Source organism: Oryctolagus cuniculus, chromosome 15 (assembly GCF_051225735.1).
Source record: "Oryctolagus cuniculus isolate XC-2025 breed Fujian yellow rabbit chromosome 15, ASM5122573v1, whole genome shotgun sequence".
Classification (NCBI taxonomy): Eukaryota; Metazoa; Chordata; class Mammalia; order Lagomorpha; family Leporidae; genus Oryctolagus; species Oryctolagus cuniculus.
In genome coordinates this window covers 15,359,676-15,807,581 of record NC_142881.1, presented here as the reverse complement: position 1 = coordinate 15,807,581, position 447,906 = coordinate 15,359,676, and the positions used below count along the sequence as shown (strand labels likewise).

The 447,906-nt window shown below is 47.4% G+C and overlaps 2 protein-coding genes and 2 long non-coding RNA genes across 54 annotated transcripts; 2 read left to right on the top strand and 2 right to left on the bottom strand.

Moving 5' to 3' along the window:
• Positions 1–20,682: 20,682 nt before the first annotated feature.
• ABLIM1 (actin binding LIM protein 1) lies at positions 20,683–345,955 on the bottom strand. Of its 50 annotated transcripts, XM_089314308.1 has the most exons (24): positions 176,703–176,837; positions 148,281–148,464; positions 143,935–144,044; positions 122,676–122,802; positions 120,761–120,854; positions 72,784–72,871; positions 67,744–67,802; positions 65,283–65,366; positions 58,142–58,219; positions 57,313–57,468; positions 53,386–53,421; positions 51,403–51,532; positions 49,251–49,370; positions 40,772–40,876; positions 39,086–39,133; positions 36,138–36,278; positions 33,538–33,629; positions 31,685–31,781; positions 30,488–30,552; positions 29,515–29,575; positions 28,913–28,920; positions 28,094–28,168; positions 27,149–27,229; positions 20,683–25,686 (listed from the first exon to the last, which is right to left on the bottom strand). In XM_089314308.1, exons 2-24 carry the CDS (start codon positions 148,385–148,387, stop codon positions 25,573–25,575), a joined length of 2,076 nt encoding a protein of 691 aa, XP_089170434.1. In that variant the 5' UTR covers positions 148,388–148,464; positions 176,703–176,837; the 3' UTR covers positions 20,683–25,572. The 50 variants fall into 50 exon arrangements, with proteins under 50 accessions (XP_089170434.1, XP_069913281.2, XP_089170436.1 ...); XM_070057180.2 differs by lacking the exon at positions 49,251–49,370 and having other exon boundaries at positions 36,138–36,284; XM_089314310.1 differs by lacking the exons at positions 36,138–36,278; positions 49,251–49,370.
• On the top strand, positions 153,793–156,417 carry LOC149121913 (uncharacterized). The gene is made up of 2 exons (XR_016221939.1): positions 153,793–155,924; positions 156,184–156,417. It is a non-coding gene; the product is annotated as an uncharacterized LOC149121913 (long non-coding RNA).
• Positions 345,956–392,445: 46,490 nt separating the features above from the next.
• FHIP2A (FHF complex subunit HOOK interacting protein 2A) lies at positions 392,446–433,051 on the top strand. Of its 2 annotated transcripts, none has more exons than XR_011382209.2 (17): positions 392,446–392,636; positions 399,913–399,991; positions 406,150–406,319; positions 407,998–408,102; positions 408,618–408,740; positions 415,643–415,930; positions 416,116–416,312; positions 417,338–417,452; positions 417,916–417,992; positions 418,079–418,271; positions 418,419–418,588; positions 419,275–419,418; positions 420,160–420,250; positions 424,661–424,804; positions 428,748–429,026; positions 429,591–429,694; positions 429,789–433,051. XR_011382209.2 is itself a non-coding variant. In XM_051823682.3 (17 exons), the coding sequence occupies exons 1-17, from the start codon at positions 392,592–392,594 to the stop codon at positions 429,892–429,894; spliced, it is 2,292 nt and encodes a 763-aa protein (XP_051679642.2). In that variant the 5' UTR covers positions 392,446–392,591; the 3' UTR covers positions 429,895–433,051. The 2 variants fall into 2 exon arrangements, 1 of the variants encoding a protein (XP_051679642.2); XM_051823682.3 differs by having other exon boundaries at positions 428,886–429,026.
• A 553-nt stretch (positions 433,052–433,604) lies between these two features.
• On the bottom strand, positions 433,605–442,755 carry LOC149121912 (uncharacterized). Its single transcript, XR_016221938.1, has 3 exons — positions 442,622–442,755; positions 434,590–434,769; positions 433,605–434,165 (listed from the first exon to the last, which is right to left on the bottom strand). It is a non-coding gene; the product is annotated as an uncharacterized LOC149121912 (long non-coding RNA).
• Between the last annotated feature and the right edge of the window lie 5,151 nt (positions 442,756–447,906).

The window sequence follows — 447,906 nt, the reverse complement described above, 5'->3', positions numbered from 1 at the left end:
ACCAGGGGCTGGCTCCTTCCAAATGTTTATCCCCAACTTTCTCGGCGCCCACTGCAGGGCCAGGCTGCCTGTTGCCCTCCCAGGCAGCACACAGACAAGTGGACAGTGATGACACAACCAGGTAGGTGATCCGAGAAGACAGGGCAGCAGGGACGCGGGAAACCCAGAGGGGCACAGGACGCGCCTGGAGAGGAAGCCTGGTAAAGTTCAGGAGAGGGCAATGACCGAGCTGGGAGTTAGCGAGGACCCCGCAGAGGTGAGGTGAGTGCAGCCTTCCGGGCAGAAATCAGGGAGGGAGGTGAGCCATTTCAAGGTCACACAGTTCTGTTGCTGAAGCCAGAAGGGAGAAGGAGGGGGGTGCAGTCGGTGAGGCTGCAGAGGTGGGCACAGAACCACCTGCTATGGCTCCAGATGCTAAACTGAGAACCCGCCCAACAGGGCAGCACCTGGAGTGTGGGTGTCTCGGGGACCCCTCTGAGGCTGCGTGGAGAGTGTCCTTGGGTGAGAGAAATGGCAGCAGGTCTGGGTGCTGCAGGGAGAAGGCCCAGGGCCCTGGAACCCCGTCGGGACAGAGGGGCCTCAAGCCCCGCCATGGTCTCTTTCTCTCCCTCTTCCTCCGCTTTCCTTGCAAATTGCCCATCATGGATGGCGCCGCCTGCCCTCCCTTCTGCGATCTTTGCAGTGGGCTCCAGGCTGCTTGCAGATTCCCAGGGAGAATCAGAAAGTGCAGCTCATCATTTTGAAACAAGCCTTCAGTGTCCAGGCCCAGATTCCAGCTCTGGCACTCAGCAGAGGTCACAGGTCCAGTCCATCTTTGGCAGGGGCCCTGTGGGAGCTGACAATCCCAGAAGGGAGTGAGAGCGGTGCCTGTCTGGGGTCTGCACAGAGGAGAGGTCTCTCCATTCTACCAGGGAGGAAAGAGCAGTTGGGGTATTGCTGAGAGCCTCAAAGCTAAATCATGTCTCTTTCAGAACTAGGGCTCAACAACCAGGTTCGCTGACCCCAAATCCTCTGTTTTATCACACCCTCCCGCGGCTCTCACTGGTTGGGGCTTCCGGCATCTGCAGGCTCTCCCTGCAGACTCTGGACAGCCTTGCCTGCTCCCTCTCCCCTGCCCCCCACTGGCTGCAGCCTCAATAATAACCTCTTCCCCAAATCCTCTCTGGACAAGCAAAATCAATCAGAAATGGATGCAGAGTGAATTTGAAATGGAAACTCACCACCCTTCCTAAGAACAAAAGCGAAATAACACGACTGGAAATCATCTATAGGAATCTCAGGCCTCTGGGAGCTCAGCACTGCCTCCCTCCTCTCCAAAACTGGAGGATTTTAAACTCCGCCACCGCCACCAGCACCCCAACCCCAGCTTTAGTGGCTTTGCAATGTCCACAAAGGGCCTACTCACATTCAAATTCAAATTCACTGAGTTTCTGGCCTCCACGGGGATCTCAGGACCTACTTTACAGCTCTGCTCAATCCTCTGGTGCTACCACTGACCCCACCCCAGGCCCCCACCATCAGAAAGCGGCTTTCTGGTGCAGGAAAGTCCTGCAACCAAGTTAAGTGACCACACTCTGGAGTCTAGGTATGGAACACTTGCACCCAGCACAGCTGGAGCTAGGCGTGCTTCAGGAGAAGTGAACATCACAAGACCTACTCTGGTGCGGGAGAACTTCCTTATCCACAGGGGTACAAGACCCCCCAGAGGATGAAACCACAGATAGTACCAAACCCTGTATCCGGGCACTGCAATGCAAACCAGCTACTAAGGGACTAACGGGCGGGTAGCGTATACAGGGCAGGATGGAGCCGGGCAGCACACGATTTCACCACACAACTCAGAGGGGTGTGCAGTTATGAACTTACGAATTGCCTATTTCTGGAAACTCCCATTTAATTTTTCATACCATGGTGAACCACGGGTAACAAACAGTAGGGGCAGGGGCTCCTGTAGTTCCTAAACTAGCTCTCAGCACCAAAGAAGCTGATTCAGACATGCGGTGACTTCCGCAGCTCAGGCCGTGAGAAGGGGAGCCCGGGAGAAGGCAGTGGCTTTACCAGCTTCATTCTGGTTCACTCTCACCACAATGCAGGCAACAGGCCTGATTTCGCATCTCTTCACAGGTGAAGACATTTATTTATTTATTTATTTATTTATTTATTTATTTATTTATTTTTAAGATTTATTTATTTGAAAGACAGAGTCACAGAGAGAGGTAGAGACAGAGAGAGAGGTCTTCCATCCACTGGTTCACTCCCCAGATGGCCGCAATAGCCGGAGCTGCGCCAATCCGAAGCCAGGAGCCAGGAGCTTCCTCCAGGTCTCCCACATGGGTGCAGGGGCTCAAGGACTTGGGCCATCTTCTACTACTTTCTCAGGCCATAGCAGAGAGCTGAATCAGAAAAGGAGCAGCCAGGACTAGAACCGGCACCCATATGGGATGCCGGCGCTTCAGGCCAGGGCTTTAATCCACTGTGCCACAGTGCCAGCGCTGTGAAGACCTTTATTAACTTGCTTACATCACAGTGGGCACATCTGCCAATGGACACTTGGGCTGTTTCTACCTTTTTGCTGTGATAAATAATGCTATGAACACTGGTGTACAAGTATCTGTTTGAGTCTGCTTTGGGGTACATACCTAGGAGTAGAATTGCTGAGTCACGGGTACTTCTCTGTTTAAGTCTCTGAGGAACCACCAGAGTGTTCTACACAGCGATGTACGAGTGATGTAGGAGCACTGTGTTTGTTCCACATTCTTGCCAGCTCTTGCCATTTTCCATTTTTAAGATTCCAGCCTAGTGGGTTTCATTCCTTTCTCAAAACTCTGAAGGTAACATTTCTTCAATCTGAGTGGTTGATACACGAGGGTTTTTGATGTCGCACAGTGAGGACCACTAGCTGGGGTCCAGTCCTTTCATGGTTTCACATTTGGGGAAGCAGAGGCCTGAGACCTCAGAGTTGGAAGGAACCACTAAACAGCCAGGTGGCTGAGCCTCTCCAGCAGGAGTTTTTTTTTTTTACAGGCAGAGTGGACAGAGAGACAGAGAGAGAGAAAGGTCTTCCTTTGCCCTTGGTTCACCCTCCAATGGCCGCCACGGCCAGCGTGCTGCGGCCAGTGCACCGCACTGATCCAATGGCAGGAGCCAGGTGCTACTCCTGGTCTCCCATGGGGTGCAGGGCCCAAGCACTTGGGCCATCCTCCACTGCACTCCCTAGCCACAGCAGAGAGCTGGCCTGGAAGAGGGGCAACCGGGACAGAATCCAGCACCCCGACCGGGACTAGAACCCAGTGTGCCGGCACCGCAAGGCGGAGGATTAACCTAGTGAGCCGCGGCGCCGGCCTCCAGCAGGATTTTTAAAACAACGAATACGTGGACCGAAGCAAAAGTCAGCAAGCAGAGGCTGCGGGGAGAGGGGCAGGCGGCGGGGAGAAGGGAAGCTGCGGGAGTGTGTGCCCAGCTGCCCATGAGCAGGGTGACCGTGGGAAAATGAAAGTCATGTTAGCACCCTCCCCAAGACCTCCCGCTGGCTTCGCCTCTGGTCTTCCTGGCCATCATGGACACGAGGTGGAGGCAGGGGTCACAGGCCTGCAACCTGGGGTGAGTAGGGTCACTTTGCCTGCACTGCTAGTAAATTTCCAGAAAAATGCTGCTCGTCTCTTCTGGCCAGTTTTCCATAAGGATGTAGTTCACGTTGATGGGCTCCCTATTTTTTATAAATTCCCCTATAATATTCCTACAAAGCAGAGAAAGGTGACTCTCTAGAAAGCTATACCACTGAAGATTAAAGAAGGGCAGTTTGGGAGAGAGCAGACATAGGGCATTTCTCCGTCAATTATGCCCACGCCGTATTTCCTGCAGAAGTCAATGATTCTGTGAATGGGTATGACCAGGTCCGGGTGTGTGCACTCTGGTGTGGCCCTACTGCCCTGGGCCCCGTTGGTCCCTGGGAGGAAGTGCAAATCTCTGCTTGTGCCAGCTGGGCCCGCCCTTTGCTCGCCCACCCTGGAAGGCACCTCATAAAGTACTCCCAGCCCTGTGGCTTCTCCCCAGCCTCCAGAAGGGAGGAGGACTGACCTTCTCTCCCCTCCTTTCTCCCTTTCCTCCTGAAATCACACACCCAGCCTTGGCTACCCCCGACCAGTTAGCAGGAGGGGTCTCAGGCTCCAGTAACAGCCTACGCAGGTGGAAGGTTAGGGACCTGGTGAGTGGGCTTGTTCTGTCTCTCACTCCCTGTTTCCCTCTGTCTTTGCCTGACACTCACCCCTGCCCACCCCTGGGCCCTTTGCCTCCTCCCAGCCCCTGCTGTGATTACCCTCTCTCCCACCCCCGTGGGGCTAGATCATCCCAGACCTGTTTGGAAACTTGGAATCAGTGGTGAATTCAACCTTGCAGCCTGACATTAAGGATGCAGGGACCCAGGGAAGCCAGCAGCCGCCCAGGTGTTCCAGCAGCTGGTGGGTGGCAGCGCCACACCCAGAGCCCAGCCCAGGCTCGGTATCTAGGAGGGCTCGCCTTCCACCCTCTCCTCGGCAGGCCTCAGGTGCCCTTTCTCCCTGTGGAGTCATCCTGAGTAAGCCACGCAGCCCCGCTGAGATGTGCCCGCGTTCCACTTCCTGGGCACTTGCCAGGGTCTTGATCTGGGATTCACTTCCTTGATCCCTCCCTCCCCCCAACTTCCTGTGATTTCTAAGCTCATCACTGCTCAGAGGCAGCTCTGGCAGAAATGCAGCCAGACTGGAACTGGCAGCTCCACAGGTTCCTTGGAATGCCCGCCCGGACCTGGAAGCATTCCTTCATGCCTGGAGCAGGGCACTTCCTGCCCAGAAGGGCTGTGTCCTCCCCTGCTGGGGTGCCCTTCCCCAGCCTGCAGAGGGTCCTGGGGTCCTTCCAGACCCAGTCCAGAGACCCTCATCCATTAACACATCCCAGAATTAGTTTTTTCTTCCTTTCTCCTCTTTCATCCGTTCATTCTTTCTTCTTTTAGTTTCTCTCTCTCCTCCCTTCCCCCTCCCTTCCTTCCTCTCTTTCCTGTTTATTTGAAAGGCTGGTTCACTCCCCAGATGCCTCCAGTAGCCAGGGCTGGGCCAGATAAAAGTTGAGAGCCAGGTCTCTCCCATGTGGCTGGCAGGGACCCAAGCACTTGAGCCATCACCTGCTGCCTCCCAGGGTGCACATTAGCTGGAAGCTGGACTAGAGGCAGAGCTAGCACTCAAACCCAGGCACTGCCACACGGCCTGTGGTTGACCCAAGTGGTGAAGTGCCAGCTCAGCCACGGTGCTGGACGCCTGCCCCCAGAATTTCTTAGAAGGATTGAAAGGGGCTGGTGCCGCGGCTCACTAGGCTAATCCTCTGCCTTGCGGCGCCGGCACACCAGGTTCTAGTCCCGGTCGGGGTGCCGGATTCTGTCCCGGTTGCCCCTCTTCCAGGCCAGCTCTCTGCTGTGGCTAGGGAGTGCAGTGGAGGATGGCCCAAGTGCTTGGGCCCTGCACCCCATGGGAGACCAGGAGAAGTACCTGGCTCCTGCCATCGGATCAGTGCAGTGCACCGGCCGCGGCGGCCATTGGAGGGTGAACCAATGGCAAAGGAAGACCTTTCTCTCTCTCTCTCTCTCTCTCTCTCTCTCACTGTCCACTCTGCCTGTCAAAAAAAATAAAAAAGTGAAAAAGAAGGATTGAAAGGATTTTTGAAATCCTTTAATACTTTAAACTTCTCATACCTTATTCAATAACAGATTATAAAGACCATCATTTTGGCTTCATCTCCCTGGAGATACTATAAGATCATGAGTGCAGAACTCAACATGCGCCTTTTGGTAGCCAGTGGGGTTGGCAAACCTCTGTGGCTGGGCTAATCAGTTTGTTGCTGGCCCACAGGCCACCACAGCCCACACAAGGAATCACTCACTTGTTTGTAGCAGGGGTTTCTCCAGTGCTGGGCCTGGCTCTCCAAGGCTTCTCAGGGCCACTGGGGGCCAGGCCAGGCCAGCCCAGCCTCTTGGTCCTCCTTAACCCAGCACCATGGAGCTTCTTGCTGTTCCTGCTGTGCAGAGTTTCAGAACCCCACTCTCTCAGTGCAGAGTTCTGCTTCCTGCTTCTTCCAGCTCTTGGATGGATTCTCTGGAGAAGGCTGGATGAGGTGGAATTTAAGTCACCTCCTCCCTAAAATCATAGATTGGTCAGAGGTAGAAATGAGAGAAGACACTATTTCACAACTGGGCCAATTTTGCAGAATCAAGATTTTATTCGATCCCACGAAAAAGAGGGCAGAGCATGTGGGGGCTCTGCTAGGTGGCCCTGTGTCTGCAGGCAGTGGACCAGGGGCTGCCTAGAAGGCCTGGGGCAGGCATCTTGTAACTGTGCCCCAAGATGCAGCGGGCTCTGTGCTGTTCAGCTCACAGCAGGGTGTGTTGGTGTCTACAAAGTGCTTCTTTAGTTCCCACCCCTTGTTTTCCAGGTTCAGAACAGGTGTCGAGGCCGGCACCGTGGCTTACTAGGCTAATCCTCCGCCTTGCGGCGCCGGCACACCGGGTTCTAGTCCCAGTCGGGGCGCCGGATTCTGTCCCGGTTGCTCCTCTTCCAGGCCAGCTCTCTGCTGTGGCCAGGGAGTGCAGTGAGGATGCCCCAAGTGCTTGGGCCCTGCACCCCATGGGAGACCAGGAGAAGCACGTGACTCCTGCCATTGGATCAGCGCGGTGCGCCGGCTGCATTGCACCGGCCGCGGCAGCCATTGGAGGGTGAACCAACGGCTAAGGAAGACCTCTCTCTCTGTCTCTCTCTCTCACTTCACTGTCCACTCGACCTGTCAAAACAAACAAACAAACAACAACAACAACAAAAAAAACCAGGTGTCGGGAGATGGACCGACTCGCCAGAGTCACCTGAGCAGGGCACAGCGGAGCCGGAGCTGGACTGCAGGTCCCTCGGTTCCCCAGCTCTGTGCTCAGGGCAAACCCAGAATCCTAACTGTTTTCTCCATGGCAGGAAATGTTGCGAAGGCCTCTGGCTCCCTTCCTCTGCTCAGAGATGGCTCTCCTAGAACCTCCAGCCCCAGACCACTCATGATGCGCACAGCCCGCCCGGTGCAGGGGAGATGCCCGGCACTCACGCACAGAATGAGCGAACGAGTGACCAAATCACTCTCGAGTGAGGAAGCTGCCAGCGGGACAAAAACTGGATCTTGAAGCAGGGTGAAAAAGTGTCTTCCACAGACTGTGTGTGCTTATAGACACAAACATACACAGAGTGTAGGATATGAACAGATCCACTGTGTAACTGTCGCATTGCAATTCCACGAGCGAACAACTAGGACAACCTGTCTAAAAAGACTCCTCACAATAGGCTCAAAAGGTCCAGAAACACTGGAATCCGGGCTGTAGGGTTCATCTCAGAATCTCCCTCTCCCTGTCTCTAGCTGGGTGACCTTGGACCGCTCCCCTGACCTGTGTGTTCCTCAGCTTTCCACTTAGTCATCCGAGGAGACTCACCACGTAGGATGGTGTGAGGGTGACACAGGATAATGCAGGTAAAGAACTCAGCTCAGGGTCTGCGACAAAAGCTCACAATAGATGATAGGCATGGCAACTGTCGTGACTGTTGGAAGAGAGGGGTCCTGCCGCTGATGGGATGACATGGTGACACTCACTGGGGCACCCAGAGCAGAGCTAACACCAAGGTACGTGTTGTTTCAGTAGCAGTCCCCCTAGGGCAGAAGAGTTCTTCTTGGCGCTAGTATTGGAGTTGGTGCTAGGATTTCAGTCACTCAGCCAGTGTCCCTCCCAGCCATCCTCGGGTATCTACCTTCCACCGCCCTAAGCATAGTGCCAGGTGCTTAGTTGGATAATTGCCCGAAGCTCTAACAGGATTTACAGCTTTGCAGGAGAAACAGGAAACCAGAGGGCTTCCCTACAGAGCCAGCACTTCCCAGATGCTAGACTGCGTAGGAATCACCTGGAGTCACTGATGCGCAGATTCGCGGTCGGGAGGTCTGTGGCTGGCCCAGAGATGTGCATTTCCAACCAGCTCCCAAGGACGTCGATGCCACCGGTGCAGAGCCACGAATTCAGGAGAGGATTCCAGAAGCTGCCCCTCCCCAGAGCCGGCCAGACTAAGGAGATGGTGTTTTCCTCTCTCTGCTGATGGCTGCACGTTATTACTCTGACATCTTCTGGGGCCTGCAATGAAGAGTCTAGAAACTCCCACACTGGCAAATTCTGGAGCAAAATCTTCAAGGAGAGTTTGTCCTGCAGCCTGGGGTCACAGCGACTCTCTGAGTATTTTGAGCGCTGTGTTATCCGGAGCTCGCCCCAGCTGTCTTTCCGGCTGGATCACACGGTGACATTTGTTTTTCTTTCATGATCAAAATACTTAGAGGGAAGGAAGAGGAAAGAGAAGGAGAGAAAAGAGGGAGAGGAGACAGTGGGGAATCATCGTAGTGCAACTTCCTGACTTTCCTATCGAAAGCAGCCCCAGGTAGCCGCCTGTTCTGGCCTGGGTCCTTCCCAAGGAAGTCCCAGCCGGCCACATAGCTGTACCGTGTCTGAGCATCCCATTCTGTCACTCCGTTAGAATTTTTAGTAGAATTCAAGTAGTGGTTGTGGAGGTTACAACAGCCAGCTCTTGGCTAGGCCAAAATCAGGAGCCAGGAACTCCTTCTGGGTCTCCCACATGGGTGGCAGGGGCCCAAGTACGTGCACCGTCTTCTGCTGCTTTCTCAGGCACATCAGTAGGAAACTGATATGGGACGCTGGAGTCATCCTTAACCTGCTGTACCACAATGCTGGCCCCAGAAACAACATGTTTTTAGTAATGCATTTGAGGAACAGTTATCGCAACCAACAGGGGGGTGTTCATCCGGTACACTTTTAGGAAGCAGTGAGAAAGGTGTTCCTAAGTGGGAATCATGGCTGGACTGGATGTGTCCTTTAGGCTGTAGAGGCAGATTATAGTCCCAGCTCTATCGTTTATGACCTGCGTGACACTGGGCACACATTTCTTCATCAAATAAAACAAATGGGAATTCTACTGTATTACGGTGCCTGCTTCACAAACATGTCATAAGAACTCCCTAAGATAAAGCACAAGAAGACCTGGTGTAGTATCTGGCAGGCACTGTGGGCGCACCAAGTGGTCTGAATGCGTTTGGGAAATGTTCAAGTGGCAGGTTTGGGGGGAAGGGACAAGCTAGAGAAAAGACTGAGGACTTGGCTGTGTTCCCACAGGTGCCGTTCTTCATGTGCACAGAACCAAGTTCACCTTTGACCATGACCCCACCTGCCCAGGAAAGAGGCCAGTCGGGCCACTTCTGAGCCTGTCCTGTTGGAGCTCTGGACACACATAGCTCATGGCCCAAGACCTTGGCTCTTGATCTTCCCATTTGCCAACCTCTGCGGGTCCTGCTTTTCTCAAAACAATTTCGTCTTCGGCCACTATATGATGTTTCACAATAAAAACAACTTCACATCTTTCCAAGTTAATTGCTCTTCCTTGTCACTGTGTGTTCTTTTACTTGTTGTGTTAAACTCCATTTTATTGAGAGTTCATACTTTTTTATAACCATTCTCTCACTGAGGGGCACTGGGTTCATCAAGTATATCTTTCATTATTCTAAATAGGACATCTAACAACTTCTCTATATAAATTTTCTACTTTTTTAAAGCCAGTTTTATTGAGCTTAATTGAAATACCACACAATTCTTCCACTTAAAATATGCAATTTAATGATTTTTAATGTAACAGTTTTACAACCATCACCACAACTAATTTTAGTACATCACTCAAAAAAGAAACCTCAGACCCATTAATAGTTACTCACTCTCCCCATCTTTCACCCACACAGCCATAGGCAACCAATAATTTCTTTTCTTTCTCTTTTTAAAAATTTATTTGAAAGGCAGAGAGAGAGAGAGAGAGAGAAACAGAGGCAGAGAGACAAGAGAAACAGACAGAGAAAGAGAGACCTCTCCTTCACTGTTTTACTCCCCCAATTCCCACAGCAGCCAAGGCTGGGCCAGGCTGAAGCTAGAATCCAGGAGCTCAATGTGGGTCTCCCACATAGGTGGCAGGGATTCAAGCACTTCAGCCACGATCTGCTGCCTCCCAGGGCGTTCATTAGCAGGCCGTTGGATTGGAAGCAGAGCCAGAATTAGAACCCAGGCATCTAGCGTGGGATGCTGTGCCAAATGCACCCCCCACCCCAGTTTATTTTCTGACCCTGTAGGTCTCCATAGTTTGGAAATGTCATGTAAGCAAATCCATACCGAATTTCCCTAAAATGTTCCATTCCACAGTCTTATGTGACTGGCTCCTTTCACTTGGTGTACGTTTGGAGGTTCATCGTGGCGTGCCACGTTTCAGTGTTTCATATTCTATATTGTCAATAATATCCCCTTGCATGGGTAGGGCACATTTCACTCACCCATTCATTCGCTGATGGACATCTGGGTCGTCTCCACCTGTGTTGTGAATGATGCTGCTGAGGGCGTCCACGTTCAAGGTTTCGTGTGGATGCACGTTTTCACTCCTCTGGGTCTGCTGCATAGCTCTGCCCTTCATCAAATGCCGCTCTCTCTGTGGCTTAACTCTGGTCCCTGTTATGCTGAACTCACAACCTCCCCTTCCACCCCGGAGCTGCTCCTCCTCCAGTTTACACCACAGGCTCTGCCACCTCGCCTGCTGCATGAACCAGAAACTTGGAGTCCTCCTGGGCACTTCCGTCAGCTCTTCAGCCCCCTGCCCTACCGCAGCCCAGGTCCAGTCCTACTGCAACCCAAACAGAAGTGTTCCCCAGGGAAGCCTTTGGGGACATTCTAGACCCAATCAGGCCGTCAGTCCTTTACAGGCTGGGACACCCCTCTTCATATTTGTAGGATTATTTGATTAACATCTGCTTGCTCAGTATTTTATCTCAAGCGCTCAGCGTGGTGTCTAGTTTACAGGCAGGCTTGTGAGGCCCTCAGGATGGATATAATCACACGTCCTTCTTAATGACTGCACAGAGCACTACTCTGGTACTGGCAATAGAAGTGCGTTGGCCTCATCTGATGTTCTTTTTCTCACAATTTGTTTTATTATGGAATAATTAACCTAGGGTAAAATTCACCCTTTTTAGTGTACAGTTCTGTGACAAATATATACAGTCATGTGTACAGTTCTGACAGATGTATACTGTCATATAATCACCAGCACAATTAAGATGTGAAAGTGTTCATCACCCCCAAAGTTTACCTGTGACCCTCTGGGGTCAACCTCTCTCCTTGGTCCTGTTTGTGGATTTGCTGTCCCTGTAGTAGTCTTGCCTTTTCCAGAATGTCACAAAAGTATAACCACAGAGTACAGAGCTTTGGATTCTGACTTTTCTCTCACTTAGACTTACCCATGTTACTGCGATAATGCATTCCTTTTTATTGCTGAGTCATATTCCATTGAATGGATGAACTATATCCATTTCCCAGTGGAAGAACATTGGGTGTTTCCAGTTTTGGGTGATGAGTAGAGTCAGTATAAACATTCCTACAGGTTTCTGTGTTTTGGTTATACCTGCAAGAATAGCAGAGTGGGATTGCTGGGTCACAGGATAAGCGTCTTCTAAGGTGGTTGCATCCCTTGGCATCCCGAAGCAACGAGTGAGTTCCAGTTGCTCTGATCCTCACTGCTCTGGGTTTTGTGAATTTTTCAGAAACTCTTGATCCAAGTTCCTGATCATACATCTTATTTCCAAATTTTTTTTTCCAATCGAGTCTTGTGTTATTCTCTTTATAATGCTCTTCTTCAAAGAGCAAAAGTTCTTGCTTTTGGTGAAGAGCACTTGCCCTTTATTCTTTCATGGCTCATGCTTTTGGTATCATTTCCAAGAACTCTTTGCCCACCCGTAATCATGAAAAATTTCTTGTGTATTTTCTGCTAGGAATTTTACAAGGTTAGGTTCTATGTCTAGGGCATCTGTCCATTACTATTTCTTTTTTAATTTGTCCACAGTTTCACCTGCTTTAAGTCTCCAAGCTGCTCTACTCTTTACTTGTCTGTTACCTCCGGACTTGACACTCTTTGGGAGCGAGGATGGTGTGTTATCACAATTTACCAAACGCTCAGAATCAGCATCACATGACCCTAAAGAGTGAGCGGCTACTTACACTGCTCCCGGCTATATTTCCCACAACGTCAAAGCATCACGTTTCTTTAACTCCCGAATGCTGGAGAGTTGGTGCTGAAATTAAAATAAGATCTTAGAATGGCTTTCGGGCTGCTCTGTGCACTGAGAATTCAGGAAAACCAGCACAACTAGGAAAAATCACCTACTTCAAGGTCGAAGGTTCAAGGTTTCAAGGGAAACTGACTCCATCTGGAGGCTGACCTCCTGACCTTCTCAAAAGTGCCCTACAGGAGGTGCTGCTGTGCCCACAGCAGAGAATGAGGCACCCTGGGTCGACCAACAGCTGACCCAGAAGCTTCTGTCCCTGTTTAGAGAAGGGAGCAGGGTGTGCTGGGCGTACGCCGGTGAACGCTTCCTCAAGCCCTTGCCGATGTGTTTGGGCAAAGGAGAAACAAACTCATTTCCTACCTCTGGAGAAGTCTCAGGAACAACAGAGCTTTACCAGAACGCTTTGTCCCAGAATGGAAAGAATCCATTCAAATACTGTGTGGGTTTTTTTTTTAATGATTAAGCTTGAGAAATAGTGAGCATAAAGGTTAGATTTAAACTCAGGCATCTTCAGGGAGCAGGAAAAGACTCGCTAGGATAAACTTTATGATCTTGGCCTTTTGTATTGTTTAAAAACAACCAATTACAGAAAATGAAAATAAGATGTCAGAATTGCAATTTTAAAGCAAACATAGTACCTTTCCAGTGATTAATTATTAAAATACGCTTACTTCATCATTCTAAAAAACAGCCAGCTTGGGGCAGTTTTTAATTAGTGTTTTACGTCGACAACACAACTTAATGAGTACCACATGATGTTGTGAATATGTATACATTGTGGAATGGCTAAATAGACATACTTTTTTAAAAATTTATTTATTTATTTGCAAAGCAGAGTTACAGAGAGAGATAGAGGGTGAGATCTTACGTCTGCTTGTTCTCTCCTCACATGGCTGCAACAGCTGGAGCTGAGCCAGGCTGAACACAAGACCCAGGAATCCCATCCGAGTCTCTCACGTGTGTGGCAGGGACCCAAGCACTTGGGCCACCTTCCAGCGCTTTCCCAGGCACATTAGCAGGAAGCTGGATTGGAAGTGGAGCGACCGGGTCTGGAACCGGTGCTCATGTGGGATGCCAGCGCTGCAGGCAGATTAAACTACTGCACCACAGAGTCAGCCCTAAGCAGAGATAATTAGCATATGTATTATCTCACATGCTCATCATTTTTTGTGGTGAAAACACTTCAAATCTAGCCTGTTAGGCATTTTCTTGTATACAATACTTTGTTATTAAGTATAGTAACCGCTGTAAACAGATATCTAGAATGTCTTCCTCCTAATGGGATTGTGAATCTTTTCACTAATAAGCCCCTAACCTCTTCCTCCTCCCTACAGCCCCTGATAACTGCCACTCTACTCTGTTCTATAACATGTTTCAACTTTTTAATTTGTACAGTACCAGAGGGGTCTGTTAAAACCCCCTATCTCCGTCTCTCTCTCTATCTCTCTCTCTCTCTCTCACACACACACACACACACACGCACACACACACACACACACTTTCAGAAATTACTGGAGGGCTGGCACTGTGGTGTAGCAGTTTAAGCCGCTGCCTGCAGTGCCAGCATCCCATATGGGCGCCGGTTCAAGTCCTGGCTGCTCCACTTCCAATCCAGCTCTCTGCTATGGCCTGGGAAAGCAGTAGAAGATGGCCCAAGTCCTTGGGCCCCTGCACCCGCCTGGGTGACCTGGAAGAAGCTCCTGGCTCCTGGCTTCGGATCAGCACAGCTCTGTTAGTTGCAGCCATGTGAGGAGTGAACCAGCGGATGGAAGATCTCTCTCTCTCTCTCTCTCTCTCTGCCTCTGCTTTTCCCTCTCTGTAACTCTGCCTTTCAAGTAAAATAGATAAATCTTTAAAAAAGAGAAATTATTGGGTCCCCATCAGACCTACTGAGTCAAACTCTGATGGAGCCTGGGAGTCTGCATTTTTACCAAACGACCTGGACGTGGATGTGTCCGTCCCAGTTTGAGTCACACATGTCCAGGCTCTTTTCCCCTCAGGGTGCTAAGAATCCAAAGCAGAGACTCCAACAGTCGTCATGACAACATTTAGCTGCCTTCACCGAGTGTTCCTACGCATCCAGCGTTGTCAACACGGCACGGGCCTGAAGTCATGGAATCTTCCAGATCAAGTTTCTGGGATAAGCTTCGTGGCCCTCATGCCGTGGAGACGAGGAAGCTGAGACACAAGTCCCTCTGCAGGGCGTGCTTAGTGGCTCCATTCTGAAAGGAGCCAGCACACAGGGCTTCGGGAGCTTCAGGAAGCAGCAGAAACAGTGGGTGTTACATGACACGGGGCCTAGGGCCAGGCTCCACCCCCAAAACCTGAGGGTGCCGTGATGATGGCTATCTGCCACCCACCGGCTGGCCACCAGCTTCTGTCCATAGGGGCTCCGCTCCCACGCCGGGCTGCTCCTGCCTCAGGCCTCACCAGCTAAAAAGGCACAAGCAGTGGGCACCTGAAGGCCTGCGAGGCACGCCCATCGGCAACGGCCAGTGTGGGTCTTTTCTAGGAAGGAAGGAACCGATGCTGGCCTGCCGCGCTCACGGTGGAGAAGTCAGACTTGCTCCTCCAAACCTGGGCGGCAACGCCCACGAGACGGCTCCATCCGGCTCCCTCCTGCTCCACTTCGTGGATGAGTTAGGAATCATTTCTCGTGGTAAGGACGCAGTCACAGTGTTCTAGGGTTATAGTAACAAACTGCCCCCAAACTGGACGGCTTTGAAAAACAGGAATTTAAGGACCTCACTGTGGGATATAGGGCCCACCAGAATGCAAGATGACCTTCTCTCCATCTTTACCCTAACCACACCTGCAAAGACCTGATTCCAAATCAGGTCACGTTCTGAGGTTCCAGATAGCGGTAGCTTGGGTATCTCTGGGGAGTCATCATTGCAACCCCATTGCAAATGCTTTGGTGGGTGCAAGCAAAAATAAAAATAATGCTTTTATGTAGAAGAAGAGGTCATGACCACAGCTCTTGGGGGGTGATTTGTTCTCATTCTCTCTCCAGCCAGGACCTGAGGACAGATGCTTTGCTTCCCTGTAATGATTGTGTCCAGAGAAAACAGAAGTCTGGGCTTTCTATGCCCACTCTCTTGGCAAACAGCAGAATGAAGAGAAAGGGAGCACACTGCAAAAGAATTAGCTTGGGACAATCACAGAATTTCAAGGCCTTTATTTCACCATTCAGAAGTTTCTCAAGGGAAAATAGATACTATTGTGTTGTTCCTGTAAGCCGCTGTGGGCCTAACCTGGTCGCTCAGATCATCCTTGCATGTTTTGAGAGGAGACCATCTCCTTGCAAATGAAGTGACATCGGAGCCAGTTCCCAAGGACTCCGCCTGTGTTCAGTGTTGGGGGTGCTGGAGCCTGGCTGTGCTGAAGGAAGATGTGGGCGATTTCTTACAGGGGCCTCTGGAGCTGTGGCCCTCAGCCAGGGCAGACTCCCTGGGCCTTGTCTGAACTTCTGGTCCCATGAATTAGGGCGACAGTGAGTGACTAAACTTGGCAATGGGTCCTGGGTTAGTCACAGACCAGCTCCACTCCTGCCTTGGGACCAAGTGGTGTGGCTGGCCATCAGAATCATCTGGAAGCTTCTCAGTGGTGTAAGACACAGCTTCTCAGCTCCTCCGCCCCCCCCCGTTCCCCAGACCCACAAACCAAACCTCTTGGCAGACTGTCTCCTGAGCTTGGTGGTGAAACCTGGAACCGCGTCTCAGCTCTTTCCCCAGCTCTGCAAATGGGCTTCCACCAGCCAGGCAGCCTCTCATCCGGGTGAGAGCAACAACATGCTGCAAGTGGGGATCACAGGTCACGTGTGTGCAAGCGGGCCATCCAGTGGAAGCCATTTGACCGAAACGATCATTAAAGAATTCTAGCGGGCCGGCGCCGCGGCTCACTAGGCTAATCCTCCGCCTTGCGGTGCTGGCACACCAGGTTCTAGTCCCGGTCGGGGCACCAGATTCTGTCCTGGTTGCCCCTCTTCCAGGCCAGCTCTCTGCTGTGGCCCGGGAAGGCAGTGGAGGATGGCCCAAGTGCTTGGGCCCTGCACCCCATGGGAGACCAGGATAAGCACCTGGCTCCTGCCTTCGGATCAGTGCGGTGCGCTGGTCGCGGCGGCCATTGGAGGGTGAACCAACGGCAAAGGAAGACCTTTCTCTCTGCCTCTCTCTCTCTCACTGTCCACTCTGCCTGTCAAAAAAAAAAAAAAAAAAAAAAGAATCCTAGCAACGGTTTCTCAGTAGCGTGCAGCACCTTTTGGGGGTGAGGGGCAGTAATGATTGTTTTTGTGTGCTTAAACCGGAGAGCCAGCTGACTCTTGCTCCTATCTGATGGGAATGGAACTGCCGTCGACATGTTCGGCCTTTTCATTAAGAAGCGCATGCTTGCGGACAATAGCAGGAACGAGAGAACCTATTCTTTCTGTGCCAACATCCGTCCAGTTTAGAACAAAATGTTGTTATTCATGGCCAGGCTCCACCTTGCTGGGAAAGGCTGGCATTTGTCTCTGCAGACACACATTTGTCTCAACAAGTGCTTACAAAACTACCCGCGAACACATGAAGCCCCCACGTGGCTGGGACCCCCTTTGGAGGCACGTGCCATCTGGACCTGACGGGAGGGAGCTAGAATGCCAAGGACTCCGCAGTCCTGGGTTTGCCATCTCAGATGAACTGAAGTAACCTACGCTGAGGACTTAGCCCAGCACCAGCACTCTGGAAGCCCTCAAAAGGATGCTAGCTGCTATCGCCATCTCATTCTGTTGTCTGGACTCCATTCCCTGAGCCTGGATCCCAAAGCTGTTGCAGGCCCTGCCCTGTCTGTAGCTCCCTGGGGGTGCTCCAGGAGGGCCCCCTGCTAAGCCATGCCAGGCACACAGCAGAAACAGGCTCTGTTCTGGGGGGAGGCTTTCCCAAGCCAACTGTTCTTTGTATTTGATGGGAAGGGCTGAGTTAAGAGGGAGCAGCAGGGGGACAGCACAAACAAACACAGAAAAGCCTCTCCAGGGGCTGCCATTGTGCTTAGGACAATGGCAGGCCCTGCAGAGCATTTGTGTCCAGTGGATATTGGGAAGTAAAATAAATACAGTCATGTTGCCCCCTCCTCCCTGACCCTGGCTGGCTACCCTGGGGCTCAGTCGCAGTAGAGGGACCTCTGGTGTTGTGCAGGGGAGAAGGGAATTTAGAGAAGCAGTCTTCAGGATTGGGGTCAGGATTCCCTGAAGTTTTAGGCTTTTTCAGAAACTGCCAGCCCAGAATCTTACCCTGCCTGGTGCCTCCAGGCCCACAATGGCCACACCCTGTGAGGCTGTTGTGCCACCTTTCAGTGACAGGCAGGAGGAGCTGTGCAGGACTGGTGGCTCCCTCAAGCCACGCAAGTGTCTCCAGACACTCAGGACCACCGGCACGGTCGCTGTAGCCTTTGGTGGCTTTGAAGTGAGTTGCACATCTGCAAAGACTTTTCTGGAACCATCGGCCTTGTTCATGGGAATGAGTCTCAGCTCTTCTGCAGGGGTGGCTCTGGGCATCCCTTGGGAGGGTAGGGAAGGCTTCCTCACCCAGGAACTGGCCCCTGTGGAGCCTTGCTGTGTGTGCAGTCTGCCCCCCTGGCTGGCCACAGGGCTGCAGGGCATCTGTGCCCTTCTCTCATGACACTCGCCCAGGGGTGGAGTCTGGGACGGTAGAGAGCAGGGGTTGTATCCCGGATCCTCCACCTGGAGGCAGATCTTATAAAAGAAACTCAGTCTTTCTGGGTCTGTTGCCTTAACTCAGTTAAAACAGAAGTGACAGAAGAACCCAGAGGGAGAAGCCAAGGTAATAACACTTAGCTCAGGGCTGGGGAAAACAGTGAGCCCGTCTCACATGGCAGCAACTCTATTAATAAAAGCTAACATTCGAGCGCTCACATTGTGCCCTGCTGGGTCTTGTTCTCCAGGGATTCTCATAATCGTCCTGTGAGGCAGGTATCATTATTAGTCCTCTTTTATAGAAGTGGAAATTGAAGCTCAGAGTGGGCAAGCAAATCATTCATTCTACAGGTGGTTGTTGGTAGAGCTGGTACCCCGCCCAGGCAGTGGATGGCGTGCTCTGTGATCCACTCTAGGCTATTATTACGGTTAACTGGCACATCTTCTGGGGACCACATTCTTAAGACAATTACCGCACGAAGAGAGTGCTGTTATGGAAGTATATATGAGATTGTGGGCTTGTTTTAACGCTAGAGTAATTCCCATAAAGACTGGAGGAAGGGAAACCCAGACCAAAAACTGAAATCCTCAGATGATTCTACAAAATAGCTCTAGATTTCATTCAAGCTCCAGGAATCCTCATTAGTCAGCCATCTGCTTATGTAACGCCTTCCTGGGTCTGAGAACACCAGCCTCCTAAGACAGACAGAGCAGGTAGTAAATAGGGGGTTCCTCAGTTCTAAGTGATTGAAAAACTTATTTATTTGGAAAGTGGAACAACAGAGAGAGAGACAGACAGACAGATCTTCCACCCACTGGTTCACTCCCCAAATGGCCACAACAGCTAGATCTGGGCCAGGGTGTAGCCAGGAGCCAGGAGCTGCATCCTGGTTTCCCCCAGGGGTGGCTGGGGTCCATGTACTTGGGTCATCTGCTGCTGCTTCTCAAGCACATTGGTTAGAAGCTGGATTGGGAATAATCAGCAACGCCTGTATGGGATGCCAACATTGCAAGAAGTGGCTTCACCTGCTGTGCCACAAAGTCAGGCCCCACAGTGACTCTGTCATTTGAGTTGTCACGACAGATATGGTTAATACAAAGAGATCTCACTGCAGTTCATCCGAACAGTACACACTCAGAGCTAACAGTGTTAGGCCACACTTGCAAAATACTGAACACAAGGTTCAACCCTAAGCATGCGAAGAATTTCTTGGGGCAGGTTGGGCTAGGCCCATCAAGACAGTTTCACAGAAAGGGTGTGAACTTGGGCTGGTCTTTCGTTTAAGGCAAATGGAGCCCGTGGGAAATTCACATGGGTAACTCCAAAGAGCTGATGGGAACTGGTTTTAAAGACAGTTAACATTGCCCATGACCTCCTCTCCCTGGGGCCACATCGTTACGGCTGGCCACCTCCTCAAAGAGTTGGGCATGGTACAGAAGAAATGTCATTGGTGGAGTTGCACCCACAGGAGAGGGCCCGGCATGTTTGGGGAATTGGCAGAGGTTTGTAGAGGCGGGGCTGAGGCTGGAAGGCTGGACACAGCAGTAGCACAAACCAAGCAGTGGGCGAGGCGGGTGGCCATGAAGCTCCTTGGAGGGCAGCAGAGGTGAGGCGCAGTCTTAGGGAGGGAGTGTGAGTAGCACTGAAATGAGGGAGGAGTTACCGCTAATAAAAAGGAGGCCACGTGTTATAGTGTAGCAGGTTAAGCTGCTGCCTGCAATGCCGGCATCCTCTATTGGAGTGCTGGTGTGTTGGCTGTTCTGCTTCCAGGCCAGATTCCTGCCAATGCACCCGGGAAAACAGCGGAAGACGGCCCAGATACTTGGGCCCCATGTGGGAGACCCAGATGCAGTTCTGGACTCCCGGCGTTGGCCTGACCCAGCCCTAGCTGTTGCAGCCATGTGGGGAGTGAACCAGCAGATGAAAGGTCCCTGTCTCTCCCTCTCTTTGTCTCTTTGCCTTCCAGATAAATAAAGAAATCTTAACAAAAGAGGAGTCCACCAGAGCCAAACACCACAGGGCTCTTAGGACAAGAACTGCAGGTGACGCCTGGCCTGGGAAATCATGGACTGAACCAGGGATGCAGGTGCAGGTGGCTACAGAAGGGAGTGGAGCACAGACACTGACCTTTGTCTACACTCGCGACCAAGGCATGCCCACTGCCTGCAGAACAACCTGGTAATTAATGCCAGCACTGGCAGACCCCTGGACAGGTTCGAGGTACACACTAGAGTGAAGGCCACTGTCAGGGCAGGCCGACTTGGGTATCGAGCCTTCTATTTTCTGGCAAGCCTAAAAGACGACACGCAAATTGCAATCTGGATTTTCTTCCCAGAGATTTCAGTTACGCAGGGGAGGTCAAAGATGTGAATGAGGATTTTTTTCCTGTTATAACCAAGCTTCTTGCGGAAGCGGCCCACACTCACGGTGATCAGAGCGCTTGTCCGCACACCTCCTCACACCCCAGCTTTGTCTCCAAGGGGAGGCCATTTCTGTTGTGTCACAAGCAAAGCCCAACAGCGGCCAGGCTGGTGCAGGGTAACTCTCTGTTGGAAACCTTTCTCTGTTTAGCTGGCCCAACACGGTTTGGACCACCAGGGCCAACTCTCCTGCAATAGCCAACCATTTGTCGCATTTCCCACTTCAACCTCCAAGATGCAAATGCCCTCGGGAGGCTTTGGTTTCATGGTGACTTGGCTGTGAGCACTGGAAATGGGGCTGGTTCTTCTTAAAATTGGGACAGAGCTTCATGAGAAGCGCTGGCTTAAGAAATGAGCCACACGTGGGAGGCACAGACGAATAAAGCACACACTTTATTCACGGAGTTGTGAGATACAACGGTGATACACGCGGAGTATAATGGCAAAGGAGCGTGGAGCAGGTCAGGACAGCACAGCACAGCAGCGTGGAGACCGGCAGGCCACCACCTCCTCTGCACACGAGCACGCGGTACTCGGGGTGCAGACGCACGCCCACTCAATCTCACGGGGAACACAACACAGCTTTCCAAAGGGAGTTCTTCTAAATATTTGCTTTTTCTGAAAGGGGAGGGAGGTCAAGAAGAACTGTATGCCTTTCAACACTTGGGAAACATTCCATCAACCCAACTTAGAAATGAAAGACCCCCAGGAGTTTCGACGCAGTCATCAGCAAGTCACAGAAGCCACACACGTTTGTTACTGGATAGGTCTGTACACACAAGCCCCACAGAACATCACTTTTGTGGACAAGTGTCTCCTCTTCCATGTGGCCTTGGAGGAGCTGTGCACACACAAGTGGCTCACCCCCCTTTTCAAGGTCAATGCCTTCGATCTGGCCTCCTTCCACTTTCGGTCAACGAGTTCTGGAAGAGCCTCATGGGAACCTCACTTCTGGGAGAGACACTTTGGGGAAGAATTTTAAGTTCATGATAATAACCGCCACTCAATTATGCTAAGCTTCAGAAAAATGTTGGGCTTGTTTAATTTTACTGTGGACACATACATGGTTTAGACAGTTTCTTTTCCAGCTTTAACTGACCACCTCCCCCCCCAACCCGGTTTTTAAGTTTGCCATAAATTAAACTTGTCCAAATAGAAACAGAACAATCCTAGGCAAAGTGTACCAGTCACCATCTCTGATTGCTTCCTGGGTAGCAAATGGGAAGACAGTGAATTTTTTTTTTAAGTGCCAAAGTAAAAGTTTCTCTTTCTCTCATTACAGCATACTCCACATTGTCGCTGCAAGATGGCATCATGCAAATCTCAAGCCCTAAATAATCTCTTCTGCTGGGCAGAAAATTGTTCAAAAGGGAGCAGCAAAGAACAAGTTTCAGGGCATACCAACACACACTTGGTTTGTCAAAAGAAAATCATTTTAAAAATCAAAAATCAAGGCTGGCCTAGGAAGCACAGGTCAGAAACACAGAAGAGGCGATTTATGAAAACTGGGCTGGCTTTAGAGGATGCACAAGGGTCGGCGGGACCAAGTTCATGGCCCTTCTACCCTTTCACGAGTGACAGACAGAAACAGGGCTCTGTGGGCACACAGCCCGGAGTGACGCCTGCCCCTCCACACAACACAGAACGCAACACCATGTCTGCTTGAAATGCTTTGCTTTTGGAAAGACTTAGTCAAAAGTGGTTCATTTGAATTTCTTAACCTTGCAAAAGTGTACATATTTCAGATAATCATCTGGGAAGCAATTCTTAGAAAAAGATGTTCCCCTCAGAATATAAAGAATTGAGGTGGAAACCGTAGAAACATCACCCAGTGGGAGTTCTCCGCACACCAGGCTGGGAGGGAGAACTGAGCAAGGGCAGAATCAGGGGCGGGGGTTCCTGGAGGACGTAAGACAGAAAACTCGCCCCGTTTTGTTTTTCTCTTTGTTACCCATTGACCCAACTTATTCTCTCCGAGGTTTCTGAGGACAGGCGGTTTTGTGCAGTTCTTCAAGAAGTCGTATTAAGGACATTTCATAAAACCCCAAGCCCAAGATGTGCATGCATAGCTGCAGTGCGAGTCTCCAAATGCTTCTCACAGCTCAGGAATAGCCTACTCAGGAAGACTGGGTGATAGAGTGGATTTTCTTGAAGAAATTTTAAAGGAAGCACTGACTTTCATTATATCATAGAGGCCCCTTTTACTTCATGCAATCAGTATGCACTTGGAGTCCCAAGTAAGTCAAATGCTAGAAAATGTAGCCCTTTATATAGGCACCAGGGAAGCCAGCCATGTTTGTCACTCCTTTGCTAGTGTGAACGAGCTTTGACAGTGCAAACAACCGGAATTCTCATCAACAGTGCAGGGCAGGGGGGCAAGCGGAGGACACCCATCCTCTGTGCTGTGGCCTGGGGAATTTCGTGGGCAAGCATGGCGAACCCAGGGTAACCAAATGGATGGGGCATGACGCCCTTACGTGAGGCTTGGCAGGAGACCAAGTGGGCCCGTGACCCGTCCTTCCCCTGGAGCCTTCTGCCGGGCAGTGGAGCAGAGGAGCCTCCCAGGGGCCCCTGTGTGGTTCCCACTCCTCTGGGCTTGCAGTTTGGAGGCCACTGAGCTCTGAACGCTTTTTGTGCGTGACGCCATTTCAATGAACTAGTGTGTTGGATACGGAAAAGGCTCTTTACCCCAGGATGGATGCAGAACTGTGTTCGAAGAGATGAGAAACGCAGGGTTTCATCAGTGGGAGAATTTAGGGTTCAGTTCTCCAATTGTTGCAGCAACCTTGGGCAGGCCCCTAACTCTGGGTCTCTGTCATGTAAAGAGGGGGGTTGTGCCTTTGTCCCTTTTTCTCAGTCTTATGTCCTCATCTATGATAGAACCGTGTCCTCTCTATGCAGACCAAGAGATGGGAATTTTAGCAAAGCCATCTGATTGCACCCATGCTTCCAAATATCCCAATATTTCCTACACTGCTTTTAATCTGCCTAAGTGTAGGTAAGAACTCATTAATCAATGGAAAACAGAGGACGGGTGTCCTTATTATTGCTGTTATGAAAAAAATTCTCTCTTGGCCAGCACTGTTACAGATTGTGGAGGGAACACTGGGAAGGTGTCATAACAGCTCCCTCCCTCCATGGTCTGCCAGGGAAGGCAAGGACTGGGATGCACCGGCCTCGTGCTGGGACTGCCAGTGCCAGACAGGACAGTGATGTGAAATGCAGCAAGGCGCAACAGAGGAGACACGAAGGTGCCGGACTGCAAACTGCGGGCCGGCTGTGGTTTGGACCAAGCAGTAGCTGGTCTGAGGCCCACCCTGTCAGAGCCACTTGCTGAACACGTTAGTAGGTCCTGCACACGCACATGCGTGCGCGCACGCACACACACACACACACTCACAGGAGACCAGCTCTCAAACATTCATGCATTGACAAGGCAGGCAAATTCAGGCTCCTTCGGTAACAGCTCAGGAGAAGACTAGAAAGCGACTGCAGTGTTCGGTACAGGACCCAGGAGATGGAAACGGATTGCCTGGGTCTGCAACCCGGGTTCCGAAACGGCTGCACTTGGCCTTTGCCACTGGTGTCAGTCAGACGGACAGCTGGTAATGCTCAAGCTGGCTGCAGTGGGAAGAGGTTCTGGCCTGTGTCTACGGTGGCAGGAGCAGGTGAAGCCCCATGCCTCCTCCTTGGGTTGTAAGACAGAGCTTACATCCCTCGGCAGAACTGTCGAGTGGGGGAATCAAGGTGGTGTAACTTCCTGCGCGTGGAGTTGGGGAGCCCCTTCCTCATCGCTCTCCTCGTGATGTGGTCTGACCCTTCCACGTGCTGCTGAAATCCTGAGCTCGGATCTGAATTGAGTGTTGCAGAGGTTGGGCTGTTCTGGCAAGCCCCGCCCCCCATGCCCTGCCCGGCTCTGGCTCTGCCATCTCCGGTCTGATTCTGCCATGAGTGACGCCAGCTGGAGGGCTCCAGCTTCTAAGCACCTGATTTTGGGGGCACCATCTGCCTCCCTTCTTGACTGCTGAGCCATGTGCATTTGCGAAAATGACACTCAGAAGCTGCAAGGCAGCGGGCTAAACATTCAAACGGAAATTCAAGAGCACATGCAGACTCCCACGACTGCCATGGGTGAATTTCTCACTCCCCCACACCCCACGAAGTCAGCAGCGCTAACAAGAAGAAAAGCTGGAAAGGCCAAACAAAATCCGTTTGAGGCAATCTACTCTGGAATCGCCGAGATTTTCAAGGGGAAAACATGCCTGTCCTTAGCCTATTACTGACAAGACCTTAAGAAGTAAAACCAGCGTGGGCTGCGGCTGATTCCCAGGGCGTCAGATGGGGAGCAGACGCTGGAAGGGAGAACGTGCGTTGGCGGTGGGACGTGGAGCTGGTTTCTGTGTGGCTGAGAATCAGACGGCCCCAGGGACAAAAATCACCAGGGAGCATGCAAGTGGGCCAACCTGGAGGCGATTTTTGTCTCATTTCTCCGCAAAGGTGGAGCCCAAGACTGCTCCTGTCTGGTGGGGAGGAAGAAGTAAGCAAGCCAGCGGCAGCAGACCAAGAGTCTGGGGGAGGGTTTCCTGCATTCCTTTTCCTTTGCTTTCAATTTTCTTTTGAGTAACGACTAAGCAGTTGGCCAGCCAGGTCCCAGGGAGCAGAAAACAAGGGGCTCGTTAAAAATCATCTTGGCTGATCTGAATCCCTCTTAGGACTGCTCAGTTCCCTGACGGAACCCCACCCCTGCCAGGGCACAGGTGGAGCCACGCGAGGCTGCAGGGAGAGCTGTGTGCAGAGTGGCTGCTGCCACGTGGCCACGTTCCTTCTTAGCTACAGGGCTACACGATAAGCAGATTCCTACTTTGGAACCATCACAACCGTTCCCCTCCGTGCGGCATCCTAAGGGCACTTGCTGGCTCTTATCTGTACGGTCAGCACTACTGTTGGACAACAGTTAAAGGAAAATGAAAGAAGAAAGAAAAGGAGCTCCTGTCGTGCACAGAAGGCTGTGTAAAAAGGTCACCTGTGGACACTACTGTTGAGTGTGGTGGGAACATAGAAATTTCTACCCCATTGCTTCTTGGCAAGTGTCACTGAGGGTGGGTCCAATATTTGGCTCGTGGGTGTGTCTGAACCAGATTTTCCCTGTACGTTGTTGCTGCGGGATAGCAGTTTGCACGTCCTCAAGTTTGGGCCTTCCTAGGACATCTTTTGCATCACCGGCCATGCCAGTCCTTTTTTCTAGTTGCCGTTCACGTGTGGACTCAGAAGAGTTTTGCCTTTTTCTTCATGTCGTTGCGTCTCCAGAGAGGTAACCTGTCAAACTCCTGTATGGACATTCCAAAGATTTCCCGAAACACTTCAGGGGCTAAGTGGCGCTGGGGAAGAGAGAGAAGAGTAGGGGTCAGTGGAGCAGCCACACGGATGGCCCTCTGCCTCACTCTTCACTTGACGGATGGAGTTGGCCAGAGGCGTCCATGGGTTTCCCGTGTGCAGGTCCCATTGACCACAGATCAACTACATTTTTAAAAAAATTCTATTTGTACAGAAGCCATGAGGACTTCCTTTTCTGGACATCGCTCCCCAAACAACAGGTACAGCAACTGCTGACATGGCGTTTATATTGTATCAGGTATTATAGGCAATCAAGAGATGATTTAAAGCATACGGGAGGACCGTGTAGGCTCTACACAAATGCTGTGGCACTTTATAGAAGGATTTTGGTGTCTGCAGAGGATCCTAGGACAAGTGTCTCATGAATACCATGGGATGACTGTCATTTGGAAGAGCAAGGCTGAACAACAGGAGATGAGTTCTCCTCCAATGCTGGTTACCAGCCCACGACATGCAGCCTTCCTTACCTGGTTGGGCCAGGTGAGGCACCTTCCGCATTGAACAAAAAAGTTGGTGGAGTATTAAAAGGGTACTGTTATGATCCAGGGTTGGAACAACACTGACTACTGGTGGGCCATCAGAACATGATTTGTTAAGCTGGAGGTGGCCCCAGGTCAGGTCCTTGGGCTGCAGAGGACATGCAGGGAAGACAGACCAAGGCAAAAGCAAGCCAAAGGCTGAGACTCCCAGAGGGGTCCTAGGGGAGCCCTGGGGCTACTTCCTGGCTCAGCAACAGGAGGTGCCGGGAGGGAGGGTGGGGCAGGTGGACGCCTGGCTTCCTGTCTGTCATCACTCTCTCCCAGAAGAGCTCTCCTGGGATACTGGAGCCTTTATTCTCTGCGGCAGCCTGACCTCTTCCACAAAGGTACTGCCTTGTGGTCCGGGAAAGGTAATGATTCTCTCTGAGCCTGGCAACCAGAGATTTCTTAATTAAAATCACTCAGATAGAAAACACAAAGATCAGTCTTCCGTGTCGAAGGAGGCCTTGTGTGTATGTGTGTGCCTGGATAACCCTTCAATGTGGAATGCGGAAAGAGCTGGAAAGAAAATGTCCAGTTTCAACCTCCTTCTTCTAAGCTCTGTCCTCCCACTCCAAATGAACTCAACCAAGGCTCAGAGAAAGATAAGGAGCCGGGGGTACGGGAGGAGGGATGGCAACTCCCGTCTGCATCACCAGTCCCATCACAACAACATCAGATTTCCACAGAAAATGGCTAAACCCACGCTGTGCCTTTGGGGATCTTTCTTCTGGGTATGGCTAGGCACTTTTAATGGTGATCTAAGTATAAATTTGGATTTTCCTCCAAAGGCATCTCTTAGTGCCACCTACCACACGAGGCTGATCTTTATATGATTTCTTGCTTTCACCAAAGAAATACAACCTGTCTTAGGGGAAAGTCTGGGGGATGCAGAGGGTTCTGCAGTTGGGACTGGATTTTGGTTTACCTCCAGCCTGGTTCTGTCCACGTCTCTGAGGATTTTGTTGCGCCCTCTGTTGGTCACCATGAGCATCTCATATGGAAATATCTGAGAAGACAAGACAACAGCTCTTCCAGGACACCGCTGACCACTGTATTAGCAAGCAGAATCCCCCTAGCCCTGGTCCTCCCAATATGCAGCCTCCGAGTGATGGATGTTCCTTCCTCCAGCGTCCAGAGGACAGGGGCGTGTCCTTGTATGTCCCCAACTCTCCAGTGGTGTCTCACCTAGCACCATGTCTCAGGAGGGCTTTGTGGTACATACGAATACCAACTTCTTAAGCATCTGAGTCAAGGTAAAAATTAGAACTGAAATCACAGGTGCGCGTGGTATCTTTCACATGCTACTGCTGTATCGCAGGTCCCTCTGTGCAGCATTCAACAACCTTGGTCTGTGACTGGCTCATGAATGCATGGAGCCAGGCAGGCCCAGAAGCAGTGTTCTGGCCACTGACTTATTGAAAGAAGTCATGCATGGTCCCTGTGAGCGCAAGCTATTGGGTGTTCTGGAGCTAGGGGGACTGGCCATCCCCGGTTTGCTTGGGGCAGAGGAGGTTCCTGGGACTTTCAACTGGGACATGTGGGTCATGCCATCCAGGGCAGTCTACCGCTGCTCCACTCAGCACTGGACGTGCCATCAATGCACGTGGCATGGGCCAGGGTGATACCTGGGCCATGGGGAGGGAGGTGCTAGTACTTCACTGTGCTCCCAGACCACCACACCCAGGAAGGGTTCATGGTCACTGGCTTGATGTGACAAAAATGGATCTGGGACTGGAGTGGGGTGGGGTTTAAGCTACGGCTTTCTGAATGCCATACAACGAAGTGGGGCTCAAGACTCTGAGAGTGGTGGCAAGAGAGAAAATCAACTCTTTCAAGGGCTGTGGCGTCCCCCAGGGAAGGCTGCACCTGCCTTTGGCTCCAACATGTTGGGCATGGACACTCCTCGGTCCATTCGCATTGCGGGCATGTGGCCATCTGGAAGCGTCTGCAACAGAGAGGCACAAACTAGCGCCGGGAAGTGGGGGCGGCGCGCTGGGCTCCCGAGCTTCCCTCCGTGGTCCCCATTCCTCCCCACCACTGTGCAGAGATGCCATGTTCGCCTCCATGCTTTCTCCACAAATGAGATCCTTGCTGAATCAGGGCAGGGATATTGTTCTTTTGTAATCAAGTTGGGGGAAGAGCCCAACAGCCATGGACTAATTCCTGAATTTCGGCTCCACATATGAAAGTGGAAAATCGCCAACTCGATCATTGCCTTTTCTACTTTCGTCTTAGCTCTTCTTTTCTTTTTTTTTTCCCCCCTACTTTTTCTCTTTGCTCATTCTCCATCATAATTTTTCAAGATTCAGGTTCAAGTGAAAACAGGGTGGTACATCGGCAAAATGCTCTGTCTTGCTGGTGAAGACACGAGTTGCTTTTCATTTGGGAACAGGTGGGAAAAGGGAGAACGAAAGACTGGGGTTGTGACTAACAGAGAAACAACCGCACATGGGCAGACCCTCGATGCTGGTCCCCTTCCAGGCCAGACAGGGCTCTGCAAGGCCTGCAGGGACAGCTGGACCCAGGCACCGGCCCTGCCTGACCATCACAGCTCTGGCGCCACAGTGAGATGCAGCAAGCCCAGGGAGCATCTTCCCAACAGAAACCGTCTCCCGGCAGCACGCAGTCTGGGTGGGGACACGGCTGTTCCGCTGCTGTGGTCCATCAAGGGAGGCAGAGGGATCCCTACCTGATAGTCTGCAAAGGAAAGGAAACAGAAACACAGTGAGGGAAAGACCCCGGGGAAACACGGAACCGCCACCTGAGAGACAACGTTCTGTTCTAATTCCCGGATGTGCCATGTTCTCGCCCTGCGCCCATCTCTGCACACACTGTTCCCTGCGCCTCCCTGGAGCCAGGAAATGCCTGCTCCAGGTTTAGCTGTGGGTTAGAACATCCTTTTCCCTGGAAGCTTTGCCAGACAACCTACTGTGCTGCTTCCCGCTCTCGGCAAGTCCAGCCATGGCATTCATCACGGAGCTTCTCTGGCCCCCAGCTTTCTCCCTCCCCTGCCCCCCACCACCCTGTGCATTCTGAGGCTAGGGGCTGTGCCTGGCTCACTGTTGTACCTCCAGGTGTCTGACAGAGAAGGGGCCTCTTGTGCTTTCTTTCATTCGAGGTCCTTTGAGATTTTAATAGTTGCTCTATTAGCTCCAAGAAGCAGCTGGGACCCTCTTAGGATGCCACAGAGCATGGACCCGGCCAACATATTGTGATGCCATAGCCTCCTGAGGGTGGACCTCGGCCATAAGGGAAGGCATGGCCACAGCTGGCCTGACTTTGGGGCCTCACCTCGTATTCCCCCGCTGACGTCCCCGTAGCTGTTATACTGAGCAAAGTCCGTGGAAACAGGCTGAAACAAGAAAGACATGTTGTTAGAAAACCTCCTCATGGCTGGCGCCGCGGCTTACTTGGCTAATCCTCTGCCTGCGGCGCCGGCATCTTGGGTTCTAATCCGGGTTGAGCGCCAGATTCTGTCCCGGTTGCTCCTCTTCCAGTCCAGCTCTCTGCTGTGGCCCGGAAAGGCAGTGGAGGATGGACCAAGTGCTTGGGCCCCTGCACCCGCATGGGAGACCAGGAGGAAGCACCTGGCTCCTGGCTTCAGATTGGCGCAGTGCGCCAGCCATAGCAGCCATTTGGGGGGTGAACCAATGGAAGGAAGACTTTTCTCTCTGTCTCTCTCTCTCTCTCTCACTGTCTAACTCTGCCTGTTAAAAACAAAACAAAACAAAACCTCCTCGGTGATGGCTTGGGATTCAGGCAGAAAGCAAGGAAGGACCTAGAAAATCTAAATAATTCACCCTAAGCTAAAATCCTGGACCCTCGTTATTTTTCCTTCCTGTTTATTCTTCTACCACTATGCCAATCTCTTTGTCTGCTGCAGTACCTCTCTAAGGCTACTTCCCAGGAGGTTCTTGGTGAGCAAGTATCTCTCAGTGACCAATAAAGTTACATTTTCCTAGACAGGTACATAATTACTTTTTGCTTCAATGAAAAACTATTTGCAAAACCACTTAAACTAGCATGCCCTTAAGTTTATACACGTCATTATTTTATCTAAAGCCAGTTTCTTCTTCTCTCAATGGAAATACGTCACTTTGCCTGTAGTTCAAAGTGCTTTACTGGGCTCCCAGGGAGACCGCAGTTTATGACATTCCAACCCTGAGGTCTAGAGTCCGACGGGTTCAGACGGCACATCAGCACTTCGACCAGGACTGCGGAGCCAGCAAACCCGGAAACAGTCAACTCCACAGGAGAAACTTACCCGGTGAAGTCCGTTTTTCCCATAGCCAGGGAGAGACGAAGTTTTAGATGATGGAGCGTGAGAAACTGAAAGAGAAGGAGGCAGAAAAGCAATGGTTAGGGACCTGGAAGACCATCTCTTTAATGGAACTGACAGCGTCTCTTCTACCTTGCAGAACGAAGATTTAAGATAAAGATTACAAATTGTACTGGGCTCAAGAGTTCACAAAATCCCACCTACTTGGCCCTCACAGTGACCTTACTGAGGAGGGAGCCACACAGTTGCACTGGGGGCGAAGGTGGCCACTCTCGCTGCAGCACGTGTCTGAGAGCCTGATCCCTTTGAATCCTTGGTACAACTCGGCACCACTTTTGTCATTTCCATTTTATGGACGGGAGAATCAGGAACCAAGAGGAGCTATGCATCCTGCCAAAGGTCACTCAGCTCATCAACAGCTGGGCAAGGATTTGGACCTGGGGGAAGCACAATGATGACACCAGTGACGATAACAACAGCACCTACTCCATTAACGTGCTGCAGAGAGTAAATAAAATAATGTTCGGGAAAGGTGCCTACAAGTAGTAAACACTAAACACATTGTTAACAGGACGCTTAGGAGAAAAATCGTCCTTTTCAGTTCAGAACATGGGAGAAGTCATCTTGCACATTCAGAAACAACTGGCTTATGACTTGCTGACAAATGTACTGATCTATATATTGGCTTATATTCCAGTGTAAGTGGGGGAAATATGCTGATAGATGATTTCAGCCAAGTATCTGAGTAATCTTCCAAAGTGTCACAAACAGCAGCATTTTGAAGACATTGTGTTGAACATAATAACTTTAAACCACAATGCTTTGGAAGTGTCTTGGCCTTGTTCTCCAGATTCGGCAATGCTCTCTGCAGGATTTCTATTTGTTCCTTGCCTTTGAGATGAGGCTTCTGGAAGGCAGACCTAGCAAGCGCCCCCCCACGGCACCGCAGATCCTCCAAGAACTCCCCCATTTCCAGAAGGAAGGAAGCGCGTATTTTAAGGACTGTCATAAGTCGCTTATAACCTAGGTGGACCAGAAGTGGATTTCAGCACTCCCCTTCCTGGAGGACACTCTACAGATCCCACCACAGGTGGTGCTGTCTCTTGTGCAGTGGTTGAGGTGGGCTCCATGGGGGCAGGTGGGCGGTTCTTGGCTCCGGGAAGGTGGGGACTTGCTGCTCACCTGAGTGGATGGGAGAGTCGTGGCGACTGGCTGACCTTTCCCGGCTCTCTCTCTCCATCTCTTCTTTCAATATCAACTGCCCCAGGCCTGAGTTAAGCTGTGCACAGGAAAGAGAGAAATGGAAACAAAGCCTGCCGTTACTTTCTCGGGACTGTGGCATCTTTTCCGAAGATCCTGCAGGAACTCCTGGTTCTGGATGGCCGGGATGTACGTGCTCCCAGAGCCTAGGGGCTCCCCCAGAGGAAGGTCCTGGATCCTGCATCCCTTAGAGCTTTTACAGTGTGGAAGTCCCACTTCCCTAAGCTGGGCTTAGGGAATGTTCTCCTTCCTCTGCCCTCCCCCAAAATACCAGCATTGACCCCAGGAAGCATGCATGTGTGTGTTTAAAGATTTTATTTATTTATTTATTTGAGAGGCAGAGTCACAGACAGAGAGAGGAGAGACAGAGAGAAAGGTCTTCCCTCTGCTGGTTCACTCCCCAAATGGCTGCAACTGCCAGAGCTGTGCCAATCTGAAGGTGGGAGTCAGCAGCTTCCTCTAGGTCTCCTACACGGGTGCAGGGGCCCAAGCACTTGGGGCATCTTCTACTGCTTTCCCGGGCCATAGCAGAGAGCTGGATCAGAAGAGTAGCTGGGACTCGAACCAGCACCCATACGGGATGCTAGTGCTGCAGGCAGAGGCTTAGACCACTATGCCACAGCACCGGCCCCAGTGTGTGTTTTTGATTTGCAAGTGAGAAATTGATGGTAATAGCTCTAAAAAATAAACTGTATTGGTTTGTTTATAAGCAAGAAAAAATGAGAGGGCTGGCTGGCATTCTTGCGTAGCGTGTTAAGCCACCACCTGCAGTGCCGGCATCCTGTAAGAGTGCTGGTTCAAGTCCCAGCTGCTCCACTTCTGATCCAGCTCCCTGCTAATGGCCTGGGAAAAGCAGCGGAAGATGGCCCAAGTGCTTAGGCCCCAGCTACCTATGTAGGAGACCTGGAAGAAGCTCCTGGCTCTGGCTTGGCCCAGTCCTGGCCATTACGGTCATCTGGGGAGTGAACCAGCAGATGGAAGATGTCTGTGTCTCCCTCTCAATCTGTAACTCTGACTTTCAAATAAATAATTTTTTAGAAAGAGGAAGAAAAGAAAAAAAGGGAGATCCAGGCTCATTGAACAGGTTTTGGAAAATCCAAAAGGAAAGAAGAGTAATCCACAACCCACCACTCCTGGAGAACACCAGTTACATTTTGATTCATTTCCACCCAATACCTTCCTATACATACACAAAACTAGGATGTACCATAAATGCTACTCTGTATCCTTGCCTCCCATATAATTAATGTCATGGGCATTTCCTTTATCTCCAGAAAACATCATTTCAAAAGATTCTCCAGCCTGTTATCCACGAGAGAGTTTAGCACAGGCTGTCCTGGATGCTGTGGGCTGTCATTGGAGATGGGCAGGTAGGCCATCTCTTCCACCCTCCTCCTCCCGGCCCACATCTTCGATACAGTCCTATGAGTTCTGGGGAAATCCCTGCAAAAATGCTCCATGTGGAGGGAAGCCCTTCAGCAGAGGGTGCACAGGGGGATTGATTGTCACACAACTGGGCACACTCTGCCTTCCTCCACCTGCCTTTCAGTGTCCAAGCAAACACACACAGTCCCTGTCCTTGCAAAGGCCCAAAAGTTCCACTCCAACCTCAAGGTCACCTCCTCAAAAGCCCAGGGGATACTCTGCTTATTCTAGCAACTAGGTGCCCGTCTTGTCTGTCCTTGAGGCTCAGGACCACCTCCTGCCTCCCTTGGCGGCGTGCACATAGCAGTCATTCAAAAACAGCAGCAGCAAGGCCAAGTGTAAGGACAAACCTTCATCAGCTGCTCTTCCTGAAGCTGTCGGCGTCTCAGCAGCTCCTCATCGTCTTCCTCTCTGCCTCCAGATCTGCGTCTCGCGTCAGTTCCTAACGCCACAGCAAAGACAACTTCAACTTCGCACCCTCACGAGTGGGAAGTTCCAATGGACTAGTCCATCTGTGTTGCGTTCGTTAGGCAGGTGGGGTCTACGGCGGTCTTTCTCACGGGTGTGTGAACACCACCAATGGGAAAGCACCTGTACCCACTGAGCACCACTGGCTGGGCTTTCACAGGACACGGGGCCCCTCTGACACGCGGGCTCAGGGTAGGATGCATGAGCCCTGTGAGCTGGGACCTTCCAGGAACTAGTCCGTTCCGTCAGAACTGGGTTTGCCACTGCAATCGCGTCTAAGCCATTCCATTAACCACTGGCCGGAGCGAACTGTGCTAGGAGGGCAGGGCATCACCAGTTACTATCCTGACATCCCTGGGGGCCAGTTTCAAATAGGGATTCACATTTACCTACACGCCAACGAAGAGGTAAGACAGTCACACTCTTGTGACAAGTTTTTACACCTTGTTTTTCTCTTTTTCCTAATAGTTCTAGAATTTTCATAATGCAATCACTCTGTCTTCTATGACCCTAGCACACACATGACGAAGCAGGCTTGTTAGATTTCTTTCAAGGGATGGGTCTCTAATGTTTGTTTTTTCTCATCCTTTGAGAAATGGTCACACAGGGTTTTATACTGAGAGATCTATTGAAAAAGTGTTCATACAGCTAAAAACTTACTCTGCAGCAATATGGCAAATTGAATACAAGTTTTAAGCTTCCTGGAAAGGGGGAGACGAATAGAAAGGAGAACTCTACTGGAGTGGTTGGAAGAGGAAGATAATTGCTGTTTTTCCTAAATTACTTGGATTAATCTGGCTATGGGAGGAAACAGGAAAGTTTGCTAATCTAATGAAAATAAACTTTAACAGACTTAGTTTTCATCATTCTGATGAATAGGCCAGACATTTAAAGGAACTTTAGACCATTTAGTGGCAATAGTTTCAAGAATAAAATTTAATTCTCCCCCAAGTACGGCTCTGTTCGTGCCCTCAGTAAGCCACCAAACTGAAGTGGGAGCCTGCAGGGCCCCGAGGAGTTCCCAGAGGGCACGAACAGATCAGCAAGAAAAGATGATGGATTCTTCGTTCTTAAAAAATTATAAATGTTCATGTGAGTTTTCTTTCTTTAGTTTGTACTAGTAAAACTTAAGAGACACAAGTCTTCAGAAATTAGACAAATCTCAACATAATGGATAGAATACTTGTGAATAATGGGCTGAGGAGGTAGACTTTCTTCTAACTATTAGTTGTGTTAAAATCCACTTGTATTTTATATGAAAGTTATAGAAAATGTAGCATGATGAAAAAGATTAACTTGGATGTTTTGGAAAAGCGAAGGCATTTTATGTTGTCAGGCGGCAAGAGGGCTGTACCTTTTGCACAGTTGACTGTGATAAGACAGTCGTATCTTTGCAAGGCTGCTCCCCACATTTTCAGTATGAGCTTTGGGGTTTGCCAATACCTCTTTTTAGGCTGAGTGATTTCACTAGTGACAACACAGTAAAGACACGGACACACTTTGAAAGAATAAAGCAAAGAATGAAACAGCTCTGATGTGACACTTTAGCACAGACGCCATGGAGATGACAGATGTGAAATCGCGTTAACTTCACACAAGTCCTATTTCAGGACACCCGCTGCCCTGCCGGAGCCCTTCTTAGTCATGGAGTGCGTGATCGTGGAAGGAGACTGAAAGTGCTTCCCTGTTAGGATTTGTTGTTAAGAGAATTGTTAACTGCAACCCAGATTTGGTCTAAAACAGATATTTTTTTTTTTTTGACAGGCAGAGTGGACAGTGAGAGAGAGAGACAGAGAGAAGGGTCTTCCTTTGACGTTGGTTCACCCTCCAATGGACGCCACGGCTGGCGCACTGCGGCCGGCGCACCGAGCTGATCCGATGGCAGGAGCCAGGTGCTTTTCCTGGTCTCCCATGGGGTGCAGGGCCCAAGCACTTGGGCCATCCTCCACTGCACTCCCTGGCCACAGCAGAGAGCTGGCCTGGAAGAGGGGCAACCGGGACAGAATCCGGGGCCTGACCGGGACTAGAACTCGGTGTGCCGGCACCGCTAGGCGGAGGATTAGCCTAGTGAGCCTCGGCGCCAGCTCTAAAACAGATTTAGAGACAGAAGTCACACTGCACCGGACATTCAGTAGATCTGCCCACTGGACTACAACAATGTTCTTACCGTGAGGCTTGGACTCTACTGGGTTCGAAAGGAGACTGATTTTGCAGTCCCAACTGCATATAAACATCCATCTTAGACCAATTCTGGATCTCAGTGGGTTTGGTTAAAGCAAGGCTCTGGTCGATGCATTCTGTGACTTTCAAGCATCTTGCACACAAATTAACACCATGTTCACTTTTTTCACTGTCCTACTCCTCGCTCACAATTTTCTTCAGCATCTTTATGAAAGAACACACTTTCTTGCACGTTTTAAATATTTCATTCTGCACTCTCTTAGCCATTTGTCCCCTTGACGTAGCTATAGCAGTTGCATACCTATGGCGGCAAGTGAGGGGGGACCAGGCCAGTGGTCCGTCTCAATCTTTGGGATCTCGCTGGGGTCTGGAGCCTGGGCTGCTGGGAACTTGGAAAACTTGATGATGTCTTCTGAAGACTTGCTCTGGGCTGCCAAGGCAGCTGCATCTAGATGGGAATCAGGTTGCTTAGCTCTCAGTCTGTAAGGCCAGGGGTACAACCCCACTGACAAAGTTTTCTTGTTCTCTGTCAAAAGTTCCAATCCCAGAAAGTTCTGGTTATCACCGTTATCAATCGCCTGCCACTCAGCGGTGCCTGTTCACAACTCAACTCTTTCCCCTTGTTTGGTGACAGAAGCATCTGATGTACATCGAAACCCTGTGTTCTGGAACTGCACTGTCCACCGCCACCTGCTATACACGGATATTGACATTTAAATAAATAAAATCAAACAGAAATTAATAAGATGAAAATTCGGTTCCACAGTTGTGGCAGCCGTAGTTGAGTGTTCCAGAGTCACGTGTCATCAGTGGCCACTGGGTTGGACAGTGCAGATACAGAACATCTCCAACTTTGTAGAAAGAACCATCGACAAAACTCTCCTACAGTAAACAGAACTTTGAGTCAGCAATTTGAAATTAACGGGCTAAGTTAAAATCATGATGCTGTCCTTTGACAATAGCTGTTCATCTGTAGAGGGTAGGTTGGTTTGTATGCTTGGGCAAGAAGCCACAAACACATTAGTCCAGTCTATTTGATTCTTTACACGCTAAATATGCATCCTTGAGTCCTAGGAGAAATGAAGAAAACCTACTCTCAATTTGCACGTATTTCACTGTTTGATTCAAAGGTCTGCACGCAGAAGTGAGTCATCGAATTTTAAAACAACAGACGCCAAATTAACAGCAATGCTAATTCACAAACTTCTTACTGGCTCTGTTTAGAGGAGCTGTCACCAGCTTGAGGACAAACAAACCAGTTTTATGGCCGGTCTGTGACTCTGGCTCGTTGCACAAACTGGCCTGGGATGTCACTAACCATTGCAAAATATATTTATAAAGTCTTAACTTTTCAAAAGATGTACTATTTCTCCTGGGCTCACATATGAGGGTATTCTGAAAAGTTCATGGAAAATGAAATTAAAAGATAAGCTTATTTTGGTGCAAAAAAAAAAAAAAAAAAAAGAAAGAAACTCATGCCTAGGTTTTTCACAATAAGCATTTTCCATGGACTTTTTGAAGACCGTTAGTATTTTAAACTTTGGAATCTTCAGCTCCAACCCCTCTATTCTAACAATCCTCTGTGCCTCAGTTTGCTTAAATGTGACCAAAGCCACTCAACAATCAGGGGTAAAGTCTTAGCCAGGCTTCGAACAGTGTTTTTCTGAATCTCTAATCTCATGAGAAAGAAATTTCTGCTTAGAAAATACCATATGGCTAATCCCCTTGTTAAAAGTGGACAAAACATGTCAATGGATGAAAGACTGAGAAGTCCTGCATTGTACATATATTTAAAAAAAAAAAGTGTTACTTCATTTGAATCCAGCATTTTCCAAATGCATGCAGACATCAAGTATAGGCATAACACCTACTGCTTTGGTGTGGACAGGGTGTTTCAGGGCTCAGTCTTTAGAAAGAAATTCCCTGGCTGTGCTATTCCCACTTGATCACAAAAGACTAAAAGGAAAGACTTCAAAGAAAATATAATGAAAAGAACCCAACTGATTTTGTCCAAATAATCTACATTATTTGATCTTCTTAAATCTTAATTGTTTGCTTTGTTTGCTTATTTTTGTTCAAGGAGGCAGGGTCTGGAGATTTTTTAATATTTAAAAACCTTCTAGTAAGTCAAATTTTGGAAATCTCACTCAAACTGAACAAAAGAAGCATGACTTCAAACAGTACTTACGCATTAGATTGGTGAAGTCAGTAGTTAAACATTCACATGTTAATGAGTGTGTGGGAAGACATTAAACCATAAAAAAACAAAAACAAAAGCAATGTTAACAAACTTAAAAAGCAAGCACATGGTGTAAAACCTTAAATAAAAAAAAAGACAAGAGAGAAAAAAAAAAAACATACTCCATAGATCTAGAACCATTACAGTACACCTTGGGATTTAGGCCTAAAATTTTTCCTTACGCAGTTTAAATTTTATTTGCTTTTCATGTCATCCTAATTTTAAGGACTCATTAATGTCAAAGGCAGCCTTCAAATTTCCGGGCACAGTTTGTGCCCAAGTGTCTGAAATCACCTGAGGACCACTTGTAGATTTCTCTTTACAAAGATTTCTCTCTCTGGTGGGAGAAAATGTGCTTGACATAAAGTAACGTGGTTTCCTGGGCTTAAAAAATAAAATGTGCATTCTCAGAAAACACAACTATGAATCCACTTTAGCGATTCTTAGCTTATGGGAGTTTCAGAGACAAACTGGCCTAACTCACTGATGTTTACCCAGGAGAAACTGAGGCACAGTGGGACTATATCCAGGGCGTCACAGTCTTTCAGGCAGCAAGTGGGACCAGGGCCGTCCCAGCTCCTGTCCCATCCACCTGCAGGCCCCTTCAGACACTTATTCTTAGTCAAAACAATTTGTGCAGGTGGCTGGAAACTCACCAACATTCTTGTAGAGGTTGGTTAAATTATTTGATGGCCCTCCCCCCCCCAAAAAAAAAAGTCTTGTTAGGATGTTTATGAGTTGTTGTGTGGCTAATACTTACTTCCCTTCTCTACGAATGGTTTGATGGTGTCAGAAATGGGCTGGAACCTTCCTAATCAAGCCACGTGTTCCCCAACCAGGAAGACAAATCTCACAATATTTGCACCTTAGTAGACCATACAGGCATAATACCCTGGGCACCCCAGTTTGAGTCTCAAAAGCAGCAGCAGATAAGCCTTTCAGAAGACAGCAAAAGCAAAGAGATCAGCTGACTGCCACTTAAAGGCTACGGGGAGGAATGTGGGCTTTACCATGCTGTTTGTAGATGGGTGGTTTTCGGTAAATGTTGATCCCTTGATCTGTGGAAATGAAAAGCAAAGATGTGTGATTATGCGAACCACTTCAGCGATGGGGAAAACAGACCAACCAAAGGGCAAATCAACGGAAGACTCTCGAACAGAAATAACCCAGAAGGTTCACTCTTACGTTACAAAGTGGACTTTATTGGCAGAAAGTGTCACAGAAATGAGTGGATTTCTATAGACACAGGTGGTATGGAAGCCTTTGTCATACATCTGAGGATTTACAGAGATGTAACCGATTCATGAGCCATTTATTTCTTATGCACACTCCACTGAAGGTGGGATTCAAACAGGGAGAAATGCAAGCAGTGGAGGCACCCTAACAATGAGGCAGACGTAACAGGTTTGGGGGAAGTCCCCAAATTGCTACCGTCTAGAAATTGAGCTCCCAGTAGACACCAGTGGCTCAATTTACTTTTCAACTAATGAGTGGAACAGTGGAAAGCAATGCAGGAAAATTAAGAATACTTTTCAAAAAACATAGGAACACTTTTCATGGCAAGGCTGTGTGCTGACAGGGTGGTCGACAAAATCCTAATTTGTATAGGCCAAATAAAAAAAAAAGAAAGAAACAATAATTACTACTCAAATATTTATACAGGACCCCAGTGGATTATGCCACCATTTCACTTTAAGTGCAAATATGCAGGAAGTTTCAAATCTTGGTAGGGGTATTCTTCAGGTGAACAACCCCCAAATATGAAACATTGTGTTTCAAGATTCAATGAATCTTTTTAAGTCCTCGATTCATTGCACAAATCTCATTATACTTCCCTTTGCTTTATTAGGAAAGTTTAGGAAGCAAAAGGAAAAAAAAACTCTTGGATATTACAAATATGCATACTGAAAACTTAACAAAACAAGTAATTTATTAAACCACTTTAGTAGTGAAAAGAAGCAAAATGATGTACTTCTGCTGGGAAAACAGTGGGACCTGTGATGCCAGCCCTGCCCTTAGATACTGAGCTGACTCTGACACTAAGATCCTGATGGGCTCTGATGTGTTCAGCTGAGAGCAAATTACGATTTGTACCATGACAGCAAACGCTTGTGATTTCGAGAGCAAAGCTTGCAGCATCAGGCCTAAATTGCAAGATATCTTTGTGGGCTATGGAGGTGGCCAGTCTGTGAGTTAACACACTGCAGAAAGTCGCTGGTCCCATTGTATACCTCTCTCAAAAGTAAAGTCCATGGAAAAAAAAAAATCTCCCCATTGGAGACAAATGGGAAACATCAGGGTATTCTCAGGTGACATTGTGATTCCCTCTTTAGGATGAGATGATAACTGGATTGCCATTGCAATACTTAGTCAATGACATCACATCACAAGACGATATCATGGGGGCACTCCTACAGAGGTAAAATGAAAAATCTGATAAAAACAAGACACTAGAATTCCTCTGTTTCCCATTCTCTTAAAAAAAAAATCAGAGAAAATGTAAATCTTCTGTATAATCTGGCATTTCTCATAAAACAATCTTCCCAAAGGCCCTGGGCGTCAGATCCTGCAATTTAGGGTTTGTCAACTGTGTGCATCCCAATTAAAAGAGCGTGAGAGATGGAGACGAGACGAGGTTACAAGGCTACACTCTACACTGCGACAGGACACCGAGACAGAGACGTGTCAGCTCCTACCTGGAACATGGAAATGTTTAGGGGCCTGAGCGTAAGTTGGAGTTAGAGGGCGGCTGTCTGGCCGGTAGGGGAGAGGGGAGTTCCGGCCGCTGGACGGCTCATTGCCTCCAATGAGAAGAATGGAAAAAACAAAATGAGAGAAGGGACAGCAATCAAGGGAACAAAGCAAGCGTAATAAAAAAAATCCAAAACAACTAACTGGAAGGAGGTACATCAGAAAGGAGAAACCAAAGGAACAAACTCAGTTTATCAACTTGGCTTGCAAAGGTGATACCAGGTTTAGCTTCCCACAGGAGAGAATTGAGTTCAGGGGATCTGGGTTCCAAGCAGCCAGCAGTCAGATGCATCATTCCAATGGCATGCGGTTGGAGGCTGTGAGCTTGCAGCAAATGCATTAATGGCCAATACATTTGGAGGGATGGAAGGTCACTTGCTGCTGATTCGTGATCAGCCATCAGAGGGTTAAACCCCAAGCATGTAGAGGGGTGGGCTCTGCAAACCCAGATACAAATGCTTCCAGGCATGATGGCAGAGGCTGGCAATCCCAACGTATTGCTCTGAACTGAGGGCTAAGCCCGGGAGCCTGGGTGCTCACCAGTGCATCCTTCCCCTTCGGAATATGAGGTGCCTTCATTGCAGCAGGTGTTTCTGTTTCCCTCACTTTGAAACACGTAAGACAGAGCCAGGCCCTTTCTGGCAGGTGTGATGGGAACATTTCCACCTCTGTCTACCTTTCTCTCAAGCACAGGCTCCGCCCACCCAGGTTCATGCTTCAGTCACTGACAAGTGCTCTGAACGCTCGCTCTGGCTGGGCCCTGAGCTACTACTGAGGACAGAGGAATGAGATACTGTTTGTGTCCTCCAGGGGCTCAGGGTCTAGCTAAGGAGGAAGACTGACGATAAATACAAGGGACTCCGAAACCCCTTTGAATCTACGCATAGTATTTTTTCTCAGAATATGCATTTTCCATAATTTTTGAAGACCCCTTGTGTGTATGAATAGCATGTAACTGCTTATTCACAGATGTAAGAAAAATGGCATGAAACTCACATGCAGGTGCACTGAGCCTTCAGGAAAGTTAGAGAGAGATGTTGGCCGTGGGCTGGACCTCAAAGTGGAAGCACCCTGCCTTCCAGGTGGATGAGTGGGCACAGGAGGAAGGCCCCTATTCCAGAGAGGGTGGGGCCGCCATGGAGTGTGGGAGCGCCAGGACTGACCACTGTGGCTGGGCAGCCCCGTGTGCTTACGGGAGAGCCTGGGGGTGAGGTTGGAATGGAGAACTGTAGAAGTCTTAGGTACCACCATCACCGCTTCTGACCAAGGGGGCTTCAGGGATGGACAGTAGCATGTGTGAAATTGGGACGAGTTTAGCACCTGCTCTAAACTGTCCTCCTTCTCTCCCTCTGGGCAGACATCTTGGTCCCGGAATACACCAGAAGACACAAGGCCCTCAACATTTAATGAACTAGTCATGCTAATGACTTAAAATTGAGTTGTAAGAGTTGTTTATGTGTTCTGTATACAAGTCCCTTAATAGATTCAGATATATTAATAGATACGTGATTTGCAAAATACTTTTAGGCTGTGTTTTCTTTTTTTTTTTTTTTTTGACAGGCAGAGTGGACAGTGAGAGAGAGAGACAGACAGACAGACAGAAAGGTCTTCCTTTGCCGTTGGTTCACTCTCCAATGGCCGCCATGGCCGGCGCACTGCGGCTGGCGTACCGCGCTGATCCGATGGCAGGAGCTTCTCCTGGTCTCCCATAGGGTGCAGGGCCCAAGCACTTGGGCCATCCTCCACTGCACTCCCTGGCCACAGCAGAGAGCTGGCCTGGAAGAGAGGCAACCAGGACAGAATCCGATGCCCCGACCGGGACTAGAACCTGGTGTGCTGCCGCCGCAAGGCGGAGGATTAGCCTAGTGAGCCGCGGCGCCGGCCTTGTGTTTTCATTTCTTTAATAGTGTCTTCTGAAGAACAAAAGTTTTAAATTATGATAAATTTCAATTTATTGACTAATGCTAATAATTTTAAATAAATCAGGGATCATTCAGAAATAGAGCTCTGCCCATTTTTTTTTTTTTTTAAGTCAAACTGATCTAAATCTGGTCAGCAGAATATGAATGAAGTTAATTGAAGAGGATTAAAATATGCTGAATAGCTTTCATTTCTCAGTATGTTATTTTTACCCAGTGTCCAGGTCTGCACCAACCGAAGATGGTCCAAATATGGAAGCTGCCTTTATTCCAGGCTCAGATTTAGATGCCAGGCTTTTGGTAATGAGTGATCTAAAACTTGTCTCCTCTTGCTAAGGGTCAGTTCAGTTTCTACCTTCCCATATTTTACACAGTTGGCTTTGTTATTTGAGCCAGATAGTAGCTTCTAAAAATGATGAAGTTTCACCCTAAATGACTCATCTATAAAAAGGACTAATTAAGAAAAAAAATGTGATTTAATTTATTATCACTCTCCTAAGGTAAAATGAGTAGCTCAGGTCTGAAAAAATGAGGATAAAAAACTCAAGTCGAGGAGACCTGGGGAAGGAAGACTACGGCTGGCACGCTGAAGGAAGCCCAGTGCAGCCCACGGCCGAGTTGGAGCTCGGTCTCATTCATCAGCCCAGTGCTCAGTTTGTTGCCTGGCCGGGAGTGAGTGCTTCCTTAATGCCTATGAGTGCACGGCTGAAGCAGGCCCACTAATTAGCTCCACAGCTGCTTACTGGATTAGTTCAGCAAGCACCTTTCTCTGGCCTTTAAATTTACAAAGCCAGACACTTGTTTACAGCAAAGGGATCACAACAGCCTCTGATTTACAACCTTCCCATCATGGAGGGCCCCCGAGAGCTCGGATATAATTGTTTCACTTCAGAAAAATTCCTCAATCTGCCAACACTAGAAAATTATGAATGAGGCAGGCGTTTGGCCGCCCGGGACATCTGCACCGCATGTGGCAGGGCCTGAGTTGGAGTCCTGGTTCTGCTCCTGGTTCCAGCTTCCTGCTGATGTGCACCCTGGAAGGCAGCAGGTGATGGTGGCACAAGTAGTTGGGTCCCTGCCACTCATGTGTGAGGCCTGGACTGCGCTCCCAGCTCCAGGCTTTTGCCTGCCCGGTCCTGGCTACTGTGACATTTGGGGAGCGAACCAGCTTCTTAGTCTGGCTCCGGCTCTGGCTCTCTGCCTTTCATATAAACAAAATAAATCAATAACTTTAATTTTTAAAGTAGATTATTTATTTGAAAGTCAGGGTTACAGAGAGATAGAGGGAGAAACACAGAGAGAGAGAGACCTTCTATCCAGTGACTCAGTCCCCAGCCAGGCTGAAGCCAAGAGTCAGGACCTTCATCTGGGCCTCCCATGTGGGTGGCAGGGGCCCACACACTTGGGCCATCTTCTGCTGCTTTCCCTAGGCCATTAGCGGGGAGCAGAATCTGAAGTGGTGTAGCTGGGACACAAACCAGTGCCCGTATGTGATGTCAGCATTACAGAGCACAGCTTTACCTGCTAAGCCACTATGCTGGCCCCAATAAATTTTTAAAAAGAAAATTAATAACAAGAGTAGCCCATAATTGGAAAACAGAATACTTTTCTCAAAAGGTCCACCGGGTGCTCTCTCCTTGGCTTTATTTTAGTTTCCTGGGTGTCCTGAGTCCTGGCTGCTATGGCTTTGGAACCACACTGCTCCCTACTCTTGATCCCTCACCTCTAACCCTGTTGTCCTCATGAAACACTGGATGTGTCGGGGACACACCCTCACAGGCTCTGGTTCTAACACCCAACCAAATGGTGCTCCATCAAATCTGCTTTATTAGCCAGGGTCAGGCACACACACGTGTGTGCATGGGCAGGACACCAAGGTGGGCGGCAGTGAGAATTAGACATACGTCCAGGTATGATGACCTTCCTGTTCCTAAGCCCCTCTGCTGGCAGGCAGCAGTGGAAGCCATCATCTGGAACGCCCCCTGGGTCTCCCACCTGGGTATTTGAGCCATCACCGGTCACCTCCAGGAGGCACATTCGCAGGAAGCAGGTTCAGAGGCAGAGGTAGGACTTGAACCCAGGCACTTCACTTAGGGACGCAGCTGTCCCAAGTAGCAGTTTAACTGCTGTGCCGCAAGGCTCACCTATAATTATTTAAAAATTCCCACAAAACATTTTACAACAGCAAGTGAAGGGGCTCTGCACCACACGACCTGCACACATTGCAAAGGCTCATTGTGGAAGAAGGTCTGAGTGGAGAATAATGTTAGGTACTCAGTTCTTAGCCCTTGAAGTCCCAAAGGTATGAAAATCTTCTGGCATATTTAAAAGAAAAAGAAAACCCCTCAAGTCGAGGCCTCCTTTTCACATACACCACCCTGTCATTTTTTTTTTTTTTTTTTTTGACAGGCAGAGTGGACAGTGAGAGAGAGAGAGAGAGAGAGAGAAAGGTCTTCCTTTGCCGTTGGTTCACTGTGCTGCAGCCAGCGCACCGCGCTGATCCGATGGCAGGAGCCAGGTACTTCTCCTGGTCTCCCATGGGGTGCAGGGCCCAGGCACTTGGGCCATCCTCCACTGCACTCCCTGGCCACAGCAGAGAGCTGGCCTGGAAGAGGAGCAACCGGGACAGAATCCGGCGCCCCGACCGGGACTAGAACCTGGTGTGCCGGCGCTGCAAGGCGGAGCATTAGCCTAGTGAGCTGCGGCGCTGGCCAGACTAATTGATCTTTCATCTACTGGTTCATTCCTGAAATGCCTGCAACAGCTAAGGCTGGGCGTCACCACGCAGGCACAGCTCTCATTCATCTAGATTGGTGCACGAGGCAGACACTTGGGAGGATAAGTAAACAGCCCGAGGTCATCCAACTAGCAAGTGCCAGACTCCAGCGTGCAGGGGTGCTCCATCTCCCCTTGTGGCTGCTCCCAGCAGGGAGGCACTGGGGGTCACTGATGCTCTGTGATGTGCTATTTGCACCCACTCTGTCTAACCTCACAGGTCCTATGCCATTTCAATGCTTCAAAAATGTATTTCTCTCTTGAATATTAAAAATCACCAAAATCTTAATTTGGCCAAGGACTACCATTGTAAAGTCTCTTTAAAATATGTAACTGGGGGCCGGCGCCGTGGCGTGGCAGGTAAAGCCACCGCCTGCAGTGCCGGCATCCCATATGGGTGCCAGTTTGAGTCCAGGCTGCTCCGCTTCTGATTCAGCTCTCTGCTATGGCCTCGGAAAGCAGTACAGGATGGCCCAAGTCCTTGAGCCCTTGTACCCACGTGGGAGACCTGGAAGAAGTTCCTGGCTCCTGGCTTCAGATCAGCACAGCTCTGGCCATTGTAGCCAATTGGGGAGTGAACCATTGGATGAAAGACCTCTTTCTCTCTCTAACTTGGACTTTCAAATAAATAAATAAATCTTTAAAAAAATGCATAACTGACTTTTCAATGATTTTTTTTAAAACATTTACTTTATTTGTTTGAAAGGCAGAGTTACAGAGAGAGAAGGAGAGAGAGAGACAGTGAGATAGAGAGAGCACTTTCATCTTCTGGTTCCTTCCACAAAGGCCACAACTGCCAGAGTTGGGCCAGACAGAAGCCAGAAGCCAGGAGCCAGGAGCCAGGAGCTTCTTCCAGGTCTCCTATGTGAGTGTAGGGGCCCTGTGCTTGAACCATCTTCTGTTGCTTTCTCAGGCACATTAGCAGGGAACTGGATTGGAAATGGAGCTGCTGGGACTCAAACCAGTCCCCACATGGAATGCCAGCATCACAGGTGGCAGCTTTACCTGCTACGCCTCAGTGTCAGCCCCTCTTAATGTTTTATAAACATTTTCTAAAGTATTATCTTGGCTTTTAGATAATAAAACTTCCCCCCAAATAATAATTAGCAATAATAATTTTAAATAATATGCTAAGAATTAGGAAGTCTGCCTACTGAAGACTTTGTTAGTGACAAATGGTGTGTGTCTTCAAGTGGTCTGTCTGCAATATTCTTTTATTTTTTTGACAGGCAGAGTGGATAGTGAAAGAGAGAGACAGAGAAAAAGGTCTTCCTTTGCCGTTGGTTCACCCTCCAATGGCCGCCGCGGCTGGCGCGCTGCGGCCCGCGCACCGCGCTGATCCAATGGCAGGAGCCAGGTACTTATCCTGGTCTCCCATGGGGTACATGGCCCAAGTACTTGGGCCATCATCCACTGCACTCCCGGGCCACAGCAGAGAGCTGGCCTGGAAGAGGGGCAACCGGGACAGAATCCGGCACCCCGATCGGGACTAGAACCCGGTGTGCCGGCGCCGCAAGGCGGAGGATTAGCCTAGTGAGCCGCGGCGCCAGCTCCTGCAATATTATTTTCAAAGCACAATGCTGAAAGAGCAAATTCATGGAATCATGGCATATGGATAAGTGCAATATATCTACATTTTAGGACCCAGCTACATAAAAATCCAAGTAAGCAAAAGAAAAAAAGCCTGGGCAGGCTGACAATGAAAATTCAGTAAATTATGGCAACATTTAGGCGACTCAATAAATGTAAAAGTCATATGAAAACACAGAACACATGGCTAGAATCCTTTAGAACTGGTTTCTAAATTATCATTTTGGGGTCAACATTGTGGTATAGTGGATAAAACTGCCACCTGTGATGCCAGCATCAGAAATGGGCACCGGTTCATGTCCTGGCTGTTCCACTTCAGTTCCAGCTTCCTGCTAATGTGTCTGGGGAAGCAGCAGATGACGGCCCAAATGTTTGGGCCTCTGAACTCATGTGGGAGACCCTGAAGAAGCTTCTGGCTCCTGGCTTTGGCCTGGCCCAGCTTTGGCCATCTGGGGAGTGAACCAGTAGATGGAAGACCTTTTTCTCTGCTTCTCCTTCTCTTTCTTTGTAACTCCCTTCCAAACAAATAAAGAAGTAAAAATTAAAAAAAAGAAATTATCATTTTCTAATTGTATGTATCCATGGGATACAGTGTAAGCATGTACTGCTTGTATGGGGCTGGTCTATGTGCGGTGGGTTAAGCTGCCACCTGCAATGCTGGTATCCCATGTTGGAGTGCCAGTTCAAGTCAGGTTGTTCTGCTTCCTAACAACCTCTCAGCTAATGCACCTGGGAAAGCAGCAAAGACTGTCCACATACTTTGGACCCCTGCCATCCACATGGGATACCCAGCTGGAGTTCCTGGCTCCTGGCTATGGCTTGGCCCAGCCCTGACCATCATGGCCATTTGGGGAGTGAACCAGCGGATGGAAAATCTCTTTTTCTCTCCCTCTCTCTCTCTGTCACTCTTCCTTTCAAATCAATGAAATAAATCTTAAAAAAAAAAACACACACATACACAATGTATAATGATCTAATCAGTGTGATTAGCATTTCCACCTTTTTAAGCATTTATCATTTCTCTGTGTTGGGAATCTTCGACATCCACTCTTCTAATTCGTTATAAAACATGCCACACCTTGCTGTCAACTCTAGCCACCCTAGCAGGATGTTGAGCACTAGAACTTCTTCCTCCTGTCTCTGTATTTTGGTGCCCATCATCCAAGCTGCCTTTCTCCCTTTTCACATTCGCATCCCGGCCTTTGGTGGCCTCTATTCTACTCTCTATGTCTGACACCAGCTTTTCTAGCTTGCACACTTGAGTGAGGGCATGTGCTATTTGTCTTTCCAGGGCCTTAGGGCTATTTCACACCCATGATAACATCTGTCCCTGTCCCTGACGCCTTCCTTCAGCTCTTTCTGTTGGCTAACTTTGGTTCAAATCAAGACTGCGGGGTGGGGGTGGGGAGCATCCCCCTGGGAGCTCACATTTAAACAATGGCTCCTCATAGCTTCTTAGAGGCCCTTGACTCCCCCCACACATGGAGAGCCCAGGCTGGGCACTGCTACAGAAGCACAGGCAACAATGAAGAAAACAATGGGGATGCCATCGAGGGAGCAGGCAGAAATGTGAGGCAGGAACAGAACACAGAAGGCAAAGCCTCCCCTCTCCATCATGTGGAAATCAGGGCAGACCCAAAGGACACTACGTTGAGTGCTGGCTCCGAAGAGAGAAATTTAGATTAGGCTGCTGTCCAAATGTGTTAATCTGGTTAAACGGCTTATTGCCAATAAGACAACTTTTGGATGGTTATTGTTAAGTACTTTTGTGTTTTGCTGAGACACAAAGAATATTAAACTTGGGAAAATACCCCAATTATATATCATATTTTGCTTTTGATGCATAGAAAAACAAAATAATAATATATATTTTTCTAAGTGGTGGGTAGTAAGTGTTACGTCTTAAATACGCTTCCTGTTTCTTTATCTGGAGCCCTTAGAAATGACACGGCCCTCCGAGGCAGAGGTGCAATGCCAGTTCTAAGACCACCGTGGGGTACAGTTGTGGCACACACACAGGCAAGCTGAGGAGTCAGAAGCTTGGCAGCGCTAACTCTTGGAGATACAGCTTATTAGCTCTGCCAGGGCGCTAATAATCTCCACTATGCAGAGTGCTGCCTGCAGAGACCTGCCTCCTTACCTTTCACATGGGGAAGGAAGTGGTGTCGGAAGGGGGGGTTGGGGCGGGAGTCACTGTGGGCGGAGCTGAAGCTGCTGGTGCGCAGACAGGACAACCTGTGCACACCAGGAGACAAAAGCTCTGTGCGGCAAGGAGTCAGGGGCAGGGCCAGGGGAAACAGAAAAGAAGAACAGAAATTAACACAGGAGCAGGGAAAGCATCATCGTTGCAAGGGGACAAAATCCGAGTGTTAACCGGGAGTCAGGAAGAAGGAAACAGGCTCAGGAATGCACCTGCAGACGTGAGGCCACGTGGGGAGGACCTGCAGGTGGGCGCAGTCGCACTCAGAACAAATGGCATTGGTGAGAAGGAACGGTCACCCGGGCCTTGTCTGGGAGGCTGACGCCTGCCAGACTCGGGACACCGACTCAGAAATAGCTGTTTTTAAAAAGCACCTGACAAAATAGAACCCTCAGAAATGGGTGTGAAAAAAAAGACAATCTTGTCAAGAGACTCGGAAAGAAGTACTTATAGGTAAGGGGGCTGTAAACTCAACCCACCGCAGCTTAGTTTTCTTTCGCCTACCCAGAAGGGAATCCTGGTTGCACTCCCTGGGTGGCAAAGGGTTAATTGATCCTGACAAATGTGTGGCCATAGGACTGGATGCTCAGAATGAGCCATTAAAACCAAACCTGGACCTCGGGGACCAAGTTCTCAGCTGGGGCCCAGGATGCTTTGGGTCACAAGTACATTATCAGCTTCACTGCTGATGGGCCGGGCGGAACTCAAAGCACAGTCACAGAGGCTAACCTAAGTGGCCTGGGGCACATCCGTTACATGTTACAGACGAGAAAGGAGGGAGGGAGCAGGTCCTAGAGGCAATTGCCCTGATCCATCATTGGAAGGTTCGGGAAGATTTCCTGGTACCCAACAGGATGTGAGATTTTGGGGGAACAGAGCTGCTGACTCGCCACTCCCTCACTCTTCAGGGATCTGCGGCACAACCATTTCCCCTTAACTCCACACCACTCCGGCAAGGCCACCCTGGGGTCCTGGTGGCCTCAGCTTGTGTCCCCAGGCAGGGTGACACGTCACCCCAATATCTTAACACTGGGAAAGGGAAGGGCTTAAGTTGAGACCCAGGCTTGGGCCATGACTAAAATGAATATAAAAAGGAGAGGAATGCATTTTGTGAAAACATTCATTTAACACAATTCATAGACAGTAAGCAGAATGCTAGGTAGATATTTACAAGCCTAGAGAAAACTATGAATTACTGAAGGATCAAATTGCCTCCTTGCTCCCTAAGCATTGAATCCAAGGCTTGAGGGGAAAGAGCGCAGCCTTTTATATTCTTAATCACCTCTGGTTTTACTGCTTGAACATTTTGTAAGTTAGCATGTGAATAGGCTAACTCTCATCCAGCTACCCAGAAGCCCAATGCAACCTTGCTTGGGGACTACACTCCTCCCCAGGGAACCTCGGATCGAGGCTGGCAGCTCCATTCTTCCCCAGCACTCACACGGGACGCCCCCTGACAGCACAGGGAGTCGGCTCTGCACACAGAGGCCAACCTCACCTGCCACTGTGTGACATTCTCTGTGGCAGCACATCCCTGAGGTCTGCACGGTCTCCAAGTCTGACGTAAGATGCTGGGGTTGGAGGAGAACTTAACAGTTGTCTAGTGCAAGCCTGAGACCTCTTTCTAAAAGGTGCTTAGCCAGGCATGCTTAGTTACGCCCTGTGCCTGGATACAGGAGACACAATAAACCTGTCAACAAATGGCTGATGGAAGATTCTAGATGATGCTGAGATGCCTAAAAAAATAAATAAATAAATCAAAATGTCTTCTTTTGGAGATATTCATTTTAAGTTTCCAAGTGATGAGGATTTTTTTGTTTTTCATCTAAAAAAAAAAAAAAAAAAAAACTCCTTTGCTTCCAGTAGTTCAAAGGCAAAATGCAATTACTCCATGAATCATTAATGAATATAGCCACAAAGTGACTGATGTTTCAAGAAAAATTGTAACATAAAATGCAGCTGCCATGTTGTTCTAGACAGGGGTAGAGTGTTTCATAGCCAGATGTTTTTAATATGCTATCAGTGATGGGGGCAGACTCCCAGAGAGATGCAGTGTGCCCCACGGAGTGGATCCCACCCCAGGCGCCCTTACCAGGTCTGTGGAAGTGCTGGGGTGAGCGCGACGTGGTAGGAGTGTAGCTGTGGCGGCTGTACACGGGGGAGTTGATGGAGCCCTGGCTGGTGGACCGGTGGATCATCCGGTCCCGAATGTCCTGGCAGCCCTGCAAAGAAAACCCGCAGAAGCGTGGGCCCAAAGCACCCTCAGACCAGTGCCACCTGTGCGAGCAATCACACAGCAGGTGCACTGGCGAGGAACCATCACATCTAGCCGTCTGTATTTTCTAGGGTCGTGTTTTGTAAAAACTGTGTGTAACTAAGGCATTGTGTTCCAAAGCCGAAGAACTTCCATTCATGAAAAAGATGTAAAATGATCACTCCCAATAACGATGGAGATCTGGGAAAAAAGGTAGTGATTCCCACGGCTGTGTTTACATGGTGCTTTTCAGTTGGACGAGGCGTGTCTATTGTCATCATTTCGTCACGTCTGCAGAACAATGAGGAGAGTGGACCACGTGGGAGCACCTCCTGCCTCATGAATGTAGAAACCAAGTGCCCAGCAGGTCAGGGCCCTGGGTGTGGGCGGGCAGGCAGTGGGGGCCCAGCCCCATTCAGAACCCAACTCCCAGCTCAGATGTCTCCTGGACAACGGTGGCCATGGAGAAAGATGATGGTTGGTGGTCGCCTTCAAGCTAGCAATTCTGCTTTGCGCTTGAGAAACATAATGCAAAGAAGTAGTTTACAATGATCTGAAAAGGGATAATTTATTGGAAGAGTTTTATAATCCCACCATTTATGTAAGCAAACATGGTATATACAAAACAAATTGGGGATTATTAAGAAATGACGACCTATCACTTCAACAGAGTATAACAGCACCACTATGACGTCATCTGTGTCCAAACCTAAAAAAGATATTAAGTATGCAAACCACACCCACACCATAAAGCTGTCAAAAAAAAGTTGCAACAGCTTGAGGAGTATCTAACAACTGAGGAATGAGCTGTCCCACAAAGTGTCTACCAGCACAATAAAAACAAAAAGTTTGAAAGGGTACATGACGGGTCACTAAGTTAAAACCTGGTGATCACAGCTGTGTGAAACTTGAGAGCAAACATCCAGGAAACATTGGCTGGATCCTGGCTGGCTCTCCGAGTAAAGGAAGTGGAAACAAAACCAGGACTAAACGTCCCCAAATGAGGTGTCACTGATGTGTGACAGCTTCCGCTGTAAATGATCGGAATACTAGCAAAAATGAATTATTCATAGCACCCAGTCTCGAGCCACAAAAACACTGTGGGCTTTTCACCATCTCAGATTCCAGAGATTCCCTGAGATCCACCGGCTTAATAAAGTATTTCTAGAAACTTCTGGGGCTTTAACTGTCAGTCTGAGACCCGAAGGAGTGACTCCTATGAAAGGTGCTGTGTCTACAGAACACACCAAGCCCACGGCTGGCCATTTCAGATGAGCCAGGGTACGGGCGGCGCACCCCTCATTTGAAAATCTGAAATCCAAGATATTCTGAAATCTAGAGCTTTTTTTTTTTTTTAGCATCATCAGCACCCCGAAATTTTGAATTCTGGAGCATTTTGCATTTCAGGTTTCCGGATGAGGGATGCTCAACCTCTATACTGGATTATCTGAGGTCTATAAAATACTATAAAACCCAAAACAGCAAAATCCGAAATATTTCTGGCTCCAAGCATCTCGGATAAGGGATACTCGATCTGGATGAGGATGCAGAACAATTCACTCCCGAGGAAGGCAAGCGTCTCCCCTGCCTCACAGGTGCGAGCCCAGCTCGGGGTGGGAGGGGCATTTCCCTCCTTCCTCTCTGCTTCCAAAGAAATCCATGGCTGTGTCTTCTGACGCTGTCTCACTTGTGAGCAGTGCCTGCACCCATCTTCTTCTCACATCGCTTCCCTGTGCTTTTGTGTGTTCTGTCTCTCAAAAATCCTCGTGTCTGAGCCTCTCACAAAGCCCATCCATCAAAATGATCACAAACGGTACTTACTTCCGCAGACGGAGTGGGGGACAAGGTCCTTGGAGACTAGAAGAACAAAAGAGAATTGGAAGTCACAATGTGTGTTAGCTCTGCCTAGTTTCAGTCCAGGCTGCTCATCACATCAGCTGGAAACAGTATCCAAAACACAGTGGCCAGCAGCGACTGCCCATCCCCTGCCTTGTGACCCAGTGACTCTACAGTGGGGCACAGGCAAGACTGCTAGGAGACGGGGTGCGTGTGTCTGACAACCATGCTGCAACACACAGGACACGACGCTTTAGGGAGACCCACTGCAATTATTTGCCCTACAGAGTCAAGCCATTATTTCACCATGAGTTACAGCATGTAACTCACTTCACCATTAGTGACAGAAGATTGCTGACTAAGCCCAAACCACAGCCATTTCTGTCAGAGTTTGCTAACAGCTTGATAGGACTGTGGTGACAGGCAGCTGGCCTTTGCCCTGGCTACCCCGCCGATGTCACCACCATTCACCCTCCAGCTTTCGTCCATCCTCCCAGCGCACAGCCCTGGGGTCATCAGCAGACCACACCCCGTCTTGCCCCAGGGCCTTTGCACACACCATCTCCTCTGCAGCCAGTGTTTCTGACTTAGACACCTGCGGGACTCACACCCCATCTTTGGTGAGGTCTCTGCTCAACCCCATTGTCACAGCCCTGCCGTGCTCCTGTCTAAAGCAGCAGCCCAGCCCCCAGCGTGTTTTCTCCTTCCTTGGCTGCCTTTTCCTTCGCGGCATTTCCACCCTGGAAAAGGACATCAGGCCTCTGTTTGCCTCCCGTCTCCCACGCGATGCTGCACGCTCCGTGCGGACAAGGGCCCTGTTCATTTCCCACTTTCTGTTCCGCGGATAAGAGCAGCCCCTGGTACGTATCAGGTACTCGACACATACTTTCTGAGCAAACAAATGAATTGTTTACGATTAAAATGCAAGGAGCTTTCTAACAGAAATGAGATTTCCATTTGAGATGGAGCATTCTGGAGAACACCCCAAATGTGGGGTTGTGTCTTAGGAGGTATTGGGGTCGGCGCTGTGGCGTAGCAGGTAAAGCTGCTGTCTTTAAAAAGCCGGCATCCATATGGGTGCCAGTTTGTATCCCAGCTTCTCCACTTCCAATCTAGCTTTCTGCTATTGCCTGGGAAAGCAGTGGAGGATGGGCCAGGTCCTTGGGCCCCTGCACCTGCATGGGAAGACCCGGAGGAAGCTCCTGGCTCCTGGCTTTAGATTGGCACAGCCCCGGCCATTGCAGTCATCTGGGGAGGGAACCAGTGGAAGGAAGACCTCTCTCTCTCTGCCTCTGCCTCTCTCTCTGTAACTCAGCCTTTCAAATAAATAAATTTAAAAAAAAAAAAAAAAAAAAAGGAAGGTATTTTGCCACGTCATTGGCTATGAGTCGCAGGCTCCTCTGGCCTCCAAGCTTCCTCAAGGTCCCCCGGCCCCCAGCTTGCCTACAGCTAATGTGTCTCAGGGTGCCTTGGCCCCTGCTGGGATGACAGCTGGGCCCTGGACTCACACAAACCACGCCTTCTGAAGGCACAAAGGTCTACACAGAGCCTGACACACCTTCCCTGTTTCTGAAATGGCAGGATGTGGATCCCGTAAGAGAAGTGTTAATGACTCATGGCGTAAGTGCACCTGTTGTGGCCCACAGCTCACTTCACCCCTCCAGAAAGCTTTGGAAGTGGGCGTTACTGTTATCAACCTTGATGACGATACAGGATACACACTAAAGTGTGTAATCTGCTTGAAGCCCCGAGGTTGGTAAATACCAACCTGATTTTAAATGCAGAAGATTTCATGCCACAGCCCAAACTCTCGAGAGCTCGATGCTTTGCTGCCCAAAATGGAGCTGCTGGGAAACATGCGTGCACGCGCGTGTGCGCACACACACACACACACACACACACCTCACGCATGCTCATGCAAACCCTCCAAATCCCCAACACCACAGACAAACTCAGCTCCTCCTTGCTTGTGTGACTCGGCCATTAATCAACTCTCACCCACTTGCTCCGAGACCAGCCATAATGTACTTTATTCCAGGACCTCCCTCCCCTTGCCTGTGAAACTGGCAGATGTGGCTACAGCAATGTCACCACTAGGTGGCACTACAAGATTAATGAATCTCACTTCCTGACCCAAGCTATTTTTAGGGACTAAAACTCAGATTAGAAAAATAAATGTAAAGAGCAGTATATAATTAAAAATAAATGTTATAAAACAATAAATAGAGCCATCACATTTCCATGCCTTTTCTTCATCTCATCTGAGCCCTCGCAGCTGCAGATTGGTTATGTTTTGTTTTAACCTTGGTTGAGCAGCTGATTTGAGTAACATGTCTCTGAAAGGGCTTAAATCAGTCTATGGAGGATTCCAGTTGAGAAAAGGCGAAAAATTTAGAGGGAGCTGAATGAGCCAGGGGAACCAGACCTGTGACCTGTGACCTGTGGCCATGAGACCTGGGCAGGAGACAGCAGGGAACCCCCAACCCTGGGAGGGGACAAGGAGGGAAGGACCTCAAGGTGGGCCGAGGTGAGATGCTGGGGAAGCATCATCTTTTAAAAGATCCACTTATTTATTTGAAAGGCATAGGGACAGAGACATAGAGAAATCTTCCATCTGCTGGTTTACTCCTCAAATAGCAGCGACAGCCAGGGCTGAGCCAGGCCAAAGTGAGGAGCCAGGAACCCCATCCGGGTCTCCCACACACGAGGCAGGGGCCCAAGCACTTAAGCCATCTTCCTCTGCCTTCCTGGGTGTATCGGCAGGGAGCTAGATGGAAAGTGGAGTATTTGGGACCCGAATGCGTACTCTGATTTGGGATGCTGGCATCGCAAGCTGCTTAACCATGCCGGCCCCGGGAACGTGTTAATGAGCCCCAGGGAGCGTGGGGAAGAAGCGCCCAAGCAGTGCCATGTGTTTGAGCATTCCCACAAGCCTGGCCGCGCTAATTGCTTTCCATGGATGGGTTTGTTTAATCCTCACTCCCGTTCTGTGCCATTGAGCCTCGGGCCCATCTGGATTCCAGATCCAGGCAGGGCCACGCCAGTCACAGCTCAGCACCGTGCTGCCCTGCGGCTCCGCCCTTCTGCCTTTTCTCTCCTTGCACATTGTAAGAATTTTTTTTTCCCCTTGACAGAGTGAGAGAGACAGAGAAAGGTCTTCCTTCCGCTGGTTCACCCCCAAAATGGCCGCTACGACCAGCGTGCTGCGCTGATCCGAAGCCAGGAGCCAGGTGCTTCCTCCAGGTCTCCCATGCGGGTGCAGGTCCCAAGCACTTGGTCCATCCTCCACTGCCTTCCTGGGCCATAGCAGAGAGCTGGACTGGAAGAGGGGCAACCAGGACAGAATCCGGCACCCAGCCCGGAACTAGAACCCGGGGTGCCGGCGCCACAGGCGGAGGATTAGCCTAGTGAACTGCGGCGCCGGCCACGTTGTAAGACACTGAAAACTCCAACCGAACTCAGCATCTTCCCCTTCACGCTCTCACAAATGTACTAAAAGGCTATGAGGGGTCTTCCAAAAGTTCCCAGAGAGCACGTGTTGCGCCTGGATTTAGAAAAGGTTTTGCACCAAGGTAAATTTATCTTCTTGTTCTGTTTTCCCATGAACTCTCTCAGGACCAAGACCCCCCAGGATCCCTCCGGGAGCCCAGGACCCCACTGGGCTCGTAGGATCTCCCCCTGACAATTCCAGTTTCCATGGCAACACTGTCCCACCACCTGCTGCTTCCCTCTTCCCTGGGGGCAGGGCCCTTGTGAGTTTTTGAGCACCTGGCAAGGTGCCCCCCTCCCCGCCCCCGGCAGAGTGGGTCATCAAACCTCTGTGTGGTTTCCTCACTGCCAGCAGTGGCTCTCAGGCACGAGATGTGAGAGAAAATAGCTGCTGTACACCTTGCAGCCCCGGGCAATCCTTACCTCTCCAAGACTCTGCCTCTCCTGCTTGTCATCATAGCCGGAGGAGTAGAAAGGCTCGTAGGTAATAAGATCTGGGCGTTCAATATCATAGATCGCCTTGACCTTGGGGATGGCAGCTAAGTCCTTGTAATCCAGGATTTCATTGTCTACTTTTGCCTGACAAACAGAAAGAAAAATTACACTGCAGGCTCTTTTTTGGGGAGGCGGGGGAGGTCTTGTTTCAAAATAAACAAAAACCAAAACACCTTGCTTGGTGCACTCAGACCCTTTAGGAAGTTGCCCATTTATGTCACATATTAGTCATGCTGGTTTTTAGGAAAAAAAAATCTCTGAAATCTTGGTAGAATTCATTAAATAAAGAAACGTGGCAATCTTCAGGAAGGTTAATTTCCTAAATTTATTATATGGAGAGGGAAAAAGCTTGAACAGATGGTCAAAAAACCCTCCCAGATGGCTAGAAACAAGAACTGCATATTTAGGAAGCTAAATATTTAAATGTCTTTGTGGCAGAATTTAAGAACACTCCGTGTCAGCATTAGAGAATGCATAATTCATCCCTAAATATCTCTACACAAGTTAGGTGCAGCCATTCCTAAAGTCCTGCCTCGTGTTACCGCATGTTGCAGATTTTACGCTCATCACTGCACGGATGGGCAGTTATCAACTTAACTGCATGAAGGAAAACAGGATTGAGAAGACCGAGCTCCAACAGTGAAGATCTGACCTCGTCAACGCAACAGAAACCAGTCTGCGTTGCCTTCTGCCCTGGGCTCTCCATTCCCGCTCACTCACCTGGGCCAGGACTGTCCCTTCCCAGGGGGATACTTACATAGATAGTGTGGCCTGGCGAGCCAGGGATGCTGGAGCCTGGTCTAGAATAAATACTTTCCGAGGAGGTCCTGGTAGGCTGCAAGATAAACAGGGAGCGGTCAGATCGCAGCCCACGGCTTCAGAATCAAGACTAACTGGGACCCTCTCCCCTCAGCCCCGCAAGTATTACGGAAACTAAGCCAGCTGCAGGAGGCAGACTGGTGACCTGTGAATAAGGGACAACGCAGCCCACAAGAAAGGTCCATGGAGATGGATTGATGGCGTGGAACATACATCCAGGGGCCTCAATGGCGTCCTCGCGCTTGTGTCCCCAGCAGGAACTTCTGGGTGTCGCAGGGCACCCACTTCTGTCCCCGCCCAGGGCCACAACCCCAGACTACAGCAATGGCCCCACCCCGGGCTTCCTGCTTTCATCCTGGCCTTTGTCAACTCCATTTGGCTCCCAGGGGATCATTCCAGACAGTGAGTTGGGTCATATCGTCCTGCTGTCCGCGTTAGCATTCCTTTGGAATAAAACCCAAAACTCCCAGGCCGCAGGGTCCTGGCCCTGCCTTCCTCCCCACCCACCGTCACTGGGTGGCCAGGGCGCCTGTCCCCGCCCAGGGTCCCTCCAAGCTGCCCCTCTGCCTCACACACTCAGTGGATTCTTTCTTCTTTAATCTTGGCTTAACTATCGCCTCCTCACAGGGGCCTTCGCTCATCCTCATTCCAGAGCGGGTTCTTTTTGTTGTTTTCATGTGGAGTGTCATTTCTATTTTTTTTTTCTTTTCTGGGTAAAATGTGTCCTTTTGTCTTTATTGGTTCCCTCGCTCATTTAGCTGGGATCCCCACCCTCCCAGACGTGGTTTCTTTCACCATCGCGCACGGCCAGAGCCGTTTGGGTAAGGAGCTCGCTTGTTATTGGTGAAGGTAGACAGGGTTTGCAGACACCTGAATCACACTGATGACGTGATTCGAGCCTGACCACACAAGAGACACTGAGGTAAGGCTGTGGTCGGCCTTCGAGACGCTGAAAGAAACGGCTTCATCATACACAAGGGGATTTCAAAAAGTTCGTGGAAAGACAGAATGAAAACACGTTTATTTTGGTATAAACATTTTTTGCAATCAATGCATAGTTCCGGCTTTCAGCGGCTTTTTGAAGCCCCCTCACATGTTATTGGAGAACGTCGAGAGTGAGTGGGAGGGAATTGTACAAACAAGGCTCTGATCGTTGGCACATTCTGGAAAGTTCCACAAAGCAAACTAAGGCCCAGGCTGGGGAGACTTCCTCGCCTCTATGCACTCTTTCTTAGGGAAATTTAGAATTCTGTGATGGGAATGGGCCCTTCCTCTTCTCAGCACTGGATGTCTGACATCTTATTTTTATTTGACAGGTAGAATTACAGACAGTGAGAGGGAGAGAGACAGAGAGAAAGGTCTTCCTTCCGTTGGTTCACCCCCCCAAGTGTACGCTACGGCCGGCGCGCTGTGCCGATCTGAAGCCAGGAGCCAGGTGCTTCCTCCAGGTCTCCCACACGGGTTCAGGACCCAAGCACTTAGGCCATCCTCCACTGCCTTCCTGGGCCATAGCGGAGAGCTGGACTGGAAGAGGAGCAGCCGGACTAGAAGCCGGCGCCCACATGGGATGCCAGTGCCGCAGGTGGAGGATTAACCAAGTGAGCCACGGTGACATCTTAAATATGATTGTAACCGAGCCACAGGAACTCCTGAATCCAGAGCTGTTGCATCCCTGTGGAATGCACGCCGGCCCATTCGAGGCGAGCAGTGATTGGATTTGCTCTAAGAGCAGCACTCACTGCAGGACTGGGACCAATCAATCATTCTGGGCCGGGGCCCTGGTATGCCTGAGATACCAGGGTGGACGTGGCGTGGCTGGGTTCAAATCACACCACGCCCAGGGGGAGCTGTGCCTGACTCATCATTTCTGGGCTTCCTCCCAGGCCCTGTCCTGTACAAGAGCTCACCTTCTAGAGTTACAATTTCCCCAGCACAGGCCTATCTCAGCAGGAAATTCCACATCTGAGTGTTTCAGAAAGAAAGGGTTCACTTCCCACTGCCTAAAAACTGTCCCATTTCTAGATCCATTCCCCAAAGTGCAGCTCTTCCTGCAAAAGAGTTGCTACCCCTCAAAAAGATTCAACCAATGTCCATCTCTGTGGGATAATTATTGGCTCCAGGCAGTCCTTCAACTTCAAGAGGTGAGGACCTAATCTTTGTCAAATTCAATGTCAAAATGAAACGTGTTGGCCGGCGCCGCGGCTCACTAGGCTAATCCTCTGCCTTGCGGCGCCTGCACACCGGGTTCTAGTCCCGGTCGGGGCGCCGGATTCTGTCCCGGTTGCCCCTCTTCCGGGCCATCTCTCTGCTGTGGCCCGGAAAGGCAGTGGAGGATGGCCCAAGTGCTTGGGCCCTGCACCCCATGGGAGACCAGGAGAAGTACCTGGCTCCTGCCATCAGATCAGCGCGGTGTGCCGGCCACAGCGCGCCGGCCGCGGCGGCCATTGGAGGGTGAACCAACGGCAAAGGAAGACCTTTCTCTCTGTCTCTCTCTCTCACTGTCCTCTCTGCCTGCCAAAAAACAAACAAACAAACAAACAAACAAAAAAACGTGTTAAGTAGCCACCCCAGACTATGGGTAGCACTATTGGTTACTGACCACACACCATGTAGCGCCCTATGCTGAGTGCACCCCAAGGCTGCTCTGAATTCATCTTCTCAATAGCTCTATTTTATAGATGAGGAGGTGAGTGCTGCACAGGTAGGAGAGGGACAGGCAGGACTTGAACCCAAACACCTGGGGGCCCGAGTCCAAGCACTTAATCCCTGCACTAAATTTTCGTCTACACTGTAAGTTAACTATGATCATTTACTTTCCATCAATATAACTACGTGACAAAAAAGGTGAAAGCAGAAGAAACATCCCGAGATGGGATGAAGGAGCGGGACACAATGCCTGCTAACTGGAAGTATTTTGATTGCATTAGCTGTATCACACACTGCAAGAACTCACTGTGTTGGAATGGGGGTAGATCAGGTGTCTCCAGGCACCGGGCTGCTATGGCAAAGGCCAGTTTTCCTCGACAGGCATCTGGGACATTGAGTGAAGATGCCAGGGGCACAGTGGAGCCTGTAATCTCTGATATGAACTAAATTCAATAACCCAACAGGTCAGCAGCTATGTTTCTAGAACTCTCTATGAGAGTTATGATGAAAACTATCACTCTCTTGTCTTTGTTCTAAATAAGGTGACTTAAAATATTCGCCTCCAAAGGCAGGCCCACTTCTGTTCTACAGGGAAAGGGAAACAGCCAGGACCTAGGATGAAGCTGTTACAGTAGACGCCAGTTATTGACATGACTTTATGCACCTTTACCTTGCACAGAAAAAACACTTGAAAGGACAGTTGGAAAAATGTGAGTCTTTCTTTTGATGCCATCTTTGGCAAAAAATAGAGTAAGGAGGGGAGGTACCTAAGGGCCTCACTCAGCTCTCATAATAGAGGCTCCACTTGCCCTACATTTCTCCAGCACACCTTCACTTTTGATTTCAACAAGAATTCCTCTCTCTCTCTCTCTCTCTCTTTCACACACACACACACTTAACAAAGAGGCCTCACCAGAAGCCTGGGAGTTCATTTCAACTGGAGACAAACAGAACCGCTTTACGCGCTGTCAGAGCCCACTTTCTGGTTTTCGCCATGGCTTCCTTTTAAAAGCTCTCCAACTACCTGTGACTGACTTCTTCCCCTTTGCCTCGACTTTGTCCACACGCCGCTGCCATTCAGAAGGCACAGCCACAGAGCAAGCATTGACCGAGGAGATCTGCTGATGATTCCACTCCCGCTCTCACCTTCTTCAAATACTGACCATTCAGACACTTACCAGAGCTCTGCCTACCGCAGAAGTGAAGAAATGGCATTTTCCACTTACGTGCAATTATGGGCCACCACACACATGGGACCTTCATTAGGCGAACCCTGGAAACCTCCCTGCCGCCCCAGCCCTCCCCCCATTCAGCAGCAGCGGGGTTGCAATAACTACATTTGTCTAATTTGCACTCATTCAAAGCCATGCTCTAGGAAGGACTAGAAACTACAGGCAACTGGCGACCAGATCGGGCCGATCTGGTGGACAACTATGGGGCCACTACGGCTAAAAGGTGCCTGACACCTATGCTAACCCCTGTGGGTGCCGACAGTACCTGCCTTGGGTTTTTGTTGAGGTTCACTAGACAAGGTGGTGCTAACAGCTGCAGAGGAAGGAACACTTTTAACATTTGCACACTTTGATTGTCCACTACGAAGTAAAAGAAAGGGTGGAGTCAATGCCTTTGGAAAAAAAGAATTTGTGAGTGGAGAGGAGACAGGACAGGGTTCAGGGCATGGATTCCTGCCCTGGAGATGGTGGCCCAAATGCTATTAGCCTCCCCATGACCAAGAGGCCTCAGCGCCTTTCCAGGATAAACCTTAACACCTTTACATGTGTGAATTATTAAAACACCCCAAAGAGAATAGCATGGCCACATGACGTGAAAGCCGTGAATGAAACAGTGTGCATGACAGTGACATTAATATAGTAGTAACCCACAAAATTACTTCTTTGTTCCAGGCATATGGAAAGCCTCTAATTAGTTCCTTTTTAGAAAAAGCTGCACGTGGCCTATTTGTTTGGTATATTACCGGTCTGTGAGTGCCTACACTACAATGGGTGGCTTCGAGTTTCAAAAGAAAATACATGCTGTCTATTATATAGGGCAGGCAGTGCGTGCTTTAGTCTGCAGACGTACAGCAGAGAAACCCCCTTTTGGAATTAAAGCAAGCCACCCACTCCGGATCATTACAAACTTGGTCCTGGGAATACCACGCGCCTCATCTGGAAGAAGTCATATACGCCCAGCACTGAAGTTTGCCTCTAGGCAAAGTCCTGGCGACCCACGTACAAGCGTGTTTTTCTTAGGTAACTGTGTTTGCATTATTTCTTTCAGCCGTGATTCAGGGAGGCGGACGCGGAGGCGTGACTGATTGCTGAGCCTACTTAACCAGACGACCTCCCTCCTGCAAGTCTGACTTTCTCTGCAACAAAAGCGGGACTGGTTTCTGGGGCGCCAGGCACAGTGACTGCCGGGAATACTGTCGGTTTATCTAATCGCGTAGGCTTCTTAATTTTACGTGGTGCAAAAAGAGCTGCCAGAATACCCAGGCGCTCAAAACATCTGGGATCCGAGAGCGGCACCGCTTTGGAGATTCCTGGCTCCTTCAACTGAGCCCTTCCTCGGTTGCCCACGGGCGGGCGGCGCCCTTGCCAAAGGCCTGCTTTCTCTGCCGGGTCCCAGGCTGTTTACAGCTTTCTGTGATGGAGCTGAAGCTGACTTCATTGATATTTACGGCTCCATAATGGGAATCAGATGTGCCTTTTGAACAACAGGGTAGGAAGAGAGAAGTTATGAAAAACAGATCTCTCTCTCTCCCCAGATGCTCCCAATCTCTCAAACTTAAGGGTCTGGAGCAAATTTAAAAAAAAAAAAAAAAGGTTGCCTTGATGATAGTATTTTTCACATTATGAGAATGCATCACTTGGTTTTAGGCTTAGGCTCACAAAATACAATATTATTTGAGTTAAGAGTATTCTACCGGGGGGGGGGGACCCCTCACACATGATGGGAAAAGGCAACTTCTTGCCAAGAGAGGCACTAATTCTGGACCACACTCCTTTGCAGTGGGATGAGCTTTGGCTGGGCCTCTGAATTTGTGAGGCTTTAATGTCATTGTATTTAGCAGCTCTGCCACTGGAGTTCAGCTTTACCGCAGAACGAAGATTCAACCGCAGATCTGAGTTAGGGTGAAACCCAGCACCCTGCGCAACGCGAGGCCTGCACGCCTGGGATCAGAGCCCGCGAGTCTCGTGGTCTGGCGGTGACGCCTCGGGCCGGCTGCTCAGTCCGTCTGACTTCATCCTCTGCTTGGGGGGCTGACCTCTGCATGCTTTCTTTCCACTCTGAAATTCCAGGCATCTGTCTTCCAAATCATTCAAAGGAGATGCGGTTTTAATAAAAAGAGATAGAAACCTCAACTGTCTCCTCTCCAGCGCCGTTCTGGCTGGCACAGCAAGAAGGTGCAGGTGCAAAGCTGAGACCGAAGAGCTGTGTTGCCATCTTGTGCTGCAGTGGGCTCTCCCCTGGGCCGAGGTGGGGCAGGGGAAAGTGGCCTGCGGTTTCACAAGCCAAGGCCACCACCGCTCCTCTGAGAGGGAGCATGACCTCTTTCCTGGCTGCTTATCAGGGCAGCCTGTCCATTCCTTTCTCTGCTCCCAGCCCCGAGGCGGGTCCTGCACTTGCTCCCTGAGCGGCCCCTGATAATGACCTCAGCCTCAGATTTCTGTCTCACTGCCCCCTTGTGGTAGAGTGGGAAGACTAGGAGTTACAGGTGCACAGAAGGCTGGGCTCAGGCCGTTCACTACGACGAGGTTCAGTTCCACTCAGTCTCCCCAACCTCTACAGCGTGGCTGCCTGCTTTAGCTGCCTCCTTCCTGCTCACTGCTCCTCTCCGAGCCAAACCACTTCCTTCCCAAGCACTGCTTTGCCCCAGCTCCAAGCTGCCATCCTCTTCATCAGCCCTGCTCCCTCTCCTTCACCTCCTAGTGCTCAGATCTCATCCAGCCTCCAAAGTCAGCTCAAAGACAGCTTCTCCCAGGAAGTGCCCCGTGAGAGCGTTCTGTCACTTGACATTGCAAGGAATCTGCCCCACGCGAGCCACGTCCTGGAACATCTTTCTGCACCACTGTCTTGGTATTTATCTATCTTTTTGCCCCTGCAAGGCCAGGTCTCCAGCATCCAGCCCAGCACTAAGCCGGGTAGTTGACAAACATTTGTTCTGTAAACAAATGCGGGGACCCAGGACCCAAAGGCTTCACACGTGCTCGCTTGGATCAAGGCAACACGTTAGGCACGGCTCTGCAGGAAAACATCGACCAGAGGAGAAAACAGCCAGCACCAGTGTGAGATGCACTCATGGGGTGAGAGAAGCAGCTGCCTCCCGCAGGCGCCAGACAAGTTATGTGAGGAAAGCAGCCCGGGAGAAAGCAGCAGCGGCCTGGGCCCAGGGCAGGGGCTCCAAGCCTTGGCCCACACTCAGCGCCCACCTGCAGGGCTGGGGACCGTCCTGTGCGTCGGATCAGGCTTTTGGGATAAAAGAAATCGGATGAAGGACGATGGATGTGTGGAGGCTGCCGTGAAACATGAAAAAGGAAAGAGTGAACAAAGCAATCTCCTCACGCGGGGTCACCATGCAAACAAACCCGTGGGGAAAACGAATCTGACAGTAAACATCAGGCAGCACTGCCTAGCTGATGTGCGTGTGTAGGTTCTGTTCAGTCTGGGGGCCCAGGTTTAAGGCAGATTAGCAGGTCCTTGAGTTATAGTGTATTTATCTAAGTTCCAGCCCCCCCCACCCCTGTCCCGTTAGTTTGGCTCCGATGAACTTATAGTACACGGAGCGCAGGAAGCCGATGAAGCCAGCTGGTGTCATCCTTAGGGGTCCGCTATTACAAACACCCCATGAGTTCTTAAGCATCAGGAATGTGGATTACTCAGTGGGGCTGCTGAACGAGCCTTAAAACATTTTTATTTTGCTATGGAAACCGTACTAATGTGACATGTAGGGAAGGGCCTGGAAATCTTGGCTCTAGATTTGCAATGTGCAGACACGCCCTTAGGAGAGTGCACGACTCCTTTCTCCAGCTCAAAACCGATTTGCCCCTGAACCCCAGAGTCAGCATGAACTCCGACTGGGGGCGACATGAAGACCTCGTCCCCTCTGAGGTGCACCCCCACCTCACCCCTGAGCTTCCCAAAGACAATGAGCCGGAGCCTGACCTGGCCTCCCAACCAGTGAGCCTTGTGTTTGGGAGAAGGGCTTTGGAATTCCCTGGAAGCCTGCTAAAGGAAGAAAACAATAGCTCCTCTGGGCCAGGATGAGTAGAAGTATTGCATTAGTTGTTTACACAGCATATCCAGAGAGTTCCATCAAGATGTGAGTTAAATAAAAAAAAAAATCAGCAAACCTAAGAAATTCAACAAACCCAAGATACACATTCCATTCATTCTGGCCTCAGTGGCATTGCTCTCTTCCTCCCCTCAAAAGACTTCATTAGGGAGGAAGCAAAATGATTATTCAAAAAAACTAAGAGCAGTACTGCAGAGACAGTGCAAAGCCCTGGCTGCTCCAAGGCTCCTGGGCAGTATTCCCCCACCATGCTGGGAATCTTAGGGTGCAAGTGACAGTAAGTACAGTCTTTAATGTTCTCGTATTTCATAAAGATAACCTATTCCAAAAGCACCTGTGGTTCCTCCAAGTCCCCAGAGCCTGGCATCCAGAGCTGGGTGATTGTCCCTGTGGGTGCCTGTCCAGGTGATGGCCTTCAGGAACCAGGACAGGCACTTGCGTGGGAGTCACGTCAGCAACAGAGAGCAAAACCATTGTGACGTCAGTGGACAAATTCCTCACCCACTTTCTTACCTTTACTTAATTATTCTGAGAAGGGGTATTTTTCCCTCTACTTAAAATAGGCTCAAAATCACAGGCAAGGAAGGGGTTTAAAAATATCCAAATGGCACAGCATCTCCAGCGGATGGATTGATGTTAGCTGAGGAGAGGGAGGAAAAAAAGCCAAGAGAAAAAGCACCTGTGCCCGCAGGTGTTTCGAGGAAGAGAACAAAGAAAAAGATCCAAGAAAACAAGAGCTGCTCCCCCGCGGTGACAGCTGAAGTGCTGCAAACTCACAGGTTGTACACCAGGGACCAGGTCCCATGGGTGCAGCAGCTATGCAGCCCTGGGGACAATGGACAGCTCCGACTGGCAGCTTTGGAAGAAAGCATTCTCCACTCTCCAGTCTGGCTTCCAGAATAAATCTAGGCCATGAGACAGCAGGTGGAGCAAAAGCCAACTCCAGCTCTTCCCTAGGTACCTCTAAGTTAGCTAAACTGAGGGACTGGGGGCTGGAGTTCAGCCTGAGGATCATTCTGGAAGACACACCATAGCCCAGGTGAGAAACGGGAGGCGTATGAACGGGATGCTGGTCCTGAGCTTGACCTTACTCCTCCTGCTCCCAAAACGGATACAATTCTGGCATCTGGAGGTATTCAGAGAGTTGACTGACATTCCTGGCTCACTATTATTTCCCACAGGTTTTAGCTGACGAAGCGTCACACTCTGGTGGATTTGGATTTGCGAGCTCAGTACGATGTACTGAGAGCTGAGCGCTGGGTGCAGAGCTGGGGTTGGAGTGGCGCCTTCTGCATGAAGTACAGAGGAGTCTGGCAGGACGGTCAGCGGAGGTGGGGGTGCTCAATGACTCAGTTTACCCCTCCGCATGGTCTGACTCGCCCTCCAATGCTTTACTGAGAAGCTGGCTAGCGGTGCAGGGCTTCGTTTGCCCAACATAAACATCTGGAACAAAACCCACAACCCCCTCCGGTGGCCAACTGGCCTTTGAACTTGGTTTGCCATTGGGAGGGAAAAGTCGGTAAAGAGTCCTCTCACCCAAACCCTAGCCCTGTGAAGCACCTGGCCCACAGTGTACTTGGTTCCGGTTGTTTCCTTACCCGCAGCTTCTCCTCTGTCTTGGTAGACTGCTTACAGTCGGGATGCCAAACCGTGGAACCTGGAAAGACACAACGCACTGCTAAGAGCTGGGAATGGAAAGGGGCCAGCAGCCCACAGGGCAGAACTTCTGGGACGGCTCAGTCCCCTCTTCTGCCACACAGGACAGCATCAGTGCCCCACACTCAGGTGAATCACGACACTGAATTAAAGAGCTCCGGACTCAAGGTGAGTTTAACTACCCGAGCTTATTAAAGGGCACAATTCCAGAATACACACACCACTGACTGGGCACAGAGTATTTTATTTTTTTAAAAGAATATTTATTTATTCATTTGAAAGTCAGAGTTACACAGAGTGAGAGAGAGAGAGGTCCTCCATCAGCTGGTTCACTCCCCAGCTGGCTGCAACGGCCAGAGCTGTGCTGATCCAAAGCCAGGAGCCAGGAGCTTCCTCCGGGTCTCCCACACAGGTGCAGGGGCCCAAGCACTTAGACCATCTCCCACTGCTTTCCCAGGCCATAGCAGAGAGCTGGATGGGAAGCGGAGCAGCCGGGACTCGAATCGGCGCTCATATGGGATGCCGGTGCTGCAGGCTGGGAATTTAGTCGCTGTGCCACAGCGCTAGCCCTGCACAGGAGTATTTTGACACAAGAGATATTTATTTTGTGACATTGTCTTTTTTAAAAACCATGTTGTCATCTTTTAAAAGTAATGTCTGTGAGCCCACTACGAGCTGTATTTAATTTCAGAAGTGTGGGGGAGGTGGTATAGTGGCACAGCAGGGTTAGCTGCTGCCTCCACACCGGCATCCCATGTCAGCACCAGTTTGAACACAGCTGCTTCACTCCCAATCCAGCTCCCTGCTAATGCACCTGGGAAAGAGGCAGAGGATGCCCCAAGTATCTGGGCCCTGCCACCCATGTAGGAGACCCAGGTGGAGTTCTAATTTCCTGGCTTTGGCTTGACCTAGCCCTGGCCATTGCTGTCATACAGGGAATGAACCAGAGGATTTAAGATCTCTCTCTCTCTCTCTCTCTCTCTCTCTCTCTCTCTTCCTCTCACCCTCCCTCCCTACTTCTTCCTCTCTCTAATTCTGCCTTTCCAATGAAATAAGTCTTTTAAGAAAATTTCAGAACTATAGACCACGTTTATATAATAACAAAAACAACCAAGGAATTTAGTTAAGAGAAATAAATGCAAATTAGATAGCATCTATTCAAAAGAAAAACTTACTGAATATATAGAATGTACATAATTTTAAAAACATATTTATTTCTTTGCATTTGAAAGGCAAAGTCACAGAGAGAGGGAGAGACGGCAAGAGATCCTCCATTTGCTGGTTCATTCCTCAAATGCCCGGGGACAGCTGAGGCTGGGCCAGGCAGAAGCTGGGAGGGAGCCAGGAACTCAATCCAGGTCTCCCACATGAGCGACAGGAACTCAACTACTGGAGTCATTACTGCTGCCTCCCGGGGTGCATTGGCAGGAAGCTGGAATTGAGAGCAGTGCTGGGACTTGAGCCCAGCACTCCAATATGGATGCGGGCGTCTTAACTGTTCGACCGAACTCCTGCCCCAGGCTTTGTTCTTAAACTAGTGAAGTAACTATTGACATGTTATTTTCTATTCTTGGGTCAACAGTCTCACTTTCTCAGATTATTCAGTATTTTCCTGGATGGTCTTAGCTTCACAGAATTAAGCAAAAACACTTATCCCCGAAAGAAGGTTTTTAACCTCGTAAGAACCCAATGCCTTCCCACAAGATTCTGTGTGACCAGGGATGCAATAATTGTCACTGATGGTTATGGGCAAGGCAAATGCATGTCCTATGTCCACAAAAGGGTAGGTTCAAATGTGGGGATGGACGTAGGGACGTGAATGAGCACTTGAAGAGACTTAAGCACATGAAGTCACTTTTTTGAAAGCAGTGAGTAAATTATATAAATACAGTTAGACTCGCGCTGTGAATATCAATCCTCATTTCATGGCTTAAATCTTTCTCTCTTCAAGCAGCAAGTCGTGCAGACTTGTTAAGGTCAACAAAGTAAAGTGACTCATGCATTACTTTATACCAATAAGCAAAAAAAATTACACAAATGCAAGGAAAAAATTTTATCAGAATAATACTTTAGTACCTATTTAATAATCATGCCCATCCTGCTTCACTCAAGGTCACCACCCCCCAAAAATTCCACAGGAAGCAACAACAAAAATCATCACCCAGAAAAGAAAAATCTAGCAAACAAAACCCAGGCAGACATAGAGGTCCCTTCAGCACTAACACTGGCTCAGAGAGTGAACACAAAGCACAGGAAACCCTCTTCACGTGCAGAGCCGAAGGGGGCGGCCCAGGCCTAGGAGAGGAATTTTCCAGAAAGTTCTGCCGAGCAGGAGGCATTGTCCAGAACACCGGGTCTGCATATAATGTCGCGTAGTTCGCCAGGGGTCAGACACGTGGGGACCGGGAGTGGCGAGAACGTGAGATGCTGAGGAAGATGAAATTCATCATTCTGCAAGGCCGGGCTGAGAGCGGAGGCAGAGGCTACTGGGGCACAGCTCCGAGACCTGGACAACCCCTGCGGATCGGGAGGTAGCCCATCTTCCCAGCAGGCTGTCTCTGCACAGCAACTTGAAGCCATCCTGTGCAGTCGGCTTCCAGGAGCACTTGGAACACGCAGAGTTGCGCTCCGGGCCTCCGAGCCTCAGTTCATAGCAGATACAGGGCTGACCTGCATTCTTGCACCTGCTGTTTGAGTGCTGTAATTGACACCCTAAAATCTGACACAAAGCCTGGAGACCATACCAAGAATAAATCGGCCTTGTGGTCCCAAATGCAAAGTGACACCTGGCTGCTGCCACTGCAGATGCACGGCCTGTCGTCGGTGGGAAGATGTGGCCTGCAGAGCCCTCCTGAGACCCCAGGAGCGGCTGCCTGTCACTTGCCTTCATGGGCCCTTTCAAATTTCCTGAGCTGAAGGGACATGTGGGCTCATCTAGCTCGCATTTTTAAAGGAGAGAGTAGTGAAGTCTTTGTATTAACGCTCTAGGATCATTTCTGCAGATTTTTCTCAGTTGCATGAAAATAAAATTGAGAGAGCAAAGCAAACCATTCATTAAAAACACACAGTGTTATGTGCAAAGGGAAATGAAGAAATGACTCGCAAAGGCAAGTGAGACCCAGTAATTAACAAAACTGAACTCTACGGTTCATGCTAATTTTACTGATAAGCCCTTGTCTGTTTAATGACCCTTTTTCCAGCTAAAAATAGTAAAATGCTTGCACAGATGGTGCGGTTCGACTAGAAGAGCCTACACCCTCTCTGAGAAGCATCAGGATTTTAGAGAAAAATTGATCATAGTTTTACACTGGGAAAACTGCTCTAGATTATTTCCCATTAAAAAAAAAAATCTGGGAGTAGATGTTGAGTAGTGCAGACGTGGGTTAAGATGCCCGCGTACTACACCGGAGTGCCTGTTTGATTCTTGGCTGCAGCTTCTGACTCCAACTCCCTGCCAGTGCAGACCCTGTTGGAGGGGTGGGGGCAGCAGTGATGGCTCAGTCACTGCTGTGAGAGAACTGGATTGAGCTCCTGGCTCCTGGCTTCAGCAGGCCCAGCCCTGGTCATTGCAGGTATCTGAGGAGTGAACCAGAGGGTGGGAATGCTCTGTCTGCCTGGCTCTGTCTCTTGGTCAAAAACAAAAACAGAAACACACACACACACACACACAAACTAATGGTTTCCTGTTAATGAATATCTCGTCAGAAACTTCTGGCTTTCCCTTCCAGGGACTCAGGGTGCTGGTAGTGTTTTCTCTCTCTGCTTTCTATAACAATTATGTCCTCTTCATAGGGTGAACTTTATGTATGCAAAGCAATTCATCAATGACATTTTCTTCTTGAAAGCCCAGATAAGAACAGGCTAAGGGGGCCGGCGCTGTGCCTTAATAGGCGAAGCCTCCCTCTGTGGCACTGGCCTCCCATATGGACATCGGTTCGAGTCCCGGCTGCTCCACTTCCAATCCAGCTCTCTGCTATGGCTCGGGAAAGCAGTAGATGGCCCAAGTGCTTGGGCCCGTGCACCCGCATGGGAGACCCGGAAGAGGCTCCTGGCTTCAGATTGGCTCAGCTCTGGCTGTTACGACCTTTTAGGGAGTGAACCAGTGGATGGAAGACCTCTCTCTCTCTCTCTCTCTGCCTCTCTTAACTCTGCTTCTCAAATAAATAAATAAAATCTTTTAAGAAAAATACATAGACCGGCGCCGCGGCTCACTAGGCTAATCCTCCGCCTTGCGGCGCTGGCACACCGGGTTCTAGTCCCGATCGGGGTGCCGGATTCTGTCCCGGTTGCCCCTCTTCCAGGCCAGCTCTCTGCTGTGGCCCGGGAGTGCAGTGAAGGATGGCCCAAGTACTTGGGCCTTGCACCCCATGGGAGACCAGGAGAAGTACCTGGCTCCTGCCATCGGATCAGCGCGGTGTGCCGGCCGCAGCGCGCCGACCGTGGCGGCCATTGGAGGGTGAACCAACGGCAAAGGAAGACCTTTCTCTCTGTCTCTCTCTCTCTCACTGTCCACTCTGCCTGTCAAAAAAAAAAAAAAAATACACACACACACACAGAGAAAAAGAGAACAGTCTGAGAAGTCTCAGAAAATACTTCTCCCAGGACAGTGAGAAGGCAAAGAAGCCATCCAATATGCAGTCTAGTAGCTTCTAGAAACACTCTCCCTCTCTAAACCTTTCATCCCCCAAGCACCTTCCTAAGGAGGAAGCTGCGCTAATTTCCACGCTTCTCTTGCATGCGTCAAATGCACATTCCTGTGAATCTCCTGCCAGGCAGTAAGGAGGGCCTCCAGGGCTCCCTGCCAGGGAGTCCACTGCTTGGCTAACTCGAACCGATGAGGTATCTCTTGGCCACGTCCATGTTGGATTTGGTGGGCTTCACAGCTAATCACATGCCTCCTTCTCTAAAAACAACCCAGCGAGCATAGCGAGATTTTCCTCCTCCTGTGGGGCAGGCGCGCCGCGCTCCCAAGCCCGTCTTACCTTGAAGATACATTTCCTCTCCTTCTGTGAACATCTGGTTGCATCTGCTGCATCGTGCACAGCTGGGGTGATAATGTTTGTCACCTGCCTGCAGGAGAAAAGGCAGGCAACTTTTAGTCTACGTCCATCCAGACGCTTCCAGTCTTGAGGATTAGGAAGAAAAAAATTAAGGAAAATAAACGGTCCAATCGACCACACTTTCTACGCCAATAGCCCTAAAAGCCAAAGCGAGCCTCCCAGGGACTGGGAGGGGTTTGGAAATCGGCTACTTATGCCTGCCATGGTGGAGCTTTCTGGCTTCCATCCTGACCTAGGCTTTCCTGAACAGTTTCCAGCTACACACCACAGGCCTGAAATGAGTTCATTCCATCTCCGAAAACCCCACTTCAGAAACTTGAATATGCAAATTTATGTTGGAGGCTCAGTGCATACGAAATAAAACAAACGATCCTTCTGTTTAGCACGTGCTTGCTTCTGGACTAAACAGTCTGAAAAGAATAAAACCCACCCAGCTTGCTCAAGGTGAGAAAAGCCACAGTGAGAGATACCGTCCAGTGCTTTATGCAGAAGGAGCCACAATTCCCGTCCATACAGCTTGCAACACTGTTTTGGCAGTGTTTTCTGAAGGCGGTGTATTACTTAGATAGCACTGTACCTACCAGCCGTGGCATTGCATTTTCCTGAATACGACAGATGCCACCCTGGCAGGTGTCAGCTTCCCTGAGGCCAAGCGTCTCCGGACTCAGAGACAATTCTCCAAGCAGGTGCCAAGTCAGATTAGGGCCGTGCTCCAAATCAAAGCAAAACCCAAATCCTTTCATTCATAGCTTAGCAAAACGCCCTCACCATCTAAAAGTTAACAACTGTACTCTGAGATTAGATCATTTTTATCAATCAACTGTGAAAACCTGTCTTTTGCCCTAGCCATGTCCAAGGCGTGCTGAGCTGGAGTAAGATGTGGGTGCATCCTGTAGCTGAACCTGCATGAAGTCACAACAGGAAATCCGAGGTTAGGGGTTGTTCCTTTCTCACACCCTCCTGTAGAAACTACAAAGCCACTTAGCAACTAGAATGAGATGGCAGCCAGCTACTCAAGACAGTCAAGTGGGAAAAAAAGGTCTTTAATTTAGAAGCTCGGCATAACATCTTTCCAGTGGTGCCTGCCAGAACATCCCAGAGGTGGTGCCCCTGCTCTCGCCCACAACCTACTTCATGTGTTTGTTTGTTTGTTTGTTTGTTTTTTGAGGGTGAGGGCAGAGATGAGGGTGAAAGTTGTGTGAGAGGCATAGGCAGTATCAGTGGGAAATAGCACCTGTCCTTAGGATATCTGGGGTCAAATATGAGTGAAAGGAAGAAGGGAAAAAAAAAGATACTGGTTAGTTGTGTTTTTTTTTTTTTTATTTTTAAATGTTTATTTTTCATCTACTTGAAAGGTAGAGTAACAGACAGAAAGGAAAGGAGGGAGGAAGGAGGGGAAGGAGGGAGGGAAAGAGAGAGAGAATGAGAATGAGAGAGAGACAAAGCGAGTGGTATCTTCCATCTGTTGGTTTACTCTCTGAATGCCTGCAAAAGAAATGGCTGGGTCAGGCTGAAGCCAGGAGCCAGGAACTCAATCCAGGCCTCCTACATGGGTGGCAGGGGCCTTAGCACTTGAGCCATCATCCACTGTCTCCCAGGATGCATTAGTGGTAAGCTGGATTGGAAAGAGAGCAACCGGGACTTGGCATTCTTATTTTTTTTAAGATTTATTTATTTAAAGTTGGTGTTACATAGAGGGAGGGAAGGAGAGAGAGAGAGTTAGAGAGACAGCAGATCTTTCATCTACTGGTTCATTCCCCAGATGGTTGCACCAACCAGGACTGGACCAGGTCAGAGCCAGGAGCTTCATCCAGATCTCCTACATGGGTGGCAGGGGGCCAAAAACTTGGGCCATCTTCTTATGCTTTTCCAAGGCCATCAGGAGGGAGCTGGATCAGAAGTGGAGCAGCTGGGACACGAACTGGTGCCCGTAAGGGATGCTGGTGTCACAGGAGGCAGCTTTACCCACCATGCCACAACACCAGCCCCAGAACGCTGTTTTAAATACTCAGTTCTGGAAGATCCAAGTTAGTCTGGACAATCTCTGAATTCTCAAGGAAGATGTAAGAGAAAGAACAAAGGCCTTTGACAGGAATCTGGTATAACCCGCCATGAGAAGCACACCCCTCAACAAGTGAGGAGCAGAAAGGAATTTCTGGGGCCATCCCTGTGACACAGCTGAGTGAGCCACCGCTTGCAATGCTGACATCCCATACGGCTGACGGTTGAGCCCTGGCAGCTCTGCCCCTGTTCCCGCTCCCTGCAAAGGGCCTGGGGAAGCAGTGGAAGATGGCCCAAGTGCTTTGGCTCCTGCACCCACACTGGGGACCGGGATGAAGCTGCTGGTTTCTGGCTTTGGTCTGGCCCAAATCCATCTGGGCAGTCAGTGTACCATTGGATGGAATATCTCTGTCTCTACTTCTATCTCTGAGGAACTCTACGCTTCAAATAAGTAAATTTAAGAAATCTTTAGAAGAAAGAAAAGAAATTTCTGCAGGCTGATCAAGCATATTTCCCACACTTAGCTGACAAAGAAGCATCGGAAAGATTCTCATTACAGAGAGGAACAAGACAAAGATGCTCACTTGTGCCTTCATCATTCCACAGTGTTTCAGTCCCAGCTAACGTGGTAAGTCAAGGAAAAGAAATACACAGATCACTAACAGAAGAGTTCAGTCAAATGGCTAGATACAAAAATTCACATATACAAACCATTATTTCCCATTCACTAGCATAAAATTAAGTAAGTGTAATAGAAAACAAACCCTGCAATGCTAGGTCTACAGAAAGAAAATGATAGGACTTCACTGATATCATAAAAGAACCTAAATAGAAACATATCATATTTCTGGGCAGGGCAAACTAAATATTTAAAGATGCTGATTCATCTAAAATGAGCCTAATAATATGACACATTCCCAAATACAAAACACACACAGGAGTCTCCTTTGCAGACCCTGTCTGGCTGCTTTTGAGAGTTCACATGGGAGGAAAAGTGCACAGGAACAGCCAGTTTTTCAGAAAGAGGGAGCTGCACAGCCACACATAAAAGGGAATTCAGCTTATGATGAAGGTGGTTTCAAGTGAGCTGAAATGAGCTGATTATTTGATGAGATAATTGATTCGCTATATTGAGAAGGATAAATCTAGATTCCTATGTAAAAATAAAACCCAGAGGGTCTGCAAAGCTAAAAGGAGAAACAAAACTTGAGAAGTTTTAGAAGACTATATGAGATTATGAGATGACTTTTTTTTTTTTTTTTTTTTTTGGACAGGCAGAGTAGTGAGACAGAGAGAAAGGTCTTCCTTCAGTTGGTTCACTCCCCAGATGGCCGCCACGGCTGGCACACTGCGCTGATCTGAAGCCAGGAGCCAGGTGCTTCTGCTGGTCTCCCATGCAGGTCTCCACTGCCCTCCCAGGCGACAGCAGAGAGCTGGACTGGAAGAGGGGCAACTGGGACAGAATCCGGCGCCCCGAGACTAGAACCCGGGGGCCGGCATCGCAAGCGGAGGATTAGCCAAGTGAGCTGTGGCGCCGGCCTATATGAGATAACTTTTAATAAACCTGAGGTATTTTAATAAATTCAGGGCTTTCCTGAACAAGGCAAAATATAGGAAAAATAAAGAGAAATATGAGTTGATTTCTACACAGAAATTAAAAATCTAGACACACAGCAAAGTTAAGAAAAGGGACAAACAGGACAAAACAATTTGCTAGATATTTCTGACATGGGTTTATTATTCAGAATATGTAAAGAATGTCTAAGTTTAAAATAAATGAGCAAAAGGCAATTTTCAGAGAAACAGAGGATGATCCAAAAAATAATTAGCTTGGCCCTACTGATAGGCAAATACAATTTAATTTTTTAAAAAAAAATCAAATTGGCAAAAATACAAAGAAGACTGCTGTGAGAAAACAGTCATTCTCACACATTGGTGGTGAGCAGAATCCTTTTCGGGGGCAGCATCAGTTAAATCTAATTTGCACCCCACTCCCCACACCGACCCCAGAACTCCCTTCCTGGAAACTATTCTATGAAACTTCGCACACGCGTTCTCCACCACAGCAAAGAACAAAGAAACGGAAGCAACCCACACGAGTCATGTGTCTCCCTTAAATGAAACAACTTGTATGTACTTACGTGGAAAGTGTCTGTGCTGGTATTACTGAATTCAAACATATCAACCAGAGAAAAAAAATCAAGCAGAAAAATAATGCCTATTACATAGCCACATACATAAGTAGTCAAAAATGTGGAGACGTGGGAGTAAGTCTGGCTGAGTTCAACGCCAGTTTCAGTACTGTGTGATCCCGTGAAGGGGCCAGGCTCTCTGATCCTTAGCACCCACATTTATAAAGAGAGGACTGTTAGGAACCTAATGTCTGGCCAGGAACCATGAGAAGAACTTCAAAAGCATTACTTAATGCCCCTCATTCTCCAGTCAATTCTATAGCAGGTGCTATTCCTATTATTTATGTCAGGGAGAACATACATGTCTACGTATGTGCACCCGTGTGGAGAGAGGACAGGAAGTGTGCACGTGGATTAGTTTGCTGTGGGCATCTCTGGGAGAGGTGCATGGGTAGGGGAAGGAGCCCTCACATTTTCCTTTGCAGCGTTCTGTGTGTGACTGACACTTCACCTTGAGTTTTTATCTCCTGCTGTATAGAAACATGATTGTGGGCAAATCACAAGCTCTTGGAAGCTCAATTACAAAGTAAAAATGATGGTGATGAAGATGATGAGGATGACAGGATAGTAATGGTGACTACTCCCTACTTGTTGCTGTTTTACATACCTAAACATTTAGTCAACTTACATCACAGAACCTAAGGCTGCAAGAACTCTGATTACCCCACTTTAGAGATGGGAAGCTGAGGCCTGGAGACATTTAGTGACTTATTCACAGTCACACAGTGAGAAGTGCAGGGATCTGGATGGAAACCAGGCGGTCTGGCCCTGGAGTGCTTGTTCTTAACTAGCACCATAGCTAACAAGCATCCAGTACTCCACTGCGCTAACCGCCTCCCAGTGAGGTGGTGGTGAATGACCAACCGAGACTTTGAAAATGGCCCGATACACTGCACACAATGACAGGAATCACAGCACCCAAACTGTCTTCCCAGAGACAGTCCCAGGTTCATTCACAAAAAGAAGGCTTGTTGGTGTGGTTTAGGATGCAAGTGAAAGGCCCTTTTGCTGCCTACCCTTTCCCCAGCACAGGAATAGGAGAGTGTGTGTCATATCAACTATCACAGGAGAGGTACAGACGTTACATGCAGGCCCCACGTAGCGGGGTTTGCTTTGGAAATTTCCAGCAAAAGTGGCGCCAAGAGACAAAGCCACCACAGTGCTCAGGACCTCAGTTTTGACCCATGCACTTGCTCCATCCCAAGATGCGCAACATGTCAACAAAGTCGTGCCATGTTAGGAAATTCAGAGTCAGTCATTTGAGAGCCTTTGTGTTTCTGTAGCAATGCAGGCCTGAGGGATTACAGGGTCAGGGGCTGGGCTCAAGGACAAGGGTGCCTGTTTATCTGCATGAGTGAGCCACCCCTCTGTTTCATTTCTCCTTACACAGGCACCTAAGATGGTTCACAGACAAGCTTTGTGCACAAGGGCAGGAAGAAGTATCAGAGCTGAACACAGACATGGGGGTGTATGCAAATTAATCAAAGAGTTGGACGTGGCTGAAGAAAAATCATTTAAAGTAGAGCCATTTTTAGAAGAAGGAAATATATTTCCGATGAGAGATGAAGTACCTGTCCCTGCCCCAGGCACACAGCCTGCAAGGCGAGTTCTGTCCCACTGAGGGGCTAGATTTGCCCCAGCGCTGAAGTGCTCTCCTCACCACCCCCCATTCATCTGTGACCTTGCTACTCAGACGAATGGCAACCTAATTTCTGCACTTTCGCATATGTGAAATGCACATCCTGAAACACTACATTCTGGCTAAACCTTGAGCACTAAACTCTATGAACACGAGACAGTCTGCTTATTTATCTGAGTGCTGAAAATTATTTTCCAGTACTAGCACTGATTATGACACTGCTGCTTGTCATTACTACTGGGTTAATCTCGACACTGGAGTGTGGACTTCGGCATACAACCTAGAATCCTGGGAAAATACCAACTATGCTAAGGTGAAATTTAGTGAATTTAGTGTGAAGCACCAAATTTTTGATAAAACCCATTGTCCAGGGTACATGTGTACGAATGGCCTTCCAAAAATTCTCTGAAAATGTATATTATAAGAAAAGTATACATGGATTTTGATTTTTTAAACTTTTTGAAGTACTCTTGTGGAAAGGAGTCTGACTTCCTTGTGGATATGGGGGTGCAGAGAAAGGGCTACAAGACCTGGTTTGGGTACCATTCCTTGATTTGTTAGCCACAGGGCCTCAATTATGTCACCACCTGCCTTCTCCAAGCGCCAGGATCCCCACCTGAAACACTCGCTGGACTAGACAATTTCAACTCCTATTCAGCTATAAAAGTCTACATTTCCATGTGAGGTGCCCTCCTTCTGCAAGGTCACAGAGCGGTGTTAACAGAAAAGTAATTTGGGTGGAGAAAGGACATTCTTGCTGGAAGGGGATGAAGTGTCTGATCTGCAGGAAGAATTCTGACCCCTGACCAAGCTCCATTCCAGCAGGGATGGTCTCTGGGAACAAAAAATAAAGACTTGCAACTATAGAACCCGTCCTTGGACAGACAATCTGCTTAGCTCCTGGACTGTATCTCCTCTCTCTGATAGGAGCCTGGGAGACTGGAAGTTGGCCCTTGAAGTCAACCTTCATCGATTCCTAACAATGCGTGCCCTGCCTTGCAGATGCTTATCAGGGAAGCAATGATTTACAAACAACTGAGCAAAAATCTTACAGATCAAACGATCCCAAACTCAGGCAAATATGTCTGTTGGGATCCGAGCTTCTTAGTAGATGGGGCCAAAGGGAGAACAATGGTCCATAAAAACCTCACTGCTTGAAAAAAAATGGTACTTGTCACTCAAGAGGCAAGGTTTCTGCACCCTAAATTAGTGACGGTTGCTGCAGACTGAAATTTCTAAAGGTCTTCCTCTGTGCCAGGCACTGGACCCAGGACTTCACGTGACTCTTCTCACAACAGCCCTACCAGGTAGGTGCTGCTGCTTATCCTGGTCTACAGGCAAGGAAACTGCATTGTTTTACTCAAAGCCCCCAGAAGGCGGCGCTCACCTTTGACCCCAGGTAACATGATCCTAGACTCCCATGTTTAAACACTCCATGAAGCCAAGGGTGTAGCACAGAAAGATCATTCAATGAAGTCATTTCCACAGGGGAAGCTGAGTTGGGTTTGTAGTTGTTTTTTGTTCTGCTTTGTTTTTTGTGGTTTTTTTTTTTTTTTTTGACAGGCAGAGTGGACAGCTGATCCGAAGGCAGGAGCCAGGTGCTTCTCCTGGTCTCCCATGGGGTGCAGGGCCCAAGCACTTGGGCCATCCTCCACTGCACTCCCGGGCCATAGCAGAGAGCTGGCCTGGAAGAGGGGCAACCGGGACAGAATCTGGTACTGGACCGGGACTAGAACCCGGTGTGCTGGCGCCGCTAGGTGGAGGATTAGCCTAGTGAGCCGCGGCGCCGGCAGCTTTGTTTGTTTTTAAGTCTAACCTGACTCAGAGATGGTGTTTAGAGTCCCCAGCACTCTCCCACACACAGCTCTGGCTGACTAGGGACATGCAAAGACTTGGAGGTTAAGTGTGTCGGCCCAGATCAGGAGTTCTCTAACTTTACTGTATAGAAGCAAACAGCCAAAGAGTCTGCAAAAAAAGTAGTCCATAACCCTAAGGTAAAGCCCAGACACCAGCCTTTTATTAGCATTATTTTACTTTTTTGTTTTATCAGCACTAAAATGAGTCTATGCAGATCACTATGAGCTGGGAAAACACTGGTCTGGGTGGGACCCAAACCCCAAACTTGATGGTAGATCAGGAAGCCAGAGGGAGGAACAAGGATGCCTGGCTTAGGTGGCAAGTGCATGGGAGGGCCGGGAGAGGCAAATACACCCGTTCCCTGTTACCTCCTGCAGAAGGCAGCACATGGGCTGATTCAGCCTTTTTGCATCCACTGCCTGCTTTCCCCTGAAGTGGGAGAGGTTTCCAGTGCAACTGGAGCAGCTTGATCGCCAAGCTGAACACTCACCCATTCCAGGAGGTGTTTTCCCTGATGTAGCATCTGATCAGGCAGAATAATGAGGGCATGCCTCGGCCCGAAGCTTCTATCCTGGGCTAAGGTGAATAAATCAGTCTGCCCAGGCAGCTTTCACAAAGCCCCAAGGATACTACACAAGTCTGGGCAGAGGCAACCTGCACAGATGAGGACATCTGGTAGCCGTGCCACCTTACCCACTGCAACTCCTCCGAGCTCACAGACTGCTCCGAACACGCAAGCTGTGTCAGGCGAGTGTCAGCCACATGAGGATGTGCTAAATGCTTCAGAGAGATACAGACCAGTAACCGCTAATTCCAGGGTTCCCTTTGAGCACCTGCTCAAAACATAAAAGGCAGCAACTTCCTTTAAATGAGGGCAAAGAATTAAAGAAAGGTGCAACATTCCAGGGTAAATGTATGCTGGCATTGCACAGATGGTTACTGCTGTCTCATCTCCTTTCCAGGAACGAGTTAAGTACAAAGACTTTAAAGCAGTCTTTGGAGTTCAATACTGCTATAGAAATGCTATCTGTAAACACGTGCATCCTTAAGAGATGCAATCAGTCTCTTTAAATCCATCTGTAGACTTCCTGTAATACCTAGAAAACCCCAGCAGGATTGGATACTGAAATCGACTCGTCCTAAAATTTATATAGCCTAGAAGACTAAAACCTTTTTCAAAGAGGAGGAAAGGATAATGTTGGAGAACTTAAACTTCATGATTTCAAAACTCACTATAATGCTAAAAGTAATTAAGACAGCATAGTTTTGGCATTGGATTAAAAAGATAGATCAATGGGACAGAATTGTTTTTCAATAAAGAGCCAAGGAACTTTGATAAAGAAGAGATAGTCTTTCCAAAAAAATGACATTGGGCAACTGGATTATCACATACAAGTAACTCCTACCTTACATCATATAGAAAAATTAATTCAAAGTGTAATTATAGACCTAAATTTGAAGGTTAAAATTTCTAGGCAAATACACAAGAAAATTTTTGTGACACTGGTTTAAACAAAGATCTACTAAATATTACAGCAAAAGCATGAGCCATAAAAGAAAAAGTCTTGATAAAACGAATCTCATCAAAATTAAAAGTCTTTGAAGGACATCAATAAGAAAACAGTGAGACCAGGGCCAGTGTTGTGGCATAGCAGGTGAAGCCGCCGCCTGTGACCCAGGCATCCCATATGGGTGTTGGTTTGTGTCCTGGTTGCTCTGCTTCCAATCAAGCTCCCTGCTAATGGCCTGGGAAAAGTAGCAGAAGATGGCCTAAGTACATAAGCCCCTGCACCCACCTGGGATACCTGGATGAAGCTCCTGGCTCCTAGCTTTGGCCTGGCCCAGAGCTGGCTGTTGTGACCATCTGGGGAATGAACCAGCAGATGGAAGTTCTCTCTCTCTCTCTCTCTCTCTCTTAATAGAAAAGAAAAAATGGGCCAGCGCCACAGCTCAATAGGCTAATCCTCCGCCTGCGGTACCGGCACCCCAGGGTTCTAATCCCGGTCGGGGTGCCGGATTCTGTCCCGGTTGCCCCTCTTCCAGGCCAGCTCTCTGCTGTGGCCAGGGAGTGCAGTGGAGGATGGCCCAAGTGCTTGGGCCCTGCACCCGCATGGGAGACCAGGAGAAGCACCTGGCTGCTGGCTTCAGATCAGTGCAGTGCGCCGGCTGCAGCATGCCAATGGGGGGTGAACCAACGGATAAAGGAAGACCTTTCTCTCTGTCTCTCTCTCTCTCTCTCACTGCCTGTCTTTAAAAAAAAAAAGCTTATTTATTTGAAAGGCAGAGTGACAGAGAGAGGGAGGGAGTGAGAGACAGAGAGAAGGAGAGAGGTCTTCCATCTGCTGATTCATTTCCCAGATGGCCAGAATAGCTAGAGCTGGGCTGATTCAAAGTCAGGAGCCAGAAGCATCTCCTGGGTCTCCCAAGTGGGTACGGGGGCCCAAGCACCTGGGCCATCCTCCACTGATTTCCCAGGTGCACCAGCAGAGAGCTGGATCTGAAGCCAGGCACCAAGAGCTTCTTCCAGGTCTCCCAGGACTTGGGATGTCTTCTACTGCTTTCCCAGGCCATAGCAGAGAACTGGATCCAAAGTGGACCAGCCGGATTCAAACTGGTGCCCATATGGGATGCTGGCATTGTAGGTAGAGGTTTTACACACTATGCCACAGTGCCAGCCCTGAAAACATTTTAGACATAATTAATCATAAAGTTAAGACTATAGGGAAAAACCACTAAATAGCTACTGCAATGGTATAATTTAAAAGACTAACTATATCAAGTATTGAAGGGGATGTTGCAAAAATAGAGCTTCCATATACCACTGGTGGGAATGTAAAATGGCACGGCTACTTTGGAAATCTCTTTGGCAATTTTTAATTATTGTTAAAAACTTACATGTATAAAAGATTTGTGTATGTATGTGTGTATGTATATATACATATATATGTATATATTTGAAAATCAGAGTTACAGTGAGAAAGGGACAAAGAGGTCTCCCGTCAGCTGGTTTACTCCCCAGATGGCTGCAACAGTCAGGGTTGGGCCAGGCTTAACCAAGAGCTACTTTTGGGTCTCCAAAGTGGGTGCAGGGGCCTAAACACTTGGGCCATCTTCCACTGCTTTCCCAGGCTCTTAGCAGGGAGCTGGAAGTATAATAGCCAGCACAGGAATTGGTGCCCATATGGGGTGCCGGCGTCACAAGGGCAGCTTTACTGTCTATACCACAGTACTGGCTCCTTAATATATACATATTTTTAATATGATAGAGAGAGACAGAGACAGAGTTCCCACCCACTGGTTCATTCCTCAGTTGGCCACAGATGTGAAGAAGCCAGGAGCCAGGAATTCAACCTAAGTCTCCCGTGTGGGTAGCAGGAACCCAATGACCTGAGCCATCAAGGGTCTCCTAGGAAGCTGGAGTCAGAAGCTAGAGGCGGGCATGCTCATATGGAGAGTGGGCATCTGAACTGTAAGCCAAATGCACACCCTCTGACAGTTTTTCGAAAGGCTGAATGTGGGGGCTGGCATTGTGGTACAGAGGGCTAAGTCGCAACTTGCAATGCTGGTAAATCGTTATCAAAGGACAAGTTCAAGTTCATGCTGCACTGCTTCCTATCCAGCTCCCTGCTAATGTGACTGGGGAGGCAGCGGAAGATGGCCCTGCCACCCACATGGGACACCCAAGTGAAGCTCCTGGCTTCAGCCTGGTCCAGCCATTATGGCCCTTAGGGGAGTGAAACAGAGGATGGAAGATCTCTCTCTCTCTCTCTCTCTCTCTCTCTCTCTCTCTCTCTCTCTCTTCCCCTTTGTCACTGTACCTTTCAAACAAACAAACAAATAAATCTTTTAAAAAAAAAACCTCTCCACCCCTGCAAATTGACTGCTCATCTGTAGTCAGTACAACTCCCATCTCCAGTCTCCCAAATCACTGATCTACTTTATACCCTTTTAGTGCAAAACTTAACTGCAGAGAGATTAGGCAACTCACCTGGGACTGTATGAGAAGTTGAAAAGAATACCAGGATCACTGCATGAACCTTAGCCTAGCTACTGAAAATCCCTCCGGGGGCTTCTTCTGCTATGTGCCTTAACATACAATATTTAATTTGATTCTTCCCTGCCCTTTGAAATAGATGATAACATCCTCCCTGTTTTATGGTGGTCAAACAAGCCTCAGAGGCCAAATGACTTGCTGTGCCAATGTCAAGGTCACACAGTCGAGCGTCTGAACTAGGAATCATTCCTGGATCTCAGTACACAAATTTCCCTTGCTTGCACCCACATGAGCACAGCACATTGTTTCTCTTGTGTCAGAGATCTCAGGCCCTTAGATAATTATTCCTGTAGGATGCAAAAAGGTGGCTCCATGATCCAGGAGAGAACATTTTATTAACATGCATCTTGCACACTTTGCCAAATTTCAAGGCAGAGCAAACAACCACATAAAGAGCAGAACACAAATCTGAAATTAATGAGGATCAGGCTCTGCACTTGAAATTAACCTCTTCTCCCTTGGGCTCATATACCTGTCTAATTTTGCTGTCTGTTACTATGGCTGGACTGTCTATCCTCTGTCCTATTACAGCATGCATCCTAGCAGAAAAAGATGGGCCTTGGGACCACGAGAATTCAGGGTCTAAATTCTGACCTTGCAAATGGTGGGATCTTAGATTTTTTTTTCTGGGATTATTTATCCATTCCTAAAAATAGGCATAAAAGGGGCTGGTGCTGTGTCTAGCTTGCATTCAGGTTGGCACTAGGTGGTGTGCATTCTAAGGGTCTGGACAATTTATCACCTCGACAGCATCACTCAGAAGAGTTTCCTGGCCTGAAAAATCCTCTGTGTTCTGCCTGTTTATCCCTCGATGACAGAGGTGACCTTAACGGTACTGGACACTGATCCTCAGTCCTCATAAAGCATCCCTGGCAGCTCCCAGATGCCCGTCGCTTCCAAAACCCACAGCAACGTCAGGTCTCTCAGGTGCCAAATACATGTTCTCGAGACACAGCATGAATGTCCCCCTCTCATGAGTCTACTGGGGTCAGTTACTAAAGAATACAGCAGAGTTCGGAAGGTGGGAGGGGCTGCGGGGGCGTGGTGCTGAACTTCCTGCAGGGCCAGCTTCACTGCTGTCCCCTGACCAGGGGTTCTGCTTGCAGTAGCTGGAGCCTCTCCTGCAGCTCGACTTTTTCCCTTTTCTTCCACATGACACACAATACTAGACTGTTCTCCCTTACAAGGTAGGCAGAGTTAGAGAGAGACAGAGAGAAAGGTCTTCCTTCCATTGGTTCACCCCCCAAATAAATGGCCAGGTGCTTCCTCCTGGTCTCCCATGTGGGTGCAGGGCCCAAGTACTTGGGCCATCCTCCACTGTCTTCCCGGGCCACAGCAGAGAGCTGGACTAGAAGAGGAGCAACCGGGACAGAATCCGGCACCCCAACCCGGACTAGAACCTGGAGTGCCAGTGCCACAGGCAGAGGATTAGCCTAGTGAGCCACAGCGCTGGCCAGCTCAACGAATTTTTATAAATACAACATACCATGTGACTAGCACCCGAATCAAGAAAGGGAGTGTTCACATGGGAAACCAGGAGAAGCACCTGGCTCCTGGCTTCGGATCAGTGCAGCGCGCTGGCTGCAGCGGCCATTGGTGGGGTGAACCAACAGAAAAGGAAGACCTTTCTCTCTGTCTCCCTCTCTCACTGTCCACTTTGCCTGTTTAAAAAAAAGGGGGGGGGGCATTATCTGCACTCAGAAACTCCCTTGTGCCCTCTTCCAATGCCTGTGTCTTCTTGTTGCTATGTTGATGTCCTCTCCCTCCCTCCTCCCAATGCTACTAGTGCCTGCTTTTGAAGTTTATATAAAAATGGAAGCAAGTATGTGTGGCTTCCAGCACTCCACCTCGCAAATCACCCATGAGGCTGTGTGTCATCACACTTTACTAAATTTTACAATCCCACAGCATTCCTTTGTGCAAACATACTACATTTCACTTATCCACTATACTCTTGATAGACATTTGGGCAGCTTAAAAAGCATTGGCTACTTTAAACAGAATTGCTGTGAAAATGCCTGCCCATGTATTTTTTTTCCCCAAAGAAACCTTTTATTTAAGGAATAAAAATTTCGTAAGTATAACTTTAGGAACATAGTGATTCTTCCCATCATACCTGCCCTCCCACCTCTCTTCCTCCTCCCTCTCTCATTCCCAGTCCATTCTCCATTAAGATTCATTTTCAATTAACCTTATACACAGAAGACCAACTCTATACTAAGTAAAGATTTCAACAATTTGCATACACACACACAAATATACACAAATTGTTTAAGAACAAGTTTTGGAGTTAACTCTCATAATACAACTCACCGAGGACAGAGGTCTGCATGGGAAGTTAGTGCACAGTGACTCCTGTTGCTAATTTAACAATTAACATTCTTATGTATACATCAGTAATCACGCGAGGCTCTTGCCATGAGCTGCCTAGGCTACGGAAGCCTTTTGAATCCACAAACTCTGTCAGTATTTAGACAAGGCATAAACAAAGTAGAGGTTCTCTCCTCCCTTCTTTGATGGCCACTTCTTTCCACTGGTTCTTTCATGTAGAACATTTTTTGCCACAGTGTCTTGGCTTTCCATGCCTGAAATGCTCTCATGGGCTTTTCAGTCAGACCAGGATGCTTTAAGGGTTGATTCTGAGGTTAGAGTGCTACTTAAAGTGATTGTCATTCTATGAGTGTGCTGTGTGGACTGCTTCCCATGTTGGAACATTCTCTCCTTTATAATTCTATCTGTTATTATTACCAGACACTTGATCCTATTTATACAATCACTTTAACACTTAATCCTATCTCTATGTTCACTTTTTTTTTTTTTCCTTTTCGACAGGCAGAATTAGACAGTGAGAGAGAGAGACAGAAAGGTCTTCCTTCCGTTGGTTCACACCCAAATGGCTGCCATGGACAGTGCATTGCGCTGATCCAAAGCCAGGAGCCAGGCGCTTCCTCCTGGTCTCCTGTGAGGGTGTAGGGCCTAAGCACTTGGGCCATCCTCCACTGCCTTCCTGGGCCATAGCAGAGAGCTGGACTGGAAGAGGAGCAACTGGGACAGAACCCGGTGCCCCAGCTGGGACTATAACCCGGGGTGCTGGCACCACAGGTAGAGGATTAGCCAAGTGAGCCACGGCACCAGCCTCTATGTTCACTTTAAAAACACTTAATATGATCACTTAAACACTTAAGAAGGCATTTTTGCCACCCTGCTTAATGGAATTTGAGGTCCCATCTGTCCATGTATTTTAGCATTCACATTTCAGTTGTAGACACGAGGATACTTCAAAAAAGGTGGTAGAAAAATGAAATTAGAAGTTTAGGTTAGTGAGAAAAAAAATTTTGAACTACCCACACCATTTTTTTTCATAATCTGCATTTTCCGTGAACTTGTTAAGACCCCGCCTTGGATGTCAGAGAAGGTATGTGGCAAGGTCGTAGGGAATGTTTATGTTTAGCTTCAGTAGCTACTGCCAAACAGTTGTCCAAAGTGGGCTTTGTCCTTGTATCACAATTTTAATCCAAGCAGAATCTGAAGGAATTAAGTGAGAAGAATCATATTAAGAGTACCTTGCCAAATGGATTCATGGAGTGTTTTGCTAACCCCTGTGAAGTGTATGAGCTTTTATAAAACAGTCTCTAAGTGAAAGCTGGACAGTTTAATCCCATCAGGTATCCTTTATGCTCCGGCCTCCACAGCATCCAGAGAAATCTTCAATCCCCCTTTCATCCTGCTCCCTCTGTTGTTAGCGTCCCTTGGATTGATGGAGAGATGTGGGTGCAATGCCGATCACCCCATCTTCCCACAGACTTACAATCAGCCAGCAGTGGGCAGCCTTGGCTGGGTCACTCTGCATGAATGCTTGCCCTGCAGCCTCTGAGGCGGCTTCTAGCCAGGCCCAGGGCCCATGGGAGATAGTGACAAAGAACCAGGTTTAGAAGTGTGAGCACTCCAGCGACCATTAAAAAATTTAATTTTTCCTCTCACCATTGAAATGAGACAGTTCCTTTGTTATCAGTTATTTTTATTGTTAATAACACCCTTCGCATTTGTTCTGTAGTTGAAATGTTAAGAAAATGTGTTTACATATAATTCACCCAACACTTCCTGGGGTACCCTGTTATTCTCATGCCTACATATGGGCTATGAACAAAAGCCTCCAAAATTACAAAATCTGAGGTTTTTTTTTTTTTTTTTTTGGACAGGCAGAGTGGACAGTGAGAGAGAGAGACAGAGAGAAAGGTCTTCCTTTTCCGTTGGTTCACCCCCTAATGGCCGCTGCGGCTGGCCAGCGTGCCAGCGCACTGCGCTGATCTGAAGCAAGGAGTCAGGTGCCTCCTCCTGGTCTTCCATGAGGGTGCAGGGCCCAAGGACCTGGGCCATCCTCTACTACCTTCTCAGGCCACAGCAGAGAGCTGGCCTGGAAGAGGAGTGACCAGGACAGAATCCAGCGCCCCAAAATCTGAGGTTTTGCTCAAACTTGTTCTGCATAGCCCCCACCCATCCACATCTTGCTACATTTTAGGGCTTATAAGGACTAGAATTTACTTGGTAGCCTGGACAGCTCTTTTTCCCTTCCATAAATTATTACGAGGGAGCACAGAAGCCGATCACCCAGGCAAGACACAAAGGATCTTCATAGGGGTATCCCTTGGCAAAGGAGAACTCACCTAGAGGGATGAGATTTGGAATCTCAAAAAGGGATCAATTGGTTGTTGTACACCTGTTTCCAAGGCCACCCCAGGGTCTGTATCTGCATTGTCACTATTGATAAAAAGGTGGAGATTTTTTCTTTCCTTTAACATTTGTATTTATTTATGTGAAAGGGAGAAGGAGAGGGAAGGAGAGATCTCTCATTCTCTGGCTTGCTCCCCAATGACTACAACAGCTGGGGCTAGGTGAGGCAGAAGTTATGAGCTGAGAACTTAATCCAGGTCCCCCAACATCTGTAGTAGGGACTTGTCGCTCCCCCTCTTCACGGAGGAATGACACTAAACCCTGCCTAGGTTTCCTATCCGAGTCACAGCACCATTATCCCTCCTAAGCTTCCTATCTGAGTCACGGCACCATTATGTCGCTCCCCCTCTTCGCGGAGGAACGACACAGGACCCTGAGCTATTCTTTTATCTGCTCGGCCCTTCCCGGGTTTGCTGCTGGTTCTTCCCGGGTTGGCTACCGTCCCTTCCACCTCCGTGGAAGGGCGGTTCCCCCTGCCACTTTCCCCACTTCCGCGGGGGAGCGGCACACCGCCGGCCGGCTCTCTCGGGGGCTGCACAGGTGTTCCTTCGGATGTTCCCCTTAGATGTTCCTGCCTCTCCATCTCTCTTTTTCAAATAAAATAATAAATCTTAAAAAAAAAAAAAAGAGTGGTCCTGCCTAGCTTGCAAGCTTTCTGTGTAGATAAAAAAAAAAAAACAAAACATTAATTATTTATCAGTGTATTTGGAATAGTGTGACACAGGGAGAGAATGAACTAGGTTGCAAAACACCAGACAACTCTTGGCCATTTTCTTTCCAAATGTTTATAAACCGAGAGGCACTGGTACAGGGTATTTTCAGGATGTTGGATCCAAGAGGGAGCAAGTCCAATGGAAAGTCCCGGTGAATGTCACCGGCGGCTCCTCGGTGAGTGGCAGAGAAGGAACAGCAAGAAATCTATCAGGCTCAGCATGCATCCCAGACCCAGGCCCTTCCACCCAAGGTCAAAGGTTGCACATTTTTTCCTTTCTCAACACGACAAGATAAATATTTGCCTTCAAGTCCCACACTCTAGAAATCTAACCCCGACTGGATAATTCTCGTCTCTTGTGCAAGGGCAAGAACTTGAGGGTGTTTTTTTTTTAATTACTCATGACCTCATCCCCAGTCTCCTTTCCAACACAACAGTATGCTAGAGTCGGGAATGCACCACAGCAATCCAAGTAGCTCCTCCACGCCAGCTGCTCTCTGAGAGTCACTCATCAATACACAAGCCCCCGGGGCCAAGGGTGCGATTCACCGCATTTAGTGGGAGGAGAGGGTGGCGGCATCACAGCAGTACTGGAGAACAGGACCCATTCCTTTTATTTAAAATGGTAGGTTTTTAAAAATTAAGGCTATTGAAACTTGGTATGGAGTGTGCAGTGAGTGGGTTACCCCAGTTCGCCCTGATAGTTGGATTAGACTCCAGCTTGTCAACTGCTTTTTTTTTTTTTCTCATGGAGTTGCTGGCTAAAGTGCATTCCAGTTCTGTGATATCTCTGCTTCCCCTTCCCCCAGGAATCATAAATGCTTTCCCATCCCACCCTACTCTTTTTCCCTTTCTCAGTATTTCTATTCTAAAGTAAATATTTTTTTAAAAAGTTTTTATTTATTTAAAGAGGCAAAGGGCCAGGGAGGGAGAGAGATGGGGGTGGGGAGGGCAATGCACTCTCCTCCCCTGGTTCATGCCCCCAAATGCCCACAGTGGCAGAAGGGCTGCCGCCGGGAGCCGGGAACTCAATCCTTATGGTTGGCAGGAACCCTATCATTTGGGCCAACCCTGTTGCCTCCCAGGAAGGCATTAGCAGGAAGCTGGAATCAGACACAGGAGCCAAGGTTTGAACCTGGGTACTCCAACATGGGATGCAGGCACCCTCAGCACCACCTTAGCCACCGGGATAAATGCCCATCCCTAAGGCAAATCTTGCAAGACTGCATGGCAGGTGGGCAGGACACAGAGCTCTGCACACAGCTAGGGACTGGCTGAGGGGTCTTGGGTGACCCCTTACAAGTTATATCCACTGAAACCACCTCTGAATTATCGAGAAGGCTTTGTGGCTGGCTCGGCTCTGGGCTGCCTACAGTACGCTATCAGACTAAAAATATTTTTTCTTCCCCAGGGTTAGAGGAGCCTTCAGGGTGGGAACCAGAACTGCAGCAGTCACAAAAACACAGCTTGCTTTGGAAAACATCCTCGTCTGATTTCCTCTCCCATTGTGGCTGGACCTCATCCCCTTCGACAAACAACTACGCCTCCCAGCCAGGAATCCATGGATTCCACAGTTTCCTTGGGAGCGATGGGGAGGGGGTGCCTAGCAGACCTGGAGCACTGGCTCCAATGGTCCAAGGAAGAAAAAACAGTGTAAAAAAGATTCTAAAGTGAAGGGGAGATAGATGAAAGAATTCGAGACCCCTGGGGTTCACGATGCCCCGAATGAGAGTATACCTAAGGCAGAGTTCCTATCTTTGGATGACAACCAGAGCATTTCTGTATCCTGCAAAGAGAGGCACAGCGCATTCGCATTCCAGACGGCTACGTGCTAGGCGGGAGCGCACCCATCCCCGGGTCCTGTGGATTCCTCTGGAAGGGCAGGACTGAAGCCAAGATAAGCAGGGATGCTGGGGAGGTGGGTGTCCCGCTGGCTGCACCTGCCACACCAGGCACCGCTCACAATCAGGGGTCATGGAGGGACCTGACACAGGGTAACCAATGACCTTGCCACGGCTGGACACTGGGACGCTGATGACAGCTCTTGGATCAGTGATTTCATGAATTCTGGGTTTCATCTTGGACAGCCTCCCAGCAACCTGCAAAGTGCTAGGTTGTTAACGAGGGCCAATGTGAGGTCTGCTTCATGTCTTAGGGCAGCAGGTGCACCTGCGCTTGGAGGCAAAGGTGTCCGGGTCCTATTAGCCAAGTCCGCTGAGCTTAGAGCCTGCCAGTTCCTCTGCTCATGGAAAGCTGCCCACCTATTTGGACGGAGAAGCCGCTTGGCAGAGACATGCAGGGGGTGGCTCTTGGGCCACCCATCCTGTCCCACTGCTCAGCACCCTGCACTCAGATACCCTTTATCATGCTGCAAGGACATTTCAACACCGAGCTTTGCTGTGCTGTGTGCTGTGGTGAAATGTCCTCTGTCCTGGAGTGGGACAAACCAATCACACAGTTCATCTATGAACGAAAAGCCTGCCCAGTTCCAGAGCCCAAGGCTGGAGTCTAAAATTATTTGCTCCTATAAAATAATAAAAATATGATAGAAGTCATGAACTGATACCTAACCATTATTAAAACAAATGAGAATAAAATGGGAACACTTTTACTGGCACAGTAAACTGAATAAACTTCGTAAAGGAGACACTGAGTCACAGTAACAGTCACCACACTGCGATTCAACATCGTCCCTGAGCCACAAACTCTTATTTGATTGAAAATTCCAAAACAGGGTCCGGCGCGTGGCTCACTTGGCTAATCCTCTGCCTGTGGCACTGGCATCCCATGTGGGTGCTGGGTTCTGGTCCCGGTTGCTCCTATTCCAGTCCAGCTCTCTGCTGTGGCCCGGAAGGGCAGTGGAGGATGGCCCAAGTGCTTGGGCCCTGCACCCGCATAGGAGACCAGGAAGAAGCACCTGGCTCCTGGCTTCGGACTGGTGTAGCTCCAGCTGTGGCAGCCATTTTGGGGGTGAACCAACAGAAGGAAGACCTTTCTCTCTGTCTCTCTCTCTCACTGTCTAACTCTATCTGTTAAAAAAAAATTTTTTTTTAATTAAAAAAAAGAAAATTCCAACACAGATGACAATAGTGACAGTCAGTGTTGGTGCCATGCTTTCAGTACATAAAATCCTTTCCCACAGTCTCTCCTATGTGTAGACTAGTACCAGTTCAAAGGGATCAGAACGCCAAGTCCCTTTACTATGCCCATTGTACAGATGAGTAAAGCAAGGCTCATAGAATTGTCTTCAATGATGTAACAAGAATAAATCCCTATGGGGCGTGCTCAGAGCACCTCAAGGGAACAAGAGGAAAAGGTAGCTAGAAGCCCACATCACGCAGATGTAACAGCCATGGTCAGCAAGGAGGGCAGACTGTTCGCTACATTGTAAAGCTTTGGTGAGAAGCAGTACAGCAAGGGCAACTCTGAGAAGGACTCAGAATAGAAGCAAGGGCGGGGCAGGTGTTTGGCCTATCGGTTGAGGCCCATGCATTCCAGAGCAGAGCGCCTGGGTTCCATACACGGCTCCCTCCTGATTCCAGCCTCTTGCTAATGCAGACCCTGGGAGGCAGGAGTGAAGGCTCCAGAGAATTGGGGGAGACCTGGATTGAGGTCTAGGCTCCTGGTTTTGACCCCAGCCCATCCCAGCTCCTCCAGTTACTTGGGGAATGAGCCAGTAAATGAGAACTCTGTCCATATATCTCGCTCAAATCATTTAAGAAAAGAAAAAAAAAAAAAAGAACGGAGCAAGGGTGACACGCTCACAGACACCACGGTTCTGGACACTGCTCTCTGTGGCTACTCATCCTGAGCAGTGAGGGTTCAGCCTGCACCTGCTGAAGTGACGGAGCAGCTCTGTGCTCTGGCCCCCCCTGTCAGTCTCCAACTACCGCCTCCTCTGCAGCGCTCTGCTCCATTGTCTCCACTCTGGTCCCAGGCTCGCACCGGCCAGAGCCAGCCGCAGATGCACACACTTGCACCACAAGTGATGACCTCTGTCTCCCGCCCACCTCCCAAAGACACACCACCTGAACGGCAGGTCGCTTTTGACCACAGAGCGTGCACATCACAATACTCTGTAAATAAAATGACTTTCACGTCTTCCCACTGCCTGCTGAAAAGTCAAGCTTCCTAATCCTGGCATCCGACGTCCTCCGCAATCTGCTCTCCATCTGCCTGTCCGCTTCATTGCCTGCGAGGTACAATGCCGCCCATGTGCAGGACAGGTGGGCCCTGCCCTGGCCTCCTGCCTTCAGTGTGCTTGAGTTCTGCTGTGCCCTGAACCTGCGGAGAGAGGGGACTCTCACACTCCGGGTTGCATCAGAATCGACAAGGCAGCTGTCTCCACGTCAGAGAGACAGGAGTCAGAGGAGGTCCAAGGAAGGGCTGGGGCAGCAGCGTTTGTAAGAAGCTCCCCAAGTGGCTGATTCCAAGGTGCAGCCCAGGTTGGAAGCTTCTAGACTGGAATAAGCCTTCTCCACTCCCCCAGATTTAGTTATTCCTTTTGATTTGCATTCATTTCTTGACCTGAGTGTATACTTTTAATACATTTATACCAAATGCATGCCATTTATATAATGCAATAAATTACGTTGCAATTGCTGGTTACTTACTTGATGACTCCCATTAACTTTTAAGTTCTATTAAGGCAGGGGCGGTGTCTTTTAAAATTGTGTAACTATAATTATGCAATCAGCTAGCACAGCATAAATGTGAATCATTAAATTCTTATTAAAAGAATGAGCTACATATATAAAACTAATAAACCAAAAATATTTACATATATAGCTGAGAAACATTCAAATGCCTCAAGAGGAAGTGGCAGAGTAATTTTTAAAGAGCAAACTACATTGTTGAATCCATGTTGGGCTATTATTCTATTCTAAGCTACATTTTCCTGTTGAAAATTCTTTTCATATCCCTCTCACCTGTCTAGAATACTCCCATTTCCTGTAATTTTGCTTCCAGTGCATTTCTTGGCAAAAAGTCATTCAAATTCTTCTGTACGTGGCAAACAGGTCCCCTGTAGAGAATACTCCCCACCGTGGGCAGAAAGACCAGCAGCCCTCCATAGTCCCCGGTGTTCTCCAGCAGCTGCTTGGAGCATCATAGAGTTTAAAAAAAGCTCCCTGTCCTGTTGGACCCAGCAGGTGGCCCTCTGCCAGTCTCTCAAACCTGAATGCAGTGGCGCCTCTCTCTTATCAACAACCAACCTCAGGTGGACAGATGCTCTCTCAGCATCTTCCTGGAGCAGACAGGACTGGTCAGTCCCCAAGTGCAACGAGTCAACTTCCTTCTGTCCAATTAGGACAGGCCAGCTGCTACTACTTCCTTGCTGCAGGCCAGCCGGGCTGAGTACAAGATGAGTCAGGTGAACCTTCCCCAGGGGGAAGCTACTTATTCCAAAAGTAATGAGTCTATTAGAGGCAGGAGCCTGAACAACACGATCCTCTAGTGCATAAAGAAGCCAGAACGAGCGATCTGGGGAAAAGAATGCACATGACAATTCAACGCGCCGGATGCACATTGAGCGCCTAGTGTATACCTGTGACACCCTGCATTCTCCCAGGACTAGAGGCCTGCCCACGTGGAAGCCGGAAGTCCTCAGCAGAAGCCTTAGTCATCCTAGTAGTGCTGATATTAGGGGTGCTATGAGCATTTGCTGAATGAAAGGCTGCGTCCTCAGACGGGGAGGAGGGCCTGTGGCCGGCCGTGACCAAGGGGTCGTGGGCGACTTCACGGAACACGGCAGTTGTGAGCTGAGATTCGAAAGATGGCAGATTTAGCTGTTACTACTAAATACAACAAGACTTCAGAACGTTTTCTGTCATTCACACTAAAGGCAAAAAGACATCTACCCGAGTTGCTCCAGCCACTCTCCTCTTCCCGGCAAACAAAACCAACCCCAGAAAACCTAAACCTTGGAGGAATGGCCCACACACTTCCTCACCTACAGTGGCTTCTCCCTGACAGTTCCAGGTACAGGACCAGCTGAAAGCTCACTCTATGCACCGTCTACTTAACCGCTTCTTCTCCACTGCAGAAATGAAGCTGTCTTAGGAGAAAAATGTGTTGCCAACGTCCCCAACACGGGTTATAATGGCTCAGAACAGGAGGAAATTAGCCTCATTTCACCAACAGCCAGGATTCTACCACCTCTTAAATCAAGCAAAAATTATTATCAGAGAAAACAGAAAAAGACCCACTGGCAGGCGACATTCGGCAGCGATGATTTCACACGCGATTTATCTTGAGCTGGTTTGTTGCACATCACAGCAAGTTCATTAAGGCCTCGTGCTTTGGCTCCCCTTTATCATCTACAGCAAAAGGCCAACTACGAAAGCCCAGCTCAGTCTGCACACTGGCGCGCACAGGCTGACCTAAGTGCAGAACCCCTCCCCGATTCCGGTGACTGGTAAGAGCAAAGAGCATCCCTCATCAAACAAGAAGGAAAGAAATCACGAGATGAGGTCTTAGTACTTCCTGTCTAGCCCAGGGCTAGAAGAGATAAACAATCGATTTTTCCATTAAAGGTGATGAGCCCAATACTACCAAGAAACAGATTCTTTGTCAGAGAGAGAGCAAAGATTTGGGCCCTGGTAGATTCTAGGTAGCTACTGAGATTGTGCCAAGTCGGGGTCATGTTTGCACATTTCCCATCAGAGAACTCCTGCAAATGCCGTCACAAGGCTGAAAGTTCTGGCACGAAGCCACCACTCCGTGACTGCACCCAAGGAACAACTCTCTGGTCTTCAGGCTCCGTCAACACCTCTTTCCTGGGTCCTTCCTTGTCTCGCGTAGACTCACAGTAAAGTTATTCTCAGATATCAGCTCAAAGCAAACTTAATCGAGAAGTGAGCATTGTGAATTCCGGGCTGCTTGGGTCATTTCTGTTGCCATTCCCCTGACTTATTGTTGATAGTTGAAACAAGAACGGGGCCCTTTCTCACAATGAGTCTGTGAAGACACACACACACACACAGAGGCATTCAAAGTACAGGAAACGGGCTACCCACAGGCTGGTTAGCAGAGCTTAAGGCTGATTCTACCTAGCAGGATCCTGGCTGGAAGTCTAAAAGTTTCAGTTTGAAAACTAAAATAAGAGACAAAAAATGCCCGGCTCTGAGATCAGCCCACCCTCAGGGGTCAAATATTAAATGACTGGTCCTCCTGTGTTTCTGCTCGAATGCAAATGTGCTTTCTTCCAGGGAAATGCACATCTTCCAGCACCTGACGTGAACCCAGCTTAACGTAGCAGAGGATGGGGAACAAGGCACCCACGCACACCGTTGCATTAAAGGCAAGTGAAGCCCGAGCTCCTTTAAAAGCAACACGTGACTGCAAGGCAGAATGGATCAGTTCCAGCAAGCTCACAATTCCCCAGGGGCCGCGTCAAGGCTGCTGTACTTTATGAAGGAGCCCCATCTCCCCCCAGCTCAGATGGGAAGCTGTCACTCTCTCCTATGTCCCTCCCCCTAGCCACAGTGAATGGTCCAGGGCTGAGCAGGTGATGTTTGGGTGGAATCTTCCCCAGGACTTCTGCTGTGAGCTTGGAAGTGGAAGAGCCCGCTCCACGGCCAGGGAGAAGCCCTGAGCCACTGCAGTCTTGCCTCTTTGATGCTCAGAGAGTGAGTCTGTGAGTGTGAGTGACACACAGAGATAAGTGGGCAGAGCTGAGAGCGTGCTGATGGCATCTGAGGCCCTGTCCCTTCCGGCAGCGTTGCTATGGGTTGCTTTGTCCCCCAAGAAGATAAGCTGCAGTCCTAACCCCAGCTCCTCAGCCCATGACTTTTTGGCAATGCGATGGTGGCAGGTGTGATGAGACAGGATGAGCTCACCCTGGAGCAGGTTGGGGCATTCGTCCAACGTGTCTGGCGTCCTTGTAAGAATTCAAGAGGGAGGGAGACGGATGAGAAGAGAAGGCCCAGAGAAAACAGAGCAGAGGCCGGGCTATGTTTCACAAGCCGAGCAACACCCGGGGCTACCCAGGGTTGGCGGAGACGAGGAGGGATCCTCCTCTCCAAGGCCCTGCTGACAACCAGACAGACCATGGGAAAAGACATCTCTCTTGTTGTAAGCCACTCAGTGAGGTGCTTTATTTCACCAGCCCCAAGAAACTCATACAGCTGGCTTGGGGAGTTTCTGCCACTTGTGACCAAAGACATTGCCTAAGAGTCTGAAGTCAGCAGTCAGCATTCCTCAATTTTGAAAATTAAAAAACTCTTGCATCTTGGCCGGCGCCGTGGCTCAATAGGCTAATCCTCCGCCTTGCGGCGCTGGCACACCGGGTTCTAGTCCCGGTTGGGGCGGCGCCGGATTCTGTCCCGGTTGCCCCTCTTCCAGGCCAGCTCTCTGCTGTGGCCAGGGAGTGCAGTGGGGGATGGCCCAAGTCCTTAGGCCCTGCACCCCGTGGGAGACCAGGAGAAGCACCTGGCTCCTGCCATCGGATCAGCGGCCGGCGCGCTGCGGCCATTGGAGGGTGAACCAACGGCAAAAGAAAGACCTTTCTCTCTGTCTCTCTCTCTCACTGTCCACTCTGCCTGTTTAAAACAAAAAACAAACAAAAAAAAAAACTCTTGCATCTAAGTACCTTATAAAACACAAGTAACAGCTGTTTCTTCAAAGTACTTATTTTTATTTTTGGAAGGCAGAGACAGAAGAGGGAGAGGGAGAAGCAATGTTCCATCCGTTGGTTCTCTCCTCAACACCTACAATTGCTGGGGCTAGGCCAGGCAGAAGCCAGGGACAGCCAACTCAACCTGGGTCTCCCCCGTGCGTGGCAGGGACCTAACTACTGGGCCAGCACCTGCCCCCTCCCGGGCTGCACATGAGCAGGAAGCAGAAGATGCGGCCAACCTAAGTGGCATCTTGAGCAACTGTGCCAACACCCTCTCCCTCCCAAGCAAACTTAACAACAAGTCACATACAGCTGCGATCCTTTATTAGCACACAAATAAGCTTTCTCCTGAGAAATTAGACAAATGGATGGTGTTGGTTATTTGAGCCCCACACTGGATTCAGCCAAACTTGGACATTCTTTGAACCTCCATCACTCATGCTGGTTAATTCTTGGGGGATGCCACCATTCAGCTGGCAAGAACTGAACTAGAAACTCCCAGGATTACCAGAGAGTTTTTCTTCCTTCTGCTTCCCTAACATGAAAGTGTCAGATATGCAAACACCCTCCTCATTAGTCTCTTAGTTTGCAGAAAATTCCTAGAAGCCTTGAAGTTCTGGCTGATCTCAGACTTGCAAATGACAAGCAGCAGGTGCCATTCCCAGGGCTTCCTTTTGCCTCAAAGAGCTGCTTTTTAGGACAAGAATCAGGCTTCTGCCCCTTTCCATATCCTAAGCAGAACAGGAACACCTGACAGGAAAGGGCGTGTCCTGGTCCCCAAAGACACGCCTACCCTTCTTTGCAAGGATCTTGACAAGCAGTTGTTCTGGATTGGGGGGGGGGGGGCTGAACCCAGAGGCAAAGCCTTAGAAGAGGAAACAGACCCAGAGTTCCAGAGGGGAGGATGCACCACCACAGGATGGAGGCAGAGACTGGAGCGGAGCGATTCCAAACCATGGAATGACAGGTGGTGGCAATGGCCAGGAGCTGCGGGGGGCACAGACAGCTTCTCCTGCTGAGCCTCTGGGGAAGCTCACCCTGACCACACCCTGACCTCCAAATTCCAGCTCCAGGACTGCTAAAAGTTCACGGTAGCTTCTTACAACTGTCCTGGAACAGCCACTGACGTCATCACTGACTGCAGAGACTGTCAAGGGTGGGCCAGGCCTGAAGTCAGGAGGCAGGAACTCCACCCCGGTCTCCCACCTGAATGGAGGGGCTTAAGCACTTTGACCATCATCTGCTCTTCTCCTAGGTGCATTAGCAGGAAGCTGAGTTGGAAGGGGAGCAACTGGAATCTGAACTGGCAATCTGATACAGGATGTCTGTGTCCCAAGAGGCAGTTAACCCACTGAGTCACAATGCTGGCTCCCCTAAACTTCATATTTGTAAACACTTCTCTAAATAACAGGAAACTCAACAATAGCCACCCACGGGGAATGACACTTTATAGTCTATGGAGAGGGGCCAGTGCTGTGGCATAGCGGGTAAGGCTGCCGCCTGCAGTGCTGGCATCCCATATGGGTACCAGCTGAAGACCCAGCTGCTCCACTTCTGATCCAGCTTTCTGCTATGGCCTGAGAAAGCAAAAGAAGATAGCCCAAGACCTTGGGCCCCTGCACCCATGTGGGAGACCTGGAGGAGGTTCCTGGCTCCTGGCTTCGGATCGGCACAGCTCTGGCCATTGCGACTAACTGGGGAGTGAACCAGCGGATGGAAGACCTCTCTTTCTGCAACTCTGACTTTCAAATAAATAAATAAATCTTAAAAATATTGCAAATCACAAGGCATATTTTTTAGCACATATATCTAAGGCCATCACAGCACTGGAAAAGTTGTGCCTCGCTCCAAGGGTAGTTAAAGGGTTAAGTGGTTCACATCCTTTATGATGGACAGAGGAGTCAACTGACGCAGCAGGGTTCACCCACAGATTTCTCATACGTGCCAGACAGAAGAGTGCTTTGCACAGGTCCTGCCCCTAGTGCTCGAGGGCCTTGTGGTTTTTGACATCCATGTGGACCCCACCCTCCCGCTTCTCACACCTCCCACCCAGCGAAAAGAGAACCAGTTGGGTTAGTCCCAAAACTGGCTGAAGCTGGGTTACAGGCCAAGATGGCTTTGAGAGATCAGCCCCACAAAGCATCAGCCTCGGCCCCGGCAGTCATGGACATCAGGACTGCCGGGTGCTGGAAGATCCAAGCTGTGGGACAGTGAGGGCCCTGTGCTCTCCAGGCCAGCACACGGCGCTGAGCTCCTGCCTGAAGAGCCACACCTCGGAGGCACCCCTGAGACGCAGAGGCCTCCGGGCAGGTGCCCAGCAAACAGTTCCCATCTCGACTCTCTAGAAAGAGGGGACTTGTAACCACCTTAGAATGGGCCCTGTGGGGTCAGAGCTCCAGGTCAACTTAGAGAGCTACCTCTGTGTGTTGTGATGACTTCGGATCCTGGCTGACTCCCCCAGCAAAGGCACATCCGGGGCCAACCAAATCCCAAAGACTGGTGTCTGGGGTGGGGTGTGGGGGGTGGGCTGATGTGCACACCAGTGACCACAACAGGATAAGATGGTTGGCGTAGTATCCATAGTAAGCTGAGTATGGGGGAGGAAACTGTGCAAAGACTACACGTTGATATCTACAGCTGCTGTTTTGTTCTTACTGCCTTAGTACTTTTTAGACCTATTGCATTAAAGTCCTTTTAGCAACTCCATGGGCCCAGATCATTCTCAACATTCTCATCTTGGGGATACAGGGAGATTTCACAGAAGAGAAGTCCTAAATTGAACTTAAAGGAGAGTAGGACTTTACTACACAGTCAGCAATTCTCTCCCATCTATCTAAAAACACATCTGTCCATCCACCATCTATCTACCCATCCAATTTATCTATCCATTCATCTCTGTACACATCTACCTATCCACCCATCTATCTATCCATCTATCCACCTGTGTGCCCATCTCACCATCCACCCATCTATTCATCTACTCATCTATCCATCCACTCATCCATACACCCATCTATCCACCCACAAACTCACCTGTCCATCCACTCACTTATCCATACACCTGTCTATCCATCCACCCATCAATCCATCTGCTTACTTACTTATCCATGTATCTACCCATCTATCTATCTACTCACTTATTCATCCACCTGTCTATCCCATCCATCCATCCATCCATCCATCCATCCATCTGTATGTTTTAGCTGTTGAGGATATGGTAGCACCGGCCACAAGCTTACTTTCCTGATGGACAGCAGACATATATGCAGATCCATAAGAATTTCAGAGAGCGGGAAAAAGGTGCCATGAAGAAAACAGAATGGGAGTTGGGAAAGAGAAGGTGGCCTGAAAGTTGGGTAGACGGGAGCAACTTCAGCTAAGTGACCAAGGGAGGCCTTCCCAAGGAGCACCGGGAAGGATGTTTCAGGGAGGGGGAACAGGAAGGCAAAGACCTGAGTCGGAGAGAGGAGCAGCTGAAGCGACAGAAGGAAGGGCGGCCAGGCTGGTATAAATGAGGAAGAGGGAGAGAGAGAGAGAGGGAGCGGGAGCGGGAGCGGGAGCGGGAGCGGGAGAGGGATTTCAGCGCGGGAACTCCATCCCAGGGCTGTGTAAGCCGAGATAAGACATTTCAATAGGTTTTTATGGTTCCAGGGTTGAAAGGCAAAACAAAACCCCAGTCAAGCACACTTTTTTTCATCCGCTTTAAAACTCTTTACAAAACACAAAGGAAACCTGGAAATCTACACCCCTGCCTGCCTTATGCCCTAAACTTTGTTATGTAAGAACCAACATCTTTTAATCTGTTGCCAGGCCAGATACACTTGGCATCCTAAACAAGCTGCCAAAACAAAGCCAAGAGCTGGGCTTAACCTCTGCTGGAGGATGTTCTAAACTCTGCAAAACACATTTCTCTATCTTTTCAAGTGTGTTTATTTGGACAAGGCTCACGGATATAAGCACGGATGCAGGGAGCCGGCTGCATAGATCCCAGACAATCTAACAAAATTATTATTTAGCAGTAGGGAAAGATAAAAGCAGTCTTAAGTGTCAGCAAGTATTTCTGCTTCATCTACTGTTTATAAGCATAAGACAGCCTCTGTGTGAGCCGGCAATGCTGAGGAAGACACAAGCACATATTTGTAAAAAAACAAAACAAAAAACCCCTCTGGGCTTGGCGAACAACGGGTGGGGGGGCTGGATCCTCTTTTATTAGAGGCCTCCTTCCCAAAGCCACAGTTGAAATCTCCACAGTTTAAGGTACGGTAGGACTGACATGATGGCGAGCAGGGCTCTGCTTAGAGAAGTGGAGCTGGGCTCAGTTTGTGAACTGCAGAGGGAAACCGAGATGACCTTCAAGTCCTTGATCTCCCCCTGCAGCACCTTTACAACCTGCACAGCCCAGGAAAGTTCCGGGTCAAGTCCAGCGTTCCGATGTCAAGTCATCTGCTACCTTTGCACACCCCATGTCCTAATACCTGTTCAGAAAATGTGGCCCTTTATATGCACCTGTTTTATCATTTTCTTTCTTTCTTTCTTTCTTTCTTTTTTTTTTTTTTTTTTGCAGGCAGAGTGGACAGTGAGAGAGAGTTAGAGACAGAGAGAAAGGTCTTCCTTTGCCGCTGGTTCACCCTCCAATGGCCGCTGTGGCCGGTGCCAGGTACTTCTCCTGGTCTCCCAAGCGGGCGCAGGGCCCAGGCACTTGGGCCATCCTCCACTGCCTTTCCGGGCCACAGCAGAGAGATGGCCCGGAAGAGGGGCAACTGGGACAGAATCCGGCGCCCCGACTGGGACTAGAACCCGGTGTGCCGGTGCCGCAGGCGGAGGATTAGCCTAGTGAGCCCCGGCACCAGCCATTACCTTTATTTCTGAGGCACACACTACAGAGAGAGAAAGAGAACAGAGACAGATCACTTCTATCTACTGGTTCATTCCCCAGATGGCCACAATGACTGGGGCTGGGCTAGGCGCAAGTGGTTGGTACCAGTGTCTCTCACATGGAATCAGGGAACCCAAGCACGTGAGCCCTCGCCCGCTGCCCCCCAGGGTGTGCGTTTCCTGGAAGCTAGAGCCAGCAGTGGAGCTGGGACTCAAACCCAGGCGCACTAAGGGACGCAGGCCTCTTAACCTCCAGGCCATTCACCTACCCCCAGGTCTAATCCTCCGGCTAATACAGTACTCTCTGTTTTACTGAGTCCAGGAGGCGGCACTAACATGCTAGCAGCAATTGAACTTCTAGACCTCATGATGAAAGATTCATAATGCTTCCTCCTCCTTGCTTCCCAAGTCCACAACCCACAGGGCTGCATCCTTAGAAGATTCCTCTGGCAGCCTCCCGAACATTAAAACCAGCTCACAGGAGGACTCGACAATACACAGGACAGGCTGTGGGCTGCAGCTGGGGGGCCCAGAACACGGTATCCCAGCGTGTGGCTCTGTGGCCGGTGACGCAGACCCAAAGGAGATGGGAACGCCTCGGAGCAAAGGCTCTCCGATCTTCACCTGCTCTCCTCTCTCTTCCCAAGTGAATTACAGGAACCAGAACTCCTCCTCCCCTAAGCAAGCCATTCGACCTAAAATTCTACTCTCATCTCCCCTCTGCCTTTCTGCGTGGGAAGCCGACATGAAGGAATCCTCTAACCCGCCCTGCATGACCGGAGGTCCCAGACCCGTGTTCCAGAGCGGCCCTGCCCCAAACTCCGAAGGGAGGAGGCCAAGAAGAGTCTGGACAAACAGGCCTTGCTGTGTGTGCCCCCTCCCGGCCCTGCCCAGTCTACTCCTGTTAGAGTACATCCTTTGTCCAATCACATTTCTCCACGGTTGTCCATTCTCCATCAAACCTAAGTATAAAAAGTTTTCTCTGGCTCTTCTCTTCTGAGGGCTCTTGTTGAACTGAATGGTATGTTTTTCTTGTGTTAATCTCTATCTTTTGCTCTTAGGTGTGTCCGCCCTGACCCTGTGGGTGAGGACAGATAGCACACCTTTCTACACCCACACAGACGTGTGGGCTCCTAGCAGCCCAAGCTCCTGGGTGGTCTCTCCAAGGGGAAATCACTGACATTGGTGTTGTTCATTGTCTACTGAGCAAGCAGGATGTGCAGGCACTGTGCTACCTCCTGGGGGCAGAGGGACCTAAAATACCAAGGTCCCTGTACTCATGGGTCTTCAGTCTAGTCAATGAGGGGGTGAATGTCAAGAACGAGGAAATACAACTGTTGCATGATGCACAGTACCTCTGGGTAGAGATAAATGGAAGATTTGCTTTGCAATCAAAAGCAGAAACCACAACTTTGATAACACCATGGGCCAGCCCAATCCTATCACCAAGACTGGACTCCAATGAGTCAAGGCGTTGCTCCATATGTTGAGCCAATGCCAAATGCAGCCCCCTGCCACAGCTGGGTTGGAAGCAGGAATTTACAGATGGGTGTGTCTCATCCTGATTGAGTGACAGCTCCTGGAAGCCTGGGTCTCAGTGCAATCTACGGACCACGTTCTTGAGAAACACCACAAAAGAGACTTATACAACTTTTTGTTTGGAGAGATAACCATTTTATGAGACTATGAATGTAAACATATGAATTTCCCATCTATTACTCAAACATGGATCCACCAAATAAAGTGAAGTGGAATTAGGCAAGACTGCTGTTTCAGATGTTTTATATCAGTATTTGTTTGCTATGTTTCACTTTCTAATCTGTCTTTGAGAGCAAACAAGCAGTCGCATATGCTAAATTCCAGTCATTGATTTAATTGTTACCTATAAATTAGGAAAAATACTGTGAGGACTCTAGCTCACTGACAAACATCAAGGCCCAAATCCTAGAACACGAGAGCAGTTTGAGACCCACTGGACAGAGGGGGAAAGGAAAAATGAGATAGAGAGGCATTTGCAGATTCCAGAAGAAAAACACCAAACAGGCGTGCCCAGATTTACTTAAAGCCCACATAGCAAAAAGCAAAAGAAAACAAAACTATATTTGCAGAATAGATAAATTGTGAGTAATTATTTGCTTTATGAAGTGGGTCATCAAATGAGTTTCTGTTACCTATCTAGTATATTTCCAAGGTACACTAAAGGTGGGATTCAATTTAGAGAAGTTTGACTTCTATACAGTCATAGCACTGCATAAAACAAGACTCATAAGGGCCCAAGAGTTGCAGGAGTCTATTCAGAAACAGTCCTTGCACCTGCATCTACCCCCACGATGTGACTCCAAACAAATCTCAAAAGTGGTTCCTCTGTGGCAGTGGTTCCCAACCAAGGGTGATTCTGCTTCCTTGTGGGAACACTGGCCATGTCTGCAGACATTTTGGGGAGGGGGTAGGTTGTCATCTAGCAGGGTGGAGGCCAAGGATGCAGCTAAAAATCCTAGGTGACCCCCCCCCCCCGCCACCCAATAATTACTCCACCCCAAAACTCAGCTGAGGCACAGAAACCCTCATCCACAGGAGACAAAGTCGTGGCCGCCCCCCCTGTAGAAAGCACTGAGTGGTCTGGCTTCCCAGATGAGCCACTGTTTAGGGAGAAGTCTGCAGGCCTCCGTTGTCCTCCTAGAACATTCTCTGAGCCTGTGTGCGAGGGTTAAGCTCACTGACACATGAACACGCCTAAGCAACCCACTTGAAAGCATTTGGTTCGAACTTTTCATTCAAAGCGCTGAACGGGAGGCTTGGCGAGGCCTCGCTGGGTCTTAGAAAGCCTGCTCAAAAGTAATTCACACCAATGAGCAGCGGCACATTCTCCTACTCAGTAAGTACATCGTGACTCGACAAGCCTCTTTGATCCACCACAGAATGGCAACAATTATATTTTAATTGGTGATTTTTTTACGGACTTGTCAGAACCTGTTGGGATAATCTAAATAACTTCACATCCTCTTAACATTCCTCATGGACTCTCCTAGGAGGAAATGGGCTCAATTTTCTCTGAAATCTCCAATCCCAGGGAAGTGCGGGTAGCTGCTCCACTGACCACATTCTGGCTGGGTTTTGGCCAAACCCACTTCTTATTTTTCTCCATCCCCAAATCTGTTTCTTCCACAATTCATTTTCTTGCCTCATTTATTATCACTGCTAGCACAGGGTACTCTCAAACACAGCACAGTGCAAGGAATAATGAGGTTTTCAGGACAACTAGTTTCATTACAAAGGCCAGACTACATTTCTTTCACTGCATGCCCAGAAGTGGGGAGAGAGGCCACAACCAAGTTCTTTGAACTTTGGAGCTGCAACAAATTTGAATAAAACTTAAACATCTTGCTTCCTCATTTTCATTCATACGGAACTCCTTAAGGAAAAAAAAAAAAAAAACATGAAGCAAAATTCCTACATTTACTGTGCCAGAAACTTGACTCAATCCCCAGTGCCCCTTCCACTATCATGTAAATTCCAAAGAACTCTGCAAACCACAGTCAAAACAAAACAAACCTAAGGCCTGGAAACTGCACTCTCAGCCTTAGGGGGACACAGCCTTTGTTGAAAAGGTCCACGCATCGTGCCCCTCAGTGAAATAACAGCTATGCTGCTCGCAAGTGTATTAACGAAAAAACAAAAACAAACCGCAGAACTCCATCGTTCACTGTCTATCATCAGAAAGAAACAGAAGGTTTCAGTAAAAGGCATTTCTGGGCAATGCAAGTGGCCCCTGCCGCCAGTGTCCAGCCCACCACATCTGCAGGACCCAAGTGACCCAGAAATGTCCCATCTGCCTGGCCAGGCAGAGGGCTCCCTGTGCAATGCCCGCTTTACCTTCGGCCAGGGCTCCTTTGCTTCTAGCTCTGTTCCTTGGCTTGGGCGGAGCAGAGAACTCCTCTGCGCTTCAAACTCAGAAGACGCTCGCTCGCTTTGCAAGCGCCAGACCCCAGCCCGGCAGACGGCGGCTCCTTCCCGCCTCGGTTACATCCCAGGCTTCTTTCTGAAGCCAGGCGAAGGCAGCCTGCAGGTCTCCCGAGAGCGCCCCCGGAAACAGGAGCTGTGCGCTCTGCAACTCTGCTCGCTTCACTTACTAGTTAAACACCCCAGCAGCCACGACGGGCCAGTCCATGTTGCCCAAACAAGAGGGGGGTAGGGTTTGCTTTCTCTTTTTGTAATGCAGGTAGGGAAAGTACCATTGCTTCACAGGCACTCACCATTGTCTGCAGCGTAAATGTTTCAGTAGTACTTGTCCTCTAGGCGTGGGCTGGCAAGAAACCAGGTTCTCAGGCTGTTGAAGTTTCTTTCCTGGATTAGAGATGACGGCAAGGTGTACGCTGTCTCGCCAGCAGCCAGCAGGCTTCTCTCCCAGGCCGCTGCTTCTGAGCCATATATTATGGGATGTTTACTTAGGCAAAAGTCTACAAAAACTGAGTCCACCTTGTTTTGATTTTCACTCACTACTTTAGAATCTTCAAATTACTCTGTGGTACTGTTTGGGGGGAATGTGGTTTAAAAATGACTGTGCATGGCAGGTGTCTGGTTTAGCAGCTAAGTCACATGAGATGCCCACATCCCTTACTGAGTGCCCAGGTTCGAGTCCATGCCCCACTCCAGAATCCAGTTTCCTGCTGATGCACACCTGGGAGGTGGCAGATGATGGCTCAACTACATGAGTCTTCACTACCCACAAAGGAGACCGAGATGGAGTTCCTGGCTTCTGGCTTTGGCCTGGCCCAGCCCCAGCTGTTGGGGGCATTTGGGGAGTGAACCAGCAGATGGAAAATCTCTGTTGCTGTCTCTCTGCCTTTCAAACAATAAAGTTTTTAAAAAGGAGGACTATATTGGAAATTAAAATAAAAAGGATTTTGCTTATCGAACTTCTTTGGCTCATATTTTGGGGACATTTTGTATTGCTTTTTTATTGCAAAAAGAGTTTTGGATACCTACTATGTTCCATGCACTGCACTACACACACGGCCTCATTTTCAGCTCAACCACCCTACAGAAATCTCAGACGTGCTGCTGACAGCAGGCAAAGCCACCGCTCTTCATGTGACAGGAGAGAAAAGAGCCGGAGGCCCTGCAAGTGCCTCCAGTGTGCCCTTCTTAGTCACTTGGTCATTTTTAGCAAGACCGGGATGGTTTAGGGAAGTTTTCAGGGGGATTATTTGTCATGAAGATCAGCCAATAAGAAGACCTCGTCACATCTGTGTGGAATCTGAAGCAAACCCAAACATGACGGAAGCAATGTGAGGTTGTGAACAACCAAGTTGTGCTTCTACAAGAAAGCCACAGCCACTGGGTTGCACATTACAGTAATTGCAGGGATACTAACTGGTTTGCTGTGCGTTCTTCCACTGAGGCGTCAGAAACCTGCATTAATGTGCCATCCCCACACCCAGAGCAGGGGGATGGGGGCAACACAAAGGTCCCCAGATCTCAGCCAGGGCCCTGGATCAGAATCTCTGGGGCAACACCTAGGAATCCATACTCATTTTTTATGTGTGTGTTTAAAAAAAAAAAAAACCTGAATAACTATTAATTTTCACTGTGGTAAGAACACTTGTCATGAGCTCTACCCTCTTAAATTTTTAAGTCCACAATCCAGTATTATTAACATTTAGGCACCATGTTGCAAAGGGAATCCATAGTTTAAACAATACGCTCAGGTGATTTTTAAAACTTTTTTTTTATTTATTTGGCTTTTTATTTGAAAGGCAGAGAGAGACAGAGAGATAGAGAGCGATTTTGCATCCGCTGGTCCACTCTCCAAATACCTGAAACTGCCAGGGCTGGGCCAGGCCGAAGCAAGGAGCCTGGAACTCCATCCAGGTCTCTCACGTTGGTGGCAGGGACTTAAGTACTTTAGCCAAAATCTGCTGCTGCCCAGGGAGTGCCTTAGCAGGAAGCTGGATTGGAAGTGGAGTAGCTGGGACCTGAACAAGGCACTCTGATATGGGATAACCTAAATGAGGTCTCAACAGCTGGGCATAAATGCACAGGAATGTCTAAGTCCCTGGACAAAGTTTCAGGCCAAAGCGTCGACACGAGCACTAACTTGCACATCTGAAATAAGGACGTCTGTGCGTGAGCGAACCTGTGCATTATGACATCAGATGGTAAATACACAGCAGTGAGTCCAGCTCCTTCATTCAAACAGGAAGTGATACCCTCATTCACTTTATCGAGCTTTTATAAAATTTGTTTGCCCGTTTATACACGAAAGAAATGGGAAAAAAATATTTCTTGCAGCCCAGTAAGTGAGACACCGTCTCAGATGACTCACTTCTTATCTGATGTAAGCCTGGAAGAGGTAGGGATTATTTCCCTCATTTTACAACTAAGGTGGTGAGGCTGAGTCCGAGTGACGGGCTGAGAATTACTCAGCGCCAGGTGTGGCGACTGGAATCACATGCTGATCAGGCTGTAGCAGTTCTCCAAGTAACGCCCCTTCACTCCTTACCACCTACAGGAAGCCGCCCCAGATGCAGAATTCCAGACCCTATCTCTTTCCAAGATGCCCACATCCACAACCTTGCTTTTTTTTTTTTCTACAGAAAAATTTCCTTTGCAAGGCCATTCTGAAGTGTCCTCCTTGGCAAAGAATTATGGTCCCAGTTCATTTCCACTGGGCTGATGGACCCCAGCCCCTCCCCCGGCTCCTCCTGACTTGCTGGCAAACAACAGGCAAGTCCATGTGCTGGGGCTGGCACTGTGTACTCCACAAGGTGGGAAGCCGTGAGGTCCAGGAAGCGAGCACACTCAGGTGTGAAACAGAGCCTGGAGAGCAAGCCTGTTCCTACACCGAGAGGCACCAGGGCGGCGGCACTGCCAGCGGCCCCGGGGACCAGATGCTCCCATTTCCACCTGGAGCGCTCATTAGCAGCCCTGCCCCTGGGAAAGCTGTGCCCAGAATAGAAATTGTCCTGGTGACCTCTGGAGGGTGCCACTTTCCAACATGTTCCCACAATTAAACACGCATGGAGAGAGGCAAAGGGGACAGAGACACGAGGACTGAACAGAGCCGAGGTCGCTTGAGACATTCTTGTGTATGAGTGATCACACAACCACCCAGAAACTACAGAGGGCTGGCTGCTGGGGTCCTGAAGGGTGGCCTCCAAGCCCAACAGGGACAGAAGCCAGACCCCAGGGACAGGTGGGTCCTGGGTGTACACAGCCATTGATCTGTCTTTCCAGGCACCACCAGCTAGGGAGGCAGATCCAAGGGCATTATTAGGGACTAGCTTTCAAATGGGCAGTCACGGATCTAGGTGAAGCCACAAAATGCGGCGGACCTCAAAAATCATGTCTTTCTGCCATGGAAGGAGTTTTTTCAAACAATTAAGAAATGTACAAGGTGGCTTGATTTGAAGTAGAAAATAACACGTTCTTATAAACTTGCAATTAAATCAAACAGTAAACTCAAATCATGTTTAAAAATCAAAGGAACAACCAAGGCAGGGAAAAAAGTTCAATTGATCCAACTTTTTGAAGTTCAATAACAGAGAAAAACAAAACTTTTTTTTTTTAAACTCAAGATAAATACAAATTCTTTTCAAACTGTCATTTCCGGCCAAGGAAGCCCTTCCATTTGTGCCGACAGGAAATAGGGTGATTTTTCCATAAATATCAAATCTTTACTGCTTGTGAACATAGCCTTCTGTTACCCTGGCAACACATTTCCTCTGTTAATGTAAGAGAAAGTGGGGGACGTTTGGGTGAATCAGATACAATCCCTTCAAATTGCTTATTGCTTCAACGTGCTTCTGTGTGACTGGGCCGATTCCCGATAGAGGAGACAAAATATTACCAGGTTATTTCTTCACAAATGAGATGTCACAACCAACATATCACAAGCTATACTCAGAATTTAAACTTGAGGCCACTTTCCGGCATTGGGAGAAGTTCCATTAATCAAGTCACACTCTGATTAAAGGCGCCATTCTGTGTGCCAGCAGCCGGTGGCCATGCAAGGGAACACAAGTTTCAATGCCCACAAAGGGAAAAAATCCAGCATAGAATCTTTTATTTTTTTTAAGGGAAAGAGTTTATTGGGGTAAACCCGACAGATTGGAGGGAAGGGGTGAAGAAGGAGAAAGAGAGAGTAAGAGAGAGACAGAGGTCAGGAGACGGAGAGGAAGAGAGAGAGCGCCACGTGTTCAGGAGCAGGTCCTTTTAAAACTTCAGCATAGAATCTTGCAAAAGGTATTTACTGACTTGAGGGGCAGGTGGTTGGCACAGCAGTTAAGATGCCGCTTGGGACACCTGCATCCTCCATGAGTGTCTGGGTTTGAGTTCTGGCTCTGTTCCTGATTCCTGCTTCTGCTAATGCACACCCTAGGAGGTGGTGATGATATGCAAGTATCTGGGTTCCTGACATTTAAGTAGGAGACCAGGATGGAGCTCTAGGCCCCTGGCGGACCTAGCCCTGGGCTGCTGAGGACATCTAGGGAGAGAACCAGTGTGTGGGAGACCTCTCTGCCTTTCAAATAAATAAATAAAGAAAGTTTGAAAAAGACAATTATTGACTTGAATCCCCATTTTTGTATGATATCTACAGTTCTGACACCAACAAGTCAAACTATTAAAGACTAAAGAGAGGAGGAGAGAGAGGAAAAGGTGCTCACTTTGACTGCTAATGATGCCAGGGATTTGGGGCTAGTACTGTAGTGTAGTGGATAAAGCTGCTGCCTACAGTGCCAGTTTGAGTCCCGACTGCTCCACTTCCGATCCAGCTCTCTGCTATGGCCTGGGAAAGCAGTGGAAGATGGCCCAAGTCCTTGGGCCCCTGCACCCACATAGGAGACCCAGAGGAAGCTCCTGGCTCCTGACTTTGGATTGGTGCAGCTCCAGCCATTTCGGCCAGTTGGGGAGTGAACCAGAGGATGGAAGCCCTCTCTCCCTCTCTCTCTCTGTGTGTAAGTCTGACTTTCAAATAAATAAATAAATCTTTTAAAAAAATGATGCCAGGGATTTGCATGCCTTCTTTTTCTTTTCTCAGACCCCACAGCAAAGCTGTGATCTGTATAAGCATTTTACAGAGAAGGGGATTGAGAGGGGCAGGATCCCAACTCTATCACACTTCACATTCTGGCATAGATACACAGCTATACAAAGGTCCTTCCAAAAACTCATGAAATTTGAACTCAAAGCTCATTTTGGTGCAAAAAAAATTTTGAAGTCCATGCATATTTTTCTCATTATATGCATTTTCCCCATAAGCTTTTGGAAGACTCCTCAGATACTGTGCATGTGTGTGTGTGTGTGTGTGTGTGAGAGAGAGAGAGAAATTGAGATAAATTCCATACCATAAAATTTACCATTTTAAAGTATATAATTCCATGGATTTTAAAATATTGACAGCTGCACAATGATGGCCACTATTTCTAGAATGCTTCCATCATCATCTCAAGAAGAAACCCCATACACATCATCATTTCTCTTCCCCAACATCCGCCCCACCCCCTCAAGGCCCTTGCAACCATTAACCTATTTTCTGTCTTAATCTGCCCCTTCTGGACACTTCATGCGACAGAATTGTAGACTCTGTGGTCTCTTGTGATGGGCTTCTTTCACTCACCCTAATGTTTCCAAGGTTCATCCACGCTGTAGCAAGAATCAGTACTTGATTCCTTTGCATGGCTGAATAGTAGTTCACTGGATAGATATACCACCTTTTTGCTAAAGATATTTAAGATGAAACCATTTGCCTAGTTCATTGCTGGGTGATAGTTTGAGATTAGGAGAGGTGACCAGTGTCTCTATCTTGGTCCTGCCACACAAAACCTCCTGCTTGTCCATGGAGCTCAGTGGAGAAAAAAACGTGATCCGAACCCAGGCCAGCCTCATCCATCAGCTACTGCAAAGAAAACCAACGGATCCTGCAAGCAAGGTCACAGGTTTTTGGTGACCTTGAACACGGGTAAAAAGTAAGGGAAGTGAGAAGCAAATGCTTCGTGCTGAAAATAGGCATAGCAGGGCCACTAACAAGAGGCCTTTTCCCCTAGGTGTTTGGGTGTTTCAGCAGGTCACCCTGGGAGTCAAATCATTTGCTCTCTGCAATGATTCCTGCCAGGTAGGTAATAAAGCTCTTTCTCTGTGCCTGTGTCCCGACCAGCTGAAAATCTAGAGACCTATTTTCTAATTCTGGCGCCGTCACTAAGGAGCTGCACAGTCTCTGGTACCCAGTAGCCTCCGCTGTAAATGCAGGTCAGTGGTAACTGCCTTACCCACTTCCCAGGCCTGCCGTGAGAATTACATCGCTGTGAGAACACTTGCAAGTGGTGAAAATGTTAAAGCGAGTTCCCTGTCCACCAGGACTTTCGCCATCTTGACCGATACAACTACCATGATTTCATTCTTTTCCCCTTGCTGATTTCCAAGTGTCTTTGGGTTCACCCTTTAGTGGGAGAGAGCCTGAATTCCTCCGAGCACAGTGAGAATGAGAGGAAAGCAATAAATCTGCGTGGCTGTGGGTTACTGTTCTTGCTTGGCGCGTGCATACACAGAGCACAAAAGGAGGGTGTTGGCGCTTCAGCCTGACTTCAGCAAATTGCATCTTCAGTGGTGACAAAGAGAGTACAAGTCGCACAGGTGCCAGGAGTTAACCTATATTTTTCTCTCTCTACTCAATAGGCTGCTCCCTGCCCAGGGCCAGACACTGAACACACCTATACCGAAAGGCAGGACAGGGCCCATTTGTAAGGTAGATTCATTTCCCAGGAAGGTCACACACATTTGTCTGCGGGCTTCGGGAGAGAGCAGTTTTTAATCAGTCAAAAAGCCAAACAAAACAAAGCCAGCCGTTTTTTTAATCCCTTAGAGAATCCAGGAGAAGGATTTGGCTGAATCTCATTGTGATTCCATTTCCTGCACCCCAGAGTTCAGCAGGAGGGGTCCAAGTGCTGTCAGGGTTAACAGATAAAGGCAGCCCAGGACTGCCCAGTAGGTGGGAGTGGAAAGGCAGCCAGGGGGCTCAGGACTTATGCTTGGCTTCCTTGCTGCAGGCGGGGTACTGAGGCTGCTGGAGACCCCAGCACTGGTCCCTCCCCAGAGACCACAAGCAGCACCACACATTGCATGCCACCCAAGGTCAGGCTGCACCAGCTCTTCCGGAAAGACCAGACGCACCCAGGGGTGTGGTGCTATGAGGAAGCCGGGAAAGGGAAAGCCTATGACATCAAGAAAAGCAGAGGCCACTTCCTCCCTATGGAAGGAACACCAGCCCTCTCCTGGGCCCTGGAGGGAAGAGCAGAGACTGCTCCAGTGTGCAGGTGCTCCGGGGCCTGCTCAGAGAGGGTGCTGCTCTGCAGAGGGGCCTTTGTCCTGACCGAGCCAGTGGAGTTGGGCACACAGGAGCATGTGCGGGGGTGGGGGAACTGTGCAGGACACAGCTGAGAGCCTAGGCCACCCTTAGACTGATGAGGGTCAGTGACATGGGGCAAACTCTTTCCCTTTACCCCAAAAGCTTCATTCTTCAGGCTGACATCTGCCTTTTTTTCAGAAAATGTATTTTGAGAGGCAGAGAGAGATCTCTCATCAATGGACTCACTAGCAAATGCCCGGGAGCTCCGCGACTGAAGCCCCCACCTGCTGGCTCCCAGGGTGTGCATTCTCAGGAAGCACTTGAACTAGGCACCCCCCATGGGCTGCGGGCATCCTGAGTAAGGGCGTCTTAACCTCTGTACCGAATGCCTGACCTGATGTTTGCTTTTTCCTTTGTATTTTTGCGTCCTGAATTGCCTTCCTTCCGAACTTTTTTTTTTAATTGCTAATAGTGATTACTTTGTAGCTGTTTCTTTTTTCCATGAAGCTGACAGGCACAACCTGTACCCAGGAAAGCAAGTTTGCTGGAATAAGGGAGGGGAGGAAGGGAAGAAAATTCCCACCACAGGCATGTTCCCGGGTCTACCGGTGTCTACACCCAACTCTCCAGTCTCTTCTAGCTTCCGGTTACCATGAGGCTTTGCAAGCAGAATGGGGGTGGGCAGGGGAGGCAGAAGCAGGAGGAGGGAGGTCCGCTTAGAGAAGTGTTCAGAGAAGGGGTGGGAGGATCTCACGCTAATTTGCTCCTGGATTTTTTAATCAGGAGGCAGACTGTAAGCATCTTGTGACCTCTCTGGAATTCAGAGGTCAATTAGCAGAGCCTTCTAACGATGCACTGTGTATAGCAAGATCTCCCTAAAAAGAGAGTCTTGCTGCCGAAAACAAAACTGAAAGCAAGTGATGATCAATCAAACGACAGTTTCAGTGCAGGCTCCACGCTGGGAGTCATGTGCTAGTTTACAGAAAATAGCTCACAGAAAAACAATCACTGGCTCGGACCCCTTAGATCTGAGACAAGAGAACTCCAGAACTCAGGTGCTCACGGCCAAAGCAACTTAGGAGTCAGGCAACCTAACACTTGGGTTTGTGTGCACATGTGTGCACATGCACACACACACACACGATTGATTGATTTATTCGAAAGAGCTACAGAGAAGGAGAGGCAGAGAGATTGAGAGAGAGAGAGAAGAAGAGACAGAGAGAAAGAGAAAGAGATCTTTTATGTGCTGGTTTACTCCCCAGATGATTACAATGGCCTGGGACGGGCAAAGCTGAAGCCAGGAGCCACGAGCTTAGGTCTCCCACAGGGGTGCAGGGCCCCAGGTACTTGGGTCATCTTTGGCTGCTTTCCCAGGTGCATTGGCAGGGAGCTGGACTGGAAGCGAAACAGCTGGGTTTCAAACCAGCACCCATATGGGATGCCGGCACTGTAGGTTTACCGGCTATGCCACAGCACCAGCTCCTTGCAGACATCTTTTTAATGCTTCTACTTAAAGAAAGGAAAACAGAGGCTCAACGTACAAGCCCAAAGTCACCCAGTTGGTAAGACCCAGAGCCAAGGGCAAATCCTTGGTTCCCATCGCTGAAGCCCTTCCATTCAGCCTCATGGTGCCTGGGCTGCACCCTGATGCACACCATGCCTGCAAGCCGATGTGATGTGTAGGGTCTACAAGTATTGCAGGATAAGAGACAGAACACTTCAGAGCAGGACACAGTCACAGGCAGCCTCTTGCCCTGTGGAAGAAGACGGTTTTAAGAGGCCACAGCACTGGCCGAGAGTGGGCAGGAGTGAGGGACGCACAGGTTGGGCTTCTCTCTCAACACTGCCAACACTTTCCCTTCTCCAGCTCTCTCGGCTACGGGGACAGCCTGGATGAGATGACACCAGGAGAAGCCCTGGGGACCCCTGAGCCTCAGTGAGTGTTAAGTTAAAGCCACACCAGAGCTGCAGGCCTCCCCAGGATGACAAATGGTGCATTTCCCAGGCTTACAGAAGTAAGCGGAGTGGTGACACCCTCCTCCTCTAGAACTGATCCATTTCCAAGCTCCAGCACCTGGGAACCTGAACTTATTTGGGAAGAGGGTCTGGCAGGTGCGATTAAGCCAAGGATCATGAGATAAGAAGATCATTCTGGATTATCGGCGTGGGCCTTGAATCCAATGACAAGTGTCCTTGTGAGACAAAGGCACAGGGAGGCTTGGCAGAGAGGAGACAGGACTCAGCGAAGGTGTCCATGTGAAGACGGAGGCAAAGAATGGAGTGCGGTGGCCGCGGAGCCACGACGCTGGAAGGGACCCTCCCGGCCCCTCCTCCAGAGCTGTGAGACGGCACCGCCCTGCCGAGACCCTGGGTTTCAGCATCTGGAATCCAGAGCCCAGAGGAGGAACTTCCTGTTGTTTTAAGCCACTACCATGATAGCGGACATGCAAAACCGTACATTTATAATCTCTGTGGCTAGAACAACGATGACGACCAGGCTCTCAGCTGCTGCGGCTTACCCAGGGTTTGAGGGTAGCCCTGAGAGTTCATGGCCCTTGGCCCACAGTGAGGCCATGTTGAGGAGGTGGTAGAATGTTTGAAGAGGCGAGGCCAGGGGCTGGCACTGTGGCTTAGGAGGCTAAGCCTCTGCTTGTGGCGTCAGTATCCCTTATGGGTGCCGGTTCAAGTCCCAGCAGCTCCACTTCCAATCCAGCTCTCTGCTATGGCCTGGGAAGGCAGTGGAAGATGGCTCAAGTCCTTGGGCCCCTGCACCTAAGTGGGAGACCTGGAAGAAGCTCCTGGCTCCTGGCTTTGGATTGGCTCAGCTCTGGCTGTTGCAGCCATTGAGGGAGTGAACCAGCAGATGGAAGACCTCTCTCTCTCTCTCTCTGTCTATGGCTCTATCTCTCAAATAAATTAATTAAAAAAAAAAAAAAAAGAAGAGCGAGAGAGACGAGGCAAACCAGGAAGTGATGGGGTCACCTGGCACTGCCCTCAGAAGGAATTGATAGAGTCCTTGTGGGTTCCTGTTGAGTCCTCCCAGGAGGGTTGCTGTAAGACCAGCCCAGCCTGTCCCGTGTGAACTCTCCCTCTTACAGGTGCTCCCGCCACGTGATGCCATCTGCCACAACGGGGTGCTCACCAGCCTCCGAGGCTGGGAGCTAAGGACACCTCTCATCTCTACACATCAGCCAGCCCCGGGGATCTTGCTGGAGCAACGGAAAGGGAATTAATATAAGGATGGTTCCGACGGGTCCACAGTCATAATGTTTCACTCACAATGAGGTCAGAGAGGCAGGGGGTGGGGAGCTTTCTGTCGGCAGCCAAGCCTAGTGACTCACAGGCTGTCCGTGCCAGGGCAGCAACCCTGCAGGACGCCTCTGTAGCTCACACACCCCTCCGAGGAGGACAGCTCGCCGGCGGGGCGGACCCCGGGTGGAGGCTCCGCGGTGCAGGCTGCTGTCGTAAGTCCCAGCTCTGAAGCACCGCGTGGAAAGCCTCCCAGCCTTAATGTTGCAAGGCGGCCTTCACTGAGACATGAACCCACCAGGGACGAGGCTTTGGCGGCCGCGGCGATGCCCAGACCTCCCGGGAGAAACCAGAACAAACAGATGTTTCTTCCCAACTGCTTGTTCTTGGATCTAGCTGTGCTTTACGTACTCCATCCCACAGCTGCGGAACCAGACCCGAGGGCGAGCAGCGCGTGCGCACTCTGCCCTCCGTCACCGCATGCTGTTTGGGGACCTCGCTTCCCCATGGGGGCGGAGCAGGCAGCTGCTGGGCTGCGAGCCTCCTGCAAGTTCACTGGTCTCACGTTCAGGGACCGTGCCCGGCGTCTTTCCCGTCCCCTCCTGGGGCTGGACACTTGGACACCAGCTCTGGTGTTTGTCTCACTATTGCTGCTTTCACTCCTGCATGGGAGGGCAAACTCGGGAACCCCACGGCCCACTCAGGGCTGTGCTTCTCCCCCGGGCCAAGCCGCTAGCCTCGAGGAGACTGCGGCCGACAGCTAAAGCATTAGCAGACAGACCACGGAACGCCTCTCTGGACACGGTGCACGCATGGTTGTGCGCATGCGCGATGGAGGAGGGGCCACTCCCTCTGGTTTCACGCCAGCCAGTGCTCCCTGTTCTGTGCTGTTTGCAGCAGCCGTCTCAGCAGCCCCCTGCATGCACCCTCACCCTCTCGCCAGCCACTTAAAGAAAAAAAAAAAAAAAAAAACACACACACACACACACAAATGGGTGGGCAATTGGCCTCCCATAAAAGCAGCCATTTTAAAGTGAACAACCTGGTGGTGTTCTCAGTACGTCCAGTACATTCTCAACGTTGTGGAACCCCCTCCTCTACTTCCAGAACGTTTTCATCACCCTAACAGGAAGCCTTGCACTCATTCAGCCAACTTCCCATCTTCTCTTCCTCCCAGGCTGTGACAACCACCAACCTGCATTCTGCCCTTACAGATTTACCAGCTCCGGATATTTGATAGAAATGGAACCACCCAACCCGGGCCTCTTCCATTGAGCACAGCGGCACCAAGGTCTGTCCACGCAGCAGGTGCACCTCAGCCTCACTCAGGCTGTGGGGATGGACGCCATCAGCTGGCTGGGCTATGAACGCAGGCGCACACACATTGCCTGCACCTTCTCATTCATTCTTCGCACAATAACCAGATCCAGTCCACGGCTCCCCAGCTACAGCCCCTTCCAGCTGCCCAGCTTCTTAGGATAAACCCAGACCCCTGAAGGAGACCTTGGAGGACACCGGAGTCCCAGTTCTGCGTCATCTCACTCCAGGGCTCCTGCCCAATCCGGTTTCTTGTGTGTGCTGTACCTGTCCTCCCCTCTGAACCTCTGTGGGTGCACCTCTCTCTCTCCAGCACCTTATTCCTCTGGCTCAGAGGCAACTGCACACTTCCTTATCTCCCAAATGCAACCAAAAGCGCCAGGCCCTAGCCCTTTGTTTTCTGGGAAAAGCAAGCTGTAGGATTCACAAGGCTTTGCTGGACCTTTCCTATGATATCTTCCAATGGAAGAGAAACGGTGGCCCCCAAACACCTCTGGCAGGGAGAGCTTGGTGGCCCTGGGTCTCTGACGTGCACCCTGCTGGAGGGCCACACTGGGATAACGTGGAGATAGCGTCCTGGCGCCTGACGGAGTGATCTGACAAGGCGCACGGCCGGCCAGTCATCTCCTGGGCCCAGCCCTGCTCGGCACACACTCTCCACCCTGGAATGCGGGAGGTGTGGGGCGCAATCTGTGCTTGTTTCTTCAGGCTTGGTCGACACCCTGCTGGCCTCTGAGAAGCAGGGCGGGGCTCTCTGAACTGGGCACCCGGATTCCACGTGACAGCCTCTCACCCAGGAGCCCAGCTCAGCCCATACGGCAGCTGCTGACAAAGCAGGAACCAAGCTCCTGCTTCAGGGCGGCTGCACCTGAACTTGACAGCTCAGCCCTGGCCACGGGGTGCCCTGGGTCATGCAGGATGTGGTTTCTGAAGGGTGGGGATGTTTATACCTTCCACCTACCCTTCCTTTCTGAGCCTCTGTTCCCTGGTTCCACACCATTCTATACACTCATCTGCACAGGTGTGCACACATGTGCAGACACGGGCTCACACGAGCGCTGACACAGCACACACACACGGCCCTCTTCATTTCTTTTCAAACTTCTACAGGTAAAAATGACTAACTAGAACGCCCCTTCTGCCCAACTCCTGATGGAGGATTAGGCACTTTCCCTCCAAATTCCCTGGCGCCCCAGCTTGCACGCGAACACTTGGAGAAAGCACAGCACACTCTGTGAGATGTCAGTCATGTGCAGCTACGTCCCAGGCTCTCTGGGCGCCTGGGCTTTGCATGCAGCCCGTGTCACTTACCTCCAGGACCTTCCCTGTGATGAACTGGTGACACGCCTCGCATTTCACCCCGAAGAGCCCCTGGTAGTCCTTCTCGCAGTACGGCGCGCCATCCCTGCAAGACAGAAGCACATTCAGCCCCTGAGAGGTGGTGGCCAGGGCCATGTTCTCTGAGCCGTTTCCTGGGGATGGGAGTTGAGTGTATCTCCCGGCATGCACTTGCCTGGCGACTGGGCCAGACATGATCAAGACCGCAAACCAAAGTTGTACACAGATTGCTGGGGTTCTCCAGGCCACACAGTGACAACAGCAAGGCAACACACAGTCACCGCTGCAATTCCTTGGCTGTCTTCAGAACTAACGCGAAGAAAACCCAGCATCGCTCTCTCTCTGCCCCAGAAGGGGCCCAACAGCACCTTCTCTCCTACACCATCTCCCTGAGATCCCAGGCCTCGCACAGCCCCCCGCAGGCTCAAACACGGTCTCCAGGGTTCTCAGGAGGCCTCAGGTCCCAAGGCCCACTCCTCCAGCCTGGCCAACTCCGCCATTTATCTCAGAACACAGCACCCAGGTCATTTGCTGTGTGCTATTGCATGGAAAACTCAAAAGCTCCACTCTAGGCAACCTCCTACTGCACAATCTTCAAAGTCTGTTTAAAAGCTGGGTGGGGTGGGTGTTTGTCTTATCAGTTAAGATGCCTGTGTCCCACATCAGAGTGTTGGGTTGGAGTTCCAGCTCCTGTTCCTGACTCTACCTTCCTGCTGATGTGGAACCTGGGAGTGAACCAGCAGATAGCATCTGCCCCCTCTACTACCTACCCTCCCCCCAATTAAAAAACAAAGGTGGAAGAAACCTGAGCACTTCTCTGTTTTACTGGGGCCATTCATTACCACCAACCATGGAGTCTTCTCCTTCTTCTTTTTAGATATTTATTTTATTTATTTGAAAGAGTGATGGAGGGAGGGAGAGGCAGAGAAAGATATCTTCCACCTGCTGCTTCACTCTTCAAATGGCTGCAATGGCCAGGGCTGGGCCAGGCCAAAGCCAGAAGCCTGAATTTTATCCAGGTCTCCCACATGGGTGACAGAGGCCCAAGCACTTGGGCCATCTCCACCTCTTTTCCCAGAATGCATTAGCAGGGAGCTGGTTCAGAAGTGGAGCATCTGGGACTGGAATGGGTGCCCACGTGGGATGCCAGCAGCATTGTAGGAGGCAGCTGGCGGCTTAAACTGTGAAGCCACAACACTGGCCCCTACAGCCTCCTAACGCAGGTGTTTGGCTACAACCCTAGGCCTGTGGAATATCAGGCTGGGGCCTCAGTTACCTTTTGCTGTTTTAGTTTCACTATATTTTTAATTAAAATGAATTGGGGGGGCCTAGGTGATTTTATATAGCTGGGAAAGTTTTTGAAAGCCTAAAAAGGTTTACAGTGGGAAATTCTGCCTTTGCTTGCACTCTGCTGGTGACTTAACTCTGGCTGGTTCCACAGCCGCTCTCTGAGACCATGAGCCCACACACGAACCCAGGCAAGGCTGCTTTCCACACTGGCCATTACCGGCTCAGTGCTCAGCTTCGTGGGGTTTGGGATGGAGGGAGGTCTACAAATATGCTCCAGACCTGCAAGGAAGAGAAAAGGTGACCAGTTCTACAGGGAAGGGGGGATGGGTGGGAAATAGCAAAAGGGAAGTGACTAATGCTTCACTGGTGACCACGTGATATAATAACAGCAGTTGTTCAACCGGACAACGGTTAACATTCCACTGAGCAGCCAAAGGACGGACGAGGAGACACATACGATTATTAAGTTTTACAGCAAAAAGTGCATGTGGAGAGTGGGGTATGAGTGCAGTTCGGCACCTGGGTGGGTGTGGGGCCAGGCCTCCTGAGAGCAGAGCCCACCCCGCTGAGAGCACCGCGCCCCCCTGCCCAGTCTTACTTGCTGATGTACTCCCCGGTGAGGACCTTCCCGCAAGACTTGCATTTAAAGCACCCCAAGTGCCACTGCTGGTCCAGCGCCAGCAGCGCCTGCCCGTTCTTGATGTCTCTTCCGCAGCCGGCACAGTCTGCAAGAGAGAGCAGGCAGTGGTCACTCTGTGTTGGCTCCGGGAAGTGCAAGCATGCGTGCCCCTGCACCCACGGTGCGCCCCTCACGCGCTCTGCCACTAGGCGTGCAGTACCACCTCACTCCACGGTCCAGCCCTGCACAGAATCTTCACCAGCCAAGTGTCACAGGCCCAGTCCTCACCCAGCATGGGATGGCAGGGGATGCAAGGGGTTGGATTCCTCCGCCCTCCCTGGGGGCTTTGCCCGTGTCCTCTGACCTCCAGCTGGGTATTTAGTTTGAACTTCTTGGCTGTGATTTTAGAGAGTCCTCCTAGGCTTCTGTCAATCAAGGGCACATGTGAGTAGCTGTGCCCCTCGTGACGGATGCTGTAGAAGTGAGTCCTGGAATGCCGCCACAAATCTCATTTGTAAATGGAATCCGACTTCTCCATCAACCTAAATCAGCCTTTTGGAATTTGTGATGATTAAATGACTCTTAATTCCTTAGCTTAAAATTGCCCGTGGCAGGCGCCTGAGAACCAGAGGGAAGAGATGGTATTTCTTGCTGGTGTGGGCACAGAAAGTGGATAGCAGGGTCTGAACCTCACTCAGCTCCTTGTGGGTTAGCCACCAGACCAGGCCTGTTCCTCCCTCTCCCTAAGCCTCGTAAGTAGGCAAATCACTAGCATCTCTCCCAAGGCCCTGGTGAGGGCCCGGTGGAAGAGAGGATTTAGCACACTGGTTGGCACATAGGAAGTGGCTCTATAAATATTTGCCACTAGGTTCACTGCCATTATTATTTTGATGATTAAATACTTCACTGAGTTGGGGAAGCTGAGTATTTCAGTGAACCCAGAACAATGTAAATTAGGGCAACCTTTCAGGAAATACCTACATACGCTCAAAATCAGCTGAATATGGAAGCAAGCCTTGCTGAGCAGATTGGCTGTGATTTCCGCAGCTGATCATGAAATTGTCACAGAACCGAGTGGTGTCCAGGCAAGCCACTCGATGGCCATGTTTGGAAGAAGACAGAGTCGAGGCCCCTTGGCACACACAGGGTCACCGCCTCCCCCACCCAACCACCACATCTGTGACTGCTGCTGCTTCCCTAACGGCCCTTCTGGCTCAACTTTCATTCTCCTCCTCTTCTCGAGAAAATGGAAGGTACCCAAATGCAAAACTGCTCCTGCTCCCTACAATCTTCCCCAAAATTACCCAGCACAAGCCCAGATCTTAGATAGGCCCCTCCAAACTCCCCCCAGAGATGTCCCCCATCCACCCCGGGCCCAGTGCCTCTGGCTCTCAGCCTTGCCACAGCCAGTTCAGCAAACCTACAGATGTGTTCCTGGTGATCCCCGTCAGCAGGTGTTAACGTACCTTTATACCGGAAATGGTACGTCTAGGGCCTCATTCTACAAATATGTCATCAAAAGAGTGTGTGTGCGTGTGTGTTCCCTGTAGCACTCCTCCAACAGCAGTAGCTGAAACGAGCCGGGTGAGCATTAGTGAGGGAGCGAGCTACACTAGCGTGGAGTCAGCACTGGAGTGCTATGTGCAGTTAAAGAGGTAGATTTGCAGGCACACAGGGAAACGCAGCCAAAATAGATCAGGAAAAAAAACAAAGCCAGCAGAAGAGCGTGTGGAACATAAGCTCATTCCCAGGGAATCAGTAAGGAAAAGGACATGTGTGTGCTCTCTCGCCACGACAGAACGTTTCTGGATAAAAACATAAGAAAGTCCCTAGAGGCTTCCTCGGTGGACTCGATCCTGTGCCTCACATCTTCTGCTCTGCTTACGGTGTTTTAGCCATGAGACTGTCCAGGGGACTCGGGTTGATGTTCATCCCTGTATCTTACCAACTATCTTCTGCAGGAATCTCACAACTGGCAGTTTACTATAGAGATAAAAACGGAAGGGCACGATGTTTGTTTAAAGGGTAGAGGAACTCTAAGGACTTCTAACAATGGAGGGCTTCTAAAAAAATAGACGTTTTATGGGCAGTTTTTGGTTCATAGCAACACTGAGCAGAAGGTATGGAAATTTCCCATATATTCCCTCCCCCGACGTGCACTGTCTCCACCACTGTCGACACCCCCCATCAGAGTGGCACATCTGGTACAGCTGCTGAGCCTACACTGTCACAGCCTAATCACTCTGTCCATGGCTCACATCGGGTGCAGTCTTGGATCTGGGCATCCTAAGAGTTTGGATGAATTCACAATGACATCCACCCATAATACAGTATTGCACAGACTCTTTCACTGCCCGATACCCCTGTCCTCCGCCTTCCCTCTAACCTCTTGCAACCCATTTTACTGACTCCATAATTTGACCTTTTCCAGAATGGAATGAGCAACTTGTAATGTGAATTGCAAAATGCCTTCATTCCCACTAGGTGGCAGCAAAGATTTAAATAATAAGGAAGAACCTGGGTAATGGATTTTTTTTTTTTTTTAAAGCAGAAAATATAAAGGAGGCTTTTCAATTCTACACATGAAGACTGTTGGTCTCAGGGAGGCTGACAGAGTTGCCCATGGTCTCCCCCTGCACCAGCAGGGAGGGTCAGCGAGGTGGATGGTGAGGAATGTGAGAGTGTGGGCTTTGGTGTTAGGAAGACCTGGGCAAGGTACTCACTCTGCAACCTTGTTTCTTCATTGGTGAAATGCGTTATACGGAAAAAAGAGGCGGTGTACTGTAAGGTGCTCGGCGTAACACGAGGCTTGGCACATGTGAGTCACTCCATCTGGCTCCCTGTTTCCTTGGTTAGGGGCAGAACTGTGACCAGAGGGCAGGCCTCTCTCTCTCTCTCAAAGATTTATTTATTTATTTGAAAGAGTTAGAGAGAGAGAGAGGTCTTCCACCCACTGGTTCACTCCCCAAATGGCTGCAGTGGCCAGGGCTGGGTCAGGCTGAAGCCGATAGCCAGGCGCTTCATCCAGGTCTTCCACATGGGTGACAAAGGCTCAAGAACTTGGGCCATCTTCCATCACTTTTCCCAGACCACTAGCAGGGAGCAGCTGGGACTCAAACTGGCACCAAATGGGATGCTGATGTCACAGGTGGTGGCTTTACCCACGATGCCACAATACCGGTCCCCAAGAGCAGGTCTCCTAACTCAAGCTCTTGCTCTCTATAAGACCTTCATGCCCAGACATCCCAGAGCTAAAAGAAAACCAAGACACAGTTGATGACCACAGGACCATTGTGAACACTCTGCACTTAGTGTGCTTGCTCCAGGAATCAGGCACCACACAAGGGCCCTGGGAAACATGGTACCATTTAGCCTTCACAATAGTTCTTGTCAAAGTGCCCGTGGCCTCTGGGAGGGCAGGTGTTCTGTAACCAAGTTTGATTATGTTTTCTGGAGAGACATTTATTGAAAGATGAGTGTTAAATGCCAGCCATCTGGTAAAGTTGGGCTAGAAGTTGAAGCTAAAGTTAAACCTCTTTCAACTCAAACCGTAAGACACCAATCAAGCAGATCAACAAAGAGTGCCTGCAAGAACAGAGACTATCTAACCACATCAGCTGACCCAGCAGGTGCAGGTATAGTCTCCAGGGGCCACGCATGCTCTCTGGAGAAAGCTCCTGTCCCCAGAGCCTGATGTCATGCTGGGAAAAGTGGGAAAGACTTGTGCTGGATCAGGATCAGTCTCTCCTACCCTGCTCAATCCAGCTGAGCTCTTTCAGGGGAACAAACTGTCCTACTCGCTCTTCGTGTTTTTCAGCTGTTGAGAAAATTGTTTCCACATCACTGAAGCAGCTGCTGATAAATATAGAAAGCTGGTGATTGGCATGGGAATTATTGTCAAAGTCAGAAATAGGTGAATACGGAGCAGCATCAAGGAAATAAAGCCCACTAGCAATTTGCCAGCACTCTTCCGAGGGAAAATAATGACCAAATGGGATAAAAGAAGAAGAAAAAAACACCTAGCCTGAAACACTTTGTCCAGTCCCTTGACTCTTGGCATCAGAGCCAGAGAAGAGCAGGGATTCAGCTAGGTGGGTCCCTGTTAAATCAACATACACACCTGAACCCATAAGATGTATTATTTCGTCCAAAGGAAATAACTATTTTTTTTGACAGGCAGAGTGGACAGTGAGAGAGAGAGACAGAGAGAAAGGTCTTCCTTTTGCCATTGGTTCACCCTCCAATGGCTGCTGCAGCCGGCGCGCTGCAGCCGGCGCACCGCGCTGATCCGATGGCAGGAGCCAGGTACTTATCCTGGTCTCCCATGGGGCGCAGAGCCCAAGTACTTGGGCCATCCTCCACTGCACTCCCTGGCCACAGCAGAGAGCTGGCCTGGAAGAGGGGCAACCAGGACAGAATCCGGCGCCCCGACCAGGACTAGAACCCAGTATACCGGTGCCGCAAGGCGAAGGATTAGCCTAGTGAGCCGCGGCGCTGGCCGGAAATAACTATTCTTAATAATAAGGATCCTGCCTGCCTCCCTAACACACCTATTTGTATTTGGCATAGAGCCACAGACACCTGGGCTTTAAAGGCATTTAAATTGAAGATGAGGTCTTCCTAAGACCTTGGCGTTCCTAAGCTAGTGCAGGTGTCATTACTCTGGCAGCCCTCAAGTGCCCGCCAGTCAGCAGCCTGCCTTCTCCTTAAGAACTATTTCTGCCCTCCTAGAATTTACCTTTGGGCAAAGTTAATGCCAAAAAGATATCTTAGTCTGTGAAGATGCCTCTCTGGTTAAGATGACTGAGAACAGGGAGCCACAGAAAGGAGAATTTGGGGCAGGCAAATGGCACAGTGGTTAAGATGCTGTCTGGGATATCCACATCCCACATAGAGCACCAAGGTTCAAGTCCCAGCCCTGCTCCTGATTCTAGATTCTTCCTAATGCAAAGTCTGGGATGGCTCAAGTAGTTGGGTCCCTACCACCCATGTGGGATACCCAGACTGAGTTCCTGGCTCCTGGCTCCCAGCTTTGGCTTGGCCCCAGCCCTGGCTACTGCAGGCATTTGGAGAATGAACTGGCAAATGGGAACTCTTTCTCTCTCTTTCTCTTTTTCTGCTGTTAAACAAATAAAATAAGTAAGTAAAAATTAAGCAAAATTTTAAATGATCTCCTTTCAAAAGAAAAAATGACATATACATAGTAGCTGAGTTTCCATTCATCCTAACCTTCCTAGGCTTGCATGTTTTGGGCATGCCCAGAACAGTCCAGGATGGTAACCATCATTGATAGCAGCTGCCCATCCAGGCTCAAAGCTTCCAGAACATACAATGGGACTTTCCTAGTGTCGGGATTTTTTTGGCTAAGGAGAGATGAGGACAGTAGTGATAGGATTTCGATCTTCCAGAGATGGGTGCTAGAAATATTCTTGCAGAACTTAGCAAAAGACAGAAGACTCTGCCAACCCCTACTGCCTACCTACCTACCTCTGAAATCAGAAATTCAAAACTGAACAGAGCAGTTAGCAGGGAGCTACCACACAGCATAGTGCGATGTTTCCCTCTCCTCCCTTGTGAGAAGGATCAGAGGATCCCTTGGCGAGGGCGGAACAGTCCTATACCTAGACGCTCACTGAGTGGGGAAGCCCAGGCCTTGACACTGCTGTGGGACAAGAGCAGCTTTTGACGTTAGAGCTCTTGGAACAAGTGGACTGGGCAGTCCTGGAGCTTGGAAGTACTCATGAACCAGAAGTCTGCAGCCTGCTGAGTTAGGAAGGCCAGAGGTTGGCTGGAGCCACGCTGGATGGCCAGTGAAGACGGCAGAAGTGGAGTGGTGTGAGTGCTCACTGTGGCCTGCAGGGGGTGCACGCGTGTCCTCTGGATGGGCTCACTCCCAAGCGTCTTGAGTGATGCCTCCTGAGAAGGGTCTGCTAAGGGCGGGGGACTTCCTAAGTGGGAGGCGGTGATGAGGAGCAGGACGGGGGGCCAGGGAAGGTTGGATTGCAGGAGGTCAGCCTAACATCGCACACTTTGGCCAACGAACTCAGATGCATCCCCTCCGCCCATGCCTCCAGCCAGAGTTACTGGAAAGGGAAGCCTGACAAAGCAGAGCTGTAACACCTTGGTCCCTCTCACCCCCTGCCCCTGCCCAGGCCCCAAAGCATCCCCAAAGGACGGGAAGGAGACAGAGAAGCAGTAAGGGGAGGGGCTGTGCCTTCCCGCTCTCCCATGGCGGGCCTTCCATTTAGGAGGGGTCTGAGCTGGGAAAGGCTGTTGCTCTACAAACGACTGAGAGTAGAGTTTTCGGCTGGCTTGGACTCTGAGGACCTGAAAGTGACCAGAGCTCCATGGGGTGCGTCCAAGATATTAACAGGGTTGGGGAGGAGGCTCTGACAGAGGATGCTACGAGGAACAGCAGGGAAAAGGAGCTTCACTGTCTGTTCCCCTGTGTGCTCTGACCCCTGTGTGCACAAATCACAGGCATGAAGGACTCTGGAGACAAGTTCCAGCTCTGACACTGAGCTGACGAGGCCGGGGGAGGCTGGGCAACTGCTGGGCTCCCGCTGAACCTGTAGAGCGGGCGGATGAACAGTCCCTGCCACCCCGGTTGCTGTGAGGATTAAAGAGGACACGCCTGTTTCGGGCACGTGGTAAAGGCCAGGTGTCTCCACTCTCCTGGCACCTGCGATAGTCTAGCACAGCTTCCAGTTCATCTTCTCCTTACAAATCTATTTTAGAAGGCCCAGCGTCAGCCCCTGGGAAGGCATTTGTTTCGGAATCATCCCCACAGTTTTAAGATCTCACGTTCTGCAGTTTGGAACTTTTAAGAGGTTTTGCACATCTGCTATTTCAGTGCACCCTGGTGTGCCCGCAAGGGGAAGATGAGGGGTGATGTGTACTTTAGAGACCACAGAACTTCTGAGAGTCAGGGACCACGTAGACCACAGGATAGAAATGCTTTATTTTACACTTGGGAAACGAAGGCCCCGTGTCCCAGAGCGGAACAAGGCCCAGTAGAGAGCAGGGCCGCAGACGCCATTGTCCAGCGACCATGAACCCACGCCCCCCGTTGCCAGCTCTGCTCTGAGTTTAAACCCCCATGCCTGGGAGGTTCCCCTGACTCCTGGCTCTTCGGCTGTGAATGGGCGAACACAGCCACTGTGGAACCAGAGTGGCTCACTGAGATGTAGAGTGTCTAAATTCAGAATGACTGGGAAAAATTACATAGATCGGGAAAAGAGACTGGAAACTTTGCTCCACTAATCAATGCTTGTTGAGACACCGAGATGACCTAAGATGTCCATAGGAATTTGAGACAGTTCAGAACATGCCCTTTCTTTACGGTAAGAATTTTAAATTAAGAATTATAAAATCCATTTTTGCCACTGAAACTCTTGCCCAGGTATATTTCAGAATATTCAAGCTTTATTTGAATTCAAGCTGTGGCACAGTGGGTTAATGTCCTGGCCTGAAGCACCGGCATCCCATATGGGCACCAGTTCGAGACCCGGCTGCTCCACTTCTGATCCAGCTTTCTGCTATGGCCTGGGAAAGCAGTAGAAGATGGTCCAAGTCCTTGGGCCCCTGCACCTACGTGGGAGACCTGGAAGAAGCTCCTGGCTTTGAATCGGCTGTTGCAGCCATCTGGGGAGTGAACCATCAGATGGAAGGAGTCTCTCTCTCTCTCTCTGACTTTCAAATAAATAAATAAATCTTAAAAAAAAAAAAGCTTTACCTGGAATCCTTTTTTATAATTAAGAATTGAAAAAAGCAGTATTTGTCATACACAAAATTACCACATAAGTTCATGGCTATCCACGTGGATGAAAAACAAATGGCATCATTTCAGATTAGGCCGCTATTAATAGAAAGTGGAATGAGACTTTAGAGACTCAATAAGATATCCTTTTAGAAGAGTGTTAACTAGGATACTTCATCCCTGGCCAGGACTCAAGCTAAGGAGATTTGAGAAACACACACACACACACACACACATTTAATTTCCAGGATTTGGCTAACTTGAGATCCTGAATTTAATGACATCTTATCTTGTCATCCAATTGTTCTTACAAGATGTGGGTTTCCCAACCTTGTGTGAAGCCACATATAAAAGGACAATTGTTCTAGCTAAAGTAGGGAAAAGGGAGGGACACAGGAGAAAGTGACCTGAACAGGGATCAGATTCTATCATGTCAACCAGCCGCCTCCCACACCTGTCAGGCTAACTTCTGCCACGGGGATTCCACTGTGGGAATCGCTGCTCGGAGGGACAGGGAGCGCTCGCTCTATGCAGGACCGATAGTTCCACTTCGCTAGGCCTCCATGTAGCCACAGGGCCCCAGTGGCAGGTGCCACTTTTTCTCACACATGGGCTAACCTCAAGCATCTCTGTCATTGGCCATGGGTCCTTGAGTTTGCATCACATGGATTGAAAACCCCCAGGTTTTCCTTACACTATTGTTTATAAGAGTGGGACCACAGTTTTATTATCTTTAAGATGTAAATGATTTAGGTATTTGAAAGCCTTTCCCTATTCAGAAGGGGCTCATCATTAGCAGGGGTAAAAACATTAGTCCAGCAAGTGGATGCTGTTGAAGGTTAACTTTCATCTTCACCCAGGCCGCTCAGGGCGGCCAGGTCCCAAATTAGGGGTTGACAGATATTGACTGGTCACAGTCCATGCTTTTTATTTAAACCAAGTCACCCAAATGCATGCACGTTTTTGTTTTGTAGCACGCCATGGCAAGTGCCTCAGGCCTGGTGGGATCAGCATCAGACAGGATAAAGGCAAAGCAATGGTGTGAAACTGAGCACTTGTTAGGCCCAGCACTGTTCAAGACTTAGTTTTCAGAGGCGCGTTTTAACTTCTGAAATCCAGTGCCGCCATCACCCAGAAGGGCAACACACTGTGTCTGAGCAGCTGGAATTCCATGCAGGTGCCATCCACTCCCGCTCGCTGGAGAACGGGCTTCAGCGCTAGAAATAGTTTATTCCCCAGACTTGTCACATCGTTTTGAAAGGCTTATGCGGTCCCTGAGTATGGAGCCGTGCACTGAGACCCCCCGTGGTCACCCACGACTCTGCTGAGGTCAGCTGCTCCCCTTGCTGTCTTCACGGCCAGGGTACCCGCTGAGCTGCTATATTTAAGTGAGGTCTCTTGTTGTCTTTGGAAAACACCACAGCACAGCAAGCAAGTTCTCATGGCCCTATCAGCAGCAGACGGCAGCTTCAGTTCATCAGGAAAGCTGCAGGCAGGCCGTGCCGTACCCATTCCTGAATCCTGTGTGATCTGACAAGGGGCAGTTCTTGCCCATCGAATCCTTCCTCCATAGCATGCACCTTGCAGAGTTTCAGTCCCTTTGGTCAAAGGTTTCATCAATGTACATCATTTACAGCTTTCCAGCTTCCAATTCTAGCCTCTAAACCAGTGCCCACAGACTTCTGTTAGGAGGGCTCGGGGAGACCACAAAGCCCCTGCTCTGGAGTACAGGGCGCTTTTTCCCCCTGTCTTCAGGATCAGGAATCCCTGAATAAACAGGAATCCCATGGCCAACATTGCTAGGCGTGATGGTGAACAACGAAGACGCACAAGCGAGTCTGCCATGGACTTAACACCACCCAGATTTGTCAGCCCACATCATGCGAGTTGAGAGCCTGAAATTTTCCGCTACTTACATTTGGAGGCTCACACATAGGCCGCTGCCATCAGGACTGGATTCTGTCCTGATTCTGAGGGGCCCGGGAAAGGCTGAATTTCTTGTGGCCTGTTTGGAACAGCGTGAATGACACGCATGCCCGAGACATAAAGTCCATCAGATAGCTGAAGGTACACACTGATCAAGCGGAACGTGAACTTTAGAAAGGATGTGGAAAACTGGTTAGGAGCTGAGAAATTTAATAGTTCCTTAAGGACAGTGTGTCCACAGCCTTGCATAAAAACTTACTTTTTTAAAAAAAAGATTAATTTATTTGAAAGGTAGAATGATAGAAAAGGAGACAAAGGGAGAGAGGAAGGGAGGTGGCAGCAGAGAGAGGGAGAAAAGGAGAGACAGAGGGAGGAGAGGGGGAGGAGAAATTTTCCATTCACTCATAACAGCCAGGTCTGGGCCAGGTCGGAGCCAGGATCCAGGAATTCCATCCTGGTCTTGCACATGGGTGGCAGGGACCCAAGTACCTGGGCTGTCTTTGGCTGCCGCCCCAAGTGCATTAGCAGGACGCTGGATCAGAAGCAGAGCAGCCAGAACCTGAAGTGGCACTCTGATATGGGATGTTGGTGTGGCTGAACCCACTGGGCCACACTGCTGGCTCCCTGCGTAAGAATTCCTTAAGCAGCCTCTCTTCCATTTCCCTGAAGAGTACCATGCCTGTATTTCTGGGGAATGGAGTAGAGATTCTTTGATAGAAGATAAAAAAATATTGGCATAAAACATGACTACTCTTTTGCTACCCACTCCGATTTTTAGGCTTAAGGTCCTGTTCAGAGAACAATGAGTGTGTACATTCACTAACTACAACGAGGGGCTACATGTAGGGAATACAGCAATGTCCTAAGAAGCACACGCACACCTTCACAATTCCCAAAGGCCAGCTGGTGGCCCACAGGCCCTGAGGACCATTGCTTCCTGGTCCTTTCTCCTCTGGTCTTGTGTGCCCATTCAGCAATGTGTCTCATGGCGCGAACATCACAGAGACAGACTTGAGATGAAAAGTAGGATTCTCTTTAAGAGATGGATGGAGGCCATGCAAACAAAGCCGAGTTCCACCCAAGCATGAGATGCTCTCAGAAAAGGCCAATGGTCCCACGGCAACGCCAAGGGCACTGATTGCCTACTTGCACCTAACTAGGAAGCTCAGGCCATGACGTCAGTGGACAAGACAAATTCTCCGCGTGATCTCTCTCAGGACGGGCAAGCGACCGCTCATCTAGGACATGGCTCCACCCGTCAGCTCCTCTGCAGGTGTGGGGCAGGCCTCCTGTCTGCTCATAACACCTAATTCAGATGTGCATGCAGATAGTAGGAGCCCCAAGGCACCCCTAAGCAGAGCAGGACAGGGAGCAAACCAGAGAGAAAGAAAGGCAAGCAGAGAAAGACGGACTCCGGTATCTGTGGCATCAACGGCACCCAGGCCGATGTCTGTCAGAAGGTGAACACTGTAGGCGCCAGCCCAGTAATTTCTGGGGGAGTCTAGAGGATTGGCTGACACGGATATAGACACAGGGATAGTCCCTGGCAAACAACTTTTATAGTAGCACCCAAGATCCAAAAGAATTGAAAACGGCTATTCAAGTACTAGTGGAGCTGTGTCCATCACAGCCGGGTTCACAGTAGCCAAAGGTGGAAAGAGCTTAAATGCCCATTAACCAGTGAATGGATGAATGAAATGTGGGACAGTCGTGCAGTGGAATATCATTCACCACAAAAAGAAATTAAGGGTGGGCATTTGACCCAGTGGTTAATGTGGCTTGGGACAGTCACATTCCATACTGAGGTCCTACATTCAAGTCCCAGCTCTCTCCCAATTCTAGCTTCCCGCTCATGTGCACCCTGGTAGGAAACACGTGATGGCTCAAGTACTTAAGTCCCTGACCCACCTGGGATACCTGGATTGTGTTCCCAGCTCCTGGCTTTGACCTGGCCCAGCTCTGGTTGCTGCGGGTATTTGGGGAGTAAACTAACCAATGGGAGATCTCTGTCTTTGCCTTTCAAATCGGTAAAATTAAAAGAGGAATGAAATGCCAATACATGAAGCCGGGTGACCCCTGGAATCCCTGTGCTCTGTGGAAGCAGCCAGACACAAAAGGAAACAGCGTGTATGATTCCATCAGAATGAAATGCGCAGAACTGGCAGATTCAGACCCAGAGAGCAGAGTGGTGATTTCCAGGGACTGGGAGAACGGGAGAATCATGAAAATGGCTACGAACGGGCACGGGGAACACAATGGTTTGGAACTGGATGGAGGTGGTGGCTGCACAGCATTGTGAAAGCACTAACAGCCACGGAAACCTTCATTTCAGAATGCTTAACTTTATGTTATGTGAGTTTCAGCTCAATAATAATTAATGACAATAATCATAATAAAAAAATACCCAGAAGGTTTGTTCTTGGGCTGACTTCCCTAAATCAGTTGTGAACGTTAACTGGTTGAGGAGTTTTATGATGAATCTTTAACTGGCCATGGTCGTTCAGCATGCATGGGCTCTTGCCAGAGAGGAAATCACATCTGCATTGCACGCCAGCTTCTCAGGTTCGCTGTGCGTGCGCAAACACCAGCTCACTTACCCTACTGCGAAGACAGGAAAAAGCAAAGCAGGGCTAGGATGTCAGTTTCAGTACTCCGCTCACGTGACCAGCCACCTGATACACGCAGGGCTGAGGGTCACAGCAAGGGCACACGGCAGTCAGACTGTGGTCTGGGACCAGCCTTGCATTTCATTTTGTAAAACTAACATTATTTTAATTTGACACACTTTGGTTTTGGATAGGTAAAGACATTCGATGAAAAAAATTTTTCTCATACAATAAAAATCCTTTTCCTCCCCTCACTGTCTCCCACCTACCACGTTCCCTCCTTCTGTCTCTCTACTAAGAGCAGTTTCCCAGAGAGCCTTGCAGGTTCCATCGAGGGAATGTACAACCTCAGGGGTACCCTGCAGTACTGCTGGGCTCGTTAGAAAGTAAGATTGAAGCAGGCAACGACCTCTGTTCCTAGCACCTAAATTCTAGTCTGGTAAGTTATTAGAAGGTGTGTACTTCATTATGTAATACATTTATCTATGGAAAAGAAAACAACAAATAACACAATGCCATTAAGTGTCCACCCACTGAAAGAACTTTGTCATCCATCCCTTAGTTGTATCCATTCCCTATACAGCAGGAACTTTTCTTTCCTTCTTGCAATTGAGATAACCCAGGCTCGGGCTAAATGAAAAGGTGTTTCACCCTGGGCTCTTTGCGTCTGACTCATATTGTTAGAGATGTTAGCCAGAAAAATCTGAATATTAATATTCCTCTTTGCAATGTATCTTGTCTCCTTGCAATGAACCTCTGGCTGCTCACCAGGCAAATCCCAAATGTTTTCAGCACCCCACCCAACACCCTGTAGAGCAACATGGAAACTGTCATGCCAGGATGCAGACCTGCCCCCCAGGTCAAAGGCCAGCACCCTAATCGCCCAGAGGGGTGTGGACGACAGCTGCAGTCTTCCATCACTCTCAGAGTCAGAAGGCACATTCCTGGACACTGCTACCTTTTCTTAAAAACCTGGGATTCATCTCATGTGATAAAGAACGATTCTCCTCTTTAATAAGAAAGGGAAATGCTTTGTGATATGATAAAATAAAAGTGGGTTAAAATATGCCCACATACCTTGCTTCCCGTGCTCCTAAACTGTACCTGTGTACCACAAAGGTGTCTGCCTTCAAGGAGCGGTGAGACCTCACCATCTGGACCTGGGAGCTGAGGGTTCCTCTCCAAAGCCTCTCCTGGGATGGTATCAATTCTCTCCCTGAACATTTGTGCACTTACTTCACGCACAGTGCTATTCATAAGGACCAAACAAATACCAGCCTTGTCATTGAGCAGTTCTGAGTCTGTTGGGAGAGGGAAATATACCAGGGACTATCAAGCTACCTGGTAATAACTACCATTACAGAAATGCAAAACTCAGCTTTGGCCAGGACACAATGCCCACTGTTGCCAAGGGCCCAAGCAAATCCAAGGCTTTCAGCTGTTTGTGTGACATGCAGAAGAATAAATGGTTTTTGAAAAGAAGACCCTTGAACAAAACACTAGGAGATGAATTCATGGAAAACTGTACACATGTCTATAGCACGTAGAGAACTATCCAGAAGCACAGTCACTAAAATGTTGAGAGAGGCGATCTCTTGTTGATGAGATTTCAGGTGGTTTGGTTGCTGTCTCCCCTTTTATTTTTCCCCCACCTTTTTGTAATATTTTTAGCATTTTACAATAAACACTTAAAACCAACCATTGAGAAGACAAGATTGCAATTAGCCCTGTTTAGAGAAGAGAAGGCTTTGATTCAATTCCAGTCTGCTCATCTAGGTCTTCATGTGCTCGGCCGTAGATAAGAGAGAGAGACAGCAGGGTCCTCAGACTGGACTCACCAAGTTCATTATCTTGGTTGTGGTGAGTACACATACAAATACTTAAAGTGCAACAGACTATGAACCAATCTAGACATTTCTGACAAATATATCATAGGAACATGACAAGTTAACCGTGTAATGAAGAATTCAGCTGGCGCCTAGCATAGTGCTAAGAATTCAGTAGGTGCTCCAAGAGACAGCTGTTGATGGGATGACTGGCATCCTGTATCTTTATTTCACACGGTCCTCACCCACCTTCCTCATCTTTTCTTACCACCATTACCTGGAGCCATAATCAACGGTCTCCCCAAACCTGCTCCCTGATCCAAAGTCATTCATTCTGTATAGCTCCCCTAACCTTCTCAGAGCTCTGTTTGTACCTGGTCATCCCCAGAGCTCCACATTGCCAAGCTCCCCTAGACCTTCCGATGCCTGGCTTCCCTCCTCTGTGTGTCCAACATCACTCTCGGGACAGAGACCAACAAGCCTTTGCTCTGGGCAGGGTGGCGGTGGGGGTGGGGCTCCCTCTGCACTGCTGCTCCAAGCGTCGTCTCCACACTCAGGCTCCTTCCATGAGGTACCACATTCAATCCTCCTAACAACCCTGAGTAGCTGCCTCCCAATATATAGATGAGGGCAGCGAGGCTCTGCAACATCAGACAACCCACCTCGGCTACCTGGCGAGGAAGAGGCGGCATGAGGATTCAAAGCTAGGCATTTGGGAGGCAGAGCCCACGTTCTTAGTCATTATGCTGGAAGCTTTCCTCAGTCATCGCGCTCTCTCTTTCTCTCTCTCTCTCTCTCTCTTTCTCTCTCTCTTTTCTTTTCTTTTCTTTTCTTTTCTTTTCTTTTCTTTTCTTTCCTTCCTTCCTTCCTCCCTCCCTCCCTCCCTCCCTCTCCCCCCCACTCTTTCTCTCTCCTTCCTCCCTCTCTCTCTCTCTCTCCCTCTCTTTCTCTCTCTCTCTTTCTTTCTCTCTCTCTCTCTCTCTCTCTCTCTCCCTCCCTCCCTCCCTCCCTCCCTCTCTTTCTCTCTCCCTCCCTCCCTCCCTTCCTTCCTTCCTTCCTCTCTCTCTCTCTCTCTCTCTTTCTCTCTTTCTCTCTTTCTTTCTTCTGAATAGTTCAGGACCCAGTTCCAGTCCCACAACATCCTTAAAGAAGAATGACTGGGGCTGGCGCTGTGGCATAGTTGGTAAAGCTCCCACCTGAAGTGCCAGCATCCCATATGGGCACCAGTTTGAGCTCCAGCTGCTCCACTTCCAGTCCAGCTCTCTGCTATGGCCTGAGAAGGCAGTGGAGGATGGCCCAAGTCCTTGGGCCCCTGTACCAACGTGGGAAGACCCTGGCTTCGGATGGCCTAGCTCTGGCCATTGCAGCCATTTGGGGAGTAAACCAGCAGAGTGGAAGACCTCTCTTTTTCTCTGCCTCTTCTTCTCTCTCTGTGTAGCTTTGACTTTCAAATAAATAAATAAATAAATAATTTTTTTAAAAAATGAAGAAGAATGGCCAACATGTGCATGTGCTTTTACCCCATGGCATGAACCTTCTCGTACTTTACTTATATTAAGTATATATTATATTTACTTATCTCTGCAAGAACACAGAGAAAAAGAACTATTACTGTTTCCCAATCTATAGGCAAAGAAATAGAGGCAGAGAGAGATGCAGTTCTCAAGGTCACCATCTGTAAGTGGTAGAGCTGGGGTTAGAACCAGCCGGCAACCTGTCCAGAACCCCCACTTTTCATCAGGGCCCTGCCACGCCTCTGCTGCCACGAATGCCACAGGGAGAAAGTATCTACAGAAGAAGGAATGGACCTGCTTCCGGGCCATAGAGCGCATTGCTAGGAGCCAAACTCCAGCAATTCATGGGCGACATGGGTGGGTGTGCTCCGGGTGTTGCTTCCTTTTACACTGGTGGAAAACATCAAAAGAGCAGAAAAAGGGAGCTGTCCTGACAGAAAGGGAGAAAAATGAGTCACAAAAGTGGGGACTGTCCCCCATAAAAGTTCAGAAACCGATGCCTGAAGAGCAAGTTATTCTTTTCTGAGCGCTCAGCACTATAAAATATGAGGGGTCTTCAAATCATTCTCAGAAAATGTGTCTCAGAAAAAAAAAAAAAAAAAAAACTACGCATGGCTTCAAACATTTTTTTGTACCAAAATAAACATTTGAATTCTATTTTTCCACAAGCCATTTGAAGTACCCTCATATTTATTTACTCCTCCAAGGTAGGTACCTTTTATTCTCCCATTTCACAGGTGGAGAAAATAAGAGTGGAGTAAAAGAAGGGGATTGACTAGAAGAGCCAGGATCTGACCCCAGCAGTGAGAAGCCAGTAAGGACTTCACCCCTGCACCTGCTGGCAGGTGCCTCAGTGCACAGTCCCTACCCCTCTGCAAATGATCTTTTGAGAGAGAACAGAAATAGAAAAGAAAACGATCTTGCACCTCTGAAAAGAAATTGCGCCAAACAGAAAAGTAAAATACTGGAACCTGCCTTCCTCCCCTCTTAAATCCTGCATGTGGATTAAATTCAGCCAGTGGGGGCACTTGCCCTGACACTTGCAGGAGTGACAACCGCAGTGGGAACAGTGACACATGCTCCACACATGGGAGGGAAAGAGAGGAAGATGGGCTTGGATGTATGTGTGTGGGGGCGTTTGTCGTGTCAATCCGCCAAGCCCACACACGATCAGACACTAGTCAGACAATGCAAAGGGTGATGCAGACAGCGGCCCACTCGTGCTCAGGGGCCCGGAAGAGACAAGCAGTGACAATGCAAAGCCAGTTCCAAGGCTCTGGGTTACCATACACAGGCTTGCCCTCACACTGTTCCTTAACCCTGGGGAATCCAGCAGTTCAGCTCCTGGTAAAATGCACCAGGAAGGAATGGAATTGAACTTTGGCGCCTTGTACTGAGCCTTCTGGTAGAGCACAATGTCTTTTGCACACAGTTTTAAAATGCATGAATCATCTGGGTAAACAGTTTATTAATGTTCATCGCAACTCTATGAGGTAGCTTTTACTACTTCCGTTTGATATCAGGTTTACAGCTTATTTGACTGAAATTCTATCAGACTGGATGCAGCAACAGCTTTAACTGATTTGGAGCTATGACCTTTTATTGAAGGAGTCTGCTTCCCTGAATAACTTCCTGATGGTTTCCATTCACCAAACCTTGATGCTACCAGTGAGGCAGCTGGGGCATGTGGAAAGTGCACAGCCCTTGGAGTCAAGAATACTTGGAAAATCTGCAGACAACTCAGGTCATTGCTATAAGGCTCAGCTCTTCTGTCTTTGAAAATCAGAGTGATACTTACATCATACAATAAATATCAGGGAACAAAACATGGCCTCTGGAGCCACAAGACTGGGTTGGGATCCCAACTCTGCTACTTACTGTCTGGGTGACCCTGGGCACATTACTTCACCTTTATGGCCTTGGTTTCTTCTCTGAGAAGGGGACAGTATTAGTACCAACCCATAGGGTTGCTATGAGGATTAAGTGAGTTGGTATTTCCAAACCAGCTACACAGTGCCTGACACACAGGAAGTACTGTGTGAGTGCTTAGGTAAAGAAAATAAAATAGAGGTCAAGGTTCAAAGGATTATAATAAGGTGGGAGCAAACACCAGGCAGCAGATGCCAAGGGGAGCTCTTCCTAAATCAGGCAACACAGACAGAGCGGCCACTGGGCAGCTGAAACCAAAATACAGAATCTTTGCTGGGGAAACTCATTTGAGACCAGTCGAAATTTTCAGTGCCCCCCTCCCTTCTCCGGGATACTTTTCTCCCTCTCGCCGTCTTCACCTCCTATTCAGTCTTAAGGGAAAGCAGCCAAAGAATGTGAACTAAAACTGTGTCAGAAAAGCAACTTCCTCCTAGAACCTCAACTCTCTGAGATATTTTGCTGACTTTGAACAGCACCAAGCAAGAGTTTTGCAGTAAAATAGGGTCATGTTTTACTTCTATTTAGGAAGATTTCCAAGTTTGAAATGTCATTTATTTTTTTAAAATAGGAATTTAAGTAACATCAGAAGAGTTTCAAAGTTTAGAGCATTTCTTGCAGAGTTACAAATAGCAACCAAGTGTTTTCCAATTATGCGCCAATACATTTCAGAAACTTCCTAGAAATTCCTACTGCTCTAGTTTTGTGTGCCTGCCTAGTTTGGGTATTTTGCACTTACGTATCTAATATAGAAAAGCTGCCTCTCTCCTCCTGCCATTTTTACAGATACTCGCATGCCTCATAAATGCCACTTGAGTACTTATCTCAACAGACAAGTACTTGTTAAAAATAAAAGTGTTCTGACTGAAGCAGTTGCATAAAATGGGATCTCATCCACTGGAAGCTAAGGAGAAAATATGGCTTGGCCCAACAATCTGGCCGTAGCAATAACAGTATTTAAAATGCTACAGATTGGGGCTGGTGTTGTGGGTAAAGCCACTGCCTGCAGTGTCGGCATCCCATATTGGCGTTGGTTCAAGACCTGGCTGCTCTACTTCTGATCCAGCTCTCTGCTATGGACTGGGAAAGCAGTGGACGATGGCCCAGGTCCTTGGACTCCTGCACCCATGTGGGAGACCTGGAGGAAGTTTCGGATCAGTGCATCTCCAGCCATTGTGGCCAATTGGGGAGTGAACCAGCGGATGGAAGACCTCTTTCTCTCTGCTTCTCCTTCTCTCTCTGTGTAACTCTTTCAAATAAATAAATAAATATTTTTTAAAAAGCTACAGATTTGCATTTGATTACATTATACACTTAGAACTTTCCTTTCTTTTTTAAACATGCAAATATGTATGTCATTTACAAATCGAAAAATATAGATAAAGCAAAAATTTATTAAAATCATAAAAATGATTTCAATAGTATGATGACTGGGAAACATGTTCCCAAATATTAGGCCTCAGAGGACCAGAAGTCTTTAAAAGTATCCCACTTCCGGAGTAGGCATTTAGCCTGGCAGGTAAGGTGCCTGCACTCCTCACCAGGGTGCCTGGGTTCAGTTCCTGGCTCCAGCTTCTGGCTAATGCACAGTCCGGGAGGCAGCCGTGATGGCTCTGGGAATCGGGTTCCTGTGACCCATGCGGGAGACCTGAACTGAGTGCTTGGCTCCCAGACTCAGCCCAATTGCAGGCATCTGGAGAATGGACCAGTAGATGGGATCTCTCTATCTCTGTGCCTCCTGAATAAATTAACAAATAACATATTAATCACAGTTTAAACAAAATTCTATTCTGCCCCTCTTAAACCAAATGAAAAGAATGAAACAAACAAAAAGAGAGCAAAAAACTGGGAGTCAAAAGACCTGTATCTGACCCTACCCTACCATTGGAGAGCTTGTATGACCTTGAATGTGCTCATGGGCCCCAGTGTCCCCACCTATCAGGACAGACAGGTGGATAAAGGACGATTACGAGACTCTTACGGCCTCATGGGCGTGACCCTCTGCTACATCCTGTGGTAGGCCTCACCCCTTCCTCTCTTTCGTAACTAGAGTGAAAAGTCCTCCCAAGCATATGGTACTGGACTTTCAAAGCAAGCCCTCCAAATGGTGGGTGACTCCTCCCGCTGCAGGCCACCTACCTAACAGCCTGGGGCTAACTGCATCTGCCGTGCTTAGGACAGGGCCATAAGGATGACGAAGGACTTAAACCCCAACCTTAGGGGTCCAGGATGGTGTCCGCTTTTTCCCTGCTGTCGTACCCAGGCTGCTGCTACTTCTCGGGAGGTCTCACGGATTCCCATGCTAAAGGTCCCATCAAGTGTGTTGACAAGTGGTGCTAACACGTGTATTTTATTCTTCCCTCCCAGTGGTCAAAATCCAATTTCTATGCAAATGCTTTGGCCAAAACATTTCCTTATTTATTTATTTTAACAAGTGTTAGGCTTCCACTTTCATGGGAAGACTTGGAGTCACTGTTGTAAATTACACAGGGTTCCCCTGGAGCAGAAGTGGCTTATCTCATGCTCGTCTATTAAGACTCATGGAGCTTAAGGGGAATTTATTTCCGGTCTCCCAAGGATTGGCAAAATTCACAGAAACCAAGGCAAACGCCTAGCCCGCATCTTAACGCCCCCGGCAGGAGATAAAAGAAGAGCTCCCTTCCTGGTGACCACAGTTCGGAACATGTTGGCTTCAAAGATTGTCAACTGACCTACCTCACGTTATTTGTTAGAAGAAACAGTGTGATTGGGCACTGTTTTTATTCTGGAGGAAGTTATACTGGTCTGTCTGTGTCTGTGTCTCTGCCTCTCAAATAAATTAAAAACATATTGATCATTTTTTTTAAATCCCACTTCTGTTTCTTAAACCAAAACAACGAGGAGTACTAAATGAACAAAAAGAGAGCAGAAGCCAGGACTGGATTCAGATGAGAACTCATCCTGAGTAATAACAAATCCCCCGAGTAAGAATTAGTAAGAGTGGGGCTCGCTCCCCAGACTTTCGTCAAATAAGCTGTCACCTATAGACAGAGGTCTTCTCTGACCGTCCCATATAAACAAGGCCCCTTACTCTGTTTGATTTTCTTCCTACTTTAACCTTTGCATTTATCATCCACCTGCTCCCACCAGAAAGCAAGCTTCCTGGGGCGGGGAGGGGGGGGGGTGTTCCCAGGTGTACCTCCAGTATGAAGAACAGTGCACACTGCGGGGCTTCGTAAAACATCTATCAAATGACTACATATCAGGAACATTCTGGGTGAAGAAAAAGTGACTTAAGAGTAAGTAGAAATCACTGCATCTGTACCCTGGGTGCAGTGGGCAGAGCCATGTTAATGCAGAAAGGTATCAATCACATCAGCACCAAGCGTTCTTCCATCCCAGCCTCCATGAGCAGAATGGACATTTCTAATGCGAGGTCGTATAATTCTGTTTTCCTTCACTCACTGTCAAAACGGAAGGTTTGGTGGCCAACTCTGTCATGTCTTTTTGAAATAATGGAGCTGATGGCGCTGCCTGGGTTTTAGAGACGGCTTCACCGAACACCACACTTTACAACTGAAAATACCCCAACAGGACGCCTCCTGGCCCCAGCTAGCAGGGGTTCTCAAAAAGGCAGGCACCTGCCTGAGCTACTTTTGAACTACAAAGATATTCATGTCAACGGGTCTCTGGGGCACTTACTGCTGGAGCAGGTGGTTTCTTTCGGACTGGATGACATCGGCTGTGCACAGAGTTGACAAAGGCAGTCTCTTCCATTGAACGTGACTCGGTCTCCGGGCGGGAACGGACGCCTGGAGACAGAAAGACATGGTCCTCAGGGTTATTCCAATGATTTCATTCCTTTTCCTTCTTCCTTCTGCTTGCTGCCCTCTGAAGCAAATTTATTTCTTGGAGGAAGAACAGCCAACATGCCTGAAATGCAGACATAACTGAGCCAGCCAGCTGGACAGAGTCCAGACAAATAAATGTGTCTCATTTTCTGAAGAAAAGAGAACGCACTGGCTTTATGGGCATCCAGACAGTAAAATGGGATGATTTGCTTCCAGTCTTTAGTGGCGAATGTTCCAAGAAATCATCTAGCAGGGTGCACAGGGTGTACATTTCCAAATGGAAAATCTTCATGAAGACATATCGTAAGTGCCATGAGTTCCAACTGAACCTTAGGGCTCCTCCCCAATAGCACTGGTTACAGGCTAAGCGTGAACTCTTCCCCACATCCTGGGACCGTGCCTGGAGCTCTGTGATCACCTTGCTTAATTATACTTTGTCCCAGACATACGAATGCCTCCCTGTGCTGCAAGTATAGTCCCTTACAAGCCATGAGAAACAGGACAGACTGTAACTATGTGTTTGAGAATTAGTAACAGTTTCTTTCCAGAAGACAATTCCCCTGCCTATTACACACTTATCTATAACAGCATGTTTTGCAGAGCTATTGCCTTCTGCACGTATGGTACTGGTTGGTTTCTCCTCCCAGGTCACCAGGGAGACAGCCTGTAAAAATCAGTCATTAATTAGTAGACATATGACAAACCATTTCCATGCCTGCTTATTTGCAACTGGTCCACTTGCCAGGAACTTTCACCAGCACAAGTTTTCCTAGGCGTGGGGCTGTCAATTCGAAAATGTAAAACACACGGGCCCAACTTCACACATCGGACTCAGAAGCAATTTCTTAAGATCAAGTTCAAGCTTCCTAGTAGATGTCATGTCCACAGTTTCTTTCTCCCTGTAAGCCACCCTGCAGTTAGCCTAACACACAAAGCAAACACAGGTATATTCAGACTTAGGCCAACTCCACAAATGTGCTTGGTGGCAATCCTCAAGGAGACTGCATTCTTACATTTCCAAATTTTAGGAGTCCTGTGGAGAGGTGGGGGTCTTCCCACTTGTCTGTTACTTTCTGTGGTACAGATAGGGCTCAGAGAGGCCAAGTGCCTTGGCTGGATTTGCCAGCAAGGGACACCAAGCACTGGCAGGTGGAAATAGTACCTATCAGCTCAGACTTGCTCTGTCTTTAATACTCAGAACCACACTGTGGGAGATGCCAGAGAGCCTACTGTTTCACATTTAACAATGAAACCTGAACAAACCTCAAATCTGTTCAGTAAGCAGGCCAGGAGGGAGTTAAATGCAACAAGTACAGGGCCTTTTGCCTCTGATCGGGGCCAGGACTGGAGTAGGCCAGCAAGGCCCAAGCTGCTCACTTCTACTCTGACTGGGCACTTGTGTGACCCTGACCATTAGTGTTCCTTTCCACTGTGCACCTTGGGTGCCTCACTGACCTCTCCTGGTTACAGGCCTCACTTCCCTCAATCCCACGTGATTCATTATGGGGCAAACCAGAGTCCAGTCCTGGAGCTGGACTTCTGAACTTTGAGTTATTCGGGAGGCAGGCCTTCTGAACTTTGAATTATTTTGTAAATGCCCCTTTTCAGTCCCTCCCACTTCCTTCTGTGACCTGCATGGAGAAAAACCTTGTCATGGAGAGAAACCTGGAGTTACGGCCAGAAAAACCAAGTTCAAATGTGACCTTCCCAGGGTAACCTGGCAAAGTCTCTTAAACTCTGAGACTCAGAGCCACACATAAATAGGGATGTCGACCCTGGCTGACTTCATGGCATGCTAGGAGGGTTAAACGCGACTCTATATGAATGTTACTTGCAAACTGTAAAAGCAGCCCCTAGCCCAGGTCAGGTTATGTAACTCAGAAGCAGCAGCAGCACTAACTACAGGCTTGCATCCCTAATTTGAAAATCCAAAATGCTCCAAAATTTTAAACTTTTTGAGCATTGACATGACACTACAAAGTTGAAAATTCTAGACCTGATCTCATGTGATGGGTTGCAGTCAAAACACAGGTATACTAAGCCGGCGCCGTGGCTCAATAGGCTAATCCTCCACCTTGCGGCGCCGGCACACCGGGTTCTAGTCCCGGTTGGGGCGCCGGATTCTGTCCCGGTTGCCCCTCTTCCAGGCCAGCTCTCTGCTATGGCCAGGGAGTGCAGTGGAGGATGGCCCAGGTGCTTGGGCCCTGCACCCCATGGGAGACCAGGAAAAGCACCTGGCTCCTGGCTCCTGCCAGGATCAGCGCGGTGCGCCGGCTGCAGCGGCGGCCATTGGAGGGTGAACCAGCGGCAAAGGAAGACCTTTCTCTCTCTGTCTCTCTCTCTCACTGTCCACTCTGCCTGTCAAAAAAAAAAAAAAAACAAAAAAAAAAACACAGGTATACTAAAAATACTGCATAAAACTATCTTAAGGGTATGTGTATAAGGTGTACAGGAAACATAAATTCTGTGTTTAGATTTGGTCTCATTCCTAAGATATATCATTACACATATGCAAATATTCCAAAATCCAAAATAGTTTTGGTCCTAAGCATTTTGGATGAGGGTACCCACTTGTGGCAAGAGCAAGCACCTCTTTGCTGGCTCAAATGTTCAGGGACAGGGCTACGGTGGGTAAATGTGTGTCCATCACTATGTTAACTTTAGGGCAGTGCTGCTCAGGGTCAGGAGAGAAGGGCTCATAGAGTTTACCTGGACCAGGGCCTTCCAACCTTGCCAACATCATACTTGGGAACCTTCTAGAAGCTATTATCAGCATGTGGATTTGGAGGGAAAATAGGCGAAAGATGAATATCTTAAGAGATCTCATCCCCACTCCACCCAGGAGAGTCCAGTGACAGCCAGGTTTGGGAAATCACTGATGTGGTACAAAGCCTCTCACTTTACAGCTGAGATCACTGCCTTGGGAAAGCTCACTCACAGCCATCTCAACTCAGCCTGGGAAGCAGGACTGGGATGCCGGTCTCCTTAGGGGCAGCCCACAGACTCCCAACTAGGCTGAGCGCCATAGCCCGAAAAGGGAGACGTCAGCATGGAACTTTGCCTTTCATTAAATAAGAAAAATGGTCAGCTTATTAATATAAAATTTTAATTATGATTTTTAAAACAGTAAGAAATGAGCTAATAGCTGTTAAAAGTTATTTAAACCATTTTAATATATTTCACATTTATTGTGATTTATTTATCAGTATTATTAATTACACAAAATTAAGTTGAACCTTCTGGAGTTTATATCTCTCTGGCTTTGAAACCTGAAACACTGAAAAACAAAACAAAACACCTCTTCTGGACTATCGCTTATGGACAAGCACGGTAAAGCAGAGCACTTCTCAAGAAGGCATGGGGTTGCCAAATGAGAACTGACCACGAGGAGACCCAGGCTTACTGGTGAGTCTCCTTGTTGGAAGAAACCCACCTTCCATTTTATAAGGTGTAGCTCTAAACACACAATATCAATGGAGACCGCAGATCCTCCCACTCACACCTTACAGTTTCCTTCTCTCTGACTCATCACATTAATCAAGTTAGTTTGCGCAGTCAAGATTTAATCTTGGCAGATGATAGGCAGCTTGAGAGCAGGAGTTGGCAAACCTTTCCCCAAAAAGATCAGATGGTAAACATTTTTTTAGGCTTTGTGTGAACCATATATGTGGCCCCAGACACAGCTACTCAACTATGCGGTGTAGCTCCAAGACAGCCACGGACAGTTTGCAAACAAAGAGTGTGCCTGTGTCCCAGTAAACTTTCATTTCCAAAACCAGGAATTGGGCCTACAGTGGCCCGGGGGCCACACACAGTTGGCCAAGCCCTGCTATTGAGTACACAGAATTAAATTTTAAACACATACAGAAGCACAGGAATTGATATTTCCAAATAAGCTTTTTCCTTCTAAGCCGCCGTGCCACTTCTCTCCAGTGTCTTTGTTGGTCAGGATATTTCAAGAGTCAGCTACATTCAGAGGTGGTTTCCAGCACTTAAAACCATCCATGTTACTCTGCACAGGACATCATGTCTAACCTCTCCCAATGTAATTACTGTAAGTCAGGAGAAAAATAAATCTAAGAACACATCAGACTAAGTGCTACTCAAGATGAGAGGGGACGACCCCAAGCCTGAGCAGCTGAAATCAGCATTTCTCTGTTGGAAGAAGCCGTGGGGTTAGGAGAGACTGTCACTTACTTGCAGATCGTGCAGGCAAAGCAGTTGGGATGGTAGGTCTTGCCTAGGGCAGTCACCACCTCGCCCTCCACGAACTCCCCGCAGCCATGGCAACGTGTCCCGTACATCCGCTGGTAGTCCAGGGTGCAGAGGTACTCCCCGTTTTTTATGAAGAAGCCCCCTTGAGCCAGGTCACAGCCACACACTGTAGAGAGACAAGTGCACATCTGGTGATCCTCTGCCAAGCGCCCGGGCAGCGGCGGCCTGGTCGCTTACTCTGCGCTCTCAGTGGTCTGGGGAGAGGGGAGGAGGCTGGTACAAAGAGCTATTTATTGTGGGGCTCTGCTCCTTCCCTGCCTCCTCCCCTCAGGAGCTATGCAATATCTCATACGAGTAAAATCCACTTGCTGGGTCTCAGTGGCCTCTGTGGCATGTCTAAGACTCAAACAGTCTTGATGGAAAGACAGCTTTGCTTCAGGCTGCCTCAGTTATAAGGAAGGGTGTCCTGGGCAGGGCTAGTTAGGAAAGGTGCCCACTGCTTGCCCACACAGCTCCGTGGTCTGGGCCAAGATTGTTACTGAGTTGAGTAATAAATTCCTTCTCTAGCAAATGCAGTAGCTAAAATTTCCAATAGCTTTTTTCCCCCCCTTTTTTGCACACCGGAAATATTTTCCCATAGCTATGAAGAATTAAGACATTCAATTTTCAATTTTCTCTTTGTACAGAAAATAGTACAAGCCAGTTTCTAAAATATTCTAGAAAGAAATAAAAAGTAGACAGGCCAAAGAGGAAAGAAATGGGGACATGTCTGAGATAAAACATTCATGACGGCTGTGCATGCAAATGAGGATGCATTGTTCTGTCCCGGTTTCTGGTGTCTCTTTCAAAACTGTGCAGCTGTGGTTTATGGAGATGGTGCAGACAAGCAGGTCTGGGGGTGCCAGGGGCTAGGGCCTGGTCTCCATGTTCAGACGAACCCAGGCAGGTTACAACGACTTGCCCACAAATGCAGTCCAGGCTACGTCCCTGAGAAGAAAGCCTTTTCACTGCCAAATGACTGAGAAGCAGCAGCCAAAGCTGCCAACCTGGAACCTTCTCTGTTCCAAGGTTGGGGGACGCCTACTCATTAAGGGCCCGAGGCAATGAACCCAGGAGTCTTTCTGGTTATTTCTGCAACTGGATAGCGCAGACACTCAGTTGAGGAAGAGGGGGTGGGGAGGTGAGTTCAATCACGAAATTGCTTTCCTACCTGCTAGAACGTTCCACATGATTAGCTCCCATGACTCACTAATGCATCTAATGAACTAGTGCTGAGCACAGTAAGACTCTGATGGAAGTAACCACTCCCCCACCCCGGCTAGCACCCTTTACTAATCACCAGCTGCTAAAGATATTCAAGGTGACACAGAACCTGCTCCAGCTTTCCAATGCGGATTCGGCAGTCTTTGTTTAGATCAACATTCCACGGCTATGACTTCTTCGCAGTTTGCAATGAAGTAACCCAAGGTGATGGCCTGGCTCCATCCTGCCTGAAACTGACCACCCTATAAATACTACCGTGATCCTGTAATCTGGAAAACAGTCGTTCGTTCGCCACCTGCTGCCTCCGGGAACCTGCCAGTAGCTCCTCCTGCCCCCACAGGTCTCACACCTGCTTCTTCCTCACCAACTGGGTCCTGTGGGTTGAGGGAACCGGAGGATGGGCCAGCCTTGTGCTGACTGCAAATTTCTTTGGCAACGAGAAACAATCCTGGGGAAGGGGAAGCAGGGCCTCACAGAACACCTGAGAGTTCTCCTCGGTGTTTTCAAGGTCCCTTTCTTCCTTTCCTGCAGGATGACAAAGGTACATAAGTAAGAGCCCTCATCTTTACTTCTTTGGATTCTCTCTCTGGAACTGAATGGTACCTAGTAGGATACAGAGAACACAGATTTTGAGTTTAATAAAATCTTGTCTCAAATTTGGTAGTTTCATGCCGATTCTCCTTGCCTTGTGATGACTCCGTAACTCTTCCAAACTTAGGTATTTCTCCAAGCCAGGAGAAATTTGCATTTGTCCAAACTTGCATTTGGACTACTGTTAATTTCCTTAGGTCTTTCCTACAAATACCTAGGCTGGGTTTAAAATCCACAGACCCTTTACAAAAAGACTCACGGCCACAGGAGATACTTTCCATGCTAATACAGATTGTTTAGACAGTTTCAAAGCTAATTCTAAATGTTCTCAAAACTTTTTGTATTTCCTCCTTCCTTTGGGGACCTCTGGGTGACCTTTGCTAGCGCACATAATTTTGTGAAACTGATACATTCTCTCCTCATTAAGTAAGTCCTAGTTTGCAGGAATTAGCATAGTCTTACAAATTATTTTGAGGGTAGACATAATGGCACAGTAGTTAAGATGCCACCTGGAATGCCTGCATCCCATCTTGGAGTGCCTGGTTCAAGTCCTGCCTCTGCTCTCCATTTCAGCTTCCTGTTAATGGGCACCCTTGACCCTTGAAGGCAGCAGTGATGTCTCAAGTAGTTGGGTCTCTGTCATCCACATGAGAGACTGGATTGACTTCTGGGCTCCTGGTGTCAACCTGGCTCAGCCTCTGCAGGTGTCTGAGGAGCGAGCCAGTGGATGCAAGATTTCTTCTCTTTCAAATACATAAAAAATAAATTTAAAAAATAATTTCATAACACTGTTGGTACCAAATGACAATTAAACTGTGCCCTACTGTGATCTAATTAGGCTTTATCCTTAAATTCAAAGCAGTGCTCAAGCCAGCCTACCAAACTGCCGTTACTGGTTTATGTGAGAGCATTTCAGAAAGTTGATGGAAATGGCGTATCACGAGAAACTATGCATGGGTCTAACCATTTTTTTTGCGCTAAGATAAAATTTACTTCCATTTTCCATGAATATTTTACAAGTGTCTTCAAACAACAAGGAAAGACGTGTTTGAACAGGGACCCACAGAGACAGGAGTCCTTAATGGCACACACACAGCAGTGAGACGAGGAACCTAAAATCCCAAAGGATGCTTCCACTGCATTCCTAAGGATGAAGCAGTTGTGTTGTAATTCTAGACTCTTCCCCTCCACTGCCATTCACCCCATCCCAGGCCTGCCTCTGCTGTTTCTCCCCTCCTGACGGCTCCCATGCAGTCTCCTTGGCCAAATCCCTGCATTCCACACACCCACCTCCTCCCTCCATCATGGGGACTCCCCTCCCGGAACAGATCCCATTCATTCCTGCAGTGTCAACTGGGACTCTGTGCAAAGGATCTGAAATTAGTGATCTCTCTGGCAACCTCTGCGAGCTTCAGACTTTGATTTGTGGCTGCTGGGTGTGCCCATCTCAAGTCTGGCATGTTCCAAGCAGACCGTATGCTCTCAGCTTCTCTGCCAGACCCTAAAGCCTTCTGCTTGTCCTAGATTCCTCTCAATAAAACAGCAGCGGCACCTGTGCCACCCTTCTCACTCCAGCATTTTCAACTGGCCGCTGATCCAATTCATTCCCCCAGCAAAATGCTTCGATGATCTCTCTCCTCCTCTGCCTTCCTGCTGCCACTACTCAGACCCCAGACTTCAGTAGTCTCTCCTCTGCAGTAAAATAATGTTTATAATGATTAAAATTACTTAAAATTAAAATTATAAAAATAATTTTATAAATTTGTTTTGGCAAAACAATTTTATTCTAATAATGTGTATACTGGAAAAAAAAATCAAAACAACTTGAATTTCTATAGGTAGAGCAAAGATAGACTCAATCATGGATATCTAGCCTAAGGAACTGGGTTCAAAATTATGGGTTAGATCCCTGCAGGCCACACAGTGTCTGTGATACAGCACTACATGGAAAGAACGAATGTCACAGAGGAAGCAATGTTAACAATTCTATTTCTAAGAAAAGTCTACTCATGATTTTATGGACATGAAAATGTGAGGCCGGCCATATGTTGGTCTCTTAGGAGGATTAAGAATTAACTTATTATTTTCTTCTACAAACATATTTTTTTATTCACTTGAAAGGCAGAATGAAAGAGAGGGCAGGAGAGACAGATCTTCCAGCCATCTGCTAGTTCATTCTCCAAATGGCTACAATGGCTGGGGCTGGGCCAGGCCAAAGCCAGGAGCTTCATTCAGGTCTGTAATGTAGCAGAGGGACCCAAGTACTATGGCCATCCTCTGCTGCCTTCCCAGGCACATTAGCAGGAAGCTGGATTGGAAGTGGAGCAGCTGCACTCAAATCGTGGCTCCAGTGTGAGATGCTGGCATAACCCACTGCACCACAATGCCTGTACCTGGAGCACTGTTTCACAGCCCACACAAGGATTAGTTCATTATCCAGTGCTGGACCTGTGTTTGACAAGCTCTCTGCTATTGATTAAGTCAAGGCCCAGATTTTGGAAGTTAGGATTGACTTCTATGTTCTCACCCAACAGAGACGCAGATGACTTCTTATCATCTTGTTGAACCACTAACCAGTTTTTTTTTTTTTTTTTTTTTTGACAGGCAGAGTGGACAGTGACAGAGAGACACAGAGAGAAAGGTCTTCCTTTGCCGTTGGTTCACCCTCCAATGGCCACTGCGGCCGGCACGCTGCGGCCGCTGCACCGCGCTGATCCGATGGCAGGAGCCAGGTACTTATCCTGATCTCCCATGGGGTGCAGGGCCCAAGCACTTGGGCCATCCTCCACTGCACTCCCTGTGCCACAGCAGAGAGCTGGCCTGGAAGAGGGGCAACTGGGACAGAATCCGGCGCCCCAACCGGGACTAGAACCCGGTGTGCCAGCGCCGCAAGGCGGAGGATTAGCCTAGTGAGCCGCGGCGCCGGCCTACTAATCAGTTTTACATTGAACCCAGCCATTATAATCAATGTTCTGTTCTGTTCTCTTTTCTTTTCTTTTCTTTCTCTCTCTCTCACTCTCCCCTTCCTTCCTTCCTTCCTTCCTTCCTTCCTTCCTCCCTCCCTCCCTCCCTCCCTCCCTCCCTTTATTTAGTTGAAAGGCAGAGTTAGAAAGAGAGAGAGACCTTCCATCTGCTGGTTTACTCCCTGGATGGCTGCAATGGCTGAGGCTGGGCCAGGTCAAAGCCAGGAGCCAGGAGCCAGGAGCTTCCTCCAAGTCTCCCAGGAGGGTGGCAGAGGTCCAAGCACTTGAGCCATCTCCCACTGCTTTTCTCAGGCCGTTAACAAGGAGCTGGATAGGAATTAGAGCAGCTGAGACACGAACCGGTGCCCACCGAAGGCCAGCCCTGCAGGTGGCTTTACCCACTGTATCATGACGTCCCCCACCCCCTGCCATGTTCTTTCTTGAGTGCCTTAGTGATCCATTCCCCAGTTTTCTTCTGAACCAGCTTGGTCATCCTGCTGGTTCCTTCATTAACGACTTGAATGAATCTTTGATACCTGCTCATTCTACATTTGTATGAGAGTTCGTATACTTAACATTTTGAAAATTACACTTCAACAAAAGAACGATTCTTTGTAACTGAAAATATCTAAAGAGAACATTAATGATCTTTAAAAAAAAAAAAAGCTTTGGTCTGTTTTATATTCACAGCTTGGCAAATACTTTAATGGATGGCCCACAGCAAAACGTTCACATCTAAATGATCACAAAATCTCAATTAGTGAGGTCAAACTTCAGTAGCCTATATTTAGATTTTTAACTTTAGGCACTCCATTTGTCTTTGCTTTAGTTGAAAATTAACATATGCCCAGGGAAAAGCATAGATTCCTTTTACTAAAAAAAAAGGGGGGGGCTCCAGAGAAAGGCATTATTAACTGTTTTCTTCTTTCAAAAGATATTTATTTATTTGAGAGGCAGACAGATGGGGTGGTGAGGGAGGGAGGGAGGGAGGGAGGGAGGGAGGGATGGAAGGAGGCTGGGAGCGTTCCCATCTGCTGGTTCACTCCTCCAATGCCTGAAAAGGTTGGGGCTGATCAGGGCCAAAGCCAGGTGCTAGGAAACAAATCCAGCTCTTGTACAGGAGTTATCACAGACCCAACCACTATGGCCATCTCCTGCAGCTCCAGGGTCCGTGTTAACAGGAAGCTGGAATGAGGAGTGGAGCTGGGCATCAAATCCAGGCACTGCGACACGGGTGCCATTCGTACCAACCAGCACCTTTAACAGCTGGGTCAGGCGCCAGTCCGGCTTGCTTTCTGGTGACCAGTTACTAACACATTCCCCCCCACCCCCCGCCCAAGGCCCCACTGAATCCTGCCCTGCTCACCGTCACTAAAACCTGCCATGAACCGCACTGTGCCTTGTTACCCTGCTGCTCTTAAACTCAATCTTTACAAATTCCGCAACACAGTTAACTGCTGCAGAAGTAGGGATATGCACATCCAAGACATTAAGATAAGACTTGCAGAATTAGAAACAGGCATTTAAGAAAAACTCCAGCAAACAGGAGTGGCTCAAGTTGTAAAAATACCACAGAACAGGAGGGAACGAAGTTGGAGGTGTCAGACAAGGGTTAAAACAGAACAGTGTTTTAGTGGCACCGATGGAGCTGCAGTAGCAACTATTTCTTCAACCCTCTAAAAACAGCAGTTACATTTTACATTCTGACAAATACATTTCAGTGACATTCCATCTGCCCGTCAAATGGAAGCACTTAGGAGCACGGGTAATCCTTACCACCATGGCCAAAGGTGGGTTTACCAAAGGTGGGTTTAGGGGGAAAACCAAAAGAGGATATCTTCATCCATTTGAGTGAGCTGAGCATCTCTGCTGTGCCACTGCCCTTGGCTGGGGTTTTAATCCGCTCAACCCAGAAACAGAGCACAGGGATGGGAAACAAACACGATCAGCATTTTCAAAGTTAGTCCCCAGTGACGCAAGGATTTTAACTGTGGGGCCAGCAACCTCCAGTGGGTCCTTGCTTCTCTGTTCTAGGGCAGGTGCTTCCAGCACCTGGTCAGTCCGCTCCGGCAGCTGGTCAGTCCAGCACAAGGTGCAAGCAGCCCTTCTCAACTCACCCCATGAAGTGGAGGTTTGGGACCCGGGTCACCCTTCTTGTCTAGGGCCAGGCTACTTCACCCCTGGGCAGGTCCAGACCTGCCTCTGCCTCTGCCCTACCTGCAGCAGCAGCGGCCCTGCCTCCTCCGAGGCTGCCAAGTCCTAGCCAAGTCCTAGCGCTGGGGGTGGAGAGACCCGGGCTGCGCTACTCCCAAGCACTTCTCCCCGGGTTTGCACTGAGAATACCCAACACTTCCCTCCTCATCCTCTCTCCTCTACTCCAACTAATGGGAGTGGAGCTTCGTTTCATCCGAGATTTTATTCCGTTTATCCCTCAAACTCTTCTCAGAGAACACAGAAGTAGACTACAACACAGTGTCTTCCCAAGCCACCAAAAACCCCATTAGAGTAGGGAGTCTGAGTTAATCCATTTTAGCTCTGAATCCCAGAGCAGTGTGTCTCAAGATACCACGCACTATAAAAGTTGTATCCACTGTAGCTCAGAGCCCAAAATAGCTGCACAGAGAGGCATCAACAACAAAGTGAGGGGCGGTGTTTCACCAGAAATAACTTTTGGTAATGCTCTATCCTGGAAGCGAATACTAAAGCCTCAAAAAACACATGTGAGTAGTTTTTCACATTAACTTCTAGATGCACATCAAAAATCAGCAATCAGTTCTGGGAAAGGAATAGTTACAGACTCAACCAGATGGTAAGGTGGGCCCCCAAAACAAGTTATTTGAGGGTTTGCGTTTAACTTGGAGTTTGAATTTAAAATAATCAAAGCCTTGCTTGGTTGGAAGGAAAACATTTCAGAATCCCTATTAAGAAAATCTTTGACAATGCCATAAGTTTGTTTTTAACACTTGTGCAAACAATATTAATTATAAACAGCTCAAGAAACAATGTTATCACCAGAATAATATCTCTTACTCACTGGACTTCTGTTTTGCTTTGTTTTGCCTTCTAAGATTTGGTCCAGCTCTCTGCTATGGCATAGGAAAAAGCAGCAGAAGACCCAAGTGCTTGGGCCCTGCACCCACATGGGAGACTGGAAGGAAGCTCCTGGCTTCGGATCAGCTCAGTTCCTGCAGCCATCTGGGGAGTGAACCAGCAGATGGAAGACCTTTCTCTCTGTCTCTTCCTCTCTCTGGCTGTAACTCTGCTTCTTAAATAAAAAAATCTTAAAAAAAAAAAAAAAAAAAGACTTGGTCCGTAACAGAAAAACCAGTATTAAAGTACTAAATCCCATAGCATGGATTATTTTACTATCAGGCATGGGGGTTGAGCATATGTACAAGAAAGGAAATGGATGGCTGATGCTGCTTCACAGGACTGACCTTGCTTTCCCCTAGGGAGCTACATCTCAAACCAGGCCACATATTTGAGTTTGGGGCCCTTAGGAAAGTTTTACTAAAGCCTACTTCCTCTCCTAGCCCCTTCCCCTTTTCAGTCTCCAGGAGGAGCTGGGTCATGTGTCTTCACTCTGCTGAGCACGCTGACCCTGCCTTAAGGCCCTCCCATCTTCCAAACATTCCTCAGCCTCTTCCGGAACACCAGTGCTGTCCCCAGGCTGATCCTCCCAAGTGCCCCGCCCACCCTCCTGCTGGGCCAGGCCACTCAGGCTGCCTTCCTGGCGAAGCAGCAGCCTCCCCCAGGCTCTGACCCCTTGGGGCTCGGAACAGTCACTGCTCTCTGGCACTTGCTATGCCTCCTGGTCCTGCTCCACTGCCTTTGGAACTGTCCACTGGTCTAGACTACCAGCCCACTTCTTATGCTAGTGTATCTTCCAGAGTAGAGAGATGGAAAACCACTGTTCCCCCCTCCCCCCCAATTTCAGGCTACTTTAAAGCAGGCTGGTGTCTGGGGTGTGTGATGAGAGCCAAGTTCCTTTGGCACAGCACAAGGTAAAGGCATTTTGGCATTGACCTTGTGCCAGTAACCCTGTCTTTGTTCCTGATGACCTTCAAGAATGTGGTGCCCAGGTAGTCATGTCACTCACCTCCCAATATCTGTAGTCTCTTAAGACTCTTGAACTTCCTGAGAGACTGAAATGGATGGAGATGCAACAACTTTTTTTTTTTTTTTAAGATTCAATTATTTACTTGAAAGGCAGAGTTACAGAGGCGCAGAGAGAGAGAGAGAGAGAGGGAGAGAGAAAGAGAGAGAGACAGTCTTCCACCCACTGGTTCATTCCCCAAATGGCTGCAACGGCCGGAGCTGTGCCGATCTGAAGCCAGGAGCTAGGAGCTTCTTCCAGGTCTCCCAAACAGGTGCAGGGGCCCAAGGACTTGTGCCATCTTTTACTGCTTTCCCAGGCCATAGCAGAGAGCTGGACTGGAAGTGGAGTAGCTGGGACTGGAACTGGTACCCATATGGGATGCCGGCACTGCAGGCGGCAGCCTTACCTGCTACGGCACAGCGCCCACCCCGAGTCAACAACTTAAGAAAATGTTTGAATTCACATGTCCTCCCTACAGGATCAGACAAAGCTTTATGTTGTGTTTAGCAATAACAAGAAGGCCTCCCAACTGAGAATAAGACTGAGTTAATCCCTCCACCGTTTAAGGAGAAGAAACTTGAACAGGAACATGAAGTAGCTACAGGAATAATTAAAGGACTGGGACAAAACACTTTAAAAAGCAGTGGGTGGAATTGGAATTAGATTGAAGAAGAGGAGGTCAGGTCTTAATGGTCTTTAAAGTATGGTGAGCTATTTTAAGGAAATCAGTGATCAACTCTTTTCTTGCTAAGGAGGACAAGAGAGGGAGTAGTTTGTTTTACATGTTCCAAGAGATCTATGTTAGATAAGTTTTTGGCTAGAACCACAAGGTGATTATCAATGAGAGCAGGCTCCTGAAGGAGGCAGCTCCACGTCTTTGGTTAAGAAATATTGACAACGACGGGGCCAGCACTGTGGCATGGCAGGTAAAGCCACTGCCTGTAGTGCCAGCATCCCATATGGGCTCCGGTTCAAGTCCCGACTGCTCCACTTCCGATCCAGCTTTCTGCTATGCCCTGGGAAAGCAGTAGAAGATGGCCCAAGTCTTTGAGACCCTGCACCCACATGGGGGACCTGAAAGAAACTCCTGGCTCTGGCTTGGGACTGGCACAGCTCTGGCCATTGCAGCCATTTGGGGAGTAAACCAGCAGATGGAAGACCTCTTTCTCTCTGCCTTTCAAATAAATAAATAAATACATATTTTTTAAAAAGCCTTATTCTTGAAAAATATACAAATATTTTAACTCATTGACATTAGAAGTTGTATCTGAATTTTTCTAATAATTTTAGGAAAACACTTTGAAAATAATTTTGATGTTTATGGGCTCTTTCAAAGATCGAACATTATAGATAAGAGGAGCAAGGGATTTGTGAAAGCTATCAAAAATGTCCTTTCTCATGCCATCTAACAGACTTCAGACTCAGACTTCTAAGCGGCAACACACAGATTCTCTGCATGAGAATTCCTGCCAGCGCTGCCCCCCAAGTGAAGAGCTCACGGGATCTGGCATCTTATTTTCCACAGACACCCAATGTTCAGACGCCTCTCTGGAATGATGTGCCTATAAATAACATACAAACCTAGTTCCACTTTTGAAAAGGAATGAAGTTACGATAATTGTTTTTTTTTAAATTTTTAAAATTTTTTTTTGACAGGCAGAGTGGACAGTGAGAGAGAGAGACAGAGAGAAAGGTCTTCCTTTGCCATTGGTTCACCCTCCAATGGCCGCTGCGGCCGGCGCACTGCGCTGATCCGAAGGCAGGAGCCAGGTACTTCTCCTGGTCTCCCATGGGGTGCAGGGCCCTAGCACCTGGGCCATCCTCCACTGCACTCCCTGGCCACAGCAGAGAGCTGGCCTGGAAGAGGGGCAACCGGGACAGAATCCGGCGCCCCGACCGGGACTAGAACCCAGTGTGCCAGCGCTGCAAGGCGGAGGATTAGCCCAGTGAGCCGCGGCGCCGGCCACGATAATGGATGTTTAAAGTGCTGTCTTCTCAGCAACGACAGGTCCATCACCGTTCCATTCATTGCTAGTTGTCTGCTGCCCATGTGTCAACTGTAGCCACCACACACAGCCTCTGTCCTGTCCTCACCACACACAGCCTTGAACACTGCTGGCCCCTTCCCTGACCACGCCTGGCACACACCCTCTGTCTAGTACCAGGAAGGTTATTAAGTCTTCTGGAACATCCATGCTTTAGTTCATATCTTGTGCCCTCCTTGGCAACATCATCTGACCACAGCTCCAGGTGGCCTCTTGCTTACTGCGTCTGTCCTGTCACGGACCTTGGTTGCACCCCAAGGAGCTTATGCTCTGCAGGAGTAGGGACCATACCATAAATACCTTTGAATGCTCCTTAGCCCAGTGAATGGAGAGAGGACAGAGGTTGCACAATGACTTAATGTGACAAAAGGCCACCAAGCACCAATATTCCTAACTTGATTTATGCAAAAATTAAGTGATTCTTGGAAAGGAAGTAAGAATGTAAATAATGAAGTCCATTTAGTTGACTTGTTACAAGGAGGGACTGGGTGGTTGTATCTTTATCCTTGTGTGTCAAACTCCTCTTCTGGGAGAGGTAGGGTAGGGGTGGGGTGGGTTCCTGGCCACCTGCCCCTCCTTCTCACACAAACACCACCAAGATCCTGCTGCGGCCAGCTCCCATCACCCATTTACCTCCAGTTATTGGCCCTAAAGGATATGGTGTCACCCATCTCAGCTGGTAAGTCATACTTGTATGACCACTGGAATGTCTGATGAATACCCCTATTAAAGCAGAGATCATATCTCACAAGTGTATAACATGATCACGCATAGCTTCTTTTTCAATGCCTGAGGCTTCCAAAAATATCTGTTGAATAAACAGATGTTACCATGCAAGCTAAGAATTTCTACTGTGTCCTTGGGTGAGCTAGGGTTCTCATTGTTGATTTTGATTTTGGCTTTCAACCTTGACCTGCTATCGCAGATAAACTGTATAATAGGGAATTCCCCACCTTGTTTCTTTTGTCCCTGTTCAGAACTCAGAGAGCACATCTGGATACACATCTTCCCCCATCTCCACAGTACTTGTCAAGTACAGTTAGGGCACGCACTCTGACATCTGCTCGCTAGCTGAGCATCTCAGACCTAAATGATTAATCGGGCTGTTGTAAAGCAAAGCCCAATTGCAGGAATTCTCTAGGTCACACGGCCATGATCAGAGAATCCTCACTGAGAAGGTGCGGATCAGGGGCTGGAATACCTTTTCTTCCATTCTCCTCATCAGCTTCCACTTTCCCCCTGTCCATCACCCACCACCAACGTAAGCCAGAGGCTTCCTGCAGCATGGCCAGCAAGAGTGGGTCTCAAATTTGGTGCATCAAATACTTACTCAGGGAGCTGGCTGGGACTGCCAGACCCCGACCTTAGAGACGCTCCTTAGTGAGATGAGGAAGACCGGGAACCAGCGTCTGAGCTACTGAGGGTAACTTCCTCTAGGACCACTTTCTGTGAACTCTGCCCTAAGGGGTTCATAGGTTTAACCTCTCTTCCAGTAGCTTTCAAGCTGTTTCCATGGAATTACCTGATACATCATATACTAAACAGCTTCTCATTAATACAACAAAATACCTGAGGGAACTAACTTTAACCATTTTTATTTACTTATTTTCATTTTCTCTGAAAGGCAGAGAGAGAGAGAGAGCGCGCTCTCATCTACTAGTTTGGTCCTCAAATGTCGCTCCCCCACTCGCGGAGGAACGACACTGGACCGGACGCTGTTTTCTTTCCTCGGTCCTCCGCGGAGGAGCGGCACCCCCACCGCTCCCCGGCTTTCGCGGAGGAGCGCTCCAGCGAGCTCCCCAACCGACTCTCTCGGGGGGGGGCGCGGCCGCGCATGTTGTCTCTCTCCCTCTTATAAGGGGTTGGGTCAGGAATCAGCTAATTGACGAGGCAGCTGTGTGAGATTTGTTTACTCTCTCTCAGCGCCATATGATGGGAGATCAGATGCATGGAGTTAGTCTTAATAGTCTCAGTGGTCTAGTCTAGTCTCGGTACTTATTTCGCCATGTTGCAGGAGACAGGCCCTGCTCCCCACACTCAAATGCCTGCAGTGGCTGGGGCTGAGCTGGACCCAAAGCAGGAGACTGGAACTCAATCCAGATCTCCTATGTGAGTGACAGGGACCCAAGTACTTGAGCCATCACCTGCTGTCTCCCAGGGATCATTACAGGAAGCTGGATGAGAAGTGGCACGGGGACTCAAACCCACGTGCCTGACATGGGACACGGGCATCCCTGCTATGCCAAATGCCCACCCAGGGGACTACCTTCATAAAAGAAAAGATGATTGAGTTTGTAGTTTTGAAGGAAAGTCCCAAATACGGAGCCCCACTGATTTGGCCTCTGATGAGGGTGGCTGATGGCAATGGTGCAATGTGGAGGGAGGGTCACATGGGGAGCCAAGAAGCAGAGGGAGAGGCTGGGTCCCAGTCAGGCTTTCTTTTTTTCTTTTTTCTTTTCTTTTTTTCTTTCTTTATTTTTTTTTTGACAGGCAGAGTGGACAGTGAGAGAGAGAGAGTGAGAGAGAGAAAGGTCTTCCTTCCGAGAAAATCTGTTCTTCCTTCATAAAGCTGGGTGGACTTCAGCATACGTTTCTCAAGAAATGCACTTTCATGCACATGTCCCTAGAGTTATCGACAACCTGGAATTTTTTTTTTTTTTTTTTTTTTTTTTGACAGGCAGAATGGACAGTGAGAGAGACAGAGAGAAAGGTCTTCCTTTACCATTGGTTCACCCTCCAATGGCCGGCGCGGCCGGCGCGCTGTGCCCGGCGCACCGCGCTGATCCGATGGCAGGAGCCAGGTACTTCTCCTGGTCTCCCATGGGGTGCAGGGCCCAAGCACTTGGGCCATCCTCCACTGCACTCCCTGGCCACAGCAGAGAGCTGGCCTGGAAGAGGGGCAACCGGGACAGAATCCGGCACCCCGACCGGGACTAGAACCCGGTGTGCCGGTGCCGCAAGGCGGAAGATTAGCCTATAGAGCCACGGCGCCAGCCCCCAGTCAGGCTTTCTAACAACCCTCTCATGAGAATCGTTTTGCACTGGACCCTGCCATAACTGGATTAAGTGTCTAACCTCTTGGTGCCACTAACTTACGACTTTGGGGTTTCAATGTCTGTAGAAGTTCGGGAGCCAAATCATACCCAAACCACAGCACAACCCAGCATCGGAACGGCTCCGCATTTGTACCTGAAGGTTGTGCTCCTTGTGATGTGAATGAGAAACTCAGAGTTTCAGAAGCTTCTAGGTATAACAGAAAGTCTATCTCCAGTCCTTGGGTTCGTTGTAAATATTCTCTCCCGCTGTCAGGGCCAATGGGAGGGCACTGGGGGCCCTGCACCAGGAAGGCTGAGAGAAGTTCATTTGTACCGCGGAAGGAGGCGTGCAGGTGCCACCCCCTCCCACCCCGGTGCTGCGGCCCCCATGGGAGAGCTCCTGCAAGTCCTTCTGTTGGGTTTATTGTGGACAAAACCTTTTAAGGTGCTCATCTCATTTGGTCTGGGTTGATCTTAGTAAGCAATCCTACTCCCGCCCTCCACGTCTCAGTCTATAACGCAGACGCTATCAAGGCCTCTCCTGAGATTAAATTTTTAAAAACGGCCAAACCAGTCGACTCTTAGAAGACACTTCTGAATAATTCAATCTAATGAGCACAGACCAATCTGATCATAACAGGTAAAAGTCAGTTTTTCCGCCACTCAGGTATGTCATGGTAAGGCTGACTGCCGAGACCGTGGGAAAAAGCTGGGCTTGTGGTGTGGCACTCCCTTAGGAGCACTGGTTGGCCTGGGAAATGGGAGACCTGGAAGAAGCTCCAGCCTTTGGCTTGGCTCAGCCCTGGCCATTGCTGCCATCTGGGGGAACGAACCAGCAGATGGAAGACATCTTTCTCTGTCTCTTCCCTTCTCTCTCTGTAACTCTCTTAAATAAATAAATAAATAAATTGCTTTAAAAAAACAAACACAATCAAGACCATACAAAAAGAAGCTCATTATTTCGGATGTGGATCCATGCACACCATTCGGATCTATGTTTCCCAAACATACTTACGTTCACTGGTGTACAACTCTTATCCTGGCTTTCCATAGTTTTGATCCACCTAGTCCATTTCCTTAAGAAACCTCAGGTCATGTTTTTTTTTTTTTTTTTTTTTTTTTTTTTTTTTTTTTTTTTGACAGGCAGAGTGGACAGTGAGTGAGAGAGAGAGAGAGAGAGAAAGGTCTTCCTTTAGCCGTTGGTTCACCCTCCAATGGCTGCCGCGGCCGGCGCGCTGCGCTGATCCGATGGCAGGAGCCAGGAGCCAGGTGCTTTTCCTGGTCTCCCATGGGGTGCAGGGCCCAAGCACCTGGGCCATCCTCCACTGCACTCCCTGGCCACAGCAGAGGGCTGGCCTGGAAGAGGGGCAACCGGGACAGAATCCGGCGCCCCGACCGGGACTAGAACCCGGTGTGCCGGCGCCGCTAGGCGGAGGATTAGCCTAGTGAGCCACGGCGCCGGCCCTCAGGTCATGTTTATTAAATACAATTATTTAAAAGAGCAGAAGCATACCATTACCATCAATCGAAACCCAGCGTTACTTCTTGTGTAAGATAAAGTGCCCATAGGAGTAAATATTCAACGGTGTAATCTAGTTTGCCCGTGAACACCGCCTCCTGGGGCCTGAAAGCTGCTCTCTCTTTGTTAGAAAGGCCTTGTGCTTTACGACATCAGAAGGACTGAAAAAAGGATTCAAGAGCTCACATTTTCTCACTGTGGGAGAAGGCTATGTATGGGAATCACAAAAAAAAAAAAAAATTTCTTCACTCTCACATTTACAAAAACATAACTGAAATGAAGTCTTCAGTGACCTGGAAATAATGATCTATACTTACTAGACCACTTAATGATAAACTTCACTCACTCATTCAATAAATATGAGACTACTTCAAAAGGTTTGTGTGAAAATTGAGGTAAAAGGTAAGTTATTTTGGTGCGAAAAATTTTTGAAATCCATGCAAGGTTTTTCATAATACTCACTTTTCACTAACATTTTGAAGGTACACATATACACGGATTTTAGACACGTCTGCAGCAAAATGAATTTCTCTTTTAATTGCATTTTCCATAAACTTGAAATACCTTTGTTTTTTTTTTCTCTTACGATATATTTTATTTATTTGAAAGGTGGAGAGACAGAGAGAAAAAGATCTTCCATCTGCTGGTTCACTCCCCAAATAACAGCAATGGCTGCGACTGGTCCAGGCCAGACCCAGGAGCCTGGAATGCCATCCAGGTCTCCCATGTGGGTGGCAGGGACTTAAGCACTTGTGCCATCATCCACTGCTTTCCCAGGTGCATCAGCAGGGAGCTGGATTGGAAGCAGAGCAGCCATGGGATGTGGGCATCATGGTGGGGGTGGGGGGAAGTTAACCTGCTGACCACAACACTGGGCCCCAGTAGCCTTGTTCTTATTGAAGGGCTATTGTAAAGTGGCCTATTTAAGGATTGTTACTTTAAGCCTCTTGACCTACTGTTGCTAAAATTATAATGGGCAGAGACAGGCAATAAATAAATCATATATAAATACATTTATATAAACACATATATAAATACATGGATACACATACATAAATACATACCAGGTGGTACCAGGGGTGATTTAATTGACAAGTAGCATTTTTAAAAAGACACCCAAAGGAGGTGAGGGAGGGCACATACTTGGATGAGGAGCTTGCCAGGCAAAGGGGACAGAAGTGCAAAGATTCTGTGGCTGCTCAGTGCTTGGTTTGATTAAGAATGATCAAGAAAGAGTTGGGGCCAGTGCTGTGGTGCAGCAGGTTAAAGCCCTGGCCTGAGGTGCCAGTATCCATATGGGCGCTGGTTCTAGTCCTGGCTGCTCCTCTTCCAATCCATCTCTCTGCTATGGCCTGAGATGAAGACAGAAGATGGCCCACATCCTTGGGCCCCTGCACCCACGTGGGAGACTTGGAGGAAGCTCCTGGCTCCTGGCTTCAGATCAGCACAGCTCCGGCTGTTGCGGCCATATGGGGAATGAACCAGCAGATGGAAGACCTCTCTCTCTGTCTCTACCTCTCTCTGTACCTTTGTCTTTCAAATACATAAAATAAATCTTTAAAAAAAATCTTTAAATAAATCTTAAAAAAAAAAAAAGAGTTGATGGGGTAGGTGCTGTGGCTTAGTGGGTAAAGCAACTGCCTGCAGTACCAGCATCCCATATGGGCACCAGTTCACATCCTGGCTGCTCCACTTCCGATCCAGCTCTCTGCTATGGCCTGGGAAAACAGTAGAAGATGGCCCAAGTGCTTGGGGCCCTGCACCTGCATGGAAGACCCGGAAGAAGCTCCTGGCTCCTGGCTTTGGATCGGTGTAGCTCCAGCCCTTGCGGCTATCCGGAGAATGAACCAGTGGATGGAAGACACCTCTCTCTCTCTGCTTCTCTATAATTATGCCTTTAAATAAATAAATAAATCTTAAAAAAAAAAAAGAAAAGAAAAGAAAAGAAAAGAAAAGAAAGGGTTGATATCCCACAGCAGGAGGGCTGTTCCACTTCCAATCCCATTTCATGTTAATGCATCTGGGAAGGCAGTGGAAGATGGTCCAGGGCTTTCGCCCTGATGTCCATGCGGGAGACCAGGATAGAATTCCTGGCTCCTGCCTTCAGCCTGGCCCAGAAAACATTCAAATAAGCAAATAAATAAATCTTCTAAAAGAACGATGAAGCAGACCAGTGTAGCTCAGCAGCCTGAGCTAGAGAAAAAACAGCAGGCGATGAGGTCAGAGAGAAACGGTGGGGAGGGCGCCCTAGAGGCCACACTGAGGTCTTTGGGTTCCATTCTGAAAGTGGAGGGAATTCTTGGGAAAGGTGACAGCAGTCGGGTTGTTTTAAAGATCATCTTGGATGCCGCCCTGAAAACATGCCACATGCCAGGCAGGGGCAGTGCAGAGACCTGTGCGGGTTAGTAATCCAAGCAGATGCGTTTGTCTTTGGGATGGTGACAAGTGGTCATACCTCGTATTTCCATGGACACAGGGTCACAGGGACCTGCTGATGGAGGGTGTGGTGTTTGAGGGGAGAGGAGGAATCGAGAATGACTCCGAGGATTTCAGCCTGAGTGACCGAGAGGGAAACTTGGACAGCCGCTGCCCTGAGCCGGCCAGCAAAGCCCTGGGGTGGGGACGGCGCGAGGCGCTGGGGTTCCAGTCCAGATGCTGACTGGAGATGCTAGAAGGCCACTGAGGACTCAGTCCAGGTTACGGGGAAGAGGTGCAGCCCGGGGAGTTGCCGGGATGCGGGTGGCATTTGAGCCACGAGACTGGCAGAGGTCATGGATGTGGCTGTGGAGAGAGGAGGTCTGAGCAAGGGGCACGCCATGGCTCAGGGGATGAAAGGGACCAGGAATGTGATTCACACTTGCTTGAACAACGCTGGAGGACAACCTGAGCCTGCCTCCTTCCTCTATAAACAGTCCCATAGCCTCAGCTACACAGATCGCATTCCCAGAAAATCTGTTCTTCCTTCATAAAGCTGGGTGGACTTCAGCATACGTTTCTCAAGAAATACACTTTCATGCACATGTCCCTAGAGTTATCGACAACCTGGATTTTTTTTTTTTTTTTTGACAGGCAGAGTGGACAGTGAGAGAGAGAGAGACAGAGAGAAAGGTCTTCCTTTGCCGTTGGTTCACCCTCCAATGGCCGCTGCAGCCGGCGTACCGTGCTGATCCGATGGCAGGAGCCAGGTGCTTCTCCTGGTTTCCCATGGGGTGCAGGGCCCCAGCACTTGGGCCATCCTCCACTGCACTCCTGGGCCAAGCAGAGAGCTGGCCTGGAAGAGGGACAACCAGAACAGAATCCGGCACCCCAACCGGGACTAGAACCTGGTGTGCCGGCGCCGCAAGCAGAGGATTAGCCTATTGAGCTGCAGCGCTGGCCAACAACCTGCAATTTTAACCTACTTGCAATAACTAACAAGTTCACCTGCCCTTGTTCCCTCCTCCCCCCGTTTTTGTTTGCTTGTTTGTTTGAAAGGCAGAGTGACAGAGATCTTCAATCTCTAGTTCCTTCTCCAAATGGCAGCAATATCTGGGGGCGGACCAAGCCAAAGCCAGGAGCCCAGAACTCCATTCAGGTCTCCCACATGGGTGGCAGGGGCCAAGTACTTGGGCCATCATTGGTTTCTTTCCCAGGGACATTATTAGGGGCCTGGGTCAGCAGTAGAGTAACTGGGGCTCAAACCAGTGCTGGCATCACAAGTGGTGGTTTATCCCATGTCCCACAATGTTGGCCCTACTTGCCTGCGTTTCATGGTTGCATGCAACAGACTGTCATAGCATAGCAGGGGCACAAGCTTCCTATTTGTTACTGCTTTCCACACTCTCCCAGGTTCCCCATGGGCACTGGAGGGAAGCCTTGCTGGATGCTGCACCTGCTGTGGGGGTTTGTGCCACAGCTGAGGAATCCTGAGGTTGTGAATCCCAGATCTTTTATAATGAGCTGCAAGCAGACCTGTCCAACCTCGGCTTCAAGGCACACGTTATTGCTACAATGTTAGACAGCAAGTCAAGCTGCCTCCCACTCTGGAGGGAAGTAGCCCCAGACCTCAGAAAGTCCACCGGAAAATGGAACTAAGAAACAAGTTTATTTTTGTGCAAAAAATATTGAAATCCATGCATAGTTTTTTTTCATAGTATGCATTCTCCATGAACTCTAAACAATTTTTAATTAGTTAATTACTCGTTTGAAGGGCAGGGAGACAGACACACAGACCATGAGAGCTACTGTCTGCTGCTTCACCCCCCAAATGCCTCCAACGGTTGGGGCTGGGCAGACTAAAGCCAGGAGCCCAGAATTCAATCTGGGCCTCCCAGGAAGGTGCAAGGACCCAACCACCTGAGCCATCCCCTGTTACATCCCAGGGTGCAGAGTAGCAGGAAGCTGAACCCAGAGTGGGGCTGGGACTTGAATCCAGGACTCCCATGTGAGCCACAGGTGTCTTAAGCACTAGGCCAAAAGCCTGCCCCTCTATGAAGTTTCTGAAGACGCCTTCACACTACCTCTGTTTCCCAAGGCTGTTTCTATACACACACCCTTGACAGGCAAAACAAAAAGCTGTCAGTCCCTCTGGTGATAACAGACTCAAGAATAAACAAATCATTGAGCAGTGTGAGCTGGAGAAATGATGGGCCCTTATCCTGCTCTGGTTTGGAATTCAACACCATAAATATTTAAAACTTTTGAATTACATTTATTTGACAAGGAAACAACATGGCATAAAATTCAAAGATAAAGTACTTAGGCTTATCATTTTATAAACAAATGGCAGTATAAAAGCAGTTTCTCATTTGCAATAAGAAGGGAGTTAATACCATACTTTTTTTTTTTTTTGAATCCTGGTTAATTCTGCTTTTTATTCTTTTTCTGAATGATAAGATTCATGTAGTTATTAAAAGCCAGAGTTCAGCTCTTCGGGAATATAGGAACTGGCTCTCACGTTTCTGGGGTTTTTATCAGTAACCCAATCTGCCCACGTGAGCCCAGACGAGAAGGCTCAGGGTCAAAACCAGAGTAAAACAAAGCAGCTGCCAGAGCTCAATGAAGAATGGCCTTGGAGTAGCCTTCGGGAGAGTCTTATCTGCTCTGCCTGCCTGGCAGACACGCACGGGGCTCTGGAATTGGTGATAGACCCCTTTACACTTCCTGTTTCTGTTGAGAAGATACTGTTCCTGTCTGGACCACTGGAGGACACACATCACAGCGAACACCTGATGCGTCCTGGACATTTACTTCTGCTCACGTTCAAAAGGAATATGTACACATAGCCAGCTGCTGCTCACCTCACTGAGCACCTACCGTGTTGTTCTAGGCCCTGGCTACACAACAATGAACAAAAACAGCCAAAACCCTCTGCCCAGGAAGCATGGCGTAGCAGGGATGATGCCCAAGGCCCACGGCGCAGTGCCTGGGTTTGAGGGGCCGGCGTTGTGGCGCGGGGAGGTAAGGCGCTGCCTGTGATGCCGGCATCCCTCTGAGCACCAGTTCAAATCCCAGATGCCCTACTTCCGATCCAGCTCCTTTCTAATGCACCTGGGAACGCAGCAGCAGATGGCCCAGGTACTTGGGCACCAGCCATTGTGCCATTTGGGGAGTGAGCCAGCAGACGGAAGATCATTCTCTCTTTCTCTCTGCAACTCCACATAAATCTTAAAAACCAAACCAAAACAAAAACCAGGGTTTGACTTCCAGCTCCAGTTTCTTGCTATGCAGACCCAGAGAGGCAGTAGTCACAGCTCAAGTATGTGAGTCCCTGCCACCCATGTGGGAGACCTGGATTTCATCCCCAGCTCCTGGATTTGCCCCAGCTCTTGCAATCTGGGGAGTGAACCAGTGGATGGAGGCTCTCTGTGTCTCTGTGTCTCTCAACTAAATAAATAAATAAGACTTGAATCTCTGAGCTCACTGAAGTTACTAATAGAGACTAAAGATAAATGAATAAAATATGTTACACAAGGATGGGTGTGAAGGAAGGAAGATGTAGCAGATCTGCGCTCTAGGGAGCAGCTGTAATTTTCTGCAGGTAACACTCACTGAAAACACAGACCTTTGGCCGGGCAGTCTTTCTGATCCTTTGAGCAATCTCCCTGCTGCCTGATCTTTTCTAAATGCTCTAGAATCTTCTGGCAGATAAAATGGATCTGGGGTATCACCCCGGGAAACGCTCAAGATAAACAACTATTATAATGAATAATACATCAAAACAATAAAAAGTGCCATGCATAATTAAAATGAATCATAATTCAATTTAAAGCGACACTCAGAAGTGCCAGCCATTGATCATTTGTCCCTTGCAGGAAGCATCTCCTGCAGGATCTGCACAGCAACACGCACAACCCAGACCAAAGTGAATGCTTCTCATTTGTTTTCAGGTTTCTTACTCTCTCATATGACCTGTCACACAGCCACAGTGCACACAAGGTGGTACATTTAAAAAACCGTCCTGGGGGCCAGCGCTGTGGCACAGTGGGTTAACGCCCTGGCCTGAAGCGCCAGCATCTCACATGGGTGCAGGTTTGAGACCCGGCTGCTCCACTTCCAATCCAGCTCTCTGCTGTGGCCTGGGAAAGCAGTAGAAGACGGCTCACGTGTGGGAGACCTGGAAGAAGCTCCTGGCTCCTGGCTTCGGATCGGTGCAGCTCTGACCTTTGAGGCCAATTGGGGAATGAACCAGCGGATGGAAGACCTCTCTCTCTCTCTCTGCCTCTCCTCTGTGTAACTCTGACTTTCAAATAAATAAATAAATATTTAAAAAAAAAAGCCCCATCACTGGAACACTGTCCCAGCATAGGTGGACGGCACTCCAGCAACGCCTTGAAGTTAGTGGTATGGCTGCTGAGGGCAAAGAAGGAAGGGAGAGTGACCACAGGCTGACACAGAATAAATAGCTCCACCCACGGCCCTGCAGCCACATTCTCCTCCCTCCTGTTTATTAGAAGTGCTAACAGAAGGGTTTGGATCTCCTTCTCATTTAATTATAGAATCCATCCACGAATTAAACCACTCTCTTCATCTCCTTAACACTTTCCAGGGAGACCACTGGGAATTCGTTCTATGAGCTTCCTCCGGTGTGCAGTTCCCCCCACTTGCTCTTTCCCAGGGAAGTTCCGCACACAACTGTGAAAATCCTGCATGGAGTGGGTGTCCAACTTAGTAAATGGATGATCAGCTCCTGGACCACCAGATCCCAAGACGCCAGGCATTTCAGGAAGAGAGACAGATTCACTGATGAAACTCCTGCTCACCAACCCTGATCCTGTTACAGCTAACTGTGCAATGCCATGGCTTAAAGCTTGGGTTGCAGCCTCCAATTCTTCCACCACAACCCGTTCCCACGTTCTTACTTGTTTAGCTCTCATGTCAGATGGTCAGTGTCTTCTCTCTCCCTGCTTTTAAGTCCTATTTTTAGAAGAAAAACGGTCACCCTTCCATTTTATTGCTATAGGTATTTGCATTTTAGGCCTTTTATGCAAACTGTGGAAAGCCATCACTGCCCCATCCACGCAACGGGAGGCTTTGTCACCGTGGCAGATGTGTGAGGGAAGCAGGGATGAGAGTGGGAGGGAGGCGTGGGCATTTCCAGGGAGGAAGTCCTGCTGCCCCCGAGACCGCGGAACCTGGACGCCCCCCCGGGCAGTCGGCAGTTCTGGACCAGCAGCTGCACTTGTTGTACCCTGTGCTCCCCGCCAAGTCCTGTGGCCCAGGGCGGGAGCGCTCTGAACATCACAACTCCACTTTCAGTGTAACAGGAGGAATCAAACCATGAGGTTAGGACCCACTACAGCTGGGCCACTTGAGCCTGGAGGAAGACAGAATTCCTCAGAACTCAGGTTGCTGTTACTTGTGGGAAACCATTCTACTGGGTCTGTAAAAAGTAGAGACCCTAAGGCAATGCAAGGCTCTGCTCTTACGGGGATGCAGGGGAGAAGAGCCTTCGCAGAGAGAGGAAGTCCTGCCAAGATGGCACCCGCGCTGAACGCAGGACAGACGGCCCTGGCCCGCCTGTACCTTCTGCTCATTTTTTCCATAAACCTAAAATTGATCTAAAAATTAAAGTCTGCTAATGGAAGGAGGGAGGGAAGGAGGATGGAGAAGGAGTGAGATGAAGGAAGGAAAGGCAGGCCCGGGTCAGTGAAGAATGCGCTGTGCTGGAGACAGCCTGAGAACGCAGAGGCGCGTGCCGCCCATCTGTGCTAAAACCTCTCTCCGCGCTCCCAGGTCCACAGCCAAGTCACCTGGAAACGGCTCCCCTGTGGCGGCAGTACTCTGCGAAGTGCAGGAAGAGCAATGAAGTCCACCAGGGAATGAGGCAAATGAAAAAGGCCTAGCACTCACCAGGGGAGAGCATTGGCAAGAATTCTGGGTTAGAGAAGACCACGAGAATGCAGACCTCACGGAATCTTTAGAACTGTGCCGCCCAATATGGTAGCCACTAAGCACACGTGGCTACTGAGCGCTAGAAATGTGGCCAGTCCAAAGGGAGATGTATTGCTAAGGTAGTATAAAAAACAGAACAATTTCTTGGCCGGCGCCGCGGCTCAATAGGCTAGTCCTCCACCTTGCGGTGCCAGCACACCGGGTTCTAGTCCCGGTCGGGGTGCCGGATTCTGTCCTGGTTGCCCCTCTTCCAGGCCAGCTCTCTGCTGTGGCCCGGGAGTGCAGTGGAGGATGGCCCAAGTGCTTGGGCCCTGCACCCCATGGGAGACCAGGAGAAGCACCTGGCTCCTGCCTTTGGATCGGCGTGGTGCGCCGGCCACGGCAGCCATTGGAGGGTGAACCAACGGCAAAGGAAGACCTAGACCTTTCTCTCTGTCTCTCTCTCTCACTGTCCACTCTGCCTGTCAAATAAATAAATAAATAAAAAGAACAATTTCTTGATCATTTTTATAACAATCACATGGTTAAAGAACATATATTATTAAAAGTAATAGCACCTGTCCCTTTATATTCCTTTAATATCACTGAGAAAATTTAGAATTACACATGTGGCTCTCATTATAATTCTTTTTTTTAAAGATTTATTTTATTTATTTTAAAGAGTTACAGAGAGAGGCAGAGGCAAAGACAGAGAGAAAGAGGTCTTCCATCCACTGGTTTACTCTCCAATTGGCTGCAATGGCTGGAGCTGTGCCGATCCAAATCCAGGAGCCAGGTGGATGGAAGACCTCTCTCTCTCTCTGCCTCTCCTCTCTCTGTGTAACTCTGACTTTCAAATAAATAAATGAATCTTTCTGAATAAATAAATAAATCAAATCTTTAAAAGAAGAAAAGAAAAATAATGGGGCCAGCGCTGTGGTGTGCCGGGTAAAGCCGCTGCCTGCAGTGCCTGCATCCCATATGGGCACCAGTTCCAATCCCTGCTGCGTAACTTCCAATTCAGCTCTCTGCTATGTCCTCAGAAAGCAGTGGAAGATGGTCCAAGTCCTTGGGCCCTGCACCTATGTGGGAGACCCAGGGGAGGCTCCTGGCATCTGGCTTCAGATTGGTGCAGCTCTAGCTATTGGGGAGTGAACCAGCAAATGGAAGACCTCTCTCTTTACCTTTCCTTCTCTCTCTGTGTAACTTTTTTTTTTTTTTTTTTTTTTTTTTGGACAGGCAGAGTTAGACAGTGAGAGAGAAAGAGACAGAGAGAAAGGTCTTCCTTTTGCCATTGCTTCACCCCCCAAGTGGCCGCTACGGCTGGCGCGTTGCTGCTGGCGCACTGCACCGATCCAAAGCCAGGAGCCAGGTGCTTCCTCCTGGTCTCCCATGTGGGTGCAGGGCCCAAGCACTTGGGCCATCCTCCACTGCACTACTGGGCCAAGCAGAGAGCTGGCCTGGAAGAGGAGCAACCAGGACAGAATCCGGCATCCCAACCAGGACTAGAACCCGGGGTGCCGGCGCCGCAGGCAGAGGATTAGCCTAGTGAGCCGCGGCGCCGGCCTCTGTGTAACTCTTTCAATAAATAAATCTTAAAAAAGAAAGAATGCCCATGAGTAGCAAGTGCTCTTAACGTAGGATTCAATTTACACAAATATTTAACTTTGGGGGACATATTTATAGCATGAAACCAAGAACACCGTGCAGCTTTCCAACATAACTAACTTACATTTGGTCATTAGATTAAAACTAGAGGAGAAAAGAAAGGAAAGAGGATTCTACCCTCAGGGGATAAATGAACATGTGGTCTAATTACTTGATGCAGTTCTATTCTGAAACTAATAGTGTATGAAAAATGTAATATAAAGGAATGAAACTGACATTTTGAGCCTCAATGATTATTTACAGCTCTTGTCTCTACTGTTGAGGAACAGTGTTTTTTTCTTCACACTAATTGTTGAACTCTTTATTTAATGTATGGTTAATCTTATGAGTATAAAGTAAAATAAGGCCAGCGCCGCAGCTCAATAGCCTAATCCTCCGCTGGCACACCGGGTTCTAGTCCCGGTCAGGGCGCCGGATTCTGTCCCGGTTGCTCCTCTTCCAGTCCAGTTCTCTGCTGTGGCCTGGGAAGGCAGTGGAGGATGGCCCAAGTGCTTGGGCCCTGCACCCCATGGGAGACCAGGAGAAGCACCTGGCTCCTGGCTTCGGATCAGTGCGGTGCGCTGGCCGCAGCGCGCTGGCCATAGTGGCCATTTGTGGGGGTGAACCAACAGAAGGAAGACTTTTCTCTCTCTCTCTGTCTAACTCTGCCTGTCAAAAAATATATAAAATAAAAAAAAAGTAAACTAAAAGTAGATCATTGTAAAAATTAAGAGAAGGAATAGGAGGGGAAGGAGGAGGGAGGGTGAGAGTGTGGATGGGAGAGGGGGTAGGGTGCAAGTATCACTCTGTTTCTAAATCTATTATGAAGCACATGAAATTCATATACCTTAAAAAATTTTAAGGTATCCAATACTCGATGTGTTGGGTAGGGACAGCCAGATCTGAGGCTAACAGTGCATGCTTGCACTAGGAGTGTAAAATGCACACAGGGCTGCGGTCATTAATGTGCTGTGTTTATTTCACACCAAATCTAGCCCCCTTAAGCCATGTCTCAAGAAATGTATGGAAAAACAAAACCAAATAGAATGCTGATTCCAAGTTAGCCAAACCGGGTGGAACCAGAAAACATTTTTTTTTCCTCCAACATGCTCTAGTTGTTATTCAGTTATTCACATATAGTACATATAGGCAGGTGTACATAGAATCTACAAACTTCACATCTGGGTGAGTAGATGTCAGAGCTGCTGAATGACAAGGGCAGGGCTCGGCCATACAGGGGACAGCACAGTCAGCACCCACCCTGGGTGTGAACCTCATTATTTCCTGATGACCAGCTTGGGTTGTCTGAAAACCTCAGGTTTGTCCAACTGACTCATAGGGGTTTTCAGAAGGATTAAATCATTTCTCTATATAAGATGTCTACAGCATTTGTTATTTTTTTTAATAAATTTCATTGTGAATATTTAAGGTATACAACTTGATGTTATAAGATATGTATGTGGTAGAATTGTCACTACAGGGGACAAATGGACCTATCCATTATCTTACATAGTTACCCATTTCCCTCTCCACTCCCATGGGAAAAGCAGCTATCACCTATTCATTTAGCAAAAATCCTGAATGCACAACACTATTATTAATTCTAGCCGTGCACTAAGCACACCCAGCTCACGTATGCTAGTGCTCTTTCTCCTGAGAATCTTATGCCCAGTCAAAAAAAAAAAAAAAACAAAAAAACAAAAAAAACAAAACTGTGGACTCCAGAAAAGCTAGGTGCCTACCTGAGCATGGCCCTGACTGTGGATGGATGGGGTAGGATGGTAATGCTGAATGTCTGGCCCCACAGATCCCCAAAATGAAACCTCGTTCACAGGAGTGCACCTGCCCCTCAGCTACCGAGCCATGCTCTCAGCTCGAGTGCAATTTCTCCAATAAACACACAAACAATAAACACACACTACTACTACTGCTTCCCCAGTCAGCCATGCCTGGGACCTGGAATAACACAGCGTATTTTATTCTACCATGCCAATCTTTAGAAGCTCCTAACAGGGGCCCCTGTGGTGATACAGAAAGTTAACCTGTTGCCTGCAATGCCAGCATCCCATATGAGCACCAGTTCAAGTTCTGGCAGCTCCACTTCCAATCTAGCTCTCTGCAAATGCACCTTGGAAAGCAGCTCGAAATGGTCCAAGTACTTGAGCCCCTGTCACCGATGTGGGAGACCCAGATGGAGTTCTGGACTTTTGGTTACAGCCTGGCCCAGGCCTGGCAGCTGTGGTCACTTGGGAAGTGAACCAGCAGGTAGAAGACATCTCTAACTCTGCCTTTCAAACAAATGAATACTTTTTTTTTTTTTTTTTATAAAACCCCAAAACATGGGACTGGCATAGTGGTTAAAACTCAGACTTTCAAAATAAATAATTAAATCTTCAGGAAAAAAAAAAAAGCTCCAACAGGAGGTATGTCATTGCAAATCAACTGCAAATTGGTGGTTCTTGAATGGGAGGCATTTTTTTCTGCTTGGAAACAAACCCTCCCAATCGTTCTTGCTCAATCTCACATCTCACCACACTCACACCTCCACACACACAGGTGCCAGGGACATGGCACCCCAACCTTTCAGGTTTCTAGTCCTCCTATTAGGAACAGACATGGGACACAATTACTTTGCAGGAAGGCGCCCTTCCTTTGAAAGGCAAACAAAGGACAAAGCACAAAACTGCATTTTTCGCTGCTCCTGCACAGGGTTACTCCCTCCTCCCACATCAGGGATCTCAGGGAGACCTCACTGAGGGCCCATGGAGCTCCTTTCTGCAGGGACTTGGTCTCTGCCTGGAGTCCAGTCCAACCCCGGGGCTCCTGAGGGCATCCCCCTGTGCCCCGGGGACCTGGTGTGGCGCGGAGCTGGGCAGCGGGGGCTCGGTACCTTTGCAGGTGAAACACTTGATGTGGAAATGCTTGGTCTGGACGCGGAGCACCTCGCCCTTGCATGGCTCCCCGCATTTATGGCAGTGGATGACAGGCTTCTCCGACGGGTGGTGAGGGTCCTGAGGGTGGGCCACTGGAAGAGACAACAGCAGGTGCAGGTGAGGACAGAGCATCCTACAGAGGAGTCCAACAGGGAGGCAGTAACAGACCCATCATTTTTTCCCTATCAAATAAGCCACATATTTATCAATAGCTTTAATGTATTTGATTTATTTGAAAGGCAGAGACACAGACCATCTCCCATCGGCTGGTTCACTCCCCAGATCCCACCAGGCCAGGGCTGAGAGCTGTGAATGCAATCTGGGTCTCCCACAAGAGTGGCCGAGAGCCAACTGCTTGTGCTTTTACCTGCTGCTTCCCAGGGTGCACATTAGCAGGAGGCTGGAATTGGAAGCAGAGGCAGGACTTGAACACAAGCAACTCCAGTATGAGATGCAGGCATCCCATAAGATGTCTTAAACACTGACCACAACCAGTGAGTCACCTGGTGATCCAACAAGCACGAACTGAGCCTTCTCCCAGGCAATAATCATGGGACCACACATACATGGACCCTGTGTCCTCTTGCCTCCTCCTCCCAGACTGCACCACTGGGCCATTAAATACATGATCATATTCAATATCCCATAGTGTCCATCTGTAACATATCTCTATCTTGATTTAGAAAGCACCTTGGAGGGGCCAGCAGTGGTGAGGCCACCAGCTGCTCCACTTCTAAACCAGCTCCCTGCTAACAGCTTGGGAAAGCAGTAGAAGATGGCCCAAGGGCTTGGGACCCTATCACGCATGTGGGAGACCCAGGTGAAGCTCCTGGCTTCAGCCTGGCTCAATCCTGGCCATTGGGGCCATCTGGGCTGTGAACCAGTGGATGGAAGATGTTTCACTGCCCCCTCCTTGCCTTTCCCCCCCAAAAAAAACCTTGGGGAAAAAAACCCCACATCTTCCAGCAGGACTTCTCTGTAGCCTGGATGTTCTCTGAAGAGGGAATGAAACCCAAGTTCACTCTTTTTCCCCATTTGTACTTTTTCCTTCCTCCCTCCCGCAGGTCCCCAGGATATAGCAAAATGCTCATGCACCAAAGGAGCTCAATCAATACTTATTTAGCCATTAATTAGTGTACGCTGGCCGGCTTCTGGGCTGTTCTACCTGAGAGTGCCTCCTGATCTTAATATGGGAACTCACTTAACCTGTTGGAGGTCTATTACAAGGCTCCTTGGGCGCACACAGTTTCTGATGCACACACTGCAGGCAGTCGTTTTAAAAAGATAATCTGCGAACTGAGTAGGTCCCTTTGAGTCCAGTTTCCCTTTTCCATAAAACAAAAGGGGTTGGGCCAGAGGATTCCTGGGGTCTTTTCAGACCCTAAGATCACATGGCAGGGCTGAGGGGATTGCCTGTCAGTCTCTGAGTGCAGCCTTCAGAGCACAGGACTTACAGGGAAGCCTTGCCCTGGGCCTAGCAAGTCCAGCCCCCGTCCACGGAGATACCTGCAGGTCCAGCTCACCAGTCTTTTCTGCTGTCGAAATCCTTTTCTGATTTGGGTACTCAGAATCAATGAGACAGACAAAAATCGAATTTCAAAGGTACTTAAACAAGTGTGATATGGGCTAAGAAGAGCGGACCTCAAATTTATCAACCAACAGAAAGAACAAAGATGAATTTTTTTTTTCCAAATGATAAATATGCGGTTGGCAGGAGGAAGACGGGGGCGGATCGTGCTGAAACTCAGTGTAGAAAGCACCTTCCAGCAAAGGGCTCACTCACACCACGCGCACAGCGGCCCATTGTTTCTCTGAGGCCTCGGTCATGCCCTCCCTCTGCCTGAAAAGAGTTTGAGCAAGACAGTCCAAATAACCCATCACTGGCTCAATGCTGAGAAGCAAGCTGCTTCTCGTGAGGTGTGCGCCGAGAGCAGGTGCGTTCCGGGCAGAACACACGATCCGCATTCTCCCCACGGCACCGCCAGTGCAGCTCACCGCCTTTCCTTACCGCCCTGCTGGGATCTCTCTGGAAAACCTGTATTTACGACAGAATTCAGAATTTTCCAAGGGATTTAGCTAGGGGTATGCTATCAAGATCCCTAAATGAGCACTGACTTTTAAGGTGACATGTGCAAGGGCAAAAACCTAGTCACCTGGGCAGTAAGAACCACTCTCCTTAACAAGTCTGCGCAAGTGTTAGTGGACAGTATGTTTCTTTCTTTGTTTAATTCTTCCTATAAGAATGAAGGAGAGTAACAGCCTCTTTATCCACTCATCTACTAAATTCCAGGCATGGTGCTAGGTGCACACACATAAGTCACTTCATTTCACTCTCATCTTTCCTCTCTCCTCTCTTGTAGTGTCGCAGGTACCACGAACATACTTCAAGATGTTCATGAGAAAAAATGGAATTAAAGATAAGTTTATTTTATTTCAAAAGCATTTTGAAATCCATGGATTTTTCATAATATGCATCTCCCATGAAATCTCTGAAGATCCCTCATTTGCATGGATTTCCAAGTTTTTTGCACCAAAAATAAACTTATTTTTTAATTGCATCTTTTCACAACCTTGGAATGTTCTTGTTTTGTCACCATTTGGTGGATGAGGAAATGGAACTTCAGAGCCGTGAGCAACCTACTCATCTACCGTGTCCAGGCCCCTCTCACGCCTGCGCTCCTGTTCCTCCCATGTTAATTTTACAAATCAGGAAATCGTTATGAGTCAGGCAAGAATTTAGCCAAGTTCAAGTGCAGATCTAACATCCAGTTAGGGCTTGACTTACAAAGAGCACACTCACAGTGCAACACCAGCCGGGCACATCATCCAGAGTCATCCTGAAGGTAACTCTGCTGGTCCCCCAAATCAAGGCTCCCTGTGCCATGCATTAAAATGCAGATTCCTGGGCCAGGTGCTTGGCCTACCAGTTAAGATGCCAGTTGGGATGTTCCATCCTTTAGCAAAGTACCTGGGTTTGAGTCCCGACTTTGCTTCCTATTCCAGCTTCCTACTAAGGCGAACTTTCAGGGGCAGCAGGTGATGACGACTCAAGTACTTGAGTCCCTACCACCCATGCAGAAGACCCAGGCTGGGTACCTGGCTCCAGGTTTTGGCCTGGCCAAGCCCTAGCTGCTGCAGGCATTTGAGGAGTGAACCATTGAATGGGGGCTCTCTTTCAGTCTCTCTCTCCCTCCCCCATCTCTGCCTTCTGAATAAATTAAAAAATAAATGCAATTAAACTTAAAATAATGAAAATGCAGATTTCTTGGTCTCTCACCTGGGGGTGGGTGCCAGGGATCTACTTTTGAGTAAGCTCCTGGGTGACCCTCACACGTACTCCAGCTTAAGAGCTTTCAAATTCTTGCAATATGAGTAGGCCAGCGACAGAGAAGGACTGGCATTTTAAAAAAAAGTATTTTTCTAAATTCTCAAGTTCATCCAGTCCAAAACAATATTAGAACACAGTAGATTTCTTAGCGATAAGGGAGAAGGCATTTTTGGATGGGAAATGCTGTGGTTTCTCTTGACACTTGAATTTCTCCTAGCTAAGCAAGCAAGCCAGGCTATGCTGAGTAATGATGAGAGAGGGAAATATCATTTCACCTCTTGGCTTTTCTGCAGGTCTGGATGAAGAAGCCAGCGCAAATGCTGGCACCAGCCACAAAGGGCAGGATTGGGATCGGCACCTGCATTTTGCAAGCATTTCCCTTTGGAAATATATATGACACCACCAAGTCCTCTAGGCCCAGAGATGACTTTGACATTCATGCACAGAAGAGCAGAGACTGTATCATGTTTATCTGTCTTTCCTTCACCCACCAGACACTTCTAAGAACAACTATTTGTGAACAAATGGACTTTCCTAATTAGAGAATGACAGAATCCAAAGAGATTCAGTTTGTGTTCCTTTCAAATATTTTTTTAACTTTTAACTGACATATAAAAATCAGACATATTTGTGGGTTTCCACGTGGTGTTTCTATACATGTATACACTGCATAATGTCCCATCAGGACAAACATCTCCATCTCCTCCAAATCTACCATTTTATGATGAAAACATCCAAAATCCTGAACTCCAGGGTTTTTTCCCCAAGAGAAACATACCATATATTGTCATTACATGTAGTCACCCCCCATGCAACACAACACCAGAACTGTAACTTAGCAATGCTTAGTCAACCTCTCCCCATGCTCTGTTCCCAGCCTCTGGTAACCACCACTATTCTCTTAACAGGAGTGAGAAGGGTGGTATTTTCCTCTCTGTGCCTGGCTTATTTCACTTGACAAAACAACTTCCAGTTCCATTCACGTTGCTGCAAATGACAAGATTTCATCCCTTTTCATGACTGAACAGTACTCCATGTGTACTGTATCACATTTCCTTTATCCACTCATCTAAGGAGGGACAGTTAGATGGCTTCTATTTCCCGGCTAGTGTGAGAGCCGCTGCAGTAAACACAGGTGTCTCCTCAACATAGCAATCGTGTTCCCCTTGGACTTGGACCCAGCAGTGGGCTTCCTGGACCACAGGGTCATTCTATTTTTAATTTTAGAGACACTTTCACAGTTTTCCACCATGGCTGTGCCAATTTACATTCCCACCAAGGGGGGGCAAGAGTTTCCTTTTCTCTACACCCTTACCAGCACTTGTAAGTTTTTGTGCTTTTAATAGTAGCTAATATCGCTGGAGTCAGGTGATATTTCATTGTGGGTTTGATTTGCATTCCCTGATCATTGGTGATGACCATTTTTTCAGGTACCTGTTAGCAATTCATATGTCTTCCTTTGAGAAATGTCTTCAGTGTGTATTTCATCCCAACTCCAATCAATGTAGATAAAACAAAAATCAAACCAAAAAAAAATCCTCTCTCTTTTTTAAAGGTGAATAAAGAAATTCCATTTTGAATAACTGTCTTTAGATACATGGCTATTACCAAATGTATGTTCATTGCCTCACTTCTTTTTTTTTTTTAATTAATTTATTTGAAAGGCAGAGGCAGAGAAAGAGAGAGAGAGGTCTTCTATCCACTGGTTCACTCCCCAAATGGCTACAATGGCTGAAGCTGCACTGATCCAAAGCCAGGAGCCAGGAGATTCCTCCAGGTCTCCCATGTGGATGCAGGGGCCCAAGCACTTGGGCTGTCTTCCACTGCTTTCCCAGGCCATAGCAGAAAGCTGGATCAGAAGTGGAGTGGTCGGGACTCAAACAGGCGCCCATATGGGATGCTGGCACGGCAGGCAGCGGCTTTACTTGCTATGCCACAGTGCTGGTCCCATTCTCCTGTTTTGAAATATGCTGAATTTGTTGCCATACAGACAGGAAGCTAGTTCTGCACACCTCTAATTTACCAGTAGCTCTGTTGATGATTTTGACTTATGGTTCCACCGTTCAGAGTCTTGCTAGGCTCTCCTTAGTGTACTGACAGAGAACCTGATGAGCCATGAGCTGGCATTTCTGCCTAATGTCACCAGCAAGTTATTAGTGGAGGTCCACTTAGCACTCTGGCTTCCCACCTCAGTCCTCTGTACCCAGTGGTCAATGATTTACCCCAGAACTTGGGCAGAGGCGGTTAAAGTCTTCCATGGCTCATCAATTTTGTTGGCAAAATAGACAAGTAAAATGAAAAACAAAAAGCATGTTTGCACACTTTCCGAACAATGAGGAAATACTTGCAAGTATCAAGAGCCAAGGGTTCACTTGCCTGAAAAGGTAAAGCAATCCGTGCACCGCATGCTGTCCAGTCTGGAGGGGCTCCTGGCTACTTGATGAAAGAGCTTCCTCATGGGGAACCAAGCTGCTCTAACCCAGCAGGTTCTTGCTCCCTCTGGGTGCCTCTGCCGGCCCTTCCTAGTACATGCGGCTTTGTGGAAGTGACATACACACTCCTTTATTAAGCCTTTGTTGTTATGAACCTAGCACAGCCCTTAACAAGCGGTTTGGTGGATGGGCATTTTGTGCAGGTTACGACACTGCCTGGGACACCAGCATTTCATATCAGAGTACCTGGATATCAGAGTGCAGTCAATATCAGAGTACCTGGACTCAGGTCCTGACTGCACTTTTTTTTTTTTTTTTTTTTTGACAGATAGAGTGGATAGTGAGAGAGACTGAGAGAAAGGTCTTCTTTTGCCATCGGTTCACCCTCCAATGGCCACCGCGGCCGCAGCGCTGTGGCCGGTGCACCACGCTGATCCAATGGCAGGAGCCAGGTACTTATCCTGGTCTCCCATGGGGTGCAGGGCCCAAGCACTTGAGCCATCCTCCACTGCCTTCCGGGGCCACAGCAGAGAGCTGGCCTGGAAGAGGGGCAACCGGGACAGAATCCGGCACCCCGACTGGGACTAGAACCCGGTGTGCCGGCACCGCAAGGCGGAGGATTAGCCTAGTGAGCCGCGGCGCCACTGCACTCTTGATTCCACCTTCCTGCTAATGAGCACCCTGGGAAGCAGCAGCTGATGGCTCAAGTACTTGGGTCCCTGTCACCTACTTGGGAGACCCAGCTTGAGTTCCCAGCTCACGGTTTCCACACCGTGCATCCCAGCTGTTGTAGCCTTTTTGGGGAGTGAAACAGTGGATGGGAGATATCTCGTGTTCTTGGTCTCTCTTCTTTTCAAATAAATAAATTAAAAATGTCTTTAAAGTGACTTTATAACACTATGAGCAATGCCAAACTATAATCAAACTATGAGAGCACTTCTAAAAGTTCACGAGGAAATGGAATTAAAGATAAGCTTATTTTGGTGCAAATAATTTTGACATCTACCTAGAGTGTTTTTCAGAATACATATTTTCCGTGAAATTTATGAAGTACGTATTGTCTTTCACCGTCAAGCAAACCAGATCAGCCACGTCCCTGAAACTCCAATGCAGAAGCGAAACCAGCGTTCCACTGTGGGTGTGCTGTTATTAAAATGTCTACAGACCTGAGGCCATTCAGCAGTCTCAGGGACCTTCTGCGCTCAAGCAGAGGCCTTGATGCCACAGAATTTAGGTAGGGCTCTCCCTTCAAATCCTGAACCAGCTTTGCCTTGCCCATGCTACCTCCCTCCCAGGGACAGAAGATAGAATGAGACCATTTGAATCAGAAATCCGAGAACGCATACTTGAAATAAGAATCTCCTTAGCAGGCAGGCACCATAAGCTCTATCAGTTACGACTTGGCAAATACTCAGAATCTCCCAGGTAACTAGTGAATTCCCTCTCCCAAATCCCCTTTTCTCTCAATAGCACCCCATGTCCCTTCACCAGCCCTGGAAACAAAAGTGTCTGATGGCTGTGAAAGTCCTTACAAATCTGCTCTGTCTGCTTCTCTCTCACAAGAGCTCCAGAGGCAGGATGAACAGGTGCTGTCAAAGCCATGTTAGAAAGGCACATGCTAGGGGCCAGAGTAGTGGGTGGCAGGTAAAGCTACCACCTGTGATACAGGCAGCCCATATAGGCGCTGGTTCAAGTCCTGGCTGCTCCACTTCCAATCCAGCTCCCTGCTAACAGCCTGGGAAAGCAGCAGAAGATGGCCCAAGTGCTTGGGCCTCTGCTACCCATGTGGGAGACCTGGAAGAAGCTCCTGGCTCCTGGCTTTGGCCTGGCCTACCCCTGGCTATAACTGTCATCTGGGGAGTGAACTAGTGGATGGAAGATTGATCTCTCTCTCCCTTCCTCTCCCTCTGTAGTTCTTTTTCAAATAAATAAATAAATTTTTTAAAAAAATGTACAAATTTGGACGAAGGAATCAAGTGACTTTCCCAAGGTGATACAACCAAGAAACAAGCAGTACACAAATGCAGTGAGTCCTAATCCAGCGCTCTTTAGACGAGACAATTCCCTGATCACCGACACTGAAAACCTTGCCCTCTTCCTTGGTACCTTCCTCTATCGGCCACTAAATTGCGTCTGCTCTCAAATAGCTCACTCATCCCCTCTCAGTCACACTCGCCCAAGGCCCCCAAGCCTTTGTTTGTTCCGTAGATTGCTGAGTTTCCTACTCCCTGCATCTTTCTTCCCTAATGCAATTTGCAAAGAGTAGTCTACTTGGGAAGTGGGGTGGAAGTGGATGACATCTAGTAACTTCTTTCCATAGTATACGATGTGGAGAGAGAGGAGAAAAAAAAAAAAAAAGAGGGACTTTTCAGAGGAGAAATCTGAAAGCCACTACCTCAGCCAGGTGACCAGGGTCAACGTCACCACTGATAGAGCCATGGTGACAGAATGCACCTTGCATATAACATGATAAAAATTGGCATTATGCCTCCATGGTCTTCATCCCCCCTCCTCCTCCAAAAAAAAAAAAAAATCCCCAAATCCTACTCTAATCATTAGAAAAACCCCAGATGGAAGAACAGTCTACAAAATGACTGCAGAAATCCTTCAATTCTGTCACAAAGTTCAAGTGCAAAGTAAGTCTGAGAAACCATTGAGCCGAGGGAGCCTGAGGCTGGAGGACTGAATCCAGCACAGCATTCCAGATGGAGCATCCTTGGCAGAACAGGGCCGCAGCCAAGAACGAGGGAAGTCCGAACACAGCCCGGACAGCAGCAAAAAGGTATCAATCCCAGCTCATTAACTGTAGCAAATGAGCCAACTGATGTAAAATGTTACTAATGGGCAAGGTCGCGAGTCCTTAATACAGGGAGACCAGGAGAAGCACCTGGCTCCAGGCTTCAGATCAGCGCGGTGCACCGGCCGCAGTGGCCATTGCGGGGTGAACCAACGGAAAAAGGAACACCTTTCTCTCTGTCTCTCTCTCTCACCGCCCACTCTGCCTGTCAAAAAAAAAAAAAACAAAAAACAAAAAAAAAACAGGAACTCTGCTCACCGCCTTCTCAGTTTTCCTATTCATCAAAATCTGCTTTCTCAAAACGAAGTTTATTTTAAAAAGAACAAAAGAAAAAGGTATCCCAGTAGATCTGCAAATCCATCAAGACCAAGTTCTCTGCCTGCCTGCAGAAATCATCGATCACAGGCCCACGCTGGCTGGTTAGACAGCAGAGATGGAACTAATCTGCTGAGTCTGTCAGTGTACCTGTGGTTTTGGACTCCAGCAGTCTGATTTCAAAGACTCAGCACTAAAATACTCAATTATTTATGAATTTTTGTTAATACTCAAATCTCCCTGAACTGGTCCTGGCTACTTCCTAATCCAGCATCTCTATTTTCCCCGACACTTGCGTTCATGTTCTGTACCTAAACTGCTCAAATCAAACCCAATCCAGGAGGCCCAGCCCAGGTCGTTTCTCCTCCGAGGCTTTCACTAAGACTTAGGCTGAGCAAATATTTCTTCTCCTCCCCATCCTTCAGCACTGAATATCTGTACCACATTTACTTTTCCCTTGTTTTGTGTTTATTTTGCTTTCTTTCACAGTATATTAATCCTGCCCTAAAAACCTGCAAGTTCAAGGCAGGTGGTTGGCCTAGCAGTTAAGACACTGGTTGAGTTGCCCACATCCCACATCAGCCTGCCTGGGTTTAATACCTACCTCTGCCCCTGAGTTGCTTCCTGTTAATGCAGACCCCAGGAGGCAGCAGAAATGGCTCAAGTAATTGGCCTCTGGCCACTGACATGGGAGAGCTAGACTGAGTTCTGGGCTCCCAGCTTCAGCCTCAACTGGGGCCTGTTGTGGAGTGAACCAGCTGATGGGAGCTCTTTGCCTCTCAAATAAATAAATATTAATTTAAAGACAAACAAACAAAAAACCAACCCACAAACTCAATGGCCAGTTACTCTAAATTTCTAGAATAGTTCTGATTTCAGATGCAAGATAATCTGTTTTCCCCTCTGCATTTTTTCGGTTCAATTTTTGGATTCAGGTTGCTACTCAATATCATTATTGTAGCATCTCGTACATGAAACTACAGGGTCTTAAATTTTTTCTCTAAAGACTTATTTATTTGAGAGGCAGAGTTATAGACAGAGAGAGGGAGAGACAGAGAGAAAGTCTTCCATCCAGTGGTTCACTCCCCCAATGGCTGCAACAGCCAGAGCTGGGCCAATCTGAAGCCAGGAACCAGGAGCCAGGAGCTTCTTCTAAGTCTCCCATGTGGGTACAGGTACTCAGGTCATCTTCTACTGTCTTCCCAGACCATTAGGAGAGAGCTGAATCAGAAGTGGAGCAGCCAGGAAACAAACTGGTGCCCATATGGGATGCTGGCACCATAGGCAGAGGCTTAACCTACTATGCCACAGCGCCAGCCCCAGGGTCTTCAGTTTCTGACATCACATTACATAACTTGAGCACACTATTATTTTATTGCATATATATTTTATTACATAAATATAAATATATTAATTGTATTTTATATATTATATATTATTGTATGAGACAAAATTTATCAAACACTTACTATATGCCAAGCGCTGTGAGAACAACTAATGAATAGCCATAATCCTCACAATTGCCTTATGGGGGTACTGCTGTCTTATTCCTGTTTTGCAGAAGAAGAAACCAAAGCTAAGAGGAGTTAAATAAATACCACGCTCAAGATAACACACCTAAGAAGCAGTGTGACGGCAATGTCCATGCTCAAAAGCTGCCCACAGCTTTCCTCAGGAAAACCTCATCCCGCACAGAAGCAATCAAGCTGGTGCCGCGTACTCACTAGGTCTCTATCCCACTGCTCAGAAGAGGGGAGCTTGGCTGCAGCATCACCCCAGAGCTAGTACCTGCTCCTAAGCAAGCAGACGGGGAATCACACTTTGCATGGAAGGGGGTGTTCTTCCAGGATGTGGTACACAATGGGCAAAGAGGACGTGGAGAGGAGGAGTGAGATGGCAAAGAAACGCAACCTGCTACCAGCAGCACCCTCCCTGGAGCTCCCTCCTGAGCAGAGGCCTGGACCAGACATCTGTCTCTGCTTGGGACTGGCCTGAATTTGCTATCACAAGATGGGTCTCTGTATGGTAAATATGATTTCTGCTTCAAGACAGGTCACCCGTTCTCTTGGGAGTCTATGTTTCCAAGAGACTGCTTCATTATCGAGAATATTTTCTTGGCTTCTGCCCTGTTACTTTCCTCCTGAATGTGAGGCCACATGTAGGGAACTGCTCTCCCTCACTTCCTACTCCCTTTCTTTGTGCCAGAATGGTCTAGACAACAAGAAACTCAAGAGCTTAAATAAATTCATTGAGTGCTTAATTTGCAGTTTACCTAAAAGTTCATTGCCTGCTGCGGCAAGCGGTAGTTACTGGAAGCCACATGCACTGCTACCCTGTCATTAGTTGTCCAAAAAGGATCCTTCTCTTGAATCGGCTTCCATGACCTAATTTCCTTACGCCACGCGAGTTTAGTAATCAGGATTATGACTTGGCACAAACAGTCCCAGCGGGCAGTGGTCTGATAATTCCACCCTGGTCCACCTGACACTTGTAGCTCTCTGCTCACAACACGTCCCTATACTGGAGTCACCTTTTCCATGGCCACGAAACAAATCTCTGTTATTCCTCCATAAGTAAACAATACTGTCACCAACCCATCAGCTGGGCTCCTCGTTATAGAAACAGCCTGGGCTCAACTCCAGTTAAGCTGGTCCCCAACCCCCAACTCCCAAGGCCAGGAGGTACTGCAATGATCATAATTCAGCCAGGAAGCTTCCTCCTTGTAGTCAGCGGACACACATGCTCTGACGTGCTGCACCTGCCTTCTGTATGGGATGGGGGATCTTGGAGAGGGATTTGAAGTCAGCACGGAGCCCTGTCCTCCACCTCCTGAAAGAGTGACTCCTGAGACACACCTTTCCATTGGGATGACTCACTGGGGCAACACCCTCCTTGTCCAGCCTCCCCTAGCCTCTCTCTGGCCGCACTCAGTAATTCCACCTTGGAATACAGTCATGTGATACGAGTCACACCTCGTCTCCCAGCAGTCATTAGAAAGGACCTTGAACCTGAAGCTGGGAGACCTGACTCCCAGTCCTGCCTTTCCTGCTACATGCCTCAACTTCTGGGGACTGAATAGCAGGGCTAAGAACACTGCTTTCCAGGGTGGTGGTTGAAACAACATGAGGTCACCCCCTCCTGGGAGTCCCTGTGGCACCAGGCTGGCACCCAGATGCCTGTGTCAGCTGAATGTCAGGCAAGATGGCCACCAGCCTGCATGAGCAGGGAGTTCGGAAGCGTTACACAAATCCCCTCTAAAATTTGATAGGACCTCTAAAGGTCCCCTGGGGATCTCAAATTGCCCCCACACCAGCAATTCCACCTAGAAGTGGATCAAGTGGAATGATGGGGCAGTGTCTTGGGGCTGAATCCTGCTGGCAGCACACCATGTCTTTAGGGACTGCAGGAGAGAGAGCCACACCCATCCTGATTCGGAAGTTGAGAGGGCCTGGGGTCCCGTGTGAGTCCCTCCCGGGATGACAAGGGGGCAGAGGTAGTAGCAGCTGGGCCCAGACACAGCACTATCATCACTTTGTACTCTCGCATTCCAAACTCAGACACCTTAGAGGGGGGTGAAGACATCAAAACACAAAGCGCTCATTTGCTGATTGAAGTGAACCTGCACGGTACAAATGCACCTGCTAACAGCACAGGAAGCCATCCAGCTGCCTTCACCACTTCCTTTTGGCTGCTTCTACTTACTTCCCAGGATGCACTTCAAATCATTAGCCAGCCAAAAATAGCATCTTAGACCAAGCAATGAATATGGCTAATACGTGTGTGGCACCTCCCGATGTAGAAAAGGTTTGAAAGATATTAACTCCCTAGATCCCATTAGACCCAAGTTATCCTCATCCTACAGAGGGGCAAACTGAGCTTCACAGAGACTAAGGCGCTTGTGCCAGCTGGGGAAAGCCCTGCGAGGGGAAACGTGGGCTGTCGGTGACCTCACCTGGGGGTCTGGAACCCGGCTCTGCTGAGGCCTGGACACCAGGGGGATCAGCCTGCTTCTCGTCTCAGGGCCTCCCACTGCCCACCCTCCGGAGAGCAGGCTGGCCCTCCGCTGTGCCCAAGGTGGCACTGCCAGGAAGCAGTGAGGCGAGGTTTTCATTCAGGTACTTGTCCATGGCAGAAAAAAGAAACAGAATCTTTCCTGAAAAGGCGCCCTGCCTCCCGCTCTGCCAACAAGCACACCAACTCACCTTCCCCGGGTCTCGCCAGTGTCTAATGCACCCACCAGGAGCCTGAAGCACATGACTGAGGGTGGCACCCAACTGCAGAGTCGGACGTGACGCGACAAGCTCCAGAGCCACTGCCTAGAGACGAAGGCACCTGCAGCTTTCTGTATGACGTGACCTGGTCAGGTGTAAGCTTTGCAAGAAAAGACAAACACAGAGCAGGTATTCTGCTGCTGGTTCTGGGCCCAGAGAGCATACCCCAGGTGTTTCTGTCACTCTCATTTAATTTCATCTGCTTGAGTGGAAGAGAATAGATTATCTCCTGAAGTTTAGCAAGGCCCTAGTGAAGGTTACTTCTTGGAGAAAAAAAAAAAAGAAAAAGAAAAAGGAAAACATATATACTTAAATCCAACATGGGAATAGGGGAAGATAAGGGAGGGAAACATTAAAAAATTACTTTCTGGGGCCGGCGCTGTGGCGTGGCAGGTGGAACCGCTGCCTTCAGTGCTAGCATCCCATATGGGCGCTGGTTCCAGTCCTGGCTACTCCACTTCTGATCCAGCTCTCTGCTGTGGCCTGGGAAAGCAGTAGAAGATGGCCTGGGTCCTTGAACCCCTGCACCTGCATGGGGGACCCAGAGGAAGCTCCTGGATCCTCGCTTCGGATCAGCTCAGCTCTGGCTGTTGAAGCCAAATAGGGAGTGAACCAGCAGATGGAAGACCTCTTTCTCTATCTCTCTGCCTCTCCTTCTCTCTTTTTAACTTTGACTTTCAAGTAAATAAATAAATCTTAAAAAAAAAACAACAACAACTTTCTGAGGCCAGCATTGTAGGGCAGTGGGTTAAGCAGCCTCCTGCGACAATGGCATCCCTGTGACCATGGGTTCCAGTCCCTGCTGCTCTGCTTCCCATCTGGCTCCCTGCTAATGCTCCCTGAGAAAGCAGTGGAAGACTGCCCAAGCGCTTGGGCTCCTGCCAGGATGCAGCTCCTGGCTTCAGCCTAGCCCAGCCTTGACCATTGCTGATAACTGGGGAGTGAGCAAACTGATGGAAAATTAATCTCTCTCTCTCTTTTTCTCTCTCTCTCCTCCCTCCGTATCTCTGCCTTTCAAATACACAAGCAGATCTTTAAAAAAAAAAAATGCCTCCATGAAAACTCCTAGTGCAACTTTCCACCACTTGGGAAATAACTTCTTATCGACAGAGTCAACAAACATGGACTTGGCACATGTCTGCTGGGTGCGCTGTGCTGTGCCAGGATTGGTGGGGAACTCAGGCCCCAGAGGAGCCCTGCCACCCCCACCTCTGAAGGCACAGACCCCAGGGATCAGCATCCAGGAAGCCCCCACACAGACGGAATTCCCATTTGGGAGCTGGCCCCTGGGGTAGGGGTCGGGGGTGGGGACGAGGGTCATGGCAATATGCCAGGGCTTCCAAGAAGGAGACCTGCAGGAGGCAGGGCCAGAGTTGGGGGGAGTGGCATGGGGAGGGAGTGGAATTTGACATTGGGGGCTGGGGACAAGGTGACTGAGTGACAGGGGAGAATGTTCAGAGGTGGGGACAGCATGAGCAGGGGCTTGCAGGTGAGAGCACTGGTCCTGTCCAGGCGCCGGAAGCCGGGCAGCCTCTGAACAAAGGCCTCCCGAACCAGAGAACTTAGGAGAAACTGGGAGCGGTCCCCTCAGACTTCTGAAAAGCCCAGATCCTGCGCTCGGAGAGCTTACGGATTAGCAGGGAAGATGGCGGGGTTGGGGCGTGAACATGAACTCAGGGAGGGAGGAAACCCCGTGGCGGATGAGGAGGAGAAAGAAACCAGAAAAGCGCTCCTAGGAGGAAGACTGTCTCCCGTGGGCCTCTGAGGATGGGTAGGGTTTAAATGGGGGTGGAGGGGGAGGGGAAGCCAGGCCAGAGGGTGGGAAGGAGGGAGGGGGTGTTTGTGGCTTGGCTGTGGCCAGGAGTGAGTATGGGACCGGGATGGAACTTCAGGGAGGGAAGGAGCTGGGCCCTGTGTATCCTTGAAGGAAAGCTTAGGCACTCAGATGTCAAAGGCTGCTCATGCGGCCCTGGATTGAGGTCTTGAGGTGAGCGACATCACCAGAGCATGGCCGGCTGCTGCTAGGACCTTCGTCAGCCCGGTGGGCGCACTGAGATCCCTGTGCCATGTCACAGTGGCTGAGCTGCCAGGCACGAGATGGCCACAGCACGGACTCTGATCAGACGGGCTCCAGTGCCACTCCTGGCTCTGCCCCTCTTAGTTCCTGTTCTTCTCTAAGCCTCAATTTCCTCTTCTGTAACAAGGGGGTGAATCCTACTTAGACACCTAGGAGGATAGCTGAGTTCCTGTGTAGGAAGCACTCAGATTACAGTGTTCAATAAAAGCACCCGCGTTTCTGGAGTGTCTTACTGCAGGAGGACGGGGCTCACGGTTTAAAGTCCCTGATCATGAACGGCCATGCAGTCCACTTCAGACTCAGAAAGGCTCTCTTCCTTGACTTTTGGCAACAGACACCAGCTATGCAGTACCCACTGCAAATCCAGCTCACGGCTTTCAATGTCACCTTTTCAACAGTACCCAGTGTGCTGAGCAGCAGGTTTGGTTTTAACGGGATATAACTCAGACACCAGACAACTTGCTATTTAAAGTGTACCAGTCTATCATTTTTAATATATTTGCAGTGTTGTGCAACCAACACCACACTGTAAGTGTAGAACCTTCGTATTACCCCAAGAAACCCCACTGCCATTAGCCCTCTTCATTCCTTGCCCTGCTCAGTCCTAGGCAACCACTCATCTACTTGCTGTCTACACAGATCTTCAGCAGCAGGTTTGATTTGTATCTGTCAGCCTCAGATTCTCAAGAGCTGCATAGCAACAGGAACAACTGTACACACACAGATAGGAATCACCAGCACCCAGCACCCTCGACACATCTCACCCCTCATTCATGCATGCAAGCCTCCCCACGAAGGGATGACAGATTTTTTTTTTTTTTACCAACACATCTCCACCCCAACAAATGGCCTCATTTATCATTTCATCTCTGTTGCCCCCTTGGGAAGGAGCCCATTAAAAGACAGATAAAAGAACTTTGAATGAGACACCTTCAGACCCAGTTCACGTCTCCTGCAGGAGTTTCTACAAACACAGCTCACCTCCAGGGCTGGCAGCACCAGAGATTTGCTGGAACTTAGAAACAATCAGATAGGCCTCTAAGTAATGGATCGCTCACCAGAATTAGGCGTTAGGAAGGGTACAAAGGCACAGTCATTGAGAACACAAGGGGTTTGTATCTTGCAGAGAGTAGACTTTCAACACAAGTGCTCAATCCCTTTGCCACACAGCGACCAGAATGTTCTTGTCAGAACGGAGTCTGAGCAGACTGCTCTACAATGAAGCCCTCCAAGTGACTTCCAATCCCTGCACTATCCAAGACGCCGGCTGCCCCTCCCCCCGCCTCCTTCTCAAGCCTTCTGCACAGGCACCCGGCTCCCTGGCTCCAGTTCTCACTGCTTCTGGACTCTCCAGCTGCCTGCTTTTCCCTTCCCAGAAGACTCTCTCTCCCAGCTGTCTGCAAGGCTGGTTCCTTCTCTGGTCTCATCCCAAAGCACCTTTCACGTCTCCTTCTCAGAGCGTTCTTGTTGGCCCCCTAAGGCCAGGCAGTCTGTCTGCCGCCCCCTCTGCTGCCCGTCTGTCTACTCACCACCGTCAAAACACTCCATCCCCTTCCTGCTTTCTTTTGTTTTCTCCACTAGAAGGTGACGGCCATGGCATTTGCGGAGTCTAGCACAGCTGCTGGCACGACGTCTGTGCTCTATAAATGCATGTTCCGTATGTTCATGCCTTTGACACCAGCCTGGTTGCCTCTCTCTTTGCCATAGCAACAGGCTTAGGGTGAAACTGAAAGTTGATTAAATGCTTTGGGTTCACCAGCAGCATCTACCAATTAGGCAATTTTGATGATGTCAACGCAACTCAACTGATGACAAAACATAAAAGACCTGTTTAAGTCTCTGACTCACAGAAAAACAAGAGCTGAAGGAATGAGCTTACTGTTGGACCAGTCTCAAACCAACTCCGACTAAGCTCTCTGAATGAGAACCACACAGCGAAGCACAATTTCCAGCTGAACTGACCTGCGGATAGAAGTTAGGGCGGCACCAGAGCCTCAGAAAGACTGAATGACCTGACCCCAGAGTGGGACATGCTCAGGTGGAACAGCCAGCAGGGTCTGCTACAGGGTGGACAGCTTCCTCCAGGAAGACTCCCGAGCTCACACTTTAAAGCAACTGTTCTTGGACAGCCAATGCGTCCCTGCCTCAAATCATCATTAGGCGTCTCGCCTCATTCTCCTGTGCGAAGATGAACCAGCGCCACCAGCTTGCTTGCCCAAGGCATGTGAGCTTCAAGAGGCTGGCAGGTGAACTTCCTGAAGGAGCTCTGCCACAGGTCAGCAGGAATTACGGGTCACAGGACGGCCCTCCTCTGGTCCTGGGACACCCCGCTTATAAACAAGGCTTATTTTTCAGGCAAGTCCATGAAATCCTAAAGGCTTACAGGACGATTCTGCTAAACCACCAAGGCAAATGGGCAACAACTGTACCTCGTAGGGTGCATGAGAGAGAGAAGGATCTGGACAGGCACAGGGAAGGGCTTCACAGGTTCAAGTGTGGAACACCCTAGCTGAATGCTAGGTGACAAAAGTGATTCTTCTCACCACTTACAGCTTGGTCTCCTTCCTTCTGCCAGGGGCTCTGAGTCCCTCCCTTTGGCTCTGGGCTGTGCCCTTTGCCAGCAACATGCCGGTGTTGGGGGTGGTGGCTCTTCCCCGCTCCACCACAGCGCCCGCCCAATCTCCTTTCCTGCACTTCTTTTTGCTCTTAAAATCTTTTCCTTTGCTCTCACTTGCTGAGCTCGTGTTTTCTCTCATTTTTTGCTGTGATCTGCCGGTAGTTCTTTGCCATGCTCAACCTTTCCTGACAACTTGTTGGACCTCCCTACTGGGAGACAAAAGCAGACATTCTTGGTCCTGCTTTCACTGAAGGAAAACAGTGGACTGCCGGACGGGTTAAGAGCACGGCTCTGTGTCCTCCAGAGGTGGAAGCATTGTGGTCCATCCCGTGGCAGCCGCAGCCCCAGCTCCCTGGCTGCACCCCACCTTTAGGGAATGAAGGTGTGCAGGCTGGAGCTGCCGGCTCTGGAGGAGTCTGCCCCCACACTCAGATTTTTACAAGTAAAATCTCCAGATGTTGACGTGTTGGCAAGTCACTCAACTTTCCCCTTACAAAAGCGTTGCGTGTGCCAAACCCATACATGTCTGTGGGCAGGACTCAGCCAAAAGACCTCCAGTTCGCGGTCTGGGGCTTCCCCAGTGCTTGCCAAGCCTGCCCACAGGAAGAAATAGATTCCCCCAATAAGACCCAGAGCACATCCCCATTCCCAGCTGCTCTTGAAGACCAGAATGTCTGGCAACTTGGCCTATGTCCCTCCACGGGACTTAGAACGCAGCATCCCTCCTTTAGAAAGAGCCACTTCATCCCAGTCCCTAGTCATTTAGGTCACATGCCTGACTCCTGGAGGCATCTGGACGTACGACCCCCAACTCAGTGTGACCCCCAAGTCCCTCACTTCTCTTTCCTGTGATCCTCACTGGGTAATGTGGCCAGGGGTAGCCCCTGCCAAACCGAACTGTGGCACTGCAGCCACAGGAGCTGCATCTCACTGCTTCTCTTCCACCGACTTAAACACCTTTCTCTCAAACCCCTTTAGCCACCAATGCACTCCTCCTCCTTCGAAGCCGAGTCTGCCATTAGCACCTGGAAGAGTCTAACACACTCTGCCCCGCAGTACCATATTGCTTTAATAGTTGTTCTTCATTTAGTATATTTCATAATTGTGTCCTAATTACTTATGTGCCCATGGTGCTTGCTGAAATGTAAGTGTATCCAGGCCCAGAGCTGCATTTTATTAATTTCTGTATCTAGATGGATTATCTCATGTTAGGTTCCTAAATAAGGAGAACCATCTCCCCCATCCATTCACATCATTCATTCACTCACTAGGTCATTGAACATTCAGCGAGAACTTACCGTGGAGCAGACATTGAGTTGTGGACACAAATTGAATCAAACAGCATCCCCGACTTCGAGAAACGTACAGAACCCTCAAGACCAACGTCAAAGGCCCCTTTTCCCTAAAGCCGTTTCTGAATCCTCGATTCCGTAACTGTTCCTTCCTTTGAACCCCCAATACCTGCCCCCCACAACAGCATAAATACTCCCCTTCTACCACCTGTGTTCCCTCTATTTGCATTCTCAACCAGCCCCTCTTCCAACACTCTCCTGAAGGTAGGGCCTTTTGGATCAGATTATTCCCAAAATTCCTGGAAGAAAATAAGCCTTAATACAACTGATGTGACGCAGGCTGCTGCTGGACACTTGCTCTGGCTCCCTGCTATCTTCTAAGTTTCAGGCTGAGACCCTGATACACGGCAGAAGTGTTTTCTGGGTGAGCAGAAACAGGAACATATGTTCTTCCCTTGGTTCCCAGCACAACTGGGATCCAGCCCAGCAGATGGCATTCCCAGTGTCAATCCTAAAACTCTGCCCCTCAATGGCTTCCCAGAAGGGCCCACAGGTGGCATTTGGACAACAGTGCAGTGGACGCCCATCTAGCCCCTGTGTCACTTACAGGACCCTCCCAGGACCTGGGTGCCCACAGCCCCTGCCATTTTTCTGGGGTGTCCTCAGCCCTCTCTCCCACTCCCCATCAGACACCCTAGTGAGGAATAACCCGGCTGCCTTTTTCTCCTATTCATTGTTCTTCTTGATTTTGCTTAAACTACTCCTTTCTCACAATACTTCAAATAGCAAACAAGAGAAAGAAACAAAAGAAAGCATACAGATTACTAGAACACAGAGAATATGGCGATGGTGAATGAAACACTGTGTGCTTTAACATTATATTTTAACTCCTCAAAGGCTAAAGAGCGAGTGGTAAACTTGGAGAGCTCAGATAGCGAATGAACTGCCTTTTCAGAGAGCTCTCTGAAACCCAGAAAACAAGCTCACCCAAGGTTTCGGGAAGTAGGAATGCCACCCAGAGAATGCCACACCTGTGCTGACTCTGAGTCGGTGCCACCTGCCCCAAGCCAAACCCAGCCTCACCCATTCCCTTGAAAAGGAGCCTTGTAACTTCCTCGCACCCTTTGCATACCCGGTCTCATATTCTGACAGCAGCTTCTTGGCCTCTGGAATCTTACAGAAGAACTACTTGGTTACAAAACACAGCCTCATTTTAGAACACGGAGGAGCCAACGGGGGCCAACATAGTGATAGTGGCACAGTAGGATAAAGCTTCTGCCTGGGGCGCTGGCATCCCATATGGGTGCCTATTCCAGTCCCAGCTGCTCCTCTTCTGATCCAGCTCTCTGTTATGGCCTAGGAAAGCAGTGGAAGCTGGTCCAAGTCCTTGGGCCCCTGCACTCACATGGGAGACCCAGAAGAAGCTCCTAGCTCCTGACTTTGGATCGGCCCAGCTCCAGTCATTATGGCTATTTGGGGAATGAACAATTGGATGGAAGACCTCTCTCTCTCTCTCTCTCTCTCTCTCTCTCTCTCTCTCCCTGTCTCTGTCTGTGACTCTGCCTCTCAAATAAATAAGATCTTTTAAAAATAAAAAGAGCCAGTGTAAGAATGATGCCCCTTGCCTTTGTCATCTGTTTATCACGAGCAAGAAAAAACTTGCAGGAGGGAATGGAGAAGCTTCTTATATAAAAATTCTAACTTATTCACCTGTAGGGCTGATGATTTTACAGAAATCATGGATTACCTACACAGCGGCAAACTGTGGTCCCCAGACCAGGGCCACTGACATCATCCGGGAATCGTTAGATAAGCCAAATGTGAGTCCCCACCCACACCTGCTGAATCAGACACTCTGGGAGCAGGGCACATAGATCTTCATGCTAACAAGGCCTCCATGAGGTTCCGTGCTGCTGAGGTTTGAGAACCACTGCCCTTGACAGTCATTTCCTTGTATTAAGAAAGTATTAAGAAAGCCGGTATCTTTAGGGTGAAGTCCAAGTATTCAAACCAGTCTGTGGGACTGCAGTGAGACACGGAAACCCACCCCCGGTGCTCCCCAGGGCATGTTGGACCATAATAGCATTAATCAAGTCAGTCTGGGCACAAATACAATGTTTCAGAGAAAAGAGGTCATGCAGAACAAATATTCGCTCTCCCCACTGTTCACAGCATTTGCCCTTGAACACACAGCTCCTGCCAGTTTGGGATAAACATACCTCTCTGCATGAGTCACTCTCAGCCCAACACACAATGAAATAGGAAGCTGGGCTGGTTTCAACTGTGGTGTGTCCGGATCAGGCTCAACCACAATGGGAAGAAATCCTGCACCACTCACTCATCACGAACCTTCTGAAAAGTCCTCTGGCTCTCTAACGCTGGCTCAGGAAAACACTCAGCATTTTGACTTTGGCATATGAGAAGCAAACAATAATAGGATCCTACTTCTTGCCCCACTCGGAGCTGTGAATATCTAGGATGACACACAGGGGCCACCTCCTCAAAGTGAATCAGATGTCAAAATTGTCCTCATGGCAGGGCGAGTCTCCCAGAGTATGCCTTTTCTGCAGGGATCTGGAAAAATCAACTTCTTCTTGTTTAAAGAAGGTGTAGGTGATGCAATACAGGTTGTTCTTTTCTGGCCACTTGACCAGGTTATGGGAAAGGCAAGAGGCAGTGCTACCTCCCAAAGTCTAGGAGTAGCCAACGGCAGAACAGGTCCAACCTCCAGCTAGATGGTCATTGTCTACATATTCTTGACTTTAACCCTGTCATCAAAAATTACTCTCAAAAGCTTTTGATGAATTCTAGCCAATGTTGTCCTCTCAAACTTACTCATATATTTGCCTTAAGTCTAACTGTGGTAATGACATCTTTTTTTTTTCTTTGTAGGTTAACAGTTTTAGAAATCAGTGAGTAGGTGGCACAGGGTATGGGGATTTGTTATGGTTCTTTTAAAATGTAAAATTCTTTCCCTTAGCCTTGGAAATATCAGACAGTCCTTGTAGAGTAAAGATATGCTGAGGAGAGCCATCATTCCAGGGGAGGGTAGCACTTCTATTCCTAAGATACTAAGGGCCTTTCCCTCTCACGTGGAACATGATGACAGAAGTGGAGCTACCCTCTTCCTGAAGATGCAGAGTTCACAACTGTGCTATGTAAATAAGTCGGTAATCAGGGCAACTGATTCTGAAACTTGTGAAGTTGTAGTGTCTCTTTGAATCTCTAACTTCCTTTATACCTTACTTAGGAAATGTTCTTGTCCCTGATGTCCCCTTAAAAAGCTGGGGAGTGGAGTGGGGAGGTGGGTGTTTAGCCTAGTGGATAAGACAATGGTTAAGATGCCCACATCTGGGTCTGGTGCTGTTGCATATTGGGTAAAGCCATGGCCTGAGACATCAGCATCCCTTATGGGCTCCAGTTCCAGGCCCAGCTGCTCTACTTCCAATCCAGCTCCTTGCTAATGTTCCTGGGAAAGCAGTGGAGGATGGCTCCCAGTACCCATGTTGGGGACCTGGATGAAGCTCCTGGCTCCTGGTTACAGCCATTTGAGGAGTGAACCAGCAAATAGAAGATCTCTCTCTCTCTCTCTCTCTGCCTCTCTGTAACTCTGCCTTTCAAGTAAAAAAACAAATGTTAAAAAAAAAAAAAAAAAGATGCCCACATCAGAGTACCTGGGTTTAATTCCTGGTTCCAGCTCTTAACTCCAATTTCCTGCTGATGTAGACCCTGGGAGATGATGGTGGTGGTGGTACACATAATTGTGTTCCTGTCACCTATGCACAAGACTTGGATTAACATCCTCATATTGAGCTTCAGCTCCAATCAAGTCCTGGCCATTATGGGCATCTGGGGAGCAAGCCAGCAGATGGTAGTTCTCTGCTTCTTTCTGTTGGTTGGTCTCCCCCTCCCCACCCTGTCAGTCTCTCAAATAAATAACAATTTTTAAAGGATCTCGGGGAGCTTTTGAAGTTAAGGAAAAGAAGAACTCTATCGAGTCCAGGAGCACACCAGGGCCGGGCATTGAACACCCAGCCTGAATCCAGCACTGTCTATGGTGTGTGAAAGCAGGGACCTGGAAGACGACTCCACAGTCATCCAGCACACGAGGTCTTACTGCACGGCAGTGAAAGACCTGCTGTTCTCCAACTTCCACAAGTGGGTTTTGATTACGTGGGCAATGTGTGCACCTGAGTTGGTGGTGGGTGTTTCGGGATGAGTGGGATCCAAGGGGATGAGCGGACAGCATTAGAGGCAGCAACCCTGCACCACTGGAAATGCTGTTCTACAAGACCCTAGGGAAGCTGACCAACACCTGGGCTTCCGGAGAAAGAGCAGTCTCTGAAGTTGCACAGACGACGGCCGTTTCATTTCTCTGCTGTTAACTTAGGTACACAGAGTCATTCTAGAAGAATGCAAACAGGGATGGGCCTTGGAGGAGATTTGCGGAAGCAGAGCCTGAGTTAGGTCTTTGATAAATGTAGGAAAGGAAGATACAAGTATTTCTCACAAGGGCAGGAAGGGTTAGAAAGGAAAACATTCCTTATACGCTCCCCTGATTCATCAAATTGGAAAAGGAGGGGGCAGGGGTTTAAGTATAGAAAGCACAAGTTTGAGCACCAGACAGGTAGAAAATTAAAACTCAGCTCTTCCACATTCTAGCTAAACAATCCCTGGCAAGTTTCTTCACTCCCATGAGCCTCTTTTCTCTCACCAATTAGAGGGAAGAATACTACTGACCTTGCAGAGTGAAAAGATTACAGACAGGGTATGCTAAGCTCTCAACACAGAGCCTGCCATGTAGTGTGTGTTCATTCACTGGCCGACTTAATAACAGCATTAAAAATTAACATAAACCAGGACTGGCTTGAAAGAGTATTTATTTAGATGGGTGTGGGGAGAAGATATTTTAAGGACTTGGGGAGAACTGCATGACAAGCAGGAAGCCTTGAACTTTACCTTGTCATTTATTTGGTTTTTTGAGTTGGGCAATGATATGATGATTCAGTGTCCTAGGAGGATTACTTCGGTGCCAGCCTGCAGGTCACAGCTGAGGTGCAGGACACCACTGTTCTCAGGAGCTGGCAAACAAGATTGCAATGGCTCTCAGATGTGGCAGGAAGGGGCTACTTCCAAACCCTAAAGGACACTGGACACAGCAGTTCATAGGTAGCAGAAGGGTGTGGTGCCAGCTTCCCTGATGAAGCCAACATCTGAAGAACCTCCCATTATTCCTGAAGAAAGCAGGTCCTTTTCTACCATTATCCTCTATATGGTACAGAGTATGCTTATACAAACTGGCCAAGAAACCTCAGATTCCTGCCCAAGAGGTAGGACCTGGACTGCTCACTTCTAATCACTCCCTAGTCCTTTATTTCCAGTACTGGCCAAAGTGTATAAACCTGAACTCACTTCCTCCCTCCCACCCACCCCCTACTCTCTCTCTCTGCTCCTGTTCCCTTTCCCTTTTTTTTTTTTTAAGTGGACAGTGTGAGAGAGAGAGAGAGAGAGAGACAGAGAGCTCTCCCATTTGTCTCTCTCTCTCTCTTTTTTTTTTTAGTGGGCCTGTTCCCTTTCCCAAATCCTTCCCAAGCCTTGGCCACATCTAACACCCTGCAATGGGTTGAACTGCACCTCCCTCTCCCCACAAATCCTTATGTTGAAGTCCTGGCCTCTACTAAGTCAGATCATGGCCTCACTTGGAGATGGGGTCTTTAGAAAGGTAACAGACTTACAATGAGGCCATGAGGGTGAGTGTCCTCATATGCTACAGGGACTATGGAGACAGATGAGCACCCGGGGAGAAGGTCATGTGCACGGGAGGGCAGAGACGGAGTGATGCGTCTACAAGCCAAGGAACATCCGAAACCAGGGCAGAGGCACAGAACAGACTCTCTCTTCCAGCCGTCTACCGGCACCCTGATCTGAGTGCTGGCCTCCCGAGCTGCGCGGCAGTAAGTTTCTGCTCCTCATGCTGCTGAGTTTCTGGTGCTTCGTGACGGCAGCTCCAGCACACTAGAGATCCTTTGATTGCTGTTTACTTCTCAGTCCACACCTCGAAGCCGCTCTCCGGCCCTCAAGCCTCATGTTATGGGTCCACTTTCTTTTCAATCCAATTTATCACAGGTCCAAATACTTTCAATCTTTAAGGGCCCAATTTAAGAGACATCTGCCCCAGACTGCGTTTCCTGATCAGCATACTTGAAAGCTCAGTCTCCCACTTTTGACCTGTCAGAGCACTGTATCTGTGCCTTTGTTTCTTTTTGGCTTCATTTGTTCTTTATGCACTTATTTGGGGGTGGGGGAAGAAAGAGAGATTCCCCATCCATGGGTTCACACCTCAGATGCCTGCAACAGCAAGGGCTGTGCTGGCTAAAGCTAGGAACAAGGAACTCAATCCAAGTCTCTCACGAGCGTGACAAGAACCCAGTTACTTGAACCATCACTGCTGCCTCCTGGGGTCTGCACTGGCAGGAAGCTGGAGTCCGGAGCTGGAGCAGGACTTGAACTCAGATAGTCTGTTCTGGGACACAGGTGTCTTAACCTGCATCTTAACCACGAGGCTAAACACACACCCCTATCTTTGCTGCTTTCCAACATCCACTTCACATTAGCTGTTTGTGAGCCTATTTTACCTCCACAGTAGATGGCAATGAAAGCAAGAGTAGCCACTGTGTTTTTCCAAGTCTGTGCAGCCCATCTGGGCCCCAGGCCTTTCTGTGACCCCGGAAGAGCCTGCAGGACTTGGTGACCCAACAGGAAGTCTCCTGGTCAGAAGGGAAAACCTTCAAGGAAAATAAAGGAAGAACTGCGCTGGGACATCTCTATGCATAAATCCGCTTTGATGAACACAATTTTTCCATTTTCAGCAATGAAATGAGCTGGGAACAAGACCCATGACGAAGGAGGGGGCCACACGAACGCCTCTGCAGGGCTCTCACGCGAACGCCTCTTTGCCAAACTGAGGCGGCCAGGAGGAGAGTGCCAGCTGTGTCGGCTTGCTTTAAGGATTTCCCATCTCTCTCATCCTCTGTGCTCATAGGGCTCCATTTCAATAAACCTAAACCCCAAAGAGCACGGAGCCCAAGGGGTCTCAGAGTCCGACTGTCCTCCACAGCCACTGCTCTTAGCCGGGACGGTTTCCCCCACCCCGGGCCAGGGGCACACAGTGAAGTCCAGAGATATTTCCACCATCTCAAGTGGTGTGAGAGAGGCGAGGAACACTGCGAAGCATCCTTCAGCACCCAGGACAAACTTACGAAGGATTATCTGTCATTATAACCATGGTGCAGAGGTTAAGAAACTTTCCTCTAGAGAAATGAGCTGCCGTGTGTGTGCATATCCCCACACACCCGACGCCAAGTGGACAGTGAACCTCCACCCACAGAGGGATAGAAGGATTTTTCTAGATTATACTCTATTTCTTGCTGGTAAACCCTCTTTCTTTCACATGGTCTCCAAATCATACGCATTTTTTATCATCTAAGTTAGATGACTAGTTATATAACTTAACCTTCAGTATTTGCTTCCTCTTGTATTCTTGAACAAAGAGAAATAATAGGGGCCAGTGGTACAGTATAGTGAGTTAAGTCCCTACTTAGGTTGCTGGCATCCCAGCTGCTCTGCCTCAAATCCAGGTCCCCACTAATGTGCCTGGAAAAGCAGCAGATGTTGATCTGAATGCTTGGGGCCCTGCCACCCACATGGGAGACCCAGATGGAGTTCTGGGCTCCTGACTTCAGCCTGGCCCAGCCCCGGCCATTGAGGCCATATGGGGAATGAACAAGGACATGGAAGATCTCTCTCTCTCTCTCTCGCTGTCTTCCCTTATTTCTCTCCTTACCTTGCCTTACCTTGCCTTGACTTGCTTTCAAATAAATAATTTTTTAAGTAGTAAGTGAATGTTTAATTAAGAAACAAAAAGAAACAATAAATCCCTTTTGTATTTAAGAACCTTGTACTGGAACAGCTCAGCTCCACAATGAGAGCTTTCAAATGAGGAGAGTGGGCTTCTGGAACTTGGGTTGATGAGCCTGTATCCAGGCAGACAGGTATTGACTGATAAACCCACAAAAACCTCTCATGCCTCTGTTACGGGACATAGCAAGGGTAAGGTGCCCTTGCACACATCCGAGAAACAACTAAGATTCCGGGATCAATTAGTGTCTACAACTGGAAGGGAACGGGTGCCTGGCCGGGAGAGGAACAGCTAATGCAGGTCGGAGCGTGTCAGCAAATGTCACTCCACACTAGCAGGGGGGAGACAGGCCAGCCTGCTTTCTCTCCAGGCCCTGTCCATCTGAGAGCGGAGATCTTACCAGTGACTTTTAAGACAATGAGTGCTAAGTGGTGGGGACCATGGGGGAGTCTGCTAGGGAACTGCAAAGCTCCAGGAAGCAGGAATTAAAACATGTGTATTTTGGTGCCAAAAAATTTCTGAAATCCATGCATAGGTCTTCAAACAGTTCATGAAAAAATGGATATTATCCTATAACTCATAAGTTCATATGATATTGCTGATTAAAAATATTTCATTTTAGTGTACACCATGGAAAAGGTAGGCATGGATTTCAAAGCTGTTTTGCACCAAGATAAACTTGGCTTTGAATTCGACTTTCCCACGAACCTTCTGAAGGGCCCTGTGTGGTGACTCTTCCCTCAGACGTCCCCCCACAGGCCTTGTCATGGACACCCTTCTGGTTGTAGGAGGAACAAAGGAGCCAGGCCTTTCTGATACCAAGAAGAGATGGAGAGGCCTGGAAAAGTTCAGAGTCAAGAAGACACAGGCTCTCCTGTCCCAACCTGACAACAGGGCACGCGGCTTTGACCACCGGAGAATCTGCAGTGGGGCAGGCCCAGGCCAGAACTGAAGTTAGAGATGGAGATACAGTCCCTCCCCGAGAGGCTCCCAGTCTAGGGAGAGAGACGGCTGATGTCGACATGCTGTGGCAACTGCAGGCACCAATCCACCAACACGGAGCAAAGGAACCCGGATGATAAGAACTTGGTGCCGTCATCTGCTGTGTGACCTGGAGTACTTTCCTCACTCTTTCTGAGCTCTAAGTTTCCTCACCCCTAGGATGCATGTCTGGATCCTTGTGCCTTTCTCATTTTAGAGGCTAAGAAGAAGTTCCCTTCTTTCCAAGGAAGCTCTTGTGCAGCTGCCAAAACAAACAAAACAAAACAAAACAAAACAAAACCCCCAAAAAAAGTCCCCGCCCCCCTCTGTTGTCGGCTGTTTGGGAGGCAGCAGCATGGACTGACTCAGACCTCAAAATACAAAGGGAACAGCCTTTAATCAGCAGCTAAGGGTTAAGATAATGCTAGCTATGACCTCTCGGTGGCTGCCCCAAGCATTCCAGTTAGAGGGCGGCCACTGACACACAGCAAAGGTGAACTCAGGCAATCGAAGCTTTGCAAGTGTCGGTGACTTAGAAAAGGAGTTGCTATTTGGGGATCACCGATCTCTAATGCATACCACATATGGCACATCTGGGGCTTCCGCGGGTCCCGTGGGAAAAGAATCAAGAAGTGGCTTTTGTAATCCCTTTCCCCTCGAATTTCCCAATCCCATTAGCAACAGGGATCAAGGCCATCTTATTCTAGTTGTGGGGGGAGGGGGAGGCTGCAAAGGAAGAGTCACGTCCACATCCATCTGCGGTTCTTGGGGTTTCTGCCATCACCCTCAAAACAGAGGACACATTATCACAGCACTGTCATTCACGCCAAATCACTCCACTCAAGGCAAGACCGGAGCCACAGCGTGCGATCAGGAAAGGTGCACGGGAAGAGAATGAACAAAGCAGAACCGTGTTTCTCTTTGTCCTGAGGCACAGCCTGGACACTGTTAAGCTGTCATGGTCCTATTCCCCCACCCATCCATGAGCATCACAAAACCAAACTCAGCTTCCAGGGTCCAGGATCATCTTGGGTTCCGTGACTTCAACTCACATTTATTCCCTGCAGTCGCTTTAAGAGAAAGTACATACGGACAAGTCATTGAGAGAGTTCTGGACATCCCGAAGGAGCGGCATCTGTGTCCATGCCCTGGACCAGGGTGGTGGTTTGCATCATAAAATCATTCAGGGAGGGTACCCCTGACATACCAAGGCGGGAAATCAAGTCAGAAAAAATGATCCTAAAATAACCCCATTTTTGCACTGCTCTTATGTGTATGACTGCCGATGGATCTAGTTCCAGTCTAGAAAGGTCGGGAAAGATACACATGAGCCATGAACAACACTGACCTCCAGAAAAGAGAGGGGGATTGAGGCTGACAGTGCAGGGGCAAGGGGCTGTCGCTCCCCCTCCCCATTCTCCTCTCACCACTCATTTTCTAATACCCGATGCGTTTACAAATCACCCAGATCATTAAAAACAAGCATTGTTATGGTCTTTGACATTTCCCAGATAAACGAGGAATCTCCAGTACAATGCAGTTCTGAGAGATTTATCTTAGTTTCTGGGCCACAGCTAGTGCATAAATAAGGCTCACCTGTGTGGGGCTTGCAAACCCCCCCCCACTCCCCCCCCCCCACTTTTCACCCAGCATCATTTAAGGGGTTTGGAGGCGTAGTGGGGATAAGACTGCAGTGACAGGTCATAAAGGCTGAGCACATCCGGAACGTTTACAACAGCCCATCTCCTCCCATCAGCCAGCGCCAGCTGGACCTGGTAGGAAAGACAATTCCATTGCAAATCTTAATCAACTTACTGGGCGGTGAAAGTAAGGGAATGTAGGCTAAGCTAAGATGGGGCGGGAAGGCAGGTCTCACACACAACCGAAAATTTTTAAATGCATTAACAATCAAAGCAGACGCACCCAGCTCCCCACCCCTCGTCCCTCAGAGCTCAGCTGTGCAAACTCCAGAAATACGAGGAGCTCGGGACGCCACCTTGGCTAAATGAAAGGTTCGTAATGACGTCTGGGTGCAGTGGAGCCCCGGGTTTCGCCACACCGAGAACATGTCTGCCGGCTCCCCATTGATCACTGCTCCCGCGAGGTGGCCGAGCCCTGCGGAGCCGTGCCATCCCGGCTTCTGCAGCCCTGAGCCGGGTCGATAGTTATAATTACCTTGCTCCTTCACCATGGCAACCGGATCCTTCGCCGCGGGGACTGGCGGCGGCTGCAGGAACACGCCCAGGAGTAGGGCGCGCCGCGCACCCGGCTGGAGGGGCTGCGAGCACGAGCCCCCGGCATCCGTCTGCCTGGTCAGTCCGAGGCGGATTCTAAAATCCCGCCCCCGCCCGGGGCGGGCCGCTCCCACCCGCGCCGCTCCGGCTTGGCGAGTGGCGGCCGCGCCCTGCGCCGCTCGGGGACTCTCTCACCGTCCGGCTGAAGCCACTCACCACAGCTGCTCCGCAACAAATGCAACATTCCACCGCGCTAATCTCTGGCCAATGACACCACCTAGCATTCCTCCCGCCCAGGCCCCGGGAAAGCGGGCAACGAGAGGCTCTGAGCTCCGGACCCCTCCCAGAAGCTGATAAATGATTGCCAGAGAGGGGGCCAGGCCCAGCCAGGGCTGGTTTCAGTAAAGCGAGTCGATTAGGAGTTTCCTGTGACAACGGCTTCCAATTCTTGTTACAGCTTCTTTAAGGCAAACCGAATGCATAAAATCGGCCTTGGTAAAATGGACAAATAATGCGAGGGGCGACGTCAAGTTCATTGTCTTGTGTACCCTGAGTAATGGCATTTGGTCTGCCCTACAGCCCCCTCTCCGTATTTTACCTGAATGGGGATGGGGTGGTGGTGGGAGGGGCTGGGACAGTGACTGAGAAGATGATCTTTCAGGATACAATTACTTATCCAGGATCAAAGTCAAAAACAAAAATCTGACTTATCCAGTTGGGTAGGAATCAGACTGTGTTCAATAGAGCTTTCCAGACAAGCCCTTTGGACACGTGTGAGGAGGAGGAACCTTTGTCACCGTGGGGCAAACGGTTTGGGCTGGAACCTTCAGCCTGAGACCTTGGTGAGCCTGATCCCACAGCAGCAGCTCCTAAAGGGACCTTGGATTTCTGATCTGCAGGGCACTGGGCTGTCTTCCGGGAGCAGAACACAAGGCCACACCCACCCCATTCCAGCACCTGCCGGCCAGATCCCAACCGGCAGGTCCCCTTCCCACGTCACCATGTGGAAGAAATGCGGTGAGCAAGAGACAAAAAGACAGCCGTCGCGCGGCTGGCGCAGAGTAGCAGATGGCCATGCTCTTTCAGAACCAGAATGCACTGCCAGCGTTAGACGGTATTTACTGCAAATATTGTAACGTGTTGGGGCTGAGGCAGCCAGGGGAACGGAGGAATGAAGTCGCTCGACCTGCCTCCTCCTTGACGTCACGCGGTGACGGCTGGAATGCCCAGAGCTTCGTGGGGCTGGGGAGAACAGGGGACATGCCCAAGTCTTCCCATTCCTCTTGGGCAGTCCCTACTGCTGGTTTTCTGATGTGTAACAGTAGCAGAGCTCAAGCAGCTGTGACATTCCTGCATCTGTGACTCAGGGCTCTAACTATTAATAGCTTGGGTGTCTCAGTCTTTACGTAAGGGCTAAGCCCCCAAGCCCCTGGGTCATCTTTTCTCCGCTGTGCTTCACCCACACTACTCCCCACCCCCCCCACAAGGAGCCCCATGGGGTCATATTCTTCCTAAGTCAGCGGCCATTGGGAGCTTGAGCACTGAAGAGCCTTTACACAGCCTCTCTAACCTCCATTCATAAATACGAGCCAACAATGAGTGCGCAGGACCTGAATTCCCCAGGGAGGGGGTGATGCAATGCACAGAGGAAACAAGCCCTTCACATTGCCTGATTTTCAAGGCTAAAACTGCCCTCCGCTACTTTGCCCACCCCTAATCTCTCCCAGAGCCTTTGAGGAGAAGCTGATGAGCACAGAGGCAGGAATCAGTGTGTGCTGCGAGCCCAGCAGGTGAATTTATTTTATTATATTTTTGCTGCATAAATAGATCAGCACCTCACTTCGGCACACCTCTCCAAGTTCTCATGTTATTCAGCTAAGGGAATAGTGCTCGCTGTCCCTCCACGCCCACTGGACTATGACAATAAACACCATTGGTCTCCAGTCTGAACCCAGTCAATATAAGCCTTCCGGGTTCCATAAATGCTGTTTGTCCAGGATGACAGGTCTTAATTCTGAGATTTAAGTTTCCTAACCAAATGGTCCGACCCTAGCGGGATATCTTCGTGGATTGCGCAGAACCAGAGCTCAGCATGCTGGCAGACTTTGGAGACCCAGCTAGCAGAATAACAGCTGGTGCCTATTCATTTTCAGAGACGCCTTTTCTAAAGGAAAATACTACAGAGTGGTTCAGAGAGGTTTCCCCTCCTCCTGTGTTTTCCATGGAAAGAAATTTCCTGCACCACAGTCTACGCGAATGAGTCACCAGCATTTAGTTGCTAAATAACAGTCAAATGGCCAAAGTCCCCCCCTGCTTGCAGATGAAGGCATCCACTCCGCACTTCTAAGATAACCAGAGGGTATTACGAAAGTTATTTTTGGAATGAGGGAGAGTAAAATCAAGTTGTTTTTGTCTTCTTGCTTTAGGGCAGTTAAGAGCTTGGAATACAGAAGCAAAGAGTAGATTTTTTTACTTTACAGTTAACGCTGCAAGATGTGCAGAGAAATAAATCAAGGGGAAACCATGAAATTTGCAGTTTATGAAAAAGAAGATTTTTATTCTTATTTCTAGAAATGATTTCCAAGTGATTTATCTGAATCTCATTCCAGACTTCCTAATTCAGACCTCAATCATGGTTCTATCTGTTGCCCCCCGCCCCCCACAATGACTCATTGCTGCCTTTTCATTCACTCACAAGTGACCGAAGGACAGAAACCATTTTGTGGGAGAGCCACACTTGGCAAAAACTCAAGTGCATGTCATTTCAGCAGAAATGCCAACTGAGAAGGAAATGTTAGGACTGGAAATCAAGCAACCTGGGAGAGTCCACTTCCTCATTGCTGAACTAACTACAGGTCACCCAAGACAAGTGCACCTGTAGCCCAGGAATTTCAGAGCCCCTTCCCAGCTCCAGGTGTCCAGGCACCGCCCCTCAATACTTCTGGAGTTGTGGGCAAACGAGCACTCAAAATCCTCTGGAAAAATGCAGCTGAAAGAAACCTCGAGAATGAGTTCCTTGTTGATTTTCTATTTAATGTTTATATCCATCAAATTCGCTTCAGACATTTATGGAACATCTGTTGTGTGCTAGGGACCGGCAAGAGAGACCTCTTTCAAAAGGGGCTTGCATGTTGCAGCAGACATGCCTGCACCTGGATCTTCTCCAGGAAGTTAGGCTGATGTTCAGACAGAGGCGGCACAGGGTGCAGGCAGTGCTGGGCTCAACCTGGAGTCAGGAGAGATTCAGGGGGAAGGAGGTGAGTGAGCGTTGGCCGAACAAAGCAAGAGGAAAATGTCACTGCAAGAGGTGATGAGGTGGGAAAGTAGCAAGGAGTTCACTGGACGTGGGCAGCACCGGAGAGACTCAAGATTAGGCTGATGATAGGGATTCTCGAGGGAGCAGCTTCCTCGGGGACCAAGGACTGCTGGCACAACAGACAGGCTTGCGAGACAGAGGGGTGGACTCAGCGGCTTACCAACCACTGTATACCCTGCCGTCACACCTACGAAACGACCCTGAACCAACAGTCAGCCTGCCCGTCACACCTGCGAAACGACCCTGAACCAACAGTCAGCCTGCCGTTTGTTCGGTGGGCACTTGTCAGGAACAGCGATTCCACAGTTTTCTACATTCCAAGGCAAATTCCTGAGTACCTGAGCCCTCTGGACCCAACTTTCACATCCTCCATGGACAATTCTTTGAATTTTTTCCACATGACTCTCAGAATCGATGCCCAGCCAAGTTGACAGCAGAGTGATTTTACAGTTGCATCCAGAACGTTCCCTGTGGCCTTTCTCAGAAGCCAATTCTGAGTGCAGACCCAAGCAGTAAGCTGCAGTTCTAGAAAATGACAAGGATTACCAGTGTAGATCTGAGGTCACGATAAACAGCCACTAAGGTTATAAATGACAGAGGAAACATCAAATCAGTCATTTTTTTAAATTTGACAGGTAGAGTTATAGACACAGAGAGAGAGAGACAGAGAAAAAGGTCTTCCTTCTGTTGGTTCACCCCCCAAATGGCCTCTACAGCTGGCACTGTGCCAATCCAAAGCCAGGAGCCAGGTGCTTCCTCCTGGTCTCCCATGGGGTGCAGGGCCCAAGGACCTGGGCCATCCTCCACGGCACTCCCTGGCCACAGCAGAGAGCTGGCCTGGAAGAGGAGCAACTGGGGCTAGAACCCGGTGCCCATATGGGATGCTGGCGCTGCAGGCAGAGGATTAACCAAGTGAGCCATGGCGCAGACTCAAATCAGTCATTTTTTTACAAGTGTAACAGGGCCTCTCACTGGACTCAGAGGATCTGTTGAAAGTAAAGAAAATTTCACAGATTTCAGCCTAATTTCAGGTACATGAGAAGTTCACAAGTACAGAAACAACCGAATTAATTGGGAAAAGGCCATTTTGTTTTTTCAATTAGTTTGCCACCAACTTTCTCTTTTTTCTTGGTATTTTCAGGGTAGAAGTCCATTTCTTAGGATATAAAATCAGTTACTTTCTGTCAGGTGGAATTTTGGTGCCTTCCCTGGCAATGCTTTCTTCTGTCTGCTGCTCTGAGCTGACCATTTTGCCAGGAAGGATTTACATGGATATTTTTGCAAAAGAGTGTGGGCTCTCCAAGGAACGAGGTCACATGTTACTGTTTTCTGTATTCCTAGTGACAGGAACAAAGTAGGAAGGCAACGCTTGATGAATACTAAAGTAGGGATAAACATCAGTAGCATACCTTAGAGTAAAAGCATAACGCTAAATTTGTATTCATTTTTATAATTAAATAGTCTGATCTTAGACTCTAACTCAAATAAATTAAAAGCCAGTTCATTCTCTTAGATAAAAATTAAGCTTTCAAGTATTTGCCAAGCCGCAAACCAGTAATTACCTTGCAGAGAAAGCACGCTGGGAAGGAACTTAATCAGGGAGGTCATTTTACAAAATTCTCAGATAACCAACCTGCATTACCATTTTCATGATCATGTGCAGGGCATCTACGCTATGGCAGCCACCCGTCCAGGCTCGGTACAGTTATCATCTCATTCGGAGCTCAGAGCACCTGGCGGGGTATAGGTCCTCACACTTTCCGGGTAAGGAAAAGGCCAGGTTTGTCTGAGTCCGAAGACACAAGCTCTCCCTTTAGGGTCCCAAGCCTTCCCTTCTGCAGAGGTTGTTAAAGAGCTGCTCCTTCCAGTCTCTAGACAATACACGCACACACACGCTCATGTGCACACACCCCTACACACACACACACACACACACACACACACACGGTTGTTTGAGGCAGGACACACTGGATGCACACAGACTCCTCCGGAAATGGGTTTGCCTTTTGCTGCCCTCTCGTGACACCTTACCCTTTGTTAGCTCTTGGACGTCATCTGATAGGAGAGGTGAACCCCATCCTGACCTCATCCTGTTGGTCGCATCCTTGGCTGGACAGAGGAACGTGATGCACCTGCGACCTCCCTGCCACATCTTTTAAAACGCGATTCGATCACCCACAATGAGCATTCTCCACAATGGCATTTCTGGGCTTTATGTAGACAGACAGTTAAGGTATTTGGGGGAGGTTACAGAATGTTTGACAGTTTTTCAAAGCCTATGTTCCCCTCTCCCTGGTCCCTCTTAGGTGTCCTTACAACCCTCTTAACTGTGCCACTCTAACTCCCAGAGTAACCTTTCCCCTATTCTCCTGGAACATCTCAGTGCTCCTCTGAGGAACAAGCCAGATAAAACTCGCCACGAACACAGTCTGCACTGCATTCGCCACCACAGGGTCATGGCTCAGCAAGCTCTTGTGCATGGAGGGAAGGCCCAGGGCCACCAACACTTGGCCTTGTGGAAATCTATAACTTGCATGGATAAACACTCACCAGGATGAGAAACAAAGTCCCAAAACAGCCTTGTTCAAGGTTACACGATTACTTAGAAAGGAGCCAAACCCCCTCACGTTTGACCTCCCATGCAGCACCTCTTCTATTATACCATGGCAGCCACCCAGGCCTGCTGATCACACATACAGACTGGGTTTGGATTCCAGCTCCCCCATGTGCTGAGTGGCCTGGGCACACAGCTTTCTCTGGGTTCCAAGGAACTCGTCTGCGAACGGGTATAACATACCCCGCCAGTGAGGCGGTGGGGAGGACAGACAGGGCTGGCTCCAGGGTCCGGTACTGAGAAGAACGCCCCACTTGGGTCAATTTGTTGCTGCTGCCATATTGAAATGTGTGGTAATCTAGTCATTAGATTACTGCTGGGTAAGCCAGGTCTCAGGGGACCAAGGGGCATGCGTGTGTGCAGACAAGGGCAGCGCGTGTATCTGCTGTTCCAGATGCTCCAACTCTCACAGAGCCTTTGCAGGGCCCCAGCCACCCAGAATTCCTGTGGACCACGATGCACGGCAGTGTCGAGGCACTCAAAGTGAGGACAGTGTGTTGCATGGATGACTCAGTCACCGGGGGCACTCGGAGGTCATTTCCCGTTCCACCCGGAAGGCTTGCTTCCAACGCAGAAAGAAGGCAGTGGAGTTCTTGGAAACACAGCCATGGAATCTCCCCATTCCTTTCCCACGGGTGCTGCTCCCCTGTGCTCACCACCACTTACTCTGGGCCACAGAGAGGAAGGAAGACAGGACAAGCACCGCCCCTTCCTCCCTTCTGATTCATTAGGAAGCCAAAGACACAGCAACGGCAGAGAGAACACGGATCCAGATGTGGACTAAAACCACAGCTGTGCTCGTTCCGTGCAGCACTGCCACTCTTCAGGGGAAACAATGCAACATACGTGTCTATGGTCTAAGAAGTACAGGTTGTGTAATTTCGGTGATTTCATATATGGTGTAAAGGCTCTTACATTCACGTTTCAAACTGACATTGTGCAATAGAAACATAAAAAGTAAAATTCAGATTAATAATTCAAATTACAACTATGTTCTAATTTTACATTAGGAGCACATTATATAGCAACAAAAACCACTATAACAAGTTGAAAGAGTCCATGAGATAGAGAAAGCTTTCTATTTTAGCACCTTTCATGGCACCCTGCCCCTGTCTGCATTTAGATCAGTGAGCCACTCTCCCCACCCCCACCCCCATTTTCTTTTTGAACTGGACCCTGCAAATTATGTACCCAGCCTTGAGGATGAAAGATACCCTCTGGGGCTGGCACTGTAGCATAGTGGGTAAAGCTGCTGCCTGCAGTGCTAGCATCCCACATGGGCACCAGTTTGAGTCCTGGCCACTCCACTTCTGGTCCAGCTCCCTGACAATGAGCCTGGGAAAGCAGCGGAAGATGGCCTAGATGCCTGGGTCCCTGCACCCACATGGGAGACCCCAGTGAAGCTCCTGGGTCCTTGGTCCTGGCTGTTGCAGCCATCCAGTAAATGAACCAGCAGAGGAAAGATTGATATCTTTCTCCTCCCTCTCTCTCTCTCTCTCTGCCTCTGCCTCTGCCTCTCCCTCTCTGTAGCTCTGCCTTTCAAATAAATAAATCTTAAAAACGACAAAAATGCTCTATGAAATTAAAGGGCCAGTGCAGAGAAGGAACACAATGAAGGCTAATGACAACTGTTACTTTTGGTTTGTCATAGCTTCATCAATTTACAACAAAATAGAATAAGCATAAACACTGTAACATTCATTTTTTTAAAACCATTTTAGGTTACATACTTTTGGTAATACTGAAGCTGGGGATTTAACCTGTAGCACCTTCAACGATTTAACCCCATTCTTTTTTTTTTTTTTTCTACTTATTTGACAGGCAGAGTTAGACAGTGAGAGAGAGAGACAGAGAAAAAGGTCTTCCTTTTCCGTTGGTTCACCCCCCAAATGGCAACCAAGGCTGTGCTGCATCAATCTGAAGCCAGGAGCCAGGTGCTTCTCCTGGTCTCCCATGGGGTGCAGGGCCCAAGGACCTAGGCCATCCTCCACGGCACTCCCGGGCCACAGCAGAGAGCCGGACTGGAAGAGGAGCAGCCAGGACTAGAACCCGGTGCCCATATGGGATGCCGGCGCTGCAGGCAGAGGATTAACCAAGTGAGCCACGGTGCCGACCCCATTAACTCCATCTTGATACCTTGTTATATGACCTTTGTTGCCAAAATGAGAGAAAGTAGTGTGTTGCCAGCTAGCAGAGGAAAAGAGGACTTGGTGGGAGGAATGTTCGCAGGAAGACAGAGTGACTGTCTGCAGCCCATTCATTCACTCAACAAGTATCTATTGAGCGTTGACCAACTACTGTAGGTGCTGGGATATAGCAATGAACATAACAGACAAAATCCTTTCCATGAAGGAGCTTGCATTCTATTTGGGGTGTGTGTGTGTGTGTGTGTCTGTGACGTAATAAAATGTAAATGTAAGTTCACACACATCAAGAGCTTCAAAAATATGCATTATCTACTAATACCCCTTTTATAGACAAACCAAGGATGGAGGACAGAGAGTGAGGGGAGAAGGAGCTGTGATCTTAAGTAGAGCAGTTAGTGGAGGAAGACCTCTTTGTGAAGCCGCCGTTTGAGTCAGTACCTGAAGCAGGCCTGAAAATAAGCCCTGCGAACATCTGAGAGATCACCCCAGTGAGATGGGACCACAGAGGCAGCTGTCCTGAGGCAGAGGTTTACCTGATGTGCACAAAGCAGTGGGGAGGCTGTGAGGGCAAGAGGAAGGAGCTCAGAGAGGGCCAAGGAGCCAGGGCCCATGGATCCCTGCAAGGAACCGGGTTTCCCCAGGAACCCCACGGGAAAGTGCGGTAGGTTCCAAGCAGAGACAAACCCTGACTGCCATCTTCACAGAACCCCTGGGCTGCCCCGTGATGACTGCAGTGAGCGGTGTAGGCACAGATGCAGGAGGCTGAGTCTGTGCATAAAATAACAAAAACAGAGCTCAAGGAGGCAGAGATGGCGCAACAGAATGGGGTGAAAGGAAACAGTTACAGAAACCAAGAAATGCAAACCAAGGAGCAACAAAGTAAGAAAGGAGCCATCAGGGAACGGAACAGACACTGGGAATCCATCTAATTCCCAGTGCAGAGACCAGTGTGAGACGACTTCAATGGCTGCAGAAGAGAGAGCCCAAAACAATGAGTGCAAACCTACAGAAGGGCAAGATGAAGGAAGATTTAAATTCATGTCCTGAGAGTACAGAATCTAAGAAGCAGGAAATGCATCCCAAGATTCAATACATGCAAATACCCCTGAGGTCGAGACAGACCTGAACTTGCAGATTTAAAGTGTCTAGATATAAGCTTTTGGCAAAATCTGATACATAATGCAAACCCCAAGTCCTAGAATATGCTTTTGAACTTCAAAGGATACCATTCTCTATATATCCAGGCAAGGGAAAAAAGAAAAAAGCTGACCACCTCCAAAAACAGTAACTCAGGCTAACCTCAGACTCCTCACAGCAACACTGGTGCTTGGAAGACCCCAGGACAAGCCCTGGAAGTGTTGAGGGAGAGAAATGGTGCGTCCCAGGAACCTGACACCTTACAGCCCAAGTTGTTCAGACTCCAAGGCAATGAGCGAAGCACCACAAACACAAGGGTGCTCAGGCAGCACCACACCCGGAACTCTTCTTGGGAAAACCACCTGACACCCACACCCAGCCCACGAAGAGCTGATTCGAAAGATAAACCCAGGAATGCAAACGCTGCCGCAAAAGTTCTAGTCGTGAGCAGTGACACTGACTAACTGTGACTCTGCTACCACAGCTGGACTTTGGTTATAGAAGAGAATGCAAATGTTCTAGGCAAATATATATATTCATAGCTGGGAGGTAAAGACTTGCACCAGAATGACCAGATTCTTAATCCAGGCATCTCATAAAAGCCATCTTGGGTCGCATCACCCTATCACTTCATTCTCCTTCAGATTTTCACAAAATCTCATCCCAGTTCTCATCTCTTGAACTTGGCAAGTTAGACCCATAATTGTTTCCAATTTATTCACATACAATTAGGGTTTGTTTTCTCTTGTTATTTAACCTGTATATTCGTGAAAATGCTGTGGAATCCCACGACCAGCCTTACTTATTCCCATCCAGCCGATTGCTCAGGTGTAAATGATATGCTTTAGGGGACCAGGGACATCCACTCCTCTGCTGTTGCATCCTTCTTCTGAGTGAGCCCCGTGGCCATGACGGCTGGACTTGTAGCAGACCCTGGATCTGAGAAAGACCCACACGTTGGCTGGCCAAGGACTTACAATTTATATTTTGTCTGGCAAGAGATGTGTGGGGCCAATGAGGTTTCCACTGCTGAAAATCCTAAGTAAGAGAGGCATAGAAAAGTCCCACCCAGTGGTACCTGCATTAAAAGAAAAGGCCAGGCAAGGCGCACCATCCTAGGGCCACGTGCACAGCACCACCATGCCAAGGGTGGAGGGAAGAGAGTAGCGCACCCCCCAGCCTGAACTGCTGCTCCTGGAGCAACCTGGAGTTCCATGCCTCCTGAGGCCCCTCTGTTTGGATATTTCCTGGGTTCCCACAAGCCCTCTCCATGCTCGGATAGCCCTTGCCTTCCTCATTTGATTGAGTTGTTGGGTGGGATAAACAGGTTTCTCTTCCTCATAACCAAAAGATCCTGCACTAGAACGCAGGGGAAATTTTCACCAAAATAATACCTCCCGGTGATGGGTTGTGTGCCAGTGCCATCAAATGTGGTTATGAGAAGCTTCAAAAGACCCCAAGTTAACGTACCTGGCGGCAGCTCTCAACCAGTGATGCAGGGGAGGTGGCAGAGAATGCCATAGTGCCCCAGCCCCTTTGCTGGGGTACCCTTGATGTATACTCCGCAGTCTCCCAGAGTTCCCTGTAGAACTGGCTGCCCACATGGTAACTAACCTGGAAGTGCACCTGCTATTACTTTTGCTCCCCTACCAGTGTTGCTTGGGATCACATCCCAAATAAACAACTTTCCCTCAAACTCTTCTCGCAGGGAAGAGTTCAACACAAATGAGGGTCTAAATTATCCACACGTCTATGCTAACAAGGAAGGAAACCTATGTCTCGTTGCTCTGATCCCTTTCCCTAGGCCTCCAGTTCCGATGACAGAGGCAGGTTCCAAGACAATATCCCAAAGAAACCAAATGTGTTCATTGAGCCGAATATGCTTTTTCCTCAAGAGAATCAATGCTTAATTGGATCATTTTATTGTACAAAAATAATGCAATTTGTATGCACACACACTGTGTGAAAGCACTTCTTCCTTCAAAAATATGTAAATGAACCTGCTTGGCTTAGCTCTGGAATGCAGCTGAAAAATAACTCCCTCATGGAGAAATATGCCCCCAAGTGTCTTTCAGCCAGTGGTTGGGTTTTAGGGAGGATCTGTGATCTGTGACATTTGTCGAGCTGTGCAGAAACAAGTCAAATGATATTCTACTGTATTTACATATATAGATGGGCTCTATTTTTAAAATTTTGGTTTTTATATTTATTAAGTGGAAGATAGAAAAGCCTTTTTTCCCTTTTCTTTAGAGATTTGTTTTATTTATTTAAAAGGCAGAGTGACAGAGAGAGAAGGAAAGACAGACAGACAGGGAGAAATCTTCTATCTGCTGCTTCAGTCCCCAAATAGCTGCAACAGCCAGGGCTGGGCCAGGCTGAAGCCAGGAGCCTGGAACTCCACCGAGGTCTCTAATGTGGGTGGCAGGGGCAGAAGCACTTGGACCACCATCTGCACGAGCAGGGAGCTGGATGAGAAGTGAACAGCCAGGACTTCAACAGGTGCTCACATGTGATGTGGGGGTGTCGCAGGTGACAGCTTAACCCTCTGCGTCACAACCCCGCCCTCCCCCTGCCCCAGCTCTTTTATCTAAACAACTGCATATTGCTACCATTCAACGTGTGACTGTGGTAGTACTATGTGCCATATCAAGTTGGCTGTGACTTTGAGGGAGGTATAGAAGGTAGTGTTTCTCCCTTCCTCCCGCTCACCATCCTAACAAGATGTAAAACACTCTCCATATGTATCGGATTTGCAGGGAATGGGGGAGATGGGAGCGAGGACAGAAAGGGAAATATTTAAACTTAAGTTCTTTTTGGTTTTGGATCTGAATTACACAAAGCTTTTTTCTTTCCTGAATAAAATGTTTTAAGAACACTGAGCACTTACCGATATGCCCCACTGGCTGTTAAACACACACAGAAAAAAATCAACTAAGTCACAGACAACATAAAACCACGGCATCCACATTATGAGCCACGTGGGCAAAAATCAGAGAAGAGTGAAGAGAAATAACTGCTGACTCGTTAATGTGCCAGGCGTCAACCTCCAAGGGGCCGAAGGTGGTATGCAGACCAAGGGTGCCCAAATCAATGAGCTTACATTCTAAGAGGGGAAATGGTACCCGAATAACTTTAAATGGTGGCAGAAAGACATTTGAATCAGAGACTGAGGAAATGCTTTGAAGTTCAAAGGAAAGATCGCTTGCCACTCAGCAGAAGAGATGGTGGAAAGCTTCAAGTAGACCGTGGGCCTCTCTAACTTATTTTTAATAGAAAGTTGGTTGGGCTCAACATCTTTCACCAGCTGCTGCTGCATATGGAAGACGAACTGGACCACTCCCGGTATTTAGATCAAGAAGCTAACCAAGAATGTGTTGGAAGTACACCTGCTTGCCTCCCCTTTCAACTCTCAAAATAGACCAGTTGACCAAGTTTAGTTGAGGTATACTAAACAAATATTTCCATCAAGGATAATATTGGACCGACCGATGACCTCAATGCTTAGGCACTTATCTGTTAAGTAGCCACTATCCCTTAGTGCTGCTGGCTGCCGAGTGATGAGAGAATTAGACTGGATCCTTTCAGGGCAAGCCTGGCCTGAGTAGATAACAGAGGAACACATCAGCTACACTAGGATCACATGGCAGCACTTCAAGGAAAAGACTGATAGGGACCAGAACTGGGAACTGTCCCACAAGGACAGCAAATATTGAACACTCCAGAGAATTCTTGTAATGTTAAAAATGACCTTACAAAATGATCTGGGCTGCAACAGACAGAAAAGGAGAGGGCTGGGTGCTGGCAGTGGCCCCAGTGGTTTGCTTTTCCCCCCAGAGCCCATCTTTACCCCCACTGGGGTCCCACTTTAAGTCGTGAGAATGCCCTCCCTTTGTGAGTTGGATTTTCTGGGCCCTGTGGGTCAGCATATTCATCTGTGATGAATTTCAGTTGCTATCTATGGCTACAGAACTTGGATGAGGAAAGACTTCTCAACAGCAAACAAATAAAACTTGGGAGCTACATTAAGGCATGAACAGAGAAGCCGGCTAAACAATGTCTCAGAGTAGACCCTATTCTTTTGCTAATATGTTGGCATACCTCTAAGTTGTAGGGATATAAGTGGTTTTGAAGATTTAGATATAGAATTTAAATAGACATGGATGCACTTAGGGAATTAAAAAAAATTTAGTGAAAACTGATGATTGCATTTCTAGGGAAGAGCTTTGATTTCACTTTATATGGCATTAAGGGGTGGGAATGAAAAATAGCCACTGTGGAAAACAGCTTAGCGATTCCTCAGAAAGTTAATCATAGACCCAGCATTTCCACGCCTAGGTATGTACTCGAGAGAACTGAAAACATGGCCACCCAAAGTCTTGCACACAAGTGTACATAGCAGTGCTGTTAGTTGTCAGCATTGTTCCCACTTTTTGGCTGTTACAATCAGCTGACAAGCAGATCATCAAAATGTGCCATATACAGACAATGGCATAGTAGTCGGCCATAAAAAGGAATAAAGAACTGATACATCCTGCAACTCGGAGGAAACTTGAAAACATTATACTAAGTGAAATCAGACACAAAACGTCATATTTTGTATAATTCCATGAAAAATGTCCAGTATAAACAAGTCCATTGACACAGAACGTAGATCGGGACTGGTATGAAGGGATGGTTCCCTGCGGGTACAGAGTTTATTATGGGTGTGACAAAAATGGTCAAGAATTTGATGGGGATGATGGTCACACAACTTGGTAGATACACCAAAAACTACATAATTGTTCATGCTAAAATGATCCATTTTAAGGTGTGTAAACATATCTCAATTTAAAAATAGGGGTGGGCCTTGGCTTAGCAGGTAAGATGCTGGCTGGGACACCCACATCCCACACCCGAGTGCCTCAGTATGTGTGCCAGCTCTTCTCCCAATTCCAGCTTCCTATTATTGAGCACCTCAGGACGCAGCAGGTGATGGCTCAAGTAGTTGGGTCCCTGCCACCCACGTGGGAGGCCTTGATTAAATTACCAGCTCAACAGCCTTGGCCCTCTGGCCTTTAAGGGCATCTGGGGACTGAAGCAGTGGATGGGAGATCTTTTCCTATCTCTCTGCCCCTCAAATAAGGTTTTTTTTTTTTTGACAGGCAGAGTGGACAGTGAGAGAGAGAGAGACAGGGAGAAAGGTCTTCCTTTGCCGTTGGTTCACCCTCCAATGGCCGCTGCAGCCGGCGCACCACGCTGATCCGATGGCAGGAGCCAGATGCTTCTCCTGGTCTCCCATGGGGTGCAGGGCCCAAGCACCTGGGCCATCCTCCACTGCCTTCCCGGGCCACAGCAGAGAGCTGGCCTGAAAGAGGGGCAACCGGGACAGAATCCGGTGCCCCGACCGGGACTAGAACCCCGTGTGCCGGCGCCACAAGGCGGAGGATTAGCCTAGTGAGCCGCGGCGCCAGCCTCAAATAAGTTTTTAAAAGTTTTTTTTTGTAATTAAATTTATGGAGTACCTTTAGTTACCAAGCACTGGAGGAGAAAAGATCATTAAAACAATTGCCCTACCACAAAGGGGATACACAGTTAAGCACAAAGGTGCATGGATGGGCATTTGTGTGGTATCAGAGGGGCCCCAAGAGAGGGGAGCCTGGAGAGGTTCAAGTTCCACCTGGACTCAGTCTCAAACGAAGGGGAAAAAATGTTTGTGAATCTTCGGTCTTCTGGCATGTTCCACAGGGAGAAGGACGCTGACGACCTTGATCTGATACCACGGCTAGTGACGTGACAGACCTTGGCACGGTCAACTTCTCTGGGCCTCAGACTCCCGCGCTATCCAGGAATGGTGCTGACAATGTTTCTCCTGTTTAAGAAAAACCCAGAACTGTACTGCACATCCTAGTCATCCAGAGTCCTCTGAATCTGATTCTGCAAAGGATTTCCCAAACGTGTTCTGAGTGTGGTGCCTTCTGAGGGTTGTGAAAAGGAACCATCACTCTCCTGGCTACCACTGCACCCTAACACGTAACACACAGACCACACCACCTCCCTGCTGGCAGCCTTTGTCTTGTATCCCAAGGACAGAACCTCCTCGCTGCTGGCTCCCTGGCCATCCCCATGAATAACACACAATCTGGATCACCTTTCTGTTGGCAGCCTTGTCTTGTAAGGCCAGGGCCATCACAAGCCAATGGCTGATTAGCCAAGTTAACAGGAGTCCATAGTTACAAGCGCTGGATCATGACCCAGGATCATTAGGGTCAAATGATGCTAAGTCAGGTAGGCCACTCTTAGAGTCAAAAAAAGATGCTTAAGCCAGGATACAAATAATGCCAAACAATAGACTTAAACAGACCGCCTTACCCTCTGATGTTAGATAAGATTAGTTTCTAAGTACATATAATTAAGACAAATGAGGTATTTCAGCATATTTAGTTACTCTAGGAAGTAATTTAGATGGCAACATTTCATGTGAAAATAGTCACTTGCCTACATTGCTGGACCTAAAAATAAAAGAAAGAAAGAAAACAAAAAAACAACAATTAATAACAAGGAAACAAATAATCAAGGCTCGACCAAGCAGACTGAATCAGTGGAACTAAGCGAAAAATGTCCTACCTCCATTTTTCTCTTTCCACCCTGAGATCATTGGCATGTTTTCTTTTTAGTCATATTTTGGATAAATCTTAACCTATTTTCCAGCTCAAATTTCAAATCCTACTTTTCTTCCCTGCTCCTTCAGTGACCTTTCTTTTGAAAACAAATCATATTTGTTACCTGGACAATTATTAAGCCACTCACAACTGGGTGGAGAGAAGAAAAGGGGGAAATATTTACTGATCGCCTACCAAACACTAGAATTTTTTGTATTTGTATTGTCTTTTAGGGCTTATAATATGACTGCAATGTAGGTAATATCACCCACATTTTACATGAGATAAGACTGGGACTCAGAAATACTAGGGAATTTGCCCAGTCATACAACTAGAAGCAGTGCTGGACTTTGAACTTGGCATAACAGTCTGAGCCCATAGGCATCATGTCATGTTGCTTCTCCCAGCCTCATGTTGCTTCTCCCAGCCTTGAAGACAAGCAAACAATTTTATGCCTCGTTGGATTCAAATGTCATGATTTGATTCCACAAACATTTATTTACTCATTCATTTATTCACACACACTTACAGCACTTTTTCCCTACCAGATACTACAACGAAATAAACATGCAAATGTGGCTCCTTCCACGCCATCCAAGAGGAATTCGTAGTGTGCTAAAGCGAGAGGCTTGTGCACAGGTAACTGTAACAGAGGTGTGCACGGACGCTATGAGAGCACAGAGGTGGACGAGGCCAGAGGGACGAGCAAGCTTCCCCAGGGCAGGAAAAGCTTAAACAGCTGACTAATGGGCATCAGAGCAACAGAGGGGCATGCCAGGCAGCAGAGCCACAGGTCTAAGACAGAGGCCCAGTGTGCACAGCTCCTTCCAACACCCATGACAGAGAAGTCCACTGCAGGTGTTTGGGGGTTAATGGCAAGATGTGATAGAGACCAGGCTTGACCGTCAACGGCTGGAGACACAATTCCGGGAAACAGAATCAAACGAGTGGAATGGGAGCCTTGGCAAGTTAACAAGGTTATTGGTGCCTATAAATCAAAGGGGAAAAAATGCAAACTAATGCTTTACCACCCAGCTGAAATCTCAGGTCTCTGCCCACGCCCTCCCTAGACATAATGTCACCCTCAACAGAGTAAGTTAAACTAAGACTGCGTTTTCAGGGCAGCATGTCCCCTGGATGTGGCCCCTGAGACCAGAACAGTGGAGGAACAGGAGGCCACAGTCAGTGCACCTGCTCACCGGCAGCAGCTACTTGGCGTTTCAGAACAGCCCCCAGACAAAGCCATCGGTCAGGAGAGCAGAGCCAAGGGGAGGAGCCACACGTTCCCCTGGCCCATATCTCCCCGGGCACACCTTTTCATTGCCAGCCAGACACGTCTCTCAAATTTAAGGGAGGCTCTTCACATGTGAGTCCAAGGTCTGCTAGAGATTCTACCCTTTTCCCCAGCGCAGCCTCCCAACACCATCAAGAAGATGCTAGGGCAAAGTTCCTCTGGGACTTGAAGAATCTGCTCTTCAAACAAAGCCCCCACAAAACCCAAGACTTTCCCTGGCCCTTTTCTAAAAAACTTACTTTATTTGAAAAGCAGAGAGACAGAGATAGAGATCATCCAAACCCTGGTTCACTCCCCAGACGTCTGCAACCATTCAGGCTGCGTCAGGCCGAAGCCAGGAGCCCAGGACTCAATCCAGTCTCCCATTTGGATGGCAGTGACCCAAGTGGTTGGGCCATTATCTGCTGCTATCCCAGGGAGTAGAAGCTGGAAGTGGAAGAAGAGCTGGGAATCAAACCCAGACACTGCAATACGGGATGTGGGTGTCCTCCAGTGGCACCTTACCCACTGCACCCAATGTTCACCACTCCCTGGTCATTTGACATCAATTTTGGGGGTTATTAATGTGGGACAGTGCATGGAATTAGCAGGGGACCTGAAAAGAAAAGCTCAAGAATCATGTTTAAGAAACAAAATAAGGTTCTCCCAGTTAGGTGGTTAAATCTAGATAGCAGGGTCTTGGGAGACCTTCCCAAGCGAAGATAATTGCTAGGAGTGTGCTGAACACAACAAGGAGGCCTCAGTAGGCGGCCGAATCCCAGAATCACCTGTCTGTCTTCAGGATGGGAACTGCTGTTCCAGGGAGGGACTGCCAAGTCTGCCTTGGTCATCCCTGGTCTCGGGTCCAGAACATTCTGCTTTGGAATTCAGACCCAGCTGACATCATAATTACTGGACCCTCTCCAGACAGCCTTGGGGCTTTCCATAACAGTGCCAGTCTCTTCCTGCTTGTTTGTCAAAAGACGTAACTGCCCTAAATACACACTTTCATCTGTGCTAGACCCGAACCTCAGGACAGGAAGAAGAGGCTCAAAGACACACTCTGGTTTCCTGCAATAGAGTGAAGATTGTCCCCGCAGAGAGAGCTGCTCTATATGAATGGAGGGGAGGAAACATTCACGAATTTTCCTGAACAAGGCAGTTTATTTTATGAGGTCTTCAAATTTGAGTTGCCGAAGTACTTAATTAGCGATATTATTTACAAATGTTAGGAGTGCCAGTGTTCGGCAGGCCTCATGAAGGAGGCCTCAAGCTTGGTCAGACCAGCATCGTGACGAGGACCATGAATTTGGGTGTCGGGCACTTGATCCAGATCTAGCTTTTCAACACTCACTGTATGTGACCCTGGGCAGGTCTTTGAACAACAGATGGCTCTTCTTCTATACAATGAGGATGAAAGTACCTGCTCTATTGAGTTACTGGGATTAAAAAATGAACAACTGGGGCTGTTGCTGTGGCACAGAAAGTTAAGCCTCCACCTGCAGTGCCGGCATCCCATGTGGGCACCGGTTCGAGTCCCGGCCGCTTCACTTCTTATCCAGCTCCCTGCAAATGCACCTGGGAAAGCAGAAGATGGCCCAAGTCCTTGGGCCCCTAGACTCACATAGGAGACCTAGAAGAAGCTCCTGGCTCCTGGCTTTGGCCTGGCCCAGCCCTGGCCATTGTGGCCATTTGGAGAATGAAACAGTGGATGGAATATCTCTTGCACTCTCTCTCTCTCTCTGCTTCTGCCTCTTTGTAATTGTGCCTTTCAAATAAATAAATAAATCTTACCAAAACAGGGGAAAAATGTAATATTTTTTTTTTGACAGGCAGAGTGGATAGTGAGAGACAGAGAGAAAGGTCTTCCTTTTGCTGTTGGTTCACCCTCCAATGGCCGCCACGGTTGGCGCACTGTGGCCAGCGCACTGCGCTGATCCAAAGGCAGGAGCCCTGGTCTCCCATGGGGTGCAGGGCCCAAGCACTTGGGCCATCCTCCACTGCCTTCCCGGGCCACAGCAGAGAGCTGGCCTGGAAGAGGGGCAACCGGGAAAGAATCTGGCGCCCCGATCGGGACTAGAACCCGGTGTGCCGGCACCACTAGGTGGAGGATTAGCCTGTTGAGCTGCGGCACCAGCCAAAATGTAATATTCTTGGTACAATGTCTGAGACATTGTGGTACCCCCAGGTAACAGTCATTCTAGAACCATATGGGGTCTACATCAGACAGAGTTATATCCACTTGCAGAAACTTTTGTATGTTCACTGATTATTTGTTTGTCCACATGTCCCAGCTCCAGCTAATTCCTTTCCTGTTTTCAAATGGGGAAAACAGTTCCTCCCCTCCTGACTTCCGGGGGTTGTTTTGAGCACGACAAAAGGGCAGAAACACATGGGGACATGTTGGAAAGTGTGCAGCCCTGTGCAGCTCAAAGCAGGGGTTGAACAGCAGTCAACAAGAACAGGAAGCTGCAGCACCTTGAGGTCTTTCTGGCAGCTGCAGAAGGCCTTTGCCAGATAGCCCCAAGTCCCCTGACAAGAGCTGCAACTGAGCATGCTGGGGCTTCCCGAGCACAGGGCACACCTGATGGCAAGAGCACGCACTTCCTCCTCCAAGCACCCATCCTAAACAGGATACTTGGAGCACACAGCGAGCTTCCTGGGAATCCCACTTCCTGTGCTGTGTTTACAGTCCTGGGCCTCGGCTGCACAGAACCGGCCTCTCTTGCCTCATAGCAGTGGAAGGCAAATAATAGCATCATTATCTTGTAAAATAAGATGAGCTATTATTATGATTAAAGCTCAGCTATAGTGATACTTCTGTGTGCCACTAGGCCCAACACTTTGATGTGCATGTTCTCATTTAATTCTTAAACCTAGGCAAGCAGCGCCCCTGCCCTAGTCCCATGCCTTCCTCCAAAATGTCAAAGTCCCTTTCTGGTATCTGGGAACAGCTGGAGCCAGCAGTGCTGCCTGAGTGGGACATGATTTTCTGCATCCCTCTCATAGTCTACAGATGGTTGACCAGATGCCTTGAGGACCCCTAAGCGTTATATATGCCACTGGAGTTCCTTGGAGAAGTCTTGCTGATGAACAGATGCCAGGAGAGAAACCTGACAAGCAATCACCCCTCCCAGCTGGCAGGGTATTTCTTTCCCATGATTGAACATGGCTGGGCCAGTGACACACTGATTTGGGGTGACTCAAATTGTACATATAGACAGGGGCCCCATAGAAAATGTTTGCCCGGGCCTCCGTATACTCTATTCAGAGCAATTGTGTAAGGTGTGCATGACCACATACCTTATGGGTGGGGAAGCTGCTGGGAGACACCAACGTTCCCAAAGAACTCATCTGGCAGGGAAAAGAGCTGGGGCTCGAATTCTGGACTATCCAGCCTCGAAGCCACGACGCTCGCCTCATCTCCGCGATTCACACATCTGCCTCCAATAAGACGGAGACAGCCCAGCAGGATCACGGATTCCTTTCCAGAGCTCCCTCTGAGGCTGCGCCTGCTCACGCTCCCTTGTGACTGGAGCTGCAGGCAAGCCATTGTGCGGCACACACTCATTCAGCTACATGTTACCTGGTTTCCTCTTGACTTCCCGTCTTCCCCCAACAACAGGTATATCTCTTTCAAGAGCAACAACAGCTCATTCCAAACACATCAGATATAAATCTCCTTCAGTAGAAGCACTGGAGTCATTCACAAAAAAGCAGTAGCTCCGATAGAAATCTGTGTGTTTTAACTCTTTTTTGTGAAATGAAACTTTCCTTCTTCAACAAAGGGATTTTAACGGTGGGTGGTGCCCGGTGGGCTAGGCCGCTGATTAGGAGGCTTGTAGCCTGTGAAGGTTTGACCCCTGGGATTCTTATTCCAATCCAGCTTCCTGTTAATGTATCCTAGGGGGCAGCAGATGATGGCTTGGGTACCTGGGCCCCTGCCATCCATGTGGGAGACCTGGGTGGAGTTCTGGCTCCTGGCTTCAGCCTGGCACAATTCTTGCTATTGCAGGCGTTTGGGGAGTGAACCAGCAGATGGAAGATTCTCTCTCTCTCTCTCTCCCCCCTCTTCCTCTTCCTCTCCCCTTCCCACCTCCCTCTACCTCTCCTACTGTCTCTCCCTTTCTGTTCCTACATCTTTCAAGCAGATGAAAATAAACATTTTTGAAAATAAATAAAAATCAAGGGATTTTCAGTGTCTGCCAGCATGTGGATGTGATGTTGGAGGCTGCTGGTTCACTCCCCAAATGCCTGCAATAGCAAGAACTGTGCCAGGCTCAAACCAGGAGCCAGAACTCCATGCAGGTCTCCCACACGGTTCCCTACACTGCAGTAAGTGTGGCCAGCTGGTTCTGAACACTTTTTCTATAGTAGCTTCTAAGAGGGCTGGGAGCAGAAGTCACAGATTCTCCATCTCACTCCCTGCTCCCATAAAACAGGTGAGCCTGGATTCACAAAGCAGAGGCTGCTGGAGGGTGACAAAGGAAACCATCACCATCAGCATGGGTCCGATTCAGCATCCTTCCCTGCCTCAGTACTGATCTGCTTGCCAGTTCCTCCCTGTCCAAGTCAAAGCTCAGTGTAGGCTCAGTAAGATACCATTTCACCCACTAGAATGGCTAGAAAAAGTCAGATAATAGCAAGTGTTAATGGGATATGGAAAAACTGGGATGCTCTCATGCTGCTGGTGGGAATATAAAATGGGGCAGCCGCTTTGCAAATGAGTCTGGGACTTTTTCAGAAGGTTAAACATAGAGCTACTGCACGGCTCAGAAGTTCCACCCTGGGTGTGAGAAGCAAAGAGCACGAGTCCATACAAAACCTTGTGCGTGAAAGTTCACAGAGGCAATAGTCAAACTGTCTGAAAGGTGGAAACAATGCACATGTCCATGAACTGATGAAGGAATAAACCAAATGTGGTGCACCCATACACTGGCATCCCACTCAGCCCCAACGAGGAATAAAGTACAGACACACGAGACCACATGGATGACCCTTAAAAACATTATATTAGGTGAAAGAAGCCAGACACAAAAGACCATATGCTATAATCTCATTCACATGAAATGTCCTTAGTGGGGAGGTCTATGCACACTGAGAGTAGATGGCTGCTTTCTTAAGCCTTGGGGACGGGGATGGAGGAACTGGGGTGCAGAGCTAATGGCTAAAAGGCACTGGTTTCTTTTTGAAGTGAGGAAAATATTCAAAAATTCACTGTGTCTGGTTGCATTTATCAGTGAATATCCTCAAAATTGTGGACAAATCATATAGTAAATGAATTATAGCTTAACAAAGCTGTTAGAAATTTGTTGCAATAAAACAACACAACTTTGGCATAGATTAACTCCCTTACCTCACTTAATGCTAATCCCACTCTGCCCTCCTCTCTGGCCTTCCTGGAAGTATCGGGTGCACAGTATGCTTTCTGGCTCATCTTTTTCATTTGTAGGGATCCTGTCTAATCCCTTCTGCCTCCTGCACTAACTGCTGATTTTGAAAGGCCTGGGAAGTTACATCGGTTATATCTTCTTTAGGAAAGGCACCGTTACAACTCAATGTCTGAAAACTCCCCAGTGCAGTGCCTCCACCCTCAGACTGGGATTTCGTCTCCTCTTCCCTAGGCGTATAGATAAGTGTCCACGTTTTAATAACCTTGTCTGAAACAAAGCCCCAACAAATTCACTCAATATTAGAAACACTTCTGTTTCCTTCTCTTTAAAAAGTATTTCACAAGACAATCCCTCCCTCCCTCGACAGCCACACAGTCTGGTCCTCACCTTGACCTAGATCACCCTTGAAAAGTGCCAGGCTGCTGCCTTGAACAGTCCTGTTCCATCCCTCCTGTGTCTTGCGGAAGAACAGCCCCTCTCAGGAGCCACCTTTCTTTGTCTGTCACACTTCCTAGTACTGACAATTATTCATGCCAGGTTTGGGAAAAGACACATTTATTACTGAGATAATAAAATCACGGATGAAAATGCCCTCCTAACTGAGCTACCCAGCTATGCTTATATCACAGTCTCCATTTCTCCCACCCTCACCTCCATTAATTATATATTAAGGCTAGTGTTTCCTTTGGAGGATGCATTACAGAAGAGTGGTCAAGGTAGTCCTTCATTACTTACGTCAATCACAAAACCCAAAACCACGGCCAGCGTGGGCTCCCTTACTTACCAGAAGGCTCACAGTTGCTAACCACCTGCTCACACAGACCGCAGTTCTTGGGGTACACATACAACAAATGGGTGATGGTGGCTCGCCTCTGAGCAGGGCAGGCCGGTCCAGGGACACTCAGGTCCTCAACAAGCAGTGTCCTTGTGTACGAGGCCCTGGCCCTGCACCTCTCAGACGAAGTGACTTTGCTTTTCTCTGACCGGCACAATCTCCCCAGGCATCTTAAACCAAGGAAGGAAGGCATGTTGACCCGAATCATGAAGACACGAGGAACAGACCCCAGGACCCACGCGGCTATGCTTCCTCACAATTCATTCTCTCTCTCTCTCTCTCTCTCTCTCTCTCTCTCTCTCTCAGTTCTGCTGCCTCTCTTACTGTCTTTGCACTGCCCAGCAAAGAAGATTAAGGAAGACAGGCTTAAGGGATTACCCTGCAGAGCTCAGGGCACCATAGTCGCACTCATATGAGCAGGTATAAAATAGCCACTTTAGGAACTTGGAATGATGTCGCTCTCACACTTGGAGGCATATTTAAAACTCAGATTAATCCTGGATGCGGTGCAAGAGAAAAGACATGGCTGCAACATCTCTCTCCTGCAAATATTCACTAATGTCTCGTGAGAGCCTGACAGTAAGTTGGGGCAAATGCACACATCTGTATATGATCGGAAACCTCCTATGAGAATGTGCTCAGGAAAACATTCCCCTACCCCCCATCCCCCACCAGCTCTCCAGGGTTCAGATCTCACAGAGAGGGCCTCAATTAAAGTTCCCCAGTGGCTACAGGTGCAACTCTAGCTACTGGCCACAGCCAACAATCATTTCCTTTCCATTCTCTAGAGTGGTCTTCAAAACGTGGGTGAAAAATATGTGAATTATGAAAAACTATGCAAGGGTTTCAAAAACACTTCTGGACCTAAATGGACTTCTAATTCGATTTCCATGAACCTTTTGAAGTACCCTCAGATGCTGTAAGATATTCTTCTAATGTTTCCCAAACCTTAGTTCCTGAACCAGTTTATTTTGAAGGCAGGTCCCTGAGGCCTGCCTCAGCCTCCTGGGTTCCTCCAGAGTGTTTTTCTAATACACGCTGCAGGATCACAACCTCTGCCCTTCTCCGCTCATGCTTTCTAGCTGTGATTAATTTCCTACAGCTCTGTTCTCTGCACACTGAGAAACAAACCTGAACAGGCTGATTATCTGCTTCAAATCCAACATCTTCCTGACCAAGAAGAAATGGAGCAATTCCATGACAAAGCTCTCCTGCCTTCTTGGTCCCTACCCGTGTCCAGTGGTTACCCACTAAAACCAATTCCACAGCTTCTTCTCCACCTCCACACTGAGCTATGGTCTCAGTGGGACCTACTCAGGCCACACCCCTGCATTTGTGGACAAGTCTGCAGATCCAAATATCAAGTTCAAGGAACAATTATCTTCCTACAGCCCTTTAGAGGAAAAAATTCAATTCTTCAGGTAACAGGATTACTTGGAAGAAGCTTGAGGCATTGTGTGAATTTTAGGTCAGGATGGAAACTAAATTAAGTGTGAATCATAAAGGTGGCTGATGAGAACCACAGATGTCCACTTGCCTTTGAAGACAATCTAAGCGCACAGAAACCCGAGGCCACGTCCTTTCTCAGGCAGTGGAAAGAGGTAAGGGTTCAGAGGCAGGCTGCTTGGGAGAGTAGGAACCTGCACAACCAGGCATCTGTGAACCAGGGGCCACCTTCCAGGTGTCCAGAGCTGTTGTGTGCTTTTTAAGCTCATTAATTTGAGAAGCTGAGAGACAGAGAGTTCCTATCCATTGCTTCACTCCGTAAATGCCTGGTTGGGCCAGGCCAAAGCCAGGAGTGGGAACTCAATCCAGGTCTCTCATGTAGGTGGCAGGGACCCAAGTACTCGGGCCATCACCTGCTGCTTCCCAGGGTACATATTGGGAGGAAGCTGGAATTGGGAGCTGGGAGTTGCACCCAGGCCCACTGATATAAGATGCCAACATCTGAACAGGTGTCTTAACTGCTGAGCCAAACACCTGCCCCCAGAGTAGACCTTTAACTTCAGCTTCCCGGACACAGTACTGGAGCCATGCCTCCAATCCTAACAGCCTGGCTTCCTCTGTCCCCAGGACAGCTCAGGTTGCAGAAAGCACCCTACAGAAGCACGGAGGGGACCCAGTCCTCCCACCGCCACATCAACATCAGCCTCCTCACCCCAGCCCACAGAGAATGACAGCCACAGTGATTACAAAGGAGTACAGGGGTAATGTGACAGTTTATGTGGTTACAAGACGAGACATCACAATGTACTACATTACAAAGCTAATGAAAATCACAAATGTTTGACTTTTGCCCAGGATTTTGCTGGCTTGCATATCTTAACAGAAAGGAAATTCCTAATCCTTCAGAAATAGTTCCAGTGCACATAAACAAGCTCTTCTTCTAAGATACATTATGAAAAGAAACCTTCAGTAGGAAAATTCACCAAGGGGCTCTGTCTGCACAGACAGCCCCTGAGCATTCTGCCTGTGCACACCCCGTAGGCACTGCATAATTGTCTGATGAGATAGGCTCCAAGCCCAGGAGGAGGCATCTGGAGGCTACACAGTGTGCAGGAGGCATGGATGCTTCCTCACTGCTTTTCCCCTGCCAGTCTCAGCTCATGCAGCAACTCTCCACAAATCTCTCTGGCTTTCATTTTATTCTATGTAATCAGGCCTTTTTTTTTTTTTTCAGGCAAGCATCCCATTTTCCCTTAAATCATCTGCTAAGATCTACCTGCCTCCCACCAAGAAAAAAAAATCCTTTTATTCCCCCGGAATGCAAATCACCACTTTAAAATTGTGCATCTTCCTGGAACTTGGTTTTCTAAGGAAATGGTCTGAGGTAAGCCTATGGCTTCATCAACAATAATAATAGCGTTACTTGCTTTGTGATTTTGGGGGGCTTTTCATTCCAATCAATCAGAACGCGCAAACCAAAGAGCTCAGCGAGCCTGCCTTCCTTCCAGCTGCAGTAGCCAGGGTCAGGATCTCTGCTGCTAAGCAGAACAGACAAAGCAGAGCAAGAACGACTTCTTAAGTGAGAAGACTCCGAGGAAGGGGCGCAAGTGGACTTCCAGACAAGGACACGCGACTTGGCCCGCAGACACTTGTCCTACTGGAGAAGCTACACCTGTTCCCGGGCCCCGGCAAGTCCTGAACTTCAGTCCTTCTGCCCATGGGCACCATCAACCCTGGCATCTCCACTGCAAAGCCCGATGTTTAAGGGGTCTTACCCATCCCTGCAAAGCAGGCTGTGAATTTCTGAGCATACTGGCACAGGCCCCCCTCTGGGCAGGACTCCCCTGGAAGACCTGCTTCGTCCATCACTCTGCACGCAGCCGCTTCTCTGCCTGGATCGCCACTCACCCGCGACCTGCTCAAAACGGAACAAGCAGCCAAGCCCCCTCTCCCGTATCGTCTCCATCAATAATTCAAATACTACATCGAATCTGCTGAGCAGTCAGGTTCGAGAGCACCAAGGCATCCTGAAGACTGAGGCGTAATGAGTTTCACAGACATCAAGGGTCTCAAATTACTCTCTGATGATACGGTCCAAAGGCAAGATTTCCAAACAGCAGTAAGAGGCAGGCTTGGAAAGCCTTCAAGGAAGCAGCCATAAACAAGATCAACTCAGGGAGGGCTCGAAGGCATCCCCTGAGCTCAAACCCTGTATGTTAGATGAGGGTCTCCAGCGAAAGGTCTGTTGGGTCAGGGGACTAAGTTGCTGCCCACGTGTCACCATCCACTGGTCTCCATCAGTTGGCACGCTGTCTCTGTGCCCCAAACACATCTCATACCCGCTGATGCTTAATCCTCTCAATGCTTTGTTCTCTTTCCTGAAATTCCTCCACCTCTTTTCCATTTAGACCTTCTGAAAACCCACCTGTGCTTAAAAATGCAGCCCAGACAGGACCTCCTGCCTCAGGTCTTCCAGAATCACTCTGGCTGGAACCTGCTTCTTCTTTTGTCGCCAGTAGCGGTTCCACCTAGGCACTCATCATACCCTGCCTCGCAAGATGGCTGCCAGCGGAACATCTTATTTCCCCCGCCAGCTGCTAAGCCTCTGTGTCACCCCATTCCTTCCCAAGAGCTCTGCACATACTACGTACTCTTGACTCTACGCCTTGTAACTGCTTAGAATGTGTCAGTCCTCCTTCAGAAACCATCGTGAGTACCCAGTACTTGGAACGAAGGCAGGTATCAGAGACAGCGCCCCATTGGCCATTATGAACTGTGCTATGAAAAGAGGAAAACGTCCACACTCCGCACCACTTCAAGAATCTTACCGCGCCATCCACAGCTGCAGGATGCGCTGTTTGTCCCCGTGGTCAGAGCTTATCTAAGTACCAGTGAACTGGAAGGCACTAAGTGGTAGGCACACACCCAAGAGGCCCCAGCCAGCTGTGGTCACAGGATGCTGCCCCAGTGGCTGGTAATTAGGAGACAGGTCGTCCCTGCGGGTGGGATAAGGAGCTGAGTGGAGAGCCAGAAACCCCAGTGTCAGCGCTTCTCTGCCTGTCTGCTGGCAGAGGTGCTGACCCTTGAGCAGGTGCATGGTGCCTGCCTGCTCCAGCTTCCCCTCCCAGGAGGAAAAATGCAGAGGGAAGCGTTTCCAATGGCACAGTTTGAAATATTTATAATTCATGTCTTTCAACACTGAAAAGCCCCAACTCACTCCTGTAAACCTCATGTTCACTGTCAACTTCAGATAATCTATTTCGAGACCGTGCTGTCACCAGGGCCTCTTGCTCACTGGCTTCTTGAGATTGTTCACCTTTGGACTGAAATGTTGACTTCACAGAATTCCTTGTAGTTTAAGGTCACAAGAGGTAAGCACTAGAACAGAAGTCCCAGTTAAAATCAATGCCAGTCCTTTTGCATCTTTGTGTCTGGGAGCTAAATTCATTCTACAAACATGGTTGGGCAGTGACAGCATGACATACCAGGTGTTAGCAGCTTTAACATGAACAAGAAGGGGCCAGTGCTGTGGCATAGTAGGTTAAGCCTCCACTTGTGGTGCTAGCATCCTATATAGGCATCAGTTTGAGTCCTAGCTGCGCCACTTCTGATCCAGCTCCTTGATAATGCACCCAGGAAAGCAGCAGAAGTTGGCCCAAGTGCTTAGCCCCCTGTACCCATATGGGAGGCCTGGAAGAAGCTCCTGGCTCATGGAATCAGATCATCCCAGCTCCACCCGCTGAGGCCATTTAGTGAGTGAACCAGCAGATGAAAGACCTCTCTCTCTCCCTCTCTCAGTCTGTAACTCTGCCTCTCAATTAAATAAATGAATCTTTTTTAAAAATATGAAGAAGAGAGGCTGGCATGGTGGTGTAGCAGGTAAAGCTGCCGCCTGCAGTGCCAGCATCTCATATGGGCGCTGGTTCTAATCCTGGCTGCTCCACTTCCTATCCAGCTCTCTGCTATGGCCTGGGAAAGCAGTAAAAGATGGCCCAATTCCCTGGGCCCCTACACCCACAAGTGAGACAAGGAAGAAGCTCCTGGCTCCTGGCTTCAGATTGGCTCAGCTCCAGCCATTGCGGCCATTGGAAAGTGAATCAGAGGATGGAAAAACCTCTCCTCTCCTCTCTCTCTCTCTCTCTCTGCCTCTCCTTCTCTTTCTGTGTAACTGATTTCAAATAAATAAGTCTTAAAATTTTTTTAAAAAGTAAAAAATATGAAGAAGAAAGGGGCCCCGCACAGCACACACACACAGCAGGAAACCAGGTCTGGGCACACCAGGTACAGTTCAACTTGGTAAATAAATGGCTGGGGGCTTCGTTTGCAGTTTGGGGAAGTTCATTTCTGTTTGGATGAAAGAAAATGTTTCAGAACAGAGAAGTGGCTCATGTTTCACATTTTACACCAACAACTTTATGTATCTGTTCCATCCCCAGCAATCACTCACACTCACACACACACACACACACGCACGCATGCACGCACACTCACACAAGTTTTTCCCTCTGAGGAGTCAGCAGGGGCTGCGCCAAACGTGTTCCCTTGCATTCCCCCCATCCACGCTCTGATCTCATGGAAGTGCGTGAGAAAGATCAAGTCAGCCTGGGGCTTGAAGGATTATGGAGAATGTGATGCTCCCCTCTGGACCTCCAAAACAAGTTTACCAAGAAAAGAGGGTCACTGGAGGGCAGGAAAGAACATTCCAGAAGGTGCAAGTTCGTTCAGGTCACACAAGATGCTGGGAAGGGAGGACTTGCTCGAAGGAAGAAGCCCTCCATCCACAGGCAGGTGACTCTGCAGAGAGAACACGCTGCCTCGGTGGGAGCACAAGCACACCTGCCAAAAGTGTGCTCGCCACCAACCTGCCTTTAGAGAGGGCTGGAGTTCCAGGAAGCCTGCGGGCACATGGCCACAAAGACATTCCACATCGATCCCTGGCTCACAGCCTGTCTCAGCACTCGCTTTTGTGCAAGTGCTTTAAAACCACAAATTTGTTAATCATGTCAGCAGTCCTGGGAGATAAGAGACCCCCCCACCCCCCCACCCCCACATACACAAAGTCCCCACATCTCAGTTCTCAGAGATGCTACTTCCTCCTGAACCAAACCCACTGTCAGAACCTAAACCCCCACCCCCACTCGGCCCCCACCAAAGGCAAACCCAAGGCCTTAATATGAATAAAAGATGCCTTTGGTTGTTTTGAAGTTCACAGCTGTAGAAGGTTTTAGAACACAGTGTTTTAAATGTGACTACAGATGGACAATACTTCTTCTAACAATGGAGAACGTTCCATGATCTTTCTATAGCCTGAGCTGATACGGTGACCTTTCTGCTGCACCCTTTATCTGGAAGGGACAATTTATTGGATACAAAATTGGCAGTCTCTGATATGAAAATGCTTTCAGGCAGAGTCATTGTCCAGGCATCATTTAATCCACTGACTGCCAAAATAGAGTGTACAATATCTACAAGATAATCTGCTGTGGTATGGAGAGAAAATTCTAGAATATACATACACACACGTCATCTTATTCTTTAAAACTTTAAAGCACATGTATATTTTAGAATGCACATAATATTAATACAGTACAGGAGTATTATTTATCAGTCAATAATATGTATATGTAATTTTTTTTCTTTTTTATTGCCGGGGTGCTAAATCAAGAGAACAGAGACCAGAGATTACTGTAGCAAAATAAATCACAAGAAAACAAGAACTCAATTAACCAGAGGTAAATACTAAACTTGAACTAAACAATGGATGAAACCAAAGTAGCGAGTAAAGCTGAGACTTGTGATGCCAGGATCCCATATGGGCACCGGTTCAAGTCCCAGCTGCTCCACTTCCAACCCAGCTCCCTACTAACTGCCTGGGAAAGCAGCAGAAGATGGCCCAAGAGCTTGTGGCCCCGCCACCCATGTGGGAAACCCTAATGAAGCTCCTGGCTTCGATCTGGTCCAGTCCCCCAGTCATTGAGGCCATCTTGGGAGTGAATCAGCAGATGGAAGACCTCTCTTTCTGTCTCTCCCTCTCTCTCTTGTAACTCTTTCAAATAAATAAATAAATGTTTTTTAAAAATAAATAACAAAAGAACAACAATGCCGTCAGCAAATTCCCATGCTCCAGAATCAAAATTTCTACTTCAAATCCTGGCTTTGTTTCTTTCTACTGAGCAAAGTCAAGAGAACTCTTTAGTTATTGAACCTCAGTTATCCTGTCTGTAAAATGGGCGTTGACAACAGCATCTCCCTTATGTATCTACTAAAGCTCGTGTTGGTTCCTGGTACGTGGGAGGGGCTCCCTAAATGTGAACTCAGACGATGTAAATGAAAAACCACAGGACTGACGGCAGACATTTAAGAACTGGAGGCAGTAGATTGATTCTTTACAATTGTGATTGGTCAGATCTGGGAAATTTACATCTTACTCAGACCCAAACAATTATTGCTGTTTTTGAATGACAGCCATGTATTGCCAGATGTTGAATATTTTATGTGAAATTTCCAAAGTTTCAAACATTAGCAACTAATTAAAAAAAAAAAAAAAACTAAACAAAGCAAAGCACACGAGCAGGCCTGCCATGGCCTTGAGGCCATCCTTATGGGATCTGTGCGTCAGTTATCATCAAACCAGTGCTATAAAAGCTTCCACCTACCAACTTAAACCAAGAAACTGTGGTTTACATTAGGTACTGGAAGGAGTTGAGTGCAAGATTTTCAGAAGCACTGCAAGTTTCCATATAAAACATTCATAACTTCTCATTCTCTGCAGTATGATTTTAATCTGCTCTATATCACAGCAAAAGTGGCCATGTATTTATTCTCAAACCACTGAGTTTACGGCACTGGCGGCACTTTCAAATTTCACCATCATTTCCTGGCCACAAACACAGGAGCCTGTCCTCCTCCTTTTGCATTTGATTGTTTTGTTTTCACAGAGATGCATCATTTTTCCTCTGTAACTATTTATGGGATACTATCACACTTGTTTAACTCTGCAGCTTGCCTTCTTGAACTGATTTCTCATTTTTTTTTATAATTTTTAACATTTATCTGACAGATAGTGTTAGTGAGAGAGACAGACAGAGAGAAAGGTCTTCCCTCCGTTGGTTCACCCCCAAATGGCCACCACGGCCGGCACACTGTGCCGATCTGAAGCCAGGAGCCAGGTGCTTCCTCCTGGTCTCCCATGCAGGTGCAGGCACCCAAGCACTTGGGCCATCCTCCACTGCCTTCCTGGGCCACAGCAGAGAGCTGGACTGGAAGAGGAGCAACCAGGACTAGAACCTGGCGCCCATATGGGATGCTGGTGTCGCAGGCAGAGGATTAATCAAGTTTATAGGCAGTGAAAAGCATAGATCTTAACTGTACAATTAGATGAGGTTTAACAAATTCATTCACCCATGAACCCACATCTCTGGCAAGACACAGAACACCTGCAGCAGCCCCAGAGAGTAACCTCGTGTTCTTCCCAGCCGGTCCCCACCCCTACCACTGACAACCACTGTTCTGATTTCTCTTTCTGCACATTCCAGAACTTTCTATATATAGAACCATCCAATATGTACTTTCCTGTCCCTAGGTTCGTTCACTCAGCAGGTTTTTGAGATTCATCCATATTTCCCCATTAACTTTTTTTTGAAGATTTATTTATTTATTTGAAAGGCAGCATTACAGAGAGGCAGAGGCAGAGAGAAAGGTCTTCCATTTACTAATTCAATTCTCAAATGGCCTCAGTGGCAGGAGCTAGGCCAATCCAAAGCCAAGAGCCAGGAGCTTCCTCTGGGTCTCCCACATGGGTGCAGAGGCCCAAGGACTTGGGCCATCCTCTGCTGCTTTCTCAGGCCATAGCAGAGAGCTGGATTGGTAGCTGGACAGCCAGGAGGTGAACTGGTGCCCATATGGGATGCCAGCATGGCAGGGAAGGACTTTAACCCACTGTGCCACAGTATATCACCCTCCCCCCCCCCCATTAACTTTTACCTCTAACATTTACCCAATGCAAAATAAAATCACAGCTTCATTCTAACATGTTAAATCTTTTTTTTTTTTTTTTTTTTTTTTTTTTTTTTTTTTTGACAGGCAGAGTGGACAGTGAGAGAGAGAGACAGAGAGAGAAAGGTCTTCCTTTGCCGTTGGTTCACCCTCCAATGGCCGCCGCTGCAGCCGGCGCACCGCGCTGATCCTGGCAGGAGCCAGGAGCCAGGTGCTTTTCCTGGTCTCCCATGGGGTGCAGGGCCCAAGCACCTGGGCCATCCTCCACTGCACTCCCTGGCCATAGCAGAGAGCTGGCCTGGAAGAGGGGCAACCGGGACAGAATCCGGCGCCCCAACCGGGACTAGAACCCGGTGTGCCGGCGCCGCAAGGTGGAGGATTAGCCTATTGAGCCACGGCGCCGGCTTCATTCTAACATGTTATAAATCATTATCTGGTCACTGTTACGCCATGGTAACCACACATTCCGTGAACTTTTGGGAATGAGAGAACGAATTTTTTGCCTACTTCTAGAGTCCTCTAGTATGTCAGTGCTGATAACATGTCATTGGCCAAGATTTGGGGTGCTTACAGGTGGGCAGTTATTGGAGATGGGCAGGCTTCAGACTGTGCTGAGTTAGAAGAGACAGTGCCTACGAGAGGGAATCCACTGGAAAAGCTGTCTAAGAGAAATCTGGATCAAAAAGGGACCTGGGAGTGGGGAAGCGGTCAGGTATGCATGGGCATTTGGGAGGAGGGGGAAGGCAGAGCACCTGGCCTAGGGGGACAGATAAACCTGACGGCCACCAGGCAAGTGGAAGGAGGCCAGGTCACAGAAGAGACAGAAAAGATCTCACAAACAAGCAGCAGCCCGTGGGCCATTCCGCTCTGACACGGACTCACAATCTCCTTTATAGGAGAAAACTCCAGTGGAAAATGGCCAGGATGAAAACGATACAGATACTTACATGGGAAAGAAATGCATCAAAAAGAACCTCAAAATTAGAGTCGGAGTGGCTACCAAAAAGTGGAGCCACTGGGATGAGAAACAGGGGGCAGAGAATGAGTTTTGGGGGAAAGAGATGATAATAAGCTGCTTGCAAAGATAATGAATTTAAGATGTTATCAGTTGGCCGGCGCCGCGGCTCAATAGGCTAATCCTGCCCCTGCGGCGCCGTCACACCGGGTTCTAGCCCTGGTCGGGGCGCCGGATTCTGTCCCGGTTGCCCCTCTTCCAGGCCAGCTCTCTGCTGTGGCCCGGGAGTGCAGTGGAGGATGGCCCAGGTGCTTGGGCCCTGCACCCCATGGGAGACCAGGAAAAGCACCTGGCTCCTGCCATCGGATCAGCGCGGTGCGCTGGCCACAGCGGCCATTGGAGGGTGAACCAACGGTAAAGGAAGACCTTTCTCTCTGTCTCTCTCTCTCTCTCTCACTGTCCACTCTGCCCGTCAAAAAAAAAAAGAAAAAAGAAAAAAGAAAAAAGAAAAAAGAAAAAAGAAAAAAGAAAGAAAGAAAGAAAGAAAGAAAGAAAGAAAGAAAGAAAGAAAGAAAGAAAGAAAGAAAGAAAGAAAGAAAGAAATCACTGGACCAGCAACTTCTGGAGAGCACTGGCAGCACCCTGCGTCTGAGTCTGCTCTGGGAAGGTGTTTCGGGAATATTTATGAACTTTGTCCCATGGGCTACCTCGGCAAACATACTAAGACTGCCCATCTAAGCTCAAATATCCTCAAACTGACCTTCTGTCTATAAATGCCTGAGCCTCTCAAGTCCCTGCAGTGAGTAAACGGTCCTACTCAGCAGTATTTCCTAGCATTCTAATTAAAGACGTGTGCATTTTACTGATTACAATTTCCAGTAACACAGCATAATGTAATTATTTAGCCTGCCAAGAAAGAGAGAAAAGTAGTGGAAGGAAGGAAGGAAGGAAGGAAGGAAGGAAGGAAGGAAGGAAGGAAGGAAGGAGGGAGGGAGGGAAGGAAGGAAGGAAGGAAGGAAGGAAGGAAGGAAGGAAGGAAGGAGGGAAGGAAGGAAGGAAGGAAGGAAGGAAGGAAGGAAGGAAGGAAGGAAGGAGAGAGAAGAAAAGATGACGCTCCCAGAAAGCATCGACTCATTCTTGGATATTATAAAAAATCTGAAAATTTAGTCATTAAATTCACCTACAAGGATAAAGAGTTGCAGAAAACAGATCTTGAAAATATTGGGTTCTAAAGACTGTAATCCTTTTCATAGTCCACTTCAAAATTGTAAATGTGCACCCACCAGTAAAAATGTGCATAGGAAAAACCCCATGTGGCAGAGCCCATGACCTGCACAAGGCAATGCAATCAGCATTTATTAAGCATTTCTTTGTGCATAGCCCTGCAATAGGTATGAAACGAGAACAAAGTGCCTTGCTGTTCAGTTTCTGATAGAAACCAAAGGCTGTCTTTAGAGGCTTCCAATACAGGAGTTCTCAAGACAAAGCAAACAAAAATAGCCTGCTCCAGGATGAAGTGGGTGGTGGATATCTTCAGCAGAACAGATGGATAATTTGGAGCTGTGCGTGCGTGTGTGTGTGTGTGTGTGTGTGTGTGTGTTTCCAGGTCCTTTTATTTATTTATATTCAAGAGAAGAGCATGGCGTGGCACAATTAATTTTTAAACTCACACTGCCATATGGAGCAGCAGAGAAGAAAATACAGCCTCAGAATAAAGAACACAGCAAATGGTAGTGCCTAAAAATGGAAAATGCAAGGACAAGAGCTTTTTAAATGGAAAAAAAAAAAACGGGCTGGTGTTGTGATGGAATGGACTAAGCTGTTGCCTGCAATGCTGCAGCACTGGTTCAAGTCCCAGCTGCCTCACTTCTGATCCAGTTTCCTCCTAATGAGCCTGGGAGAAGCATAGGAGGATGGTCCAAGTGCTTGGACCTTTGCCACCCACATGGGAGAACTGGATAAAGCTTGTGGCTCCTCACTTTGGCCCGGCCCAACCCTGGCAATTGTGACCATTTGGGGAGTGAACCAGTGGATGAAAAGATCACTCTCTCACTGTCTCTTTCTCTCTCTCTCTCTCTCTCAGTAGCTCTGCCTTATAAATAAGTAAATAAATTAATAAAGAATTCTTAAAAATAATAAAAATTATAAATGACTTAAGCCCTAAACACTGGCCAGGATCCTATTGAAGTTTGTCCCTGTATGATGTCATCTTTTACTCCACAATGCTATGAACTCATCTGCCTCTGAATTGCCACTTCACCCCTAAAATTTCAAACTCAATGTAAAAGTCCCTCAAGTTATGTCGGATACCACTTCAGGTGTTGTTTCTCCCATTTCAATCTTTCTGACAAAGAAATACTTTGCATTCATTACAGAAAAACTGGAAAACTCTGAAAACCAGAGAAATGGAAATACAATTCTCCCACCCAGAAACCATTACTAATTATTCAGTAAATTTTTTTCTGTTTTTTGCTACAACTTTTTTTTTTTAAGATTTATTTATTTATTTGAAAGGCAGAATTACAGAAATGCAGAGGAAGAGAGAGTGCGAGAGGTCTTCCATCCAATGGTTCACTCTCCAGATGGCTACAATGTCCGGAACTGCACTGATCTGAAGCCAGGAGCCAGGAGCTTCTTCCAGTTCTCCTACGTGGGTGCAGGGGCCCAAGCGCTTGGGCCATCTTCTACTGCCACCCCAGGCCATAGCAGAGTGCTAGATCAGAAGAGGAGCAGCCAGGACTCGAACTGGTACCATACAGGATGCTGGCACTGCAGGCGGCAGCTTTACCCACTATACCACAGCGCCGGCCCCTGCTATGAATTTTTAACTTAGATCATGTGACATATGTAATTTTTTTAAAGATTTATTTTATTTATTTGAAATGCAGAGTTACAGAGAGAGGTTGAGATAGAGAGGTCTTCCATCCGCTGGTTCACTCCCCAGATGGCCGCAACGGCCAGAGCTGCACTGATCCAAAGTCAGGAGCCAGGAGCTTCCTCCAGGTCTCCTATGCAGGTACAGGGGCCCAAGGACTTGGGCCCTGTTCTACTGCTGTCCCAGGCCATAGCAGAGAGCTGGATCAGAAGAGGAGCAGCCAGGACTAGAACCAGCACCCATATGGGATGCCGGCGCTTCAGGCCAGGGCCTTAACCCACTATGCCACAACACCGGCTCCTGACATATGTAATTTTTTAACTTTGGTTTTATAAACACTTTCCCTCATATTATTTAAGCCTATCGTAATAATTTTAGTACTTTTTTAGAAACTGAAATATACCTAACACACAGTGCAGTTCACACATCTCAGAACTCAGTGTATGTTTATACACCTGTCAAGATCCAGAACGCATGAAACTCCTCAGAAGGTTTCCTAGTCAGTGCTGCATCCCAACCCTCCAGGGCAATACTATTCTTTTTTTTTTTTTTTTTTTTTTTTTTTTTTTTTTTTTTTTTTGACAGGCAGAGTGGACAGTGGAGAGAGACAGAGGGAAGGGAAAGGTCTTCCTTTTGCCGTTGGTTCACCCTCCAATGGCCGCCGCATCCGGCGCACCGCGCTGATCCGATGGCAGGAGCCAGGTGCTTCTCCTGGTCTCCCATGGGGTGCAGGGCCCAAGCACTTGGGCCATCCTCCACTGCACTCCCTGGCCACAGCAGAGAGCTGGCCTGGAAGAGGGGCAACCGGGACAGAATCCGGCGCCCCGACCGGGACTAGAACCCGGTGTGCCAGCGCCGCAAGGCGGAGGATTAGCCTAATGAGCCGCGGCGCCGGCCCGGCAATACTATTCTGACTTACCTACTTAGCATGATAGATGAGTTTTGCTAGTTTTGATTAATTAATTATATAATCAACTTGTTTAGAAAGACAGAGAGGGGTGGGGCAGTGGTGAGAACTGGTTCAGGTCAAAGCTGGAATCCAGGAGCTCAGTCCAGGTCTCCCACATGAGTGGCAGGGACCCAACTACTTGAGCCATCACCACTGCTTCCCAGCGTGCAGGAAGCTGGGATCCAGAGCCAAAGCGAGCACTCAAATCCAGGTACTCTGACACTGGATGTCGGTGTCCCACAGAGTCCTAACTGCTGGCCGAATGCCCATGGCTCTCTCATCTCCTGCAGCCTCCTTGGCCACCGTGCTCCAGTCATAGTGGTCACCTTCCAGCTGTCCCAGAGCAGACCTCACTCACACACACACTGTCCCTTCCACCAGCATCTCTGGGGCTCCCATCAGCAACACACCCACTTCTCTTCACTAATCAGCTCTTGCCTTCAATGCACCCCCTCAGAGTGCCCTTGTCTAAATTAGATTCCCTTATTACCCCATGTATTCTATCACAGTACCACAACTGAAAATTATACAATTACCTACACGTCATCTGCCTTCCCAAAAGTCTGTAGGGAGCATCGTGAGGGCAGGGACCATGTCTGCCACAACCCCAATTGTCCAGCTGTGATGCCTGGCTATGGTAGGTATCCAGTGATTGGTTATTTGAATCTTTTTCTTTTTGGTGTTTTCATGAAGATGAAATCTCTGCAAATTGCTCTTTTAAAAAGACATCATTGAAAAGGGCATTAGAGGAAAAATTCAGGTCAACATGTTCAGAGGACAACAATGAAATGAGGAAGCAGGTTAGCTGATGAGCAAACCAGGCCTTTCCAAGGCCTTCTACAGCATCTTTGGAATCCGTTCTTAGGATCACCTTAAACAGTTCTCATATAGTCTCTCATATAAAAGTTCATTTTATCTGAAGGAGAGAGAGAGAGAGAGAGAGAGAGGGAGAGAGAGAGACTCTTCCATTGACTGGCTTGCTCCCCAGAGGCTCACAACAGTCAGGGCTGGGCCAGGTCAAAGCCAGGAGGCAAGAACTCAGTCCAGGTCTCCTGTGTGTGGCAGACCAAGCACTGGAGCCAGCACCTCCTGCCTCCTAAGATGTGCGTCAGCAGGAAGCTGCGACGCCACCCCCGGCTCTCCAATGTGGGAAACAGGTGTCCCACAGTGACTTAGCCATGGAACCAAACTCCTATCCCCTATTTTAAATGAACATCATAACTATAAAAATCTTGTCCTAGTCTTAGCCACTTCACACTCAGAGAGCCCAGAGATAGTGAGAGCAGGAACTTTGCAATTAGAGCTTGGTTCAAGGTCAGGCATGATACTTTTCTAAGTGATAGTTGCCTCATCTATAAAGTGGGACTCCTAAGACTGTCTCCTCCCCAACGTTGCGGATATGATTAAATGAGATAATACAATATGTAAGGACTTGGCACAGCACCCGTCAGAGAGTAAGTGCTCAAAATATTGTAGCTTCTCAATCATTGCATTTCTCAACGTTATGGTGGAGGTGAAAGCAGGAACAAGGCAACCAACTGCTGCACCTTCAAGGTCAGAAGTTGATAAGACTGCTCCGAGCAGCCACAAAGAAACTAAAAATTTTCTTCACAAAGAAACATAAAATCTGCAAGTTACCTGGGAGGCTGAATCTCCATTAGTGTCTGCCCAGAATTCCCTACCCAGGGCCTCTCGGCTCTCTGAACAGGGCTCCTCCTGTAGCCCTCCCACAGTGGGACACAGTCCTCGATAGCTGCTTGGGATTGGTAGACCCCTTTGTCCCAAGGGTCCTGAGGGTCCAGTCATTGAAGAATCGTCACCCCAGGGCAGATGATCCCATGCTGGCGAGTCCTGGGTTGAAATCTACGTGACCAGAAAATAACAGTATGTGCCAGCCACTCTTCTGCCCAGGTATCTGCCTTTACTAACTGCCAGCACACTTATGCAACCTTTCACACTAGGTGGCGGCTGCTGTAACGAATTACTGCACACCGAGTAGTAGTACTACAACACTATAAACTCACTGGTGTACAGTCTGGAGGCTGAAGTCCAAAATCAGAGCATCCACAGGGGTAGTGGCTTTTGAAGGCTGAGAGGGGCACTCTGCCATTCCTCACACCTCCCCGTGGCCACGGCCAGCATCCCTGGGCGTGTCTTCACACCATTTTCCAGCCATGTCTACCTCTGCACTCTAATCTCCCCTCACTATAAGGACGCCTGTCGTATTGGACTAAGGCCCACCTTAAGGGCCTCATCTTGACTTGATTTTTGGTTAAGGTGATCCAGGTACTGCAGGTTAGGGCTTCAACTTTCTCCTGCTCAAGGAAAGGAGCAAACACAACTTGTATAACAAATGAAGAGTAAACGGAACAGAAATAATCAGTAACGATGACAGCAGATTTGTAGCCCTATGTTCTCTGGGAAAATGGGTTTTCCCACCAAACTCAGGGGATTCCAAATTGTTGCATCCTCAAAACTTCCCAAGAATTCCTTCTACTTTTATTGCTCACCCCAGGCTGAATGACTAGGAGTGGAGAATCCTAAGTCCCTTCGTGGCACAGTTTTATTTTAGTCGTGTGGATTTAAAATCAGAGTGGCCTTTACTTGCTCCAGGAAAAACAATCCTTCCACTTCCCGGGGGACCGGCTCCCTCCCTGGGGATGCCCACGCCCTCTGCGTCTCTACAGCCACACAGGCACAGCTATCTTGGTCAGCTCTGCATTGCTGGGTCCTGGTGGAGTGGCTGGCACACAGTAGGAAAAGGTGAAATGAATGGATAACAATAAAAATGAATAAACATACCCTGTAGACCCCATCTCGTGTGTATTTTGACACTGCCACCAAGCACGAAAAGCCAAGGAACACCGGAGAAAAACACAAAGTTTGACAAAACCTTTAAGTTCTTAACCAACAGCTTTCTTCACCTCTCCCAAAATTGCCCCCCAAACTCAGAATCTGGGTTTAATCAGCAGAAATCCGTCAAACGAAGGGCTACTGATAGAAGCTGGCTGTGACTGAGCAAACAGGCAGTGAAGATCTCTAGCCAAGAAAACCCGTCTTCTAACAGTAGCTCAGGCCTTACTCTATCGGCAAATATGGGCAAGAAACGTGCGTCGCTACGTGAAATGCAGCTGAGGTAGAAAAAGACCCACTCGAACTGTGCATTGCTGTTTCCTAATGGTTAAAAATAACTCATTCTCCTTAATCCCTTAAGTTCCTTTATACAAATCTAGGTCAAGTATACAAATCTGGTCAGTAAAACTTTCAAAGTAGCATCAAATCAAAGCACTTTAATTATGTATTTCTTTCGTTTTATTTCTAATCCTTTTTTCTCATTATCCAGCTCAGGAAAAACATTAGCTTTCTGGGTAAATGTGTTTCCAAAGAGGCTTTCAGTGTGGAAATAATTTCTAGCAAATAATAATTTTGAAGAATGATGGGTTTTCAATACTGTTTTCATTCTGACTAAACTACATGAATCTGTTGAAATTTCTACCTATGGAATGGCTCTATAATTTTTTTTTTCTGACTTTATTTTTAAGACATATCTTGCTAACCTAACCTTTACTGCCTTGGAAATCACTGTCCCTTCTGTGAAAATCTGCCATGGCTGATCTCTTACTTCCGTCAATGGTCTAAGCCACTGGCCGTGTCTGTTTTTGTAAATAAAGTTTTATTGAAACTCTGCTGCTTTTGTGTTACCATCCCAGAGTTGAATAGCTGTGACACAGACCATGTGGCTCACAAAAGCGAAAACACTTACTATCTTGCCCTTTACACAAGAAGTTGGCTTTAAGCTAGTCATACAAAGTGTTCAAATCTTGTGTGTCTAGAAACATCTACTCCTTGGTTTCATCTGTGTATCATTTTCACAGATTTGGTTAGGAAGACCCCTGAGGGCTAGAATTACCTTTTTGTTTTCTTTTTAAAAATAGGTCTGCTCTGATTTCATCATCATTTTAAAAAAAATCATCTATTATTTTTCACTTTATGTTTCTGTGTGGGAGCAAACTGTTGAAATCCATACTTGATGTATACTAAGCTGATCTTCTGTATATGAAGATAATCAAAAATGAATCTTGATGTGAATGGAAGGGGAGAGGGAGTGGGAAAGGGGAGGGTTGTGGGTGGGAGGGACGGTATGGGGGGGAAGCCATTGTAATCCATAAGTCGTACTTTCGAAATTTATATGCATTAAATAAAAGTTAAAAAAAAAATCAAGAATAAGTCTTTCAAGTGAACTAAGCATAAGAAGACATTCAACAATCTCGATCAGTCTACCCACACCAATGTGACTGCTACGACACGGGGTGCGGCAGCTCCACCAGGGACCGGGATGTATCTCCTTGTACCCATGCCCTGTGCCACGTAACCTTGCAGCGTCCTCTCATTTTGAGAGCAGACTCCGCCACGTGGTTACTCTGGCAAGTGACAGTGCACCAGTTCTGAGCTCAGGACTCAAGAGGTCACGTGTGTTCCTGCACACTCTCTTGCCTTCAGCTTCACTGTGATGAGGACACGGCTGAGCCAGCCTGCTGGTCGGAAGGGAGGGTAAGTGATGCATAGGGCAGAGCCAACCCCAGACATGGGAGTCAGCTTGCAGACTGCCCACCACCTCAGCCTTCTGCAGCCACACCTGCAGACTTGTGATTTCTGTTGTAAGCTTCCAAAGCTTACTATATTGGAACTATTTTGGAATAGTTTATTAAACCGCAATAACCAATATATAGACAGCATCTTGTGTGAAAATATTTGCCTGGGAGAGCCAGATGAAGCTCCAGGCTCCTGGCTTTGGCCTGACTCCACCCTGGCTGTTACAACCAACTAGGGAGTGAACCAACAGATGGAAGACCTTGCTGTCTCTGTCTCTCCCTCTCTCTGTAACTCTGGCTTTCAAATAAATAAAATCTTTAAAAAAAAATCATAGTCTCAGGGCTGGCCCCGTGGCATAGCGGCTGAGGTCGCCACCTGCAGTGCTGATGTCTCATATGGACACCGGTTCAAGTCTCGGCTGCTCCACTTCTGAACCACCTCCATGCTGATGTGCCTGGGAAAGCAGCAGACGATGGTCAGGGTCTTTGGGCCCCTGCAGCCATGTGGGAGACCTGGGGGAAGCTCTTGGCTCATGGCTTCAGATTGGCCCAGCTCTGGCTGTTGTGGTCATTTGGGGAGTGAACCAGTGAATGCAGAATTCTTTCTCTCTCTCTCTGCCTCTGCCTCTCTGTAGCTCTGCCTTTCAAATACATAAATAAATATTTTTAAAAATCAAAGTCTAGGGGCCGGTGCTGTGGCACAGTAGGTTAATCCTCCACCTTCAGCAACAGCATCTCATATGGACGCTGGTTCTAGTCCTGGCTGCTCCTCTTCCAATCCAGCTTTCTGCTATGGCCTGAGAAAGCAGTAGAAGATGGCCTAAGTCCTTGGGCCCTGCACCCGTGTGGGAAACCCAGAAGAAGCTCCTGGCTCCTGGCTCCTGGCTTCAGATCGGCACAGCTCTGGCCATTGCGGCCATTTGGAGAGTGAACCAGCAGACCTTTCTCTCTTCTGTAACTTTACCTCTCAAATGAATAAATAAAATACTTTAAAAAATCATAGTCTAATATCAATGAACTCACAACTCTACTGGAAATGAAATCAAACATGAGATGGATAGCATATAAGACAGTTATTGGGAAGTATAATTGATAGAAACTGTGAACTTATAGGCCAAGATGATGTTTTGAGCATGTGTTTGTCTCTGTGCCTCTCCAAGGAGAACACAGGAGAAACTACAGCAGACAAGAGATACAATGAAATTCTAGAAGCTAGAAAGTGAATGGGAGCTGTAACCAAGACTTAGCCTGGAGGGGCAGGTGTCAGCTCAGGACAGGACAGGCAGAACCCACGAACTGGAGGCATCAGTGCGGCTGGAAGCAGGAATGAAGAACAGCAGTGCAGACAAGCTGGGCTGGCAGTCTTTAGGGGCAGGAGGTTACCCTACTTCCTTCTCCTTCGTCCTGTTCCCAGGAGACGAACCCTGGCCGACACCAGCAGAAGGTGCCGAGAGATGCTATGCTAGGCTGGACCTCTGGTCCCTTTCCCTGCATGTGCAGATGACGTAAGAGACAGGACGCAGCCTTTTCTACCTCTTAGCTGCTTATCCTGGTGCGTTATTCCATCTTCCTAGATAAAATGCACATGTTGACATCTCTTGCTTTTTTTAAATCACTGTGGACACTATGCATTGATTTACTTCAAAGGAAGGTTAGGATTTTGACTGTTACACTCTCCAAAGAGATAACTAAGTGAGAAGTCTAGAACTAACTAGTACTCTAAAACTTGAAAACCAGCACGTGTCCCGTATCCGCGGACGCCACTGAAACAATGGAGGGAGATGAATGAGGCAAGGAACCGCTGATTTGTCAAATAAGCCTGACAATCTATCCGCTTTTCTTCATTCATTGCTGGCTGCTGAATGCGATGCACCAGGTGTTCCAGGACAGACGTCGCTGTGTGTACAGTAGTGAACAGGCTGGCCAGAGCCTCTTCCTCCATGGAGCCTTCAGTCCAGTGAGTGATTAGACAAGTAAGAAGGCCACATTGGTGATCTCACGCACCATTCTTTTTTTTTTTTTTTTTTTTTTTTGACAGACAGACAGAGTGGACAATGAGAGAGACAGAGAAAAAGGTCTTCCTTTGCCGTTGGTTCACCCTCCAATGGCCGCCGCGGCCGGCGCACCGTGCTGATCCGATGGCAGGAGCCAGGTGCTTCTCCTGGTCTCCCATGGGGTGTAGGGCCCAAGCACTTGGGCCATCCTCCACTGCACTCCCGGGCCACAGCAGAGAGCTGGCCTGGAAGAGGGGCAACCAGGACAGAATCCAGCGCCCTGACCGGGACTAGAACCTGGTGTGCTGGCGCCACAAGGCAGAGGATTAGCCTAGTGAGCCACGGCGCCGGCCACAAGCACCATTCTTTTAAATATTTGTTTATTTGAAAGAGCTAGAGAGAGAGAAGGAGGGAGAGAGGGGGGGGAGAGAGGGAGGGGGAGAGAGAGAGAGAGGGAGGGAGGAGGAGAGAGAGAGAGAGGAAGGGAGAGAGAGAGAGGGAGGGAGGAGGAGAGAGAGAGAGGGAGGGAGAGAGGAGAGAGATCTCATCCATCTGCTGGTTCACTCCCCTGTTGGCCACAATGGCTGAGCCAGTCTGAAACCAAAAGCTAGAAACTTCTTCCTGGTCTCCCATGTGGGCAGCAGGGGCCCAAGCACTTGAGCCATCTTCCACTGCTTTTCCCAGGCCATTAGCAGGAAGCTGGGTTGGAACTGGAGCAGCTGGGACACGAACCAGTACCTGTGCGGGATGCCAGTATCACAGGCCGCGCTTTATCTGCTCTACCACAACGCCAGCCCCTTACATGACTGCTGCATCCTCACTGCTCTGATATTCTAAGGCACAGGTCAACAAATGACAGCCCATGAGCCAAACTTGGCCTGCAGACTGCTTCTGTATGAACTCCAAATTAAGAGTTTTGTTTTCGTTTTTCCATTTTTTTAAAGGACTGTGTTGAAAAGGCAGAAGGAAAGAAAGGAGGGAGGGAGAGAAGAATGGGGACACAAAGCACAGATCTGTAAAAACCTAAAATCTTGCTATCTGCCCTTTACAGGAAGTTGCCAATGTTTGTTCTAGGGGCAGATCAGATCTCTCTTGAGTACTATTAATTTTCTCCCCTGAACTGATCAAATTAGCAATATTTCAAACCTTTTAATAGGTTACTAGCTTATTCAACTATGAAGGATAAAAAGGTTAAAAAAATATCCTTTAGAAGCCACATTCTGTAACAGAAATTCCGCACTGCTGCTCATTTTAGGAAGTCAGGCCAGAAAACCCCTGCTCTCCCAGTCATGGAGAAGCCACTCTTTGACTTGGAAAACCAGAAGCATGCATCACTTTGATGAAAATAAGGTCAGTCTCTTCTGTATATAAAGAGAATCGAAAATGAATCTTGATGTAAATGGAAGGGGAGAGGGAGTGGGAAAGGGGAGGGTTGCGGGTGGGAGGGACGTTATGGGGGGGAAGCCATTGTAATCCATAAGCCGTACTTTGGAAATTTATATTCATTAAATAAAAGTTAAAAAAAAAGAAAAAGAAAATAAGGTCAGTCCACAAAACTGATGATCACGGCCACCCCCAAGGCTTGGCTGTCGGTCAGGGGGAGCTTTTCCCTGCCATGCACTGTTTGAAATTTTCATGACTAAAAGAATCAAAATAAACCACAAGCATAAAAAATAAAATAACCAAACTAGAATCCAGGCTTCGGGTTCCAAAGCACTATTCAACAACGCGAGTAATTTGAAAGAATCTGCATTTCTCAGCTGGAACAACAGACAGTGCAACTCAACAATGGTCCCACTTAAGATTTCTTAACTTCGTGATGGCCTGAAAGTGAACCCACACAACTTCTCTGTTTTCCACTTTCAGCACAGTGCTCCATAATTTCCATGGGATGTTCCACACTCTATTATAAAGTAGGCTTCATGTTAGATGATTTTGCCAACTGTAGCCTAACGTGCATGTGCTTAGCACATTTAAGACAAACAAGGCTAAGCTATGATATTTGGTAGGTGTATTAAATGCATTTTTTAAAATTTATTTGAAAGAGTTACAGAGAGAGGAGAGCCTGAGAGAGAGAGAGAGTGAGAGAGAGAGAGAGAGAGAGGTCTTCCATCCGTTGGTTCACTCCCCAGATGGATGTGACGGCTGGCACTGCGCTGATCCGAAGCCAGGAGCCAGGAGCCTCTTCCGGGTCTCCCACACGGGTACAGGGGCCCAAGCACTTGGGCCATCTTCCACTGCTTTCCCAGGCCACAGCAGAGAGCTGGATGGGAAGTAGAGCAGCCGGGACTTGAACCGGTGCCCATATGGGATATCACCACTACAGGCAGTGGCTTTACCCGCTACACCACAGCACTGGCCCCAAATGCATTTTCAACTAAGGATATTTGCGATTCACCATGGGTTTATTGGGGCATACCCTCATCGTAAGTTGAGGAGCAGCTACGCAATCATTAATTATATAATCCCATTCATCATGATCGCGTGTGAGGCACCCTGCCCTGAGCTTTACGGTATTCTCATCTAATCCTTGCAAGTTTTATAAAGCAGATGGCATTGCTACCTCCATTTTATAGATGTGGAAACTGAGGCTGAGAGAAATGGAGGAATCTGTGCTAGGTTACACAGCTAGTAGATATCAAAGCTGCAATCCGAAGCCCATCTTTCTGCCTCTTGAATTCAAGCATTTAATCAGCACGTGGTGTCCGAAAGGAGCACTGTCTCCTCACCCTCATCCAGATGCACGTTTCTATCAGAACAAGTAACCTGGTGTGCAATTCACCAAGGAGCAGTCATGTTGGCAAGGGGAAAATAAGTCGCCAATCCCTTGTGGCTCTGGCAGTGAGGAGTGGGCAGAGGTGCTTCCCAAGGACAAGATACCTCCGTCATATAAACCTAGTGAGAAGTCACCCGAGGTCAAACCGTGCCCCCTGCAACCTCTGTGATCACCTAAATCCCAAGGAGACCCCAGCCCTTCCCAGCCAATGTCCTGGCCTCTTTTTTTTTTTTTTTTTTTTTTTTTTTTTTTTTGACAGGCAGAGTGGACAGTGAGAGAGAGAGACAGAGAGAAAGGTCTTCCTTGTCCGTTGGTTCACCCTCCAATGGCCACTGCAGCCAGCGCACTGCGGCTGACGCCAGGAGCCAGGTACTTCTCTTGGTCTCCCATGCAGGTGCAGGGCCCAAGGACCTGGGCCATCCTCCACTGCACTCCCAGGCCATAGCAGAGAGCTGGCCTGGAAGAGGAGCAACTGGGACAGAATCCAGCACCCCAACCAGGACTAGAACCCGGGGTGCCGGTGCTGCAGGCGGAGGATTAGCCTAGTGAGCTGCGGCGCCGGCCGTCCTGGCCTCTTGTGGTGACCATGCCTCCCCATATCTTTTACCCCAATGCTTATACAATGTCTCATACTGGTTGGCTGCCTGACACACCTTTGGCCCATACATGCCAATGACCTTCTGTGATGATAAATTCCAACTGACGGAGACTGATTCTGAGCAGTACTTAGCACAACACCTGCCACCTGCCGAGCAGAGCGTGGTAAATTAATTACAACAAAGAGAATGTTAACGAGCGGTTCCCATGCCAAGTCCAGGGGGGACTCCATGACACATCAGCAGGCCCTCCCCGATGAAGCTACCAATTAGGAGCAGAGTATTACAGTAAGAGTGACTTTAAAGTAAAAAAAAAAAAAAAAAAAGACACAGCTGAGGCCAAGAGCCTCAGAAGGCAAGTGGGGATTAAATTCACAAATCTGTATGCACATTTGTGTTCAGGTCGCCAGCAAAGCTTTTTTTTTTTTTTTTTTTTTTAATGGAACAAAAAATGGGAATGGTAGACCATTTCAACCACTGAAAAATACTCATAGTCAATAAAAAAGTACTTCCCACAAAATAGCCCTGCTCCAGGAACACGGAACACGCCCGGACCTTCTGCCACCACCTCGGAGTATCTCACAGCACCTTGCGAGTCCCCTTGTCAGTTCACACATCAGCAGGACCCTTGTTTGCATGCACAGTGCTATAGAGAGGAGGAACAGCAGGCTAATCCATTAAGATCCTCAAGGCCCCCTCCCAGCGGTGGTCGGCAGTCGGGAAGCTGGGGAAGTGTGCAGCCATGACTGTGGGAAGGTGAGCCTCCACTGAAGCTGTCAAAACCCTTTCTGCTGTCGCCTGTTTTATGGAAATCCAGTGCTCCACGCACCCAGGCTGCTGCCTGCTCCCCTCCCCAGACACACGCCTGGCAGTGTCATGCTCTGATTGACCCACTGGCCACCCACTCTGGCAGAGCTCATTTGCAGTAGCAGCTGTGACCGCCTCTTAAAGCAGAAAAACCAGCAATTGCATTCTCTCTCTCAGACCTAAAAGGAGTGCTAACCAGCATGTTGCAGGATTTTCCCCCCCTTTTTTAGAAATGAATGACATTTAGTGATAAGTCTGGTTAAATCCCAATTTCCTGAATTGCTATCCTGGCTCTCACCCCAGGCTTTAAAGTATGTTAATGATGGAGACATACATGTCAGCACTCAGATTTTAATGTAAAATAGAAGGCGAGGTATTTCATATGCCTAAATTACTATTAATTGTGTGCAAACACTAGCTCTAAATTTATGCTTTACAAGCAGGTAAAAATTGCTGTATCAAAGTCTTAAATCAACGGCCCTCTAACTAGCCAAAGCTTTCAAGGCGTGCCAGGAGAGAGAGGACAGGGTGATCTCCTCTTATTAGCGAGGGATGGATGAGCAGGTGGAAGGTTGGTTGTAATTTTAAAACGTCAGGGAATCAGCCCCTGAAAATAAGAAACAAAATTTAAGCACAGTCAGACTTGTTTATTTTATACCGTTTCAAAATATCCTTCCTTCCCCTTGAAAAAAAAAGTTAATTAAAATGTATTGCCAATATTCCCTATGGAGAGTCCTTTGGAGAAAACTGCAGAGGAGGGACACCGCTGGTGCTGCAAACAAAGTGTGCCTGTTTTTAAGTCTCAAAGTAATTTTCCAATTTCCAAGGTAATTATGACTGAGATTCGAGTCAACTAATGACTAATTATACAGATTTCTCCTGATTCCAGCTGGCAAGTCGAAGACTTCAAGCACCTTAAAAACACCCCACAGTCCAGGCAGGCATTCGGCCTAGCCGTTAAGACACCTGGGTCTCCTTTATGAGGGTCTGGGTGCAACCCCCAGTTCCAGCTCCTGATTCCAGTTTCCCGTTAATGCAGTTCCTGGGAGGCAGTGACGACTCCAGAAGTTAAAGTAGCCATCACCCACATGGGAGACCTGGACTGGGTTCCTGGATCCTGGGGGCTTGGTCCAGCCTTGGAGAGCGCATTAGTGATTGGAGCTCACTCTCCCTGTCTGTCTCTCTCTCAAGAAAATAAATTTAAAAACATTCTTTAATATTCTATGGAGTAGAAAGGAAGAGAATACGAAAGATCAGAGTAAAGAAGGAAAATTTTCCTTTCTAATTTGATCTTCAAAAATTATAATCAAGACATGGCTTGCTCTCTTATGATCTCTGTCACATAAGAGTTCTAATACCTGCCCTATCTTTCCTGGAAATTAAAAGTAAAATCCACTTTTCATATACTTCAAGGAAAACAGAAGACCTGAAATTTATACAAATATAGATTACAGACATCTGGAGATGTCCTGCTTCTCCCACTCAGACCCCTTTCGGTTAGGAAAGTCAGACAATCACAGCGTTTGACTCTTACACTCTAAGTATCAGTCCTACATGAATCCATTCTAATGACACATAGAGTTATTATTAACATTCACATTCTATCTTCAAGGAGGGCCCAGAGAGAGCCAAAGAGCGTGATGCCACACTGTAGAAAGAACCGAGGAAGAAAAAGTTGGGGCAGAGTTCTTGGCTTACTGCCAAACCTGAGGCTACTGTTAGCTTTAAATCTTATTATTCTGATATTTGTCAGCTTTTCACTTCTCAGAAAACATAAGACAGATCAATAAAGAATTCAAAACCACACTAGCAGACTTTAAAATCAGCATGGTTTTTCCCAAATGGCATTATTTACAGGAGAAAATGTTACGGCGCAAGAAGCTACCCTGGGTTATTCATCAGCTACAGAAGTGTGCCACGGCTGGTGCCGCGGCTCACTAGGCTAATCCTCCGCCTTGCAGCGCCGGCACACCAGGTTCTAGTCCCGGTCGGGGCGCCGGATTCTGTCCCGGTTGCCCCTCTTCCAGGCCAGCTCTCTGCTGTGGCCAGGGAGTGCAGTGGAGGATGGCCCAAGTACTTGAGCCCTGCACCCCATGGGAGACCACGAGAAGCACCTGGCTCCTGCCATCGGATCAGCGCGGTGTGCCGGCCGCGGCGGCCATTGGAGGGTGAACCAATGGCAAAGGAAGACCTTTCTCTCTGTCTCTCTCTCTCACTGTCCACTCTGTCAAAAAAAAAAAAAAGAAGTGTGCCAATCTTGAATTCCTTCGTACTGCTTAACAAGCGTGTGCACCTGAACCATGTCCTGGGTGGGAAGGGAGACCTGAAATCCCCTGCAGCTCCTGGGAAGCTGGCAAGACAGCAGGCGATGGGAAGGGAAGGAGGCAGGAGACAAAACCTCTCTCTGCCTCACATGGAAATTACTCTCTCGTTCACTCTCAGAAACCAACCTAAGTCACACTCTGTTATCCTAAGCATCAAGAGAGGCAACACTGACCGTCTGCCGGTTTCAATGGAGCAGCTGTGAGACTGTCAGGTGGCCTCTGGAGCTGTCTGCTGGATGTGATGTTGGCTATCGCCCCCCGGGGGAATGCAGACCAGAAGGAGCTGGGTCATTCTGCAGGCAGCCTCATCAGGAGGGAACTCACCCCTAAAACACTAGAGGGAAAGTGGTCTAGGGATGGCACCCAAACCCAGCCAAAGACCCAGACACAGGAACCGGGTGTTTGTCTGCAGCCATGGAGGATGCCTTTTGAATTTAGCCCCCAACAGATCAACCCACCTACTCGCTGTGGGTTATATGGAGCTGGGTTCCTGCCACAAAACAGTCACGTAGATTTTAACACCTCTCTGTGCTCTGGGTATCTGTAAATATGTTGATATACAAGTATGAAATCTGCAGTTTATACAAACACGTATTACGTATATAACCAGACTGTCAAGTTAGCGTAGTACAGTAAGTAGAAGGCTACTTCACCCAGTGGAAAACTCCTGCACCTCTGCTCATCTTTAGAGACAAGGGTAGAGGTCAAGATTACAAAATGGGCCGGCGCCGCGGCTCACTAGGCTAATCCTCCGCCTAGCGGCGCCGGCACACCAGGTTCTAGTCCCGGTCGGGGCGCCAGATTCTGTCCCGGTTGCCCCTCTTCCAGGCCAGCCCTCTGCTGTGGCCCGGGAGTGCAGTGGAGGATGGCCCAGGTGCTTGGGCCCTGCACCCCATGGGAGACCAGGAAAAGCACCTGGCTCCTGGCTCCTGCCATCGGATCAGCGTGGTGCGCCGGCCGCAGCGCGCCGGCCGCGGCGGCCATTGGAGGGTGAACCAACGGCAAAGGAAGACCTTTCTCTCTGTCTCTCTGTCTCTCTCTCTCACTGTCCACTCTGCCTGTCAAAAAAAAAAAAAAAAAAGATTACAAAATGGACAGTCAAACCTTTGTGGTCTCTGACAAGGCGACGAGGGTCCATGAGCTCGGTCACCGTCAGGTCAGCAGCGTGCCCCGGGCTCTAGGGTTTCAGCGTTTCTTCACTAGGCATCGGCACACGGAAAACCCGCATCCACTCCTCAAAGCAGAGGCTGTGCTGGGCTCTCCTCCCGGGAGTCTGTGGGCTGAGCTGGCCGGAGGGAGGGGTGTGCCTCGTGGGTGTGTCCCAGCCAGCTCAGGAAGAATGAGGAGCTTCCGGTGCGACTCCAGCTCCTTCCTCACCTATAGAGCCCAGGGCCCCTTATCTCGCCCTCCCCATCTCTGACGGATTCTAAGGACCACTTGCAGCAGCACCTCACTTCCTGGCACCACACCCATGGGGGATGGCCGATTCTGGGAAGCTGCTATGAAAGCACACCCCGAATGTTCCTAGGATTTCCCTCCACTCGGCACAATCCAGAATCCAGATGGTGGCCACTGTCACGTCACAACAATTAAGTGCAGGAGACATGGAAAGCCAAGTGTCGATTTTCCCAAGCTGCCTGCTTCCTCTTTGCCTTAATGAATTGTCATCTCCACAATTGCTGTTGTTTTAATACTAGAAATTAAAAAAACAAAAACAACTATAACTCGGAGAGGCTTCTTTCACTATGAGCCTGGCTATTTATTCTTCGTGGCTTTGGAAGCCGTTCCCTGACCAGGCCCTGGTGGAGACGAGGCATGGACTCTGGGCCTTTTTATGTTGGGTCTGGGCTGCCTGGGAACAATGACCTCATCCGGAAAGGCTCAGGAAAGAGGCATTTTTTCCTTTATTCAGTAATGTCCTGACATTGGGCTGGATTACTCGCCATCCATAGTCCAATTTTTCTCCCAGTTTGTTTTGAATGTCAGGGATTTTACATACTGGGAAAGCCATAGAGATGATGTTGCAATGGGAAGACATTTAGGATAAACATGCTGAGCACCAGAGACAGCATCTCACTGACGAAGAGGAGAAAGAGGCAGTGTGAGACTAAAACACTTAATTCCTTTAGTAAAGTCGTAACTACCAGGGCTGGCATTATGGTACAATGGGTTAAGCTGCTGCCTGCGATGCCAGCATCCCATAGGAGTGCTGATTTGAGTCCTGGCTGCCCCACTTCCAGTCCAGCTCCCTGCTAATGCACCTGAGAAGGCAGCAGATGATGGCCCACATATAGGGCCTCAGTCACCACATGGGAGACCTGCACTGAGTTCCAGGTTTCTAGCTTCAGCCTGGCCCAGCCCTGGCTGCCATAGCCATTTGGAGAGTGAACCAGCAGATGCAAGAACTCTCTCTCTCTCACTCTCTCTCTCTCTCTCTAACTCTTTCAAATAAACAAATCTTAAAAAAAAAAAAAAAAAAAAAAAAAAGACATCACCACCAGCACTCATTTCAAGATGTTCATTTACCATAAAGAGAATTTGAAATACACTGGTTAAAGAGAAAACTTGATTAATGGAAGATTCCTGGCTCACTGTCTTCCCCATCTACATGGCCTTTTTCTTTTTAACCCACAGGTTGGCCCACCTGCCTGCACTCCTCAGGCCCACGTGGCTTTTCTATTCTGCTGTTTTATAATGCTTCTGGAGAGCCAAACTGGGTGGTCAGCTCGGCTCCCCTCCCCTAACGGGATCACTGCCTGGAACTTAGTGCCTCTGATAACATCCTCCTGACTTGGCGGCAGCACCAGGCGCCAGACAAAGGATCACAACTGGATCACTCGTTGATAAAATGCTTGGCATTCGTGGAGCTGTCATGGGTTGGCTGCTGCCCGTGGGCCAGTGGCGTTTATCCAAACCCTCAGATGACGCCCAGCGCTTAGCATTCTCACGACAGCGGCTCCTTACTTTAGCCCCAGTGTTTCTGCTTGCTTGCTTGACAGTGTCTTCAGATTTTCACCATAAGGATGGACCCGCTGCATTTATTTTTATTCTTCCTGGCTCCATTTAAAATGGAATGGAGGCCAGTTTTTCCTACCCTCTTAAGTCTCAAATGATTATTCCTATCTAATTTAAAATTTTAAAAAAGAGGGAAGAAATAAGTGGTGTGCTGTAGCTGTTTCCCGCAGGTTAAAATTAAGTGCTACGTTAAATGCACCTTGCATTGGTTCCCGCTGCTTGTAAGACAAAAGCCGGGTGGAGGGGGTGGGGAGGGGGAGGCAATCCAATACTGAATCTGTGACTTTCTGAACAATTAGTCAATAAAGCAATGCCTTTCCCATTATAGCCCTCCAAGCAGAGATAATTGGATTGATTTGTTTAGATCAGGAACCAACTGCTTAAAACACACAGCCACTTTCTGATGAAATGGCCATGGTGCCTCTGCAATGTCAAGTTAACATCGCAGACTTCACTGGAGCTCCTCCCCTTTACATTAGCTCAGTCATCTTCAAGCCTGGCAGTGGATGCCTTTCATAGACCCAGAAGCCTCCCCCAGAAAGTGACTATCAGAGAGCAAGAGTAATACACAAAGATGCTTTCAATCGCCTATCACCTGTATTTGAGAAGTGCTTCAGGGAACATTATTAAATAGGGTCCTTAGCCATGAACTTCATGTGCATCCAGATGCAGGTGTGCCCGTAGCTGAAAGATGAAGATGGTGAGAAGCACTGCGTGAATGTATTCGGCCTGAGAAGCCCCATCCAGCACAACTGGTCCCTGACCACAAAACAGAGTCTGGAAAACGCGCGGTAGGAAGGCAGAGGCTGGAGGGGATGCTAGGGATGATTATGTCATCACTTCAAAGGTGAGAAGGCTTAGAGCCAGACCGTCAGGGGACCTGCCCGGGGCAGCCAGGCATGCGTGAGGAGGACACTTCTGTCTGGTGACATTTGATTTGCTATCTGGATGACTATAGCAGGCCAGCATGCCCGGCTCTGTCTGCAGCAAGGCGTGGCTGTGGAGAGGCCCTCATGGCTGCTACCACACACGCTGCCCCGCTCCTCCGTGATCAGTGCTCCTCACAGCATACCGTGCTGGGAGACCTGGTTTCCATCTGGTTTGTAATTGCAGAATAGGAGATGAGGCATAGTGTAATTTACAAGGGGGCTGAGAGTGAAAAACAGCAGACATGAGTAAGGAGACATTCACAGGTGCCTAGCCTCATCTTTGGAAGTAAGCAGAAGAGACAGAAACTTGAAGCAAATTGGACTTCATGAGAAAAGATGATCCCACTGGGAGAGAGGAAAACTGGATTTCTTAAAAGGTCATAGGCCATAAGGAAAAGGCGTCTTCGAGATCTCATCTAGGACAGCACAGGGGAAAAGCTGAGCACTGGCTTGTCAGTTCCCTTGGACTTGTCTTCCAATGCTTTTCTGTTTAAGCCCGGATAACGGGCGCCAACCCAAGCTCAGCTGTGTGACTTTGTTGGAGATCTTGGTTTCAAAAGCCCTGAGAACACCGTGCCATTTAGGACACAGTTAAACGGAAAGCCTCATCAAGCACACAACTCATAGCACACAACTGTTCCTGTGCTACTAGGCCTGGTTTATGCTTATGATTTCCCGGCAGAGTCCATGAAAACATTTTTGAGACCAGCAACAAAATGCTATGTGCTGGGACTGATGTCGTAGCGCAGTGGGTTAAGCCGCCACCTGCAGTGCTGGCACCCCATATCGGAGTGCCAGTTCCAGACCTGGCTGCTCTGCTTCTGATCCAGCTCCTTGCTACTGTGCCTGGGAAAACAGCAGAAGATGGCCCGAGTACTGGGGTGCCTGCCACCCACAGGGGAGCCCTGGATGGAGCTGCTGGTTCCTGGCTTCAGCCTGGCCCAGCTCTGACCACTGCAACCATTTGGGGAGTGAACCAATACATGGAAAATCTCTCTCTCTCTCTCTCTCTCTCTCTCTCTCTGTGTCACTCTGCCTTTCAAATAACATAAATCTATTTTTAAATGCTGTGAACTTTACTGAACTATCTTCAACTCCCAGTACACTCATATTTACATATGGTCACTATCTCAGCTTCTAGAATGCAACTAGAATGGCTTTGTTTTCACTCATAACTCACATTTATCAAGGGCTCATTCTCTGCAAGTACTGAGAAAAGATCCTCTTAATTAATTCCTTAGAACCCTCTGAGGCGGGTACCTCACCATTTCTACTTCAAAGACGAGACAGCTGAAACAGAGGAAGTGTGGACACAGCGATCAGAATTGAAGACCATGACCACGATGCCGAAACTCTCTCAAGAGTAGAGTGGCTCAGGGAGAGCCATCGAGTCAGAGAAGATGCCCGGGCAATCGCCATTCCTGCAAACACTGCTGGGCAGTGTGAAAGGTAGTGTGCCTCTAAGGCTCCCTAGGGCTGTCTGCAAAAGTCTCACCGTTAAAGACCGTGTGTGTGTGTGTGTGTGTGTGTGTGTTAGGGGAATGGGACTGTTCTTATTATTGATGTTAAAAGCAGTTTCCTGAGTCACATTGTTTTCCTGCAATTTGTCCCGACTTAACCCCATTCACCAAGAGACAGATTCGATGGGTAGCGCCTGCCTGCTCTCTGCTCTTGTCTGAATGTGGTTTGTCCACCGAAGATTCGTGTACCGAAAGCATGGTCCCCAGGGTGGTGGGGGTGAGGTGGGGCAAGCATCCAGGGGTGGGAACTGGGGTTGTGTTCCACCCTCCCAAGTGGATGGACGCCACGTCTCAGGAGTGGGCGGGTCTCATAGGACTGGACTAGTTCTCCCGAGACTCACTCTTGCTTCCTCACTCCCCACTTATCATCTGCCATGCTGTGATGTAACCAGAAGGCCCTCACCAGAGGCTGTGCAGACAGGGCCGCCCGATCTTGGACCTCCAAACGGGTGAGCTAAACACACCTCTTTTCTTTACAGTTTCCCAGCCTCGGGTGTTGTTACCATGGCAACACAAGACAGAGTAAGACTGTCTCGGTAAGGGCTGCGCAGCAGGCTGCCCCTCTCACCCTGTGACCGTGACCCGTCTAAGTTCAGTGAGGAGCTGCCATCCAACACTTCCCAGAGCAGGCAGAGGCGGAGACTCAGCTCTCGTCCTGGCTTTGCCAGTGATCCCGGGCACATCACCAACCTGTGTTCCAAAGCTGTAAAAGGGGCCAGTGATAGCTGCTCTGTGTCCCCTATAACAGATGAGGAATGGCAAAGTCCACTTTCCCTTCCTGTCAACTCTTCTTCTCTTCCTTTCCCCCTCCCCTCCTTATTTCCTTTTCTTTTTTCTTTTTCTGGGCAAGTGTTTGTCAAAAAAACTTGAGGTGGAGTCTCTGGCACACATAAACTAGACTCTCTGTGTAATAAATAATCCAGTAAGCTGGATGAACAATGATGAGCACTTGGAGATCCACCACCTGTCTTTGTCTAGCCTCATCACCCCCTTAACATCTGCCATCACCACCCCAAAACAGGGCTAATATTTTTTCAGTTATTCTGAGCCAGCGACTATGGTAAGCATTTCTCACATGCATCTCTCAATTATTCCTTACACCAAGCCTGGAAAGTAACAACTATTACTAATCTGTTTGGAACAGATGAAAAAACTAAGCCTAGAGAGAAAGGAATTGTTTTTTCTAAGTCACAGCTTATAGGCAGCAGAAGAGGGACTCGAACTCAGGACTGTAGGTTCTAATCATGGTCTTGTAGTGAGATGTGATCACATGGCGCCAACTCAATGTCCTCAAAGGCTTCTGCAGGTGGCTCTGACCATAGAATCCATGTAGATGCCAATGAACCAGTATCAGTGCTGGATCTGCATGAATGTTTTGTGCCAACAGGGAATAATGAGAAGCAGAATGCCTGAGTTTCCATGAGATGCCTTCCTCATCTCACATACACAGCGATGGACTCTGTCTCACTCTTCTTCCTTATATCAATTTCGTTCTGTCCCATCCTCAGTGCTGCCCAGCCAGCTCAGGTAGAGGGGAGTCAAAAGCCTTCTGTACTCCCTACAAAAACAACAGGCATTTCTATTCAGTGACTCATCTGACACATATATGCCATAGGAATTGGGGGATTCCTATCTTTTGGAACATTTGAAAAGTTATGAGGATAAAGTCTGAAAGGAAACAAATTACTGTAGAACAAAGAGATTCTATCTTGGTCTCACTGTAAGAGGATCCAATATTAGGTTAAACCACAATGACTTCGATACCATCAGTGGACTTTTATAACTTTATAACATTAATTTTCATCTTCATTTGGCTCATGAGTGATATATGACACCAGCAATAACATCGTTTCATTCCCAGAGAAGAAAGGAAAATATTTATTGACTGTGGTCTACACAAAGGGCTACATTCTACACTGAATTTTCTGTTGTTGAAGGTCAGGAAGGCGGAATACACAACCAGGAGGTAAACACCTGCCCTGACAACATCACTAAGTCATCCCAGCTCTCTTGCATCCTCCACCCAGTGTGTACCAACCACCAAGCTGCTACAGAACCTTCTCCATGGGGGCTGCATTCAACGTCAATGGAAACAGAAAATGTCCTATCTTAATGACAATGAAAATGCTACTATGAACTACAGACTGCACTTCAGCTCTCCAGTTTCATCCAGGAGAATTTAAAATTAATTAACGTTCTCTCTTAGTGCGTGCTTAACAGTTTCCTGACAATGAAACTTCCATCCCTCGCCTTCAGTGAAAATAGCTAGTGTACATATTATCTCAAGAAAACCAATTATTCTGAGGACTTTCCTGTAGACTTTTGAAATTCTGAATGTCTTGTCTCTGCCTACATTCAAACCTCATCTCTTCCAAGAAGACCATTAACTTACTTCAATAAAGGGAGTGGGGTTAGTATGTATGGATATACACCAGAACTTTACAGAACTAATCAAAAATTTTAAAAAAATAGAACAAACCTTCCTATTCTGTTCCCTGTAATATTCTTCCATAACATCCCCACCACACACACAAAAAAGTTCACAAAAACAACAAACCAGTCACCAGGGTCCAAATTCAAGCAGATAAGGTATGTTTAATGATAGAGCAAAAAACAACTTACATTTGAACCTTTCACAGTAAGTCAGCACTGAGGAAGACCTGTGGAATCTTTTTAGGGTTTTTAATAACCAAACCCTGGGGTCAAGGACAACAATGCCATAAGCAGTCAGACACTTCCCCCAAACAGCAGCCTGGAGATGCCCGTGTCCTAGCCAGAGGGAGCCTTCCCATCCCCCAGGCCAGCTGTTTTCTGCTTAGCAAACCACAGAGGTTTCTCCGGGCATTGGAGAGGGGCCGTGAGGGGAGGGCTCGTGCTGGGCTCCACCCTAACCCACTCCAGACAAATGTCAACTCTCACGCTTCAGTTTCTGGGTTTCCAGATGAACTTTCATCTGGAGAAAAGGTTCCATCGCTAAACATACACACACACTTCTAAAAATTCCCATTCTGGGCCCAACCCTTTTATTTCAAGGAGGAGGAGAATGAAGGCCAGCAGGAGGGAGTCAGTGACCAGTCCCAGGCACCGGAGGGAGGGATCTGGGCAGGGCTATGGAGTGGCCGCTGGATCTGAGCAGCAAGCCCTGTCTACAGGATCTCCCCCACCTACTGAGTCGCAGCCCCTAACACAAGGGTACTTCAAGAAGTTCATGGAAAAATGGGATTAACAGGTCAGCTCATTTTGAGGGAAATAACAAAAATGTCAGCCATAGTAGGCATTTTCCACGCAGTTTTGAAGACCCCTCATAGACACACGCCCTGTTCATGTCCAGCAAAGCGCTCAGGCTCCTCCACGGCTGCTCTGCCTGGCCAACCTTGTAATTGTAGGGCGGTGGAGGTGGTTGAGATTTCAAACAATTTTAAAGTGCTCCACAGAGCCTGTGGGCAGAAAAGTAGCAAGGCCCCTGGCAATTTCAGATGAAAATGTGAACAATGTCTAAAGTTCAACGTCAATCAGTAGATAATAATATTTGGTTGGGAAAGGCTGCATTTACACTCAAGTTAGGACAGAAACGGGTGGAAAGGACGTGGACCCCACAGGGCCTGTCTGCTAGCTTCGACCTTCACTCAGTAGGCTTCCTTCTCCAAGCTTTGTTATTCAGCAAACCACAGCTGGACAACCTGGGTGGGGTCGGGCCTCTGGTGTCCCACTGAGGAAGCATCCCTGGGATTGCATTCTCCAAGAATGTCATGGTGGCTGGCTGGCTCCTGCGAAGCAGGCTCTATGTTTCATAAGCTGTGGTAGACACCAAAACAGGAGGAACCAGCACTGTTCAGTGATGTGCACTATTCCAGCTACCCCTAGAGTCTCTGGTTTACAAAAGGATTTCTCTATATTTTAAATTTTTTTCTTTTTTTTTTTTTTTTAATTTGAAAGGCAGAGGGACAGATATTCCATTTGCTGACTCATTCCCCAAATGCCCAGGACTGGGCCAGGCAACAGCCAGGACAACAGCCAGCACTGAGCCAGGCCAAAGTCAGCAAGCTGGAACTCAGTCCAGGCCTCCAGTGTAGGTAGGAGGATGCTACGTACCTCAGCCATCAACCCTTGCCTTCTCAGGATGTGCATTAGCAGGAAGCTGGTTTAGAAGCAGAGTAGCCAGGACTTGAACCCAGGCACTCTGATATGGGATGCAGGTGTCCCAAGTGACAAACTGACCTATGCACCAAATGCCTGCCCCCCCCCCCCCCACAAAGGGATCCTTTATATAAACTCCTAAGATGACCCTGGTTTGCCACTCACTAGCTGAGTGATCTGAGCAAATTCTTTTTTGTTTGTTTGTTTTTTAAAGATTTATTTAATTATTTGCAAGGCATAGTTTCAGAGAGGCAGGGGCAGATGGAGAGACAGCGAGAGAAAGAGAGAGAAAGAGAGAGAAAGAGAGAGATCTTCCATCTGCTGGCTCACTCCCTACCTATTGGGATATTGGGGGAGTTTAAGTAACCAGTTCCTGGCATATGGTAACCTCTATAGGAAATATTAGTCATTTCTGTTATTATTCTTAAAAAATGTTATTTAAGTACTTGACAAAGAAGTCAGGGAAAGCAAAGTGGCAAGAACATGGCTGATTTCAGATGAAAAGTAGAAATGAATTTTTTCTGTGGTCTAATGTAAATTGGCAGAAAAGAACAAACAGTTGACTATAATGGAATTTACAAATAAATTGGGGTCGGGGGTAGCTCTTGTATCTGACTTGTATCTGACAGCCTGCACCAGATTGCTGGTCAAAATCTAACCCCAGAGTGACAGCAGCACCCTCACCTGGGAACTTGCTAGAAATCTCAGCTTCAACCCCATCTCCAGGTACAGAATGGAAATCTGCACTTTGGGAAGATGTGCCGGGAATTTATGTCCGCATCAAAGTTGGAGGAAGCCTGATTGGTGGCTTCCACTGGGAGTTCAGCATTCGTCTGCCACTAGAACAAGACTTCACTCCACAGGTGCATCTTCGTACACTTACCTAAATCTTGAACCCCTGTCCATTAAGCCCTCCTGCTAAATCATCTCAACGACCCTGAGTCTTAAAGCAGATGCTTCTGTCATAAGACAAAATCATAACTGAGGAGGGCGTGCAGAGCAACTAACACCTCCCTCCTATTAGGAACATCAAGGATTTGGAGGTGCCATCATCTGCACCTCACCACGGATAACGTTGATGGAGTCCTGGAAACCTGCAGGGATTAATGCAAAGTTCTCATTTGATTCTCACAGCACCCTTGAGAAACCATTCTCATCCCCACTGTACAGATTCCATTGGAGAACCAAGGCTCAGGGCGGCTACATTGCTTTCTCAAGGCCAAGTTCAACAGGAAAAGAGGTTTTTCTGAAGTCCACTCTCTTTCTACAACTCCAAAACAGTACCTCTGTAAAGAGGGGAGCAGTAGTTACTCCCCTTTTCAGATGAGGAAAACTGCAACACAGAGAATGAATGAACCATGTAAGATCAGAGACTTAGATCAGAACTGGATCTATTAGGATACAACAGGTTTTTCAAGTTGAATTTTGCTGCTAGGAATGCCAAAGATGATATAACAGCCCGAAAGAGATGGGGAAAAACATACAACAAAGAAGGGTTCCCATTCGCGATGCTTGGCACAACCGGACCAGAGGACTTCAAACTGATCTCTGGACTCGAGAGCTTACTAGGGTGTCAGATTCTTTGGCAAACTAGATCACTGGACTTTTTACTGCCACTGCACCATTGCTGTGGAAACCAGTCCTCATCAGGGCATCTTGGCTAACACCCTACACGATGTTGTTTTCACACACCTGTGAAATTCTCTCAGTTGTAGTCTCCTGATTTCCTTCACCAATTTTCTCTCCAGGTTGCCTATCCAAATCGTTTGGCAACGTCAGTCACAATCTTTCCTTGATAGCCTTGGCGGTGTCTACAGAAAGTTGATGATACAGGATTTAGAATCAAGGGATTGGGCTGCTTGCCCAGGTCCAGTGAATGCTTTGCTCCTCTGTGCCTAGAGAGGGCAGCTGGGAACGAATCAGGACCGGTCGGCTAAAAATGCTGAATTTGTTCGCTGGGGTGGCCACAACAAAATACCCTGGTCTGGGTGGCATAAACCACAGAGATTTATATTCTCCCAGTTCTGAAGGCCAGAAGTCCGAGATCAAGGGCGTGGCGGGCTTGTTTTCTTCTCAAATCGTTCCCTTTGGCTTGCAGATGGCGGCCTCTTGCCGGGTCCTCACACGGGCACTCTTCACTGCCCACACAAGTCGCTCCCTGTGTCCAAATTTCCTACTCTTATAAGGACAAGGGTCATGTCGGGGTAAGGCCTGTTCTAACGACCCCCTTTTAAAGTTACCTCTTTCTAGTCCCTATCTCAAACGACAGTGACGTTCTGCAGGGCTGGGAGTTAGGGCTTCAAAGGAAGGTCACGATTCAACCATGACAGATGCTGAACAGATTCTCTCAAGCAGCAGAGTCCTGAGGCTGTGCTTGGGCCTTCTGGTCTCGTGTGAGTTCAGTGAGAACAAGAATTCACACTGATCCTCCCTCCTCTGACTCACGACACAGGCAGGGCACTCGAGAGGAGGAAGGCAGGCAAGGGAGCCATCCGTCCCCTGTCGTTTGTGGTCTGTGGGATCCGAGAAAGGCAATCTATGGCTTCCCTGGATACCAGCTCAACTCTTCCTCCTCCTGCACCCACTCGTCACAGCTCACATACGGCCACTTTGAGATGGATTTTTAACAAATGTTAAGTGGCACTTAGGAGAAACCGTTTGAGTCAGAGATGCGTAGTTACTGAAATGTACCGACTGGCATGAAGGACTTGTACCTGACAGCCTGCAGATCCACTCCTGCCCTGGGACCAGTGTCCCCAGGCAGCTTGGCGATCAGCCCTGGGAAGCTGGCACTCGGCTTCCCCAACAGCTGCCCTGCCCAGCAGTAGAATCAGGAGACAGAGCCAGCCTCCGGCCGGCCCACTCAGCCCCGGGCAGCAGCAGCAAATGCCAGCAAGTGGGAGGGAGGAAGAGCACAGCGTGCACCTGTCAGGAGGTGCTCGCCTCGTGCAGGGAGGTACAAACGATTCTAGACGCACATCAGACATTCTGTGTTAATCGCATCTAAACCAGGACACAACAGAGCAGGGCAAGTAATGATGCGAGGGTGACATTTACTCTTAAAAAGAAAATCTACACCCATCATTCAGTTCAATAGCCAATTAATGTAGATAGTCCTCCTTTCCAATTCTAATAAATCAGCGGATCTTTACATCAGCAATTTTTAAACTTGGTTCTCAGAACTTTTTTTTAATTAATGTAAAACTCTAGAGCCTTACTCTTTTTTTAAAGATTTATTTATTTGAAAGAGTTTCAGAGAAGCAGAAGGAGAGAGAGAGGGAGGGAGGGAGGGAGGGAGAGAAAGAGAGAGAGAGATGGAGAGATTTGTCCTCCATCCACCAGTTCACTCTTCAGATGGCTGGAGCTGCGCTGATCTGAAGCCAGGAGCTTCCTCTGGGTCTCCCACTTGGGTGTAGGGGCCCAAGAACTCGGGCCATCTTCCACTGCTTTCCCAGGCCACAGAAGAGAGCTGGATCAGAAGTGAGCAGCCAGGTCCCGAACCGGCACCCATATGGGGATGCTGGCACTGCAGGCGGCGACTTTACCCACTATGCCACAGCGCTAGCCCTTTACTTGGAGTTTTAAAAGATCACTTTGTGATTTCATTTGGTATATGATAAATAAAGGCTTCAAAACAAACACAATATATATTGTTAAATAGATTGAAAGTAGAGATCTCTTGTAAATACAAACGAATAGAACTCCAGAGGACAATCACACCAGCAAGGAAGCAGAAGGAAAAATGAATCCCCCAAATGGAAATCTCCTTATCCACTTCTCTATTGATTCTCTCTCTTTTTGAAAAAAGATTTATTTATTTATTTGAAACTCAGAGTTACACAGAGAGAGAAGGGGAGGCAGAGAGAGAGAGAGAGGTCTTCCATCCGCTGGTTCACTCCCCAAATGGCCGCAATAGCCGGAGCTCTATCGATCCGAAGCCAGGACCTTTTTCTGGGTCTCCCAGGCGGGTGCAGGGGCCCAAGCACTTGGGCCATCTTCTACTGCTTTCCCAGGACACAGCAGAGAGCTGGATTGGAAGAGGAGCAGCCGGGACTTGAACCAGCACCCATATGGGATGCTGGCACTGCAGGCGGCGGCTTTACCGGCTATTCCACAGTGCCGGCCCCTTCTCTATTGATTCTTTATGGAGAAACAAGTAAGAGTCACTAAGACAGTCCAGGAAAAACAAAAGCACAACGTGAGACTGAGACGGAGATGAATACACAAGCATGTGATTCCAGAGAAAACAGGTAATTTAGGCAGCAGCAGCAGACCTCAATAGGAGCTCAAGCTGATACCCTTCTGGTAGAGTTTCAGCACTCCGAAGACACAGAGAAGATTTTGAAAGCTATCAGAGGACCAATCAGATTATGAAGGAAGACAAAGGACTCAGGCTACCATCGGCGTTGGCAGCCCCTCTGATGTCAGAGACAGAAGATCAAAGCCTTTCACGTGTTAGGGGGAAAAAATAGCTTTAAACTTGGATATCTACACCAGCTCAATCAAACCAGGGCAACACAAGAATCTTACAGACCTGCAACGATCCATTTGCCTTAGGTGAAGATTGCCTCAAACAGAAGGAAAAATTAATCACCAAACAGAAAGCTACAGATTCCAAGAAAATGCAGAATTCATTTAGGAATAACACGGGGTGGGAGATGCCACAGGGACAGCTTTGCAACAAATTTATAAACCATAGAGTCCAAACTTGAACCTGGGTAGAGTTCCAAGGAAACATCTTCAGGAAAGAAGATTTCATTCAAAAAGTTATGACCACGAGGTTGTATGATCTTAGGGTTGCTATTGATGCATTCATTTTACTTGGCAAGCAAAAATAGGGACTAAAAATTTTATGTAAATTAAAAATCTGTATAAGCAAATCGTGGCCTAAATACAAGGCAAACTGAAAAGTAACATAATTTTGAGGGAAAAAAAAGATTTTTGGAAAAGGATTCTTTGATGATACTTTGTCAATGCTTAGATATTCTCCTAGGGTAAGACATATTGAGTGCACAGACTGATTCCTTCTGGGGTTGGCATGGCACAGTGGGTTGAGCCGCTGTTTGCCATTCTGACTTCCCATATCAGAGCGCTAGCCTAAGTCCTGGCTGCATGAGACCCAGATGGAGTTCTGGGGTCCTGGCTTTGGCCTGGCCGAGTCCTGGGCTGTTGTGGCCATTTGGGGAGTGAACCAGCAGATGGAGGATCTCTCTCTCTCTCTGTCTCTCCCTCTCTCTGTCACTGTGCCTTTCAAATAATTAAAAGAAACATTTTTAATTCCTTCTCTACAGGCAGATCCAATAACACTAGCAGTTTCTATGGTGAAGAATAATTACATTTTAATTTGAATATTTTCTATTGGTTTTCAATTCTAAAAATCAACCTATAAAATATAAAAAAGCAAGCAACTTACAAGATTTAAAATATATAAATCTTGACTATGAAAAATTAAGGTAGAGGAACAGGCATTTGACGTAGTAGTTGTCACTTGAGACACCTACACGTGCCCAGCTTTAATCCCCGCTCTGCTCCTGACTCCAGTGTCCTACCAGCGCATACCCTGGGAGATAGCTCAAGTAGTTGGGTTACTGCCACCCATGTGGGAGACGCGGATTGAATTGCTGGTGCTTGTCTTCAATCTGTTGCAGGCATTTGGGAAATGAACCAGTGGATAGAAGATCTCTGTCTCTCTGTCTCTCATTCTCTCTGCCTTTTGAAAGAGAAAGAGAGAGAAGAAAGAAAAAGAAAGGGAGGAAAAAAGGAGAAGAGAGGGCGAGGAAGAGAAGGGAAGGGAAGGGGAGGGGAGGGGAGGGGAAGGAGGGGGAGGGGAGAGGAGGGAGTAGAGCTGACAGCAGTCAGAAGGTAGAGAGAGTACAAGGTAGAAGAGAAATGAGGTAGACAGGTGATAAATTCCTCATTGTATATAATAGGGAGCTAGGAGGTATTATCTGAAGTCAGATAAAAAACTGCCGAATATTATTTAAATTTATAAAGTAGATCTCTATCAACAGATTTAAAACTGAGAGAGCTCTGATAATGGGTTTCAAATCATTAGATTTGGGGCCGGCGCTGTGGCACAGTAGGTTAATCCTCCGCCTGCAGTGCCGGCATCCCATATGGGTGCCGGTTCGAGTCCCGGCTGTCCCTCTTCCAATCCAGCTCTCTGTTATGGCCTGGGAAAGCAGTGGAGAATGGCCCAAGTCCTTGGGCCCCTGCACCAGCATGGGAGACCTGGAAGAGGCACTTGGCTCCTGGCTTCGGATTGGCAGCCATCTGGGGAGTGAACCTTTCTCTCTGTCTCTCCCTCTCACTGTTTGTAACTCTACCTCTCAAATAAATAAATAAAATCTTTAAAAAATCATTAGATAAGAGGAATAAAACTCTAGCATGTGTATTAAAGCTATTCGAGACCATTTGGAAAGAAGTGTAAGCAACAGCACTAGCACAGGCACAGGCATTGTGTAGATTTACAACAGGACTAGCCGGAAGTCAGAAATCAGTTTTCAAGAACAGCTCTATCAGGGGCAGGTGTTTGGTGTAGCAGGTAAGATATCACTTGGGATAGCCCATACTCCATATAACAGTGCTTGGGTTCAAGTCCCAGCTCCACTCTTGATTCCAGCTTTCTGCTAACACATACCCTAGGAGGCAGCTGGCGATGGCTCAAGTTCGTTAGTCCCTGCCAACCACATGGGAGACTTGGCTCCTGGCTTCAGCCTGGCCCAGCCCCAGATGCTGCAAGCATTTTGGGAATGAACCAATGGAATGAAAAATCTCTCTATGCCTTTCAAATAAATAAAAGTTTCAAATATGTTTTTGTTTTTTAAAACATTTATTTATTCATTTGAAAGGCAGAGCTACACAGAGAGAAGGAGAGGCAGAGACAGAGGTCCTCCACTGGCTGGTTTACTCCCCAACTGGCCGCAACAGCCAGAGCTATGCCTATCTGAAACCAGGAGCCAGGAGCTTCCTCCGGGTCTCCCACATGGGTGCAGGGGCCCAAGGATTTGGACCACCTTCTACTGCTTTCCCAGTCCATAGCAGAGAGCTGGATTGGAAGTGCAGCAGCCAGGACCCAAGCTGGCGCCCATATGGGATGCCGGTGCTACAGGCGGTGGCTCCACCTGCTAGGCCACAGCGCCGGCCCCATAAAATATAGTTTTAAAAAACTTATATCTGCTGGGGTTGGCATTGTGGAGTAGTGGGTAAAGCTACTACATGCAACACTATCATCCCATATGGGCAGCAGTTTGAGTCCCAGCCTCTCCACTTCCTATCCAGCTCCCTGCTAATGTACCTGGGAAAGCAGCAGAGCCCCTGCACCCACGTGGGAGACCCAGATGGAATTCCTGGTTCCTGGCTTCAACCTGGCCCAGCCCCAGTTGTTGCAGCCATTTGGGAGTGACCCAGCAGATGGAAGATGGAAGATCTCTATCTCTTTCTCTCTTTCTCTTTCTCTCTCTCTCCCTCTGTGTGTGTGTGTGTGGGGGGGTGTATTTTCCTTCCCCTCTTTGTAACTCTGACTTTCAAATAAACAAAATAAATCTTTCCTAAAAGTTATATCTGCTAAAAAAAAAAAAAAAAAAAAAGGAAGGAGCAATACAAGGGATCCTTGTGACATGTCTTGCCTGAGCTGATGTTAATATACTGGTTGTGATACTGGGCTACAGCAATGCAAGGTACTGTCCTATTCCCCAACAGAATTAAGCAAAAAAGTCATTTTAGTGAATCTAGATTCTCCCCAAATAATTCTACGAAGTCAATAATTTCTAGGTGCACAAGCAATAAGCCAATTCATTACATATGCAGGACACATTAGGGCATTAGGGACCAGTATTCTTGTGAAAACTCTTTGAGAAAGGATGTTCACATGGAGCACAAGTAGTTGCTGGGATAAATGAAACAAACCTAAACAAGTGAGCTACAGATCATACCTGTGGATTGTAAGCACTATGAAGATATTGTTTCTAAAATTAATTTATGGATCCAATATAACTCCAACAGTATTTAAGCAGGTGTTTTTAAACAGAAGTTGGTAAACTGACTTTAAAATAGACATGGAAACATAAAGGGTTAAGGATTATTGAAATAATCTTTAAACAAAATGGAGGGTTTACATTTTAAGACAAAGATTTTCTAGAAAGTTCGCTGATCAAAATAGTGCCATACTCAAATGAGAAACAAATCAATCAATATAACAGAATACAAGTTCCAGAAATAGATCCTTACTTCTAATGAATTAATTTATTTTCTACCAAGGCCCAAGTCAATTCCACGAGAAAAGGAATCTTTTCAACAAATGGTGCTAGAAAAAGTAGATATTCACGTAGCAAAAAAATTTAACTTCAATTCCTACCTCACAACACACACACACAAGTTAAAATATAAATTTACAAAGCTTTTGGGAAAAAACATAGACCACCTTTTTTATCATAGAGTTAGGCAAAGATTTCTTAGAGAGGATACAAAAGTTACAAACCACAAAAACTGATCAATTAAACTTTCTTAAAATTAAACACGTCTGTTCATGAAGACATTATTAAGACAGGAAGTAGGCAAATCTCAGCCTGGGAGAAAAACATTTTCAAAGCAGAAAGCATGGGGCCAGCACTGTGGCACAGTGGGTTAAGCTGCTGCCTGTGATGCTGGCATCCCCTATGGGTGCTGGTTAGGAGTTCCTGCTGCTCCACTTACGATCCAGCTCCCTGTTAATGCGCCTGGGAAAGCAGCCAAAGATAGCCCAAGGGATTGGGCCCCGGCACTCACATGGGAGACCTGGAGGAAGTTCCTGGCTCCTGGTTTCACCTGGCCCAGTCCTGGTCAGGTAGTCACTTGGGGAGTGAACCAGTTGATGGAAAATCTCTCTGTGTGTTTCTCTCCTTCTAACTCTACCTTTCAAAAAGATAAATAAATCTTTTTTAAAAAAAGGAATATAAAATATAAAAAGAAAGGAATATAAAGCAGACATAGAATTTGTATTTAGCATATGTGAAAAACTTGAACAATTTAATAAGAAGAAAAAACACAATTTAAAAACGGGAGTAAGAAGATTTAGATACTTCACAAAGAAAGATAGGCAAATGACCAGTAAGCACATGAAAATGTTCTCAAATAATGAGTTATCAGGCAAATGCAAATTATAATCACAATAGAATATCACTACATTAAATGCAAACAGAAAATGCTGGTGAGAATGTGAGAAATCAAAACTCTAATACTTCTTTAGTGAAATATAAAGTGCTACAACAGTTTGGGGAAATGGTTTGACATTTTCTTATAAAGGTAAATTTGACCTAGCAATTCCTCATCCAGATGTTTAGCCAAGAGAAATGAAAACACAAATCCACATACATACACACACACACACACACACACACACCCCACACAATTTTTCCAGGATTTCACAGCAGTTTATTCACAACTGTAAAATAAACAACTCAAATGTCCACCAACAGACTGGATAATTGTAATATAATGGAACACTACTCAGGAACAAAAATGAAGAACTACCATGTACACAACAACACATACACACACGTGAGCTAAAGTAGCTTTACACAGTGCAGCACTTAGCATGTTAAGTCTATGTCTATGAAGTTCTAGAAAAAGCAAATCCCATGAGGACTGTGGTTGCTAGGTGTGAGAGGATTCACTGACAAGGGCAAAGAGGAATTTCTGGAGAAATGGGAATGTTCAATATTGTGACAGAAGGAGGGTATACCTGTTCATAAAAAATCTATAACCGGCCGGTGCCGCGGCTCACTAGGCTAATCCTCCATCTTGCAGCGCTGGCACACTGGGTTCTAGTCCCGGTTGGGGCGCCGGATTCTGTCCCGGTTGCCCCTCTTCCAAGCCAGCTCTCTGCTGTGGCCAGGGAGTGCAGTGGAGGATGGCCCAAGTGCTTGGGCCCTGCACCCCATGGGAGACCAGGAGAAGCACCTGGCTCCTGTCATCAGATCAGCGCGGTGCGCTGGCCGCAGCGTGCCGGCCGCAGTGGCCATTGGAGGGTGAACCAACAGCAAAAGGAAGACCTTTCTCTCTGTCTCTCTCACTGTCCACTCTGCCTGTCAAAAAAAAAAAAAAAATCTATAACCAAGATGTGAACATTTCTATGTCTATCAATTATGACTGCAAAAAAAAAAAGAGGTAAAAGTTTAGATAAAGTAAGAATAACAGAGTACTGTTAATTGTTGAAACCAGGTGATTGGTACATGAGGCTTATTGTACTGCTTGTTTTTTATTATAGAAATATTTGAACATATGCAAAAGAAAAATTCACACTGAAATTTTAACTCTACATTATAACAACATGATCAGATGTTTAGAATTCTAATAGGTTGAGCATAAAAAGTTCACTTAGTTGATTTTTATTATTTTTTGAATGGTAAGCTGGAAAAGTAATATTTTAATCTTTTATATTCAAGCTTTTCTCTCTAAATACCACATGGCAAATGGGAAAGACTTTATTGCTAATAATGAAAAAGATAAATTATACATAACTGTTATTAAATCATCTTTTTAACATATTGGCTTTTGAAATATCAGAGATACGCCAGTGAGTTATAGGAGAATGCTGTTGAGATAAGTGAAACTTATAAATCCAGTGAAGATCAACTTGAGCATAAGAATTCGCAGGATTTAAAAGTTCAATGGTAAAAGTGATTCACTTGTATTTCAACATCAGTGATTTTTCTGCTGCTTGTGTTTAACCAGTGGTCTATCACAACATTACATCAAACAATATAATGAGTAAGAACAGAGCATTCAAAAATGAGACAGTACTCAGTACAGCTTGAGTCATTCCTATAAATAACAAATCAACTCCAAAACTCATAATATACTTTTGCCTGCTAGGTATTCAGGAGTTCTCAAACCATTTGTTCTTCAAAAGAAGCATTTTTATTAATTATTTTATTTGTTTGACTTTTAAAAATAGACCTTATATTAGATACCATTCTTTCAAATGCACACCTAGATGAACAAACTCATGCTTTTTTTTTCTGGCGCAATGGTTTAAATCACTTCTTGGGACACCCACATCTCACATCAAAGTGCCTGGCTTAGCCGGCGCCATGGCTCACTAGGCTAATCCTCCGCCTTGCGGCGCCGGCACACCGGGTTCTAGTCCCGGTCGGGGCGCCGGATTCTGTCCCGGTTGCCCCTCTTCCAGGCCAGCTCTCTGCTGTGGCCAGGGAGTGCAGTGGAGGATGGCCCAGGTGCTTGGGCCCTGCACCCCATGGGAGACCAGGAAAAGCACCTGGCTCCTGGCTCCTGCCATCGGATCAGCGTGGTGCGCCGGCCGCGGCGGCCATTGGAGGGTGAACCAACGGCAAAGGAAGACCTTTCTCTCTATCTCTCTCTCTCACTGTCCACTCTGCCTGTCAAAAAAAAAAAAAAAAAAAAAAAGTGCCTGGCTTGAGTCTAGGCCACTGCACTCTGATGCAGCTTCCTGCTAAAGTGTATTCTAGGAGGCAGCAGTGACAGCTCAAGTACTTGAGTGCTTGTCACCCACATGGGAAAGCTGGATGGAATTCTGGGCTCTTGGTGTCAGCCTGGCCCAACCCTGGCTGTTGTGGACATTTTGGGAGTGAACCAACAGGTAGAAGATCAATTCTCTCTCTCTCTCTTCCTTTCCCTCTCCCTCTCACACCAACCCTCCTTCCCTCTCTCCCTGCCTTTCAAATAAAATGAAAAAGAGTAAGTTTTTAAAAACTGTAAACTCATAAAAAGGAAAATTCTCTGTATAATTTATGATGAGTAAGACTTAGGAGCTAATGTGCACACAATAACCTTTGTAAAATTCCAAGTTTTATAGCGTTAGAAATGAATGAGCATAATAAAATCATCTACACTACTTCAGCGTAGAATGCCCTCCGTATTCCCTCACAGACACACTCTCCACCCACGGATCTAAAGGACATCATTCACCTGTAACGCTCAGCTCAAAGACAACTTCTTCTTCCCTGAATCCCTCTAATTCCAGTCTGAACTCATCACCTTACCCCCTGCTGCTACAGCAGTTTATCTAGCCTGGACTGGAACACGCTAGCCCTGTAGGGTTACTTGTCTGTATGTGTGCCTTCCAACAGGTCCATGTTCCATTCATGGTGGCAAAAAAAAAAAAAAAAAAAAAAAAAAAAAAAAAAAAAAAAAGGAAGGATGTAAGGTATTATCGTACCCATTTTATGGATGAGAAACCAGAGACTGAGGAAGGTGCCAGCAGAGCCAGCACCAGGAGCCGTCTGTGCTCCCGAAGGCTGCAAAGGCACTGCCATCAGGAGCACGGAAGCAGTCATCTTCATCACCTCCTGTGCACCTGCTCTGTGTCTCACACACTGCATGCCATGATGCTGCTCACTTACATCATCAGAATAAGATCAGTTAAAACTCACTGCATCACAGGAGCACAGCCCAGGGAGTCCGCAGTGGCCGGGGGCACGGTCCACCACCACCCCCTACTGGAGAGTCAGTTTCTCACCACAAGAACTCCTCACATCGCCACACACCCTAAAGCCTGAAGACGTGTGTGGATTTTCTGTGTAGGACTACTATGGACAGGGTACAATGACATGCTCAGGAGGGGCCGGGAACAAAGCGAGTGGGCTTGAACGCCCGTGAAACTCAAACCCCTTTTCATCAGTGCAGTTAGATCAGCAAGGGCTGACCTGAATAAGATGGAGAACTTATGTGTGAACTCCGGCTGCCACTGGCCAGCGTAATTTATTTGGTATTTTGTGGAATGGCTTTTCTAGTTCTCAGTGGCTCAAAGAATTCTCTGTCTGTCCTTCTCTCCTTTCCTCCCTCTCCCTCTCCTCTCCCCATTAGTTCTGTGAGGTACCTTGGAATAACAAGAGATTAAAGTGTCAGCACACAAACTATAAAAAAGTAACTGTACGGTGTTACTCAGTAGAATATTTTCATAAGTGGGGATCATCTATAATCTGCTTTGGCCACCTACGAGGCTGGAATCGAGTTACATTACATATTGGCAGAGACTTCCTATTGCCCTGTTTTAAGCTTCCCTTACATTGGTGATCACTCATTGTGTGTTACATCATTTTCTCTAAAACGCATCACAGGCAAAGTCCACCTGTGCTCACCCTGAGAAGGAAACCAGAGCAAATCGGTCTCTCCCTCCTGAGTGCCCGGGGGTCCAGGTCTGGGAATGAGAGACACTGCTTTGTTGTACGTTTGAGTTACAAAGAGATCCACACATTGCTTCCAAGGGGGAAGATTTAGTGGATCACTGACTCCAGAATGGAATCAAACCCAATTCCATGAATCTGAATCTTAAAGACAAACTCTGGATTAGTTCATAAGCTGCCATGGAAAAACCGATCATTCCTTTTGTGTATACCAGTCTTAAAATACGTTCAAAGCTCTGGGTGGTTGTGCCCAAAATTCTCAAACTGATGGCAACAGTTCGACAACACGAAGAGATGAGAAGGGGAAGTCTGAGTTCTCCTTTCACTGGCATCAGGTGTAGTTATTAGATTAAACTTGTCCAGAAGCAGCTCAGGCAGGGGTCTGAGCAGTGTCTCGTCCATACCAGGGCCTCCAGGTAGATGTGGACTTAAGCCATCTCAGGTATCCAGATGTTTACCTGTGCACAAAACTTCTAGGGACAGGGGCCAGCGCTGTGGCATAGCTGGGAAAGCTGCCGCCTGCGATGCCCACATCCCATATGGGTGCCGGTTCGAGTCCCGGCTGCTCCATTTCAGACCCAGCTCTCTGCTGTGGCCTGGGAAAGCAGTGGAAGATGGCCCAACTCCTTGGGTCTCTGCATGGGAGACCCAGAAGAAGTTCCTGGCTTCGGATCAGCCCAGCTCTGGCCTTTGCAGTCATTTGAGGAGTGAACCAGTGGATGGAAGACCTCTCTCTCTTTCTCTCTGCCTCTCTGTAGCTCTGCCTTTCAAATAAATAAATAAATCTTAAAAACAAAAGACTTCTAGGGACAGAAATGTTTTAAAATGCTAAAGCACAACCAGTGTGAGCCATGATTTAAAGCAGTAAGGCAGTTACTAAAGCCACGCTTATTAACAAAGACCTGAGGTTCAAATACAAATTTCATAACACCTGTTGGGCATCAGCCCATATCCCAAAGTCAAATATGGGTGTCCGTGGGATCCCAACATCGTCCAGGGGGTTATGGGTCACCGGTGGGCAGGATTCAAATGGGAGGGTAGGGAAAGACCTCAAATGGTGGAATCTGGAATAAATGATCTGAAAACTATTTTTGGCAGAGTTTAGGCCTCACAAGTAACGATGAAGGAAAATGGACTGCAGAGAATTTGCAGAAAAGCAAACACAGGAGACTGACAGAAAACATACGAAATCATTCATTTAACAAACATTTGCTCAGACTCTTGGTGAGAAGGGCTGGGCACAATGGCACACACAGAACTAAAGCAATCTCTCTACTACTCAGGGTAAGACTAAAACAGAAAAGGTCAAGAAAGTGCAGCCACAATATCTTCCAAAGAAAGATTTTTAAGATAGCATTTTAACTTATAAGAAGGTACTCCAAAAGGTTCATGGGAAAATTGAATTAAAAGATAAGTTTATATTGAGGCAAGCAAATTTGAAATCCATTCATAGTGTTCTCATAAATAAATGAAAAGTTTGAGCAATATTTTGTCACATGCACAGAAGACTGAGATGCAAGGGCAGGCCTGTGGGTAGTGGAGGGAGGGGTGTGGACCAAAGTGTTCCCAAGGCAACAAGCCAAAAAGTTAGGTTTACCCTGAAACTGCTAATACAAGGACTACATCGATTTAAAAATCACCAAGTCAAACTCGAATCTTTGAACCTAGATCTCTAAGATAAGAAACAGTACAATCCTTGAAAACAATCAGAATCTGACAATCCGCGAGAATCTGTTGGGTATCTGCTGTGTAAAATAATAATAATTAGATAAGGAGAGGAGAAAACTGCATGCAAATCAGTGCCATGAAGGCCAGGGAGTCGGGGTGCCTGGGGGAGGTCAGCTGATTCAGGCACAGCCCTCCTCCTAGGGCAGACTTGATAGTGCCCCTTTACAAGGTTCACGCCATCCTCCACATTACATAAGCAACAGCGTGGTAGCAGGGGCAGCCACGGCACGGTCACTGATGGACATCAGCGTTTTGTGGGACACCCTTACCCATCCATAAATCCTAACGTTTGCAGCCTTCTCACCAATGTGTGCTGGCAATGATGAGACCGGCGTGGAGTCTGGCAAACAAGTTCATGCACAAACAAGCCTGCACGCTGGGAGCACAGCTCACCAGCAATTACAAATCCCAACACCTTTTTCCCTGGAGGAGATGTTTGGTCCAGCCATGGTCTATAGGCAGAGAATGCTTTTCCTCTCTTGGCACCAGCGTGGTAAAGCCCCAGGCCGGCAACACCCAAGGCTGAATTATGAGCCGAGGAAGTGGGGTTACAAGAGATAACCTTTGGGGGCAATATTTTCCTAAGAGCAGAGATTTGTTCTCTGGTTTACTTTGTTATGTTTCCCCAGGGAATTTCATTATCCTACCTCTCATTCATCCAAAGAGAATGGCCTGCTATTCTAATTCATTGTGTTTCACTTTTGTTCAACTTTAAAAAAAATTTTTTTTAAACCTCGCCCAATCATGTGGAAAAATCAAAACAACCTCTCCCTCAACTTCCAGGAACCCTTGAAGGCCTCCTTAATATACATTTGGGCTAACAGAATGGCATATGATAGCCCAGCACTGTCCAAAGAAAAATAATGCAAGCCACAAATGCCACTTAAATTTTTCTAGAAACCGCATTGAAAAAAGGAAATGGATGAAATTTGTTTTATTAATTCTCTTAGTTAACCCACGATATAAAAAAATAGTAGTTTCAAAGGTGCTCACTAGCCCCCTGGGGCTGCAGAGTGGGGGGCACGCTTAGACACATCCTGAGGTGCCTCAATCGCATTTGGTTTGGCTTTTAATGATAAATTCACTAAAACACGAATCCCACCACCCTGCCTTCCTGAAGTCACTAGAAGCTAATTACCAACAACTTACAATGCCCTCCTAAGTCTTTCTGAGAATGGCTGTTTTTCAAAGACTCTTACCTCCACCCACCCCAGAAACCTTTTATTTAAGGTATACAAAGTTCACGCATTCCATAAGTACAACTTTCGGAACATAGTGATTCTTCCCTCCATACCTGCCCACCACCTGCACTCCCACCCTTCTTCCTCCTCCCTCTCCTATTCCCATTATTATTTTTTACTATGATCTATTTTCAATTAACTCAAAGACTCTTATTTGTTTACATCTGGTGAGGCGGACAAAACACGTGCACCCAACAGTCTCGGTGATGGAAAACCTTATTTACAACCTCCTTCAGCCAGTAAGGAAAAGTGCGTTTTAGAAATGAACCCCATGAGTATGACAGCAAGAATGAAACGTGTGCCCAGCCAACTCCAGACAAAAGGACGCAGCCACTGGCACATCCTGAAACCCAGTGACCCCAGCAGGCCGGGTGCCAGGGCTGTAAATACCATGGCAAGACCCCTACATCCCCCAGACACCATCACAAGACCTCTTGGCTAAACAAAATCAGAAAAATGCTGCCTTCTGTGGGATCTTCTCTCCAGGCTCTTCCTGCCACAGAAACATCTTCCCGCCAAGTGTGAGGGGAGGGAGAGGCACCTGCCTCTCATGGGGCTTGGGCAGGAAGCAGATGGAACACTCAGCTGGAGAGTCTGAAAAACGTGCAACATGGGGGATATTTACAGTGCTGTGGGAAGAGTTTAGGTAAAGCCACAAGGGACAGGTACTACCCACAGCATCCCATACAAGCACCAGTTCGAGTCCCGGCTGCTTCATTTCCGATCCAGCTCTCTGCTGTGGCCTGGGAAAGCAGTGGAAGACAGCCCAAGTACTTGGGCCTCTGCACCCACATGGGAAACCCAGAAAAAGCTCCTGGCTCCTGGTTTCAGATAGGCCCAGCTCTGGCCATTGCGGTCATTTGGGGAGTGAACCAGCAGATGGAAAATCTGATTCTAACTCTACCTTTCAAACAACTAAATAAATTTTCTAAAAAATAGACATCAAAGGTGACCTGGTAGAAAATGAGTGAAGGGAATAAATACCCCAACTGTTGTGGGGATCAGGAAGCCTGGCTGGGTTCAGAGAAGGGAGACCCCCCAGCTAGACCTGTCTTCCCACGTTAAGAATACAACCAGGAGGAGCCGGCACTATAGTGTAGTGGGTAAAGCCACTGCTTGCAGCGCCAGCATCCCATGTGGGCCTGGGTTTGAGACACAGCTGCTCCACTTCCGATCCAGCTCTCTGCTATGGCTTGGGAAGGCAGTAGAAGATGGCTCAAGTCCTTGGGCCCCTGCACCCATGTGGGAGACCCGGAGGAAGCTCCTGGCTTCAGATTGGCATAGCTCCAGCCATTACAGCCATTTGGGGAGTTAAGCAGTGGATGGAAGACCTCTCCCTCCCTCCCTCCCTCCCTCTCTCTCTCTCTCTCTTTCTCTCTCTCTCTCTCTCTCTCTCTCTTTCTAGCTCTGCCTTTCCAATAAATAAATACATCTTTAACAAAATACACCCAGGAGACACAGACAGATGAGCAGAAAAGTAAAGGGGCAGTACACACTCAGATGGGAGCACAGGCACCCTCGGGAGGGAGAAGTGCCACTGCCCGTGCTGAGATCACCCTTTTCACAGGATAAAGGGTGGTGCTCAGAGCAGGGCATGACAGAGGTCAAAGGTGGCAGGGTTTGGGTCAGGGCTGCAGGGCACGTGGTGTCTGGGGTATGATGGAAGTCGAGGCTTAGCTGCTTGACGGGGAGTAGGTGTGCTGAGCCTCCAGCCATGTTGAACCAAAAGGAAGGCGATGGGATTTGGGTGGTGCCGGTCTCAGGCACTGGCAGCCCTGGCAGCTTGCCACTCACTAGCTTTCCACCTCCCCATCTCCCAGCTGCGTTCTCCTGCCTCCCTCAGGTCTGCTGCAAGAGCCCCTGCAAGCAGGACCCCACTCAGCGTGGAAATTAAAGGAGCCGCTGCTGTAGCCATCCAAGTCAGTCTCCAGGAACACAGAGCAGGATGAAGGCCATGGCCATGGGGTGACCTCGGAGGAACAGAGGGAAGATGCCCAGAGTGTCCTGCCTGTGGTCTCTGCCTGTGACTTCACAGTGACAGAGAAAGATTCATACTACAAAGTACACGAATGTGACTGCTGAAAGCCACAATGCTTCCTTCGCAAGACCTAAAAATTACAATGCAGAAAGAGAAGTTGGTTTTCAACCCAACATAATAACACATATGTGATTCAAGAACAGAAAGCCAGCAGCCTGTGACAGGCTACACTGAGACCTAAGTTTAACCAAGGCTGCCCTCTATTTCCCCAACTCTCCAAAGCCACGCTGGCTTTCTCGGTTTGGTCCCCTGCCGCCACCTCCTCCCCATCACCATCCTGGGAGACGTGCATGCCAGGTGGATAGAAGAATTAGAAAAAGCTCCCCGGTGGAAACTTAGTGATGTGTGGAACAACCCTGGTGCAGACTGGCCTGTGATATGGAAATATTTGGGGGATCTTGGGAATGTTGAACTCGCTCAGCAAAATTGTCCCTGATTTTTCGTATCAGTACTTCAGAGAAATTACAAATAGAACCCTGAGGGCAATGGATTGTCCCCTTCCCTACAATCCCATCAGTTAATGGCAACCACACCTTCCTGCCCACTTATTTGCATGAGTATTTTGATAACCAGCTCATGATTTAATAAGGAAGAGCAGAGCTAGTGAGGGGACGTTATCCTGGTGTGAGACAATTCCTGCCATGTTGTGCTCTTCCTGGGGCATGTGGGACACTAGCCAAGGACGGCAGAAGAGCAGGGATGCTGTCTCTGCTCTGGACCCAGGGTAGGGCAACCACTTCTGATGGGGTGGCCAGGATCCTGCCAAAACCCCTTGCATTTCAGCGGAGCCACGTCGCCAAGACACGGGTGGGTGGGGTGGGGTGGGGTGCGGTGGGGGCAAACAGTGCGGCTGTTAAGTGCACAGTATCCAGATTCAGCCACAAGCAACACATCCCAACAAAATCAACACTAAGAGCAAGACGAAAAGGAAGGGAGAGTCACAACCAGGACCGGCAAGAAGCCATCTCTTGGCGCTTTTCCTACCCAGTGGAGGGAATTAAAAGGTTCTAACCCACGTTTCCCACACTGCTATATACTTAGAGAAAGCATAGTGTTTTCGCTTGTGTGGGTCTTTTTTTTAGTAACACCAAAGGACCTCCAGGGAGTTGGGCCCGGCTCCCTCTTTGGCTGGCCAGCTTTGTTGGGCAGGCCTGTTTCCCCTTAAGGGGCCGTCTCTAAGAGGTTTTCACTCATTTCAGTAAAGAATAATAATAATGAAAAAAAAAGAGAGAAACCCACATCTTTCTCTAAATGCAATAATTATCACTGTGGCAGACAGCACTGCGTATCTGCTTACACAATCCACACAGCAGATTAAGTGACAACTAGAAGGGGACAAAATGAGACAGAAGTGGGAAGCCGACAGCCACCCAGAATGTGTTGACCCCACCCCGTGCTGGGAAGCAGCTGAATTACCAGGGTCTACACCAGGACCTAGAGAGCAACAGTGATAAACACAATTGGCTCTCTCAAACATTTTACTGTCTTCTCCTAGTTTGAGAGAGAGAAACAGAGACAGAGAGAGAGGAGAGGAGAGAAGAGCAAGATGGAGAGAGCGTGTGCGTGTATGTGCACCCGTCCTTCTATCCACTCCTTTACTCCTCAAATGCTTGCAATAGCTAGGATGGGGCCAGGCTGAAGCAGGGAGTTGGGAACTCCATCCAGGTCTCCCAGGTGCGTGGCAGGGACTCAGGTACTTGAGCCATCACCTGCTGCCTCTCAGAGTGTGCATCAACAGGACGCTGGAGTCAGAAGCCAGAGCCAGGGCGTGGGATAGATGCTCTGACTATGGGACATGGGCATCCTAGCCAGTGGCTTAACTGCCTGGCCAAACACCACTCCCCATTTTACTTTCTAGAACATCCTTCCCCAAAGAGTGCTTTCCAAAATCACCCTCATATGCTGTTTCATCTGCAATTGAATGCCTTCTCTTCCTGTTGATTAATCCCAGGGTTGCAACTGGGTTTTCTAATTAACTTCATGGAGATGAGGAAATTGCCCATTGGGGACCTCAGATTTAACAGCTTCTTTTACAGATGAGACAATGGAAGTTCACTAAGGTTAAGGGACTTGCTGAAGATCAGAGGGCTAACCAAACTGAGGCCAGAACACAGGTCTTTGGTCCTGAAGTCTTGGGCTTTCTTTGCGATAGCACTTCTGGGTCCCTGGCCAAACACACTCATTCAAAAAGAGGCTGTCAAGAGCTGGCATTGAAAGAAGCCAGGGATTCTGTCCTCTTGAGCTGAAAGCTTCTTTTGAAAAGGATTTGCAAACTCTGGACATGTGACATCATTGTGACTGATGTACCCAAAAGAGTTCCAAATCAGAGCCTGATAGGTGCCATGACCAATGTGCTGCTGGTGCTGCGCGCTTCCTCCACCCACATCTCGAGCTGGCAGCCCCACAGAGGAATGGCAAATGCCTATCTGCTTCCTTTGGGGTCACACAAACACTCAGGAGGGGTTGGGTTGGGTTGGGTTGGGTTTGATGCAGCCTGGACAGAAGTCAACAGATAATTTCATGTAAACCACTTACACATCGAGAGAATGAAGGGCGAGCTCTGCCGGACAGCGAACTTTTGCCGTAAGAAGAAGTAAGTAGCTGGTCCCACAATGTGTTCCTATAACATCTGCGGAGTCTTCACAATGTTCAAGGAAAATACATATTGTGAAAAACCTATGCAAGGATTTAAAATTTTTTTGTGACAAAAGACACTTACCATTCAGTTCCATTTCTCTAGGGACATTTTGAAGTAACTTTGCCTACAGGAGAGCGATTGTCATTTTAGAAAAACCCATTTTTCCCTTTCTGTCTTCCTCCCTCTCCACCTCCCTATTAGGCCAGGCAGAAAGAAGTGTCTTCGACATCAACTTCTGAGAGCTCTTTAAGAAGCAGGGAAGACGTAAAGGAAAACTAGAAGCACAAACACAAGCAGAAACATCTGAGATGTCGATGTTTGGAGAAGTTACTCCTGTCTAACATGATATTGTTCAGAAGAAACTCACTCACTTTCATACAGGCACAGAGCTTCTCTGCTGCGGGGAGAAGGCAAGAAGATCTCCCAGCAGGCTGAGGGCCAAGCGAGTTGGGAGGGAGAGCCAAGAACGAAAATTCCAGTCACCGAGCTCGCTCTACTTAGGCAGCATTGCCCTTTCCTCCTAATTAGCTAGCCAAACACCATTAATTTTTATAAACACACCTAATCAGTATCCAACCCCCTTCCTTCAATTCTTTCCAAGTAAAATCAGTTGCCACAGAAGGACAAGCCTGGGAACTGGAGAATCTTCTGTTCTTTCCCAAGTAAGAAAACCTTTCATAAAACCAAACAAAAAATAAGCTGCATTCCTTAAAAGACACGTATTTCCTAATATTGCCTCCTCCCCGATAAGCGATCCAGGCTCACACCGCTGCCCCATCTGCCCTCCCTGGACACACGGTGGGGAAACTCCCTGACCGCTCACACACACACACACACACACACACACACACCCCAGGAAAGGAAGGTGCAGAGGGGACGAGCAAGCAGGGCACAAAGAACGTCCTCCTCGACTTCAGCCTTCCCCACGACTTCTCGTTTTCAAGAGAAGCCAGCAGTGGTGGGTTTAAAATACTTAGGATGCTTGGCTATTTAAGCTTAGAATTGAAGTACATGTTCCCGAAAGCAGACATTTCTTCTGAATATTAACTTTCCACTTTCAGTTGAATATACGTTCATTTATAAGAATTCCTTCATTTGTATACCAAGAATTATGAAAGTATTCACAGAAGCACAATGTGGAAACAAAAATAAAGTCACGTGAACACAGTGGAGACTGCTCTGGAAGTTAGTCCTAATGGGCACATAGGTAAGAGCAATCAAATACTACTAGGTCACAAAAAAGCACCCATTTTTACTTCTATTTACCAATCGAAACAATCCAACACAAGGATATTCTAAGAATGGGGCAGAAGTGCATTGTCACCATTGGAAGGGTCACTATTGTCACTCAGACCACTGTCAGGAGACCTCCAGGCCGGAGAAGCCACTGCCCACAAGGAAGTGGGGAAAACACACAACCTTCCCTCACCACCTCAGCCACAGAGATGTGTCCCTCCACGTAAGGGAAATGGGTCTTTTGATCTTTTTAAAGGATATCTACTTATTTGAGAGGCAGAGGAACAGAGAAAGAAAGTTCCCATCCACTGGTTCACTCCCTAAATATTGACGACAGATGGTGCTGAGCCAGGCCAAAGCCAGGAATAAGGGAACTCAGTCTGAGTCTCCCACATGGGTGGTGGAAACCCAAGTCCTTGAGCATCCTGCTACCTCCCAGGGTACATGTTAGGAGGAAGCTGGAGTCATAAGCAGAGCTGGAACTTGAACTGTGATGGGGGCATGGGTGTTGTCAGAACCACTGGCTGAACACCCACCCTGATCTTTCTGCCTTTTCTGGCCAGTGTCTCTCCTGCTCTGGCTACCGCCTGTCAGTAACAGCAGGTGCATATGAAGGTAGACATCTGTAAGATGCGGTGGTTGCTCACAGATAGGTGTCTGAAATCAGTAAAGACAGAGAGAGGGAAAAAATAAAAATAAAATGCCCTACATCATTCCCCTAACTCCAACCAAAATAAAATCAGTGTTGATGCAAATCATTCTCTAGTGGAGCCCACTACCCCCAGAACTTATCAGGCGTGCTTCTCTTTTTTTTAAAAAAAAAAAAAAAAAAGATTTTTTTAAATTTATTTACTTGACAGGTAGAGTTACAGACAGTGAGAGAGAGAGACAGAGAGAAAGGTCTCCCATCCGATGGTTCACCCCCACTAAATGGCCGCAATGGCCAGAGCTACGCCAATCCGAAGCCAGGAGCCAGGTGCCTCTTCCTGGTCTCCCATGTGGGTGTAGGGGCCCAAGCACCTGGGCCATCCTCCACTGCCCTCCCAGGCCATAGCAGAGAGTTGGACTGGAAGAGGAGCAACGGGGACAGAATCCGGAGCCCATATAGGATGCCGGCGCTGCAGGCGGAGGATTAACCTAGTGAGCCATGGCGCCGGCCCAGGGATGCTTCTTTATCATTCACTTTTCTTCCAATTGCCACACCTCATCTTAGACATATGAGGGTACTTTCAAATGTTTATGGAAAAATGGAATTAAAGGACGTTATTTTGTTGCAAAAAAATTGAAACACGGGGCTAGCATTGTGGCACAGACAGTAAAGCTGCTACCTGTGACGTGGGCATCCCAAATGGGCACTGGTTCGAGTCCTGGCTGCTCCACTTCTGATACAGCTCCCTGCTAATGCACCTGGGAAAGCAGCAGATGATGAATCAAATGCTTAGGCCCCTGCACCCACGTGAGAGACCTGGAAGAAGCTCCTGGCTTCAGTCTGGTCCAACTCTGACCATTGTAGCCATTTGGGAAGTGAACCAGTGGATGAAAGTGTTCTCTCTCTCTTCCCCCTGCCGGCCTCTCTAACTCTGCCTTTCAAATGAATAAAATAAAAATCTTGTTAAAAACTGAAATCCATACATAATTTTTCATACTATGCATTTTGCATGAACATTTCTGAAGATCCAGCCTATGCATGAATTTCAAGGTTTTTACAACAAATTTACCTTGGAACTCTATTTTTCCATGAACATTTTGAAATCCCTTCATATATGAAGTTAAGATCACATAAAAAAATTCAAGTTAGAATCATTCTGTCTAAACGATACTCGAGATCTGGGAGTATAAGTGGAAAGTGAGTCCTTTCAAATTCAAAGAACAAATGACACTCATCCTGCCTTAGTGGTTTAATAAAGCAGGTCTTCAACACTGACTTCACTACATGCCAGCTGCTTCTGCAGATGCCAGCTATGTATGCATGTGCCCACAACTGCTCATGGTTCTTGGAAATGGTAAGCATCAAGGGCAGCAGTAAAATACAGGAGAAATGGTAGCTCCGTTAACAAAAGCATGAGCACAGAACTGTCATGCAAGTTAAACTCACTATAAAGCCAGGTGGATACAGAGGCCACGTTTATGCTCCTATCACTGCTACACATCCATTCTGCTGATGTCAGAGCATCGTGATATCTCATGCATTCACCCTCTCAAACAATGTCTATGGAGACTCCAGTAATCCCTGGGCCTGCGGATACTACAGCTAATAAGATAGTACCCCTCTGTGAATGATCCACTAGTAAAGTCACTTTTGCCATCAATGTTCATCAGGAGCCAGTGACCTACTCAGTGCCTATGTCGTTACTGAAAGGAAGAAATTCTGGGGCCAGCGTTGTGGAGTAGTGGGTAAAGCTGCCACCTGTGACGTCAGTACCTAATCTGGGTGCCAGTTCGAGTCCCAGCTGCTCTGCTTCTGATCCAGCTCCCTGCTAATGGCCTTGCAAAAGCAGTGGGAGATAGCCCAGGTGTTTGGTCCCCTGGCACCCACATGGGAGATCCAGATGAAGCTCCTGGCTCCCAGCTTCAGCCTGGCTCCACCCTGGCCATTGCAGCTGTCTGGGGGAATGAACCAGCGAATGGAAGATCTCTCTCTATCCCTTCCCCCCAGCTCTGACTTGCAAATCAATCAATCAATCTTTTTTTTTTTTTTTTTTACAGGCAGAGTGGACAGTGAGAGAGAGAGACAGAGAGAAAGGTCTTCCTTTGCCGTTGGTTCACCCTCCAATGGCTGCTGCAGCCGGCGCACTGTGGCTGGCGCACCGCGCTGATCTGATGGCAGGAGCCAGGTACTTATCCTGGTCTCCCATGGGGTGCAGGGCCCAAGTACTTGGGCCATCCTCCACTGCACTCCCTGGCCACAGCAGAGAGCTGGCCTGGAAGAGGGGCAACCGGGACAGAATCCGGCGCCCCGACTGGGACTAGAACCCCATGTGCCGGCACTGCAGGCGGAGGATTAGCCTAGTGAGCCGCCGCGCAAGCCGCAAATCAATCAATCAATCTTAAAAGGTGTGTGTTGGGGGGGTAGAGAATCTAAGAGCCAAACAGTTGAAAGAAATATCTGAGATTCTCAGAAATATTTCAGCATTATCACTAATTAGTCGGTGGTCATTCTCAACCATCACCCAAACACAGAAACAACAAAACTGACATCATGAAGGAAGAACCCTGAACCCCTCCAATCAACCAGGATTCCCCAACCCCAATAGCCTTGACATTTTGGACCAGACAATTCCTTACCTGGGGGGAGGGGAGTGCTGTGCCCAGCAAGTGTGACACCTGATAACAGCCACGGCCGTTTATCTTCTAGACGCCAGTGGCACTTCTCCCTGAGTTGTGACATCCAAAAAGGTCTCCTGACTTTGTCAAACATCCTCTGAGAAACAAAACTGCCTCTGGTTGGGTAATACATGAAATTACTCACTGAAATCATAGACAGCCACAGGATGTCTTCAAGCAAGGAGGCAGGGATATTAGAAAGCAACTGGACAGGCTGACGCCGCAGCTCAGTAGGCTAATCTTCTGCCTGTGGCGCCAGCACACCGGGTTCTAGTCCCAGTTGGGCACCAGATTCTGTCCCGGTTGCTCCTCTTCCAGTCCAGCTCTCTGCTGTGGCCCGGGAGTGCAGTGGAGGATGCTTGGGCCCTGCAACCGCATGGGAGACCAGGAGAAGCACCTGGCTCCTGGCTTCGGATCAGTGTGGTGCGCCGGCTGCAGTGGCCATGGGGGGGGTGAACCAACAGTAAAGACCTTTCTCTCTGTCCCTCTCTCTCTCTGTCCACTCCGCCTGTCTCTCTCTCTCTCTCTATCTCTCTCTCTCTCACACACACACACACAAAAGCAACTGGACAGAGAAAATGACTGAGCACAGGGTGTACCCTTCACTGAACCATCCAGCACCAGACAGCCCAGTGACTTAGTACCCCTACACACACTTCTATCTTGGTTTTATGATTAGAATCCCAATATGGAGACACCTTTATGGTCATCTGCCGCATAGTCCAAAAAGACTCACGCATGGTTCCATTTTGTTTGAAAATTTTCCTTCTCCACAAAGTACCGGCAGTGAGGACATGGGAGGGAGCTTCTCTCCCGGTTCGGGCTGGATGATTAATTACCTCTGTGGAACAGCACTGCAGCACTGGGCCTGCCAAGCGTCCCTGGGACCCATAATTAACCCAGAAGGTCTTCCAGGGGGAATCGGACTAGAAGCCAAAGGAATATAATTAAATCCCTTGCAGTTTCAAAGGTGCTCAAGTCCTAGATTCTGAACCAAATTTGCTCTTTGCAGTGAGCCACCAGGGCTCCAGCTTGTGTCCAAATAATGCGGCTTTGCATTATTATTATTCACCATGGATGTAAACGAGGAAACCACTGTGCTCCTGTGTGGAAAGAACAAGATACCTATGTGCACACATGCAAGAAACACAGGTTTCTAGGAGGAAACAAAAGAAACTACTAGCAGTGGCCACCTCTAGGAGTGCAATGGGCCCAGGGACACGGGAAGCACACAGCCTTTCATGTTGCTCGATTTTAGCTCATATATATATATATATATATATATATATATATATATACACATTATTATATAATAATAACCACCATCTGTCGTGGCCCAAACTCTGCAGGAAAGGCCTGGATTATCATGAAAAGTAGGGAAGACACTGTGAAGCCAATGGATAAACAGACAAAGCTATTCATCTCCCTGCTTTAAATAATGGAATTTATATTAACTATAATTTCACAGAGTCTGAAAATTAAATATCTAGGCTTTCTCCATAGAATGTGAAATAAGCATTTTTTCGATCACCTTCTATGCCCAAAATACTGCACTGGGCAGTTTATGAAAGTGATCTCAGTGGAACCTTAACCAATCCTGAGAAGCAGTATCTCTGTTCTCACAAGACATGAAAGCCCTCGCCCAAAGCCACGTAGCTGGTTAAGTCACCACACCGAGGCTTGAGTTCGATGCCAAGTCCTGTCCTCACACTTCCCCACACATCTTCAGAGAGAGAGGTGACAGTTACCTGTCAAAGCCAATGACCTTACTCCTCCTCAGAATATTTGGGAGAGAGTAGTAGCCTTTTTTTTTTTTTCTTTTTTGATTAGTAGCTTTTTAATGGCTGCCATTAGGTATACAATACATAATTCTAGGAATTACTGTCATAAGGGCATCCATACTTGAGTTAGGTTTATATGCCATCAGACTGTTGCCTACATTTGGCATACTCATTTTTTTTAAGTTTTTAAAAATTTATTTGAAAGTCAGAGAAAGGGTGGGGGGAGGTCTTCCATGTACTGGTTCACCCCTCAAATGGCCGAAATGGAGAGGGCTGGGACAGGCTGAAGCCAGGAGCCAGGAGCTTCTTCCAGGTCTCCCACATGGGTGCAGGGGCCTAAGCACTCAGGCCATCTTCTGCTGCTTTCCCAGGTGTATAAGGGAGCTAGATCGGAAGTGGAGCAGCCAGGACTTGAACTGGAGCCCACATGGGATGCCAGCAGGCGGCGGAGGCTTAACCTTCTATGCCACAGCGCCGGCCCCAGCATACTCATTATTTTGCTGAACCACCCCCAGCAGCTTTGTGCCAGCTGTTCTGGCAGAAGTTTAGGCCTCCCTGCTTTAGTATTCTGGTAGCCTCCTTGGACAATTCCATCTTCCTGTACTTAGACATTTTCAGACTCTCCATTCTTTTTTTTTTTTAAAAGATTTATTTTATTTATTTGAAAGGCAGAGTTACAGAGAGAGGTAGAGACAGAGAGGTCTTCCATTCACTGGTCCACTCCCCAGATGGCCGCAACAGCTGGAGCTGCACCAATCCAAAGCCAGGAGCCAGGAGCTTCTTCCAGGTCTCCCATGTAGGTGTAGGGGCCCAAGGACTTGGGCCATCTTCTACTGCTATCCCAGGCCATAGCAGAGAACTGGTTCGGAAGAGGAGCAGCCGGGACTAGAACTGGTGCCCATATGGGATGCTGGCGCTTCAGGCCAGGGCTTTAACACGCTGCGCCACAGTGCCGGCCCCTAGACTCTCCATTCTTTAACATTCTTTAACCAAACAGATCTGCCCCCTTCCCCATTCCTTCAGAATAACTCTCAACAATAATCCTGTGAACTAAGCCAAGTAGAAGTATATCGGAGCACAAAAAGTCCAAATGAGCTTCCTTAAGAAACATATTTTCCCAGGACACTGCAGGTTCACAGATTTCTCCGGCCAGAGGGGAAGTAAAGAGAGGGATCTTTGGGGAGGAATGGCTTCCAGTAGCCTTGAACCATGACATTTACCCAGCCTGAAACTTCTGTGCTGAGCTCTTTCCACAAGGCTCACAATGGAGGTAGCAAGACAAGGAAAAAGATGCATTCAAACCAAAAGCATTGAGTTTCAGTTTTAAAGAAAATAAGACACCCCAATCTGCCTCCATGCAATGGGAACCATAAATGTACCACACATAGCCTTGATCTTCACTACTCCAGCTGTGCAAGTAAACAAGCAAGGATAACCAATCGGGTGTCCAAGTGAAAAATGACTCCCAGCAGCGGCTTCAGGCCAGACCCAGATCCTTGCCTCGTTCCTCAGCGGCCCTGAACCAGGCTCAGCCCACCCGCAAACTCTGGCTTGCACCGGATGTCACAGACTACTTCATAAACAGCTGCTCTGGGACTTGGTTGGAAACTGTGCTCCCTCCGTTCGGATAAGGAGGGCTGCCACGCTGTTTATTAATAGCTCAGATAGCTTCTCTGAGTCTGATTTGGTGGCACTGGAGGATTAACCGTGGTTTTCTGCAAGCACGTGACAGACTTGATCCCTTTTGCGACAGCTTCCTTAGTCAGCAGAAACTCCCCGAAGGGTGAACCTCACCTCTGGGGAGTGGAGGCAGCACGAGGAAATGTCCTTGACCTCAGGGTGAGTCCTTCTGCAGCTCCTGGGATGGTGGACGGCAGGGCTCTCCTGGGCACACCCACCTAAGGAGACACCCAGCTGATGTCTCCCTGGTCACCCACATGAGCCAGGAGGGGTGTGTGTGGTGCCTGGGCAGGTGGGCCCTGGGAGGAACTTCCACCCTGAGCAGATTGTCTTCAAGCCTTATTTATTTATTTTTTAATCGGGTCCCCCCAGGCCGCCCGCCAAAGCCCGGGGAGCCGTGAGCCAGGCTCCCAGCCCTCAGCGTCTCTGCCCGCCAGGGCACTGGCCAGTCTCTCTCCCCGTCTCTGTCTCTGGGAGCCAAGCCGCGGACAGGGCCCCCGGTCCTGGGGCACGGACACCTCCGACACGTGGGAACGGCCCAGCGCTCAGCAGCCCGCCTCCACACAACAAGTAGTCCGGGGGCTTCCCCACCAAGACCCAGAACGGGAGGATGAGGCCGCCACCTGGGCGGTGGGCAGCTGCGGGCCGGGATGATGGGGGCCTGAAGCGGGTATGCGTTTCGAACGCCTGACCCCGAGAGAGGGGGCTGAGGCGCAGCCCGTCTGCAAGCCTTATAATCACAGTTTAATGTCTGCTCACATTTTTATTTTTTCCTGCTAAAATTCCGGAGAGCTGAACTTCTAAATGAAGCCATCACAAGGAAGCCCACTGGTCCCCAGAGGCCTCCAGAGATGGTGCCGTGGCCTCGCCTCAGCAAACGCAGACACGGAGAGCAGCAAGCCGCCGTCCCAGGCTGGCCGAGACGGGAAAGACGACTCGGCGCCCGGATTGCTCTTTTCCCCCTTTTCTGTCGGGCAAAAATCCCACTCACGCTGCAAGACCCACCTCCAGCGGAGCTAATCCCTCATCCCTTCTGTGAGCACGGCTCGATGCGCACGCGCCTCGGCTGCTTAGAATTCCTGGCTTCTGGCTTTGCTCTGGCCCAGCCACTGTAGGCATTTGGTGAGTGAACCAGCAGATGGAAGGAGACCTCTCTGCTCTGTCTCTTCCTCTCCCTGGGCAACTCTACCTTTCAAATAGATAAATCTTTTTTAAAAAGATGTCATAAATAAGTTGATCTCATATCAACTGATTTGCCAATGTTGGGGAAAGAAAAATGCCTCCTTTACAGTATATTTAAAAATAAATTCCAAACGCATTAAAGAAGAAAAGCAAAACTATAAAGCTTTTAGGAAAAAAAAATATTACCAGCTTTAATGACCTCAAGGTAAAGAAGAATTTCTGAAGCAGTGGTCAAAGAGTTGAAGCCACAAAGGGAAAAGATAATAAAACTATGTGATGGGCCGGCGCCGCGGCTCACTAGGCTAATCCTCCGCCTAGCGGCGCCGGCACACCGGGTTCTAGTCCCGGTCGGGGTGCCGGATTCTGTCCCGGTTGCCCCTCTTCCAGGCCAGCCCTCTGCTGTGGCCCGGGAGTGCAGTGGAGGATGGCCCAGGTGCTTGGGCCCTGCACCCCATGGGAGACCAGGAAAAGCACCTGGCTCCTGGCTCCTGCCATCGGATCAGCGCGGTGCGCCGGCCACATCGCGCTGGCCGCGGCGGCCATTGGAGGGTGAACCAACGGCAAAAGGAAGACCTTTCTCTCTGTCTCTCTCTCTCACTGTCCACTCTGCCTGTCAAAAAAAAAAAAAAAAAAAAAAAAAAAAAAAAAACTATGTGATGACATAAAATTCTGGGTTGTTAGCATTGTGGCACACAGGATAAGCCACTGCTCGCAATGCAGGCACCCCACACTGGAGGGCTGGTTTCAGTCTCAGCTGTTCTGCTTCGAATCCAGCTCCCTGCTAATGTGCCTGGGAAAGCAGCAGGGGGTGATACAACATGGTCCCCTGTCACCCTCATGGAAGACCTGGATGGACCAGCCCCAGCCATTGTGGCCATTTAGGGAGTAAACCAGCAGATGAAATACCTCTTTCATTTTGTTTCTCCCTGTCTTTCTTCTTGTCAAATAATTTTTTGAAAAAAGTAAAATTTCTGTTCAAAACAACAGCCACCATAACGACAACAAGTTGAGAGATTCTGAGATAATAACTGACAAAGAATTAATATCCAGAATTCACACACAGTATCAAGAAATCCATTCTAAAAGGAAATAGTCAGCCGGCGCCGCGGCTCACTAGGCTAATCCTCCGCCTTGCAGCGCCGGCACACCGGGTTCTAGTCCCAGTTGGGGCACCGGATTCTGTCCCGGTTGCCCCTCTTCCAGGCCAGCTCTCTGCTGTGGCCAGGGAGTGCAGTGGAGGATGGCCCAAGTGCTTGGGCCCTGCACCCCATGGGAGACCAGGAGAAGTACCTGGCTCCTGCTATTGGATCAGCGCGGTGCGCCGGCCGTGGCAGCCATTGGAGGGTGAACCAACGGCAAAGGAAGACCTTTCTCTCTGTCTCTCTCTCTCACTGTCCACTCTGCCTGTCAAAAAAAAAAAAAAAAAAAAAAAAAAAAAAGGAAATAGTCACCCACTGGAAAATGGATAGAGACTAACAGTTCACAACTAAGGAAAAACAAATGCCCATCTGTGGCACCAGCATCCTATATGGCACTGGTTCGTGTCCTGGCTGCTCCTCTTTCAATCCAGTTCTCTACTTATGGCCTGGGAAAGCAGTGGAAAATGACCCAAATGCATGGACCCCTGAACCCAGGTGGGAGACCGGATGAAGCTCTTGACTCCTGGCTTTGTTCTGGCCCAGCTCAGGCCATTGTGGTCATTTGAGAAATGCCAGTAGAAGGAAGATCTCCCCCTCTCCCTCTTCTCCCCACTTCCCCGCCTCTCATTCTTTGTAGCTCTTTCAAATAAATAAACAAATATTTTTTAAAAAATTATCAATAGCGGGCCGGCGCTGCAGCTCAATAGGCTAATCCTCCACCTAGCAGCGCTGGCACACTGGGTTCTAGTCCCGGTCGGGGCGCCGGATTCTGTCCCAGTTGCTTCTCTTCCAGTCCAGCTCTCTGCTATGGCCCGGGAGTGCAGTGGAGGATGGTCCAAGTGCTTGGGCCCTGCACCCCATGGGAGACCAGGAGAAGCACCTAGCTCCAGGCTTCGGATCAGTGTGGTGCGCCGGCCACAGTGTGCCGGCCACGGCGGCCACTGGAGGGTGAACCAACGGCAAAGGAAGACCTTTTTCTCTGTCTCTCTCTCTCACTGTCCACTCTGCCTGTCAAAAAAAAATTATCAATAGCAACATGTGCCGACATGAATTAATCTCAAAGGCATATTGGTAAGACAAAAAATAGAGCTGTACATGCTTTATATAAAGAGTGGAAATATGCAATGCTGCAATGTATATTGCTCACTTACATACATGTGTGGGGATATCCTAAAAAGTGTGGTAGTGATAACACTAAGTTCATGATAGAATTATCTCTGAGCAGGCTTGGCATCATGGCTTAAGGGGTTAAGCTGCCGCCTGCAATACTGGTATCCCATAGGGGTGCCAGTTTGAGTCTTGGCTGCTCCACTTCCAATCCAGTTCCCACTAATGCACCTGGGAAGGCAGCAGAAGATGGCCCAAGTACTTGGGGCCCCTGCACCCATGTGGAAGATCCAAAGGGAGCTCCTGGTTCCTGGCTTCAGGTTGGCCTAGCCCTGGCCATTGCAGCCATTTGGGGAGTGGACCAATGGATGGCATATCTGTCTCTGTCTCTGTCTCTCTCTGTAATTCTGCCTTTCAAACAAACAAAATCTTTTTTTAAAAAGCATATCTCAGAGCAGAGAAGATGGAAGAGATCTGGAAGGGGTTGATAGAAGAATTCAGTTGTATTTGTAACATTTCATTTCTTAAGGGAAATCTGAAGCAAGTATGGCAAAATTGTTGAATTCTCATAGTAGGGTGCATATCATGTTTTTCAATTCTTTTCTGTATGTTCTCAACACTTTTTTGCTGTAAGGACTGCATGAAGTAATGTTTTCAGTCCTGTAGTTAGGAGTCCAGCCACTCATTCATTCATTCAACAGTATATAGGGAGCACAAGCAGGCACCACTCTAGACAACGCAACAGTAACATTTACCACGTGTAGCCAGGGGCCAGGCACTGTGCTAATCCCCCTCCTTGTTTTAGCTCCTCTGCTCCTCGCTTCACCCTCATACTCTTCCTAGCTTATCTTGTGGGTGAGGAAGCTGAGGCTTAGGGAAAGTCCTTGGCCAAGGTCTCACAGCGAGCAAGCGGCAGAGCTGAACCAGGAAGGCTCCAGAGTCAGTGCTCTCCGCCTCCACCGTTGCCATCTTCTCCAGAGTCCTAAACATATGGATAGAACCCTAGCTCCAATGCATGCTGGGGCTGTCCGTCCAGACAGGTACCATTGCCCCCGGCCCCGTGCTGTCCACACCGTCAAACTCTGGGGGCACCATAGAAATGAGGGAGGAAAGACTTCTTTTTTTTACTTGAAAGACAGAGTTACAGAGAGAGGTAGATAAAGAGAGAGAGGTCTTTCATCCACTGGTTCACTCCCTAATTGGCTGCAATGGCTGGAGCCGTGCCGATCTGAAGCCAGGAGCCAGGAGCCTCCTCTGGGTCTCCCACATGGGTGCAGGGGCCCAAGGACTTGGGCCATCTTGCACTGCTTTCCCAGGCCACAGCAGAGAGCTGGACTAGAAGTGGAGCAACTGGGACTAGAACCAGCACCCATATGGGATGCCGGTGCTTCAGGCCAGGGCGTTAACCCGCTGCGCCACAGCGCTGGCCCCCAGGACTTCTGTTCTATCATGACCACAGCTATTACAGCGTAAAAATACCCTGAAAGAACCAAAATCTTGAAGTAACTGGCACAGTCTGACTGCCAGCTTGAAACTGGATGAGTTTTTAAGTCCTCTGACTACAAATGTACACGACCCGTCCTCAGGACATAGAACACGGGAGCCTGGGTGGCCTGGCTAGGGAATGGAATCTGGACATGAACCAGGGTACTTCTTAGATGGGGGTCTGCACACTGGGTTATGGGAAGCACAGGAAAGGTAACACTGGATGGAACACAAGTTCACTAGGCCAAATTCCCTTCTCGTCCTACTCAGCTGGGTCAGCAAATTAGTGAATAAACCTTAAGCCAATTAAAAATAACAGTTTCCCTGCTCTTGAGGCCGCTTCCTAGAACGTCAACATTCTGAGAACAGAGAGATTATTACATCAGTAAGCTTTCATTTCACGCTAATCAATCAGCCTGTTTCAGTGGCTTTCCATTCATCATTAAAAGATTGCTTCACTATACAGAGTGGGTTTTTTATACAAAAAATAATGTGTACATAAAATAATGTGTACACAAAGAATGAATTCTTCAAAGGAAAATGTGGAATATAAATATCTGAAGTGCAGTTTCCTAGACTGAAATACAGAACTCCCCCTAGAGAGGCAGGGCTGGGTAAGCGAAGCTCAGTTACCATGACGACACCCTGAGCCACTGGACTTGCCACATTATGGATCATGACACTGGTCCGTAAGTTACGCAAATGAGAACTAAACTCCTAGCCAACAGAAATCAAGTGTATCAACCAATCTTTACAGGATAATAGTAGTTTCATCCCTAAATCGATTTTATATCTATATTCCTTCTGCAAATTTCTCATGTACTTTGTTTTTGAGATATAACACACACACTAGAATTCACCCTTTTAAAGTCTTCAATGCAGTGGGTTTTATATATTCACTGAGATATGTGACTGTAACTAATAATCACAAAACATTTCCACCACTCCAAAAAGAAAGCTCCTATCCGTTAGCAATCACTTCTCAATCCTCCCCCTCCCCATGTCCCCTCCCCTCAACACCGTAACCACTAATCTACTTTGTCTACAAGTTGGCCCATTCTAGATAGTTCCTATACAACACATGATCTCCAGTGCTGGTTTCTTTCAGTCAGCATGCCTTAAAGGCCCACCCATATCTCAGCATGTATCCGTATTTTAATCCTTTCTGTTGTCGAATAATACACATTGTAAAGGTATACCATGTGCTGTTTATCCATTCATCAGTTGATACTTATTGGTTGAGCTTACATTCCTTAGTTATGAATTTTGCTGCTATAAATGTTTATATTCATATTTTTGCATAGAGATGATCCAACTCTCCTGGCTGTATAGCTTGGAGTGGAATGGTGAGCTCATCCAGTCACTATATTTCACTCTTTGAGGGAGTACTAACAACATCTTCTCCACAAAGTATTTCCTCACTGCTGAGAATACATCTGAGATCCAATTTCTTCATATCCTCACTGACACTTGTCATTATTTGTCTTTTTCATTATAGCCATCCAATGAGGGGTGAAGTGGTAACCTGTGGCTCGCACTTGCACTTGCACTTCCCTAGTGACTAACGATGTGAGCACCTTGTCAAGCACTTATTGGCCATTTGCATAATCTTGTTTGGAGAAAGTTCTATTCAAGTTCTTTGTACATTTTGAAATTAGGTTATATGTGGGTTTTTTGGGTTGAATTCTTCATATTTTCTGAATAACAGATCCTCATTAGATATATGATTTACAAATATTTTCTTCCTTTCTGTGGGTTTTGCAAATATTTTCACCTTTTTGATAAAGCATTTTGAAGCACAGAAGGTTTTAATGTTGATGAAGCCCATTTCATTTCTTTTTCTTTTGGTTGTTCTCGCTTTTGGTGTCATGGCTAAGAAATCATTGCCTAATTCAAGGTCATGAAGATTTGCTTCTATATTTTCTTCTACCTGACAATTTTAATCATGCTATCTTGTTATCTTTTATGTATCAACATAAACCACCTTAAATTACTTCTCAAAAAAGCAAGATAAACCAATGTTCTTAAAAAGTCAGTCATTGAAAAAATATGCAAATTACTTTAATACACAAAAAAATCTATGACAAATAACACTCAAACACAAAAATAGGGGATGGTGTTGTGGCACAGTAGATTAAGCCCATATGGATACTGGTTCATGTCCTGGCTACTCTACTATCCAATACAGCTCTCTGAGAATGAGCCTCAGAAAGCAGTGGGAGAGGCCCAATTACTTGGGCCCCTGTACCCATGGGAAACCTGGATGAAGCTCCTGGCCCTTGGCTTCAGCCTGGCCCAGCCTTGGCTGTTGCAGCAGGTTGGAAAGTAAACTGGTGGATGGAAGATCAATCGATCTCTCTCATCTCTCATTTCTCTCCATAACTCTGCCTTTCAAATAAATTTTTAAAAATTAAAAAAATCCTAAACTAAAAAATTTAAAACTCAGAATGTAAGTGTTTTGAGTAAGGGAGTGACACAGTATCAGTGATGCTTTCGGAAAATCTGGTGGGGTTTCAGGTATGGAATGAAAGTGGTACTAACAGGTGACAGATGAAAGGGCTGAGGTGGGAAGACAGAGGGAAGAGAGCCCTAAGTAAGGGCTACAGGGAAAACAGTAACTATTCTGAATCTTTGACTGTATTGCCTAGCAATACAAAGTGCGTTTAAAACAAATGCCCTTTAGACCAAAAATATTATAACCCAACACCCAAGAGGCATGCCCCAAGCAAAAACATGCCCTTTGAAGAGCCAAAGTTGAGTCTCTGGGATTAATTTAATCAGCCATACTAAACCATTTAAAAGTCAGCCTTCTTGTAGCACCCTGGGTGGAAGCTCTTTGTTTACGTTCTGTACTGGAACCTGCTGGGAGACATCCTTCGAGATGTCACACCCTATTTTCTTCAATTCCCCAGGGATGCAAGTGGTACCTGGGAAAATCGATTTACAACCACCAAACCCAGTCTTCCTATAATTAGATAAAGGACTCATTGGCTCCCAGTAACAAACGAGATATTTCTGCCAAACACCACCTGTGTCAGAAATAAACCCGTCCACTGCTAATCTGTTCTAGTCAAATGGTTTCGACATCTCATTTGTTGTATTTTCACAAATAGCTCCCTATTTCAAAACTTTGCAAGCAACATTAATAACTGAATTCGAACTGCTCTTCCTGCCTCAGCTCTCTGCCACCTAATCTAATTCACCCTGTGTCTGGCTGCCCGTCTCATCTTTCAAAATTACCACTGGGATGACAGCATTCCCTGCTCAAAAACATCCCAAATGGCTTTCTGTTGACACAGCAAAGCGCAAACTCCATAGCTGACACCCAAGGCCCTGCACACCTGTTCTAACCCACTTCTCCGGCCTTAACTCCAAACACTCCCTCTCCCCAAGTCTCATTCCCATCGAGTTGGTCTTCCTTAGTGTTTCCAGGTATTTCCTATGCTCCCCCAACCTGCACACTTTGGTCCCCCAAATCTTCCATCTCTGGAAGGCCTCCCTTGTACCTCTGCTTTCCAGTTCCTTCCAATCTGCTGAGATCCAGCTCAGCTCCCCACAGAAGGACACCTTCCCAGACCACTGGGCACACGCTGGGGCATGCACCTGACTGCTGCCTGACCAGGCTTATGAAAGCACTAACTCCTCCTCGGATTGTTTTGCACAGATCATTGGGTTTTGAAAAGGATGCCTCTCACAGTGCCCCACATAACACCTTCCATCGAGTAAAATCTCGGTGACTAATAACAAGTAAATATACTCAAAAGGTTAAAAAAATTCTAGGCAGATTAGTAAAGATATGTTCCTTACACCATTTCCAGTGCAGATTTAAAGTGACCTACAGGGCCATGTAAAATGCAGCAAGTCAGCGAGTTTAAATTCCTTCCCTTTCACCACACCATACACAACACACGGTTAGATTTAGGTACTTCAAAGGTTTATAAAGATAAGATACACCCCCGAGTCTCTGACTTCAAGAAGGTCTCAATAGAAAAGGTTAGCCAGAGCTGCCAATCACTTACTGTACCATTTTTCAGAGAGAGAGGGGGAGCAGTAGGAAGGGAGGGAGGCAGTCTCAGACCTAGGGTACACCAGAGGGTCTCGGTCTAAAGAGACCTCAGGTGTCAGAGGTGCGTCATCTTGGTAACTGCAGAGCCAACGGAGTACCTTGTCCAACCTTTCTTTTGATCACACAGAAACAAAAAAATATTTTCCACTTTCAGTATGTTCCAGGGACTGGGGAGCCAACTAGAAGCCCCCTGTGTTTTTGGCTTCTAGTAATGAACATGCTGGTCTTAAAGGGAAAAATATTTGTGACACTGCTATTGTGGTCCAGTCAAAGTTGCACTGGCATAGCTGGGACAGGAATACCACGAACCGAAGTTACAACCCAGTGTGTGTACCTCTGTCACCAAGGAGAGGAGATGGAGAAATACAGATGAGTGGCCAAAATGTCTGTATCACTCTGGAAATATCCAGCTGCATGTCCTCCACTGGGGGAGAGCCAGATCAGCCCAGTCACCACCTGCCAAGCAGTGTGAAGTCTAAACTGGATGGTGAGGAAATGGTTGTATAGGATGTAACCACAGTGAGAGCCAGAGTTTCCAGAGAAGAGACTTTGACAGGCGGCAGTGTTTTTCTGGAAACATTTCCATAATCCTAAAGTGCCCTCCTAGGAAGAGGGTGGCGGTGGTTTTGAAGCCCAGTATTATGCCATCTGTCATCTGTGAAGAGCAGCCTGACCCCAGGATATGAGATCAAACACAGATACTGCTCGAATTAAGCAAAGACCTCATAAGTAAGAATGTAATAAGTGGGCCGTACTGACTTAAGCCTCATTGCCATTCGGAGTTTGATTATCATGCCAAGCCAAACAGAGACAAAGAATGAGATGAGTGTGTTGTCTGACTGGGTTGTATATTAAAAAACAACAAGTCTAAGCTACCATTTTAGTCCCAGCTTAAAAAGTAATAAAACCAATGATTATATGTATTCATTAACCATGGTTTAAAAATAATAAAGGAGATATTTGGGCTGGGAAAAATATAAAGCATTCATCCAGTGACAGCTATCTAAACACGAATCCAGGGACAATGTGGAGATTAGCAGTATGCACGACAGGGTGGTCTAAGAATATAAAATGCCTCTAAATCCAGTGACCCAGATGTAGAAGGGAATACCACTTCATGACTTCATGCTTCTAAAAAGCCAACGCGGTACAAGAATGTTTTAAATTACATGAAGCGTCCACAAAAAGTCAATGGAAAATGCTCATTATGGGAAAACAATGCATAGATTTCAAAAAAAATTTTCACCAAAATAAACTTATCTTTTAGGTACTCTCAGATTTATCTGAAAGTTCCAAGGGATTTGTTACCGAACGTCCCAGTAACTCTGGCTTGTCTTGAATCTACCTGAGGACTAAGGCAGGCAGCACTAGCAAGAAATAAGAAGGGTCTAGGAAACACACAAACCCTGATCTGAATTTGGGAGAACCACTCTTTGGGATCTTTGGACCTGTTGGACTGTAGGCCGTTTTGTGCCTTGACCTTTGAGACTTGCATCACGCCCAGTGCTTCCTGACTTCTACACAATGCCACTTCTAGTTAAATCCCTCTTAACCTAAACCTTGCTCTGTCCTCCAGACCCCAAATCCTGACCCTGTCAACAGGCCTGCTCACACCCTGCTGCGTCCTTATCCTAACTGAAGGAAGACTGAACTTTATACAACCAACAGGTAAAAATATCTCTTAAGATTTTTTTCAGGAACTTTTATGTCACACCCCAAGTTGATGCACTAAAGAAACTAAAGATAGAGTGAGTTCAAAGTCATCCAGTGAAATCCCTAAATGTGTTGCTATCTCACTCAGAAAACACTCACAGAGATCCAAATGATGATGACCTTAGGGGCCAAAAATTGATTCATTTCTTGCTTGCACATTCTCACAGTAAAATAACGTTTCATCAACATGAGTTCCACCTTAGAACCATTCTCACAAAAAAGGTCCCACTGTAACTGCTCATTCCAGGTGATAGATGTATGGAAACTCACTCTACTGTTCTATCTACTTTTGTGGATGGATATGCAGGTATCTTACTAAAAATATTTCCTGGTATATGGATTATCTCTCCATAAGAAAAAACTATGCCTCCTAGAGGGGATATGGGAGAAACTGAGGCATCCTAGAGAAACAAAGTTACTTCTCCCTAGTCACATAGACTGCCAAGAGGAAAATGTACCATTGTGGACAAAATCTAAAGCAGCATGCTATTCTCTCCAGTCACTCAACAAAGAGAAGGAATAATTGCAAAATCTCTTTACTGCCACGAGTTACAAGGGAAGGATGCAGAGACTACCAAGTTCAAGAGATGATGACTATACAAGTAGCTAAGGGTCTTCTCTGTCTAGCTCATTAATATTCTAACAGCTGGGTTTTACTCCAAAAGCAACAATAATAAAATGATGGCTTCATGAATAAACTCCTATTAGAGCTGCAAAATCAGGAGAGTAAGGCACAGTTTGGAAAATAGGGAGTGCTGAACGGCGAGGAAAGGAAGAAACACTTGTTATTTTTATTTATTTACTTTAAAGGCTGAACAACAGGGCGAAGGGAGTGACAAAGAGAGAGAGAGACAGAGATCGATCTTCCATCTTCTGGTTCACTCCCCAAATGCCTGAAACATCCAGGACTGTGCTGGGTGGAAGTCCAGAGCCAGAAACTCCATCCAAGTCTCCCACATGGGCGGCAGGAACCCAAGTACCTGGGCCACCGCCTGCTGCCTCTCAGGAGCGCTCACAGGAATCCGGACGGGAAGCGTGGAGCAGCCGCAGCTCAAACCAGGCACTCTAGTACGGGATGTGGGTACCCCAGCGGGGACTTCACTTGCTGTGCCACAACACCCTGTCCCACACTTGCTATTTTTACAGAGTTGTCAGCATGAGCGAGGCATGCTCTATTTAAGACACGTGGGAAATGATTCCTTCAAATGATAGCGTGACTAAGAAGCTAAAATATCTTAGTACTATGGGAGAACAGTATTGTTTCTTCTCACATCACACAAATGAAAGGCACCTAAAACCTCCAGAACAGGCACAGAAAGTATACGAACATCATGATCTGAATGAAAAGGAGGTGTGATTTTGAGTAATTATGGAATATGGAATGTAAGAAAAGGGAATTCGCTTGACTTTCATGCTTTGAACATTCTGCTGAAAGAGTATCGGTTTTGGTTATGTAGAACTGCATTTCTTTTCTAAGTCTCCAAGTATCTGGAATCAGCCTCAAGGCAAAGTATGACAGGCTTACTTGTAATAGCATTAGAATGTGAATGCCAAATTTTTAAATCAAAGCAGTTGATTTTTTTTTTTTTTTTTTTTTTGGACAGGCAGAGTGGACAGTGAGAGAGAGAGAGAGAGAGAAAGGTCTCCCTTTATCATTGGTTCATCCTCCAATGGCAGCCGCAGCCAGCGTGCTGCAGCCAGCGCACTGCGCTGATCCGAAGCCAGGAGCCAGGTGCTTCTCCTGGTCTCCCATGCGGGTGCAGGGCCCAAGCACTTGGGCCATCCTCCACTGCACTCCCGGGCCACAGCAGAGAGCTGGACTGGAAGAGGAGCAACCGGGACAGAATCCGGCACCCTAACTGGGACTAGAACCCGGGGTGCCAGCGCTGCAGGCGGAGGATTAGCCTATTGAGCCGCGGTGCCAGCCAGCAGTTGATTTTTATTTACTTATTTTCATTTTATTTGAGTGGCAGAGGCATTCCTTCATCCGCTGGTTCATTCCCAAATGCCTCCAACAGCAGAATGTGTAAGTAGTGAGAGAGACGATAGTTTCCAGCTGTTTGCGTGAAGAAGTTGAGAATAATGAGGGAGGTTAGTTCTTCCCCTTACATCCTCATGAGAGTTGGGTTGACAGAGCTAGAAAGCGGGTTAGGGTCAAGAGAAGTAGACTCAGGGTGCTAAATCTTTGTTGTTCATAGTGGAGAATCTAAAGTTAATGAATGAAGAAAGAGCTATGTAGGCTTTTAATTATTACTCTCCAAAACAACTGCATTGTTTAAAAGTATTACTTCTTATATACACAGCAATCAAGACAAGGTTTTTTCTTTTTATGTAATGCCATTCAGTACTGTTTTTCTTTTTACATTATACGTACATTGTTTGTCGTAATTTCTTATTTTTTTAAATCACAATCAAGAAAACAAAATAATTGCATAACAAATGAGCACAGTAAACCTGTTTTTCCCATCAAAACCATAAATCCATTAGCTATGGCAAGTTCCCCTTCAAACCAGATGGTCAAATGCCAACTCGATTGGCATTCAGGCAATGTTAGGCCCTTGCAACAGCGCTAGGAAATAAACTGAAGACAGCCTGGCAGGCTCAGAGGAAGCTCAACCAAGCTCTCTTCTTGCTAGGGCATATTTCTATTAGTAAAAATAAAGTAAAAAGAAGCAATAAATGTCCTAGCTTGGAGTACAACAGATGGACTCTATTTTCAGTTAGAATAAGGATAGCCACTTCTTAAATAGCAGCAAACCTGTTAGCACAAAATTTCTGTCTTAATTTGAACATACAATGTGCAATTATAAGACATAGAGGAAGACTTTTCTCCAAAATTATCTAACTGGGTTTCTAGGCTGTAAATGATAGGCTCTTACTATACAGTAAATGGCTTAATAAGCATTTATATGATTCTTAACTAAGTAAGGCAAATGTTAGCACGTGCCTCTAAAATTTAACAATACCCACTTAGTTATGAGCAAGAACTACTTTTAAGAATAGACACTTTAAGCTTCTCATACTTCCAGCTCACGCTGTGCATAAGAAAAACAGGAACAGTAACCCGAACACACAGTTAGAGATTCTGAAGAGACCTATTACCCCTTCCCCTGCATTCTCTTAGGGAAATGTTTTATTGCTTTGCTGGGGACTGTGTAGAAATCAGGAGTCCTAAGGGGACTTCCACAGTTTCCCTTCAACGTCTTTCTTATTCTACCCAGGAGGAAATCTGGGTTTTATCAAATCTCAGCTCCTCCACATCCTCCTAGGGGACTCGTTAAAGGGAAAATTGTGGATGGTAAGGAAACGGCTGCAGCCTAAAAATCTAAATTTACTAGAACTTTTCCAATCAGAGAGAGTAAGCCGGAGACTGCTGGAGACAGTGACTTGGGCAGGAACTCTGATGAACACAGAAGCGGTTCTTCATGGAAAACTTCTGCTCTTCTGTACAGACCACAACTGAGGGAAGACGCTGTCGTACGCACTCTGTAAGGCACTTAACAACGGTGCTGTACCACCTACAAGCAACCCCAAGGAATTCTATGAGCCAACACCTTGATGAGCTTTTTCTGAATATGAGTCCTTGAGAGCAATGAAAGAAAACTAGATTTAAGAATCAAAGACCTGTCAATACTCAGGAAGAAATCAGTACAACAAATATCAGAAAAATGGTGCCTATTTTTTAGGAAGAAAGAGGAGGACATTTCTGTGGCCCCTCACCCCTCTTAAAAAACCAGGCAGCTCAGAAAATGAAATGCAGCATCCCATCCCCATGCAGGGGAGATACATTCCAAGACCATCAAGACACGCCTGAAATCACAGATGGTTCCAAAAGCTACATACACTATGCTTTTTTTTTCTGTATACACCACACCTATGATAAAGCTTACTTTATAAACCAGGCACAGAAAGAGATTAATAACAATAACTAATCATACAGCAACTATAAAAAATGTAACAAAAGTTACAAATGTGTTCTATGACTCTCCATCCTAACTTCTTACTGTAATTTCACTTTTTCACTTAGGAAAGCACCTTGCAGCTTCTCGCTGGCCTCTATGAATTGCCGGCATCACTAACCTTGTGCTTTGAGACCGTTACTAAGTAAAATAAGGGCTTGAACACAAGCCCCGAGATACCATAACAGCTGATCTGGTCATCAATACAGCCACTAGGCAGCTAACAGCCAGGTAGCTTCACAGCATGGATATGCTGGCCAAAGGGATGATTCATGTCACAGGCAGGATAGAGTGCGACACCGTGAGCTTTCATCATGCTACCAAGAATGGCTTATTTTTTTATTTCTGGAATTCCCCGTTTACTATTTTTGAGCCTCTGGAAAGTGAAACTGCAGACAAAGGGGAACCACTACATGTGGAAAACGGTCAGGTTTTCTACAACCAAAACCGTGTCAGTTCAAATAAGAAGATACTCTGGTCCCCACGAATGACGGACAGAGGGTGCAGGTCTTGCGGCCCAGCCAGTTGAGCAGCTGCTTGGGATTGGAGTGCCTGGTTTGAGCCCTGTTTACTCCACTTCCGATTCAGCTCTCTGCTAACATGTCTAGGAGGCACCAGGTGATGGCTCAAGTGTTTGGGCCCACAAGGGAGACCTGGATGAATTCCAAGCTCCTGGCTTCAACCTGGCCCAGCCCTGTCTGTTGCAGGCATCTGGGAAGTGAGCCAGCAGATGAAAAAAATCTCTCTCTCCCTCTCTCTTGTTCTGCCTTTCTAATAAGTAAACATCTAAAAATTGACATAGATTGTGTTAAGTTAAAATTCAGAAATGGTGAGAGTACCATTACCAACTGCTAGTGGCAATCCAAAATGGCATTCTTTCAGGAAAACAAGTTAGCAATGTATCTTTATGTTATGGTACATGTGATCAGTGGAATACTATGCCATTATAAGTAGAATCCTACAGAAATTTTTAGAGATACGGAGGGTTGTTTACAGAAGACAATAACAAAATAGAAATACAGAATAATTACCTTTTTGTCAATTATATGAAACACTACTATTCATAACTTACATACTGTCTACATTAAATAAGAACTTTTAGGTCACTATTAGGGCAAAACAGATTTCTTCTACTCTTAATTCATGCAGAATTTTAACCAGCAGAAAATTGGCCTTGAATCTCAAGCTGATTTCTTTCTCTTTTTTTAATAATAATAAAAAAGACTTATTTATTTATTAAAAGGCATTGTTACGGAGAAGCAGAGGCAGGGCGGGGGAGAGGGCCTTCCAGCCGCTAGTTCACTCCCCAGAGGACCGCAACTGCCAGAGCCGCACCAATCCAGAAGCAGGGGCCAGAAGGAGCTTCTTCTGGGTCTCCCATGTCAGTACAGGGGCCCAGGCACTTGGGCCAGCCTCCACTGCTTTCCCAGGCCATAGAAGAGAGCTGGATTGGAAATGGAGCAGCCAAGACTTGAACCGGCACCCATATGGGATGCCAGCACTGCAGCTGGTGGCTTTACCGGCTAAGCCACAGCACTGGCCCCATGATTTCTTTCTAATAAAATATGAATGACCTAAGTTAAATCTAAAAAGTACTCTATTTTTGGAAGTCGTATCATAAAATAGAAGCTACTCTAAGCGCTCTTTGAAAGCCTATGAATATCCTTTATTTTCTTCTGTTTCTGCTGTCCTACCTTTCTTCCTCCTGGTCTAGCCCCGACCACTGCAGCCATTTGGGGAGTGAATTAGCAGATAAAGGCTCTCTCTCTCTCTCTCTCTCTCTCTGTAACTCTGCCTTTCAAATAAATAAAACAAATCTTTAAAAATATATATGGCTAAAGCAGAATTAAAGCAGCCAGAAGGAGCAAGTCTTTGGCCTAGTGGTTACCGTGATGGTTAAGATGCCCAGGGTCCATATCAGAGTGCTGGGGTTCGCTGCTCAGCTCTGGCTCCCGATCCAGCTTCCACCAACATTCAGAGACAGCAGGTGATGGTACAAGAGCCAAGCCCCAGACACTCGTGTAGGAGACGTGGGTTCAGTTCTCAGATCCTGGCTTTGGTTCTGGCCCAGCTCCAGCCACTGCAGGTATCTGGGAGCTGTCTCTGTCTCTGTCTCTCCCTCTCATTCTTGAATAATTAAAAAAAAAATAAGTAAAATAGAAATACAATCCACCTGGAAAAGCACTGTCACGACAGTTTTACCTAAAAGTTTCTATTTAGAATATCTTCAAGAATTAAGAATTTGTATTTCATGGGTGTTATTTTAGGATGACGGGAACTAGGTACTGTTAGGGTCCTAGGCGATGAGCCCCAAGCCTCCTCTCGGAGGAAGTGGCTACAATTAGCTATTAAAGGTGCCATATATTTTAGTAATGGGGAGCACTGAAGGTCAATAGTAGAACCACTTGTACTTTCTGAAGTTCAAATGGCCACACTCAGACACGCTGCCAGATTTCTTGCATAAATTAGACACCAGCATCTTGGATCTTTCCGTGAAATCATTTGCTTTTAAACTCATTCTTAATCCATCCAAGTGGTAGACAATAAATGCTTTAGTTCTTGGTCTTTTTACTTGTTCTGTTTTCCCTCTCTAAAGCATGAGTTCTTGACCTTTAAAAACTGCATTGATCCTCTGTCAAACCTTTTCCCGGAAAGTTACTGTGTTAGTCAATAAAGCATCTAAAAAACAAAAACCTTAATGCTTGTGTTAGAGATCAGGCCTGGCTGAGCGTGGCTGCCAGCGGCCGCTGCCTCCTGTTCCCAAGTCACAGGCCCTCACTTGTACGGGTGACACGGTGGCTGCGGGCAGCGGCGGGAAGGCTGTTTCCCAGTCTCGCCACACAGACCAGGTCCCTCTGTAGGAGGCAGGACCAATCTAAAAGAAGAAAAGGCTGCTTCTGGCCAGTCTTCCCAGAACAAAGAAGCGTAAAGCAGAAGGAGGGCTTTTCCAGGGACGCAGGACAAGGTGAGATAAGAGGCTGGGGCAGATTCTCATTTTTGTAAAGACCAGCAGGAATGCAGCACCCACTGGCAACCTGAGCTGGTGTCTCCAGAGACTGGGAGACCCCACCTGGGCATGGAAGTAGATGTTTTGCGGAGGGACCACAGCTCTGTTGGGTTCTACCACAGGCCTCATTGTCAGGCCACTCCCACAGTGGAAGAAGACAGTATAAAAATCACAGGCAGCACCTGTCCATGAGTTAGCCTGGGCTCAAATCCGCCCCACTGGCCTTTTGTTCTCAGGCTCTCTGCCTCTCTCTGCTCAACCTCTAACTTCAGGCTGCGTTCCTCAGCCACCTGGGAGAAGGGTCAGGTGTGGTTTGAATTTCCAATTTCCTACAGACCAATTGTGTTACAACACATAATAAAAGCAATCACAGCAATGAAATCAAAATGCACATCAAACGCAAGTGGGAGCTGGCATAGTGGCTCAATGCGTTCAGCCGTTAGCCTACAATGCCAGCATCCCATATGAGCGCTGGTTCAAGTCCCAGCTGTTCCACTTCTGACCCAGCTCCCTGCTAACGCACTTGAGAAGGCAGCAGAAGACAGCCCAAGGGCTTAGGGCTCTGCCACCCACAAGGGAGACCCGATAGAGTTCTAGACTCTTGGTTTCGGCCTGGCCTGGCCCCATGTGGAGAGTGACCCAGAAGGCAGATCAATCTCTCTGCCCCAATAATTCTCTCTTCCCATAATCCTCCACAGAATGTAGTCTCCAACTACAAGTACTTCCTACATAAGGTCCCCAAGCTAGGCTTACAAACTCCCACCTTGAGCCTCCCCAATGATAGAGACTTGGCGTCCAGCCACTCATGGATGTCTCAGAGTGGCAAGTGTGAACGGAATGCCACACTTCCCCTACCCCAAAACCTGCTCTCCAATCCCCGCCTCCCCAGCCAGAGAGCAGCAAAACGATGACCCTGCCCCTCCCAGACCCTCTCCCTCAGTGCTCTCTCCCTCACTCTTCACCCACTCCACCAGCAGTTCCTGTAACCTCTCCCTCCCCAATAGGTGACAAATTCATCTGCTTGACTTCCCTCTACTGACCCGCCCCTCTTGGCAGCCAGGTCCTCTTTCCCCTTGCATCCCCAGAAAAGCATACCAGTGGTTCTCCCTGCTCTCGCAAAGCAGCAAGCACCGTGCAGTTCTCCAGTGGGAATCAGATCACACCGTGTCCTTGCTTGAATCCTGCCAGTGGGTTGTCATCGCTGTCGGATAAAATCAGACTCTGGCACTACGGCCCGCAGACCCGACCTGGCCTGGGTGCCACCTGCCTCAGGGGCGGGGGCCTTTGTTCACTTCCTGAAGCCCACCAAGCTCCCTTCTGCTTCGAGACTTGATGTGTGCTGTTCCCTCCGCAGGTAGCACGCACCCTTGGGGTCTCCATGCGGCTCACTCCTTGTCTTCACTCAGGCTCACTTCTCTCAACAGCTCTCCCTGGCACCTCCAAAGACGCCCACCCACGCGCCAGCCATTCTCTTTCACGTCACCTGGCCAGCCTTCTTTATTTGCAGTGTCCGCTTCCCTTGACCCCCACCAGCTCACAACCCCCAAGGACGTGCTCATAGCCACAGTCACCACTTGAACAGGTACTCAAAAAACTGCTGACTTGATAACTGGGCAATCCCGAGAAATGCTGTTTAATAACCGTGTAAGTCCATCATCTCGGTACCTCCCTTTCTTCCTCTATAAACAAGAGATGCTGGGGCCGGCGTTCTGGTGCAGTAGGCTAAGCCTACCCTGGGCCTGGAACCAAGTCCTGCCTCTGCTTTCAATCCAGCTTCCGGCCAGCGCACGCCCTGGGAGGCAGGAGGTGACGGCTCCAGTACTTGCGTCCCTTCCATCCCCGGAGGGGACCCAGCCTACGTTCTGCCTGGCCCTGCCACGGCTATTGTAGACATTCGAGGAGTGAACCAGCAGATGGAAGATCTCTGCCATCTGCCTTTTGAACACTTACATGAATAAGCAAACACAACAGAAATGCTAATGCCTGCAGCGGCCGTGAGAATTCATGCATTTGCAACCCAGGTACTGTAAGTAAAGCACTTGGCACGCAGCCTTGGCCGTCAGCATTCTGTGACTTCCTGTGAGCGGTGGACAGTCACAGGAGCTTCTGCGAGAACTGGCAAGTGCATTCACAGCGCATGTGAGGCTGCTCCTTGGCTCTCCCAGGACAGTCTGCGAGAGACTTCCGAGAAGAGAAGGATTGCGCTCTCCAGTTTTTCAGGTGAGGGCCATTGAGTTGGCGAAATGTAGATACTTAACGGAAACGTGCCCTCCTATGCTCTCTGGCTGGGGACCCGGATGTGCGTCTTTCACGCTGAAGCAGCTACTGAGGTTTGCAGGGGTCTGGGTAGAACCCAGAGTTCCACGTAGAAGGAAACTCACCTAACAAACAGCCCACCATTCTTCTCACAGACGCCATGCGAATAGGAGCCCAATTCTAGGCTCTTTCCAAAGGAAACAGGAGAAAAATCAGGTTCTCGTGTGCAGCACAAGCAGCAGGGAAAACAGAACCTGTGTTCTTGCTGAGCAGGTTCCCAGCTCAGCCTTTCTCAAAACTCAGAGCGCTCTGGTGTCGCGTTACTGCCTGCAGACTGACAGCACCCAATCTCACTGCGGTCATTATCACTGATTCACGTCCTCCCTCCTCTACCTGCCGAGCCTTTGAGTGTATCTGACCAAGGCCAGCTTACTGGACTCAGTGACACCTTATTTTTTTTTTTTTTTAAGATTTATTTACTTGAAAGGTGAAGTTACAGAGAGGCAGAGAGAGAGAGAGAGAGACAAAGAGAGAAAGAGGTGTCTTCCATCTGTTGGTTCACTTCCAGATGGCCACAATATCAGGAGCTGCACTGATCCAAAGCCAGCAGTCTCTTCTGGGTCTCCCACGTGGGTGCAGGACCCAAACCTTGGGCCATCTTCCACTGCTTTCCCAGGCTATAGCAGAGAGCTGGATCAGAAGTAGAGCAGCTGGGTCTTGAACCAGCATCCATATGGGATGCCGGCACTGTAGGCAGCAGCTTTACCTGCTGTGCCACAGTGCCAGCCCCTGATACCTTATTCTTAAAAAGGATCTATTGTTTTGTCTTTTACTTATTCTTTGATGTATTTTTAGCACGCTCCGTAAACCTGTGTTTGTCAGCAATTCTAGTAGAGCGAACAGGGAATTCATCAGATTGGAAGTCCCTTGCTGATGAGGTCCCTAAGAATCCACCAAGGATTTAGGAAAGAAAGATGATCACAAGTCAAAGATTCCCTGGAGTACAGAAGCTCCTCCCATCAATCCCCCTGTTTCAGAAAGAGGAGTTAAAATAGCACACAGAGAAAGAGGCGTGCATCTGTGCAAAGCGTTATGTTTTCAGGCTCGAAGGGAAGAAGAGGACAAATTATGAGCATTTGTAAAACTTGTACTGCAGGGCTTAGGATTTCAACAGTCTGCATCGCAGCCTTCCACGCCTGACATTCCCACGTGATTGGTGTAACAGGCAGCTCAGCCAGCCACACACAAACCCTCAAGCCCTCCTTACCCTTGACCTGCAGGCACGCTGGACAGGAGAGCAGGGACTCAGGCACTCATGAAAGACCAGCGCTGACGTCAAACCAGACAAGACTGCAACTGGAGACGGGAACAACGGAGTAGAATTGTGACCGAATGGGAGGAGGAGGAGGAAGAAACGATCTGAAGTTTTCCGCCGTCATCTTTTAGCTTCCTAAAAATAAAACTGCAGTCTAGCCGGCGGCATTAATTTATCATTGACTTGGGGTTGTTAGCAATTTTTAGAAAGCAGCATATTTTAATCACAAATACTTGATGGCCCCATCATAGGAAGGAACTGCTTCTGTGGCACGGGCCTCGCCCGCGAGAGCAGGGCAGGAGAGCAGCTCAGTGGGGCACTCAGACCAGGCTGAAGAGCAGGCATCCAGTGCCGGCGCTGTCACTTCTCTGCTCCTTTGTGCTACTTGGTTCTCATTCAGCCTATCCTTGTGCCTTATAAATGACTTCTCCCTCACGCTTCTTCCCCCAAGAAAGGAGAAAGCTCCCTTATTCCCAGTGCTGGCTGATTTAAGCTAAGTGGAAAGAAAAACAATCAGATTAGTTACCTCATGTATGAGGCCTTCCCACAATGCTGCATTTTGAAATGGGATGTTGGTTAACCCACCTCAGTCTTTGAAAATTGTAATTTCAGGCAACCTAGCAAGGAAAAATGAAGAGATATTTTCAAACTTCAAAATTATGCCCATTAACATACAATAGCCTCCACCACATTCCACAGCCATGATTAGGGTAACAGTGACCAGAATTTTTTTTTTTTTTTGAAAGATTGATATGACTGCTATAATCAGTATCCTGTCTCTCACAGTACTTTAAAGCATTTACTCATGGGGCTGGTGCTGTGACATAGCGGGTAAAGCTACCACCTGCAGTGCCAGCATCGCATATGGGCGCCAGTTCAAGTCCCAGCTGCTCCACTTCCGATCCAGTTCTCTGCTATGGCCTGGGAAAGCAGTAGAAGATGGCGGAAGTCCTTGTGCTCCTGCACCCACATGGGAGACCTGGAGGAAGATCCTGGCTCCTGGCTTCAGACTGGTGCAGCTCCAGCCATTGTAGCCATTTTGGGAATGAACTAGTGGACAGAAGACTCTCTCTCTCTCTCTCTCTCTCCTCCCTCCCTCCCTCCCTCCCTCCTTCCCTCCCTCACCTTCTCTCTCTGTGTAACTCTTTCAAATAAATAAATAAATCTTTAAAAAAAAACATTTACTCATTTATTTGAAAGGCAAAGTGTGTGTGTGAAGGGGTGGGGAGAGCGAGATCTTTCAGCTGCTGGTTCACTCCCCAAATGCCTGCAACAGTCAGGGCTGGGTCATGCTAAAGCCAGGAGCCAGGAACTCCATCTGGGTCTCCCATATGGGTGGCAGGCACTCAAGCATTTGAGCCACCATAGGCTGCTTCTCAGGCACATTAGCAGGGCTAGATTGGAAGCAGAACAGCCAGGTGGCCCCGTAACACCCAGCCCCAACTTTCACTGTACTTTCACTTGACTATTACAAAGACAATGATTTAAAATATGAATAATAAGGGGGGGTGTGGCAAAGAGCTGCTGCCCCTCCAGCCCTTTCTATTCACTGGCAATGGACACATCTCATTGAATCTGTGTGCTTCCTCCCCCGCCTGTGAAGGAGTCGGTCCCACCATGCTTTCACAGAGGAGGAGGGCCTGAGGCTAAGCAGGTTTTAGAGTGTCCTGAATTTCACACAGCTAGTAGAGGCAGAGGCAGAGGCAGAACCTGAACTCAAAATGTGCTTGCTCTGTATACCCTGATAAGATACCAGGCACCATGCTAAAGTTTTTAGAATATGCAAGATGCAGAAAGTGATCAAACAGACCAAGGTCTGAGTCTTGACTTCGACATTTGCCAGCTTTGTGACCTTGGGCAAGTTGCTTACCCTCCAAGTTCTCATTTTCCTCATCTTTAAAATGGGGTAATACAGGGGCCAGCGCTGTGGCGCAGGGGTAAAGCTGCCATCTGCAGTGCTGGCATTCCGTAGGGGCGCTGGTTCGAGTCCCGGCTGCTCCACTTCCCATCCAGCTCTCTGCTATGGCCTGGGGAAGCAGTAGAAGACGGCCCAAGTCCTTGGGCCCCTGCACCTGCCTGGGAGACCCGGAAGAGGCTCCTGGCTCCTGGCTTTGGATTGGTGCAGCTCCAGCAGTTGCAGCTACCTGGGGAATGAGCCAGCAGTTGGAAGACCTCTCTCTGTCTCTCCTTCTCTTTCTGTGTAACTCTGACTTTCAAATAAATAAATAAATCTTTTTAAAAAAAGGTGTAATACAAACCTCATAGCATTTTTGCTAATATGAAATACACTATTTGGAAACAGCAATTGCTAGTATTAAGTGCTCATGGTGTCCAACACTGTGCTAAACCCTTTTGCCAAATGAATTCCTATAATTCTCTCAACAATCCTCTGAGAAACTTGCTATTTATATATGAAGGAACAGGCACAGGGAGGGAAGTGAGGATGCTTGTCCAGGGCCACCGGGCTGGCATCTGGCCCCAAGCAGCCTATGCTGTTAACGACCATGCTCAGTAGTAGTTCTGAGTCTGTTCTCCTAACCATAATGTTATCCCGTCTCTCATTGTCTGAGTCATAATGAGGACCCCAGAAATAGTAGCTTAAAAATACGTCCTGCCTGAGCATGAGGAATACAAAGAAAACAAGTACATAAATCTCTGTTCTCTGAGAACGAGTATTACAGACTCCCACAGAGCAGCAGAGGGGCCTGAAAAGAAGAGCAAAGTCTTCGTAGTACACGAGATGAACCCTAAAAACAGACACTGGAGGCGGCATTTGGCTCAGCGGTTAAGATGGCACTTGGGAGCCCACATCCCACATGGGTGTGCCTGGGTTTGAGTTCAGGCTCTACTTTGATTCCAGCTTCCTGCTAATGCTCGCTCTGGGAGGCAGCAGATGGTGGCTCAAGTACCTGGGTCCCTGCTACTCACATGGAAGATCTGGACTGAGTTCCCAGCTCATGGCTTCAGCCTGGTCCAGCCTCACCTCCTATGGCATTTCAGGAGTGAACAAGTGACGGGAGAGCTCTGTCTAGCCCTACTTCTGTCTTTCTGCCTGTCTCACTCACTCACTCTACCTTTAAGGAAAAACCATAGTCTTGTCAGAAATTTGTGAAGAAAAGGGCATTCCAGGAGGAAACAGGAGTCGTGCTTAGGAGAGATGAAGTCTAGCTTGACTCCATCGAAGGCTTCAAAGACAGCAAGGTGCAGTGGCCCATCCAGAGGGTGGAGTGGAGCAGTTGTACCTCCCCTTGAATGCCAGGGTAGCGGAATCTGAAGGTAATTCAGGAAGCCATCACTGTGGTCAGGGAAGCCTTGGGCAGTCAGACGGTCAAGGCCAAGCTGTAGAAGATTGATTTGTCAATGAGACATAGAATGGACAAGAAAGCAGAGAGTGATACTGATAACAGCTGTTCTTGTGTGCCATTGACCCAGTTGACAATTCTTTTTATTTAAGGTTTATTTATTTGAGAGGCAGAGTTACAGACAGAGAATGAGAGATGGAGATCTTCCATGTGCTGGTTCACTCCTCAAATGGCTGCAATGGCTGGGGCTGGGCCAGGCTGGAGCCAGGAGCCAGGAGCATCTTCTAGGTCTCCTAAATGGGTGGCAAGGGCCCAAGTACCTGGGCCGTCTTCCACTGCTTTTCCCAGGCCATGAGCAGGGAACTGAATCGGAAGTGGAGCAGCAGGGACACACACTGGTGCCCAAACGGGATGCCAGCGGCACAGGCAGCGGCGTTACCCACTACGCCACCATGCCAGCCCCAGTTTACAATCCTGTTTGTTTTCTTTACATATTCCAGAAATTTAGGAAGATCGTTATGTGATATTAATTACCTAAAAGCCATTGAAAAGTTGGGTTGATCACATAGAATAGCTGAACTACCCCAAAATGTGGAGAAAATGATAAACCATGTGAACTCCTGCACTGGACTAATTCTCATTTAATGGGAATCCTGAATGACATCTGGAAAAGCAAGCTGACTGCGTGTCTCTAGATTGTTTTTCAACTCTTAAAATACACGCATAGTGGTAAACAGACACAGAATTAGATGCCGTCTCTGGTTAGCCAGCTTGCGACAGGCAGTTTATACAAAAGCAACCCAGAGGGAGAAGTGCAGCTCAATTCCTACAATTATGCTTCTTGATATAGACATAGAGGCTGAAGCAAAGGCAACTCAGAAAACGTTATCTGTGCATGTTTGCACATAGCCCCAGGCCTTCAGAGATCCTATCTGCCACAGCTCTTGTCTCTCCGCGCTGTTCGCTGTGTGCATGTCCAACAAATCATCTCTTCCCTCCATTTTGTCTGCTTTTAAAAAATGAAACCATCCTGGCGCGTGTCACGCAAGATGCAGTGAGGGTGACAGCCCTGATCTATGACAGCAGCCACACCTGCCCGGAATCTGTCCTGGGGATATGTGTCTAGCTCTGCTACGACTCAGCCAGCCGCATGAGCTCACTGGTGTCCCATTCCAAAATCCAGGGGTACGCTGAAAGCGCTAATGATTTATCACCAGACATCTGGATTTCCAAAATCGGCCACACCCTTCACTGGGTGGTTATCTCGCCGGGCAGCTTTTCCTTTCCGAAACCAGAGAAGGAAGCGGTTTGCCTTCCTCTACAATTTATTCTTCTGGACCGTATCGAGTGCTCAAAGCCTAACGCCAGGCATTTGCTAGCTATAAACTCTAACAGAGTGAAGCTTTGTTCAAACAGTTAGTCATACAGTAAAACAATCAGCACACTGCGTCCACACACAGGGCAGGGGCTGGGGGAGGGCACGTGGAGGGGGGTAGGGGTGGAGGTGGGTCCCTAGGGTGCAAATATGAAAGATGCCTCACTCCCACAGCTGAGTCCTACTCCCCTCACCCTAGTCCTGCACGCACACCTCCCACCACCAAACACAAAGATGACCAGAAGCTAAGTAAACAAACACTCCCCACACCATGGATTAGGGGTTCTCCGGCTTTCCCTAAAGGTCTCTTCTGTTCAGGTCAACATTCAACTGGGCGGGTTCATCTGCTCAACACCCGCCAACAGTGCCCATCTCCCTTGGGGTTGAAGTGCAAGTCCCAAGGGTGGGTTGCAAGCCAGCACGTGGCAGGTGCCCTGGGCTCCATCATCCCTCTGAGCTCTGCTCCTGCCGGCCTCTCTGTGCCTTCAACACTGCACGCACGCTCCTGCCAAGGGCCTCGGCAGCTGATCTTCCCTCAACCCAGGATCCTCACAGGGCTCGCTTGCTCTCCTCCTTCTTGCATAAATATCACCTCCTCTAGGAAGCCTTCCCTGATCACCCTCCACCCAGACTCTTTGGTGCAATCACCACTACCTGATGGGCCATATATTTTACTTACACTTTATAATGATTTATACCAATTTATGTAAGTAAAATAATATCATGCAAAATATAATCTCACTAGCAAACTCCCCTTGGCAGGGATCTCTTAAAACTCTGTCTTGTGCACTGCTACTGCTACTGTGCCCAAGACAGCGAGTGTGTAGTAAATATTTACGGAGTGGTGTTCCAGCTGTTAGGCACACAGAGACGACCTGATGCCAGTCTCACTGTCGCTATGGAAATCGTATCCATGAACATTATTCCCCATCAAGTGAGCTCTGCTGGGGCCTTTGTTAGTCTGTGCACAGTCAAGTTCATGGAATCACCACCGACCCTTCTTCCGAGGAGTCAGTTTTAATACCCTCCACAATGAGCACACGTATGTGAGTAATCTCATTTAGGCAGAGCACCAAGCTCCAAGACTGGCAAATCAATTTGAAAATGTGCAGGACATTAGAAGTGCTGGTGGTAATAGTCTCATGTTCATGATCTCCACAAACATTCTACTGAATTTTAAAATCACCTCACATGACAATTTCCTACAGAACACCTTTCTTTCAGCGTTGCACAAATGAAACATATTTCCACTAAATGTCATCCTTTATTATGACCTAGTCAAATGATAAAATAGCAAAAATCATTCTTAAAAAAATTTTTGTCCTGACAGGTATTAAAGTCACCTTTTATGGATTTAGTTCAATATTCCAACATCAATTTTGTAAAGAACTTTCTCCTGCAATGCATAATACAAAAGTAAAAACCACTGCATTTATTACAAAAATAGCTAATATGTTTGTGAGAGCCATTTTGCCCTGACTTCGCTATTAAAAATTTCCTCCCTTCTAATTCAGTAATGAATTTATTGATTTGTTTTATTTGAAAGACAGAGATCTTCTGTCCTCTGGCTTTCTCCTCCAATATCTGGGGCTGGACCAGGCATAAGCCAGGAGCTCAATCCAGGGCTCCTGCTGCCTCCGAGTGCGCATGCGCAGGAAGCTGGAGTCACTGGACCTGGGACTCACAGCCAAGCACTCTGCCGTGGGACGCAGGCATCCCAGGGGCATCCTAACTGCTGCGCCAAATGCCTGCCTCCGATTCCTGCTCTTAATCGAGTGGGAAGCTGTGTCACTTGACGATCATGATTCTGAAGACTGAAGCGCCTGGTGGAGAATCTGCCATAATTACCGAATGTGTCAGAAGAAGAACAGCACTCATTCACAGATCTTCCTGCAAAGTCACGGAAGCCTAGAGTGAACCCGGGCTGTTCTAAACAAACGCGCGCGCATGGATCACCCTCACTTGCAAATCTGCATTTCCTCTTTGCCCAGCAACTGTGTGGGGTCTTTTGTTTGCACCTGAAACAACATTAGGAGGCGTGGGAAAAAACAAAGACACACTTCTTAGTCCTCTTTACTTTATACAGAAGATGGGATTTCAAATTCTCAATACATTAGACATGATAGTCTTATAGTAAGCCTTATCAGTCAATGCTTCTAAACAAATCCACTTAATGAACTTAATGAACAATATACAATACCTTTAATTATTTGTTTATTAGAGTTAGAGGGAGAGAGAGAGAGAGACAGAGAGAGAGATCTTCCATCCACTGGTTCACTCCCTTGGAAGGTTGCAATGGCCAGCACTGGGCCAAGCTGAGGCCAGGAGCTTCATCTGGGTCTCCCTCATGGGTGACAGGGGCCCAAACACTTGAGCCATCTTCCACTGCTTTTCCCAGGCCATTAACAGGGAGCTGAATCAGAAGTGGAGAACTAGGACATGAATCAGCGGCCATATAGGATGTTGGCGTCACCTGCTGCGCCACAAGGCCAGCCCCAATACATAAAGCTTTCTAAGAGCAAAACAGACCTCTTAGTTTTATGTTTGGGCTCCTGAACCAGAAGATGTTATAAGAATCACTAGAAATGATATCAGGGCCGGCGCTGTGGCGTAGCAGGTAAAGTCGTCACCTGTAGTGCTGGCACCCCATATGAGTGCTGGCTCAGACCCAGCTGCTCCACTTATGATCCAGCTCTCTGCTATGGCCTGGGAAAGCAGTAGAAGATGGCCCAAGCCTTGGGCCCCTGCACCTGCCTGGAAGACCTGGAAGAAGCTCCTGGCTCCTGGCTTCAGATCGGTGCAGCTCCAGCCATCGCAGCCAAATGGGGAGTGAACCAGCAGATGGAAGACTTTTCTCTCTCTCTCTCTCTGCCTCTGCCTCTCCTTTTCTCTCTGTGTAACTCTGACTTTCAAATAAGTAAATAAATCTTTTAAAAATAAATGATATACAACAAATTTACACACACGGGAGAAATGGAGGGACAATAATTACAAGTGCTCTCTCACTAAACTACATTTTGGTTGACTGGACAGCACCAAACCCAACAGGCTGCTGGGAAATCAGATCAGCTCCTCCAGTAAACCAGGCATGCACTTAGCATGCTGTGCAGAGGCAAAAGTAACAAACAGTCTGAAATTGTAGGGCCTGACTTGGATGGCAGCCAACACCTCCCTCTACCCCTTTGCCCAAGAAACATTACGTAAGATGCTGCCAGTCTCAGCCACTGCCTGCTGAAATCCAAGCCAGGATTACATGACAGGAATTCAAAGTAAAAGTCATCAGATCTGGAAATTCATTTTCAGTCCAGGACTTGGAAGTGGAAGAGTCTTCCAAGATTATCTAGGGAATATATGGGAATAGGGAGTGGGATCCTAGGAAGGGTCTTTTGTCTGCTGTGCCCGTGATCACACAGCAGAGTGCAAACAGAGCTCCTTGTCCACCTCTTTCCACCTGAATCTACTGCCTCCTGGGAAGCATCTGCCACTCTGATTATTTTAAGTGGGGACATTTGGATTCAACTTTAAGAAGAATTAATTCAAGCTTCATCCTTTAATGAGGGCAACAAGTGTCCACGAATAAGATGAAATAATCCAGGCTTCGGGCAACTAATCAGCCATCAGAATATTTTGTGATAATCTTGACCTAAAAGCAATGGATCTCTTATTGTCAATCATTTTGGAAAAAAAAAAAGTAATTCATAATAGGCAATGAGGTTGCTTTTGATGAGGTGAGGGAAAATAAATGTTCTTTTTCTTCTGGACAGAAATGGTGTATCACTTGATATAAATGAAGGAAACATGTATAATATTCTGTAGTGCTGAAGAAATAAGCTCCTCCTAGCAAGGCAGCGATTATATGGGGGCAAAGCAGGAGGCAGCACAGGAGCAGAATCGAAGGCTGGAAGGGCGTTGGAGGGGTGAGCAGCACAGCAGTTCGGATGCCTGTAGCCCATGTCGGAGGCCTGGGTTCACATCCTGGCTCTGCTCTCCCTTCCTGCTTCCTGCTGGTGCACACCCTAGGAGGCAGCAGGAGAAGGCTTGAGTACTTGGGTCCCTTCTTGGCTCTAGCAGGTTGAATTCCCAGCCACTGGCTTCAGCCTGGCCTGATCCCGGTTACTGTGGGACTTAGGGAGTGGATCAATGGATGAGCGATCTCTCTGTGTCTCTATCTCTTCAACTAAATAAAATGAATTAAGTATTCTCTTAAAAGATGAGGACTTTTGGGGGGTCAGCGCTGTGGCGTAGCAGGTAAAGCTGCCACCCACAGTGCCAGCAGCCCATATGGTGCCAGTTCCAATCCCAGCTACTCCACTTCTGATCCAGCTCTCTGCTATGGCCTGGGAAAGCAATAGAAGATGGCCCAAGTTCTTGGAAGTTCCTGGCTCCTGACTTCAGATCAGCACAGCTCCAGCCGTTGCAGCCAACTGGGGAGTGAACTAGCAGATGGAAGACCTCTCTCTCTTTCAAATAAATAAATCTTAAAAAAAAAAAAAAAAAAAAAAAAAAAAAAAACAGAAAAAGATGAGGACTTTTGAGGAATTCTCTGGACCATGTACTCCTTAGTTATCTCTGAACCATCAGTAAAAATCCCATTAAAAGTTATAATATCTATGGCTACATATGCTGTAAAATATCTCAATGAGATATATGCACAATGATGTTTAGTGTAACAGTTGTGTACAATATAAACAAGCAAAGTAGTTATTTGTTTTTTATTTTATTTTTTGACAGGCAGAGTGGACAGTGAGAGAGAGAGACAGAGAGAAAAGTCTTCCTTTACCGTTGGTTCACCCTCCAATGGCCGCCACAGCCAGCGCGCTGTGGCCAGCGCATTGCGCTGATCTGAAGCCAGGAGCCAGGTGCTTATCCTGGTCTCCCATGGGGTGCAAGGCCCAAGGACTTGGGCCATCCTCCACTGCACTCCCTGGCCACAGCAGAGAGCTGGCCTGGAAGAGGGGCAACCGGGACAGAATCCGGCGCCCCAACCGGGACTAGAACCCGGTGTGCCGGCACCGCAGGCGGAGGATTAGCCTAGTGAGCCGCGGCACCAGCGGCAAAGTAGTTATTAATATGGGACAATTAACTTGGTGGTGTAATCCTGTGACTGAACACTATGCAGTCATAAAACATAGACTGTATGTGTGTTTGCTACCATGGGAAGATCCCAGGATATATGGGAAAAGTGATTGCTGGAAGCTTCTACTTGGGCAGCAGTGATTGACAAGCAGATTCTGATCCAACCCAGAGTATTTAACAGGAATGGTTCTAGAAACAGTTAAGCTTCAGCTGATTATTTAAGTTGCTCTGTTTGAAGTTAACTATGCGCATGTTACTCTTTTATGTCAAAAGAACTTCCCAGGACCCAAAGTTGGCACAGCAGGTTAACCGAGGTCAGCATCCCACACTGGAGCACCCATTTGAGTCCTGGCTGGTCCACTTCCTATCCAGTTCCCGCCCACTGCACCTGGGAAAGCAGCAGATGATGGCCCAAGTGCTTAGGCCCCTGCCACCCATGTGGGATACAAAGATGGAGCTCCTGACTTCAGCCTGGCCCAGTGCCAGCCAACACGGCCATTTGCAGATGGAAGATGCTCTCTCATTCTCATTCTCATTCCCATTCCCATTCCCTCTCCCTCTCTCCCTGTCACTTTTCAAATAAAATAAATCTTAAACAAAAAAAAAAAATTTCCCTAGACAGCTAGATTACAGCTTTTAGGATTAAAAAGCAACTTTCGTCAGTTCGCTTTCTTAGTTAGACTTTGGTCTCAAGGGGAAGAACCTCTGGCACAAGTACCTCAAAGTGGCTCAGGGAGATCTGTGGCCAGGCTGGGTGGGGGTGGGAGAGGCAACCCGAGGCCCCAGCAAGCGACAGTTCCCGTGAATACTGTCTACACCAAGGCAGCAGCAGAGGCTCAGCAAAGCGGCACGGCAGAACAGAAGAACCTCTAGAGTTCATGCCTAGACAGAGGTGAGCCAGTGCCTTAGGAAACGCTTAGAAGTAGCTGAGGGATGCTTGGAAGGGGGCTGCTTTACAGCTACAAATGCAGTGGGCAGCACAACATGGCTGGATGCACCCGTGTTCCTGCTGTGTAGCATGAGCTGGCTGGAGGGGCAGTGAGCAACGTGGCCTGAGCAGGGCTGACAACGGGAGAGGTTCAGGGCACCATGCAAACACCTAAGGTTGTAGTGAGAAGCAATGCAGGGGTGACGGCGCCCCATCAGAGCAACCTTATCAAAATTTCCAGCTCAGCTCCTTCCAGAACCCAGCGCCTCAACAGACACATGGATCAGGTTAAGATTAACAAGGCTAATCCTCCACCTTGCGGCGCCGGCACACCGGGTTCTAGTCCCGGTTAGGGCGCCAGATTCTGTCCCGGTTGCCCCTCTTCCAGGCCAGCTCTCTGCTGTGGCCAGGGAGTGCAGTGGAGGATGACCCAAGTGCTTGGGCCCTGCACCCCATGGGAGACCAGGATAAGTACCTGGCTCCTGCCATCGGATCAGTGCGGTGTGCCAGCTGCAGCGCACTGGCCACGGCGGCCATTGGAGGGTGAACCAACAAAGGGAGACCTTTCTCTCTGTCTCTCTCACTGTCCACTCTGCCTGTCAAAAAAAAAAAAAAAAGAAAAAAAAGGATTAACAAGTCTGGGGCTGGCATTGTGGCGTAATGGGTTAGGCCCACCACTTGCAATGCCAGCATCCCATATGGTCACTGGTTCAAGTCCTGGCTACCCCACTTCCAATGCAGCTCCCCACTAAACCTAAGAAAGCAGAGGAGGATGGCTCAAGTCCTTGGGCCCCCGTTCCCATGTGGGAGACCTGGAAGAAGCTCCTGGCTTCGGCCTGGCCCAGCCCTGGCCATTGTGGCCATTTGGGGAGTGAACCAGCAGATGAAAGATCTGTCTCTCTCCTTTCCTCCTTAAGTCTAACTTTCAAACAAATAAAATACATCTTAAAAAAAAAAATAATCAGCAGGTCGAACCCTCCTTGTCCAAGGGGTACCCTCTTCCACACTTTTTGCAGATTTATCTACTCCATCAAACTGTGAGTTTCTTACATAGTCAACTCTCTTCTCCCAATCCTTTCAGTAACTACATTGCTGTTCATTAAATGCCGTCTCAGCATCAGGCCTCAGGGTAGGCTAGGATCTGGGAACACACACATAACACCTGGTCACAGAGTTCACCATCTAGAGGAAGGCAGAGCCATGTAGCAGATATGTCTGTAGCTTGGGTACTAGACACTAAAATGACACAATCTAGGGGCTGGGGGGTGTTGCTGTTAGAACAGTTACATGATCAAGTTCAAAGGGTGTCGATTAGCAGAGATGTCGGGTGGGAAGGGTGCCTCCAACGCAAGGCGCTGATTTCTTCAAAGGAACCCAGGGAACCAAGGCAGGCTCATCGCTAACAAACACTGATAGGACGCTCCCAGAAACCAGCGACCTGAACACCACATGACGACCACCCTTCTGTTCGTGTTTATTGCTGTAGGCAGTTTTGCTTTGGGAGGAGAAAACACTGAAATAATAAACGAGGTAGTTAAGCCGTTGGGTCCAGCTCAGCCCCAGCTACTTTCTTGTCATTCCCAGAGCAGCGCAAACCCACAGAATCACCCTTTTCCATGCTAAGGGTGTGACGAGTCACAGGGGCAGACTAATGTGAACCGTAGAGAAAATGACCAGTCATCCAGAACCTACTGGCATGCTATAATTGGCAGGCCAGACTGGCCAAAGGACTACGAATGTTGGGGAAGATGGCAGAGGGAGGGTAGCCAAGGACTTCTCCATCTGGACATCGCTCCTGGGTCTGCTGTGGCCTCCTTCAGGCAGGGGCTCAGTCTTAGTTATTCCAGCCCCCTTCGTGCTGGGTCCTGAACACCGTCCACACGCGTCTGCAGCGTGCATGAATGACCAGCACCATCACCAACAGGACACATCACCAACACCGTCAAAGCTTCCGCAGAGCCTCGGGAGCAGCCCCGCCCCTCTGCCTCTGGCCCTGGTATTTGGTGACTGACCTCCCCCGGCACAGGTGGCCAGGGTCAAGCCCAGCTGTACCGATGCAGGGTGTGGTGTTCTTATGAACACAGAAGTCTTGTATTTTTCTGTAGTGAAATGTAGCCACCATTTCTTTCATGACTCCCAGGCTCTGGGTCCTGTTTAGAAGATCGGGGCGCTCTCGGGTTGTGAATTCTCTTGTTTTCTTCTAGGACTATTATTTCATCCATTTTACACTGAATCATGTAACACGTTAGGAATTGTGCTTGTGTAAGAAATAAGAGAGTGCTAGTGTTGTGGTATGGCAGAGAAAGCTGCCGCCATGGTGCTGGCATCCCATGTGGGCACTGGTTCGAGTCCTGGCTGCTCCACTTTCAATCCAGATCCCTGCTAATGCACCTGGGAAAGCAGCAGAAGATGCCCCAAGCACTTGGGCCCCTGAGACCCCCACGTGAGACCCAGAAGAAGCTCCTGGCTCCTGACTTTGGCCTGGCCCGTTATGGCCATTTGGGGAGTGAATTGGTGGATGGAAGTTCTCTTTCTGTTTCTCTGTTTCTCTAATTCTGCCTTTCAAATAAATAAATAAATCTTAAAAAAAAAAAGATTCAGATTTATTTTTTCTAAACAGCCAATTGTCTTATCATCATTTATTAAACAATCTCTTTTCTCCTGCTGAGTTAAAAAAATCACCTCTAGGCCGGCGCCGTGGCTCAATAGGCTAATCCTCCACCTTGCGGCGTCGGCACACCGGGTTCTAGTCCCGGTCGGGGCGCCGGATTCTGTCCCGGTTGCCCCTCTTCCAGGCCAGCTCTCTGCTGTGGCCCGGGAGTGCAGTGGAGGATGGCCCAAGTGCTTGGGCCCTGCACCCCATGGGAGACCAGGAGAAGCACCTGGCTCCTGCCATCAGATCAGCGTGGCCGTGGCGGCCATTGGAGGGTGAACCAACAGCAAAAGGAAGACCTTTCTCTCTGTCTCTCTCACTGTCCACTCTGCCTGTCAAAAAAAAAAAAAAAATCACCTCTACCATAAATTCCATAGACATTTGATCACTGTACTCTAAAAATACTTTTCCATGACTCTAATATTTCTCCAATATTAATCTATTTGAATTATTATAGTTTCATGTTAGGTTTTAATGTCTGGTAGAGCTAATCTCCCTTAATTACACTTGGGTATTTTTTTAATTTCATTTTGTAAAATGAACAATGGCGTTATTTTGCTATGTTCCTAAAAAAGGTTCTTGCTGGCACTTTTTATTTATTTATTTATTTTTTTTTTGACAGGCAGAGTTAGTGAGAGACAGAGAGAAAGGTCTTCCTTCCGTTGGTTCACTCCCCAAATGGCCGCTGAGGCTGGCGCTTCGCGCTGATCTGAAGCTAGGAGCCAGGTGCTTCTTCCTGGTCTCCCATGTGGGTGCAGGGCCCAAGGACTTGGGCCATCCTCCACTGCACTCCCGGGCCACAGCAGAGAGCTGGACTGGAAGAGGAGCAACCGGGACAGAATCCAGCGCCCTGACCAGGACTAGAACCCGGGGTGCTGGCGCCGCAGGCGGAGGATTAGCCAAGTGAGCCGCAGCGCTGGCCATTGCTGGCACTTTAATAAGGATTTTTTTTAATGGAGACATTTAAGAAAAATGAACATTTTTACAACATTTTGTCTTATTATCCAAGAGCAAAGTATGGGACCAGCGTTGTGGTAGAATGAGTTAAACTAGCACCTGTGACGCTAGTATGAATGCCAGTTCAAGTCCCAGATGCTCCACTTGCGATGCAGCTACCTGTTAATGAGCCTGGGAAAGAAGCATAAGATGGCCCAACCTTTGCCCAGCCTGGGTTGTTGTAGCCATTTGGGAAGTGAACCAGTGGATGAAACATTCTATCTCTTTCTCTCTGTCGCTGCTTTTCTCCCTGTAACTCTGCCTTTCAAAAAATAAGTAAATAGATCTTTTTAAAAATATTTGTTAATAAAACACATAGTATACCTCTCTAATGACTTAAATCTTTACATTCCTCAATATGGCTTTCAAATTTTTCCTTATATTGCTAGACTGCAAATATTTTATTCTTAATGCTCAGAATGCCTCATTATATTTAAAAAAAATTTTTTTTAAAGATTTATTTATTTATTTAAAAGGTAGAGATATAGAGAGAGAAGGAGAGAGAGAGAGATATACAGAGAGATCTTCCATCTATTAGTTCATTCCTCAAATGGCTGGGGCTGGGACAGGCAGCAGGCAGGAGCCAGGAGCTTCTTCTGGGTCTTCCACGTGGGTGCAGGGGCCCAAGGACCTAGGATGTCTTCTGCTGCTTTCCCAGGCACATTAGCAGGGAGCCAGATCAGAAAAGGAGCAGCCAGGACTTGAACTGGCACCCACATGGGGTACCAGCACTGCAGGCAGAGGCTTAGCCTTCTACACCACTGTGCTAGCCCCATTTTAAAGTGTTAAAGCCATCCTGTTTACTGTACTTGGAGTACTTCCACACTCCTTCTCCATATGCATTCTTCAAAGCTCCATTCGAATACCACCAGCTTTGTAAGAAGGACTCCTTGTCCCTGGACTCAATCTGGATGGAATGATGTCCAGCCTGTGTCCTCCTAAGTCATCTCACATGAGCCACCATGCCACTGGCCACACAAGGTGGCAACTTTTGCGAGCAGGTCTTTCCCTTGGGAGCGGCTGAGAGCCCTGTAAAGAGAGGAGCTGGCTCCTAGCTGGAACTCGGTGGTTGCACTGAATGAATGAACAAAGGCCATCAGCAGAGATTATGCTTCAAGTTCCAGCGGTGCTCTCACAGAGCTAACAATGCTGTTGATAAATGGTAGAATCTGGAGTAATGTGATGAAGGGTATTGTCTTCTTAAACCTAAGCCATGCTTAAAATGCACACACAAAAATGATTCCATAATGACTCATCGATCATTAAGAAATGAAAACCAGAGATCTTCTTTTCCTGGCACGTATTTTCAACCTAAGGTAACTGAGAGACATTAAGAAGACCTGAATTTAAATTCTGGATCAGCTGGCGCCGCGGCTCACTAGGCTGATCCTCCGCCTAGCGGCGCCGGCACATCGGGTTCTAGTCCCGGTCGGGGCGCCGGATTCTGTCCCGGTTGCCCCTCTTCCAGGCCAGCTCTCTGCTGTGGCCAGGGAGTGCAGTGGAGGATGGCCCAAGTGCTTGGGCCCTGCACCCCATGGGAGACCAGGAGAAGTGCCTGGCTCCTGCCATCGGATCAGCGCGGTGCACCGGCCGCAGCGCGCCAGCCGCGGCGGCCATTAGAGGGTGAACCAACGGCAAAAGGAAGACCTTTCTCTCTGTCTCTCTCTCTCACTGTCCACTCTGCCTGTCAAAAAAAAAAAAAAAAAAAAAATTCTGGATCAATCATCTATTAGCTATTTCTTCAATTCTCTATGCCTCATTTTCTCTATCAATAAAATAGACATAGTACTAGTAAATATCCTCATAATAGCATGTCTAGGAGATAGGTCGAACTTGAATATCCAAAATCCTGGATCCCACTCTCTTCCCTCAAAAAACACCAAACCTGCTGCTCCTACGGTGCTCTTCATTCCAGGAAACGCCCTCTTAACAGGTCCTGAAAAAATCAGAGGCAGCCAAGCTCGCCCTCGTCTACTTCATGCTTTCAGGCCATCGGTCAGTCCTGTAATTCGCTCTCACTTGACCGTCTACCAGCATCCTAAGGAGCCACCCTGCTTCCCCTTGCCCTGCAGCCCATCCCCCACACCGTCGATCAAGTGAAGCTTTCTGCTCTAGCAGATCACAACCTCCCGAGGGCCTCCCACCTCACTCAGCCCGAGAAAGACCCAAGTCCCCACAGTGGCCTGCAAAGATCCGCCTGACACCCCGCTTCCCATAACTCTTTCTCCGACTTCATCTCCAGCCCTCTCCCGCGGTCCTCGCGAAGCTGGCCACGCCGGCCTCCCTGCTGTCCTCCAACAGACAAGCAGGAGAGCCCTTCAGGACTTGGCATCGCTCATCTCACCCCCTGGAAAACCCTTTACGGGGTTGTGTGTGTGTGACCACCTCGCCTCCATCAGGTCTCTGCTCAAACGTCATGTCCTCAAAAAGACCCTGTGTTATTACCCCAGCCCCGTCCTCTGACCTCCGATACTCCATTCTATCCGCACGCCTTTATTTTCTTCACAATGCTTTATCTCCACTATCATATGTGTGTTCAGCAACTGGCTCTCTAACCCCAATACCTACAAGACTTAGTAGGTGTTCAATTAATGCTTATGGAAAGGTGGCATAAACAAACACATTCTTTCTAACTACAATTCTCCAGTTTATATAAACAGCTCAGCCACAGAACCTCAATTCTCCTAAAATAAATGGTCACTAAGGAGTTGCTGAGCAAACCAGCCCTTCCCTGATGCCATGCACAGTACTCAGTCAACTGCTTAAATGACTCAAAATAAAGATTCTCTTGTTTCACACAGAACAACAAGAACAAAAACAAAATCTCCCTGGACTCCATCAGGGGCTGCCAGCCTAAGCCCCTTTTCTACATTTTTTTTTAACTTTTAAGAATTATGGCTCTCTCCCCTCCCTTCTTCCCCCAGAGGCTGGGACTCCTCTCCTTCTGTTCATTCTCAATTGGAGCCGAAAGCCAGAAATAGCTGTTTCCCTCACTGGCCTCATTTCCCTTCATTGTTACCATCCAGTTCTCTGGTGGCTTCCCCTTGTGGATGTTTTCAAATGAATTCCCAGTAAACAGTGAAAGAAAAGCGCCCATAAAGACCTTGGATGCAGTCTAAAATAAACATCCATGTGTTCCACTTTCTTTAGTAAAAGCCAATGTAATACAATTCCATATACACTATCAAATATTATTCTGATATGCAATAATGCTAAAGAGCTGCAGGAAGAACACACTGCACAGAATAAAGCACCAATTTGTTTTAATTTGCTATAAATGTGAATAACAATAATTATGCTTGTATAGTTCTTCCTCCTACAAGCTTGAAAAAATCACCTAACAGAGCACTGGAATCATCTGATCCCCAATCAATCAGCAACTAATATTTTAGTATTTGACTCAATTCCTGCTTTCATTTCTATTTCAGTGCAGGGCTCAATATTATAAAGGATTTTATATATTCACCTACTAAATAGATATTTCTCCCCACCAGCCAGTGATTCATTTTTTAATTTGAAAGGCAAAGTTAGAGAGAGAGATGGGGAGAGACAGAGATCTTCCATCCACTGGTTCACTCCCCAAATGGCTGCAATAGTCAGGGCTATGCCAGGCCAAAGCCAAGAGCTTCCTCCCATGTGGGTGCAGGGGCCCAAACACTTGGGCCATCTTCTGCTGTTCTCCCAGGGGCATTAGCAGGGAGCTGGATCAGAAGTGGAACAGCTGGGACTCAAACCAGTGCCCATACAGGATGCCAGTGTCTTGAGTGGCAGCTTAACCCACCATGCCACTAAGTCAGTGATTTTTTAAATGAACAATTTATGTACGGTGAAAACACAACATTAGATCATTTTACTAATAAAATAGTAGGACGTGCTGAAAACACCAAATCTCCAATACATTGACACAAAGTCATCAAACAGGTTGTGAGTCCAAAAATAACCACATTAATTGAACTCAACATTTTAAAGCTTCTTGGAAAATGCATTAAATGAAAGAAACAGAATCACTCATTTAAAATGACTGTGAAAGGACAAAGGCACCAAGCATTTCTACAGATACTTTACCCCAATAGAAGGAAACCATCATCCAAATTCCTAAAAAGTGAAAAATCCAAACATTCCTAAGACTCATTTGGGTTCGATTCTATACTAGGTTTTATTAGTCAATGTAAAATATTTACTTAAATGTGAGTAATAAATGTCAAATCCATTGCTTCCAGCCTCCGTGAACCACAAACCATTATGCTCTTTAATAGTTCTCCACTCAAAAACAATGACAGCCCTCACCGCAGAGGGCTCAACAAACATTTGATAAATTATTTCATTAATTAGTGCATTAGCATTTGCAGCCCAGGAATAGACGGGATTTGGACTTAATCTGGATACTCTGAGATTTAATAAATTTGAGCTGATTCAATGTCATTGGGGAAGTTTGACAGATGTAAAGAGTTCAACAGTGTCCATTACTCATCTCACTTGCTGTCAAAAAATTTTCAGATAAATGGTTGTCAGTTCTGTCCTTGGAGGAAGAAACAGAAGAAAGCATTTTTCCTTAATTTATAATCTCTTTTATACCTATCATAAAACTGACTTCTACTCTACTCTCAAAGAGAAGACATTATCATTCAATTAATACTGGCAAATATTTCAGTTCTATTCAAATTCAAGGTCTCTATTTTCAATTTGGGGGAGCAAAATTGATAACCTTTTTTAAAATACATCAGTCCCCCTTTCTCTCATATTTCTTAGTCCTTTCTTTAACCTTTAAAATAAGAGACAAAAACCCCACTACTCCAACATAAGAAAGGCGATCTATGCCTATCATTTCTTTGCGCTATTATAAAATTCAGCAAGTACAAACAGCTGGATTCCAGATGAGGTATGTTTGATTATGAACTCTAGAAAGGTTCAATAGATGGCGCATGCATTCATGGATGATACTCCTAAAGACTACTGCTTTACAAGCATGAATGAAAGGTCGGCCATTCCCATTCTTTGTCCTCATTGGAAGCCAGAGATTAAGCAGAAAATGGCAGCCACAAGTGAAATATAGTGGGAAAAAAAAAGAAATCAATTCTGTTCAGACACAATGTGGGAACTACACAACCTTCCAAAAATCTTTTCTGAAACATATGATACTCCCACATGTGAGATACTGATGTCCAAAACTATTTCTCTCATGTAAAAAAAAAATCTATTTATTGATTCACAACTCATTTATTTTAAATGCAAAAAAGAACTTCCAGGAAATGTAGTATACTGCTGTTTTGCTGTTTTTCTTAAATAACACAACTCATAATGGCTAACCTCGGTTTCTGAAGATAGCCTCTCCTTCCTGCAGTTTGACAAGCTGCTTGAGAGTGTTCTGTAACTCTCCATGGCTGATACAGGCTCCTCACACCAAATAGGAACTCTTAGAGCACTAACATCTGCAATATCACCACAAAAGACACTGATAAGGCTAGAATCTCACAACCAGCAGCACGAGAGGCAGAGAGTTATGGGCAGCAGTGAGACAGAGGAGAGAGAGAAACTCGCGTGTTGAGTCCTATGTCAGCACTGACGGTCAAAAAATAAGCAAAAAATTAGTGTGGCTCCGATTCCTGGCGTCCCTCTGCTCCACGCCCTAACCTGGACCTCCAGCCCCAGGAGGGAGCACTGTCTCACAGAGGGCTTTGCAGCTACTCCATAAAGCTGGTGACAAACCTCACAGCCCTCTGCCTGCTCTCAGTTCCTTCTGCAACAAAACCCTCGTTCTGAAGTCAGCAGATCTGAGCCCAGTCAGGCCCAACCATTTCTCTTACTTCTGCAGTCTCCATCCTCTGCTTTCTTTAAAAAGCCTCACCTGATCTCTCGGTCCCCATCCCCAGGGCGGTATTCAGCGCCACTCCTGGTATTATCACAATGCCCTCTCCATCCTGTATCCTCTCCCGCATGGCACCCAGCATAGGCTTCCACAGATATTTGTGTACCTGTCTCCTCCATAAACTGAGCCCCTTCAAGATATATACTAGGTCCTATTAACCAGCTTCTAGAACACACCAGGCATTCAGGAAGTGTTCAATGAATAAATATATGTCCCCGACTTGAATAAACGAAATGAAGGAAAGAGAATGAAGTGGACATTTTTCCTCAATTGGACTTTTCTCTCAATCTATCAAAGTTATATCTACTTGTTACCAAACAATACAAAGACGCATGCAAAGGAAAGCCAGCTATATTCCCTCCCCATCCTAGTCTCTGACGCAGCTCCTTTTATTGCTTGGTGTGTACTGATCTCTCACACACACAGAGAGATGCACATACACATAGAGATTTTTCTCAATTTACAAAACGAGGATCATCTCTTGCATACACTTTATTCTAAAATTCACACTTTTCAGGTAATGATGCCCCGGCCATCCTTCTAAACCAATGCACACGGATGTGATTCACCATGTCTAGTGGACCTATAGTAAGTCCATAGCAGGTGTGAACCCATAGTTTAGTTACTCATTCCCCCATAGATGAGCATTCAGGTTGCTTCCAGTTTGGCGGAAGTTCTGAAAATTAAGCTAGAAGACAAAGGTAATATTTCTAAAGCATGCATGCTTTGAGTTATTTCTCTGCCATGCAATGGAATCTATCCACATGCACCTGGACTTCCTTCCCTAAGAGTCAAGCTTCTGAAAAGCCAGTAGACTTGTGGAGTGATCTCTTCTGCAGCGCTTGTTATTTTCCAGATGTCTTGCATGGAACAGGTATTTCATGTTTATTGGGTTGAGCCCAAAGCATATCAGATCGAATCTTTCTGGAAGGATACATGGTGTGCACTGCTTGCCATGCCTAATGCTGAGGATTTGATAAGAAGGGAATCAAACTAGGAAATCATCATTTTTAACTTTATATGCTTCTGTTTGAATTTTGAATACACTACTTCATAATTTAAATGTTGTAATATACTCAATTGATATGCCAATATAAGTTTCCCTATATTAATATATTGATAGTGGATTTTATATTCCATTTATAACTTAAAAGTGGCTTTTTGCAAAACTTGAATGATCCAGACCCTGCAGTAGAAGAAATGAGTGTATTCCAAAGGTTCCCGCGTGTGCCTGTACATCCCAGGCCGACCCTCAGTATCCTGAGTTAGTGGATTGGAAGCAGAGACCTGGTATCAGTGTATCTGATAAATATTCCAGATGATTCTTATGATCTTGCAACTTGGGGTCCCAAATCTAATCTAACGGTCCTTGCAATTTGCTGGAAAGCTTTCCACATACATGGATTTGGAGGTTCTGCATTCGGAGCTAACTATCAATTAGATCTGGAATGATACCTGGGAATCTACATTTCTATTTTATTTATTTATTTGTTTATTTGACAGAAAGACAGAAAAGGAGAGCCCCCACCTGTTGATTGACTCCGCAGTTGCCTATAATGACCAAGCCTGGGCAAGGCCAAAGCCAGAAGCCAGGAACTCAATCCACTAGTGGCAGGAATCTGATTACCAGAGCTACAACCACTGCCTCCCAGGGTCTGCATTAGCAGGAAGCTGGACTCAGGAGCTGGAAGTGGGTATCAAACTGAGACACTCCAACAAGGGACATGGGCATCTTCATTGGTGTCTGAACTCCTATGCCAAACATCTACTCCAGAATCTACATTTTCAGCAAACTGAATCTAATAACATATTAGAAAGATTAACATGATCAAGTGACATTTATCTCAGAGATGCAAAGATGGTTTCATATATGCAAATCAATAAACCTGATATGCTACACCAGCAGAATGAAGGACATCTCCATAGGACATCTCCAAAGATGCAGGAAAGGTACTTGATAAAATTCAATATCCCTTCATGATGAAAAATTTGGTATAGAAGGAACACACTTCAACATAATAAAGGTCACAGATAATGAGCCAACAGCATACATTATACTGAATGGGGGAAATCTAAAGGCTTTTTCTCTCAGTTCTGGAACAGGGCAAGCTCACTTTCATCACTCTCATTCGACATAGTTCCAGAATTCCTAGCCAGAGCAATAGGGCAAGAGAAGGAAGTAAAGGCCATCCAAATTGGAAAAGAGGAAGTAAAATCGTCACTGTTGACAGATGACATGACCCTACAAATAGAAAGCCCCCAGAGACTACACCAAAAAACTATTAGAATAAATGAATTAAGCAAAATGTCAGGATATAAAATCAATTATACGAAAGTATTGTTATTTGCCAATAGCAAATTACCTGAAAAGGGTATTTAAAATGCAATCCCATTTCTAACAGTTACGAAAAAGGAATAAATTTAACCAAATAAGTAAAATATCTCTGAGGTGAAAACCATAAAACATTGATGAAATAAGTTGGAGACATAAAGAAATGAAAAGAAACCCATGTTCATGGACTGAAAGAACCATTATTATTAAAATGTCCATTCTAACCAAAGCAATCTACAGACAATGCCATCCTTATAAAAATACCAATGACATTCTTAATAGATCTATAAAAAATTTACTAAAATCCATATGGAACCACACACAAAAAAAACCAAATATACAAAGAAATCTTATCCAATTTCAAAATATACTACAAATGAGGCTGGTGCTGTGGCACAGCAGGTTAACACCCTGGCCTGAAGCGCCGGCATCCCATATGGGTGCCGGTTTGAGACCCGGCTGCTCTACTTCCCATCCAGCTCTCTGCTATGGCCTGGAATAGCAGAAGATGGCCCAAGTCCTTGGCCCCTGCACCCGCACGGGTGACCTGGAAGAAGCTCCTGGCTCCTGGCTTTGGATCGGCACAGCTCCAGTTGTTGCAGCCAACTGGGGAGTGAACCATCGGATAGAAGACCTCTCTCTCCCCACCCCCCACCCCCCGCCTCTCCGCCTCTCCGCCTCTCCTCCCTCTGTGCAACTCTGACTTTCAAAGAAATAAATAAATCTTTAAAAACAGTATGGTACAGGCATAAAATCAGAGACAGAGCAATGCAACAGGATAGAAACTCTAGAAGTAAACTCACAAATCTACAGCCAACTGACTTTTGACAAATATACCGAGAAAATGCATTAGAGAAAGGGCAGTCTGTTCAATAAATGGTGCTGGGAAAATGGGGTACCCACATGCAGGAGAATGAAACAAGGTATCTCTCACCGTGTACAAAAATGAGCTCTCAATGGATTGAACACTCCAATTTAAGAACTGAAAGGATAAAGCTCCTGAAAGAAAACAGGGGAGATGCAATAGGCAAATGGAACCACATCAACTAGAAAACCTCTGCACAGAGAAGGAAGCAATCCCCAAAGCAGAGTTTCAAACTACACCACCGATAAGCGGTCAATACGTAGAATATGTCAAGAAGTTACACTCGATAGCAAAACACCAAATTATCCAGTTCCAAAATGGACAAAAGACTTAGAGACATTTCCCAAAGAAAGACATACAAATGGCCAACAGATACATGGAAAAGTGCTCGACATCATTAATCAATCCTCAGGGAGATGCAAATCAAAGCTACAAGGTGATAGCACCTCACTCAGAATGGCTTTGCCAAAAAGACAAAAGATATCAAGTGCTGAGCAAAGATTCAGAGAAAAAGCAATCCTTGCACACTCCCGATGGGTATGGAAATTAGTATAGCCATTGTGGAAGATGGTATAGTATCCTCAAAAAACTAAAAATAGAATTACCATATGATCCAGCAGTCCCAGTGCTATGTATATATACAAGGACAAAATCAAGAGGTATCTGCACTCCCATGTTTTGTTTTTAAAGATTTAATTTGAAAGAGTTACAGAGAGAAGGAGAGACAGAGACAGAGATCTTTCATTCGCTGATTCACTCCCAAATGGCTGCAACAACCCAGGATGGTCCAGGATGAAGCCAGGAGCTTCTTCTGGGTCTCCCACATGAGTGCAGGGGCCCAAGCACTTAGGCCATCTTCTGCTGCTTTCCTAGGCACATTAACAGGTAGTTGGATTGGAAGTGGAGCAACCAGAACTCAAACCATCACCCATATAGGAACCCAGCACTGCAGGCAGCAGCTTAATCCACTGTACCACAGAGCCCAAGTTTACTGCAGCACTGTTCACAATAGCCAGGAAGTGGGAACTGATGAATGGATAAAGAAAATGTAATACTTATACTTAATGGACACAATTCAACCACAAGGATGAACTCCTGCCGTTTGTGACATGTGTTGGACTGAAGGCCATCACAGAGAGTGAACAAGCCATGCGTAGAAAGACCACATGGTCTCACTCACGTGGAATCTAAAAACCACGGATCTCACAGACGTTGGGAATAGAAGGGTGGGCAGAGTAGGGAGCAGGGTAGGACAGGGAGAGGTTGGCTAACAGATGCTAAGTGCCATTCCTGGTGTTTCATTGCACAGTAGGGTGATGTAGACAATGATAATGTACTATGTATTTTGTTTAAAAAAAGCTTCAAGAAAGGATTTTAAATATTTTCATTATAAAGAAATGATAAATGAAGAGATACATGTTTACCATGTTTACACTATACAATGTATCTAATCATCATTTTGTACCCTATAAATATGTACAAATTTTATTTATCAACTAAAATTTTTAAATATTGGGGGGAAAAGGCTACCTAGCTGATTCTTCTGAGGTATGGGAACTCTAAGTATTTTAATTTCCTCTAGCTAGCAGTGCAAAAATCAAGATTCAGGGGATCCATTTGGGTCTTTAGTGGTAAAAATATAACACCAAGTTAAAAATCTTTGATTAGAATATTCAAAGAGACAACAGATGGGAATGTCTTAGCTTACACTATCATGGAATCGTTAGCTTAAATAGTGAATTCAGCTTTAGGATTCTGTATATCATAAAGAGACTATTAGTAAAAGAATGTTAATTTTCTCTCTAAAATGTTTAATAAAATTGCATCTACTATCAGATTTAACTGATTTAAGTGTTTTTTTTTAATATTTCTACCCTTACCAACGTCTGCCAGACTAAATATTAGAAATAGAGATAATTTTTTTAAAAATCAATGGGATTTATATTACCAGGGGTCTGAAGAGCCTGCAACTGAAAAGTTATTCATGGGGCCAGCGCTGTGGCGTAGCGGGTAGAGCCACTGCCTGCAGTGCCAGCATCCCATATGGGCACTGGTTCAAGTTCCTATCCAACTCTCTGCTATGGCCTGGGAAAGCAGTAGAAAATGGTCCAAGTCCTTGGGTCCCTGCACCCACATGGGAGACCCAGAAGAAGCTCCTGGCTCCTGGCTTCCGACAGGCACAACTCCAGCCATTGCGGCCATCTGAGAAGCGAACCAGTGGATGGAAGACCTCTCTCTCTCTCTCTCTCTCTCTGCCTCTGCCTGTTTATAACTTTGCCTTTCAAATAAATAAATAAATCTTAAAAAAAAAAAAGAAAGAAAAGTTTACTCATTTAAGCAGACACATTAGCTTTCTGAACCTTAAGGTTTGACTACTTCAGGAGTACAGAGGAGAGGAGAAAGCATAGTGAAGTTCACAATATTGACTTCTTTTATTTATTTATTTTTTAAGTGACAAAACAGACAAGCACAATTCAGCAGCTACTCCATCATGTGCTCTGCTAACCATTTAGAATTCTTTTTCCAGATTCATATAAACAGTATTTATAAAACCGTAAGAAAAATAGTCATTGGTTCTCAAGATTGAAATAGGAGAAAAGAGAGTAGGAATGTCAAATCCACAACATAAAGACTAAGCCGCCTTTCCCACACTTTATCACCCCCACACGCCCATGAAGATGCTTCTCAATGTATCGGCAATTCCAGGTCCCTTTAAACCTCCCATGTATGGCAATTTTCTCTCTTCTGAGCAAATCAGTGATTGTGACATCCACCATAATACCCAAAGGACTAATGAAAGAGGCAGTGAGACAAAGTGGATGTGATCAGAATCAGGCAGACCTGAGCAGAAAGCAGGATATGCCACTCACCAACAGCTTAAACTCCAGCAAGTTACACACGCTCAACACCTCGGCTTCTTCTTCTCCAAAGTGGGGAGGGAGCCACGGGAGTCACGCGACTGAGTTATGGTGAGGATGAACTGATGTACTACAGGTAAGGTGCCTGGCATAAGTATGCAGTAACTGGCACATTATTGTAGTCCACCCGCCTGCTAAATGCAGGACTGCCAACATGAAGTTTGAAAGGGAAACAAGACAGCCAAGTACGATGGCTATGCCTGACGCTCAAACCTAGGTTCAATATCTATCTACACACACACACACACAGTCCAGGACATGTGGCCCCTTTGAATCACAGGACTATCTTTCAGCTAAGCCACAGAGAGCCTGGAGTGGGAGGGCCCAGGGACTAGGCGAAGCAGAGGGCACCCCGGAGTGAGCTTGAGGACACACAAAGCTCAGGGTGGTTTACTGGGCTTCCACCGCGTGCAAGGTTCCGTAGCAAAGGGTCAGGGTGGTGTGTGGCTGAGTCAGAGCTAGACTCCCACCCCAGGGAGACTTTCCACGTGTTCCTTGGTACTACAGGCAGAGGCCAGGACTCAGAGCCCGGGTCTTAGCACGGGTTTTAGAGATGATGCAGATGGAGGCACCTGGGCACTTGGGAGACCTCATTCATACCCACGCCAAGTTCCTTCACATCACATCTGTTCCACTGTCTTCTTTCTCTAATACACACATTTTAGGTGTCACTAGTCAGGTATCTTGGGGTCCCAAGTCACCTCTGTAGCCTGGCATTCCACCCAGCCCTGCCCACCCCACAGCCAGGGACAGAATCAACCAGCTATATTCAGCCAACCATGTTGCCACAACAAAGATCAGATTCCTTAAAGCCTTCTGGATGCAGGTTCCTCTGTTCCTCTGTTCCTCGTATGCCCCAGAATGAACCCTGGAAAGCAGCTCTTAGTTATCTAAGGCACCTTATTAATTCCTAAGTCCCCTCCCCCATCGGGCAGGGTGAAAGCTTCAGAGTTTAACTAATAACTGTGCCCCTCCTCTCATAAGTTGTTTCCAGGCTATCAAAAGGGGCGTCACGAACTGCTTTGCAAATACACTTTCTGAAAATAATCAATATTTGCCTTCAATGCTCATGGCAAGGCAACCACGGCACTTCATTTCCATTGCTCGGGAGCAGCTCGATGACTTGATCTCTTTAATATTTCACTCGTAGCAGCCGCGGAGCGATGACTAACCTACTCTCCCCAGCATCACTGCTGGCTCCAGATGGCAAGAAATACATTCCCTCTACGCTTGCCTGAAAAGCAATGCTGATTTCTTTTTCCCCTTTCACCCATTTCACCTGCAGTCATTGTTTTTACTCCAGAAAGAAAACGAGACGGGAGGGAAGGGGCGATTAATGCAAAGAAGTGCGGGTATGGAACTGACTTTTGTCATGGACTCGAAGCACTGCGGCTTTAAATCTTGCTGCATCAAGCCCTGGATTCCTTCCATAACTGAGCTGCAAAATGGTAACAAGAAAGGAGAAAAAAATTACCTCTTCCTCCCTCCCCGCCAGCTCGCCAGGAGGAGAGGCAGCGGCGAGCCCATCCCCCACGCCCTCGGCGCCCAGACGCGCAGGGTGCACAGGTGAGCCGGGCACTGTCCTTGGCCCCAGGCTTTGCCCACACCCGGGATTCAAGGTCATGGGCGAAGGCTTCCTTCCTCTCCACCCCCTCCAAGCCGCCCAGAACCCAGAGATCCGCTGCCAAAGTTTGGGGCCAGGTCGGGGCCCGTGCGGTTTCTCCCAGCCCCGCGCCCTGCCGCACCTGCCCGGCCCGCCCAGGTCCGGGCCCCGCGCCGGATCCGCGGACCCTGCCCACCTGTCCCCACTCACCTCTTGTGGACATGGTTCAGGCAGCAGGGGCCGAAGCAGGGAGGCGGTGGAGAAACCCGCAGGGCGTGGGGCTGGAAAACGGCCCCGAAACGCACGGCAGCTCACACGCGCCGGCCCGGCCCCTGGCGGCCTGGGGCTCGCGGCGCCGACGCCTGCCGGAGGACACCTGGCCGCCCGCTCGGCGCAGCGCGGCTGGCAGGCGGGGACCCGCGGGCGCGGCCACGCTGACAGCCCGCGGCCCGCTGGGCGGGGCCGCCTCCCCGCCCCACGCCCGCCGGCCGGGCCCAGGGTCCCGCGGCTGCTGGGGACGCGCCGCCCGCGCAGCCGCGACGCCAGGCGGAGCTTTATCGCCTGGCGAGCTGGGGCGTGCGGGGAGGGTCGAGCCTTCGCCGTCGGCGACCTGGGGTCTCGGCGATATTGATAACAACGTCTTCTGGTTGATTGCTTTGCAGCCTCCCGCCCGGGTCCCGGGAAAGAATGCCAGAGCGAGCTGTGCTGTTCCTTCCCCTGGGTGGCGCCCCAAGACCCCGGCCGCAGGGGGCTCGGCCTTCCGTGGCCGGAAGGCTGGGGCGGTCCGAGGGCGGCGGACACGCCCGCGATCCCCTGCCGAGCCGGCGGGGCCCCGGGAATTCTGTGGGCGGGGCTTTTCCTCCCGCGCGCCTCCAGGTGCGCCCTGGAGGGCGGGGACCTTTCCACCTGCCGCCGGGTCTACAGTCCACACCTCAGGAACACCTGCAGACAGGATGAACTCCCAAGTGCATCCTCCACCCAGCCGAGCTGAACCCGGGGAGAGGGGAGGTCAGCCGCTGTAACCAAGCCACCCCCGTGAGTGCCAAGGTCTAAGCGAGAAAACCCAGAAATCCTACCGCCCTGAGCCTGATGCTGGCGCCGGCGGCACAACAAAAGCCGCGCCGGGTCTAGAGTTCCCGAGTGAAGAGGTGGGGACCCCCAGACTTCCCTTCCCGCCCTTTGCTATCCTCTGCTCCGCTTTTTCTGTGTAGGGCCCTCCCAAATCTAGCCCGAGATGGTGGGAATTGTACCAGAGGTCTGACAATGCAGAAACAATAGGTAAACGTAAAATTCCTCTAGGGAAAAATAATGGATGGATAAGTGAGCGCCACTGAAGAAAGCCCAAACCAGAGAATGGTCGAGGGAGGGAGAGACTAGAAATAGGCTGATAATGAGGGGTGGGCTTCTGGCCTTGTTCCCATGCCCGTGTTCCAGCGTCATAGACGGGGTTCAAGCCCTCTGCCGGGCTCACAACTTCCTGCTAATGTGCACCCTGGGAGGGAGCGGTGATGGCTCAGATAACTGGGTCCCTGACACCCACATGGGAGACCTGATTGAGCTCCAGGCTCCCGATCTCCACCTGGCCCAGTGCTGGCTGTTGAGGGCATTTGGGGGAGTGAATGGGCAGGTGGGAGATCTTTCCCTAATAAATAAATATTTTAAAAAGATAAATAATAAGAACAGAAATTCTCAAATTCAAATGCCAGTTGCAAAATCCAAGTGATTATTTACCTATTTTAAGTTCCCTTTCACCGTCTTTTGGGCAGAAACTTGCCAATACTCGCTGCTCTGCCTCTGTCTCCACCTCCACCAGTATCTTGTGCCCCTTGCTTTGGAAATCGGTTTCCTGTTTATAAGATGACACCTTCATGCTCCAAGGCCCTCAGTGGGCTGCCTCTGGTCCCCAGACAATGCCTCAACCTTTCAAAGTGTCTTCATCCAACAACATTTGATTGAACGCATAACCAGGTCTCAGTTCCTATGGTGGATACTAGCGTTACAATGATGAACAAGACAGGAGCATTAGTCTTCTCCAAGTTATCAGTTCAAATTTTAAAGTACATGTGACTTTCTTACATTTTGTTGCAATGCCTTATGAAGGTCAATCCCATCATTCAAGGATCTCTGTCTAATCTTGGAAATCTGAAACTGAGTGGTCCAGCAATACAATAAGCAGGTTCCTGATAGTATTTGGGGGGGGGGGGACAGGCAGAACTAGACAGTGAGAGAGAGAGACAGTGAGAAAGGTCTTCCTTCCGTTGGTTCACCCCCCAAATGGCCGCTACGGCCGGTGCACTGCACTGATCTGAAGCCAGGAGCCAGGTGCTTCCTCCTGGTCTCCCATGCGGGTGCAGGGCCCAAGCACTTGGGCCATCCTCCACTGCCTTCTTGGGCCACAGCAGAGAGCTGGACTGGAAGAGGAGCAACTGGGACAGAACCGGCGCCCCAACCAGGACTAGAACCCGGAGTACTGGCGCAGCAGGTGGAGGATTAGCCTAGTGAGCCGCGGCGCTGGCCCTGATAGTATCTTGAACTGTGTAACAAATGTCCCATCTGAAATAACCAAGAACACTTTAGAAATTATTACAAAAGCAAACTATAAAGTGCAAAGAATTTTAAGAGAAAAATGAAGTGCCACTTCTTAAAGTGAAGAAATAAAAGGTTGTCTATCGGTTGAAATTTTGAAGAGGAAACTGTAGAACAAGAGAAAGAAACACATTCCAGTCTGTATTTGAAAAATGATAAGTTAGTATGTGACTCTTGCCAAAAATACTCTCTCAACTTGCAATGGAAGGAACATTAAGGGACATTATTAGTTTTTCCTGTTCTGTATTTTTTAATGATTGAATATTGATTCACACTCCCCCAGCGTTTCAGCGGCTGACACCACCACTTCTCATTCTGAACCTGCACTTCTTATGAGTAACATGAGAATAATTCTGCTTTCTGTGTAACTTCAGGTTTTTAAAAAATTATGGATTGAGCTATTCAATAATTTCTCATCAAATAGTTTTACAGTACCTACCATGTAATGGGCAATGGCAAACAAGTTAGATGTCATCTCAAACAATATACAAGGGGACTTTAAGAGATTCAGGGAATTAAAAGATAACAAATGAGAAGTCTGCTTCTCAACATAAGCTCCATCCAGTGCAAGACACTTTTACAAGAGACAATAGCCATTGAGTCCATCCCTAAAGAACTGAGGATCTTGGGAACTTAACCATGTCTATTCAGTCTTTGTCTTACCTTATTACATGAAGGAAAGTGTGTGCTCCATAAAGATATATATATTTTTTTAAGATTAGGAAACAAAAGGAATCCAGAAGGAGCCAAATCAGAACTTTCAGGTGCGTATCTAACGACTTGCCATCTAAACTCCCACAGAAGTGCCCTGATTTACTGAGAATGAGTGGGAGCACTGTCAGGAGGGAGAAGGACTCTGGTGAAGCTCTCCAGGGCACTTTGCTGCTAAAGCTTTGGCTCACTTTCTCAAAACACAGATGTTACTATTCTTTGGCCCCCAGACAATCAAGAAACAAAATATCATGTGCATCTTGAAAACATCTATTACCACAAGCTCTGCTTTTCACCAGCTCACCTTGGCTTTGACTAGACCACATCCACCTCTTATAGCCACTGCATTGATTGTGCTGCTTCTTCAGGATCATGCTGGTAAAGCCATGTTTCGCCTTCTGTTACAATTCTTCAAAGATCTCGATCACATTTGTTGAAATTTTCCGTTGAAAGCTCTGCTCTGCTCTGAGCACAACAGGTTCAGCACCCGCTGGGGAGAAAGTGTACCCCACTTTTATTTTTCCATCAGAATTCTGTGAGCTGAACCCGGTTGAGATGCCTGTGCTGTTGGCTATTGTTTCTGCTGTTCATCATCATTCCTCTCTATTGGGGCACCAGCAAGATGAAAATTGATGTGTGTAGCCTTCATCTTCAACGTCTTGTCTTAAAAGGAGTTATCCATCTATGAACTGCTGATTTCCCTGAGGCACGTCACCATGAGTTCTCCGTAAAACTTTGATGATTTCAGGATTCTTCCACCCAGCCTTCCCTATAAACTGGTTGTTTGCGTTTGCTTCAGTTGCTGCAGAATTCACATTCCCTCATAGGGACTCTTTCCAAGCTAATGTTTTAGCCTTCTTACTGCCTCAAGCTAGATTCTGTTCAGACCTGTTGTAACTAGTACAAGTTTACTTTGCTACAAAAAATTTTTGAAGTCCACATAATATACATTTCCCAAGATCTTGTTGAAGATCCCTCACACAGCCTAGAGAAGCTAAACCTGAGATCTTCATTAATTCAAGCCACTAGAGGGAGCTAAAATGACCCCCAGGTTAGTGGCATATCTGGTTCCCCAAAGAAACAAAAATTCTATTTTATGAATACAGAATCTCAGGATTCCACAGACTAAGATCAATCAAAAATAAGATTAAATTCTAAAGTTACCAAGTATACAAGCAAATATCCATTCTGAGAATCAGAAGAAACAATAAATAACAAATACAGATACTTAGCACTGCAGATGTAATTCTCAGCAAAAAGCATAAAATAAGAAATAAAATATAAAGTAAAACAAAGCAATAAAGGACATATATTGCAAAACTGAGCCAAAAGAGAGCATCAAACTGATGAAGTTTCAAAAAGAACCAAATAAAAATAAAAATGTAACTGTTAAAGTTCAACAGATAGACCAAATAGAAAAATAATTAGAACCAAGGGAAGAATTGGTGAAATTGGAGGTAGATATCCAAGAATCACTGGGACTAAACTCTGAAAAATTAGGAAATGAATAGTACAAAAGAGAGCTTCAGACATGGAGGCTAGAGTAAGAAGATCTAACATGTAAACAATAGGAGTACTATGAAAAAATTTAAAAAATGGAAGAAAGACAACATTTCAAGAAAAAATAGCTGAGATCATTACAAACACTGATAGATAATGGAAATACAATATACATCAAGTAGGAGTCATAGAAAGAAATTTAGGTCTAGACATGTTATATTGAAACTGAACAACATTCAAGAGAAAAAGAAAATTTAAAAGGTGGTCAAGGAGAAAAGATACAGCCTATAAAGAAGTAATAGACTTTTAACAGACTGCTCGAAGGGAACACTGAAAGCTGGAAGACAATACTCTAATTGCTCTGTAATGACCCATTGAAAATTGTATAAATAGCAAAAATATCCTTCAAAAATGAGAGCCAAAAATATACTTTTAGATGATCAAATAGTTATACTGAGTCTAGCACAAGTAATTTCCATGTTGTTTACCTGGAAATATATGTGTAAGTATGTTTATACAGAGGAGTGTTACTTCCATTAAAAGGAGTGAGACAGCGGCCAGTGCTGTGGCGCAGCAGGTTAAGCCACCGTCTGCAGTAGCGGCATCACATGTGGTGCCTGTTTGAGTCCCAGCTGCTCCACTTTTGATCCAGTTCCCTGTTAATGTGCCTTGGAAAGAAGCAGAGGATGGCCAGAAGAAGCTCCTGGCTCCTGGCTTCAGCCTGGCCTTGCCCAGCCCCAGCCTCAGCCAATGCGGCCATTTGGGGAGTGAACCAGTGGATGGAAGATATCTCTCTCTCTCTCTCTCTCTCTCTCTCTCTCTGCCTTTCCCTCTCTCCCTGTAATTCTGACTTTTGAATAAGTAAACAAATCTTTGACCAAAAAAAAAAAAAAAAAAAAAGGTATGAGACAGAAAAAAGAATAAAAGAAAACAGAATTTATTTAAACATAAATAAAGCCAGCTAAAGATACATTTGAAATGATATGCTGGGATAAAAAATTAGTTCTTTGCAGAGGTTAATGAAATGCATTACCTTTAGTAAAATTGATTAGGAAAAAAAGAAGCAACACGTAGCAATATTAGAAATATAAAAAACACACTTAACTACAGATAGAACAGACATTTAAAGGAGATTACAGGTGGGAATTCTGCTTCTGACTATGATGAAGTGATAAAAATTGGACTTGCTTTCCCAAATCAAGCAACTAAAGAGCTAAATAAAATACACAAAATAACTATTTTTACACATTGAACAACAGGCAGCTCAGGACAATGATTCCTAAGAAAACGGTAGCAAATATAGTAAGCCCTGGTTTCTGATTAGAGGAGATTTCCAGAATATAGGTGGAGGGAGAAGAAATTCAAACAGAGTTCAGTGGGCTCAATGAGCTGAGAAGGCAGAGATCTGAGAGACTGGGCAGATGGAAGTTGTGGGACAACCATGTAAAGAACGACCTGGATGAGGCTCCTGGCTTCTGGCCTTGGCCTGGTCCAGCCTCAGCTATCGCACACATTTTGGGGGATGAAACAGCAGATGGAAGATCTTTCTCTCCCTCTCTCTCTTTCTCTCTGTGGATCTTTTGAATAAAATAAATAAATCTTTGCAAAAAATAAACATTATCAAAAATCTAAAGAGGAGTTGACAGTTGGCAAAATGGTTAAGATGTTGCTTGAGATGGGATGATAGTAGTCGAGCTTCCTGCTAGAGCGGAACCTTGGAGACAGCAGGTGATGGCTCAAATACTTGGGTCCCTGGCCATTTGGAAGAATGAAATAGTGGATGGAGGGTCTCTCCCTCTGTCTGTAACTCTGTCTGTCAAATAAATAAAATAAATCTTGCCGGCGCCGCGGCTCACTAGGCTAATCCTCCGCCTAGCGGCGCCGGCACACCGGGTTCTAGTCCCGGTCGGGGTGCCGGATTCTGTCCCGGTTGCCCCTCTTCCAGGCCAGCCCTCTGCTGTGGCCAGGGAGTGCAGTGGAGGATGGCCCAGGTGCTTGGGCCCTGCACCCCAAGGGAGACCAGGAAAAGCACCTGGCTCCTAGCTCCTGCCATCGGATCAGCGCGGTGCGCCGGCCGCAATGCGCCGGCCGCGGTGGCCATTGGAGGGTGAACCAACGGCAAAGGAAGACCTTTCTCTCTGTCTCTCTCTCTCACTGTCCACTCTGCCTGTCAAAAAAAAAAAAAATCTTTAAAAAATAAATAAAAATTAAAAGGAGTTAAAACAGACCCAGGATGATAGATATAATGAAACTAGCAGGCAAAGATGTTAAAATGTATTGCTACATTCCCACACTTAAAGGAAGACCTGAATATAATAAGGAAAGAAATGAAAGATTAGAGAGCAAATGATTCAAATTGAAGTTTTAGAAATGCAAATACAAGGGGTTTTCAAAAAGTACATGAAAGATGTGTAGTATGAAAAAACTGTGTAGAGATTTCAAGTTTTAAAGAAAATAAATATTTTAATTTCATTTTCCATGAACTTTTTGAAGTTTCCTTATATTTCAAACAAACATTTTATCAAATAGAGTAAATAACAAATTACATCCTTCAGAAGGTCAGTGAACATAAAGTAAGCAGGAAAACCTGCTGAAAGGGAAGCACAGAAAGAAAAGGCATTAAAAATAAACAGTTTCAGTGACCACTGGATCAATAGTCAGGGTCTAACTTACGTATAATTTGAATCCTGGAAGGAGAAACAGCAGTAAATATATTTGGAGAGACAATGGAAGAAAATATTCCAAATTGGAGGAAAATGATAAGCCCACAAGTCCTAGGAACTCAGTGATTCTTAAATAGGACCCACATAAAAAATAATACACTCAGGCACATCTTAATCAGCTTGCTGCAAACCAGTGATAAGGAGAAAATTGTAAAGGCTGGTAGGATAAAAAGATAAATGACACACAGAGCAGCAGAGATAAGAACAGTAGATTTCTTAGCAGAAAATAGCAGAGGAGTGTCTTTAAAGTGATAACACAAAATCACTGTCAGAATAGAATTCCTACACAGAGATTTCTATATAGAAATCCAACACAAACCCTCAACAATATTAAAACTTTTATCGAAAAACAAAAGCTGACAAAATGCATCATCAGCAAGTTTAGAGAAGAGTGTAAAAGTTTGTTCTTCAAGAGGAAAGAAAAAGATACCAAATAGAATCCTCGGAACCAGACCCAGGTATAACCTGGGCTTTAAAATGATCAAAGACTCAAAAATAACTACAAGTGACACTTGAAAGAAGATCCACAGGCACGAGATTGGGAATTTCAGAAAAGCGGTAGAAATTATCACAAAAGACAAAGGAGATGCTAGATATGTCAGAGCGGAGAATTCTAATTCATCAGTGGACTGTGCACACCCAAGAAACAATCAGAGAACCTGAAGGTAAATAGTGTGCTACAGTCACCTGGAATATTACACATTTGTGATGGTGAATTCACTACCGCTATGCCCAACAACATGGGTTGAATAGCAATATGTTAAAACTGGCCAAATTAGAAATTAGATCATTTAGGTGTACATATTGTATGATAAATTATTTTTAGAACTACAATTCAGTGGAATGACAGTCATTGCTATGACCACAGCTGACAGGACAGGATGAAAGATATGACCAGGTCTCAGCCAATCCAGTTCCCTGTCTAGGAAATTTGGACTGGGCCAGAGGACCCTGGTTAGTCACTGTGGGGTCCTTGGACTGGAAACTGAGATGCTATGGGACTGAACTGTACCCACCCCATATTCATATGTGGAAGTCCTAACCCATAGTACGGTGATGGTATTTGGACACAGGGCTCTCAGAAGATAATTAGGTTTATATATGATAGCATTAGTGCCCTTATAAGAAAACACCAGTGAGCTAACCCTCCTTCTCTCCAGCCATGTGAGAAGCTGGCCACGACATGCCACAGAGAGCTCTCACCAGAGACTGGCCACGCTGGCAACGTGGTCTCGTACTTCTGGCCCCAGATCTGCGAGAAAGTGTATTTCTGTTGTTGAATCACCCAGGCTGTCTATGGCATTTTGTTATGGCAGCCCAAAGTGACTAAGGCAGACACACAACTCTGTACTAAAAGCCCTGGATTAAACATCTTCAATGCATGAATTTTCTGGTATGTGAATGAACCTGGAGCAAGTGTTTGGGCTAGTGGTTAAACCCCTCACATCCCATTTTGCAGTAGCTGGGTTAAATCTGTGGCTCCGGCTCCTGAATCGTTTCCCGCCAACTCGGGAAGCCTGGGAAGCAATGGTGATGACTCAGGTAATTGGGTCACTTCCGCCCATGTGGGAGACCCAGATTGCTTTCCTGACTCCTGGCTTGGAGCCCAGCCCAGCCCTAGCCATAAGGGCATTTGGGAATTGAACCAGCAGATGGGAGCATTTTCTCTCTCTCAAATAAATAAATAAATAAAATATTAAAAGGTCTATTTTTTTTTTAAATTTTTTGACAGGCAGCGTGGACAGTGAGAGAGAGAGACAGGGAGAAAGGTCTTCCTTTGCCGTTGGTTCACCCTCCAATGGCCGCTGCGGCCAGCGCGCTGTGGCCGGCACAATGCGCTGATCTGAAGGCAGGAGCCAGGTGCTTCTCCTGCTCTCCCATGGGGTGCAGGGCCCAAGCAGCTGGGCCATCCTCCACTGCACTCCCTGGCCACAGCAGAGAGCTGGCCTGGAAGAGGGGCAACCGGGACAGAATCTGGCGCCCCAACCAGGACTAGAACCCCGTGTGCCGGCGCCACAAGGCGGAGGATTAGCCTATTGAGCCGGCCAAGGCCTATGTTTTTAAAAAGCGATGATAAGTGAATAATAAATTAACATAAACCCTAGGCAAATCATTTACCCTCCAAATTTCATGATAACAGCTTTGGATGTTTGAATCCTTATTCTCTTACTTGCTATTTCTGTGTCTTTGGAGAAAACCTCTGTAAACTTCAAATTTTCTCATCTTAGAAATAGTTGCACTGGCGCCGCGGCTCAATAGGCTCATCCTCCGCCTGTGGCGCTGGCACCCCAGGTTCTAGTCCCCGTCAGGGCGCCGGATTCTGTCCCGGTTGCCCCTCTTCCAGGCCAGCTCTCTGCTATGGCCCAGGAGTGCAATGGAGGATGGCAGAGGTCCTTGGGCCCTGCACCCGCATGGGAGACCAGGAGAAGCACCTGGCTCCTGGCTTCGGATCAGCGCAATATGGTGGCGGCCATTGGAGGGTGAACCAATGGCAAAAGGAAGACCTTTCTCTCTGTCTCTCTCTCTCTCAATGTCCACTCTGCCTGTCAAAAAAAAAAAAAAAAAAAAAAAAAAAGAAAGAAAGAAATAGTTTCTTTACGGTGACTTTTAATAATTAAATGAGATAATGAGTGTGAGATTTATTACCATAATCTGGTATATGGTAACTATTCAATAATCATTACCAATTATTTGCTGAGTTCAAAATGTACATAATAAAAAAATCACCTCAAAGTTATTGTGAACTGCAATTGCAATAATGCACGTGAAATAACTTTTTAAAATTTTTCATTTATTTGAAAGGCAGAGAGAGAGAGAGAGGAGATCAATCTCCCATCCTCCAGTTCATTCCCCAAACGACCACAACAGCCAGGTCTGGGCCATGTCATAGCCAAGGAGCCCTGAGCTCAGTCCTAATTTCCAATGGGAGTGGCAGGAACCCAAGTACTTAAGCCATCACCTGCTGCCTCCCAGGGTGTGCATTGGCGGGAAGCTGGAAGCAGAGCCGGGACACAGACCCAAGCACTCCAATGTGGGATGCAAGCATCTCAGGTGGCATCTTAACTAAATGCCCCATTAGGGTATTCCCTGGATCCTACCCCTCTGTGTACCCATTAGAGTCCTATTTTTCATATCAAGAGCTTCCAAATTCTTTCTGAAAATACCAATCAAATTGTCCACCACATTTATCCTGAAATCTGTGTTCAATTCATCTCAGCTTCCTACTGTGCCCACCTCTCAGAAATTAGTGATTTCATGACTTAAATGGCTACTTGGATGTAGAACATACTGTTTTGTTTAACATCAGCCACCTTCTTGGTATTCTATTTTCTTTCTGTTTTGTCCTTTAGTAAATAAAAATGAATGACTTGTTATTATGTGGGGTCCTAGCAAAAAGAAACCGTTAGTTCTAAGCAGAGGTTAGAGGCTAGTCATGCTGGAGAGGTTGTTGATCGCATGGGGAACACAGGAAAGACTGAAACATGAGACACAAAGTCAAAACAGTCCTCCAAGTAGCCTAATCCACACCCAGAACGTGACATGTGCAGGGCCCCTAATCGAGCGTGAAGGCTAACGGCAGAGTTCTGCAGGACAGAGAGAAGATGTAAACATTTTCAGAAGGAGGTGCCATCATCAATGGAAATCAGTACGAGAGAGTCCAGGCAGAGGGAAGAACGAGGCTAGTCCCTGGGAGTCAGGCAAAAAGTACCAGGTGTCCCCCCAGGAGCCAGTGTCCCGAGGAAGAATAAAAAGCAGAAACACAGAGCACCCCAGCATAAATGACCAGATGACTGTTCCAAACAGCACAGATAGGAGGGGGGCATATCGCCCTGAGGATCACTAGTGATGGACCCCTGAGGTTACCAAAGGCACACATCATTGTTTAGATTTAGCTAAATCACCCCAAATGGGAGCGTCAAGCCAGGGACAGCATAGATGTCTAGGGGGAATGTGATGGAAATACTACCTAATCACTGAGATGCCAATATTACATGTTACAAAAATGGGATTAGAAGCTTCTTGTTGCAAACAAAGGTCTTTATATTAGAAGGCTCTTGCTAATAATCAGTAGAGAGCCCACTCCCCATAAGATGTCATCAATGTTATGATTTTTTTTTTTTTTTGACAGGCAGAGTTAGACAGTGAGAGAGAGAGAGACAGAAAGAAAGGTCTTCTTTCCATTGGTTCACCCCCCACATGGCCGCTACAGCCAGCGTGCTGCGCTGATCTGAAGCCAGGAGCCAGGTGCTTCCTCCTGGTCTCCCATGCGGTTGCAGGGCCCAAGGACCTGGGCCATCCTCCACTGCACTCCCGGGCCACAGCAGAGAGCTGGCCTGGAAGAGGAGCAACCGGGACAGAATCCGGCGCCCTGACAGGGACTAGAACCCGGTGTGCCAGTGCCACAGGCGGAGGATTAGCCAAGTGAGCCACGATGCCAGCCCAAAGTTATGTTTTAATTGCAGATTCAGGCCAATGAGTACAGAAGTGAGGTTCACATTAAACGAACACAGAGCTATAGTTTATACAACCTGGCCTTGGGACTTCGACACCACAGGACTGTGGAGCTTCAAATATGCAAAATAGAAGGTGTGAGGCAGGTACCCCAGTGTTTCAGAGGGCCCACAACAGATCATAAGTATCATAGGATAGAGAACTAATCCATTTTTGGTGTAAGTAAGATCATTAGCAATACCATCTTATTTTTCTTTTTTCAGCAGTTCAAAGATGTCATTTCACTGTATTTTTCCATAGTTCCTATTTAAAAGACTGCAGTTAGTCTTGCTGTCCATCCTTTGAAGGTAAAATATCTTTTAGCCCCGTCTTTTGTTGGTTTGCTTGTTTTATTTGAGATAAAGACAGTACACAGAGAGAGCTCGCATCTGCTACTTCACTCCCCAAATGCCAACACCAGCTTGGAATGGTCCCTGCCAAGGCCAGGTCTCCCACGTGGTAGCAGAGACTCAACCACTTGAGTTATGATCTGCTGCCTCCCAGGGCGCACACTGACCGGAGGCTAGAGTCAGGAGAGAAAACCAGGCTTCAAACCCAGGACTCCCACCTACTTGGCTTGCACGCATCCCAACCAGCAGCCTAACCACCAGGCTGAACGCCTGCCCCCTCTGTCTCTTCCCAAGACTGTGCCCGTTACCTTGGTTTTCATCAGTTTGGCTATGATGTGCCTACATGTGATTTTTATCCACCTGGGATTTCACTGAGTCTGTTTTTTTTTTTTTTTTAAATACTTGGGTTCATGTCTTCATAGTTCTTATTTCATCTGTCCCATTCTCCTTCTCTGTTCCCTCCAATTACAAATCTGTTGGTCTATGTCCCACGTCTTTTTCTTCTATGATTTTTTCTCTGTCGATTTAGAGCATTTCTTTGATTTGTTCTCAAATTCATGCTTTTTTGTTGTTGTTGTTAAGTCCTACCTGCTACACTCACAGTGTTCTCAATTTCAGATAGTGTCTTTTTCATTTCTAGGTTGCATTTTTGGCCCTTTTAAAAATGGTTTTTATTTATTTCTCCTCATTTCAATTGAAAAGCAGGGCGACAAGGAGATCTTCCATCCACAAACACCTGCAATAGCCAGGGCTGAGCCAGGTCAAAGGTAGGATTCTGTAACTCAGTCTGTCTCTTCCATGTGAGTGACATGGACCTAAGTACTTGAACCATTACATGTTGTCTCCCGGGGTGTGCATTAGCAGGAAACTGGATTGGAAGTAGAGGAGCCAGGATTAGAACCAAGCACTGTGATATGAAATGCAGATGACCCCAAAGCAACAACTTAGTTACTGATTTGGCTTCTTTTTCAAAAACTTTTTATTTATTCATATATTTGAGAGGCAGAGAGAGAGAAAAAGAGAGAGCTCAAGTGCCCACCTACTAGTTTACTCCCTAAATGCCCACAATGGCCAGGACCAGGGCATGGCCAAAGCTGGGAGCCAGGAACACAATCTGGGTTTCCCATGTGGATGGAAGAGACCCAACTCCCATCACTCTCGGGGTCCACATTACCAGGAAGTTGGAGTCAGGAGTCAGAGGTAGGTATCAAACTCTGGTAATACAATGTGAGATGTGGGCATTTTAACCACTAGGCTATATATCTGCTCCTGCTTTGGGTTCTTTTTTTTTTAAGATGTATTTATTTATTTGACAGGTAGAGTGACAGAGAGAAGGATAGGCAGAGACCTTCCATCTGCTGGTTCTCCCCACAAATGGCTGCAATAGCTAGGGTTAGTTCAGGCTGAAATCAGGACCCAAGAACTTCATCTGGCTTTTCCCCATGGTTGGACAGAGTCCAAGCATTTGGGCTAGCCTCTGCTGCTTTGCCAGGTATATTACTAGGGAACTGGATTGGAAGTGGAGCAGCTGGGATTCAAACAAGTCCTCTGATATGAGATGTGGTGTTGCAAGCAGAGGCTTAATCTGTCATGCCAAAATGCTGGTCCCTGGTTTTGGTTCTTTTTAATAGATTTAATGGATTCTTTTTTAAAAAAGATTTATTTATTTATTTGAAAGTCAGAGTTACATAGAGAGAGAAAGAGAGGCAGAGAAAGAGAGAGAGAGAGAGAGAGAGAGAGAGAGAGAGAGAGGTCTTCCATCCACTGGTTCACTCCCCAAGTGGCCACAACGGCCAGAGCTGTTCTGATCCGAAGCCAGGAGCCAGGAGCTTCCTCTGGGTCCCCAACATGGGTGCAGGGGCCCAAGGACTTGGGTCATCTTCTACTGCTGTCCCAGGCCATAGCAGAGAGCTGGATTGGAAGAGGAGCAGCGGGGACTCAAAACAGCGCCCATATGGGATGCTGGCCCTGGAGGCTGTGGCTTTACCTGTGATACCACACGCCAGCCCCTAATGAATTCTAATTCTCTGTTGAATTTCTCTACCTTTCCATCTGTTTTCCATAATGTTTCTATTTTCTTTAATTTATTAAGCATAGGTATTCTTAAAAGTCCTTGTTGGTTAAGTTCAATAAATAAGCAATTTGTGGCTCTGCTTGTATTGTCTGCTTTTTCTCTTTTCACACATTTTATAATCTTGACTGTGTGATGCATATTGCATATAAAGGAATTCAGATATTTTAGATGTTGCTATCTTCCATGAAATACATAGATCACTTCAGGTGTGGCCCCCTTAGCTTTTGATTGACAGCCTGCTAAGTCTTTTTTTTTTTTTTTTTTTCCAGCTCTGCAAATCCACTCTGCCCTTCTGTGGTTTTGATTTTAGCTTATTGCCCTCCGACACCATGCAGCTTTGATAGTCAGTGTTTTAAGGGAAACCGGCTATGGTATTTGTGATAGGACTGCTCCCTCTAGAGGGGCTTTTGTCTCAGAAGCACCTGAAATTGAGACTTTTTTCTCTGCCTTTCTAGCTAGGTCTCAGCCTCCTGCATCACACAGGAATCAGCATCTTCCACGTTGTGCTTGGTTCTATACTAGTTTGCAACTTATCAACCCCCCACAATCACTACAAGCTCCCCTTTCATAGGCCACACATGATTTAAAAAAAAAGATTTTATTTATTTATTTGAGAGGTAGAGTTACAGACAGTGAGAGGGAGGGACAGAGAAAAAGGTCTTCCTTCTGTTTGTTCACTCCCTATATGGCCGCAACAGCTGGAGCTGCACCAATCCAAAGCCAGGAGCCAGGTGCTTCTTTCCAGTCTCCCAAGTGGGGGCAGGGGCCCAAGCACTTGAGCCATCTTCTACTGCTTTCCCAGGCCACAGCAGAGAGCTGGATTGGAAGAGGGGCAGCCAGGACTAGAACCAGCACCCATGTGGAATGCCGGCACTGCAGGCGGAGGATTAACCTACTGTGCCATGGCGCCAGAACCACACATGATTCTTAGTCATCACCCAGAATAGGCAAAGGTTTCCAGGAAGGAAAATGTTGGCTCACCTGGGAAGGACTCTTCCCATCTCTGGAATTCTAGTTCATGTGGCACTCATTGCTTTCAAAGATCTCTGATATCTTTTTTTAAAAAAAGATGTATTTATTTATTTGAAAACTAGAGGTACAGAGAGAGAGAGCTCTTCCATCCACTGGTTCACTCCCGAAATGGTCACAATGGCCAGGGCTGGACTAGACCAAAGCCAGTAGCCTGGCACTCCATCCAGGCCTCTTCCAGGGATAACAGGGGCCCAGGCATTTGGACCATCTTCCACTGCTTCCCTAGGCATATTAGCATGGAGCTGGATCGGAAGTGGAGCAGCCAGGACACGAACTGGTGCCCATATGGGATGCTGGTATTGTAGGCACTGGCTTTACCCACTATGCTACAACACCAGCTCCAGTAAAGTCTTTGGTCAAAGTAGAGACCTCTAGCATAAAATCTCTCTGTCCAAATAGGGATCTATCTTTAGTACTCTTTGTGCTGCAATCTTGCCTTTTGCTCTTACCATTAGACTCATAGTACATAATTAAGGCCACCACTGGTTGTCACTCTCTTTCCAACCTCATTACTCCTTACTTCCTTCCACTATTCTCCCTTGTTTCCCTTCCACTTGCCACCTAAACACACACACACACACACACACACACACACACACACACGGTGGGGGGTGGAGGGAGAGGGAGAGAGAGAGAAACATATACACACTGCATTTCAACAAAATCGGACTGCTTGTAGTCTCCTAATACACCATACCTTTTCCTGTCTGGAATGCTCACCCGATCATTATTTTCAGTTAACTCTTCATCACCCTTCTACAGTCTCCACCTTTACTGAAGCTCTCCTTTTCCCGCTTATTCCACTCGTTCCTCTGTGTAATCCTAGCCAAGCACTGCATTAGGTGGAAATGACGTGTGTATTGATCTGATTCTTTTCCCTACAACATCCACCATCACACAAAACAAGCCCTTAATGGCAGAGAGTGTGTCTCATTGGTCTCTAGCACTTGGCGAAGCGCCAGGATGCCCTGTTGCATTTTCTTCCAGGAAGACACAGTAATAGCAGGACCATTAGAAGCCTCTTCCCGAGGTGCTTGACATTGATTTTTTTAAAAGTGCATCCTCTGAGATTTCACCAGTGCCAGGATATGAAGAAGCAATCATTCTTCCCAGACTAAAGTAGAAGCACCAATAATTTACTCTCACCATAATCGATACCACTAGCTAACACATAACTCCTACCAGGTGCTGGGCACTTTACACATTAAATCTTATTTTATCTCCACTGAGGTATGCACTGATTTCACCCTCATTCTACAGAAGAGAGAGAGGTTAAGTCCATGTCAAGCTCCAACCTAGGTACTGGTCCAGGGACCGTGCAATTAACCACCATGCTATACTGCATGCCTTCTTGGCTCCCTTGATCTTGTATCTTAAGTTTTTAATTACACAGATAGCACATCAATATGTACAATCACTTTCTACAGCATTCAGGAATAAACCAAAAGCCTGCGTCAATCCACCTTCCACCCAACTCAACCTTCTTCTCCAGAGCTAATCACTGCTCTTTGATGAGTACCCTTCCAGACCTGGTTCTATGTTTACAGACACATATGCACTGTGCGTGAGTACATGTACACAAGCAAACATGTCTTTTTGTGTAACCAGTTTTCTTTTTCTACTGATGGCTGTTTTCATCTAACAATTTGTCTTAAAGATTTTCCCATGTTATTCTTTGAAGATGATTTTATTCCACAGTACATACATATTAGAGTTTAGTTATCCTTTTCATTTGCTGGTCATTTGTGTTGTTTCTGATTTCATTGTGAAAGCAATGCTCTATTGAATTTCCTTGAGTGTGTCTTTTTATGCTTGTTTGCAAACACATATCTAGGAAATGTATTCAGAAATAAAATTGCTAGGATGATATTTGAGCTGGGTTTTTTCTTTTTTAAGATTTTATTTATTTATTTGAGAGGTAGAGTTACAGACAATGAGAAACAGAGAAAGGTCTTCCATCTGCTGGTTCACTCCCCAAATGGTTGCAACAGCCGGAGCTGAGCCTATCCGAAGCCAGGAGCCAGGAGCTTCTTTCAGGTCTCCCATATGGGTGCAGGGGCCCAAGCGTTGGGCCATCTTCTGCTGTTTTCTCAGGCCATACCAGACAGCTGGATCAGAAAAGGAGCAGCCGGGCTAGAACTGGTGCCCACATGGGATGCTGGCGCTGTAGGCAGAGGGTTAACCTACTGTACCACAGCGCCGGCCTGAGCTGGGTTTTTTCAATGGAGAACCTCAAGCTACCTTCCAATGAGGCCGTGCCATTTATTCTTTAGTCACAGAGTGAAAGGATTATAGTGACAGTGTGTCCAGGAAATCAACTCTGTAAGCACAGTCTACACTCCTAACACCTGAAGGAATGCCAGTGCCTTCTCTGCTCACAGCCTCGTCCTCTGGAAAGAAGTGCTTTGACATAAGTTGCAGAACAAATGAGGTCATTGAGAGGCTGTGGGTGAGGCTTAGGTTTCTGCCTTCAGGAACCAAGTGTATGGTTGACCATTTGCTGAAGTGGAGAAGAAAGGGAGAGTTCATGGAATTAAATCTGGAATGCTGTTTGGCCGTGAACTGGAGATGTCTCTGAGACATCTAGTGCAAGTTCAAATGTGTGGTTCACTCTTGGAGAAGAGGTCTGGGTTGCAGATTCAAACCCAGAAATGATCCTAACAATGGTAATATTTCAATACACAGAAATTAGTATAGGAGAAGAGGAGAGGGCCCAGGACTGACTCCCGTGAATACTAACACACGGTGATGGGATAGAGGAGGGTCAGCACAGGTCAGGAAGACAGAGCAGTTAAGGAGGGAGGGAACCGAGGAGGTACCGAGGAAACAACGAGGAAACAACAACACAATAGCATTCAGCGAGGCCGGTGCTGTGGCAAAGAGGGGTTGAGCCTCCGCCTGTGACCTCCACATCCCATATGGGCACTAGTTCATGCCCCACCTGCTCCACTTCTGTTCCAGTGCTCTGCTATAATGTGCCCGGGAAGGCAATGGAGGATGGGCCCCTGCCACTCATGTGGGGCCCAGAAGAAGCTCTAAGCTCCTAGCTTCAGCACTGGCATTGTGTGCAGGTAAATGCTTACCAAGTGGCTGTCGGGAAAAAAGAAGGCACTGACATGGAGCATTTTTTTTTATTTCCTTGATGTAAATAACTTCACCATGGCCAATTTGAAGGTCCTGGCATGTCTTCACTGAACTTGGACTTGGAAAGAAATACACACAACTAGGGATCAAGTCCCATTTCTATGGGGCATGGGGTGACTCCACTGCTGAGAGGAGGCATGCAATAAAGACATGGGAAAATGCAGGTCATTGGTGATCTTAGTAAGAGTGGTTTGGGGGCTGTGAGAGCAGAAGCCAGTTTGTAGTAGGTGGAGGCACACAATGACAGTAAGGAAGGAAAGAACAGTGCAACATCCATGTCCTAAAAGATGGATGGTGGTTGGAGGGAGAAAAGGTGTCAAACATCTTTTAAAAATAAGATAAAATAAAACTCAGTGACATTTGGAATTTTACCCCAAGGTGCACTGAGTAAGTAGAGGAGGTAGGATGTGAACCCGTTTGCTTGACTTCAAAGAGTATGTATATTATTAAGAGCTTTCTGGGGGCCAGCACCCCAGAAAGCAGGTAAATCTGCTGCCTGCAGTGCTGGCATCCCATATGCCGCCGGTTCAAGTCCTGGCTGCTCCACTTCTGATCCAGCTCTCTGCTATGGCCTGGGACAGCAGTAGAAGATGGCCCAAGTCCTTGGGCCCCTGAACCTGCGTGGGAAGACCCGGAGGGAGTTCCGGCTGTTGTGGCCAATTGGGGAGTGAACAGTGGATGGAAGACCTCTCTCTCTCTCTCTCAGCCTCTCCTTCTCTCTGTGTGTAACTCTTTCAAATAGATAAATAAATAATTTTTTAAAAAAAGAGCTTTCTGGACCATAGAGGAAAAGACATTGTAAGCCACCTAGACATAGAATTACAGATGATTCTTCTTCTTAGACTTCTCTGGGTTTTCCAATTTTTCCATTAACAGGGAAGGTTACTTTTGTAAACATACAGATGCATAGCAGATTGTCTAGTAGATGTCTGGTCACAGAGCAGAAGGAAAACAACGCTTGGTTAAGTTCAGCAGAAACAGCAGAAACACAAACAGGGCCACCTAGGGCAGAGATTTCATTTCAGATAAACATTTAAACTTTCATTTTACAGCTTATGAATCAGCGCGCATGAAAATATCTGTGAACTAAAACACCTAAGGTGCGACCTTCAAAACTGACTTTCATAGATCCTCATTCTGGTTTCACAACATCCGCTACAGGAAGGGACTGAGCCCTGTGCTTTGTGGAGTGCGAAAGACGCCGTCAGAGCTGGAGACAGCGAGTGATGCTAGGAGCCACCCAGGGATGCAGATTTTCTTTAAAAAAAAAAAAAATGGAAGGTTCCTGTATTGAAATTCAAAAGGAGTTAGAATGATTCTTTTCTGGAATACAGCACGCAGTAATGAAATCAGTTATTTAGATTGGATTTCATTGGGGATTTTTTCTCTTGGTTTTGTAAGAGAGAGTTCTGTAATAAGAACAAGCCTTTTTAGTATAATGGGGGCATGGGTATAGATAAAAGAACTAATCGAGGTCCTGTATGTATGTAATTCTATATTATTCATGTGTAAACACAATTGTATGCTTAGAGCTCTATTTCTGGATGATGGCACTAAATTATTATGGTGATAATAGTTTCAAGGGAATATGAAGTCTTGTACCAATGGAGATGGTTTTTATAAGCACCCATATAATTATTTCTCTTCTTAATATCCACATTTAATAGAATTATACGTGGATTGTTAAAGTAGGAAAAAGATTGCTTACCATTTGAAAAAAGAAAAGTACATTATTTGAAGACAATTTAATTGTCTATTAGATAATTAAAGAGTATTTATAGTACTACTATTTGAAGTAATAAAACTGGATCCAATGGCAAAGGAAGACCTTTCTCTCTGTCTCTCTCACTGTCCACTCTGCCTGTCAAAAAAAAAAAAAAAAAAAACTGGATCTAAGACGAGATTACACACATGGGCAGGCGCTGTGGTGCAGCGGGTTAAAGCCCTGGCCTGAAGCGCTGGCATCCCATATGGACGCTAGTTCGACTCCCGGCTGCTCCTCTTCCGATCCAGCTCTCCGCTCTGGCCTGGGAAAGCAATAGAAGATGGCCCAAGTGCTTGGGCCCCTGCACCCACATGGAAGACCCAGAAGAAGCCCCTGGCTCCTGGCTTCAGATCGGCGCAGCTCCGGCTGTTGTGGCCATCTGGGGAGTGAACCAGTGGATGGAAGACCTCTCTCTGTGTCTCCACCTCTCTCCGTAAATCTGTATTTCAAATAAATAAAATAAATCTTTAAAAAAAAAAAGAAATTAAACACACAAAGATCACTAGCTATCAGGGACTGGTACTGTGGCATAGCAGGTTAAGTCACTGCCTCCAATGCTGGTATCCCATATGGGAGCTCTGGTTTGACTACCGACTGTTCTGCTTCTGATTCAGTTCACTTCCAGTGTGCCTGGGAAAAGTAGTGGGAGATGGCCCAAGTACCTGGGCCCCTGTCAGCTACATGGTAGACTTGGATGAAATTCCAGGCTGTTGACTTCAGCCTAGCTCAGCCAGCCAATGTGGCCATTTGGGAGTGAACCAATTGAGATGGAATCTCTCTTTCTCTTTCATTCTCTCCCTCTCTCTGGGTGATTCTGCCTTTCAAATAAATAAAATAAGTCTTTAAAACATCACTAGATATCATACATAGCAGAAAGAGTCTGTTATAAAATACAAGGGAAAGATATCCCATTTATAATATCATGAAAAATTATAAAATATCTCAAGATAGCCTTAGAAGCATACAAGGCACTGTAGCTCACTAGAATTGGACAACATGCAGATTTGAGTCTGGAGGGTTGTATATAAAATGAGAACTGAATTATATTTAGTTTTGAGTATCTCCAAAATGTATCCTTGCTTCGTGAAAAATTCTAATATATATATACATATGTATTTATATACATATTTAATAGCCATCTTACTAGATGGACTAAACAGAATTAAACTTGGAGGCTCGTGCTGTGGCACAGTGGGTTATCCCGGTCTGCAGGGCTGGCATCCCATATGGGCGCCGGTTCAAGTTCTGGCTGCTCTACTTCCACTCCAGCTCTCTGCTATGGCCTGGGAAAACAATGCAAGAAGGCCCAAGTCCTTGGGCCCCTGCACCTATGTGGGAGACCCGGAAAAAGCTCCTGGCTCCTGGCTTCTGTGCCATTGTGGTCATTTGGAAAGTGAACCAGTGGACAGAAGACTTTTCTCTCTCTCTGGCTCTACCTCTCTCTGTAACTCTGTCTTTCAAATAAATAAAATAAATTTTGAATTTTTTGGATTAAAAAAAAAGAATTAAACATACACAGCACAATATTAAACTCGAATTTGCCAAGCCAGTCTCATGAAATTATTTGATCAGACTGCCACCTACAGGTGGCAAGAGGAGCGTGGCACTGAAACGTGTTCCCCATGTATTGGGCATGGCATTAAGAAATATGGTAGAAATTACCAGATAAATAGAGCAGGTGCACATAAATTTGAATTTCAGTTAACAACCAATATTTTTTAATCCTAAGCATGTACAAAATACTACATGGGAGATAACTGTACTAGAAAAAATTCATTGTTTAACTGAGAATCAAATTTAACCGGTCATCTTGCAGTTTCGCTTGCTAAGTCAGGCAACCCTTAAAAATGGAGATAATAATGTTGCCCACATTCTGCTCCTTAAAACTTTACAGAAGAAAGTTAACACGGCATGCCACACCCATTCACGTCGCTCATCTTAATCCTTCCTGCCTTAGCCTGACCCCAACACTCCACCCTACCCTGACCCATTGTCATCAAAGTGTTTCTTTTGCTTGGGCAGTTCGTCTGGCCTGGTCCTGCTGTGTCTGTCTTTCAATACAGTTCACGATCATCACATCTTCCCTTTGGATTGTTTAGGTGAGTATCAAAGTTATAATGGCAGATTGTGATTAAGTAACACATTAACTGAGAAGGGAAAAAAACCGTGAAAATACATAATCTATACAAAGACATTATCTTGGAAAAACACATTGGGAAAGTAGTTTTGCATTCTTAAATGTGAATTAAACAAAACATCTAGTGAAACTGAGTGTGGTGGGGTGTGTGTATGTGTGTGTTTCTTTGGCTGTATAACTTTGAGACTCCATAAAATATGAAAATGTGCAGCCACTTGCTCAGAAACTAAATTTCAAGACAGCAACAGGACAGCATTAACTCAATCGTGCGAAGCTTCTGAGTGCAGGGCCTTGCTGCACAGGTCACATTTCCTGTAGATGCATTTTTGTTTCTGACTGAATCGATTTAGAATTAAAATTTCCTTCTCTAAGGGAAGTTCCATTTTGTTTACACTGGAAGTACGGGGCGACTTAAAATTAATCACGTATCGAGATCTTGCTAAGTGGGCCTACCCAACAGCAAAAAGAGAATGAATTTTCCAGGGAAGAGCTTTCATCGACTTCTCAAAGGGCTCAAGGACCCAAAAGGCCTTAAGAACCACTGTTCTGAGAAATTATCTCCCTTTACGTTTTTAAACAAAGCTGTGGCAAACCATGCTGCACTTTATAAAGCATGTCTAATCTCCTCAGAGGTTACAGGCGTGCAGGGTCTCCCAAGTGGTCCACCTGCCGCCACTACAGCCCTGTGGTCTCGGCACACAGGAGCCGGCAGCGGGATTGAGCTAAAAGCAAACTCCTCACCACCACCTGCAGGCACCACGCAATCTGGTCGCTGCTTCCCCGCGGCTCTTCTCTCCTCTGTACTGACTCTGCACACAAGATTCCTGGACAGCCGACTTGCCTCTGTACTTGTGCACTTGTCTTTCCCTCCGGAATGTTTTTGTCCCATAGACAGCTAGCTAGCTAGCTATGACTTCCTCACCTCTATCTCCACAATTATCTATCTTATCCCTCTCATTCGGTCTGTCATCTCTGTCCTCTTACCCTGCTTTATTTTTTCCTCATGGCCTGCCTTCCTTCCTTCCTTCCTTCCTTCCTTCCTTCCTTCCTTCCTTCCTTCCTTCCTTTTCTGAAAGAGTTACAGAGAGACAGAGAGGGTCTTCTATCTATCTGCTAGTTTATTCCCCAAATGGCTACAACAGCCAGGGTTAGGGCAGGCTGAAGCCAGGAGCCAAGGGCTTCTTCCAGGTCTCTACTTGGGTGCAGGGCCCAAGCACTTCTGCCATCCTCTGGTGCCTTTCCAGGCCATCAGCAGGGAGCTGGATTGGAACTGGAGGAGCTGGGACACAAACTGGCACCTATATGGGACGCTGGCACTGCAGGAGGCAACTTTATGCTTTGCCACAATGCTAGCCCCTCTTCATAGCATTTTTAAAAAAGATTTATTTATTTATTTGAAAGGCAAAGTTACAGAGAGGCAGAGGCAGAGAGGGAGAGAAAGAGAGAGGTCCTCCATTTGCTGGTTCACTCCCCAAATGGTTGCAATGGCTGGAACTGTGCCTATCTGAAGCCAGGAGCCTGGAGCTTCTTCCTGGTCTCCAACATGGGTGCAGGGGCTCAAGGACTTGGGTCATCCTCTACTGCTTTCCCAGGCCATAGCAGAGAGCTGGATCAGAAGTGGAGCAGCCAGGACATGAACCGGTGCCCATATGGGATGCCGGTAGTGCAGGCATTGGCTCTACCTGCTACACCACAGCGCCAGCCCCTCTTCATAGCACTTTAATCACCCTGTGACACATCCTCTACCTCTTCTGTTAATTTGTTGATTCTCTTTCCCCATTACAACACAAATGCCATGAAAACAGAAATTTTGTGTATTTTATTCACTCCCATATCTCCAAAACTTAAAAAAAAAAGTACACAGTAAGTGCATAATAAATGTTAAATGACTGAATGAATATGTGAGTTCTTACTCAAAAACATTTGTAGGGTCATAAAAATCAAAAGAATTTATAAACATTAGTTTGATTAGGAGCATCTGAGTTTTCTAAAGAATGAGACACAGGGGCCGGCGCTGTGGTGTAGCAGGTGGGGTCACTGCCCGCAGTGCCGGCATCCCATGTTGGAGCTGGTTTGAGTCCTGGTTGCTCCACTTCCAGTCCAGCTCTCTGCTATGGCCTGGGAAAGCAGTATAAGATGGCCTGCATCCTTGGGCTCCTGTACCCGCATGGGAGACCAGAAAGAGGCTCCTGGCTCCTGGCTTTGGATTGACGAAGCTCCGGCCATTGTGGCCATTTGGGAGTGAACCAGCAGCTGGAGGACTTCTCTCTCTCTCTCTTTCTCTCTCTCTTTCTCTCTCTCTTTCTGCCTATGCCTCTCTGTAACTCTTTCAAGTAAAATGAATAAATCTTAAAAAAAAAAAAGAATGAGACACAACTAGAAAAATTAGTACCATCAGTAATTAAGGTAAAACATATTTATCTTTTCTGCTGATTATTTTAAAATGCTAAAATTCTGTAAAACAAAATTTTAACTACACATGAAACACTAGCCCTTTAATATAAAACATGAAATAGCATTTTATCTCCAACAAGTTCAGCCTACGCTTAATTAGCTGGATTACAACCAGGAAAGTGCTAGAATGTCATGAGAGTGAAAACTGTCTATGACTCTCAGGAGTTTAAGTGACACTAAGGAATACTTGGCAAGTCTTTTTTCAGGCATAGTAAGAAAAAAAAAAGTAGAGGAAAACATTCAAGAATCTCCCTGATGCCGGCAATTTATGACAGCAAATTAACTTCCTGACTGTAATGAGAAGTAATTGGATCTACATCTGAATTTTTGTGAAAGTTAATGAAAAAGGAGCCTTGAAAACACTTGAGATTAATTTTCTAAAAAATTCATGTTCTAGTGAAACCACCTCTCCTACTTCCCTAGTAATATTCTAAAGGAAGGAAAAAAGTTAAAATAGGAAAAATTGAAAAAACCTGAGACCCAAATTATGAGTCACAGAGTCACACAGACGTCCCCTGAATTCATAGTCAATGTGCTCCCAAACGGCAGACTGTGTAGCTGGAAACAGAGGCCGCAGAGTGCCTTGTTGGCAGCCTGCCTCCCTCTGAGTACTACATTAGAGACCATAGGCAGACACTGGATCCCGCCACTGATGCACCGCACAGGAAGGTCAGACTGATATTGAAATATTTAAAAGACATCACCAACACCGGGTACATTATGTCATTCTTGTCAAGTGACTGAAAAAGGTCAAGTTCTGGTTTTATCACTAAGCTGCTGCACAAATTTGAATTAATCCTCTCAGTTCTCCCAGCCATTATGGCAAATAAAGATGTGTGTATATTTTAGAGCTGCTCATGCATTGCTATATGCTGGGGATACAGAAAATATTCACCCCATTGAAAGTTACTGATACCACATTCAGTGAGGAAGTATGGCCCAGTGCTGATTTGATTCTGCCTATGCAAAAGCAGAACAACTTTCTTTCCCATAAGCCTGACACTGCTATCTCCAACTGCCTCTTCAGCATCTCCACTTGGGTGTCCAATAAGCAGCTTACAGATTGAAAACAGTACTCATTTCCCCCCTACAAAAGTCTGCTCTTCTGTGTTCTCCATATCTATAAATGCTACCATCATTCACATCTGTTCAGGCCAAAAGCCTTGGCATCACCCTTGATCTTGCTCTCTCTCACCTCCCTCAAATCCAGTTTTCCAGTGTAGCCTGTGTGCTCTCTGCAGTGAGAACACACATAATTCCATTTACTTGGCTCTTCTGGGTAAACCCTTCTGAGCTCTGCCTTGTGGTCTGGGTCGGCCTGAACTTTCCCTTTTGCCAGGGAGCCCCCTGGTTCTGCCAACAGGGGGTGCTAGAGGGAGGCTGGGAGACAGAGAAGCTGAGTCCACCTCTTCCGATTGGTGGTTGGCTTTGTTCCTGTCACAGTTGTCTCAGCAACAGTGCCTCCCTCTGGCTGTGGCAGTTGGCTCGGGTCTCTCTTTTTTGGCGCTACAAAAAATTAGCTTTCTGGTGCCCCTGGAGAGCACTCCTTCCTCAGGGCGCTCAGGCCTGGTCTGTGCCCCCCTCCAGGCCTCTAGTCTGTGAAAACACCAACCTCTTCCCTTTGTCCCCCTGCAAGTTGTCACTGCTGGTCCTCCATGTTTGCTGTTTGCTGCTTCAGTCCCCTAACAGCATGTAACACATTTCTTTCCACTGAAGTGACCCATGTTGCTTCTGCTTCCTGCACCCTAAGCCATACTGTACTGGGTCACACAGTGGTCCCAGGAAATAGACACTCACGAAGAGGATCCAGGATTGTTTGCTTATGTCCTTAGCTTTGAAAGCAGTGCTTGGCTCTTGCTAATAGGAAGAGGGAATCAAGTTACCTGTACCTATGCAGGGCATTATGGTTGATTGTGAAGTGGCGACCAGAACAAGCGGCTTGGGAGACCAGGAGGCTCTTGTATGTGACCGCCGTGGTAGAACTAAAGATTGTAAATGGAATAGCTGCTTCTGACTCCAGTGTAGGCATTACAAAAGGAAAACAGAATCAGGGGTTTGAACTTTCATCCCAAGTCATAAAGAACAGAGAGCGTTGATGGTGGTCCAAAGAAAATCTACTATTTCTTACAGCTGCAGAATCAAACATAGTGAAAATCAGACTCAAAATTTAGTTGTCTGGGTTGCAGAATGATACTTTAAGTTGAATTTTACAGTCTTGCTATGTTTCTTGTGTTATGACATTGAGAAGGAGTGGGCGTGAGACTTGGAGGAGTGACCTCAGAGTGGAATTGGACAGAGTTGAACATTTTGAACTCTGAAGTCTCTCTGAGCCTCTTTCCAGCATAAACATTCTGCCCTACTGTGCTGGAGGCTAGGATTACTTAACGATCCTGTAAAACCTCACTTAGGGAAATGGCCTTGCAGAGAGATGCTTATCTTTCTCTAGACCCCTGACCATCCCAAATGACTCTAGACTCACAGGCAGTCAGACCTCAGCATGCTCCCAGGAGGTGAGTGCTGAGTTTAACCTGGTAGGAATGTCTTACATCTAAGAGAATTTCCTGATTTTTCTACATTGTAAAGCGACAAAAACCTGGGGAATATATCGGAAATGCATTTAAAGAGTGTTACTCCAAGGATAAAAGACTGCAAAATTAGGTCTGGCTAAGTGTATTGCTATGAATGCATTTACAAGTGGTTCTGGATTTTATGTGTGTGAACTAGCACAGCTAGAAGTGGCTCTAACAGTTTAATTGGTGATTGAACCCTTAAGGCATTCGGATCCGGCTAAAAAGCCCATGAGAGCATTTCAGGCATGGAAAGCCAAGACACTCTGGCAAGAAATGACCTACATGAAAGATCTCTGTGAGATCCCGGTGGAAAGAAGGGGCCATCAAAGAAGGAGGTACCTTTCTCTGAAGGGAGGAGAGAACTTCCACTTTGATTATGGCCCTATCTAAATAATTTCGGAGGTTGTGGACTCAAAAGGCTTCCATAGCCTTGGCAGCTCATGACAAGAGCCTTGGGTGATTACTAATGTCATAAATCAGAGTGTCAATTGTTAAAGCAACAACAGGAGTCACTGTACACTTGTTCCCCATGTAGGACCTCTGTCCTTAATGAGTTGTATGATGAAAATTAACGGTACAACTAGTATTCAAACAGTACTTTATACTTTGTGTGTCTGTGTGGATGCAAACTATTGAAATCTTTACTTAGTATAAAGTTGATCTCCTGTATATAAAGATAATTAAAAATGAATCTTAATGAAGAATGGGGTGGGAGAGGGAATAGGAGGTGGGACACGAGTGGGGATGGGAGGGTGGGTAAGGAGGGATTAACCACTATAACCCAAAAGCTGTACCTATGAAATTTATATTTATTAAATATAAGCTTTCTTTTTTTTTTATTTTTTGACAGGCAGAGTGGACAGTGAGAGAAAGAGACAGAGAGAAATGTCTTCCTTTTGCCATTGGTTCACCCTCCAATGGCTGCCGCGGCCGGCGCACCGCGCCGATCCTAAGGCAGGAGCCGGCTGCTTCTCCTGGTCTCCCATGGGGTGCAGGGCCCAAGCACTTGGGCCATCCTCCACTGCACTCCCTGGCCACAGCAGAGAGCTGGCCTGGAAGAGGGGCAACCGGGACAGAATCCGGCACCCCGACCGGGACTAGAACCCGGTGTGCCGGTGCTGCAAGGCGGAGGATTAGCCTAGTGAGCCGCGGCGCCTGCCTAAATATAAGCTTTCTAAAAAATAGTAATTGGTTGGCTGAACTTTGGATTCTGTTCATTCTGTCAGGACATCCTTATTATGGACATAGAGGAGTCTACCCACAGATCAAGTAAGGAAAGAATATGAAGCTCATTTATCATTTGCAACATGCACACCCAGCCCCACTACAACCTTCAGGGAGGCTAAGAGGGCACTCTGCTCACTAGGCCATGAGAAATGCGTAGGGAAGGGAGCAGGGGAGCGGCAGCGTCCTTAAGAGCTCTGTGGTGGAGGGATGAAGTGGGAGGGGCTGCCACTGAGCTGACTCTGCTTTCTCTCCTGAAGTGACAGAGGCCAAGTGGCAGCACTTAGCTACCAAATCCAAAGTGGAATAACGACGGTAATGGCAGCAGCAACTATTTCAGTGTCACCAGAATGTCTTGATCTGGCAAAGCAGAGATTGTGATGATCTTGAGAATGCCTCTAAATATCACTTGATCAGAGCAACAGTAAAATAATCTGGATTTGGTGTTTAGAAACCTGAATCAAGTCACAGCAAAAGTGTTAGCCTCTCATCAAGTTTCTAGACTCTGGACTGCTCATGGATCCAGGGCCTGATGGGTGGAGAGGTCAGGTCCCTTTGAGGAAAGTCTTTATGACAATGTCACAGTAATACACTATAAGCCTTCCCCCATAGGGGCATGTAGACATTTCTTTAGGACACTGTGCACTGTACTCAACATTTTGGGAAATTCTAGACATTTGCTCTAAATGGATGGCATTTTCTGAAGATTCACGATGCTACTGTGGTCTATCAAAGTGGTGGCTTATAGTGTTCATGTAGTAAATGGTATTTTGGCTCAGTTTCATCCATATGTCCATTTTATGATGTTTTCCTCAGGTTAAAGAAAACTCCCATGAATATCCAAAGGCATAACCATATCAGCTAAGTTCTAGGGGTTCAGTAGTTTGCAGCATGTCAACATATCCGCTACAAAACAAAAGACAAATTACTGTACCCTGTATTATTTACCACTAAAAAGACGCACAAAAGGGGCAAGCATTTGGCTCAGTAGTTAAGATGCCCACATCTTACAACAGAGTATCTGGGTTTAATTCCCGGCTCCAGCTTCCTATCAATGCAGACCCTGGAAGGCAGCCATGATGGGAGACTGGATAGCATTCCTGGCTCCCAGCTTCTGTTTCTGTTATTGTGGGCATATCAGGGAGTGAACCAATGAATGGGAGTGCTGTGTCTTGCTCATTCTATGTATGTCTCTATCTGTATATTCCCCCCACCCAAGGTGTTTTTTTTTAAGATTTATTTATTTGAAAATCAGTATTACAGAGAGAAAAGGAGAGAGAAGGAAAGAGAGATTTTCCATCCACTGGTTCACTCTCCAGATGGCCACAGTAGCCAGGGCTGGGCCAGGCTGAAACCAGGAGCCAGGAGCTTCATCTGGGTCTTCCACATGGGTGACAGCTGCCCAAGGACTTGGGCCATCTTCCACTGCTTTTCCCAGGTACAGTAGCAGAGAGCTGGATTGGAAGTGGAGCCCCTAGGACACGAACCAGTGCCCATATGGGATGCTATAGTCACAGGCGGTTGTTTTCCCTGCTGTGCCATAACACCAGCCTCAGTTTTGTTTTGTTTTTAAGGCACAATGATTGTTGGACCTCTTTGGATTTCTGGAGATTATACATACACCATATGCATGTACTACTCCAACCTGTTTTCCTATGTATCCGTAAAGCTACTGATTCTAAATGAAAACGTGGGCAATAGAAGGTTATATAGTAGTTCCAGGAGGCAGCCAAGACTGCTTTGCCTACAGAGTTTTATGACTCAACATACCCAGTGAGTCTCAAAGTGTTTGCAGTATGTAAGGACGCTATTCGGAATCTCTGGCAAGCCTTGCTAGGAGAATCAATAGGACTTTGGAGCAAAGCCATGCCCTCTGCTACTGATAATGCTTCCTATTTTAAGAAAAAGCTACTGTATTGCTTGTAGACCTGACTATGGAACATTGAATAATCATATAACCTGAGATGCCATCAAGAAAACAAGAACATGCTCATGGGCTGGCGCCGCAGCTCACTAGGCTAATCCTCCACCTCGCGGTGCCGGCACCCCGGGTTCTAGTCCCGGTCGGGGCGCCGGATTCTGTCCCGGTTGCCCCTCTTCCAGGCCAGCTCTGCTGTGGCCAGGGAGTGCAGTGGAGGATGGCCCAGGTGCTAGGGCCCTGCACCCCATGGGAGACCAGGAGAAGTACCTGGCTCCTGCCTTCGGATCAGCGCGGTGCGCCGGCCGCAGCGTGCAGGCCGCCGCGGCGGCCATTGGAGGGTGAACCAATGGCAAAAGGAAGACCTTTCTCTCTCTCTCTCTCTCTCTCTCACACTGTCCACTCTGCCTGTCAAAAAATTAAAAAAAAAATAAAGTGAAGGAAAGACCAAGGAAATGTTTCTGACTGGAGGAAGCTCAAGAGGCACAGCATGTATTCAGAGCACGCGATTCCGAACCGGCTCCTTCTACTGTAAAGGGCATTCTTGAGAAAACTGGAAAAATTTAGAATGGAGTCTGTGAATTAGATGGTAGCACTTTGAATATTATCAGTCTCCATGTGCAGAAGGCTTATAATTATAGTGGGTTGAAGATGGCTGCTCAAAAGATATGTCCACATCCTAATCCCTAAAAGCTGTGAGCGTGACCTCATTTGGAAAGAGTCTTTGAAGATGCAACTAAATCATCTTTGCAGGGCCAGTGTTGTGGTTCAGCAGGCTAACATGTTGCCAGCAAAGCCAGCGTCCCATGTAAGCACGAGTTCAAATCCTGGCTGCTCTACTTCCCATCCAGCTCCCTGCTAATGTGCCCGGGAAAGCAGCAGAGGATGGCCCAAGTGCTTGGGCCCCTGACATCCAAGTGGGAGACCCAGATGGAGTTCTGGGATCCTGGCTTTGAGCATAGCCCAGTCCTGGCCATTTCTGGATGGCTGGTAGAGCAGACAGAGGACCTTTCTCTCTGTGTGCCTCTATTTAACACTGCCTTTCAAGTAAATAAATAAATCTCTTTTTTTATTTTTTATTTTTTGACAGGCAGAGTGGACAGTGAGAGAGAAAGACAGAGAGAAAGGTCTTCCTTTGCCGTTGGTTCACCCCTCAATGGCCGCCGCGGCCGGTGCGCTGCGGCCAGTGTACCGCCCTGATCGGATGGCAGGAGCCAGGTGCTTCTCCTGGTCTCCCATGGGGTGCAGGGCCCAAGCACTTGGGCCATCTTCCACTGCACTCCCAGGCCACAGCAGAGAGCTGGCCTGGAAGAGGGGCAACCGGGACAGAATCCGGCACCCCGTCCAGGACTAGAACCTGGTGTGCCGGTGCCACAAGGCGGAGGATTAGCCTAGTGAGCAGCGGCGCTGGCCAATAAATAAATCTTTAAAAAAAAAAAATCATCTTTGCATGTGCAATTAAGTTAAGGATCTTAAGATCATTCTGGATTATTAAGGTGGGTTCCAAATCCAATGACAAATGTCTTAAAAAGTTTATTTATTTGAAAGGGAGAAAAAGAGAGAAATACATAGAGATACTCATCTGCTGGTTCACTCCTCAAGTGCCCCATAGAGCCAAGGCTGGAGCCAGGTGGAAACCAGGAGCCCCCAACTTAATCTGGGTCTCCTATGTAGATGGCAGGGACTCAAACACTTGGGTCACCATCTGCTGCCTCCAAGGGTGCACATTAACAAGAATTTGGGATTGGAAGTGGAGCTACTCCAACCCAGGTAATCTGAAGTGGGATGCAGACATCTTAACCACTGTGCCAAATGTCAGCTCTGACATTCCATATCAGAGCACCTGAGTTTGAGGCCCAGCTCTAATCCCTGACTCTACTAATGCAGACCCTAGGAGACAGCAATGAAAGCTCAGATAACTGGGTTCCCATCACCCACAGAGGAGACTTGGATAAAGTTCCTGGTTTCTGGCTTTGGCCCAAGCTAAATCAGCAGATGGGAGGTCTTACTCTTTATCTGTCTGTTTCTCTCTTTCTGTTTCTTAAATACATTAATAGGAGAGAGAGAGACAGACAGACAGACAGACAAAAATGTAAAGATGGAAGCAGAAGTTAGGGTAATGCATCACTAGCCAAGGAACACCTGGAGCTACCAGATGTAGAAGAGAGAAAGAAGGGACTTTCCCCGGAGACTTTAGCGGGAGCACCACCTGCTGACGCCTTGACTTCAAACGTCTGGCCTCCAGACTGTAGGAGGATACGTTTCTGTTAGTTCGAGCCACAGGTCTGTAGTAATTTGTTATGACAGTCCTAGGAAACTAATGGGGTTGTATTGTAGTTATGCTGAAGAATGTTCTTGTTTATAGGAAATACACACCAAACTACACAGGAAGGACGGACAAATGAATAATGTCAGCAACTTACCAGCAAATAGTTTGGGTTTTTTTAAGTGGTACTTGAAGCTCTACCATAATTTTGAAATTGTTTTACAATTTTAAAAATATTAAAATAAAAAATTATTAGAGCAATTGTAGGTCATAGAGGCTAGCAAGATGCCAACTCCCAATGATACTCCAAGAGATACCTTGGTGAGGGCACAGATTCCAAAGACGTGGAAATCCCAGAAAACAAATGAATCAAGAGTTATCAATAAAATGTTAGTATTGGCCTTCCAATATGCACTTAGAATTCTGGATTATGCAAAAATTATTCAATCCACTCTAAGAAACTTGCACTTGAGGCAGAGGATATAAGACAGCAGTCGATGTTCTGAAGACCAATGTCTCCCCCAAGATATTCCTTATTAGATACTCCTTTGATGGCTGATTCTCCATGGCATTGCAACATATCCTGGACTACCTTTCCAAGCATGTTTGCATCGTGTGTTTTCTCCCTTCTGGCCAACGGATGGATGCAGAGAGAGATCTTCCTGGGAAATTCCAGGGTAGAAGTTTCCTTTTCCTCAGGAAAAGTTTGCTTAAATTCCAGGACAACACAGATGATGTGTCTCTCCAGAAGGAGCATGCGCGGCTTTCCCAGCAGGCTTCTTTCAAGATTGGAGGTTGCCTGTGCGGACTCCTTCTCGGCTGTGACATGCACTTGTGTATGTGGCATCCACTTGGACCTGCTCCACACTGCCCCCTATGGGACTGGGGGTACTGGTGTAAGCCTAAAGCTCATGATTCCTGCTGAGACCTGAGCAATACAGTTTTTAATTGCACCTGGACTTGTTTCCTTCCCAGCCAAATTTATGGAGGCATGACAGGCAAAGTCAAGTGTGCCTTACCAGCTCCCCACCACACTGCTTCTTAGGAAGTGCTCCACTGTTTGACAGTTACGGTGTGGAAAAAAATCACATCTCTTCATCACTGCTTTTTTTCTTTTTTTTTTTTGGACAGGCAGAATGGACAGTGAGAGAGAGAAAAAGGTCTTCCTTTGCTATTGGTTCACCCTCCAATGACCGATGTGGCTGGCGCACTGAGGCCGGTGCACCGCGCTGATCCAAAGCCAGGAGCTTCTCCTGGTCTCCCATGCGGGTGCAGGGCCCAAGGACATGGGCCATCCTCCACTGCACTCCCGGGCCATAGCAGAGAGCTGGCCTGGAAGAGGGGCAACCGGGACAGAATCCGGCGCCCCGACCGGGACTAGAACCTGGTGTGCCGGCGCCACAGGCAGAGGATTAGCCTAGTGAGCCACGGCGCCGGCCTCATCACTGCTTCTGCCGCACACTGGTCCATATTGTTACCTGACAAACACTGCTTAGTAGCTCTAAACTACTTGGTGAATTCACCACCACCGTAAGAGGGACTTTTCTCAGGCAGATCAGTTTCATGGTTAGCTGTCAGTGCTGTTGATGGTAGACCTACTGTGCTAATAATTATCCCTACCACGGCTCCTTAAACAGTGTCAGCGTCAAGCCAAAGGTTCAAGTGTAGATCTCACTTCCATGGTCTACACATGCCAACTCAATTCTTAAAATAATGGCAGTTTAAAATGTTCCCACCAACTCATCAAATAAGAGATTGCCAACATCTTCGTCATCTCCAACCTGGCTTCATGGCTGAATGCGATAAACAAACGAAATCCACTTGAAAACAAGATGATGAACACCACAGAGCAGTCATCTGTCATGCAAGAACATTTCAGCTAGTGATGGACCGCATGGACCGTGGTGGCTGGGGCCACTGTAACTATCTCAGTGTGTATAAGTATACTCTGTGATGTTAACATGACGACGAAATCATCCATTGAGATATTTCTTAAAACACTTTCCTGTCATTAAGCAGTAAGTGATTGTATATGTCAAAACTGTGGTGTACCCTTGATGTATTTCAGGGTAATGAAAGAGAACATTCTAGATCTGCTCAAGTTTTATCTTATAAGACTTCCATGTAAGCCATGGCTCACTAGGCTAATCCTATGCCTGTGGTGCCGGCACCCCGGCTTCTGGTCCTGGTCAGGGCACCAGATTCTGTCCTGGTTGCTCCTCTTCCAGTCCAGCTCTCTGCTGTGGCCCGGGAGGGCAGTGGAGGATGGCCCAAGTGCTTGGGCCCTGCACCTACATGGGAGACCAGGAGGAGGCACCTGGCTCCTGGCTTTGGATCAGCGCAGTGCGCCTGCCACAGCAGCCATGTGGGGGGAAAACCAATGGAAAAAGGAAGACCTTTCTCTCTGTCTCTCTCTCTTACTGTCTAACTGCCTGGCAAAAACAAAACAAACAAACAAACAAAAACTTCCATGTAAATGCAAAATCCCATGACACTGATGTTATAGGGTAAAAGTGGGAAAAACAGAAGGAATATATGAAGGAAAAATGACACTTCCCTAAATACCATTTTTTCATCTGTGTCACTGAGAATTCAACCAGTTATCTAAAACCAGTAGGATCACACTGCCTCTCACACAAATTCACTACAGGGATTTGACTTTATGCGGTTATGGAAGCTGAACCGTGTCTTTAAGGATGGTGTCTTCATCTCCAACGTTGAGGCCTGGTCTGCAGGGCAGGCGTTTGCGAAGAGGCATGTAACAAGGTGGGAGCAGCAGGGACAAATGACCAGAACCTGGGGCTGTCTCCCCCTCACCATCTCCCACTTCAGTGATGTCGATATCCTGTAGGAGAACCCAGCGTCTTTGTCACAGAGATCAACACACTTCTGAATGAGTCATCGGAGAAAGTGATGGAAGCTGGGGAGAGGCGGAGAAGCTGCTCCACCCCCCAAGAAAGTGGGCAAGGGCTACAAAAGCACCAGGAGATCACAAAAGTCATACGCCTGAAATAGCTGCTGCTTTGCTTCTGCCCTCCTAATCTCATACAAAAATGTCTCTTGTGGCACACCCTTAACCGAAAACACAGGGAAGGGGATTATGGGAAACAGTCTGGCCTAACCAAATAGACACATTCCATCCTCTGTTAACTTGGCACACATGCACAGCTCTTTATATCACATTTGATTTTCAAATGAAGACAATAAAAATGTTAGGCTTCTACTAAACGTAGTATACAACTAAAAATACACTACCCATGTTTCCAAAAGAGGCTAAGATCTTTCTGTCTTTGGGTGATGGTCATTCTTTCTTGATTTTATTCATACTCTACTTTGATATAATTTAAATACTGACATGATAGGAGAATAAGAGAGGGAAGGAAACAAGTTCTCTCTCTCTCTCTCTCTCTGTGTGTGTGTGTACATTCCTATAAAAACATGGAAGAAATACTCGTAACTGACTTGGCCCTTGTTTCTACAACTGGTCATATGGTCATAGTGGTGTATGCTACCCAGTCCCCATCCCTCTGCCCTCAGCAAGCACCTCAACTGGTTGTAGTTCCTTTGGTGACCCCAACCATTACACCAGAAGGGTCTTGAATGGAATGGGGTTGTTATCATAAAAAGACATACATAAGGATACAGAGGCCACTCCCCCCCACCCCAGGAAGGGACCAAAAGTCAAAACCTGAACATGCACAAAACATAGCTTCAAAATGTATAAAGCAAAAACTGTCATCACCAAACATAGAAAAAGTTTTAATAGTGCCTCTGTAGTAGAGTCTAAATTACATGTCTCAGAAGCTGACAGAATAAACAGACAAAGAAGTAATAAGGATATACAAGATCAGAAACAAAATATTAGCAAATTTGACCTTGGAAACACTGCCTCTACCAATGACAGGATACACATTATGTGGTTCTATTTATATAAAGTTCAAGTGATGTCAAAGTAATGTATGGTATTCAGAGTCAGAGTAACGGTGACCACCTCAAGGACCAGTGACTGGAAAGGGGCTTGAAGCGTTGTCTTGGGTGTGTTAATTAATTCTCTGTTGATCTAGGGGCTGACATCCTAGGGTGCTCACTTTGTGAACAGTCATTAGGGTGCTCACAGACAAGTGATTCTGTGCTATACTTCTATGAACATTTTTACACTAAGAGAAGGGGGACTCTTGGATTTGATAGGGTTGAGTGTTGCTGCTCTACATGATCGATCTGACTCCTTGCTTCCTCTCTACCCCCACATTGAGCTCTCTTTTCTCTTAATCTCATCCGTGTTACAGCCACACGTATCTTCCTCACATGGCCAAATTCCTGCCACCAGAAGACACTTGTACCCGCTGTTCTCCTTGACCAGGAGATATTCTTGTTTCCTATTCACAGTTAATTCCCTTGTTTGTTCAAATGGCACCACCTCGGAGAAGACTTCTCCAGCCACCTAACTTAACCCTTCCCCAAGCAATCTGCTCTCTCCTTACTCCTTCCCAGCATTTATCCGTATGAGGATTTTCATTATGTATTTGTCTGTTATTACTCTTTCTCACTAGAGTGTAAATTCTGTGTGGCATGTGTTGCCCAGTTAACTTGATTAAGAAAGAATTTTGTTGAGTCTTTAGAATTTCCATAAGCTTTTTATATCTTGGTGCATTGTCAGATTTTGTAAATGTTCCATGTGAGCTTGAAAATGTGATTTTCCATGATTATAAATTACTCTACAATGTTCACCTTGAATTTATTACTCATGTTATTTAAATATTCCATTTCTGGGGGCCTGCGCTGTGGCTCACTTGGTTAATCCTCCACCTGCGGTGCCAGCATCCCATATGGGTGCTGGGTTCTAGTCCCAGCTGCTCCTCTTCCAGTCCAGCTCTCTGCTGTGGCCCAGGAGGGCAGTAGAGGATGGTCCAAGTGCTTGGGCGCCTGCACCCGCATGGGAGACCAGGAGGAAGCACCTGGCTCCTGGCTTCAGATCGGTGTAACTCCAGCCATAGCAGCCATTTGGGGGGTGAACTAACAGGAAGAAGACCTTTCTCTCTCTCTCTCTCATTCTGTCAAATAAATTAAAAAATATTCCATTTCTTTGCTTATTTTCTGAGCTTGATCTGATTATATGAGTGAATTAAAATCTTCAAGTACAACAGTTGACTTCTCCCTGTAATTGCTTTAATATTTTGTTTCTATACTTGTAAGGTCTATCAGTATACATGTATGTTCTTGATCTATTATTATTATTTTTTAAATATTTATTTATTTATTTGAGTTACAGAGAGAGAGGAGAGGCAGAGAGGTCTTCCATCCGATAGTTCACTCCCCAGTTGGCCACAATGGACAGAGCTGCGATGATCCGAAGCCAGGAGCCAGGAGCTTCTTCCGTGTCTCCCATGTGGGTGCAGGGGCCCCAGGACTTGGGCCATCTTCCACTGCTTTCCCTAGCAGAGAGCTGGAACGGAAGTGGAGCAGCCGGGTCTTGAACCGGCACCCATATGGCATGCTGGCGCTTCAGGCCAGGGCATTAACCCACTGCGCCATAACGGCGGCCCCTGATCTATTAATATTTCATCAGTATGTGATACTCATCTTTATCCCTTGGATGTTTTTCATCTTCATTTCTATTTCATCTAATATAATTGCTAACCTGGTTTTTCTTTAATTCATATTTTTCTGGTATATATTTTTCTATTCTTTTACTTTAGCCTTTCTCTTCCCTTTTAAATGTATCTTTTTTAGAAAATATTGTGCTATTTAAAACTCCAAACTATGTATCTCTATCTTTTAATTGATGAGTTAAATCCATTTACATTTATTATAGGAAGATCCATTTCATGCTTTCAATTTTCCATTATTCTTTAAAGTAAACTTTTTCTTCTCTCCTACATTTCATTGGAGCAAGCAAGTTGTTTGAACAGAATTTGAAAGGCATACTATTTTTATTTTTCTGGTGGTTACCCAAAATTGAACACTAAATTTCCCAATTTTCTTTCCTAGCCATTAGGCATGGTTATAGAAATTCTGGTCAATGAACTGTAAATAAAAATGTGGCACTTTCAGCAGGGATCTGTTAGGCAAGGGAAGGTAATCCTTTCCCTAGCTTCATCCCTTACTGCCTGAAAATTGGTACCTGAAGTGCCAGCACCTCTGTGGGACCATGAAGTGATCCTGAGTGTGACAGCACTGGACGGTGGCGCAGAAAGTTATGAGCATGGCGACTCTGTGAAATCATAGTAACCCTGGCGGCCTATCAGCAACCTTATTTTCCTTGACAATGAAGGGAACTTCTTAAAGCCACAGTTTTTGGGGATTTTTCTGACATTACGTACTAGAACCTAATAGGCCCTGCTCATTTCACTTCCTGCATTATAATTTTCCAGGCTATGGGGCATGGCAGCCCCATACCCAGGTTGTGGCGTCTGGCCTTCCCCTATAGATTTCTTCCACTCTAGCTTCTACACACAATGGGTTTTCTCAAAAGTAGAGCCTCAGATAGTGAAAGACTTGACTCCAAGGAGGTTACTTCAAATCTCGGACTATGAGGAAGTGGGGCGAGTGAGCAGGGAGGAGGAAGAGCCTAAGAGGATGCTGAGCTCACCACTGTGGGCAACGGCCTTTGGTCACACGCAGGCCTCCTGAGACTTGTGCAGAACACTTCCCAGAACTGCTTCCCAGAACCTCCCACCAGGACGGGGCGCTACAGTATTTATCCACCAGATCCCACCCTCTTACCAGCTAAAAGTTGTCCCTGTGGATGCTAACTCCACTTGTGCCTTTGGAAGAAGCAGAGCCTTCCACATACAGAATTCTCAGCAGTGGAAGTTCTGAAAAAGGCAGCCTGGGACTGAGGTGAGTCACTGTCACCATGAGGTTAGCCTGATCTTGCACAGAACTATACATGGTGTAATCGGAAGTGAACCAAGGAGCTGGTGCTGCGGCATAGCAGGTAACGCCACTACCAGTGATGCTGGCATCCCGTATGGATGCCGGTTCATGTCCTGGCTGCTCCACTCCCTATCCAGCTCCCTGCTAATGGCCTGGGAAAAGCAGCAGAAGATGGTCCCAGAGTGCAAGACCTGGGTGAGGCTCCTGGCTTCGGCATTGTGGCCTTCTGGAGAGTGAACCAGTGAATGGAAGATCTCTCTCTCTCCCTCTCTCTCTCTATCTCTCCCTCTCTCTCTCTTTCAAAATAAATTTTAAAATCTAAAAAAAAAAAAAAAAAAAGAAAAAAGAAAACCAAGGAAATATGACAAAGGACACTAGAGTTCATGGTTTTTATGTAAGGTTCAGAGATCCCTCCGTTTCTCTCTTGTTTCTGTGGAACCTACAGAATAGAGTCCAGGAGAGAGAGCCTGTAGCCCATGCTAATTCATTGTCATATCTTGCAAGAATCAATCTTGCAAAGTTTGAAATTCACTTCTTAACGGTATGTTATCCTGTCTCTGACTGCTGTTTTTAAATGGACTCCTCTTCCATTTCCCAGGCCTTAAACACAGGGGCCCTCAAGTTTGCATCTGTTCTATATTCTTACTGCATCATCTCACTGAACTACCTCATTTATTCTTTTATCTCACTTGCCATCCTCAAGAGATGATTCTCAGATCTTTATGGCCAGCCCAGATCTCTCCTGACTTCCGAATCCAAACTTAGCACTCTCCACTAGAGCTCCTCATAGGTGGAATTGCACAGAAGATCAACTGGAACACAATGTCAAATCCACCTGTCTTTCTACATCTCCATATTCCCCATCTCAATCAATGGCACCTTCACCTAACTTCATCCAAGCCAGAAAGCCCAGCAACATCGTGGACTTGTCCTTTCCCTGCACACGTTGGATCTCACCTCATCTCTCAGATCTACCATCATGTCCCAGTCCTACAGCTAAGAACTCTTACAGTCTCTTGCCCAAACTTTACAAAAGCATCAGAAATGGTTTCCTGCCTCTAGCTTCTTCCCTTGCCAAGCAAGCTTTGGGTTACACCAGCACACAGTGTAGTCCAGGGGTTTTACAAGGTTTGTGATGAAAGCTTCTGTCCCCCCTCCCGACTCCTAATTTCCTACTCCACACAGGCAACCTCTTTCAACATTTTGAGAGGGCTTTTATTTACTTCTTTTGTTTAAATAATATGATGCTATTCCTTGATATTTCTGTTAGACATTATCTAATGTCTCCCAATACAGATAATGAGGATTTAGCTTTCTTACATACAGACACACACACATCTCGCCACCATCATCATACATCCATCCTTTCATCTTCCCAACAGAGCAATATCATAGTCTTAATTAGATCAATGTTCAGTGTTTATCTTATGATTACATAAATTATATTTATAGGTGAGCCACATACACCATGATTACTAGTTCCTACATTTATTTTTCTTAGTGCTAATAATGATCTAGGTTTTTTTTTTTTTTCCTTTGCTTAGTTTTCTTTGTGTCTATCACTAATTTAACATCAGACTTTCCTTGTTGGGAAGATCTGCTCAAACGCGGGTTTGTCAATTTTATCTTGAGAAAACCTCTCCTTGAGCCGGCGCCGTGGCTCAATAGGCTAATCCTCCACCTTGCGGCGCCGGCACACCGGGTTCTAGTCCCGGTCGGGGCGCCGGATTCTGTCCCGGTTGCCCCTCTTCCAGGCCAGCTCTCTGCTATGGCCAGGGAGTGCAGTGGAGGATGGCCCAGGTGCTTGGGCCCTGCACCCCATGGGAGACCAGGAAAAGCACCTGGCTCCTGGCTCCTGCCATCGGATCAGCGCGGTGCGCCGGCTGCAGCGGCGGCCATTGGAGGGTGAACCAACAGCAAAGGAAGACCTTTCTCTCTGTCTCTCTCTGTCCACTCTGCCTGTCAAAAAAAAAAAAAAAAAAAAAAAAAAAAAAAAAAAAAAGAAAACAAAAAAAAAGAAAACCTCTCCTGGAGCAACTGACTTCTCTACGGACTGGATGGCTGCTCCATAGCTTGTTGACACCCTGCGGTTCTGCTTCATCCTGTGCTGGCACTGTTATCTGTATCTTACCTTCTCTTTGGTTTACTCTCTGAGTTTGGATGGAGCACGTCTTCTAGTAGTTTCCTGAGAAAGGGTGCAAGGTAGGAAAAATTTTTTAGTTTATTGAACATCCGAAATGATTTATTTTTATTTTATCCTTACACTTGATTGACTCTCATCTTAGTATAGAATTTTAGGTTGGGAATAATTTTACCCCAGAATTTTGCAGGCATTGCCTCAATGCCTTCTCACTTCCTGTGTTGTTGAAAAGTATAATGCACTAATTCTTGATTCTTGTAGAAACTTATTTTTGTTTCTTTGTCATTGGAAGTGTGGCAAGATCTTTCCTTGAACCCCATGTTCTGAAATTTTACAATAATGGGTACTAAAGTGAACTTTTTTCTCAATAGTTGTTCTGGTATTTAATAGGCTCTCTCAATCTGGAAACTCATCTTTTAAATCTGTAAAATTTTATCAGAGTATTCTTTTAATGACTTCCTCCCTCTATTGTCTCTAATTATTCAGGTGTTAGATCCCCTGGACTGACCTCTAATTTTTAAAATCTTATTTCCTCCAATGTTTATCGTTATATCACTTTTGTACTATATTTGGGGGACATTTTCAAGTTTGTTTTCCATCCTTTTTATTTAATGTTTTTAATTCTGTTATCATATTCTTGATTTCTAGGAGTTGCTTTTTTCTTTTCTAAATGCTCTTTAGGATTAGTACACTAGTGTTTTTCTATGGATGCAATATATTCTTTTCATTCCTGAGGATACTCATTAGTATCTTTCCATCTCTCCTTACCCATTCAATGCAAGAAACCCTGTTTTAAGCTTCCTCAAATTTGGCGACCCCTACACTGACAGATCTTCCTGAGAGAGGTGTGTATTAGTCAGCTTTCTGTTACTGTAACCCAAACACCTGAGAGGAGCGTCTTGGGAAGGAGGAAGTTTATTTCAGGTCACAGTTCAAATCCGGCACCATTAGTCTGGGATTTAGTGGAGGCAGCAATGGCAGAGCACAGGTGCAGAGCGACAGTCACGTGGTGAGCCAGGAAGCAGAGGGAGGACAGGTCAAATTCAGCTTCAATAACCCACTCTCGGAACTCTTGTCTCAGGGCACGCCCCCTGTGGTCTGCAGACCTGCCCCTAGGGTCACCTCTCAGACCTCTATCACCTCTATCACCTCCATCATTGTCATCGGATCTCTTCTCTTGGGCTACTCGGGTTCCAAAAAAGACCTCTGCTATCAACCTGTGTGGGTCAGTGTGATGCCTTTATCATGGGAGCCAAGAAGAGGATGAGGGTGTGCATGTGTGTCTCACCTTCCACAGTGTTTACTTTCATTTTATCCTCTTCCCCACTCTCCAATGCCACCCTCCCCCCCAGTACGCAACCCCTGTCAGTAATTAGTTTTTCTAACCTCCCACCAGGATCAGACGGGGTAGTCAGACAACCTTGTGGATGGGAAAAGGTAAGCTTTCAATCCATTCTGACATTTTTGGTCTCTTTTTACCTCTACTTCCAGAGCCAATGAGCAGTTCTGTGGGTGTACAAGGGTACTTCAGAAAGCTCACGGGAAAATGGAATTAAAAAATTAAGGATATGGGGGCTGGCATTGTGGTGTAACACATTAGGCAGTCACCTGTGACTCCAGCATCTCATATGAAAACCAGTTCATGCTCCACTTCCCATCCAGCTCTCTGCTAATGCACCTGGGAAAGCCGCAGAAGACAGCCCAAGTGATTGGGCCCCTGCACCCACGTGGGAGACCTAGAAGAAGCTCCTGGCTCCTGGCTTTGGCCTGGCCTAGCTCTGTCCGTTTGTGGCCATTTGGGGAGTAAACCAGCGGATGGAAGACTCACTCTCTCTCTCTTTCTATAACTCTGCCTCTCAAATAAATAAAAATAAATCATAAAAAAGGACATTTTGGTACAAAAAGTTTTTGAAGTTCATGCATGGGCAGAGGCTTAACCTGCTATGCCACAACGCTGGCCCTAGTTTTTTTCCTTAATATATGGTTTCCATGAACTCTTGGAAAACTCCCTCCTCATGTATATGATTTCAAAAACTTTGGCACCAAAAACTATCTTTTAGTTCCATTTTTGCACAGACTTTTTGAAGTACCTTCCTATCAATATATTGCTTTGATTCCTGGTTTTCTTCCTTGTTGTCTTAGGAATGAGCTTTTTTGGGTCAGCCACATCACTTAATCTTCTATTCTCAAGGCTCTGTGTCTGTTACCTCCTCTACCAATTTATTCGTTCTTTTTGGTTTATATGCTGAACAAAATTTACTGCCATCTTGTTGGTTTTGGGTGGAGAATGCTGCTAACTTCATGTGTTCAGCCCACATGTTTACCCAGAAGTCTGTCTAACTTTGGAAACAGGTACCATCTAACCCCACTTCTATTTTCTGTCTTCTCAACTCCATTCCAATTGGGCTTCTGTTTTCTAAGGTGTTCTGTGTCTTCACTAGTTAAATTTCATTTTATTTATTTATTTTTTCAAAGACATATCCATCCATTTGAAAGGCAAAGTTACAGAGAAAGGGAGAGAGGTCTTCCATCTGCTGGCTCACTCCCCAGATGGCTGCAATGGCTGGAGCTGCGCTGATCTGAAGCCAGGAGCCAGGAGCCTCCTCCGGGTCTCCCACGTGGGTTCAAGAGTCTTAAGCCATCTTCCACTGCTCTCCCAGGCCACAGCAGACAGCTGGATTGGAAATGGAGCAGCTGGGACTTTAACCAGCGCCCATGTGGGATGCCCGCACTGCAGGCGGCGGCCCTACCTGCTATGCCACAGTGCCGGCTCCAAATTTCATTTTAGAAAACAATCTGTGGGGCCAGCGCTGTGGTGTAGCAGGTAAAGCCGCCGCCTCCAGTGCTGGCATCCCATGTGGGCACTGGTTCAAGTCCCAGCTGCTCCACTTCCCGTCCAGCTCTCTGCTATGACCTGGGAAAGCAGTGGAAGATGGCCCAGGTCCTTGGGCCCCTGCACCCACGTGAGAGACCCAAAGGAAGCTCCTAGCTCCTGGCTTCAGAGCGGCACAGCTCCAGCCCTTCTGGCCAATTGGAGAGTGAACCAGCAGATGTAAGACCTCTCTCTCTCTCTCTCTCTCTCTCTCTCTAACTCACCTTCTCTGTGTAACTCTTTCAAATAAATAAATAAATCTTTTAAAAAAAGAAAATCTAACAAACTCATTCACTCTGAGGTTTAATGAATAATAGTTTAATATGTGATCTCTCCCAATATTAATTTTAACAGAAACTAAATTTCTTATTTGCTTAAGCCAGAGGAATAAAGTTCTAATTGAGGAGTTCAGGTTCCTACACCTAAGTGTTTTAGAAACTAGGAGGAGCCTTCTTGTGTTTTCTCAAATCACAGCTTACTGAGCTGGGTACAAGTATACCCATGTATTAGCTGATGATGGTGTTAGCGTCACTACAGGATTCTAGGGTGAGAATAGGACATAGAAATATCTCTTCAGTTATAATTCCAGTCCAATACATGTGTCCAGGAACCCAGATATCAAGTAAATGAATCATCATTCTGAATATTGATATTTATCTAGAACAAAATATGTATTTTATTGTGTCTGTACTAAGTATACAAAGATACGCATCGTCAAACACAAACAGCTCTCAGCCTGCTTTAAACAGACCTCCTCATACAATTAGTGGTTGTAAGGTACTATGAAAATACAAAATGCACAACAATTAGTCCGGGAGAATAATTATTGTTAACAATACGGCTAACCATCTTGAGCTATGTGAATAATAATAAAGAACACTATATGTGCTCCTGGTCGAGGCAGAAAGAGTGATCCAAGATTTTGTAAGGAACACATTGCAATTGTTAGCAAGTAATAGAGGATGCCCCCAGCACCTGAGGGGGGTGGGTGGTACACAGGAGATGAAGGTCAAAGTCACTGGCCATGGAGCACAGTGGGGATGCTGTGGGGAGCAAAGAAGGCCAGACTAGTTACAGGCCTCTAAAAATCTTGATTTCTGGCCTTAGGATTTTGGTAAACACTGTTCTGAACAGCAAGAATGCAGCAACACATGCCCGCACATCTCTTTCTATGGGTGGATACTAATTTTCCCCTCGCGCGGTAGGAGCCATTACCCACATGCGTTTTCATCGCTGGTTGTGCACAAACTTACCCCACCTCATCTCATCAAGAGCTTAGTGGTCCTTTCGGTAAAACACCAACTCCCGCATGAAGCAAACACAACGTTCTCCAGTTGTTTCAACCTAAGAGACCAGCTACCCGTGCTTCTGCAAGGCCCGACCACGAACACTGTTGCATACTTTTTCAAAACTAGCCTCCACCTCGGGCGCTGCATGGTAGCTCCACGTAGCTGTCCCAGGCATTTGGTAGAAATTCCTCCTGACTCTGCCTGGTGTTTCCCACCACCCTCTGACACCCTGATAGAAAATGCTTCACTGAACCGTGGCACCTGACTATGAGCCACGAACGAAACCCTTACGTCGGATTACTCCACCGACCATAGTACCATTTGCCCATCAGGGACTTCCTGTTTTAACGTTTTTCAGTGATAACATCCTAGGGTTAGCCAAGCCATGTCGCCACGCTCCTGAGTTGATTTCTTCACGTTTTTGCTTTAAGAATACCGTGAGGGGAAAAAAAAATTAAAAAAGAAAAAACAGGTTGTTTCTTTGCCCATCTCTCAAACCTGTCCTTAGCAGACCCTGCCTCTGGCACACACATGCTGAACGTCACACACACACACACATGCTGAACGTCACACACACACACACACACACACGCGCGCGCGCGCGCGCATGGCTGCGGTTCCTACAAAATCAGCACCGCACTCCCCCGGGAGACACAAAACTGTCACAACGACCGCTGTAAACATGGAGGAGTGCAGGGGTCCCCGAGCCTCGAAGCCCAGCGAAGGGCGGCGGCGGCGGCCGCGGGCCGGACCTCGCCTCGGGCAGGCCCACCGGGTCCCGCCGGGTCCGGCCCGGCCGCGGCCTCCGCGCCCCCCCGCCCTCCGGCAGGGCAGGGCCTGGCGGGGCCTCCCCGGGCCGCGGCGGCGCCCCCTGCAGGCCGCGGCGGGCAGAGCGGGCGGAAGGAACCCGGGCCGGGCTGCCACGGTGTCCAAGCCGAGCCGCGCCGCCGCCGCCGCCGCCACCGCCACCGCCGCCGCCACCGCCGGAGCTCCGCGGAGCCAGAGTCCGCGCCGGCCGCCCTCGTCGCCGCCCGCCGCGCCCCGGCGCCCACCGGAGCCGCCGCGCCGTCCGCGCACACCTGAGGCGGCCGGCTCGGGCCCTGCCTCGGCCCCTCTGCTCGTCCTTCCCGCCCCGCACCGGCCTTCACTCTGGAGCGGCCCCGGCAGCCGCAGCAGGGGCGGCGGCGGCGGATCGAGGAGCTCTCCAGGTCATCCCGGGAGAGGCTGCTGCAGTCCCGGGACAGGATGTTCTCCAAGTTCACCTCCATCCTGCAGCACGCCGTGGAGGCGGTAAGGCCGCGGGCTGCGGGCGCACGGCAGGCCGGGGATGGCGGCGGCCTACGTTCACTGCCGGCCCCGCGGACGGACGAGGGCCCGGAGGGCGCCCCGGGACGCGGCCGGGTGCTCCGGGGCGCCGGGGCCTGGGCCGGGCTCTGAGCCGGCCCCCGCCTCCCCTCGCCGCCGTGGGTGGGCGGGGGCGTCCGGGGCGGGCCGGGCGTCCGGCGGGGCGCGGGGGCCAACTGGGTCCCCAGAGGTGGACCGGGGGGTCGGGGCGCACCTGGCGGGGCCACAGGGGCTCCCTGACCGTTAGCGCTCTCCGGGAAACAGGGGTCAGCCTTGAGCCAGACAAAAGGAGCGCCCCGGGGCGCCTGGGCCGGTTGGGTCGGGTTTGGGGGTCCGCGGGGTGAGCGCGCTGGCCGGGTCCTCGCCGGCGGCCCAGCTCGCCCGGACCCCGTGGATCGATCTGCAGCCGGAGTTTGGGGGTCCGGGCGCGTTTGCTCTGAGAGCCGCCCAGCTCGGACCATCTGTTTCCTTTCTGGTCCAGAGCGCTTCCTGGCCCCTCTGGGTCCATCCTGCAATTGTGCGCTCCTCGGAGGGTGGTAGCAGAGACACACATTTTCCAGGGAACGGGGAAACCGGAGTGTGCCTGGCCGCTGTTTTCATAATCAAAGGGCTACGTCGCGCTGCTTGTTTACTTTGCCCAAGTTCAAACATGCCTACTGTGAAGAAACGACCACTTTGCTCATTTAAAACAATGGCACTCTCTACGCTTGGGTTGTGCCATGGAGCACTTTAAATCCATAAAAATGGCAAAGATTGATAACCTAATTTTCTGGCTACGGAATAAAAATAAAAATTTTTGACTTCAGTAATGAAAACAAAACTCGAGTACAGTTGTTATTTAAGATATAGGGGAAATGTTAAGACATTTAACCACAGGACAAGCTCTTAGGAAAACAAGTCGAGAAAGACAGTGTTTCATGAATGAACAGGGTTAACAGTTAAGGACTATGAAAATTGTAGTCTTAATATACAATTTTTAGTTTTCCTTCTGCAATCTTCGAACAGCATGGTTATGTTAAAAGAATCTAAGATGTATAAAACAGTGATGTTTATAATAATTCGTGTTCTTTAAAAAGACTTTCTAAACACTGAGTATGGCTTGATATTGAAGTAGGTGGGAATAAATGTTTATTACATTATTTATAGCCATGCTACCTCAGGCTGTCATTTACAGAAATAAGTACTGAGAAAAAAGGAAGATGGCTTTTCTGCTCTTCCAATAATGGCTTATTTTTGTCCTGAGGCCCTGTGTTTTCTCTCATTATGTTCTTATAATTGCATATGTTCGCATCTACCAAATTAGGCATAGTCTGACCGGCACCATGGTATCCAGGTTCTTTGCTTGGGGGAGGTTGGTGAGAGAAAGTTGGGTAATGTTCTCCTGGCCTTGTGTTTGGAGATGCAGTGTTTTCATTTGCGTAGAACTGGTGTTTTCAGCTATGACACCACCTGATTTACCTGAAGAGTTTGATTACTTAGGCCCGGTCTCACCCTTCTCTCCTGGGAAGGGATTCATATATAATAAGGCCTTTCCTGGAAGAGTGTTTGTTCATAGCCCAAGATCAGTTTCCAGTTATTCAGTTCTGTTTGTTTATTTGCTTCATCTTTTCATCTGGGAATGAATCTTGCTATTCCTCTGTTAATTTCATTAGTTTTCCTGTGTACTCCTTTTGATTTTAATGAACATAATCACCAGGACTCTACAGAGATGGGAGACAGTCCTGTACCTGGCGGGTGACTGTGTTCAGCTGTGGCTTGTGTGCATCTGCAGAGTAATGCTTCTCTCCTTTGCTGCTACAACTTTCCAGGTCTTTATTCACTTAGGTCAGCCTTGGGCTTTTTTTTTTTTTTTTTAGTTGACTAAATGCATATTCATTTAAATAAGTGTTGCGTTTTCTTTATTTTTTACTTAATGATTTCTTCTCACTTCCTATTTAGAGCCTGTAACAAGAAAAATGTAACTAAGATATTTTCAAATATAAATATTTGGAAGTGTATTCTTAAGCGGATAAAGGCATTTTGAATGTAGGAGAGAAGTTCACACCTTGAGTAGAACTGGGATGTGCCTCTTGCCCCTGTCCTCAGAAATGAGCCTCCCTTGGCAGAGTCTTGGGAAGTGGGTGTGTTCCAGTTGCCAGTTGCCACGTGTCACCAGTCTGAAACCAGGCGGCTCTGGGGGTTGTGAGGTTAGATCACATTGTTTCAGCCTTTGACTTTGCCAAAGGCCAAATAAAACACTCTCCGTGTGGTACGGTCTGGTATTTAGGGAGGGCCTAGAAGTCTCAGGCTAGTTCCTCTTCAGTTCCTACCAGTTCCCTCTTGAGGGCAGATTTCTCCCAAAAAGTGTCAAGGGCTGTGTCGGGGAAGAAGGCCTTCTCTGTTTTAACCAGCTCAGCAGAAGTTGGCTTTCCGAATTCGAATGCAGTGCTTTCTCCTGAGATTGGAGTGAGAGTTAGTTGATGATGATTGCTGGGACCAAGTACGCTTTAAACGCCTACCCTGCCTTGGGAATTAGAACCTCAATCAAACATACGTAGTGTTTTGTGCATTCTTTTCCATCACGAGAACTTGAACTTTAGTCCTTTTATTCATGCAGCAGACATTTCGGGAGCCTCCATGAGAGCATGGCCCGGTGCGAGGATCATGGGTGGATCACAGTGCCTGCAGTCTAATTTGGGAAACGGAACAAATACACAAGTTAAAGCATACAAGCAATTCACAAGAATGTCCCTGGCCCCTGAGCCCTACAGAATAGCACTCCAGTTCTGCCTCTGTCCCTTCCTTGTACCCTGGGACGATTCCTTCAGTCTTTTTATATTTCAGTTCCCTGGAATGAAGTCTGTTTCCTAGGATTGTGAGGACTAAATGAGGTGATGTGCAGGCGTAGTGGTCAGGATGTGGGACCTATGGTTCTCATTGCTGATTGGCTCAGCCAGTGAGTTACGGAGGAAGGGAGCAAGCACTAGGGACTGGAAGGTGTCTACCAGAGATGAGACTTGAGTTGGGTTTTGGAGAGGCAGAGAAGATGGAAAAGGGTATTAGCAACATTCAGAGGCGAAAGAAGAACTTTTAAAGACCCCGGGCATGGAATGGCCATGATACAGGAGAGACGTGGGGCAGAGGTGGCTTTTGGAACACTGATTTTCGTCTCCTTGTCTGTGTAGATCCTTTAGTGTGGTGTACATTTGGGAGAAATTCTAGGTTTCTAGGTAAAAGCAGTGTTTTGTAGAGCAAGTCAGCGAACTGGTTCGGGAGTATGGAATACTGGAGTATGAGCAAAATGAACTTACGGTGAGAATTTAAGAGCAGTGTGTGTCGGTTTACTCTGTGTCATTGAGTGCTGCCAGGACACTGGTGAGTGCTGACTCTGTCATTGCTAACTGGAGAGCCGGTGAGGACAACAGTGACAGTCCCAGCCCTCATGGAGTTTACAGTCTAGGGGAGGAGGTGAGTGAGTAGGGAACAGACTGGCAGAGGGGGCCAGGGCCTGCGGGGGAGGGGCTCTGTCCTGGGCAGGAAGAGGCGGGCAGAGCTTCCTAGAGAAAGAGATGCCTGGTGATGCATCTGGTGGAGAGAGTGATTGCATGAATTAAAAACTTTAATCTCTGTATTGTTGAAAGTTAAATTAGGATACCTTGCTGCTGATTTACACATCACTTCCTTTTTTTAAACCCAGAGCATAAATGTTTTTATACAGTGATAGAACAGGTCATTTGCATGTTAGAATTATTAAGGAAAGAAGCGAGTCTAGTAGGACGTTTTACATAAATATGGAAATGGATTTGGATTTGAATGAGATTGTTACTAATCCAAGTTATGAGCAATTTAAAACTGTTTAGCTCTCCACTTAGCAGAGAAGTAGGTTTCTAATTTAATTCTAACTCCTGGGAGAGAGGTTTCTACAAAGTAACCGACTCCATCCTGCTTTGGATGTGACTAATTTACAGCCAAGGTCCTGGCACAAATCCTTTACAGTCTCTCTGGTTCTGTGACTTACACTCAAAATCCAGTTGAACCCCTCTGGTGACATAATGTGGGGAAAAATTGCTTTGCTCCCTTACTTACCCAGGAGAGCCCCTTAGAAAAACTGAGCAAATGACAGTATTTCTGAATCGCTTGGGAAGCCAGGTACACTTCTTGACACAACGCAGTTCATCTGAGTCTGTCCCACCCCTTAATACATGTAACTCCACAAGGCCAGTTTAGAGATGCTGGGTCCAGAGGAGGAGGAGAGTTTTACGTGTTTTGAAGGGAATCCTAAAAATAAGTCACTGATTAAAACATTTTTTAATCTGAAAGTTTGTTCTCCCAAATTAATACTTTCATTCTTAATTTTCTTCCTAATTTTCTTCCGTCTTCTGTGAGTAGTTTCTCTCCCCATGTTCTCCCTGAAGTAGAGTACACCCAAAGGTTTTAACTCTTTTCTTAAAGCCTTGTTTTTAAAGATTTCATTTTCTATTAGAAAATGAGGTTAATATTTATATTCTCTTAATTCAGTCCCATTATTCACAGCAGTGTGAATGAACAAAACTAGAACAGCTAGCATGGTGTGATGGTCACTGAAATGCCATCAGGTCCTTTTTGTTGTTAATTCATTTCATCTCTGTACTGAAGCACTTAAGATGTCTGTGACCAATGTTGATAAGTTGCACAGTAGTTTGGAAATCATTTTGACAGGGCTGCCAGCCTCGAGGTCACTACTGAGGACGTCCAGAGCTGAAAACAAGTTGCGGCACAGGGGTAACTTGACCTCTCCCAGGTCATCTGCCAGGATGAAGTATATGAAGAGGGAAGATTACGCTGCCGTTTCTTAGGCTCCCAGAATAGAAACCTATCTGTTGTTGGCTAAGTAGAATCAACTCTGTACTTTATCAGCAAAATTAATTGACAGCGCTAAGACCAGAGGGACTGTCACTCTTTCTCTGTTTTTAAGGAAAGAAAATGTTTTAGGAGAGACATCTAAGTCTTTCCTATCCATTGGAAAAAAAAAAAAAGATTGATTTTATTTGTTTGAAAGGTAGAGTTAGTGAGAGTGAGAGACAGAAAGGTCTTCTGTCTGCTGGTTCACTCCTCAAATGGCAGGAGCTGGGCCAGGCCGAAGCCAGCAGCCTGGAACTCCATCCGTGTCTTCTACATAAGTGACAGGGACCCAAGCACTTGGGCCATCTTCTGTTGCTTTCCCAGATGCATTAGCAGGGAGCAGGCAAGACTCAAACTGGTGCTCATATGGGATGCAGGCATTGCAGGCTGTGACTTAACACACTGTGCCACAACTCTCCACTTAACTCACTATGCCCCTTTTCTATCCATTTAACACACATTTGAAATATTGATAGGTTTTCTATGAGATGGCTGAAGGATACAGTTTTGGTATTAAAAACTTCTGAAATAATTTTCAAAGCTAAAATGTGAAACATTTTTGATTCTGGAATTTAAATTGGTAGCTCTTGTAGTTACATGGCCATAAATATGTTCTGCCTAATCCAGGCTTAAAAAAGAGAAGATTTGCATCTGTGTGTCACTGAACATGGAGAACAGCGTTAATCTGATTACGAAATTGACTTTGGTAAATGTTCTAGTAGTGGAGATGTGTAATAAATTACTACCAGCTTGTTACTATTTTATATTTCAAAGTCCTTGGTACAAAGATCCTTGGTTATCAGCAATTTCATTTGATATCTCAGTAATAGAATATTAGTGTGTTTTCATTAAGCATGGTTGCTTTTTTTTAAATAGTATAAAAATGCTTTAATATGCTAAATTATTCTCATCATTTTTTTTAACTTTTATTTAATGAATATAAATTTCCAAAGTACAGCTTATGGATTACAATGGCTTCCCCCCCATAATGTCCCTCCCACCCACAACCCTCCCCTTTCCCACTCCCTCTCCCCTTCCATTCACATGAGGATTCATTTTCAATTCTCTTTATATACAGAAGATCAGTTTAGCATACATTAAGTAAAGATTTCAACAGTTTGCTCCCACACAGAAACATAAAGTGAAAAATAATAGATGATTTTTTAAATGATGATGAAATCAGATCAGACCTATTGTCATGTTTAATCCCAGTGAGAGTCAAGTTGGGAATTGATAATTTCTTTTTTCTTTTTTTTTTTTTTTTACAGAAGATCAGTTTAGTATACATTAAGTAAAGATTTCAACAGTTTGTACCCCCATAGAAACACAAAGTGAAATATTAAGTCTCAATGTACAGCACATTAAGGACAGAGATCCTACATAAGGAGTAAGTGCACAGTGACTCCTGTTGTTGACTTTACAAATTGACACTCCTGTTTATGGCATCAGTAATCTCCCTATGCACCAGTCATGAGTTTCCAAGGCTATGGAAGCCCCTTGAGTTCTCCGACTCTTATCTTGTTTAGACAAGGTCATAGTCAAAGTGGAGGTTCTCTCCTCCCTTCAGAGAAAGGTACCTCCTTCCTTGAAGACCTGTTTTTTCCACTGGGATCTCACTCACAGAGATCTTTCTTTCATTTAGGTTTTTTTTTTTTTTTGCCAGAGTGTCTTGGCTTTCCATGCCTGAAATACTCTCATGGGCTTTTCAGCCAGATCGGAATGCCTTTAGGGCTGATTCTGAGGCCAGAGTGCTGTTTAGGACATCCGCCATTCTGTGAGTCTGCTGAGTATCTCGCTTCCCATGTTGGATCACTCTCCCCTTTATTTATTCTATCAGTTAGTATTAGCAGGTACTAGACTTGTTTATGTGCTCCCTTTGACTCTTAGTCCTTTCATTATGATCAATTGTGAACTGAAATTGATCACTTGGACTAGTGAGATGGCATTGGTACAATTGGAGTCCTCTGGTATGTTTCTAACTCTACCATTTGGGGCAAGTCAGCTTGAGCATGTCCCAAATTGTACATCTCTTCCCTCTCTTATTCCCACTCTTATGTTAAAGCATGGTTGCTTTTGAAGCCATGTGTGGCCACTAGTTTTTATGAGAGGAGAAATTAGCCCAGTATCGTGGTATAATCATAATATTGATAAATGTATTTTTCCTTTTCCTTAATAGATCATTTTTACTTTCTTGGATTTAACTCATTTTGTTTCTCTTTAATATCTGACATGTAAAGTTACAGCTCACCTCTTATTTTTATGCTGCTTTAACGTCATAACAGACAAATATTGTTATAACCTCATGGGAAACAGTTAATGCCATTTTCTTAATTGTTGTGGTCTTTTTTCTGTGTTTGTGTAGCTTGCACCTTCTCTTCCTCTACAAGAAGATTTTGTTTATCACTGGAAGGCAATCACCCATTACTACATAGAGACTTCGGGTAAGGAACAACACTGATGTTAAACGAGACATATAAACTACTAAAATATATTTCAAATGAATTTTCAAGGTTATTTAATTTACAGACAATTTTATACTTAAGTCATCTTTCAGATTCATTCATTTCATTTAAAAATATATTTATTTTGTACCTACTATGTGTCAAATATTGTTCTAGGCAGTAGGGGAATAGACTGGTCAGGCAGTGTCTCTCTCCTAATAGAGCTCATATGTTGATTGGGGGGAAGCAAACAATATATAGACATGCACTTGTAGTATCTCAGAGAAGCCTTAAAGGGAACAGGAAGGGTGGCTGGGGAGATAGGACTGCGTGTTTGGGAGGTGGAGTGGGCAGTCGGCAATTTGGGGTTAGAGAAAGCTTTGTTGCCCAAAGTGACCTGTGAGCTGAAATCAGAGCAGGGCGGAAGCAGCCTGGTGGATGCTGGGAAGCCAGTGTACCCGAAGAAAGGGAGCAGGGAGAGAAAATCCCAGGTGGGGAGGGGGTGCAGCTTCACACAGGGCCTTGTGAGCCCTTGGAAGGGCTTCAGTTTTTGCTGTAAGTTGGGAAGCCTTGGGAGGGTTTTGAGTGGAGCTGTGGCATCATCTGTTTTAAAGGGATCACTTTGGGTTCTATGAGAAAATTCTGTTAAAGGGGTGCAGGGGTTAAACTGCAGAATGGTCTCAGCTGGAGGTGATGGTGGCTTAGACCAGGATGGAGGTGGGAAGAAGTGACTGTGTTCTGGACATATTTTGGAAGGTCTGTTGATGGTTTGGATATTGGGCATGAGAGATTAAGAGTTGAAGATAATCCAAAGTTTTGGATGCAGGCAGTTGGAAAGGTCAAGATGACAGGAGGAGCAATTTTGTAAGAGAATTATTGACCATTTTCAGGTTGAGATGCCCGTCCCCATTACAGAACCAGCTAGATATTAAGGTGGACAGGGATCTGGACTTCAGAGGAGAGGTCTTAACTAGAGATTGGAAGTCGAGAGTTATAAACATGCTGGTGAGATTAAAAGCAGTGAGACTGGATGCGATTCTCGAGGAGTAAAGATAGCTGGATCAGAGGTGAAGCCCCCTGAACTGAACCTTTGGCCTTGATGTTGAGAGACTGGGAAGATGAGGACAATAGCCAAGGAAACTGCTTTTGCTGGTGAGACAGAAGACAGCCAAGAGAGAACGGTGTCCTAGAAGCCTGGAAAGAGATAGAGGGATTGATGTCAGTTAATGAAGACTAAGAATGGATCACAAGGAGCTCATTAGTGTTCTTGACAAAATCCATCTTAATGTCAGGGAGGAGTGAGAAGGCCTGATTGGAGTGAGTTTAAGAGAAGAAGAGAAGGAACCCTCAGTAGACACTGTGTGAAGACTGCTGTCCTGAGCAGCATTCCCAAGAGGGAGATGTGGAGGCAAGAAAGATTTAACATTTTTTTTTTAAGATTTAAGATCTTGCAGTTTATTATAATTTGATAGGAACAATCTAGTGGAAGAAAAGGTGAAAACTTCTGGGCACAGTAGGCAAGGGAGGGTGGGATCTAGCCCACAACTGGAAACGTGGCCAGAACCAGGCATGGGCAGTCATCCACCAAATCAGGAAGCAGTCACGGTTTAAATGGATGAAGAAAGTAAATACGGTGTGCGGCGTCCTTGGAAGTCTCTGGTCGCTTCTCCATTTCTCAGTGTATAGGAAGGGTGGGGAGTGGATGTGGGGAATGTGAATGGATTTGGTCAGGTATTGGCAGACTTTCTGTAAAGGCCCAGATGGTATTTTAGGCCCTACAGTCAACTAAACGTAGGAGAATGAGTATCTCTTTGTTCCAACACAACTTCATTTATAAAAACTGGTGGCAGGGCTGCATTGGGCAGCCCTTGTAGCACTGCAGGCTCCCTGGAGGAATGTGTGGATGTACAGATTGGACATGTGTCATTGAACTGACAGGAGACATGGGCAGTGAGAAAAGTGGATCTGGCAAGGTGATGGGGTCATAGGTGATTTCTCTTTAAAAGAAGAATTCCTTTATATTCATGCAGTAAGTAGAAGTGAGACACAGATATATCTCTTTAAGTGTAAGTGTGGCTCTGGCCATGATCTGTCTTTGAGAGGAGCTGCCTTTTGGATGACTGTTCTAGCTCTTGCGATACACTGCCCCTCTGTGGCTTTAGGACAATGGCGTAAGCTCTTGCTTTTAAGGTTTTTTTCCCTTCCACTTGCAGAAACAAGTGCGTGTATTTTAATGAAGTATGGGCTATGGAACAGGTGTGGAGAGAGGACAAAGAAAGAGGACTAGGATGTGGCTGTGTCTGACCTGGGCTTTAAAGAATGAACAGGTGGGGCCGGCTCTGTGGCGTAGCAGGTTGGGCTGCTGCCTGCAGCGCCAGCATCCCATGTGGCTGCTGGTTCTAGTTCCAGGTGCTCGATTTCGATCCATCTCATTGCTAATGTGCCTGGGAAAGCAGTGGAAGATGGCCCAAGTCCTTGGGTCCTTGCACCCACGTGGGAGACCCAGAAGAAACTTCTGGCTCCTGGACTGTCCAAGCTCCAGCTGTCACCACCATTTGGGTAGTGAACCAGCAGATGGAAGATACCTCTTTCTCTCTCTCTCCCTCTCTGTGACGCTGCCTTTCAAGTAAATAAATAAATAAATATTTTTTAAAAAAAGAATGAATAGGAGCTTGTGGGTACATAAGAAGGGAAAAGGCACGTCAAGTAGAAGGAATAGCATTTGCAAAGGCATGGAGTCATTTATAGTTTAGGGATGAGGCCGGCGCCGCGGCTCACTAGGCTAATCCTCCGCCTAGTGGCGCCGGCATACCGGGTTCTAGTCCCGGTCGGGGCGCCGGATTCTGTCCCGGTTGCCCCTCTTCCAGGCCAGCCCTCTGCTGTGGCCAGGGAGTGCAGTGGAGGATGGCCCAGGTGCTTGGGCCCTGCACCCCATGGGAGACCAGGAAAAGCACCTGGCTCCTGGCTCCTGCCATCGGATCAGCGCGGTGCGCTGGCCGCAGCGCGCCGGCCGCGGCGGCCATTGGAGGGTGAACCAACGGCAAAGGAAGACCTTTCTCTCTGTCTCTCTCTCTCTCACTGTCCACTCTGCCTGTCAAAAAAATAAAAATAAAAAAAAAAAAATATAGTTTAGGGATGAGGAGAGCATGTTGCAGAAACCTGATCCACCTTCTGAGAAACTAGGGTTTTACTTCTGGCAACTTAAATTTACAGTTATTTTTTTTTTAAGATTTATTTATTTTTCACTTGAGAGTCAGAGTTAGACATAGAGAGGAGAGGCACAGAGATAGAGAGGTCTTCCATCTGCTGGTTCACTCCCCAATTGGCCGCAATGACCGGAACTGCACCGATCTGAAGCCAGGAGCCAGGAGCTTCTTCTGGGTCTCCCACATGGGTGCAGGGGCTCAAGGACTTGGGCCATCTTCGGCTTTCCCAGGCCATAGCAGAGAGCTGGATCGGAAGTGGAGCAGCCGGGACTAGAACCAGCACCCATATGGGATGCTGGCGCTTCAGGCCAGGGCATTAACCCGCTGTGCCACAGCGCCAGCCCCGTTAATGTCTTTCTTAATTTAAAAAGTCTTTTGGGGGGCCAGCACTGTGGTGCAGTAGGTTAATCTCCACCTGCAGTGCCGGTGTCCCATATGGGAGCCAATTCTAGTCCCGGCTGCTCCACTTCTGATCCAGCTCTCTGCTATGGCCTGGGAAAGCAGTAGAAGATGGCTCAAGTGCTTGGGGCCCTGCACCCATGTGGGAGACCTGGAGGAGGCTCCTGGTTCCCGGCTTCAGATTGGTCCAGCTCTGGCCTTTGAGGCCATTTGAGGGTGAACCAGAGAAGACGTTTCTCTCTCTCCCTTTCACTGTTGAATTCTACGTCTCCAATAAATAAAATCTCAAAAAAAAACTAAAACGTCTTTCTGGTCATCCCCCCCCCCCCCATAAATAACTATGATCAATCATTCTTTCCTGGAGTGTTTATAAGTGTAATGTCTATAATTAGGGGGGAGAAACATATTTAAAAAATTATGGCTGGCGCCGCGGCTCACTAGGCTAATCCTCCGCCTAACGGCGCCCGCACACCAGGTTCTAGTCCTGGTTGGGGCGCCGGATTCTGTCCCGGTTGCCCCTCTTCCAGGCCAGCTCTCTGCTGTGGCCAGGGAGTGCAGTGGAGGATGGCCCAGGTGCTTGGGCCCTGCACCCCATGGGAGACCAGGATAAGTACCTGGCTCCTGCCATTGGATCAGCACGGTGTGCCGGTCTCAGCGCTCCGGCCGTGGCGGCCATTGGAGGGTGAACCAACGGCAAAGGAAGACCTTTCTCTCTGTCTCTCTCTCTCACTGTCTAACTCTGCCTATCCAAAAAAAAAAAAAAAAAAAAAAGAATTATGGTAAACCAACAAATTATGTCATTTTAGCACCCATTTATTCACCTTAGAAGAATAGGAGATGAGACACAATAACATTTCTTTAAAAAAAAAAAAAAGAAGATTTATTTCCTTGTTTGAAAGGTGATGTGACATTGAGAGTAGGAGAGGAGATCTTCCATCAGCTGGTTCATTCCCCGAATGGCTGCAGTGGCTGGGGCTGGGCCAGATTGAAGCCAGGAACCTGTCCCGTGCAGGAGGCAGAGACCAAAGTAGTGAGCTATCTTCTGCTCCTTCCCGGCACATTAGCAGAGAGCCAGATCAGAAGTTGAGCAGCTGGGACTTGAATAGGCACCTGGATGTGGGATGTCTGAAGACACTGGGCCTTGCTTACTGGTATTTATTAGTTCCATTTTACAAATGTTGTTAACTGAGGCCTAAATAATTTATACCAGGTCACCAGCTAAAAGTGACAGAGCCAAGCCTGAAATCTCAGTAGTCTAGTTCCAGCCCCATGCTTGTAGCTCTTGTCCCATACTGATGCATATGACCTCCTGGGAACCAAGGGCGCCCCTTCCATTCCATTGTTTCCTCCATATGTCTCAGTGTTGTGGTTTACCATGTATGAGTGTGATATGGACATGCATGTGCATATGTACAAAGTGGCATATCACTAAGCATATCAGGACTGTATTGTATATACTATAGAAATACTAAAGAAATGACAATAGAGACATAAGGACAAACTTGGTATTTCCTAATAATTTTGTACTTACACATTCTCGAAAATGTCACACTTTATCCAGAGTAATTTAGCCCTGTATGAGAGTAATAGGTTGATAAAACTATCCAACTGTGATAGTATTAAAATATAAGTAATTTTTTCTTTTAAAAAATCAGTAATATTCGATAAGAATTCTCCTGAGAATTGGCTTGCAAAATAGACATTTGGGAATAGATACCTGTTAGAGAGAAGAAGTGTCAGGAATTTTAGGAGAGGGTTTTTCTTTTGATGCCTCATATCTTTATAGAGAAAGTGAATTGGGGTCAGTAAGTGATTGATTTTCCAGTGTTGCAAAATAATATAGTAACAATCAAAAGCAACCTGCCCTCTGCACATGTCCAGGTTAATCAGTGAGCAACCTCTGTTTAAAAAAAAAAAAGAACTAATGAGGCCAACTTGTTTCTATATAAGGAGACTTAAAAATCAGATCTGAACTGGATAAGTCGGAAAAAATACTTAAATTATAAGTATAAAGGAATTTGTGATTTTACATATATGTCATCTTGGTCATGTTCCCATTTCGCACACAAATGCCTCTTACTTCTAAATTATCATGGATGTACTAAGTAGGACCTTAGAGAATATATTGATTCAGTTTTTGAGTAAGCATGATAAAAAGCATCATCCAGTCCAGCTCTCTGCTGTGGCCCGGGAGTGCAGTGGAGGATGGCCCAAGTGCTTGGGCCCTGCACCCCGTGGGAGACCAGGAGAAGCACCTGGCTCCTGCCTTCGGATCAGCGCGGTGTGCCGGCCATAGCGGCCATTGGAGGGTAAACCAACGGCAAAGGAAGACCTTTCTCTCTGTCTCTCTCTCTCACTGTCAAAAAAAAAAAAAAAAAAAAAAAAGGCATCTAAATTCTAGCCCAGCTACTGTGTATATAAACCTTAGTTAAGTTTGTAGTTCTAACTTTTATGTTTGAATAGAAATAAGAAAATATGGAGAAGTGTCTTTAATGCAAATGTGTACGTTCAAAACGTTTGAATGTTTTTTGATAAGTGCTTTTTGTTCTCTAGATGATAAGGCCCCTGTGACTGATACAAACATTCCATCCCATCTGGAACAGATGTTAGATATCCTGGTCCAAGAAGAAAATGAACGGGAGTCCGGAGAGACAGGGCCGTGTATGGAATATTTGCTCCATCACAAGATCTTGGAAACTTTGTATACCCTAGGGAAAGCTGATGTGAGTTCCTCATCCACTTCTTCTTGGCCATCAAATACGCTTATTCATGTCTTCGAAGTAAAGAAGCTGCCAAGCACTCAATTCAACTAAAATTGAACATGGCAGGATTCAAGTTAAGATTGTGTAAAAACAGAGTTGTGTGCCATGAGCAGCATGATATCCATAGAGATAGCAAACTCCCTGTCAACGGGGGGTCCTCAGGCTGCTGAGGAGTCCAGTGTAAACATTTGTGAAAGTGAACTCAACGTCCGTGTGCTCAGTAATCAGAGGAAATAAGAAAGAACCTAGTAAAAATGGGTTCAAAGAAATGGGCATTTCTCATAGTTCTAAAAGACAACCTCACAGATTATTCTGACATTAACTCAGCTGATGGGTGAACCAATTCAAATTTTTGTGCCTAATGAATGAATTTTGAAAAATCTTTGAAAAGCTGATATTATAATTTAAATAATATTTGTTCCACAAAGCCTTCAAAGTACGTGTAAAGAGAAATTTTTAGTGCATGTGGTGGTGTGGGGACAAGAAGCCATGGGTCCAGATTAGGAGGCCTGGCTTCCCTTCCCAGTTATGTCACTAATATACTATGACCTTCAGCAAGTCTTTCTGGTTAGTCCTTTAAAAACGAAGAGGGTGTTGCTCAAGCGTGTCCCCAAGCTCTCAAAATCTGTGGTTCTGATCTGTGAATTTATGTAATATATGAGGGGATGTCAAAATGATTGTGATAAAATGGAATTAAAAGATAAAAATGATAAATGTAAGCTTTATTTCTCAACATAAGCTCCATCAAATTTAAGACACATTTAAGCCACGATACCAGCCGTTTAATCTATTTCCTAAAGATGGTCCTGGGCATTTAACCAGGTCAAAGCAGGCTTTTTGTTTGTTTGTCTGTAGAATTTTTAAAGGAGCATTTATTATCAGTTTTCATCTACTTAAAAGGCAGAATGACAGAGTAACAGAGACAGAGACTTCTGTTTCCTGGCCCTCTCCCGAGATGCCCATAGTAGCCAGGCTGGGCCAGGAACCTAGAATCCCATCCGGGTCTCCCACTTGAGTGGCAGGGCCCCAGGCATGTGAGGCATTACTTGGTGCTTCCCACGATGCCCTCTGAAATGGAATGTGGGCCTCCCTTTAGCCCACCGTGCCCCTGTCTCACCCATCTTGAAATGAATTATCCATTTATAAACTATTGGTTCCTTTGGGGGCATTGTCCCCATAAACTCTGAAGCATCAGTGAGTTCACCATTTTTCCACCCAAGGTTTACCATAGCTGGGTGTTTGTGCTTCACTTTTAGCAGGATTCATATTGCTCTGATGGGAGCTCTTTTTAAACGGATGACTTACTGCCTCCAGCTAGATACTACTCAGACCTGTTACCACAAGTTGGTGTGAATTAATTTTGGATCAAAAATTTTTGAAAGCCGTGCATAGTTTTTTTTTGAAAGCCGTGCATTTCTCATGAGCTTTTTGAAGACCATGTGTAATTTCATTTTTTGAATGCTAGTCACAGATACTCGGTTAAAAATTCTATTCTGACAAAGGCATGCGCTACCCATTGCATCTCTCCCGAGGGTAAAGTAGTTCACGTGTATTGCCTCTGTTGGGTTTGACACTTTGGAGTAAGTGTGTTTGTGTTGTCTGTTCTTCCTTGTTTGCTTTCCTTTTTTCCTGAGCCCAGTGTCCTCCAGGAATGAAACAGCAGGTGTTGGTGTTCTACACGAAACTTCTGGGACGAATCCGGCAGCCCCTGCTTCCACACATTAATGTGCACAGGCCCGTCCAGGTATTCTCCCCTTACATAAAGTGATTTGTATTGCTTTCTTTTAATCTAGAAATCACTTTATATGATTTTTCCAAGAGTAAAAATAATAAAATAAATTATTCTAAAAATCACATGAAAATTTGCAAATACTTATACATGACATTGTATTAAGTGTATTTCCTGTCTTTATATTTTAAAATTTTATATCTTAATTTTCATTTCACAGAGAGGTGACTATATTTCTCATTAATTTTCAAGGGTAGTGAACTTGAAAATTTATTGCTAGTAAGCTAATTTTTCTGTAAGTGACTACAAATAGTCTTATACTTTATTTATGCAAGATATTTCCATTATTTGAAAATTTTCAATTTAAAAAGTTTAAATATTCTTGAGGTAAGTGGATATTGTATGTGTGTTTGTGAGTATATACATATATATATAAAGTATATATATTATATATAAAACAAACATAAATATATACACACACTTTTGAAATGTAATCTAAGTTTAAAAGTTTTTTTAAAATATTTTGACAGAAATTAATTCGGCTGTGTGGTGAAGTCCTTGCGACCCCAACAGAAAATGAGGAGATTCAGTTTCTCTGTATTGTGTGTGCGAAGCTCAAACAGGATCCCTACTTGGTTAATTTTTTTCTGGAGGTACTGTACACTTACTAGCTTTCTGAGTGTGCTTACATTAAGGTCGTTATAAAAGCTGGACTATATTAGAAGGATTACATTTACTTGCTTTTATCAATGATCAGGTAGCTCGTTTTACTTCTCAGAATTATTTTTCATTCACGATTGGTGTTTTATTCCAACTCGAAACCTCCTGGGAACAAAGATTTTAGAAGAATGCAATTCAGCCGGCTACCTGGGCAGAACAAGGACCGGCTTGACGGGGGAAGCGCGGGTGGAGGAGTCCCAGAGGTCTGTGAGCTTCTTGATCAGGTGCACAGCACGAGTCATCTGGCCTGCGCAGAGGGGTGACCCGTGCAGGTGCAGACAAGATTGGGAAAAGCACAGGTTGCCTCCCCTACCTCCTGTGTTAGCTCGGATTGCACTAGTGTTTTCTGTTTTTATAGCCGTAACCATCAAATCACAGTTTACTTAAATCAGTCGGTATTTTAGATTATAAAGTTAAAAATAATTTTTGTTTACTTCCTGCTTTTTTCTTTAGCAGTGAAGTCACTTAGGTATGTGGTTTTTTTTTTTTTTTTTTTTTTTTTTTGGACAGGCAGAGTGGACAGTGAGAGAGAGAGACAGAGAGAAAGGTCTTCCTTTGCCGTTGGTTCACCCTCCAATGGCCGCCGAGGCCGGCATGCTGAGGCCGGCACACCGTGCTGATCCAATGGCAGGAGCCAGGTACTTATCCTGGTCTCCCATGGGGTGCAGGGCCCAAGCACCTGGGCCATCCTCCACTGCACTCCCTGGCCACAGCAGAGGGCTGGCCTGGAAGAGGGGCAACCGAGACAGAATCCAGCGCCCCGACCGGGACTAGAACCCGGTGTGCCGGTGCCGCTAGGCGGAGGATTAACCTAGTGAGCCGCGGCGCCAGCCAAAAAAAAAACTATATTGTTTTTATCATTTTTACCTGAAAATTTTTTTGGTTGTTTCCAGGTTAAAGTGTGAGCTTTCTCCTTTGGGTGTGCTGCTCTGTGAGTTTGACAGGCACGTACAGCCATGTCTTTGCCAGCACAGTCAGATACACAGCACTTTGCTGTACCCTCCCCAGCCCGCTTCTTACGCATCACCTCCCACCCCCACCCTCTAGCAGTCACTGGCCCAGCAGTTTTCTCTTCCCTAAAGGTTGTCTGAATATAATCAGCCTTTGGAATCTGGTTCTTTTTACTTAATGCATTTGAGATTCGTCCATGATCTTGTCCATTAAAAGAGTACTGTTGAGTAGAATCCTACAGCATGTGGCCGGCGCCGCAGCTCACTAGGCTAATCCTCCACCTAGCGGCGCCGGCACACCGGGTTCTAGTCCCGGTCGGGGCACCGGATTCTGTCCCTGTTGCCCCCCTTCCAGGCCAGCCCTCTGCTGTGGCCAGGGAGTGCAGTGGAGGATGGCCCAGGTGCTTGGGCCCTGCACCCCATGGGAGACCAGGAAAAGCACCTGGCTCCTGGCTCCTGCCACCGGATCAGCGCGGTGCGCCGGCCGCAGCGCGCTGGCCGCGGCGGCCATTGGAGGGTGAACCAACGGCAAAGGAAGACCTTTCTCTCTGTCTCTCTCTCTCACTGTCCACTCTGCCTGTAAAAAAAAAAAAAAAAAAAAAAAAAAAAAAAAAAAAATCCTACAGCATGGACATGCTGTAGTTGTTCATCCATTCACCAGTTAAGGCACTTGGGGGTTATTTCCTGTTTGGCGCAGTCATGAATGGAGCTATCATAAAATTTCACACACAGATTTTTGCATATATCTACGTTTTCATTTTACTTGGATAAATACCTAGATCGTGTGGTAAGTGTATATTTATTTTCACAAAAAACTTCCCATTTTCGAAAGCGGCTTTATCATTTTGCATTCCCTCTGTACCAGATGTGAGTCCCTGTTGTTCCTTGCCCTTGCCAGCCCTGTATGTGGTCAGAGGTTTTTTGTTTTGTTTTTTTTTTTTTGTTTTTTAACAAGTTAGCCATTCCAGTAATAGATTTTTTTTCTCCATGTCACATTACTGAATAAATAATTTAGGACCCTGTTCTTCATTCTTACTGGGGGCAAGGGAGCAGCTAAGCTGCACATTACTGTAATTTTGAATTTCTAGGTAGTGTCAAGGACAATCAATACCTGTTTTTCATGTTGTGTGTCATTCTTTATATCATATTTATTTTGCAAGTTTGTTTCAAAATGGCTAGAACAGTTTTATGATTGCGGGTTTCTAAAGATTTATTAGTGGGCCAGCGCCTGCAGTGCCAGCACCCTTGGTTCTAGTCCCGGTTGGGGCACCGGTTCTGTCCCAGTTGCTCGTCTTCCAGTCCAGCTCTCTGCTGTGGCCTAGGAAGGCAGTGGAGGATGGCCCAAGTGCTTGGGCCCTGCACCCGCATGGGAGACCAGGAGGAAGTACCTGGCTCCTGGCTTCAGATCGGCGCAGTGCACCGGCCATTTTGGGAGTGAACCAACGGAAGGAAGACCTTTCTCTCTGTCTCTGTCTCTCTCACTAACTCTGCCTGTCAAAAAAAATATTTATTAGTGAAGGTATCATTACAGTTCTTGTAGTTTTTTTTAATATGTGTTTATAAGAAATAGCTCAGTTCAGCCAAGTATGACTTTTTTCTCAGAATTCATTTTTGCTTAGTTGTTTTAGATACCTTATGCATTTTAGATACATGGATTTTTCCCAAACTCAAGCCTGATGGAGTTTTTCTGAAAAATTTCTGCAACTGGTTTCAGAAGTGCATAGCTATAGATCAGAAGCAGAGATTTGCAGGCGTGTCTGTTAATGGTGAGATGCACTTTGTGTAGCTGTCCTCAGAGAAACATGTACACTTAAACCTCACCACAAAGAACAAGCACCCCTCGGAGTTAGGGACGTGTCTGCTTTCCGCAGCATTTTGATAGCACTTACTTCTCCAAAGCCTGCGGCGGTCGATCTCTCCGTTTTCTGAGGCTGACGGGACCATCTGCATGCTTTTTTTTTTTTAACTTTGATATAATAAATATAAATTTCAAAAGTACAACTTTTGGATTATAGCAGCTTTTCCCCCCATAACCTCCCTTCCATGCACAACCATCTCATCTCATCTGCATGCTTTTTTTTTTTTTTTTTTAATTTTTTTTGACAGGCAGAGTGGACAGTGAGAGAGAGAGACAGAGAGAAAGGTCTTCCTTTGCCGTTGGTTCACCCTCCAATGGCCGCCGCGGCCAGCGCGCTGCGGCCGGCGCACCGCGCTGATCCGATGGCAGGAGCCAGGAGCCAGGTGCTTTTCCTGGTCTCCCATGGGGTGCAGGGCCCAAGCACCTGGGCCATCCTCCACTGCACTCCCTGGCCACAGCAGAGGGCTGGCCTGGAAGAGGGGCAACCGGGACAGAATCCGGCGCCCCGACCGGGACTAGAACCCGGTGTGCCGGCGCCGCAAGGCGGAGGATTAGCCTAGTGAGCCGCGGCGCCGGCCTTCATCTGCATGCTTTTAATGTCAGTTGTTATAGTCACCTGAAGCTGTTGAGTTACTTGTGTGCATTTTGTTTTCTCCTCATGCTGAGGACAAGGTTCTGTGTCATTTCTAAGGCCTCACAACTTTGCTAACATCTATAATAACTGCTTAATTCACATTTACTAAATGAGAAATTTTAGGGAAGTGCAGTTTTACTCCTTGTAAGTGTACACAGAAACAGTTCTCAAGCCTGTGTCTCTGGAAATGTAATCTCTCTGCTCACTTACATCGGTCAATATGTGACAATGGGTTCGAGCACACATAATGAGTTAGAAATAGTCAGCCCTAGAAGGGTTTGCATCCGATGACGCAGTAAGATGAATGTTCAGATCCGACTTAAGGTAGAGTAAGCAAAGAATAAGAAAGACAAAGTCAGCGCATTAAGTGTTCACAGGGTTTTGTGTGTGCCTCAAGTCACCAGAGAAGATTCACGGAAGAGGTCATCTGGGGGTGGGCCTGACAGCTGTCTGGGTAGGAGTGGGGGACCGCAAGGAAACAGTGTAATGAGCACGTGTGGTAGGAGGAGCCTGGGCCGCTGGCCTGCCACTTGCAGAGGCTGGAAAGGCAGCGTGAGGAGCTGGTGCTTGCCTGTGGACACTTGGGAGCCACTGACAGTTTTGAGCAGGGGTGTGACTATGTGATGCTAACTGTGCCTTAAGGTTAGTTTGGTGGCAGCATTTTGTATGGTGGATTCCTTTGGGAGCAGAGAGAACCGTAGCAAACCCTCCTGGAAGCTGATGGCGTAATCCAGGCAGGAAGTAACAAAGACTTCAGTGGGAAGCGGTGGACTGGGATGGAGTGACTGTGTTCAGGAGAACAGAGGTAGGCTCTGTGGCCTCATTACTTCTCAGGTGCAGGACGCAGAGAAAGCACGATCTGGATGCTCGAATTCTTGAATCAGCTGCTGCCAGTGGAAAGAAGGGAGCCCTTAAGGAGCTTATTCTGAGGAGCTGGGGCTTTAGGTTCCGGATGCCGTGGGTCTACAGATGTCCTAATGGAGGGAAACACTGGGTATTTTGTGATACAGACCTGTGATTTGGGAGGGCGATCTGGTTTTAAGAGATTTGGGAATTATGTGCATGAATGTGCTGTGCGTACCCATGAGAGGTGTCTGGAGCAGAATGGGAACACTGTTGGTGCAAAGCGAAGGATAGAGTCGAGGCTGCAGCTCCTTTCCTACAGAGCTGTTCTAAGATGCAGGTCCCGGGGCCGGTGCTGGCTCTGTGGCAGGAGGTTAATCCTCCACCTGTGGTGCCAGCATCCCAAAAGGGTGCCGGTTCTAGTCCCGGCTGCTCCTCTTCTGATCCAGCTCTCTGCTATGGCCAGGGAAAGCAGTATAAGATGGCCCAGATCCTTGGGCCCCTTCACCCACATGGGAGACCTGAAGGAGGCTCCTGGATCCTGCTTAGGATTGGCACAGCTCTGGCCATTGTGGCTGTCTGGGGAGTGAACCAGAGGATGGAAGACCTCTCTCTGTCTTTCCCTCTCACTGTTTGTAACTTTGCCTGTCAAATAAATAAAATCTTTTTTAAAAAATGCTTGCCCCTTGGCTCCACCTCCACATCTTCTCACTCAGGCCTGGAGGGGACCCAGGAATCTCCATTTCTGTCAAGGCCCACAGGACACTGGGATGTAGCAGGATCTAGTCCCACCTTGAGATACACTATTTTTTTGTTTTTGTTTTTGTTTTGTTTTTAAGATTTACTGATTAATTTGAAATGCAGACAGAGAGAGACGGCTTTCACCCACTGGCTCACTTCCCAGGTGGCCGCAACGGCTGGAGCTGTGCCGATACAAAGCCAGGAGCCAGGAGGTTGCTCTGGATCTTCCACTCAGATGCAGCGGCCCAAGGACTTGGCCATCCTCTGCTGCTTTCCCAGGCGCATTAGCAGGGAGCTGGATGGGAAGTGGAGCAGCCGGGACTCGAACCGGTGCCCACATGGGATGCCACAGTGTTGGCCCCCACCCACTTTTTTGAGAATGAGTACCAGCTGCTGCTTTTACTTAGGACAGCCGGGCCAGCGTGACTGCTGGTGTTTTAGATGGGATAAAGTGCCTTACTGTCATAACGACTGTGAGATGCAGGTGATTTTGCAGGAAATTGGCAATGCTGTCTATGGTATTCCCCGAGTTCCGTAGTTGTTTTCTTCAGTGTATGTTTTGTCAGCTCAGTTTCTCAAGATGACTCTTCTGAACATGCTTTGAACAGCAATAAAAGTGATTTATAATGACTGTAATGTAACTTTGGAAGGAGAACCTGGAATTCCCTCAGCCTTCAGTGTGCCTCTGATAAGCAAGGAGCCGCGATAGGCCCTGTGGAGAAGCCAGCTTATAATGAATTGTCACTTACTTGTGTATTTTGGTTTTTACTCTTAAATTCAAATAGAAAGGCAGGCTTTTGCCTTGAAACTAATAATTTGCTTTAGTTAAAATTGTGTGTCGGGGGAGGAGATAGGGACAGGATGCCAGGACTTGAGGTAAATCTTCATTTTTATCCTCAAAGACACACAAAAGCATGCTCAGGGTAAGTTAGCATTTTCTTTGTAAAACAAAAGTATAAGAGGAAACATTGAAAAAGTGCTTGTTTATATACTTAAGAGAATTCAGGGACTTTTGTAGAAACCTTAAATCTAATGCTGACAAGTTTTGAACCTTCAAACTTAATTTTAGGGGATGGCACTGTGGCATAGTGAGTTAAGCCGCAGCCTGCAGTGCCAACTTCCATTATGGGCACTGGTTCGAGTCCCTGCTGCTCCACTTCTCATCTAGCTCCCTGCTAATGCACCTGGGAAAGCAGCGGAGGATGACTCAAGTCCTTGGGCCCCTGCACCCATGTGGGAGAACCAGAAGAAGCTCCTGGCTTCGGCCTGCCCGGTCCCAGCTGTTGCAGACATTTGGGAGTGAACCAACAGACGGAAGATCTCTCGCTGTCTCTCCCTGTCTGTAACTCTCTGCCTTTCAAAATAAATAAAATAAATTGTTAAAAAAATTTAAGTTTACATTCCTGCACCCCACGCCTCACCCCGGCCCATGGTGTGGAAGAACTAACATTGAAGCTATGTATTTATAATAGCTCAGTGATGAGGAAAAAAAATTAACTGGAGTTGAAACCTCCTGAAACTTTTTTCCCCACATATGTTAGCTGCTGTAAGTAATGAATAGTTAACAGGAATTGGTTCCTTGCAAAGCACCAGGTACTTAATATGAGGAGTGTTGTGAACTCCTTTGCAGTTGTAAAATTGTATTTCATAGTTTGTTAAAAGTCTGACTATTTTTATTTGATAGAACATTTATTCATTGCTGTTTTTCTTAGGCATGTGGAATGTTAATTGTGAAAATCCATTAAAACATGGTTTTTGGCTTAAAAGGTTCTTGATGTGAATCTTACAAAGCACCCATTTCCTTTTCAGAATAAGTTGAAAACATTGGCTTCCAAAGGAGCAGCAAGTGTAATTTCAGAAGACCCGTTAAAAGGTCAGGACTCCTTGTCCACAGACACGGGCCAGGCCCCTCAGCCAGAGGAACTGTCAGGTGCTGCTGGCGTGGAGCGGGCGGAGTCGGAGGAGGAGCCGCAGGCGGATGCCCTGTCCAGCAGCCTGGACCACCTCAACGTCACGTCACTGCCGAAGGCTTCGGTTGTTCGTCCCAACCAGGACTACAATTTAGTGAATTCTCTGTTAAATCTCACTCGAAGTCCCGTGAGTCGCAGTGTGTACTTTTTTCTTTCCCTAACATCAACAGTAATATGCACTTAAAAGTGGGGGGTGGGGAGATGAAAAGCTATTCTTTTAGAGTAGCGCACTCCATGATCGGTTGGATTTTCCAGACAGATCTGCACAGAACGTGATCAGGAGCTGAAGCGGTGGGTTTTCTTCCCCCCCAGGATGGCCGCATTGCAGTGAAAGCGTGCGAGGGCTTGATGCTGTTAGTGAGTCTGCCAGAGCCTGCGGCCGCAAAGTGCCTTACGCAGAGCACGTGCCTGTGTGAGCTCCTCACGGACAGGCTGGCCTCCCTGTACAAGGCCCTACCTCAGTCGGTGGATCCCTTAGATATCGAAACGGTGGAAGCCATTAACTGGGGGTAAGCGCTGCTGTGTGTATTTTCCCGTGAATGACCTCTTGGACCCTACATTTTAAAATCCTTTTCTGTTTTGCAATGACAGAAGTCTTTAGTTTTGAAAAATGTAACACTATTAGTGATCTTCAAATGGGACTATGTTCTTGAGGTTGTGTTCAATTGATGAATTCCTAAGAATGAAGGGTGTGGGAAGAATCCGCTTGTTCCATTGCTAAGCTGCATTGCCCATTATAAGGATCAGTTTTTGAGACCTTGTGTTAAAGACAGTAATGTTGTCTGACTATTAAGAACAGAAACATTCTAATAAAGGCAGGAATCTCCTTTTTAATAAGCAGTGTCCACAGCCTCGAGGGTAGCCTGGCATAAGTCTCCTGCCTGCTTGTATGGAACCTCTCCCCTGCCTCCCCCTTTCACTCCTCGACCCGCATTCTAGGGCTTCCCCCTTAGCGCTCCTAGGAAAACGCACATGTAAGACATCTGCACCGATAACGTGGCCGAGACACCCCCTCCCCTCCCGCCTCTCCGCAGCCTGGTGTCTTGACAACGTGACTGTCGACCTTGTGCCCAGCCTGCGCCCTGTCACATCCGCGGGGCAGACCGGCCTGGTCACCACGGCACTGTCCTGCCTTGGGAGGCAGGAGGAGCTGCAGGCCAGTGCCTTCTCTCTGCAGCCCCTCCTGCCCTTTGCTTTGATTCCATCCCGAGCAGCCGGGACCCTGCTTCTTGTCCTTGCTGCTACTTGGTCAGATTTGTGACACGAGCGGGAGGAGCTGTCTCAAAGGTTTCTCTCCTGCAGTTCCATTCCGCGTTAGTCTCCCTCTTCCCACTCAGTGAGTGAAAGTCATTTACAAGTTTGGTTTAAAAGGCTTTCTCTCATCTGTGTCTTCTTTTATCAAACCTTTGTCCAGCACTGCCCCTGGGTGTGGCCCCGTGTGAGCTCATGACGTGCCTTCCTTGTTCCCTGTGTACTGCGGAGGGCGTGTGCATCCGGATAACTTTATGCTTAGCTTGTCTTCCGTGTCCCACAGCTTGGACTCGTACAGTCATAAAGAAGATGCTTCAGCTTTTCCAGGAAAACGAGCCTTAATTTCATTTCTTTCCTGGTTTGATTATTGTGATCAACTCATTAAGGAAGCACAAAAGGTTTGAATTTTTTGTTGTTTTTTGATCATTTAAAAATGTAACAACGAAATTTGAATTCTAATTTATATCCCCAAATTTGTTGCTTGTCTCAGGGTAGCACAGTTAGTGAAATGAAAAAGAACACTTATGGATGCCCCTTTCGCTATTTTGAAATCAGTCAAAGTGCAAGTCCTGTCCTTTTATATTTTTGTAAGTGTTACGCTCCAGTGCTTCACGGGGTGACACTGACGTCCCCCTAGTCTTCCTCTTTGGGGAGACATTAAAGCTGTCAGGTTATAAGGATAGGTTTTTGTCCTGTTCCTCTTGTTTATGCAGATTTAGAAGACTTATGGTCTAGGTTTGCAAGCCATCAACAGGGTGGTTGATAGATAAATTTTTGTCATTGCACATGAACTCAGATACTAAAGATGAAGCTCTCTTTTCCTTTGAAAAGAAAGCTAACAGTACTCATGCGGTATTCCAGACTGCTGCTGTTGCTCTTGCCAAAGCTGTTCACGAGCGGTTTTTCATTGGTGTCATGGAACCTCAGCTAATGCAGACGTGAGTAGAACGCTTCCTTTAAGAAGAAAGGGGGACCCCGAGTTTGTGTCATCTGTGCCCACTAATTGCCTCTTTGTTGTGCTCAGTTCTGAGATGGGCATTCTGACGTCAACCGCGCTGCTCCACCGCATTGTTCGGCAAGTAACCTCTGACGTTTTGCTTCAAGAAATGGTGTTTTTTATCCTTGGAGAACAGAGGGAACCCGAGACTCTGGCCGAAATCGGCAGACACCCGTTGAGACATAGGCTAATTGAGCACTGTGATCACATATCTGACGAGGTAAACCGCGTGGTGACGTAGAAGCGGATGTAGAGTCTCTTTCTGAAGTGCTGCTTTTAGTATACCTGTGATGTTTACATTCAGCCCCTTCATTGTGTGGCTTTAAAAATTGAAAGCCTGACTTACAAGATGACATTTTGGTTTCAGATAAGCATAATGACATTAAGAATGTTTGAACATCTTTTGCAAAAACCCAATGAGCACATTCTTTACAACCTGGTCCTAAGAAATCTTGAAGAAAGGAATTACACAGAATATAAGCCTTTGTGCCCAGAAGATAAAGATGTGGTGGAGAATGGATTGATAGCAGGAGCAGTGTAAGTTTCATCTGATTCTGTGAGTTTAGTGTTTCACAGTCAGAGCTTTTGCCTTTTATTGCTCTCCCTTATTTAAAAACAAACCCAAAACCTCTAAAGAAGTTTTTAAAAGCAAAATTTAGATGCCCTACTGCTTGCTACCATCCTTTTAAATTACAAGTGATGTTGTGTATGTATTCTTTATGATGTATTTGAAAGAATGACAAAGACGGGGAGAGGGAAAGAAGAAGAGGGAGATAGCTTCCATCTGCTGGCTCACTTCCTAGCTGTAATAGACAAGGCTGGGCCAGACTAAAGCCTGGAGTCCAGGACTCCATCTGTGTCCGTCAAGTGGGAGGTAGGGACTTACATACCTGAGCCGTCATCTGCAGCTTCCTGGGTGCATTAGCAAGAAGATGGATCAGAAGCAGAGTGGTAGGGACTCACCTGGCATTCTGATACTGGATGCAGATGTCCCAATCAGTGGCCTAATCTGCCACTCCACAACACCCTCTCCATGTTATGCATTCTTTAAATGTAGTGACAAAATTAGCAAATTCTTGAGTTTGTTAGTATATAATGTTATTTTGTAAAATGTATGATTCCTAATTAGCAAATCATGATATATTTTCTAAGAACATGGCAGGGAATCTTTGGGTATGGAAAATGCCCTACTAAGTGTTGCATTTCATACCTCACTGAATTAGAGATCTGGAAGAAGATCCGTTATTCACTGACATCTCACCGGATAACACTTTATCAAACCAAGAGTGGCTTAGTTCTTCACCGCCTGCTACTCCAGACCACCCCAAGAATGATGGCAAAACAGAAGTCCATAAAATTGTCAATAGGTGGGTGGCTTTATAAACTTGACTGACATCTCATTGACTTGCTTTTATAACATGCAATAGCTCTGCTGTTATGAACTCAGATTCCTTTAAAGATTATGTGAACATTTTTGTTTTGCTTGCATAGCAGATGACAAGCTGGGGCTGTAGTTGACACCAAGAGAAAAAGTCCCACTCAATGTAAAACTAAAAAGCTAACACAGGTTAAATAATATCTTAATGCACCCTGATTTTTAAAATATATGTGACTTAATTTTAAGTAATTCCCAGTTATACCAACTATGAGCATTGCCAGTTGGACACATCGTGCTGTTTATGTTTTTACAGTTTTTTGAAGTTACCCTTTCTGTGGTAATTTCCTTCTCTTTTTCTTCCCCTGCAACACTGTCACGGATACAGATAACTTCAGAAAACATTGCATGTGACTCACGATGCAAAATTAGGGTTCATAAAGATCTCAAGTTCAGTTACTTAAAAGCCAGTATCCTGAAGTTAACAAAAATCATGGCAGTCAGTCATGGTACACTAACCTAAAAGATATTCCGCTGGCTTACTTCTGTGTGGAACCAGTATTTAATCAGGGAATGGAAGGCTGATTCAAGATCAGGACTTAATAGATAAGTTTATTTTTCAAGTTCCCATTTGTATTAACCCTTGGTTAAATTTAAGATACTGCTAAATACTTTAATACATAAAGCAATATCACTGGATTGTGAGAGTATTTATGTTCTTTTTCTGTTTAAGTTTTCTCTGTCTGGTACCAGATGAAGCAAAGTCCTCCTACCACGTTGAAGGCACCGGATACGATACCTACCTCCGAGACGCTCACAGGCAGGTGAGGGAAGTAACCGGTGTTTGGAAATGAAGTCTACTAGGATTGTATACCCCTTGCACACCCCTTGTCACGTTGCCCAGGCCGTTACTGCAAACACGTGACGCCTCTCTAATAATAGTGGGGCCGCGCTCTTCCCACCCGACTGCTGCGTTGTGCAGCCACCCTGGTTTGTACGTCACTGTCTCTGTCTCAAGACTTCCCTGTGCTCCTTTACTTCCCACTTCAAATTCTGTGTTACCTCCACCCGAATCATGATACCTTAGTCATTCTGCCCACCCACCCCTGCTCCTAAAATACCAGGCTACGGTACTTCCTCTCTAATCTACCAACATTCTTTCTGTACTGTTTTGTGATATGATTTTTAAAAATTGACACATAATAATCATACATATTTATGTGCTTTGATGTGATATTTTGTTACACATATGCACTGTGTAATGATTGTGCATTCACCTTTTCATCATGGTGAGAGCATACACACCTCTCTTCTAGCTACTTTGAAATATGTAATACAACATAGTTGACTGTAGTCACTGCACTGTGCAGAGAACAGCAGAACCGGCTCCTCAAGCCCGGCTGCAATCTTGAACCCATTAACTAGCTGCCCACCCCTCCAGCAGCCGCGTCCTGCTCCCAGCTTCTGGGAGGCTGACAGCCCTGACGGTTCTCACGCACGCGGTGATTGGCAGCCGAGGCCCCTGCTGCCCCTTCCTGCTTCGTGCCCTGCATTCTCTTTCTGCCTCACTGAGACTGCTGTTGAGAATCTGCTCTGACTTATTAAATTAAATGGCCTTTTTTTTCTTGCTCTCTATGGCATTTTACATTGTAAAATGTAAAAAATAAAATTGTGTTAAAATTTTTTCTTAAAATTTTTTTAAAGATTTTATTTATTTGAAAGTTAGAGCTACAGAGAGAGAGAGAGAGAGAGACAGAGAGAGAGAGACAGAGGGAGAGACAGAGAAAGAGAGATCTTCCATCTAGTGGTTCACTCCCCAAACGGCCACAACAGCTGGGGCTGGGCCAGGCTGAAGCCAGGAGCCAGGAGCTTCATCTGGGTCTCCCACATAGGTGCAGGGGCCCAGGCACTTGGGCCATCTTCTGCTGCTTTCCCAGACACATTAGCAGGGAGCTGGATTGGAAGTAGAACAGCTGGGACTCAAACTAGTGCCCATATGGGATGCCGACATTGCAGGCGGCAGCTTTACCTGCTACACCACAACACTAGACCCCCAGAATTTTTTATATTGAGATAAAATTAGGCATTTTGACAATTCTGAAGTGTGCGGTTTAGTGGTTTTTGGTATATGCATAATGTCATACACCTTTTGTCGCTAATTCCAGAACACTTCGATCACTCCTGAAGGAAACCCTGTACGAGTTAAGTAGTCACTCCCCATCCCTCCTCAAACCCAGAGCCGGGCACCCACTCATCTGCTGTCTGTCTGTGTGGCTTTGCCTGTCCTGGACATTTTACAGAGATGGAATCACACCTGACGTAGCCGTTCTCTGGCTTCAGTGTTATGATCTCAAGCCTCAGTCATGTTGTAACACCCCTTAGTACTTCATTTCTCTTTATGGTGGGATAGTACTCAGTTCCATGGGTATCTTATTGATCTGTTGGTCAGTTAGTCGGTGTTTAGGTCATTTCCACTTTTTGGCTTTTATGCATAATTCTTTGGGAACAGTCTTTTAAAACTTTCTGTGTGTGCATGGATTCTTGTTTGGAAATCTGCTTAGGAGTAAAGTTGCTGGGCACGTGGCAGTTCCATATTTCGCTTTCTTGAGGAACCACCAAACTATTTTCCACAAAGTTACACCGTTTTGCATCCCACCAGCAGTGTGTGAGGATCCCAGTTTCTCCATATCCTTTCCAACATCTGTTATCATTAGCTTTTTTGTTTTGGCTGTCCTAGTAAGTCTCAAGTGGTATCTCACTGATGGCACTCATTGATGAATGGTTCTGAATTTTTTCATGTGCATATCAGATCTCTGTGTGTTTTCTTTGAAGAATAGCATTCAAGTCTTTTCCTGTTTTTCACCTGGCAAAAACCTTCTCTTATTGAGTTAATGAGCTCCTTATATGTCCTAGATATTAGACACTTATCAAATAAATGATTTGAAAATGTTTTCTTCAATTCTGGTGGTGATCTTTTCACCATCTTGCTAGTTTTTAATTATGGTAAAGTGCATATTATTTTTCCTTTGTGCTTTTTAAACATTTATTTGTTTTGAGAGGTTGAAGGGAGAGAGAGAGAGAAGCTCTCCCCCTACTCATTGGTTCACTCCCAGATAAGAGAGAGCTCTCTCTCATCCCTTGGTTCACCCCCCCACCCCGAGATGGCCACAACAGCTGGGGTTGAGAACTCAATCTGGTTCTCCCATGGGGGTGGCAGGAGCCCAATTACCTGAGCCATGATTGCTGCCTCTCAGGGTCTACATTAGCAGGAAACTGGATTAAGCAGCCATGTAACAGGGGCTGGCGTTGTGGTGCAGTGGGTTAAGCTGCCACTTGCAGGCCTGTCATCCAATATCAGAGTTCCAGTTCAAGTCCCAACTGTTCCACTTCTGATCCGACTCTCTGCTGATGTGCCTGGGAAAGCAGAGGAAGATGTCCAAAGTGGCTGGGCCTCTGCTACCCATGTGGGAGATCTGGATGGCATTCTGGGCTCCAAGCTTCAGCCTGAACCATCCCAGGCCATCGTGGCCATTTGGGCAGTGAACCAGTGGATGGAGATAGATCTCTCTCTCTCTCTAAAAAAATCCATGCATAGGACAGAGGCCCTCTAACGTGGGATGTGGTCCCTGCTGCCCCTTACTGCTTCGTGCCTCGCTGAAACTGCCCTTGAGAATCTGCTCTGACTTATCAAGTTAAATGGCCTTTTCTTTTTTATTCTTCTCTCTATGGGACAAAACCTTTTTTGTGCTTTTTATGTTATACCTAAGAAATCATCGAAGATCACAGAGATTTGTCACCTAAATTTCTCTCTCTGAGTTTCAGAGTTTTAGCTCATACATTTTAGGTCTTTGATCCATTTTGAGTTAATTATTACATATGATGTGAGACAAGATCTAGATTTCTTTTTTTACATGTAGGTATCCAGCTGTTGTAAAAGCTATTTCCCACTATATATTGAATATATATTCCCACTATATATTGACTATAAAGGTGAGGTTTGTTTCAGTCTCTCAGTTCTGTCTTCTTTTTTTTTTTTTTTTTTTTTTTTTTTTTTTTTTTTAGTTTTTTGACAGGCAGAGTGGACAGTGAGAGAGAGAGACAGAGAGAAAGGTCTTCCTTTGCCGTTGGTTCACCCTCCAATGGCCGTCGCAGCCAGCATGCTGCAGCTGGCACACCGCGCTGATCAAATGGCAGGAGCCAGGTACTTCTCCTGGTCTCCCATGGGGTGCAGGGCCCAAGCACTTGGGCCATCCTCCACTGCACTCCCTGGCCACAGCAGAGAGCTGGCCTGGAAGAGGGGCAACCGGGACAGAATCCAGCGCCCCGACCAGGACTAGAACCCGGTGTGCCGGCGCCGCAAGGCAGAGGATTAGCCTAGTGAGCCGCGGCGCCGGCCTCAGTTCTGTCTTATCCCAGCACCATACAATCTTGATGACAGTGGCTTCATAGTAGATTTTGAGTTCAAGAAGATGTGAATCCTCTTTGTTCTTCTTCAAGATTGATTGAGCTATTTAGAGTTTCTCAGAAAGTGTGTGGATTTGGGGGTTGAATTGTCCATTTCTGCATTTAAAAAGGGAGTTGGAATAAGGAAGACCTTTCTCTCTCTGTCTCTCTCTCACTGTCCACTCTGCCTGTCAAAAAAAAAAAAAAAAAAAAAGGGAGTTGGAATAAGGTTATGGGTGGGCATTAGACACCAGTTAAGGCACCTGCATCCCGTATGGGAGCACCAAGGTTTGCTGTCTGCCTCTGGCTCCTAACGGCAGCTTCCCACAGATGCAGAGCCTGAGAGGTGGCAGTGATGGATCAAGAACTCAATCCCTCCCACCTGCATGGGCAGCTGGATTTAGTTGCCAGCTTCTGGCTTTGACCCAGCCCAGCCCTGGCCCCTCATAAATTTGGAAACGTGGTTGGGGTTTTGATCTTAAATGCACTCTAAACCTGTGGTGAAAATAACTAAAGGTTAAATTCCTGTGAAGGAAAGAAGGCAGACACAGTTGTTAAAAGGGGTTTTTAGTGAAGGCAAAATCTGCTTGCTTTCCCACCTCTGCTGCTAGCTGGCGACTCTGTCTTGTGTCCTGGTCAAGCTTTGTGTCACCTCCCTCTGTGCTGGGGCGCCTCACGCTGACCGGCGCTCTGCACTCGGAGGGTTTCCTGGTGCCTGTCTGAGGACGTCATTTCCATTTAACCTGGTGTTGCTTGTTCCTCTTCAATGATCCGAATGCTTTCTCCCCCAGTTCCGGGACTACTGCGCTATCTGCTTAAGATGGGAGTGGCCCGGGTCTCCGAAAGCTTTGGAAAAGTGCAATTTAGAAGCAGCTTTCTTTGAAGGACATTTTTTGAAAGTGTTATTTGACAGAATGGGAAGAATTCTTGATCAGGTAATATGTTTTAAAATACTATTTTTCTTCTTATTTTATTACGATTCACAGTGACATGATGTCGAATAAAACACATTGTTTTCTAAGTTTTCCCACTAGTTCCTGTAGGCCTTCCTGGCAAGGTTTCTGATGCATTCAGGTTAAAAACATTTATTTAGCATGTCAGCCATTACAGAATTGTTTATCTTTTTCCTTTTAAAGATTTATTTTATTTGTTTGAAAGGCAGAATCACAGAGAGAGGCAGAGAGGTCTTTCATCCTCTGGTTCACTCCCCAAATGGCTGCAACAAAAAAAACAGGTCTGGGCCAGGCCAAAGCCAGGAGCCAAGAGCCTCTTCTGGGTCTCCCACTTGGGTGCAGGGACCCAAGCAATTGGGCCATCCTCCACTGCTTTCCCAGGCGCATTAGCAGGGAGCTGGATTGGAAGTGGAGCAGCTGGGACTTGAACCAGGGCCCATAAGGGATGCCGGCACTGCAGCACCAGCTCCATTAATTACTTCTTCAAAGACAGATGAAAGAACCAATTTCTTTCATGTATTTCTACTGTTTGGTTGGTTGGTTGTTTTCAACCTGGCATATACAATATGCAAATCTGGCATTAATAAGTACAATGGTTTTTACATGCTGGCTCTGTAAACCTCCGCGGCAGCCAGAATTTATTGGTTGTGTTACTTGTGCTGGTTTTCTAGGTTTAGTTTGAAACTGACTAAGCTACCAAAGCAGGCGATAAAGCCATTAGTGTCAAGTTAGTAATCCTAAGAAATCTTGACCAAAAGCACTGAAAAGGAATCCACTCTGAATCTCTCCCCCTCAGCACTCTGTCCTTGGTTTGTAGAGTGCTGACCCCCAGGGTGCACGGAGGGTGCTTGTGCACTTCGTTTTCGCCCATCGGGGTGTTGGTCTCGGTCATTCTCCTGTAGCGCTCTATCCTAGACAACACAGATTGACTTCAGAAGTGAGGAATCCTTAGTTTCAGTAAGGCGACCTACAGCTGTGGAGCTTAGCCTGAAACCCTTTGTCTTTCAAAGTCTTGATTTTCTAAGCCTTTTGAGTATGAGCCTTACATACTTTGAGCCCCGAAACAGTGAATACCTGAGTCCTGGGTGCTGAGCCTGTTGGGTTAGCTTCACTTCCTTTCTTACCTCTCTGTTTTTGCTGAGAATGTTTGCTTATATTTTCTTAGTATGTATCTCTAACAGGGTCAAGGTAATCAGACTGGGATTGAACGTTTCCTATGTGTAGTTAATAAAGTAGCTAATTACTGTATACGTAATTGAGAGGATATGGTATCAGGTATTCATCACACAAACATGTAGCATTGTTTGTAGCTGCAGTGATTTTAAAACGATAGTAAAAAGCTAAAGTTCATAGCAGAAAGTAAAGAATACCAGGACAAATGTGAGGAGCACATCTTGTCCCTGCGGTGAGGGTGAGGAGTTTGAACTTGGCCAGGTAATGTGGTCACTTGTCTCATTTTCTTATTGTCAAAGTGAAGTTTCTGTTGTCTTCTTACTTGGATTTGCTTGTGAGAATTAAAAAATTTTAAGCACTTTTAGGAATACAAATTCTTGTTCCAAACATTAAAAATTTTAGAGAATATTGAGTTGTTTTTTTTTTTTAATTTGACTGACATTCTGTTTTGTCCGTCTGTTTGTCTAGCATGTAGAAAAAGGGTTGCCCATTTGCTGAGGACGTTGGTGTGCTTTTAAGTCAAGGTTGTTGTCTCAAAATTCAGACCTTACAATTAGAGCAGGCTCTGAAAAATGAGCCACACCTTTGGCATGTGAGAGAAATCTGATTAGCTTTCCTTTCAGGTGAATAATGTATAAATATAATGTAAAATAATTCCTAATGCAAATACTTCCTATTAATGGCCTCTAAACATGCCAATTTGTCTTACAGTTATTACCAGATGAAAGAGAGACCATGTCACAGTCTAGAGTTATTTATAGTTAGTGCAGTTCTTGCTGAAATTTGCTTTCATTTTCACAACATTAATAATATGTGTCAGCCTTGTATTTCTGAAACAACTCATGGCCTGGATTTATGTTAAAACAAAAGCTATAAAACAAACACCACGCAGAGAACATTAGAAAGCTAAGTAGTAATGTATCCTTTAAAGTCAAATTATGTTGGCTTAATTATTTAAGCACCAACAAATGGCAGAATTTAGTGACCGAAAAATCTTAACTACTTGAAATGACTCCTGTGCAGTTCTGGACTTAGGTTGTATTTTAAATTATGCTGTCCACATTCTTTATCAAAGGCACTGTTTTCAAGTGGATTTTTGTAGATGGTTCCTTGGCACCTAGAATACCATCTGATGTGAATTCACTGTTTATGATGAGTTGAGTCTTAGCGAAGGCTGTTGCGCTGCAAATATTTCCAGGAGGGAAATACACTCCTTAGCACCCCTTAATTAGGGATGTGTATCTCCTTCCATTTATCTTGGTAAGGCTTAGATTTTGAAGAGTGACTCAGGGAAGGTTTTTCCTTTCAAAAAAAAAAAGTCCATGTTTATGCATTGAGTGGTAAATAAGGAAGAGGAAGACTAAAATTGGATTTAATGCACAGGATCTTTTTTTTTTTTTTTAAAGATTACTTGAAAGGCAGAATTATAGAGAGGCAGAGGCAGAAGGAGAGAGAGGGAGGGAGAGAGAGGGAGAGGGATGTCTTCCATCTGCTGGTTCACTCCCCAAATGGCTGCCATGACCGGAGCTGGGCCAGTCCGAAGCCAGGAGCCAGGTGCTTCTTCCCGGTCTCCCACGTGGGTGCAGGGGCCCAAGGACTTGGGCCATCTTCTGCTGTTTTCCCAGGCCATTGCAGAGAGCTGGATCGGAAGTGGAGCAGCTGGGACTCAAACCGTTGGTGGCTTTACCCCGCTACACCACAGCGCCTGGCCCAAGGACCTGAGTTTTGTTCCTGTAACTAAACTTAGGTTCCTCATAGCATCTCGGGTATTCTCTGATATGTGCCACACTTTCTCCTCTAAGTGCTGAAGAGTCACTTCTTAATTGGCTTTTATTATGATCAGAGTTTCAGAAAGTGCTCAGTGGTGAGAATAAGACCTTCTGTAGCTGGCGTTGCACTGAGTCCTGAGTCACTCTTCCTTCCCACAGGTCCCCTCTCCAGTCACCCAGGCTCCTCCCACAGGGGTTGGGGGGCGGGGGAGAGGGGGTTGGTTTCAGCCTGTGTGTTTCCCTGCCCGCTGCCCGCTGCCCGGGAGGGTGTTGGAAGGGGGAGGGCCTTCTTTTGAACATTCTCAGCAAGTAATAGCAACTCTGTCTGAACAGTTTGCTCTTGCCTTTGAAGTCGACATACTCTGTGAAGCCCTTCCTTGCTGCTTTCTATGAACAATAAACAGAATCCAAGTAAAACCACAATGTTACCTGCAAAATATGTGTGATGAGCTGTGTGCGCCCTGCAGCTGTTGGGACGCTTAGTGCTCCTGCCACGAGTGAGCCAGGTGACCCTGAGCTGCTCGCCAGCTGGGACTCGTGTTCACTTGGAGGCAGAGGTAGTCATTTCTATCCCCAAGCACTTGGGCTCTGTTAATAAAGTTCTAGGATTTTAGCTTATTTTATTGTATACATGCTTTTGGTAATTCACAGAATTTGAGTAATCTGAGGTATGGAGCATCATTTCTGAAATGATATTACTATATTTAAAAAGATATAATAGCTTCCCTTTTATTTCTTTGACTTTCTACTCAATGTGTTCTCTGTTGTTTGTAATATTATATAAGACACCTGGGTAGGTTTTGATGTCCTCTTAAACTGCTTTGTTAATTAAAGCAAGCTGTGTGAAACGGCGTCCTGTGTTACATATTAGTCTTTTCTGTCTGTGTGCATGGTGCTGATTTTGTTTGACGTTTCGGGACTGTGGCCCGTGTGTCTTGGTGACCGTGTGAGGGCTAATTTAGTTACGGATGCTCCTGTTGCAGAAGAGCAAGTGGAGGGAGGCGCAAGAAGGTGAACTTGCCTTTCTTGGAAAGACAGACTGAAATGACCTGGTAACTGCAGTGCACGGTGCATGCATCGTGAATGATGTCAGATGCCTTCTGCGTTTTGCCTCTCCCTAGCCCTATGACGTGAATTTGCAAGTGACCTCGGTGTTGTCCAGACTGTCTCTCTTCCCTCATCCACATACACACGAGTACCTTCTGGATCCGTACGTCAACCTTGCTTCTGGCTGCCGGTCGCTCTTCTCCGTGATCGTCAGGGTGAGTCGGTAGTTCTGTTATATTCTCTAGGATAGACAGACCTGGGTGTCCAGTTATACCTTAGCAGCACTGTATGCTGGGGCAGGAAACCTTGTTTTCTGCCAAGGGCCATTTCTGTATTTATAACATCATTCATGGGCCATATAAAGTTATCAGCTTAAAAATTAGCCTGCGGTAGATGGGTTGAATTTTGAGTCCACGTGGTGGTTGCCTTGATCGAATGATTTTGCAGCCCTTGTACAGCCTGAGGGCTGGACATTCCTCACCCCTGTTGTATATAGTTAGTGTCACATGATGAAAAATATTGAATATCTACTGTTAAAAGTAATTACACCTTTTGAGCGACTTTATAGGATGGGGAGAAGAATTCATCATTTTATATATATATTGATTATATATAGAAGAATTCACTCTTTTAATATATAATGGATCTGAATCCTTGGCCATAGGTGGTTATGTGACCAGTGAACGCTGCAGTTGTTTGTTTAGTAATACAGAAGGAAATTCTGTTTATCCTGAGAATCCCAGTGTAGTTAATTGTAGGGTTTCTTGTCTCTGATGCAGGTTGTTGGGGAGCTTATGGTGCGAATTCAGCGCATTCAAGACTTCACCCCCAAGCTTCTGTTAGTCAGAAGGCGGTTACTTGGTTTGGAACCTGAAGGCCCTGTGTAAGTCAGAGCTTTGCTTATTTTGCATCCACAGATGTCACCGGGTGTATGATGGGCTGGTATTTCGAACTGATTCATTGTCTGCTTTTTCCAGTATTGACCACATCACGTTGCTGGAGGGTGTAATTGTGTTAGAGGAGTTCTGTAAGGAACTGGCGGCCATCGCGTTTGTGAAATACCACGCCTCCTCCACGCCGTAAATCACATCTTCCGACTCACAAGGGCAAAGGGACTGTCATGTCCGTTTCATCAGAAAGACTCAGTTCCATCCAGCAGGAGGATGAAAAGCCTTTAAAATGAAATATTGCCGTAAACTGGACAGAACCATTAAGAACCTATTGAGTGGGCACTCGGTAAAATGTTATCTTGTGTTTTTTCATTGGCTTTATCCTAATGGTTCTCCATATGAAATTGCACGATGAACCCAGCCTACAATCAAAGGAACTTCAGGAAATAAGCATTTCTAAAGACTGTGTGAAAAGCTGCAAAATTTCTGATGTCATAATTTTGATGATATTTCTGTTATTTTAATATCCTTTTAGGTAGCAAGGCATTTTGACATTCTCTGGGACTCAAATGCTTATATTCTTTTGATTAAAAAGTAGCAAAAGAATCACTAATTTTATAACTTTTTAAAATTAGAATTCTTATCAAACAAAATATGAAAAAACTGTAAATGAGAAAAAAATACAATTCAGGAAACATCAAATGAATTAAATCTAGGTGATAAGAAAGTGTAGCATACCATTAACTTCCTCAGTTTTTCTAAGAATAACAATTTAATATGATAAAGAAATTCTTGATTAATATATATTTTTAAAGAAATGTTCTTTTACTCCTTTGTGCACATAGCTATGTTAGTGGCTGATTTTCACGTGAGGGTCCCAGTTTATTTAAATTGTATCATTTTTGCAACAACACTGAATTTTTGCTCATCATTGGTAGTGTTGGCTAAAATAGTATTTTTTTTTTTAGGTAATTGACATGTGCTGGGTTGAGAACCTTTGTTTTCTCTCCCGCTCTGAAACTTGCTTCATAAAATTGCTTTAGACTGACGTTCTTACTGAAGCCCTTGGCAGTGTGGAGGTAGGGAACCGCTGGTCACTCTTGGGAAGCAATCAGAATGCCAATGGCCTTCTAATGTTTACATTTCCCCATTTTGTTCAGTCTTTTGTTTTAAATGATTCTAAAGGGATAGAAGAAAACAGTCTTTTAAATGTCCTGTTTACATGTGAGAGAATCTGGGAGTTGGGTGTGGATGCCCGAGGTGTGTGTGTAGGAGCCCCTAGTTGAGCGCGATGCACAGTGTGCTTGGATGTGATTTACAGAATGGCGGCTGCTTGTCCTCTTTCTGTTATTCCTTGAAGTGATGCGTGTCACTCAGATATCGCTTTTGAACTATTGGGGTTTTTTGTTTGTTTGTTTCAGTTCAGTGTTAAGCAGCAGCACTTTCCACTCGCTGATATTTGAGGGAGCCGACTTCAAAGCAAATGTTTCAGCTTAAAAGGATCTGTTGCTACCCCACTAAAAAGCTGTTTACGTAGCACGCTTGCCTACGTACGAGTACATCTGTGGTGTGTCCACGGGCACGTTTTACACACGTTTGCTCGTATTATTGTGTTTGTTCTGATTCATAATTAGTTTTTGCTATTTATTAAGAACAGATTATCAAAAGATTATGAATAGTCTCAGCTGTAGAATGCTCACCACTCTTAAGACACAAGGCTGCATTTCTAAGTTCTGATCTTCGTTAGCTCATTCTAAGAAATTTATTAAGTAAAGCAGTGAAAAAACAAAAGTGGGAGATAGTTCCTTCACGCAGGATTCTCTTTAAATGCTTCTGAATGGTGGGAAAGCGTTTCTCAGTTTTCCGTGTTGATCATCAGTTCCTGCCGAGAACTCTGCGGCATCTCCAGTCTCTGCTGAAGTTGACAGTCTACTTTGATGTGGTGTATTTAAAGGAAAGTGTAAGAGATATTAGACATTTCTTACTGTTTCCATAGTGCTCAGTAGACGTGCTAGCAATGATGTTACCTCTCAAACCAAATATTTTTTTATCCTTGATTTCACAATGGGACCTTCTAGCTATTCCATGAAACCAAGCTCAGAAAAGCTTTAACTCCTCTATTTTGTGTGTGTACGTGTGTGTGCGCGTGCGCGTGTGCTGCTTTTGAAAAATATACTTCCCTAAGTTATTGTAGTGGTTCTGACTTAAAATCAGCTGTAGCTTAGGTTTTAGTTTGTTTCTCTTCTAAGTTTCTTTTTTTCCTTCATATTTAGTTCAGTCCTAGAGCCGGTCCAAGTTCTTACGGTGAGATGGATTTGTTAGTGAACGATTGTACTCCATCACTAGTGTTTTTCTTACTGTCTCTTAGACGCTGAATATTTCTATTACTCAATATCTGCAAAAAACAGTGACTCGCGTGTACTGTGTTGGGTGGGAGGTGCCACCTCAGCAGCCGGTTGTCATGGCAAATTCTAAACCGAATTTTACCCTTGCTTCACCTTTGTGTAAGTAGGGATGCACATTTATTTTTAAATTTTCTAACAGTTTGGTCTTTGGGTTTATTTTCAGTAATGAGCCACATTCTTTACTTGATAGAACTCAAATATGTTTTAGTTAATTGTCATTGAAGTACTCACATTATAACTATGTAATGTTCTCATGATGTATCTGTGCAATATGGAAGCTGTGAGTGGATTCATAGCTTTTTGGTTTCGTTGTACATTATTGTGTGTGTACATGTGTATATATGTATATAGAGAGAGATAAGGACCAAAATCCTTAGCTTGCTTACACTGTTGCTAGTGTAAAGATTGTTACACTTTATTTTATGGGGCACAAATTATGGAATTACTTCATAAATTCATGGTAACATATTTCTATAAATTATTGCATTAATATACAATTACCATTTAATTATGAAGTTCATAGGTATTGACAGAAGAAGTTACAGTGAAGTGCTAAAATCACAAATTATATGGTAATTGTATTTTGGGTTGTACAGTAAATTGAAACATGCATGTCATTGTGACACTTGGTGTGCTAAAACACGATAGAGCATCATATTTCTGGGCCCTGTAAAATAGTGTTACTACGCTACTCTGTTTTGCCTCCTGCCTGGTTTACATTAAACACAGGATATTTGGTAAATTTTTCTATTGAACGTCGTGTAGGTTACTGACAGTGTTACCGAGATCTGGAACTGTTGGGTCGTCCGTGCAGAAATTCTTCAGATGGGATTGTGCACCTGCTCTCGCAGAGGGAGTTGTGATTAAGTTCAACTTTTTGTGCTAAGGATGCATGCAGGACTAAGAGGGATAATCTAAAAAATAAATAATGTAATTTAAACAAAATGTCTTTTATATTTTTGAAGAATTCTGATTAGAAATATTTTATGCACTGATAAAACCCCGAAGAAAATGATTTTTAACTTTTTCTACTGGTAGCAAAGGCTGCACCACAGTGAGTGGGTGACTGTAGTATTGACTCAGGGATGAGAACCAGAAGAAATTTGTCAGCATTTTTGGAAGAGGAATGTATACCTTAAAAAAAATTCTTCCCTTTAAAAGGATGACATTTTAAACAGTTTGATTCTAGACTTTGTCCATTCACTTGAGTATTTGCCAAACTCCTTTAATTGGAAAGAAATGAGTAATACATGATACACCCAGAAAGAGAAAAATCCAGTTATTAATCTCAACTCCCCAAAGATTTATTTTCCACCAATAAGATTCAGAACAGCTTTGGATGGAAACAGAGAGAGCCGCAGGTTGGAAGGGCCGCGGAGGCCAGGGGAGGCACTGGGCAGTTGCCATTACCTTTGCCCTTGGCCACTTCGTGAGAAGACGTCATGTTAGCAATGCCCAGTTAGATCCCTGTCCAAAACTGGTTTAGTATGTTGCAATGTTTTTGTTTTGCTTTGTTTAATAATGATTTATTTATTTGAAAGGCAGAGAGATACAGAGAGAGGAGAGAGCTTCCATCCACTGGTTCACTCCCGAAATGCCACAACAGCCGGGTCTAGGCTGATCCAAAGCCAGGAGCCAGGAGCTTCTTCCGGGTCTCCCGCATGTGTAAAGGGACCCAAGCACTTGGGCCATCTTCCACGGCTTTCCCAAGTGCATCAGCAGGGAGCTGGATCAGAAGAAGAGTAGACAGGCTTAAAACAGTGCCCATATAGAATGCCAGCATTGCAGGTGGAGGTTTAACCTTGTACGCCACAATACCAGCCCCCTTTTGCAGTGTTTTACCTGGAGAAATGGTAATCCAAGGGAATTTAAATAATTACATAAAAGTACTTGGGCCACCTGCTGTTGCCTCCTGGATCAGATATGGAGTAGACACGACTTACACCCGCACTCCAGTATGAGATATGGGCATCCCAAGTGGAACTCCTTCCCCGAGACAGGCCGTGGGACTCAGTGGGTCGTAAGACCCTCCTCATTCCAGAGCAGTCCTGCCCCACACCTGGGAGAAAGGAACGCTTAAGAATTTTCTCAGGCCTTGCTGAGTTCCCCACCTAGTCTGTTAGCAATCACACCTGGATCATGAACCCTCACAAAAACCTGAAAGGACAGAGTTCAGAGAGCTGAACACAGAGGTTCCTGGCAGCTAATGCCCGTGAAGAGGGCGTGGAAGGTTCACACTCTTTCTCTCATACCCTACCCTGTGCATCTTCACCTGTATCCTTTGTAACATCCATTATAGGAAAACAGTAAGCATGGGTGAGTGTGTCTTTGAGTTCTGCGAGCTGTTAACGCACTTTGATCAGGCCCGGGGAGGGGTGGCAGAGCCCTGGTGTGCAGCTAGCTGGTTGGTCAGAGCGTGGGTAAAGCCACCTATGACCGCATCTAAAACTTGGGGGAGGAGGGAGTGGTAGTGAATCTCAAACCTGTGGATCGGATGCTGTCTCCAGGTAGTGTCAGAACTGAACTGGGTTAGCCAACACCCAGAATCGATGGCCTGTTGCCTGGAGAAATCCCCACGCCTTCGGAGCTGCAGGAAATTGCTGATCGTAGCGTGAAAGCACGGGAAAACTTTTTCCTACCAGAGCAACGTTCTTTATCCTCACCTGGGGTGGGGCACAAAGTGACCACATGTCCAGTTAGAGGGCTAGCTGAGGCTGATGGACACAGGACAAGGGAATTAAGAAGCCATAGAAGCGTCCAGAGACAAGCTGTGTAAATCCCCACTCCGTCTCCATTCCACAGCTCAGCCCACTACTGAGGGCTGAGCCTGGGGTCATGCTAGCAGGCAGGTGGAAGAGACCTGACTTCTGTTTCCTTCACCTGCCTTCTTGAATTAGCCCCAAAGAATTACCTGCTTGAAGATGTAGGTGAGAGAACAGGAATAAGAGACAGGCCCGGTCTGTGAGATAGGGAAGACAAACAAAAGCATCTTCAAGGTTGTGATGCCTCAGGCTTGTAATTTATGAGTAAGGAACCATGAAATCAATTTTATTATAATGCAGAAAGATGAGATGGCACACAAATTCACTATCGTCTGGATAAAGCTATATTTCAAAGCCCTGAAGATAAGATTCATTTATGTAATAACATCAGAAATATATTCCTCATTCTACTCACAAGTAGAGTAGCATGTAGGGTTTTAATTGATTAGACCTCCCAAGAGAGCCATGTGCTAAAGATTTCTCGAGGGAAACAAATTAACCATTCCTTAAACATTCTTCTTCCATGTTAAAGAATGCTCTTCTGCTTAAATCTCTTTATCCTGTTACTCTTATCAATGTAGTAAGTCACAGCACTTTATGGTTCTGTAATCTTTATTGGATGCAATTATTTCAGTGTCCTGTTGTCTATTTCCATTGTGTTTTAGAAACGATTAGAAAATAGAACACCTCTTTCTTAAACTGCTTCAACAGAAATGAAACAAGAAGACGTCAACTTTTAGAATATAAACATTGCCCCAATAATCCGTGCACCTTGAGCTCCTTGACAATAAATAGGTTCCATTTTCCATAAAACGATCCAGTGTGATGCAGCTTGAAATTAACCTTCCTCTGGAAATACTGTTGGCCAGAGTCCACGTGACTCATTGGAACTTGGGTTTAAAACCATATTCCAAAAATAAAAGCTGCAGATTCAAATGTGTGCAGCAATTTCTGAGTATTTTTCTTTGGAATTTGACATTGAAATAAAAATAAGTTTGCACAGTTGTTAATGTTGGAGTCTTTTCATGCACAGCGCATAATGTCATTGATTGAGTTCTGAGTATTTCAAAGGAAAAGCTTTGATTTACATCTTGCAAAGCAGTGTTGCTCGTTATCGTTTTTATTTCAGTGGAAAGGAAAAGGCTAGGGGAGGGTAATTAATTTGACATAGATAATTCTGGGAGGAACGTTTCGGTATCAACACCATTTTAAGGCCATTCTTCAACGTTCTTTGTCCTCATTACACATCTGGCCATTGCTGTCCTTTCTGATCCGAGACCTCTGTGTTCTGGCCCTTTCTCCAGTGATCCGTGTAATCAGTCCCTCAGCTAATATCATTAGCTTCTTGGAACAGACATCATCACTGCCACCTTATTTGGGTGAGATGTTAGGTGCGAATGCTGAGGTTTTCTTCTGATTGCTGGTTTATTTTTAGAAAGACCTTGTAAGTCTCTGAGAACCTGCATTATATTCTTTATCTGCAAGCTCCTCAGATCCCCACATCACCATGGAAGCTGATCCCTGCCTCTCAGCAATGATTTTTTTTTTTTAAAGATATTTTACAGGAGCAGTTAAGCTTCTCTCAGTACCGCTATTCATCAAACCACTGACAGCGAGAGGCTACTCCACTTAGACTAAGGTAGGCTCTACTCCCCTGATATGACTGTCCTAAATCACCCTGTGTGGAATGGAAAAAACTTTCTAGCTAGATACATAAAACACAATAATTGAATGCTGTTTTCATAAGTGTTGAGGTCTGAGATCCACAATGGATTGCATTGTCACAAGGATATAGTAACACCCTCCATGGTGTTCAACAAATATTTACTGAGTCCTGTATGGCTCTGGCAAGGGGAAGGGAGTCCACTGAAGACCCTGTGTTTGCAGAGCTTGCTTTTTAAAGTAGAGGGGGATCAGGCAAGTTCTAGTTCTTTCTAGCAAGTTCTAACTATTATCCTTCATTTCAAATCTACTGTTTGATGTTCTGATTTGTGTAGGGAATCTACAACTAGACTGTTCCTTTACGAGCTGGTTTTCTATGGGGTTTTGCCAAGAAGGGGTCCCTGGGAGGGAAGGAGAAACAGGAGGAAGAAGGAGGGAGCTTCCTTCCTTGGAGGCTACTTGTGGTCCTAACCTGATGGCCCAGCAGTGGGTTCACAGCCTCCAGGGATCTTCCTGCAGCTTCCAGGTCTGTAACCCCAGCTCCCCTTTGTTCCATCCACCCTACTCGGGTTAGCTTCTCCCTGGGTTCTTGCTTCTGCATGACCTCAGTTAATAACCTTTTCCTCACTCAGCCCTCCAGCCCTGGTGTAACCAGTTCCCATGTTGCCTTCTCCCTGTTGCGTAGTTTCTCTTCCTGGTGGGACCCATCTCAGCAGCAGCAGCAGCAGCCACAGTCAGCCCCAGCCTAAAGAGGGAGCCACAAGGAGCCTTGCAAGAATACTGGGGTCCCTTTTTGGTATGTTTCCTAATAACCTCAGTGAAGAGGTTGTTGTCTAGATCTCGGGAGCTAGGGCTGGGTGTTCTTCACCCACATAAACCCACATTCCTACCTCCCTAAGTCTGGGAACTATTATTCTATGTTACCCCCAGGAGGTTCTGGCATCTCAGCACATTGAACAGAGGCCACCAGTAAGTGCACATTTCATTAAATTTGTCAAGAAAACCATTAGGGCCATGTCTGGCTGGATAAGCTAACACATTAACATAAGTGCACCCAATTCCACACATTTGGCTTGATTTAATGTTCTATTGTATCTTCCTTTTATTCCATTCCCACAGTAATTCTGATATTTTTACCTATATAAATTACCAAATTGTTGTCATTCTTTTGAAGTATAACCTAATTCTTTCCTGGTCAGACTTTTCATTTTTCTTCCTGGAAACATGCTAATATCTGACTTTCACCGTAGGTCTAGGAGCCAAAGGTTTCCACTAGCAAGGGGCCTTGAGTTCAAGAATTTACTTCACCTGAGTCCATCCAGAGATGGCCATTAACAGTCCCAGGGTCTCGTTCTCCCAAGCTCGATGCCTAGAAGTTGAGCTTAACATTGTGATTCTGTAACCCACATAATTATATTTTGTGTACTTTTTAAAAAGTTTTTTATTTCTTTTATTTGAGAGTCAGAGAGAGAGAGAGATCCCATCCACTGATTGACTCCTCAAATGGTGGGGATGGGGATTGGGCTGGGCCAACGTAGGGAGCAGGGAACTCAGTCTAGGTCTTCCACATGGGTAGCAAGGACTCAACCACCTGATCCATCACCTCCTGCCTTCCAGCGTATACCTTAGCAGCCAAACGAAATGGAATGAAGCTTGGACTTGAACCCAGGCACTCCAGGTTTGGATACAGGCATCCCAACCAGCAACTCACCACCAGGCCAGATGCCCACTCCTTTGGTCCTATCATCATACTGTTGGACCTGAGCGAGTGTAAACAAAGGAGTACCACACATTGATAAAATCTGATGGTCCTTTATTGCCGGTGGTGGAGAGTGGGCTCAAGCCCTAAAGAACTCTCGACTCTGAAGCCCAAAGCAACAGGGTTTATAAAGGCAAAAACCACAAAATTGGGAGGAGAATTCATGGTTGCTAGGAACAGGGGGGAATACAAGGTTACTGGGGTCAAGCTGACCTAAAACCTATGCGAGACTAGTAACAATTCCAATTATAATCTTGACATTAATCCAGGTATTGGTTTTAATCATATGTAGGACATAGACAAATTACATTTTTATCATTAACCCAGGTGTAGCCTATCTACTTCCAAGCTTGAGCGATCATGCTAGGGGGTTTCTGTGCTCTGCCAAGTGTGATGCAGTGGACTGCTATTGTTCAACTGTTTTAGATCATAGTTTCAGACCAGAGTCTCATGGTGTGGGGGGGCACCTTCCCAGAATGGCATCTCAAGTGCTCCAAAATGGAGTCCCTACTGTCAAGGTATTACTTCAATACAATATTGATAGCACTGCCATAGCGCCTCGCTGAGTGTCTTAGACTTTGACTTAGAAGTTTTGGAGCCTGAGCTAATAGTTTCTTTTATAGACTCTTTCTTTTGTAGACTCTCTAATTGGGTGAAGCCCTCCTTCTTCAGCGCTTTTCATAATTACTGCAATTAAGGTAACAAAGGGACAGAGACAGTTTATGCTTATTATCCTTTCACTCTCAATTTGCATGAAAACCCACTGATCCCATAAGGCACTCAACCAGTCACTGCTGCCAGCTTAACCACTTGTGCCTCTGAGTGCAGTGGAGTGCTGGCCCAGCATTTCCCACTGACAACTCGGCCCAGTGTCTGAGGTCAAGGACATAGTCAAACCAGTCCCCAAACGTATCGAAGGGTCTGTGTCTCCTGGCACCACACGCTAAACCAGTGGGAATTCAATTAGGAAAGTAGGAACCATGCAAGGTATTTCAACGAGAGGGCATTTACACAGGGAATTGAATGTCGGGGCAGTCAGTGAGCAGAAGAAGGACATTAGTGTAGCCAAGTGCTAAGAACAGCAGGAAGCAACACCACATCTACAGCTGGGCGATTCGGAGGGGAAAGGTTGAAATGATCAGAACCTGGGAGTTCTGGGAGTTCAGGTCTTTGAGGAGCAGCTGCTGACCACCCCCTTCTGCAACAGTTCCAGGAGTTTCCTAATTTTCCAATCATCTTCAGTTTTAAGGAGCTTTGGCCAAGTGTTTCATAGGATGCCCCCTACTGGAATGTCTTGGGTAATTTTCTCATGATTATCCTGAGTTTTGGGAGGGGAGACTACAAAGTGCCCTTTTCATCAGGGATACTGAGTGCATACTGTCAACACGATGTTGGCCTTGATCTCCGGCTGACAGCACTGGGCAGGTTTCTCAATGAAGTTACTCTTTGCTTCTCTTCCCTTTTCTGCCCTGTACTCTTTTTCCTTTTATTTTTTAAAGATTTATGTATTTGAAAGGCAGAGTTACAGAGAGGCAGGAGCAGAAAAGAGAGAGAGAGAGGTCTTCCATCTGTTGGTTCACTCCCCAGATGGCTGCAACTGCCTGAGCTGGGCTGCTCTGAAGCCAGAAGCCTGGAGCTTCTTCCAGGTTTCCCACATGTGTGTAGAGCCCAAGGGCTTGGGTCATCTTCTGTTGCTCTCCCAGGCACATTAGCAGAGACCTGGATCAGAATTGGAGCAGCTGGGACTCGAACTAGCACCCATCCATATGGGATGCTGGCACTGCAGATGGAGGCTTTACCTGCTATGCCATAGCATTGGACCCCTGTCCTGTACTCTTAAGAAGCAAGTCAGTATGGGAAACCCACACTTAAGAAGTTGAGTTGGAGCCAGCATTGTAGCATAGCGGGTAAAGCTGCCGCCTGTGACGCCAGCATCCCATACAGGTGCTGATTTGTGTCCCAGCTGTTCCACTGCCGATTCAGCTCCCAGCTAATGGCCTAGGAAAAGCAGTGGAGGATGGCCTAAGTGTTTGGGCCCTTGCTACCCATGTGGGAGACCCAGATGAAGCTTCTGGCTCCTGGCTTTGTCCTGGCTCAGCCCTTACTGTTGCAGCCATCTGGGGAGTGAATCAGCAGATGAAAGATGGCTTTCTGTGTCTCCCTCTTTCTGGAATTCCAACTTTCAAATAAATTAATTAAAAAGAAAAAGAAGTGGAGAGTTAATACTCTACCTTCCTGAGGGTGGAGAAGCTACAGTAATTATTTGGCGTCTTCTGCAAGGAGAATGTGCGCTCTCCTCCCGTGTACTTATCCAATCAATAGGCCGCCGTGGATCTGTACTTTTTACCCTGGGTTAGAATACAATACTGCATCAATTTTGTTGCTTGAATTGTTTCAGATTTGGGCACTGAGCACTCTGAGTTGGCTCCTGTGTCACGGACATCCCCCATCAATGCGGACATTTGAATTTATTCATTCATGAGCGCCTCCTTCCTTCCTGGGACAGCAAACTCCTCCAAGTTCATCTCATATTTCCTTCCACAGCCTTAAAACCAGGCATTTCTCCAAGAAACAGCAAGACCAGTTTCAAAGGTCAGTTCTGCACCAGTGCATTGGTGGGGTGTGCTGCCCTGGATCCAGACAGCTTAGGGAAGGCTGTTGACCCAAACGTATTTATAAAGCCCTCCCGCCTCAAGCCTGGAAGCCCTGGCCGTGCTGATGGAACCGTCCAGAATGAGTGCCAGAGTGGGGAGAGCAGTGGATCTTGCCATGAGACAAGGCCATCTTTGCTAGCTAAAGGGAAACCTGCATAGTCACTGGTATCACAGGTTTGAACACGCCTACACAAAAACTTCCATTTCAGACTTTATTATTTCCAAAGGAATCTCATATTGAGGTTCAAAAGAAGTTATTCAAAATATGCCTGTACACCTGTGTCTCATTCTTTATTGTGTACTCTGAACAATTACTTTTTACAACTCCTATAGCTCATTTGCTGCTAGGACAATTATCTTGCATTATCTCTTTGATGTTAAAAATATAAACTTGTGGGGCCAGTGAGTTAGGCCACTGCTTCCAATGCCAGCATCCCAAATAGGAGTGCCAGTTCCAGTCCCGGCTGCTCTGCTTCCAATCCAGCTCCCTGCTAACGCACCTGGCAAAGCAGTAAAGATGGCCCAAGTACCTGGGCCCTGCCTACCCATAAGGGAACTTGGCTGGGGCTCCTGGCTCCTGCTCAGCCCTGACGGTTGCAGCTATTTGTGGGGGTAAACCAGTGGATGGAAGAGCTCTCTCGCCCTCCGTCTCTCCCCCACCCCAACACTGCCTTTCAAATAAATAAATAAATCTTTTCGAAAAACAGCTTCCTCGCAATGTGCATTACAATGAGCTGCAATCTTTATAACCTACGTTGGCATTTCTTTACTTTAAAATAACTAGGAGACTCAAAAAATGGAGACGATGGGAACTTCCCAGACCACAGAGGCTCCTGGGTATAGATTTTTCTTCTCCTCTGACAGAACTGGTTTGCTTAAATCTGCACAGACGAGAACACAATTACCGTAAGACAGGAAGACTCCCGCGGGCTTGGGCACTCATATTTGTGCTGCAAAGGGCAGAGTCCGTGTCACTTCGGCTGTGTCTTGAAGGCCTCGCGGTCCCTGAGGCCTGCTTGCATTGAACACGCGAGGCCGTGGGCGCTGCTGCCGCTGCTGGCGCTGAGCTCGGGGCCAGCCGAGGCAGGGCCGGCTGTGCAGGGGAAGGCTGGGGTGGAATTTGACTGCAGGCGGGGCTCTGATTTTGATGTTTTCCTTTGTGTAAATGACGGGTTGCTTCTCCTCACGTGGCTCCGTGACCGAGGAGCAGCAGCAGGAAGCCAGGGGCAGAGGGCGGCGATGGGGCCGCCAGGCCCTGGCCCTGCCGGTGCCCACGGCTGTGCCCGGTGCTCCCCACGAAGCGCTGTGTTTTCCGTGGCTCTCTCCGCCCAGCAGAGCCCCCCAGGCCCCTGCGGACTCCGGCTCAGGCCTCTGCTTCTCCCGCGGCTGGCACTGGGCCTGGTCGTTCCCGGGACTCCCTCCTCCCCCACCCCACCCCGGCACGGGTTATAGTCCAGGCCCCATCGCCGGCCGGCTGGGAGGCTGCGGGGCCGGAGCCTCAGTCGACTCATCCGTCCAAGGGCGACGGCGCCACGCACCTCAGCGATTCACGCTGAGGACCCAACGAGAGAACAGTGCCGGGCACCACGCACGTGGCACGAACCCTCTCCCATAACTGCAGGTGTTTGTGTGGCCCGGGGGGAGGACCGGGCCTGCAGGGACACAGGGATAATCTCACCTCGCTCAGCATTCCCCAGGCCGATAAGCGGCTCTGCAACCAGGACTCCCGACAACTCAGAGCCGGGCTGGAGACTTTGTCCCGGGTTCATGGCTCCAGGTCTGCTGCTGACTGGGCAGGCTGGGGCAAACGTACAGCTTCCCTCTGGGGCCCGCCCCAAGGGCAGCCACACCCAGCCCGTCATCGGCGGACAAGGATGCAGGCGCTGCGGGGCGAAGCTCAGAACAGCCTTGGTGCCTCCAGCTAGAGAAACCAGTGGACCCAGGCCACCAGACGTTACCGCGTGCGGCCACTGGGGGGCGATGTCTCCAAACAGTCTCCCTACCAGGAATGGCGCTGCCGGGGGCTGGGCCAGTGGGTTTCCACGTTCATTGGATTAGCAGCTCTATTGAAACCACGAAACTCCTTCCAAAATCCTGCGAAATGTGGGTATATTGAACTTTAGACACCAAAGTGATTGAATGTAGCAGTTTGCATTCCATCAGTTATACAAGGTCAGTCGTTCTCAATTTTGGCTCAAGATTAGAATCATTCTAATTAAAACCCTGGCTTTCAGGGCCCCACAAAAGAGCAATTAAATCAGAATCTCTGGAACATGGAGCGGGGACGTTTGCATATTTTTAACCTCCCCCGGTAATTATAACATTCGCCCTACGAGATTCTGCGTGAGACATTGATAGCAGACACCAGGGGACATATTCTTGGAGAAAGTTTTAATGTCAGATTTTCTCCTGCAAATTGGGAACTCAGTACTGATGTTTTTTTAGAGGACGAGCGGCTTCACCTCGTTCCGGAAGGGATCCGTGCTTGAGAACTTCTGCATGAAGTCCTCCTGCCTCGGGAAGTCTATTTTCAAATATTAACACTCCTGGAGAGCTAGCAAGGTATTAATGCTCATGTGTGAATTGGTTTACCAGTTAACAAGATAGCTAGGATTCTGAGAAAATTGAGGCCAAGGGAGCTAAATGTTTTAAAGGGAAGGGGGAGGAAGATTTGCACTGGCTTCCAGCCCCACATTATAGATTGTTCTTGAAGAGTCAGAAGCTAAAACAAAACCGCCCACAACACCTCTGTCATGATTGACATTTTCCTGTCAATGTCATTTGATGCTGACATTACCTTTCTAGTATGCTGTACATTTATATGCATGTATCGTGAAGCTGTGAGAGCTGCATAATCTTGGCTTATCCTTTTTACTTTATAATAGAAACATTTTCCAATGCTTTTTTTAAAAAAAGATTTATTTATTTATTTGCAAGTCAGAGTTACACAGAGGAGAGGCAGAGAGAGAGAGAAAGAGGTCTTTCATCCCCTGGTTCACTCCCCAGTTGGCCGCAACGGCTGGAGCTACGCCGATTCAAAGCAAGGAGCCAGGAGCTTCCTCCAGGTCTCCCATGCAGGTGTAGGGGCCCAAGGACTTGAACCATCTTCCACTGCTTTCCCAGGCCAAAGCAGAGAGCTGGATTAGAAGTGGAGCAACTGGGTCTTGAACCAGCGCCCATATGGGATGCCGGCACTTCAGGCTAGGCATTAACCCGCTGTGCCACAGCACCAGCCCCTTCCAATGCTTTTTAAAAATACTTTGGAAGTGCTATGAATGGCTGCCTAGAATTGCAGCCCAGAAATATGCTTCAAGCCACAACTGCAGTGGAAGACAAGAATGGAGCTTTATACAGCCGGTAAAAAGTAGCTGCCTTCTGTTGTTGAGGGAATACGTCCTCTTTCCCGGAATGCACAAGCTGGCATCTCTTGGACCCAATGACAAATTCCTAGAAGGAAAAGAAATGAACTAATTGGTCAAGCAGGGGTTGGGTGGCCTCACCTAAGCCAAGCACTTGTAGCCAGGACAAGGGGAGAGGGGGAGGTGTCACCCACAGAAGCTGCAGGGAGCCTACTTCTCTAACTTTGTGTCTGGATGGTGGGGCCAAAGCACAAGGGGTTCGTGAGTGTCCTCTACAGAGTGTCCCTTCCTTAGCTGCCTCTGGGCTCGTGCAGGGAGACACCGTGTGAGAATCCAAGGACTCTCCTCCAGGGAGCTTAGACTCCAAATGAGGAAAGATAGCATCCATTAAATGAGAAATAAAACACAAGGAGTTTTTTTACTCTAAAAAATTATTTGAGAGGTAGACAGACAAGAGAGCTCCTATCCTCTGGTTCATTCCCCGAAAAGGCTGCAACATCAGGGGCTGGGTCAGGCCAGAGCTGGGCTCCAGGGATGTAATCCAGGCCCCCCAGGTGGTGGCAGGGGCCCAGCCACCACCTGCTGCCTCCCAGGGTCTGCGTCAGGAGGAAACTGGAGTCAGGAATGGAGCCAGGACTCGAACCCATGCACTCCTATGTGGGGTGTGGGTATCCGAACCAGCATCTTAACCACTAGGCCAAATGCCTGTCCCTATTTGCTCCTTTTTGTTACTGAGCAGATATTCTTTGCCAAGTTCCATAAAAGCACACTTATTATTTCATTGCCTGTTCAGTATTATTCTTAACAGCAAGGTTACCAATATTCCAAATTTACAAATAATAAAACTGAGGCTGGGAGAAGTTAAGCAAGCTGGAATTGGGGAAATGAAAATCCTCAGTGTTTCCACACTGCTGGATCATCTCCCATGGCTGTAGAGTGACTTGCTCTAAACAGAGCAGCAGATAACCGAATGACTCACATATTCGGCATCATCTTAAAGAATCTAAAAAAAAAAAAAAAACGGGGCAAGTGCTGTGGCACAGTGGGTTACGGTGCCACTCGTAATGCCTGCATTCCATGTCAGAGTGCCAGTTCCCACCCATGTGGGAGACCAGGGTGGAGTTCTAGGCTCCTGGCTTTGGATTTTTAAGAAACCCAGCAAAACTCTTAATCCCATTTTATCTCCTTCCCTGGGACTCGGCTTAGGTAAGCCCCCAAGTCGACTTAGAGAAGGGAACTGGCCCCTCTATGAAGTCCAGAGGGCAAATCCGTCTGGAATCCTGCAACACACAGGCACTACAGTTTTCAAGAAAGGCAACGGCGTGGAAAACATTGTCCCTGAAATACCAGCTCCCCGATACCTGTCTGTACACGGTTCCTACACCAGAGCACAGATTTCTGGGTCCCCGGCCAGACGCTGAATCTCTGGAAATGGACATTCCCTCTTCCCCCGGTCACAACAAGCACCGGTGGCCATGGTTACCTACAGGGCTGTCATTGTCCAGAGTGAAGGGCTTGTCCACGGCCATACCACCCTGAACGCACCCACTCTCGTCTGATCTCAGAGTGAAGGGCTCAGTTTTATTGCGATGTAGGTCACATGTCACATGATTCGCCCATTCAAAGCGCACAGCTCAGTGGATTCTAGAATATTCACAGAGCCGGCTTTCATCTCCACAGTTTTAGAACCTTCTCATTACCCTAATTAGAAACTTGGCTCTCCTTACCCTCACCCCCAATCTTCCCGTCCCATTCTGCAGCCTTAGGCAACCACAAATCTGCTTCCTGTCTCTGTAGATTTGCCTATTCTGGGCATGTCATAGAAAGGGAATCATACAGGACGTGGCTGCAGAGGGAAGTATGCGAATCTGGGCCCTGAGCTGATTTGCTGCAACAAAGGCTGCGGGTCCCTGTTGTGCTCCCAGCCTCGCCTCCATCCGAGTGTTGAATACACACGTGTATATAAAGAGTATCGTGTCGAAGGGAAATAGTCCCAGGACCCCGTAGGGCCAGCCCCAGATTGCACCACGCAGTTGGCAAGGGCTCTCTGAGCACGGACCATCCAAGAGTGAGTTCCTGTCCAGTTTCCTAGGGTCTGGCTGAGCAATTGAAAGGGACTTGTTAGAGACACAGATCCCTGGGCCCCTGTGTCTTGTGTGGGGTGCCAGTGTCTGTATCTTAAGAAAATGCTCCTAGTCCTTGAGTGCACTGGGGGCATCCGACAGGCATTTGGGAGTTACGATAAAGGGCTCTGTTTTGGAGAACATTCTCTGCTCACACATCTTGTCAGTCCAGCGTCCTGGGAGTGGCAGCCATGGGGACGTGACCTTGTTATAAGGCCATGTCAGTTATCGTATGGAAAGTCCATTCTTTCAGAGGCCAAGGGAAAATATAAAGGTAACAGGAGTCCCTGGAAACCCCTTAGTTGCTGGACCTCCTTACTCACTGGAGTTCTCGGACAATCAGTGTGACTGAACCAGTGAGGGCTCCTGGGGCAAACCTGGCTTTGACCAGTAGAAGCTTCTCGACGAATAAACACAAGCTGATGGCTGGGACACAGAGAGAAAGATACATTGGAACAATATGTGATAAGTCATCCCAGGCGTTTAGCACTGTGCTAGGGGCTGAAACACAGGGCCTCGGTTCTTGCCTTCACGCTGACGTAGGCAGGGCCTTACTGGTGACTTGTGGAAGATCAAGACTCGAGGAGACTCAGTGAAGCCCAGAGGTTTGCTCAAGATTGCCCAGCTGCCCAGTGGCAGCCTCACCCTGGGGCCTTTGCACCAGAGCTCCAAGCTCCTGGACTTGTTGTGTTGTCTGTCTGCCACATCAGCAAAGCCTGCTGGGAGGGAAGGAACCCCAGACCTTTCTACCCCAGCTGTTTAGCCACCGAGGTTGGGTTTATGGAGCCACTAATTCACTCTGTCAGTGCCTCATTGCCTGTGGAGCCTCAGCAGGAAGAGAGATCTGCTCGTGTCAAGGGTGGCTGGCCCAGTAGCTCTCCCCAGATGCCCATTCTAGGGCATCGCAGAGCTCTGTGCACGCACACACTCTCTCCCCCTCCTAGGAAAACCAAATATGACCAGTTCAAGAGAGTCAAGACCAAGTCATTAAATCAGCCCAGGGGAGAGGGGGCGGGGAGAAGTTTGTTTGTTTGTAATGGCTTTGGTTGAACAAGGCTGCTTTTGGATCTTCCTGTTGGGGCTGAACGTGGCGCAATGAGCCGGGGCTTGCTGACCCAAGTCAGTGCTATGTGCCTCTGCATGCACATTGCGGCTTGCCCATGCGCAGGAGAGAGGCTTGCGGGCTTCTGCAGAGCGGTTCATCCAGGCAGCACCTGCTTATCACCTCCTGGGGGCAGGGAGGCTGCAGCCGCCGCTGTGGGCAGGCACCGCTGGGCAGAGCAAGAGAAAGAGCTCGTCCCCAGCACGGCTGCTCCTCACAGGTCAGGAGGAGCCCGCATCCTTGGAGACACGCCTTGCTCTTGGCCTGCCGTGTTTCCTCCCTTCTTCCTGACAACGATACCTGGCCTTACTCTAATGGTCATCCTCCAGAGGCGGAAACAGACACTAGAGAGAGGAGACAGTCACTCAAGAAATTCCCG

What these genes read in the sequence shown, in the direction of transcription:
- ABLIM1 (XM_089314266.1), bottom strand. Translation starts at nt 258,807, where the DNA reads ATGGACCCTCGTCGCCTTGTCAGAGACCACAAAG. An exon ending in CCCCCACTCCGTCTGCGGAA is followed by an intron (nt 51,533 to 53,385) that starts GTAAGTACCGTT and finishes TTTTCTTTGCAG; the next exon opens with GGCTGCCAGGACATTCGGGA. An exon ending in CGTCAGCGGGGGAATACGAG is followed by an intron (nt 28,921 to 29,514) that starts GTGAGGCCCCAA and finishes TTTCCTTTGCAG; the next exon opens with ACTATCAGGTAGGGATCCCT.
- FHIP2A (XM_051823682.3), top strand. Translation starts at nt 392,592, where the DNA reads ATGTTCTCCAAGTTCACCTCCATCCTGCAGCACGCCGTGGAGGCG. An exon ending in GAACCTCAGCTAATGCAGAC is followed by an intron (nt 417,993 to 418,078) that starts GTGAGTAGAACG and finishes TGTTGTGCTCAG; the next exon opens with TTCTGAGATGGGCATTCTGA. An exon ending in TCCGAGACGCTCACAGGCAG is followed by an intron (nt 420,251 to 424,660) that starts GTGAGGGAAGTA and finishes TTTCTCCCCCAG; the next exon opens with TTCCGGGACTACTGCGCTAT.